Consider the following 576,716-nt stretch of genomic DNA (forward strand, 5'->3'; position numbering starts at 1 on the left):
ATGACGTACGTGAGATTGTTCACAGCGGCACTATTTGAAAAAGACCTAAATTAGAACTAGTCCAAATGCCCATCCAGAGGAGAATGGAAAATATCAATTCTACACACCATGTATGTGAACGAACTTTGCTGCCTGCAACAGTATGGATGAGCCTCATAGCCAGAATGATGAGCAAAATAAGTCAGACGTAGAACAACATGTGCTATGTGGCTCCACTTATGAACAGCTCAAAAGCAGGCAAAACTAATTTTGGGTGCTAGAAATTAGGTCATTACCCTTTTGGAGAGGATGAGTGGAAGGGGGACTTGGTATTAGTGCTCTGGTTCTTGATTTGTGTGGTGGTTATTCAGTGTATTCATCTTGAGAAAATTCTTCAAGCTGTACATTTAAGACTTACGTGCTTTTCTGTACGTGTGTTATACTTTCATTAAGAGTTAAAAAGCAACCACCACCACCTTCACAAAATAGCTACCATTGGTCATTGTGCTGGTTTCTGGAGGTTTCCAGACTAAATCTCATGTTTGGAGACTGCTATCATGTGTCTTACCATTTATTCTCCAGGTAAACACCTCTGATTTGTCCATCTACTCCAGACCCTTCATCATCAGTTTGCCCTCTAGTGGTCTCACCTCATTTTTCTACGTTTGTATTGAAACAGGATGCTCAGAATTAGATAAAAACAGTCCAGAAGAGGTCTGCAGAGCAGAATACAATGGGACCACCACCTCCTTCAATCTGTGCATTATACTTCATTTCATATAGCCCACAGGTGAATGTCCACCCTCTAACCACAATTGAAAAAATGTAGGTGTAATTGTCTTGTTCCTGGCAGGCCCTACCTTCCTGTTATAAACAAGGTAGTGAGAAGCCATGTTTAATACTTCAGAGGACAAAGTATTTTCACTAACTTTATCACCTTCTATTTGCATATAAGTTACCAGGGTGCTAACTGCTGGTGACTCAACTTAGTTATTAATGAAGACCTGGCAAAGCTGCTATCTGGCAACACTTTGTTAGTTCATTTGAATTACTTTATACATTTATAAACAGCACTTCATTTCCTGAGTCATTCTGACTTTTTCCTTTTTCAGGTTGACCTTGCCCTCTATCTTTCAGTTCTAATTAAAAAGATTAAATAATGACAACTAAACTTTACATAGGGCTTACTGAATACTAGCTACTACCCTACTGCTCTTTACATGTGTTTACTCATTTAATCCTCATGACATCTTTTTGAGGGAAGTACTATTATTTTCAGACCCATTTTACAGCTGAGGAAACTGAGACATGGCAGGTTAAGAAAACTTGCCAAGGCTACATGGTTAGAATAAATATTTGGTCTTTGTTCCCAGTTCCTGGCACAGAGCCCCTAAAGTCCTTGGGATTTCCCGAGTGATAGGAATGCCTTTTGTTCTCCGCAAAGAGCCCCTTTTGATCACACCTGAGTTTATGCTAATAAGGTGACTTAGGATGCGGCCACTAGAAGCCTCAGGTTAGGGCTGGTCACCTGAAAGACCAAGTGATTAGAGAATTGGAACTTTTAGCCCCACGCAGAAAGGAGAAAGGCTCCAGAGAAAGGGGAGGCTAGAGACTGAGCTGCAAAACAGTTGTTTGATGTTCGGAGAGCTCTGGCTGGTGAACATACGGAGGAGCTCGGAGCAGGGCGCACTCAGAGAGGGTGTGGAAGTTCCCCCTCCCCCATACCTTGCCCTGTGTATCTCTTCTATTTGGCTGTTCCTGAGTTGTTTCCTTTCTAATAAACCAGTAAATGTAAGTAAAGAGTGTTCCTGAGTGCTGTGAGCAGTTCTAGCAAATTACTGAACCTGAAGAAGGGGTCGTAGGATCTCCTGATTTATATAGCCAGTTGGTCAGAAGTACAGGTGGCCCAAGACTTGTGGCTGGCCTCTGAACTGGGGAAGCAGTCTCGTGGAACAGAGCTTTTAATCTGTGGGGTCTGTGCTAACTCCAGGTCGTTAGTGTCAGAACGGAATTGAATGGTTGAATGTTGGTGTCTGGAGAATCACAGAATTGGTGGCTGGTGTTGGAAAAACCCCAGTCAGTGCGTGATGGTGCTGGCATTTGAAGCCCGTCTCATCGCAGAGCCCATGGCTTTCAGGCTCTCTGCTTTACTGCCTCCCCACAACAGGCAAAACTCAGTGAATTTCAGACTTTTAAAGCTTAAAAACCCACCACAAATACTTTAATTAGTTTACTTTGCAAATTAAGAGCCAGAAGTCCAAAGAAATCTCCTATCTATCTCTTGGTTCAGCACTTTTTCCATTATATGACATCATGATTTCTTACCAAAATCCAGTTTGTTATCAAAGCACCCTTAGTCACCAATATGCCCTTTTTACAGGCTTGCAGTTCAGGCAATATATAGCATGAGAGTATTTTCACTCCATTTCCATCACTTTGTGGTCTCTATCCAAACCTTTATGTTTGCTAACATAGCATTTTGGTGCAAGTCCATCAAGTACATTTATGCATACACATTGCATAAATTACACAAGGGCATGAATATTTTTCCTTCTATAAACCATTCTTCTGATATTTTGATTACCTTATATAAACTGGGCAAACAGCTTCTCAGAATACAGATGAGAGTTGCATTTAACAAAAAGAATAGTTTCCTATATAGAGAAGCCCCTAAGGTAACTGGAAAGGGTATTTTATCACACCTAGTACAGGTCACAGTAAAAGATGTGATTCTCGGGCTTCCCTGGTGGCGCAGTGGTTGAGAGTCCGCCTGCCGATGCAGGGGACGTGGGTTCGTGCCCCGGTCCGGGAAGATCCCACATGCCACGGAGCGGCTGGGCCCGTGAGCCATGGCCACTGAGCCTGTTCGTCCGGACCCTGTGCTCCACAACGGGAGAGGCCACAACAGTGAGAGGCCCGCGTACAGCAAAAAAATAATAATAATAAAAAAAAATAAAAAGAAACCAGAATACTTATAAAATAAAATTAAAAAAAGATGTGATTCTGTTTATGTCTCCTGTGAAGCTGTTGGCTGGATCTTGGGCTCTGAGAGCCCAAATTCCTCCAGATGTCAATTCTTTAGAGAAACTTTAGAGAACTAAAGTTCTAAGATGTGTGTTTCGGATAGAAGCTGAGGGTTATTAGCTTAGTGCTTCCAAGTATTGTGATGTGGGACTTTTATCTGTAATGACTTTGTAGATGTGGTTCTGGGAAAACTGATAAAACAAGACAATTTCATGCTAAGTCTTTGCCCGAATGTGCCATTAATCAGCTGTGTGACCTTGGCAGGACTTTCTGGGCTACAATTCTCTTGTCTAAAAACTGAGGGGCTTCTTGAGCTAGAACGGACCTGAGAGGGTGTCTAGTCCAAATCCTTCACCTTATAGATGAGAAAGTGTCTGGGGTTTGGTGGCCTCGCAAGCAGAACCCATTAGGAGGACTTGGATGCAATTAGGTTCTTTGGTAGGTGACCCAGGAAGCAGAAGAATGGGGTGGGCAGAGTAGCAGGGGAAGAACTAGTAGAAGAACGTGTTACAGGGTGGTTATCACAGTAGGCAACTGGGTCTTAATCCACTCAGGAGCCTTCTGAAGAAATGTGTAGGCCTCACAGGTATCTACTGCTCAAGGTGGAGGCTGGGGCATTTATCACTCCCACCCCCTTTAGTTGAGGGGTGCCCCTACCGGCATTGACTTCCCCACCATAGATGGTAGGCTAAAGAGGCTGTGAGAAAGCCCTGGGACAATAAAGCAGAATGATGCAGGGCCTGCACCTGAGGCAGACCCTGGTGCCCTGGACAGAACCATGGCTGGAATCTGAGAGGCAGAGGGAAACAAAGCCAGAGAAGTGATGACTTATGATTTGACCTGCAGCACACAGCTAAAACTATGTTTTTTTAGGAGGTTTTTTTTTTTTCATATTTTCGTGGTGTGTGTTTGTTTTCTTTCCAATTAGGCACTGTTGCTTAAAGCAGGTACTAAGTGTTAGACAACTCTGATGAATCCAAGCTTTCAGCAAAAGTTCTGCCCAGAGCAACCCCTCAGAGAATATTTCCTCATTTGTTCGGGGGGAAAAGAGGAAGGCTAAGTGGCCAGAGTGAAAGGGTGACCATAGAGCCTTCCTTCTGATTCTTCAGCACCCAGACCTAAGAGAGCCAAGCAAAGCTAAAATGGGATAAGACCAGAGGGAAGCCCTGAAATGGCCAGCAGCCAGCGGAGATGACAGGAGGCAGAGAACTGTGACGGTGAAGAGGCCAAGCCAGACCTGAAGCGGTGGGTGCTGGGCCAGAAGATGAGCCATCGGAGGTAGCAAGACTCCGACATTTCTACAGCTCCCAGTTCCGGACAGGAAATGGCTTTAGCTTCCGGAAGCACAGACATTGACATGGAGCAGGCAAAGGCGTGTAAGGTGTTTGTGCTCTCTCTCCCCTCTGGGGGAGCTAGAATTCACAGACTCCCATCTTGACCATGCACCCAAGGCTGGTGACCATGGCTCTCATCTGCTTTTTTTAAAAATTAAATTTGTTTATTTTTGGCTGCGTTGGGTCTTCGCTGCTGCGCGGGTTTTCTCTAGTTGCGGTGAGCAGGGGCTACTCTTCATTGTGGAGCGCGGGCTTCTCATTGCGGTGGCTTCTCTTGTTGCAGAGCACAGGCTCTAGGCACATGGGCTTCAGTAGTTGTGGCATGTGGGCTCAGTAGTTGTGGCTCACGGGCTCTACAGCACAGGCTCAGTAGTCGTGGCGCATGGGCTTAGCTGCTCCGCGGCGTGTGGGACCTTCCCGGACCAGGGCTCGCACCCGGGTCCCCTGCATTGGCAGGCGGATTCTTAACCACTGCGCCACCAGGGAATTCCCCTCTCGTCTGCTTTTGCTGTGCCACTAGATGCTTTCAGGGGAGAGACTCCTCAGAGCTGGGAGCAGGTTAGCCAGGGTGATGTGGAGAGAGTGGGGTTGAGGGAAAGGCATCTTGCCCCTTTGTGTCTTCTGGACACTGAGTAAAGGGCGCTCCTTTGGTGGCAGATTTCCCTCTGCCTCCCTGCAGGACTTCAGTGGGTTTGGGGCTGATCAAGGACCACAAGGCGGCCATAGCACACACAGCTTCTGGTGGGTGGTGTTTGGACAGGGTTGCTGGAGAGGTTACTCCTCACAGCACAAGACCATCCAGAGGCCTGCAGAAATCAAGGGCCAGCGTCCGGAAGGGCAGGAGGACAAGGGACCTCCCAGTGGGGAGAGGGACCGGGCAGGGGCTTACGTGTCTAGGTGATGCTGTGCAACAGCGTCGTGGGGATTCTCTGGGTGCAAGAACTCCCAGGGCGCCCTAGCGTTTGGGGCCTTATTACTGCAAGGTCCTATCTCATCGACAGGTAATAGCTGTTGGGTGAGGTTTCATGGGGTTTGCAAAGCAGGCAGTCTCTAAATGGCTAAACATTTGTGTGTCTGGGCAGTTTTTAAAATAATTGGATGTGTAAAAATTTAAGTTTGGCACTGACAGGCTTTTGAACTAACAGGTGTCTGCCTGCAGTGAAGAAGTACATAACCTAGGGGCTAATATGCAGAGGCCACGTTGGCTGTTTTATATAACATTCTCTGAGCATCAGGAACCCAGCTATGCAGAACTGAGAGTTACCGTTCCCCCAAACAGACACCCTCCCTCCTCCTCACACGTAGGCACTTTTCCCCACTGTTCTGCCTGGACTCAGAGGGTCCACATGCCCCTTGGAATTCCAACCTTTCCTTCACCATGAGCTCAACTCAAACAGCCTCTGTTGTGTAGTCCCCCCAGACTCCCTGGCGGTTCACCTCCCTGTTGTTCACCCCCAGCTCTCTATTTCTCTTTTCTATCACAGGGTGCAGGTTAGCTGTGATAGGCCTGTGTCCACTACTAGACTATGAGCTGTTTGAGGGAAAGAGCCAGGTATGAACTGAACTGTGTCTCCCCAAAATTCATGTGTTGAAGCCTTAACCCCCAGTGTGACTGTATTTGGAGATAGGGCCTTTAGGGAGGTAATTAGGTTTAATGAGGTCCTAAGGGTGGAGCCCTAATCGGATAGGGCTGGTGCCCTTATAAGAAGAGGAAGACACAGGGATTGCCCTCTCGTTGTGCACAAAGAAGCAGCCATGAGAGGACACAGCAAGAAAGTGACCATCTTCAAGCCAGGAAGGGAGTCCTCATCAGAAAACGACATGTTGGCACCTTGATCTTAGACTTCCAGCCTCCAGAGCTGTGAGGAGATAAACGTCTGCTGTTTAAGCCACCCAGCCTGTGGTATTTTGTTATGGCAGCCTGAGAAGACTAATACAGAGCCCCATTTTTTCCCCTGAAAATCTCTCACAGCACTTAGAACAGTGGCACATGGAAACCCCTTAACAAATGTTTACTGAATTGAACTGTAGTCCTCAAATGAGGCATTCATGGTGCTGGTTGTGCCCTGGGTCTGGAATCTCTGACAAACCCAGTGGTCAACCCTTCCCCTTGCACACTGTAGGAGAGAGACCAGCCCGCCAGTCTCCTCTGCAACGGAAATATCCACAAAGCTCTGAGACCAGAAAGTCTGATGCTAAGCCTCATTTAGCAGCAAAATCTGAGCTGAACAAGTATGAAACTACTTAAGATTGTCGCACTAGGGTTTACTACAGAACCATGAATGATTCTAACTACTGAGCACCACCCCAGCTCTGGCTAAATGCATTATAAGAGTTATGGCTTAGGCATCTACTACACTTCTAAAATCTAAAAACGTCAGAATTCCAAAACATATTTGGCCCCAGACTTTGGAATAAAGGATTGTGGACCTGTGCTATATAAAGGGGTTAATACCAAGCCCACAAGTGTCAACTTGAGGAAGACCATGGGAGGCACTGCTTATCCGGTGTGTAAGTAAACCGCAATGGCTATTTGAACAGAATGAGAAATAACTAACCTAAACTGGGGAGTTGCTTGATTGGAATGAAAACGCTGTTGATGTGCGTGCTACAGATGCTGGCATTGCTTTTGAGCAGTTTATTCCATCAGCCTACAGGATGTGCTGAGTACAGTTTTTAAAGATGCACAATGTTACCTAGGAAAATAGCAGCCGTGTAGTTTAAATTCCAATTGGCTTTTTATAAATTGTGTTTAACACCTGGAGAAATCAATAAAAATGAAATTATAAGACCACTCACAACTCTTCATTATGACTATCAGCGTTGCTACTACAAATAATATGAATAAAAAATTAATCTGCTGAATTTACAAAGTCAAGCATGTTTTTAGCAGAGCATCTCAAAGTGTTTAGTATCTAGACTCTACAAAGCCTGCAATATGAGACTGACACTGTTTCTTCCCTTGAGGAATTTTTAGTCTTGTTGAAGGTCAAGACCCAGACACAAGAAATAATTGTGAACGTTACAAGGCAACATATAATCCAGTGCTGCGTTAAATATAATCAAGTACGTGGAACAGATTTACTGCTAAGCCTTCTTAAAGGCTCCAGAATGCCTGTGCAGCTTGGGCTGATGGGAGGCCCCTGCTTGGAAGACAGGCTTAGAAAGTGTGTCTTGAAACTGCATTTGAATAGCAGTGCACTGCCTCTGCTTAGATTTTATGGGGTCTTTTAAAAAATTAATGTTTAGGGCTTCCCTGGTGGCGCAGTGGTTAAGAGTCTGCCTGCCGGTGCAGGGGACACGAGTTCGTGCCCTGGTCCGGGAAGATCCCACATGCCGCGGAGCAGCTGGGCCCGTGAGCCATGGCTGCTGAGCCTGCGCGTCCGGAACCTGTGCTCTGCAATGGGAGAGGCCACAAGAGTGAGAGGCCCGCGTACGCAAAAAAAAAAAAAAAAAAAAAAAAAAAAAAAAAAATTAATTTTTATTGGAGTATGGTTGCTTTACAATGTTGTGTTAGCCTCCACTGCACAACAAAATGAATCAGCCATACACATACAGATATCCCCTCCCTTTTGGATTTACTTTGCATTTATGTTTTTTTAAAAAAATTAATTTATTTATGGCTGCATTGAGTCTTCATCGCTGTGCGCGGGCTTTCTCTAGTTGCAGTGAGTGGGGGCTACTCTTTCATTGCACTGTGAGGGCTTCTCATTGCGGTGGCTTCTCTTGCTGCGGAGCACAAGCTCTAGGTGCACGGGCTCAGTAGTTGTGCCTCGTGGGCTCTAGAGCGCAGGCTCAGTAGTTGTGGTGCATGGGCTTAGTTGCTCCGTGGCATGTGGGATCTTCCCGGACCAGGGCTCGAACCCGTGTCCCCTGCATTGGCAGGTGGAATCTTAGCCACTGCGCCACCAGGGAAGCTCCCCCATTTATGTTTAATTGGAGGATCTTGGAGGAGCTTTTGGCGAGTTGGAGGAGGGTGGTACCAGCTAAGCCATGCTTCAGAGCCACATCACTGCTGCTCTGGGTTTTTGGCAAAGCGAAAGGTGAACTATGGCTGGGGCAATCAAGGAGGCTTCCAGGAAAAGTTGGCATTTGAGCTGGACTTATAGGTCGTGTGGACGATAGATGACCTGGAGAAGGAGGAGGATCTTTGGAGAGGAGTCTGTTGGGGGCAGATCACAGTGAAAAGTACACTCGACTCAACTGGAGAATCTGTCTTGGGGGCAGGAGGTCAGAGAGTTCTGAGGCAGACCAAAAAGTCCCATTTTCCAAATGAGAAAAAGGAAAATCTGCTAAACGTCACCAGATTCCAATAGAAATGTATTGCCTTAGAATTCAGTAACTGCACAACCGGCTTAGGCGCGCTTCATGAGCGGACACCTCACCTCCTTTCCCACTAGGGGCACAGTCTTGGCGGTACGGATAACACCGTGTGACGGAATCGTTTGGAATGTTGACCTCAGCAAGAAGAAGGTGCATCAGTACGTGACAGGCAGTGGGTGCTTGACAAGCCTTGGCAGCTTTGAGAGTTGGGGCCTGGGTGTTTGACTGACTTCCAAAACCGTTTGAAAGGTCAGAGCTGAGGGCAGCAGGGGCAGCCCTCACCTTGACTGCTGGGGAATTAAGTGAGATGCTACAGGAAAGGGTTAGTGCTCAACAGACGGCAAGTGCTATAACTCAACATCAGAAATAGTGCAGACCCAACACGTACCCTATCCTTCCAGTGAAATGATGTAACTTCCCAGAAGCTCTCTGTTTCTATTCCAAGTCGAGGTACTTCTGGTCTGCAAGAACAACCTGGCTTTCTCGAGAATCTAGCATCTTTCTAACACATTATTATTACTTAACAATAACCGTTCGTACGTGTTTGCTGTTTTACAAGTATGTCCAGTTTTACTTGTCCTCACCATAGCCACAGGCATTTGACAGGGATTTTTTTTCTTTTTTTTGTAACTGAGATATAACGTTCATACAGTAAACTTTGTGAAGCACATGGTGTGGTGAATGTTTACATGTTTGCTCCTGTATAACCAGCAGCTCAAGATATGGAACATTTCCAGAATCCTGGAGGTTCTCGTGCCCCTTCTCAGTCAAGGCCCCTCAGAAATAACCACTATTCTGATTTCTATCATCACCCATTAGTTTTGCCTGCTCTTGGACTTCATGTAAATGGAATCTGCTATCTTCCACTCGACATAACGTGTATGTGATTCCTCCGTGCTCTGCACACATACCGATAGTTCATTCTTTATCCTTGCTGGGCACTATTACATTGTCTGAATGTACCACAATACATTTATCCATTTTCTCGTGGGCAGACATAATTAAACAAAGTTTACAAATGAAGAAATTCAGGACCAGAGTGACTTAGTCCCTTAGACCCTAAGGTCAGGCCGCGGGAAGGTCAGGATTAGAACTGGAGCTGTCTGTCTCCAAATCCAGGGCTCTTTCTAACATTCCACTTTGGAGCAGCCGTGTTTTCTAGAACTTTTTTTTAAGGTTTCAGAATTTTGATCTACTTAGTTCAAACTTCTGAACTAAGGAGTTCAATCAAAAAATAAAAGCAAACAATAAAATCCCCATTTTGTTGGGAATCCCCATGTGAAAATGTAGGTAGGTACTCAGCATGAACACCGTGCCCATGGCAGGCTTTGAAGAAATGCTTAATGGTTCCGATTCACATGGAAGAAGTCCTGGAGTGATGGATTCAGTCCTTCAACTCTCTGTGTTTATAGTTACAGTCTGAGTGAGACAGGAGGAGAAGTACCACTGTTTCCCTACAGAACACTCCACACATGGTTGGCTGGTCCAGGGTGTGTGTGTGTGTGTGTGTGTGTGTGTGTGTGTGTGTGTGTGTGTGAATCTAGCATGCTGCTAATCGTGAAATTCCAAAGCCCTGCTGTGCACATAGGCACACACCTCTCCCTGCATCCCTGCATTGTAAACCCAGACACATTGCTTTTCCCCTGCAGGCCCCAGGCTCCCAGGACCTGGCTGTGGCCACTCTAGCTCTTTTTTTCAAAGGGCGAACTGCAGAGTCTTGCTCCAGCCCTGGGAAGCCAGCGTCTGGCACCTGACAGGGGGAGAGAAGCTGGACGCAGCTCAGAGTGATTTGTGCAAAACTGGGATGGGGAAAATAGAGCCAGATAAGGATTTGGAGCAATTAGACAAAATAACAAATCACTTCTTTGTAAATGCTGCAAATCAAATCCTAAGTCTAGGGCCAAGAACCTGTTTTCTGTTCAGCAAACAGGTTAAGAAGGGAACCACTCAGACTGAATGTGCTTTCTCCAAAATGGGTGCTAAATACGAGAGTCTGCACTGTCAGGAAGAAGAGTCTTTTCCATTTATTAGCAGAGAAATTACATTTCTTGCAAGAGGTGTCACCCAAGCCACCTTGGCTTACAACAGTAAAAAATTCAAAAATCAAGTTTTCTCTCTGGCAGTCGTGTGTCCACTTTCAGACCCCCTCCCCCCATGACATCATCTCTCCTCCCAGCCCAGCACCCGGTGGGCAGGGTCCCCCTCCATAACCGCCACCCCTGGACATGTGTGTCATGACTTTTTCTCCCACAAGGACACATAGCTACCTACCCTCCCCTCATCCACAACCAGCTCTCCTGTCTCTCTTTTCTGACCCCAGACTCAACTGTTCTCATGTGTGCAATGCTCTCCCCTCACCAGAGAACATTCTGGCAAAGTAACCTCTGAGATGGCTACCACCTAGGTTTGGACCGATATCTCCATGGACAAACCTTAGCACTTCATGCCAGCAAGAGACTCCTGCAGCTGGGCATTCAGGTGGTTTCCAGTCTTTTGTTATTTCACATCATGGTGCCATGAACGAACTTATGAGCATATCAGGAAAGTGCATCCCAAAAATGGAATTTCTACGCCAAAGGAGATGTGCATTACTGTGTTTGACCATTATCGCCAAGCAGCCAGCAATCTTCCCATCCACACTACTGATTAACTTTAGAAGAGGAGGGGCTGATTGATGGGAGGATGTTATAAAAGGGAAGGATGAACCTGACCCTGTCATGTTTCTTGAACTTTAAAAGTATTAAACATAATATTTATTGAGGTATCGTTGATTTACGATGTTGTGTTTAATTTCTGCTGTATAGCCCAGTGATTCAGTTATACATATATATATATATATATATATATATATATTCTTTTTCATATTCTTTTCCATTATGGTTTATCACAGGATATTGAATATAGTTCCCTGTGCTATACAGTAGGACCTTGTTGGTTATCCATCCTATATATACTAGTTTGCATCTGCTAATTCCAGCTTCCCAATCTTTCCGTCCCCCACCCTCTCCCCCTTGGCAACCAGAAGTCTGTTCTCTAGGTCTGTGAGTCTTTTTCTGTTCCGTAGTTATGTTCGTTTGTGTCATATTTTAGATTCCACATATAAGTGATATCATACCCCTAGGTCCATCCATGCTGCTGCAAATGGCATTATTTCATTCTTTTTCATGGCTGAGTAATATTCATTGTGTATATATGTACCACATCTTCTTTATCCATTCATCTGTCGATAGACGTTTAGGTTGTTTCCATGTCTTGGCTATTGTAAATAGTGCTGCTGTGAACATAGGCGTGCATGCATCTTTTCAAATTAGAGTTTTGTCTGGGTTCTTCAAATTTTTGTGTATGTTTCAAGTCATACTTTTAATACCAGAATATTTGTTGACACGTCTGAAAGTATCAAAAGACACAAAACTAGACAAGTCGGCGGCAGTTACAACACAGTCATTGCTGCAGCCACACAATGTGTCAAGGTGTCTGTAAAAGCACGCAGGCCAGCCCATGCTGTGCACGCTCTCCGGCATGGGGTAGAGCACTTGATTGCACTGTCCGCGCGCTCAGCCTGCGATGTGCCAGCAAACGTGTTCGCTCATTTCTTACCTCTCAACCACAGCAAATGGCATCCTGTTCATGAAAGTGTGTCTCTTCAAACAAACGTCAATTTTACATGATAATCAGAATTTGGTGACCCAACAGTGACAGTTCACGGTGCTGCCTCAGCGTGGCATGGGACACACTGATTAAGAACCACTCACCCAAAAGCCAAGCAGATCCCCCAGCGGGGAGCGGGGAGTATGGGAGGGTGCCAGCAGTAGGTTACAGGGATCTGACAGGTGAGGGACTCCCAGCATTGGGAATCTGGAAGTAAGATGTAGGCAAGTCCAGGCATCCAGGGGGAACTGCTGCAAATATTGGGACAAAGTCCTGAGACCTGAGCTTAAGGATGGGGTCACAGATCAAGGGAAGACTGTGGTGGGTGAGGCTGGGTCTCATCCCAGGAAAACCAGGATATGATGTAGGGAATTGGGTAAAGATGAGGGCACTAGGACAAAACAAGGATTCGGTTCCTATAACCAGAACGTGACAAGGCTTGTTTGCAAGGAAGCACCCAATTGCTGGAACCGGGATGCAGTTCAAGGCAAGACGAGCATTTAAGACTGAGTTGGACAATTTACTGACTTTGGGCTTCAAACTTGTGGCAGCCCCAGGGCCGAGCTTGCCTGCTGGTGGTAGCTGTGAGGAGTGGGGAGCTAGGAGCTGGACAGTTAATTTCTCCGGCCACTTGTGGAATAAGGTTTAAGACCAACTTAGGCAGGAGTGGCAAAACACTTGAGTCAAAAGACAACTCTGTATGTGAGAATTTTACAGCCTAATTTATGGAGTAACACATGTTGAAGGAGAAAGTAGACCGTAAACTTTTAGCTAGAGCATAATGATGAAATCCTAAATGATATGCCTCCCCACACTGCAAAGCTGCCAAGGCTGGGGGTGCAAATATTATGGGAGGTGCCAGCAGGTGGCTGCTGACAGATGGCCATGGAGAGAAGGAGCCCCCTCTCACGCGTGGGCTTGCACAGGACCAAAACACCGGCAGTGTGATCACTGCTCAGTCGGTGCTGTCACGAGCCTGCGTGCTCCTTGCGGGAGGGGCTTGCCTGTCACTTTTTTGTCTCAGTGATAGCAAATGCCTGGCCCTATAAATCCTTGTAGAATAAATGGTGAAGACGAGAAGGAAGCCTTTGTCTCCAACCCCATGTCTTTGTCTTGATGGGACAGAACATCCACTGGACGAGGACATCCTGAGATGTCACCTTTAATGGGATGAATTCTGTTCCCTTCAAAAAATGATACGTTGAAGTCCTAATCCCCTCAGTACCAAAATGTGACTTTATTTGGAAATTGGTTCACTGCAAGTGTGATTAGATAAGATGGGTCACACTGGAGTATGTCGGCCTTTAATCCAATGTGACTGGTGTCCTTATAAAAAGAGGAAAGGACACAGAGGGACACAGACACACTAGGGAGAAGGCCATGTGACAATGAAGGCAGAGATTGGAGGGATACAGCTGCAAGCCCAGGATGCCAGGTTTTGCTGGGAAACCACCAGGAGGTGGAAGAGGCAAGGAAGCGTCCTCCCTTACAGGCTTCAGAGGGGTCATGGCCCTGCTGACACCTAGATTTGGGGCTTCTAGCCCCCAGAACTGTGAGGCAATACATTTCCATGGTTTTAAGTCACCCAGTTTGTGGTTCTTTGTCATGGCAGCCATCCTAGGGAACTAATACATCACCCAGACTACCTCTTCATGTTGGAAAGAACCAGAATTAAGTGAGGCTGCCCCTAGAAGAGAATAAAACAGCTTAACATTCGCACAAGGGGGAGAAACAATAAACAAATAAATATGGAAAAAATATAATATGCTATACTGTGATAATGGCATAGAGAAAAATAAAGGGGGGGGCGGGATATGGAATGACAAGGGGATGTGCAGGTTTAAATGAAACAGACAGGAAGACCTCATGGGAGAAGCCCTGAGGAGGTGAGGGGGTGAAAACCATGGAGATGGAAAAGGCACCCAAGGGGGACTGGCCTTGAGATTTGCCAGGGCGGGCAGGTGGAGCAGAGCGGGAGGGAGCAGAGCCAAGGCCACTGCGAGGAGGACCCTGGCTGGTACCTTGAGTGAGACAGGAAGTTGTCAGAGGGTTGTGCACGGGCAGATCTAGGGGACAGAAGGAGAGATTTGTGCTTTAGGAAGCGTGCAGAGGCAAGCAGGAGGCCAGAAGGAGAAGGATGGGGTCACACCCCATGAGGACTCTGGGTCCAGAAAGAATGGCGGTAATGACTGGGCAAGAGCCAGAAAGCAACACAAGACTCAGAATCACAGGCATTAAAATGCAAACTTTCACATCTGATGACTTGTTCCTGCCTTTTCCTTTAGAGGTTTGTATTTTAATAGTAGGTGCCTAGAAACACAAATCACCACCAGAAAAGGATGAATCATTTTCCTAGGACAGACCACAGGCCAAAGTATCTCTTAATAAGCTCAGAGGTGGTGGGAAAGGGGTGTTTTCTGCAAAGCTGGAGAGTATACATGTAGCTAATTTGAATGATGTGAAGTTTGAATATAAAATGTGTTTTCTGCGCTCTGACAGGAGTGCAACTTGTCTGTGCTCTGTAAACAGCTCTTGTTAAACTGGTAAAATTGGAAATAGCTAGAGGCTTCCTTTGAGTCTAATGTTCCATCTGGATTTGTCTCTGTGGGTCCTTTCAGCCACTGGATGCCCCCACCCCTCCCCAAGCCACAGAGGGCAGCTTGGCAGTCATAAGAGAGGGAACCTCAACTGGGTGCCCGCTTTTTGTGTCCACCCTGACAAAAATGCTTCAGTCCCCAGGCAGAGGCTCAAAGCAACTAACATTTATTGAGCAACTACTATGTGAGGGACACTCTTCTGAAGTCTGGGAGTTCAGCAGTGAATAAGATGGACACAGTTTCTGCTTTTATGAAGCTTATATTGGTTGGGAGGAAAGGATAGACAGAAAATAATAAGAATATGAATAAGGCAATTTCAGAGTGTGAAGTGATTAAACGAAATGGGAGGGTGCTATCATAGGCCGGGTGATGAGGGAAGCCTTTCAGATTCGGTGTTATTTGAGGTTAGAAAAATGAGAAGCAACAACATTTAAAATAGATAACCAACAAGGACCTACTGTATAGCACAGGGAACTCTGCTCAATATTCTGTAATAACCTAAATGGGAAAAGAATTTGAAAAAGAATAGATACATGTATATGTATAACTGAATCACTTTGCTGTACACCTGAAACTAACACAACATTGTTAATCAACTATACTCCAATATAAAATAAAAAAAAAATTTTAAATGAATATAGAAAAAGAAGAAACAGTAGATTTTCTATGCTACTATAAAAGTTTGCCCATTACATTCCAGTCTTATAATTCTATAATGTGATGAAAAAGTATTAAAATCAATGGAATATGGATGCAAAAAAAAAGAAAGAAAGAAAAATGAGAAGCAACAGCCTTGATGGTTGGGGGACCAGGACTAGGGTGTGGTGAGTGAGGCACTAGCCTTGGGTGCAAAACTTAAGGGGCACCAAAAACTCAGTAATCATGATAAATAATATTTGTAAAAACCAAAATTCATGCCAAAAATCCATGAGGAATGAAATTTCAAAATTTTAAATAAAGGTCTGACAGTGCTGGGCTGGGCCAGATTAGAGCCTGAGGCCAAAGGAAAAATGTGTGTCCCTATATACATGTTTTAATGTTTTGTTTTTTTTTTTAATTTTTATTTATTTATTTATTTTTTGCTGTACGCGGGCCTCTCACTGTTGTGGTCTCTCCCGTTGCGGAGCACAGGCTCCAGACGCGCAGGCTCAGTGGCCATGGCTCACGGGCCCAGCCGCTCCGCGGCATGTGGGATCTTCCCGGACCGGGGTACGAACCCGTGTCCCCTGCATCAGCAGGCGGACTCTCAACCACTGCGCCACCAGGGAAGCCCTAATGTATTTCTTTAATAGTTCATTTTTTTTCCAGAGGTATATTTTGAAACTATTAGTGATAAGTTTGCTTCATTAAAGCCAGATTAAGTAAAAGAGTGTATTCTGTTTAGGGGATTGTTATAGTAAAGGGTTAAGTCAGCAGGCTCAGGGTGCTCAAACCCTACACATTCCAAAGAAAGGACTGGTCCTTGATCAGCTCCTGGGAGATAACCTATAACAACTCATTTGGACATTGGTGTGCTAATTAGCCAAGACTTGGTTATTGATTCAGATATGAATAGCAGAAGAACCTGTAGGCTATGTATGGGATGTGGCTTTTTCTGATATGCCAGCTGACCAAACACTGCAATGTAAATTCTTGGCTACCTGGCTACCCCTAGAATTAAAATGCAAAATAAGTACATGTACTGAAGAATTTCAAAGTATATTAAAAATATTGTCAATCCCAGGTACCAAATAGAATAGAAACATACACAGTGTATCCATGCAGTGGAGGAAGGCTTCATGGAGAAGGTGGGACAGGGGGTAAGACCAAAAGCAGAGGTTTAGTAGCTCTGCTTTAGAATTACCTGGGAGTGTAAAGACCATACCCCTGGGAGTGTAAACACCTCAGCTGGAGATTCTGGGATGAGATACAGGAATCATCCCTTTTGAAGTGATTCCTAGGTGATTCTAGCGTGTAGCCAAGCCCAAGAATCATGGTCTTAAAGGATGGGTAGAATCTGGAAGCAGACTCCAAGCAGTTTTTATTAATTTACAGGGTTGTGTAATTAATACAAGCCCTGATATCTATCCTCAGCCCACCCTCTGGTTCTGATTCCCTCTCAATCTCAGAACAGGAGAAAGTCTCATCTGGCATCAGACAGAAACTTGAGCCCCACAGTGAGATCTCGGTTTAATGGTTCAATTTTATTAATGGGCAAGAGGGGGTGAAGGGTATGCTTTGAAGGCAAATGGGTAGAGATTGGGAGTGAAATTCTCTGCTACCCAAGCAGGACTCGTGAACCCCTATCCACTTCCTAGTTCTTCCCAGAAATGTCCAGGCTAAGAGCAACTCAGCCACCAATCAGCAGTGTGACTTTGGGCAGATCTGTCTCCTCTGGGAGCCTCAGTTTTTTCATTTGTAAAATGAGAAGGTTGGATATTGATCTCTTTAAGGCTCTTCCAGTTATGACTTTGGAAGATCAGAAAATTATGGAATATTGAAAATGAGAGAAAAAGCAAAAATAAAACTAGCCGTTGGGAAAAGTGTCCAGAAGAGGGCGCAAGATGCTAGGGCTAAACTATACATGTCCCTGGGAATCCTCCGGAAAGGGATCCTTCAGCTGCTTACTTGAGAGCAAGTGACAGTGAGATGAGCAGTGATTGGAGGACTAGAATCTCAGGGTTACATTAGGGGGGGGTTTATAGCCTGTGGGCATGCAGGTGGTTACATTGTGTTTACTGAGAGCCACACCACCTCATTTTTCTCCTGTTTCCTCTCCATCCGCGATTGGTCACTCCATCCTGGAGGGGGGTGGGGGGTAGGGAGTGGGAGGGTCATTACAGTTATTTACTCAATAGCCCTTGGGTCTTGGAAGAGCTTCCATGACCAGAAGTTTTGGAGATTCTGGGAAAGTGTAAACTCTACTCTTTTCTCTCCCACTTCCCCCAAGAAAAGAACCCAACCCTTTTGCGGCAGAGTCAGGATGCCCAGTAGGAAGTAAAGCCTTTCATTCCATTTAGGATTAAAGTCAAGCTTTAAATGAAACCCCCCTAATTCGGTCTCACTGAGTTGTAAAGCATTGCTATCAAACCTTCCCACGGAACAAGCTTTGACAGGGGGGTTTTCTTTGCTTGAGGTTATCAATACAGCATTTGTGACAACAGCTCTAAACTTTGTTTGATGTCGTGAGCCAGGTGTATGGAGGGCAGCCACAAGGGCACAGCCACTGACTCCCAGGGGTGGTACAGCTCACCCCCACCCAGTGGCAGAATCTACAGCATCCTTGGCAGTGATAATCCAGCCTCTGCTTGAATTCCCCCAGGAACAGCAAGCTCACTTTTCCATGAGATGCCTCTCTTAGACAGTCTTTATTAGAAGTTGTTCTTCATGGTTGTGCAATATCTATCACCCAGACACTTCCTCCCTGTGGTCTGGCCTCCAGTAACCAGACCCAGCCTAATCCCTCTTTCACATGACAGATTTTCAAGTGTTTGAAAATAGTTTTGATGTCCGAATCTCTCACCAGTCCTCAGCGCCCAGAGTCTTTTATTACCCAAATCAAACCAACCCAGTGGTCTTCAACCATCCTCATGTGTCACGGCTTCCGCCCTCATCACCCCCCACCTGCATCCCACAGAGGAGTGGCCGGTGGGAAATCCAGGCTGGGGTCTATGTCACTGTCTCTCCCTGACAAACAGTGACAGAAGTCATGGCTTAAATCTGCACACAGGCTGAGTGCTAACTCAGAACAGGTGAAAGATAAGTCTGCTTTGCCCTAAGAGGGACTCGGAGATGACCATTGAATGAACTGCAAAGGTGAAAGTGTTCCACAGCATCAGGCTCTTAACACTTTTTTAAATCCTGAATTTCTAATAAAGATCTAATTTGGGAGGTCGTGGAAGCAGATGCCCTTCACTCCATGGGCTTCAGACTTTCTTGTTCTCAAATTCTCTAAAGGAATTTTGAAAAACCATGTGTGTCGTCACACATTTTTAGGTTAATAACTAACATTTTTAATAAGTTTAAATACTTGGAAAATATGTAATTTCTGGCATATCGTAAATATTGTCAGCTTAAAATAAAACATATCAAGTGAACCCAATGGACTCTAACTGCTATAACAATTTGATACCCTCCACTGCCCATTTAAAAACCACACAAATTCTTTAAATCATTCATTTTTTCCCTTGAGCCTGGAATTCTGTTCCACTTTCCCCACAGAATTTTATCCTACATTTTTTAATGCTAGAAACTCCTTTAATAACCACCATATAATACTTATCTATAGCAAAAATATGTATATAAATTAATGTATTTTTAAAATTTGCAGTGGTCAAGTATTAAAATTATTCTGAAATGAATCATCACAAATGCTATTATACAATTTCAAAAATCTATTTGTATTTTTGTTATAGACATAAGTGTTATATATTTGCTTACATAAAAAAGTAGATGGTAAAGAAACTTTTGTTAGAACAGGGTCCCTTAATTCTTTGAATTCCTTCTGAGTTGCCAAAAATCACATGGTGATCCATCAAAAGGTTATTTATTTATTTATTTATTTTTTGCTGTACGCGGGCCTCTCACTGTTGTGGTCTCTCCCGTTGCGGAGCACAGGCTCCGGACGCGCAGGCTCAGTGGCCATGGCTCACGGGCCCAGCCGCTCCGCGGCATGTGGGATCTTCCCGGACCGGGGCACGAACCCGTGTCCCCTGCATCGGCAGGCGGACTCTCAACCACTGGGCCACCAGGGAAGCGCAAATGGTTATCTTTAATAAACTGTCAGGTGACAATGGCTAAGTTCCTCCTTCAATTTTGTTGATAACAAAATTGGAAACCACCTAACCTGAACAGAATGTGTGGTCCCTTCATCAGAGTCACTGTCAACAAGGAAGTTTTCCAATTGTCCTTTGTTTGGTGCCCCAAAGGCTTTTGCTTCCCAAGGAAAGAACCACACTACTATTCAGGAGGATTGAGAAATGTGTTTTCTTCTGCAAAGTGGGAGAAGAAGTGAGAAGGGCCATCGGAGATGAGCCCCCCAACTCAGGCTTGTTTTCTGGCAAAGTCGTGTTTAGAGTTGCCACTAGATATGGACACTTAGGATCTGGAAATTGATTTTCTTAAAACAAACTACAGACTAACAACTCCTTGAAAAGTCTTGGCATACACCAGTGGACCACAAACCCCAGTTTGAAGATGCTGCCTTAGCAGGTAAGAGCATTTGGGAAACCAACCTACCGTGAAGGGCAGGAGAGCAATTGCTAGGTTGAAGTTGCTCGTGAGTCAATCATCACAGGACGCTTTTTGTCTGTGATTTTATTAGTCATCTATTGCTGCATAACAAATTACCCCCAAACTTAGTGGCTTCAAACAACACACATTTATTATCTCACAGTTTAATTTAGACACAGCTTTTCTGGATCCTCTGCTTCTGGGTGTATCACATGGCTGCCCTCAAAGTGTCAGCTGGGGCTGTGGTTCTTCAAGTCGAGTCTGAAGACTTGACTAGTGCAGAATCTGCTTCCAAGCTCACTCACTTAGCTATTAGAAGAATTCAGTTTCTCGAGGGTCTGAGGCCACCCTTAGTTTCTTGCCACGTGGGTCGCTCCATAGGGCAGCTCACAATATGTCAGCTTGCTTCATCAGAGCAAGCATATGAGAAGAGCCAGAGAAAATTCCAGCAAGACAAAAGTCACAGTCATATAACCTAATCATGGAAGTGATGTCCCATCATCACCTTTGCTATGTTTTATTGGCTATAAGCAAATCATTAGGTCCAGCCAACACACAATTCACCTACTGTTTCTTGAGTTCTATTTTGTGCAAGGCATTGTGTTAGGACGTGCAGAGGATACAAATATGGGTCAAGTGTGGTTCCTGCCTTCAAGGCCCTGAGAGCCTAGTGTTGAGGAGGAGCCAGGGGTATTAGCACAGACATAACACAGGGTGCAGTGAGGGGAGCTTCTTAAGTGCAGATGAATGCTTTGGAAGTTCAGAGTTCTTCCTCATTTGTATATGATGGAAAGCCGCATCAGGAAGGAGGAGGAAGGAGACCAAGGCACTCCCAATGGATGTCTTCTCTTTAGTTTGAGACACCATGGAGCATAGAGCAGTGTTTCTTAAAGTATGAGCTCTATACCACCTGGGGTACTTATTAAACATGAGGACTCATGGTCCACATGTGGACCAACTGGAATAGCATCCCCTGGCCATCCCTTTCATCCTGATACCCACTAATGTTTGGGAACCACTGGCAAGTGCTTAGGCTCTAGAGTGGGATAGAGTTGGGTTGAATACTGGTTCTCTGACCTAGAACATCTCTCCCCCCACCCCCCAGCCTCACTTTGCTCATCTGTCAAACAGAGTTAATGTCCAAACCTCCTTTAAAGGGTTGCTCTGAGGCTCAGACAAGATCACAGAAGTAAAGCACTTGGCAAGTTTCCTGGCACAAAGTAAGTTTTCAAAATGTCTTTATTATTATTCAAAGGAGGGAAAGCCCATATCTGATTGTGGGGTTAGAGATCCACAAAGCTCTGGCCAAGAGTAATATGCTCCTCAAGGACGTGATTCAGCTCAGTCAGCATGAATTCAGCTTTGAATCTGTGCCAGGTATGATGGAAGCCAGAAAGTTGGAACTGGGTTGGGGGTGGGAAGAAAGGATGGTAACACGAGTCGCAGGTTGGTCCGAGGGCCTAGCGGGATCGCTAACATTGCCTCTCTGGCAGGTGGAAAGGTGGGTCTAAAGGTTAGAACTGGATTTAGGAGTTAACATTGCAGTAAGAGGTGAGATAGGGGGGCATGGCTGAGAAGAAAGGTGAGATCTGGGAAATAGGCCACAGTTTTACTCAGGAACCAGGAAGAGAAAGCAGAAGGTGTGGTTAGCGAGGCTGGGAAAACAAGAGGAGATAAAATGAGAGGACAGGGGTGGACAACAGTGTGGGGAGAGTCAGTTACCACCCCATGCTTCAGAGGGAGAAGGCAATTTCAATAGGAGGGGGCTGAGAGGGAGCGGCTTAGGAAGGAATTAAAGCAGCGACTCTTAACCTTGACTGTCATTAGAACCACCTGAAAACTCTTAAAAAATCCCTTTGCCCAGGCAGCATCCCAGGCAAATTAAATCAGAATTTCTGGGAGTGGGAGCCAGGCATTTGTCTTTGTAAATGTGATTCCAATGTGCAGAAGGTGTTGAGAACCAGTGAATTTCGTGCGACTGGGCAGTAAAAGCTACCACTTCAACAATTAAGCCGGAAAGGAGAACAGAGGAAAAGTCAAGAGCCAGCTGAGAGAGAGAGTTGCTGGTGGAGAGATGGGACCATGATGGACCACCGTGGTGAAGGCAAGGGGATCTGGAGCTGAGGTGCAGGTTGAGCCTTAGCGAGGAGTCTTTCTTAGTCTGAGAGGGAAGAATCCCCCAGGAGGTGTGAAAACACCCTGTGCTAAGCCCCACCTCCAGCCCTTCTGATTGAGTAGGTCTGCAGTGAGGCCCCCATATTTTGTCTTTCTAAAAAGTTCCCACGTGTTGCTGATGGCCCTAGGGGCCACACTTCAAGAATTATCAGAATATAGGGAAGGAAACTACGCAGACAGATTTTTGAGGGAGAGAGACATGATGGAATCCTTTCTGCTCTTGCCAGTGATATGAAGAGCTCCCTTTGAGATCCAAGAAGAGTTGCCCAAGCTTTGGTCACTGCATTTGTCAACACTGGAAGCACAATCATTTAGAGTTATGGAGGAACTTTAAAAAATCAGATACTGGGGTCCCACCCTTCACCAGTGAATTGGAGTTCCTCAGGGTGGGGGTCCCTTCCTTGGAACTGTTAAAGCTCCCCAGGTGATTCTCACTGAGGAGGCATGGTTGAGAGGGTGGCAGGTGGATTAAATGGGGATCCTACCTTCCAAGTGGGAAGGTCTTAAATGGGATGAGTCTAAGAGTCACCTTCCCGGGAGTGGAGCTCCGGAACAACTGTAGAGATGGATGCTCTGACTGAGAACCACTTTCAGAGGCCATCCCTCATTCAGGTACAAATGCCACCTCAAAAGACCGTGTCTCCTCCTACAGCTCCTGCTCTCCCTTTACTGACTCCTGCCAATTATTTTCCTTTTTGGCTGAAATTTCTACTTTTTGTTGGAAGTGGAAGAGGGAGTGAAGCTGCCAAGCGTCACTGGCAGAAGCGACAAAAGTAAATGAGATAGGGAGCGGCAGAGGGATTGAGAGTGTGCGTGAGAGAGAGGGGAGAAAATGTGAGGCTTCCCAGAAAAGCAAACAATTCTCTGATGGGGGCGGCCAGGAGCCTAGCTGGAAGCTGTGGGTGAAACCCGCAAGGTGGAGAAGAGTTACGACTCCCACGTTCTGATCAGGATTTCAGCGCAGGGAGCTGTTTGGCGGCGACCATCTTTAGTATATCGAAAACGCCTTAGTAACAGTCTACACATAACTGAATTTTAATAATGAAAATGTTAATGCCCACGTAAAACCCAGAGAAAAATGTGTGGAGCCTTTCGGCCGCAGGCATCTCTCCTTTTTATTCCTCTTCTCCCTTCTCTGGTGCTTCCTCCTCTTTTTCTCTGGTCTCCAATGGGTCCCCGCCCAGCCTCCCAGAGCGCAGTCTGCGCAGAGAGGAGGCGCCGCGCGGCAGGTGTCGGCAGCCGGCGCGCACCTGTCCCGCGAGCGCCCGGTGTCCAGCAGGGGGCGGACGGCGTCCGCTCCTCGCGCGGCCCCGCCCCTGGCCGGGAGGACCCCGCTGCGGCTCGGGGCGCGAGAGGCGCGGCCGGCCCGGCCCCCGCAGGGCTCAAAGGCGGCAGCCGCTTAGGACGCGCGCCCGCCCTCTTCCTCCCGCGCCGCCTCCCATACCTGAGCGGGGAGCGGCGCCGCGCGGCCTCTCCCCCGCCCGCCCGCCCCTCCTGCCCTGCCGCCGCTGCGCCGCCGCCGCCGCGGGAGTAAAGGTCGCGCGGGCCGAGAGCAAGCCGGCCGCGGCGCCTCCAGGAAGCCGGCGGGGCAGGTCGGGGAAGAGAGAAAAGAACCGAGAAACTCTCGGGCAGCCCGGGAAGATGGCGCCAGACGGGCCGGCCGTGGACTGAGAGCCGCCGGGGCCGCGAGGAGCCGGGACCCGCCGCCCCCGGGACACGAGCGAGGGTCGCCCGCTGGCCACGGGGTCCGGGCTCGGCCCGGCCCGCGGGGGTCATGTCGGTCAGCGAGCTCTACAGCCAGGTGAGTGCGGGCCGCGCCGGGCCCGGGGTACGGGTGAGGGCTGCGGGGCGGGCGGCTCTCGGGGGCGTCTTCTCCTGCGGCTTCGCGGAGCTGGGAGCGGCGGGGGACGCCTCTCACGCTCCCCCTCATCGCCGCCTCCGCGCCCCGAACTTCGGGTGGCGGAGAAAGTTTGGCTGTTCCGGGAGCGCCCCGCGGTGACCGCTCGCGGCTCCCGCCCCGGCCAGGGCTGTCCCCCGCTCCCCGACGCTCTGCCGTCGCTGTCCTCGTCCCGGATCCGTCCGGCTGAGGTCCCCGAACTGAGGGGGTGTCCCCGCCAGCTCGGAGCCTAGGGCGCGGGGACCGCCCCCCGCGGTGGTCGCCTGCTCGTCGACCCCACCTCGGTGCTCTGCAGCGTGAGCTCCCGAGGGCGACCCTCTCGAGTGCCAACGAGGGGGAACCCTGAACTTGGGGGTGGGGTATTCCTCAATTTGGGGGTGGGGAGAGAAGGGGACTCAACCTGCTGTGAGGGGCGCGGCGGCTCTTGGGTGGGTAAGCAGTGGGTAAAGGATGCTCGAGGGATCTGGAGAGAGCCCAGGGAAGCGCATTCTTACTTTGCCGCGGGTGGGCATTTTGAGGCGGCCCCTCTGGGTGGGCACTCGGTGGGCTTCAGTCATTGCGGGAGGGGGTCGGAGTAATGCTGACTCGGGGGTGAAGTGTGGATTTCCAGGATGTCCTCAAGGTCAGAATGGATGCGCAGGGCTCCTTCCTTAGAGTCGGGAACAGGTGCGGCCGCAGGATTCCCCGCTTCCGCAGCAGTTGCTGTGATTAAAGTTAGAGACCAGCCACCGCTTTCCGAAGCGCCCACAGCCGAGCTGCAGCCGCCCGGGCCCCCTCGGGTTTCAATTTGGCATTGAGGGGCGGTTGAGGGGGTGAGGGGCCTTTAAGCTACCCCTCCCCCCTTTAAAAAAAAATAAGTTTTGGATGTCCGTACACCTCGTCCGCCGGGTTTTCTTCTCTGTGGCCGGGACACGTTTGACAGTGCTTAGTGCCCACCGATTCGTTTGCAGAGGGGTGCGCGGTGCGCTCGTGGGTTGTGGGTGTGTGATTCCCAGGACTTGGGCCCGGGCCAACAGGTCTGGGAGGGGGAGGAAGAGCTACTTCCGCATCCTCACCTGGCGACTGCTCAGAGCTGCCCCCGCGCGTGGGCGAGCCCTTCAGCTGGGTGGGCTGGCCACCCCTTTTCGTTTGAGGAATTTTCGAATCCCTTCTTCCTCCTGGAGGGGGACAGGGCCGAGGCGGGAAGACGCGAGTTGGCAGTGGAGGGTGTAACCTGGCTGGGGGCGGGGTAACCTGGTGCACCTGCTCCGCCCCCACCAGGTCCCCTGGCAGCGACCGCTGATGAAAGACAGCTTCTGGGAGGAAAGGATGTGAGGTTCGAGCCAGGGGTGAAAACTGTGGCGTTTCTGGCTTTGGAAGAGCACCCTATCCCGTTTACTCGTGGGAGTCTTGGGAGGAGCCCTCGAAGTTGTTTCCCTGAAGCAGTTATCCGGAACCTCAACGGGAGGCTGGAAACCAGCGAGGCAGGGAAGCTTTGTCACACTGAAGTGCACAAAGTATACTGAGTGCACACTCAGTATACCTGCAATATATCATAAAGTACCTTATCAGACAGTAACTAATTGCTGTATTATGTGAAGCTAATGGACAATTGAATAAACCCTTAAGTTTTGGATCCCTGATTTTGAAAAACAAGAACACTGCGTTGCTTTTAAAGACAACTTTCAGGGAAAACACTCAATGTGATTTTTAGTTAGAAATGAGTATACTGCATGTTAATTATTAGGAATGATGAGTTAGTGGGAGTCTGAGCTAAAGTTCCAGTGTACTTTTTCTTCTTTTAAAAAATTATTTATTTTGGTTGTGCTGGGTCTTTGTTGTGGCGTGTGGGCTCTTCATTGTGGTATGTGGGATCTTAGTTCCCTAACCAGGGATCGAACCTGGGCTCCCTGCATTGGGAGCACAGAGTCCTATCCACTGGACCACCAGGGAAGTCCCCCAGGGTACTTCTTCTTGACTTACGGATATAGGGACAAAAAGGGTTCATGAGGAAGAGGTCTTGGAAAGGTGCTCAAGGTGCTTAAGAAAAAACGTAGCTTCGTTGGTGTGAACGTTTGGCATACTTAGTCCAAAAAGAGTCTTAGAATTTCTCCCTAAGGCCCAGGAACTGTACCTCACTGTTAATGGGTTTCTAGTTCTTAATCATTTCTAGGTTTATGAATCTCAAATTGAGATTCTTCTGTGTCCCACGCAGTAGCTTCCAGCCAGATCGCATCTTGAGCAGCTGTTACTTTTTCTGGCAGAGTTGAACACACTTATGCTTTACTACGAGAAGCAGTTGTGTTGTTTCCTAACCACCATCACCCCACTTGCTATGCTGGATTCTCAGTATGCACATGAATCGTAAATTATACAGAGAAATCGTGCCTGTGACTCAGATTCACTTTGTCTCTTGGGAGAGATGATTTGTTCATTTTAGTGTATTATCAAAATATCCTTTTTATTTTTAACTTGCTAGTGGGCTTTTCTAACGTGATGAACACTGGATCCAGGCATGCACTTTAATGTATTATGCATGATGGAAATAGTGATCTATTATGCCAACAGCATTTATGAGTGGGATGGAAATTTTAAAGGCTTTTATTGATTATACCTGTTGCTTTAGTGACATGGTAGGAAGATATTGTTACTGGAATATGAGACACTTATTTAAGTGTATAAATTAGCCTGTAAGTACTATAAATAGTTTCAGGTAAGAATTTGGTATATTAGTCTATTCCCAGTTACCGAAGAAAAGACTTTCTTCTTTTCCTCCCTCCACGTTAACTGTTTTCTTGCTCTTCTCTTTGTCTATCTGTTCTCTCCAAATGGAGGCTTATATGCTATGTGGATTTTATTTTGGAGTTGATTTTAGTCATTGGCAAAGGGCACTTCCCATAACAAAGGCACTCCTGTTTTCGGAAGACCCAACCCCTTGCCTTTGAGAAATTACTTTCTTTGTACTGAGGTTTTTCTCAGTGGGAAAAGAGAATCAGAGTCAATGCTTTGAGGGTGATGTCAAGGTGAGTCAGCCTCATCCATCCTTACAGAAACGTGGTGCTGCTGATGGGCTCTCTTGTCACAGATGGCACGTATGTGACAAGTGTTAGTACTTTGCTTCCAACCCACAGGAGGAGACGATATTGTATAAATCAAATTAGCCCAGGTCCCAGGAAGGTTCCCAAACATGTGCAAGCATGGTAAACATGATTTGATTATGACAAATGCAGAAAATAGTCTGGTTTTTAAAGTATAAAATACATAACCTCTCCTTCAGGCTGAATGATACAACTCTTCTCTACACAAGGGTTATTCTCGATGAAAAATTTAAACACTGCTCTCTCAAATGATGAGGTTTTCAGGATGCTGCTTTGGTTCTAGCCAGCAGAGTGACTGGGAGATCACCAGGCTGAGACCAGCACCTTCAAATAATCCCTATCCTGGTTGGTTTTTAGTTGATAGGTGGTGTTCTGAGCAGTGGATTTTTGAGTGCTGCTAGGAGGTGACTTTACTAGTGGACATGCCCTTTGTGTGTCAATGATGGCTTTGAGCTCAGGGGCCTTTACGAAGGGTACTGTTTTGGGGCCAATCCCTTGGAAAGTAGAACTTGGGCTGGTGTTCTCTAACTGTCCCTTACCTGCACATCAGGTAGTGCAGACTTCTCCCAAGTTTCAGCCTGGAAGGCAGCCAGAGGCTCATGTTCCCTCTGTGCCCACCGGTAGAGACACGAGGACCTGGAAGCCAAGGGTGGCAGAGGCCGCGAGTGCTCTTCCGCCTGCCCTGTGCTGTCCTCCAGTGCACTGCCCGGCGCTGGCTTACTCCCAGCAGTCAGCACCTGTGTCACTGTCAGAGGTTCCTGGAGCCTGAGAATTGATGTCCCCCAAGGGGACAGTCCTTTAACCAATAGGAGTATAACAGCTGTAGCTTCCAGTACCTCCACCTTGGGAACGGAACAGCTCTCTGGTGAGGCCCACGCAGTTTCCAGAGCTCCCGTGCCCCAGGCCTCTCCACTGGGGCCGCTTGGGAGAGCTTGCTTTTCAGCTGCTAGTTTCTTCCCATTTCCTTTCTGTTGACGTGCTCCTAATACTTCATTTCATTAGCTTCAGGATGGCCGCCCGTTAGAAGGCTGTCTGACAGCTCCAGGCCTGGTTGGAGTCTATTATTGTGCTTATTTTGTTCGGCAGAGAGATAGCATTCTCTTGCTGTTGGAGGGCCTCTGAGTAGAAGCTAAATCGACATTTTAAATTCTGGCATGTGTGTGTATGTGTTTCGATACCGTCATTTTCTGTGGTACAAGTTAGCTATAAACTATACTGCTTATAATATATAAGTCCACATACTGCCCTCCCTAAGTGATAGAGTATTTGTCACTATCCATACAGGATTGTCAGGGTAAACTTGGATGGGTTTGAAATACTAGTTGACTTCTGTTTTGTAATTCAGTAGCTTCCCAAAAACCACATTAAAAAGCAGCCCATTTGGGCTTCCCTGGTGGCACAGTGGTTGAGAGTCCGCCTGCCGATGCAGGGGACACGGGTTCGTGCCCCGGTCCGGGAAGATCCCACATGCCGCGGAGCGGCTGGGCCCATGAGCCATGGCCGCTGAGCCTGCGCGTCCGGAGCCTGTGCTTCGCAACGCGAGAGGCCACAACAGTGAGAGGCCCGCGTACCGCAAAAAAAAAAAAAAAGCAGCCCGTTTTAAAGTGAGCGGAGCATGTGTGCCCTGATGTATACAAAGCACATTTTGCATCGTCATTGGACAATGAAACCTAAATACACAAAGTTAACTAATAATCCAACATGACCCATGTGCCACGAGCAGAGAGCAGATACTCATAGTTACAGACATTCTATAGAACTGTCGGTCAGGTGGGCAGTGGGACATGAGTGGGTCCGGAAGAATGAATAGGCTTTGAATACACATGGTGACTGAGAAGGGCACTGTTAGTAGGAGATGGTAGAGTGAGTTTAAGCATGGACAGCCATGCGTAGTAACTACAGTAGTATTTTAAAACTCTTATGAAAATCTTAGCCTTACAGAAAAGTTGCAAAAATAGCAGAGTTCCTGTTATATATTTCCAGATTCCCGTGATGTTAACACCTCATAAGTAAGGTGCGGTCATTGAAAACAGGAGATGAACATTTGTACACTATTCACTTGTCCTCAAGCCTGATGGGAATTTCACCAGTTTTTCCACTACTGACCTTCCCTGGGCCAGGAGCGCATGTAGCATTCCACATTGCGTTTAGCATCACAGCTGCCTAGTCTCCTCTGATTGGTGACAGTTCCTCAGTTTCAGTTTCTCCTTTTGACCTTGGCAATTTGAGAGTATTGGTCAGTTATTTTGTAGAATGAACCTCAGTTTGGGTTTGTCTGATGCTCTCCCATGCTCAGATGGAGGTTATGAATTTGTGGCACAGAAGCGATGTGCCTCAGTGCCGCATCTCAGGAGATCTGTGATATCAGTGTCTCATGACTGACGGTGTCGCTTTGATCCCTTGGTTAAGGTGATGTCTGTCAGTTTCCTTTTCTTGAAGACTGGTATTTAGAAACTAAGATCTGGGTGCTAGGTGTGCTTATTATTGTTTATTAAATAGTCATTTAGGGATTACTGAGCCTAGAACTCAAATGTCTGATTATGCAGCCAAGGGAAGAAGAGTCATGTATGACCTTGAAGTTTCCAGCTTGAGGATGGACAGAAATAAAGAAGTCGAGATGGGCGAGGATAATGCTTGATTGTGACACGTTTAGTTAGGGGTGACAATGGTTTGTCTAAGTGGAAATATTTACATCTGAGGATGTATGAACGCACTTAGAGGAGAAATGGGTTCTGGGGTTCTTGCAAATAAAAGAGGCCCGGGTATTTGCTTTCCTCTAAGCAATGCAATTGTCTTACAGCATGATTTTAATAAAGATGAGATCATGACCTTGGCATGGGCAGTCTGGCCTCTTTGGTCATGATCTTGCTGTGGACTGTACGGGGGTAGTGCAGTTACGCATTATCAACTCTATGACACTTCGGAGCAGATACTTTCTGAGCCTTGATTGCTTCATCTGAAAAATTGGCATGGTACCTGCATTATAAGGTTATCGGAGGGTTATGTGATCTGACATACGTGAAGTGCCTGCCTAGCGCAGTGTCTGACACACTGTATGCCCCTGGCAACTGTTCATCAGCTTATTTCCCCCTTCAGTCGTGATGCTGGATGGTGGCCTTTTCTCCTCACCCTCTCCTGCCATCCTTCAGGGGTATCGGTCATAAGGGGACTTGGCGAGAGAGAAAGGGAAGAATTGCTACAAATACATAGCTACCTGAGCAATAGACAGCCAAGGCATAGGGGAAAAGGTTCCTATCCCCCACGGCCCCCTGGGGAAGGAGAAAGAGCAGTTTGAAAGAAGCTTGAAATTTAAGCTGTGCTTCCCAGTCTCCTATTAGAGCTTTAAAGGAAAATTAAAACAATTTTTCACCATGTTCTTTTATTACTTTTTTGTTAATACAAATGATTGTTGAAACCATTCATACAATGCAAGAAAGGCAAAGGCTCTGTAATCCCATTCCCAGACAGCTCCTCTTAACCACTGATGTGTACTAGACTAGCACCCAGTGTCCAGTAGGGTAACCACATGTGACTGTGAGCACTTGAGGTGAGGCTGTCCTAAACTGGATGAGTGCATGCCAGATTTCCAAGATTGAGTACCAAAAAATGAATGTAAAATATCTCACTTCTGCTTTTTTATGCTGATTAAATGTTCAAATAATATTTTGGATATAATGTGGCTACTAGAAAATTTAAAATTCCACATGTACTTTGCCTCATTTCTGTTGGGCAGTACTGCTTTAGACTTAGGCATGATGCAGGATATACTTATATGTATGGCATGATCCTATTTTTTATTTTAAATCTTAATCTACTATGGCTTTTTTCTCCCTGTAGCATATAAAGGCAGTTTTACCATTTTAATGGCTGCATAATTGGGCACTGTATGGTTGTGCTGTAATGTTTTTAACCATTCCCATTTTGATGAACGTTTAATTGGTTCCAATTTTTTGATATTGTGAAAAATGTTGTAGAACATTCTTGGAACCTTTCAGTATTTTTAGGATAAATTCCCCAAGGTGGAATTCCTGGCATGCACTTTTATGAGTCTTCATCGATAAGGCCAGTAGTTTCCAGAAAAGAACTGGTCTGTTTCTTCACCCCTCCCAGGTACTGGTCATTGTTTCCTCTTTTTAAACGGACACTGAACAGTTTATTTTTGTTTAAAGTTGACTTACATTGGAGGGTTGAGCACCTTTTCATATGCTTGGTGTGTTCATTTGTAGTTTTCTTTGTATTTCCTCTGTTAAGACATTATTTATAACTCTGTTTTTGCTCATTAAATGATTATATTTTTAGACATAGGAAGTCGTGGAAACCAGAATGTTCAGGATAAAATATTACAAATACATATTTTAAATAAGGCACCTTGGCATGAGTTTCTCCCTCGCTTGTTTGGAGCTTACGTATCTCTCAGCCCTACAATTGGAAAAGCACTGGTTATGATAGGTACCGTTTATCAACTGCTTTTGAGCCAGGTCATTTCTAAGAGCTGTATGTTCACTCATTTAATAATAACACTATGATGTAGGCACCCCCATCATCCTCATTTACAAACGACGGACCTCTGCCTTACTTGTCCAAAGCCACACTCCTCGTCTGACCACTCTGCTGCCTTCCACGAGGTTCGGTCCCCGTGATGGTGGGTCTGGAACATCATCTGTGCATAAAAGAGGCCCTAACATGGAGTGTCCTTTCTACCAGCACTGCCCGCCAGCAGCCGGGAGAAAGGAGAAAGGAAAGTCTCTGAGTACAGGAAAAGGGCAGATGGTCTGACCCGTAGTTCTTCCCTCGGGGATCTGCTGCTTTGCCTTCCACCACCACACGCAGCCCCTAGACAGCCTGGTGCTTCTTAAAACTGCCCCACATTTATGCAGAACCATTGTTTTTGGCTCTCCTTAGGCCACGTAAGCCCCGAAAGAGGATCACATCTTCAAAAAGGGGTAAATATCACAGTCAAAAGGTGTACATGAAACTCAAGCAGTGTAAAATTATTTGATTTTAAATCTAACCCTCCTTTCATCCCAGGGCACTGGTCTGCTTTCCAGCACTTTCCCTGTCTCCATCTCTTTCTGAAGCATCTACTTTCCTATCCTGCTTGATGTCTGATGGGTGTTTCGTTCCCTTTCTGAGCTAAGATCAGGGAAGAAGGTCTGAGACTCCTGGAAGCTCTCTCCCATCTGCCCACCTAGCTGAAGGTTTTCACATTTATGGGTGTGCCCTGCTCACTGCCTATTGGCTGGACAGGTGTTTGGAAAATGAGCTCGCCTTCACTCAGGATGTCAGCTTGACCATCAGAGACAAGGCCCCTTCCTCCAGCATATGAGGGGAGATCCTTACAGGAGGATACTCAGGACCCAGACCATTGCCTATTACAACTTTAGGTTCTTATCAGGGACTTTGTCAAAGCACTTTGGAAGCTCCTCCAAGCAGGAGCATTTTAGGTTTGATATGAGGAGGAGGTCCTCAAGTTGTCTGGATCCTGGTGTAGGTGAGCACTGCTATATCTTGCTAATTTGTTGTGGGAATGATCAAGCTTATGTATCTGAGCTCCAGGTTAATGGCATATAATGTTCCTCTTAAAGTTTATTCAGGGGCCTAGGCATTATTACTCTCCTTTGAACAATTCTAATAGTGACGTGGGCCCTGTAGGCTTTTCTGTCCTTTGCTGAAGTTTGGGGAGGAATGAAGAGGCCCATCAGGAAAGATACTTAATGATTTTCCTGTAGAGCTTTTGCCATTATAAAACTCAAATGTGTAGTGGCATGAAATGCTAAAAGAAATGAGAATACCCAGATGCCTTCTGCATGGAATTCAAAGACTTGGCTTATAATCTCTTCAGCACTAAGCAGTTCAGGTCCCCTGGCTTAGAGACTCCACAAGAAAAAAGGTACTGGGCAGTAGGTTGTCAGTTCTACTGTATCGTGACATGGCTACTGTGTATTTACGGGGTAGATGAAAAGGTAAAATATTTGAATTGGTAAATTGTGCTGTATTCAACTATCTTTGTGTGCCCTGGCCTTTCAGTTTAGACTCTGGTTTAATTTCCTTTTGCTAACTGCCCACCCAGACTCCAGTGCAGTCCCACCAATGGTAAGGTGCATGCTCAGAACCTATTACCTGACTTCATATGATGCCCAGCTTAGGTATCACTTAAGGTGTTTCAGAGAGGAATCCACCACCATTTTTATGAATTTCTGAAATCACCAAAATGAACAGTATTGGTGAAGGACATACATGTGATAAAATGAGTAAAAAACAGGGAATGAGGGAAGAGGCAACTAGAATAGTAGGTATCCGGGGAGGGTGGGGCTGGCGGGGGAACAGAAGTGGGAACAGCACTGCTAGCGGGCTACGAGGTTTCCTGACGGGTTCACGGGTATTCATTTTATTGCTGTGCTTCATCATTTACATATTAAAAAAAGGTGATTCTGCAGAAAATAGAGTGAGTTACAAAGCCAAAGTTTAAAAAGCTTTGAGATTGTAGGTAGTTTTAGAATGTGTTTCACTGCGTGCAATCGATGGTTGGGTGTGTATATTTGCACAGCTGCTCTCGTTGCAGATGTAGGTTGAATCTTCTGCTCACATCCCTCACTTTTCCCAAGGTAGGGTTTTGCGTACTGTAGGGACTCAATAAATGCCCTTGAATTGGTTTAAAGACCACCTGTACTCCCTTCCTGTTTCCAGGCCGTAGCCCTTCGAGGAAAGCCCTTTCTTCACCAAGGAACCACGTGTACCGTCACGTTACCTGTCATTTTGGCTTAGAGTACCTGGTGGAAAGCTATCTGTATCCTCTGGCACTTGCCTGAATCTGTGGGACGTGGAGCCCCTGTCAGGAGATAGTTACATGTTGTTTTTCTTTTTTTTCGTTATTGTGTGCAGAGGCTTGGCACAAGGTATGAACGTGGGTTAACAGCAAAGCAACATTTGTGGATATGAACGCTAATATAACTGCCTTGTTTTAGAATATCCTAATTTCACACAATTTTGATCACATATGTATTTTTTTGCTCTTACCTTGCTAAGGTTATCATTTACATTAAAAGCATAATAATTTTTTTCCCTTAGCTCAAGTTTTTATTAACAGTCTCATCAAGACTCATGGATATTTGCATGATTGGGTGGGGGTGGATACGGACTCCATCCTTCCTGTGAGAGCGAGCAAAGCAGGCAGCAGTGAGTCAGGGAGGAAACATCGGGTCGAGTTTGCTTCAGTCGTCTTCTCCCACAGGAGCAATAATAATACTCACGGTTTTCATCTGAAGATTCATACCATCTTTTATGTTCATCACTTGGCCAACACCTGTAGAGAGCACTTTCTACCTGCAGTGATGTGTCACCGCCCATGCGTGAGGCAGAGAGGAAGAGCCCATCCCTGCAGAGTAGTCTCTGACCTTGAGTTCTTCCAGTCCAGTGGTTCATTTATTGTATGAATAAGTATTAAGGAGGTATTTGGACATTAAAAGGAGATAAATTGCTCTGTCTTGTTTCATCAGATTTAATCAAATTCTTGCTTACACTTGCTAATGAGAGCTAATGTGTATTTGTGAAATAAGGAAAATGAACGTCTCCTTAGCCACAAACTAGTGTTTCTTTGCTATCAAGCTGCTTGCTTTTTTAATGGTCATTTTACTGTGTGTACATGTGTGTAACTATGTAACAAGCTGTGTGCACCAAATTGGTAAGAATACCCTTAAAATGTGATTTTTTTATGACTAACACGTCCGATCCTACCTGTATGAATGCTGGTTCCTTCGGGATGTTCCTTTTGGCAGAGGTACAGGGATACTGGAGCTCATCAATACTTCTTCTGAAATTGGCTTCAGATCTGATGATGCATTCTTTTTCCTTTGGATGGTGGCAAAGTCTGTGCCTGGAAGGTATGCTTTCTTTCTGGAAACAGCCAAGAGTTATTCAGAGAACTAGGCTGGTTGAGTAAGGTAGGAATTCACTGACTTATATTTCTGTTACAGGCAAAGTGTGACTTGCAGGTACTGATGACAGTTGTGTGTGGCCTCTTACTAGCTGTCGTCCTCAGGAGAAGGAGTCAGGTTTCAGATGCTCTCAGTGATCAATCAGTGTAGAGCCTCCCAGGCTGTTAGGAAAATACTCATTTGAATGTAGCAGTTCTGGTTTGTTTGGTTAAAAACGTAAAGGCTCACCAAATTTTATAGTAACACTGATTTATAGTCCCATCTAAATATATATGTATGTTAACTTATTACATGGCATATAGTTGCCTCAGTGTTATGACAAGTATAATAACATTAATAAATACTTACTGATTTAAGAATCACATGGAAAGCCCATTCCACCTAATTTCCTAAAATGCTCTTTTGAGAGTAGATGGAAGGATGATCTTTTTAAAAAAATTAAAAAATTTTTGCCTGCGTTAGGTCTTTGTTGCTGCACGTGGGCTTTCTCTAGTTGTGGTGAGTGGGGACTGTTCTTCGTTGCAGCGTGTGGGCTTCTCATTGCAGTAGCTTCTCTTGTTGCGGAGCATGGGCTCTAGGCACGCAGGCTTCAGTAGTTGTGGCGCACGGGCTTAGTTGCTCCACGGCATGTGGGGTCTTCCCGGACCAGGGCTCAAACCCGTGTCCCCTGCACTGGCCCACAGATTCTTAACCACTGCGCCACCAGGGAAGTCCCGAAGGATGCTCTTTGCACCTTCTTACCCCTGCTATGCGTCAGGCAGGATAAGAAAGGAAGGCAGAGCAGTATTATTTGCAATTGCCAAAAGGAGGAAGCAACCCAGTGTCCATCTTGAATGGGTGGATAAACGAAATGGGGTACATCCATACAAAGGAATATTATTCAGCCTTAGAAAGGAAGGACGTTGGTTCGGTCGGATCCTGGCACTGGCTGCAGTGACTCCTGTCTTTTCTGGCTCTCCTCGCTATCTCCCTTTCACTTATAGAAATGTGGTCTCCAGTGTGGCTGTCTCTGGTGTCATCACAGTGTTCAATGACATGAAGGTGAGTAAGTCGTCTTCGCCAGAGGATGTGAAGAAGCGCAAGAAGGCGGTGCTCTTCTGCCTGAGCGAGGACACGAAGGACCTCATCCTGGAGGAGGGTGAGGAGATGCTGGTAGGTGATGTGGGCCAGACTGCAGACGACCCCTATGCCATCCTTGTCAAGGTGCTGCCACACAAGGACTGCCATTACGCCCTCTGTGATGCAGCCTGTGAGACCAAGGAGAGCAAGGAGGAGGCCTGGGCCCCTGAGTCTGCACCCCTGAAGAGCAAAATGATCTATGCCAGCTTCAAGGATGCCATCGAGGAGAAGCTGATGGGGATCAAGCATGAATTAGAAGCAAACTCTACGAGGAGGTCAAGGACCACTGCACCCTGGCAGAGAAGCTGGGGGCCAGCGTTTTCATCTCTCTGGAGGGCAAACCCCAGACCTGCCCACGGGGGTTGCAGGCTGCCCCCTTCCTGCCAGACCAGAGGGGCTGGAGGGGTCCCAGCAGGGGGCGGGCAATCCCTTCACTCAAGTTGCCAAACAGCCTCCCCACCTCCTGGACCATCTTCCTCCCTCCGTCTCTGAAGGTTCTGGCCTCCCCAAACTGCTTTTTTTTTTTTTTTTTGCGGTACGCAGGCCTCTCACTGTTGTGGCCTCCTCTGTTGCGGAGCACAGGCCCCGGATGTGCAGGCTCAGAGGCTGTGGCTCATGGGCCCAGCCGCTCTGCGGCACGTGGGATCCTCCCGGACTGGGGCACGAACCCGTGTCCCCTGCATCAACAGGCGGACTCTCAACTACTGCGCCACCAGGGAAACCCGAAGAACTGTATTTTTTTAACACTCCAGTTCCCCATCTGTTCCTTCCCTTTCCCATGCTGCCAACTTCTAATAGCAGTATTGACTCTGTCCTTGTGTGTTTAGTTCTGTATATAAATGCAGTGTTGTAGAGATGACCCCTCCCCGTGCCGCCTGGTTCCCCTTCCCTTTTTCCCTGTCGTGGCCACTCATGGAAGCAGGACTAGTAAGGGACCTTCAATGAAAAACAAACAAAAAACAAAGGAAAGAAGGACATTCTGACACGTGCTAAACATTGATGAACCTTGAGGACATTATGCTAAGTGAAGTAAGCCGGTTATAACGTGACAGATACTGTGTAATTCCACTTACAAAGGTATCTACAGGAGTCAAATTCATAGAGACAAAGCAGAATGGTGGTTGTGGGAGGGAGGGGAGAGTAGAGAGTTGTTTAAATGGATGCGGAATTTTCAGCTTTGCAAGATGAGAAGTTTTGGAGACGTCTGGTGGTGATGGCTGCACGACAATGTGAATTGCTTAATGCCACCGAGCTGTACGTTTAAAAATGGTGAGGGTAGTAAACTATGTGTATTATACCACAATTAAAAACACTCTGGAGAAAAAAGGGCAGGGAAAATACGGTGGTCAAGAGTATAACCTTTAGACTTGATAGACCTGGGTTTTGAGTATTGGTGTCCTGTCTGTGTCATCCTCGTACCACCCCCCCGCCCACCCCGCCCCGGCGTTGACCAGCTGTGTGACCTTAGACAGTTGCTCAACTTCTAGGCTTCATTTGTCTGTGAAACAGGGGTAAGAAGCTAGTACAGCCCTCAGAGGCTTGTTGATGAGATAAAATGAGAACACGTGAACTGTTTTAGTTGGTGCTAATCCTGTTGCTAGGAGAAGGTCTTGTCCTTGGGAAGCCGCAGTCCAGTGCAGGACAGTGTGGGGTGAGAGCCTGAGGGGCCGGGAAGGTTGCTGTGGGTGCTGATTCACTGGTTCCAACTCCTGCGTGTGGGGCGGCCCGCCTTGAATTGGGTCCTCTCATTTAGCAGAGCACCAGCATTGGTGGAGAAGCTCTAGGGCTGTGCACATGCGTTTCCTCTTTCAGGTGTGGGGCAGGAAGGAACAAAAGGAGTCTTAAAGTCCTGGCTTTGTGCACCACCTATCATCTCAAATCTTCAACCCTAGCACTCCAGACCTAACTGTTCTATAGCTTAAAATTGTGGATGCCCCCGATTGTACCTGGAGGAGCATCCCACCTTGACACCACTAACAGGATGCCTGTATCTGTCTTTTGCTCTTCCTGGCACTTGGCGTACTAGGCTATTTTGGTTGCAAGGGCACTTCAAGATGTAGGCTCTACTCTAAGGATGCTCCCTTAGGAACCAGGCTTAGCTGATCTGAGCAGCCTGGCCTAAGAGATCAGCACAGTATTAGGATACCAGAAAGATGCTCACCCTTTCTGAGACTTTAGGGACCAGGTTATCGTGTCAGCAGCAGGGATGCATTTCCTTCCACGCCAGTGCCATTAATGTGACTCAGTTACTCTTGGCTCTGCCCTTTTCCCTGTCTTCTTACCACTGCCTTGGATTAAACACCCCTTTCTGAATCTCCAGTTCCGGTTTAGATTGGCTGTACTATCTGCTGTTATTCCCGTGTCACTAATGGCAAAAGCTTTAAAGCTTTTGTAGAAAGCAGACTCTTGATTGGCTGTTCTTAGGCAGGTACACCTGGTCCAAGGAGCTTCTGAAGATGGATCATCACTGAGAACCATGTGTCTCCCTCAGAAGAGGCTGTGGATGTTACAGGCACTAGAGCTATGGTTTTCCCACTTACAGGTGCATCGGAATGACCCAGAGAACTAGCAAAAATGTAAATGCTGCTTCTCATCCCCGTAGAGTAGGATTTTGAGAATTGAGCCTGGGATTGGTTTCGTTTTTTGCTAGGTCATGGCTATTTGTGGTACTTGGGTCCTTCTGCTTGAGTTTCTAATCTGGTTTTTGACTATTGTCAATCCCTGCCTTGGTTTCTGGTGGTGGTTTCCACATCTGACCTGCTATTAGACCCTAAAAACAACACTGGGATATGGGCTTTAACATCTATTAACATAGATGTTAAAACAGCTGTTACAATAGTCCAATAATAGACTTTTTTTTTCCTTTTTGGGTTTTGTGTGTCTCCTCTGCTAAAAGTATTCTACATCTTCTTTTTCTCCAAGTGCTTCCTCTACTTTCTCCCTCCTCCCTTGCCTCACATTCCTTAACCTTCTGTAATGCATCCTTAATAAAAGCTCTAGGGATTGCCCACTGCATTAATATCCCTGAAATCTGACCGGCAGTATGAAACCACTGCCAGGCTGCTAGGGTTACACAACACTCAGCCATGTAGAGAGCCCTTACTGAATGGGGCAGACGCTAAGGGTATCAGTATGAACTGTGCTCAAGTCGCAATGTGAACCATCGCAGAAATCAGAAACTGCCTTAAATGCTGGCCACAGAATAATGTGTCCAGGGCTATAAATAACTCCAGCAGCCCTGGAACTGTAGCCTATATCTAAAACGATGTAGCTAAGTGCCAGCCAAATAATTAGTTAGGCTATAATTGTTTTCCACTTTATCTCACTCAGTAAGTCAACTCTTGGCTTAATGCTGGAATTTGAAATCTCGCCTTAACGTTTCTTGTGCTTTGCCAGGGTGGGTCAGTGGTTGCAGTTTCCTGATGAGCTATGTTTGTGCATCTCCGGTTTTTCCTGTGAATTTACAGGGCACCTTAAGAAATTATAATTCTTCAGTTATTCGCTATGGTAAACAATGGTTAGAATTTGAGTTCATGGCACTGAGATGGGAAGTTTGATCGTTTTCAGTCATACACTTTCTGGTTTAACAGCGTTACACAAGTGGGAAGTAGCACTGATGCTACTCTGTGGCAGTCTGGGCTGTGAACTCTGAGTCTGAAGCTTTATTTTGCGGAGATGTCCATTTTCAGCTTATCATGGTGGCCAGAATTGCCCTCACCCACAGCTGCAATGTCTTCCGTTCTTGGTCTCAGTTGGTTGGGCAGTGTTACGTAACCGATACAAGTATTTGAGACTCTTCTTGATGTCAGGCACAGCGCTGGATGTAAGAGGCGCATGGTCCTCATTAACTTACAATTACATTCCATGTAATAAGCGCCATCCAGGAGTAGTGAATGAAGGAAGTGTCTTACCGAGAGGACAAGAGTGGTAGGACGTGACCACCTTGTAGTAGGAAGTTGTTGAGGTTCTTGGGCTGTCATGGCAGCTCTTAAGACAGCGGTTTAGGAGGAAGTCTCACCTCTTCCCTCCTGTCAGTCCCTCAACGGGCCCTTCTGTCTCCTGCCTCTTAGCGTGGGGAAGGGCATAGCCGTCCCCTGCCCCAGAACCACACTTCATTGGGTAGTGATGAAGCTCAGAATCGCATCACCTGGGGGCGTCCAGCCTCCAGAGCTGTTCCTTCTCTGAGCTCTGTCTTCTCAGAGCTCATGGAATGGGGGCCCCATTTGTCCACTTGGAAGACTGCTTTTCCTCCCTCCAGCCTCAGGGGCTCAAGTCTGCAGGTAGAACAGCTGGTTGGATGTAGGGGACATCCAACCAGCTGACTGGATGGGAAAGGATAGGGCTGAAGTTTGGTTTGTGTAGCCTTTTAAGATGGAGAAAACATCAAATAGTGATGTCAAAGAATGCTTCCCATAAATTACCATGCCATTTGAGGAGGAAGGTGAAGATGAGAGTATATAAAATCCAAACAAACAAAATGTTTATAAGCTGTTATAAGGGTATGTTTATTGTACTCTTCTTTTTAGAGCATAAAGATACAGTGTTACCCAAAGTATGGAAGAGTATTTGCATGAATCTTTTCAGAGCTGCCTCTAACGCTGAGCTGAACCTCTGCAGCTTATTCCTGAGAACAAAGTTAATTTAGCATCAACTTGTATCCATAAAACTTGGATTGTCTTGATTTATGTAACTGTTTTAGTTTTACTCTTTCCCCATTGTTTTAAGTGGGCATCATATGAAGTTTTCTCAAAGCTTGGTGTTCATCATCTCCCTTATAAAATAGTACTTTTAATCTTAACAAATAAGTGTTAACTATGGCTTGTCTGGTGCTGGTGCGCTAACTTGACTTAAGGTGATTCAAACATAACCAGAAATACAGGCAAGAAACCTGTGCCAATAACTTTTTCACCTGGGATGATAAACGATGATCATAAGAGTGCACAATTGTCTTCTAGGCAAAAAATTGTAGTTTCTTAAATTGTTGCAGGCTTTAGAAAAGGCTATGGATTTTGCGTACTGTAGTGAGATTGCTATCTCATTAACCTCTTTACAACCTCTTATCAAGACGATGATTTACAATAGTGAGTGTTCAAAATGGAAGTTTTGCAAAGTTCTGTGTGAACTTTGTGTGAACTGTGCCGGTGGTGGCTCTTGGTTGGCCATCATGAAGTATCAGCCTGGATTGTGGAGGGGAGGATGAATTTGCAGATGTGAGAAAACAGATGTCCTTTGAAGAGGACTGAGTAATGGTGGCGCAATCCTAGAGCCTGGGTAAATCTGGCTCATGGATACACCGAAATATCAGGTATTCGGCATTTGTGTGGGCAAAGGCAAACAACTGCCAAGAAACCAACCAACTGGAAAACAAAAAAAAAATCAGTTGCGTGAGTCATCACCCTGCTTAGTGAGGATGTGCATTGGGGCGAGGGTGAGATGGAAGGAGGGAATCTGTTTCCTGAGGCAGCTCGGAGCCTCTCGAAGTGAGAGGCTCTGAAGCGAAGTGAGCCTCTTGAAGCGTCTCACTGTGATGGACAGTGTGAGAGATTTTCAAAGGTGATTTTGGTACTGCATGATTTTTGCTTTATTATTGACTTTAGAATCAAGCTTCCTCATCACCACCCCCCAAGATGTGACTCCCCTAACGTTCTGATGTTGGTGACATATTTTTAAGGGATCTCTAAAAATAGAGCTAGAGGTAGCTGCCTAGAAGAGAAAAGTGCCTGGAAACTATGGCACATGAAGAACGGCTTGGGGGCCCCAGGCATAGAGGCCAGAAGAAAGGAGATATAATCCTGGAATGTATAGGGCTGTCATGTGGAATTCATGTGTTTCCTCTCTGAGTTCATCTGAGGGTCATAGTGGTCTCAGTGGGTATGTGCAGGAAGGCGAGTTGAGCTCGGGGTCCAGAAGCGCGTGGCCCCCAGTGGTGGAGTGGGCTGCCTTGTGTGGAAGTGAGGGCTTCATCTCTGCAGGTATCTTAGCAGGCTGGGCACCGTCCAGCAAAGGATGCCCCGGGGGGTGCCTTGGAGTGGGAATTTGACCCACACGCCCGTAACTTCTTGCCCACCTTGAAAGGTGGCTAGCAATGGCTGCTTCTTGGGAAGGGAAAATATAAAACTAAGGTGAGAAGGGATAATTACAAATGAACAGTAAAAGGAAGGAAGGAGTAAACCACATGCGATTCCACTCATCTATAAAAGGAAACCTAAAGAAATTTGTTTTCTGATTTTTGTTTCTCTTAGAGAAATAAGTTTCCAACTCACTTGAATTTATTCTAAGAATGAGAATTACAAAGCTTTAATTGATTCAGTACAAAATAGTTTAAGACGTGCTTTAGTTCCATGTTTTGGTGGTGGTGATTCACTGGTGGGAGGTAGAAACACAGTGTAGGAGGACCACCTGTTACCTTTCTTTTAGGAAGAAGCTGTGTGTAGGTTGCAGGTTTGGATGCATACAGGAAGGCCGTGAGAATGAACGAAGGAGATCAGACGAAGGGCGATCAAGGTGGAGGGGGAGTGTGAAAGTCGAGGTAGGTGGGCACAGCGTGGGCTCTGCCATGGGCTGGGCTGGTGCTCTGTGGACCCCTTCGCAGAGAATATTGCTCTGGTCAGTCCTAGAAGAAAGGCAGCTTTGTAGCAAAGCGGGGGTCAAATCCCCTGAGAGGCTGGCTGGGACCTGGTTTGCCTTTTTCAGATGTCAGTTTCTTGTAATGCTCTGGAAGCTGCTGATTTAGCTCCTCCTAGTGACAGATCAGAGACGTGCTGCTGTGGCGTGTCTGGCGTGGCTGGCTGCCTTCTGACTCCTCCGGCCGTCACTCTGCTCGCCACTTGACAGGAGCCCTGGCACGAGGCGTGTTCTTCTAGGAAAAGGGCCTGCTGTCTGAGGTCAGATGTCTTCTGGTGTCGCAGCGTGTCTGCATCAGGCAGATCACTAGCACCCTGTGTGAGGCATTTGTATGAGCAACTGAGAGAAATATCTATGGTGAGAGGCACAGAGACCAGCGTGTGATGGAGAGAGCACGGGACTCTCCGCTTGGAGTGATGTCTTACGTGACACTAACTGCCGCTAAATAGTGGCACTTCGATGACCCGCCCGAGTGAGACAGTGTCACATACCTCTGGACCTCGGTCTCCTCACTTGCTGCATGAAAGGAGTAGGACCAGATCTCTTGCGCTTCTTCCCTCTCTAAGATTCTGTGAAAGTGTCAATCTCTGAGTCCCAATCTGTATGTTTAAAAAATAACGATGCTGCCTCTTCCAGATTTCTTTCCTGACCCACTCAGAGAGTGAAATTGTTCAACCTGGAAGTATGAATTTCCAAAAGTGACTGTCTCAGAATGAAAGACCCTTAGGAGCAAAGTTGTTTGTTGCTATTCCTTGTTCTCCCCATGCTCTCCGGTGTTCCAGTAGGTGGCGTGATCCAATTAATCCTCCACGGTTTAATCCTTAGGCCCCAGATCCAGGCATCTTCCCCTCAATACCCAGTCTGTCTGCAGGTCCTGTTGACTCAACTTCCAAACATAGCCTGGAGCCTCACTTTTCACCCCCTCACTACCGACCTGTGCAGCCCCCAGGTCTCTGGCCTGGGTAGTGGCAACAGTCTCCTAACCGGCTCCCCTGCTTTTTCCTCTCTCTCCTTCCAGTCTGTTCTCCACACAGTAGTCAGGTCATTTTTGTAAAATGTCACTTGGATTCTGTCACTCCTTTGCTCGAAACCATCCAGCTGTTTCTCTTTGCGTTTGGAAGAGAATCCAACCCCCTGCTAGGTCTGCCTACAGGGCACTATCCATAATCTGGTTCCTGCTTGTCCTGATGCATTAGTGTTCCGTCTTCCTCACTGGCTGGTTCCATCCCTGCTGGCCTCCTCCTTGTTTGCTCACTGAACACTGCAGGCTTCTTGCCACCTCGGTGCCTTTGCCCTGGTCCTTGTCCATTGATGTTCTCTCCCAGGTCTCTGCGCTGGTGGCTTCTCATCACGCACCTGCTCACCTGCTGAGTCAGGTCCTCAGACTCCTTCTCTGTCACCCACTCAACCCATTACCCTGTTTTATTTTTCTCTTTGTGCTTTTCAATACCTGGCTCTTTTGTTGGCTTGTCTTCCTTACCGAGATTCTGGTCCATGAGAGCAGCAGTTGCTTGCTCATTGCTGAATCACCAGGGCCTAGAACATGTGTAGCACGTAGAATGTGCTTGAGAAACATTTTTTAAACAAATAAAATGACATTACATTAAAGATGGACTTTATAAAGTAATGCTGCAATTGGCCAACTCCCCTAACCTATGTTACAGATCTTTCAGGATTAGAATGAGGGAGATGGACCCTATGACTGAGTAGGAGAGTCCTGCTTGGGTACTGAGCCTGGCCAAAGCTCACTGTGCTAGGACCCCCTGTATAGGAATATATTGGGAATTCCAGCTCCCTAGGCCTGGGTATCAGTGTGCTTTCTCTTCTGGGCCAATCTCTTTGCCTTCATTCGTTCATTCCCTCACACTAACATGTTGGAATGTCCTAGTGCAGTTTTGCTTTAATGAACACAGGCCCCCAGTGGTCGTTACAATGAAGGTCTTTGCTGACTGAACAGATTTGAGCAGCCATCCTGGTTAGATCCCCTTTAGAACCCACGTGTATTTTTTGGTAAATAGGCACAAGGAGGAGGATCTATTGCTGCGTTTCCAAATCTAGTTTTGGATTTGGTTGTTAGATGAGGAGCCTCTTCTGGTTCTTCCCCTGTAATCTTCTCTCTCAGGTTTGCTTCGAAGGTGAAATGCGTGGGTCCGCGCTCGGCACTCGCTGCACGGTGACCGTTTGTGACGGCTGGTTACCCATGTAGGATCATCCACACCCGCATTGTGACTTATTGACAGAAGTTTGGTCTTAACACAACCCTTCCCCCACGCAGCCATGTGCCTTGGGCTGAAAAAACACTAGAACCCACGAGAATTCTAGACTTCTTGTCATGAGAGATAGAAGCGTCTTTCTGTTTAAGCCGGTTTGAAGCCTCTCGTAGCCAGAGCATCATGACTGATGTACTATCAGTTGATCATTGCCTTGTGTGGTCCACTCTTTCCCACTGGCAGGATCAATCCACTCAGCGCCTTCTGAACATAGCTTGAGCTTTTCTGCGTCCGTGCTGTAGCTACCTGGAATATGCTTTCCCTCTCTAAGCTCATTCTTCCAAGACCAAGTTCAAACTTTAGCTTTTTCCATAAACCCTGTCTACTTCAGCCTAAAGAACATCTATTCTCTGTAATCTGAAGCAGTTACTGTAAGCGCTGTCCATCCGTAAGCACTGTCCGTCCGTAAGCGCTCCCCGTCCGTAAGCGCTCCCCGTCCGTAAGCGCTCCCCGTCCGTAAGCACTCTCCATCCGTAAGCGCTCTCCATCCGTAAGCACTGTCCATCCGTTACTTGGTCTTGGCACTTGCTCATATCTTCCTCTTATGCCTCCGCTCCTGTCATTGGTCTGCACTGTTGTTTGTTTTTTGGGTGGCTGCTTAACTTTTTACATATTTGCCTCATCTCCTTAACTTATCCAGGAGGACAGAGACCACGCCAAGGGCCTGACACCGTGTTATATGTAACAGGCACTTGGTACTTGCTCATTTGAAGAGCAGGGCTGCATGGAGATGAGCAGCCAAGCATTTGAGATTCTGGTGTTTCTGTAGAGTTTTGAAGGGCCTGGAACATTCTAACTGAGGGGGAACTGGCTGCCAGGAGAGTCTCAGGGAGGCAGGTGCGGTCCACTAGGGGTGCAGTATTTTTGTACCTCTTCACTTCTGAAACAGGAGTAAGGAGAGGATGATGGAGGAGTGCTGAATTTCCTGCAGACTCTTCCATTAGGTAAAATGTGTGCGTTTCTTCCTGCTTACTCTTTTCTGACCTCGTGTTCTAGCCTTTTATAATGTAATCTTTTTTTCAAACATCTTTATTGGTGTATAATTGCTTTACAGTGTCAGTTTCTGCTGCATAACAAAGTGAATCAGTGATACGTATACACATATCCCCGTATCCCCTCCCTCTTGCGCCTCCCTCCCGCTCAAGCCTTTTGTAGTATAATCTTAAAGCAAGACAGGAAATATTAAAAACTGACAGTGCTGTTAATGACATACTGTGTGGTTTAGGTGAAAGAACACCGGATTGGCAGTCAGGGCTCAGAATTCTTGTTAACGTTTATGCCATTTCCTTGCTGTGAGGACTTGGGCCAGTGGCTTCATCTCCCTCAACTTTGTCTTCTTACGTGTTAAATGGAGGCAATTGGGTTTTCCTCACACTACTGTTGAGAGCAAGAATGAAATTAAAATCGTGGTATGAAGGGAACTTTAAAGAGTAAGGAAGGAGTACTAGACCAATAGGAGGCATTATGACAAGAAAAGTGAGTTGTGATTAGAAAAATGTAATACAAATTGATGGCTAGGAAATAAAGTTGAATTATAAATGAAATAGGTGTCTACAGACGTCCCCAGTTTATTGCCAGGTTAGATTCTGAAAGTTACTTTAAGTACAGTGTCAGTCTGTTCAGGCTGCCATGACAGAGTACCATAGGCAGGGTGGCTTATAAACAACAGAAACATTTCTTTCAGTCCTGGAGGCTAGAAGTCCAAGATCGGGGTACCAGCATGCTCAGGTTCTGTTGAGGGCCCCCTTCTAGGTTGCAGATGGCTGTCTTCTCCTTTTATCCTCACATGGCAGAAAGGAGGTGAGAAAACTCTGTGAGGTGTCTCTTCTAAGGTACTAATCTCATTCATAAGCCTCCATCCTCATGACTTAATTACCTCCCAAAGGCCCTACTTCCTTGTACCATCACTTGGGAGGGTTAGGATTTCAACATATGAATTTGGAGGGGATGTAAATATTCAGCCCGTATCATTCAGCGTTTAGGATCTTTCTCACAGAGACAGTGTTCTAAGTGGTGATCCAGTTGAAAAGCAAGCACTGAAAGCCTATTTAACTCATCCTGTATCCAAAGCAGGTGTTGCTGTGGTACACAGATGGTGCACAGAGCTGTTTCTCTGAGAAAATGCCTTTGAAGACGTCTCCTGTCCCTCTTTCATTGCCTGTCCGTCAGAGTCCTGCCTCTAACCTCACTCTTCCTCGTGCTGAGCGTGGGAGCTCACTGGACTTTATTTAAAAATTCTTTTTTAAACTTTTTATTTTATATTGTAGTATAATTGATTAATAATGTTGTGTTAGTTTCAAGTGTACAGGAAAGTGATTCAGTTATATGTATATCTCTTCTTTTTCAAATTCTTTTCCCACTTAGGTTGTTACATAATATCGAGCAGAGTTCCCTGTGCTATACAGTAGGTCCTTGTTAGTTATTTATCTTAAATATAGTAGTGTGTACATGTCAATCCCAAATTCCCTAACTATCCATCACCCCCCATCCTTCCCCCTGGTGACCATAAGCTCGTTCTCCAAGTCTGTGAGTCTGCTTCTGTTTTGTAAATAAGTCCATTTGTATCATTTTTTTTTAGATTCTGCATATAAGCCATATCATACCATATTTCTCTTTCTCTGTCTGACTTGCTTCACTTAGTATGATAATCTCTAGGTCCGTCTATGTTGCTGCAGATGGCATTATTTCATTCTTTTTAATGGCTGAGTAATATTCCATTATATATGTACCACATCTTCTTTATCCATTCCTTTGTCAATGGAAACTCACAGGACTTTAGGTGGAGATGGACCTGCTGTTGATTCTGGCCAGGCTTTCCTTAGTGCCCGTGGCTGCCCAAAACACACAGCTTCTCTGCTGCCTTGTCCCTGGAGCAAATCACTGCTTTTCTGTTATGTTTTGGTAGGTTTTTCAATTAGTGATAGTGGGAAAATAGGAATGGAGTAGTAGTCCTCTGCCTATTCAATATGTTAGTTATGACTGCTTTGGTTGTGAGTGACAGAAAACCCTGCTATCGTGACTTGGACCATCATGGGGTTTATTTTCCACCGTGTATAACAAGAAGTGTTGAGGTGGGTAGCCCGGGGCTGATGTGGCAGTTCTGCCTGTTTTACTGTTCTGCTCTCTTTACTTATCTTGAGACTTCACCCTCATGTCAGCATGCCTGCATTCCAGGCAGGAAGAAGGTGGAAGGGTGACAAGCAAAAGCTGCCTTTATCTGTTTAAAAAAAAAAATTATATATATATATATATATATATATATATATAAAAACTTCATTTTGAAACCATTTCAAACTTACAGAAAAGTTACGAGAATAATCCAGGGAATTCCTGTATGCCTTGGGTTTCAAGTTTCACCAGGTGACCCAGTAATGTCTTCTATAGTAAAGTAAAGGGTTCAATCCAGGATTACATGTTATACCTGCTGCCTTGTCACTCTATCAGTGGTTACCTTCAGTCTAGAATGTTTGCTCAGTCTTGCCTTGGCTTCATGTCACTGTTAGAAAGGCCCTCCATTTGGGGTAGGTATTTTGGGCCAGATACTGTGATGACCACTGCAGCCTCTTGGGTGGCACATTTTGTCTGATTTGTCCTGTTTCTGGTGGTGGTAACTTTGATCACTTCTTGAAGAGCGTGTCGGTTGGGTTTCTCCTCCGTGAAGTTACTTTTTTCTCCCTTTTGTAATAAATATTTTGTGGGAAATACTTGGAGATGATACAAATTTCTTTTTCTCACCTCATTTTCATCTCCTAATCTTATCATCTCAATGTCTCTTAAATTTTTTTTTTTTTTTTTTTTTTTTTTTTTTTATTTTGAGGTTCGCAGGCCTCTCACCGTTGTGGCCTCTCCCACTGCGGAGCACAGGCTCCGGACACGCAGGCTCCGAGGCCATGGCTCACGGGCCCAGCCGCTCCATGGCATGTGGGATCTTCCCGGACCGGGGCACGAACCCGCGTCCCCTGCATCGGCAGGCGGACTCTCAACCGCTGCGCCACCAGGGAAGCCCTTAAATTTATTTTTAATATTGAGGCTGCCACATGATGACTTGTTATTACCCTCATTCCTTCTCCATTTATTTGTTGGCTTCTGTTGTAAGGAAGCGCTTTCTCTTCTCCCCATACATGTCCATGTATTCACTTACCTGTATGTGCTTGTGAGCATGTATTTTGTTCAGTGGGTTATAATACATGGTGGTCATTCATTTTGGTGTTTAGGTTGTCCCAGATGAGGTCCATGAGTGCTTCTTTAAACTGACCTCTGTGTCCTCTTAACACATTCTCATCACTTTTCACCACAACACGTTCCAGACTCATTTTGTGTTTCTCTGCCCAAGCCCAGAATCAGCCATTTCTCTAAGGAGGTCTGGTTCTTTTAGTGGAGAGTGGTGCTTAAAAACCAATTTCTGGGCACTGAGTGGTTGCTCAGGAGTGTTGCTGCCCCCAGGTCCTTTAAGGGGGACAGAGCTAGGAAATGATTGTGTATACACACACAATCCCATACGCACATGTACACTTAGTTTTTTTTTTTAATTAACTTATTAATTTTTGGCTGCATTGGGTCTTTGTTGCTGCGTGCAGGCTTTCTCTAGTTGTGGTGAGCGGGGGCTACTCTTCGTTGCGGTGCGCTGGCTTCTCAGTGCTGTGGCTTCTCTTGTTGCGGAGCCCGGGCTCTAGGTGCACGGGCTTTAGTAATTGTGGCACGTGGGCTCAGTAGTTGTGGCTCACGGGCTCTAGAGCGCAGGCTCAGTAGTTGTGGCACACGGAGTTAGTTTCTCTGCGGCATGTGGGATCTTCCCGGATCAGGGCTTGAGCCCGTGTCCCCTGCATTGGCAGGCGGATTCTTAACCACTGCACCACCAGGGAAGTACCAAGCGTTTTAACATAAATAGAAGTCCACACCAATACCTTCAAATCCAGGCCAGCCTTGCTTTCCATATTTGTACTCCCTTTCTCTGGGGACTTTGCTTCCAGAATCTCAACCCTGGGCCGAGCCTGGCTGGAGGACCCCCTGCTCACTTGTATCTGGGCTCTGACTTCAGATCTCTGCTTGGGCTTCGCCCCTTCCCTCTAGGCTACCTGCTTGTTCAGGCCTCCTGGCTTAACAAAAAATCTTTACTTTGAGATGATTGTAGATTCACATGCAATTGTAGCAGGTGACGCAGAGTGATCCTCTGTAGCCTTTAGTCAGTTTCCCCCATTGGCAGTGTCTTGCAGAACTATAGTACAATGTCACAACCAGTATTTTGTCATCGATACAGTCAAGATACAGGACACTTCCATCACCGCAGGGATCCCCTCCTATTTTTTTTTTTTTTTACAGCCACACCCGTCTCCACCTGCCCCCACCCGCTTTTTAACCTCTGACAACAACTAATCGGCTCTCCATTTGTAATTTTGTCAGAATATTATGTGTGGAATCATACAGTGTGTAACCTTTTGGAATTGGCTTTTTCTCTCAGCATAATTCTCTGGAGATTTATTTATGCTGAGTGTATTGATAATTCATTCCCTTTTTATTACTGAGTATTATTCCATGGTAAGAATGTACCACAGTTTAACTGTTCACCCACTGAAGGGTATCTGGGTTGTTTCCAGCTAATGGCTATCACAATAAAGCTGCTATAAATACTGGTGTACAGGTTTTTGTGTGTGTGAAGGTAGGTTTCCATTTCTGAGAAATGCCCAGAAGTATGGTTGCTGAGTTCCACGGTTGTGCATGTCGAGCTTTTAAGGAACTGCCAGACGGTGTGAATGAGCCCGTTTCTCCACATTGTCAGTATTTCAGGTTATTTTTTTAAAATAAACTTTTATTTTAGAAGCATTTTAGATTTACAGAAAAATTGTGATACTAGAGTTCGCTTGTACCCTATCCCTGGTTTCCTCTGTTAACATCTTATGTTAGTATGCTACATTTGTTACCATTAATAAACCAATATTAAAACATTGAAGTCTATACTTTATTCATATTCTCTTAGTTTTTACCTAGTGTCCAGGCTGGTCCTGGTGTGGCTGAGGAGCAGGGGGGTGGGAAGCCCCAGCTTATTGCAGAGACTGCTGGGGAAGGGGCATTGGGGGAGGGGCCCCTAACGGGGGCAGCTGGCCCTTCCAACCTGAGAGACAAAGGAGATGTAGGGATATTCGTGGAAGAGACAGACTGTCTTCTAAAATGCCAGCTGTCAGGAGTGTCCTTCTTTCCCGCGTCTTCTGGAGCTGCAGGCCTCTAAAAGGACCTCAATAAATCACCTTGTCACCAGATTTCCCACTCTACCTCCTTAGCTGTTGAACAGGTTTTACGTGTAAGGATGAAGGCCCTTGGTGTGTTCTGGAAGTTTGAGGAGAGGAAGGCAAATGGAGAGGTCCTGCCTTCCATGCTTTTAGAGAGAGTAATGAAACCAAGAGGATCATTCTTAGCTGGGCTGGTGCCTTAGGGGGTTGGCACTTTAATGAGCAATTTATCAATGCAGTGCTGAATAATTTAGAATTAACAAAAAGCCAGCCAAGGCCCCATGTGGTCCTTCACATAAGTACAATCTAAATACCATGGAACCTTGCTTTACGTGAACTTTTACAACTCTCACTAATGGTTTATTTCTGAATTATTAGTTTAACGTAGACTGTAAGCCCCCAGGGCAGCAGTGGTATGTTTTGCCTCACAAATGGGGCCAGATGGCAGATGGGCTTGGCTTTATTTATTTTGGAGACTTGAGCATTCAAGTTATATATATTGCTTTAAAAAATCGAAAGGAGCCTTAGGCATAGGAGATTGTCTCTTGACTATGGGTCATTGCCTGTCTCAGCTGGGGAAGCAGGAGGAAAGAGGGCTTCTTGGAGGGCATTGGATCTCCAATGAGATTTTAAAGAGCCAGTAGGATTTGGGCCAGAGGACAACAGAGTTTCCATGAGTTTCCAAACAGCATTTCCGTGACCTTTCATGGGGCAATCCAATTCTGATTTGTATAGCTATTTGCCTCCAAAGACTTATTTCTCATATGCTATAGATAAGCCTCTAGAGGTTGGGACAGTTGACAATCTCTAGATTAAAGAGGGAGATTGAATAGTATGGAACAGAATGTAGAACTGAGGGAGGCTGAATGAAATGGATGCCAGGGGTCCTTACACCCATCACGTCAGTAGCTCAAGGCTTCTTGTTTCAGAGGTCAGTACTAGAAAGTCTCATACCTTAAAAAAAAAAAAAATCATCCTCAGTATTTGGAGACATGTGATACCAACACACTGCAGGAGGGCACAGTAGTGGCCTTTGAACTTTCAAATTGTGAGTGCATACAGGGCAGCGAAAGCAGAGGGAACCTTGTGCAATACACAGAAAGAATTTTCCTAAGAAAATATAGTAAATTCTTTGGTCTTTGTTCAAACATACCCACTGGGGCGTGCTTGCCAGGGTAGCAGTCACTAAAAATGTGCTTAGGGGATTTAGTTAACTTGTGTAGGTCTTTAATAGCCTTTCCAGGGAGTTCTTCCTTTCAAACTTTCTTGGCTTCTTTTCTATTCACTTAAAAGATTGAAACCATTGATTTAGTATATGCATTCAAGATTGGCAGCTCTTTCCAAATGAAATAAAACTTGAGATCCAAGACTGTGATCTTCAAAAAGTGAAATGTTGCATACTTGTACTTGGTTTTGCTAAAGATGGAAATGCAGGAGGTTACACCTGGGGGGAAAGCTCCAGTGTCCCCCTTTAGCCATACCTTGAGTCCCTGTAAGTGGTGTTTTCATGAGACATTTAACTCAATCTAATCTCCTGATGAGGAATGTTATGCAGTCAGAATTCTGAACTAATAAGAGGTTTCTCTTGGTAGGGGTGGGAAGTGGGAGTAAGGAGGGAAATTTTAACTTCATATTCTATGTACAGAGCAGTTCACATTTTATTTATCTGCAATGAGCTTGTAATTCTTAACTTGGTACACTCTATTAGAACTTTAACTTCTGTTTAAACATCAGGTTAAAAAAATTTAACAGACGTGCTTATACCTGTCTTTTCTGTGGCTTAACTGAAAACTAAGCATGGCCAGTTCATAAAATAATTTGGCCTTCTGTGACCGACATTGCCCATTAGTCAGGTGAACCCACCTGGGGGATCACTCATAAAATGTGTGGCCAGTAAGTCCTGGGGCCAGTGTGTGTTCTGGGCGAGATATGAATGGCATGCTACCTGATACCTGGCAAAAGGTAGTGATTCCTCTGGTAGCTGATAAGAGGACAGCGAAAAGTTGTGGTCAGAGTTTAACCATCACTTTGGGAGAAAATGTTTGCTTGTGGATGAACCATCCAAACCTTGGGGTGCAGGAGAGCCATGTGCCAGCCTTGCAGCTTGAGAGAACCGTCTACCGCCTTCCATCAGCTGTCTGCTTACTCTGAGTGGGCAGACCCCTGGGAGAAGGAGAATCTGGCTGGCGCTGATTTTCCAGTTATTTTAAATGTTAATCAGTGGCATTCTGGCAGATGTGTGTCTCCTGAGTTGGTTACTAGTTAGCCTCCCTGGTGTGTAAACCTGCGGCCATCCCCTCTGGGGGTCCCCGTGCAAGGTGAGGGTCATGCCTGGCACACCAGAGATACTTCAGGACTCTGCCAGATACCTGATGAGCCGCAGCCTGCTCCCCCTGCTACCCACCCGCCCCGCCCCCATAGAAGGGGGGGGAACCTCCAGGGAGCAAAATACAGCTTGTGATACAACAGCGCTGAGTGGACACCTGGTCTTAACATTTCTTAACCCGGCTTTGGCTCCAACCGGAAGGTACATTTTGTATTTGTCCCTCTTGATAGAAACTGAATTTAAAAAAAAAAAAAAAAGAAACTAAATTTTGAAAAATCATCACAATTTGAAAATCTTATTAAACAGATCTAATTCCACAGGGAGCATTGAGTTACAGACATTCTGTATAATGTACATAGATACCTTATCGAGGGGACCTTTCCCTTAAATGAAAGTCCTGTTAAATGGGGCAGGGAGTGCGCAGTTGTCAGTTAAGCTACCTGTCTTCCTCAGGGGATTTGCCAGTTGCAGGTGGGATGTGTTGGCAGCCATGCCACTAGTGCCATTGGCCTGGCTAGGGCGTTCCTGCTTGAAGAGATTACCACCCATAATAAGGTGCAGACTTTAGAAGGCACATTTGAGGTCTGAATAGAGGGTGAAAGTGAGACCTAAGTAACTAACTCATAAAGATCACTAGAATACAAGTAGTAATGCAAAAGGTACCCTGCTTAGGAATGGTGAGTCCCCTGACAGCCAGCTTCTGTGGTCCAAGTCCTGCATGAGGATCTATTGGCCTTTTCATCTAAAAACCTAAAAGCATCACTAAAAACCATCTTGTGGTTTCAGGCAGAAGAGAGACACTTAAGTTTCCTTGAATGTTTCTTTGCTTGGAATGTTACACCTGAAATAGTGTGAACTATTTTGTGATGCTGTTTGTGTTAAAAATAGTAGGTTCTGTTCCTGCCCACACGGCTATCATATGAAGTTTATGGTATTCAGCTCTGGAAGGGACGTTAGAGGCCATCTGATCTGTGTTTTGGGATCTCAGAGTGCATCTGAGTTTGCATCACGCTCAGGCCTCCTCTCTCCTCTTGTCCCTGATACAAGCAGAGTAGCCACCTAGAGTCTAGGCCAGCTCCGTGGGTTACTTGTTCTTCCTGCTGCGGCCTGAACAGTCCTGGTTTGTGAGAGGTGCCTGGTCTCTGCTGAATGGAGTGCTTTTTAGAAGGAGATGCTGACCGGACCTGGGACTCTGTTTTTTTGTTAGGAAAGGTGCTCACAATCCTATCAGAAATGCAGTGCAGAGAGTTTCCCAAGGTATCAGGCACCTCGGCTGCTGGTGGGGGACTAAAGATAATGAAATAAGATAGGAGGGGAAACTAAGATCATGTGCCCCAGGAGAGTCATCTAGACGTGCTGCCAGGGCATCGCCTCCTCCCTTGACGTGATGGGTTGAGAAAGTAGAATGGCCTTGCAAATGAAGTGTGCAGAGCTGGGCCGACGTTGGACAATGCTGGGGAGGGAAAAACCAGAACACGCATGGGGCCCCTGCTTGCCAATCTCCTGGGAGAGTGGTGGGCACACAGGGGAAAGACATCTCTCTGAGTGAGTGGGGGCCCACCTCGTTAACCCCTCACTCTAGTTCTACATCAGGGTGGATTAATTCCTATGCGTGACTTTTCCTCTTTTTGGAGAGTAAACAGGTGGGATGGGGAGAAAGGAGTAAATATAAGCAGGCTTGGCTGGGCTTCTCATTCACTGGAGGTCTCACTACATGAGGTCTTAGATTATCTTGGCTCTTGGAAAGCTGACGCCCTTGGTAGCAATCTGTTTCAGAGGATCTGCTGATTGCACTGCGTTCCACACACTGCGTTCCATGAAGTCATTTTTGTTATTACTTACAGTTGCGTGAACACTGACCAAAAAAAATCATTGAAATGTAAAACGTGGTTGCCTTGAGCAGTTTGTAAAAGGGGATCTCTGCCAAGGGCCCTTTGCTTTGCCTGTGGATGTTGCTGTACCCGGAAATGTGAGGGGGAGAAGCTGCCCTGGTGGAGTGGGATCAGCTGTGAGAGGTTTGCACAGCCAGGAGACACGTCTTCCAGTCGCTTGGGTGGTGCGCTGCTGACCTCTGGGTTGCAGACGATGCTGCCTCTGAAAGGCTGGCACAGTGCAGGGTCCGTGGACCCTCTGTGGTCTGATCTGATGTCCTCCAGCATCAGCCCGTGAAGGGGATGTACTTCAGGGGTTGATGTGATGTGGGTGAGGGCTTCTAGAATATGCCACAGATTTCCTGACGGTCTGGGGTTTGCCTTCTCGTGGGTTCCTCGGGGCTGCCGCTGAGCAGTGTTGGCAGTCGTAACTAAATTTGCTCTTTACAGGCAAGGCGTCCTCTGTGGAAAGGCTGTCCTCACTAGGAGATCGCGTGGGCTTTCCAGATTGTTTAACAGCATATTAGACATTCTTCTGCTGTCCTTAACGTGCAGCGTCAAAATTGGGCACAGGGATTCCTACCCTGAGTGGTGGTGACATTCAGCAGTATGCTAGCGTTTGGCAGGAACTTGCTTGGGGTGGTTCCAAAGGTTGTTTTACTCTTGCAGTTGCTGTCGAAGAATGTTAAGTGCAGAAGTGTTAGAACCTGATTCAAAGAGAGTTTGGGCCAGGCAGAACAGTTTCAGAAAGGGCCCTTGCCTGCAAGACGGAAACACAGAATTTGAGAATGTGTGAAGCCTCCTTGCCAGGGGCAACCTCTCGGGAAGCACTGCAGCTGGAAAGGTGGCCATCTGCCTGGCCTGCAGGCTACCTTGTATGTGGTCATTTCCATAAACCAAAAAAAAAAAAAAAAAAAAAGAAGATGCCAAACCAGTTTAGCAAAAATCTGGTGGCCCTGCCCTTGGCTAGTTTCCTCAGCCTCCCAGCTTCCTCAATGGGCATCTTCTAATTCTGAACAGAACAAAACACTTCATGTTCTGTTTCTCCTTTAGAAACTTTCACCTCCGCCTCTGGTTTGGCAGCTGGGAGGGGGCTCCCCTCCCAAGAGCCGTGTCTGACAGTGTTCAGGACCCCGGAGTTCTTGGCCTTTGTGTCCTGGTTGCCCCACGGCGGGGACTCTGTCCAGAGGTTGCTTGTCCCCATGGATGCTTTCTGGGGTCACTGATGTCTCTACGTCAGGGGCTGAGAGAAGCTGAGGCGTCAGGGCTGCCCATGTGTTCCACAGTCTGATTTTTTGAGGGAGAGGTGGGATATGATAAGAGCAGTGACTCTTGGGCTCCCTGAAACCAGGCCTTATTACCATCCCCTTCCTCTGAATCCCTTCCGTGTCTGTGGTCTAGTCACACAATTGAGTGTGTGGGCGTGTGCTCTTTGGGGGGGTGAGAGGAAAGAGGGTTCTTCATTTAATGTGAGATCATCTTTTTTCTCAGTCAGATTGGGAGCTCCACAAGGGGGCAACCGTGACTTTAGTGCTTTGGGCCAGACCCCCAGATGGTGAGTCCTGTACTGTAAGAGGGACACAGACAAAGCGAAGCCTATCTTGAGCAGAAAGGCCAGGACGGTGAGGGAGGCAGGAAACCAAACCATGTGAGAAATGGTTGAAATGTTTCAGGGCTTCTTCTAGAGAATGAGTTCCGAATGGGCTGCTGTTGGTAGTTGGGTGTGGGCACTGGGTGTGAACACTGTCTCCACATGTTCTGAGCCTAGCGTGGGACTGAGAGTGCAGTGGGGAGGGACGGGGAGAGTTGATGTAATTGAGGATTTACTCTGTGCCAGCCTTTAACATGTCATTTCCTCTCCCTGAGGTCACAGCTGTGACTAGTGGGTGAAAGTCTCAGGGAGAGAGATTCCAGCCCAGTCTAAGACATGACTCTCAGAAGACTGGAATGGTCTACCGAGCCGCTCCCTTGGGAGTGCTCACACGGGAGCTGGCTGGCCTTCCGTGGGGAGTGCACCCGCTCCATGGCTTGTCCACAGGATGTATTCAGTTAAGACCATTCTTTCCTGAGATAGTCCTTACTTTTGGGGGATTAAAATGTCTATCCTTTTGGAGGATGTTGCCGATGGTCTCTGAAGTTAAGTAAATATCAACTGGTCCATAGATTCTCTTTTAGAGATTAGGGCTGCCTCCTCAGCCCTGTGTGTAAGACCCCTTTCAACACTGAGGTCCTATGGCTGTGGCCTCTGTAAAGGTAACTCTTAGAGAGCCTGGTATATAGCCTTACGCTCTGTAAATGGCTGCTAAACGTTAAAAAAAAAAGAGCTGCTCGTATAAAATAGAATTGCCAGGAGAGCAGTTATCCTGGATTGATCCCAAGTTAGGGATGTAGATGCACACCTGGTAGACCCTACTGTTGCTTCTGCTTCGGTCTTTACATTGGATATTCTTTCTTTTTTCTTGGCATACCTCATTTTATTGTACTTCATAACTTCATAGTGTTACATTTGTTTTGTGTTTTTTTTTGAATTTTTGAATTTTATTTTTTTATACAGCAGGTTCTTATTAGTCATCCATTTTATACATATGAGTGCATACATGTCAATCCCAATCTCCCAGTTCATCACACCACCACCACCCCTCCCCTGCCACTTTCCCCCTTTGGTGTCCACACGTTTGTTCTCTGCATCTGTGTCTCAATTTCTGCCCTGCAGACTGGTTCATCTGTACCATTTTTCTAGGTTCCACATATATGCGTTAATATACGGAATTTGTTTTTCTTTTTCTGACTTACTTCACTCTGTATGACAGTCTCTAGATCCATCCACGTCTCAACAAATGACCCAATTTCGTTCCTTTTTATGGCTGAGTAAGATTCCATTGTATATATATACCACATCTTCTTTATCCATTCATCTGTCGACGGGCATTTAGGTTGCTTCCGTGACCTGGCTATTGTAAATAGTGCTGCAATGAACATTGGGGTGCATGTGTCTTTTTTTTTTTTAATATGGTTTTGTAGGCAGTCATTAATCTTTTATTTTTTTATTTTATTTTATTTTATTTTTTTGCGGTACACGGGCCTCTCACTGTTGTGGCCTCTCCCGTTGTGGAGCACAGGCTCCGGACGCACAGGCTCAGCGGCCATGGCTCACGGGCCCAGCTGCTCCGCGGCATGTGGGATCCTCCCGGACCGGGGCACAAACCCGTGTCCCCTGCATCGGCAGGCGGACTCTCAACCACTGCACCACCAGCGAAGCCCGCATGTGTCTTTTTGAATTATGGTTTTCTCTGGGTATATGCCCAGTATCATATTGGCTTCTTTCACATAGCAATATGTATTTAAGTTTCCTCCATGTCTTTTCAAGACTTGAGAGCTCATTTCTTCTTGGTGCTAATATCCACTGTCTGGAATTTATCCACTCACTCTCTTAAGGATATGTTGGTTGCTCCCAAGCTGTGGTAATTATGAATAAAGCTGCTACGCACATCCATGTGCAGGTTTTCATGTGGACATAAGTTTTCCACTCATTTAGGTAAATACCAAGGAGCACGGCTGCTGAATCCTATGGCAAGAGTATGTTTAGGTTTTGTAAAAAAACAGCCAAATACTTAATGTCATTTTCATCTACCGAACAAGTACATAAAATTCACCATTTTGCAACGTTAAGGCCCACATCTCACAGTAAAGGTTATGCCTTTAGCTTTACTTACCTAGGTATAAAGTGCCCCAATACATTCTAGGAAAGAGTTTCCACACTGCGTCTCAGTATACAGCTTTTCCTTTTGATGACAGAGCCAAAGGCTAGGAGTCTACCTTGACGTCTCTTCCCATCACCTCTCCCGTCCCCACCACTGCCAAGTTCCATCACTTGTACTCAAGTCCAAGTCAGTGCTGTCTTTCACCTAAGCCACAACGACCCCCTTGTAACTGATCTCTCCACCTCAACTCCTGCCCCCCAACCACTCGCCACAATGTAGCCAGAATGAGTAATTAAATCTATATTGAATCGTGCCACGCCCCTCTTTAAAATCGAACAATTGATTCCCTTTGAATGTAGGATAAGATCCAAATTTCTTACCTCACCAAAAGGCCCTAAGTGACCCTATTAAGGCCTATTTCCCTATCTTCATATCAAGCCCCCTCTACTGTTATTTATAGCATTCCTGCCCCTTTGACCTTTCCTACAGTTCTTTCAACATTACAAGCTCTTCCCTACCTTGGGCCTCTGCACTGGCTTTTCCCTCTGCTTGAAACAGACTTTTCTCCCCGACTGCAGCTGAGCTCCTTTCCCTCAGGAGCTTCTTCGCATCTCTTGCTTTCTAAATGAGGCCACCCTCTCAAGTCTGAAATAGGTACTCCTGTTGTTCTTGCGTCATCCTCTTCTGTTCCACTTATACCACCCATCAAATTGATCATCTTACATTTATCTGTGTACCGACTTAGTGTTCGTCCCGCCCACTAAACCAAAAGCTATGAGGGCAGAAGCCATGTCTGTTTTGTTTACAAGTGCATACCCAGTGCCTGGTACAGGGTAAGCACTTAAATGATGGTTGAGTTAAAGAACTGATTGAACAAATGTGGAGCTTGGTTTTTTGGTTTTTTAATTCTCAATCAGAATTCACTAAAACTCTACAGAAAAACTTCGGAGATTTTACTCTGTATAACAAAAGAAGTTCCCACAACTAAATGCTGGTATTCTCATAGGTGGAAATAAAGGGTAGCAGAAGCATATCTAATGTGGAAGGGTGCACACAAAGCCATTTCCCTGAGAACATTAGTTCTAGGTACCAGGGACCAGGAGGGAAGGGACCAGAAAGTAGTGAGTTCAAAGTCATCAATAAGCGAGTTATATTAGTTTAATACGATAAGGTCTTCTTGGACCCATGTGTCTAACGCAGAAACAGTCTCTGGCATATCAGATACACAGGTATTTATGGCACAAAAAAGGTAGGGAAAAGTAAGATCACTGAGTCTCCCATTGGCTCACACGTGGATACTGCCAAGAACCTCTAGACCCTCAAGCAAATTTGCCCTTTCCTACACCAGCACCTCAGCTGGGCAGGTGAGCCTCTACTCCCTGCTCTTATATATTTAGACTTTCCACCTCCTTTTCTATCTTCTTGGCAAAGCCATTTCTGACCCTTAGGAACCAGAATTAAGCCTTTCCCTTGTGTGAAGTTCTTACTATATGTACTGTTCATGCAGTTTACAATTTAATCATCAATTACCTTTGTAAATGGATAGACTCCTATAATAGGGAATGTACCTGGGGAGACCCCTCAATATCACCTGGTCCAAAGTCCTCATTTTTGAAGGGAAAATCCCAAGGCGCATGGAGGTGACAGATTTAGCCAAGGTCAGAGTCCAGGGTTGAGAGCACTAAAATGGGAATGTCAGTTGCCCAGCTCCCAATCTAAGCCTGCCTGGTCACTGTCTCCCCAAGGAGTCAATGTGCTCTGAGGAAGGAGCTATGTTATCAACCTCTTGGCGTATGGAGAAGCTTGCTGAATATCTGATGCCTAGGTTAAGAATGATAATGTGTATGAATCACCATGAAGTTCAGATTACACGTAAACGTGCACCATGGTGTCTGCTCTTATCCTCACCATGCTCGGCATTTCCAGAGAAGAGCTGGCTGCACAAAGCACTGTCAATTCTACGGCTCCTCTCATGCGTGAAGACTAACAACCACAAGAGACAAAGAGAAAGTTTAAACTCATTACCCTGGGTAGACTCTCAAGGAAGTAAGATGGGTTTGTCTAGAGCTGTCATTCACTTCTGAAACTAAACAGACCCTAGTTGAGATACAGTCAGCCTCAGAGTCGGGTGAACCAAACTCACAGCTAAGCACAGGCAGAGCTCCCCTGACCTTTGGAAAGACCTAAGAAATCAGGCACAAGTTTTGGTGCAACATATATTCCTCCCTCCCTGTGTTGTCAAAAAAAAGAAAAAAAGAAAAAAAGATGCCTTCCTCCACTTTCTGACTCAGATATGTAATGATTTCAGTCCTTGCAGAAAACTTTTCGTACATTCCAACCAGCTGGCATTTTCAAAGTGCTTCCACATGCTTATTCTCCTCCTTGACCCCCATAACCATTTTCCAAGGCTGGGCCTAAACTTGGAACCCAGGAAACCTCAAGAAGAGAGAGGTTAAGTGCCATCCAAAGTCACCCAGCTCAACAGCAGCAGAGCCCAGGCTTCCAGCTCCCGGTTGCTCTCAGAGTGCAGCACATGGTTACATCATCTGGCTTCTCACAGAAGGAACGAAATTGGGTCATCTGTAGAGATGTGGATGGACCTAGAGACTGTCATATTGAGTGAAGTAAGTCAGAAAGAGAAAAACAAATATCGTATATTAACGCATACGTGTGGAATCTAGAAAAGTGGTACAGATGAACCAGTTTGCAGGGCAGAAATAGAGACACAGATGTAGAGAACAAACGTATGGACACACCAAGGGGGGAAAACCGCGGTGGGGTGGGGATGGTGGTGTGCTGAATTGGGAGATTGGGATTGACATGTATACACTGATGTGTATAAAATTGATGACTAATAAGAGCCTGCTGTATTAAAAAAACAACAACAAAAAGCCAATATGAAAAGGCTTCATGTTGTGTGATTCCAACTGTAAGCCATTCTGGAAATGCAAAATTATGGAGACAGTGAAAATATCAGTGGTCGCAAGAGGTTAGTAGGAAGGGAAGGATGGTTAGGGCAGTGAAACTACTCTGTATGATACTGTCATGGTGGATACATGTCATTATACATTTGTCAAAACCCATGAAACATAAAACACTGAGAGTGAAACCTAAACTCTGGTCTTTGAGTGATGTGAACAGCTGATGTGCCTGCATTGACATGTGATGTACCACTCTTGAGAGGGTGTTGATCATGGGGAGGCAGGAGCCACATGGGAACTCGCTGTACTTTCTGCTCAATTTTGTTGTGAATCTAGAGCTGCTCTAAAATTAAGGTCTACTTAAGGCGGCAGAAGGCATGGGAGATTGTGGTGCTTGTGTACCGATGGTAGATGTCTCCTAGAAGTTGATTTTAAGTACGAAATATATCTTCCTTTAATCCATGTTAAATAGTTCTGGAAGCCCAGGGGACTGGCTCTGGGTAGTTGAGTGGTGGTTAATTTGGCTTTGAATTGGAACAGTCTGAAGGCTCTGTTGAGGCTGTGGTCCCAGAAAGGCATGAGACCTCACTGGAACCTCTCTCTTTGTGCATGACCACAGCGGGTGCCATTTTATTCATTTATTTCCTCTTCTAGTTCCTCCTCTTGGCCTGTTAGTATGAAAGGACTTGAAGTTAACTTTTAAAAACACATTAGGGACTTCCCTGGTGGCGCAGTGGTTGGGAATCCACCTGGCAAGGCAGGGGGCACGGGTTTGAGCCCTGGTCCGAGAAGATCCCACGTGCTGCGGAGCAACTAAACCCCTGTGCCACAACTACTGAGCCTGTGCTCTGGAGCCCGCAAGCCACAACTACTGAAGCCTGCGCGCCTACAGCCCGTGCTCTGCAACAAGAGAAGCCACCACAATGAGAAGCCTGCGCACCGCAACGAAGAGTAGCCGCCGCTCACGCAACTAGAGAAAGCCCACGCACAGCAACGTAGACCCAACGTAGCCAAAAACAAAACAAACCCACCATTTAAACTTACCCCGAAGTCATCTCTGACACTGCGATCCTTCCTATTTCATAAAGCTTTTTAAAATCTATTTGTCTTGGTTTCTGAGATTCCGTTTAGTGCTCAGAAATTCTACCTCTCATAAACTAGCCAGAGAGGAGATCACTTTTCTGATTGGTAAAAAGACAGTTGCCAAGTCTTATGTAAGCACACTTAGCTTTTTCCTCTTCCTTTTTGCACCTGCTCTGATAGAAGAGATAGGATGAAACAACTCACTGCGTGTATTGGGAGAGCCAGGCAAAGCAACTTAATGACTCTTCTCTGAATAATTTGGGAGCATCAGGACTCTTTCATTAGAATGTAAATAAATTGCTGGAAGGTGGTTAGAAGCAATGGTGAGTGTACAAACATTAGGAAGATTTTAACTCAAAATATTGAGGGTGAGATGAAAAAACTTTTACTCAAGGATTACCAAGATACATAGCTGGTTGAATACAGGCGCTTGTAGTCCTTTTAAATCTTGCCCTAATATGGGTCGTATTTTAAAAGATGACGGTAAGAATACTGGTTAAAGTTATATTAAGCTCTACTAATGAAGAGCTTTGTTTTAGTTAAAGGCTAAATATATTTAGTTAAATTTATACTAGAAAGGATAATTCTTAGCTTGCTGTGCATACGTGAAATGAAGTCTAGTTGCTTGTGCCACAGGATTGCTTCTTACCTGGAGTGATTGCAGCTACTGTTGATGGAGCGTCTCCTCACGTCAGAACATACACATTGACGCATATAAATTTGGAAAAGTGTTTTTTTCTAACTTTTATTTTTTACATTAGTCTGTGAGTTAAAACCACTAGAAGAAGAGCTGCAATTGGGATTAAGGTCTGTCTGCTCTACAGCAGACCTTTCCAGTCTGTTCTGCTACCTCTTTACTGTGCTACAAGCAAAGTACTTGGAAGACAGACTTGTGAGTGCTGGCCTTATAAACCTAAGTGTACAACTTAATAGCTAGTGTCAGGCAGGGTTGTAGCAGAACCACCTTGGACAGGTGAGAATTTACTCATTCATTCCAGGGCCTCAAACAGCCCTTGCTGTGACTAATTCTAGTCACTCCTACCTCACTGTGGCCTGTCCCAGTTAGAAGTGCTTATTAAACAAGCTAATGGATTATTAATCTGTGCTTTAGCTTGTTAAGCAGTTTGAACTAAATGTCCTCGTGGTACTTCCAGATAATAGGTAACAGATGTGAACTCAAACTGATGTTTGTAGACTAGACACAAGGCACCGAGATGGTTGAGGACTCTTCCCAAGGTCTTTGAGCCCCACCTTGACTTTACCACCTGAACTCTGCCTGCTTCTCCCCAACGTGCTGGCGGGCTCGGAGTTACCATTACTAATCAAGGAAGGCATGGTGGAGCGTTAACGGTTCAAATTTTAAGAACCAAGGGGGCCAAATTTAGCAAACAAAAAGGGGATTCTTGCCCTCAGTGTCATGTGGTCGTGGATTGTCAGACGTTTCTTGTTGACTTTTTGGGTAAGCTTTAAAATTTTTCACACAATCAATATAATTTGGTAAAAATACAAACAACATAGGGATCTCTGGAATAAGAAGTGAAGCCCGCGTGCCCATATCCCTCCTTTCTCAGAGGCAACCTCTGTAATTCTCCAGGCACGCACACCTACACACACACACACACACACACACACACGTGGAGGTTCTGCATAAATAAGGCAGGCTTTGTGAGGCGACCGCACACCCATGGAGCCCTGGCCCTGAAGGGACCCTTGTGTTCACAGAGCCTAGGGAAGCTGACTGCCCTTGTCGGGGTTCAGCCAGGTCCTTGGCCTCACGGGCATCTTGCTGTACCATCTGATCATGTGCTTCCTGACGGTGGGAAGGTACAGATGGTGGTGGAGATGTGTTCCAAGGCTGCAGGAGTTGGGAGGCAAGGATACTGCGGTCTTGTACACAGGCTTTGCTCAAATCCCCACTCACAGGCTGACGTGGTTTTATTTTTTTTATTTTTTATTTTTTTGCGGTACGCGGGCCTCTCACTGTTGTGGCCTCTCCCGTTGCGGAGCACAGGCTCCGGACGCGCAGGCTCAGCGGCCATGGCTCACGGGCCCAGCCGCTCCGCAGCATGTGGGATCTTCCTGGACTGGGGCACGAACCCGTGTCCCCTGTATCGGCAGGCGGACTCTCAACCACTGCGCCACCAGGGAAGCCCTGGTTTTATTTTTATAAGGAAAACAAAGTATTTTTCCCAGGTTGCTGCTATGCTTATCAGTTGCCAGAATATATTCCATCCTTTAGGAGTTTCTAATATTCTATGTCCTGCGTTATTATTAAGATAACATTTCTCATTGCACACGGGGTCCCTCCTAGCTTGAGAGTCACTATTTTGAAGTGAACACTTGGGGCATTATATTTTGGTGCCTTACCTAAGACATCCTTAGTTTTAACCTCCCAAACAATGAACATGACCATACTCTTTTTACTGAAATTAGAGTGTATAAAATACAAATGTGCCATGTTATCCTTTTGGGTAAGCTGGAATGTTAGGTGATTAATTTGTGCCATAGGACGTCGATATTCTTGTGGAAGACCTAATCAGAAACTCACAATTACTTTATAGCCCTGACAATGAGACGACTACTTCAAATCTGCATTACCATGCTACTGGTAATAATTTTAGTTTGAGTTCCTGCATTTTTATAAGGGAAATAAACTCTAGTTGCTGCTTGCCTCAGAGTGGAATCCAGAATTCACCAATGTATGAACAAAGGGCATGAGTAACTTTCCAGTGTGATGTTATTTTTGTTTTTTAGTTTTGCAGAATACGTGTTTTTGATGAACACCAACTAATATACATAGATTTGACACCCACTCTATGTAGGTTTTAAGAACCCCAGTATCAGAACTTAGGAAATGATTATTTTAGCTTTTCTGGGTCTTAAATTCAAGGTATAAATCACAGTAAAACATTTTAGGCAGGTTTCTTTGGTCATTTGGGCCTGTGGGTGGTGGTGTACAGGGATCACCTGTTCTCATGTGGTTCTTACCTGGGAAAACTTGTGGTGTCAAGGCCTGTGGGCAGTCAGTCTTGTGGTGATCGGGGTAATGGATAATGCTTTAAGCTCCTTAAAGCTAAAAAGCTGTCCTTTGGAATCATGCTGAAAGCAGTGGCACCTCATTTGCTAGACTATACCTGTCATCTTTCATCTCTCTCGATATAGGAGAGATGTCTTTAGTTTCTTAACCCAGACTCATCGTCCCTGAATGTTCTGTACAGGTTCCAGTGAGGGAGTACTTTCTCTGTGGGTCAAGCCCTGGGACACCCAGGGAAGCCTCTGAGATTCTGTGAAGCAGCTTATGCTGTATGGTTAGGCAGGTGGCTTTAATTAATTGCCTGCCATCTCAGCAGGAAATAAGGGGGCGCTCAACCAGGACACGGGGTCAGCAGGCTGTGCTTTCCACAAGGGCCTGAAAATTGAACTGCTGTATAACGTGTTGGTCTTCAGCTGAAGAACTGTGGTCGGGAGAGGACTTCCTCGTTATGATGACTCAGCTCTCCCGTGTACATAATTCTTCATTCCAATTACCGCTCTCAGCATGCCTCCAGGTTTCTTAGATCAGAGGCCAAGGAGGATTTGAACTGGGTGGGTGTTCCCCTGGGACACGGGCTCTCTGTGGAGGGGGGTTGGTTTGGTGCATCCCTGGAGCTGGAAGGTAGGCTGAGGAAGCTGGAACCCAGGAGTTGGTGGGATTCAGAGTGGACCCTTCCCCAAAGAAGCTTAGCAGATCCCCCAACAATGCCAGGTGACCAGGTCAGAGAGCTGATCTCCCTCACATCCCTTGAAAATTATGTACTCCAGTGGTCCAAAACAGAGATCTCTGATACAGTCCAGTCCTAGCTCTGCCCAGGCTTTTTAACAAATCAGGGTTTCAGAAGGGAAACTAACACGTATTAACTCTTACTAGGATCAAGTGTTTTTCCTGTGACACTGAAAATTTTCTTTTATTGGACTTCGCATATGTGTATAATTGTGGCAGGGAAAAAATAATGAACTAAATCAGCAAATACAATATTATAGTTCAAAAAAGGAAAACAGTAATGAATTAACATTTCAAGTCATATTAATGCCTTTTTTTTACAAAAAGGAAGAGCAACACATTAAGAACACTTGCAAATGAGTGGACCTATGAGGTTCAGAGTATGATTGCACGTGGAATGATGGCATTGAGGTCACTCGAGCTAGATCTGACAGCAAAGCCCACCAGTATCCAGGAAGGCCTGATAATAGAATTTTAGGATTATATCTTGAATCATGATCCTTGGGATTTAGACTCTTCACGAGGGAGCTGAGACCCAGAATGACTGACACCTCTGGGTGAAGTAGGGGAAGAACTGGTGGTGTCCAGTCCACTGTTTATGGGAAGAATTCATGGTGGGTATAGTGTGATGGAAATTCCTTATCCTTGGAATGTCAGACTGGCATGCCAACCCAGTCTGACGTCTTGGCATGTTTCTTTATTGGAGCTGTTTTCACTGTGTGTGGAGGTATGGTGGGTGGGAGGGAGGTGTGTGTGTGGGGTTAGGAAGAACAATAAAGCAAAAGCAAAACTGAACCCTGGAATAAAAAGGAAGCCAAGATGTCTCTGAATCAGATCCAAGGAAAGACTGGAAGCTTGTTTTAGGAGACAGCATCCAAGGCAGGCATCCAGGGGGTCACAGGCAGGCTCCTGAAAGCTGCAACTTGAAATTTAACTTTAAAACCTGGTGCACGTGCTTTCCAATGACTGTGAGCCTTTTAGGGGCACAGTGTATTCATATATGGAGGGCACCTGAAAGCAGACGTGGGCAGGGGGCTGTAGAGTCGTAGTAGTATAGCTTTATCTCTGGTTATGGGCTGTGGCATTTTTCACACCCATCAGTGCTGGTAACCGTTTCCACCTCTTGTCTACCCCACAGGATCCTAGGATTTGGCAGCATAGTTATGGAGCTCCTTAAGGAGCAGATCCCTAAGTATTTCGTGTTAATATGTCAGTGTGCCAGATATGCGAGAGAGATGAGTGATGGAGCAGGGCCTTTTCCAGAGAAGTTTCTGATCCTGTGGGGGATATTAAACCCACAAATATGGGACTGTGTGCCAAGTGCTGTGACAGAGGCCTGCACAGGGCTCTGATGAAAGGTATCTCAATGAATCGAGTCAGGGAAGGCTTCCTGGAGGAGGAGGCACTTGATCAGCGACTTAGAGGACATGGTAACTAGGCAGAAAAGGGAAGAGTGTTCTGGGCAGTGGGAAGAGCATGTATAGAAATAAGAAAGCAATGTGCACTCAGGGAAGTGGCCAATGGTCCAAAATGCCTGGGGTCTCAGGGATGGGGGGGCAAGAAGTGGTAACCAGTGAGGTGGGGTGAGGTTGTTGGCACTGGGGTCAGGAAAGGTCTTGTGTGCTACCTAAGATGTCTGGATTTTACCTGAAGCAATGGGGAGCCCTAAATGGAACTTAGAGTCAATTTCATCACTAGGATATAGGGTCCATGCGCATGGGGACAATGTCTGTTTGGTTGACAGCTGTATCCTCAGGGCCTTGAATGGTGCCTGACACACAGTAGTTGCTCAGTGAACTTCATGAGCTTCGTATAGTAAACAGACCCATGTGCCGTGTGGTGGGTTGGAGGCATTAGCAAGGGTGCTCATCAGGAAGTCACTGGAGTAATTCAGGTGCCTCAGGAGGGAGCAGTAGTGGTGATTAGAGGAGAAACCTGTTTTGAGAGCGGTTCCAGGAAGACTTGCAGACTCACTGGGTGGGGCAGGTACAGGGAAAGAATCAAGGATGACTCCCAGGATTCTGACTTGGACACTTAAAGAAGGGAACCCAGTGTGGGGAAGAAGAGGGGTGGGGGAGGATGGTGAGTTGTTCGGGGCAGGTTGGGTCGAGAAGTCTGTGGAACAGCTGGTGGTCCTGACCTTCAAGCCTTTAGACATCCAGTTCTACAGCACAAGAAGGCATTCCAGGCTCGAAGTGGGGATTTAGGGTTTCATCAGGGATGAGGTAGGATGAAAACTGTGTCTGTAAGCTGTCACTTCCCTGAGTGTGTAGATGGAGATAAGATGGCGGCCCCCAGTGGAACGCTGTGAAATGCTGATGGAGGGAGGACAAGTAAGTGTAGGGGGCCAAGGGAGGGGAGCAGATCACGCTCTTGTGGAAAAACAAAAGCACGGAATCATATGAAGTAAGAAGTCTGCCCCTTCCCTTTCCCACCTTATAGCCTCCCCAGAAGTAGCTACAGAAGACATTTTGTCCTATATCCTTCCAGCTGTTTTCTGTGCCTAAACAAGCCTAAATATGTGTGCTTTTTATTTTTATCCAGATGGATTTGACTTTTATAACATCCCCTTCAGTTCTAAGAATCTATGAGTCACGCAGAAAAACATTTAGAGAGATCCCATAAAAATACAGGTTGAGTCTCATGGCTGAGTTAATTCAGATTTAACAGCCCTTGGTGAAAGTACAGAATTGTAAGTGTTATCCAAAACAGCAACATCTAGATGACTTGGTGGTGTCTGTGCTTCTTCACTGAACACATGTGGACGCAGGGTGGGGAGCGTAGCCCTGCACTCCGCTTCACCGCCTGGCTCCTTCCTACCTGCTGTTTGTGTTGTGGTGCACGGTTCACTGAGGTTGCCAGGCGAGCCCGGGCTCCTGGCTGCACTGAACTGAAGCGGGTTCATGCAGGAGGTCTCCAGAGGCAGCGAGGTCACCCGAGGGCAGGCCCCAGGTTTGCTTGTCTCTAGCCATCTGTATCCCCTATAAGAAAAGGGCTTTCCAGAGGAGTCCTGCTTCTTGGCCAATAAGACTATGCCATTCACGGGCCGTGTGACCTTGCGCAGGTGACTTCATCTGTCTGGGCTTTGGTTTTTCCATATCTAAAATGAGAAGCTTGGACCAAGATCTCTAAGATTGTGTCTGGCACAAATATTTCAAGATAGCTGGCCCATCTACCTGCTATAGGTTAGACCGAGTGAAGGTTGAGCATGAAAGTATATTGAAAAAAGACCACATACCATGTAATTTGCCCTCAATAAATCATTATTTGAGCTACTGTCTTACATCACCTTTTCTACCTTCTAGGGAAGTGGTATGGTAATTTGTATACTGGGAACGGCTGCTCCTTTAATTTAAAAAGCAAAGAAAAAGTTAAAAAAAAAATGTAAAGAGCCATGCAGGAAGTGTTTGAAGTGTGTCGGTTTTTGGCAAATGGTTTCTTCCATCAATGTCACAGGCACCAGTGAAGGCCAATGGTGTAACAAGTCTGAAGGTTTAATTAGAACGGCTTTTGAGTTTTTAAAACACCACCTTAGTGGAAAACCATTCATTTTTTCCCCACCTGATATGCCTTAGTATCCTTCAAATGACATTTTTTGTTTGCAGAAATCTTTTTTTCTGGGACTGCCACTGTTAAGTTAAATTCCAACCTCTTATGACTTTGGTTAAGGCTGGTTGGATCATCTTTTTAGAGATTTTGTTGTTGTTAGAATACAGTTTTTAAACAAATGGAAAAATACACTTTTTATGACAAATGAAATACATTTTGAAAGCTCTTTCCATCAACATTTTTAATTTAAATGCCTCACTTTTGGGGATGATCCTTGGGGATTGCTGCTCTTAAAACCTTTAAAGACACCTGAAAGTAGGTCACTTTGTAGTCTTTCTAAGTTTTGCATCCTGGCGGGAGCTTCAACTTCCCTCTGTGCTGAGAAAGACGTGAAAATTCCACAGAAACTTTCTCCTGCGGGAGGTACTTAATTGCGACCTCTGCTGGAATTCCCTATTTTAAGGTAACTAATAGATCTATTGAAAGTAAGTATCAAGCCCTGATGTGTCATCGACACTGAGGGATTTGAGGGCCTGTGGGCTTGGGTCCTGCTGCCGGAATCTTCACTGGCACTTGGACTCAACCAGCCCGTGCATGTTGTCCTCTGAAGGCCTGGTGGATGTGTGTGGGGTGTGTTTGGATGAACCGTGTGCATCTCTCAGGTCCTTTCTAGGTGTGGCAAAGAGCCGTAAGAATGTATAATCCACGTGCTTCTTCTCGTAGACCCTTGTTGGTTATCTAACCTACACATTCCCATCACAGCTGTGCCTCTTGTCAGCTTCCGTTTGGGTGAGAGGGTGATAATATTGTCTGACTGGAGGATTGTTTCCTAAATGCCGACTGTGTGCTCAGCCCCAAGCCAGACTCTTGTGGGAGCAGCGACAGGGCAGAAGGTGCTGAGCAGATCACCTGAGGGCTCTAGGCGCGTGCGTAGCAAACAGTAGGCCAGGGCTGCACACTGTCTTTCCTCTTGGCACATTATGTTTTGACTTTACCTCGTGTCCTTCCCGTGGCACCTTTCAGAAAAGGCTCTTGCTGTTTGTGCTTTTAGATACCCTCTAAGGAGACCTTCAGGGATTTTCTGGACCTGGTGCTAACGTTTCAGAATTTTTTCATTCTTATTCCTAGCCTTCATGTATCCAGATAAATACTGATGTAACTAGTCATGTAGAATCCTTACCCCCAAATGGGTCAACCGCTCCAACTCCCCTTCGTAGGGCTGCTGTCAGCCAGGTACTGTAGAAGGCTGTGGTTCTGAGCCTGTGGAATGCTCACACTGCCACAAGTGGTTCTTGTCTCAGTGGCCGATGCTTCCTCCTGAATCCCACCTATGGGGCCACTCCTGCCCGCCAGAGTTAAGGAGAACACCTATCCTGTTCTACACGACAGCTCTTCAGGTGTTTTCAAGACAGAAAACCACCTTCCCAAGGCCCCTCCAAGCTATAAACCTGTCCAGTCCCCTCCACTGTTATTCACTTAACAGACCTTCACTACCCTCTCCTTCCTATGAGTACTCGCTAGTTTGCCAGTGATCTTCTTTATGTGTAGTTGGTTCTTAATGTGCAGTGCTCAGGGCTAGCTACTTTTACCTTGATGGATTGGAACGAGCAACATAAAACTTAATAGAAATGTTAAATGCTTCATTTAGGTTAAAACAGTTCCATCATGCAAGTACTAAATTCCCCTTGGCTGGACTGAAGTCTGTGTGAAGAAGTGATGGGGTTTTAGTTTAGCTCATACTGAACTGAGTTGGTAAGTTATCAGGAGTCTCTGTGATTCATCTTTTTTTCATTCTTGAAAAGAGACACTTACCTAACATACGTCTTCTGGCGCTTGTCTTCACTGTGATTTCTTACAACTAAAATGATGATGTTATTTCACATGGTAAATCAGTACACTTGGATTTGCAGATTAAGGCGAAGTTGAGGGTACCTTGTTGCTGGCTGTGTTAGACTCAAGTTACCACTTCAGCTCTTGGTACAGCTCTAGCCATTGTGTTGACTTATGTTGGAATAGCCTTTTGGAGGCAAGGGACTAATAACTTCCTGTGATGAGGCCTTTGGACATCTGGCACTGACATTGCAAAGCAAGGTGGACATGTGAAACCAAAGCATTTATTTCTGCAGCTGTTCCACCTTACCCTTTGAACTCAGTAGAAAACATCCCCTATTCCTTGGTTTTAGCACAAACCCCCAAAAAATAACATAGACTCCCAAATTTCCACTCAGAACCCCTTCATCCTGTCAGAGACTTGGATGAAGACATTGTTTCTTTGGTTGGGAAGTGCATGTAGCAGAGTTTGGCTTGTTCCCTAATATCTGGTCTTCCTCCCCTTCTGACCACCTGGTAGAATTGCACTTCCTCACCCAGGTGAACTTGGGCATGACTGTAGGGCTTGGTTTGGCCAAGAAAATGTGAATGGAAGTAACTTGTGACATTTCAGGTGGCACACTTGGCCAGTCCCTTTTTGTCCCCTCTGCCACGGTAACCAGCGCTATGCCAGGTAGGTGCTCCATCGGCCTGAATTCCAGAAGGAGGCTGATGTAGATCAGCATCCCCAGCCAACCCATGATGAACACAGAGCAGAAGCAAGAAGCACATGTTTGCTGTGCGCCAGTGCGACTTTGGGTGGTTTGTGACCACAGCAGAACCGAGTTTATTCTGATGGATGTGTTAGATTAGCTAGCAGGCTTCCAGGTTAGCTTCCCCATAGGTAGCTGGCAAACTGCTCGGTGGAGTCCAGAGCAAGCTAAGTCCTGTTGGTGCTGGAAGTAAAATGGATTTCCCACAGAGAAACTCTCATTTTAAAGAAGAAATGGTATGTGGAGTTCTTTTTCCTCCCTCCCATCTTTCCTCCCTTCCTTCCTTCCTTCTTTTTTTTTTTTAGCTTCCAACTCATTGTCACTGCCTTGCTCTTTACCCTCTTTTAAAGAGAGGTGTGGTAGGGAACAGTGGCTGGCTTCAAATCTAGGAGGCTGACTGGTTTCGTCGCTCTGTGATGATGGGTCAGTATATCTGACTTTATGCCTGAAATGACAGTGGGCCATTTCCCCTCTGCATGTGAACAAATTTAACCTTGCCCACAAACAGGTCTGGCTTTTTTTTTTTTTTGTGGTCCGCGGGCCTCTCACCGTTGTGGCCTCTCCCGTTGCGGAGCACAGGCTCCGGACGCGCAGGCCCAGCAGCCATGGCTCACGGGCCCAGCCGCTCCGCGGCATGTGGGATCTTCCCAGACCGGGGCACAAACCCGTGTCCCCTGCATCGGCAGGCGGACTCTCAACCACTGCACCACCAGGGAAGCCCAGGTCTGGCTTTTGTCATGGTCAAACAATGTGATTCAGGGGTAGGGGCTGGATATTCCAGAAAGACCAGTATGATTTTTGGGTGGGAGTTGGCCACATCTTAGGATGGGGCGTGGCCATGCCAGAAAGATTAAGAACGATTTAGGGGGGGGTACTTTGGGCCATGCCCAGCGTGGCTGGAGATCAGCCTCACAGGCAGTTGTCTGGGGAAGACACCCTGTTTTCCTTTACTTTCACACAACCACTACACACGCAGCACATTTGACACCAGATGTGTAGGTTTTTTCCCCGCACTGACCAATTCTCAGACACCAGCTGGGTGTCCAGCAATTAAATTCAAGTCTGACACTGTCTACCAGGAGTTGGCCTCAGATCCCACAGGTTAAGGGCTCAGTCCCACACGGCTGCCCCCACTTCAGACGCCAGTCTCAAGTGCTAGGTTGTGAGCTGTACTTCTGACCAAACGGCTGTAAATCAGATTTCCCACGACTCCCTCGTTGGGTTTGATAGTTTGCTAGAAGGGCTCATAGAACGCAGGGAAACACATGTCCTGGTGTATTATAGAGGATATAATAAAGGATACAGATGAACAGCCTGATGAAGCGATATATAGAGTGAGATCCAGGAGGGTCCCGAGTACAGGAGCTTCTGTTCTTGTGGAGTTGGGGTACTTCACCCTCCTGGCACATGGATGTGTCCATCAGCCCAGAAGCTCTTTGAACTCTGTGCTTTAGGGATTTTTATCAAGGCTTTGTCATGTAGGCAGAGCTCAATTTCCAGCCCCCTTCTCTCTCTGGAGAATAGGAGATGGCGCTGAAAGTTCCAAACTTCCAATTATGGCTTGGTCTTTCTGCTCACCAGCCCCCATACAGGAGCCCACTAAGAGTTACCTCGTTAAAACAAAAGGTGGTCCTATCACTCAGGAAATTCTAAGGGATTTAGGAGGAGCTCTGTGTCAGGAACCAGGGCCAAAGACCAGATATTAGGAACTGGTGACAGAAACCAATATATGTCTTTATTGTTTCACAGCAGTCAGTCATGCCTCCATAATGAGCCCCAGTAAAAACTCTGAACACCAGGGCTTGGGTGGCCTTCCCTGGTTGACAGTGTTCTGTGTATATTGTCACACGTCAATGCCGGGAATGGAATGCAGTTGGTATTTCTCCGACTCTGCCCCACATGTCTCTTCCTTCGGCTGATTTTGTCTGTATCTTTCCCTCTAATAAATCATAACAGTGAGGACAGCAGCTTTCGGTGACTCCTACTGAGTTATTGAATCTGAGGATCTCTGAATTTGCAGTTGGTGTTGGAAGTGAGGTTGATCATGTGGACTGTGTGCCCTCTGACTGGACAGTTGGCCCTAATTCTTGGCACTGTCCCCTTTGCTTCATGACTCTTCAGGAGTTCATTAGGTCCTATTTCTACCTCTCTGCTGACTGGAAAGAATCCATTCCTTTGAAGGCTGTCTGCTGTTTTGATTGCAAATCTCAGAAAGGAAGGACTGAGAATTTTCTGTGGTCTTGGAGGATTTCCGTCCTATAGCGGGTGTGACAATAGGCACACTTACCACTCCAGTCCCTCTGACTGTGGAACAGCTTCATATGGCAAATAATTTGCCTCTATGTTGCCTAACAGACCCAATGACTGGATAACTCTTGTCAATTAAAAATTAGTTCCTGTGCATGAGGCATCACTTCAGTTTTCTACTCTGTTCATCCCCTTAGCCCTGTGTTTGGAAAGCGTTCCTACCTTTTTGTTTTAAAAAGAAGATAAATGTGTTGCTTCCCTTGGGTACCTTGCAAATAGTAAGCAGTCACTCATTTTCCCAAAATGGTAACTAATAAAATAGCCTAGAGAAAGCAGAATGAAGTCATTTTAAATCTTCAATCTAGAAGCAAATGTGAAATTTTGGGGTCTCTTAACAGTTATAGTTAACCTAAATGTCACACATAGCAAATAATAGGAGCGTAAAATTATACATCCAATAATCTAAGTTGATGCCATTTTCTTTGTAGTTCAGCTGATTGGTTTTTTACTCTTTTTCCCTAGGGTGGTTTTAACTGTAAAAAAAAAACCTGGAACTTTCTGAATGATCCTTCTCAGCAGAAAAGAATTGACTCCCATCAACTACGATATATGTTTAATTTATTAAATTGATTCTTATTTATTAAATCTGTATAATACATTTATGTAGATTTGTTTATGTATGTAGTTTCAGGAGCTGTGAAGAGAGTGGGTCAAGTCGCTGGCGGGGAGCAGTGGAGGTGAAAGGGAGCAGTGTCAGGTCAAGTTGTGCTGGAATCATCTTGGCTTTGCCTTGGAGCTGTTGGGCTGCATCTTCTCAGGAAAGAGTGAAGACACTGCATAGATGGGACTAGCATGGATCCTCGCTTAAATCCAAGGCCCTTGTTACTTGCGTCTTGCCAGTGGTATGGTTTCCGGAATGCTGGGACCACTGTTCTTAAGGAGCTTCTGTCACTCACCTGCAATCTTTTCCATTGACAGTCTGTAACTTGGCTGCGTTCAGATCACGACAGTGAAGAAAGCCAATTCTAAAAATGCCAGGTTAAGCTGGAAATCATAGTTTGATGTTCATGGGTCATTTTTGGGGAACCGGGGGAAAGAGTCTTGATCTGCTAGGGCCCAAACCAAGGGATTTTTTTTTCTGGCCCCATATGAGCCCCCTTTATACAATGGGTGAGTCATCTTCTTGCCCTGTGTGAAGCTGGGAGAGGGTCCTGGCTACAACCCTGTGGATCCCTCTATACACCGAACACCCTTGGAACTAGCCTTGTCTCCAAGAAGAAGAATCCGAGGACAGGAACAGGGATTTTGAGAACAGGCTTTCCAAAGGCCCGTGGACCTAAATATTTCCTGTACTCTGGTCTGCCCAAAATGCTGCTGAGACTTCCTCAAATTAGCTAAGCATTTTTACATTATGATAAATAAGTTATTTGGGAAGGGTAACCCGGAATTTATAAGCATGCATTAACTTAGCTTGTTTATTGGTTGAATACAGGGTCCTAGCAAAATGGAAATAAAAGGTACTTGTTGAGGGTGAGAGAGCTGTGGATCCACCCTGGGCTGGCCATTGTCATGGTCCTGGTGGCACAAGGCCCCTCACTTCTCAGAACTGATATCCCAGGTCTTTGAATGTTCATCTTTCTGAGGGAGAATGGCTGGGCTTTGGTATTTAAACAAATTAAAACAAATACAGGGAAACTTTTCCTCTGAACCATCAGGAAATAGAGTAATAATAGTAGTAATAGTTTCTTCATTTTATGGGCAACTAAGAGTTTGCTTAGGCATCAAAGTGCTTCATAAACTTTATTTTGGGAGGATTTATCAAATAGAGTTTACTGAGCATAATTTCACCTTATTTTCTTGATGACTCAGGATTTGTCCAAAAAACCCAATGTTTCAGTGTGGTTTAGATGAGATTCCTTCAGGATCTAATGAGGGCAGGCTGGGCCTTTTATCCTTCTTCTAAATGGAACCAGAATAATTTAGCATTCTATTCCTGTGCTGTTCTTTAATTTAGTCTTCTCCTGAACTGCCCGCTCCTCTGCAGTCTCTGGTCCTCCTCCCAGCAGCACGACTCCCATTTGCTGCCTCTCCTGTCCCCACTGGGTTTACTTTACATGTTCCCTTTTCTCTCCATAGCTTCTTGCCATAAACAGTTCGTTTCCTGGGTGAGAAAGATGGCAGGAAAGAATGCTGAATCCTGACATCTCTGTTGTGGCAATAAATGACAGTTATTCAGCTCATTATGGAAAATATTCCTTTTAACACTGATGTAGTACTAAGTTACATGTAGAAATATACATGTGTACTTTTGACACATGTCTCCAGATGCAATTTATTAATAGACAAATGGACAGAGCTGCCCTAGACCTTGGAGACAATCTATCCAACGTCCTCTTTTCCAGCTGAGAGAACAGGTGGAGTTAGGAAGAACAGGACCTTGTCTATGCTTCTTTACTTTTTGTGTGACCTTTGGTAGATGTCATTCTGGTATGCCAAGGCGGCTCTGAAGGTCCGTCCTATTTCCCAGTCATCTTTGGGTCTCCTAGGGCCTTGCACAGTGCTGGCATACAGCATGCTGAGGAATGTTTATTGAAAATGTGAGTGTGGATTTCCCCTTTTGGTGGATAAGACTGAGGACCCTCCGGAGGCACTGGGAGTGCAACGGTATGTATACCTTCAAAATCCTTGACTGGTAGATAAACTGCCTTGTGGCCACTGTTCTTTTTGTAATTACTTGAAACTTGTTTTCCCTTGAATTAGCTCATTCCAAAATATCGGAGCCTCTATTATAAAGAGCATCCTACAAGAGGCTGTGAGGGATACAAAGGTAAGAATTAGCCTTCCTCCCAGCTCCTCACCACCCCCTCAGAGTGTTTTATCTTTCTGGGCAGATAAACTGTTGATACCAATTGCTGTAGCACATGAATGCCTATAACAGGGCCTCTGAATGTTTTGGCAATTGAAGATGGAGAGATCGTTGTGGACTTGGGTCGTTTGGGGATGGTTCATGGAGCTAATGAAACACCTATGTGCCAGGCACTGTACCAGGGGCCTTAAACCTTTATCTCCTTTGATCTTTGCTCTAGTCCTCCAAGGTAGGAAGTTTTCTTCTCATTTACATTTGAGAGAACTGAAACAGGAGGATATGAATTTCCCAAAGAGCCATAAGTGGCAGGGTTGGAATTTGTCTCGGACTCTGAGGCCTGTGTTCCTTCCGTTCTCTGCCCTACCTATTCTGGGTGCGCTCAGAACTGCACTGCCCACACACACACACACACACACGCACGCACACACACACACACGTGCACATGCATACACACTGGCCTTCTGGAGGTCAGTCTTGAGCTCAGCCTTGGAGTATGATTTAGATTTGAATAGGTTGAAAAGAATGAGGAAGGGCCTTCCCAGAGTGGGGTTGGGGGGAATGTCATCGCACAGGCTTTCTATTTGTCACCTAATGTTTAATTGTATCCCACCTGGAAATTACAATCGCAGTCCCATTTGATTCTTTCTTATTAATTTGCATGGATATAAAAAAATATAAATTAGTTGATGCAGTCCTTTCAGAGTCTGAAGGCAGATAGATGGTAATATAGGTGTAAGGCTTTCTTAGCCCCTAAATTGTGTATTCCAGTTGAAATGGTTTCTCTAGTTAAATTGCAAGAACACAGGAGGGTTTCTCTATGGACATGCTGTGTGACCTTGGGAGCATCACCTGAGTTATCAGTTTCGTTCTCTATGAAGCCCCTGAATCAGCTGACCTTGTAAGGTCACAGATGAGAGGCCATGTGATGCTGTGGAAGAACTGTTCAGTGTGGGCTCTGAAGATCTGCTTTCAACTGTGACTAGATTCCTAGGATGATAATGTGCATTATCTAGCTTATGGGGTTTTTGTATGGATGAAAAGTGATGACATGAAAAGCACTTAAATGTAAATGCTGGCATACTGTAAAACTCTTAGTCCCGTTACAAACACCCACCAGAGGCCTGCTATGTGTCCTTAGCACCTAGCGCTGTGCAGCATTTCCTCCCAAGTCCGTGGACAAGGTATCCAAGTTATTTCATAGCAGTTTCTAACAGGATCTAGACATTTCAGAGCCTGCTTTTAAAATAGTGAGGCTAATGGTGTGTAAGGAATCCAAGTTATTTTTAACATCCCCGCTTTATGTTTAAGAAATAAACAGAAAATTATCCAACTCAGCAATTCAAAAACGTATTCTCTCTACTATCTGAGAATGCTTGAGCCAAACTGAATTTTTAACACTGTCAAGCCCAGGGAGGTGGCTTTGGGGCAGCCGGGAACCCCTGCCCCTTTACCTAGTGGGTTCTAGTCTGCCGAGAGAAAGGTTTGTGTGTGTACAAGTGGGAGTGAAGTAAGCTTTAAGTGGGGCTTTGACTCTGGCAGAGACAGACACGATCAGCTCTTGGTATTGTTGAGTTATCCATTCTCCCGTTGTCATTACACAGTTGCTGTCTTTTAGTTTCTCCTATACTTTGTGTTCTGGCCCCACTTGTCAACTAGTGTGCCTTGAACAACCTCAAGCAGGCTTCCTTGAAGGGAGGAGAAAAGTGAAATTCGAAGGAAAGGTGGCTATTTTGTTCTCGCCAAGGGGTAGAGGGAATGAGAAGAGGGAGATGGTTTCAGGAATATAAGGCAGAAAACAAACATGAGGGCAGAATTTTCCTGGAAACTTGGTCATGAGGACCGTTGTTCCCCTGCGTTTTTCTGGGTTGGTGTATAGATCTAAAGAGGAAAAGGGGAGAGCGTTGTCTTCTTGGAGGAAGGCATACTTTATAATCAGGCAGAACAATTCAAAGCAGCCTTTATAGTAGCTTCTAAGAACTTAATTCCAGAGCTCAGGGTCTGTGTCTAAATGATCTATCGCATGCAAAGAGAGCTCTGGAGTAAGCTGCTGGAGGCATTGACTGACTCTAGGCATTAAGGGAGATATTAAGGTGGCTGAGGCATAGTTTTTCCTTGCAAAAAGTGTGCGGTCTACGTGGGAAACAGAATTCAGGAAGAGAACATATGAGGGGCTTCTTGAGGAACTTCCAGGGCACTATTCCCCTTAGCAGGAAGCTGGGTTGTCTCCACCTTGACTTCTGCAGCCCATGCAGCAGCCCCAGGCAGGCGAGAGGAGGACCCTGGGCCAAAGCTAAGAGTGCTTGTGTGCAGGAAACCATGGAAACCCTGGAACAGCAACCCCGAGGCTGCTACTTTTATTTATTCCCAAATCACTGTTTTTACTTACTTTTGCTTATATTTCTTGTCTCCTAAGCCCAAACCCTCTTTAAAGTGTAAACAACAAAAAGGTGTGTTAGGTAATCTATTGACATAGTTCAAGATTCCAGCAACTAAGAGGAATGTGGTGATACGTTTCTCTCCACCTTTATCCCCAGTCAGGCATTTCCTTTCTCTGAAGGTGACGGATGGGATCTGGGATCTCATTTCTTGGGGATTACACACACACACACACACACACACACACACACACACACACACGTATATATGTATATCCTTATCTATATATAAAATATAGTATAATGTCTACTTTATATTTTATATGTAGATAAAATATGTCTCTTATCTATATAGATATCAATTTGTTTGCAATTACATGTATATAATCTCTCTACCCCTACCCTTCAAAAATATTTATTTCTCCCATGTTCCCCACAGCTTTATTGAGATGTAATTGACATTTAACATTGTATAAGATTGAAGTGTACAATGTGGTGATTTGATACACGTGCTGAGAAATGATTACTACAGTAGGGTGAGTTAACACTTCCATCACCTCACATAATTACCATCTTTCTGTGGTGAGAGCATTTAGGATCTACTCTTACCAACTTTCAAGTATACACTACAGTATTGTTAACTATAGTCACCGTGTTGTCTGTACATTAGATCCCCAGAACTTACTCATCTTATGACTGGAAGTTGGTACCATTTGCTCAACATCTCCCCGTTTCCCCTACTCCCCAGCCCCTGGCAACCACCATTCTACTGTTTCTAGGAGTTTGGTATTTTTAGATTCCACATATGGTGATATCATATAGTATTTGTCTTTGTCTGAGCCTTCAGGGTCCATCCATTTTGTCAAAAATGGCAGGATTTCCTTCTTTTTCATGGCTAAGTAATATTACATTGTAATAATAAGCACACACACTACATGATCTTTATCCATGCATCCCTTGGTGGATACTTAGGTTCTTTCCATGTCTTGGCTATTGTGAATAATGGTCAATGAACATGGGAGTGGAGATAATCTGTTCAAAATCCTGTTTTCATTTCCTGTGAATATATACCAGAAGTGGGATTGCTGGGTCATAAGATAGTTCTATTTTTAATCTTCTGAGGAACCTCCATACTATTTTCCATAGTGGCTGTACCAGTTTACATTCCCCCCCCCCCAACAGTGCACAAGGATTTCTTTTTCTCCACATCCTTGCCAACACCTATCTCTTGTCTTTTTTATAATAGCTATGCTAACAGGTATGAGGTGATATCTCATTGTGGTTTTGACTTGTATTTCCCTGATGATTAGTTCCTTTTCATGTACTTGTTAGCCATCTGTATGTCATCTTTGGAAACATGTCTATTCAGGTTCTCCACATATTTCTAAATTGGATTATTATTTTTTTTGCTATTAAGTTGTATGTTTTCCTCATATAGTTTGGATATTAACCCCTTACTTGATAAATGGGTGGCAAATATTTTCTCCCATTCCATAGGTTTCCTTTTCATTTTGTTTCTTACGCAGACACTTTTTAGTTTGAAATAGTACCACTTATTTTTGTTTTTGTTGCTTGTGCTTTTGGTACCTATCCAGAAAATAATGTTGCTAAGACCAATGTCGAGAAGCTTCTTCCCCATGTTTTCTTCTAGGAGTTTTATGGTTTCAGGTCTTATGTTTAGGTCTTTAATCCATTTTAAGTTAATTTTTATGAGTGGGTTATGATAGGGGTCCAGTTTCATTCATTTGTTACCAGTTTTCCTACCACCATTTATTGAAGAGACTATCCTTTTCCCATTGAGTAGTTTTGGCTCCCTTGTCAAATATTAGTTGACTGTATATGTGAGGGTTTATTTCTGGGCTCTTTATTCTGTGGGCTCTTTATTCTGTTCCATTGGTATATGTATCTATTTTTATGCCAGTACCAAACTATTTTGATTACTGTAGCTTTGTAATATACTTTGATATCAAGTATGTCATGCCCCCCAGCTTTGTTCTTCCTTTTCAAGATTGCTTTGGCTATTCAGTATCTTTTGTGGTTCCATCTAAATTTTAGGATTGTTGTTTCTGTGAAAAATGCCATTGGGATTTTGATAGGGGTTGCAGTTAATCTGTAGATTGCTTTAGGTAGTTAAGGAATTTTAACATTTTAACAATATTTTTCCAATCCAAGGACACAGGATATCTTTCCATTTATTCATTGTCTTCAATTTCTTTCATCAGTGTCTTAGTGTTCAGTGTACAGAACTTTCACCTTCTTGGTCAAATTTATTCCTAAGTATTGTTTCTGATGGTATTGCAAATGGGGCTGTTAATTTCTCTTTCAGATAGTCCATTGTTAGTGTATAGAAACAATTGATTTCTGTTTCCTGATTTTGTATCCTCCAAGTTTATTGAATTAGTTTATTAGTTCTAACAGTTTCTGGTGGAGTTTTTAGGGTTTTCTATATATAAGATCATGACATCTGCAAACTCAGACAATCTAACTTCTTCCTTTACAATTTCGATAACTTTTTTTTTTTTTCTGGCTAGGATTTACAGAACTATGTTGAATAGGAGTGGTGAGAGTGGGCACCCTTGTCTTATTCCTAATCTTAGAGAGGAAAAGATTCCAACTTTTCACCATTGAGTACGAGGTTAGCTATGCATTTGCCAATATATGGCCTTCATTATGTTGAGGTGTGTTCCCTTTATACCCAGTCAGTTAAGAGTTTTCATCATGAAAGGTTGTATTTTTGTCAAGTGCTTTTTCTGCATCTATTGATGATTTTTTTTTTTTGGCTGTACACGGGCCTCTTACTGTTGTGGCCTCTCCCGTTCCGGAGCACAGGCTCCGGATACACAGGCTCAGCGGCCATGGCTCACGGGCCTAGCCACTCCGTGGCATGTGGTATCTTTGCGGACCGGGGCACAAACCCGTGTCCCCTGCATCGGCAGGTGGACTCTCAACCACTGCGCCACCAGGGAAGCCCTGAGAGGTTTTTTGATTACTACTTTAAGCTCCTTAGTTAGTGGTCTGTTCAAAATTCCTGTTTCTTCATGATTCAGTGTTGGTAATTTATATGTTTCTAGGAATTTATTCTAGGTTATCCAGTTTGTTGGTGTGTAATAAAAATCCTTTGTATTTCCATGGCATCAGTTGTAATGTCTCCTTTCGTTTCTAATTTTTTCTTCTCTTTTTTTCTTAGTCTAGTTAAAGGTTTGCCAATTTTGTTTATCTTTTTTAAAAAGCTGCTCTTAGTTTCACTGATTTTTTTCTATTTCATTTTATTTCTGCTCTCATCTTTTCTTATGCTAACTCTGGGCTTAGTTGTTCCTTTTCTAGTTCCTTGGGGTATAAGGTTAGGTTGTTCTTTTGAGAGCTTTCTTTTTTCTTAATGTAGCTGTTTATTGCTATAAACTTCCTTCTTAGAATGGCTTTTGCTTCAGCTCATTAGATTTGGTATTTTCCTATTTTCATTTGTTTCAAGACATTGTTTGATTTCCCTTTTGATATCTTCTTTCATCCATTGGTTGTTCAGGAGTGTGTTGTTTATTTTCCACATGTTTGTTAATTTTCCCATTTTCCTACTTTTATTTCTAGTTATATACCATTGTGTTTGAAAAATACACTTGGTATGATTTCAGTCTTCTTAAGTTTGCTAAGACTTGTTTTGTGGCAAGCATAAGATCTGTCCTGGAGAATTTTCCATTTTTTCTTGAGAACACTATGTATTCTGCTGCTGTTGGAATATTCCCTCTATGTCTGTTAGGTCTATTTGGTTTAAAGTATAATTCAAGTCCAACATTTCCTTACAGATTTTCTGTCCTGATGATCTATACAGTATTGAACACAGGTGTTAAAGTTTCTTATTGTCTTTTTCTTCCTTCACATCTGTTAATATTTAATATATTTAGGTGCTCTGATGTTGAGTGCATATATGTTTATGATATATCTTTTTTGATGAATTGATCCTTTTATCATTATGTAATGACCAGCTCTATCTCCTGTTACAGCTTTTGAGTTAGTCTGTTTTGTCTGATATAAGTATAGCTACCCCTGTTCTTTTGGTTTCCACTTGCAGGAATATCTTTTTCCATCCCATCACTTTGAGTGTATGTGTGTGCATAAAGCTAAGTGAGTCTTTTATAGGCAGCATATATTTAGATCTTTTAAATCCATCCAGGAACTCAGTGCCTTTATATTGGAGAATTTAATCCATTTACATTTAGAGTAATATTGATAAGGATTTGCTAATGCTGTTTTGTTTTTTGGGGTTTTTTTTGGCCGCTTTTTAATTCCTTTGTTCCTTTCTTGCTGCCTTCCTTTTTGAATTGATGATTTTTCATAGTTGGTATGCTTTGATTCCCTTCTCTTTACCTTTTTGTGTATCTACTGTAGGTTTTTGCTTTGTGGTTATCGTGAGGCTTATATAAGCATCTTATTGGTATAACAGTCTATTTTGTGTTGATAACTTAACTTCGACTGCATACAAAGACTCTACCCTTTTACTCTGTTTGTTTTAATGTCACAGTTTACCTCTTTATGTTGTGTGTAACGAACATCATTAGCAAATGCAGCTATCATTATTATTATTATATTTTTGGCTGCGTTGGGTCTTCGTTGCTGCACGTGGGCTTTTTCTAGTTGCAGCTAGTGGGGGCTACTCTTCATTGTGGTGCGTGGGTTTCTCATCGCGGTGGCTTCTCTTGTTGTGGAGCACGGGCTCTAGGCGCGCGGGCTTCAGTAGTTGTGGCACATGGGCTTAGTTGCTCCGTGGCATGTGGGATCTTCCCAGACCAGGGCTCGAACCTGTGTCCCCTGTATTGGCAGGCAGATTCTTAACCACCACCAGGGAAGTCCTGCTATTGTTATTTTTAATACTTCTGTTCTTTTAGTAGAGTTAAGTGGTCAACACAGTACCTAATTACTGTATTAGAGTATTCTGAATTTGACTATACTTACCTTTACCAGTGTGTGGTATAGTTTCATATGTTTTTATGTTACTAATCAGTGTCTTTTCATTTCTGCTTGAATAACTCCTTTCAGCATTTCTTGTAAGGCAGGTCTAGTGATGAACTCTCTGTTTCTCTTTGTCTGGGAACATCTTAATCTTTCCTTCACTTCTGAGGGAAAGCTTGCCAGGCAAAGTGTTTTTGGTTGGCAGTTTCTCTTTTGAGCACTTTGTAGTATCTCACTCTTTCCTGGCCTTTAAGGTTTCTGCTGAGAAATCTTCTGATACCCTTTTGGGAATTCCCTTGTAAGTTATAAGCTTCTTTTCTCTGGCTATTTTTTTTTTTAAAGAAGATGTTGGGGGTAGGAGTTTATTAATTAATTATTGCTGTGTTGGGTCTTCGTTTCTGTGCGAGGGCTTTCTCTAGTTGTGGCAAGCGGGGGCCACTCTTGATCGCGGTGCGCGGGCCTCTCGCTATCGCGGCCTCTCTTGTCACGGAGCACAGGCTCCAGACATGCAGGCTCAGTAGTTGTGGCTCACGGGCCTAGTTGCTCTGTGGCATGTGGGATCCTCCCAGACCAGGGCTTGAACCCGTGTCCCCTGCATTAGCAGGCAAATTCTCAACCACTGCGCCACCAGGGAAGCCCGTCTGGTTATTTTTAAGATTCTCTCTTTGTCTTTGATTTTTGACATTTTTATTATAATATGTCTTGGAGAAGATCTTTTTGAGCTGAATTTGTTTGGGAATGTATGTGGTTCACAAACTTGGGTGGCCAGATCTCTTTCCAGATTTGGGGAAGTTCTCAGCCACTTTTTCCTTTAAATTAGCTTTCTGCCTCCTCTCCCTCTCTTCTCCTGGGACTCCAGTATTTCCCGGGATGCTTCTCTGATGGCATCCAATAGTTCACATAAGCTTCCTTCACTCTTCTTCATTTTTATTTCTTCTCCTCTGATTGGATAATTTCCAAGGTCTTTTCTTCTACTTTTACAGATTGTTTATTTTTTTGCTTGATCCATTCAGCTGTTTATGCTCTTAATTGCATTTATCATTTCATTCTGTTCTGCAGTTCCAGAATTTGTTTGGCTCTTCTTTATGTTTTCTATCTTTGTTAAACTTCTCATTTTCATGTCCTGTTTTCCTAATATCATTGAATTGTCTTTCTTGTATCTTGTTGTCTTGTAGCTCGTTGAGCTTCCTTGAAATAGCTATTTTGAATTCTTTATCAGGTAAACTGCAGATTCATGTCTTTGGGGTTGGTTACTGGAAGGTTATTGTGATCCTTTGGTGTTATGTTTCCTTGATTTTTCATGTTCCTTGAGGTCTTAAGTTGCTGTCTTCACATTTGAGGTGGTAGTTACCTCCTTCAGTCTTTTTTTTTTTTTTGCGGTGCGCGGGCCTCTCACCACTGTGGCCTCTCCCGTTGTGGAGCACAGGCTCCGGACGCACAGGCCCAGCAGCCATGGCTCACGGGCGCAGCCGCTCCGCGGCATGTGGGATCCTCCCGGACCGGGGCACAAACCCGTGTCCCCTGCATCGGCAGGCGGACTCTCAACCGCTGTCCCACCAGGGAAGCCCCCTCCTTCAGTCTTTACTGACTTCTGGAGACAAACACCTTCTGTCAGCCCTGCTAGGGATTTTGGGGCTCTCAGAGCTATGGAGACACGTGCTGCACATTTCTTCCTCCCTCTTGTGGCAGAATTCTTAAGCTTATAACGCCTTCTTATATCCTGCAATGTTCCAGGACAGGTGCTGACAGCCTCCTTTCTGCTTCCCAGGGGTGGTGCTAGGGCTCAGGTTTGTGGTCTGGCCCTGGCCTGCAGACTTGCTGGGTTTGAGTGGGCTCACTAGCCATCTACTAAAGCTTGCTTGCACTGCCGTCAGGAGTGTGCAAGGGGAGCTGACCACGGGGTTGGGGTGTGCATGGCTGGGGAGTTTGGAGTGCTGGGGCTGCCTGTGTGCCAGTTGGCGAGATCCATGGGCAAGGTGTCCCCAGCGGCTTGTGGGCAGGCTTCTCAGTGGAGTCTGCAGCCTGGTTAGTAGGATCTGTGTCCCTTTAACGCCCTCTGAGAGTCCTGTCTGCTGCTCTGCTAGTCTCTTCCTGCCTCCTAGACGTAGTACTCTGAATGGGGCAGGAGAGAAATGAACCTCTTTGGAATCGCCCCACGCAGCGGGGGAAGCTGGATGCTGCTGCACGTGCTCTCGCCCCCCATCTCATGGGAGAAATCATTGCTGGGACTGTCTCTCTTGGCACTGAGCTGTGCTGCCTTGGGGGAGAGGGTGATGTGAGTAAAGTCACACCAGTCCTCTTACCTCTCCAAAGCGTCCAAATGCAAATTTGTTGTTGTTGTTCCAGCGGTATGCTAGAACGTCTCTGCTGGACTTCTGGATTTCCTTGAATGCTCTCATCGGCATGTGAGTCTGCAGTGTTCTCCAGCGGTGGCTAGAGCCAGTTCATGGGCCACTTCAGAGTCCACAGCTGGGACCGAGGTCTGTAGGCTTATTCCCTGACACCTGGGTGGGTGACGCCTCTCCCAGGTCCCTTGGCATATGGTGCTGGACCCCGCAGCTCCCGCAAGGCATTTTTGTCTGTGGATGGATGGATGCCAGATTGTTGTTGGGATGGGGGAGGGGGGTATAGGAGCAGAGGATATCTTATTCGTCTGTCTTGCCGTTGTCACTCCTCTCCCTTCATCTTCAGTCCCCATCTTCTCTTGTATGTTTGGCAGCTAAAGACACTATAATATACTTGCTTTTTTCCCCTTAACAATGTATCTTGAGGATTCTTGCGTTTTTGTTGTTTAAAAAAATTTTTTTTATGGCTCCATGGCAGTGGATCTCAAACCTGATGGGGACAGACTCATCTGGAGAGCTAATAGTAAACGCAGGAGCCTGGGCTCCTGGAGTCATGCAGGGCCTGGCCCTTTCCTGCTGACCACGTTCCCCAGGTAATTCTGAAAAGGCCAGAGGGGGAGAAGCACTGCTCTGTGCTGTGAAAAATCAGGCGGTTGCCAATTTCTGGAAACCCTGAAAGGGTATCGGAGCTGGACTTCAACACACCAGGGCCGTTGTGGGGAGGGATGGAGTGATTTATGTGTTTATGCAGCTACCCCTGGTTCTAGGTTCTGAGGAGCAGTGCAGGTTGTGCATTCCTTCGCAATTTCTACAGTTGTTTGCACCTGCCTTCTGGGTTCCATTGCCGAGGTCCCCAGCGTATGAACTTTGAGTCTCTTCTACGTCTCTTTCCAGCTCTCCTTCCCTTTCCCTTTCTTTCAGCCTCCCTTTCTCAGTTGTGCCGAAGGGATGCCACTCTCCTTCCCCCACTGCCAAACACTCCTGGAACGCTTATTCCCAGGGCAGTGGTTGGTGGGAATTGTTGTAATCCCCGAACGGTTCTTTTGTGTGACTGTAGAAAGTAGCAATAGGAATGAATGAGTATTTAAAAAGTAAGTGAAGCTTGGGAAATGTGATTAAATGCAGTGGTATCAGGGGATTTACTGAAGCCGAGCATTTTTTTACATCCTTTTGAGTAACTATTCCAGGTTAACAGCTGGGTGTGATCAGAGCAGGTTGCTGTTCTTTGCACTGCTTTGTCCATCTCTGAGGGCCTCCTGCCTCATGCAGACCTGGGGAGCCCTCTGGAGCGTGGGGCAGGCCTGGTGTGGGATGTGAGGGAGGGATGGTGCTTTTCAGTTATCACTGAGTGTTGGACAGGATCTTAGAAGTCATGTTGATCTTTGAAGTTTTAGTTTCACTAACGGGAACCTCCTCTCTAATACCTGATAAGCAAGTATTTACATTTCTGAAAAGGCAAATGATGAAAATCGCAGACCACGGGCCGGACTTCGCTCTCCCTTCCGAATTTCGTAATGGATTATTATAGAGGATTCTGACACATAAGCTTGCCATTGGTTCCTCACACATACCTGGAGATGATGACTGGTGCTGTTGCAGGTTCTTTCAATACTTTGGACTAGAAATGAGGCTCTAACGTTTGTGTCACGCAGAGCAGTGAGCATTCTCCTGACCTCCTTTTTGATCTTGGTCTGTAGTATCTTCTTTGTGCTTAGTTTTACCTTTGTCCAATGGAGCAGAGCCCCCAAACAGAGAAAATAGAGAATAAAGAAAGAAGATTGGGCTTGTCTTGGGTTTGATGTGTCTCCTTATGCCTGGGATATCGTGGTGCATTTTGGAGTGCTTTTAAGGGGGCATGAATAAGGAATGACTTGAAACTCACTCCTCCTTGCTGAGGTTTTTGCTTTTTCAAGAAGAAAACAGTTAAATCCTGGATTAATTCTGTCCTCAGCAGCATAGGCTGGTCTTGGAGAGTCTTCTTCAAGCCTCGTTAAAAAATAACTATGACCGCGGGTCTCTATAAATTCGTAGAAAACACCACCCTTAATTGATTTAGGTTAAGACTTTTAAATACATCTGAGTGACTGGTTGCAATTGTGGGTATAACCACGGTGCTGTGAGAAAGATGTGAAGGAAGAAAATGTTAATGATTTTAAGGGATTAAAAGGTGTTTATAGAATTTACTTGCCCTTCAAGGTTTAGCTGAGGTACTTAAAGTTCCTGAGTTTCACACCCCCACTTAACTCCTTTTAAACATAAATTAATGCCTGTTTCTTCTTGCCCTTTGCTCTACGACAGCTCTCATAATCTGTTACTGAGCAAATCTGAGCAGGCAGCCCTAGTCCCAAGAAGAGAGATGGTGAAGAAGGGGGAGATGTGGCAGAGATAAGCATCTTACTGGGTACGGTGACGTGAGCATTAATGCTCATTTTCTTCCCCAGCCTACAGCAGACTGCTATTAGCTAGGCTTGTTAGTCCTAGGAAGGGCATTATCAGTGATTAGCATTATTAATTGACATTGAACCATTATGATGTGAATCATATCACAGAACCTGACATATATATTAATCTTATACTCAGTCCTTTCAACTGTGGAAGGAGGGGAGTTTCTGTTATCTCTATTTAACATCACAGAGAATTGAGGCCAGAGAGGTTTAGTAACTTGGATAAGGTCACACAGCTAGGAAGTAGCAGAAGCAGGATTTGAGCCTCGGATACATAGCCACTACATTCTTTTCCCCCAAGCATGTTCTGGTGTTCACTGTTCTTACATTTCTGGAGGATTCTTGAAGGACAGCAGTGGACACTCTTTCAAAGCAGAAAGTGGATGGTGGTTTCAGGGATGGTTTTCGGTCCTTGATTTTGTGGGATAATATCGAGTCCTTGATTTTGTTCTTAAAGTGGAGAGGAGGTATTGGCCTGCTAGGGGAGGGGAGAAAACAGGAAATGTGTTGTTTGCCAGTGCCCACTGTGGACGCAGAAGCCCCTTTCAATAAAGGATTTTGCAAATTATTATTTGTTGGGGAAAATGGTGCTGGTGGGGAAAACTGCAGGTACAGAAGCTAAAAATGTTGTCTTCACAAAAAGTTGAGGCACAGATCTGATTGTGGACTGTGGTTGGTTTGGTATTCAGCCTGCTGAATAATTAGAGTGATTCATAGTTCATGCAGTGAGTGTGTTTGGAAGTCCAGCATTGCTACAAATGATAGAGGGAAGGTGGTTTTCCCCTGCTGTTTTGAAACTTGTGAAATGTCACATTATCACCTCATGTCATGGTGACAAATAGATTTCTGCACTGATCTCAGTATCCAGCTGAATGCTTTGAAATTGCCTGTTGCTCCATGGGTTTTGGAGCCAAAGATGCTTTTAAAGCACTGCTCAGCCTACCTTTCTATCAAAGAATAGTAATGATTATGATGACGATTTAGCAGTCAAAGCACTGTGCTGAGTGCCATGGCAGTATTTCAATGCTTAGGGCCAGTGTCAGAAAGGAGGCTTATTTGGTGGGCGTTTCCAGGAGGTGGCAGGTGGGCTGGGGGCTCAGCACCTTTTACTTTTCCATTGACACTGATTTTGCATGTGGTTTGAGACCATTTCCCACAGGGCTTTGGCTGCCGGTCTTATAGTCCTGCTGACGTATTCAAAGATTCATGGTGCAAGTTGTGCATGTATGGAGCGAAATGTCTCTTGTAGCTAAAGCCTGGGTGTGATAGGCAGGGAGTTGGAGGGTTGGAGCTTGAAAAATACTGCTTTTTCAACATGAATATATTGTGATCAATTATGAGGACTCTCTCAGGTAATTTCTTTCCAGTAATAGTTAATAGAGCAAAATTTTTTTTTTCTGGCTGCATGTGTTTATGTGTATCTTGATTCCATGTCATTCCTTTATCAGTATACTCAGGTATTTTAGGATGTTCTCTTGAGAGGGTGTGGGTGGGACAGTGTTAGGACCAGGAGCTAGAAATTGCTCTATCTCTGCACATGCCTGTGAGAGTCTTTCTCATGCTGTGAACCTCACCTGGCATTGATGTATCCCTGGAGGAAAATAGTTCAAGCACTGCTCCAAAGAAGTAGTGTTCAGTCCTGTCTATCTCACTCTGCAGCTTAGTAATCGGTTGTAAATCGTCACGTATGACAGTGGTGGGAGGAAGCAGGATGTGAGGGGAGGAGGAGGAAAGCAAGCATCGTTTGCTTTCTCCGCTAGGGTCGTCCATGAGGCTACAGGGTGGGAAGTAGGGAAAGGCAGAGGGAGCGGGTGGGAGGAGTCACTGGGGTTGAGGCCTCCAGAGTGAAGCACCAGGCCTTGCCCAGCACAGCATGGGGGTTATAAGGAAAAAGTGTTGGCCCCCAGTCTTACAGTTTAGACGGACAGATCAGATGAACGTGTCAAGCAGCTGGTGATAAATTGATGCTAAGTTATTATTGAGCCGTGAATCAGAGTTGACCTGAAGGCACAGGGTCGAAGGCTCGCTGCTCCATCGACAGGCTGGGGGTTTAAAGGGTTTGGGTCTGTAGCTCGGGGCATATGGGTTTGGAATTATGTGAGGTGGGGTGTATGAGAGTAGTTTCACCTGCTTCCATGAAGCGGGAGAAGTGCCTCCTGGACGTGTCTGCAGGTCGTTTGCGCAGAAGTCTAGTAGTGGAGTGACAGAATTACCCATCAGCCCACTTGAATTTTCAGGAATTTGTGCTGAAAACGAGGACGGGTGATGGAAGACAGAAGACCTTAGAAGTACTATTTCAGGTGGGCTCTTACGTGGTGCTGTGTATCCATGGCATCTGTGCATGTGGTGAGCTCCACGGCAGGGCCCTGGGAGGTTAGGGGTCACAGAGGATGCTGTCTGAGAGGGATTCACTGAGGTTTCTTGAGCTGGCAATAGCCCCTCAGCAACCCTCACTGAGGGCTGACCTGTAACTGACTTTCAGAAGCACTTTCCTCTTGTGGGAATTTATGTAGAACCATATGTATTGTGGACTCAACCAAAGATATTGTTGGTTCTGGAAAATTACTTATCACTGGGCATGTTCAGAGGAACCTAGAAAGAAACTTAAAAGATGGAAGTGAAGATTTCACACCATGACTTAGAATCTGTAATGTTGGAGCTAGGGAGAACCTTAAGTTTTCTCACCCGATCTCCTCCTCTTACAAATGACAGCACTATAGCTGGAGGAGGTCAGATGACTTGCCCAAGGTCACAGAGAAGGTTAAAGGGCAGAGCTGAGACTACACTCAAGGCTCACTGGTGGATCGGTGCTGTGGTCTTCCTCTTTATTGTGGGGTCCTGCATTCTTGTTTCTACTTTCGTCACTTGGAGTCAGGGGGCAATGAGAAAATGCTCAGGCTCCTCTGGGGACACGAAAGGGAGGAGGCCAGCACTGCATCACAGGGTGGCAGAGCAGGCAAACCAAATTAGCATGACTGGGTAGGCTGGAGCCAGTGGGAAGCTGGGAGAGGATGAGCCTGGGAATAATTGTGTGCGTTCCAACCAGTTTTTAATTGTGGTCTGGTGATTTCCTGTGGGGCAGTGTGGTAGGCAGGACACTATGCCCCAGGCTGAGTAGCTGGGTGTCTTTCAGAAAAGGACCTAACCGGCCAGTTAATATCAACACATTCATTGGTTGACCATACCGCCATTTAACAGTGACTTAAGGAATAGTTGTATCTTTTTAGGGGTTATTAAAAAGTAATCTTTGTTTTCTTATAATCTTAAGTAAGCTTTTTATAGAAATATATGCTTTTTCTGTCTACTTAGTGTGCGTGTCACAGGCAAGCGCAGGGGGCCTGACTTTTGCCTCTGATCCTTGGTGTTGGGGATAACACACTCCCAGCACGTCTGTTACCCAGGGGGGCACAGGCCAGTTCTTACCCCAGTGTTGGATGTTTGGCAGTAGCATTTTAACCATCACCCAGAGTCTGCTAGTTTTGATGGGTGCATCTTGGAGGGATGGTGCCTAAATCTCCTTATAACCCCCTGTAAAGCTTGGCCCTGAGCAATTTCGCCTGATTTCTTCCTCTGCTGTGAAGATGAGAACTGGCTTCCATTCAGTATGACCATGGTCTCTCCTCCTGTAGCCTGGCTTTTACTTTAGTATCAGGACTCCCTTTCAGGTCTGAGTTTCAATGCCGTCCGTTCTGTGATTCAACGCAATGAATGATTAATACTGGCCAGCATAGCGCTTTGATGTTTGTAAAGTGCCATGACCTACATCATTTCATTTGATTCTCACAAAAAACGCTGTGACCTGAGCAGAACATGCTTCTCATCCAGCACTTACAAGAACTGAAGGTTGGGGGAAGAGGTTTGCCCCACGCTCCACAGCTGGAACATGACAGGCCTGGGGCCCGAGCCCAGGGCTCCTGATTGCTGGGCAGAGTTCCTCCTGCCATGTAACTGTTCCGCTTGGGGTAGATGACACCTGGCGTTCCAAACAGAGAGGGAAGGCTGCGGAGTCCACCAGCAGCAGATGGACTGGGGCAGAGGGACAGGTGTGGACGAGCCTCTACTCAGGGTCCTAGGGCCCCAGGGCAGCTACAGTCAAGCCTCACAGAAATGAGTTCATTCAGGATTCCTGAAACGTTTGATATTAGCAAGCACATCACAGTGACTTTATACAACTAGTCTTTTGCAAACTTGAGCAGATGAGAAATGTCCAGAGAGGGGTAGGTGGCATCCTGTATAGAGGGTTTTGTTGGTTCATCTGTACCACTCTTTGGGCCGGCTTAGAGTTTTTCTCCGGTAGGGCGGGAGGGGTGACACACTCTGTGTGCTTCCCTATGACAGGTAAGCCCTATAAGTTGTTCGTGATTTTAAAAAATCCGCTGAGGGTGCTTTTTGTTTCCTGATTTGTGTCAGTGCCCATCAGTTCAGGTGAGGTAGATACCTCTGGTTCTCATCTCCTTGTCTCCTTCTGAAGGAGCCTTTGCCAATGCCCAGTAAGACCTTCTGTAGCAGCCACGAAAATGAACTGTGTATGTGCACTTATCAGGGTAACTTCCAGAAGCTACAGAGGTTGTCCAGACTCTCCTCTGGAAGCCTAAGGATGTTCTCAGGCATGAGCCATCTCTGTTGACGATCATCCATCAAATTCTACGCGGCACCTGGGGAGTTTTCCCCTCCTCCAGGAAGACTTAATTACAAGTCCAGGGGCCTTCTGCTGGCTAATCGTTAACCAGCAGAGCTCTTTGCTTCGTTGAATAAGTTCTTGAAAAAGTCACAGGAGAGTTGTTCTGTTGTTGTTTTTTAAGATGGGGCTGATGTATTTTTAATTGTACTTCCAGCATGAACCAGCATTTTAAATCAGATCGCTGGGTAGCTGACAGCTGATTCTGGCCCAGCCTCTGGGCAGCCTGCCTGGCCCTCAGCCCTGCTGGGGTTGCATCTGCATTTCTGTTTTTGAGGAGCTGCTCTGGACACGCTGAGTGTTCAGGTGGTCTGGTGAGCTCTGTGCTGCTCATCTCCTGGGAGCTACCTGGGAGGGGTTTGCAGGAGGGTGGCAGGCGGGAGGGGGTCATTGAAAAAAAATTGGTTAGGTTTGGTTTCTGTTTTTCTGCTGAAAGAAGGGTATCATGTTCGTTTTAGAAAAATCAGAAAAGCCAGGAGACAAAATAAAGCCTCTCCTCTGACCTTTCTTGTTGGGCAGAGGTTCCTGTAGTATTAGCCCTGTTTTTTGCCCCTTAGAGGTGGAAGGTAGAGAATATTAGGTTGTACTTCAGCACTTTCTAAAGAGCACAGATTTGGGAGACAGACTGTTGCATGGGTTTGAATCCCAGCTCCATTTCTTACCAGTGACCCTGGGCAACTTACTTCACCTCTTCAAGCTTCGGTTTCCTCATCTGCGAAATGGAGATGATACCTTCTAGGGCTGCGAGAATTGAAGGAGTTACTATGTGGAAGGCACTAGGAAACAGGACCAGACACATGGTAAGCTCTTGGAGTGTAGCTGTTATTATTACAGCTCCAGTATTAACTTGCTCATGGATCATTTGTCTGCTCGCCCTCAAGTCGAATGGAGGGTAACAGCACCAGTGATTTGAGCTTTCTGCTTTATCGGAGTGTGGTATTTCCGCTTCCCTTTCATATTCAGGCATGGAGCATTTATGGTCTCCTCGTTACAGTGGTTGTGCATGACAGAGACTTAACATAGGCAGAATCTTGCCCGTGATAGAGTTCCCTGGAGGGAAGGGGATGCCCTGAGTTTGTGGGGTGACTGCTGTCATGGGTTTGTGACTATGGGGTCTCAAGCATCAGTTGCAGGAATTGTTTGACTCGGTCCTTGCCTCCTCCAGAGTGTCCTGCTTTGGCTAAGCCTCCCATCCCCCGGTCCCCACTCAACAGCCTTCACCTCCACCCACACAGGGCAAGACCTGGGTGTTTCCTTCAACATGGCTGACTGTTCCCTGCCTCGTGATCTCACCTGAGCTGAACATGACATCCCCGGCAGTAGTGGGGAGGCTAAGGCTGTGCGGCAGTGACTCATCCCTGAGATTTAGCAAGTTGTTTTTAGGCCTTGGGTGGAGGGGCCTAAAAACGACTTGCTATGGAGGCGATTCTCTGCAGGTTTTGTCAGTAAAAAAACCTGCTTTTCCAGTGGACTACAGGCTGATTTGGTGCTTTCATCAGACTTTACACCAGGGCAATATCCACTGGTGCCTGCCCTCTCACAGGGCCACTTCCTACTGTGATGTTCTTTCATTTTATCTTCACAGTCCTTCTCTGAGGTAAACAGCTTGGTTCTCCATTTCACAGATATGGAAATTGAGGTCCAGAGGGGCTGAGGGATTTAGGAAGTGTTAAGTGATCTCAGATTATTAGGTGCTGGTAGGTGGCCTTCTCTCTGGGGTGTTTGGCCTTTGTACCTGGGCAGGGAGTTGAACTGCTCCCAAGCTGATTAAGTCACAGGGAGTGTGAGAGTCTTCCTGCTTTGAAAGGAGTAAGAGATTTCCTGTCAGCCTGCCCCTACACACAAGCCATATCTCTCCCTCTCTCTCTCTCTCTCTCTCTCTCTCTCTCTCTCTCTCTCTCTCTCTCTCTCTCTCTCTCTCTCTCTCTCTCTCTCTCACACGCACACACACACACACACACACACACACATCTCCTCCTACCTGGACAAATATAGTGGCCACCTTGCTGCAATCTTTGCTACTCTTATCTCTGTAAGATTCCTTTTCCTAAAGTTCAGCTTTTTGTGTGACTCCCAAGATAACAGCATCCTGTCTGTCTGCCTGCTTGGAGGTTCACATGCAGAATCCACCAGCTGTCCTCAGGTTACCTGGTCTACTTCACAATCCTCATTCCTCTGTTTGTCCCCTGTCCCCCTTCAAAGCTACTCTGTCATGTCCTTCCTTATTCATTTGTTCCCACCATCTTGCCTTTTTTCATTCTGTTTCTTAGACTTCTGGAAACTTTCTTCCCCCTTCCTCTTTGCCAAGCCAATGATAGTGTATTTAGTCTGGGTTCTCCAGAGAAACAGAATCACAGAATCAGTAGAGGATGTGTGTGTGTGTGTGTGTGTGTGTGTGTGTGTGTGTGTGTGCGCGCATGTGTGTAATAGGCTTATGTGATTAGGGAGGCTGAGTAGTCCCACGATCTGCTGGGTCCTGGAGACCCAGGGCAGCTGATGGGCAGTTTCAGTCTCAGTACAAAGGCCTGAGAACCAGGAGAGCCAATGGTGTATGTTCCAGTCCAAAAGCCAGCAGACTTGGGACCTGGGAAGAGCCGATGCTTCGATTTGAGTCTGAAGGCAATGAAGAGCAGATGTCGCAGCGCATAGACAGTCAGGCAGAAGAAATTCGCTCCCCTGGCCTTTTTGTTCTATTCGGGCCTTCAACTGCTTGGATGAAGCCCACCTACATTAGGGAGGACAGTCTGCTCAGTCCACCAATTCAAATGGTAATCTCAGCCACAAACACCCTCACAGACCACCAGAATAATGTTTGACCACCTATCTGGGCACTACGTGGCCTAGTCAAGTTGGCACATAAAATGAACTATCACATGTAGTGATCCCTGAAGCCTCATTTAAATCCCACTTGCTCCACGACATTTTTCCTGGCTATATCAGCTGACGCTCGACTCAGCCTAGCTGGATTCCTCTTACTCTTGTTGGCTCCGCCAGAGCTCAGAATGAATGGCACCCACCCCTCCATTGTTCTTTAATTATTTTTTTCTGAGTATCTCTTGCCTTCTCCACCATGTGTGAAGGACAGATACCTAAAGTTCTACCACTTTTGTCTCCCCTATGGGGTAGAGTGCTGGATCTGTGCCAGTTGCTCAATCAAATGCTTGTTTCCCAATGGATGAAATGAAGGATACCGAATTTGCCTCCTGGGATTACAGATCACCACGATGGGTTTGGAGAACTTGGAATCTTTCTTCCTACAGGCAGCCAGAGAAGGGGTAGCCAGGGTTTGCTATACCGTAGGTATCCAGATGGTGAGATGCTTGAAATTTTCATAATGTGCTTTTGGATTGTTGTAGATTCCATGGCATGGTGGGGAAAACAGTAGACTCCAACCAGCTACATGACCTCAAGCAACTTGCACTTTGCCACATTTCCCATCTGTTAGCTGGAGATGGGTTGGTCTTGCCCCACCTGCCTCTTGGGTCTTGTGAGGATGGAATAGGGTAATGATGATGATAGCTAACTTTATTTTTATATATGACAAGCACTGTTCTTAAAAACACTTTTCACATGGAAACTCATTTAATTTCATAGCCCTATGAAGTGTTTATGCTCCCATTTTTGCGACCAAGGTCTAGAAAGATTTAATAACTTGGTCAAGGTTACAGAGCCGGAGAGTGCCAGGGCTGAGATTATAACCAGGAAGGCTGGTTGCACAGCACTCTCTTACCCACTGTGGCATGCCATAAGATTGTGTGGAAGGGCATCGGAAGGAAGCTTGAGAGCCCTGTGGCTGTTCTGAGACTCATTCGAGCAGGTCCTGGCAATGACGAGTGTGTGACTGCTGTCTGCCGGGGAGTTTGCCAGGCCTGGTCCGCGTATGATTTGAGGGCAGGAATGTGTGCAGCAGCTCTCATCAAGGCCGTTGGTCACCAGAATGACATGTTGGATTCGCTACAGATATTTCAGACAACTTGGGATTCTGCTGCTCCCCAGAGAGTCTCCGCTGCAACTCCCCTGTGATTTGCCCTCTGAGTTCTGGTTTCACCTTTGTGGCCTGTGCCTCAGTTGTAATTAAACGACCACTGGTGTCTGTCTCCCCAGTGGACGGTAGGCTCTGTCAGGGCAGGAGGGGCGAGGCTGTGGTGTTTACTGCTGTGTCCCTAGTGGCTGGTGTGGCACGCGGACAGGGGGTCCCCATCTCGACAATGAACGTTACAGTAACGGGCCTACCTGATAGAGTTGTTTTAATCGTGGTAAGATACACGTGACAAAATTTACCATCTTAACCATATCTTAATAATTTTTCATGGTAGGGTTTGGTGGCGTTAACTACATTCACATTGTGTGCAACCATCACCACCATCCGTCTCCAGAGCCTTTTCATCTTCCCAGACTGGAACTCTGCACCCCTTAAACACTAACTCTCTATTCCCATTTCCCCTCATCCCTGGAAGCCATCATTCTGCTTTTTCTCTCTAGGAATTTGCCTGTTCTGGGTCCCTCATATGAGTGGGGTATGCAATATTTGTCCTTTAGTGTCTTGCTTATGTTACTTACTGTAGTATCTTCAAGGTTCGTCCATGTGGTAGCATGTGTTAGGATTTCCGTTAAGTGTGGATAATTTTCCATTGTAGGTATTAGACCACTTGCTGTTTATCCATTCATCTGTCAGTGGACGTTTGGTTTGTTTCCACCTTTTGGCTGTTGTGACTGATGCGGCTATAAACTTTGGTGTGCAAGTATCTGTTTGAAATCCTACCTTCTGTTGTTCTGGGTATCTACCTAGATGCTGAATAATCATAGGGTTGTTTAGAAGATTAAATAACCTAGTGCTTGTAAAGCTCTTAGAACAGTTCCTGGCACATAGCAAGCGCTAAATATAAATATTTGCTAAATAAAGATCAAACTCTAGGTGTCCTCATTTATTTCGATGAATCCCTTGATTCAGGCAGTTTCTTTTCAGTTTAATATTTAGAAAGGTTTACAGCATCGTACCCTTGGAGAAAGGGGTGGAAGTAGTTTTATGACCCCCTCCAAGCCCACCCAGATGGCCAGGCGTCCCCGGTGCCTGTTCCTACAGGCAGGAGTTCAGAAGGGACGTGCCTTTGTCGGGCCCCTGTAACCTCAGAGCTGTGGAGGCTGGGTTTCTGAATGCTCCTGTTCTGTCTGCTCATCAGGTCCTTGATTTGAGCCTGGTTTCCAGCGCTGCGGTCTCTTTGTTAACCTTTATCGTGTTGCCTCTGTCCTCTTTTAGTCTGGAGAAATTAAAGTAGGGCTTTTCCATTCTTACTTGGATGTCTGTAGTTTATCAAGAAGGATAGTATAACATTCTTGAAATAGGTTCACTTGAAGTTTATCTTAAAAAAGTAGCGTATACCATTCAAAATGATCAAGCAGCAGGAGGGATGTGCGAGAAGCAAACAGTGATATATGGAGTAAGTGATGGGAAGGACGCCATGGTAAAGGTTTGATACTCGGCTCGTAGGTTTATGCATCTTCTGGATTGGAGGTTTGCACAGGGCTTCCTTGTAGTTCATACATGTATCTTTACTCCTGGTTTCAAAGCATTTTCTGGTTCTGTGGTATTCCTATCATTCAAGAGAATTTTTTTTCCTCTTTAATGTTCACTTGAAAACAGAGGTGAGAAAAACATCCACGCTTTCCCTAAACCTTTTAATAAAACAGAAGAAAGAACATGGTGATGGCTTCCATAATGTAAATGCTACTGTGTCTTGAGGGCGTAGGATGGGGCCCGCACGGTGCTTGGGACAAGATATCCAGTCTTCCCTGTGGGCATGAGTGTTCAACTAAAGAAGCCACATTTTGATGAAAACATGTTTTAGCACTTGTGTCAGAAAACTTGTAAAGAATCTCACAGTTTTACTGTGAAGTCTGTAAAGCCTTGAGAATAAAATTGTGGTTGCTAGAACTTCTGTTATCAAAAACCAGTTTAAGTAGGCAGAGGGGATATCTAGTGTTGCAGAATACAAGGAAATCTCATGGTAATCACAGGTCATATGTGGCTTTGCTGAATATTTAGATGTAATTCAATTAAATTTACTAAGTAGAGCAAAAAGTGCAAGTAACATGCTATAGTGGAAGTGGTCTTATTTATATATACACAGTTCACGAGCCAGTTACTCAAATGACTGACTGAGCTTGAATGGGAAAAAAACCACATTATATTCTGTGCATGGCTTATGTCTGTGTGTTGTGTATAGGCACAAAAAAACCCTACTTAATGATACAAATGGTCCACAAGGTGATGAGATACATGAGGGCAGGTATCAGTATTGAGCCCAGTACCTGGCACACAGCAGGCTTCCACTAGGTATTTGAGAAGTGCCTGAACAAGCAGGGACACATTTACATCCTACTATTTGAAAGTAGAAATTTTTTTATCTTCTTATAGAGGCTTTAAAAAAAGTTACTGAGGTGAAATTTACATAATATACCGGTGACCATTTTAAAGTATCCAATTCAGTGGCATTCAGTACATTCACAATGTTGGGAAACTACCACCTCTGTCTGCTTCCAGAATGTTTCTGTCACTTGTGAAGTAGATCATGTACCCATTTCTCCCTTCCACTAGCCCTGGCAACCACAAATCTGCTTTCTGTTTCTATGGATTTGCTTATGCTGGATATTTCATATAAATGGAATCATATGATATATGACCTTTCATGTCTAGCCTCTTTCACAAAGCATAACATTTTCCAGGTCCTTTGCATTGTAGCAGGTGTCAGAACTTCATTTCTTTTTATGGCTGAATAATAGTCCACTCTGTGGATCTACCACATTTTGTTTATCTCTTCCTCACCTGATAGACAGTTGGGTTGTTTCCCCCATTTAGGTCATCGTGCACACACAATGCTGCTGTGAACATTTGTGGAAGAGAATTTGAGTACGTGTTGTCAGTTCTCTTGGGTGTGTGCCTAGGAGTGGAATTGCTGGATCATGTGGTATTTCTGTGTTCAGGTTCTTCAGTCAACACAAAACCATTTTCCACAGCAGGTGCACCATGTTACTTTTGAGTCAGCAATATATGAGGATTCATATTTCTCCACATCCTTGCCAACACTTGTTTATTTTCTATTTTTTAAAAAATTCTAGATATCATAGTGGATGCAAATTGGTATTTTATTGTGGAATTGACTTGCATTTTAGGGCTCTGTTTTTAAAATAAGCAACACGAGGAAGAACCATATTTTTACTTCTCTCAAGGCAGACTTCCTGCAGGGAGTGAATTGTGTGATCGGGAGACATGTGACTTGGTGATGAATATTGCCATGCAGTGAATGCCTTCTCTGTACCAGTATTCTAGTGCTTTCTGCACACTGTTTAGTTCTCAAATCACCCTTTTTTTTAATGTAAGGAAGCAGAGGCCTAGAGAGGCTAACTTATGTGTCTAAGGTTGCATAGCTGCTAAGTAGCAGCTTTGAGGTTCAATTCAGGGCTGCCCATCTGACTCTAAAACCTCCCAAGAGCTCATGCTCTTTCCATGGGGAGTTTGAATCTTGGGAGCAGGGAAAAGAAACTAAAGATGGTGTCCATTTGAAATATTTTAATGAAAAGCAAAGTCTTTACAGTCTGTGATCAAACAGGACTGATGTTGGTGCTTGTTTGGGGTCCTGGGAATCTGCGGTGTCCGATATATTCGTGAGTTGTGGCCTCAGGTGCTGGTGTGTCCCTGGGCTGGAGGCTCTTGAAGAGAGTGCCTGCTTGTGTTTGTGGGGCTGCAGGGTCTCTTTCTTGCCTCAGGGACTCTGTAAAGTAGAGACTTTGTAATTACATGGAATGATGAGCATAGGGCAAGCCCCAGCTACAGCCAGTTCTGAAGAACAACTTCCATTAGGTGATAGCTGGTTCTCAGTAAATGTTGGCTGAATTAAATTGAGTGCAAGTTCCTGAAAAATTAAATATCAGGGCTTCCCTGGTGGTGCAGTGGTTGAGAGTCCGCCTGCCGATGCAGGGGACACGAGTTCGTGTCCCGGTCCGGGAGGATCCCACATGCTGCGGAGCGGCTGGGCCCGTGAGCCATGGCCACTGAGCCTGCGCATCCGGAGCCTGTGCTCCGCAACGGGAGAGGCCATAACAGTGAGAGGCCCACATACCACAAAAAATAAATAAATAAAAAAAAGTAAATATCAGACTGAATCCTATTATAAATGCACAGGAACCTGATGATATTTAGAAAAAGAGTCCTCTGGTGAATCCTGTTGTACATAACCCTTTCGATGTATCTTTTAGGTAAATCTGATTTTCACATGTTGTTTGTTTAGTGTGAGATAGACCAGCTTTGGGAATTTATTTAAAAAGGTCATTGATACCGTAACTGAAGTATCTTACTATATAGAGATAGTTCGTGTATTCTAACAAGGTTTATTAAGCCACTTTGGTGATTGACACTGGGGGTGAAGAAATAAGTGAGGCCTCAGGGCGCTTATACATCTAGAAGGGAGGACGGAGATACAAACTGCAAACTACAGACCATGCAGGTACACTAGGGGTGCATACTGGGCACACACAGTGGGGGCTGACAGTGTCACTGGGAGAGTTCAGAGGGGGTTTCATGAAGACACCTGCAGGGAAGGAAAGGGAAAGAACTCTCAGAACGGAAAGGCTTTGCAGAGTGGGGACCCAAACTAGGCCTAGAGGAATTTGAAAAGCCCCTGGGGAAAAGGGAAAGCATTTCAGGTATGGGGAGTGGTGTATGCAGAGGCCCAGAGAAGAGAACATACAGCTAGCCAGTGGGTTGCTGCACTGGCTGGCTTTTGAGCTGGAGGGCAGGTCAGAGGTGGACAGCAAGAGATCCTCAGTTGCTGAGTCTGGCCTAGAAGTTCCTAAAACTTGTAAAGCAGAGCGTGGGTAAGAGTCACCATCTGCTAGCTACGCAGGAAGTAGCAGTGCTCATAAACTATTCTTTTTTTTTTTTTTTTTTTTTTTTAATGGTATGCGGGCTTCTCACTGTTGTGGCCTCTCCCGCTGCAGAGCACAGGCTCCGGACGCGCAGGCTCAGAGGCCATGGCTCACGGGCCCAGCCGCTGCGCGGCACGTGGGATCTTCCCGGGCCGGGGCACGAACCCGTGTCCCCTGCATCGGCAGGCGGACTCCCAACCACTGCGCCACCAGGGAAGCCCCAAACTATTCTTTTTTTTAAAAAAATCATCTTTATTGGAGTATAATTGCTTTACAATGTTGTTAGTTTCTGCTGTATAACAAAGTGAATCAGCTATATGTATACATGTATCCCCGTATCCCCTCCCTCTTGCGTCTCCCTCCCACGTTCCCTATCCCACCCTTCTAGGTGGTCAAAAAGCACCGAGCTAATCTCCCGGTGCAATGCAGCTGCTTTCCACTAGCTATTTTACATTTGGTAGTATATATATGTCAATGCTACTCTCACTTCATCCCAGCTTACTTTCCGCCTACCTGTGTCCTCAAGCCCACTCTCTATGTCAGTGTCTTTATTGCTGTCGTGCCGCTAGGTTCATGAGAACCATTTTTCTTTCTTTTTTTAGATTCCATATATATGTGTTAGCATACGGTATTTTTTTTTTCTCTTTCTGACTTACTTCACTCTGTATGACAGACTCTAGGTCCATCCACCTCAATACAAATAACTCAGTTTTGTTAATTTTTATGGCTGAGTAATATTCCATTGTATATATGTGCCGCATCTTCTTTATCCATTCATCTGTCGACAGACACTTATGTTGCTTCCATGTCCTGGCTATTGTAAACAGAGCGGCGATGAACATTGTGGTACATGACTCCTTTTGAATTACGGTTTTCTCAGGGTATATGCCCAGTAGTGGGATTGCTGGGCCATATGGTAGTTCTATTTTTAGTTCCTAAGGAACCTCCATACTGTTCTCCATAGTGGCTGTATCAATTTACATTCCCACCAGTGCAAGAGGGTTCCCTTTTATCCACACCCTTTCCAGCATTTATTGTTTGTAGATTTTTTGATAATGTTCATTCTGACTGGTGTGAGGTGATACCTCATTGTAGTTTTGATTTGCATTTCCCTAATGATTAGTGATGTTGACCATCCTTTCATGTGTTTGTTGGCAATCTGTATATCTTCTTTGGAGAAATGTCTATTTAAGTCTTCTGCCCATATTTGGATTGGGTTGTTTGTTTTTTGATATTGAGCTGCATGAGCTGCTTGTATATTTTGGAGATTAATCCTTTGTCAGTTGCTTCATTTGCAAATACTTTCTCCCATTCTGATGGTTGTCTTTTCATCTTGTTTATGGTTTCCTTTGCTGTGCAAAAGCTTTGTAGTTTCATTAGGTCCCATTTGTTTATTTTTGTTTTTACTTCCATTTCTCTAGGAGGTGGGTCAAAAAGGATCTTGCTGTGATTTATGTCATAGAGTGTTCTGCCTATGTTTTCCTCTAAGAATTTTATAGTGTCTGGCCTTACATTTAGGTCTTTAATCCATTTTGAGTTTATTTTTGTGTATGGTGTTAGGGAGTGTTCTAATTTCATTCCTTTCCTGTCCAGTTTTCCCAGCACCACTTATTAAAGAGACTGTCTTTTCTCCACTGTATTTTCTTGCCTCCTTTATCAAAGATAAGGTGACCATATGTGCATGGGTTTATCTCTGGGCTTTATAACTTTTCCATTGATCTATATTTCTGTTTTTGTGACAGTACCATACTGTCTTGATTACTGTAGCTTTGTAGTATAGTCTGAAGTCAGGGCACCTGATTCCTCCAGCTCCATTTTTCTCAAGATTGCTTTGGCTATTCGAGGTCTTTTGTGTTTCCATACAAAGTGTGAAATTTTTTGTTCTAGTTCTGTGAAAAATGCCAGTGGTAGTTTGATAGGGATTGCATTGAATCTGTAGATTGCTTTGGGTAGTATAGTCATTTTCACAATGTTGATTCTTCCAATCCAAGAACACAGTAAATCTCTCCACCTGTCTGTATTATCTTTAATTTCTTTCATCAATGTCTTATAGTTTTCTGTATACAGGTCTTTTGCATCCTTAGGGAGGTTTATTCCTAGGTATTTTAATCTTTTTGTTGCAGTGGTACATGGGAGTGTTTCCTTAATTTCTCTTTCAGATTTTTCATCATTAGTGTATAGGAATGCCAGAGATTTCTGTGCATTAATTTTGTATCCTGCTACTCTACCAAATTCATTAATTGGCTCTAGTAGTTCTCTGGTAGCATCTTTAGGATTCACTATGTATACTATCGTGTCATTTGCAAACAGTGACAGTTTTACTTCTTGTTTTCCGATTTGGATTCCAATTTCTTTTTCTTCTTTGATTGCTGTGGCTAAAACTTTCAAAACTATGTTGAATAATAGTGGTGAGAGTGGGAAGCCTTGTCTTGTTCCTGATCTTAGAGGAAATGCTTTCAGTTTTTCATCATTGAGAACGATGTTGGCCGTGGGTTTGTCATATATGGCCTTTATTGTGTTGAGGTTAAGTTCCCTCTGTGCCTACTTTCTGTAGGGTGTTTTATCATAAATGGGTGTTGAATTTTGTTGAAAGATTTTTCTGCATTTATTGAGATTATCATATGGTTTTTCTCCTTCAATTTGTTAATATGGTGTATCACATTGATTTGCAGATATTGAAGAATTCTTGCATTCCTGGGATAAATCCCACTTGATCATGGTGTATGATCCTTTTAATGGGGTGTTGGATTCTGTTTGCTAGTATTTTGTTGAGGATTTTTGCACCTATGTTCATCAGTGATATTGGCCTGTAGTTTTCTTTTTTGTGACACCGTTGTCTGGTTTTGGTATCAGGGTGGTGGTGGCCTCGTAGCATGAGTTTGGGTGTGTTCCTCCATCTGCTATATTTTGGAAGAGTTTGAGAAGGATAGGTGTTAGCTCTTCTCTGAATGTTTGATAGAATTTGCCTGTGAAGCCATCTGGTCCTGGACTTTTGTTTGTTGGAAGGTATTTAATCACAGTCTCAATTTCAGTGCTTGTGATTGGTCTGTTTATATTTTCTATTTCTTCGTGGTTCAGTCTTAGAAGGTTGTGCTTTTCTACAAATGTGTCCATTTCTTCCAGGTTGTTCATTTTATTGGCATATAGTTGCTTGTAGTAATCTCTCATGATCCTTTGTATTTCTGCAGTGTCATTTGTTACTTCTCCTTTTTCCTTTCTAATTCTGTTGATTTGAGTCTTCTCCCTTTTTTTCTTGATGAGTCTGGCTAATGGTTTATCAATTTTCTTTATCTTCTCAAAGAACCAGCTTTTAGTTTTATTGATCTTTGCTGTCATTTCCTTCATTTCTTTTTCATTTATTTCTGATCTGATCTTTATGATTTCTTCTGCTAACTTTGGGGGTTTTTTGTTCTTCTTTCTCTAATTGCTTTAGGTGTAAAGTTAGGTTGTTTATTTGAGATGTTTCTTGTTTCTTGAGGTAGGATTGTATTGCTATAAACTTCCCTCTTAGAACTGCTTTTGCTGCATCCCATAAGTTTTGGTTTGTCGTGTTTTCATTGTCACTTGTTTCTAGGTATTCTTTGATTTCCTCCTTGATTTCTTCAGTCATCTCTTGGTTATTAAGTAGTGTAGTGTTTAGCCTCCATGTGTTTGTATTTTTTACAGTTTTTTTCCTGTAATTGATATCTAGTCTCATAGTGTTGTGGTTGGAAAAGATACTTGATCTGATTTCAGTTTTCTTAAATTTATCAAGGCTTGATTTCTGATCTAAGATATGAGCTATCCTGGAGAATTTTCCATGAACACTTGGGAAGAAAGTGTATTCTGTTGTTTTTGGATGGAATGTCCTATAAATATCAATTAAGTCCATCTTGTTTAATGTATCATCTAAAGCTTGTGTTTCCTTATTTATTTTCATTTTGGATGATCTGTCCATTGGTGAAAGTGGGGTGTCAAAGTCCCCTACTATGAGTGTGTTAATGTCAATTTCCCCTTTTATGGCTGTTAGCATTTGCCTTATGTATTGAGGTGCTCCTATGTTGGGTGCGTAAATATTTACAATTGTTATATCTTCTTCTTGGATTGATCCCTTGATCGTTATGTAGTGTCCTTCTTTGTCCCTTGTGATACTCTTTATTTTAAAGTCTATTTTGTCTGATATGAGAATTGCTACTCTAGCTTTCTTTTGATTTCTATTTGCATAGAATATCTTTTTCCATCCCCTCACTTTCAGTCTGTATGTGTCCCTAGGTCTTAAGTGGGTCTCTTGTAGGCAGCATATATATGGGTCTTGTTTTGGTATCCATTCAGCCATTCTATGTTATGTCTTTTCATTGGAGCATTTATTCCATTTCCATTTAAGATAGTTATAGATATGTATGTTCCAGTTACCATTTTCTCAATTGTTTTGAGTTTGTTATTGTAGGTCTTTTCCTTCTCTTGTGTTTTCTGCCTAGAGGAGTTCCTTTAGCATTTGTTGTAAAGCTGGTTTGGTGTTGCTGAATTCTAACTTTTGCTTGTCTGAAAGGTTTTAATTTCTCCATTGAATCTGAATGAGATCCTTGCTGGATAGAGTAATCTTGGTTGTACGGTTTTCCCATTCATCACTTTAAATATGTCTTTCCACTCCCTTCTGGCTTGCAGAGTTTCTGCTGAAAGATCAGCTGTTAACCTTATGGGGATTCCCTTGTATGTTACTTGTTGTTTTTCCCTTGCTGCTTTTAATATTTTTTCTTTGTGTTTAATTTTTGATAGTTTGATTAATATGTGTCTTGTTGTGTTTCTCCTTGGATTTATCCTGTATAGGACTCTCTGTGCTTCCTGGACTTGATTGTCTATTTCCTTTCCCATGTTAGGGAAGTTTTCACTTATAACGTCTTCAAATGTTTTCTCAGACCCTTTCTTTTTCTCTTCTTCTTCTGGGACCCTTATAATTCGAATGTTGGTGCATTTAGTGTTGTCCCAGAGGTCTCTGAGACTGTACTCAATTCTTTTCATTCTTTTTTCTTTAATCTGCTCTGTGGTAGTTATTTCCACTATTTTATCTTCCAGGTCACTTACCCGTTCTTCTGACTCAGTTATTCTGCTATTGATTCCTTCTAGAGAATTTTTAATTTCATTTATTGTGTTGTTCATCATTGTTTGTTTGCTCCTTATTTCTTCTAACTCCTTGTTAAACATTTCTTGTATTTTCTCTATTCTATTTCCAAGATTTTTGATCATCTTTACTATCATTACTCTTTATTATTTTTCAGGTAGACTCCCTATTTCCTCTTCATTTGTTTGGTTTGGTGGGTTCTTTCCTTGCTCCTTCATCTGCATATTTCTTTATCTTCTCGTTTTGGCTAACTAACTGTGTTTGGGTTCTCCTTTTCACAGGCTGCAAGTTCATAGTTCCCGTTGATTTTGGTGCCTGCCCCCAGTGGGTGAGGTTGGTTCAGTGGCTTGTGTAGGCTTCCTGGTGGAGGGGACTGGTGCCTGTGTTCTGGTGGGTGGGGCTGGATCTTGTCTTTCTGGTGGGCAGGGCCCCATCCAGTGGTGTGTTTTGGGGTGTCTGTGAACTTAGTATGATTTTAGGCCGCCTCTCTGCTAATGGGTGGGGTTGTGTTACTGCCTTGCTAGTTGTTTGGCATAGGGCGTCCAGCACTGGAGCTTGCTGGCCATTGGATGGAGCTGGGTCTTAGCCTTCGGACGGAGGTCTCTGGGAGGCCTCTCACCGATTGACATTACGGCATTTCGGGAGGTCTCTGGTGGTCCAATGTCGTGAACTCGGCTCTCCCACCTCAGAGGCTCAGGCCTGACACCGGGCTGGAGCTCCGAAACCCTATCAGCCACACAGCTCAGAAGAAAAGGGAGAATAGATGAAAGAAAATAAATAATAAATTTTAAAAATGAATAAAATAATATTATTAAAATAAAATTTTAAAGTATTATAATAAACAAATTTAAATTGTAATGATAATATTTAAAAAAAAAAGAGAGTAACCAAACCAATAAACAAGTCCTTCAATGATAACAAGTGCTAAAAACTGTACTAAGATAAACGTAAAAATCAGAAAACAGCAAACCCCAAGTCTACAGTTGCTCCCAAAGTCCACTGCCTCAATTTTGGGATGATTCATTGTCTATTCAGGTATTCCACAGATGGAGCATTCATCGAGTTGATGGTGGGGATTTAATCCGCTGCTCCTGAGGCTGCTGGGAGAGATTTTCCTTTCTCTTCTTCGTTCGCACAGCTCCTGGGGTTCAGCTTTGGATTTATCACCACCTCTGCATGTAGGTTGCCCTCAGGCATCTGTTCCTCGCCCAGACTGGACGGGGTTAAAGGAGCAGCTGACTACGGGGCTCTTGCTCAATCATGCCGGTTGTGGGGTGCGAGGGAGGGGTATGGTAGTTATAGTTGGAGTGTGGGACGAGCCTGCAGCGGCAGAGGCCAGCGTGATGTTGCAACAGCCTGAGGTGCGCCATGTATACTCCTGGGGAAGTTGTCCCTGGATCCCGGGACCCTGGCAGTGGCGGGCTGCACAGGCTCCCGAGCGGGGAGGTGTGGATAGTGACTTGTGCTTGCACACAGGTTTCTTGGTGGCTGCAGCAGCAGCCTTAGCATTTCATGCTCATCTCTGGTGTCCGAGGTGATAGCCGTGGCTCGCGCCCATCTCTGCATCTCACTTAGACGGTGTTCTGCCTTCTGTGGGCACACGCGGAAGGAATCCCGTCTCCTCGTGCACCCCGAAACAATGGTCTTTTGCCTCTTAGGCAGCTGCAGACTTTTTCCCGGATTCCCTCCTGGCTAGCTGCGGAGTACTAGCCCTCTTCAGGCTGCGTTCACGCAGCCAACCCCAGTTCTTTCCTTAAGATCCAACCTCTGAAGCCTGAGCCTCAGCTCCCAGCTTCTACCCGTCCCAGCGGGTGAGCAGACAAGCCTCTCAGGCTGGTGGGTGTTGGTGGGCACCGACCCTCTGTGTGGCAATCTCTCTGCTTTGCCCTCTGCACCCCTGTTGCTGTGCTCTCCTCCATGGCTCCAAAGCTTCCCCCCCACCCAACCCCCGGTCTCTGCCACTGAAGGGGCTTCCTAGTGTATGGAAACCTTTCTTCTTCACAGCTCCCTCCCCGAGGTGCAGGTCCCGTCCCTATTTTTTTTTTTTTTTGCGGTATGCGGGCCTCCCACTGTTGTGGCCTCTCCTGTTGCAGAGCACAGGCTCCAGACACACAGGCTCAGCGGCCATGGCTCACGGGCCCAGCCGCTCCGTGGCATGTGGGATCTTCCCGGACTGGGGCATGAACCCGTGTCCCCTGCATTGGCAGGCAGACTCTCAACCACTGCGCCACCAGGGAAGCCCTCGTCCCTATTCTTTTGTCTCTGTTTTTTCTTTTGCCCTACCCAGGCATGTGGGGAGTTTCTTGCCTTTTGGGAAGTCTGAGGTCTTCTACCAGTAGGTGTTCTATAGGAGTTGTTCCACATGTAGATGTATTTCTGATGTATTTGTGGGGAGCAAGGTGATCTCCACGTCTTACTGCTCTGCCATCTTGAAGGTCCCCCCTCAGCTACTCTTGTGAAGGTGGGCCAACCTCAAGGTATTAGCTAGTAGGTGGACTCGCCTGAAAGCAGAGGCAGCCCCTTACCCTGGCACAAATCATCCTCCAACCCCCAGCCAAGCAGGGATTATCTCTGTCACACATGTGAAGAAATGAAGGCTCACATGTGAAGTGACCTGCTTAAAGCCAGGCAACCTAATTAGAGGAGGGCCTGGGCTGGATCCGGGAGCAAATGACACTGGGTGAGGAGGATGGTGGCTGGTGGAACAATGCTCCACTTTCCAGGAGTGCTTCCTTAGGACGTGACCCATTGGGACCTCACGAGGGTTCTGTGGGTCCCAGCAACAAACTCATGTTGCCCTGAGAAGTGAGGGGTCTCTCTCCTGCCCCCTGTCTTCTTCTGTTTCGTCTTTTAGTGAGTCAGGGAAGGGTTTCAGGAAACAGACTCCAGAAACCTAGATAAGCTCTTGCTTCTTGGTGGAGGGAAAATTGTTTCCGGGTAGGAAGCTGTGTGACCTTTGGGCCACGGACTCTGTATGAGGCCTGCCTCAAGCAGACCCAGCCTTCAAACCTCCAGAAGAATGCTGACTGTGAAGGTGGGGAAGCTGACTAGTTTCGGACGTCCTGCGCTGTCTCCAGAAGGAAAGTAAACTGCAAAGCATTGCTCGATGAGCCTTTGTTCCTTCTCTCCATCATCAAAGTAGAAGTGAATTGCTTAAATATTTAAGAAATTTAGCAAATGTATACACACGCACAATATTGTTCGTGGAGGACACAGTGGTGTTTCTCATTTATACCTTTCTGAAGTCCCTGTGTGCTGGAAGCTAGATATTTTAAGAATTATGTTTTTGGCGAACCCAACATTCATCTTCAGAGCTATGAGAATGATCTAGTCGATTAGCTCATTAAAAATATTTCTACCTGTTGGGCTTCCCTGGTGGTGCAGTGGTTGGGAGTCCGCCTGCCGATGCAGGGGACGCGGGTTCGTGCCCCGGTCTGGGAGGATCCCACGTGCCGCGGAGCACCTGGGCCTGTGAGTCATGGCCGCTGAGCCTGCGCGTCCGGAGCCTGTGCTCCGCAACGGGAGAGGCCACAACAGTGAGAGGCCCGGATACCGCAAAAAAAACAAAAACAAACAAAAAATATTTCTACCTATTAGAAGGTATACAAAGCAAACTAAAGATTTTTGCTTTCATTGGCAAGATCCTGTCTAGCTAATCCTATTTTCTTTTAGAATTTTCTAAGAAGCTCTGGGAGAAGTAATTGAAAAAGATCAGAAGCGGAGCTCAGTGATGGGCCTGACTTAAGCAGGCTGATTGATATTGGTGGGTTTTTTCCCTTTAATACCCCCTCCGTTAGCGGGGAAAGGAAGATGTGTATAAATGCTTTAGCTGGAGATCAAGAGGACTAATTCTTGCTGCTCACTCACTCTGGGCCTTGGGGCAAGCCACTGCATCTCTGGGTCTTTCTCATCTTTAGAGTGTAGAGATTGTCCTTTCCGCCTGAGTTTCTCTGTGACCCTGTCACGGGAACTGGGCGGGCCATTGAGCAGAAAACTTCTGTAGCCCATGAGATTACTCTATCTGCAGCGACAGCAATCTGTGAATCCACATATAAAACGTTTAGGGAGATGGAATGCAGCTGTTGGTGTAATGAGTAAGGAGAGAAAATAGAATTTGTTGAGGATTAAAAAAACTTAAAGCTGAACGATGTGAAAGCCCATAGAGTAATTGCTACTTGGCTGTATGTTCACAATTGGCATAAGTACGTCCCAAGGGCCTCTTGTATGTTGGACAACAGCACTCCTCAAAGTGGTCCCCTCTGCAGAATCACCATCACCCGTGAGCTTCGTAGAATCCAGCTTCCTGGGCCCACCTCAGACCTGTTGAACCAGTAAGTAGAGGGGATCCCGGAATCTGTTTCAACAAGCCTTCCAGGTGATTCTTTGTGCTAAAGTGGGAGAAACACTGTTCTGGAAACACAGCATTTGAGGAGCACTTAGGGGTCATATATACTTGTAAGGGTCATGCATACTTACAGATGAAGAAACAAGCCCAGGAAGGTCAGTGGCTTCCCAGGAAGGTCCATACCTGACTCAGGCTTTGTCAGGGAGTTAATAGATGAGCTGCAGCCCAGGCCATTCCTCTTCCTAGTATGGTCTGTGACCAGCAACCTCAGTGGCACCTGGGAGTTTGTTAGAAATGCACACGCATGGGTCCCAGGCCAGACCTATGGACCAGAATCTCTGGGGGTTAGTATGTTTTATCAAGCCCTCCAGGAGACTCTGAAACCCTGGCACTCGTCTAGGCTCTCTGCTCTTAGTAGTTGAGCGCTTGTCACCAGAGAGACACTTTAAGTTGCTAACGGCTGTGATGACCCTGTCTTGAGACTGTGTTATTGGGATTCAGATGGAAACATGTGGTCCTACCTACATATTTGTTTTTCTGTAGCAGCAGCCTAGGATCTCCTGGTCTCAGGGTGACCACCTGTCCTGTTTTGCCTGAGACAAAGGGGATTTCCCCAGACATATTAAACTGGGAAAGTCCCAGACAAACTGGGACAACTGGGCATCCTAGCTGGTCTCAGGGTTTAGGGAAAAAAAGTTGGTTGTGTCCTACAGAGTTGGAATCATTTGACAAACATTTTCTTGATTGCATTGAGCGTAGGAGGCTGAGGTGGTAATAAAAAGGCCATTTTCATTAAGCCTGTGGTAATGTATTGCTGTCATTGCTGAAGTCCATTATCCTCTTCTTTCTTTCGTCTCCACATGGAACCTGGCAGTGCAGGAGCACAGTTGTGGGGAGGAGATGGGACCGCCCAGCACTCGTTTTTTACTCCTTTTGTACAGTAAGTGGTTATCACATGGCGTGCCACGTGGTAGGGATATTATATAAGCCTGGGAGGGGCCTGTTCTGTGGGTTCAAGTCCAAGGCAGGGAGGGGTCTGAAAGAGGAAGGGATGTTCTTAGTAACAAAATCATTTCATTTGTCAGCTGAAGCTGGGAAGCACTTGGGCATTTGCCAAGTGTAGCTTTTGTTTGTCTCCTGCTCTGCTGGGAGTGCCGGGGCCTACGGACAGAGCAACATGGCCCTATTTTCTTCATGCACTTACATTTTTCTGGGCTTTTCAGAACGTTTAAGAAGCAAGCAGGTATTCTAATTCTCCTATTTTATAGATTATAAGGTTTTGGTTCTAGAGAGGAAGAAAACCAGACTCCCAAGGAGAAAGGGGGTGATGGTATACTGTGTAGAGTTATATAGTCCAAAGTGTTTGAGGTTTTTGTGTTTTTTTTTTGCAGTACGCGGGCCTCTCACTGCCGTGGCCTCTCCCGTTGCGGAGCACAGGCTCCGGACACGCGCAGGCTCAGCGGCCGTGGCTCACGGGCGCAGCCGCTCCGCGGCACGTGGGATCTTCCCGGACTGGGGCATGAACCCGTGTCCCCTGCATCGGCAGGCGGACTCTCAACCACTGCGCCACCAGGGAAGCCCAGTTTTTCAGGTTTTATTACTGATGTCCCTAGAGCTGTTTCTTGTCCTGGGCTCAGGGATCATGGAAGCTTGCTCCCGATCCATGAGTGGGGCTGGAAGTGCCGTCCCAGGCCTTTGGAGGAGACTGGCTTTATGCAAAGGTGTTTTTTTTTTAATTTATTTATTTTTGGCTGCGTTGGGTCTTTTTTCCTGCACATGAGCTTTCTCGAGTTGCGGCGAGCGGGTCTACTCTTCCTTGCGGTGCGTGGGCTTCTCATTGCGGTGGCTTCTCTTGTTTTGGAGCTTGGGCTCTAGGCACGCAGGCTTCAGTAGTTATGGCACATGGGTTCAGTAGTTGTGCCGCACGGGCTCTAGAGCGCAGCATCGGTAGTTACGGCGCATGGGCTTAGTTGCTCTGCGGCATGTGGTATCATCCCAGACCAGGGCTTGAACCCATGTCCCCTGCATTGGCAGGCGGATTCTTAACTACTGCGCCACCAGGGAGAAGGCTGTTATGGGGACATACCTCTCCACGTGTTACCGGGGGATTGCTAGTGAGAGAAAAGTAGCCCCATCTTTTGTGGAGTGATACCAATTGTTGTATGTCCTGTAGCTGAGAACTTTGGTCTCTTAGGACCACAGGAATGTGGTATGATTATTCTTAGGATTCTGTCCTAGACTTTCAAGTTTTGTTAATTAAATTTGTTTGACCCATTCTCAATCATCTAGGAAAACATTATTGCACTTATTAGAAATCCCCATATTTTAATTCAATGTCTAAGTCCTGGAGACATGGGGAAGCTGGGCAGGGTCTGGATGGGACATGGAAGGAGTTATGGTGTTGCATTATTTCTTCCTCTTGTCATCTCTGATTAGTTGTAGCTGGAAACATTCCAAGCCTGTTTTTTTCCCAGAGTAGACAGGGATCAGGTAATAGTTATCTTTAAAAAGGAAACAACACCCCTAAAACATTACATGTTGACTCACCCTTGTAATACCCATGCAGAATCCTCACCAGAAAATCTGTTCACTGCCCCTAAAAATCCCCCAACATGTTACAGGAACAGATATCTGATAATGGTGATTTAAATATTGGAGTAGGTTATTTAGTAGTTCTAGAATGTTCTGTAAGATTTTGAAGCCAGACTGATGACTAGGCTTCAGCAGTAAACTGTCAGGTCTGTGAGGATAGGGACACTGTTTTTTTTGCTATGGTCTTTCTAGAGCCTGGCACAGGGCATGGCCATGGTAGGTACTCAATACATATTTGATAAAATGGGAATAGAGGTTCTCTTTGAAATAAAGAGGTTACATAACTGTCAGCCTCCCTTACGTAAGGCTAGTTGAGTCTAGCCTTAAGACTCAATTCCACAGACATCTTTTGAAGATTAGCCAAGGGCCCGCTCCTGTCTGCGTGTTGTGAGGAGTGAGGGGGAAAGGCCTGAGGGAGAGAGAGTAGACTGCAATGAGCAGTCTAGGCTGTCACCGCACCTCAGGGTCAGTGGAGAGCCGTTGTCACTCGTAGGACAGGTACGGTGGAGCAGAGGACAGAGGCGCAGGTGTGGAGTCAGGTGTAACTGACAGGTAAGTGCACACTGAGGTGTGGCGCCTGCAGTGGGCCTGCAAATCACGGAGTCCGAAGGGGTGCTGACAGTGACATCGGCTTTGTTCCCCTTCGGTACTGGTGAGGAAACTGAGGCTCAGAGCAGGAAAGCGACTTGTACAAGATCAAACAACCTGTTCGTGATAGAGTCCAGAGTAGAACCTGGGTCTTCTGGCTTTTAGTCCTTTTTTCCCCCCCGGTATCTGTGATTTTCAAATGCCCTGTGGAGCAACGAGGAGCCTCCTGGGTGAGGAAAGGGGGCAGGTAGCTAACCGTGTATATCTTCTCCTGAGGAAGGTTCTATTGATATTTATCCATAGATCTCTGAAAGCACCGCATGGGCTTCACGGAGGAGGTGGCCACATGCCCCAGCTGTTGAAGTAGCGCCGACATTGCTGGTCGCCCTGGCACCTCCCAGCCTTCATTATCATCACATTTTTGCTCCCAGATGTGGTGACACTGATCCCTCAAGAAGGATGAGCTCTCTTTCCTGCTCTGGTCCTTCAGCTCTTTGCCAAGTTCCCTCTAGGGCAGTGTGAGTTGAGGCTTCTGAAGGAGCCAGCTGACACTTGAACATGCTTGTCCAGCTTGGACAAATGTCTGAATTGGGAGCGGGTTATGTAACTTTATTACATAAACCTGATTCTCCCCCAGGCCTCAGTTACCCCTTAATTAGAAGCCAGCTGCCCTCAGAAACCTGGCTGCCCCTCTGGGCTCTTTGAGTATTGTTTGGGTACCTGTCCCATGAGGAGCCTTCCTAAGTGATATCTTGGTGACCTGGACGAGTTAGCGCAACTTTGGAGGGTGCACTGAGAAGTATTAGGCAAGTCAGCGTTGCTGTGACGTTCCAGCACGTGATTTTTCTGCTGATTCATTTTTATCATTATTTTCCGAAAACATCAGTATGATAGTTTGGAAATTTAATGCATGGTCCTTCACTAGGGATAGTTTGAGAAGGTCTAAATCATCTAAAGCCTTACCTTGAATTTAGTAATCATAATAGTTAACACACATAAATCATATGCTCAGTTAGGCTTTATGGTAATTGCTTTGAACTTTTTTTTTTTTTTTTTTTTGCAGTACGCGGGCCTCTCACCGCTGTGGCCTCTCCCGTTGTGGAGCACAGGCTCCGGACGCACAGGCTCAGTGGCATGGCTCACGGGCCCAGCCGCTCTGTGGCATGTGGGATCTTCCCGGACCGGGGCACAAACCCGTGTCCCCTGCATTGGCAGGCAGACTCCCAACCACTGCGCCACCAGGGAAGCCCTGAACATGTTTTTTAATCCTTCTGATCTCCCTGTGAGGGCGGTACTCCAGGAGACGAGTATCCCTGGCTCACAAATGCAGAATCTGGGCCTTCAAACGGGTGGGAAAGGGCAGTGTGGGGCCTTGACATCAGGTCTGCTGCCTTCAGAGCGTGGCCTGCGCTGAGCCCCTGAGCTGGGCTGGGCTTGGGAGGGGCTCGCGTGCTGGTCCACAGGTTTGTTCCCAGGGCTGAGCTGTGGCCCTGCACTGCCCTGGACTTCATGGCGGAGGTGGGTCTGCATCTCCCACTCTTCTTTTGCCTTCCTCCTGCCTCGCTTGTTTGTGCTCATGGAACAAGTGGCAATGAGAAGACTGTTTCTTGGACTAAATGACAGCAATTACCCCTCATTCTTACTGAACATGTCTTTTTTTTTTGGTCTTAATGTAATGCCTTCTGCTGAGGTTTTAGGGAAGACAGACCCGCCCCCCATAGAAATGGGTTCTGTAGGTGCAGGTGCCCATCTATAAGAGATGGCAGTTGGCACTTTTGCCTTCCTCTTTTCTGATGCCAACTGTCGCTTCCTCTCTGTCAGTATGTGGGACAGCAGGCCTGCTTAGGGAGAGTGATTGGAGAGTGGGCAAAGGCCTCGTAGGAGTCCAGTAGCTGAAGGCTTGGCCCCGTGTGAGACGTGGGCTTCCTTTCTCTTTCTTCCTTTGGGAAGCTGTGATTTGACTTCTGTGCATTCTCCAAATTTTATGTAGCATAAATTCAGTATTAGAGTAGCATGCTTTAAAAATACCAAATTCTACCACCTTTTCCTTATACCTGTGCCTCAGTTTATTCATCTGTAAAATGGTGATAATTGCCACTGCTTGCTTCTTAGGGCCAAATGAAGTAACAGCCTGGTGTGCTGGAGGCAAAGACTGTGAAATCAAGCTCAAGTGGCAGATAGATTTTAATGCTATAAATGGGGCTGTGAGATGGAAGTTTAATCTTTTGCAATCTGATCTCATTTGTTCAGTCTCAGGACTTAGCTTGGGAAATCGATAAAATGAGTTAATTGTGTGTTCTCTTTTTTCCATTGGTGTAGCAGCTCTTTAGGCTTTGGACAAAAGCTAAACTCCCATGTACTTAAAGAAAAATAGCATTTGAGATGCCTGGGAGATAAGAACTGGCTCTCAGCCAGGACGATAATGAAAGCCAGGCAGGAGAGTGGGGAGGAGGGGCATTTAGAAGGCGCCCCCCGATGAAGTCTGCTGTGATGAACCCCTGCACTGACTTCAGTCTTCATGGGCCTCGCAGCACCTACCTCTAGGTAGTCGATGCATTTTGGGACATTCTTTAATGTACAGAAACAAATTGCAATTTCCTATCTGAACCTGATAATTATGAGGCCACACTTGATGTTCAGACATAAAGAAAAGGAAATAGCAGCTCTCTGACTTGAATAATTAAACCACATCAGAGCAGCGAGTGTTCCGTAGCCCCGTGATGAGCTTTTTCTCCGAAGTTCATTTGTCCCTAATCTTTAGCACAAATGTAAAATGTAGTTGTCTGCCTCCAAATCATGGTGAGCCTTGCAGTAAAGTTGGCAGAATTTGTTACAGCAGCAGCAGGGAGGCATCCGTGACTCTTGGGAGAGGTCAGGCTTCTGGTGTTAGGTCGGAGCAGTGCTTGAAATGGCTTTAGAATGGTAAGCTTCCTGAGGGCAGGAGCTTTTGTCTGTTTTGTCCACTGTTCTATGCCCAGTGCTTAGAGCAATGCTGGCCACAGCGGTGCTGAGCAGATATTTTTTGGAGCGAGTGTGTGGGAGCTTTAGAAAGTGCCTCCTTACATTCAGCAGTGTTGGTAGTGGGGGCAGGGGGCTACAGGCACAGCTGAAACAATCTCTTTGGGAAACAACTGTTAAATCCTGGTGATGGGAAAGGGCTCCAATGTACATTATTCATAAGCAGCCACTCAGCTTCCATGTAACCTTGATTAAATGAAATGATTTGAAAGTGTAATATTGGTAGTAATATGCTTGGGTGTTTGAGATTGGGTGATTGCTGTTGCATTAATAAATGTCTTACTGAAATAAACGACCCAGTTTGTTTTAATACAACAACATTGTTGTAGCGCAAGTAGAAAGCCACTCAGTTGGGCGTTACACTGTTGCAAATTGGTTCATTTTCATAAGTGTCGTGACAATGGGGATTTGATTATTGTCATTAGTCATTGTTATTTGTTGTCTTGGATCAAACAGTTGAGCTTCTGCCTGCCAGTTTAGAAACATCCAATTCATTGGGGAGTTTATCTCTCTGATGGAAGTATGTATACGGGGTATTTGGGACTGGAAGGGCCTGATATCTGCTTGGGGCAGACAGAAAAGGGTTTTCACAGGGAATAACTCTGTCAAGTATCACACACAGTGGGTGATCAAAGGAAGACACTGCTGCCGGTGCTCTGCTGGTTAAGGTGCCATGGTGTCTTCAAGCCTGGGTGCATGGGTGTCCCCTACTGTGTGTCTGCCAGTGGAGTCCAGTTTGGTGGGTACAGGTGGATGGGTGGCTCAGTAGGAGTCCTGTCTTTGCCTCTTGGTGAGACATCTCAGTGTTGATGCTATACTTACTGTGATGGGTCAGTACCGTCATTGTCGTGTACAAAGGACTCCGTGTTTATCCTATAGCGGTGTTTCTCAGTGAGGCTCTTGGAGCACCCGTAATAGAGTCACTTAGGTTGTGTGAAATGTGGACTCGTAGAACCATCCCAGATCCTCTGGAGAAGCACTTTGGTCCTCTTTATTTTGCTTTCCTCCATGGAAAAGCCTTGGTGGGCTTTTGGGCCTTGCTACCTCATTTCCATCTTGTCTCCTCTCTGTTGTCACTTCCTTGGAAAGTCGTCTCTGACTACTCTTGTCTGAAATAGCACGCTTGGTTCCCCCATTTGGGTTGTTTCCAAGCCCCTTACCATGCTTTACTTCTCTCTGTAGCAGCTATCTGTGTATCTGATTTTGTCTCTCTCGTCTACTAGAATATGAGTTCTCTGAGTGCAGGGATCCTGTCTTTTCCTCCTCTCATACCCCATTGCCTAGGGCCTGCCTGGCAAATAGTAGGTGCTCCATAAATGCATTGCATGAAGGTCTCCAGATGACTCTTGTGTGTGCTCAAGTTGCCTTATAGGAAGAGGGGGGATGAGTTGGTAAGAGATAGTTCTTCAGTAGGTTAAAGAAATGGTGGAGGGCATCCCTGGTAGCGCAGTGGTTGGGAGTCCACCTGCCGATGCAGGGGACACAGGTTCGTGGCCCGGTCTGGGAGGATCCTACTGCCGCAGGGCAGCTGGGCCTGTGAGCTATGGCCGCTGGGCCTGCGTGTCCGGAGCCTGTGCTCCGCAATGGGAGAGGCCACGACAGTGAGAGGCCCGCGTACCGAAAAAAAAGAAATGGTGGAAAAGACTAGAAACTCAAGTCCTAATGTTAATAAGCTTGCAGTTTTACTGTAATGAGATAACTTTACCATTGTGAACCACAGAGAATTTAAGGACCTTAATAACTACTGGTGGTAATTGCAAAACTTTCTGCAGACATACGGCAATAGATGAAACAATAATGGCCATTATAGATCTTAGTTATGACTGACCCCTTAAGGAAGATAGGGTTTTAGCAGATTCCTGGTTCTTTTGAGTTCTGTCTCAACTAATTTAACCCAGAGAACATGAATATGAGGGAAAGATGCAACCTGTCTTGAGAGCTCACACCAGAGCTTGCAAAGAGGACATAACCCAGAAGGATCTGTTCTCCTGTCTACTAATTTAAATTATGGTCTTGAAGTCAGGTGCATCTCTGTTTCAATCTATGACTGACCAGTGCCCTTTGCAGGGTAGGGACTTGGTGGTTTTATGAATAGAATTTGCTTCTGTAAAATAATCAGTTTAAATCCTTTTATTTGACAACTCGAGCAAGAAACTCTACTGATTGTAAATGATGGTAGTAATGCCTTTGGCGCTGGCCTCACTGCGTCCCTTTGAGTTGGTAGTGGTTAAACTGAGGTGCCAACAATCCTGTGAATAGAAGGCACGGCCTCGGTTCCCACACTAGTAATCTTGGAGCTGATCTAATCGGAGTATTCTTTCTTTCTTCTTTTTGCCATTTGCTTACTTAATAGGATCTCCACCAAAGAATGAAAATCTTAACAGAGCTGGTCCAGAGGCAATATGTGACATAATCCTGAAAAGAAATCTCAGTACTGTAGAAACCTCATTATTGTGAGCATTTATTTAAAAGTAGCTCTCGTGTCTGCTGCTGTTCTCTTAGTAGTGCACTATGATTGTAGGATCTTCTTCTGATGTATTTGTGTAGAGTAAGGCATTCTCTAATCTGAATCCAGAGGTGTTTGGCTTTGTGTTTTCTCCCTTTACCATATTTTTTTTTTTTTTTTTTTTTTTTTTTGCATCGCGCGGGCCTCTCACTGTTGTGGCCTCTCCCGTTGCGGAGCACAGGCTCTGGACGCGCAGGCTCAGCGGCCATGGCTCACGGGCCCAGCCGCTCCGCGGCATGTGGGATCTTCCCAGACCGGGGCACGAACCCGTGTCCCCTGCATCGGCAGGTGGACTCTGAACCACTGCGCCACCAGGGAAGCCCCTCCCTTTACCATATTTTAAACTGTATATATATATGTGTGTGTGTGTGTATGTGTATATAATTTTGTTGTTGACATTTTCAAGGTCTTCCAGGTGGTTAATATTGCTAATAAACCCATCCTCACCAATCTGTGCTACAAACATCTTTGGAAATTCTTTACTAATGGAGTAAAGGTTTGGTTCCTTAACTTCCATCTTCAGTAGATCCTATAAAGGGTCTGCATTTACAGGAGGACTGGCTGGTTTGAGTGACACATGTTTAGGGATTTTATAAAAAGAGCACATTTGGGCTTCCCTGGTGGCACAGTGGTTGAGAGTCCGCCTGCCGATGCAGGGGACACGGGTTCATGCCCCAGTCCACGAAGATCCCATGTGCCGCGGAGCGGCTGGGCCCGTGAGCCATGGCCGCTGAGCCTGCACGTCCAGAGCCTGTGCTCCGCAACGGGAGAGGCCACAGCAGTGAGAGGCCCGCGTACAGCAAAAAACAAAACAAAACAAAACAAAAAAACCAAAGAAAAAAACAGCACATTTGACTGACTCAGGAGGAAAGGCAAGGGTGGATTCAGAGCCTTGCTTTGGAGTCCTACAGATCCAGGGTCAAATCCTGGCTCTGGTAATTTTTAGTATGCTTGGCAGGGTGTTTAATCTTGCCAATTAATTACCCCACTTTCTTAGGTAAACTGAGAGTAAATACTATTTTATTCATTCAAATACCAACTGCTGGGGATACCTAGAGCAAATGGTGGGCGATGGCTCCAGCCCACATGGCGCTTACATCAAAGTGAGGCAGACAAACAAGATAAAGTATTTAGTTCCTAGACACTGTTAAGTGCTGGGGTGAGGTCGGGGTGGGGAATGAAGCCGAGAAGAGAAATGCGGCGGGGAGAGAGGAGTGACGGTGCGATTTGAGGCTGTGCTGAGAAGTTCCCCTTTGGGCAAAGACTTGAAGCAGGTGAGGGAGCAAGCAGTGTGGATATCTGGAAGAAGAACATTCCAGACAGAGTAACAGCAAGAGCCCAGGCCCGAGGTGCAGTGGGCCTGTGAGTTTTGAGGAACAGCAAGGAAGCCTGTGGCTGGAGCTGAGTTGGGAGAGTAGGATGTGAGCTCAGAGAGGGGGCACAGACCAGATCGTGTGGGGTTTTGGAGACCATTGCAAGGCTTTGGACTTTTACTCCAAGATGAGGAATAAGTGGAAGATTTTGAGCAGGACAATGACACTATCTGTCCTCATTTTCACATGACTTTAAGGTTCTTTTGAGAATTTGCATTTGTGTATGAAGGGCACCTGGCATGCAGTAGGCATCCTGTAAGACGATTCACTGGAATGCTGCTGTTAGTAGGATAAGGACGAAAGCCTTGTTCTTGTCCACTAAGCCCTGCCACCTTTGAAAAAGTCACTATTGGTGGACCTGGTGTGGGTAAGGTTGGCAAGCTGCTGATCTGGAGAGCATGTTGTACAGGACTTAACTCTTCTGGGGGCGTTTTTCAAGATTTGTGGCTGCTTCTCTCCCTACTTGGGCGCCCAGCATTCATGGTTCTTCCCTCTGGTCCTGTAACACATTCTGCTTTAATAGGAAGGTATGTGGTCTGTTATTTAGACTCTGGTCTTGATTGAGTTGTCATGTGCCTGTGTATTGACTTTGGAAACTTCCTCATCGTGGTTTTTAGAGCAGTGGAAGCTGTGTATGGGAGAGGTAAGTGTAGGCAGGGTTTCTAGGGCCTTAACTAGTGCCAGTGACCAGTTAGCCCTGGCCCATGTAGCTAATCTCAGAGTCATCAGCCCAGTGACTTTATTCTTCTTGGAGCCTTGGTCAGAGAGAATCAAGTTCTAGCACGTGGGACCCTTCAAAGCCAGGTGCAGTGTATTGTGTGAAAGGAAAGAAAAGCGTACCTCTCCTCTTACAGGAATAGCCCAGCTCTGTGCTGGAAGCAACACACGGAGCCTCATGTTAGACTTGAATAATTAAGAACTGGTTAGGGTGAAGGTTATTGATCAATTTCTGTCTGTATACCTGGTATCATTAGCAGTAGAGTTACTACTTATTCTTACTGATTCAGATTTATTAGCAAATAGCAAGACTTTATTTTTAGGACCTGATTTGTGTGCCACTAAGGAAGCACTGTGGATTGCTGAGGATTTGTGTTTGTAGGAGGCCCACCTGCATGATTCCCCATTTCTTGGCTTTTTAGAAACATCCGGCCGGTGAAGCCTGCTTGGAGAAGGGGTCATGTTCCTACCTTGGATACTCAGATATTTTCATTACAGTCATGTTGAAATTGTGTGGAGTCCGTTGGTTCAGTGTTGATGTTAAAACACAGGAGAGGGCTTCCCTGGTGGCGCAGTGGTTGAGAGTCCGCCTGCCGATGCAGGGGACACGGGTTCGTGCCCCGGTGTGGGAGGATCCCGCATGCCGCGGAGCGGCTGGGCCCGTGAGCCATGGCCGCTGAGCCTGCGCGTCCGGAGCCTGTTGCTCCGCAACGGGAGAGGCCACAACAGTGAGAGGCCCGCGTACCGCAAAAAAAAAAAAAAAAAAAAAAAAAAAAAAAACACAGGAGAGATACCCTTCAATATTTAACATAGACCAACACGTTGTGGTGTATTCATACAGTGGACCAGCACACTACAGCTAAAACAAACTTGAGCTACACACAGTAACGTGAGTGGATCCCACTTGACGCAGAGTCAAAGAAGCAAGACACAAAGCAATACAAACTGTGCAGTTCAGCTATAGACAAAGCTCAGCTCTGTCATTCAGAGATTCTTACATAAGTGGGAATTATTTGAAAAGGGGTTAGTGGTTCGCCTTTAGAGGGAGGGGCACTAGTGTTCTTGGCTGGGGCTGTAGCTACACAGATACTTCCTAATAGTTATTCTCTACGTGTGTGTATGCTGTGTGAGCTCTAGCATACACAATTTTAAAAGTACGTGAAAACCTGGAGGGAATGCTGGAATCCCGAGGCTGGTTGCTGGCACTAAAAAGCTGTGTGACCAGAGCCAGTCTCTGAACCTCTTTGTGTTTCGGTTTTGTATCTGTAAGTTGAGGGGGTGGAATTGAATTTGGGGTCTTGTCCAATTTTAGCATTGAAACTCTTTCTCAAACTCAATCTTAAGTGAAGCTCAAGATGAAAGAAGGTCGTGGCCTGATGGGTTGTGTGAGCCCCCATACCTCTGGTCTTGGGTGGTTCTTGGAGCCCTGGGAGTACCCTAGAGTTTGAGGAAACCCAAACCCAGTGATCTCCAAGGTAACCTCCAGCTGTGAAAAGTACATGATTCAGAATCAGGGCAGCCTTGGTTCCCATAATGGGTTCGTTCCCACTGCTCGGCTGTTTAGGGTGGGATGTTCTCCTCCCTTTGAATCCTCCCTCAGTGAAGGCAGCAGAGTGAGGCTTGGTCAGCGAGCATTTCTCCAGGGCTTGCTGAATGGGGTGGGGGAGACGGAGGGTTACAGGACCACACCTCACCCACGAGAAGCTGAGGAGACAGACTTGTCTGACAGCAGACCTTGAGCTCGTACTGTGAACCTAGGTCTTGAGGATGCGGCAGTGAATAAGATGCTCTGCCTTCTCAGCCTTGCGTTTAGTGGCGGATGCAGACATGTTGACTGACAACATGGGGTCATGGGGCCTGCGAAAGGGGCAGTGCGGAGGAGGAGGGATGTATACCTCAGGTTTGGGAATTGGACCGTTTCTCGGGGGAAGTGAAACCCAGGCTGCAGTACCTGCAGGTGGGAGTAGCCAGACAGTGGGAGGAAGGGGTGGGAGAGCATTCCAGGCAGAGGGGGGGCCCAGGAGAGAAAGCATGGTGCAGTCAGGGAAGCGAAACTAGTGTTATTTCCAAGGTGGAAATGGTTAGAGACCTTGTAGATGCACGAGAATTCGGTCCTGAGAGCCGTGGAGAGATCGTTGAAGAGTTCTGAGCAACGGAGGGAAATGATGAGATTTATATTTTGAAACATCACTTTGGCTGCACTAAGGAGGATGGATTGATGTGGGGGCCAAGCTGAAGGCCAAGGGTCCACTGCTTAACCCTAGTGAGAAAAGGGGCCGCCTGAGCAGGGGTATTGGTGTGGCGGGGGAAGAGAAACGGTGAACAGATTCAGGAGAATTGAGGATCTGCTTGCATTAACAAGGCAGAGGGGTAGTCAGTAGAGTGTCGAGGCTTTTTACCTGGGCTCCTGGGAGGATGGCACCCCTCTCTGAGACAGGGAACAGAAGCAAGGGGGGCTTGGGGCTCCAGAGTGGGAGGAGATGAGCTCATTTTTGAATAGGATGAAGTCGGAGAGTCTGTAAGAAACAGCTGGAGAGGGTGACTAGGGTGGACTACATAAAAATGGGCCAGCTCATGAGAGTCTTTGAGAGTTAGCCTAGAGCTCTGTTGTCCTGTCAGAGTCACCAGGAGGAGCTGGCCTGGGAGGGCCGGGGTGGCACTTAAGGAAGTGACTTGGTGGCTTTGTCCTTAATTGATGTATTTTCTCATGTTTCTGGGATTCTGTGTGGCTGGTCCAGAGCTCAAGGTTAAGGAGACCTTGCTCTATAGCCACACTGTTTTGGTTGATGGAAAGTAATGGTTTGAGACTCCAGGTTGTAATGACATCCTGGCTCCAACATTCTTTCGATCTTCACAACTGAGAGTCCCTCCAGGTCCCACCAGATCCCACCATCCATCCTGGCTGCCCGCCCAGCTCTGACACGCCCTGGGACCAGCAGCTGTTTCTCTGCTTCTTACCATGCAGTGCACCTCTCATTTATGCCCAAGTGGTAGTGACCGGCCTTGGTCTTGTTTCGTCATGCAGCCTCATCCTAGTCTGAATTCCTGCTTTTTTTTCACACCTCAGTCTGTAGGGAAACAGTTCTTTTCCTAAACCTCAGAAGACAAGTTTTTGCTTCCTACTACCAGCTATCCCTGTGTACGCCCTCTCCTCGAGTCCTCCTGGTATGTGGTCCTCAGAATGCTGCCTTCCAGCCTCTCCAGCTGAGCCTCAGCCTGCCCACAGGTGCTGCTTCTCTGGCCTTTTGTGGTTCTGGGATTGCCAGTGTTTGCTGTGCATTCTGGCGGGGCTCTTGTCCATCTGCTTCCAGTTAGAAGATCAATAAGGGTAGATGCTACTTTTGGAGTCCACATCTGTCTGTGCACTCTCTGGATCAAAGAGTTGACCCCCAGGGCCCCGCAGAGGCCCGGCATGCTGATAACATGGCAGCCTGTCACCACGTTGGCTTGATTTTCACCTCTTACCATCTGTGTCATCAAATAGCTCCATCTCCACATTAGGTGTAGGATTCAAAAGCCGTGTGTCACCTGGGTTGCCCTCTTTCCTTTTCTCTTTCCAGATCTTATTTGTCTGATACGTTCACCCTCTGTTCTTCCTTCTGCAGGCACTAGGTGCTCAGGTGCTGCTTGGTTACTACAGTCGTATGCTCCTAAGAGTATGCCACTACCATGGAGAGTTTCGAATAGATCTCATAGATCAGGGGCCTCTGAGTCTCTTGGAGGTGCTCCTGCTTGGTGCTTGTGACTCCAGCGTAAAAGCCTGATGTGGGGCTTCCCTGATGGCGCAGTGGCTGAGAGTCTGCCTGCTAATGCAGGGGACACGGGTTCGAGCCCTGGTCTGGGAGGATCCCACATGCCGCGGAGCAACTAGGCCCGTGAGCCACAACTACTGAGCCTGCGCATCTGGAGCTTGTGCTCTGCAACAAGAGAGGCCATGACAGCGAGAGGCCCGTGCACCGCGATGAAGAGTGGCCCCCGCTCGCCGCAACTAGAGAAAGCCCTCGCACAGCAATGAAGACACAACGCAGCCAAAAATAAATAAATAAATAATTAAAAAAAAAAAAAAAAAAAAAAAAGCCTGATGTGGTGAGAAATCCTTCTATTGGCTCTCCTTCCTGGAGTGTGGTGGCTGCTACTGCCCACCTCTGTTCTTGATCCCTGTTTGCCTGAGCGTGGTCCCCTGAGGAGTAGGGGGAGTGACCCTCAGCCTCTGTTCAGAAGCTGCAGACTACTTGTGTATCCTTAACATTTTTTCTGGTTGTAACCTGGTTTCCATTGGAGTATGCTCCTGTGAGGCCAGGTAAAAAGGTCAAAACTGTAGTGTTATGGAAATAAGTTCCGTGTCAAGGAGTGTGAGTTATCATTTTTAAACTTGGGGAAAGGCTGTGAAAGATTGGTGTTTACTTAACTGAAGCTTAAGAGAGCGTGGTCTGTAATTGATTGTTATTAATGATATTATTAGTGAGGAACTTGTTTCATTGTTGTAGGAAACGCAAGAATGCCTTTTTTCCTGATTCCCACCCTATTTGAGCATTATTCTTCATCCAAGGAAAGATAAGAACCGTCACAAAGATGAAAAATTTAATTATAATTTTGCATGGTGCCAACCTAAACTAAGTCAAATTAAAAAAAAAAAAACTGGTACTTTTAACTAAGGAGATTCTTACTACATAACATGTAAACCGTATTCCAGAATGATGCTTCCTGGTTGCTCTACCCATTTGGAACTCCATGCTCTGGTGGCAAATTATTAGTGAGGACCCACCAGATTTCAAAGGGCCATCTGGTTATAATGTTAGCAAGAGTTGTTAGGAGTTTGACTGGAATCTTTATAAAAAACCAAAAGGATTGAGATTTAAGGATTTTGAATAAGAGTAAGACTGTGAGATGCTGACAGTAACTTCCAGGGAGGGTTGAGCTAGAGAGTCTTTGTCTCCCCAGCCTCTGTGGTTTGGGCTGATAGAATAGCCACACCAAAAACTAGTTAGAGAGGGTGGCTTCAGGAATGGCTAGTCAGCACTCTGTTACGCTCAGATTCAGGACTGTTGGTAAGTTGTCGAGGTCATGATGTTGCCAAAATGCCAAGATGGCTCTGAGTCTGCAAAAGCAGGCCACGTGGTCTGCTAACCAAAGGATGCTTACAGGAGGCCCAAGGTGAACCTGCAGTCCTGAGCAGAGGCAGACAAGGAGGGGTGGGGCAGGAGAGAAAGGAGAGAGGGCAGAGTTTGTTTCAAGAGTGTAATAACTCCACCTGCTGATAACATCCAATCCTTTGGATTAACTACTCTTCTTCTTTGAGGGAGGAATGAGTTTGGGGTGAAGTAAGACAAAAGACTGCCTCCTTACTGCTCCCTGGAGAGGGCAGAAAAGACTCTTACGGGCTGAAGCAGAAAATGGGGAGAGGAAAGAAAGGCCTTTGAGAAATTCTGGGCTGGCATGGGCCCATGCAGTTCTTTTGCCTTGGTGGTTTGGGGAAAAGCTCAAACTACAGTGTACATGCAGAACACCTGGGGATATTTTAAAATGGAGATTCTCATCCATTGGGTCTGGGTTGGAGATTCTGCATTTTTAAGAAGCTCCCAGGTGTTGCTGCTGCTGCTTCTGGTGTGTGAACCATACTTGGAATAGCCGGCTTCTGATCCATTCCTCTGAGCCATGCTGGACTGGATTACTGCTATAACAGCCTTTGCCCTGTATCAAGGTCACTTACTAATTGCAGGCTCTCCCTCTGGCTTAGTATTCCTAGTATGCGTCCATCTCTACATCTCTAGCTTCTCAGTGGGTCTGTGCAGAGCTGGACCATTGGGAAGGTTTGTTACCTGGCTCTTCTTCATCTGGGTTACATTCCTTCTGCGAGTTCTCTCTGAACATTCTGCCTTTCTTTCCCCATGTTAAAACTGGGGGAGTGGTTTTTTAAGTTACTTTAAAAAAAAAAAAACTGTAGTTTGTGGCAGTCAAGATTGCCTTAGGACTTAAAGTGAAGATTGCATGCTACAGAGATGATATGGTCAGGGACTCAAGGATGCCTGACTACTGCCTCGTAAGCACCTGTACTCTTCCCTGGGACCCTCTTAAGGAACAATTGCCAAATACTAAACAAAGTTCCACTAGATTTTGATTGGCCCCAAGCCCAGTGCCTTCCAAAGCAGAGTTCTGGGTTGGAGCATTGCAGTGTTTTGGGTGGTGGAAATGGCCTCAGCTCACCTGAGCCACATCCGTGTCTAGGGGTCTTACCATGCTCTGGTTGTGTCCCCTGCAAAGCAAAGACAGGAGGGAGAGCACAGAGAGGGCCTGACATTGAGGAGCCTTTATCTCCGGTTCAGTTTTGCTGATCCCTGGACCTGGAGGAGAGAAGGTGAAGAGAAGGGAGAAGCACCGTGTGTCACCTTAGGCTGCCAGTGACCATGTCCTAGTAGTAGTCAGTGTCCTGGATCTAACCAGTTGGTATTATGTGCTTTGGGGGAAGAGTGAGGAACTAGGTGGAGAGGGTGGTAGGCACCTTTCATACTATGCATGCCTTTTCCTATTGGGACATAATTTAAGGATAGCTCTGTGTACGGTAGCTGAAGTTTTCTTGTCAGTGGGCATACTGCTGCACGGTAGTTAACGCTTCAGAGATGCTCAGTGAAGCCGGGATTCCCGTGTGTGAAAAGGCATTCCCTCAAGCCCCCACGTGAGTGGCATCGTGCATCACTGTCTTCAGTGTGGCAGCTCGGGAGAAAACAAGATCCTGATTTAGCAGAAGCTTATGTCACATAAAACACTTCGCTTTAACCATGACAAAGTGAAACTGAATTCGTCATTTAAGAATTTACTCTAGTGAATATCCAAACATGTGCTAATGTACAAGAGAACACTTGCTCCTCCCTTGCTGTCATTGGACCACACCTGCGTGTGGTTTTATGTTCTTCCTTAAGTTCCCAGCCAGGGCTTTGCTAAAACATCTGGGCCGTGAATCTTGGCTCTGAGTTTGGGAGACAACCACTGGGTTATGGGTGGTGAATCCCTCAAGGTGGGCTTAGGACACTGAGGGCCTGTGTGGACTATGGAGCCCTGGCCCTATGTCCAGTGTCTTCAACCAGCCCAAGGAGCTCATGGCAGGCACATGGGGCCCTGTTGAATACTTGTCAGTATTTAGTTAGACCTTTTGGTAGAGGATTAACATTAATGTGTCCAGTGTTGGAGGCCCATTAGCATCAGTGAACCAAGTTGGGTTTGCAGGGGAAAATTAACTGCAAGATATCTTGTATTCCTCAGCTAACTGTTCTGCGAATACACATAGGGGCAATTGCTGAAAGGATGTGCAGCTCCAACCCACCACTTAAAAGCAGCTCAAAGCTCAGCCAAAAATGTCTGTAGGGGGCTTCCCTGGTGGCGCAGTGGTTGAGAGTCCACCTGCCAATGCAGGGGACACGGGTTCGTGCCCCGGTCCTGGGAGATCCCACATGCCGCGGAGCGGCTGGGCCCGTGAGCCATGGCCACTGAGCCTGCGCGTCCGGAGCCTATGCTCCGCAACGGGAGAGACCACAACAATGAGAGGCCCGCGTACCGCAAAAAAAAAAAAAAAAAAGTCACCCGTGGTTGAGACCTTCTCACTTAGGGTAAGGTCGTTGTGTTCTGGGATGAACCCTTGGAGGTGAGAATCCCGAGTCACCTGCATTTTACTCACCTAAGAGGCAAGGCTGCTGACTCTGTATCTAAGCCAGGACTTCGGAAGTGGAAGGAAACTCAGACACCTTGTCAAGCTGCTGTTCTCTCATGTCTCCCTTGGCCTCTTCTGTGTGTATCACTGTTGCTGGACAACCAGTCCTGAAGCATGGTCTTCACATGTCACTGATCTGTTCTCGAGCCTCTGACAGCCTCTAGTGCTGAGAAGCCTCCCAAATCTGCCTTACCGACCTGTCCAAACCCATTTCCCACTATTGCCTGACATGCATTTTCTGTTTCAGGTAGGTTTTCTTTTTCCTCCCCATATTTCAATTGTTTTTCTTCTGACCATTAGGTACAAAAGATAAGGACATAGAAAATGTCTTAAGTTGGAAATGTGCGACTTCAAACTTCATTAAGGAACTCCAGGTTTAGACATGCTGGAATGTGTATTGCATCCATGGTTAGAGAAGGTGGGTTAAATGCAAACAAAATGGAAAAGTTGTGTTTCAAGCCTAAGCAGTTCCTAAGGGTCACTCTGCTCTAGAGGTCACTGCTATCTATTCTTCACATTCATTCAGCGGAGGATAAAGGCGTATAATACTGACGGTCAGTTGGGTGCTGAGGGAGGTACTTAGGGGGCAGATGGCCTCGGTGTCCTCGGGGTTTTTCGTCTTTAGTTGCAGGGCCTGTGTGGGTCGGGTTCCATGTTCTGACCTGCTCCTCTCTGGTGAAGATCTCTTCCCTGAGCCATTCCTCAGCTGACTTCTGTTGGTACCTGAGTTACCTGTGCTGCAGGAGCAGGTAGTTGAGAGTTACTGCACTGATCATCCAGGAGAGCTTACTACATTGTCTGCCTTACGTTACCACGGTCTTCATTGGTTTACTCCCGTTTCTAAGTGTTTGGCCCTTTCCTTCTGTTTAAATCGCACCACCTCTGGCAGCCTTTTCCAGTTAATCAACCCCACCCCGTCACACTTCCAGCCTGTACCCACACTGTCGGAGGCTTAACTGTTTTTCAGAATTGAGTTGTAGTTTATAAGCTGCTTGAAGTGAGGGATGGTTTTTCCCCTTTATCTGTGTTTTCTTTATGATGATAGCTAGCTTGGTACTTGGTCCATATTTTAATATTGATTTCGATGGGGTCTTCGGGACGTGTGATATGAATGTTATACTTTAATTGGAATCCAGAGAATGTGGCAACTAGCTTTGGAGCCTGTTCTCCAAAGCAACAACTGCTGCTTGACACCTTGGCCCTTAAACAGTTTGAGCAGTAATGAAAGAAACAACTGATTTTAAGCAATGTAGTGTCTCTACAACTCTGAATATTGACTATTAAAGTATAACTCTAGGTAAACACACAAACTGACTTGCTCGATGGAGAATGTTAGCTATAATAAGCAAATTACATTGTGGAGGAAGTGTTCATTAATTTTGCAGGGAATCATTTATTCTGATCTTGACAGGTAGTCTCTTGCCTGGACTTCAGTGGGGCTGGTTAGTCTTGTCCTTTCCTGGCTCACACCTCTAGCCTCTTAGGCAAAAACTGTATGTAGTTTCCCCTTTGTTGAGGATTGAGTATCAGTTTCGGTGGCTGCTGACTTTCCTTTGCCAATCCCAGGTTGTGCTGTCTTCAGTTTCATGTTTCTTTCACTGCCCCATCTCAGTTTCACTTGAATCTCAGTTTCACCAGGGCCTGTGATCTACTGCCCTGGTTTCTTTGTTGACGTTGAGTCCTTTGGCACCTGCGGCTGCTTCATGAGCTGTCAGGGGTTTGCCTCTAGACATTTCAAGGCTTAGGACTTGTGTTGGAGTTTTACTCTCCCTCCCTGACCACTGGCTTGTGTCATTTCATGCTGCCTAATTTGGAACCTAAAACTTTGTGCCTGTTACATCTTCAAATCCATCATGCTTATTGCCTGGAAAATAAGCCCTATATTCTGCTGCTATAAAGTGATGAATGATTTTTTTACAAATATGTCAGAATTTACATGTTACAAGTTTTATTGCCGAGTGAAGTCATTTTAGGACTATTCTAACCATGCGGCTGTTGCTCAGGAAGTTTTGGAAGTTCTAATGGCGTTCAAGCCATCTTATAATTTACACATGGACCAAACACATTTCATCAGTACAACTAAATAAGTCTTCATTGAGCACTTTCGGTGAGCCAGGTAGTGCAGTAGGTCTGAGAATCAAAAGAATGGTTCTGGCTGCTTTTGTGGAGCCTACAGTCTGGTTGATATAAGTGTATGGGCAGCCCTGGGACAAGCGGGATGCATTGGCATGTGATGAGGGAGGCGACATGGATTCAAGAGGTTCATCTGTGTGGAATGGGTGTGGGAGGAAAGTCAGAGAAGGCTGAAGTCATGAAGAATGGGGAGGATTTCAGGAGGATAAGATAAGGGAGGGAGGGGCATTCCAGGAAGAGGGAACCATACCAACAACCAGAAAGTCCAGGGCTTGCTCGGGAAATGGGATAATTCCATTGGACTGGCTGACTGCATGTGCAGTGACAGTTCCTCATCACACCGGCCCCCGGCCCCCGTGGGTGGGTGCCAGGTGAGGCTTCAGGGTCTGGGCTGGCTCAGCAGGGGTCTCCCAGAGCATCTGAGAGCAGATGTTGGTCAGAGATGGGGGGTATATTGTGGCCAAACTGAGGAGCCAGCATAGAATCCAGTGTTGGGCCCCTGGGCGAGTGGGAAGTTAGAGACTGAGGAGAGGAGGTGGGAACAGGACAGGAAGTGGGAATGCAAGGCAGGGTGCGGGTGTGTGTGTGTGTGTGTGTGTGTCAATTTTTAGGGATATTCAGTGTGAACGAGGCCAGAGGCAAAGGACTTACACTCATATAGAAGTGGGGATGATGCTGGGGAAGTGGGCATCTCATAAAGGTCAGACTGAACAAAGGAGAGAGTGGAGACAGTGGCCAGAGAGCACCAAAGGCCTTGAATAACAGCCTGAAAGATGCTCTGGGAACCATTGATCCTTCTCAAACAAGGAGTGAAAGGCCAGACCTGTGTTTTAGGAAGGGGGATCTCCTAGCTATTGGTAGGATGGGTTGGAGAGGAGAGAGACTTGAAGGCAAGGAGACCATAGCACTTAGCATCCTAAGTTTAAAGGCAAAGAATGCCTGAACCAAGATGATTCAAATGGGGAAAGGGAAAGGGTTGGTGTGGGAAGCAGGTGGGAAAGGGTTTGGTGACAGCTTAGGTGCTGGGTGACCATATGTCCTTGTTTGCACCAGAGATGCACGGTTTATGCCTATTGACCTGGCATAGATGAATCATATGGAGCTGCCTTTCTGTAGGTCAGAAATGATCCTAGGCGGCCATTTCATATGCACCAACCTAATATTAAAAGGGCTTCCTTTCACTCTTAGAAGTGTCCCAGTTTGGGTAGTAAATTACTTGGTCGTCTTAGTTAGACGTCGGGAGATGAGGCAGAAGAAAGTTTTTCCCAAGGTTCTGAGCTTGGTGACCAGGAGAGTAGCCAGAAGTAATTAGAAGTGGGAGGTGGGTGATACTGTCCTATCTTGTTTCCTAAATTTGGGACTGACTCACACCTTACTTTCAAGTAATTCCATTCTCACTAAAGATGGAACACACTTTGACCCCTGAGGATATGTGAAAACCAACAGCCCGTGAAGGTGGTTCATGTAGGAACCGTAACAGCCATTGTTCAGGCTCTTGGAAAACTACTTTGAATGACGTGACTCACATCTGGATGAGTAAGTTCTGGTGGGTGTGTTTGCACACGAGGCCCCCTGAACTGTGGACACTCCTCGTACGGGTGGTCAGAGTAAGGGATTGGTCAGCCTAGGCCCCGGGGTTCATGCCCTTCTGTTCAGTGTTCATAGGCTCCGTTTCCCCAAGGCCAGCCAGCCTCGCAGATGCTGGTCCTTATTCACAAGGAGGTCTGGGCATGGGTGTGTCCATGGCTTGGTGCAGACCCACCACCTGTATGAAGACAGCGCCCCTCTCACTCATGGAGCCCAGTGCACTTGCCTCCTTCATCATGGAAGCCAGTACCAAGTGTTGGGTGGAGAATCAGAAATGGCACTGTGATAAAGCTGCTTTTAGCCTTTTTACTTTCAAGATCTTGCTTCACTCCCTTTATTTCATGGGTTAACTACAGGCCCTGGTGTGCTGAGGAGGAAAACGCAAGTACGGGGTGGGCCAAAAGGTTTGCTCGTTTTTTTCTGTAAGATGGCTCTAGTAGCACTTAGTTGTCTTTAACTTCATTTGAAACAATTTTGTTAGATTGTATGTGACAGTTGTCACATTAGCATGCATTTAAAAAAAGACATCAAAATTGGTGAATTTTTGTGTAGCCATTTTAATATTGAAGGTAGAAGAAAAAAGCAACATTTTTGGCATATTATGCTTTATTATTTCAAGAAAGGTAAAAACGCAACTGAAATGCAAAAGATTTGTGCAGTGTGTGGAGAAGGTTATGTGACTGATCGAATGTGTCAAAAGTGGTTTGTGAAGTTTCATGCTGGAGATTTCTCTCTGGACGACGCTCCACAATCGGGTAGACCAGTTGAAGTTGATAGCAATCAAATCGAGACATTAATTGAGAACAGTCAACGTTATACCACGCGGGAAATAGCCAACATACTCAAAATATCCCAATCAAGCGTTGAAAATCATTTGCACCAGCTTGGTTATGTTCACCGCTTTGATGTTTGGGTTCCACTTAAGTTAAGCGAAAAAAACCTTCTTGACCGTATTTCCGCATGCGATTCTTTACTTAAACGTTCCATTTTTAAAACAAATTGTGATGGGTGATGAAAAGTGGATACTGTACAATAATGTGGAACGTAAGTGATCATGGGGCAAGCGAAAGGAACCACCACCAACCACAGCAAAGGCCGGTCTTCATCCAAAGAAGGTGGTGATGTGTATATGGTGGGATTGGAAGGGAATCCTCTGTTATGAGCTCCTTCCGGAAAACCAAAGGATTAATTCCAACAAGCACTGCTTCCAGTGAGACCAACTGAAAGCAGCACTCGACAAAAAACGTCCAGAATTAGTCAACAGAAAACACATAATCTTCCATCAGGATAACGTAAGACCGGATGTTCCTTTGATGACCGGGCAAAAACTGTTACAGCTTGGCTGGGAAGTTCGGATTCATCTGCTGTATTCACCAGACATTGCACCTTTGGATTTCCATTTATTTAGGTCTCTACAAAATTCTCCTAATGGAAAAAATTTCAATTCCCTGGAAGACTGTAACAGGCACCTGGAACAGTTCTTTGCTCAAAAAGATAAACAGTTTTGGAAAGATGGTATTATGAAGTTGCCTGAAAAATGGCAGAGGCTAGTGGAACGAAAGGGTGGACATGTTGTTGAATAAAGTTCTTGTTGAAAATGAAAAATGTGTCTTTTATTTTTACTAAAAAACTGCAGGCACTTTTGGCCAACCCATAATTACTCCTGCTTCTGTTTCACAGGTGGAATTACTGGCCATGCCATGGCATCCTTCTCCAAAGGATAAATGGCTTTGTCAGGCAGACCATGATAGTAGAAGATAGTTTAGTGGGAGCACAGTTTTTGAAATGGGTACACTCCAGAGGGTCCTGCGGTTAGAAATGTTGTGTACAAAGTGTTTAAAACTGACAGGTTTACCCTGGGAGGGGGAAGGGTAAGCTGGGACGAAGTGAGAGAGTGGCATGGACATATATACACTACCAAATGTAAAGTAGCTAGTGGGAAGCAGCCACATAGCACAGGGAGATCAGCTTGGTGCTTTGTGGCCACCTAGAAGGGTGGGATAGGGAGGGTGAGAGGGAGGGGACACAAGAGGGAGGAGATATGGGGATGTATGTATATGTATAGCTGATTCACTTTGTTATAAAGCAGAAACTAACACACCATTGTAAAGCAATTATACTCCAGTAAAGATGTTAAAGAAAAAAACCTGACAGGTTTTTTATTACTGGACAGGTTCACAGACAACAGGTCCTAGCTTCAGTTTTTGGTAGCCTAATAGTTATAGAAAGAGTCAGTACCCCATCATGGGCGTTGTGTGTTACATACCAGGTGTGTGGATGAAGAATTCTAAGAACACCAGAGTACTCAGTCTGTGTTAAATCTTAGATGAAGACAACGCTGATCTGCATAGAGGTTTTTTTTTTTTTTTTTTGATAAATGTTCCCATGGGACAGTGGTATAGATTGAGGGTTAGCTCTGTAGTTTTCTCCTAGATGGCTTCTCCCTTCCCTTCAGAATGAACTACCCTTTTCTCTTTATTTCATTATGAAATCTTTAGTGTTTTCATTAAATTCCTTTTGACTACAAAAGAACTCGAGTATTATAGAAAATTAGGAAGATGCAGGAAACAATAGAGAGAATCAGGGTCATTCCTAATCTTACCACTCTTCCCCTTAACACGTTTCCTCCTTCCTTCTTCTAATCCCACCTGCTTGGAGATAAACTGTTAGGTTTTGTTGTAAACTTTCCAGACTAGCCTTTTGCATACACAAACCACGTATCCAGAGATCCATGTTTTTGTTTGTTTGTTTTTTAACAAAATAAGCATCATACTGTATACGTTTTGTGACTTTTTCATTTAATATACCTTGATTATCTTTCCAAATCGTACGTATTCGTCTACTACTACATCTTAGTTACTACAGGATTCACATGGATGACTGTACAATATGTTTCCACCCCATGGTTGATGGAAATTTAGGCCAATTCTCAATTTGTACTATTATAAACCATGGTGCAGTTAATATCCCTATTTATTGACTTCATCATCAGGCTAGTGTTTTTGTAGGAGAGAACTCCTAGACTTGACGTGACGAGGTCAAGTTGCCCTCCAGGTTTAATCCATTTTGCTGTTCTGTGTGCTGCGTGACTGTGCCTGTTTCCTTACCTCTTGACATTACACGTCTTTTAATATTTTGCAAAAACTTTTAGGTTAAAAAATGGTATCCTTCTGTTTAATGGTCATTCCTTGAATCATGAGTGAGGTTGAGCATCTTTTCGTATGTGGACTGGCTCTTTGAATTTCTTTGAATTGTCTATTGATAGGTTGTTAATGTTTTGTTCCTGATTTATAGGAGCTTTGAGAATAAGGTATTAAACCTTTCTTTGTACATTTGAGAATTTTTTTTTAATATTCATTTATTTATTTGGCTGCGGCAGGGCTTAGTTGCAGCATGCGATCTACTTCCCTGACCAGGGAGCGAACCCGGGCCCCCTGCAGTGGGAGCACGGAGTCTTAACCACTGGACCACCAGGGAAGTCCCTTGTGAATGTTTCTTATCTGTCATTTGTTTTTAAATTTGTTTATGGAGAGTCTTTAAAAAGAATGGTGTCAAATCTGTCTGTCTTTTTCCTTTATGGATTTTGAATTTTATGTCATGCTTATTTAGGCTTTGAAATTCTTCAAGTATTTTTGGAGCCCAACAGTCTTGATATTTATTCAGTGATGCAGTAAGTTAACTAATATTAGAGTATCTACTTGATGTGTTCTGTTCCTACTTATTAAAGCATCATTTCTTCCCCTCATTAATTTCACTTTGAGCTCCTGTATGTCAGAGGCGTTCATTCATTACAGCGGCTTTTTAGGAAATTGAATATCCCCCTTTTGGAAAACCTGAGAGTTATGGTCCAGCTAAGCATTTGACCAGCCTCTTCCAGGAACCTCATGGTTTCCATGGCACCTTTATAACCCTTTTATAAGGATCTTTGAGCAGACAGGGTGCTTTTTCGTTAAAAACTGACTCAGCCAAAGTCGTGGGTTTCAAACGCATCCTGCTTTCCTGAGGTTTGTTAGAACAAGTGCCCAGAGGCAGGAGCTCCCCACGCTAATCTCCCTTCCCCTTTAAGATGTGTGACCTTGGGTTTGTCACTTAACCTTTCTAGAGTCCTCTACTCATTTTTCAAATGCAGGACTCAGTCATCCCTTTTAATGCCTCTCCCGTCACTGTTTCTTGGTTTCATGATTCTTTTGAATTTCAGCTTAGGGCTGTGTCTCTGCTACTGTGGTTTTCTTGTCTGTCATTTCCCTCTTCTGATTTTTCTTTCCATCTTTTGAGCCTCTTATTTGAAATCCCTTTAGGCAGGCAGTTATTCATTTGGATTCTTCTCTTTGTTTCTGCAGGCCCTTAGACGTGTCTGCCTCATTTCCTGGGCTCTGTCTTTGCAGCTGAAATTAGAAACCTGAAGAAGCATAGCAGATGCTAGAATCTTATGAAGTAACAGGCCCAAAATAGCCCAAGTCCACTGGTAGAGGGCTTGGCTATAATTCCAGTGACAGCTCCTGATGGGGCTGACCTGACCAGATCCCCTGTTTCTCCTAGACTTTTGAGGATGGCCTCAGTACATCCTCACCCCCTTGGCCAAACCCTTGACTTTTGTAGTCCCATTTCCCCCATTTTTTCCTTTTAGTGTGTTAGTATTAAAGGGTTTGGGAAAATTTCGGTACAAACCTGTGTGTAAATGGGAGTTCAAATCTGCAGAAACTGCAAGCAGTCACCGAACAGAAGTTGGGGTTGGGGGTACTCAGCTGTGGGTAACAGGGTGCGGTGATAAGTCAGGTGGCCCTTGGGCATGGGGCTCATTTGATAAACAGATGGCTGCCTGTGTACCCCGAGAGCCTCCTGCACAAGGAGAGAAGCAGCCTGGAGTGATGGAAAGAAGGCAAAATAGGAACCAGATTTGAACCCTCCCAGTCTGGGGGCTACCAGTTGCTTTTTGTTTTAGGTACATCCCTTAACTTCTGAGTCTACCCATTTCATGGGGTGGTTGTAAGGATTAAGGGATAAGATTCGTGTATGCTGACTACTAGGAAGTGCTATCTATAAATGGTAATGATAGCTTTTTAGTACTTGTGGTGGTGACGGAATTACCAAGAATACAAGGATGGGTATGAAAATAAGTTGAATATGAGTAAAATCTGTAAATGTACTAGGAGACTTTATCTATAAAGTGCTAAAGAACTTGGGAGGCGGGAGCTTCTATCAACCTGTGGGTAGGAGGGGAACGCACAACATTTATATACTAAATACTCATTGATCAATCAGAGCTGCTGTAAGTTGGGCTGCCAGATATTTAACAATTCCTTTTTAAACCTCCAGTGCATTTGAATGATAGGATAGGACTTTGTCGAGTTTTCTTTGTCCAAGTGGTGAGTGACTGCAGTGTACCCACATGCACAGGTGAAGCCCTTACTAAGAATTCCCTTATCCTGGTGGCACAGAGATACCCAAGAACACCTGCTGATATGTGATTTGAATGCACTTCCTCATAGAAACATGTTTTCTATATTTTGGGTATATCGGCTGTGTGAGATGTCCTGGGAACTTATCACTTCTAGGATGGTTTCTATGGAAAAAGTGAATTCTGAGTTCCAGACTTAGAACTTAGAATACAGCTTGTTTGAATATTGATAAAGAAAACTCTCACTTAATGCTACAGGAGGTTGTGGGACCATGTTGTAAGTGAAGTGGCGATACAATGAGGTTCTCCCTAAATGGATCCAAGAGGTAGTAGCCCCGCTGTGTTGCATTGTAACACGGGCCAGGTCAGTTGTAGGAAGACTTTGGTACCTAAGAGGCTAGGAAACTATTCTGCTTTGATTTTAAACATTACATTTTGAAATCTTGGTTTAAGAAAATTGCCTTAAAAGAAGGATAAAAAAGGAAGGGGCAGCATCAGTAGCAGGAACAGCAACCCACCCGTGGTGGGGTGGTGGTGATTTCCTGGCTTCCTGTAAATGCTGGCTATAGAGCTTATGAATGTTGGTTGTTGAATTCTAGATTGATGTGGAGACAAACGCAATAAGGCATGTTAGGTAACATCCCACAGCTGTTGTTTCCTGGATTCCCTGTCCATTTGGGCTATTGTAATAGAACACCGTAGATTAAGCGGCTTTTAAACAACAGGAATGTATTTCTCCTTGTGGAGGCTGTGAGTCCATGATCAAGGCACTGGCAGATTCAGTGTCTGGTCAGGGGTGCTTCCTGTTTCATGGATAGCCATCTTCTCTCTGTGTCCTCAGATGTTGGAAGGGGAGAACTCTGGGCTCTTCAGCCCCTTATAAGGGCACCGATCCTGTTCATGGGGGCTCCACCCTCATGACCCGGTCACCTTCCAAAGACCCCACCTCCAAACACCATCACACTGGGAATTAGGTTTCAACATAATGAATTCTGGAAAGACACAAACATTCAGTCTGTATCACCCTGTCAGCAAGCAATGGGTTCGTTCTCGTGGGCAGACCTGAAGTCTGTCTTCCATGAACACCCTTAGTTAGTTTCCTTCAGAGGAGAAACTTTGGTTTGCTTTTTATATTTCTAACACTTGAATAAGGGTTCCTATAACTTGAGCTTTTGATAAACTCTAAAAACTAGTACTTAAAAAGGAAACTGGTATGCCTTCTGGAAGATTGCTTTTGCTAGTGTAATGGACAGGAATAGTAAAGATTAGCCAGGAATAATGGACATTTTAGAGAGACTTTTTCTCCCAAATGATATTACCAAGAAGGGAGCAATAGAAATCAATCAACAAGATCTGTCAGGCACTAGCATATGCCTCCAATGGACTGAGGATTTTGGAAGAACCAAAGATGTATAATACACAATGCTTCTTCAAAAGTTTATCATGCAGATAAGATAGATGTGCAAAACAATGACTGGAAAAGACAGTAGGAAATGAATTACTTTGCTACAAATCATTTTTGGAAGATGGGGGGATATAAATTATACATACGTGAATCCATGCATTTTAAATGGCAATGTGCTCAAATGCATAATCCAGACAATTGGAGGAATTTAGTAATTTCTGAAGTACAGGCTCGAGCTGGTCTTTGAAGAGGGGCAGGACTAAAGGGTTATGCGAGAGGATATGTAAAACTGTAGATTAAAAAAATTCACTGTTCTATTTTATTCCTAATTAGCTAACCTGGTGTTACACAGAAAGGAACACAATTTTTGTTTTAAAGATTTTAGTCAAGGCTTCCCTGGTGGTGCAGTGGTTAAGAATCCGCCTGCTGATGAGGGGACACGGGTTCGAGCCCTGGTCTGGGAAGATCCCACATGCCGCAGAGCAGCTAAGCCCGTGTGCCGCAACTACTGAGCCCACGTGCCACAACTACTGAAGCCCGTGTGCCTAGAGCCCGTGCTCCGCAACAAGAGAAGCCACTGCAATGAAAAGCCTGTGCACCGCAACAAAGAGTAGCCCCTGCTTGCCACAACTAGAGAAAGCCTGCACATAGCAACGAAGACCCAACACAGCCAAAAGTAAATAAAATTAAACAAAAAAAGATTTTAGTCACCTGAAAAGTATTTCGCCTATGTGGTTTCACCGGTGTGGCCACCTGTGTTTAAGCAGTGTCTGTGGTGGTGATACATGGACTCACATCACTTATTTTTCTGATGTGTGTGGTAGCTGTTCCCTACATATCTGCCAAGTGAAGTTTTCTGAGGCTCAGTTCTGATATCACCTTTATCTGGTTCAGAAACTTTCAGTAGGTTCCTAAAGCTTGAATTCCTCCGCCCCTGGAAAGGTGTTCTGGGTTCCTCCACGGTCCGCTACAATCCTGACTTCCCAGCCTTTTCCTTCTGCCTTTCTCTGCACACCCAGTCCACAGCCAGCCTTGCTGCAGGTGCCCCCTCACCCACACAGCTTGCTGTGTGTCCTACATGTGGGTCTCTTCCTGGTAGTCCCTGTCTCTGCGTGTTCAAATCTTGCATGCCCTTCAGAGCTTTGCTCAAATGTCAGTACTTCCATAAGTCTTATCTTTCCAGCTAACAGAATCCCTGCCACCTCTGAGCCTGGTGGCATCCAGCCCACCCTGCTCTTGTGGCCCTTGGTATTTTCTCCTTTGTATTGTTGGTTACTGAGGAAGTTTTTCTCCTCTCCCCTGGAGAGAGGGCAGAGTGCCAGGCCCTTCTCATCTTGGTTTTTCTGCACCTAACATCAGCTGTGCTTTCCACACAAGAGGCCTTACCTCCTGAGAAAAGGTGCCTCGTGAATCAGAACTGGCATCTCCATACTTATCCTGACTAGTAAACACCGGGGGCCTCTTTGTTGCTCTACTTACATATTCATTTGGTGGGTTTTGCTGATGTGTGTATAGATGGTGGATACATGCAGACAAGCATAATATGATTCTGTTAACATTCTGTTTTATAATGCAGTCTCTAAGATGTCTTTTTATCAAAGGGAGTTTCCCGGGAAAGCTGTGGGGTGTAAAGAGGCAATCGTTTGGAAACATCAGAATCCTACCCAGCTGTAGATTAAGGAAGCTCTCTCAGGATGTGGGGAGAAAGCTAAATGCTAAGATGTGTCCCTGCCCACAAGATTGTATGGTGTTGGGTAACGTCTCTGCCTGATTGTTGTATTGTTCACAGCTGTCACACACACAGATGTGCCAGCTGTGCTGTCATTGTGGATATCTTGCATGATCTGCTATAGAGGCCCACTATTCCCAGTCCGTCTAATTTGGGGATATTGGTAGAGCGATTTTGTGTTCGGTTATCTGTTGCTGCATACAAGCCACCCCAATATTTAATGGCATAAAAACAATAGTCTATTTTCATCTCATGTTTGTGTGGGTTGAGTCACATGAGTGCCCTCTCCAGCTCATCTGCTCTCGTGGCTTCATCTTCCACCTGTAAGCATAAGACTTCTAGGCTCATTTTTTTTTAATAGACTATTTCTAGGGTATGATTTATTTTTATTTTCTAAATTTATTTTTGGCTGCTTTGGGTCTTTGTTGCTGCTCTCAGGCTTTCTCTAGTTGCGGCAAGTGGGGGCTGCTCTTCCTTGCAGCGTGCGGGCTTCTCGTTGCGGTGGCTTCTCTTGTTGCGGAGCACGGGCTCTAGGCACACGGGCTTCAGTAGTTGTGGTTCATGGGCTCGTGGGCTCAGTAGTTGTGGCTCCCGGGCTCTAGGCGCGTGGGCTTCAGTAGTTGTGGCGCATGGGCTTAGTTGCTCTGCAGCATGTGGGATCTTCCCAGACCAGGGCTCGAACCCGTGTCTCGCGCATTGGCAGGTGGATTCTTAACCACTACCCCACCAGGAAAGCCCTCTAGGCTAATTCTTGAGCCTTTGCTCCCTCCTTGAGCTCTAGACATAAATATCCAGCTGACTGCTGGCATAGTCCGTGGGATTCCTCCAACCTTTGCATTTCCACAAGGGAGCTCTTTATCTTTGACACGGATGTGAAAATTATGTTGTTTCTTTTTAAGTCTCCAGTGCCTGCCTAGTATATGGCACACACAGTAGACACTGGGTAATACTTGATGAGTTAGTATGTGAATGAACACTTGTGTAGGCCCACCAATAGGAGAGTGGGTAGATAATGGTACACACGCAGTGGAATACTGAAATGAGTGAACCAGATCTACTTGTATCAACAAGGATAGATATCAGTGGTGAGTAGAAAAAATAAAATTATGGAGTATTTAGTATATGCTACCATTTATCTAAAATATCTAGCCCCCAATATTGTGCATTTCTGGCTACATATTTATGTGGTCCTGGTGTACTGACATGGTTGTGAGGGCATCGCTCCACTGTCAAGATAATGGCTATCCTTTGGGGGTTAGAGTGGGGGCAATTGCAGGGGGAAGGAACCCTCAACAGTAACATTAAATTTGTTTTAAAAAATCCAAGGTGAGTAGGAATAGGCTATAAAACGTTAACTGAGTTTTGGAGATATGGATGTCTGCTTTAACTCCTCTGTACTTAAGAAGAAAATCTGCAATATATTAATTTTCTTTTTAAAGGAAAGACAGTGATATACCAGGGGTCAGCAGAAATAAATGTAGTGAGCCTCACTGAGAAGTGAAGCAGGGACTTGATGAGGGTCACAGTTCTGTGCCGGAGATTAGAACCCAGATGACGTGGCCCTGCCCAACTGCTCTTTCCCCTCTCCCATGTCATCGTGTTATATTCAGACCTAGAATGTTTGGTAAATATGATTGATCGTTTTCCATTCCCGTTGATATTGACGGCCCGTTACCTGTGTTAGTCAAGCTCTGTGGTGGGCATAGGCTAGCCAGGGAATATTCAGGGTCTGGCTCGTTATGCCACTGTTCTGACATCTCTTTAAGGAGGATCTCTATTGCCATCCCTATAACACCAGCGGGTCTCACAGATGGTTTAATATATACTCACAGCAAAGGCACTATGTATGATCCCAGAGGGCTGAGGAGAGATGGGCCAGCATTGGGAAGTGCAGGTCCACTTGACTTGGTGCCTCTGAGGTCTAGGAACCATGTCTTACTTGTCCATGTATCTGTCCTGGCACCTGCCACCTTGGTGCTTAAATATTTATTTGAATTAATGGATCCACATTTTATTAATGTGGCATTGTTAATCAGGATGCAGATGAGACCTTCTCCCTGTATGCTGAGAGTAAAATATGATTTATTAGGTTTAGACAAGTAATAACAGAGCCTGGAAAGAGACCTTTCACCTGGAATGAGTTTTCTGGGAGCAGCTGTTGGAGGTTCCTTTGTGGGTGATCTTGCAGTTCTGATCTGAGACCCATGTGCTCATGGTAGCGCCTGGCTGTTTTCCTCAGCTTCCCCAGGGCTGGTGGCCACAGCCCCTTTCCTTGCACCGTCAGGCAGGCAGCTTGATTCACAGTGCTTCCCTCCTCTTCCCCACCCCCACTGTGATGTGAGGTGCTTCACTGACAGCTCAGAAACAGCATCCCAAAGACTGCTGGCAAGTACAAAGGACCACATTCCCGCAGAAAGGTAGCCGAAGCTTTCTGGAGACATTGCAGTTTATGGGGGGTAGGAATGGGTAAGATAATTGTATTCTCTCTCTTCCCCCTTCTCATGCCGACTGTGTTAACCGTTACGGTGCTCAGAGCTGAAATAGGAAATACAGCTTCTCAGAAAAGAACTTAGAACAAGGCAGATTTCTACTCCACTGTGAGTTGTTGCCCTTCCCTGTGGGCAGTAGCCTGCCTGCGTTAAATGATCTTTGTGCACTTTTATGGCTGATTCCATCACCATATAATTTAAAGTTTTAACTAGTTTGATGACCTCAGTTTCATATTATGTGTAATTTCCAGAAGGCAATAATAAGTGAATGGCTGATGTCCTTAGGAAAAATAACTAGATAAAATATTCATGGTTTAGCCTTGGAATGGAGATGGGGCTGGTTATGAGCTAATCATTACTCTGGGTGTTAGAGATTTAGATTCGAGTTTGTGAAGTGCTAAAGAATATACGATGTGTGACTGCTTTTCCTGTTATGCTAATTAAACTAACATGCCAAGCTCACAAGTTCATATGTTGGGAAAACTACCACTGACCACTCGTAATGAATTACTGGGACAGAATAAGCAGCAAGGACTGAGAGAACTGATGTTACTCCTTACCGACAGCAGGTAACACGGGCATGTCACAATTATGAACGGGGAGGTGGGTGACAATGGACTGAAGCCCTGCCTTGGGGTTAGAAGACCTGGGTTCCAGTCCCGGCTCTGCGGTTTCAGGGGAAATGTGGGCAAAGTCACTTAAACTTGCTGAGGCCTCCCCCCTCCTCTGCCCCTGTACTTTGCCAGAGATGAAATAATACTCTGCTTACTTCTCAGAGGAGTTGTGAGGTTCAAACTAAAGTTTCAAGTCCTCCAAACTAGAATCCAGTTCTGTCGTCGTTACCATCGTAGCAGCGTCAGGATCCTCTGGCAGCACAGCTGACCCCCTGAACAACAGAGGTTTGAACTGCGTGGGTCCACTTACACATGAGTATTTTTCAACAGTAAATGCTACTGTACTGCATGATCACAGCTGGTTGAATCCGATGATGCTGATACAGAGAGCTGACTATAACTTATATGTGGATATTTTTGACTGTGCAGAGGGCCAGCGCCCCTAACCCCTGCCGTTGTTCAAGGGTCCGCTATATAGATTTTGTCACGAGTTTCCAGAAGGTGAGAGCATGAGGACGTGGGGAGTCGCCAGCAAGGCAAAGAACTGCTGTGTGAGTGATGAGTTCCCCAGCCCTGAGGGTATTTAAGCCTAAATTGGGTAACCGTCTTCTTGCCAGAGATTCAGAAGAAGGGGTTTGAAAGTTGAGTAGGCAGTTCCTTTCCAAGGTCCTCTCCCTCTTAGATTCCCTATGGACACATTTTTCTATTTACCAATCTTATGTGAGGCATAGAAAACATAATGGTTGCAAAGAGAATAAAGGTGGTTAAAGCAGAGTTTAGAAAAAAGAAACAACTGAATATAACCCAGGAAGAGAAATCTAAGAGAGGACAAATATTCCACTCTCTCAGAATTGACACTTGATTCATCCTGGATGATGGATTAAAAGAAACACAGATCTGTTCTTTCTCCTTCCCATTTTACAGATGAGAAAATTTGAGGCTGAAGAGGAGGGTGTGTGCTGGTAAGCACTGGCTAACAGGTGCCAGGCATTGATCTTAAAAACACTACACGTTACTCATGGAATTCTCCCACCTACCCTACGGGAGGAACCCAATCATAAACTGATGCCCAGGGGCTTCCCTGGTGGCGCAGTGGTTGAGAATCTGCCTGCTAACGCAGGGGACACGGGTTCGAGCCCTGGTCCGGGAAGATCCCACATGCCGCGGAGCAACTAGGCCCTTGAGCCACAACTACTGAGCCTGCGCGTCTGGAGCCTGTGCTCCGCAAGCGCACCGCGATGAAGAGTGGCCCCCGCTTGCCACAACTAGAGAAAGCCCTCGCATAGAAACGAAGACCCAACACAGTCAAAAATAAAAAAATAAATAAATTAAAAAGAAGGCTCAACATTTAAAAAAAAAAAAAAAAAACTGATGCCCAGGGAGTTTATATAATTGGCCGAAGTCACACTGCTACTCCGTGGCCGGCAGTCTGGCTCCAGAGTTTGTTTTACTGTGGCACTTCCATGGTGGCTGTTCAGGGAAGTTACAGTCATATTCTGTAATTTGCTTTTAATTATAAATCTCCCTTGTGGTGTACTGGAGTGGTGTGCCTGAGGATGAATGAGTTTGAGATTCCTGACCTTGGGGATCAGTGTGGGGACTCCTACTAGGGGATGTACCTCCCTTCACTCCCAGTGGTGTGGCCTTGGGGACCAGCCTTGTAACTGAGCTCACATCTTTGTAGAACGGCTGGCCAGATGTAGGAAAACCCTCTGAGGCTGTGAATGAAAGTGGAGTTGACGTCCCCAAACAAGGAATGAATTCTCTGCTTTGTCTTTGCTTCTCCAGTGCTCTGACATCCCATGTTGCGTGCAACATGCTTGCCTAAACTGGCTGCTTCCTCAAATCTGAAAGTCTTTCTATTGTATTGGGGTGATGGCTTCAGGTTCTTAGCTAAAGTAAAATGAATCTCAGTGACTAATGGTCTCAGCTCTTAGGAGGCACAGAAGTTGGGGAGAGGGTGTTGTGAGTGAAATATGTCTTAATCTTACAGTTAGTATTAGGCTAGACATTTCCTTGAGGTAGAAGGGACGGACTAAGTTGTGTGTGATGTTAGTATATTTCACCGATGTCTTTGCTTTAAACACAGTAAAGAGTGAGGCCCTTGATCTGAATTGGTTTGAGTTTTCAAGAATGCATTTTAAATGTAGATAGGCCCTAATAATATCAGTAGGTTAAAACATTTCTTTGACCAGGTGTTTGGAGTTTTAGGATGCAGTTTCCCACTGGGAATATTTTTGCGGGTGTCTGTGTTTCTAGGTCAGTCTGTTTGGTCCATACTACACTTGAGCTCTAATATTCCCAGTGTGAGACTGAGTGAGGCCTGAGCCCTGGGGTCTGCTAACCATGGTGTATAGGGTGTGGTTCCTGATTTAGGGGTGACTGCGATGTCTGGCATTTTGCCTACCTCCTGTTGTATTTGACCTTTTCAAACCTCCTCCAGCTCTTGGTGCATCTATGGGCCCAGAGCCCCATCATACTTGGGTCGCCTTGACAGTGGTGAAAAGACGTTTCCTTTGAGCTGCTGTTCTCAACTAGTTTCCTCCAAATGGCAGTGAACTGATTTGTTATAAGGGTGTGAATCACCAAATACCATGTTCCTCTTAGAAGTGTATTTGTGTTTTTAGAAAATATTATTAAACCAAATGAATCACTGTTTGGTAAAATTCCAATAAACTTCAATAATTGGGTGATTTCGAAGTGAGAGACTGGCATGGACATACATACACTACCAAATGTAAAATAGATAACTAGTGGGAAACAGCTACATAGCACAGGGAGATCTGCTCGGTGCTTTGTGACCACCTAGAGGGGCGGGATAGGGAGGGTGGGAGGGAGACACAAGAGGGAGGAGATATGGGGATGTATGTATATGTATAGCTGATTCATTTTGTTATACAGCAGAAACTAACACACCATTGTAAAGCAATTATACTCCAATAAAGATGTTAAAAAAATAATTGGGTGGTTTCAATTCTGTAACCAAGAATTTGGGAAATGTGAAATAAGAGATAACAGGGCAAGAAGGGCCATTAGACTAGCCTTAAACCCTTCTTCCTTCCACAGTTACTTCTATACAGTTGTGAATTTCTAGATTCCGGATTTTATTTTCTAACAAAGCTTACACAACAGAGGGGAAGATAAAGAAGCTTGCAAGTGTGAATCGTAATATTAGATGTTACTTGCACTGAAAAAAATTGCCCAGAAATGAGACTTCTTTCCCCATTTGGGTCTTTATATCCCAGGACATGTGATTTATGTACTTTGATCAAGAACAAACCTAAAACAAAAACCCCAAGCCAGCCCCAGGGCATGGTGACGCATTGTTCTGGAGAGAGCTATTTTATTTTATTACAGCAGGGATTGTACACCTTCACAATGGGGCTGTTTTCCTCTCGTGGTTCTTTCCCCTTTCCCACCACCTGTACAATAACTGGTGGATGAATCACCTGTGTGTAGAGTGTATGACTCAGTTGGCAGCATCCCGAGCCATCAGTTAGCTTTTGTTGGCTGTTATAAAGTTATTTAAAAATAGCAAGTGTTGGTTTTCCTAAGAGTTGAGGATATTCCCATTTGGGAGAATGAGCTGGAGGGTCCCTTAGGCTCTGGGAATAGGTCATCTCCGCCCAGCACTGCCATCCAATCCCCTGGTGAGTTTGGATTAGGATAATTTATCCCAAGGGCGGCTGGCCCAGTGGAGGGAACCACTGGAGAGGTTGACCTAAATGCAGGCTTTGTTGGCCTGTTGAAAGGTGAAGTAGGAGGAAGGGGATGCTGGCAAAGCCACTTGAGAGCATAGAGTGGTGCTTTCTTGGAAGGCCTGTTTGAGTGTCAAGTGACTCATAATTTTCTTCCAAGTTTAGCTTGCCACTGGTTGCGTGAAAATATTTTTCTCAGCTGCCACCTCCTGATCATTTTTCGGTTTAATAATCAAATTCAGTGTTTTAAAGAAACACCAACTTGAAATGTAGGCCCTTGGACAGACTAGGATGGGCAGACAAGTGATTCATGATCAAAGACCCCTGAGATACCTTCTCCCTTCTACATGGACACCTCATCACATTGACTTTGACCCTGTGCCTGTTGTGAAGTGTCCTTAACATGGGAACTTGGTTCATCCTAGTTTTGCACAGTGGTTTGTACTTGGCAGTGTTCCATAAGTGGCGCTGTTTAGCACAATTCCAGTGAGGATTTTGATCCCATTGTCTTATTCTAACACTAATACTTCAGGAGACTTCCACTGAAGGTGGATGGCCTATAAGTGGCCTGACTCTTGGGGGAGGCTGTGGGGCACGTCATCATTAGCTTCCCCCCACATATCTTATGAAAATGTCCACTTTGGAGTAACACGTGCATTGGGAACTTTGAAAGGACAGGTGGAAGTTAGGAGAGGCTCTCTGGCAGGCTTGCTGGGATGAAGGTGGATGCTTTGATGGTTCCCTGAGAGGTGAGGGCATTAAGTCCTCTCCGCTCCTTCACAGGTTTCCTCCTTGAGCCTAGATGCAGAGCCCGTGAGGAAGGGCAGTGTCTTGGACCTTTTGGGATGCTGTGACAGAATACTATAGACTGGGGGGTTGAGGCGGGGGCTTAAATAACACATTTAATTGTCACAGTTCTGGAGGCTGGGGGTCCCAGATCCAGGCACCAGCAGATTCTAGTGTCTAGTGAGGGACTGCTTTCTGGTTGACAGTCTTCTTGCTGAGGCTTCACATGGTGGAAGGGCCGGGTGGTGCTCTGGGGTCTCTTACAAGAGTACTAATCCCATTCATGAGGGCTCTACTCTGATGACCTAATAACCTCCCAAAGGCCCCACCTCCTATACCATCGTATTGGCCTTAGGACTTGATGTGAATTTGGGGCAGGGGGACAAGCATTCAGTCTATGGTAGGCAGTTAACTGTGGGTAGTTAGCCTCGTTGACCTTGTCACAGCACCAAACCACTGTAGTGTCAGGCTGTTCCCAGGGGCTTGCTGAGACACTGCACGGTACTGTCTGCCCTAGTGTAGACTCACACAGGCAGAATCAAGGGCAGGCATGCCTTTGGAGACTCCCCAGCTGGACCATTGCCCAGGGGTGAAGTAGCGAATGCTTTGCCCCAAACTTAGTCTGATTCCACCGATACAGAGATTCACATCTGTCCCATGCCTTCTCTTGATGCCAGCTCCCTTGAGGTCTGGCCTCTCCGGAGACCTGAGGGAACAGCAAATGGCTGTACAGAAAAGGCGGCAGTCCTTCGTGTGATCATCCATTCGTGGTCTCCAGTGCCAGTGAGGCCGGCAGGTATTTAAAAGTGAATGAGTTTCTGTATCCCAGGGCTGCAGAGAGGGCCACACCCAGAGGGGGGACGTTAGGAGGACTTTCACTAGGCAGAGCTTCTAGCTTTTAGGTGGAGGAGGGCAGTGATTGGTCCAAGGGGATTCTGTCACCCCCACCATCTCATACCTGGGGGCTAAGTGTGGCACCTTTTCCTAGAATGTGAATTTTAATGAAAGATTTTGGGGAAAACGGAAATCATATAGACATAAATGTGCCTTAGAACCAGAGTATGCTGGGTTGGGTCATTGGTACCCTTGCTTTTTTCATTTCCTTAGCGCAGAAGGCTATTAACATCCAAGTAAGTGGATCCCTGAACTAGCTTATTGTAATCTTGACCCACGTATATCAATTCTGAATGGAAAGAAGGCGGTGGCACTTAGCTGGCACACCATTGCTAGGAATTAATATACTTTTCTCCTGATTTCCTTTTTATTCCTTTTCCCTTTTCTCCCCTCCTTCCACTTCTTTCCCTCCTTCTTTTTGCCTCCATCCTATTGAGGCAAGTCGTACCTCTCTGATTCCTAGTGCCCTCACTCTCAGGGTGTTGGGAGGGAACACGGTATGTCCACTGCTGCCTCCTCGAGTGCATAAGCTGGTAATTGGGCTTCTCTTCCACTCAGTTCCCACAGCCAGAGGCGGGTCTTGACTTCACCCCGAGTGCTCTCCTTTAGGCAGTGGGTGAGCTCGGCCTCTGAAACATCTTCGGCAATTAAAGAAAACATCCTGCCCGCCCTTCCTTCCGGTTGCCCTCACAGCTGTGGCTTTATTTGATATGATTTTTCAAATCATGAGCTCATCCAGGAGGCGTCAGTGGGAGGGTTAACAGAGGTTATCCTGGAGGTATCCTTGGATTCACAGTGCAGTTTGCAGACGGACTTGCTGAGCCAAAGTCCAGCCCTTCAGATCGTTCTGCAGTGTGGCCTGCCCCGGCCTGATGTACCTTTCCTGGTAGAGCCTCACTTTGCCACCGATATTTATCTTTAAAAACGGGGTGGTGGTGGCAGGAAAGAGAGCTGGGAGCCAGAAGTCACTGGCCCAGGTTTCTGGCTCCATGCTCGCTTTATGGAAGAAAGCTTGTCTCCTCAATCTGAACTGAGTGTCACAGCTTGTTTAGAGAGAACTAGGGCTTCCTGTCCTGTGTTCCTCACTCCCCTTTCGGCACTTGTCTCCTTGAATCCAAAAGCCTAGAGCTCTTGGTCTGTCTTGGGGAACTACAGTGCACTGTGTATGGCAAGGGAAGGCCCTCAGACATCCTGGGATCCAGGCTTGCTCTGCCTTTGCTGCATGGCCTTGGGCAGAGAGAGATGCACCTTCAGTGGGCTGCAGCCCCCAGCGTTTACAGGTATGAGGGGTATAGTGCTTCAGTGGAAGAGTTATGAGGATTCAATGACAATGGGTACAGCATTACCTGGGGAGATGACTGACTCGTGGTGGTGATCAGAACAGTCGGTCCCTTTCTTTTTGCAGCTATGGAGAAGGGAGATGATAGACTGGTCCACGCTAGCAGTGGATCAGTGGTACTGCTCCTCTGTATCAGCCTCCCTCACCCAGCTCTTCACTATCCAGGAGATGCTTAAAACTTGGATTCCTCAGTGTCCTGGCCTGTACCTGAGAGATCTTCCTGCTTCTCTATCCTGTATTTTTCCTATCTCCCCAGACCCATGGAATCCAGAGAACCCTTTCCAGTCTGAACCTTTAGCACTGGGGCAAGGTCAACGGGAGAGCTCCTATTTCTTCCAGAGTCAGAGCACCTGTAGTACACATGGTTTGTAGCTCAGATTTGGTTCCTCTGCAAGTTTCTAAGCACCTGTCATATATCAGGCACAATTGGCACTGGAGATGTAAGTTCCAGGAGGTTAGAGAGCGATCTGTTTTGTTCACTGTTATGTTTACGAGCCTGACACAGGCAACAGATGAACAACATCATTTCAGATAAATACAATGAAGAAAATACAATAAGGGCTAGAAAGTGCCTGTTTTTAAGTTAATTGTTCAGCAGAGTCTCTCTAGAAAGGTGATATTTAAGCTGAGAGTTATGACGAGGCAGAGTCATGTGGTGGAAGGGGCTGCAGGGTGGCAAATTCAAAGGCCCCGAGGAAAGTAAAGGAGGCTGGATTGCAGTATGCTGGGGATGGAAAGGGATGGGCCTGTGGAGAGGACATGCAGGGTTTGACAGCCTCGATGAAGAACTCAGACTTTATTCTTAATGTGATGGAAGACTTTAAGCAGGGCGTGGCATCTCATGTACTTTGTCAAAGAAGCACTCTGCCTGCTGTTCAGCGAGTGATTGGTGAAGGTTGAGAGTAGAAGCAGAGGAGACCAGGTAAGAGGGGGCAGGCACAGTCCAGGAGAGAAGGGAAGGGGCGGGGTGAGATGGGAAGTGTCAGATCCAGGGTATCTTTTGGAGGCAGAGCTAATGGACTTGCTGATGGGTTGGATGTGAATGTGAGGGAAAGAAAGGAAGCCAGGACATCTTCTAGGCTTTTGGCTTAGCAATCAAGTGGACGGAGGCATCATTTTCTGAGATGGGAAACACTAGGAAAGAAACAGGTGGTGGGTAGGGTAAGATTCTAGAGTTCAGTTTGGTCTTTTAAACGTTTAATGTACGTATTAGATACCAAAACAAAGATGTTAATAAGTTGGACGTGTGGATCTAGATCTCAGTGGACTGTTACTTATATGCGGGTTACAGCCACAAGATCACATCAGGGGCTGCATGTGTTGTGTGTGTGGGTATGTGTGTAAAGGGAGAGCCAAGTAAGAAGCCGGGGCCCTGCATCATTTACAGGTGGGCGGAGGAGAGGAGTCAGTGAACCAAACAGTGAAGAGGCCAGGGAAGGAGAAAGACCAGGAATGTGGTCAGTAAAGCTAAGTTGTTTTGGAAACCTGCCTTCTAAGAGCGCATTCACGAAGCAGGAGACTTCTCATTCTGAACGCACCTTGGTTTGATTTGGTTACTTGGCTTCCAGAGGTTCTTGGCTTTTATCTTGCCGGTTCCCTCTGGGTGCAAAGTATTGTTAAGTGATTAAATTGATATAAATTATTCACTGGTCTATCTTTTAATGTTTTTCTTCTGCCATCTGGATACCCTCTACACAGTGCCGGGCTCAGTGGCGGGTGCCAAGAATAGCAATGATGACAGTTAGCATTTGTATAACGCCTGGTAGCTGTAAATGTACTTTGGTACTCACCACCCAACTACTCATACACTCACTCTGGCTGCTTCTGGGGAAAGGATCAGGTGAGAATCCCTTGGCTAGGAATTAAGTCTCTACTATGACACGACTCTGACCTGCCTTTTGAACTTCCCTTCCATCACACCTGCCCACAAGTCCCTGGCTTGAACCCAGCCGATGGGCTTGCACTTTCTTGCCTGGACGGTCAGCCCTGTCCCACACCTGCTTCTGGTCATGCGGGTCAGGTTCTCTTCAGGGACTCCAGCAAGAGAGCGCTCCTGTTTCAGCATCTCTGAGGGCTGGTCCCACTCACTCGTTTAATTCTGTGTTGATTTTCCAGTAACTCTATGTCTTGCCACTTACCTTTAATTGATGGTGAATGTTGCCTTTTTTATGCTTTGTCTGCTTAGCTGCGCTGTTAGCTCTCCAAGGGCAAAAACATGCCTTAGAAGACTTCCTTCCCATGGTGTGCCTGGCAGTGTCATCTTCTGCCCACGTGAGGGGTTTAATATCTGGAGTTTTTCTCCTTTGACGCCCTTGTGCAGTCAGGCAGTTCTTACAAATAAGGAAAATGAAGAGGAAGCGGGCCTTCCTTGGGAAGGACGTGGCTCGTCCCGGGTCACACAGCAGTTAGTGACAGGGCTGGAACCTGCATTCAGACTACCAACTCCCATTTCCAACCTTCTTTCAGACCCTACTCCCTGAGCACCAGACCATTCACTGTCTACTGTTGGCACCTACGTAGGCTGTGCTGCTCTCCCACCAGCTTACAATGCTCCACAGACTTTGGACTGAATCCCTGAAGCTTGTAAGAGCCTTGCTGGACTGTGGCCTCTTTCCTCTTTCCACACAGGGCAGAGGCAAATGCTAAGCACTGTTTAACCTTTTTTCTTCTATAATGGGTTTTGGTTATATAAGCTACAAGCGTGTGTTTGCTGTATTTTCCCCCGGCAGTCACAGCCTGCCTTTCCTTCGTAGCATCTGCTCCTGCAGGGCTGACATCAGTGTTTTCTGGAGCCCATGGAGAAGTTTTGAGGGGTTCCAAGGAGACCTTGAGGACTTCTAGTTACTTCTCTTTCCCTTCAGGCCAAGCCTTGTGGGGGTTGCTTATTCCTCGTTATGGAAGATGGATTGATAGCCTGTGTGATGCAGTGCATTCTGGAGGTCAAGTGTTGATTTGTCCCTTGTTAACAGACAGGGCAGGGGTCTGGGACTTACACACACATTGCATCAGAGCTTTCTGATCTGCAGGGGCCAGAAATTCCCACAGAACCAGTTCTGACAGATAAGACTTAAGAAGTTACAGGAGCTCCGGTCGTGCTAACTCTGCAGAGAGAAGTGCAGCGTCGTCAGACCTCAGCACTGGAGTTCGAAGACAGAGCTGCTCTTCCACATGCCCAGATATTCTCAAGCTGGGTGACGGCCCTGAGCTGATAAGTTATTTAGATAGGACTATAGGTAGTGTTCCTGGCAGGAGAGAAGCTCTAATTTCTTGCTCTGAGAATCAGCATGTAATCAGCAGAATATACAGTGCTAGGGTTCATCCATTCATCCAGCATGTACTGAAATAGTTTCCACTATCCTATGTGTATGGCACGGAAGATAAATGACATTTTATTCCTACGCCAGAGGGAAGGGAAACATCTATACAAGTGAATGTAGTCAGTTAAAGGCTGTTATAGTGAAAACACAGAGAGGGACCACTTGGGTCAGCAGGAGCAAAAAGACTCAACAAGGAGGGTAAGATTTAAGCTGGACCTTAAAAGTGAATAGCAGTGGGGAAGGTGGAGGAGGGGAGGAAGATGTTTGAGGCAGAGGAAAAAACAGCAGGAAAACTCGCGAGGTATTTGGAAACACAAGGTTAGTGAGGCTGGAGTGCGGGAAAGGTTCGGGGGAGGGTCGGGGCGTGGCGGGAAGGGTCATTTGGGCCAGATTGCGAACCATCTGAATATGAACTTTATCCTGTAAACAGCATGGACATTTAAAGCAGGGGGATGACTTCATGAGGGGGGGTGGGTATATTTTTTAAGGATGATAACTGTAGAACAAACGTTCTCAACCTTGGCACTGTTGTTGTTTCAGGCTACATCACTTTCGTTGGGGGGTGCAGTCCTGGGCACTGTAGTAACATCCCTGGCCTCTACCTACTAGAAGCTAACAGCACCCTCTCCCCCCCACCCCAGAGGGACCACCAAAAATGTCTCAAGGCGTTGCCAGATGTCCCCTTGGGACAAGTTTACCCCCTAACCCCTCTTGAGAACTGCTGCTCCAGGAGCAAGCAGCCTAGAAAATCAGCTGGAGTTGGGAGATTGGAGTCAGGCAGACCAATCAGAAGTAGATTGTAGTATTTCACATAAAAGTCGAAGTCCTGAACTAAGGCAGCAGAGCAGGAATTGAGAGGACGTGCTGAATTCAAGGGAGCTGTCGACAGTGTCTGGCATGTTCTAGGTGCCTGAACAAATGGGGTTGAGCTGACAGGTCTTGACTGGGATTCCTTAATTAAGCTCTGAATATTGGGTATGGCTTGGAGGGGTGGAAGGAGCCCTGGCTGGAGAGTCAGCTCTGTTGCTGGGTGCGTTCTTTTTTAGGGGCCTGAGTTGGCCAAGTCCCTTAACATCCCTGGATCTCAGTGTCCTTCATCTGTAAAATGTGTCTGAGACCACCTGTGCCTCTGTCTCGTGGAATTCTAAGACTTCACGTTTGTGAAAGCCCTTTGAAAACAGCAGTACACTTTCTAAATGAACAGTTGTTTTCTCTCTTTACATGCTTAGGAGCGAGGGCAGTGGGGATGAGATTACACAAGACACGAATGGAGAGGGAGGAGATCACGGATGCCTTGTCCAGCTGGGGGCTAGAGGAAATGAGGCTGGGCTTCGTTAAGCTCATGAAGCCCTTGAATGTGCGATGGGATGTTGGCATTTGTCAGAGAGACGTTTGCTTGCATTTTGGTGATTAACATCTCAGCTGTGAACGGTGGAACTCTGTCATAACGTGATGCAGTCTTCATCCTTCTGTCAGCCGTAAAACAGACTCTAGAACTAAGCGTCAACCAAAATATGAAGGTGATGTGTTAAACACAGGCAGATGGTGGATACAGCAGGGGAGGAAGGGCCAATAAGTGGTCTATTTTAAGCATCTCATGATTTTTTTTTTTTTTTTTTTCATGATTATTTTTTATCAGGGAACTTTTCATGTTTCACTTGTTCCCTATTGGTTCCCAGGACATTTTTAACTCTAGAGAGCAGTGTGCTCTTGGGCTAGACACTGATTTTTCTGGGGGCCTTGTTTGCCTCCTTTGCTAAATAAGGAGAGAACTTTATTTACCTAAAAACAAAGCACTGAACTCACGGGCCCCTATAGTCTCTGTGATCAGAGGGAGGCCCTTCTGTTGAACCGCAAACCATGATCTTTCCCTGGATGTAATGGAGGCTGATTTTTACCATAGGCAGCTCTCTTACTGGGAAGCAGGAAGGTGATGGAACGATAAATGCAGCATAGTGTTTAGTGCTTTTTAGTTCAGCCTACTTATTGAGAAAACCAAGGCTTGGAGCTTTGAATGATTTGTCCAAGACAGTTCTGCTGTTTGGTTGCTGAGGGAGGTCCGTGCCCCTTCGTACCCTGCCACCAGACCAGCACGTCGTCCGCCACAGGCACAAGTGCCTCTTGCTGGACATTTCCAGCTCTGGGTTCTTGGCTGTCTTGGAAAGAATAACTGTGACTCAGCCTGTGTCCAGAACCAGGGTGATTGCTTTTCTTTCCTTTTCTCTCCTTTTGGACATTTTCAGCTCATTTAAGGTGGGGACTGCTTGCATCAGTTACCTTTGTTGGAGTTTTGGTTGTTCTGTTTCTTATGTTTCCTCAGGCCCTCATCTGTGCTGTGCTGGGTCTCCAAGAAGGCCCTGGAACCGGGGACGTGGTCGGGGCCACTGGGAAAGGCTAGAGCTGTAGACCTGGGATGCATCCCTATTTTAACACCTATGTGGTACTGGAAAGAATACGGTGTGACTCGGCCTTTGCCTGGAACCTGGATGACTGAACACCTTGCATGTGTACCTGTTTTAAGACCTGGGAAGTACACCTGTGAAAATAGAGTTAGGACACCTGTTTCAATACCAACCATTAATCCACTAATGCGTTTGCCAAAAGCTTATTGGTTTTCTATTATGGAAGACATTTGTATGCAAATTAGAATTTTGTTGAAGAATGGGACTTACTCATGTTGCCCCAGAGTTTCTAGGCAACTCTAGATTTAAAATGTTTGCAATTTAAAAATGTTGTACACATAACTTTTCTAGAACACGCTTATGGTATACTTGGTAAGGCACAAAGTACCAGCAAGACTGGAGTACTTCTTTGTCACCTTCCCCTGTGGGTCACTGTGTTATTAACAGTAGCAATGATAATGCAGACCCTCAACAACAGCCTTTCCAAGCAGCACCACTCACCTGATGGTGTGTGTATATACATATATATATATATATATATATATATATATATATATATATACAGCTTTAATGGAGTATAATTGCTTTACAATGGTGTGTTAGTTTCTGCTTTATAACAAAGTGAATCAGTTATACATATACATATGTTCCCATATCTCTTGCATCTCCCTCCCTCCCACCCCTACCTATCCCACCCCTCCAAGCGGTCACAAAGCACCGAGCTGATCTCCCTGTGCTATGCGGCTGCTTCCCACTAGCTATCTATTTTACGTTTGGTAGTGTATATATGCCCGTGCCACTCTCTTACTTTGTCACAGCTTACCCTTCCCCCTCCCCATATCCTCAAGTCCATTCTCTAGTAGGACTGTGTCTTTATTCCTGTCTTACCCCTAGGTTCTTCAGGACATTTATTTTCCTTAAATTCCATATATATATGTTAGCATATGGTATTTGTCTTTCTCTTTGTGACTTACTTCACTCTGTATGACAGACTCTAGGTCTATCCACCTCATGACAAATAGCTCAATTTCGTTTCTTTTTATGGCTGAGTAATATTCCATTGTATATATGTGCCACATCTTCTTTACCCATTCATCCGACGATGGACACTTAGGTTGTTTCCATCTCCTGGCTATTGTAAATAGAGCTGCAGTGAACATTTTGGTACATGACTGTCTTTGAATTATGATTTTCTCAGGGTATATGCCCAGTAGTGGGATTGCTGGGCCATATGGTAGTTCTATTTTTGGTTTTTTACGGAACCTCCATACTGTTCTCCATAGTGGCTGTACCAATTCACATTCCCACCAGCAGTGCAAGAGTGTTCTCTTTTCTCCACACCCTCTCCAGCATTTATTGTTTCTAGATTTTTTGATGATGGCCATTCTGACTGGTGTGAGATGATATCTCACTGCAGTTTCGATTTGCATTTCTCTAATGATTAATGATGTTGAGCATTCTTTCATATGTTTGTTGGCAATCTGTATATCTTCTTTGGAGAAATGTCTGTTTAGGTCTGCTGCCCATTTTTGGATTGGGTTGTTTGGTTTTTTTTTTTTTTTTTGTTTGGTTTTTTTGTTATTGAGCTGCATGAGCTGCTTGTAAAATTTGGAGATTAATCCTTTGTCAGTTGCTTCATTTGCAAATATTTTCTCCCATTCTGAGGGCTGTCTCTTGGTCTTGTTTATGGTTTCCTTTGCTGTGCAAAAGCTTTGCTGTTTCATTAGGTCCCATTTGTTTATTTTTGTTTTTATTTCCATTTGTCCAGGAGGTGGGTCAAAAAGGATCTTGCTGTGATTTATGTCATAGAGTGTTCTGCCTATGTTTTCCTCTAAGAGTTTGATAGTGTCTGGCATTACATTTAGGTCTTTAATCCATTTTGAGTTTATTTTTGTGTATGGTGTTAGGGAGTGATCTAATCTCATACTTTTACATGTGCTTGTCCAGTTTACCCAGCACAACTTATTGAAGAGGCTGTCCTTTCTCCACTGTACATTCCTGCCTCCTTTATCAAAGATAAGGTGGCCATATGCGCGTGGGTTTATCTCTGGGCTTTCTATCCTGTTCCATTGATCTATATTTCTGTTTTTGTGCCATTACCATACTGTCTTGATTACTGTAGCTTTGTAGTATAGTCTGAAGTCAGGGAGCCTGATTCCTCCAGCTCCATTTTTTGTTCTCAAGATTGCTTTGGCTGTTTGGGGTCTTTTGTGTTTCCATACAAATTGTGAAATTTTTTGTTCTAGTTCTGTGAGAAATGCCAGTGGTAGTTTGATAGGGCTTGCATTGAATCTTTAGATTGCTTTGGGTAGTAGAGTCATTTTCACAATGTTGATTCTTCCAATCTAAAAACATGGTATATCTCTCCGTCTATTTGTATCATCTTTCATCAGTGTCTTATAATTTTCTGCATATAGGTCTTTTGTCTCCTTAGGTAGGTTTATTCCTAGATATTTTATTCTTTTTGTTGCAGTGGTAAATGGGAGTGTTTTCTTGATTTCAGTTTAGATTTTTCATCATTAGTGTATGGGAATGCCAGAGATTTCTGTGCATTAATTTTGTATCCTGCTACTTTACCAAATTCATTGATTAGCTCTAGTAGTTTTCTGGTAGCATCTTTAGGATTCTCTATGTGTAGTTTCATGTCACCTGCAAAGAGTGACAGCTTTACTTCTTTTCCGATTTGGATTCCTTTTATTTCTTTTTCTTCTCTGATTCGTGTGGCTAAAAATTCCAAAACTATGTTGAATAGTAGTGGTGAGAGTGGGAAGCCTTGTCTTGTTCCTGATCTTAGTGGAAATGGTTTTAGTTTTTCACCATTAAGGACGATGTTGGCTGTGGGTTTGTCATATATGGCCTTTATTCTGTTGAGGAAAGTTCCCTCTATGCCTACTTTCTGGAGGGTTTTTTATTATAAATGGGTGTTGAATTTTGTCAAAAGCTTTCTCTGCGTCTATTGAGATAATCATATGGTTTTTCTCCTTCAGTTTGTTAATATGGTGTATCAGGTTGATTGATTTGTGTATATTGAAGAATCCTTGCATTCCTGGAATAAACCTCATTTGCTCATGGTGTATGGTCCTTTTAATGTGCTGTTGGATTCTGTTTGCTAGTATTTTGTTGAGGATTTTTGCATCTATGTTCATCAGTGATATTGGCCTGTAGTTTTCTTTCTTTGTGACATCTTTGTCTGGTTTTGGTATCAGGGTGATGGTGGCCTTGTAGAATGAGTTTGGGAGTGTTCCTCCCTCTGCTGTATTTTGGAAGAGTTTGAGGAGGATAGGTGTTAGCTCTTCTTTAAATGTCTGATGGAATTCGCCTGTGAAGCCATCTGGTCCTGGGCTTTTGTTGTTGGAAGATTTTAAATCACAGTTTCAATTTCACTGCTTGTGATTTTTCTTTTCATATTTTCTATTTCTTCCTAGTTCAGTCTTGGCAGGTTGTTCATTTCTACGAATTTGTCCATTTCTTCCAGGTTTTCCATTTTATTGGCATAGAGTTGTTTGTAGTAATCTCACATGATCTTTTGTATTTCTGCAGTGTCAGTTGTTACTTCTTCTTTTTCATTTCTAATTCTATTGATTTGAGTCTTCTCCCTTTTCTTCTTGATGAGTCTGGCTAATGGTTTATCAATTTTGTTTATCTTCTCAAAGAACCAGCTTTTAGTTTTATTGATCTTTGCTATCGTTTCCTTCATTTCTTTTTCATTTATTTCTGATCTGACGTTTATGATTTCTTTTCTTCCGGTAACTGTCGGAATTTTTGTTCTTCTTTCTCTAATTGCTTTAGGTGCAAGTTTAGGTAGTTTATTTGGAATGTTTCCTGTTTCTTAAGGTAGGATTGTATTGCTATAAACTTCCCTCTTAGAACTGCTTTTGCTGCATCCCATAGGTTTTGGGTCGTCGTGTCTCCATTGTCATTTGTTTCTAGGTATATTTTGATTTCCTGTTTGATTTCTTCAGTGATCACTTCGTTATTAAGTAGTGTATTGTTTAGCCTCCATGTGTTTGTATTTTTTACAGATCTTTTCCTGTAATTGATATCTAGTCTCATAGTGTTGTGTTCGGAAAAGATACTTGATATGATTTCAATTTTCTTAAATTTACCAAGGCTAGATTTGTGACCCAAGATATGGTCTATCCTGGAGAATGTTTCATGAGCACTTGAGAAAAATGTGTATTCTGTTGTTTTTGGGTGGAATTTCCTATAAATATCAATTAAGTCCATCTTGTTCAATATATCATTTAAAGCTTGTGTTTCCTTATTTATTTTCATTTTGGATGATCTGTCCTTTGGTGAAAGTGTGGTGTTAAAGTCCCCTACTATGATTGTGTTACTGTCAATTTCCCCTTTTATGGCTGTTAGTATTTGCCTTATGTATTGAGGTGCTCCTACGTTGGGTGCATAAATATTTACAATTGTTATATCTTCTTCTTGGATCGATCCCTTGATCATTATGTAGTGTCCTTCTTTGTCTCTTTTAGTAGTCTTCATTTTCAACTCTATTTTGTCTGATATGAGAATTGCTACTCCAGCTTTCTTTTGGTTTCCATTTGCATGGAATATCTTTTTCCATCCCCTTACTTTCAGTCTGTATGTGTCTCTAGGTCTGAAGTAGGTCTCTTGTAGACTGCATATATATGAGTCTTGTTTTTGTATCCATTCAGCCAGTCTGTGTCTTTTGGTGGGAGCATTTAATCCATTTACATTTAAGGTAATTATCGATATGTATGTTCCTATTCCCATTTTCTTAACTGTTTTGGGTTTGTTATTGTAGGTCTTTTCCTTCTCTTGTGTTTCTTGCCTAGAGAAGTTCCTTTAGCATTTGCTGTGAAGCTCGTTTAGTGGTGCTGAACTCTCTCAGCTTTTGCTTCTCTGTAAATGTTTTAATTTCTCCATCAAATCTGAATGAGATCCTTGCTGGGTAGAGTAATCTTGGTTGTAGGTTTTTCTTCTTCATCACTTTACATATGTCCTGCCGCTCCCTTTTGGCTTGCAGAGTTTCTGCTGAAAGATCAGCTGTTAACCTTATGGGGATTCCCTTGTGTGTTATTTGTTGTTTTTCCCTTGCTGCTTTTAATATGTTTTCTTTGTATTTTATTTTTGGTAGTTTGATTAATACTTGTCTTGGAGTGTTTCTCCTTGAATTTATCCTGTATGGGACTCTCTGTGCTTCCTGGACTTGATTAACTATTTCCTTTCCCATATTAGGGAAGTTTTCAACTATAATCTCTTCAAATATTTTCTCAGTCCTTTTCTCTTTCTCTTCTTCTTCTGGAACCCCTGTAATTTGAATGTCAGTACATTTAATGTTGCCCCAGAGGTGTCTGAGACTGTCCTCAGTTCTTTTCATTCTTTTTTCTTTATTCTGCTCTGCAGTAGTTATTTCCACTATTTTATCTTCCAGGTCACTTATCCGTTCTTCTGCCTCAGTTATTCTGCTGTTGATCCCTTCTAGAGTATTTTTAAATTCATTTACTGTGTTGTTCATTGTTGCTTGTTTCATCTTTAGTTCTTCTAGGTTCTTGTTAAATGTTTCTTGCATTTTCTCTATTCTATTTCCGCGATTCTGGATCATCTTTACTACCATTATCTCAATTGTTTTTCAGGTAGACTGTCTATTTCCTCTTCATTTGTTAAGTCTGGTGGGTTTTTATCTTGCTCCTGCATCTGCTGTGTGTTTTTCTGTCTTTTCATTTTGCTTATTTTACTGTGTTTGGGGTCTCCTTTTCGCAGGCTGCAGGTTTGTTGTTACCTTTGTTTTTGGTGTCTGTCCCCACTGGCTAAGGTTGGTTCATTGGGTTGTGTAGGTTTCCTGGTGGAGAGGACTAGTGCCTGTGTTCTGGTGGATGAGGCTGGATCTTGTCTTTCTGGTGGGCAGGTCCATGTCTGGTGGTGTGTTTTGGGGTGTCTGTGGCCTTATTATGATTTTAGGCAGCCTCTCTGCTAATGGGTGGGGTTGTATTCCTGTCTTGCTAGTTGTTTGGCGTAGGTTGTCCAGTACTGTAGCTTGCTGGTCGTTGAGTGAAGCTGGGTGCTGGTGTTGAGATGGAGATCTCTGGGAGATTTTCGCAGTTTGATATTATGTGGAGCTGGGAGGTCTCTTGTGGACCAGTGTCCTGAAGTTGGCTCTCCCACTTCAGTGGCACAGCCTTGACGCCTGGCTGGAGCACCAAGAAACCAGGCGGCAAACACAGAGGAGCTGAATACAGGCGAGAAAGCGCTTTAGGAGTCACATTTCCAGATCATCCAGGTGCTCCCACCGTGCGGCTGCTCGGCGTGTCTGGATGGAGAGGGAGGGAATGTGAAGGAAGTGTTCTCTCCTCCAGTGTATAGACTGGTGTGAGGCTGTGTGTGTGTGTATGTGTGCATACGAGTGCATGGGAGAGTGTGTGTATTTGTGTGTGTGTGTGTGTGTGTGTGTGTGTGTGGTAGAGAGAGAGAGAGAGAGAGAGAGAGAGAGAAGGACAGAAGTAACCTAGGGGAGGATGCGTGGTGCTCGCAGGCCAAGGCGCCTCACCTGATGGTATATTAGTGCTGCTCAGGTGAGTTGAAGCGGCAGCAGGCAAAGGCTTCCACTTCTACATGCAAAATTAGCCCCAACAATGAATTTCCCATGTACAGATTGAACAGGAGGTACCAGTGGTCCCCTCATTCATTTCATACCTTCTCCTCAAATGGTTTTTCATGATGATACCTATTTGGGGGCAGGGAGGAGTTTTAGATTGAGAAGATGACCCACATTCTCTCAGTTTATACTTGAGATGAACCTTTTCCACCCATAATCCTTAAGAATAGAGCATATAAATGGGGCATTTCACACCAACCGCATCTGTCCTTCGCTCCCTTTTCTAAAACTCTCCTAAGTTTTCTCTGGTTAGTAACATAGGGTCAGGTCAGCAGTTCTTTCAAGCTGCAGACTCACTTTTCAGCTGGACCAGAAGTGACATTTCAGCATAAAACTACATCCGAACTGGTCCCTAGAATGCAATCCTTCGACATAGAGGAAATGAGTTAGCCATGATCATCGTAGAGAATCTATGGCTATCCCACAGTAGATTTGTTTGATATTAACAGTGGATAGAACTCTCCAAAGACTGATTCCGTTGCAAATAGGCAGGATGCATTATTGATGGTGGCTGCTCAGTGATTCCTCTCAGAACCAGGGTGGAAAGCAGAGGCATCATTGTCAGGACTTTGGTTAATGGTGACTTAACAGCAGATACCCACTTAACTTTCTAGCTCTAAAGTCACAAGCAGTTGCATGGCTGCTACTCAGTATGCGTCTGTTGGTTCTGGAACAATTTCTCCCTCTCTCCTGAGGTCTCAGAAGTTTAGATGCTATTATTGCGCCTGTTTGCTGATATACCAGATTGAATATCCCCTCTTCATTCTTAGTGTCACACTTTTCCGCTCAACTCTCTGAAACTGCAAATAAGCTCCACGTGGCAAAACACAGTGGAAAAGATTGGGTGGCATGGTTGAGAATGATAGAATAATAAATGAGTAAAGAAGATTCAAAAGCTGAATAAGTGTATCACTAAAAAAGAGAATGGTGGAAATGGCAGCTTAGCAGTATGGAATGAGGAAATACTGAGTGAATGAAGTAATAGGAACACCCAGGGGTAGAATTTCAAGGATGGGTTATTTGGGGTGAGGGACAGGATAAATGGTGTTGTTGATTTTGTGTTCATCGTGTGTGCTCACGTGAGGACCAAGGGAAAGGCACGTTGGAAGATTTAACTACGCTCTCATATGGAGGATTCTTTTTTCTTATCTATCAGTCTATAAGTACTGATCTTTTCTTTCTTCCAGTTTTATTGAGATATAGTTGACGTACAGCATTGTATAAGTTTGAGGTATATGGCATAATGCTTTGATTTACATACATCATGCGGTGATTATAAGTTTAGTGAACATCCATCATCGCATAGATACAAAATTAAAGACACAGAAAAAATTAAAATTAAAATTTTTTTCTTGTGCTGAAACTCTTAGGCTTTACTCTCTTAACAACTTTCATATATAACCTACAGCAGTGTTATATTACGTCGTACATTATATCCCTAGTACTTATTTATCTTATGACTGGACGTTTGTTCCTTTTGACTGCCTTCATCCAATTCCCCCTCCTCTCAACCCCCCTCCTTTGATAACCACAAATCTGATCTCTTTTTCTATGAGTTTGTTTTTGAAGTGTGATTGAACTACAACATTATGTTAGTTCCTGTTACATAACACAGTGATTCGATATTTCTATACATTTCAAAATGATCACCATGATAAGTGTAGTTACCATCTGTCACCATACAAACATATTACATAGTTATTGACTATATTCACCACACTGTGTATTTCATACCTGAGGCTCATTTATTTTGTAACTGGAACTTTGTATCTCTTAATCTCCCTCACCTATTTCTTTCCTCCCCCATCCCCTCCTCTCTGTTCTTTGTGTCTATAATGCTATATCTGTTTTGTTTGTTCATTTGCTTTGTTTTTTAGATTCCACATATAAGTGAAATCATACAGTATTGGTCTTTCTCTGACTTATTTCACTTAGCATAATATCCTTTGGGTCCATCCATTTTGTTGCAAATGGCAAGATTTCATTCTTTTTGTGGCCGAGTGATATTCCATTGTGTATATACGTGCCACATCTTCTTTATCTGTTCATCTGTTGACGGGCACTTAGGTTGCTTCCATATCTTGGCAAGTGTAAATAATGCTGCAGTGAACATAGGGGTGCACATATCTTTTTGAATTAGTGTTTTCATTTTCTTTGGATAGATACCCAGAAGTAGAATTGCTGGATCATGTGGTAATTCTATTTTTAATTTTTTGAGGAATCTCCATACTGTTTTCCACAGTGGCTGCACCAGTTTACATTCCCACCTGTACTGCACGTGGGTTTCCTTTTCTCTACATCCTCGACAGCGTTTGTTACTTGTCATTTTGTTGATGGCCATTCTGACAGGTGTGAGTTGATTTCTCCTTGTGGCTTTGATTCATATTTCCCTGATGATTAGTGATGTTGAGCATGGTTTTATGTGCGTGTTGGTCATCTGTATGTCTTCCTTGGGAAAATGATTATTCAGATCCTCTGCCCGTTTTTTAATTAGGTTGTTTTTTTGATGTTGAGTTGTATGAGTTCTTTGTATATTTGGGGTATTAACCCCTTATTGGATATATTGTGTGCAAATATTTTCTCCTATTCAGTGGGTGGCCTTTTTGTTTTGTTGATAGTTTTCTTTGCTATGCAAAAGCTTTTTATTTTGATGTCACACCATGCACAAAAATAATTCAAAATGGCTTAAAAACATAAATTGAAGACCTGAAACCGTAAAACTTTTAGAAGAAAACATAGGCAGTACATTCCTGGATGTTGGTCTCAGCAATATTTTTTTGGATATGTCTATTTAGGCAAGGGAAACAGAAGCAAAAATAAACAAATGGGATACCTCCTCATGTTTAAAACCCTTGCATTGGCCATGGATAATATAAAAAAAAAAAATGTGGCTCCCCAGCACCTTCTGCCTCTTTCCCCAGCCTCATTTTGAGCCCTTTCCTCCTGCACTGTGTCCCACCCAAAGTGGCCTTCTTTTGTCCTTCAGTGAGCACTCTTCCTTCCTGTTCCAGGCTTGTCACACAGATAACCTCTCAGTCTGGAACACTCCTCCCTCCTCAATATGTCTAGCCAACTCCTTGGCCATCTAGGATTTAGCTTGAATCCTGCTCTTTCAACAGAGCCTTTCCTGATGATCCAGACTAGGTTAGGGCCCCCAACTACATGCTGTGAATGTCTGTGCTGTCCAAGCAGTTCTGACCATTACAGTAGACTAATTGCATAATGTGGTCTGACATCCTTGAAGATAGGGACATGTCTTTTTTTTCTGTGTCCCAGCACCTTGCACAGTACCTGTCATGTGGCAGGTGTTCAGTAAATACTGATGGATGAATGAATTGACTAGAGTCTGTGTTCTGGTCGGGGGGGCCTTGTAGCTTATGTGGGACATGTCCCAGTTGAAGAATATTTACTGAATAGCCTCAAAGATGAAGTGTTTGAATACTGGTGACGGGAAGGCCAGAATGCTTTATCCTGGGTAAGGAAGGTTGGAAGCTGGCTTGAGTCCCAAATGCAAGTGTGTAAGGCATTTAAGTTCTAAGATAGATGATCTCTTAAAGACAAAGCAAGAGCAGAAGTTTTCTTCAGAAAAGAGTAGCGTCCCAGTGCTTTCTCAGTTATTTATTTTTGCTCAGTGAAGTTCTGTCTGCAGAAGCCAGCTTAGCCTGAAATGGCTTCAGTCAGTGCTGATTTTGGTTTCTTAGAGAGAGGTCTATTAATGGAACAGGGTTTAAATTAAAAAATGGAAGCAAACTTAACTTTGCCTTGGTGAATATTTCTAGGACTGTGACTTGCTAATAAGCATTGTGGTGAGTGTAAACTACTAAGACTGTTTCTTTGGGAAAAACAATATAGTAGTCTTCGACTGTGGAGATGAGGAGTATATACCTGCAGGAAGGAGGAAAACAACTGCCCAGGGATGGCATCATATATGGATTTGGAAAGTCGAGGTATTTCAAAGAGCTTAGGTGGAAATATGAAGATGGTGTGCTCTGGAAAACTGTCTTAAATGACTTAAAGAGTTGTAATATTATGATTATGAAGTATTTAATTGACATACTAATTTGCCCTATACAGGGAGAGTCCACAGTCTAGGAGCGGTAGTCATGTTGCTGGAAGTGGAATTCCAGCAAAGCTTTAGCTTCTTGAGAAGATTCAGACATATATTTAGCTGCATGAAATGTACTAGCTTTGAGTAAATCTTTTCTAGCTTTTTTAGTAGCAGGTTAAATGGATTTAACATTGCAGGCTTGCAAAACCGGCTTGCTGTCAACATACCCTTTTTACATAGGGAAACTTCTGTGGTCTTTCCAAAACTTCAAAATTAACACATTGCTTTATGGCTGTTTCTAAGCCTCTGGTATCACTGTAGCTTCCATGAACCACATGTGCTGCTGGTATAAACTGGATGGATAAAATGACTCGGCGATGCCCTCCGAACACCAAGCACCTCCCATCTTGTCCATATGTCACTTAAGGACATATTGCTTATTCTGTTAACATCTGCAGGGCAGTAAACAGGTAAATTGTTTCACCAGCCACATGGAGACTTGGGTCTGCATTGGCAGATACAGAATGTGGATTAAGATGTAATCGTGACTGATGATGTAATCAGATATCAGAAAGCGTTGAATGTCTCCTCGGAAGACTGGGTTGAGATGACATAGTGCTATAAGCGCATAAGATAGCAAATATAAAAACTACGATGTGATGGTCGGTGCAGGAAATAGATTGATGGACCTTCCTTTTGGTATTTTTGTTTTGTTTAAATGACAGGAAGTGTTGGGTTTTATTATAACTTTGCTGTTTAACTGTGCACTTTATATGTTATAGAATAAAGCTCACTTCTCTGGTTTTGTTCTATCCTTTTTACCCCAAGGATGCTGAGTGGCTTTTTGCTATCCCAATCTGTTTGCATTAAGTTAAAGTTCTTCCTGGCATTTGGACTAGCTTGGTTCTCTCGTTTAGGAAAGGACATGGAACAAGTTTGGAAGAGTTCTGGGTGTGGCCTCAGGAACCTACTTCATTGGCCCAGAATTGTACATGGATTTTCAGTTACTTCTTGGCTCTGGACAAACAGAATATTTACATATAATTCCCTCTGGCTGTAAGTTATAGGGAGCTTCGCAGTGCAGAGCATCTGGGGAAAAAGGAAGGTTATTACTGGTCCAGGAAGCCTTTAATGGGAATGAGTAAACAGGGAAACCAGGAGGCTGGCCTTGGTGCTGGGGGGAGGGGAGGAGGTAACTAACTCAGGAAGTTGGAGCTTCTATGTTCCCATGACACTTTCTGCGCATGTGGTTCTGTTGGGATTATTTGGTTGTGTCTGTGTTCTCCTACAGGGAGTTTTCCGTGTCTCTATCCCAGGGCCCAAGTTCCTGCCACAGTAACAATAACTCCTGTCACAGATGCTGTGCTAAATGTTTCATTGCATTTAATCCTAACAGCAACTGTAATACGGACGGTATTTCTCCACCCTACAGATGAGGAAACAGCCTGTGATGGGGGTTGAGGCTAGTACCTGATACCTGCATCTTAGCCTCCTACTCACGTGTCTCCCATAGCGGGAGCCCAGTCAGTGGGAAGGGAAGATGCCCAGCAACTTGCTGCTGGGGATGTTCTTGACTTCGGCCCCCCAGATTTGGGGGACTAATCACCACCACTGGGTTCAGGATGCAGTTGGTATCTGGGTACACGAACATGATCTTCAGACTTCAATAGATGTGCAGAGGATTGTGGGAGCTTCTGCTAGGATGTGGTCAAAGGCCTAGTCTTTGTCCTCCAGACTCTTCACATTGAAAAGAATGAAATATGACCCGCCTCCTGCTATAAGGGCAGTTGGGTAAGGTGTCTTCATAGTTCCTACAACGTGGCAGTACCCTGCCAGGCGCCGCACCACTGGGGAAACTGCTCTTGTGATGGTGCTGAAATGAAACTGTCGGCTTAGGGAAGTGTGTTGTCTTTCTTTTCCCTCCAAGAACTGTTGCTTTAGCTGGAGAAGCTTCGAAAGGGACACTTACCCCCACAGAGGATCACTTATGACATTTTGGAGAAGCGTTTAGGTGTCTTCCTAACCTCACTAAAGAGCTGAGCTATGAATAGTCCCATTTTCAATAAGGGACACATGATTTTTGGCCTAGAAGGTTTTGTAGTCTCTTAGCACTGTGGTTCTCAGCCTGCCGTCTAGCACGTTGTAGCTGGACTTGGGCAAGTTTGGGGAAGCATCTTGCTGTCCTTTTGTTGTGTGTGATCCTTCCTGCCTTGGGCGGCATCTGAGTTCCAGGTCTCACCTCCTTACCTTTTCACAATTATGTTTTCCCTTGAAATCCACAGCCTGTCCACTTACTTGTAACAGTGCTGGGAAGCACTATTGTTTGTTGATGCTCCTCTCTGTGCTGGATCTCAGATTGGTCCTGTATGGAGAAATTTGGCGGCTTCTGTGCTCCTTGAGGGATGGAAGTTGACCAACTTGATCTTGCATCTTCTCCAAATGAGTTCTAGAACAAAATTCACACCCTGAGTAAATCTGTTGACTGGTTTCTCTGTTTTATGAAAAGGACTCCCCTCCCACCCCTAACCAGAGCCTCGCTTTCAATCATAGAGCAGAGATTTGAGTTCCTGCTAACCATGACGTCATGTCAGTGCTGGGGTACAGCCGTGAATAAGGCCGACAGTGTGCCTGCTCTTTGTCACCTAAACACAGGTAGGAATGGGCAGGCAGTTTATCCAGTGAGTCACCAGGTTAGGCTGTGGGGTCCCCTCTCATCCATTCCCGGGGGTCTGTGCCCCAGACTGCCTTGCTTCAAGACTACATTGTGACCAAGACTACATTGTGACCAAAACTTCAGTCTGATTCTTAACTCCAAAACTACTTAGTGGCTTAACTTGGCATGTCATTGTCAATGGGTGTTTGCACTTTTTTCATGTGTGATTATAAGACACTTTAACTGTATAAAATACCTACTCAGTGGGACCTGGGCTGCTGTAAGAAAGTCAGTATTCCTCCATGGGTGGGGGGAGACAGTGGAGGACTTAGAGTCTGAGATCTTCTCTTCGATTCTGCCTTGAACTTGGCTCTTCACTGTGAACTTGGGCAAATTGTCCAGTATGTTTTACCCTCAAGTTTCTTCTTTGTGAAATATTAGTGATAACCCTGCTCATTTTATTTCAGTTTTAAAATTAGATGAAATGATTAAATTACTTATATTAGTGTGAGATTATGGAGGTGACGTTATTAATAATTCTATGGAGTGAATGTTTCCAGTGTTCCTATTCTCTTTTCCCTACAGTCCACTTCGGTTCTGAGGCTCACTCTGAAACAGTGACTTTAACTCTGATGGCACGTTCACCACTTGGAAGGCGTAAAATGAAAGTACAGTGCTTGGGGCCTACTCTCAGACTTAATTACTCAAGTGTGGGGTATGAGCATTGGGTCTTTTTTTTTTTTTTCTTTAAAGATCTGCAGATAATTCTTAAATGCCAGCCAGCGTTGAGAGTCACTCCTCTCAGGGTTCTGAGGTTGAAGTAGTCTAGATCCAGTTACTGATTTTAAGGCAAAGCATGGCTACCTATGTGTGATGATTTGCAGGCCATCTAAAGGATCCCAGTAACATGGAGCACCTTGGGTTTGTTTCCCGTTCCCTAATCGTCTGCAGGATCCCAGGAGGATCCTGCCTTCTAGACTGCACAGTGACGTCACCACTGTCACTACTGCCTCATGCGTACGGTACCAATACTGTGGGATCTCATCTCATTCTTAGGACGCTTCGTGAGGTTGGTCTAACTTTTGCCCAGATTGTTCAAATGAGGAAACCGAGGCTCAGACCCATTCATCACCTTACCCAGCCTAATGAGTGGTGGTTGGAATTCTTACCCAGGCTGTCTAGCTCTAGAGCCCGCACACTTAACCCCAGCACTGCACTGCATGATAATTAGTATAAATGGGTAAGTGCTGTACTCTTCTCAGTAGTATACTTACACCTTAGCAGGGGCTTTCTGCAGATAGTGTTCTGCTCAGGATAAAGAATCCTCGGACTGGAATTTCATGTTCGACCACAGGCCAGTGGGGAGAGGCCTCCGGGCACATGAGGGTCTGTGCTGCCCTGCAAATCAGTTACCAAATCAAACCATAAGGACTGCTGTTTTTCAGACCTGCCTGCACATCGGATGCATCTGGGGAGCTTTAAAAAAACACTGCCTGGTTCCCACCCCGAGAGATTGATGTAATTGGCCTGAGGTGTTGCCTGGCTGGAGAAGATTTAAAAGCTCCCCAGGTGGTTCTCCCCTGCGCCAGGGTTGAGCACTAGTGCCAGAGGCAGCCGCTCCCTCCAGCTGTCTGTCAGAGCTGCCTCTGTGCCTGCTGCAGAGATGGGAGAAGTGAACTCCGGCTGGAGAATCGCTCTCAGTACTAATGCATTTCATTTCAGAGAGGCATCTGCCTTCTCCGGTGAATACACTGGGCGCTTTCCAAAAGAAAAATCAGTTTTTCTTTGACAATTAGGTCAGACATTATTTTATTTACTTTGATATGATGGGATTAAGTATTGTTAAAACAGCGTAGTGACAAATTGAGTAGTACTGTAATAGGATTCTGTGAGGGAGCTTGTCTTTCCTACAGTCTGCTGCCTCCAGGAAAGTTGGTAGAGGTCAGATTTGTTTGAAGGAATTCCCTGAAGGTGAGAAACAATGAAGAGGCAACACAGAACCTTGGTTCTAGAACGTTTCTGTCTGGCTCATAGAAATGATGGCTTTCTGTTAAAAGAATATATTTTATCTTACTGCTTTTCCAGATATTACAAGTGAGAACCCATGTCAGGAGAGAGTGTGCAGGATGCTGTTTGCATCATCTGTGACCAAAACAGTTTCTGTTTTTTAAATTGAGGTGAAATTTACACGACAAAAAATTAACTATTAAATGAACTGTTCAGTAGCATTGAGTGCATTCACAATGGTGTGCAACCACCATGTCTATCTAGTTGCAAAACATTTTCATCATTGCAAAGGAAACCCTTCCCTTACAAATTCTTTCCATCTCCGGATTAGAGACCTAAATGTAAGACCGGGCACTATAAAACTCTTAGAGGAAAACATAGGCAGAACACTCTTTGACATAAATCACAGCAGGATATTTTTTGATCCACCTCCTAGAGTAATGGAAATAAAAACAAAAATAAACAAATGGGACCTAATGAAACTTAAAAGCTTTTGCACAGAAAAGGAAACCATAAACAAGACAAAAAGACAACCCTCTGAATGGGAGAAAATATTTGCAAACGAATCAACGGACAAACGATTAATCTCCAATATATATAAACAGCTCATGCAGCTCAATATTTAAAAAAAAAAAAAAAAAAACCCAGTCCAAAGATGGGCAGAAGACCTAAATAGACATTTCTCCAAAGAAGACATACAGATGGCCAAGAAGCACATGAAAAGCTGCTCAACATCACTAATTATTAGAGAAATGCAAATCAAAACTGCAGTGAGGTATCACCTCACACCAGTTAGAATGGGCATCATCAGAAAATCTACAAACAACAAATGCTGGAGAGGCTATGGAGAAAAGGGAACCCTCCTGCACTGTTGGTGGGAATGTAAACTGATACAGCCACTATGGAGAACAGTATGGAGGTTCCTTAAAAAACTAAAAATAGAACTACCATATGACCCAGCAATCCCACTACTGGGCATATACCTAGAGAAAACCATCATTCAAAAAGACATATGCACCCCAATGTTCATTGCAGCACTATTTACAATAGCCAGGTCATGGAAGCAACCTAAATGCCCATCGACAGATGAATGGATAAAGAGGATGTGGTGCATATATACAATGGAATATTACTCAGCCATAAAAAGGAATGAAATTGGGTCATTTGTAGAGACGTGGATGCATCTAGAGACTGTCATACAGAGTGAAGTAAGTCAGAAAGTGAAAAACATATCATATGTTAACGCGTATATGTGGAACCTAGAAAATGGTACAGATGAACTGGTTTGCAGAGCGGAAATTGAGACACAGATGTAGAGAACATACTTATGGACTCCAAGGTGGGAAAGTGGTAGAGGGAGGTGGTGTGATGAATTGGGAGATTGGGATTGACATGTATACACTGATGTGTATAAAATAGATGACTAGTAAGAAAAAATAGATAAATTTTACAAAAACACACAAATTCTTTCCATCTCCACAGCTCAGATCACATCTGTCTTCCTCAAGTCTTTTTTGTTTAATTGAAGTATAGTTGATTTACAATATTGTGTTAGTTTCAGGTGTCCAGCAAAGTGATTTGGTTATATATATATACTTTAAAAATTCTTTTCCATTATAGTTTATTATAAGATATCGAATATAGTTCCCTGTGCTATACAGTAAACCCATGTTGTTTTTCTATTTTATACATGGTAGTGTGCATCTGTAAATCCCATACTCCCAATTTATCCCTCCCCACATTCCCCTTTGGTAACAGTAAGTTTATTTTCTGTTTGTGAGTCTGTTTCAGTTTTGTAGGTAAGCTCATTTGTACTGTTGTTTAGATTCCACATGTATGTCTCCCTCAAGTCTTTGCTGGCTAATGTGTTCCTTATCTCTCCTTCCTCTCAGTTTGTGTGTCTGTTCTCTTGACTGTTTACTTTGTACTGATCATGCCCCACCTTGTACTCAGTTACAGGGGCAGTGGATCTTCCTTGGTCTGAGTGGAGGGGCTTGTTGGCTCAGTCAGCACATAAAGCAAAACTTGATTGTGTTTAAAATTGCCCTTGGAAGTCCTATAAATAGCTCAAGTGCAGCATATGTGACATTGGGTGAACAGCCCTGCTCAGTAACTCATAGGCACCTTAAGCCGAGAATCTATGAAGTAGCGTAACGGTGGGGAGGCCTGCCTGCAGATATCACCCATCCCGTACCATCACAATACAGGGTTTACTTCATTCTTGTTTAACAATGAACTGCTGTAATCTCAATGCATGTCCACGTGTGTCTTCATTGTGGGGATGGAGGGCACGTGACAGCATCTAGCACAGAGTGGGTACTCAGATGTTTACTGGATTTGAATCTAAAGCTTGCTTGATCAGATCTGTAATGCACACTAGCCTTTAAGACATTGTAGGAGAATCTGGTCACCTGTTTCCTAAGTTGGCATTTACCATCATTGCCCTGCCTTCTCTTGCCTTGCCTGCCCCCCCTGACTGATTAGCTGTTACTCTCCTTAGGAATTGGTCACACCTCCCCCTAGAGTATACTTTTTATATGAATTATCTATCCAACTAGACTGTATGTTCCTTAACGTGAGGGTACAGATCTTCATGTTTACACTTGGTTACGTGGTGCTTATCACAGTGTTTTATGTATACACCAGGTGCCCCATAAACACACCTTCTCTTTTCACTGATTCCTGTCTCAGTAAACATTTCCTGAGCATCTACTACATGCCAGGGATACAGAAATGCCCCATGGTGTATCTGAAAGACCTTGGAGTAGTAAGAGGAAACTGATGTGAAAGAAACGACTGCAAAAACCATAAAGAAAGTTGATCATAGAAGAGTTGATTGCGGCAGTCCGGAGTTGGGAAGGGCTACCTCTGTAGTGCACAGGGAGGGAAGGGTTCAGTGAGGAGACGGCGCTGGAACTTGGACTCTGCCCACATAGACAATGAGGAAAGGACATTCTAGGCTGAGGAAACAGCATGTTCAAAGGTAGAGGGCAGCAAACCTTTTCTGTAAAGGGCCAGAGGGTAAATATTTTAGGTTTGGGGGCCATAGGGCTTATGTTACAACTGTCACTGATATGTGGAAGCAGCCACAGACAACACGTAGGTAGAATGTGTCCTTGTGTTCCAATAAAACTTTACAGACACCAAAATTTGACACATATAGTTTTCACGTGTTAGCATATGATTATCATTCTTTTGATTTTTTTTTCCAGCCGTTTAACCATTTAAAGACTGTTCTTCACTCATGGGCTGTATAAAAACAAGTGGCACACCAGATTTGGTCCAGGGCTATAGTCTGGCCTGTGTACAAAAGCAGGGAAGAGTGAGATCATATTGCAGGAGCAGGACACCAGGTACTTAGGTGTGCCCACTCTGATGCCGTGGGTGTGAGATTCTGCATTTCTAACCAGCTCCCAGGTAGTGGTGAGGCTGAGGTCCTCCCCTGGAGTAGCAAGGAACTAAAGTATCAGTAGGGTCCCCTTATGCCCCTGATGCTCTGATGGATTCTCTGGGTTTGGGAAAATATAGATGACAATTTTCTGCCTACCAGGTATTTTCAGTCTGCTTAGAGAGAAGAGATCTATGTAAGTAGAAGAGTAAATGGACCCTCCCAGAGTGAGAATTAAACAGCAGCAGAGCCAGGCAGCGAGGTTCCCCAGTGCTGGGTGCAGTGAACTGTCCGGTGAGAGACATGTGGACAGCAGGGTTAAGGCCAGAGGAGCCGCCGTGTGAGCTGGGACTGGGCTCCTTGGCTTCCAGTACATCACGCAGCTTGACAATGTCCACACATCACCACCTCCAGTCGCTTCCTGCTGGCATTTCCCCCTTCTTCTGTTGTTTGTCACTCTGTTATCTTGAGCCTTTCCTGACACCACTTTACACTGAGTGGAGACTTGGCTTTGAATAGAGCTTCTTGGGTGCGCTGTCCTCCCTCTGACTGGAAGGGGAGTCCCAGCGGCCTAACTCAGGGACAGGAAGTGTAGTGAGGCTAAGGAAAGTCACTCACTTGAAGCTGGGGGACAGGAGCTTAAAAGTCCCCACAGCTGGATGGATGGTGGGCTTAAATGGTAGAGGACAAGGTAAGTTAGAACAGCTGAAGGGAGAGAAATGTTGAAACGCTCAGTGTTCTCTGGAGATGCCTCCAAACATTCTTCATGTAATACTCGGTAGCACTCAGATACTATAAAGCTATAGAGTATCTTCCTCTAAAGATATAGGAATACCTTGCTGTAGTGCAGGCTCAGAGGCAGAGAGACAATCCTGTGAACCTGGTTCATCGTAAAACCAAAAACAGACGACTTTGGCTTCGTACCCTGAGCTGGGGTATCAGCGATGCAAGTTGGCGGTGGTTTGCTTTCCCTCCCATTAACTGGTGTTCTGAATCTCTTGCCTCACGACTTCCACTCCTCGATCCTGAATTAGAGACAAGTGTAGCAGGGGCCGGGCCTTGCTTTTAAAAACGGCCAGTGATCACGTGGAGCAAAATGCTGTAAGAAAGCAGGACCAAAATCAGGTCGGCAACTGACCGGCCACAGGGCCCGTGCTTTGCTGTCCCTCCACGGGGGAGGTGGGTTATGCTGACCCAAGCACACATTCTGGCTGGCCTCTGGTCATAAAAACTATTAATTTCAGGAGTATTAATTTTGCTAAAAATATTCTGTGGCCATTTTATAGATATATATATGATTATACATAAATACAAATATACAAAATTATATATAAAAATTAAAAAATATATATAATGGGGGGGGTATGTGCCCGTGTACACAGACAGCTTCTCAAGCAAATAGGCCCTGTGGAAATCGCATACCTATGAGACAGATACTGGGAAAATGTGTCTGACAGAGGTAAGGAGCGTGGTGCCGAGAGGGACAGCCACTAGTAGATGCTGCTGTTTGGTGCATCAGACCCGTGGTTCTCCCCAGATGCACGTTACACTCACCTTGCAGCTTTCATGTCACCTCAAATGCTGCTTGGGTCTGAGGTGAACCCTGACCTGGTCTTTTCAAGGCTCCCAGGTGATTCTAATGTGCAGTCAGGGCGGAGAGCGCCCGAGTGACATTGACAGTGCCTCCCACTCACCAAGGGCTGCGTTCTTCCCTGCCAGGATTTGGCCAGCTTAATGACCTTGCGTACGATCCGGATGGGGGCTGGGGAAGGATGCATGAGATTTGTGGGTATGTTCGTGGCTTAAAGAATGCACAACTCAACTGAGATTGCTGACAACTCAGGAATATATTAACAGTTTCAATTTGCTGACCACTTTCACTTCTGCAGGAAAATGGCTTTCACCCTGAATGCAGAATATCAAAGCAGAGATTCCCAAGCTCTGAAGACTTGCTACATTGTCTTGTTGGGTTTTGCATGTGTTGTCTTAATCTTTGTTTGCAGCACACTAGACACTCCCTCTGACCTTGCAATTTTGTACCACCTTTTGAGATAATGGTGTAAAACTCTGGATATAACCAAATCTAGGCTTGGCATTCCCCTGGTAGAATTTGAATTTCATTGATCTGTGACATTCTGTTAGGATCTAGAAGGAGTCCTCTGTAACCAATCCTGTGAGTTGTCTCTTGTCATGGTATTGGATCGCCTTGTATCTTGAAATGAGAAGGGAGGGAAATGTGTGCAGGTGACTTTAAAAGTTCTGAGGGCCCCTCATAGAGAGCATACCTGAAAGCTTCTCTTAGCATCTAAGTTTCTTCTCTTTTAATCTTTCAGTACACAAGGGTCTGGATCCCTGACCCCGATGAAGTGTGGCGCTCGGCTGAATTAACCAAGGACTACAAGGAGGGTGAGAAGAGCCTCCAGCTCCGACTGGAAGATGAAACTGTGAGTGCAGTGCTGGGGGTGGGAGTGCAGAGTTCTCCTGAGCAGGGTTGGATGCTACATTGTGGCTAGAGCGTGTCCTGCACGTTGGAGCTTCTGAGCCCCTGGCATCCGTTTTGTTGCTGTTGATGGTGATGTATGTGAAAGTTGAAACCATGAAGCTGCTGAATGGTTGGCCCATTGCAAACAAGTGCCCATTGGTGTTAGCAGCTGAGAGATGGAGGGTGACTGAGGCAAGAATCTTCTCGGTGGAGTGGGGGGCACAGGAGGCTTCCCTCTGTGGGGTTGAGGCTCAGTGGGAGGTGAGGGGGAGCCACTTAGCATAAGAGCCAGTGCCTGGTACAGTGGTTGGAGTACCGGCTCTGGACCCAGCCTGCCTGGGTTGGGGTCCTGGCTTGGCCCTTGCTAGCTGTGTGCCCTTGAGCAAGTTAGCAATTTTTCTGTGCCTATTACTTCATCTGTGACATGGGGATGATAGTTTGTCTAGGGAGCGCGTTAGAATAAAATGAGTTACTATGTGGCATGTACTTAGAGTCGTGCCTGGCAGGTAAGCCCTCATTACATGTTATTTGTTCCAGTGAGAGGTTTGTTTTTTTTTTTTTGGCTGCGTTGGGTCTTTGTTGCTGCGTACGGGCTTTCTCTAGTTGCGGCAAGCGGGAGCTACTCTTCATTGCAGCGCGCGGGCTTCTCATCGCGGTGGCTTCTCTTGTTGCAGAGCACGGGCTCTAGGCGCGTGGGCTTCAGTAGCTGTTGTGCATGGGCTTAGTTGCTCTGCGGCATGTGGGATCTTCCCGGACCAGGGCTCGAACCCGTGTCCCCTGCATTGGCAGGCAGATTCTTAACCACTGCGGCACCAGGGAAGCCCCGAGAGTTTTTTCGTTAGTTGATTTTCAGGTGGTTTCGCTCAAAAGGAAGACAAGGTAGTAACCAGGAAATTGTATCCCTTCTAGAAGATCTGATTCAGTTTCCCTTTTCGTGAGCCTTTTGTCACTACCCTTCCCTGTGATTTGTGCATTTCACGAATATTTGAAGGCTTGCACTGTGCTGGTCATGGGGGTTTATGGGTGATCGGTTGTGGCCCTGCCATTTGTGGGAGCTCAGTCCTGGAGGGCTCAGTGAACGTGAACACAGAAATATGGGAAAGAGCCTAAGGAGGCTGCAGTAGGCACGGAAGCAGTAGACTAGGTACAGGAGGAAAGTGAGGAGGGAGCTGAGGTGAGGGTGTCCGGGGAGGGGCTGCGGAAAGGAGCCGGCATTGAAGACTCAGGCCCGGGTGGGCGGAGGGGAGCGTCCAGGCGGGAGTTGTGCGCCAAAGCCCGAGGCCTCAGTGTGTCCCCTTTGAGAGTGTGGAAGGAAGGGAGGCCAGTGCACCTGGAAGCCACTGCAGAAGGGGACAGATGGGACAGGCTGAGGATGCAGGTCATGCGTGCAGGGTTTCCAGTAGGGGAGACTGGGAGATGGACAGGCTTTGAACCAAGTGGCCCAGAAAATCAAGATTTGGCTTTGGGATGGGTCAGGTTTGAGGGGCTGCAGAGCTGGCCTGGCCTGGAGTGATTATTGCCTCTCTCTGAACTGCAGGAGCACTGAAAGTTTGTCCCCCATCACTTAGCCTTTGATCATTTACTGTCTTACTGTTTTTCCTTCTTCCAAGCTCTTTGGTCCTGTCTTTCTAGGTAGTAATGACCTGCTTGAGAAATGGACCTTGTCTTAATGCTTTGCTCACATGTACTTAACAGGGGGTGGTGATTAACACATTGATTAGTAGGAAGGTTGAACGTCTTCCCCCTCCTAACTTCTGTTTTGTATCAACTTTGAGCACATCCCTTGGTAAACCTGGGACAGTGAGTTGGTTAGTTTGTTAAAAGTTGTTTACACTAAGGTGTGCTCACCTCCCCTTCCCGTTCCTGGCCTGCAGACTTTGCCAGCCTCCTCTTGGTTTTGAGGTGAGAAACAAAGTTCCCAACAGATGGAATCATGTTTACCATGTTGAATAACTTTCCACCCCATGCCCAAAACAAAATAAAATTAGTTCACCCACTTGAATGGTGTATCTTCCACTCCAGCAGATTTCATTTCAGTTGTTCTTGTAAGTGGGTGGGTGTTTTTTTAAGAGTTGTATGGAGGGAGTGTCTGCTGTGTTGCTAAAACAGAGCAGATGCTTGCCTCCCCAGTGGAGAATGAGTTCTGCCCTGCGTGACTAATCCTGGCAGCTGCCCAGGACCCCTCCCCTGCTACATGGCCATCAGCTGTAATCAGAAGAGATGGCTGGGGCTGGAGGTTAGCAGTTCTGGAGAAATAATGGGCTCTGAGCATCGGACTCTGTCCAGGTCTATCGTGGGCTGTGGTTTGTCCACTGCTGGCTCTGGGCTGTCATTAGGAGCGACTCAGCTGAGCTGTGGACCAGAGGCAGGAGAACAGAAGTTGGATGGCTGGACTCTGAATGTTTGAAGAAACTCCTCTGTAGCTAAAAGCATCTTTGATGTACCAGGTTGACTGAAAAATCCACCCTGGAGTCTCTTTCCCTGCCCTCTGCTCCTCCCTCTGAAGTCCAATAGTGTGGGTTTAACTGTATCAGCAAAGGTTGAAAATAAACTAGTTCTCTTCTAAAACAATGGAGTTCTTAACCTATGGCTTCTACCTTAGCAGTAAGTAACCTGTGTGCTCTGCTCTGTTCAAGGTGTTCAGGCCCCCCAGTGTTCCTCTAAAGATGTTTCTTTTCCCCTGTTGCTTGCTTGCTTCTTATTTGTTTATTTATTTGGGTAAAATATACAAAACATAAAATTTACCGTGTCAGCCGTTTTTAAGTGCACAGTTCAGTGGCCTGAAATACTTACCCATTGTTGTGCAGCCATCACCACCATCCATCTCCAGAGCTCTTTTCATCTTGCAAAACTGAAAGTCTGTACCCATTGAATACTAACTCCGTATTTCTCCCTTTACCTGCAGCCCCTGGTAATCCCTGTTCACCTTTGTCTCTGAGTTGGATTCTTCTAGGTACCTCAGAGAAGTGGAATCATATAATACTTGTCCTTTTGTGTCTGGAATGTTTCAGCCCAATGTAACATGTTTTCTGTTTAAGCCAGTGAGAAGACGGGAAACTTCTTGGGGGAAAAGCATCGTGTCTTCTCTTTTTCTCCCCACGGCTGTGAAGGGTGCAAGGTATCTAGATGTGCCAACCCCTAGCACAGTACCCTGTTTAGACCGGGTAAAGCACCTCAGTGTATGCAGACCTTGGTGATAAATGCAGCTACCTAATTCTTTGCGCGGCGTGGAGCTCTGCCTGGCAGACCTTCTCTCAGTTGCCCCCACTTCCCTTACAAACTGCTCAGCTCCTGCCCTCTACTGGCAGGGAAAACTCTCCCCGTTTCCATGGTTTTGCGTTTAAATTCAGTTTTTCCAAACAAGTTTGTATCCCGTGTCCGGGGCGAGTACTCCCTGTGTGCAAGGCCCTGGCAGTGTTCATGAGCGAGAGGAGGATGGGGAGATGTGAGCTTTAAGAAGAGCAACGTGCTCTTTCTGTGTCTCTGCATATCCAAGCCTGCTAATGTTTCTGGGGCCAGGGCAAGAATGGGGATGTAGCCTACGTCTGTTTAAATATTAAAAGCATGTTTTATCAGAATTATTTAGGTAAATCTGACATTTCTAATTCTTGAAAAAATAAAGCATTTAATATATTAAAAAGAAAGTACTTGAATCTCTACTATTCGGTCTCCATCTAGCTGCCAGTATAAAGAACTGCTACCTTGTGTTGGGCATGTCATGTCTGTACCTGCATATAAACAAATTTAAGAGGAATGTGACTTGTTCAGTACTGCAGGGTGTTCCTCATGAGTCAGGTTGGCAGTGGCTGCAAATACTGTACTAATTTGTGAACACCTCTGAAACCACAATTAGAATGTGCAGAGAAGCAAGGCATTGGATATTCGACCCAACTGGGAACCGGTGTTTCATTATGTGAGAATTTTTTTTGCATTTGTGCTATCTGGAAGGAAGAATTAACAAGATAATAACAAGATAATTTGTCTTTCCTTTTATCTAAACGTCTTTGCTGCCCAATGCCTCCCCACGCTCCAAAGCAGTGTCTGTCTCTGACATTGGTGATGTTATAGCCCACCACCCTTCAAGGTGCCTGGACACATTTGTCTTATTTCAAGGACACAGGTCAAGAGGTGTGCAGAAGCATTTCCCTGGGGCCTGACGGCGTTCGTCACAAGAGTGTATGTTGAGGGTTGCAGATCTCACTGTGTCAGCACTGAATGCTGATCCCAGGTGACAGAGGTACCACGTGTTCTTTAATAAGGTGATATTTTGCAGTTGTGATGTTGGAGCCCTTTAAGATGCACGGTCCAGGGAAGGGCCCCTCTTGCTCAGGTCTAAGGATGGTACCAAACATATCAGGGTATTATAGCGAGGAAAGAGCAAACACGGTTCTTCAAGTCAAGAAGCGACAGACTCACAGAAGAGCTATAGGACTGTTGTCCTTACACGTTGGTGTACTCAGACCCCATACCCCGAGAGTGCTCACAGAGCTCACATAAACCCCGTGCACAGAGCTCAGAGTATTTGGTGATACTTCTCTGGTACCAGCAAAGCCTCAGTGCACGTGACTTTGATTATTTCTTTTTTCTTCTTGTTTTACTGGTTTTTCCATTCTTTTTTTACTTTTGTATTGGTTTATGGATCATCTGATACTTTTTATCTTTATCTTTGTTTTGTTCTCATTTGCTCAGTAATACACCATTGAGACAGTATTACACTTTGTTGATTGGATGGCAAGGATAATATGGAAGACAATATTTATATCGTACATATGCAAAAAAGTTTCCTTAAAGTTATAAAATAACACATTGCATATAAATATCTATTGGTAATATTGTTGCCAATACAATTAGTTATCTTGTCTACAGTGGTATTTTTTTTAATTAATATATTGTAAAATACACGTAACATAAAATTTACCGTCTTCACCATTTTTAAGAGTACAATTCAGTGGCATTAAGTACATTTACATTGTTGTGCGATCGTCACTACCATCCATCTCCAGATGGATCTCTGTCACTTAGTTACTATCATTGACCTCTTCCCCTGCTGTATTCATGATCTTTTCCATCAGCTAGGATATTTTGCCTGGCTGCTTCTGCTTAGAGGTTGGTGAAGCAGTGATACTTGCCCCCAAGGGACATTTGGCAATGTCTGGATACATTTTTGGTTGTCATGACTGAGGAGGGAGGTCTGCCATTGGCATCTACTGATAGGTAGAGAGCAGGGATGTTGTTAAGAGGTCCCTCCCCCAAAGAAACAACTATCAGTCCTAAATGAAAGCAGTGCCAAAGTTGAGAAACCCTGGTTTAAGCCTGTAGAGGAAATGGTCCTGGACTCGCCATTGCTGAAAGGCACCATGTTAAAAGCTAAACTTTTATAACTCCGTATTCTAACAGAATGTGTAAATTGTTTTCCCTGAAATAAATTGAAATCAAAAGATTATTTTTGACTTCACATTTTTATACTGCTGTAATTTTGTTTATAATTTAAACTTCTTAATTGCCTATTTTCATTTGTGGTTTTTTTCCTTTAATTACTTGCATCACCATTCATTCATTATTCATTCATTAGAAACAGTTATTATTGAGCAATTATTATATGCCAGGGTCTAGTTATACAGCAGTGAAAATGGTACATCTGTACCTTTGTGGAGCTTTCAGTCTAACTTATAATCAATGTAATACATACACAGATATAGGCTTTAGAATATGAAAAGTTCAAGGCCAAGAATCTTTAGAAATCCATTAGAAACATGGTAAGGTGTTTGACTCTACCCCACTGCTCCCTCTGTCTTCACTCCCCAACCCCACACACTTTTTTGAAACCCCCTTGGGCAGCTACCTCGGAGTTTCTTGCTGACTTACTAAAGCAAGAACACTTACCATGGTAGAGGTGGCATGCAAACGTTCTACCATGGTTCTCAGCCCCCTTGCAGGTTATGTGGGACCCCATGATTACTTCCGTCCGGAGAGCTCTAGGTAGAATTCCTGTCTGTCACTTCCAGGCAGAAGCATAGAAGAGCCTATGGGAGTTTGCCATGCTCTCTTCTTCCTCTGCCTGGTGACGGTGGAGGCCACGTGTTAATGTCTGGTTGACCTTGTGGAGCAGAGCTTCCATCCCATCCGGCCTTGGGTACCTAGCATGAATGAGAGAGAAACCTTTGTGGTACTGAGCCGCTGAGATTTCAGGGTGAATTTGTTATTTCTTCATAACCTAACCCTTCCTAACTAAGAAGTTCACATGAGTCACAGAGTATTTTATTTTTCAAGTAATTGCATGCCTGTGCTTAGGCCTGGGCTAAGTGATAGGAGGTGAAGAATAAGAAGGTTCTTTTTTTTTTTTTTTTTTTTTTGCGGTACGCGGGCCTCTCACTGTTGTGGCCTCTCCCGTTGCGGAGCACAGGCTCCGGACGCGCAGGCTCAGCGTCCATGGCTCACGGGCCCAGCCGCTCCGCGGCATGTGGGATCTTCCCGGACCAGGGTACAAACCCGTGTCCCCTGCATCGGCAGGCGGACTCTCAACCACTGCGCCACCAGGGAAGCCCAAGAAGGTTCTTTTTAAGAAGCATGATCTTTCTGGAGACTGGAGAAGATGGAGCTGTAAGATTTAAACACAACTATCACAGAATAAGACACAGCAGAGCATTCATTAAGTGAATGTTTTTTGTATTCGTTTAGGACATAATGTAAACTGGGCTTTTAGTATGTGCTAAATGAACCTGGAGCCACACACTTGCTATTACAGTAAGTGTAAGTGGATTCAAGCTTTGAGGTCTTCTATTTTCCAGGATAGCTCAGAAAGAGAACACAGAAGAGAACACACCCACATCCACTGACCTAAGATAAGTCCTTTAGACCAATAAAGTTGGAAGGGCCCTTAAAGATTGTTGGGACCAGTCCTCCCATCTTACAATTAGGGAAGCTGTTGTCTGTGGAAATGAAGTGATGGACTCAACACCTCAGAGCAGTTAAGTTCAGTGGTTCTTAAGTTTGGCTGGGTGATAGAAACCCCCGAGGAGCTAAAAAATTTTTGCAAAGCTGTAGCACAGCCAGACTTCTTAAATCAGAGTTTGGGGATGGGACACAGCATAGTATCTTTTTGCAAGCTCCTCATGGGATTCCAAGGTGCAGGAAGGGTTGAGAGCCACTGCTTTAGCTGACAGCCAGGACTTGAATACAGGGTTTAACTCCTAGTCGGTCTCCATTTCTGTGAGCCATGTGGCACCTCAGAGTCACTACCAACTGCTTGCCTCCTGTTAACTCTATTTTTACCAGCTTATCTTTTCTCTAGATCTTCTTCTTCTATGGGTAGATGAAGAAAACTTGTTTCTCCTACTCTACCATATATGCTGATTAGTAGCTCCAAATCTTTGTGTTGGGATTTGTCATTTGAAGATGTTTTTATGATTATGTTCTCTTGCTGTGGTACCATGTAACATGGACATGAGTTGCGGTGTGGGAGAGGTCATGAAAAGATCAGACATTTCATTCAACTGGTATTTTTAAGCACCTACTAAGCATTATAGAATCACAGATCTACTGAGTTTAGAGCAATCTAGACCAACACTCTCCAAGAGAACAGCGTGCTACAGTTGGATGTTCTCTATCTGTATTGTCCAGTATGGCAGTCACTAGCCACGTGTGGCTATTGGGCCCTTGAAATGTGGCTAGCATGAGAAAGTGAAGTTTTAATCGTATTTAACTTTAATGAATTCAATTTAAATAACCATGTATTGGCAAGTGCAGGTCTAGACCAATCCTCTACCTTATGCCACCCTCTATATTCTCAAGTGTTGTCCAGTATCATTTGCTAGATAGATGGTGACCAATTGGAGACCCCCACCTGTTCCTGATTCCCAGCTCCTGGCCTTGGAGAGGAGAAGGTCCACTCCAGGTGTGTGACCGAGCATTAATTTTGTGAAGAGTGTTAACATTCAGCCTCCTCTTTACCTCCAAAGACCCAGTTATTACGTAGTGAAGTCTTTTGTGCAGAAAGTTCAATGTCTCTGATTGTGTCATAAACCCTTTAATTTCAAATAAAACCATATTAACCGTAAGTGTTCAACCCTAGCAGTGCTGTTAGAATCAAATACTTGTTAGAGAAAACAATGTGTTCTTAAGGCTCTCATTCCCTCCCTCCCTTGCCCTGGATATACACAACCCCAGAAGTCTGTAGTTTTAGAATGCTGAGCTTGCAGCTCTCACTTCTTTGCTGCTGCTCTGGGCATTTTTATTCCTTATCAATTTTACTGTAACCAATACCATTGGCTTATTTTTGGATCATGTTTTCACAAAACTGCCTATGCCTTTCCCTCCACATGCTTGGGGGGAGAGTCTTTTGAGGGGAGATTCATCTGAGAAAATATGGAATGCCAGCATTTCTGCCTCAGGGTTTAAAGATACCAGGCTCAGGTCCCAGCTTTCTGATCTGAAAAATGAGGGGTTGTCTGGGGGAGCTCTGTGCTGCTTACCAGGGAGGCGGGGTGGAGAGCCACGTGGGAGACCAGAGCAGACGCGCTCCTGCTTGGCGGAGGGACATCCGCATTGGGAAGTCTTTCAGAGGGCTCAGGGAGGAACGTCCCAGTGACACCACCCACTCTGCTGGAGATGAAGGGGGTGAGGGAGCAATTCTAGAGTTTAATGAAATAAAAATCAACTCTCATCAGTCTCCATTTCCCACTTGTTTCCCACCTCTTGGAAATTTTATCTGCATCTTCATGGTGGTTGTTTGCTGGTCTCCTGTATGAAGTAAGTTTGATAAGAATAAAAGAGCTTTTTCACAGAAAGAAAAGAGCCTTGATTAATATTTTAAAAATCCCAACAACAGAAAACTGTACAAAAGAAAACCTCACTAACACAGATAGCCATTGATATTTTGTTGGGACGTTATTCCAGTCACACTTCAATATACAGTTTTAAATAAATGGAATCCTATCATAGATTTCATACTGTAATATGCCTTTTGTTAGATGCAGCAGAATGCTGTGGGTAGCTGCCTGACGGTAAATATCGGGCTGTGTCGTGCTTTACTTCTGTATTTACAGCTTCGGGAGTTGATACATTTGCTCATTTGTAAGATTGTCTCCTGGGGCCAAGGAAGAATATATTTATGAAAAATTCTGACAAGGTGTTGCCACCTGCCCTCCAGAAGAGTTAAATCAGTCTGAGCCCTTTTTGCCCACACCCATCCTGGGTGTCAGTTTTTATGTACTTTTGCTTAGCTGATGGATAGTGGTGCTAATAATCTTTTATTTGCATCTCTTTTGTTAATGGTGAAGTTGAATAGTTTTTCACATATCGTCCATTTGTAGTTCTTACTTAGTGACTTGTATTCCGTGCACAATTTTCTGTGAGGGTATTGGTTTTCTTTTTGATTTCTTACAACTCTTTGGATGTTGAGTATTCTATTAAATAATGCAGAATAACTGTTCCCTTCTCTCAATTTACTCTACATATGGTGTGTTTTATGATGGTTTTAAAGTTTTAGGTTATAGTCAAATTAATGAATATTTCCCTACATTGCTCTGGCTTTTGTCTCACCCCTTAAAGGTACTTCCTTTCAAAGCTTTTATGAAGATTTGCCCACATTTTCTTATTGGTTTTATTTTTCTTTTTTCATTTAATTTCTATTTTCTTATTGGTTGGTTTTATTTTTCTTTTTTCATTTAATTTTTCTTTTTTTTCATCTAAAATTTATTTTAATATGAGGGAGAATAGAACATGGACTCAATTGTTTTTTCCTAAATGGCTGCAAGTTTACCTACCACTACTGAAAAATCCCTTTTAACATTAATTTGCTATTTTGATGTCATCATGAATAAATTACCCATACGTGCTTGCATTTATTTCTGGACCTGCTATTATGTTTCATTTATCTGTCTATTTTAAAACCATTACCACAGTACTTTAATTTAAACCAATGCCATAGTAGCTTTAATAATATACCTTAATATCTGGTAGTACAAGTCCCTCTAAATGTGGGACAGGAGAGAGCACTGAAAGACTTGTATAGAATAGTGATTCTTAGAATATGATCCATAGGGACTTCCCTGGTGGTGCAGTGGTTAAGAATCTGCCTGCCAATGCAGGAGACACGGGTTTGATCCCTGGTCCGGGAAGATCCCACATGCCGCGGAGCAGCTAAGCCCGTGCGCCACAACTACTGAGCCTGTGCTTTAGAGTACATGAGCCACGACTACTGAGCCTGCACCACAACTACTGACGCCTACGCGCCTAGAGCCCGTGCTCCACCACAAGAGAAGCCACCACAATGAGAAACCCGTGCACGGCAAGGAAGAGTAGCTCCTGCTTGCTGTAACTAGAGAAAGCCTGCAGGCAGCAGTGAAGACCCAACACAGCCAGAAATAAATAATTACTTTAAAAAAATATGATCCATAGGCCACCAGTACAGAGCTACATGGGGATTTTTAACAACTGATATTCCTGGTCCCTGCCCAAGAGCTCCTGAACATAAGTTGTGTTGAGGAAACTTATTTATTTATTTACTTACTTACCTAGCTAGCTAGCTACCTAGCTGCGCCGGGTCTTACTTGTGGCATGTGGGATCTTTAGTTGCGGCATGTGAACTCTTAGCTGTGGCATGTGGGATCTAGTTCCCTGACCAGGGATCAAACCTGGGCCCCCTGTTTTGGGAGTGCAGAGTCTTAGCCACTACCACCAGGGAAGACCCAAGGAAACTCTTCTTACAAGCTCTCAGATGATTTTTAAGAACACCATAAGAAACTTAACACTCAGATAAAACATGGTAAGCAACAGTCAAGTTTCTTCTGTTTAAATGTTAAAGAGCACTACCTTTTTATTAATTACATCTTTTTTTTCACACACACACACACACACACACACACACACACACACACACTGTATTTTATTTTTACAAGAGATAAACTGACACCAAGCATTGTAAATAGATGACCACAACAAAAGCAACAATGATTGCAATTACCAAACACGAAACACACTCATACTATGTCATAATATTGACATTCAGTCCAGTAATCCTCCACTGCAACAGCTCCTTTACTTTGCAGTGAAAATTGATTTGTATGTTTTTTGCATCTGAGTCCTTGTGGGATTTTTTTTTATTCAAACAGAAAGTCACAAAAATTATAATCATCCTCATCAGTTCACTCAGTCCCATGTAATTAATTTTTTTTATCGTGATCTTTTGTTGGCACTTTTATGAATTCATCGGTTTCCCATTAGAGTTCTGAAAATGCTTATTCATTCACTTCAGCAGTAGAGTCAGTTACCAGAAACGTGTACTTGTCAGAGTCTTTTCCATGAATTCCTTGAAGATGAAACCCTTCTAGAGGAACATTTTTGCAAAAGCATCAGAGTACACCCAGAACTGTCTGTAACTGACAAAAGACTTAAAAATGACCATGGTTAAAGATTTGATAAAAGTTCATAGTAATGCAATTGACAAGAAAATTTAGTTATTTCTGAGATATACATTTTAAAGTAATAACTAGAATTAGGACTTGTAACATTATACCAGAACATAAAAGATTTTTAGAAATTTCATGTAATGTCTGAAACATTTATATTAACATATTTCCATACAAATAAGCCAAAGAAAGTTTAGTATTGGCTGTGTTTTTGTTTGTTTATACTATAGGTTCTTATTAGTCATCAATTTTATACACATCAGTGTATACATGTCAATCCCAATCGCCCAATTCAGCACACCACCATCCCCACCCCACCATGGTTTTCCCCCCTTGGTGTCCATATGTTTGTTCTCTACATCTGTGTCTCGACTTCTGCCCTGCAAACCGGGTTCATCTGTACCATTTTTCTAGGTCCCACATACATGCATTAATATACGATATTTGTTTTTCTCTTTCTGACTTACTTCACTCTGTATGACAGTCTCTAGATCCATCCACGTCTCAACAAATGACTCAATTTTGTTCCTTTTTATGATTGAGTAATACTCCATTGTATATATGTACCACAACTTATTTATCCATTCGTCTGTCAATGGGCATTTAGGTTGCTTCCATGACCTGGCTATTGTAAAGAGTTCTGCAATGAACATTGGGGTGCATGTGTCTTTTGGAATTATGGTTTTCTCTGGGTATATGCCAAGTAGTGGGATTACTGGATCATATGGTAATTCTATTTTTAGTTTTTTAAGGAACCTCCGTACTGTCCTCCATAGTGGCTGTATCCATTTACATTCCCACCAACAGTGCAAGAGGGTTCCCTTTTCTCCACACCCTCTCCAGCATTTGTTGTTTGTAGATATTCTGAGGATGCCCATTCTAACTGGTGTGAGGTGATACCTCACTGCAGTTTTGATTTGCATTTCTCTAATAATTAGTGATGTTGAGCAGCTTTTCATGTGCTTCTTGGCCATCTATATGTCTTCTTTGGAGAAATGTCTATTTAGGTCTTCTGCCCATTTTTGGACTGGGTTTTTTTTTAATATTGCACTGCATGAGGTGTTTATATATATTGGAGATTAATCCTTTGTCCGTTGATTCATTTGCAAATATTTTCTCCCATTCTGAGAGTTGTGTTTTCATCTCGTTTATGGTTTCTTTTGCTGTTCAAAAGCTTTTAAGTTTGATTAGGTCCCATTTGTTTATTTTTGTTTTTATTTCCATTACTTTAGGAGGTGGATCAAAAAAGATCTTGCTGTGATTTATGTCAAAGAGTGTTCTTCCTATGTTTTCCTCTAAGAGTTTTATAGTGTCTGGTCTTATATTTAGGTATTGAATCCATTTTGAGTTTATTTTTGTATATGGTGTTAGGGAGTGTTCTAATTTCATTCTTTTACATGTAGCTGTCCAGTTTTCCCAGCACCACTTATTGAAGAGACTGTCTTTTCTCCATTGTATATCTTTGCCTCCTTTATCATAGATTAGTTGACCAAACATGTGTGGATTTATCTCTGGGCTTTCTGTCTTGTTCCATTGATCTGTGTTTCTGTTTTTCTGCCAGTACCATATTGTCTTGATTACAGTAGCTTTTAGTATAGTCTGAAGTCAGGGAGTCTGCTTACTCCAGCTCTGTTTTTCTCCCTCAAGACTGCTTCAGCTATGCGGGATCTTTTCTGTCTCCATACAAATTTTAAGATGATTTGTTCTAGTTCCGTAAAAAATGCCATTGGTAATTTGACAGGGATTTCATTGAATCTGTAGATTGCTTTGGGTAGTATAGTCATTTTCACAATATTGATTCTTCCAATCCAAGAACATGGTATATCTCTCCATCTGTTGGTATCATCTTTAATTTCTTTCATCAGTGTCTTAAAGTTTTCTGCATACAGGTCTTTTGTCTCCCTAGGTAGGTTTATTCCTAGATATTTTATTCTTTTTGTTGCAATGGTAAATGCGAGTGTTTCCATAATTTCTCTTTCAGATTTTTCATCATTAGTGTATAGGAATGCAAGAGATTTCTGTGCATTAATTTTGTATCCTGCAACTTTACCAAATTCATTGATTAGCTCTAGTAGTTTTCTGGTGGCATCTTTAGGATTCTCTATGTATAGTATCATGTGATCTGCAAACCGTGACAGTTTTACTTCTTCTTTTCCAATTTGTATTCCTTTTATTTCTTTTTCTTCTCTGATTGACATGGCTAGGACTTCCAAAACTATGTTGAATAATGGTGGTGAGAGTGAACATCCTTGTCTTGTTCCTGATCTTAGAGGAAATGCTTTTAGTTTTTCACCATTGAGAATGATGTTTGCTGTGGGTTTGTCATATATGGCCTTTATTATGTTGAGGTAGGTTCCTTCTGTGCCCACTTTCTGGAGAGTTTTTATCATAAATAGGTGTTGAATTTTGTCAAAAGCTTTTTCTGCATCTATTGAAATGAACATATGGTTTTTATTCTTCAATTTGTTAATATGGTGTATCACACTGATTGATTTGCATATAATGAAGAATCCTTGCATCCCTGGGATAAATCCCACTTGATCATGGTATATGATCCTTTTAATGTATTGTTGGATTCTGTTTGCTAGTATTTTGTTGAGGATTTTTGCATCTATATTCATCAGTGATATTGATCTGTAATTTCCTTTTTTTGTGGTATCTTTACCTGGTTTTGCTATTAGGGTGATGGTGACCTCATAGAATGAGTTTGGGAGTGCTCCTTCCTCTGCAATTGTTTGGAAGAGTTTGAGAAGGGTGGGTGTTAGCTCTTCTCTAAATGTTTGATAGCATTCACCTGTGAAGCCATCTGATCCAGAACTTTTGTTCGTTGGAAGATTTTTATTTAATTTATTTTTTTGTTCTCTTTTTTTTTTTTGCGGTATGCGGGTCTCTCACTGTTCTGGCCTCTCCCATTGCAGAGCACAGGCTCCGGACGCACAGGCTCAGCGGCCATGGCTCACGGGCCCAGCCGCTCCTTGGCATGTGGGATCTTCCCGGACCGGGGCACAAACTCATGTCTCCTGCATCGGCAGGCGGACTCTCAACCACTACGCCACCAGGGAAGCCCTTGTTGGAAGATTTTTAATCACAGTTTCAATTTCATTACTTGTGATTGGTCTGTTCATATTTTCTGTTTCTTCCTGGTTCAGTCCTGGAAGGTTATACCTATCTAAGAATTTGTCCATTTCTTCCAGGTTGTCCATTTTATTGGCCTAGAGTTGCTTGTAGCAGTCTCTTAGGATGCTTTGTATTTCTGCGGTGTCTGTTGTAACTTCTCCTTTTTCATTTCTAATTTTATTGATTTGAGTCCTCTCTCTCTTTTTCTTGATGAGTCTGGCTAATGGTTTATCAATTTTGTTTTTCTTCTCAAAGAACCAGCTTTTAGTTGTATTGATCTTTGCTATTGTTTTCTTTGTTTCTATTTCATTTATTTCTGCTCTGATCTTTATGATTTCTTTCCTTCTGCTAACTTTGGGTTCTGTTTGTTCTTCTTTCTCTAGTTTCTTTAGGTGTAAGTTTAGGTTGTTTATTTGAGATTTTTCTTGTTTCTTGAGGTAGGCTTGTATAGCTATAAACTTCCCTCTTAGAACTGCTTTTGCTGCATCCCATAGGTTTTGGATCGTCGTGTTTTCATTATCATTTGTCTCTAGGTGTTTTTTGATTTCCTCTTTGATTTCTTCAGTGATCTCTTGGTTATTTAGTAACGTATTGTTCAGCCTCCATATGTTTGTGTTTTTTACGTTTTTTAGCCTGTAATTCATTTCTAACCTCATAGCATTATGGTCAGAAAAGATGCTTGATATGATTTAAATTTTCTTAAATTTGCTGAGGCTTGATTTGTGACCCAAGGTGTGATCTATCCTGGAGAACGTTCCATGCACACTTGAGAAGAAAGTGTAATCTGCTGTTTTTGGATGGAATGTCCTATAAATATCAATTAAATCTACCTGGTCTGTTGTGTCATTTAAAGCTTCTGTTTCCTTATTTATTTTCATTCTGGATGATCTGTCCATTGGTGTAAGTGAGGTGTTGAAGTCCCCCACTATTATTGTGTTACTGTCTATTTCATCTTTTATTGTTATCAGTTGCCTTATGTATTGAGGTCCTCCTATGTTGGGTGCATATATATTTATAATTGTTATATCTTCTTCTTGGATTGATCCCTTGATCATTATGTAGTGTCCTTCCTTGTCTCTTGTAACATTCCTTATTTTAAAGTCTATTTTATCTGATATGAGTATAGCTACTCCAGATTTCTTTTGATTTCCATTTGTATGGAATATCTTTTTCCGTCCCCTCACTTTCAGTCTGTATGTGTCTGTAGGTCTGAAGTGGGTCTCTTGTAGACAGCATATAGATGGGTCTTGTTTCTGTGTCCATTCAGCAAGCCTGTGTCTTTTGGTTGGAGCATTTAATCCATTCACGTTTAAGGTAATTATCGATATGTATGTTCCTTTGACCATTTTCTTAATTGTTTTGGGTTTGTTTTTGTAGGTCCTTTTCTTCTCTTGTGTTTCCCACTTAGAGAAGTTCCCTTAGCATTTGTTGTAGAGCTGGTTTGGTGGTGCTGAATTCTCTTAGCTTTTGCTTGTCTGTAAAGCTTTTGATTTCTCCATCGAATCTGAATGAGATCCTTGCTGGGTAGAGTAATCTTGGTTGTAGTTTCTTCCCTTTCATCACTTTAAGTATATCATATCACTCCCTTCTGGCTTGTAGAGTTTCTGCTGAGAAATCAGCTGTTAACCTTATGGGAGTTCCCTTGTGTGTTATTTGTCGTTTCTCCCTTGCTGCTTTCAGTAATTTTTCTTTGTCTTTAATTTTTCTCAGTTTGATTACTGTGTGTCTTGGCGTGTTTCCCTTTGGGTTTATCCTGTATGGGACTCGCTGCGCTTCTTGGACTTGGGTGGCTATTTCCTTTCCCATGTTAAGGAAGTTTTCGACTATGATCTCCAAATTATTTTCTCTGGTTCTTTCTGTGTCTCTTCTCCTTCTGTGACCCCTATAAGGCGAATGTTGTTGCGTTTAATGTTGTCCCAGAGGTCTCTTAGGCTGTCTTCATTTCTTTTCATTCTTTTTTCTTTATTCTGTTCCGCGGCAATGAATTCCACCATTCTGTCTTCCAGGTCCGTTCTTCTGCCTCAGGTATTCTGCTATTGATTCCTTCTAGTGTAGTTTTCATTTCAGTTATTGTACTGTTCATCTCTGTTTGTTTGTTCTTTAAATCTTCTCGGTCTTTGTTAAACATTTCTTGCATCTTCTCGATCTTTGCCTCCATTCTTTTTCGAGGTCCTGGATCATCTTCACTCTCAGTATTCTTAATTCTTTTTCTGGAAGGTTGCCTATCTCTGCTTCATTTAGTTGTTTTTCTGGGGTTTTATCTTGTTCCTTCATCTGGTACATAGCCTTCTGCCTTTTGATCTTGTCTATCTTTCTGTGAATGTGGTTTTTTGTTCCACAGGCTGCAGGACTGTAGTTCTTCTTGCTTCTGCTGTCTGCCCTCTTGTGGATGAGGCTGTCTAAGAGGCTTGATGGGAGGGACTGGTGGTGGATAGAGCTGACTGTTGTTAATTACATCTTTGTATTAATTACATGTGTACAGGTGTCAGTTATATATCCTGTCACTAAACGTATTTTGAGTATTTATGTAGTCCAAGTGGTATGTATGCTGAGAGTACAAGGATAACACCTTGTATTTGAGATTTGACTTTACGATGTGTAGTCATAGGCCCTAATCACACACACACACACGCACACACACACACACACACACACCTCAAGCTCCTATTATACTTTATGTTAAAGTAAAATTACTGCTCGCAGTTAGGTTGGGGAAAAATATGTGGACAACTTGAGTGGAATTATGGAGAGCAGTTTGCTAGTTGTAAGGTAATCCAAAAAAAAAAGGTGAGTGTGTTGGATGATGGGAGAGAGAGTAAAGAAACAGCAGCATCCCATTGGGCAAACCAAAGAAGCTTTCCTGGATAGGAGAAAGAACAGTACAGCAGCTCGAATTAAAGACTCAGTACTTTTGCATTGAGAAGCAGAAGAACACTTTATTAAATCTACCTGTGCTTCCTGAATTTCTCATGTCATTCAGTCTTTTACCTTGACACACTGGGATTATGTTATCAGCAAATTTTCTACCTGAGCTTGTCACTTATGGCAACACAGGTATTTTGTTCAACTCGCTTTGTTTGAAACGTGTTATTTATCTTCGCTTATGATCATGTTAGGGTAGCCATCCTAGCCAACAAGACAGGACATTGAATACCGGCTAAATGCTTCATAACTGTGCCTTTTTGTGTTTGTCACTTGCCTTTCCTTAGATTCGGGAATACCCCATTGATGTCCAAAGCAACCAGCTTCCCTTCCTGCGGAATCCAGATATCCTGGTGGGCGAAAATGACCTAACTGCCCTTAGCTATCTACATGAGCCTGCAGTTTTGCATAACTTAAAGGTCCGTTTCCTGGAGTCCAACCATATCTACACTTACTGTGGTAAGTGGGGGTATCTATTGGCTGTGTGTGTTTGGAAGTGCTTACAATCTTTAGACTTTACCTGTTAAACCCCAGTGGCTAAGAATCCTACTTTCACTCTCATTATAAGTGCCTCTCACCTGAGACCCTTGAAATGTTTGCAGTCAGTGAATGTGGCTTAATTAGGCTGCCATACCTCTCTGTGGGAGGATTGGTGTTAATCACAGCTCAAGGGGGGAAGAAAGGGGCCACACCTTGTGGCTTGATGGTCAGGCACATTCCTGGAATGAGTAGGAAAGCAGTAAATCATCCCAATGTGCTAGCTCAGGCATTTGCTCTCACTGTGGAGTGCACTGATGCAAATGTACAGCTGGCTTGTTTTTGTTTTTTATTGACTTTTTATTTTATATTGGAGTATAGGTGATTAATAATGTGTTAGTTTCAAGTGTACAGCAAAGTGGTTTAGTTATACATATATGTGTATCTCTTCTTTTTCAAATTCTTTTCCCCTTTAGGTTGTTACATAGTATTGAGCAGAGTTCCCTGTGCTATAAGTAGGTCCTTGTTTGTTATCCATTTTAAATATAGCATTGTGTAGGTGTCAATCCCAGACCCCCTATCTCTCCCCACCATACTTCCTTCTGGTAACTGTGACTTGATTCTCTAAGTCTGAGAGTCTGTTTCTGTTTTGTAAATAACTTAATTTGTACCCTTTTTTTTTTAAGATTCTACATATAAGCGATATCATGATATTTGTCTTTCTCTGTCTGACTTACTTCACTCAGAATGACGATCTCTGTGTCCATCCATGTTGCTGCACATGGCATTATTTCATTCTTTTTAATGGCTGAGTAATATTCCATTGTATATATGTACCACATCTTCTTTACCCATTCTTCTATCGATGGACATTTAGGTTGCTTCCGTGTCTTGGCTATCGTAAACAGTGCTGCAGTGGACATTGGGGTGCATGTTTTTGTTTTCTGCTTGAGAAAGGGCTGCCTTTCTGTCTGACCCTCTCACTTGCCCACGTACAAACATGTGCATGATGAATATTTGTTGAATTCATGATCAGAAACCATGACAAGCGCTTTTTTTAAATTTACTTTTTAATTGAAATATAATTGATTTACAATGTTGTGTTAATTTCAATATCCTGGTTTATCCCAGCATATTGAATATAGTTCCCTGTGCTATGCAGTAGGACCTTGTTATTTATCCATTCTATATGTAGTAGTTTGCATCTACTAACCCCGAATTCCCAGTCCATCCCTCCCCCACCCCACTCCCCCTTGGCAACCAAAAGTCTGTCCTCTACATGTGAGTCTTTTTCTGTTTCATAGGTAGGTTCATTTGTGCCATATTTTAGATTCCACATATAAGTGATATCATATGGTATTTGTCTTTCTGACTTCACCTAGTATGATAATCTGTTTGCATCTATGTTGCTGCAAATGTCATTATTTCGTTCTTTTTTATGGCTGAGTAGTATTCATATATATATATATATATATATATATATATATATACACATACACACATATACATATAAATACATACACACAGACACACCCCATATCATCTTTATCCATTCATCTGTTGATGGACATTTAGGTTGTTTCCATGTCTTGGCTATTGTAAATAGTGCTTCTATGAACATAGGGGTGCATGTATCTTTTTGACTTACAGTTTTGTCTGTATATATGCCCAGGAGTGGGGTTGCTGGATCATGTGGTAATTCTATTTTTAGTTTTCTGAGGAACCTGCATACTGTTCTCCATAGTGGCTGCACCAACTTACATTCCCACCAACAGTGTAGGAGGGTTCCCTTTTCTCCATACATCTCCAGCATTTGTTATTAGTAGACTTTTTAATGGTGGCCATTCTGACTGGTGTGAGGTGATACCTCACTGTAGTTTTGATTTGCATTTCTCTCATAATTAGCGTTGTTGAGCAGCTTTTCATGTGCCTATTGGCCATCTGTATGTCTTCTTGGGTGAAATGCCTATTTAGGTCTTCTGCCCATTTTTTGATTGGGTTGTCTGTTTTTCTGTTGTTGAGTTGTATGAGCTGTACGTATATTTTGGAAATTAAGCCCTTGTTGATTGCATTGTTTGCAAGTATTTTCTCCCATTCTGTAGATTGTCTTTTTTCTTTTTTATGGTTTCCTTTGCTGTGCAAAAGCTTTTAAGTTTGATTAGGTCCCATTTGTTTATTTTTGTTTTTATTTCTATTGTCTTGGGAGACTGACCTAAGAAAACATTGGTATGATTTATGTGCCATGACAGATGCTTTAAAGAAATGTCCTAAAATTTCTCTCAGATTTTTCTTGAAATTTCTCAATTTCCCCCATCCCACATTTTGGCTTCTCTTTTTTAGACTATTGTTAAGTGGTATGGTGAAAACAGGAACCCTATATATATTGTCGTTTGAGGGGCAAAGCATTTTAGGATCTGGTTGCAGAGTCAGCTGAGGGCTTCTTTGTGGGGGGTTGTCCCATTTGTACTTCAGTGCCTTGGTCTTATCTGTGATCCTAGGTGAGCCCTCAGGGGGTCAGAGTTCTTTTCATTGTGATATCCCACTTGGGTTTGGAATTGGCCAGCTGGCTGCTAAGTTAGGGTGAGCTTCTATGCCAGATTTTGGGAGCTGGAAATACCATGTTGATTTCAGTGCTTGAGAGAGTCGCCCAAAGCTCCTTTCCCCCAGTTGTTAGTGAGAGTTTTATTTGAAAGAAGCCCTCAGTAAGTGTTTTTTTTTTTTTAAAAAAAAAAGATTTTTGAAAATCTCCCTTTTTGGAGAAAGGGATAAATGACCGCCAGCTTCGCTTTTTACAGGCATTCCTTCTAAGAGAGGTCCGGGTGTCTGCATGCATCTATCCAAGTGTACCTTGGCTCTTCCACCTTCAGCCTTCAGAGTGACTGATGTAGCGCAGAATTCTAAGCCATCAACAAGCACTCTAACCTGCTGTGGAGGGGGCTGAGACATTTTAGGAAAATGTGTGACCTCAGAGTAAAATATCAAAATTTGAATGGAATGAATTAGGGTTTTAGACAACTCTCAATAACCAGTAGAACATGAGAGGCTGTTTTTAAGGCGAATGACTTGGAGAATTCTCTTATTAATTGGAGTTTTTCTCAGTTCTGGGCCTTATTTTTCATTCCAGGTTGTATTTTCAGGAAAACTTTCATCTGGAGAGGAATTTGTCTTTGGACTTTGTCTTTTTCCTCTCCTTGCCCTTTCTTCTTTACTTTGGTAATATGGTTTATTAAGTTTCACGTTTCTTTCTCTCTCTCTCCCTCTCTCGTATTTTTTCCCCTTTTAATAGACTTTACGTTTTACAGCAATTTTAGGCTGAGAGCAAAACTGAGTGGAAGGTACACAGACTTCCCATATAACCCTTTCCCAACACATGCAGAGCCTTCCCCACTATGACCATTCTGCTCAAGAGTGAAACATTTGTTAAAATTGATGAACCCACAATGACACATCGCTATCACCCAAAGTCCATAGTTCACATTAGGTCACTCTTGGTGTTGTGTGTTCTGCGGGTTTAGACAAATGTATAATGACATGTAGCCACCGTTATGGTATCATAACAGTAGTTTCACTGCCCTAAAAGTCATCTGTGCTCTGCCTGTTCATCCCTCTCTCCCTGCTAACCCCTGGCAACCACTGAGTTTTTATACTGTCTCTATAATTTTGCCTTTATAGAATATGATATGGTGTAGTCACAGCATGTAGCCTTTTCGAATTGGCTTCTTTCACCTAGTAATATGTATTTAAGTTTTCTCCATGTCTTTTCATATCTTGATAAATCATTTCTTTGTAACACTAATATTCCATTATTCAGTGTACCACAGTTTGTCCACTCACCTACTGTAGATCATCTTCGTTGCTTCTGAGTTTTGGCAATTATGAATATAGCTGTTATAAACATCCATGTGCAGGTTTTTGTGTGGATATGTTTTTGACTCCTTTAGCTTAATACCAAGGAGTGTGATTATTGGATCATATGGTAAGATTATGTTTAGTTTCATAAGGAGCTTCCAAAGTGGCTGTGCCCTTTTACATTACCACCAGTGATGAAATAAGAGTTCCCTTTGCTCCACATCCTCGCCAGCATTTGACCTTGCTGGTGTTCTGGATTTTTGCCATGCTAATAGGTGTATAGTGGTATCTCATTGGTGTTTCGATCTGCATTTCCCTAATGACTTACGATGTGGAGCATCTTTTCCCATGCTTATTTGCCATCTCTGTATCTTCTTTGGTGAGGTGTTTATTTAGGTCTTTTGCCTGTTTTTTTAATTAGATGGTTCATTCCCTTACTGTTGGGTTTTAAGAGTTCTTTGTATATTTTGGGTAACAGTCCTTTATCAGATATGTCTATGGCTTGTCTTCTCATTCTCTTGACTGTTCTTCTTTTCAAACACCAGAAGGGAGCACAATGTAGGAGCTCTCCCATCTTGTCAGGGACCCTTTGCATTCTTGCCTTCTCTTCCCCGGATGACTGGAAAAGCTCACATTTTTTGTACCCATCAGTGGTTCCCTTGAGATCCAGAATATGTTTATGTGAAAGAAAAAGGCATGAATTTGTCTTATCTTGAATATTGAGTTTGTTTTTTTTCTTGCCCTTCACATTCTCAAATATCAATTTACCTTGCCCTTCCGTAAAAGATCTTCAGGGTGAGAGGATTTGCTAACTCTTCATTCAACATGTAGTTATTGAGTCCACCATTGCAATATGTCCTTTTGGTGACACAAGATGGGAAAAATAGTGAAGTGAAAGATAATACATGATATAGTGTGATGTGAGACAATAAAAAATAGCCAACACTCAGTGCTTACTGTGCAAATCTGAATGATGTGAATGTCCTCTCTATTAATCATTTTACCCTCAGGATAACCAGGGAAATGCAATTATTATCCCCATTTTGCAGTCTAGGAAACTAAGGCACTCAGAGGTTAAGTAATTTGGCAAAGTCACACAATTAATAATCAGCTGACGCATAGCACAGGGAGATCAGCTCAGTGCTTTGTGACCACCTAGAGGGGTGAGATAGGGAGGGTGGGAGGGAGACACAAGAGGGAGGGGATATGGGGATATATGTACACGTATAGCTGATTCACTTTGCTATACAGCAGAAACCAACACAACAGTGTAAAGCATTTATACTCCAGTAAAGATGTTAAAAAATAAATAAATAAAAAATAATCGGCTGAGCCGAGATTTGACATTACGATGTGTAAATCGTATTTCCTGTTCACAAGTTGTTTATATTTTAGTTAAGACAGCCCACATACAAATGAGAAATTAACAGTACCTCTTTTAGATTTTAATTCTGACATTATTTTTTTAAGCCTAACACCTGTTGGCCGGGTTAAGTACCCTCTTCTTTCTGATCCTGCAACACTCTGTACATGTGTATTTTATGAATTCAATTTGTTGAGCATTTGTGCATGCGTGTGTGTGTGTGTGTGCACACGTCCCCGTGCATATTATGCTTATTCCATGCTCTAGGGCGTTTGGAGGCCTGGCCTGTCATTCTTTTCTCCATCAGGGCCTAGCAGAGTGCCTGATAAACACACATACATCTAGATTTAGTTGAGTGATTGGTTAAGACTCATTCTGTTCTCTTTCCTTCTTTAGTTCTGATGTATATGAACAGGGGCCTGTAAAGCTCTTGTCACGAGGCCGTCGTGCTCTCAGAATCTGACTGCATTTTCTGTTTGCAGGGATCGTGCTTGTTGCCATTAATCCTTATGAACAGCTGCCAATCTATGGTCAAGATGTCATCTATGCCTACAGTGGCCAAAACATGGGGGATATGGACCCTCACATCTTTGCTGTGGCCGAGGAAGCCTACAAGCAGATGGCCAGGTAAGAATAACCTCAGCCCAGAAGTCCTCCTGGGTAGAGTCAGAGGGAAGAAAAGGGAGTTTCTGCCTTCTTTGGCTGCCTTTTCTCAGTGGTGGAGTGGTGATTCTGGGATTGAGGAAGAGTCTTGGGAACCAAACCAGCTCAGGTTCTTTTCTTACTTTCTTTCTTTCCTCATGTCTTCGTCTTATTCTTGTGAACCTGAGCCTTGGCTTGGAGAACAGTGGCTCCTTAGACTTATTTCAGTTTTGAGCAATGCAGTTAATGCCTAGTGTGTCATCTCTCCTTGACTTTCTTTTGGCCTTCTCTCCTCCCCTCCAGGTGTAATGAATCCATTTTATACCATCCCCATTCATTTTGCAGATCTCACCGAAGGCTCCCTTTTGAAGGAACCAGGACTCTGACAACTTCTCGAGATGCCAGGCATTTGGGGCAGATATAGAAATTTCAAATTAGCAGTTATGCATCGTGGTTTCGGGTTTTCAGCCTGGAAGTGGGGTTCTGTTTAGGCACTTAAGCAGGTCTGATTTTCGAACTCTGAAAGATAGGTACAGGTCTGTTTCATCAGAAGGTGGGCTAGGTGAGTGTATTGGTCAGGGTTCTACAGGGCAACAGAACCAATATGGAGTGTGTGTGTGCACGCACGTGTGTGTGTGTATGTAAAGAGAGGGATTTTTATTTTAAGGAATTGGCTCATGCAATTATGGAGGCTTGGCATGTCCAAAATCTGCAGGGTAGGCTGGCAGGCCGGAGATCCAGGGAAAAAATACTGCAGTTTGAGTCTGAAGGATTTCCACTAGCAGAATTCTCTTCGGTGGGGACGTCAAATGTTTTTCTCTTATGATCTTCAACTGCTTGGGTGAGGCCCACCCAAGTCTACTGATGTAAATGTTAATTTCATCTAGAAAAGAGCACCTTCATAGCAGTAAAGGTAGTCAAACAGACTAATGTTTGACCAAATGTCTGGGAACTGTGGCCTAACCAAGTTGACACATAAAATTAACCACCACAGTGTTGGTCTTGAACTGTCAAGATATAGTATAGGGAAAGATAGTTTTACCAAAGTTTTGGTGGAAATGCATTTTTCCAATTAACAGAAAAATGCTGGATCCTTTCAGCTAAATCTTTTTTGCCACCTCTAGAGAATATCTTACAGAGCTAGCAGGAAAGGCAGGAGTCCTTTGTAGGGAGGAGGGCTGCTTAGGCTACTTTAGTGAGAGGAGTGAGAAAGAATCCCACTTAAGGTGGTCTGTGCTTCGGTGGATATCAGGGTGTAATTTTCAGCCCAATGAAAATTTCCATGAGGAAAGACTGTTACATAAGTTTCCTTACTAATTTATAGTGTTTTATTGCTGGCTGTGGAGATCAGTATGTAAAAGGTCTGCTTCCTTATGGATACACAGTGACCGTATTCAATATAAGCAGTGATTGGAGAATAGCAATATAATAATAGAATGATCTACAACCATTTTATTTCTCCCAAATGTTATAGATTGTGGAGCTAAAATGGTCATGACCTTTGATCTCTCTGATGCCATAAAACGACGACATACTATGTCCATCTGCTATCAGGGCTTGACCTGGAGTCGCTTAGCTTGGTAAGCTGTTGAGGCACACACCTCTGGACTGAAGAGTAGTTCAAGGTCAGATCACATGTGGAGAAGGATGAGGGGTAGCGTGATGCAGCACACGGCCTCGCTCAGGTGTGTGCACAGTGGAGGGGGACCTGGGGTCTGGACAGGCTTCTACATCTTGGGAGAATCACTTAAGCCAAGTCATCATTGGCTTCATGTGAGGAAGGTTATCCTTCCTCCTTTACGGATGGTTTCTTTATGGCTCTAAAATGGAAGGCGAGTATGGCCTGGTTCTGACGACTTCCTTCCATGCTAAAAGTTCTGCCAGCTCCCTGAGACTTGTCCTTTCATGGATGTCATTGATGTTTGTTTTTCATTCCATTCTCCTCTCCTAGCCAGTTGCACTTAGATGTATCAGAAGTTGCTGTTCTTTATCAGACCTCTTGAGGCTCCCCTACAGCTTGGAGAAACATCCAGCCTCCACTTTTATCCATACCATAGATCCTTTTGATTAAATACCTACCTTCCTTTCCATGCCGAAAGCTGTGCTCTTGGGTTATTTCACTTGTTTGGGTCCTTGTTCACACCTGTTAGAGGGAAAGGGCAGGTGTGGGCATCCAGGGTGGTGGTGATATGATCTTGCCTATGGTAATGCATTTGATGATTAAGGGGTTTGGATGTTAAAGTTGGACAAGGAGTTGCTTCCTCAAGGATTTTCTTTAAAGTGCTAAGGTTTATAATCGTTTTACCCACCGAGTCCTAGGGTGTAGCCAGATAATTTTGCTGAAATTCTTGTGCAGTTTTTGCTCATGGACGTGCATTAGAAGCGTAAGGCCAGCACACGTGGCCACAGGAGAGAGAGCTATTTTTGTATAAGTTCTGTTGTCAGCAGCTCATGGTTTCTGCTATTGATCTGAGAGGCATATTAGAAGCCCCAGCAGAATCTTTGCAGGGAAAGAGGGAGACCCACTGGTCAGATGCAGGGACGGTTTTTTGCTGCATTTCCATTATGGGCCTTCGCTGTCAACTTTGAATACTAGAACACGTTCATTTAACAATACTTGCCAACTGTACTGTGCTCTTCCTGCCTCATCGGCAGTTTTTGAAATAATTGTTATGTGGATCAAGCAGCCACAGTCTAACACAGTTTGCTTTGAATCTGAGCCTCCATAACCACTGGGCAAAATAAAGGGTACAAGAAGCTAAAGTTAATGACTCCCAGTCTTCTGTGACTCTGAGTCAGTTGGCCTTGGACTCAGCAATTCTTTCTCTTGATTCAGTGGGGACTGGATTTTCTTTCTTCATGTCGTTCACACTGGGACACTCCAATTCTTGATGCTTTAAGTGTGTGGGAGGAGTCTGTCAAAGCTCGAAGGGAAAAATCCAGATCTTCATCCCCATCCTGAGGTTTCCACCCAGAATCTTGTGCTGGATGGAAAGGTTGAGGAGACACAAAAACAAGATGATTGGTTCCTTGTCCCTATCCCTGTTGACTTCAAGACTAGGCTTGAGAGTAAATGGAGATTCACAGTGAATAAAAAGGCTAAGCTAGTATAAAACATCAAATTCGTGAATTCTGTCTTCCACATAAGGAACTATAGTTCCCGTGAGAAAGGAGACTGACCGCTACTGTATTTCTGCTCCTCCCTTGTTCAGGATCCGAAATGCCCATTCCCTCATTTTTACCTCCCCTGATTCCAGCCTCAGCTCCTGTGTTAAGTCATATCAGCCAACGTTTGTGAAGTATCAATTATTTGATAGGCTCCTTCCCGAATGAACACTAAGAAATGTGAGACCACTCCCCACTTCTTAAGGTGCCAACAGTCTAGTCTGGCTGGAGAGAGAGGACACAGTAGGCCAAAAAGCCTGTAACTGCAGGAAGTGTAAATTGAAGCCATGCTCAGCGTTGTTTGAATTGAGTTTGGAGATGATTGTCACACCTGGGCCAAGAAAACTGTAGCATTTAAGCTGGATCTTGATGAATTGGTAGAATGTGTAGAGTGAGAAGCAGAACTCTAGGTGGGTGGAGTAGAGTGATCAATGCCCTAACAGTGGGGCATCAAAAAGTACGGTCACAAAACCACAGTGACGTAGTACTTCACACCCCCTAGGATGTTTGTCATCAGAAAGACATGACAACAAGAATTGGCAAAGATGTGGAGAAATTAGGATCCTCATACGCTGCTGGTGGGAATGTAGAATAGTCCAGCAGTTCTTCAGAAGGTTAGACAGAGTTACCACAGGAGTCAGCAATTCTACTCTTATGTATGTACCCAAGAGAAATGATAACATGTTCACCCAGAAACTCATCCACAAACATTCATAGCAGAACTATTCACAGTAGCCAAAAGGTGGGGACAAAACCAAATATCCATCGACTGACCAATGGATAAATAAAATGTGGTTATAGCCATACAGTGGAATATTATTCGGTACATGAAAAGGAACAAAATATTGATACAGGGATGAACCTTGAAAATATGCTAAGTGAAAGAAGCCAGACATAAAAGAAGCCGTACTGTGCGATTCCACTCACATGAAATGTCAAGAGTAGACAAATATGTAGAGAGAGGTAGATTAGTATTTGCCTAGGGCCGGAGGTTTGAGGGGACTGGGGCGTGATTGCTGGTGAGGATGTCTTGTTTTTTTAAGTGGTGGCGACGGTTGGGGGCGGGTGATGAAAATTTTCTGCAGCTGATTGTGTGGGTGGGTGCACAGCTCTGCAGACGCCTGAAACCCACTGAATTGTGTACTTTAAATGGGTGAAGCGTGTGTTCGGTGAACTATATCCCAAAAAAGCTATTATTCACAAAAGGCATGGTTAGGGAACCAGCACCCAGGAAAGCTTAACCTATGTGATAAGTGCGTCTGCGTCGGGGGTGTGTGGACGGTACAGTTAGAGGCAGGGTGGCCAGACGGTGGAGGCCTCTGAAGGCCGGGGTGAACTTTGGGAGAAAAGTGTGTTCTGTTAACGAAGGGTACAGAGATGGTCAGACGACTCTTGGAAACCCTGGATTAATCAAGTGAACCATCTGCCTTCAAGGCAGGGGGCTTCTCAGGGTAGTTATGTTGACATGCATTCTGGAGTCTCCAGTCTCCATGATGGGGATGCATTATGTGGGGTTTGCAAATCATATTTAGACACAAAACTGTCTTCAAGGACTCTTTGGGAAATGATGGCCTAGAGCAATGGATACATTTTAGAGCTTGTTAGATAAAGAGGTAATATGACACAAGGGATGTTCAAAGACCAATTTTTCTCTGATGGGCCTTATTTCAAAATCGCTTCCTTCTCTCCATATTCCTATACCATTTCCAAGGATGAGAACACCTTCTCATGAGTCGTTTAGACTCTTGCGGAAATACCTTGCCTGTTTCAATGACCTCTGTGTAATGATTGATAGTAGATGCTGAAGCTGGAATTCAGACCCGGTCTCTGCCCCAAAGCCCTTTATACCTGCTGAGAAGCTGTACTCCCTCCATCACTGGTGCCTGTCGACTGGCCCCAGGTAGTCTTCCCAAAACAGAGCAAACTCTGGTCCTCAGGGCCATGAGGACCGAAGGATAGACCTTTTGCCTTAATGTGTCAAAAGTGTCTAAGTTCCAGAGTGAGATTAGAGTTTTGGTATATTTTGTAGCTCTGCTGGTAGGAGTGGGTCACCTTCTTGTGCTCCCCAGGTCTGATCCTTTTTTTTTTTTTTTTTTAACCTTTTGTGTTCTTTCCTGAAAGAGAGTGGGGACACTGCAGAGCAAATTCATTTGCTCGGGTAGCCAAGGTAATAAATAGAGCACACACATTTCCATCTGGCTCTGCGGTGCTGCTGAGCTGTGACTAATAGTGAAAGATGGGACTGCTCCTGTTCGGGGTCCCGGGGAGGGGAAGTGCAGCTCGGCCCACCTGTGGCAGCCGAATGAAACCTGCCCCCACCTGTGGGAGTGCTCCAAGAGAAATCCTGACTGTGGAGATGTGTTGCAGAGGGAGAGAGGTAATGAGAAACTTCTACATTTTCCATCTTCAGAGGTCAAAAAAAAAAAGAATAGAATTGACAACTTTATCTTCCTGGTCATTGGGGTGGCATACTCTGGGATAGACAAGAACGGACTCAGGAGATTTCAGCATCTCTTTTGGGCTGCAGACTCTGTGGAATTTGGATCTTTGGGAAAATAATTTTTTAAAAGAACTGCAGGGACTTCCCTGGTGGCACAGTGGTTGAGAGTCCGCCTGCCGATGCAGGGGACACGGGTTCTTGCCCCGATCTGGGGAGATCCCACATGCCACGGAGCGGCTGGGCCCGTGAGCCATGGCCGCTGAGTCTGCGCGTCCGCAGCCTGTGCTCCGCAATGGGAGAGGCCACAACAGCGAGAGGCCCGCGTACCGCAAAAAAAAAAAAAAAGAACTGCACATAGGTGACCGAAATTCACACTTTGCTTTGAGATCAAGTTTTAACTAGAATGATGTCAGTTTCTTCCTTTTTGATGTAAGGTAGTTTATTATTCTGGGTTGTATAGTTTGGGGAAGTTTGGGATGTGAAGTACTTTCTGATTGAGCCTCATGTTTTCAGTGTTGAGAGCAGAGCCAGGTTTTGTTTCTCTGTAAGATGTTTGCTTTACGGGAGTGTCCAGGGGTCTGTCCCTGGCGATGTCTCTCCCACCTACTGTGTGTCCATGCACAAACCCTTTGGGGCCTGTGGTTCTCAGTGAGTCCACCCTTTAAGGAGAATAGTGGCTTCACCTCAGAGAGGGATTTGGACCTGCGAGAGGTCATGAGGAACCTTTAAAACCCATTGAGTGCTATAAAAATTGGGGGAGCTGATGTTAAAGCTGACGGACAGCTTCCTTGGCTGTCGTTGAACACAAGTGATGGCATCACTGGGGAGGTCAGTGGTTAGGGAGCAGCGACTTCCTGGATTTTTACAGTAAAGTCTGAAGCTGTGACTTCATTCAGCCCTGACTTTTGGATGCAGTTTTTCCTTCCCATTCATTATGATTTCAGGTCAGGACTAGGTTGCTTTAGGACAAGGTATAGGAGATGTTCAAGATGTCTGAACACAGGAATGACTTTGTCTCCTCTCTGCCATTATCTCTTATTTCTCGAACATGCCCTGGGTAGTTAGTTCCCTTTGTTCAGATTCTTCCCAGGGTGCTGTCTTCCCCAGACTCTCTTCCTGCACTTACTCCTCCCTAGTTCCCTCGTCTCCTCTCCATGCCCCCCTGCTCAGCCATGCCTGTACACCCCTCTCCCTCCCGACGGGGTGCCCCAGCACCGAGGTCGATAGCATCATTTGATCCTTTATAATCTCTTAGACTGTATAGTTTCTTTATATTTCTACCTACCCTGTTTAAAATTCTAGTTATATTATTTAGATTTGAGTGTAGGGGAACGTTAAGTATGCAGTGAATGTGGCTAATTATGACATCTGATGTGAGTGTATATTGTCATCTTTTAAAATTGTGAGTTTAGAAAAGAATAGGACTGGATCACTTCTGTGACACTGCAGAGGTCATGAATGTTACTAATAGTCAAGTCCCAAATCAAAAATCATAGAGCTGAAAGATACTTCATTTTGTTAGTAACCACTTTTTATCTTACCTGGGGAATGGCGTCATATTAGGAAAGGGCCTGCAGTCATTTGGTAGGAACTGGCTAAGCTGTAGGGACGCTGAAGACCGCATCCCCGCAACTGGTCCTTTAGGTGCTGCTTGACCATTCCCAGTCCACGTAGCTGTCTCTCAAGCGCGTTCCATTTTTAACAGCTTTCATTGTCGGGAATTTCTCCATCACGCAGCACTCCACTCGTCTCCAGTCGCCTTCACCTGTGGCTCTGAGCTCTGTCCTGAGCAGCTACACAGGACAGTGAGCATTTCCTTACACGTGGCAGCCCCCTCCCCGACTCTGGCTGAGCATCCTGGCTCCCACAGCCATTCCTTCTGAGCATAGCTTTCAGCCCCTCTCCCACTGTGGGTCGCCCCTGGACACCATCCGGTCTTTCTCTCTGATATCCATGGTCTCTGAATGCGGTCTGCCAGGAGAGGCGAAGAGTTCCTCCTTACAGAGAGTTTCTGTTACAGAGCCGACAATTGCACTGACTTGGCAGGCATTTCATATTGCTGATTTTTACTAAGTTTGCAAGCTGTCAAATTCCTATTTCCCCTCCCCCTGCCCACATATGCACAAGAATTATTTTCTTACCACTGTAACGAGGTTTAATTGACTAGCAGTAAGCTGCACCTCTTCAAAGTGCAGTTACGTTAAATTACACGTACAGTTTGACCGATTTTGACATACGCATACACCCACGAAACCATCACCATGATCCAGGTAATGAATATTCCCTTAACTTCGAAAAGTTTCTCCTTTTAAGATATGTTTCCCTCATTCTGCAACTTGCACAATTGATTTTTTATATGCTGAGCAGGATTCAGAGTTACCGGTATTAAATTTCACCTTTTGTCCCTGTGTTCCAGTATTCCAGGGTATCTCTTTGAATCTTGATTATTGCATTTGATATTTTAAGTCGCCCTGGCTTGATGCATGTGCAAATTTAATAGATCTTTTGCTTCCATCCTTATCTATAGATGAGGAGATGTTAACCTGGCTGGATTTCTATAACATGCTGGGAGCAGTTCTTTGATTAAGAACTGATAATTTAATCTAATAGAAATAAAAACTTAGGTCCTTACCTGTATTTCAAATCATGTTAAAACCTGTGCACACCAGGTTGGTCAGGCGTGATTTTCAGGGGCTCATGTCTGAGGAGGTGGGCACACCAGACCCCAGTTAGCAGCCCAGCTTCACTGCTTCCTTCCCGTGTTTCACCGGGTCATGTTCTTTCACCTAAGGTTCCTCCATTTCTTCAGCTGAAGCAGGAGGATCCGTGTGTGTACTTCCATCCTCGGGTTATTATAAGAGATAACCGGCCCCTGAGCAGCCGTCCCGCGCCGGGCAGGACCCAGTGGACGCGCTCTCGAGCTTCCCCCCGCGTTGTCGTTACCCAGCCTGGTTCTGTTGTCAGAGTCACACTCGTCACCTCACACGGGCTGCTTTCAGAATTCATAGTGGTGCTGACATGTGAATCAGATTTCGTTTTACACGGTGTCTGAAATAATTTTCAGTGAAAGAAAGCTGGTAAAATATGAAGCCTAGCAGGATGAAATGACATTTCTGTTTACATCATGCTAATGCCTTCACACCATGTTAGCTACTCTTTTTTTAACTGCGTGTCTTTACATTTATATCCCGAAAGACAGAGTGGCCGTGGACCTCACGTGCTCATGTGCCCAAGTCTAGTAGGAGAGGAAGGTGCCGTAAAGCGCAGCGGCTCGGCGTCCAGGGACAGGACTGCCTTGGCTCTCAGAACAGAGGAGCCGTGTGACCTTGGCAAGCCACTTAACCTTATTTTGCATCAGTGCCTGTGTCTTTAACATGGGGATAAATAGTGTCTAAATCACCGGATCGTTAGAATTAAATTAGTTGATAAATGAAAAGTGCTTGGAATGATTTCTGGCACTGAGTAAGTGTTCAGTAAGTGTCTGATACGGTGGTGGTGGTGATAATCTGGTGATAAATAATGCTGATGATCTGATAAGCAATGTCATTATCATTTCATAGTGTCCAAAGGAAAGAAGTGCTGGAAGGAGACATCAGGGCTGAGCTGGATTCCCTTTATAGGTCGCCCTCAGAGAACAGATGGTCCTTCAGGCCCAAGGGAATAGTAGAAGGCTGGCCATTCCACGTGATTAGCAATGTTCTTTTGGATTTATAGGCTTGTGTTTGAAATTAGAATTACAGAAGTTTACAGGTTGTTGCTAATCTGTCTAGAGGAAATACAGCATCAGTGGCACTACGTCTAAACCTATTTTTTGTCATATACAGAAAACCAACAGCTTTGAGTTTTGAACTTAAAGTGAAGTTGCACTGTTACTCACTCAGCAGCTCCTAGAACAGTGTTAGAATGTGGACACCACTGCCCTTCGGTGATGGAATCTGTAAGCTTAAGCAAAAGGAAAGTAATACAATACACTGCAGGAACCAAGTGATTATTCAATTGCTTTTATAGGCAGTTGCTTGAGAGACAGCCTGCCTGATGTCACTAACTGAGCATGTGGGGGAGGCCGGAAAAACAGTTCTTCCCATTTTTGGATTGGCTTGTTTGTGTTTTTGTTACTGAGCTGCATGAGCTGCTTATAAATTTTGGAAATTAATCCCTTGTCAGTCGCTTCATTTGCAAATATTTTCTCCCATTCTGAGGGTTGTCTTTTGGTCTTGTTTATGGTTTCCTTTGCTGTGCAAAAGCTTTGAAGTTTATTAGGTCCCATTTGTTTATTTTTGTTTCTATTTCCATTTCTCTAGGAGGTGGGTCGAAAAAGATCTTGCTGTGATTTATGTCATAGAGTGTCCTGCCTATGTTTTCCTCTAAGAGTTTTATAGTGTCTGGCAGCTCAATAACAAAAAAACAACCCAATCCCAAAATGGGCAGAAGACCTAAATAGACATTTCTCCAAAGAAGATATACAGACTGCCGACAAACACATGAAAGAATGCTCAACATCATTAATCATTAGAGAAATGCAAATCAAAACTACAATGAGGTATCATCTCACACCAGTCAGAATGGCCATCATCAAAAAATCTAGAAACAATAAATGCTGGAGAGGGTGTGGAGAAAAGGGAACCCTCCTGCACTGCTGGTGGGAATGTGAATTGGTACAGCCACTATGGAGAACAGTATGGAGGTTCCTTAAAAACCTACAAATAGAACTACCATATGACCCAGCAATCCCACTACTGGGCATATACCCTGAGAAAACCATAATTCAAAAAGAGTCATGTACCAAAATAATCATTGCAGCTCTATTTACAATAGCTCGGAGATGGAAACATCATCGGATGAATGGATAAAGAAGTTGTGGCACATATATACAATGCAATATTACTCAGCCATAAAAAGAAACGAAATTGAGCTATTTGTAATGAGGTGGATAGACCTAGAGTCTGTCATACAGAGTGAAGTAAGTCACAAAGAGAAAGACAAATACCGTATGCTAACACATATATATGGAATTTAAGAAAAATAAATGTCATGAAGAACCTAGGGGTAAGACAGGAGTAAAGACACAGACCTACTGGAGAACGGACTTGAGGATATGGGGGGGGAAGGGTGAGCTGTGACAAAGCGAGAGAGAGGCATGGACATATATACACTAACAAACATAAGGTAGATAGCTAGTGGGAAGCAGCCGCATAGCACAGGGAGATCAGCTCGGTGCTTTGTGACCGCTTGGAGGGGTGGGATAGGTAGGGTGGGAGGGAGGGAGATGCAAGAGATTTGGGAACATATGTATATGTATAACTGATTCACTTTGTTATAAAGCAGAAACTAACACACCATTGTAAAGCAATTAAAGCCCAATAAAGATGTTAAAAAAACAAAAACAAAACACAGCTTTCCCCAAGTGGATGGAAGTGAGACTCGGTCACTTCTGGTCCCTGCGGTGGTGCATCAGTTGGTTAGAGCAACAGTCTGCTGGGGCACATTGGTTTTTGGAAGATTCACTGGCATGTAGGAAAAAAATATTAGAACTTCATTTTTCACAATCTTTTAAGGTTTAAAATTCTGTTGGTGTATCTCTTAAATAATATGCACAGTGTATTAGTACAGTAGCACAGAAAGTAATTTATGAATACATATTTCAGGGGGAGCTTGCTCACAGTTTTCCTAATAGGGGAAAAGAGAGGACTAGTTTCGTGTCCAGGGCAGTGTCTACACCCATAAATGCAGTTGTCTTTGTGGACTAGTTCATGGTCCCCAGAGGAAATCTGTCCCCTGGCCCCGTAGTTCTTATTGGTGTGCTACAGTGGACAGAAGGTGAGAGAAGGTGGCTGGCTCAGTGCAAGCCATCCCCATCATAGGAGACATATAAGGAAAACATGGCCATTATTCCTCTATCAGTGTCACTTTCCTAGACTGAGTTAAAGAGCACTGCTCTTTTAGTAGCTTTCTGATTACATCAGAACATAGGTTCTCATGTAACAGTGGACAGTGTTTTGTCTCAAAAAAGAAAAAGAAGAAAGCCTTGGGGAGGTCCTTTATAATGGAGATAAATTGTTAGAATTGAATTTTAGTACTGGCCTTGCCCATGGAGGGAGTAAGCAGAGGTTACCCCAGATGACTCCATTTCAGAACCACGGAGAGAATTTCCCCCCCCCCCCCCGCCCCCTCCCGCCGCCACACACACACACACACACCTGCTTTACTGAACCAGAATTTCAGGGGTGAAACCAAATTATCTCTTTAAAAAGCTCTAGAACTGATTCAGAAAGGAGTAAGTCTTGGACAAGCATTTGGGAAATTTTTAGAATAGATGAGTCTCTATGATTTGGGGGATTCAGAGCTGGTGCTCACAAAAAGAATCCGTGTCACAAGCTTTAATTGTCTCCTTAGTCTTTAAGCTCTGCTTGGTTGCTTTTAGCATCTCAGTATGAATTAAGGCTCTGAGAGTGAACTTTGATCAAGGAAAGAAGTTACAGAATTTGAAAGCCCGTTAGAAGGTAGAGGATCCTCCAAATATAGCAGATGCCTAGCTTTTCCTGCCGTGATTCTCAACCCTGGCTGCACAGGAGAATCACTAGGGAGATTCCAAACTACCCATGGCCAGGCCTCACCCCCAGAGGTTGAGTTAATCAGATGGTGCTCAGGTGGTGATATAAACACTTCCACGTGCTGTCTTAGTGAAGCAGTATTGAGAACTTCGCTGAAACCACCTGTGTAACTCAGGCGATCCACCTGGTCTTTGTCAACAGCAGAGTGTTGGGAAGTGAAGGGACTCTTCTGTGCACAGGTAACGTTGTAGAAAGCCTGCAGGCCATGCAGCACGTCCAGGAGAAGGCCCTGTGTTTATGTCCTTTAGAAGCACAGTGGGAAGATTTAAAAGCAAATGCTTTTTGAGTCCACCTGGCTCCTGTCCCCATCATAGATCAATGATTTTGGAAGCCAGAGGAGGGGCACCTACAGCCAAAAGGTGATGGAAATTAATTCGGTCCTCTGTATTCCCAGAACTAGAGAAGAAAATGCCTCATGGTCAATGACTTGCTTTTAAAAAGGCGTCCCTTTTGTTTAAAAAGGGAATTAACGTTCTTCAGAAGAGCAAGTACCAAGAGTACTTAGAAGTGTGGGATGTCTTTTTAGAAAATGCTGTGTAGGGCTTCCCCGGTGGCACAGTGGTTAAGAATCCGCCTGCCAATGCAGGGCACATGGGTTCGAGCCCTGGTCCGGGAAGATCCCACATGCCATGGAGCAAATAAGCCTGTGCGCCACAACTACTGGGCCTGCCCTCTAGAGCCCGCGAGCCACAACTACTGAGCCCGCCTGCCACAACTACTGAAGCCCACATGCCTAGAGCCCGTGCTCCACAACAAGAGAAGCCACCACAATGAGAAGCCTGCGCACCTCAACGAAGAGTAGCCCCTGCTCGTGGCAACTAGAGAAAGCCCACATGCAGCAATGAAGACCCAATGCAGCCAAAAATAAAATAAAATAAAAATTTTAGAAAAAGAAGAAGAAGAAAATGCCTTATACCTAGTAAGAGAGGGATGAAGAGCAGGGGGACATCCTAGTATCCAGCGGCTTCCGATTAGTTATACTTAGTAGCTAGCAGTACTGCACCCCTAACCGTGTGGTTACTGAGAGGTTACTGGGGACCTGTTAATATAGGTGTGTGAACTGTGTGGAGTGTAGCTGCGTTTAGCTTAAATGTGGAGTACCAGTCTTCAGTTAAGATTTTGGGGATCGATATATGCTCACTCCAGTTGGTTTTGCTTCCCCACTGGGTCGTTGGGCTCCTAGAGTTTTATTCCATTTATCATTGCACATATTGATCCATCATAATTGCCTGATGTGTAGGAATTCTAGCTCAGCAATCCAAAGCAGAGATTTTTCTTCCCAGTTGTATGAGGTTGTCATTTCTACAATGCTGTTCATTTTACTTCCTTGTATTTGTAGATATTCTTATTTTATTTTGCAGAGTATATGTTCATGAAATGCATACAATAACTAAGCGTTCCCTTCTTGGAGCTGGAAGGCTTTTGAGGTCAAATCTTCTGGGATAGGGGTTCCTTTTCAGCATCTTCAGTGTTATGGTACCCAGTCTTTCTGGAAACTTCTAGTCCCCCTCATTCCACTGTTTGAAACTCAGAGGTGAGCAGATATCCTACTGTCACTTACTCCCACCCTCGTTCCTGCCTCTTTTCTGGAGCAGCCACCAGAACAGATTGGTCTGGGAATGCACCTTTAGTCTTTTCTCCTCTAAGTTAGACTCTTTCCGGTCTGGCTAGTGGAACCCTCATGTGACGGTTCAGAATTCTGATTGACTTCCTTTGAGTCTATTCCAGTTTTTCAGTGTACCCCATGAAATGTGGCATCCGTAACTAAGCCAAGAGTGTAGATCCAGAGTGACCAGAGAAGGAGTCCGTGGCCATCTCCTGTTCTCCTGGGATATAAATACTTGGGGGCTGCAGTAATAGAAATTTACTAATAGTTTCTTGCTGTGATGACTGATGAGTCCACCAAAATACATCCACACTGTGGCCCGGATGATGATCACAGTTAGGTACAACCATTGTGAAGTATGTTGTAGACCCACCCACCCTGTCCAGATCACATTGCTAGGTGGCAGTGTCCATTTTAGCATCCAGGTTTTCCTGTTCTCCTGTGCTCTTTCCTCTCTCTCTCGGAGTTGGGCTGATGATGCATTGTTTTTAGAACTAATCAAAGATGTCCTCGCTATCATGGTACTAAGCCAAAGTGACTGTTTCACAAAACACTGCAGAGTTTCTCACTTAGGAAGTCTGTAAGAAGAGAATGAGTGGTTTGCTCTTGAAGAAGTTGTCTGGAAGACACTTCTCAGTTTTGAGGAATAAGAAGCAAACTCTGCTTTCCGTCATCATCATCCTATGATTCACCCCTTTCCTCCTCTACCAGTCCTGGCATGCTGTCAGTCTTAAGGATACCAGAGCTGAACCTGGGCTTTCCCCTTGAGGCTTGGCTTCTTCCTTAGGCTAGGCTGGTCCAGGGTTCCCCTAAGGCCGGAAGTGGGGGGTAAAGAGCCCAGGTTAGAAATGACACTGCCTGCCTCCCTTGGTGCCACTGTGTGCCTTCCTCCAGCCTCTTCTCATGGCACCAGAAGCCTCTCCCGCTTCCCCCCCCACTTCACATCCTGAGTTCTCTTTGTCTGTGATTTACAGTGAAACTGATGTTCACTTTCCCCCAGGCCTGGCTCTTGATTTTGGAATGGAAATTTAACACACTTTTAGTTCATTTCCCCACAGCAACAGAAGGAACTTCAAGACAATTACCATGCTACCAAGACAATTAACATACTCGTAAACCATGTTCTGACAGTCAGAAGGTGAACTTAGGCACTTTTCCTTTGTCTTCGCCTTCCTGTTATAACAATCCTAATCCTCCCGAGACAAATTAATCCTTTGAGTTGAGGAAGGAGAATGACATGTAAAAGAAATGTAAAAGAGAAAAGTTTATTAGTGTATCTCAAAAATATTTCCCTACTTTATTGATAGGCATGATAACAACACGGAATGTTCCTTAAGATTGTAAGTGATGTAGGAGCATTACTTAATCATTATTGCAGCACTAACTAAATTTTATAGGTTTGTCAGCGGAACCACAGAAGTCATGCATCTTGCCTAAGGCACATAGCAGGCAGCTGGCAGAGGTGATACGAACCCGGCCCCCGAATTCCAAACCCTGTGCTCTTGACCACTTTGATACAGTTTATCCATTCACCTGCTGAAGGACATCTTGGTTGCTTCCAAGTTTTGGCAACTATGAATAAAGCTGCTAGAAATATCCTTGTGCAGGTTTTTGTGTGGACATAAGTTTTCAATCAATGTAGCTTTTAAAGGAAGATGCTACGTGGAAATGTTAAGTTCTTCCTGGCATAAGGAAGGTAGACTAAAAAGGGTAGAAGTATCATCAAGCAAAAGGATGTGAGTGACTGAAGGAAAACACTCTTAAAGCAGCCCACTTGAACTCGTATTTGAGGTCAGATGCAAAAAACCGAAACAAAGGCACTACCCAAATAGTCATACTAAACTCCCCAGATCGAATTCTCTGTTAAGAGATCCTTGAATTTTCCAAAATTGAAAATTCAATGTTTTGGTATTTTTTAGGAGCTAGACTGCAAATCAGTCGACTGCGAGGGGTATCAGTTTTTGTTAGTGTTTTATTTGATAAATATTTGAAGTAAAAGGTGTACTGTTTTATTTGTCAGATAAAACACCTCAGAATTAAGGGATTTTTACTCCATTTTAGCTGATTAAAAAATCCACTAAACATAACTCACTGGGGAATAAAGCGATTGGGATTGTTCCTGAATAGTATGCTATGTCTCATCTTTTGACACAACAGTTAGATTCTGATCAGCTCAAAGTAAAGGGGATTTTCAGTGCCTATCCCTCAGACAAACCCACAAAGCTACTGTTATAATCCAAGAAAAATTAAAACATGTCCACACTAAACACTGTACATGAATATTTCTATTTACCCATGATGGCCAAAAAGTAGCAACAACCCAGATGTCCTCCAGCCGAAAAATGAATAAACAAAAGTGGTGTATCCATATAGCAGAATATTGTTTGGCCATAAAAGGGAGTGACACATGCTACAACATGGATGAACTTTGAAAACATTATGCTAAATGAAAGAAGCCAAAGAAGTCAAAAGGTCATATATGGTTCCCAGTCACATGAAAGTTCAGAATAGGGAGACCAGTAGAGACAGAGAGTAGATTAGTGAATGCCTAGAGTTAGGGGGACTGGTGGGAAGTGACTGATAACGGGCAGGGAGCTTCTTTTTGGAGTGACGACAGAATCCTAAAGTTTATTTTGGTGATGCTTGCACAACTCTGTGAACATACTAAAAACCATTGAATTGTACACTTTAAATGGGAGAATCATACGGTATTTGAATTATATCTCAGTAAAGCTGTCTGTTACCCACCCACCCACCCGAATTAATAAAAGGTAGAAAGCAGATTTAGAGATGTTATTTTAGAGAAGAAGGTGAACAGGAACTACATTTCTTAGGTGATATCATTTGATACTATCATACTAGACCTGATAAAATGAGGTTGAGACAGGTGGCATGAGGACAGGGGGGCAGCTGGGAATAATGTTATGTTGCGAAGAATCCTGTCCAAAAAGGTTTGTTTGTATTTCAATAGGTACGCACCACCTGGAGAAGAATTCAGTATCACACAGGCTAACCAATATGCATATAAATCTACGTTTTTATTTAAAAAAGAGAGGGTTTCTCCAAGTCGTAAGCTAGATTTATAAATTTAAGCTTCATTGAATATAAAACAAGGATTTAAAAAGAAAGCATTTAGGACTTGAGTTCATATAGGACTAGATCCTGGGCTAATATATAGTCTGGTGGAACTGAGAGTCAGGGACAGCAAAGAAATGAAGCAAGAAGAGAAGGGGATTGAAGAAGAAACATTTCAGCAGCTGGGCAGTAGGGCCCATCTCAAGCTCAAGGTTGCCCCGGCCTCTGATCTTGCTTTCCTGGGTTCTGAAGGCCTTGCCCACTGCCTGATGCCTCCCATCTTTGGCCCTTTCCCTATGTCCCTTCTCCACTAGTCAAGAAGCCTGAACATGGCTCAGCAAAATGCACCAAGTTGTGGTTGCTGAGCAGGTTGGCCAGGTAAGCTCCCCAGTCGTGGAGCCTGTAGTACTTCCAGGACTGGAGGTGACCATGGTATCAGCAAGAATGTTAATATGCTCCAGATCAGCATTAGACGAATATGGGATGGAGCACGATCATGGCACTCAGACCAGAGAAGGAAAACGTGCTGCTTCCAACGGGAGCATTTCCTTCTGTAGACAGTGCTTGCTTATGGCAAGACAGTGCTTGCTTATGGCAGGGGGCGCAGGGAGGAGGGCTCTAGTAGTTGAGAGAGAACACGGTGTGGCTGCATGTGCCCGCAAAGATAACTGGTAACTTACTCCCAGGAAGCTGGGCTTCCCTCTCCCTGGGCACACCTGCTGCTCCAGTACGGTATTTAACTTAAAATTTAGAACGCATGTGGATCTTGATAAAGGACACTAAATATAACACTAAAAATACTTAACCATTTGGGATTTTGCAACTGATGAGGGACTTCTCACAACCATTACTGAAAAGAGCTAGATTTCAGCATTTAAGATTACTAAAGGAAGTCCTGGAATGTATTTTTGGGGTTTTTTTGTGTGTGTGGTACGCGAGCCTCTCATTGTTGGGGCCTCTCCCATTGCGGAGCACAGGCTCCGGACGCGCAGGCTCAGCGGCCATGGCTCATGGGCCCAGCCGCTCCATGGCATGTGGGATCCTCCTGGACCGGGGCACAAACCCGTGTCCCCTGCACTGGCAGGCGGACTCTCAACCACTGCACCACCAGGGAAGCCCTGGAATGTATTTTTTTAAAGAGTAAAACAACAAGCCAATTCTGGTGCTGGGAATATTTGAGTATTGCTTTAATTACGTTACCCAACCCCCCAAAGCCTGCAAATATTCAGAACCCAAAATCTCCCCAAAGTCAATTGTTTGCATTAAAACAGTCTCTTTGCTCGTGGGGAGATGCTGTTTTGAATTTTTGACAAAAAGAAGTTTATTCTGACGGAGGTTCTTTTCCCCTCAGAGGGCAAGGTTTTTACATAATTACCTTGTACCCTCAAAATTGTCTTTGGTTCAGCTCTCCAGTCCCCGTCCCCTGAACCCATCGCACAGCTAATTCCTGTCTCTGCGCTTCTCTTCTGTTGCTGCAAACTTCCAGCTCTTGGTTAAGATCCACCTTAAGGCTGTCAACATTGACATTTGAGAAGATTCTCTGGGGGTCTTTCTCTAAGGTCTCAGCCCTCTTGGATCTTCCCCTTCTCTAAAGTTTCAGACTAGTGGCGGTCTCTTCCACACATTCCAGCACAAACGCTGCCCTTTGTTCTCGGTGTGCTGGGTGTCCCTCTGAGTGTCAGCCCCTCAAGGGAGCTGTTTTTATGTACTTATATGCCAATCATCATGGTTTTTCTCTCCCTTTCTTGATGCTGAGAGGTTTGTAGGCCCTCAAGTAAGGGTTAAAGATTCCTGACTCGGAAGTTGAACTCTAATTCCTGGGTTCTTGCCCACGTTGACGCACCACCCCTGTTGAAGGGCACGTGGGCTCTAACCTGTGGGAAGTGTTCAGTGCCACACCCTCTGCTGGGCTTGGCAGTGGAGGGGGAAGCAGCAAAGTGGGACTTTGCCAAGGAAACGCTGGCTTTGGATAAATTACTTCTGCTTTGTACCCGTTATTGTGCCTGTAAAGTGGGTGAAGGAGTGTTACCTGATCTGCCTCATGTTGTCAGCAGAAGGGTAAACTGAAGTTTTAGATGTGATCCTGTAGTAAGATAGAACTGATATTGACTATTGTGAATTTTGATTATCCCTGTTATGTAGGTTTCCTATTTTGTTACCTCTTAGCCATTTATATCTGTGCTATATTAAAAGGTCTTGAGAGAGGGCAGGGGGTGAGTAGTCAATAGGAACTGTTAGAATAAGATCTTGGTTACTCTCTGACCCAGCACTCTAGCAGAAGGATCCAGTGATCTTCTCCAGAAGGTAGCCGATTTTCGGCCTGAAGCTGCTATTGCAGAAGTTCAATATAAGTGTACAGTTGACTCTTGAACAACATGGGGTTTAGGGGCACCCACTCTGTGCATTTGAACGTCCGCATATAACTTAGAGCTGGCCCTCCCCATCCGCGGCTCCTCCGATTTAACCTACCATGAGTTGTGCATTTACTACTGAAAAAATATCTGCGTGTTAGCGTTCCCACGGAGTTCAAACCTGTTGCTCAAAGGTCAGCTATAGTCTTTTCACCTATTAAAATGGTTTCATCTGCCATCTTAAAATCTCAAGGAGTTCAGATAGGGAAGATGCCTTGGCTGACCTTAGAAGCCTGAGGAGTGGGGCTGGCACATTTAGACCTTCAGCTAGGATTTCCCAGATGAGACAAATCTAAGACTGTATCAAAAGCCTATGTGCGCTGAGAGAGGGGAGTAGCATTTCTCAATTTTAGTTTTGTTAGAGACATTTCTGAGAGCTGGCGAGTTTTCCTGACAGCGTAATGAATAATTGACTTGCTTTCCATTATTAGGTTTTCTTCAGCCCATTAAAGCGAGTCTTTCTTTTGAGGACTCGGAACTGTTTAGGGACCCAGTGGGTATCCCAGGATGCACAGACTTGGGACGTTGTACTAAAGAGACCCGTGAATGAGCGTGCTATTGGTAAATAACCAGAGCGACCATTCATTGTGTGTTTGCTCTGAGCCCAGCAGTTACATGTAGATAATACCAACGTTATCTACTAAGCCATGAGTTTGGTTCTGTGTTTGCTTGAACGCCTTCAGTCTGAAACAGATTGTTTTATGAAGCAGCCTCTCGTATGGTTGAATACCCAGTGTGGTAGAAAGAATGCTGGGCTGGATGTCCAGCTGGGGCTCTGCAACTTAACCTAGAGTGGCTTCCAACAAATCATGCAGCTTTTTTTGCCTCTGTTTCCTCCATGGGGGGAGAGGAAAGTAGCAGCACCTACTTCCAGCTAGATTTTCAGGGCAGGTTTCCTGGAAGATGGCCTTTTCATTGGTCCTGGAGGGATAGATAAGATTTGAGTATGAAACTGAGGGAAGGAGGGACTTCGCTCGTGGCACAGTGGTTAAGAATCCGCCTGCCAATGCAGGGGACACGGGTTCAATCCCTGGGCCGGTAAGATCCCACATGCCACGGAGCACCTAAGCCCGTGCACCACAACTACTGAGCCTGTGCTCAAGAGCCCCCGATCCACAACTACTGAGCCCGTGTGCCACAACTACTGAAGCCCATATGCCTAGAGCCCGTGCTCTGCAACGAGAGAAGCCCGGGCACTGCAATGAAGAGTAGCCCACGCTCGCCACAACTAGAGAAAGCCCACATGCAGCAACAAAGACCCAACGCAGCCAAATATAAATAAATAAACAAATACATTTAAAAAGAAAAGAAACTGGGGGAAGGAGACTGAGAGAGAATTCCCCCTAAAGAAAAATACAGTGAGAAAGGGGTAAAAAGAAAGTGTGGCTCAATGTGGGAGAGCACGAATAGTGCCATTTGACTGCACCTACAAAGGTTTTGTGTTTCTTGGAGCTGACAGCAGCTTCCTTACAACTTGTAATTGTGGTGCTGGTTCTGCTGGTGGAGGGTGAAGCTCATGGGGTCGGGCTGATTCCTCTGCTGGCCCCAGCCCCAGCCCTGGCTCAGATTTCTCACAGCTTGGCTGCTGTACGCTGACTGCTGTGTTTTCCTAGTCTCCCGCTCTTCACAGTCCTGTGTGTCAGTCTGTCTCAGTGTGGTCCGCTGGACATGGGGTCCCTGGTGAGGCTGGAGAGTGCAGAGGTGGTGGGAATTCCACCTCAAACCTGGTGCCGGGGCAGCTCCCTGGGCCACCTGGGATGGAGGTCCGGTCAAGTGAAGCCCTTCCCTGTGCCATATTCCCTCACGTTCTACTCTGTACCCTCTTTGGGTGATGTTATGAAGTGACTAAAAGCAGGAAGTGGAAGGAGCGTGGGTGTGTTTACACTAAGAAAGAGGATGGTGAGGGCGGAGACACAGCAAAGTAAACAACAGCCAAGAGCTCTTTTATAAACTAGAGCTCATTATGGAAACAGGTAACTGAAGTGCTCCACATTCAACATCTTGGCTACTTTGTCATAGGAGACTGCATTTCATGTCAAAGAAAACTACACAGGAAAGCAAATGCTGCCCTTCATTCTCCAGTTCTGTATTGTCTAAGAGTCCTGTACACATATTCCTTGCCTGCTTGGAGCCCCCGCTGAAGGGCGAAGAACGGAAAAGCTCTTCCCTTATAGATCTGTTAGCAGAACATGGATATCGACCCTGGAACTTCTCCTGCTAGCTTTCCACTTGTGCCACTGACCCCCCTGCTGACCTTTGCCCTCAAGAAAGGCATGACTTCTCTATCCTGTATCAACCCCCCTATCCAGTATGTCTTGGAACCTTAGTTTCCACTGCCTTTATCTGCAAGTTGCAGAGACTTGCTTTGCCCTGAGTTTCCCCGGTTCCTTTATCACGTCTTTTTCTTAAAAGCTTTACTGCCCCGCGTAACTGATGCTTAGGCTCCAGTGCATTGCAGTCAAACCCACACCTGCATGGTCCCCCTTACTTTACTTGCCTTTGGCGCTCTGGTTTATGGCTAGTGGGTCATAAGTGAGATTCCTAAGGCAGTCAGCTTCCTGTGGCTCAGGTCTGTGGGTTTGTGCCTGGCAGTAGCGGTCTAATTTTTTTAAGCTATATAGGGAAAGCACTGTGAAGGTGGAGCATTTATTTTTGTAGCTGAGTAAAGCCTACAGCAGAATTAGTTCAACATGTTTAATGATGTTCATAATCATTGTGCTACATGATAATTTGGGCATAAATATTAAATAGCTGACACAAATGAAGGCAACTAGCAGTACCTTTCCATAGCCAGACTGTCTTTCGCGTTCTCTTTCTCCACCTACAGTATCTGTTCCTTCATCGTGAAATACTGAATGCCTTCTGGACACCAGACTCTGGTATGTCCACCATCTGCCCTAGGGCTTGGCAGTTCCTGACACTACCCAGTGCTGAGCACCTGTCCTCCTCTTTTCCCATCCCCACCCGGTGCTGAGCGTTTCGTACTTGAAAGGTTGGACAAACGGTTTCTGGGCCACGAGGCCAGCGTGGCTGCATTCAGGAGACGAGGGGTCCAGAGAAAGCTGAACTCAGTGAAGAGTGCCTCTGAACGGAGGCCTGTGAGACCCTTGTGGCAACTGGAGGCGGGGAGACGGACCCACAAACACTGCCTTTTGAGCCAGCTCCTCACACACTGGAGTAGGTTCCCCAAAATAACCAAGGCAGATGCAGCTTCAGGCCCAGGTGCTATGTAATTTCATGGCCACATAAGAGAATCACGAAATTTAAAACCAGCAAAGGGATAATGATTCTCAGGGTGCCCAGACCAGCAGCATCCGCATCACCCAGGAACTTATTAGAAAGTACATCTCAAAATCCTTGCATTCCCAAAGGGCGGTGTTGGACCGTTAAGGGCAGTAAGATGCAGGCAGTGTGAGAGTGCCATTTAGTCTTCTAGTCAGCTTCAGTTTTAAGGCCTGAAAATTTATATACCAACTTTATGGCTTAAGCTACAGTGTTTTCCAGTGGAGAGAGCCTTGCCCCATACCCTAGGGGGTCTCTGAAATCTGCCTCCCACCTCTACCAGCACACTTAGTGGTGTTTCTGATTGGCTCTTGGAAAATGCAGCAGGACTGGTGAAATGTAAGCATGGTTTCCTTGAAAGTTGTCATTAATGCTGTGTAAAGAGGCAGGATTTTGCAATCAGGAAAAGAAAAGAAAAGAACACTTTGAAAAGAGGTTTGGGGGTTCTTAACCATCTTTGTTCCATTTAAAACGTTTAAATGTATCAAATATCATATGTACAATTACAAAGGACTGATTATATTGAAATTATCAACATATTTTAGGAGTTTGTGATAAATATAAGGCATGGTGAATGCATTAGTGGCAGATCTAATAATAACCATCATTTTGAAGTAGTGGTGAGTGTAAATATTTAATGCTATCTGCAGCAACTGTAATACGGTGTCCGAGTCACAGGTTCTTCCTGTTCTCTCTGTCTTTGACTATATTCTTTTGTTTTCTTTATTTTTTTAAATTGAAGTATAGTTGATTTACAATGTTGTGTTAGTTTCTGGTGTACAGCAAAGTGATTCCATTTTATATATATATTTTTTTCTTTTTCAGATTCTTTACCATTATAGGTTATTACAAGGTATTGAATATAGTTCCCTGTACCATACAGTAGGACCTTGTTGTTTATCTATTTTATATATAGTAGTGTGTATCTGTTAATCCCAAACTCCTAATTTAACCCTCCCCCTGCTTTCCCCTTTGGTAACCATAAGTTTGTCTTCTATGTCTGTGAGTCTATTTCTGTTTTACAAATAAGTTCACTTGTATAATTTTTGGCTATATCCTTAACTGAAGAAAATGTTAAAATTTAGTAAAAACTAAATAAAGATGTGCTTTTTTTTATTCCATTTAAGTTCACGGGTCCCCCTGAATTGTGTTCATGGGCCTGTTGGGAATGTGTGGGCCCCAGGTAAAGAACACCTGAAGTAGGGGTAGGGCAGAGCTGTCTCCTTTCCCCAGCTATAGGCATTAGCAGGCAGTAGCGCACTCCTTGTAGTGTGTGTGCCTCTGCGTGCTTCTAACCAGTCCCCACTATTATTTCAACTATGTGGCTCTCAACAATGTAAATCCAATTAATGAGGAGACTCTACTTTGATTTCTAGGCGATTTATCATAAGCCATTAGCTGGAGCGTAGACTTAAAGGGTCCTATCGTTTGCAGCCAGGAAAAATGGTTAATAAATTCACACATCAAGGACTGTGTAACCCCTGAGCCTCTGTGTAGCTAATCGTTGTTTTACGTTCATTGTTACATGGTATTAGGCTGATATCAACCATGAATAATTCACTAGGTATTTGAATTTAAACGAGTACCTGAACATATTTATATAGTGACCCATTTAATTAAGCTGTTGAGCGGTGGTTCTTAACCCCAGCAGAACTAATGTTGTAGCAGAACATCAGAATCACTTGTGGAATTAAAAAGCAAAACAAATATCTGGGCCCCACCTCCAGAGATTGTGATCCAGTTGGTCTGCTGTGGAATCCAGGAGGGGGAGTTTCGTGAGTTCCACAGGTGTTTCTAATGTACAGCCAGGGCTGATGAACAAATGATGGTTCTTTGCAGTCAGATTGTTGCCAGAGGCCGAGACGTGCCTGTTGGGGTCTTAGTGCCCTAAACTTCACCCTCTTCCCTGAGCACTGCTTGTGCTTTCCCACCCTTTGCACAGCCTAACACCTCTGCCTAGAATGGCCTCTTGGAATAGATCACCAAGGGCCTGGAATGCTGAAGACGCTGAAGGCATCCCACAGACCACAGTGTCTCATGAGAGGGTGCTTAGCGGGACCTACATACAGTCAAATGAGTGTTTTGGAAGTACCTGTCCAATGGCAATGAGGAGAATGGATTGAGTAGGGGCTAAAATAGGCACAGGAGGACCAGCTATGATGCTGTGGAAGAATCCCGGAGAGAAAGGATGAGTATCATTGTCCAGAGGGCAGTTGTGCGGATGTGCTTGGCTCTTGGGAGACAGTTGGGTTGGGGAGATATATCTGAGTGTGGACAACTTTTGGGTGGCACTTGTAGTCATGAGGAAAGATGAGATCACGTTAGAGGCAACCTAGAGAAATGAGAGGAGATGCTGAAATTGACTTGCAGGGATGCCCTAATATTTAAAAGATGAATGGATGAGGCAGTATTTATACGAGAAATCGTAAAAGACCTTGTATCTTACTGGTAGCTTGGCAGAGAGAGTGCAGTGTAGAGAAAGAGGATGAGCTTTAGACTGAAGTGCTCAGATGCACCTGGCTTCAGATACTAACTAGCTGGACTACTGACCAACGAGAAGCCTTTTTTACCTGAGTATTGCTTGAATGTGTTCCTTCACTGCAAAATAGTTTCCAGCACCCAATGAAATAGAGCTTGAAAAGCGTTTATTTGGTTCTGTAGGGTACAAATATGTGTATATCATAGTTTACCCCCAGCTAATGATAACATTAAACAAAATAAATCTGTAAAGTTTAAAATCACAGGAAACATTTGCCTCTGTTGCTCACCTTCATCTAAACCCACAGATTTCTGAGTTTCAAGGTATATCTTCAAAATTAGCGGGTAGCTGCAGTTGATGTGGAGTATCGCACAGCTCAGCTATAACCTGGATCTAGAATCAGAGTTCAGGAATAGCAGGAGGTCTTAAGGATCATCTTCCAGCCCTTTAGTTTAAAAGCGGAGAAGTTGGCACATCCCTGTTCACACCCAGGAGCCCCCCACCCAGTTTGTCTCACTCTGCCCTGCTTATCTTCCAGTGAGGGGTGGGCTTGACTGAGTTCCCAGAGGTTCTTTCTGTGGTGCGTTCACATCTGAGAGGAGACAGCCTCTCCTGGGAACAGCGAGTAAGTGGAAGGAGGTGGATTCATTTTTCTACTACCTGTATCACACTACACCTAGGAGGTTTATAAACAGAACTTAACACTCGGAAGGCCGCTGTGAAATTGATATTGAAGTGGAAAAATGATACTCGGGTATGAAATGCACTAAGTACTTAGCTCCTGCCCTGTAAGAAGGTTCAATTTCATCTTAGTAGACACTTAGGACTCTGACTGTTAACCACCAGTTAAGCACTTTTCCATGAATATTTATGGCCGCCTTCTTGAATGGCTTGACCTCTGGGCTGTGAGCACACAACGCTACCTGGGAGGGTGGCAGTGTAGGACATTAGTGCCTGATGGCAGAAGTGCTCAGGGATGCTTGTCTGCCTCCCTCACACCTAGAGCCCAGGGCCTGCTTGGGCCGTGAGCCTGGAGGACCCCTCACATAGGTGCCCTCCCTCTAGCTGGCCAGGACATATGTCCTCCTTCCCACTTTAAGCCAGCTTTATTGTTGGCTGGCTTCATAGAATCTGTAGCTTGGAGCTTTCTTGCCCAGCCCCTTCTCACAGCAGGACTGTTCTTTCTAGTGCCCCAACTTTGAGAGGGAATCTTTAACTTTAGACTCACTGTAGCCGTATGGCTCTGTTTTGAGCCCCAAACTGCCTCACTGTAATTTTCTGTATCCTTCTCACCTAACTTTACCTCCATCCTCACCTATCTCTGTCCCCAGATCTTACTTTTCCCTCCCCACAGAACCCAGTTTTATTTCCGCCAATCTGATTCTGCCTTCTGCCTGGCGTTACATGACTTCCCGCATTCTCATGGGGTTTTGATATCATTTTGTTTTAATATAGTTGTGTTTGTATCCCTAAGGATCATGTTTCTTTTTTCTTGTTGAGTTTCTAAGAGTGTCATACCATATATAGTACTGTCATTTTTTTTTTTAGTTGGCATTGCTTCTAAGATTCATTTTCATTGTTTTCTTAGTCTGTCTCCCAGTTATGAACTCTGTCCCTGGTACTGACACAAATATCTTTGTTCAACAGAAATTCTTGATTAAAAATTCTTTGTATCCCCGTTCTCTGGTGCAGTTCTTTTTCTTTTTTAACCATAGTAGACGGCCTGCATTGTGATGATGGTGTTGAAAATATCATTAGAGGCTAGACAGATGTAGACAGGCAAGAGACAGTAGATTGATTACCCCATTAGTGAATAGAATATATTCTCCTGACGCACCTAAATTTTCAGATGATTTGTTACTGGAGGAAGAAACGATGGAGGGACTTAATGATGTGTTCAGAGACAGGGCATCCTTCCTCCTGCGCCTGAGCCAGGCTTTCCCTCCCTCCTGTTTTGCACCTCCACTGTGTGTCCAGGTTTTGTTCCCACCTCTTCACCTCTCTCAGGGAGTGCCCAATCCAGGGAAAGAGAGTCACACCTGCCTGAGACTTGAGGCCCCTGCTGTCAGCCCCCTTCCCATGGGCGAGCTGGGGAAACTGAACTCAGGGCAGGAGCCACCATGTTTGGTTTGCAGGCGGTAAGTTGCACATCTCTAGGGGGCACCAGACCCTGGCCTCAGCCTATATAGACCACCATACATGGCAGCCCTTACTAGGGCTCTTTTCTTGACACAATCCAGGTGCTGGCCTGCCCATCCAAGCCCTGCATCTGAGATTGGCCATCATGGAACTTACCATCTAGTGGGGAAGACAACGGTAGAAGGACTACTAAGTAGATCAGTAAAGTATTAGTAAATTGTATGCTGACTGCTATGAAAGTAGGGTGGTCAGGGGAGGGCTTCTGAAGAAGTGATGTTTTAGCTGAGGAGGTGATGCTAAGCCAGCTGGCACTGAGGACACCTGATTCATGTCTAATGTCTTAGCTGAGGCTAGATTTGTTAGGGGGATTCACTAATGGATGCTTGATTATACATGAAGGGGCTGTAGTGGTGATACAGAGATGTCACAGCATAACCCAGTGGGAAATTGTACAGGGATAAGGAAGCCTGTGTTCAAGTTTGCACTTGGTGTCTTACTAGCTGAGAACTCTGGGAAGATCACTCGGCCTTTCCAAACTTCAGTTTTATCCTCTTTAAAATGAGAAGTCTGGCACCAATAGTCTCATGAGTCCTAAGCGAGAGATAACATGGCCAAGAGTTTTGTACACCATTCGAGCATGATGTGAGTAGGTGGTGGTCATTAATTACAATGAAAAGTAGTAAGGCGTGAGCCGCCCCCAGAATGTGATTGAGTACCAGGCATTAAGAGTTGTGAGGTCAAAGAAGGGAAAATAAGTTTGAACTGGAATAGCTTCAGACAGCTGTAAAGTAGGAAGGAATAGAGAAACAAGCCCTGTGTGGCTTGAGCGTCATGAACAAAGAGAAGAGTGGCACGTGATAAAGCTGGAAAGAGAGGTGCTGGTTCACAGAGGGTATTGAACATGGTCCCAGAGCTGGGATCTTGGAGGCAGAGGGGTGCCATTGGACGGCTTAAAGCAGGGGGAGAGGTTTGATCCAATATTCACGACAAAAGGTCATGTAAAAAGGTTGCCTTATAGGGCTTCCCTGGTGGCACAGTGGTTGAGAGTCCACCTGCCGATGCAGGGGACACGGGTTCGTGCCCCGGTCCGGGAAGATCCCACGTGCCGCGGAGCGGCTGGGCCCGTGAGCCATGGCCACTGAGCCTGCGCGTCCGGAGCCTGTGCTCCGCAACGGGAGAGGCCACAACAGTGAGAGGCTCACGTACCACAGAAAAAAAAAAAAAAAAAAAAAAGGTTGCCTTACAGAAGGATGACAGTGAGGGTTAGAAAGCTGCTATTGCAATGCTTGTCAGAGATGATGATGGCTGGAAAAAGGAGGTCCAGAGACGAGAGTGGTCTGTACTGGGAGGGGAATTCAATAGGGCATGCTGTCTGGAGGGAAAGGGAGGAATCCACAGTGACTCCAGGTTTCTGGCTGAAGTGGGTGAGTGGAGGCTGGTGCCACTTACACAGAGAAGGCCTGGGTCGGGGCACGGGAAGTGACGGTGAGGCTTCGGCCCCAGGAACCCTTCAGGTTCAAGGTTGAAGCCAGTGCCCACCCTCCGGGAGCTCTCAATTCATTGACTGATGTGTGGACGCACTGTGGCAGTTAGAACAGGGGGTTCCAGGTGGGAGGATGGTGGTGCCGCAACCGTCCACAGGTGGAGGGCCTGGCCTCTTTGTCACAGCCGGGGCTTCTCTCAGTCAGAATCGGCTGAAGCAGTGCTTTCCTGATGGTTCTGTGTGCGCATTGCTGATGGGGAGGCCACGGGTGATGCGTTATTCTCTGCAGGAAACCTGAACAAGGCAACCCCTCAGCGGGGTGTCCCCGCAGTTCCCGCAGTGTCTCCCTGGCTGATCAGTGCTCTGCAGCGTCGACCTCAGGTGCCCGGACAGCCTCCTTTTCCACTCTCCAAAAATGGGGACGGGGAGAGAGGTTGGCCTTGCTCAGGGAGCTTCAAGTGATTTGGTGGGAAACTTCTACCAGAAGAGCAGGTGGCTTAGCAGCAATTCAATCCCGCCTCTCAGGTGTCAAAGACAGGGATTCAGTGTGAGCCGGGGAGAGTCTGTGGTGCACGTGTTGGAAGCTGGAGAGTGGCTGGTACCTGACCGGGAATCCTGTGCTCTTGCCTGACGCAGAGGCCTTCAAGGGGCTCTTCCTGCTGAGGGTGGTGCTGCCTTCCTGAAGACCGTCTGGGCCTGAGTAACGGCTGGTATTTCACGGCATGAAATGCCATGGCCATGGGTTAATTTTTCTAAATACAGGCCGACCTTGTTTTATTGCCCTTTGCTCTATTGTGCTTCACAGATAATGCCTTTTTTCTTTTTTTACAAACTGAAGGTTCGTGGCAGCCCTGTGTCAAGCAAGTCTATCGGCACCATTTTTACTCACTTCAAGTCTCTGTGTCACGTTTTGGTAATTCTTGCAGTATTTCAAACTTTTCCACAATTATTCTGTTTGTTACCGTGATCTGCAATCAATGATCTTTGATGTTACCATTGTAATTATTTTGGGGTGCTACGAACCACACCCATGTAAGAGGGTGAAGTTAATTGATAAATGTTTTGTGTGTTCTGCCTGTTCCTCCACCCGGCCCTTCCCCCATCTCTCCCCCTCTCCTCAGGCCTCCCTATTTCCCGAGACACAGTATTGAACTTAGGCCAATTATTAACCCTACAGTGGCTCTAAGTGTTCAAGTGAAAGGAGGAGACAGTCGCTGCAGAAAACTGCACTGTGGTCTTGTTTTAAGAAACGGTCCCAGCCGTCCCAGGCTTCAGCACCACCACTCTGATCAGTCAGCAGCAGGACGCCCCCCCAAGCAAAAAGATTACAGCTGGCCGAAGGCTCGGATGGTGGTTAGCACTTTGTTTTTTGCAATAAAGTATTTTTAAATTAAGGTATGTACATTGTTTTTTTTTAGACATAGTGCTATTGTACACTTAATAGACTACAGTATAGTGTAAACATAACTTACATGTACTGGGAAACCAAAAAGTTCATGTGATGCTTTATTGGGATATTCTCTTTATCGGGATATTTGCCTTATTGTGGTGGTCTGGAAACGAACCTGCAATATCTCCAAGGAATGCCTGTAAAGGGAACCTCACTGGGCTCAGGAGAAAAGGACTGACTGAAAAGCACATGGACCCAAGTTGTCAGCTAAGTCATGTCTGTAACTCGGCCGAATGGATGGAGCCATACCTTGGCTGTGTTTTTGAAGGACACTGGGTAGAATTCCACACTCATAAATATCTCCCCCACGACCAGCCCTAAGTAATGGAAGTTTGAAACTGAGAGCTCTTCCCCACCCACACTTCTGTTACAATTTTGATCACAGAATCATCGAATGTCAGAGACAGATTAAATCACTGGGGGAGTCCCCGTCACAACCTTGTACTTTACAAGATGCAAAGACAGAGGCCCAGAGAAAAGAAGTGACCCAAGGTCACACAGCAAGTAAAATGGCCACACAGGGCCTGACATCAATATGGGATGAGAGGTGACAATGCCTCACAAGTGGCACAAAGCAAATGACTTGAGACTTTAGAAGGCAGAGAAATAATGGCCTGCCGGGCTGCCTCAGACGGGTTGGACTTCAGCAGAAGGGTGTACGTTGAAGGCGATTTCAGGTAGGGGGAAAACCATAAATGGCAGTGCCGGGAAGGTGTGCAGTTTCAGAGACCGACGCGTAGCTCATTTTGTCTGGACTGTAATCCCCTCATCTTACACAAAGCGTAGAGATCGTTTCATATAATCTTGCAGCAAATCTGTAAGATGGGGGTATCCTCTGTAAGGTGGTTAAGGCTTACAAAGAGCCTGCTGATGGCTGAACCAGGACTCAGACAAGAGCCTTGGACCAAAAGCCTGGTGTTCTGTTCTTAGCACCATAATATGCCGACGCCTGTCAAGGGTTTTAGCGTTGGGATGTGCATTGTGGAGGAGTTCAGCTAAGGAGTTTGGACTTGATTCGGTAAGCGATGAGTAGTTAACTTCTTTTGAGCGTGGGGAGCGTGATTAGAGCTGTGCTTTAGACATTTAATCTGGCAGGAATGTTAGGATGAATTAGAGACCTAGGTCCCTAAGTCAAGGTGACCACCTAGAAGAGCAAGAGCAAAGTCGTGAGAGACTGGACTGAGATAATCGGAGGGTCAGGAAGTCAGCTCCCTTGCTTAAAGTCAGACAGCTGACCAGTGCACGTGAGGTTCAAAATCAAGTTTGTATTTACTGCCCGTTTTCTGGTCTTGTGTTCTCCAGTTGAGTTGGAAGCAAAGCTAATGTGGGTAGAACAGACTGAGGATGCTTTTGCACATCATCCCGTTACAAATAGCGTACAGATATGTAATGTGCACCCAGCCACGTAGTAGACTAAGAATGGGAGTAGGTAGGGTGTGCGGAAGTGCAGTAGAACTAAATGAGAATCATCAATTCTAAAAAATATTTTAAGTTGGTCTCAGTAAGGGAAGTTGTTAAATGGTCCTTGTTGGTCTAAGAAGAGTTGAATTTCCCTAACTTCAGTCTTACCGGCATCAGTCTGACTATCCACCAAATTAGCTGGGAGTTAGCACTAATGGTCGTTGCCCAGACTCCCTCACGCCCAAGAGCCTCGAGTGTAAAGATTTGAAACACTTGGGGATGTTTATAAGCTCTGATCATAGTTTGGCCACATGTATGCGTTTTCATCAAAACACCAAAGTTAGCTTCCATGTCCTGCCAGTTTTTTGTTTCCCTGCCTTTGATTCCCTCTCTTTGTGAGGTCCTGACACTTTGTTGTCACGTGAAGTAGCCCTGCCTTTTTGCCTTTCTGGCCACTTACACTTGGAATAGCCTGCTTGGCCCTCAAAGTTTTCTGCCTCTTGTGTGGGTCATTCTCTTTCCTGAGCATATGTGACTTTTCAGTCATTTCCTAGTGATGCGCAGGGCAACGCCCGTCTTGACACAGCAAGTGAAAAGTGACAGGTGTCACTGGTCTGTGCCACCTTTTTTTTTTTTTTTGCGGTACGCGGGCCTCTCACTGCTGTGGCCTCTCCCGTTGCGGAGCACAGGCTCCGGACGCGCAGGCTCAGCGGCCATGGCTCACGGGCGCAGCCGCTCCGCGGCATGTGGGATCTTCCCGGACCGGGACACGAACCCGTGTCCCCTGCATCGGCAGGCGGGCTCTCAACCACTGCGCCACCAGGGAAGCCTGCCACCTTTTCTGTGCCAGATGTAGCATGTTATCTGGGTCTCTTCGCAGTTCAGTTCCCTCTGTGTGCTGTGTTGCCGCAGGGAGCCTGGCAGCACTCACGACCCCCAGCCCCCACCAATCTGATTAATTCTCTCCTGGCATCCACATGTTGCTCCCAGGGATCCTTATTAAGTTATTTGGACAGTATATACCTCCCCATTCGATGCGGTTCTCTGTGGAGGACTAAGTCTTAGACACAACCTGTGCTCATCCTTTTTTAGGTGAAACATACAGACTTTGAGCAAAACTCCAAACTTGTGGGTATGGCTCCTGCAATTTAGATCTCCCTGTTGCAGATTCAGGTAGTTTTCAAGGTGGCATCAGACTTGGCTCCCCTTCATAGGTCTAAAGCCCAGCTTGGTCGACGCCTAGTCCCTTGGGATGGTTGTACTTCTGAGCAGTTCTCTAAGGAGTTGATTGTGATGGTATTGAGAAGAGGAGGGGTGACACCTGCCCCGGTCCCCAGGGTCCAGTGGATGTCATATAAAACTTGAACAACAAATGAGTATGGGAACCGTAAGCATGCACAGGCTTCTTTAGAGGCCACCTTTCAGTAGGACGTTTTCACAGAACCAAGGAGAGGAGAAACACACTCTCACGACAGTGGTATCCGAGAACTACAAGGGCTCTCCGAAAGCCACTTCTTCTTGTTCCATCCTCCAAATACTAGGTGAGATTCTATGTAGCTTTTCAGGTAATTGGCTGTATGGCCAGTTTGAAAGATGAGGTTTTTTCAGCTTCATCTTCTCAATAGCATCTACTCGCCATCTGTATTCACTCGAGTCCCTCCCCACTTAGTGATGGTGTGTGAGCTTGAGACTGCTCAGCTCTTCGCTGACCTTGAAGAGCAGCTGAAGGTTAAGGTTTCTTCAGCCCGGCTGCCACACCTGACTCTCCCCTGGGGCCCCCCTTTCAAGCCGGTTTTTGTCTGTCTTTCCAGTTCACCTCTAGTTAACATCAGTGTCATCACACCACTTTTTCAGCTTCTCAGCTGTTGGCCCAGAAGCAAGGCCAACATTCATTCACCCGTGCTGATCAGGTACAATCTACCTGTGCTGATAATTACTGAGGTGGGGCAGGCCGTTCTTTCTGTAGCCAGCCCTGCCCAGGAAGCCACAGGTGCTGGTGTTAGGAGTACTGGGCTGGTGCCAGGAGACCCGTGTTCTAAACCTGACTTCACACTCCTCGGTTTCTTCATCTGGAAAGGAAGAGGGCTGGTTGATCCCTAAGTTGGCTTCTCCTCCAACATAATATTTTATCTCGGGTGTATTCTCTATGCCAGGCACTGTTAAAGGTACTGCAGATCGAAAGCGAAGTGCCTGCCCTCCTCCTGGCAGTGGATTTGTGGGCTAGAGGTAGATGGCTGAGTGTAGCTCTTACAAGCAATTCGTTTCCCAAACTCGTGGCGCAGATGTTTGTTCTTACTCCCTGCTTGAACATCCATGTTCCTTGGAGACCAGATAGGTTGCGTTTTCCATTACTTGTCTGTCTCATATCTGTCTCAAAGGGATACGTACAGATACATTTTATCTGATGTAGAGTATCTGCTCTCTGCCTCCCATTTAGTCTGATTGAACTCCCTCTTATTGCAATCCATAGCTGTTTTATCTAATTTCTGGGAAACTTGAGGCAAGATTAGCCTGGTGGCTAGTAGCATGCCCTTTGTGGTAGATCTACATGAACAAAAATGTTCAGAACTGTGTCTGCTGGCATGCTAGGCTCAAATACAAGAGGAGAAGAAAAGAACCTTGCTCTTGAAGAAAGTGGCGCAAGATGGGCATGTAACAGAAAGGCGAGATTATGTAACTGAAAGTGTATATTTATGTTAAGTTCTCAGGGGATGTCTTTGGAAGGGAGTGCTCTATGGGGTACTGCCTCCAGAGAGAACTTGGGAGAGTGACCCGACGGCTACATCCCCATTCCCTCAGGTCATAAAATAGGATTTGTAAGCCCTTCTCAGAGCTTCTTTCTCCCACTTTCAGATCTTGTGCAAGCAAGCGTATGAAGGAAGGTGGGCTATTTTTACGCTGCCCCTCACATTTGCTCCTAAACGAGGGAGGGATGCTCCTGATTGGGTTCGGGCCCTTGTCAACAGTGTCACTGGAAGGCGACAGTGTCATTGGAAGGCGACCATGCCCTTCCACAGCCAGCGACTGACCAAGGCTTTTTCCTTTGCAGAGATGAGAAGAACCAGTCCATCATAGTCAGCGGGGAGTCTGGAGCCGGCAAGACCGTGTCGGCCAAGTACGCCATGCGCTATTTCGCCACGGTTAGTGGCTCGGCCAGTGACACCAACATCGAAGAGAAGGTCCTGGCGTCCAGTCCCATCATGGAGGTAAAGCCATCCAAATGTCCTTGGCCTTCTTGTCTGGAGTCCCTTCTGCTGGCACTAAGACTGCTTGAGTGTCCAGCCTCGCGTGGCCGATCACAGAGTTCTTGGAAGCCACTCACACAGTCAGCATTCATGCCTCTTCCCAAGAACCCATTGTCCACTGCTGAGGGAAGAATTTCAAAGGTGCCCCTAAAACCACAGATTTGGGAATATTCTGACCTGGTAGCCCAGGTCCCCAGTATTGGATGCAGCGGCCTCTTCACGTTTTCCTTGTTCCTTGACTCTGCTGAATACTGTTGTGACAGTCCTCCCCCATCTACCGCCATCTCTGCTGTGTTCCTCCCCCCTGCTGCCATCCTGTGTCAGCAAATCAGTGTCCCACCAAAACCATTTGATGCTATGAAGGTCTGCTGAGTCAGGAGGGCAGTCTTCATGGCGGTGAGGAGGCCTAGATAAAAGATTCCCCTTTTTCCCAAAAGATATTTGGACGTTTTATCTTTTGCGGGGCGATAGAGTCCAAAGCTTTGTGACTCTTTTGTGGGGAGATAGAGTCAAAAGCTATGTGACGACACAGAATCTGTTGAAGATCCTGAGAAAATGTTACCTTTGTTGGCATGGACAGGTCTTGCCTGTCTCTTCACCACCCCGACCTCCCGGCTGGGTGGCCTCAGAGCGGCCGATGCAAGTGCAGGGCCAGAGGTATTTCCAAAACCTTGGGTCTAGCTATAGTAAACGATGTTATAGGGTCAGAACTCCATCTCTCTTTTTCTTCCGTTCCTTATAAACGCTTCATTCTCATGGAGTTGAGCTAAATGGCTGCACAGTCCCTGAGCCAGCTTTGATTTCCTGCGTTTGAAGTTGAGGCTCTTCATTATTGTCTGGGCTGCAGTCTGGTAGGAGTTGGCCCTTCTGCCAGCCCCGAACAGCCCCCTTGTTTTAGGAAGAAGAAATTCAGTTGAGGCCCAAAGCCGCCAAAACAGCATCAGGTTTCTCTGCACAGCCGTGAGCCCCGCCCATTAAGACACAAAGCACCGGCGTGGTTGGTCCTTCCGATTATTTGGGGGCTGGGGGAACAAGAACCTGCCTGGACCTTCCCAGGTCCCCTCTCTCTCCCCCTTCCTTTACCAAGTGCAGGAGTAAATTGAGTGTCAGTTCATAGGAGCTCGTTGATTATCCAGGCAAACTCTCCTGCCTACAGAGTTGCATTATCCAGAGAGCTTTTACTCTCTGCTCAGTAATCAGACACACGGTGTTCACTAAGAATTAGACAAAAGCAAGTTTTGGTGTCTGTTCTTATATGAATTGGGAAGTGGTCAATGTAGTTGAAGGCATTTTTACCAAACAGATAAAAACAAACAAAAAAACACTTTTATTAGTTTACAGTTGTTCTTAAACTTGACTGTGCATCAGAATCGCCTGGAGGCCTTGTTAAAGCAGATAGCTGGGCACCACCCCCAGAGTTTCTGGTTCAGAAGGGCCTGAGAATCTGCATTTCTCACAAGTTCCTAGGTGATCCTGATGCTGCGGCTCTGGGTCCCACACCTGTTTGAGAACCATTTATTGAATAAATATTAAAAAAAAATAGGAAGGAGTCACTGGAAAATATGGAAGAAAAGGGAATAATTCCTCATCATCCTACAGCCTGCTAATAATTGTTCCATATTTTGGTATATTTCCTTCCAGCTTTTTCACTGAATATTATAGTATATGCCTTGTCCCCATATCATTAAGCTTTGTACAAACTTATTGGCTGCAAACATACGTTAATAGATGGTTTTACCATAATTTAACTTCCTTTTGTCAGACATTTAGTTGGTAGCCTCTTTGCTCATAGCATTTATTCTAAGCCCCAAGGTGGCGGCCTGGCCATGGCCTGGATTCAGGAGACGATCGTGGACTGGAGTCCACACCCCACTGGGCCGCCAATGCACTTAAATGGAGACAGCTAAGACAGCACTCTGCGATTAGCGTCACGTTTCATCTTAGGTGGGAGTGAGACCAGGATTTCAGCTTTTCCTTTGCCTCGAAGTTTCAAAATTCAGTTCATCTTTTAGGTAGTAAAATTGCAAAGACACAGAGCGCCTCTTCTTCTGGAGGTAAAGTACGTACTTATTCTGGACGAAACAGGGAAGGGAAGAAACCTGTTCGATCTCTGGTGACTGAACACAGTTCTTGTTAGCCAAGAGAGGAATTCAGTGAAGACAGATCACCACGTTAAGCAGGTACAAGACACAAGGGGAATTAATTTTTTTCATTTTATTGTTTTGTTGTAATAAAACATACGTAATATAAAATCTATCACCTTAACCACTTCAGGTGTGCAGTTGAGTGGCATTAAGTACGTTCGCAATGTTGTACAACCATCGCCACCATCCATCTCCAGAATTTTTTTTTAATCATCCAAACAGAAACTCTGTACCCGTTCAGCAATAACGTCCTATTCTCCCCTCTACTCAGCCTCTGGTAACCTCTATCCTAATTTCTGTCCCTGTGAATTTGCCTCTTTGGTGTCTCTCATACAAGTGGAGTCGTATGACATCAGTCCTCTTGTGTCAGGCTGATTTCGCTTAGCATAATGTCTCCAAGGTTCATCCATGTTGTAGCATGCATGAGTGCTTTGTGTGTGTTTTTAATGGCTGCATGGCATTTTGTTGCTTGTATGTACCACATTTTGTTTATCCATTCCTGCGCTGAGAGTTGGGTTGTGTCCACCTTTTGGCCAGTGTGAATAACGCTGCTGTGAACATTGGCGGGCACCTGTTTGGGTCACTGCTTTGGGAATGTTTTTTAAATGACCGTGATCTGAAATGATCTAATATTTTCAGTATCTGTTATAGCTTGAGTAGGCTGGTGGACTGCTGGGGAGGCATGGAAGAAATGTGAGAGCAACATGCACACCCCTAGAGAAGGAGGAGTGTGTACATGAACCAGCCTGTTCTTGCATGATGTCCTGTAAACACATGTTGCAGTGGTTTGAGCTTAAAACATTAAATTTCTAAAGTTGTGCGAATTGGTACTTTGGAAATTATGTGGGTAAGTCCAGAGGGCTCATTCTGTCAAATACGGAGTTTTGTTATCATGGAGACTATCCCTTGAGCTGTTATTGAGTGTTACGTTTGAGAGAAATGTTGGACGTGAACATGGGAAGGAAGAATTATTGCCAGGAAGAATTCTAGGTGGAATTAGAGTGTTGCCAAGCAGAGAAGGAGCAGCTTCTGCTCTGCCAAAACCCAACTTTTCACAAGTTCAGAGTCTTACTTGGGCCCTCGTGTCAGGAAGCCCAGTCAGCTTTGTGGCTCCTCAGAGGGTTACAACCAGTGCAAGTCATGTTTTAATCAGGGCACAGCTGATTACTGATGACTCCAGTCCTGTCCCGGGGAAGGTTGGCACCTCCCAGCGAAGCAATCAGTTATGGTCATGTCATCACCTCATTATTTCTCCAGGCCAGAAGCTGCAGATGCCTCCTAGGGAGTCGGAGAGTTGAGGGCCGTCTGAGGAGGTGGAATTCCCAGTGGGCTGCGCTAAGTGGCAGTTGTTTGAATTAAAGGTGACTTGAGGGTGGATTGGGGTTGGCTGGGGTAGATTGGGATGATTTATTGTCAGCGCCGGAGCTCTCTGGCCCCATTCTGTTTAAGAGCTTGTCAGCATCCTGGGAGTGATTTGTTCACAAGTCTGCACTGATTAAAAAGATATTGCTAGTCAAGAGACTGATAGAGCAGGGACAGAACCCAGGCCCAGCCCAGAGGGGTCACATGGCTTCTCGGGCTGACTGGAGTGTGCAGGCATACAACTCTAGGAGCCCCAGAGCCTCCCCTCAACCTGGGAGAAAGAAAGGGGGCTAGGGGTACAGTGAGCAAAACTGACAGAAACTAAGACCAGTTACTATGTAATTTTCAGGGTTTGACTTTTTTTTTTTAAGCTGAAGAAGCAAGTAGGCCTACAACTATTAACCTATTCGTACAAGAATCTGCCCCCAACATACCTTACCTTCTCCTCTTGTTTTCTCTCATGTTTCAACACACTCTAGCCATTCCTCACTTGTTGGGGCTCTCACATACCCCTGTCCCTTTGCCTACACTATATTTATAAATAAAATTCCTTTTCCTTCCTCACTGGTAAAATTCTACTCACCCTTTAAGATCCACTTCATCTTACACTTCTTAAAGCGTTTCCTGTTCTGCCAGCATTGGCTAATTTCTCCCTTCTCTGTTTCCACACTGGTTGATATGCATCTCGGTACTGTATAATCCCAATCATATTGAAATGATTTGTTCTAGTCCATTTTTACTTTACTACATATTTGTATATGTATAAACCAGAAAAAAGGTAGTTCTTTTATATCACATACAAATGGTATCATATTCTGTTAACCACTTTGCAACTTGCTTTTCACTGATTGTTTTTTATTTATCCATGCATCATGCTCTAGTTTAGTTTAACAGCTTTTTAGCATCCCATTTATGAATATTCCACATTTTATTTATCTCTTCCTCCTACTAGTAGACATTTAGATTGTATTTTTTATTATTAAATACAGCCTGCGTTAAACGTTCTTTTGCACACCTACTTGTACACTTGTGTGAGTTTCTCTAGGTAATACCTAGAAGTACAGTTGCTGGATTGTTAGGTCCATATATGTTCAGTTTTACTAGATATGCCAAATTCTTCTTAAGAATGGCTGTTGCAGTTTACATTTACATTACAGCAGTGTATGAGAGTTCCTTTTTCCTCACATCCTCATCATTATTTCATAGTATCAAAGTTACTGCCCCTCTGGACTGTCATTTTTGTCTACATTTCTCTGATTTCCACTGAGGTTGGGTATCTTATGTTTATTGGTCATGTGAGTTTCTTCCGTGCATTCCCTGCGTACAACATTTGTTCATTTTCCAAATTTTAACTATTTGTATCATAACTGTGTCTTTTGTTGGACTGTGGACTCAGAGTCAAAGCCTTGGCTTTTATCATCTATAACAACTGGGTTTGTTTTCCTCATGCATCAAAATGTTTTCTAAGTCAATAAGCAACAACAACAAAAAACCTAGCAAGGGTTTTTAAAAGATAAAGAACAACGTGCAGGTCCTTCACACACGTGTAGAAGTTGGAAGTTCTTCATGCCCAGAGTGGAGTTTATGGGTTTTGGTAGTAATAATACAAGCAACCCCTTTCCTTTGTGGGTACCATTATATACTTTCAAAGTACTTGTAGATCCATTATATCACTTCTTAAAGCAGCCTAGTGAGGTAAGGAGGGTAGACCTTTCGGCAGTGATCTTTAGAATGTTGACAAGCTTCCCCTAAGCTACCACAAGGAGTGATCTCGGATATGGTAAAGGTTCTTGTTGCCATTTTAGAAATGACAGAATTTGAATTTTTTGAACTTTTGGAATCGAGATTTTTTGTTTGAAACTAGATAATCCTTTAGAATTTTACACAAACTGGTCTTTGCTGGTTGCACCGTCCTGATGTTGTTAACGTGTTCCTTTGGCCTCTCTACATCCTTTGAAAGGGTCGTAAAATTCAGAGGCTTGATTAGGTTTAGGTTTGTTTGTTTGCTTGTTTGTTCTTAACATCCAAGAACCCTTTATTGGTGGTGGTATGTATTCCCGTCAAGACGCACAGAATATTTAGGTGTCTTTTGGTGATGTCAGCAGCCATCGCTTATGCCTAGATCTATTAATTCATCAGGAGTTACAAAATGGTGACGTTCTCATTCTATCTTTCCTCTTGCATTTATCAGCCGGAATAAGTTTAGGAAGAGAAACTTCTCCTTGCCAGCTAGTTACGCTGATAGAGTTTACACAGGGAAGTTAGGATGGATGTCTGATTCCTTATCTACTGGTTGTCAGAGTAATGAGTTGGTTCCCTGCCATCCTCTGAAAGGCTTTTCTCCCCTTTCTTATGAAAAGGTAAAAGCGAGGATTCATGTCTTTGTCTTTATCCTTTGATTTGACCTGGCTGTTTGAGATGTAAGAAGTTCCCCACATGGGTGGCAGCTCCTGTCTGCTGGTGAGTAGTTTGGAGAGCTGGAAAAGGACTGCGAAACCAAGTGGAATGAACACAGACTCCGGACTCAGTTATATCTGAATTTACATCTTGGTGTTGGCACTTCCCAGCCAAGTGGCCCTGGGCACGCTGCTTACCCTTTCTGAGCCTAAGTTTTCCCATAGGTATGAGGAAAGTTGATAATGCCTCTCCCCTGGGATTCTTGTCTGGATTCAGGGAAACTAAAGGGATCCCAGCCCAGGACCTAGCTTGTGATGGAGGCCTGGGAAACCATCATTTTTACCTGCATTTTAGGGAATACAGCCCTCCTTGCCACTTTTCAAACAGAATAGGCTCCCTGAAGTCTGACAGTGGCTTGTCACATGGTGCCTTGAAGGATCAGGGCCCTCTTGGAAGTGGGTGCAGTGAAGCCTCTGCTGAGACGATGATGTTGGTGGATGCTGAGGGGCATGAGTGACGACATAAACTCCTCGGATTAGTCATCTCTTGACGGTCGTTTCAGCTTGGCCAGACTCCAGCCTCGCCCTGACCTTAGGGGCATGTTCCATGCTCCATGGTTCCCTTCAGAGCAACGCAGTGTACTGGGGTTACACTTTCCCCACTTTCCTGCAGAGGTACACGCTGTATATGTGATGTATAGGTTGCTGTATACACTTTAAACCCTAAACGAAAAAATATGTATTCATGACCCTAACAGGAGATTTTAGGGACCTAAAGAGGCAAGTGACCTTCGAGGACAAGGACTTAAAATTCTTATTTCACAGGAAAGAAAACCAAAACCCAAGTTCATTTATGCTTCCATTCACTCAGATGCTTTGAATGCCTGCTGTGTGCTGGGCACTGGGGTGAGTGCGGGAGGTCCCATGGGGAAGCACACGTGCGCACCCCGCTCTCACGGAGACAGGGTGGTGTCTCGTGGAGATGGGGGTTAGGGAAACAAGAGGGCGTGCAGAGTGAGGCCTGGGAGAGCACGTGACGAGGGAGGTCCCCTCGCTTATGAGGCCAGGGTCGGCCTTCCTGAAGAAGCCACATTTCAGCTGAGACGGGAAAGAAGAGGTGGAGGGAGCATGGGCAGAGAGTGTTCCCAGCAGAGGGAACCGTGTCTGTGAAACTTGGGGGGTGGGGGAGGAGGCAGAGAGAACACAGGTCTTTTGAGAAAGAAAAGCAAGTTCAGGATCATAAGAGGCTGGAGACAGAGGGCAAGAGTGATGAGAGGCCAGGCTGGGCTGGGTCCCTCAGGGCCTCCGAAATCGTGATCTGCTTTTAGCCTCTTTGTGCCTCAAATTTCCTGGACAACTGAAAAGTTACAGTGGATATCTTTCAAGTGTTGTAACCACCTGAAAAGTAAACGTGTGAAAGGGGTTTCAGTATTAGTATGTTCATTACCAACCCATCAGCAACGTGATGTTTTATAGAAAGTGAATAATCGCACAGTGAGACCAGTCATTTAGCCACTTGTCTTTTAAATTATTGTCTCATGTTTTGAACTGTGTCCCTGCTGCCGTGTAAGAAATAATACCAAGAGGTTGATGGCTTCCTGATATGTCCTAGTGATGATGTATGTGTTGGGGGGAGGGGGGCGTTTGACATTTGGTCTCTTTCTAGGAAGTACCATTTACCAGTTGGGAATGATACTTGACATTTGATCAGTGGAGACCTGATCAAAGTGGATTAAGCCCCAGAAGATTCATTTTTCTCACAGAAAGTCTAGAGCTCTTGGGTGCTGGCATTGATTTAGTGGCTCAAGGATGTCAGAGCAGTGGTTTCTGTGATTCTCTAGACCTTTTCCTCATGGTCCCAAGGTGACTGCTGCAGCTGTAGCCATCACATGCACATTCCAGGTAGGAAAAGGAAGAAGAGAGGAAGGTCAGTGGGGTGCAACTTCCAGCTGTTTAGTCCCCTTTAGAGAGACTGTCAGTCAACTCATCACTCTCATTGACCATCGTTAGGAGTAAGGGAAGCAGGAAAATGAAGTTGTTTTGTTTTCTTTTAGCTCGACCCACTGTCATCCCAATAGTAGAGAGGTTCTAGAAGGAAGGAAGAGGGAGGGAATAGAGGTGCCGCCATGAGCATACAGTCCTGAAATTTAAGAAAACCCGCCATGTTGTACACACTTTTTGTTTGTTTTTTCTGCACAGGCCATTGGGAATGCTAAAACCACTCGCAATGACAACAGTAGCCGTTTCGGAAAATACATTCAGATTGGCTTTGACAAGAGGTATCGCATCATTGGGGCCAACATGAGGACCTACCTTTTGGAGAAGTCCAGAGTGGTCTTTCAGGTGAGCCCTGTGACTGGACCTTCTTGTATTTTTTCCCATGGATTTTTACTCGCTCCATGTTCTGCTCCCTATGCCCAAAGAACATCTCATTGTTTGAACCTGGGTTTGGTTAGACTTGCTCTTTTGGTTTTCTTTTTTTTTTTCCATTAAGAAGTATTCATTTATAGGCATCAGACCTGAAAAATTTTTACTCAGTATTGATATGTTTCAGTGAGCATTGTTTTTATTTTTTTATTTTTAAATAAATAAATACCATGCATATACCATGCAAGCAGAATATTTATCTATCTATTTATTAATTTATTTATTGGCTGCGCTGGGTCTTTGTCGTGGCACGTAGGCTTCTCTAGTTGTGGCCTGAGGGTTCAGTAGTTGAGGTGTGTGGGCTTAGTTGCCCCGAGGCATGTGGGATCTTAGTTCACTCCCTGACTAGGGAGTGAACCCACGTCCCCTGCATTAAAAGGTGGATTCTTAACCACTGGATCACCAGGGAAGTCCCAGGGCATTGATTTTAGATTCAGTCAACAAACATATATTGTTTGTTATGTGCTAGCCCTGTGCTAGTCACCAGAGATACAGTGAAGAATAAGACTGTTGTGTTCTTTGTGGACCTCGGAGTCTTGTGATCAGGGGAATGTCATATAGGGTCTGTGGATTTCAACTTTCACCAGGAATCTTATTTGGTAAGTTATATTAAAAAAACACAAAACCTACTTGACCACTTACTTCATTTCCTTTTCAAGTAAATGGAGTTCGCGCTTCTCACGTGACTCAGTTCTTCTTTGCTCGCCTTTTGTTCCCTCCTTCCCAACTACTCTTTGGTCTCTTGGTGACCCTCTTCCTCCTCCACCGTGGCCTTTGGTGGTGGTCGTTGCAGTTCACAACCCCCAGAGCAGTTCTCTCCACCTCCCAGGTTTGGTTGGACTACCCCACATCCTTCATTTCACTGCATCAGAGCAAGCAGCCCGCTGTGCTGGCCGCGGCTCTGGCCAGCCTCCCTGTGGGCTTTCCTCTTCCTTGCTGCCCTTGCTCAGGCCTCCTGAAGCCCCCGTCCCACCCCACTACCACCACGACCACTCCGCCAGTTTAAGGCAGGTCTGGCCCCATTGTCCCCTGGAAGTCCTGTCTCAGTCGTGGACCTTTCCTGACTGCCCCAGCCTGACATGATGGGCAAGGGCATAGCTTTTACTTAGTTCCAAGCCTCCCAGAGGAGAAAGGGAGCCTGCAGCAGGGAAGTGACGGTCAGCCCACCATGAGCCAGGCAGCTCGGTTATCTGAACAAGAGCTGATCCGCCGAGACGTCACTTGTGGGGTAGCAGTGATGCCCTATAGAGGAGGAAAAAGAAAACCCCTGTGTTCTGCATAAATCAAGAGGTAAAAGTCCTCTGGTTTGCAGAAGGCCCCATAACGGTGAATGGAAAACCTGGAGGTGGGAATTGAAGGCGGCAGAGGCGTGAAGGAAAAGCCTTGACCTCTGTCACCCTGGAATTAGAATGGACGAGGGGACAATCTTTGGGGTCCCTGCCCCTAACACTGCTTAACTGTTTTCCTCCTCCAGGCGGATGATGAGAGGAATTACCACATCTTTTACCAGCTCTGCGCGGCTGCCAGTCTTCCGGAATTTAAAGAGCTCGCACTAAGTAAGTAAACGGGCTGCGTGCCCGTCCTGGGGCTGGACTGCTGCTGCCGCAGGCGGCGCATCTGGGGGCTCTGAGGGAGAAGGTGTGCGCGGCTCGGTGACCTCTGTCGCGGGTACTTAGCTCTGCCTCACCTGTGGGCACAGTCCCACCCCTCTGTGAGTTTCATGCCCACAGGAAATGAGAGGATAAGAGGCTGGGGGTGGAACAGTGTTTTGCAGAGCACAAGTGAATTGACATGCATTATTATTTTGAAAAATATGTTTTCATTCTAGACGCCCTGAGAAATGTGTCTCAACCACGAGGATCTGGAGGTTTAGCTAACGCGCATCACTTAACTGTGGTCGACATGTTTTAAGTCATATTTAAGGACTGAGACAAAGAAAAAGAAGGAAGGGGGTGAGGATAAAGCAGGGGTAGCATGGGGTTGGCTCAAGGGGCATGTTGATGAATCCCGGGAGGCCCCACAGAAGGTGAGAGAGGAACTCAAGGAGTTTAACTGGACCTCTGAGCCTCAGCCGGGCAGCAGTCCTCCAGTTCCTTGCAAGCAGGCGGGCAGCTTGCCCACATCCACCCTGCAGCCTGGAGGCCAGAGCGGAGCAGCCAGAGTGGGGTGCCAGGGGCATGCGTCAGCTTTTTGCTGCCATCAGGTAGGAAGACAGCCTTTCAGTGGGTCCCAGTCACCCTCCGTTTCTGTTATTGTTGTCTGCTAAGGTGCCTGGAGACTGTTGACTTGGAGCTAGTGGAGTTGAGAGCCAGGACAGAGCAAGAAGGGCGAGCAGGCTTTAGTTCCTGACACCATACCGTTGTAGCCCCGCCCCCCCGGGCCTGGAGCCTTCCCCGTTCTATGTGCGCAGCCCTATCTTGGAATATTGACTGAGTCCTGCCGCTGAGTCCTCCAAGCCACCTGCTGGTGGGTGCGTGTGGTGAGGGCACGCCTCGGGGCCATGCAGCTCCCCTGTCTCTGGCCTGCCATCTGTATTTTGGGGAGGTGTGCGTAGGTCCAGTACTAGCAGTTGGTGTACAGAGCTGGGTGTCTAGACAGAGGTTAACTGGCTTTTGTGCAACTGTAAGAGAAGTAGACTTCTGAGGCTTTACTGTCCCAGAGCCAAATCCTCACCATCTTAAGGACCCATCACCAGATCCAGCTCTGCCCACTCCAGCCTATGCTCCCAGTAGGTAAAATACATCAAGTGGTTCAAACCTTGGTCTGCCCTCCTCACTCTCCGCTTTACTTGCATATGGAGTCTGGCAGCACTCAGAGCCCGTGCCAGGCAGTTTAGCACTGGCTCCTCCGTTCATTCATTAAGCCCCATGCAGGCAAATTAGGCCCTGGGGACGTAGTGTTGAACCAGATGTGCGTCCTGCCCTTGCTTCGCTTACAGTTACAGTACGGAGCGAGAAGGCTGTGCTAAGGTGAAGCGCAGTTGTGGTGGGTCAGAAGCTGCTCAGGGCAAGTCATGTTAAATGGGGTCCCAAAGGAGGAAGCCTTGGATGATACACATGAGGCTGGCTTCCGTGCTTGCAGGTCTGATTCTCCCCAGTGAAGTCGTAAACTCCTCGGACAAGGAGTGAATGTTACAAGCCTTGTTTGATGGGCACTGCCCTGAGCTGGCAGCTTGAGGCTCTCGTGCTGGCTTACAGTCCCAAGGGACCAGGAAGGCAGGCCACGTTAAGGGCCACTGCCATCCTCCCCGCTCCTTCCACAGGCCCAGCTGGACTTCTCAGGGCCAACCTGCGGGAGTTGAAAACTTTTTTCTTAGGGTCAGTTTTATAGAAAATGAACGAATGCTGGTAAGATCCATCTGGCTGTATTTGGACTATTTTATCCCAAATGTAACTTTCAGGAAATAGGAAAGAAATCTTCCTCCCCACTCCCCCACTTACAGGAGTGCATTGAGGAGAAAAATGACTTTTCCTTACTCCGTGTTTCAGCAAGGTGCAGGCTCCTTGGGCCTCTGGCTGGAACAGTTGAAAACTACCCGACTGGATCCATTTCTTGCATTCTAACCTGCGTGTGCTCTCTGAGAGCATCTTGGAGTGAAGTGAAGAGCCTTTGATAAGCTCTCGTGCTCAGGCATGAGGCTGTCTTCCGCCTTGTGGGTGGATGGGCTGTGAGCCCTGAAGCTTGACATTTATAGTTCCACAGATAGCCCTGGTTGAATGGATGGAAACGTCAAATAAATGAAGGACTAGCCAGCGACTTCTAGTGAATATTCAGACCTGCCTCCCCTCCTTCCCTCTTTTCTTCACCTAAACTGTGCTGTTCAAATGCACAGAAATCTCTGTAAGACCCCTTGGCCCTGCAGGAATTTTGTGCACTTGTCTTGAGGATGAAGTGGACAGATGTGCATACAGCCCCCCTTCCCTCTGCCCTGTGGCTGGCGGTCTGTTGCATTAAAATGACCTCGGGATGAGATTTTAAAAAGTCATACAGTGAATAGTGTGTTAGAGTGTGGGGAAATGATGGGAAAAAGAGGTGTAATGGACCATATTCCCTTAAATGCAGCCTTCACGTAATGAGGAACAAACCCTTTCTTCTTTTTCATTTCCGTAGCTGCATAGATACAGTTTTATAACCATCCTCTCTTGCCTTGCACAAGTCAGAGTACAGCCTCCCCAGGTGAAGTGCAAACCCTGAACCGTGGCCTTGATGGTCCATTGCTCTAACCACTGGCTTCACGACCCTTCTGTACACTAGTCTGATCCAGTGAGCCAGTTAACAGGGGATTTTGTGATGTATATCTCCTTGGGAATTCTAAGTAGAGAGAGAGACCCAGACTGGAGGACAAGAGACCCCTCTCTGGGATGGGGTGATTGGCTTCATGGGCCTAAAAGGAGAGCTGAGATCCAGGCAGGCAAAGCAAATAGGGGAAGAGTGACTGCATCCTGTTAGGATGTCTGTCTTATTAAGAGGGTCTGGGAGTGACGTTAACAGAGGTGATTGTAGCCTTAAAGCAGATGGAAAGGAGATGATTATTCTGATTGGATTCAAATCATTCAGTAGGGAATGCTGTGGTTGGCTGGGGTGGCCCCTGCAGTGATGAACCCGAGCAGGAGGAAGTTACTCTGCTGGGCCTGTGAGTTTGGGAACTCAGAGCAGGGAAGGGTGGGGAGGTCTGTTTCACTCAGAACATCAGGCATTGGGGCCCTGGCCTTTGACAATGAAAGGTCTTTGATGCTGAAAATGCCTCCTTCCCTCCTATATGAAAGCTGTGTTCTTTTTGGAGTCTCAGGTGACTCTAGTGTATCAACTGATACTTTTGATTATGATGTAGGTTAAATTTATGGCTAAGTCATGGGATGTCATAGATAACCATCTCCTTAATTGGGTGATCAAGGAATGGGCTCACAGGCCTGGCCAAACCCTGGGTGAGCCTGGGAAACCCCTTAAAGCCCTATGGTGCTCAGTTTGCCTGTCTGAAAAATGGGAGTAAATATACACTTGGCCCTTCATATCTGCAGGTTCTGCATCTGTGGATTCAACCAACTGAAGTTCGATCCATGGTTGTGGAGGGCTGACTGTACTATACCATTTTATATAAGAGACTTGAGCAGCTGTGAATGTTGGTATCTGTTGGGGGGGGTGTCCTAGGCCCTACTCCCTGTGCGTACAGAGGGACGGCTGTATTCAGTCGTCTTCATGTGGACACAGTAAAAAATCATCAAATGAGGTGTTTTGAAAGGTGAGTGTAAAGGGAAAAAAAGAATTGATGCTTTTATTAAACGCTTGAAGCTGTCACATTACTCTGTACCAGAGCTTCCAGGGTGATTAGATATGGAAGATCCAAATATGCCATCTTCCGCAGAGACCTGATGTGACTTTCTTCATCGGAATTCGCTTCTGCTGTGGCTGTGAGTGAGCTCAGGGCCAAAGTCCTTCGTCTCCCAGTTCAGCTGCCTGCAGTCATCAGAGTGGGTTGAAGTCACTCCTCCAGGAAGCCTTCCCTCATAAAACATGACCAGTATTCTGCCGTTCATTCCCATGTGCAGTGTTGCCTGTTGGTTGTGTGTGAGACTGGGGTTTGGGGCTGAGTTCTGCCACTTCCTAGCTGGGCCTGGTATCGTGGACTTGAGCGGTGGGAGGAATTGGCGGAACAGTGCAGTGTGGCTTGGAGCATAGGATCAAGGTGAGAAGTGGGAGAGACCAGGAAGGAGACGTCTGCAGGGCCATTGACGGCACGAACAGGGGTAGAGCTGAGGAATGACAGGAAGGAAGCCGGTGTATCTGGGACATAGAGGTGGGGATGGAAGGACTAGGTATGAGTCTGGAGTAGTCGGAGGAGGCCACTTCACGAAAGGTCCGGGAAGCCCTTCTAGGGTGTTTGACTTTTGCCTTGAGGGCAGTGGAACAGGAGTGTGTCTCCAAAGGGCTTTAAGTAGGGAGTGGTGTGATCAGAGTTACCAGAAGTTTAAAGGAGGATTTAGAAAGGACAGGAGCAGAAGCAGGGAGAAAGGCTTAGAGTCTTTTGCAACAGTCCCCAGACAACAGATGCTGGACAGGTCAGACCCTGGATAGTGGCAGTCAGGATGGAGGAAGGAAAGAGACTCAAGAAATTCTTCGGAGATCAAATCGTGAGGACAAAGTTTTGAAGGAGGGCTGGGAGTTGCAATGAAGCTGCACCTAAGCATGTGTAGCTGAAAGTAAAGAGAGAGACCCAAACTGGAGGACAAGAGACCCATCATAATCACACCCGTATGTGCCCAGGTCAAGAGAAAATCATTTAACTGGTGTTTCCAGGGGAGGAGGGAGAACAGCTAGTGTCCAGTTTTGGCATCTTATCAAAATCAAACATTTTACACTTAGAAATGCCAAGCATTGGACAGAATTGTACCACACAAAGGCATTGTAGTTTGTGGAAAGTTGAAGTGATTTTCAAGGGTGATTTTGATGAGGTACAATTGTTACCTCAAATGCTGGCTCTCAAGCCTTGTAGTTCAGGTACTCCCCAGGGCTCGTTGCACTTTTGCCCTCTGCTGAGGGTGGCTCTGAATTCTATGATGGAACCTGGGCCCCTCCTCGCTAGTCATCCCCAGGCTGTTAGCAGAGGCCTGACTGAAGAGGAAGTAAGCCAGGGGATGAGAGTCTCAGCCTATGTTTGTACACGTGCTTAAATAGCTCAAGGTGCCCCAACGTTTAAAACAAACAAATCGTGTTACTCTGGGCACATCGCTGCCCCTCATGTGTCAAACGAGGTTGTCAGACTAAGATTATTGATGGTCACGGAAGTCTGGTTCTAGGGTGGGTGTACATTTTACTGTGTCTATCAGAGCCTTTTATAAAACAAGTCTGTGGTGAATGCTACTGTAACTTGAACTTGCCATGATTTTATGTTCCCTTGTTTTTCACATATCGGTTTTAACACAAATGCAACAACAGGTTCTGTCACTGTGTTGTACTTTTCTGTCTTTTGTTACTCAGTTTTCTCTCCCACTTGCCTTTGTCAGTAAAGATGATATTTGAAAGAGTTCCACATCCAGCTGGGAATAAACTCTGGCCCGGGTCAGCTTGCTCAGGGAGTGGACGTCCTCGGGGGGCATGGTCTGTGGTGAACCTGGGGATGAAGCGTCCCTCCCATGCCTGATGCCTCACCTCCTTTCCCACCGCAGCCTGTGCTGAGGACTTCTTCTATACATCACAGGGAGGAGACACGTCCATCGAGGGTGTAGATGATGCTGAGGACTTTGAGAAGACTCGACAAGCCTTCACACTCCTTGGTAAGGAACTTGGGGATGGGGAGAAAGGCCCAGAGGGTTGACCGCGTGGAGAAAAAGCATGGCAGTGTCCCGCTCTGCTTGCCAACCTTCATGAGCTGGTGGGGAAGCCCTCGTGCTCTTGGTGAATATCTTTATACTCTTATTCCATCCCAACCCTTGGGCTCCAGAGCTTATGGCATGGAACTTTGGTGCCCTTTCTTAACAATAGGATTTGAGAGTTGATCTCTGAGGCATTGCCAAGTACTCCTTTTCACTCCCTCAGGGCATTGACACCAATGGATGAAAGCCGAGAAGAGCCGTGTCTTTTTGTGTTGAGGGTTTGAGGCAGTGTGTTCTAGCAGAAGGAACATGCCTTAGGGACCGAAACCACCCATGTTTCACAGTCAGGGTCTCCAAGTGGGAAACAGACTGCAGAGGTCTAGTAGCTCTGCCATACGTGCAGTGCTATTTCTGTTGTTGCTGTTTCCATGTAGAACTTAGCAGTGGAATCTATAAATCAAGATCCCTCTGTCCTTCTGGGTCATATAAGACAATAGAGCTGGAGAAAACTGCCCCTTTCCCCGGCCAGTTTTGGGGGAAAAGAGCCCCCAAGTGGTAAAGTGGAAGGCAGTCTGCGCTTAACTGGCAAATTGAAGTGGTAAATTCCTGGGACCTGCAGCCAGAAAATGGGAAGCTTGGGAAGTTAGCCTGAAATCCACAAAGTGGCTCAGGGGGACCTGGTGCTTTTCCCAGCCCTTCCCTGACAGACATTTGGCTTCTGAGTCATGTGACCAACCCAGAGCAGCATTTCTTAGGTTCTTTGGGAATCAGGGAGGTTTCATCCAACGTCCAAATAAAGCATGGCCAAACAGGACGTGCCCGGATCTCCATATGGGGAGAAAGTCAGGACTGCATGTGCTGAGATCTGAGTGCTGTTCACTTCTCTGGATAACTGGTGGATAGATGTGGTTTGCCTTTTTTTGTACCCATGAGACAGAAACCGCACTGGTTATTCCAAAAGAGAAAAATTACTATAATTGTTAACAAGAGCAGTAGTAGATAATTAACTATAAATAAGAGGATTTTAGGGGTCTAGAAATGGTGGGTGTAAAAGAGCTGTCTCGAGGGTGAGGAGGAACAGCCAGTACAGGAGCTGCTGACTAGGAGAGCCCCCCATGCCAGGCTGAGGTCGCGAACACTCCTAGGAGGATGCGGCAGCCTCAAGGTCAGGAAGCCCTCTGGTGGTAAAGGAACCTGCCAGAGGGTGCGGGCCATCCCTGGTCCGTGTAAGCAGCCTGTAGTGCCCTGGGGTGTGGTGGAGCCAGAACTTCTCAGACGCAGCTGCTAATGTGGGAGCGTGGCCTGAAGACACAGCTAGAGCTCACCGGGCGGGTGGCTGGGCTCCCAAGATGAATACTGATGGCTGTGGAGGACCAGAGCCAGGAATGGAAATGGCTTCTTGCTGCTCTCGCCTTGTGAAGTCCTTGCAGTGCCCTCTCTTGACCAAGTGTGAGGTGCCACCCGCAGGCCAAGGGGAAATGTTTACAGGGTCTAGCACCTGGTGTGACACAGCAGGGCAAAGAAGGGCAGATTTGAAGCTGAGAGATGATAAACTGGGTACGGGTGTCCCTGAGTTCCCCAGCACCACCGAGCTGTTCTGTTCTCCAGTGCTGGGGTGTAGGTATAGAAGAGACTCGATGTTGAGGAGGATAGCGGTTGGCTAAGAAAGGAGAAGGCCCCTGTAGTGCCGGTGTGAGCAGTGGGCATAAGTTGATCCGAGGAGATGGTTGTTCCCTCCAAGGCCCTAAGGAGACTAGGTACTTTAATTCTCAAAGCAAATGGAATTTTAAAAATTAATTATTTAATAAGCCATTCTTCCCTACTCTTTAATAAACATGTCCATTTTTTTAATTCCAGAGGTTGGCAAAGTTTTTCTTAAAGGACATGATAGTAAATATTTTGGGCCCTCTTGGCCATACGATTTCTGTAGCAGCTACTTAACTTTGCCACTGTAGTGCAAAAGTAACCATAGACAAAATGTAAAAGGAAAGACGTGACTGTTCTAATAAAACTTTATTTACAAAAGCAGGCTGTGGGCTGCGAGCCTTTCAGATTTAGTGTTTGATTTTTGTTTTGTTTTGTCTTGTTTTGTTGCTTCCTGTAAAGAGGTACTGCTTATTCGGAGAATCCTGTATTAAAAAGGGACTTTCTGGTCAGTATAGCATAGGAATCTTAACTATTGTTAGGATTCAGTAGTCAGTCATCCAGTATCTACTACTTAAATTCCTACTATGACAGGGTGGTTAGGTCTTTGGAAATTGACAAAGCATTGGTTCCTAAGAATAAGAGAAGGGGAGAGGAAAGTGATCTATCCCTCTCATCCTGTGATGGGCCCAGCACCCACTTCCTGACTAGTTCTGTGGGACATATTTGAGAGCACTCTACAGTGCTTTACTCCCTATACAGGTGCATAACCGTCCAGCCTGCTGTATTGTCCTGGGTTTCAGCCTCTGGCTTTAACTGGTCTTTCTTTTGCCACTCGTACTCAGTTACACTCAGGACATGTGCCTAAATTGTTCACCCTCTGGCTGTTCTTTGGATTATTAGTTTAAGTAAAACCAGATGTTTGAACAATGCATGCATTTCTGTAGACGTTTGCAAGGACTTCCGTCTGCGTAACAAGTATCAATACAGTCTTTCTGTCACTCATGTTTCCGAGCACCTACTGTGTGCCAGGCACTGGGGATATAATGATGAAGCAAGAACAGGGATTCGTTGTAATTTTTTTTAAGTTTGTATATTTTGAAGATGTTGTGTAATAAAAATTAAAAAGTAAATCCCTGACCCTATGAAGTTTACACAGTAGTGGTCATCTAACACTGTGAAAGTGTAGAGTTAATTTGTCTAGTTCATGCTTGGGTTGTCCACTTAGTTGATTATCTGAGTAAAGTTTTTAATCCTAACATGACACATCTTTACTCCCATTTATATAGGTGTTACTGACTTTTTTTTTTTTAAGCCTGAGTAAAATATTGCCTTAAAAATAAGTAACTGCATCTGGGGAAGAGTTTGGAGAACAACTATATTATCTCTTAAACTGAATGGCAGGTCAACTGGTGTGCATTATATTAGTCTGTAACCTTTTTTAAGTCTGAAGTATTTGGTAATTCAAAAAGAAATGGTAATGCCTTAAAGCTAAATATAAATTTTAAGAGAGTATCCATGTCTCTGATAACTTACATGCATAAATAATAAAATCGACAGTAGATATCTGCCGTCAGTGGCTCCAGAGTAGGTGTGTGTGTCTGTAACTGACGGAGCATATAGTGTGGTAGGCAACAGCCCCCAGGGGAACAGCCAGGGGCCAGCTGGCCGTCCAGCCCCATAACAGCACCCCCAGGAGAAATTTCTCCTCTTTCTCCGTTGGCACTTCAGATGTGTGTCACAGATGTTTGCAGGATATTATGTTGGGAGAAAAATGACTGCAGATAAATGACCATTCTTATTAAACTCATAAAAACATCCATAAAATGTTGGTTGAAATGAAGTCCAAAATAAGTCTGCTTGATTTGCTGCCTCTCCTCTGCTCTTGGAGAAGTGAAAATGGTAGTGTGACCCATCTGGTTTGATCGGGACAGTCACCGTGAAGATATTTCTCTTTTAGTCCAAGGAGCCCCTTTGCCCTCTGAGCTGTTACTGTGGGTGGTAATTACTTGGTGAGGAGCCTGGATCATTTTAGGAGTCACTGGCCCAGAAAGGAAAGTGAAACATTTTTCCTTAAGTCCTTAAAAAGAGGGGAAAACATCCTTTGTATCCTACCGTGGATATTGAGTGTCATTCATTCATCTTTTTTTCCCCCCAGGAGTGAGAGAGTCCCATCAGATAAACATTTTTAAGATAATTGCTTCCATCCTACACCTCGGAAATGTGGAGATTCAAGCCGAGCGCGATGGTGAATCCTGTAGTATATCAGTAAGTTGCCCACCAGCACCAGAGATAACATGTACACAATTTACTCTGTTCATAGAGCTTTATACAACTGAAATACCTTTACACTTAGAGGACATTCATAGGTTATTTATTCTTAAGAGGAATGGTTTCTGTTCCCTTCCTGATAATTATTTAAAACAACAAATTCTTTTCAAATCAGCTGCCATCAAGTTTCTGTCACTGAGGGCAGGGAATTTAGTGGTTACTCAATAAATTATTTCTGATGGTTTGATTTCCCAAGTACCCGAGGTCCATGGAATTCTACAGTGTTATCAGCTCATGAGTACTTCCGGTCTGCTTGCAGGGATATGAGGGAGTGTTGGACAGTGTCTCCAAGGAGCTTACAATCTAATTGGGTGGACAGGACAGATAACCACAGTTGCCAAGATTTTGACAGTACAAAGGAGAGAATACTGAGACATCTGTATGACAGTATTGCAAACTATGAAGTGCTCCATAAATGTTCTTAATGACTGTTACTTTCTTGGTGCCCAGTGTAGTACCTTATATGTGGTAGATAAAAAATGTCTAAGTGGGTGGGTGGGGGAACACTGCCGGTTACACGTAGCATAGACAGCATGTTGTGTGCTCTCTGGTATGTGATGATGTGGGGCTGGGCTAAAAAACTGATATTCTGACCTTGAGTAAGGAATCTGCAATTGTTTCTTTCTTTTAGGCCTCTTTTGTGTCCATTTATGGCCAAGTCCTGGGAGGTACAAAGTATGATTCTTGCTACCAAGGTCTTAGAATTTAAATAACTGGGGAAATACAGAAGACAGTACTACAGAATAGGAATGTGGGCATGTGTCCAGGCCACGCACCAGCTGATCCTTTTTCAACTGTGCAGACATTTTTTAACCCAGTTAAACCTGGCCCTGCCTTGAGGGAGAGGAAGTCCTGAATGGTAGCTGGCATTTGGCCGAGCTCATCACCCCCATACACCTACCAGAGAAATAGCCTTGGATTTGGAGCCCCTGGCCCCATCAGGCCTGCCGCCATCCTCCACACGGAGTCTGCAGCCTCATGAGAGGATCCCCCTCTGGGCCCAGTGTGAAAGCAGGGAATGCTGGAGCTGGGCAGCGCTCGGTGCCCCGGGACATCAGCGTGTGTGTGTGCGCCTGTCTGCGTGTATGTGCCTGTGTGTGTGTGTGTGTGGCGGGGCAGTGTGGTTGGCCGTGGTGATGCTGGGAGACGGATTGAGGTGGGCAGAGGAGAACGTGGTGCCTTGGTGGGGTGGCGGATGGGCCTCTAGTGCAGGCCAGACACTCTTTAGGGCCAGTGAAGCATTGTCCCTCTTGAGAAAGGCACAGAGGGTCTGTGCCTCCCCTCCCAGCACGTCCCCATAAATGTCCCCTGGTTCCTTAGGGCAACCGTACTCTGCCTAGTGTCGGGGACAGATGAGATTAGGAACACTGGCATTGAAGAATTCCTGATTTAGGCTGGCCAAATGCAGGGAAGCTGACAGATTTCCCTTGGCCTCCACCCTCCCCTCCCCCAGTCTCCTCCTTCTCAAGGTCACATCCTGGTCACATCCCCCATCGTGGGTTCTTACGGCGTTCATGCCTCTCCTCCATATCTCTCAGCATGGTTGTAATTTTACATTTATTATGTGATGATTTGCTGTGTGTCTCTCTCCCTCATGAGACTCCAAAGTCTATGAGAACGGGGACTGTTTGCTCGCTGTTGTATCACCAGCACCCAGCACCCAGCACAGTGCCCAGGACTTGGTAGATGCCCAGTAAGCAGATGGATGGATGATGGAGGCTCCCTAGGCTCAGGGGTGATGCAAGTGAGCAAATAGATGAACACTGGGCGGTGTTGATGGTGAGGCCCGAGGACCAGGGCCAGCGAGTTCCTGGGTGCCTGTGGCTGTGGGTTGAGTGAGGCCAGGGCCTCTTTGGAGAGCTAGGACTTGGGCTTATCAGGGAAGTGTCTCTCTGATCTTAGAGCTGATCTTCCGCACCAGCCTCTGCAGGGACCTTCAGGTGAGAAGGAGAGTGAACGTTTACTGGTGGTATTTGATCGATGCCCGTTTCCCCCACCAAACTCCAGGACAGTGTCTCCTGTGCTCACTCTTCTAGCCCTGGCACACACTGGCACCCACTGAGTGTGTGTGTAAAGACTTCTGTGTGAAGGAGGGCTATCAGGGCACACTTGGGGAAAGGAGGGGGGGAACAGAGGACACAAATGGTGCTGGAGGGAGGGGAGGATGCCTGACAGGTGGAGGCTTGGACACCAGGCCCTTACTCTCAGAGACGACAGGAAGTCAGAGGTTTCTGAGCACAGGTACGTGGTCTAGGCTGGTCTCATCTTGTTCTCCAGTTAAAGGCTGTGTCGAGAGCTAATTGAGAGTGAGAAATTGGAGTCGGGGCTGCCAAGGTTCAAATCCTGGTTCTGCCACTTACTGATAGTCTCTTACCTGTTTCCTTATCTGCGGGTGGGGGTGGTATTACCCACCTTGGCACAGGGCTCGAGGGCTTGAGTTCTCGACTGTTATCGTCATTGTTGGCAGAGCCAGAGTGGACCTTCTGAGCATCCGTCTCCCTTCACAGGGTTGGAAAGACTAAGGCCCAGAGCGAGGAAACTCTCTCTCTAAGGCCACTATGACAGTTAATGGCAAAGCCCAGCCAGCGTTCTTGCTCCACGCCACCGCCGGCCCTGCGCCTTCCTCTGGACGGACTGTCTTCCACTAGCCTGATGTTCCCCATCCGTGCCCAGCACGCTGCCGGGCACGCAGTGTGTGCTCGCTCGAGAAATGCTTTGCTAAGTGGTTGCTAGTGCACGGATTTTGGTTTATGCCCTGGGTGCGTAGGGTGGACCTCCTACTGTGGAGGGGTGTCTGTCCAGATGCAGTGTGCCTTCTGCTTGGTAGTTGTTACTTTTAATTAAAGCGTGAATATATGTCCCGTAACTGCCAGAGTTACCTTGGAGATGCAGTGGCATGCGATTACTTGGACACCAGAGGCAACTTGTTTCTTGAACTTGGCAATATGGGCCCACAAAACTCATCAGCTGCCTGTGATGCTGGCTGTCTTTAATGGATTTAGCATCATTTGATTAAGCTTAAGTGTAATTGCATAACGTTAAATCAGTTTCAGTTGGTACCTTTAATCAACAGTCAGGAGTGGGGGAATAGATGGGCAGGCCACTCCCTGCTGCAGCCGATGGGAACCTGCCCCGTGGTGATGATTGAAAAGTTCCAGAACTTGTGGAACTCTGTGTGTGTGTGTGTGTTTACAGAGTACGTTAACAAGCCGGTTCCACCACAGTCGACCTACTGTCACTCTCCCGCCCCCCCCCCCCAACTTTTGTTGAGTAAAGCCAGTTAATGGCCTTTGTAACTATTACTCCAACTCCACAAACCATACTCTGGAAAAACTGGCCTTAATGACTTTTGGAGGTTCTTTCCTACTCTGACATTTTATTATCTTGTAATTGTGTGTATTTGGGTAGATGGATTTTAAGTATCTGTAGGAGGGAGAAAAAATGGGCTGGGGAAATGGCACAGTTATCTGTGTTAATTTTCATTGAACAAGCCTGCATTTACGCGGTGGCAGCGTCATCAGAAAATGATTCCCACAAGCAATTCAGGGCCATTAGGAGGTGGCACATGACATTCTGAAGGATTCCCTTTCAGCCTCGGAGTTATTAAGCTCTCCAGCAGGCTCATGGCTGGGTTATCAACTTCCCCTGGGGGATTTAGATGAGGGAATGAATAATGGGCGAGAAGAACCTCTAGAAGAAAAGCAGGTTTTCTGTGGGGTGTTGTGAATGGGCAGCAAGGGGGACCCAGGACACCTACACACTTGGGAAATAAAACTCTGTGGGTGACTTGGTTATCAGGGACTCAAGGGCAAGGTGATGTGATTGGTACTTTGGGTAATTGAGGGTCAAGATGAAATGCAGCTGACTACCTGGGTGCGTTCTTATACTTCTCTGGGGCTCAGTTTCTTACCTGTAGGCGAAGGGACTTATGCTGGGGGCATCCCTAGTTTTTCCCAGCTCTAAACATGAATATCAGTTACAGCGTTCCAAGTGATCTTCCCAAGTCAAAATTTGTTCCTTATTTTTTGCCATTTGTCCTAGCTCTCCACCTAGATTCGCTTTCTTTCCAAGTGGCAAGTGCTTAAAGTATATAAATAAGTTCCGTTATGTGTTTAGTATGACCAGGGCTAAGATGAAAGCAAATCTGCTTGGAAGCTTAGGACGGTGTGATGTCAGTGTGCTGTCATCGTCCAAGGGGGTCAGCTCAGGGCTTGTCTCCGAGCGCACTGCTCTAGACCGCGTGCGAGCCCAAGGTAACACTCAAAAGCGAGGACCTTTCCGGGGCTGTGGACTGAGCACTGCATGTGGAACTCTGCAGCTGGAAGCTACGTTCACTGTGATTTTGCCGCTGGCTCCTTATTCTTAACAGATTATCTGTTCCTAAGTTATCAGTTCTCATCCTGCACCCTTCACTCCGGAGCCCTCTCCTCCAGTTACCCTTCAGGCCCTGGCAGGGGAGGAGGGGACAGGGAAAGTGGAGAGTTGTTTTTTAAAGCCCTGCTGATGATGTGTTCATGAGCAGGTATTACCAGTTTGAGCAACACTCTTTGGGCCCCTATTGTCACCTAGTGGTGTGAGAGTGCATGAGATGGCTGGGGCAGTGGCTAGGGATGAAATGGGGTTCTGGGGGGCCTAGAGTTGGGTTCCTTCCCTCCCTAGAGCATGGTGGTGGGCTGTCCTCCACGCCTCTCCTGAACCCTTCTCCCATGTCTCTTCCAGCCCAAGGATGAACACCTGAGCAACTTCTGCCAGCTGCTGGGGGTGGAGCACAGTCAGATGGAGCATTGGCTGTGCCATCGCAAGCTGGTCACCACCTCGGAGACCTACGTCAAGACCATGTCCCTGCAGCAGGTGGTCAACGCGCGCAACGCCCTGGCCAAGCACATCTACGCCCAGCTGTTTGGCTGGATAGTGGGGCATGTCAACAAGGCCCTCCACACCTCCCTCAAGCAGCACTCCTTCATCGGGGTCCTGGACATCTACGGGTAGGACGGTGCCCCCTGCTGCTGGTCACTGGTGTCTTCCTGCTGGCATTTTAGAGCCAGCGGGGACCTTGGAGACCTTCCTGGTGGTTCTCAACCAGGGGAGTGTGAAATATGGGGGAAGGGGGCATTTTTGGCTGGGTCTCTGCCGGCACTTGGTGGCCCAAGGCCAGAGATGCTAGGTGTCCTACAATACAGAGGACAGTCCCGAGGAAGAATGGACCCTATCAAACACCAGTAGCTCCCCCACTGAGAAACGCCACAGACACCCCTTTGTCCTTGTGGGAAACTGAGGCCCAGAGATGGCAGTGTCTTGTTCAACATCAGACTGGAGGTTTCTGTGAACTTAAATTCAGGTTTTCTACTTCAGTTATGTTTTATTTAAAACTATCATCCGACCTCATTCACGATGTTACCAATCAAGGGGATTGTTTTAATACTGTGACTGCGCCCAGTGCTGCGATACAGATTGACACTGTGTGTGGTTGTTCCTGAAGTTTCTCTGCATTTTAGAATTCTAGCCTAGTGGAAAAGACGGTTACTCATGACAGTGTAACTTACAGGGAGAGGCAACCTGGCATGTAGAGAGTGTACTTCACTAGGCGCTAGGAGACTGGCTTTCTGACTCATTGCTGTCCCCAGCTAGCTGAATGACCTCTACAGATCACAGCCCTTCTATTCTTTAGTTTCTATAGCTTGAAAGGAAGTTTTGAGCCACAAGTCTCTCTTAGGTGCATTCCAGGTCCTTCTAGAATTGCTTGAAATTATATGCACTGGGCTGAAACCTTACCTGCACTTCTTTTATGATCAATGTCCTGCCCTCCTTAAGCTAATAATAGATGAAATCCTCCTGGATCTTTATATCATAGAGGTCATGGTTTCTGTCTTAAAATAGAACTTTGGACCCTTAGAAGTGCAGAGTTGTAACAGCCACAATACTCTGGTAGAAACGACTGCTCAGTGGGCTGACAAGCTGGTGCTCGCCTTATGTTGAGGCTGTAGTAAAGGAAAACCTCCTCTAGAAGCGGCCGCTTTCCCGTGCAAAGATAGGCTGTCCCAGCTCCATCTCTGACGCGCTTGTTCATCACTGGGCTTTGAATCAAATCATGTCACATGCTGTGGCAGTAAACTTGATTTCTGGCATCACAGAGGCTTCCAGAACATGCTGAAGAGTTAAGTCACATGCACGAGCTACATAATACAAGAGACAACAGAAGAAATTGTAACAGGGTCGGTTTGAGGGTTTGGACACTTGGTGCTGTACGAGTTTCAAGGCAGAAGAGTGCACGCTTGTTGGCACAGTCAGGAAAAGCTTCACGTGGAAGGTGAGGCTTGAAATCGATCTTTCAAGGAGAGAGTAGAACACAGGCGGCAGGGGGAGACCCTTTGGGAGAGGAGCACAGTCCAGATGGTAGGAAAAAAGCCACCTCCTAGGTGATGTGGAGCACAGTGGAGGATGACCTGGGGGGAGGCAGGAGAATGCATCCTCCCCGGGATCTCCAGGGTTCTAGCCAAGTGACTGTGGACATGCCACTTCTCTTCTGCTCCATTGAGTGCCTGCTTTTTGACTCAGCCCTTCCAGTTGCTCTGGGGAGAGCAACATAGAACAGTCTGTGCACCCTGGAAACATACTACCGAGCTGTCAGTAATTAATTCTGTGTCATTCATTCCTCTGCCATGAGTATTTTCAGGTAATTGGGTTTCAAAGAAACTGACCTTTAGTGTCACATTCTGATGTAAGAGCTAGAGAAAGTCAGGATGCAGCATCTGACCTGGTTTCCTTAATCTACTTGGGCAAGAATCTATTTTTACTGAGTTTTCGGTGTGGGAAGATTAATGTGGAGACTCACTGTTCTTGTTGTTTTTTAACATCTTTATTGGAGTATAATTGCTTTACAACATTGTGTTAGTTTCTGCTGTATAACAAAGTGAATCAGCTCTATGCATACCTGTATCCCCATATCTCCTCCCTCTTGCACCTCCCTCCCAACCTCCCTGTCTCACCCCTCTAGGTGGACACAAAGCACCGAGCTGATCTCCCTGTGCTATGCGGCTGCTTCCCACTAGCTATCTGTTTTACATTGGGTAGTGTATATATGTCCATGCCACTCTCTCACTTCGTCCCAGCTTCCCCTTCCCCCTCCCCGTGTCCTTAAGTCCATTCTCTATGTCTGTGTCTTTATTACTATCCTGCCCCTAGGTTCATCAGAACCATTTGTTTTTTTCGATTCCATATATATGTGTTAGCATATGGTATTTGTTTTTCTCTTTCTGACTTACTTCACTCTGTATGACAGACTCTGGGTCGATCCACCTCACTACAAATAACTCAATTTTGTTTCTTTTTATGGCTGAGTAATATTCCATTGTATATATGTGCCACATCTTTATCCGTTTGTCTGTCAATGGACACTTAGGTTGCTTCCATCTCCTGGCTATTGTAAATAGAGCTGCAGTGAACATTGTGGTATGTGTTTCTTTTTGAATCACAGTTTTCTCAGGGTATATGCCCCATAGTGGGATTGCTGGGTCATATGGTAATTCTATTTTTAGTTTTTTAAGGAACCTCCATACTGTTCTCCATAGCGCCTGTATCAATTCACATTCCCACCAACAGTGCAAGAGTGTTCCCTTGTCTCCACACCCTCTCCAGCATTTATTGTCTTTAGATTCTTTGATGATGGCCATTCTGACTGGTGTGAGGTGATACCTCATTGTGGTTTTGATTTGCATTTCTCTAATGATTAGTGATGTTGAGCATCCTTTCATGTGTTTGTTGGCAATCTGTATATCTTCTTTGGAGAAATATCTGTTTAGGTCTCCTGCCCATTTTTGGATTAGGTTGGTTGTTTTTTTGATATTGAGCTGCATGAGCTGCTTGTAAATTTTGGAGATTAATCCTCTGTCAGTTGCTTCATTTGCAAATATTTTCTCCCATTCTGAGGGTTGTCTTTTCATCTTGTTTATGGCTGTGCAAAAGCTTTTAAGTTTCATTAGGTCCCATTTGTTTATTTTTGTTATTTCCATTTCTCTAGGAGGTGGGTCAAAAAGGATCTTGCTGTGATTTATGTCACAGAGTGTTCTGCCTATGTTTTCCTCTAACAGTTTTATAGTGTCTGGCCTTATATTTAGGTCTTTAATCCATTTTGAGTTTATTTCTGTATATAGTGTTAGGGAGTGTTCTAATTTCATTCTTTTACATGTAGCTGTCCAGTTTTCTCAGCACCACTTTTTGAAGAGGCTGTCTTTTCTCCATTATATATTCTTGTCTCCTTTATCAAAAATAAGGTGACCATATGTGCATGGGTTTATCTCTGGGCTTTCTATCCTGTTCCATTGATCTATATTTCTGTTTCTATGCCAGTACCATACTGTCTTGATTACTGTAGCTTTGTAGTATAGTCTGAAGTCAGGATTCCTCCAGCTCCATTTTTCTTCACAAGATTGCTTTGGCTATTCGGGGTCTTTTGTGTTTCCATAAAAATTGTAAAAGTTTTTGTTCCAGTTCTGTGAAAGATGCCATTGGTAGTTTGATAGGGCCTGCATTGAATCTGTAGGTTGCTTCGGGTAGTACAGTCATTTTCACAATGTTGATTCTTCCAATCCAAGAACATGGTATATCTCTCCATCTGTTTGTATTGCCTTTAATTTCTTTCATCATTGTCTTATAGTTTTCTGCATACAGGGCTTTTGTCTCCTTACGTAGGTTTCATTCTTAGGTATTTTATTCTTTTTGTTGCAATGGTAAATGGGAGTGTTTCCTTAATTTCTCTGTCAGGTTTTTCATCGTTAGTGTACAGGAATGCCAGAGATTTCTGTGCATTAATTTTGTATCCTACTACTTTACCGAATTCATTGAATAGCTCTAGTTGTTTTCTGGTAGCATCCTTATGATTCTCTATGTCTAGTATCATGTCATCTGCAAACAGTGACAGTTTTACTTCTTTTTCAATTTGGATTCCTTTTATTTCTTTTTCTTCTCTGACTGCTGTGGCTAAAACATCCAAAACTATGTTGAATAATAGTGGTGAGAGTGGGCAACCTTGTCTTGTTCCTGATCTTAGAGAAAATGGTTTCAGTTTTTCACCATTGAGAACGATGTTGGCTGTGATATTTGTCATATATGACCTTTATTAGGTTGAGGTAGGTTCCCTCTGTGCCCATGTTCTGGAGAGTTTTATCATAAATGGTGTTGAATTTTGTCAAAAGCTTTTTCTGCATCTGTTGAGATTATCAAATGTTTTATATCCTTCAGTTTGTTAATATGGTGTATCCCATTGATTGATTTGCATATACTGAAGAATCCTTGCATTCCTGGGATAAACCCCACTTCATCATGGTGTGTGATCCTTTTAATGTGCTGTTGGATTCTGCTTGCTAGTATTTTGTTGAGGATTTTTGCATCTGTGTTCATCAGTGATATTGGCCCGTAGTTTTCTTTCTTTGCGACATCTTTGTCTGGTTTTGGTATCAGGGTGATGGTGGCCTTGTAGAATGAGTTTGGGAGTGTTCCTCCCTCTGCTGTATTTTGGAAGAGTTTGAGGAGGATAGGTGTTAGCTCTTCTTTAAATGTCTGATGGAATTCGCCTGTGAAGCCATCTGGTCCTGGGCTTTTGTTTCTTGGGAGTTTTTCAATCACATTTTCAATTTCAATGCTTTTGATTGGTTTGTTCATATTTTCTGTTTCTTCCTGATTCAGTCTTTGAAGGTTGTACTTTTCTAAGAAATTGTTTACTTTTTCCAGGTTGTTCATTTTATTGGTATATGGTGTTTGTAGCAGTCTCTCCTGATCCTTTGTATTTCTGCAGTGTCAGTTGTTACTTCTCCTTTTTCATTTCTAATTCTTTTTTTAAAATTTTTTTAGTTTTTATAAAGTTTCTTTTTTTGATTTATTTATCTTGGCTGTATTGGTTCTTCGTTGCTTCACACAGGCTTTCTCTAGTTGCGGTGAGTGGGGGATACTCTTCGTTGTGGTGCGTGGTCCTCTCACTGCAGTGGCCTCTCTGTTGTGGAGCACGGGCTCTAGGGCGTGTGGGCTTCAGTAGTTGTGGCGCATGGACTTCAGTAGTTGTGGCTGGTGGGCTGTAGAGCACAGGCTCAGTAGTTGTGGCGCATGGGCTTAGTTGCTCTGCAACATATGGGTTGGGATGTTCCCAGACCAGGGCTTGAACCCGTGTCCCCTGCATTGGCAGGCGGATTCTTAACCACTGCACCACGAGGGAAGCCTTCTAATTCTGTTGATTTGAGTCTTCTCCCTTTTTTTCTTGATGAGTCTGGCTAATGGTTTATCAATTTTGTTTATCTTCTCAAAGAACCAGCTTTTACTTTTATTGATCTTTGCTATTGTTTCCTTCATTTCTTTTTCATTTATTTCTGATCTGATCTTTATGATTTCTTTCCTTCTGCTAACTTTGGGGTTTTTTTGTTCTTCTTTCTCTAATTGCTTTAGCTGTAAGTTTAGGTTGTTTATTTGAGATTTTTCTTGTTTCTTGAAGTAGGATTGTATTACTATAAACGTTCCTCTTAGAGCTGCTTTTGCGGCATCCCATCGGTTTTAGGTCATCGTGTTTTCATTATCACTTGTCTCTAGGTATTTTTTGATTTCCTCTGTGATTTCTTCAGTGATCTCTTGGTTATTTAGTGGTGTATTGTTTAACCTCCATGTGTTTGTATATTTTACAGTTTTTTTTCCTGTAATTGATACCTAGTCTCATAGCATTGTGGTCAGGAAAGATGCTTGATACGATTTCAATTTTCTTAAATTTACCAAGGCTTGATTTATGACCCAAGATATGATCTGTCCTGGAGAATGTTCCATGAGCACTTGAGAAGAAAGTGTATTCTGTTGTTTTTGGATGGAATGTCCTATAAATATCAGTTAAGTCCACCTGGTATAATATGTCATTTAAAGCTTGTGTTTCCTCATTTATTTTCATTTTGGAGGATCTGTCCATTGGTGAAGGTGGCGTGTTAAAGTCCCCTACTCTTATTGTGTTAATGTCTATATCCCCTTTTATGCCTGTTAGCATTTGCCTTGTGTATTGAGGTGCTCCTATGCTGGGTGCATAAATATTTACAATTGTTATGTCTTCTTCTTGGATTGATCCTTTGATCATTATGTAGTGTCCTTCTTTGTCTCTTGTAATAGTCTTTGTTTTAAAGTCTGTTTTGTCTGATATGAGTATTGCTACTCCAGCTTTCTTTTGATTTCCATTTGCATGGAATATCTTTTTCCACCCCCTCACTTTCAGTCCGTATGTGTCCCTAGGTCTGAAATGGGTATCTTCTAGACAGCATATATATGGGTCTTGTTTTTGTATCCATTCAGCCAGTCTGTGTCTTGTGGTTGGAGCATTTAATCCATTTACATTCAAGGTAATTATCGATATGTATGTTCCTGTTACCATTTTCTTAATTGTTTGGGGGTTTTTTTTGTGGGTCTTTACTTGGTTATAGGTTTTTCTCCTTCATCACTTTAAATATGACCTGCCACTCCCTTCTGGCTTTCTGAGTTTCTGCTGAATATCAGTTGTTAACCTTATGGGGATTCCCTTGTATGTTATTTGTTGCTTTTCCCTTGCTGCTTTTAATATTTTTTCTTTGTAATTAATTTTCGATAGTTTGATTAATATGGATCTTAGTGTGTTTCTCCTTGGATTTATCCTGTATGGGACTCTCTGCACTTCCTGTTCTTGATTGACTGTTTCCTTTCCCATGTTAGGGAAATTTTTGACTATAATCTCTTCAAATATTTTCTCAGACACTTTCTTTTTCTCTTCTTCTTCTGGGACCCCTATAATTCAAATTCTGATGCGTTTAATGTTGTCCCAGAGGTCTCTTGAGACTGTCCTCAATTCTTTTCATTCTTTGCTCTTTATTCTGCTCTGCAGCTGTTATTTCCACTATTTTATCTTCCAGGTCACTTATCCATTCTTCTGCCTCAGTTATTCTTCTGTTGATTCCTTCTACAGTATTTTTAATTCCATTTATTATGTTGTTCATCATTGTTTGCTTGCTCTTTAGTTCTTCTAGGTCCTTGTCAAACGTTTCTTGTATTTTCTCCGTTCTGTTTCCAAGATTTTGGATCATCTTTACTATCATTACTCTGAATTCGTTTTCAGGTAGACTGCCGATTTCCTCTTCATTTGTTTGGTCTTGTGGGTTTTTTCCCTTGTTCCTTCATCTGCTGCATATTTCTCTGTCTTCTCATTTTGTTTAACTTACTGTGTTTGGGGTTTCCTTTTCACAGTCTGAAGGTTCATAGTTCCTGTTATGTTTGGTGTCTGCCCACAGTGGGTGAGGTTGGTTCAGTGGGTTGTGTAGACTTCCTGGTGGAGGGACTGGTGCCTTTGTTCTGGTGGGTGGATCTGGATCTTGTCCTTCGGGTGGGCAGGGCTGTGTCTGGTGGTGTGTTTTGGCGTGTCTGTGAACTTAGTATGACTCTAGGCAACGTGACTGCTAATGGGTTGTATTGTGTTCCTGTCTTGCTAGTTGTTTGGCATGGGGTGTCCAGCGCTGGAGCTTGCTGCCCGTTGGGTGGAGCTGTGTCTTAGTGTTCAGGTGGAGATCTCTGGGAGAGCTCTCACCGATTGATATTACTTGGGGCTGGTAGTTCTCTGGTGGTCCATTGTCCTGGACTCGGCTCTCCCACCTTGGAAGCTCAGACCTGACACGCGACCAGAGCACGAAGACCCTGCCAGCCACATGGCTTGGAAGAAAAGGAAGAAGAAGGAAAAAAAAAGAACGAACAGATACTACCCCAAACCAAATGGTAAAAGCAAAACTAAACAGACAAAATCACATAAAGGAACATATACATACACACTCACAAAAAGAAAAAAAAAAGGGAAAAAAATTTTTGTAAATAGTAAGAAAATAAAAATTTAGAAAAAAGAAAGAGAGCAGCCCAATCAGTAAACAAATCCACCAATGACAGCAAGCACTAAAAACTAAACTAAGATAAACATAACACCAGAAACAAATCAGACGCAGAAAGCAAACCCCAAGTCTCCAGTTGCTCCCAAAGTCCACCACCTGAACTTTGGGAACATTCATTGTCTATTCAGGTATTCCACAGATGCTGGGTTTATCAAGTTGATTGTGGGATTTAATCTGCTACTCATTAGGGTGAATAGAGAAATTCCCCTTTCTCTTCTTTGTTCACACAGCTCCTGGGGTTCAGCTTTGGTTTTGGTCTGTCCTCTGCGTGTAGGTTGCCCTCAGGTGTCTGTTTCCCACCCAGACAGGAGGAGGTTAAAGCAGCAGCTCGTTAGGACTCTCTTGCTCACTCAGGCTGGGGACAGGGCGGGGTATGGGAGTCACAACTGGAATGTGGGCCACGCCTGCGGCAACGGAGGCCATCATAACATCGCAGCAGACTGAGGTGTGCAGTGTGTTCTCCCAGGGGTGTTGTACCTGGATCATGGGACCCTGCCAGTGGCAGGCTGCACAGGCTCCCGGCGGCCGGTGTGGGTCGTGACCTGTGCTTGCACACAGGCTTCTTAGTTGCAGCAGCAGTTCACGTCCATCTCTGGAGTCTGAGCTGGTAGCCACGGCTCACGCCCGTCTCTGGAGCTCACTTAGACGGTTCCCTGCCTTCTGTGGGCACACAGAGCAGGAATCCCGTCTCCTTGCACACCGAAAAACAATGGTCTCTTGCCTCTTAGGCAGTTCCAGACTTTTTCCCGGACTCCCTCCCGGCTAGCTGTGGCGCACTAGCCCCCTTCAGTCTGTGCTCACGCTGCTGACCCCAGCCCTCTTCCTGTGCTCCGACCGAAGCCGAGCCTCAGCCTGCAGCCCCGCCCGCCCGGCGGGTGAGCAGACAAGCCCCTCGGGCTGGTGAGTGCTGGTCGGCACTGATCCTCTGTGAGGGAATCTCTCCGCTTTGCCCTCTGCACCCCTGTTGCTGTGCTCTCCTCCGTGGCTCCGAAGCTTCCCCTCCGCCACCCCGTCTCCACCAGTGAAGTGGCTTCCTAGTGTGTGGAAATTTTTCCTCCTTCACGGCTCCCTCCCACTGGTGCAGGTCCCGTCCCTATTCTTTTGTCTCTGTGTTTTCTTTTTTCTTTTGCCCTACCCAGGTACGTGGGGAGTTTCTTGCCTTTTGGGAGGTCTGAGGTCTTCTGCCAGCGTTCAGTAGGTGTTCTGTAGGAGTTGTTCCACGTGTAGATGTATTTCTGATGTATTTGTGGGGAGGAAGGTGAACTCCATGTCTTACTCCTCCGCCACGTTGAAGGTCTCCCCGTTGTTAATGGCACGTAAAAGTATTATGACTGCAGTGCTACTGATATGTACAATATCATGCCTTAGTTGTGTTATAGGTACATAGCAGTGCCTTGAGCTTAAATAGGTAGCTCCTCCCTTCTAAGGGATCCCCAGCAAGAGGAAGGCCTCTGTGGGTTGGGCTGCTGGTGTTGCTGAGTCTGGAGGTGTCAGCTGAGCCCCTGCAAGCTGGGATTTTGTGTTCATATTTGCCATTTAATTTTTATAATTGAGTTTATTTGCTCTAAGATCCTGTGCCCACCCAAAGGGGAGAAATAGATCACAGGGAAGACTTGTCTTTGGTGTGAAGGTGCACTTGTCCGTGGGTGGATGGGGATCCGTAGGACTCCATCTCCTATTTCTGGTGCCAGCGCCTGACCTGTGTGTCTCCTTCCTCCCCGTGCGGCCGTGGGTTCCTTTGAGAACATCTGACAGCTTTTCAGCGAGGACAGGTCCCATCGCAGGGGGGCTGTGCAACCTGGGGCCCTAGACAAGCACTCTCGGGGAGTCTCCTCCCCTTCTGCTTCCTTCCGGGTGCGCTATGCTGTTTTCTCTTTTTTTCAATCCTTGTTCCTTCTCAGAAGCTAATTTACTTTTTCAAACCTTGTCATAAAGCGGTCATACTTAGAAAGCGATTCACCTCCTCCTGGGGAGAGAGAAATGCCATGCACGGTTCCTCCTCTGTCTGCCCAGTCAGTGCCGGCTTCACATGCTGTGGGCAGAGTTCAGGATGGCAAGTTAGATAAGGTGGGCTCAGCGTGAACCAGCTGCTGTCTAACTGGGCCGTTTGTGGCCAAGTAAAAGCACTTACAGACCACCCTGAAGGTACATACACCTGCTCCTCAACCGTTCTGGTCTGCTGAGAAGTCATTCTCTTTCTTTTCTGGTAAGAAGGTATGTAATGAATGCTTAGGAGACTAAAACCAAAAACTTCACAGGAAAGCAGGTGACTTGAATCTGGAGGTACTCTCTCTGATCCATCAGGTTAATGACACTATTTCTTAATCCGGGAGAAAGTGGCAACATTTGGTGGAAACTGGGATTTACATTGAACTATTTACTGTCATCTCCCTTTCCCAATCATGGTGTTCTTCTGACTTGTCTCCTGTGGGCTTCAGACACCTTCCAGCCGTCTTTCAGAAACCTTCAGAAAAGATACCTTTCAGAAACCCACTGAATCTTTTGTTTTCAGTTACTTGAAAGTGGGTGTCATGCTTGATACTCTACCTCTGTGACCCTAACGACCTCCTCTCATTTCAAACTAATTCCTGTTTTTAGGCTTTATTTACAAACAATATGACTATGGGAAGTGATTCTTCCATGGCATCTGAAAACTCCAGCATTTTTTAAATATTTTGAGTTTCCTACCCAAATCCCTGACCACCAAACTCTGGAGAGGGAGGATACCATCTATCCCAATGTCTCACTCGTTGTTTCTCAGCCCTAGATGTGGGGATACCTTGATGCACATAGAAGGTGCCCTTGGGATGACCTAATGTTTTTAATGTTCTTACTCCTCCTTGTCACCTGTGAGCAAAAGAGAGCGTGTGGCAGCTGCAGAGAGCGGGAGGGAAGGTGGGGTTAGGTTTCTGAATACATTAAAGCCCACTGATTAAGAGGAAAGGGATAAGGAATTATCTTCCTCTCTGAATTAGGTTGGGAATGTGCAACAAGCAAGTAAGAGTGGGATTGCTGCCCCCTCCCCTGCAAGTAGGTACTGATTCCTTCAGCTGGGATGACTGTCCGTAGATAAACTGTAGCACCTAGCTAGAGTGTTACTGGGTCACCAGTCAGGCTCATTCTAGAGACAACTGGAAGGAGTTCCATAGTATAAATGAGCCACTCCAGATTTTTGTATAAATGTTTAATATGTTACTATAGAATCAGCAGCTAGAGTGAATAAACAGTCACTTCTGTGTACATAAGCAAGCAGTGTGTGAGCCAGCATCATACATACATACCTCCCCTTATCATGATGTTCTGAAGGGTAGTTAGTTCAGATGGTAGAAAAGGCTGTGAGCACCTACGTAAGTTGCTTGGGCCACAGCTGCCTCCACCACAGCTGTGGTGAGCCCCCTGCTCAGAGGCCCTTCTCTCAGGCTCTCCTGAACAGTTCCAGATACCCAGTGCCCCGTTAGAAGCACGGCTTCCCTACATCTCGCTCCCCTGCCCCAGCTCCAAAAAGTGCAGAGCAAGCAACACCCAGGGCAATTTAGCCAACCCAAGCCAAGCTCTTTGCCTTAACTAAGGATCTGTGAAGCTGCCTGCAGGGTATTTCTTACCAGGCAGGGGATGGAAATTAATAGGAGAGAGCCAGGCAGCTTTTGGCTGGGGTTTCCTTTTCATGTTGCATTAACCAGCATTTGCCTCTACAGGCTTAGTTAATTACAATCGTAACCCTTTATTCCTCTCTCCTTCTCGAGGCAATGAGAAATAAATGGTTCCAATTTGGGAAGAATACACATTTATTTGTCTTTGACCTGAGCCTTCAAAATGCCAAGATAGCAGGAGGCTTTGGCTATGGCCAGCTCATTCTTGAAGAGGACAGTTGGCCTAGGGGACTTTGGGAGCAAGGCAGGGATAGATTCCTCAGATAATGCTGAGGAATGGTGAGGGAGAGGATGCCGAGGGACGTTTGAGCCCCAGGAGCAGGAAATGGGGTTTGCTGGGATTTTATATCTTCCTCAGTTCTTGTGTTACTTTCTGTGTCTCTTATGGTATTTCCTAACTTTAAATTTGCATCCAGCTCTACTCAGTGCTTTTTAATGATTTAAAAAGTGTTTTTAAATTGTAGTTAAAAAAAAACACACAATATAAAATTTACCATCTTAACCGTTTTTACGTGTACAGTGCAGTAATGTTAAGTATATTCATATTGATGTGCAGTAGATCTCTAGAACTTTTTCATCTTGGAAAACTGAAACTCTATACGTTAAACAACTTCCATCTTCCCTCACCCAGCCCCTGGCAACCACCATTCTATGTTCTGTCTCTATGATTTTTTTTTTTTTTTTTTTTGCGGTACGCGGGCCTCTACTGTTGTGGCATCTCCCTTTGCGGAGCACAGGCTCCGGACGCGCAGGCTCAGCGGCCATGGCTCACGGGCCCAGCCGCTCCGCGGCATGTGGGATCTTCCCGGACCAGGGCGTGAACCCATGTCCCCTGCATCGGCAGGCGGACTCTTAACCACTGCGCCACCAGGGAGGCCCTTGTCTCTATGATTTTGATACTTCCACAGACTTCATGTAAATGGAATCATAGTATCTATCTTCTGGGACCATCTTATTTCACTTAGCATAACGTCCTCAAGATTCAACCATGTTGTAGCATGTGACAGGATTTCCTTTTTTTTTTTAAAGGTGAATGATACTGCATCGTATGCATGTACCACATATTATTTATCTATCCATTGATGGACATTTGGGCTGCTTCTGCCTCTTGGCTATTGTGAAAATGCTGCAATGACCAAGGAAGGGTGTGCAAATATCTCTTCTTTTAGACTTCTTGGATATATAACCAGAAGTAGGATTGCTGGATCATATAGTAATTCTATTTTTAATTATTTGAGGAACATCCATGTTGTTTTTTATGGTAGCTGCACCATTTTACATTTTTACCAGTAGTGCCCAGGGGTTCCAGTTTCTCCACATCCTTGCCAACACTTGTTGTTTTCTGTTTTTTTTGACAGTGGCCATCCCAATAGGTACGAGGTGGTATCTCGTGGTTTTGATATGCATTTCTCTAATGATTTATGATGGTCTTTTCATATGCTTCTTGGCCATTCATATATCTTCTTGGAGAAATGTTTTAAGTTCTTTGACCATTTTTAAATCAAGTTATTTACTTTTTTTTTTGAGTTGTAGGATTTCTTTATATATTCTGGATATTAACCCCTTTTCAGAAATATGATTTGCAAACATGTTCTACAATTCTGTAAGTTGCCTTTAATGATATATTTTAAATAAATTTCTTAGGCTCACCATTTGCCTTCATCATTTTGATGGAAATTCTTTTTTTTTTTTGATGGAAATTCTTTGTGTCTTTGTTATGTTTTGTTTTCTTGGTCTCACTCTTCAAAATAGACTTACAGATAATTTCACAATCCTAAGTTATTTATTTGGAGAAGACTACCCATCCCCTCTCTGTCTAGTATGGAAAGGTTTCATGGCGAATGGAGGGGGAGAAGTCAGTGATTGCATTTACCCTGCAGCCTGTGAACAGTGACCCAACCTTGGACAGCCCAGAAGATTCCTGGACATGTCTTCTTCAGGGTAGACATGCATAGCTGGCCCCAGTGTTCTCAGATCCAGCAGATCACCCGAAGCAATTGGGTTCTCCCTGGAATCTCTGAGTCTCCCAGGAGAGCCATGTAACTCAGAGTGCTCGAAAGTCAAGCTCAACCTTCCAGAATTGCTCTGACACAGCCCTTTGGAGCATTCCTGGAACCAAACACCACTACATAGTCTTAAAGCTTGGATAAATTCCCATTTCTCTCTGTTCATGCCAGCACCCCCATGAATTCACCCTCCTTTAAATTTTTGTAACACATAAAATCTCTACTAGTTGGAAGGTTTCATACACTGGTTTCATGTTATCCTCCTAATAGCTCTGTTGGGCAGGGTCCATGACTTGCTCTTCTTTGCAGCCCTTACAGTTCCTGGGACAGTTGACTGATGGATTGGGAGAGGGTTACCATATGGTGGGCATCTTTCTGTCCCACATTAGATTTTCAGACATGGAGGAGAGCCGGGAATTGGAGCACACTGCAAACTGAATGGACTTGGTCCTCCAGAAGAACTGTTCTTGACCTTGGGATGTGAGCAGTGCCTAGAACTGTGCTGTCCCTGAAGGACAAGTCCTATGTGGGGACATCTGGGCACAGAGAGAAGCACGTGAGCAGAATTCAAGTCCTGCCATTCTTAGGTGCAGCTGGCACCCCAGGATTATTTAGTAAAGAGATCAGAAGGGTTGGCCTCCCTAACAGACTGCAAGGTGCCCTTGTGAGGTTTCATGGGCTTCAGGAGGGAAAGAGACCTTGAGAGGACTTGTTTGACTTTTAGTACTCATTCCCTAGAAGCCCCCCTCTATGTCTAACCTATATCACATATCTTTTCTTTTGACCTTTGGTAGAAGGATAGAGAGAGGTCTTGGTGAAATAGAAAGACAAGCCTGAGCTGAGAAAGTCTAGTTCCTTTGACCTGTGCTCCAGGGGAAGAACTGTTTCCCAACCTTCAAAGCATCTCATTGCCTCTCTGCTCTGGAATGAATGGTTCGTGGAGGTTAATAATTAACTCAGAGTGATGGGTTGACTTCTATTTATTGCAGTTTCACTTTCCCACAGACACTGCCTTATTTTTATAGAGGTGCTTGTATCCCTTACCCCATCCTGAAGTCGGGTAGAATGAGAAGGGAATTCTCTACTTTTCTACTACGTTTTTGAAGATAGGGGAACATTGAAGTAGGGGTGATAATTGTACCACCGTGAGTACAGATCTCAGGTCTCAGCATCAAATCCTATTTCATGTTTTGACCTTCCTCCCACCCAAGGATTCTAGTCTAAATATTCCCAACATTGATTTTAGAAGAGAAATCCAATTCCCTCGCATATATACATTTCTTTGTGATATTTTAATCTTGTGAACTATAAATTGATCCATTGTGTTTATTTTAAAAAGTCATCTCTATTGATGGCAAGAATTACTACAAATACAATTTAATTTAGAGAAGTTGCCCTATCTCCCTATCTGTGGTTTTCTTAGACATTTTCCAAGCTACCCAAACCCCTCATTCATGTCTGGCCCTCCTGCATTACAGTAATTACACTAGACGGCAGAGGAATTGTTACCAGATAATATCTTAGAAATAGAGAAATTATCAGCTAATTTCAGGCCCTCTCAAATTAATGAGAATGTTCCTTGTGGAGTGCTACCAATGTAAACCTTTAAAAAATGACAAGTGGGAGATATTTAAATCCTTTATCTGTGGAGCCCAGTCCAAGCTCAGCAAACACGCCCATGTGCTGTTATCTGGCCGGTTGCTAGGGTAGCTCTTTTATCGTCCTTCTAGGCTTTATTAATGAAATTTCCTCTGGGACTTGGCTGTCATCATCAACCTTTCTTGGGGTGTGACGGGATTATAGGGGGAGGAAATGAGGTCCTAGGAGGCTTAACTCGGGCTATAGGACCATCCTCTGGGCTGGGAGGACCCTAATCCAGGGTGAGGACTGGAAGAGCCAGTGCCTCCCTCCTGCATGGTCTGGAGTGCCTCCAGCTTGGATTTTGCACCTTTGATCGTGTTTTATTGACCTAGAATTACTTCTCTTCTGTGGGCATGACCAAAGGCTGTGCTTTAACGTGGTTGTCTCCAAGCAGTTGATTCCTTTGATCTCAAGATGATTTCCCACTTCTCCGCGTCTTATACCTTGGTGGGGGAGGTGGGCACAGAGGAGGAGAAGCCTGATGTGTTCTGGGCACTGAGCCAACCCTGTTGGGCATCTGATGCATTTATTTTTGCTGGTTCTGCTGTTTATGGTGCTGCCTTTCCACCACCACTACCGTCCCCAACCCCACCAGGGGCAGCTCCAACATTTCTATTAGGGAGTGGTAGTTCAGCCTGTTTGGAAGGGCTGGCATAAATTTATGTAAGACTGAGAAAATTCAGTCACCCATACAAAGAGTGAGAGGGCTAGCGATGTGAGGTTATGAAGGCTGAAGCCTGTGTCCCCAGCCTGGGGTCCCTCGGCATCACCCCTCTCCCAGTCTCCACGTGCTCAAACACTTCCTCCCCTGGGAAGTTCTCCTCTCCTCCACAGCCCTTCCTAGTCATCTCTTCCTTCTTTATGTATTTATTTATTTATGCTCATAATCAAAACTTTATTGAAAAACTGACTTCAAAATAGAGCATTGTTGTATACCTTACAAAATTAAACATAATTGCATCATCTTGGTAGATTAACTAGAATTACTAAACAGATAAGGCTTTCTGTGATAGAACCCAGATTCAGGAAGTCGCATGGATCATTAGTGGTGCTTTCTTCTACATGAACGCCCTTCTGTGAGCCTGGCCTTTCCTCCCATCAGCTGGCACAACACTGTTGAACAACCAACACAAAGCACCACTCTCTGAGCATGGCTGAAAACTGTGGTAATCCTGTAGCAACCTGGACATTTTACATCCATAAAGAATTTGGGCTTTGAACCAGCCAGTTTTTTTTTTTTTTTATGTTTTTTCTTTTCTTCTTCCAAGGAAGGATGCAGTAAATCTCTAGCCAAAGGCATGTTGAGGCTTTCGCAAGCCCAGCCTGTCCAAAGCAGCAGCACTCACCTGGGCGCGTGGCGTCCTCTTCATTTATTCTTTCTTTCTTTCTTTTGTTCTTTCGTTCTTTTTCTTTCTTTCTTTTTTCTTTTTTAATTTTTTATTGACTTATTTATTTTTCATTCTTTCTTAAATGGAACTTTTATTCCTTTCTGAGTTAATGTGGTCTCAGAAATCACTCTCTCTGGGTTCAAATATTGGCTCTTCTGTCTACTGACTCTCTGACTTCAGACAGGTTATTTAGTTTCTTCAGCAGTAGGATGGGATTAGTAATAGACCCGAGCTCTTGTTTGTTGTGGGTGTTCAGGGAGCTCATGAAGCATCTGGGGCTTGGTGCTCTATAGGTGCTCATTTACAAGGTCCCTGCCAGCTCATTCAGCATGGTGCGTGAATGAGAAAAAGGTACCTCTTCCTCCTCGATTTCTTCCCCTTCTTACCCCCTCAACCTGATGCCTTTGCTCTGCGAACATGGTGGCCCCACTCATTTGTAGCTGAAGCTGCTGATGCTATAATAATGCTTCCAGCTTGGTGGGTGATCACATCCGTTCAGTTGTACAGGTGAATCTCATCTCCACACGCCATTGGTCATTTGAAGTCCTCTCATTTCCACCTTCCTTAATGTCTTTAGAACATTCCCATTACTTGGCCACCACCAGCCTAAGCCATGACCTGACTGGATCTTTCCTGAATTACTGCTCCAATAATAACTGCCTTACTCGACCTCCTGCATTCAGTCTCGCACACCTTCCCACAAATCACAGTGTTTCTAAGATGCAAGTATGGTTGTCATTTCTTTTCTTTTTAATAAATTTATTTTATTTATTCTTGGCTGCACTGGGTTGTTGGCGGTGCGCGGTTTTCTCTAGTTGCGGCGAGCGGGGGCTACTCTTCACTGTGGTGCGCAGGCTTCTCATTGCGGTGGCTTCTCTTGTTGCGGTGCATGGGCTCTAGGTGTTCATGCTTCATAGTTGTGGTATGCGGGCTCAGTAGTGGTGGCTCACAGGCTTTAGAGTGCAGGCTCAGCAGTTGTGGCACACAGGCTTAGTTGCTCTGTGGCATGTGGGATCTTCCCGGACCAGGGCTTGAACCCATGTCCCCTGCATTGGCAGGCGGATTCTTAGCCATTGCACCACCAGGGAAGCCCTGGTTGTCATTTCTTAATTTAAAATCCTTCAAATTTTCCCCATTTCTCCTGGTGAAATCCAAACCCCTCAAGTGTAGCATGCAAGGTCTGCAGGTGGGACTGTGCCTGGCTGTGCTGTGCCGTGTCTCATCTCCTTACCTGCCCTCCTCTCTGCAGGCTCCACCTCTTCTCCAACTCCCTTCCCCAGCGGTGATCGAGCCATATTGCAAACATTTCAGTTGAGTAGTTGATGTCAGTATTGATGGTCTAAAGTATAAAGAGCTCAAATAAGTCCATTTTTAAAGTTAAAACCCAACAAATACTTCACCAATCACAGACAGTTCACAAGGTACAGACAACTAGTACACACACACACACACACACACACACACACACACACACACAGAAAGATGTTGAGCTCTATCAATAATCAAAAGATATTAAAAATCAAAGAACAACATTTTTCGTATAATAATTAACCAAAGATTTTTAAAAGTTAATCTACATTACTGACCAAAGATCTGTGATGCATTAATACTCCCAGTGAGGGGCAATGAGAACGTACCTGATTGGAGCACAAGGGAACTTTTGGGGTGATTATGGTGATAAAAATTGTTCTATATCTGGATTGTGATGATGGACACATGTAGTATAGTATTTATCAGAAACTCATTGAAATATATCTTTCAAATTGGTGCATCTTATCGTACATAAACTCTAAGTCAAACATGAATTTAAAGACAACATGATTAACCAGGATTAGGTGAACAAGATGCTTTCATACATTGGGAGGCTGGGGTGGGGGTAGGGTGATAACATCAATTGGCTCCATCTTTCTGGAAGGTAATTTTCTTCTACCATTTAAGAAAACAAACTCCAACATGGTAATTTTCCTTCTAGAATCTCCTTCTAGAATTTCCTTCTAGATCTTAAAGATCATGAATTCAAAGATGTATATCCAATATTTGTCACAGCAGTGATAACAGCTAAAAACTGCAAAAAGAACCAAAATGTTCTACAATAGGTGATTGGTTAAATTATGATTCGTCTGCATGGGGGCCACTGCGAGCCCAGGAGAAGGCTTTGTGTGAATTGGAAAAAGGCATCCCTTCTGGGGCAAATGCTCCCTCCCAGACTTGAGGGGGGCATCAGCTAAATTCTGGCCCCACTGGTCCCCTCACCTGGGCACCTGTACAACCCTCAGGCCTAAAGCAGCATCTGTGATCCATACGAGGGTCCATGAGGCAGACATTAAAACTGATGTCGTTCAGGACTTCCCTGGTGGCTCAGTGGTTAAGAATCTGCCTGCCAGTGCACGGGACACAGGTTCGATCCCTGGTCCGGGAAGATCCCACGTGCTGCGGAGCAACTAAGCCCATGCACCACAACTACTGAACCTGCACTCTAGAGCCCGCGAGCCACAACTACTGAGGCCCACGCACCTAGAGCCCATGCACCGCAACTACTGAGCCCACATGTGGCAACTACTGAAGCCCATGCACTCTAGGGTCCATGTGCCGTAACTACTGAGCCCACATGCTGCAACCACTGAAGTCCACCTGCCTAGAGCCTGTACTCTGCAACAAGAGAATGCAATGAAGAGTAGCCCCTGCTCACCGCAACTAAAGAAAGGCTGTGGGCAGCAACGAAGACTCAATGCAGCCAAAAAACAGACCCAACACGGCCAAAAAACAATAAATAAATAAATAAAACTGATGCCTTTGAAGAACAATGGCATGGGAAAATGTTGAATAATGAATGGGGAGTTAAATGACAAATATAGGTATAATTTTACATATAATTCTACTTTTCTTCAAAAATGTAAAATCACTAGAAGGAAACATACCAAAATGTAACTGGTGGTTAACATGAGTGATAGAACCATGGGTGACTTTCTCTTTTTTACACCTGCTTTTTCCGAATGTCCTGCTGTCAGTACTTTTTCTAATTGCGAAAAAGATGTACATTCTCACTTTCCTATTTAATAGGACTCTGTCGTGCTAATGCCGGCAACAGTGGTCTCTTTGGGCACAAGAGCAGATGGGAATTGTGTGCTGGAGTTAAGGCTAGAGCCGGATGGTAGCAGAGGACGAGGGCTGCCTTGCTGAAGTCCCAGTGATTCCTTTGGTAAAAGGAGATGTCTCTTACTTTATCCTCTGCTCTTCCCATTCTGCAGGTTTGAGACGTTTGACGTGAACAGTTTTGAGCAGTTTTGTATCAACTATGCGAATGAGAAGCTCCAACAACAGTTCAACTTGGTAGGTTTTTCTGGACCCGGACATGTCGGGTCGGGGAGACCTCTCTCCCCACCAGGGAGTGACAGACAGCCCGGCCTACTTCTCTTCTGTCCAGGGTCAGTGGGCTCTAGCTCTGCCCTGACCTGCCCTTGGTTTCCTGGTGGTGCCCCAGCTCTAGGCAGGTGCTCCCCACTGCTCAGAAGAAGGTCAGTGATCCTCTCCTTGGCTTTGACTCCCACTCTTTTGACCCCGAGCTTCTGGGGTATTTGAGCAATTGAAAGCCAGCTATGAGGCTTCTCGCTACTGGTTGAGGTATGACATTACAGGTGATTATTGGAGTGTCCTAGGGAAGGGTTCACATGGGAGTGAGGATCACCTAACTGAGCTTTTTTCTTCTGCATTCATGACTGTGACTTGTGCCTAAACCTTTTCTAGCGAGTGTGTACCATCCTCCAGGGCTCAGAACCCATGTGGTTGAAGCTCAGGGGAGTTGAAAGTTAAGGTGTGTCTATAGTTCACTAACCTTGACCTTTCACTTCTTACACCAGCATGTATTCAAGTTGGAGCAAGAGGAATACATGAAGGAGCAGATCCCTTGGACCTTGATTGATTTTTATGATAACCAACCTTGTATTGACCTCATAGAAGCTAAGCTGGGCATCTTGGACCTGTTGGATGAAGAATGTAAGGTAAAACTGTTGATGCTATCATTGAATCAGTTCAGTTATAGGCTTGGGGTGTGGGGCAGAGGACAGCTCTGTGGTGCAGGGGAACATGTGAGATCTCAAAGCTGGAATTTCATCTGTGATTAGCTGGCCTTCAGTTTGCTGGGAGAAGCATTGGTGTCTATTCTGCGTACTAGAAGATACCAGAAGGTAACACGTTGAGTATGACTGGCAGGTATTTCTGCATTGGTGAACATGTGCCTCTTTTGGCAGAGACTGGGTGTTGCGGATTGGCATGATGTGATGGTGGTATGGATTTGGTGCCCCAGATCACCTAGGTGCTGAGAGAAGGACCCCGACTTGTAGACAGGCATCCCAGAGAGTGTGGGTCAAGAGCACAGGGTCATCTTTACCATGCCAGATGGCTTGGGAGCGATAAGAGCCACATGCTTGGTAGCAGGTGAAAGCTGTAGATTTCCCCCATGTAGCTTGTCATGGATGCTACCTGCTATAACAGGAAGAGGCCTGAGTTGCCAACATGGAGAGAAACAGGCAGCCTTGGAAATGTGGGGCAGGGGAACTGGGTGTTATCAGTCACCTAACTACTTTGGCCTTTGGTTCTCTGCTCTATGAATTGAGGGGGTTTGGTGTTTGGTGATCAGGGGATAAATGTATGCCAGCTCCTCCAGTGATGGAAACTCTAATCAAAAGGTGTAGAAGCCACACGTGGTTCTCAGTATTGAAACGGAAGAGCCCAGTTGAGTTTACTTTCTGGTCTCCCATGTCTTCCCTCTAAAGGGTGGCTTGTGGCTTGATGGTTTAGGAGGAGCAGATGTTTCTCTTCCAGAAGGACTCTCCAAGTTTCGTTGCCTTTGAAAGTGAGAAGGAACAATTAATAAGACAGTGGAAGACAGAATGAAAATACACTGAAATCCACAGCACATTTTTTTTAGTGGTGAGAGTGGGCACCCTTGTCTTGTTTCTGATCTTAGAGGAAATGCTTTCAGTTTTTCACAACTAAGAATGATATTGGAGAGGAACCAAGATGGCGGAGTAGAAGGACGTGCTCTCACTACGTCTTACGAGAACACCAGAATCACAACTAGCTGCTGGACAATCATTGACAGGAAGACACTGGAACTCACCAAAAAAGATGCCCCACATCCAAAGGCAAAGGAGAAGCTGCAATGAGATGGTAGGAGGGGCGCAATCACAGTAAAATCAGTTCCCATAACTGCTGGATGGGTGACTCACAGACTGGAGAACACTTATAGCACAGAAGTCCACCCACTGGACTGAAGGTTCTGAACCCCACATCGGGCTTCCCAACCTGGGGGTCCGGCAACAGGAGGAGGAATTCCTAGAGAATCAGACTTTGAAGCCTAGTGGGAATTGACTGCAGGACTTTGACAGGACTGGGGGAAACAGAGACTGTACTCTTGGAGGACACACAAAAGTAGTGTGTGCATCAGGACCCAGGGGAAGGAGCAGTGACCCCATAGGAGACTGAACCAGACCTACCTGCTAGTGTTGGAGAGTCTCCTGCAGAGGCGGGTGGGGGGTGGCTGTGGCTCACCGTGGGGATAAGGACACTGGCAACAGAAGTTCTGGGAAGTAATCCTTGGAGTGAGCCCTCCCAGAGTCTGTCATTAGCCCCACCAAAGAGCCCAGGTAGCCTCCAGTGTTCGGTTGCCTCAGGCCAAACAACCAACTGGGAGGGAACCCAGCCGCACCCATCAATAGTCAAGCTGATTAAAGTTTTACTGAGCTCTGCGCACCAGAGCAACAGTCAGCTCTGCCCACCACCAGTCCCTCCCATGAGGAAACTTACACAAGACTCTTAGATAGCCTCATCCACCAGAGGGCAGACAGCAGAAGCAAGAAGAACTACAATCCTGCAGCCTGTGGAACAAAAACCACATTCACAGACAAGATGAAAAGGCAAGAGGGCTATGTACCAGATGAAGGAACTAGATAAAACCCCAGAAAAACAACTAAATGAAGTGGAGATAGGCAACATTCCAGAAAAAGAATTCAGAATAATGATAGTGAAGATGATCCAGGACCTCAGAAAAAGAATGGAGGCAAAGATCGAGAAGATGCAAGAAATCTTTAACAAAGACCTAAAAGAATAAAATACAAACAAACAGAGATGAACAATACAATAACTGAAATGGAAACTACACTAGAAAGAATCAATAGCAGAATAACTGAGGCAGAAGAACAGATAAGTGTCCTGGAAGAGAGAATGGTGGAATTCACTGCTGCAGAACAGAATAAAGAAAAAAGAATGAAAAGAAATGAAGGCAGCCTAAGAGACCTCTGGGACAACATTAAACACAACAACATTCGCATTATACGGGTCCCAGAAGGAGAAGAGAGAGAAAGGACCGGAGAAAATATTTGAAGAGATTATAGTGGAAAACTTCCCTAACATGGGAAAGGAAATAGCCACCCAAGTCCAGGAAGCCCAGAGAGTCCCATACAGCATAAACCCAAGGAGAAACACGACGAGACACATAGTAATCAAACTGACAAAAATTAAAGACAAAGAAAAATTATTGAAAGCAGCAAGGGAAAAATGACAACATACAAGGCAACTTTCATAAGGTTAACAGTTGATTTCTCAGCAGAAACTCTACAAGCCAGAAGGGAGTGGCATGGCATACTTAAAGGGAAGAAAGGGAAGAACCTACAACCAAGATGACTCTACCTGGCAAGGATCTCATTCAGATTCAGTGGAGAAATCAAAAGCTTTACAGACAAGCAAAAGCTAAAAGAATTCAGCAAAACCAAATCAGCTCTACAACAAGTGCTAAAGGAACTTCTCTAACTGGGAAACACAAGAGAAGAAAAGGACCTACAAAAACAAACCCAAAACAATTAAGAAAAGGGTCATAGGAACATACATATCGATAATTACCTTAAATGTGAATAGATTAAATGCTCCAACCAAAAGACACAGGCTTGCTGAGTGGATACAAAATCAAGACCCATATATATGCTGTATACAAGAGACCCACTTCAGACCTAGGGACACATACAGAGTGAAAGTGAGGGGATGGAAAAAGATATTCCATCCAGATAGAAATCCAAAGAAAGCTGGAGTAGCAATACTCATATCAGATAAAATAGACTTTAAAATAAAGAATGTTACAAGAGACAAGGAAGGACACTGCATAATGACCAAGGGATCAATCCAAGAAGAAGATATAAGAATTATAAATATATATGCAACCAACATAGGAGCACCTCAATACATAAGGCAACTGCTAACAGTTATAAAAGGAAATCGACAGTAACACAGTGATAGTTGGGGACTTTAACACCTCACTTACACCAATGGACAGATCATACAAAATGAAAATAAATAAGGAAATAGAAGCTTTAAATGACACAATAGACCAGATAGATTTAATTGATATTTATAGGACATTCCATCCAAAAACAGCAGATTACACTTTCTTCTCAAGTGTGCATGGAACGTTCTCCAGGATAGATCACATCTTGGGTCACAAATCAAACCTCAGTAAATTTAAGAAAATTGAAATCATATCAAGCATCTTTTCTCACCACAACACTATGAGATTAGAAATCAATTACAGGGAAAAAAACGTAAAAAAGACAAACACATGGAGGCTGAACAATACGTTACTAAATAACCAAGAGATCACTGAAGAAATCAAAGAGGAAATCAAAAAATACGTAGAAACAAATGACAATGAAAACACGACGATCCAAAACCTATGGGATGCAGCAAAAGCAGTTTTAAGAGGGAAGTTTATAGCTATACAAGCCTACCTCGAGAAACAAGAAAAATCTCAAACAGTCTAACCTTAGACCTAAAGGAACTAGAGAAAGAAGAGCAAACAAAACCCAAAGTTAGCAGAAGGAAAGAAGTCATAAAGATCAGACCAGAAATAAATGAAATAGAAACAAAGAAAACAGTAGCAAAGATCAAGAAAACTAAAAGCTGGTTCTTTAAGAAGATAAACAAAATTGATTAGCCAGACTCATCAAGAAAAAGAGGGAGAGGACTCAAATCAATAAAATTAGAAATGAAAAAGGAGAAGTTACAACAGACACTGCAGAAATAGAAAGCATCCTAAGAGACTGCTACAAGCAACTCTATGCCAATAAACTGAACAAGGTGGAAGAAATGGACAAATTCTTAGATAGGTATAACCTTCCAAGACAGAACCAGGAAGAAATACAAAATATGAACAGACCAATCACAAGTAATGAAATTGAAACTGTGATTAAAAATCTTCCAACAAACAAAAGTCCAGGACCAGAGGACTTCACAGGTGAATTAAACATTTAGAGAAGAGCTAACACCGATCCTTCTCAAACTCTTCCAAAAAATTGCAGAGGAAGGAACACTCCCAAACTCATTCTATGAGGCCACCATCACCCTGATACCAGAAACAGACAATGCTACTACAAAAAAACAAAACTACAGACCAATATCACTGATGAACATAGATGCAAAAATCCTCAACAAAATACTAGCAAACAGAATCCAACAATACATTAAAAGGATCATACACCATGATAGAGTGGGATTTATCCCAGGGATGCAAGGATTCTTCAGTATACGCAAATCAATCAGTGTGATACACCATATTCACAGATTGAAGAATAAAAACCGTATGATCATCTCAATAGATGCAGATAAAGCTTTTGACAAAATTCAGCACCGATTTATGTTAAAAACTCTCCAGAAAGTGGGCATAGAGGGAACCTACCTCAACATAATAAAGGCCATATCTGACAAACCACAGCAAACATCATTCTCAATGGTGAAAAACTGAAAGCGTTTCCTCTAAGATCAGGAAAAAGACAAGGAAGTCCACTCACACCACCATTATTCAAAATAGTTTTGGAAGTCCTAGCCACAGCAATCAGAGAATAAAAAGAAATAAAAGGAATACAAATTGGAAAAGAAGAAGTAAAACTGTCACTGCTTGCAGATGACATGATACTATACATAGAGAATCCTAAAAATGCCACCAGAAAACTACTAGAGCTAATCAATGAATTTGGTAAAGTGGCAGGGTACAAATTTAATGCACAGAAATCTCTTGCATTCCTATACACTAATGCTGAAAAATCTGAAAGAGAAATTAAGGAAACACTCGCATTTACCATTGCAACAAAAAGGATAAAATACCTAGGAATAAACCTACCTAGGGAGACAAAAGACCTGTATGCAGAAAACTATAAGACACTGTTGAAAGAAATTAAAGGTGATACCAAAAGATGGAAAGATATACCAGGTTCTTGGTTTGGAAGAATCAATACTTTGAAAATGACTATACTACCCAAAGCAATCCACAGATTCAGTGCAATCCCTATCAAATTACCAGTGGCATTTTTTACGGAGCTAGAACAAAAAATCTTTAAATGTGTATGGAGACACAAAAGACCCCGAATAGCCAAAGCAGTCTTTAGGGAAAAAAAACAGAGCTGGAGGAATCAGACTCCCTGGCTTCAGACTATGCTACAAAGCTACAGTAATCAAGACAATATGGTACTGGCAGAAAAACAGAAACATAGATCAATGGAACAAGATAGAAAGCCCAGAGATAAACTCACACACCTATGGTCAACTAATCTGTGACAAAGGAGGCAAGGTTATACAATGGAGAAAAGACAGTCTCTTCAATAAGTGGTGCTGGGAAAACTGGACAGCTGCATGTAAAAGAACGAAATTAGAACCCTCCCTAACACCATACACAAAAATAAACTCAAAATGGATTCGATACTTAAATGTAAGACCGGACAGTATAAAACTCTTAGAGGAAAACATAGGAAGAACCCTCTTTGACATAAATCACAGCAAGATCTTTTTTGATCCATCTCCTAGCATAATGGAAATAAAAACAAAAATAAACAAATGGGACCTAATGAAACTTAAAAGCTTTTGCACAGCAAAGGAAACCATAAACAAGATGAAAAGATAACTCTCAGAATGGGATAAAATATTTGCAAATGAATCAATGGACAAGGGATTAATCTCCAAAATATATGAACAGGTCATGCAACTCAATATTAAAAAAAACAAACAACCCAATCCAAAATGGGTAAAAGACCTAAATAGACATTTCTCCAAAGAAGACATACAGGTGGCCAAGAAGCACATGAAAAGCTGCTCAACATCACTAATCATTAGAGAAATGCAAGTCATAACTACAGTGAGGTATCACGTCCACCAGTTAGAATGGGCATCATCAGAAAATCTACAAACAATAAATGCTGGAGAGGGTGTGGAGAACAGGGAACCCTCTTGCACTGTTGGTGGGAATGTAAATGGATACAGCCACTATGGAGAACAGTACGGAGGTTCCTTAAAAAACTAAAAATAGAACTACCATATGACCCAGCAATCCCACTACTGGGCATATACCCAGATAAAACCGTAATTCAAAAAGACTCATGCACCCCAGTGTTCACTGCAGCACAATTACAATAGCCAGGTCATGAAAGCAGCCTAGATGCCCACTGACAGACGAATGGATAAATAAGTTATGGTACATATATACAATGGAATATTACTGAGCCGTAAAAAGGAACGAAATTGGGTCATTTGTTGAGACGTGGATGGATCTAGAGACTGTCATACAGAGTGAAGTAAGTCAGAAAGAGAAAAACAAATATCGTATATTAACGCATGTATGTGAACCTAGAAAAATGGTACAGATGAACCAGTTTGCAGGGCAGAAGTTGAGACACAGATGTAGAAAACAAACGTATGGACACCAAGGGGGGAAAGCTGTGCGGGGGGTGGGGATGGTGGTGTGATGAATTGGGCGATTGGGATTGACATGTATACACTGATGTGTATAAAATTGATGACTAATAAGAGCCTGCTGTATAAAAAATTAAATTAAGTTTAAAAATTTTTTAAAAAAAGAATAATGTTGGCTGTGGGTTTGTCATATGTGTTCTTTATTATGTTGAGGTAGGTTCCCTCTATGCCCACTTTCTGGAGAGTTTTTATCATAAATGCGTGTTGAATTTTGTCAAAAGCTGTTTCTGCACCTATTGAGATTATCATATGGTTTTTATCCTTCAGCTTGTTAGTATGGTATATCCCATTAATTGATTTGCATATATTGAAGAATCCTTGCATTCCTGGAATAAACCCCACTTGATCATGACTGATCCTTTTAATGTGCTGTTGGATTCAGCTTGCTAGTATTTTGTTGAGGATTTTTGTATCTATGTTCATCAGTGGTATTGGCCTGTAATTTTCTTTTTTTGTGACATCGTTGTCTGGTTTTGGTATTGGTGATGGTGGCCTCGTGCAATGAGTTTGGGAGTGTTCCTGCCTCTGCTGTATTTTGGAAGAGTTTGAGAAGGATAGTTGTTAGCTCTTCTATAAATGCTTGATAGAATTTTCCCGTGAAGCCATCTGGCCCTGGGCTTTTGTTTGTTGGAAGATTTTTAATCACAGTTTCAACTTCAGTGCTTGTGATTGATCTGTTCATATTTTCTATTTCTTCCTGCTTCATTCTCAGAAGGTTGTGCATTTCTAAGAATTTGTTTCTTCCAGGTTGTCCATTTTACTGGCATATAGCTGCTTATAGTAGTCTCTCATGATCCTTTGTATTTATGATCTGTCATTTGTTAGTTCTACTTTTTCATTTCTAATTCTGTTGATTTGAGTCCTCTCCCTTTTTTTTCCTGATGAGTCTGGCTAATGGTTTATCAGTTTTTTTAATCTTCTCAAAGAACCAGCTATTAGTTTTATTGATCTTTGCTATTGTTTCCTTCATTTCTTTTTCATTTATTTCCAATCTGATCTTTATGATTTCTTTCCTTTTGCTAGCTTTGGGTTTTTTTGTTCTTTTTTCTCTAATTGCTTTAGGTGTAAGGTTAGGTTATTTGAGATTTTTCTTGTTTCTTGAGGTAGGATTGGGTTGCTATAAACTTCCCTCTTAGACTGCTTTTGCTGCATCCCATAGGTTTTTGGTTGTCATGTTTTCATTGTCATTTGTTTCTGGGTGTTTTTTGATTTCCTCTTTAATTTCTCAGTGATCTCTTGGTTATTTAGTAGTGTGTTGTTTAGCCTCAATGTGTTTGTATTTTTTACAGTTTTTTTTCCTGTAGTTGATATCTAGTCTCATAGCGTTGTGGTCGGAAAAGTTGCTTATACATTTCAATTTTCTTAAATTTCCCAAGGCTTGTTATGTGACCCAAGATGTGATCTGTCCTGGAGAATGTTCCATGTGCACTTGAGAAGAAAGTGTATTCTGTTGTAGTTGAATGGAATGTCCTGTACATATCAATTAAGTCCATCTGGTCTAATGTGTCATTTAAAGCTTGTGTTTCCTTATTTATTTTCTGTTTGGATGATCTGTCCTTTGGTGTAAGTGGGGTGTTAAAGTCTCCCACTATTATTGTGTTACTGTTGATTTCTGCTTTTATGGCTGTTAGCGTTTGCCTTATGTATTGAGGTGTTCCTATGTTGGGTGCATAAGTATTTATAGTTGTTATGTCTTCTTGGATTGATCCCTTGATCATTATGTACTGTCCTTCCTTGTCTCGTGTAAGTCTTTATTTTAAAGTGTATTTTGTCTGATGCGAGTATTGCTACTCCAGCTTTCTTTTGATTTCCATTTGGTTGGAATATCTTTTTCCATCCCCTCACTTTCAGTCTGTATGTGTCCCTAGGTCTGAAGTGGGTCTCTTGTAGACAGCATATATATGGGTCTTGTTTGTGTATCCATTCAGCCAGTCTGTGTCTTTTGGTTGGAGCATTTTATCCATTCACATTTAAGGTAATTATCAATATGTATGTTCCTATTACCTTTTTCTTAATTGTTTTGGGTTTGTTTTTGTAGGTCCTTTTCTTCGCTTGTGTTTCTTACTTAGAGAAGTTCCTTTAGCATCTGTTGTAGAGCTGGTTTGGTGGTGCTGAATTCACGTAGCTTTTGCTTGTCTGTAAAGCTTTTGATTTCTCCATTGAATCTGAATGAGATCCTTGCTGGGTAGAGTAATCTTGGTTGTAGGTTTTTCCCTTTCATCATTTTAAATATATCCTGCCACTCCCTTCTGGCCTGCAGAGTTTCTGCTGAAAGATCAGCTGTTAACCTTGTGGGTATTCCCTTGTATGTTATTTGTTGTTTTTCCCTTGCTGATTTTAATATTTTTTTGTAGATAGTTCCATTAATGAGTGTCTCAGTGTGTTTCTCCTTGGGTTTATCCTATATGAGACTCTCTGCATTCTCCAGACTTGATTGACTATTTCCTTTACCATATTAGGGAAATTTTCCACTATAATCTCTTCAAATATTTTCTCAGACCCTTTTTTGTTTCTCTTCTTCTTCTGGGACCACTATAATTCGAATGTTGGTGTGTTTAATGTTGTCCCAGGGATCTCTGAGACTGTCCTCAGTTCTTTTCATTCTTTTTTCTTTATTCTGCTCAGTGGTATTTATTTCCAATATTTTACCTTCCAGGTCACTTATCCATTCTTCTGCCCCAGTTATTCTGCTATTGATTCCTTCTAGAGGATTTTTAATTTCATTTATTGTGCTGTTCATCACTGTTTGTCTGCTCTTTAGTTCCTTTACGTCCTTGTTAAACATTTCTTGTATTTTCTCCATTCTGTTTCTGAGATTTTGGATCATCTTTACTATCATTGCTCTGAATTCTTTTTCAGGTAGACTGCCTATCTGCTCTTTATTTGTTTGGTCTTGTTGGATTTTACCTTGCTTCTTCATCTGCTGCATATTTCTTTGTCTTCTCATTTTATTTAACTTACTGTGTTTGAGGTCAGAAAGCAGGCTGCAGGATCATAGTTCCTCTTACTTCTCTCACCCGGTGGGTGAGGTTGGTTCAGTGGCTTGTGCAGACTTCCTGGTGGAGGGGACTGGTTCATGTGTTCTGGTGGGTGGGGCTGGATCTTGTCCCTCTGATGGGCAGGGCCACGTCAGGTGGTGTGTTTTCAGGTGTCTGTGAGCTTAGTATGACTTCAGGCAGCCTGACTGCTAATGGGTGGGGTTGTGTTCCTGTCTTGCTAGTTGTTTGCATGAGGGGTCCAGCACTGGAATATGCTGGCCCTTGGGTGGAGCCGGGTTTTAGTGTTGGAATGGAGACCTCTGGGAGAGCTCTCACCGATTAATATTACATGGGCCCAGGAGTTCTCTGGTGGTGGTCCAGTGTCCTGGACTCAGCTCTCCCACCTCAGAGGCTCAGGCCTGTCCCCCAGCTGGAGCACCAAGACCCTGCAAGCCACACGGCATGGAAGGAAAGGAAGAAGAAACAAACAAACAAAGAGACAAAACCCCAAGACAAATGGTAAAAGCAAAACTAAACAGACAAAATCACATGAAGAAACATACACACACGCACTCACGAAAAGAAAAGAAAAAAAGAGGATGAAGAAGAGGAGAGCAACCAAACCAATAAACAATCTCAAAAACTAAAACAAACACTAAAAAGTAAACTAATAAATACACAGAACCAGGAACAAATCAGATGCAGAAAGCAAACTAAAAAAAGGCAATGAAAGCATAAAGCAAACACACAAAAACGATAAAAAAAATGTAAAGACAAAAGAAAGATGAAAACCAAAGGAAAAAATACAAAACAACATAGTAAAGTAAAAATAGATAATATAGTTTAAAATAAAATGAAAACAAAGCAAAACAAAGAAAGAAACACAAGGAAAAAACACAATATAACAAAAAAGTACAGTAGAAAGAAGAAAAAAATAAAATTAAAAATATATTAGAAATAAAAGCATAAGAAAGAAAATAAAAAGTAAATAAAAATTAAAAGAATAATCATAAAAAAAAGAACAATGGAACAAAACAAAACAAAGAAAAAAAAGTAGTGATGTTTTCCTGGGGCCTCAGCTGTCAGTGTCCGTGTCCCCCCAGTGAGCCGCAGCCAATCCCTGCCCATCCAGGAAGTCTTCTTATACTTCTCAGTAGGTCTCTGCTGTGGGCATTTTTGGGCCAGCTGAGCCTCTCATCTGGCTTTCCTCCTGTGTGTACTTGTCCCCAAAGTTCACAGCCTCAATTGTGGGAACACTTGTTGTCTATTCACGTATTCCACACATGCGGGGTTTACCAAGCCAATTGCAGGGATTTTAACCCCCTGCTTCTGCAGCTGCACAGAGAGATTTCCCTTTCTCTTCTCTGGTCGCAGAGCCCCTGGGGTTCAGCTTTGCCTTTGGCCCCGCCTCTGCTTGTGAGCTGCCCTCAGGTGTCTGGTCCCCTCCCAGGCAAGAGTGGGTGAAAGCAGCGGCTGTAAATGCTCACTTGCTCACTCAGGCCGGGGGGAGGGAGGGATACAGCAATCACAATTGGAATGTGCAGGTGTGCCTGCAGCAGCAGAGACTGGCACGGAGTTGCAAGAGCCTGAGGTGCGCTGTGCCTTCTCCCGGGGAAGTTAGTCCTGCTTCGCGGGACCCTCGGCAGGGGCAGGCTGTACAGGCTGCCGGGAGTGTGTGGGCAGTGACCTGCCTTGCACACAGGACCCTTGGTGGCAGCGGCAGCAGCCTCTGGGTTCTGAGATGAGAGCTGCGGCTCACGCTCACACTTGTGTAGGCGTTGCCCTGCCGTCTGTGGGCGCACGGAGCAGGAAGCTCCTCTGGTGGGCCTGCCCCTCTTCTCCCGCAGCCCACCACAGTGGATTCTTGCTGTCCAGCAGGCCCAGGTTTTTTCCCGGACTCCCTCCCGGCTAGCTGTGGCACACTTGACCCCTTCAGGCTGTGTTCACGCCGCCAACCCCAGTCCTCTCCCTGCACTCCGACCGAAGCCTGAGCCTCAGCTCCCAGCCCCGGCCGCCCCGGTGGGTGAGCAGACAAGCCTCTCGGGCTGGTGAGTGCTGGTCGGCACAGATCCTCTGTGTGGGAATCTCTCCGCTTTGCCCTCTGCACCCCTGTTGCTGTGCTCTCCTCCGTGGCTCCAAAGCTTCCCCCAGCCCTGCCAGTGAAGGGGCTTCCTAGTGTGTGGGACCTTTTCCTCCTTCCCAGCTCCCTCCCAGAAGGGCAGGTCCTGTCCAGATTCCTTTGTCTCTTTTTTTTTTCCTTTTTCCTTTTGCCCTACCCAGTTATGTGGGGATTTTCTTGCCTTTTTGGAAATCTGAGTTCCCCTGCCAGCGTTCAGTAGGTGTTCTGTAGGAGTTGTTCCACATGTAGGTGTAGTTCTGATGTATTTGTGGGGAAGAAGCTCATCTTCACATCTTACTCCTCTGCCGTCTTGAAGGTCCTCCCCCCCACATCTTTATCTGATGGTTTTCAGCACATTTTCTAAGCTGGGGACTTCATCTGGAGTCAGGTTCAGGAACAGGTAATTCCTCAGTGTGGCAGAGGTGAGCCTTGTCTTGCTCCGCCTGTGAGGTTGAGGTAAAGGTGGTAAGAAGTTGTCCCTGCCTCGAGTGGCACTGGCTCAATGACAGAAGTCACAGCCCAGGCCCTCCAGTCTCCCCTCCCGGTGTTCACCACTCACTCATATTCTTGGCTTAGTGTCCACAGCCAATAGCTCCCTTCTGACACTCAGGGAACACGCTCCCCTCCCCCTTGTGACCCTCTGTGATCCTCTCCATAACCTTCCCCAGCTCCACACCCCCAACCCATGTCCTCGGTCCCGTTCTGGCCTGCTGAGCCAGCGCAGCCCCCCAGGCCCTGGCTCCAGGAGGGCTCCAGCTCTTCATTCCCCTACCCAGTTGTGAAGTCCAAGGTCATACAGGGCTCTGAGGCAGGCGGCTTGTTCTGCATTGCTCTACCTGGCTCTGTGCTGAAGCGCTGACTACACCAAAACCACGGCCCCAGGGGGGCCTGGCCTCTCCTTTCGCCTTACACACACCTCTCATAGGAACAGCCCCGTGCCTCAGGGTGATTGAGTCTGTGAATTCAGCAGCTGTCTGATCAGTTCTCCCTGATTTCTCCTGCCTTTGGCAGGCAATCCAGGGCCACGTGTGCGTTTGTTTTGGCTCACAGTTTGAGGTTCTCAGAGGTGCCACTACCCTAGGGAACGTGTCCCAGGAATGTCAGGTCACGGCGGTGAGAACACGGGTCCCAGTGCAAGGTGGGAGACCTCAGACTGCTGTCCAGAGAGTGGGACCCAGGCCTCTGGGTGAGGGAGTGGGGGGCACTCAGTGCAACACTGGGCCGGGTGGCAGGTGGCTCCGGGAGTGGTGGAGGAGTGCTTAGCAGTGCGGCCGAAAAGTAGGCAGTGGTTGCAGGGAGGACCAAGGTGCAAGTATTCAGCAGTTTTGAGAGTAACTTCCCCAAATCCCTAGACTTTGAAGCCTTGGGTATTCCCGGGGCAGTAGGGCTCCCCAGACGTTTCTGTTCAGTCTTCCTACAGAATGCACGCTGCCTATATTACCTTCAAGAAGCTAAGGGGAAGTAAAATCCGGCTGTGTTTACAGGGATGGTCTCTGCCTTATGCTCTGTGGTGCCTTCTGTTTGGGTCTGTAAAATTAGGTGATTTAAGTCAAAGACTGTATCCAACTCAAACTCCTGCCAGACACCCAGAATGTATGATGCACCTACTGTATGTCTGGTCTTGAGGGGAAAACCCTCAGGAGTGGAGGCAGGGATCTCCCTGCCGGCCAGCAAAGGGTGAAGAGGGACAGGATGGTGCTGGGGAAGAGCTTGGCCTGAGTGAGGGCGAGGGGCCCGCAGAGGGCTGTGGGCAGGGACCAGAGCCCAGCAGGGGCAGCGGAGTGACCTCAAGGGCAGGGCACACCAAGTGAGAAAGAGTGCTGAGCTGCACGCAGCCCCGGCAGTTCTGTTAGGTCCCTGCTTCCCCATCCCTGCGGCTCCTTAGAAGGGAAGGTCTGAGGATAAGCCTGGGTTTCTTGCTAGTCAAGCTGGTGGGGACTAGAGCGTCCCGTTGGATTGGGGGTAGTACTGTGAATGTGACACTTTCAAACTCACTAGCCGCCAGTCACAAGTATAGCAGGGGAGGCAAGCTGAACACCACATTAAGGAATAAAGCAAAACCCCACAGTGTGGGCGCCATCCTCCACCAGGTTTAACCGCTCTGGGAATTCAGGGTCATTCAGCGTAATCTGATTCAGCTTCTAGTAACAGATGGAGTTTTAACCAACAGTTATTACTTTTGTCAAGTCATGAAACTGTACACTTAAAGAGGGTGCATTTTGCTGTTTGGAAATCATACTGTAAATCTGACTTTAGAAACAGGGCAGCCTGCTGCACCCTTCTAGCAGCACCCATGACTCTGACCTAAGCAGGTTAGGGATTCCCATGGAATTGGTCACACCTGGGCAGCTTGCGTTTCTCGGGAGCCATCCTGTTGGACGTGGAGCTGCCTCAGATACACTCTGCAGGGTGAGAAAGAATCAGGAGATCGTACTGTGAAGAAGTGGGTTATGCGACAGGCCACGAAGCCAAATGAAGTAAAAAGCAGCCATCGGGAAAATCACTTCTCCTGGAGAAGACATCTAGTGGCAGGCAGGACCAGTGGGCTGAGATTTAAATGAGAAACGTGGAGACGGGGTAGCCATGGACTGAAAGGGGCAGCACATAGGGTGGGTCTCCTCAGCCTGTGCTGGGTGCCGGAAGCTGCAGAGGAGGCGTGGGGACCAGGACAGCGAAGTGCTCCGGATTCCTCCAGGTGGGAAAGCTTCCCTACAGTCATGAATTTATCGTCAGACCCAGACTGAGCCGCAAACTACAGCTGCTCCTCAGTAACCACGGCCAGGGGAGAGGGTGTTTGCTTGTGGAAAATGATCGTTTCCGGGCTGCTCGTAACAAAACTCTCCTCCCCCAGCGCTAAGGCTGCTGTGGATGCTGTGGACATAAGCGTGTCTACACCGAATTCAGACCCCCAGTTCCCTGCCCTCCCCATGTCTCGGTCATCAGTCCCTCCCTCTTGGAGGAACAAACTGGTTAGGGCTGATAGGATTTGAGATGTCAGTGCATGTTTTCTCATAAATCACATACTTGCATTTTAGCAGGAATTTTGTGAAAATGATACTTTGACCCCGGGAAGCAATTCTAGTGAATGAAGATACAGACACCGTCTCAGGTTGTAGAGACTGTGTTAGGGACCCACAAAGGAAGGCCTGGGTCGGGGAGGCAAGCTCTGCCCTGTTGACTAGGATTCTCTGTTTCATGGAACCCAGCCTGCGGAGCCGACGAGGATGGACCTTCCTAATTAATGTATTATTGTTGAGGCAGTAGAAGGAAAGCAGCCTGCAGACGGGGAGGTGAATACCCTTCGGTTTCCTGACCTGGGCAAGGCTGCTCTCATGAGAGTTTACGGTGGATCAAGACCAAGGGCTTGTGGTTTCCTAAGACGTCACCCCAGAGGCTACGGCTTGTGAGCAGCTTTGAAGCCTGTGGTGGAGGTGGGGGAAGTGCCTTTCCCGCATTCATCCACCCTGCGAACCCCATGTTCCCTTCAACACACATCAGAGGGGATCGAGCAAGCACTGAGATCATCTCCCCGGATGACAGGGAAATGGAAACACTGAGAAGAAAGTTTCAGGGGGAAAGCGTGCTCAGGGCAGCTGTGTAAGCAGGGGTCACATGAGGGGAGAGGGGTTCTGAGCAAAGGGAATGTCACGTTCACAGAATATGAGATGGTCCTATCTGTCCAGAGAGAGCCTATGGTGGTGGCAGGCGAGGGCGGGAGGAGGAACCGTCCAAGAATATGAGGCTCGGCCTTGCCTGCCCGGCGAAGGCGTTTGGACTTGACTCTGGAAGCTCCGGGGGTGGAAGGGTGTGAAGCGGGGGAGAGATGTGATCAGATGTGACTCACTTTTCAACAGGTCTCCCTGGCAACTGTGTGAAACGTAAGCTGCAGAGAGACTGGAGTCAGCAGTGCCCTGGCAGCGCTGCGCTTGTCCAGCCAGGAGGAGACGCCGAGGGCTCTAGGCGAGGAGCAGAGGGGCTGAGAAGGGAGGGCAGCAGTGGTGAGGGCCTCGGAGCCCTGCACCTGGCAGCGAGGTGTCGCTTAGAGCAGTTTCAAGGAAGTTGTCTGGGCAGAAGCCTGACCTCAGTAACCTGAGAGAATAGGTGAGGCCGTGGAGATGGCAAGTCTGAATTCCTTTCCGGAGGCTTAGCTGTGAAAAGGAGGAGGTGAGAGAGAGGAGAGGCGGGAGAGGCTTCCGGGAGAGGGAAGCTGGGTGGATCCAGGTCTCCAGGAGGCAGGGGTGCGTGTGCAGGATGCCGGCTAGGGGAAGAAGCGCTCCCTCCCGTGAGAAGGGCCCAAAGGATCGTAGGGCTGTGGATGCAGCTGAGTTTCTGGATGTAGAGCAGGAATTTGAGGTTTCCTGCTTGACAGCTGGCTTCCCTATGAGGGAGGAAGCGAGGCATCTGCTAAGACACAGCAGGGTTAGAAGCTGAAGAGAACAGAGGAGGAGGGGACAAGGTGTCCTACAAACAGGGACGAGCAATACTGAGTGCAGAGACGTGTTTACTGAGGTCAGAGACCATAAAGTGAGATGTGGGAGTTGTTGGGGTCAACTCTCCCCTTCAATCTGGGCACAGTGTCTTAATCCATGGCAGTGACGCTCACAGTGAAATTTGATTTTATTTTCTGGCGGCAATACTAAATTATATTAACTTATCAGCAGGAGTCGATGAAGGGAAGAGGAGCTGACGTGTGATCTTAGCCAGCCACCCAGGTGTGGGAAGGGACAGGATGGGTCGTTGAGTTGCTCTAGAATTAGCGTCTCGCTGAGCACGCGGAAAGGCTGTTTTGTGAGGGTGGAAAAGTAAAGGCCCGGAACTGGCCTTGGAGGAGATGGCTGCCAGGTGGGGAGGAAGGAGCCACCTCCGCCTAGAGCTGTTAGGACAGCAGCGTCCTGGAGGTCCAGCTATCGCAGGAGGATTCGGGGTTGATGGGGGCAGGGTCATTTGAGAGGGCATCAGGGAGCCCACGGAGGTATGGGATGGAGTGAGATAGTGACCAGGGAGGCGGCCGTGGTGGCAGTGGCCCCGGAAAACGGGACAAGGAGCGGAGATGGAATAACTGGCTTTGGGGTCCTTATCAGTCAGCTCTTGTCAGCTGTTGGGCTGGGGCAGGCTTCGGCCCCTGGCAATGTCCCAGGCCAGTGATGGCAGCCAGACGTCTTCAAGAGAGTACAGTTTCCGACAAGGTTCCAAGAGCACCTTGGTGAAAAGTCGTCCTGGGCCACAGGGTTTATACCCCAAGCTGTTGAGGGGCTTAGTAAGTCTGAGGACTTTCATTCCCCTCCCCCCGCCATGTTTTCTCTGTTTTATTTCAATAACGAAGAGTAAAGTCAGGTTTAATGCATTTTAACAGCTTTATTAAGATAGAATTAGTGAACCATACAATTCACCTATTTAAAATACACAATTCAGTGTTTTTTAGTATTTTCAGAGTCATGCAGCCATCACCACCACAATCAATTTTAGAACATTTTCATCGTCCCCTAAAGAAACCCCTTAGCAGTCACTCTCCATTCCCCCACAGCCCTAGGCAACCACTCATCTACTTCCTATCTCTGGAGATTTGCCTGTCTGGGACCCGGGCCTTCACTTTTTGCTGTGACCAGTGGCCAACAGAGCAGGTCGGAGGGACTTGCCCTCTGAGGGACAGTACCCACCTAGATGAGGACAGAGCTGGGGTCCAGGCTCCTGGTCCAGTGCCTTTGGAGAGGAGAGTAAGGAAGCTCGCGTGAAGCTGCTGGTAGATTCTTTTTTAAAGGCTTTGATTCGCTGCATATTCCAGAGCTACTGATAACCACAATCTATTGTAGCTTTTATCAAAATACAAAATTTGCTTTCTATCTCCTACGCCTGTTCTAAATCTACTTTTTGGAAGGATTTTTGGAAATAACTACATCCTGCCTAACCATGCCTTTGTGGTTACCTTTAAAACTCTCGTCAGGCAGGAAAGCATGATAGTGAGGAGCACATACTCTAGAGCCTGTCCTGGTTTGAACCCCAGTTCTGCTATTTCCCCGCTGTGTGACCTTGGGCAAGTTACCTAACCTCTCTGTCTCAGTTTCTTCATCTGTAAAATGTATACAGCCATAGTACCTAGCTCATGGGATTATTGCCAGGGTTGAATGAGTTAATACATCGAAAATGTATAGAGAACTGCCTGGCAGTAAGTTCTTTGGGCATTTGCTTTGATTATTATCTGAGATTCTTAATGGTTGTGAATTCCTGCTGGCCCTTATTTTTAGTCAAGGGTGGGGGTGAGAAGAGAGACTGACCCTTGTCAGGAAACATGTATACCTATGACCTTGATTCCTGACCTCCCTTACTCATTGATTTATGCAAGTCTGAATTAGAGACTATGTGGAATTATGGAGTCTGCTAACAGAAGTCCAATTTCCTTGTCAAGACAAGAAGATTTTGATACTGGCAAATACAAGTGTTGACCAGGTGGGGCTTCTCATCATAGCCCTACCCTTTCTGTTCTGTCTTGCCCAGTTCTGCCAGTGCTGGGTCCATTGTGTTCCTGTTCTCCAGCCTCGCCTCCTGACAGCTCCGCCAGGCTGCCCTCTTGCTTCCCCCCGTACCTGGTGTTTCTAAACACAGGATGCTTGGAGACAAATGTAAAACAATATATTTTTAAATGCTCAATTAAATATATTTTATTTTGTCTGCCCAACGCAATTAATAGTCTCCTTCAAGAAGGAGTTTCCTTAAAAATCCTGTGGCACCTAGCACTGGATATTCAATCCTAGTTACACCAAGCTGGATATTGAGAAAAATCTGTTTGCTTACAAAGCATTTGAGAACTTTGTTCTCAAGTGTGTAAGCATTTTTCTTATGGCACAGGTATTATTAATTTACTAAACAAAGCCCTTTTTAAATGGCTAGTGCAAGGGTCACCTTCAACCCTGCCTGATCCAAATATACAATCTAAACTAATGAAAAGGGCGAAAGGCAGTTGGTGGCCCATAGCTGAGGGAGGTGCGTGTGCAGTGATGCTCAGGGGTGACGGGTGGTGGGGAGCACCTTCCCATCAGCAGAGGCACCATGTTTCTTGACAGTTTGAGTGGTGGTTACAGTGACTCCGTGTTGTGTTTTCAACAAAGCAAGATGCTTTTTCACTTCTGAAGCCATCTCTAAAGATATTAAAAGAGGCTGCCCTTCAGAATTATTAATGTAGTAAATCTCTAACTTTAAATTGGGGGGAGGTAGAGGTTAGTACTGCGTAGCTCAATCACCAGGTACTTAGCGCCCAGTGCATGGCTGGAATCCAATTTTTTTTTTTTTTTTTGCGGTACACGGGCCTCTCACTGCTGTGGCCTCCCCCGTTGCGGAGCACAGGCTCCGGACGCGCAGGCTGAGCGGCCATGGCTCACGGGCCCAGCCGCTCCGCGGCATGTGGGATCTTCCCGGACCGGGGCACGAACCCGTGTCCCCTGCATCGGCAGGCAGACTCTCAACCACTGCGCCACCAGGGAAGCCCTGGAATCCAATTTTAAGTTCTTTGAGGGACAGGAAAAAAAACAGTAAGTCATACTTCCTGAACCCAACAAACTTACTTTACAGTTTATAGAGACAAGACGATACACAAAAACCAAACGATGAACAATATTAGGCAGTGCATATGTAAGAGCTAAGTTGGAAGAATTCCAAAGCGAGATCAAGGGTGGTCAGGAAAGGCTCCAGAGAAGAGGACAGACTTGAGCTGAGCCTGGACACTGGTATTCAGATGGCCCTAGAGAGAGACAGTGGGCTTTCCTGCTGCAGGAGTTGACCTGAGTGAGCAGGAACTTGGCACTGGAGGCGGATGTGGTGTGTTCATGACCCTGAAGTCACTGGCCCCACCAGAGCAAAGAAGCATCTTCAGATTTATCCTGTGGGTTATGATTCTACTCCTGTGACCTTGGCCTCCACCCTCTTCTTCTCCCGACTCTTCCAGCGTCTGCCAGACAGCAGGTTCTTTGAGGCTCAGCGCACCCCTTCAGGGTGCCAGCATACAGGGCATGTTGAGGGCATGCCATGTGGGATCCCAGGTGTTCACGATTGAATCTGCTTTCCACATCCAGTTAGGGTCCAGGTCTCAGAGCTGAATCCAGCCTCATGAGGTCAGCTTCCTGGCAGACTCCATCATTCTGCCTTGACTCTTGGCTTCCTTTTTCCTCTTCACAAAGCACCTGATTTTGTGGATCCACAGGTCCCCAAAGGAACTGACCAGAACTGGGCTCAGAAGCTCTACGACCGGCACTCCGGCAGCCAGCACTTCCAGAAACCCCGCATGTCCAACACGGCCTTCATTGTCGTCCACTTTGCAGATAAGGTGGGTCTCCTCTTGGTGGGCCCGGTGCTCCGTGAGCCCCGTCCAAGGTGGACTCGGGGTGCCTGGGCTAAGAGGGAGCTGCCCTTTGAATTCAGGGGGCCTGGAGTCTCTTGGGTGGGGCCTTGTCTACTCTCCTGGAGCCTGAGAGAGAAGAAGAAAGAGTGATTCTTCTTCAGGTGGCTCCTTTCCCGGCGGCTGGCGTAAACTTAGAATTTCTCTACGTGGGCTGTGTTCTGTGTGCACTAGCCCAGTGCGTCTCAAATTTTCATGTGTGTGCAGGTCACCTAGGGTATTGCTCAAAGGCAGGTTCTAATTCAGTTGATCTGGGGTGAGGCTGACAAGCTGCATTTAGAGCACCCAAAGGAAGCCTTCTATTAAAGGCCATCTTACAGGAACTCCTTTTTAAAAACAATTTGGTTTTCCGCAAAATGAATATTCAACTCCCTCAATGTAAACCCTAATCACGTCTTGGGTTTGCAGTTTGGATGAGAACATCTGTGGGTTTCCCATGTACGCACAGCTCTTTTCAGAAAACACTGTGGATGAGCTGAAACTACTGGAGAAGCTGCTGAGGGTCCCGGGTCAGGCTGGAGCACTAACTACCGTTTCTGTTTCCTGCCGTGGCTCCAGGTGGAGTACCTTTCAGATAGTTTTCTGGAGAAAAACAGAGACACGGTGTACGAAGAGCAGATCAATATTCTGAAGGCCAGCAAGGTAAAGAGCGTCGGAAGCAGGGAAACAGAGGTGGAGTGTCCACGGCCAGAGCCAGACAGGGTGTGGTTGGTGCCGTCCCCACTCTGGAGGGGCCGAGGCAGGGGTGCGGGGCAGGGGGAGGTGAGGGGTCTGTAGGTTATTTCAGTCTGAGAATTTGAGAACGGCCTGATGGAGGGAAGAAAGCAAGGGATGGCAGAGGTGACTGGGAAAGATGCCAGCTAATGGAAGGACAGGGGAGCGGGGGGAACAGGAGAAGTGACAGTCGGAGAGACGATGGTAGGTATAACTGTGAAAACATTGCTGGCATCCATCGGGTCATTTGTCCTCCACCTCCTACATGCAGATGTAAAAGTACTTAAACCCCTTCAAATCCTAGTATCAGTGCGTTTCATTTCTGCTTAGCAGTCTGTGGAACTTCCCTATGGCCAGAAACTTAAATGGAATCATAGGATTCAAGGGACACTTAAATCTACAATTTTGGAATGTTACTTTCTGTTATCTCCAGAATTCCAGTTATTTCCTTCTCGCGAGCATGACAAAAAGGTAGCCAATATTGTGTCCATTCTACAGGTAGAGGGAACAAGGCACTGATTCACCTAAACAAATATTTGTTAAGCACATACCTTGTGAGGCACTGCCCCTAAATGCACCGTGTACAGAGGTGAATAAGATAGATTCTACTCTCTAGGTGTTTACATTCTAGTGGGCTGTGAGTGGGCAGAAAAACAAGCATACGGTACCTGAAAAGAGAGGAGGTTTGGCTGGGGTGGGGGTGCAGGGAGCGTGAGCCCCGCCGTTACAGAAAGCCACCCCGCCGATGCAGGTGCCATCGCTGGCTTCAGCCTTTCAGAGGGAACCCAGAAAAGGACTCTCTAGGATTTAGGAGGCTTTCTACCAGACCACATGGTACTGAACTCACTGCAGAGGCCTGATAACACTAGAAATGGCAGATTAATTTCTCTTTGTGATAAGCTTTAGATGAATGCAGTTAGGGTGAGATGATGGAATGGAGAAAATACGCCCCGCAAAATGGACCCAGGCTCCTAAAGGCAAGTAAATCACGTGGCCCCGAGGCCAGGGTTTTAGGGAGGATTTGAGTCAGTACCAGCGATGTGGGTGGCCTGGGGCAGACCCCAGCCCCATGCCATCTCCCGATATCTGGAGCATCAGGGAATTAGTCGTCACTAAGACAAATTTGCTTTGGGTAAATGTGCATGTCAGTGCAAGATTAACCCCTCGGCTTGCCAGGTGTCCAGCCCTCTAGTCCATGGTGGTTGACGTGACTTTTTCCATTCTTTGCAAGGGAGGTGGGGAACGGGAGAAAAGCCACAGGGAGAGAGTAGCAGTGGATGGTTTGAGCCCTGAGGAGCACGTGTCCTCATTGTGTGCGTCTTAGAAGTTAGACGCCTGTGACCTCCTGTTACTGTGACACTGGCCTTAGAGGGCTGAGAAACTTTTGTTACAAGTTTCTCCTTTCAGGTGGGATCACAAGTGAGGGGCATGGCAGCGTCTGGTTCTGCCATTAATTTTTGTCCTACTTTGAGTGTCTCTTAGGGATCCCAGAATCTAGAAGGGAATCTCTCACACTCTCTCTCCAGCAGATCATCTGTTATTAGTCAGTGAGATTTTTTTTCTTATTTTTATTTAACAAACTTTATTGAATATTTGTGTGGTATGTAGTAGTAACAAATGTATGTAGTTAACCTCACAGAACTTACAGTCTAGTGAAAAGATATAGAGTTTCATCAAAAATTGTGGTAATGCTGTGAAGGTCAAGAAGAAGGTTTTATGGAAAAGAGTAATAGGAATGTGCTGGGAGTCCTCAAGGTCACCCCCAAATTGAACCATTTGCTAGGAAGACTCACAGAACTCAGCATATTGTAGTACTCATGGCTATGATTTATTACAGCAAAAGGATACAAAGCGAATCAGCAAAGGGAGAAGGTGCACGGGGTGAAGTCCAGGGGAGACCAGGTGCAAGCTTCCAGAGTCCTCTTCCGCTGGAGTCGCACTGAATATACTTAATTCCCACACTGAGTTGTGACGGTGCCTGTGACCTGTCTACCAGAGCAGCTCACCTGAGCCTGGGCACTTAGTGTTCCCTACTGAGAGTCAGTGACGTGGGCACCCTTTGCCTAGCACATACTGAAATTCCAGACTCCCAGAAGGAAAGCAGGTTCATTCAGCATAAACCATATTGTTTGCATAAACAGTTTAGGCTCAGTAAACCATTCTTATCAGGGACTGCTGAAAACCCTCTCAAAATCGACATTTCCAGACACCAGCCAAGGGTCAACCTTGTAAGCAGGCCTTTCTAGGATGGCAGTCTCAGGCCTGCCATGTTAGCTCTTTTCTAAATAGGGGTATCATTGTAGATTGAGTTTTTATTAGAAATGAAATGTAGGCTTATAAAAATTCACATAGTATAGAAATATGTAAAATGAAAGTATTCTCTCCCATTCCTGACCCCCCTTTTGATGAATTCCCATTCTGATGATACAAACATACTGGTACATCTTTTTAAGGTTGAAATGGGGACTTCCCTGGTGTCGCAGTGGATAAGAATCCACCTGCCAATGCAGGGGACACGGGTTTGATCCCTGGTCCGGGAAGATCCCACGTGACACAGAGCAACTAAGCCCGTGTGCCACAACTACTGAAGCCCATGCGCCTAGAGCCCGTGCTCTGCCACAAAAAGGCCACTGCAATGAGAAGCCCGCGCACTGCAACGAAGTGTAGCCCCCGCTCACTACAACTAGAGAAAGCCCGCACGCAGCACCTAATACCCAACACAGCCAAAAAAAAAAAAGATTGAAATGAATTGCATTATACATTGTCCTCTCTAATTTTTCACTTACCGTTGGCCATCTTTCCACATGAGTACATATCCACTTCTTTTCTTTTTTTAAACAGCTATTGGTATTTTGCTAATTCAACTAATACTGCATGGAATGCCCTTTACATATATCTTTGCTTACTTGTATAGTTATGTCTGTAAAAGTTTAGAAATGGAATTGACGGTTCAAAGAATATGCACTTCAAAAGTCTAGAGGTATTGCTAAGTTGGAGTGTAAAATAGGTCTGTGATCTACTCTTAAATGGTACCAACTCCTTTCTGTTCCCTGTCCACCTGCCACAACTCTAGCCTCCCCCTTCAGCAACTAACATTTCTAAAGAACCAATGACCTTGTTGTCAGACCCTTGCACCTCCATCCCAGCAAACCCTCAGAGGTGCTGTGATGGTGACCAGCAGTACTCAGAGATGAACCGAGAGAGGCTTCTAGGCCCACCAGACCCCAGCAGGAGGAGGGAGTGCTGAGAACTCTCCACCCTGGACCCATTTCAGACATCCCAGAGGAGGGAAAGCAGAGATTGACACTAGGTCACTATAAACCTACAGATGGGATTTCCACAGACTGCAGCTACGAATCAGAGTGATCAGAAATGTGCTTTAAATCCTTTGGACAGATGGACACCTCTGGCGACGTCTGTCATTGTAGCATTTTTAAAACTCATAGTTTAAAATGAGCCTCTATCGTTTTCTTTAATTTTTTTTCACAGTAGTCCCACAAGGTTTATGTTTCTAAGGCGCACTTAAAAGCAGAGAGAAAAATAAAGACCTGGAAAGATGCAAGCCTATGGTATCCAGTTAATGCCCAATTTTTTTTATTGGTTTTCTTCTCACTAAGCATAGCTAGATCTTAGATCCTGTAGGTAAACCCATAGTTTTACTTAAAGTATTTTTATCTGGGGGGAGACCTATTAGCTTTTTTCTTTTGTGTGGCATCCCTGATAAGAAATTAACAAATTACTGTGAAAAATTAAGCAGTATGGGATGGAAGACTACCATATACCCTATCAGCCAAAAGGATGTTTGAAGAGCTCCCACTAAGAGCAGCGAGATAAAACGGTGTTAATGAGAATGTAATTAGTAAAGCCAGTTACATTGCCTAAGAGGCTATAATATAGCTAATTGCTTTCTCCGCTGTCAGAGAGCTATAAATAGAGACTTAAGAGATGCCTCTTTAAAACATGATTTCAGGTTAACAGACTGATTTGTTTTAGATGCTAAAGGTGGAGGGTTTTCCTTCTTAGTGTTTATTGTAAAAAGCAATATTTTATCAATCTGAAAAAAAAAATCTCGAAAGGAGAATTTTTTTCTTCTGGAGATTTCCTCTTCTGGGGCAGTGCTGAGTGTAAGTCAGAGAGATAGGCAGTGGGTCCAGAGTTTATGCCAGCAGGTGCTGGCCAGTGAGGGCCACTCTGGGCCGTGTTCCTAGGCAGGCAACCCTGATGCCATCTCTCCACGCCATCCTAGCGGAAGGGATCTCGAGACCAATGTGGTCCAGAGGCCAAGTAGACCATATTAGCCCAAAGCTGCCTACCCTGGGCCGTGACAATCCCGGAGGTCCAGGAGTCAGGATGGAGTAGCTCCAACAAGGCCCAAACTCCATCTCCCCCCATCTCTGTTCTCCCTCAACTTCAGCTCATCAAGGGTGACAATGCATGCGTTCCATTGCTTTCCGTGCTGCTAGCTTCCTTACAGGTTATACACACATTTCATTCTGAGCAAACGCATTTGCTTTAAATTTTAATTTATTTTTTATATAATAACCTTTGAGTCAACATACTATATAACATTTGCTTTTAAGTGTTTTTGGAATGCTTCCTGTTTAAAATCAGTTTGTACTGGTACTTAAAACGCCTCTACCAACATTTAGAATAAATAGGTAACTATGTGAGAGAGAACTTTAGGCAGTAAAGCAAGATAATCATTCCCTGCAGTCCAGGAAGGTCCCCCTTTCCTTCTTTAAACAAATGAAGTACTGAGACTTTTCCTCCAAATCCTCTTCAAAACCCCTTTAAACAGAATATTTCTTACCTAAAAGTTTGATATTGTTTTCCCCCAGAGGGTAGCATTTACCATGTAAAAGAATTGATTGAAAAGAAAATGTGTTCGTTACTTTGTTTACAGCCGTAGCTTTTAAAGATAAGATTCTAGACAAGAGATTCCAATCAAATGGTTATTATAGTGTGTCTTATTTTAGTTTCACTATGTCTGTTTTAAAGAAAAGATATTTTATGTTCATATAAATGGAAATGAATATGTATGTACCTGTAACTGACATTTTTCTTAAACTGTCAAGTGGTCTTTAGAAAGTGTTTTCATACTTCTTTTAATCCCTTTTCAAACAGATCTGCCTCAGGCTTTTAAAATCTATATATAGACTTGAATAGCAGAGAACACGAAAGCCAGTACCTGTGGACACTTTGAAATAAGTGACAAGTAGTATCAGGGAAGGACTTGGTTTGTTTGAAGGTTTTATCTAAGTGTTTTCAAGACTGAAGAGAGTAAATTTTTAGAAAGGCCCAGGTGGATCGTGTTTCTGAGGGCTGCCCTAAGATGAATCGTAGTACTTCTGTTACTGGTTGGTCATCTGGTAAATAGACTTTCCAGTCACTCTAATAGCAGAACTGGAGTTAGTCAATTAAAAAAAAAATTTCTTTTTCTCTCACTCAGAAATGTGTTCCTTTGCATGAATCCTTTTTCAAACAGGAACTTGGTAACTACTTTTCATTGGGACTTGGGGTTAATTTACAGCTGGGACACTCCTGGGACAAGGAGGTCCGTGTCTGGCCCAGCCCCCTTGTCCTGGTCTTTTACTACTGCCTGCAGCCTGAGGTTGAACATGGTGCCTGTCCATCTTTCAGTCCTGTGGTCAAATTAGATGTCTCTGTACGTTTACTGAGTTTATCATACAAATTCTGTATAGGATGTAAAGCCTGCCCCTCCTCCTTAAAGTCCCAACAAACTCATCTTCTTCTCCATCCCAGGGACCCTACCACTTCCAAATGCGGTCTCAATAGCAGGGACCTACAATTAAAACATAACTTTTTTGTTGTTCGTTTTTGCGGTACGCGGGCCTCTCACTGTTGTGGCCTCTCCTGTTGTGGAGCACAGGCTCCGGACGCACAGGCCCAGCGGCCATGGCTCACGGGCTCAGCCACTCGGCGCCATGTGGAATCTTCCCGGACCGGGTCACGAACCCGTGTCCCCTGCATTGGCAGGCGGACTCTCAACCACTGCGCCACCAGGGAAGCCCTAAAACATAACTTTTAAAATAAAATTCAAATTCTCCAGACTAAACCTTGGTTGTTCCCAAATTATAGCACAGTGCCAGTGTAGATTAAAATCTGCCTTGAACAAAAGTTTTCCTTTTTTGTTCTTAAGTTATAAATCCTGTAATATGTCAAATTAAAAAAAAAAGGCATAGCTTTTCTGATTGAAGCAAGAGAAAGGGGCTTACGTTTTCAAATACTCTTATAATTGAATCCGATTTCAAAGTTCCTCCTGTGGTTCTGATACACGCTCCTGACCTTAGAAGTTAACAGATTTTTCACAGAAAAAGCCACTACTAACGATTTCGGTACGTTAGACCCCTTAAACAGTGCAGTCACGCAGTTGGTAACTTCTACCCAAGACTCAAACATCTTGGAAGTCTATTTCTGAAAGTATATGAATTAGAATAATTTAATCAGTTTATATATTGTTTAGACTTGGCAGACTGAATCACTGATGTCTTCAGAATGTGAACCTGGCTTCAGCCTCCCATTATTTATTTCCCTATGGAAATTTCTAGTCGCCACTGTGCCTGGGCACCTGACCTTTTCTCACGTGTGCCTTGGCTCTCTAGCACCAGTTTACAGAGTCCCCATGCCTGGGCTGTCCTCTCCCCCAACCCCTCCAGCCCCTACCCCTGTTCTCAGTTAATATGTGTGATGGTGGCTCTCTGCCATGGTCAGTGAGGACCAGCAGGTCTGTAAACAGGGGGTTACTGGGTATGGTTTGGATTTAGAGAAAACTGGCTGTGGGGTAGAATGTGTTTGTATGAACGTATGCCTGGGGGTAGGACACTCGACTTTTGTAGGTGACTGTAGTGACCCAGGAGAGAGCTCAGGTAGACCTGAACCAGTGCAGCGATTTTCTGGTTGATCGAGAAAGGACTGCTGAGACTTAACCATGGACAGAACTTGGTGATTGATGGGAATGAGAAGTAGGGTGATGGCAGGATCTCTAACCTAAATCTGGGAAGACAGCAGGTGGTGGTGTTTTGGGCCATGTTGAATTTGGAGTTTCCAGTGGAACACCCAGAGGGAGGAGAAGCAGGATATTCAGCAGATGGTTGGAACTACGGACCCTGGTAGTGGAAGAAAATCAAGATGGAGAGACGGGCTTGAAGGTGACAGTTGAAGCCGTGGGCATGAAGGATACTGTCCAGGGAATGAATGTTAGAAAAATTAAGTGGTGAGGATGCAGTTTTGGGGATCAGCAACTCAAAGGAGAGAAGTGCAGAAGATGGACCAGTGAAAGGTGCTGGGAAAGAACACATTGGGAAAAGTAGGCAGAAAGTTGGAGGAATGTGGACCTGCTGAATCTCAGGGAAGAGGTCTTCAGAGAGGAGGCCGTGGTCAGTGCTTCCAGCCCTGGCTCCTCCATTAACCAACAGCCCTGGGCGACCTGATGCCGCCCGCCGTGGTTGCTGTGGGGCGACTGGGGGTTGAAGCAGGGTCTGGTAGGTCCCTCCTCCCAGAGCTGCTCTTTCCTCACCTGCCACAGGAAGCTGAGGGTTGATCTTTATGGTTCTTCCAGATTTAAATTCTATGATTCTGTTTCCTCTTCAGCTCAAAAATATAACTTTCTCAGGCATCTGTACTTTCACAATGTAGACAGATTTTATATATATATACCCCCAATAAAAATAATAAAACTAGATCATATATGAGTGCTTATTCTATGCCGGGCACTCTTCTCTGTACTCACGTGGATTTTCTCCTTTAGTCTTCTCTTCAGCTCTCATCCTCCATCAAGGGGGAAGGCTAGGAGGCTGTAGGTTCAGCAAGCCTAGGGCTCAGGGCCCAGCACAGACTCGGGTGGTACCCAGGTGGCACAGGCTGAGCCTGGGAGAGGCAGAAATGAGTGGATGAAGTGATCTGGGAAAGGGTCGTGGAGGAGGCAGGGCCAGACCCTGAGAGATGGGGCTCTCGGGATGAGAGCAGGTAGGAGAAGGGGGTGGGTGTTTCAGATAAGAATAAAGGTGAGCAAAGGTGGGAATAACAAGCGTGTTGGTTTATGTGACAGTAAAGTGATCAGCTTCATCTAGAGACTGTCATACAGAGTGAAGGAAGTCAGAAAGAGGAAAACAAATGGCATATAATATCGCTTATATGTGGAATCTAAAACGGTAGAGATGAACTTATTTGCAAAGCTGAAATAGAGACACAGATATAGAGAACAAACTTACGGTTACCAAGGGGGGAAGCAGGGGTGGGATGAACTGGGAGATTGGGATTGACGCATATACACTGCTATGTATAGAATAGGTAACTAATGAGAACCTACTGTATAGCACAGGGAGCTCTACTCACTGCTCTGCGGTGACCTAAGTGGGAAGGAAGTCTAAAAGAGTGGATACCTGTATGTGTATAACTGATTCGCTTTGCTGTACAGCAGGAACTAACACAGCATTGGAAAGCAACTATACGCCAATAAAAATTAATTTAAAGAAAAAAGGTATTATCTGAGAGGGGGTGAGTGGGATCCGATTGCAGAGCCCCCGGAAGACAGACTCAGGGCGTTCAGAATTGGCGGGAGGAGATGGGAGACAGCATCGTTATGGGGGCTGTGGGAAGAAAGGTGCAGGGGATGTGACGGACCGGAGCCTGGACACGGAGGCACAAGCATTTGAGCCTCTCTTCTGTTGGGATTGGGAGTGGCTCAGGGCTGGAGAGTGGGGCCTGGGGCTCCTTTTGTTCCCTCCCCACATGCAGGCAATGTGGTAGTGGCCTTACAACACTTGATTCTATCCCCAGCATCCACTTCCCCAAGGGATGCTGGCAGGACTAGTTTTGTAGGGGACGGGGGAGGGCTGGGACTCTCTGTCCCACCTGCCCCTCACGCATGGTCTGATCTTCACCCTGGTACACACAGTGCATTAACAGGGATATATTCTTATTTAGTCTCATAACAACTCCACGTAATGGGTACATTCTTATCCCTATTTTACTGATGAAGAAAATAAGGCTTAAGGAAGTTAAATAACTTTACAAGACCCAGTAATAATAAGTATGGAAAAATTTAAACAGTTTTCTTAGAACATAGCTACCTTCTCCCACACCAGAAGGGAAAGAAGTTTTGCCCATCTTTGTAGGTAAAGGTTAAGTGAGATTGTCTGGGAAAATTACATTTTTCCTTTCTTTAAATTGAGATATAATTCTTGTACCCAAAGTTCACCCTTTTAAATTGTGTAATTCAGTGGTTTTAGTATATTTACCAAGTTGTACAACTATCGCCATGCTAAATTCCAGAATATTTTCATCACTCCAAAAAGAAACTCTGTCCCCATCAGCAGGCATTTCACTTTGCCCCTCCCCTCGCCCCTGGCAAACCGTATACGACCTGCTGTCCCCTGGACATTTCCTGTAAATGGAATCACACACTGTGCGGTCCTCTCTGTCCGGCTTCTTTCACTTGGCGTGTTTCCAGGGTTCACACAGGTTGTGGCATGTATGAGGACTTCATTCCTTTATATTTTTTGTTGAGTAATACTGCATCGCGTGTATTCACCATATTCTGCTCATCTGTCCATCAGTTGATGGGCATTTGGGTTGTCCCTGCTTTGTGGGCATTAGGAATAATGCTGTACATGTGTAACGCTATTAGGAATAATGTGGACGTGTGTTTCCAGTTCTCTCAGGCGTGTATTGGAAAGCTACTTGGAAAGAGTGTAAGCAGCATAAAGTCCAAGAACTCGTTCTCTGTCTTCTTCCTGTGTTTGTTTCTAGCTCCCCCTGGTGGCTGACTTGTTCCACGATGGCAAAGACTCTGCTCCTGCTGCCGCCACGTCTTCAAAGATCAGCGTTCGCTCTGCCAGACCCCCCCTGAAAGCCTCCAACAAGGAGCACAAGAAAACCGTGGGCCACCAGGTCAGCCCCAGGCCTCGTGGCGGGAGCTGTGGGCCCTGGCACGTGTAGCGGGGCTGCCTCTCTGGAGACGAAGGATGTAGGTGCAGAGTCAGAGGGAGGCCAGAGTGGCCTCGGCCTCCGCATCCCCAGCGCCCAGCCTGGTCTTTCTGTGCCCTCTGAAGAAGGAAACTGCGAAAGCTTCTCTTGAGGGAACTGGCAGGAGAGAGAAAGAGGATGACTCCAGCCCCACACGATACGTCTAATGCTTGTGGGGATTGTAGATGTTGCCGGACCACAGACACCTGTGGGCGAGGCCAGACGTCTAGAGGTGCAGTTGTTGAGGGAGGGGTCAATAGCCTGGGGACCCAGAAACTGAGAAACAGCTCCTGCTGTGGGTTTGCTGTGGGATTTTATGTCCAGTGTGTCTCCCAAGAGAAGAGAGTGCCTGCTGAGCCCCTGGCAACCACTGACCTTAATACTTCGATGGATTCCCGGCTCTGAGCATTTCCTATAAGGCAGTAATTCCCGGGATGCCCGGGCACCACGTGTCAGGGCTCCAGGGCCTCACGTTTAGGACTCATGGGCCTCCATTCACAGCGATGGTCCCTCTCACGCTCTTAGCACTTGCTCACCTTCTCTCATCTGATCGGGGCACTGAATGAGACGCATCCAGGCGGTCTCTCCCCACGTGCTTTGAGGAGCCCCGGTGCCGGGGATGTGGGAGGGCCTTGGTTTTGGTTATGCAGCCAGGTAGCTGTCAGAGCTGGAGTCTGACACCAGGTCCCTGGGTGTCCCCCTGTTCTGGGTTAAACAGGAATGATCTAAACAATAAGAGTATTGACAGATACTACCACCAGTCTGTGTGTGCTCCTTTTTGTTCCTTATTCAGCCACAAAGCTGAAGACAAATAAATCACCAGTCACTGATCTTTGTCTCCCCAGTTCCGCACCTCCCTGCACCTGCTCATGGAGACCCTGAACACCACAACGCCGCACTACGTCCGCTGCATCAAGCCCAACGACGAGAAGCTCCCCTTCCGGTGAGTGCCGGCCTCTTCGTGTGGCCTTACAAGTTCAGGGGCAGCCTCTCAGAGGTCTGCACTCTTCAGCAGGATGAGTAGCTGGTCCTGCACTCCCCAGATGGTTTATATGCCGAATACAGGTTGCGCCTGTCTGCCGTCTGGAGGATTCAGGGGGATGAGAAGGTCCAGCTCCCCGATCCCCTGTTGCTTACAGTGGTGTCGAATGCGCCCACGAATCCGAGAACCACTTAGAAGTGTGCCGTTAAATGCAGACATAGTGCGTCTCACAGTGACTGCTCAGTTCAGAGACCGGAGTATGTCCGGAGTGGTCAGGGAAGGCTTCTCGATGGAGGAAGCATAACCTAAAGCAGTGTGTCGATGCAGATGGTCCCATTTCTCACATCCCCTCTCCTGCTGGGCTTCCGGAGTTACCCACACTTGCTCACCTTCCCCTCACTCTAACCCCAATTCTGCCACTACTCCTACCTTAAAAATTTTCTTCCATTTCTGTCACCAGTCCCATGGTTGACCTCACCCAAATCTGGGGAGCAGTGACTCTTCAGTATCTTTGTCATTTCTGGGTTGTGTCAGATTCCAGCCAGCCTTTCTGCAGGCCTGCTGCAGCTTCATTGGCCCCCTCACATTCAACGTGTCTGACACCAGACTCATCCTCTCCCCCTTGAATGTTTCCTCTTTACTTGGTCTCTGTTGTAGTAAATGGCATAATGATTTCCTGACATCTCATCCACCCGCCAAACTTCGTTCTTCCAAACCAGAAACCTGAAGTCTCTCTAGACCGGTGCTGTCCAGTAGAACTTTCTGTGATGATGGAACTCTTCTATAATCTGCCTTGACCAGCATGGTAGCCGCTAGTCACATGTGACCATTGAGTTCTTACAATGTGGCTGGTGTGACTGAGAAAGTGAATTCTGAATTTCATTTTAATTACTTACAAGTGGCTACTGGCTACCATACTGGACAGCATGACCCTTGATTCTTTCCTCTCCCTTACTCCCCAGGATCCAGTCGTTGTCAAAGTCCCAAGGAGTCTACTTGAAAATTTCTCACACTGGTCTCCCTCGTCTCTCCCTTCCACTTCAGCCTTGTTTCAGACTCTCTTCATCTCTTGCCTGGAACACTGCCCTGCGCCTTTAGAATGGTCTCTCACTCACCTCTGCAGCCTCTTCGGTTACCCTGAGCCTCCACGTGTGCTATTCCCTCTGGCCGGAGAAGGGATTTTAAAATTTTTCAAGCACTTTCCTCCCATCTTTCTGATTTCCTTTTTGGTCCTGGCATAATTTCTTTCTGTGAAATAATTTACTTTGGCAACTCTGACTCTCAGAATGAATATCTGAACTGCCTTCTGCAATTTGTATCAGTTAATAAAGCTTGAATTCCACTCACAGGAACCTTGTGCTGAAAAAGGTTAGGAAGACAGCGTCAAATCAGCCTTCTTTGAAGCGTGCTGACGGTTCATTCTTCTCCCTTCCTCCAAGTTTCCGAGACACGCTTAGGAATTCCCCCCGTGTGGCATCTGTTTACCAGCTGCCTCCAGAAGAAAAGAGGCTGTTAGAAACACAGCATGTGTGAAAGACTTAGATTATGTGTGAAGGGCAGGAGCGGAGTACTGGGCCCAGGAGAGGAGAGTCCAGGGCTGGCACCAGCTCTGCCCCCCAGCCAGCGCGACCTTGGGCAGTTCATTCGTCAGACCGGACGCCCGCCATGTGCCGAATTCTCATGCTGGGTCTCCCCTCCCAAGTGAGAGAAGACACTGGGGACTTTCAAAGGGACTTTCTAGTCCTAATATCCCATTTTTCTAAGACCCTCCTTTTCCTTCGGGACCAAAATCTTCCTCCCAATAAAGAAAATGGGGGGAAATACAGAACCAAGTCAGAAAGCCTGGATTCTCTGCTACCAATTATTTGGCGAATCCCGAACTAGTCCTTTACCCTCTTAGTCTCATTTCCTCATCTGTTCATTGTGGTTAAAGAAATAATTATACTGATGGAAGAATTCAAGGAGGTAATGGGGATTATTTGTGACAAGTATAAAAATGTATGCCATTAAAATAAATGATGTTGGGCTTCCCTGGTGGCGCAGTGGTTGAGAGTCCGCCTGCCGATGCAGGCGACGCGGGTTCGTGCCCTGGTCTGGGAATATCCCACGTGCCGCGGAGCGGCTGGGCCCGTGAGCCATGGCCGCTGAGCCTGCGCGTCCGGAACCTGTGCTCCACAACGGGAGAGGCCACAACAGTGAGAGGCCCGCGTACCGCAAAAAAAAAAAAAAAAAAAAAAAAAAAAAATATATATATATATATATATATATATATATATATATAATGTTGACATTCTGGAAGGAAAGTGCTATATCCCTCCTCCCATCCCCTAAAACTAGGTTTCTCAACCTCAGCACTCTTGACATTTTGGCCCAGGGAATTCTTTGCTGTGGGGTGTCCTGTGCGCTGGAAGAAGCTTAGCAGCATCCCCGACCTCTGCCCACTAGATGGGAACATCCCTACTATTGTGACAACTAAAAATGTTTTAAAGCATCACCACATGTTCCTTGGAGGGCAGAATTGCCCCCAGTGGAGAGCCGCTGTCCTGCACTGAATGCTTTGTTAGCATCTCTTTTATAAAAGTCTTTCTCTCTACCTCTTCCTGCATTCAGAAACCATCTGTCCTGAGCACTGGGCTAGGACAGGTGGAATGACAGTGAATAAGACGTAGCCTTCATCCTTAAGGAGTTGCCAGCCACAAATAACTGTTGACCACATGGAAGGAGTGACTGTCAGTGGGTCTGTAGAAGCCACAGCAGCATGGAGGCGAGAGGGCGTGAAGTGTCCAGGAAGGAGGTGGCCTAGGGTGTGTGTGATCATCTGGGGTGGCTCGTCGGAGGAACTGGCCAGGTTTCCTGAAGGCCAGTCCACGGATCTTAGAAGCGGGTGGTCCTGAGCACCTCGGACTCCTGCGTGTTGTGCGCACAGCACCGCAGAGCGCCAGGCAGCCTGTGTGGAAATCAACCAGGCGGCACCACGGGCGGAGGTCTCACTCTGCGTCCAGCAAGCTTCCGGCTCTGCTGAACCTGCACAGTTTATTGAGAGGAGAGAATAACCCTGCATTTCAGCAGTTGGACCCTTACATATCTTTGGTAATTTTTCAGTCCAGACTTAGGTGTTGCTTGTCTGCACTGTGGCCCTCCCAAATTTAATAGGTGGAAGGGCTGGTCTTCACTCCCAGTTACTGGTAACTAATGCAGGGAGGCAGACTGAGAGAGTTTAACAGTGAGTTTTCTTTACTATCAGGGAGATAAGATTAAGGTACAGAAGTCTGACAGGCTTTACGTGTCCCCTGGGGGGTGTGGACAGGAGAGGGTCATGGCAGTATCTTCTTGGTATACTGTCTTCTTGGGTTTTTTCTAACAGCTTCCTCTCTTTTACGTCACTCAATCATTACAACAAACCAGTGGATTAGACTTGGGCAGATATTCTCAGCTCTCATTGAATGAGTGAGGAAGACGAGGTCCAGAGAGAGTGTTTTGCCCAAGGTGACATTAGCTGCTGGTGTCAGAGCTAAGGCCAGTCCAAGTTCCCCTTCAGCCTTGCTCGTTTCCCCCACGACGGGGAAGAGGATGTGTGAAGAAGGACGGGATTTTGCTGAGGTCATCAAGAAGCAGGGAAGAATGTTAAAGCTGAGTTCAAAATTTATTTGTCACATGCCTTCCATGGGACCAACTCGGTGTGTGGGCCCCAAGAGAAGACGTTTCCCCCAAAGAGCTTCCACAGCACTGCATGGGAGCAGGGGTCATGTTCCCAAGCCACTCTCCAGCCGTCAGACAGGACCTGGTTCAGGGCTGGCATGCCCAGTTTTCACAGACATGATACCGGGGTCCAGAGCAGGAGGAGATGGGGGTGCTGGGGAAGAGTAATAGTCCTTTGAAGGAGGGAAGGGCCTGTCAGTGACAGTTAGCTCATTTTTCCACCCAGGAAGCAGCAGGAGGTCGTGGAGGAAGTAGGGACCCCAGCTAGACCCACAGCTCACAAAGGACTAGAGGTCACAGATGCTCGCCAAGCATGCTGCCCGTCCCCACCATGTGCAGCAGGTTGAACTTGACCCCGTAGTTGTGGCAAGCGAAGGGAAGAAGCCGATGGCCAGTCGAGATCCCGGCTGCAGGGTGCCTCGAGGGAGAGGCTGCTGTGAGCAGAAAACCTTTCCCAAGGACAAGCACGTCCACGTTGCGTTCCTGACTCAGGGCCCAGCTGACCACTTGAGAGGCGAGAGGAGCAGAACCTGTAAACGGCAGAGGCTGCCTCCCAAAGGCCGCCTTGGATCTCTCGAGGTCACAGGCAGCCTTTATGTCCCTCGGACGTACAGCTTCTTATGAAACTGATCACCACTACCCTTATGAAGGTCCTCCTCAGATCCCAGAACTGAGCCGAATCCTGGGGCGGCCTCAGCAAAATTACAAAGTAGGTGGCATAGTAAGAGGTTCAGCCTACGGTCTAGTCTCGGCGCGAGTGTTTCCTTTCGTCCTGTAAGACCCTTCCTCTAAGGAGCTTCTTCTCTGCCTAAAAAAGATGAAATTAACTCCTCTGAAGTAACTGTTGGTGTCCAGGACTCTGCAGAATTCAGCGCTTAGTTGTGCCTTACACGCTCAAAGTGCCATGTTCGCCCTGGGGCTGGAGTCATCAGGAAGACTGTATGGACGAGCTGGGTGTCCAAAGAAGGGAGGACTTGAGCAGGCAGGGGTAGGTGGGAGGAAGTCAGAGTGAGCCCAGGCCTGGAGGAGGACGAGGGCGTCTCCTGGGACGCCGAGCCCTGCGCATTGGAACCAAGAGAGTGCCCGGGGAAGGTCAGCTCGCTGTCTTCAGTCACTTGGAAAAGGCCTGCTGTTTCCCCACCACCAAGTGCCCGCTGAGCCCAGGCCACTGCAGGGCACCATCTGCCTCAGTGGACTCCTGGGCCTCTGGCCCACGCGCAACTCAGAGTAGGAGAGCAACGTGACCAGGGGCCGAGCAGGTCGTAGAGATGGGAGGACAGAGAGGGTGTGTCCCATGGAGAGATGTGAATCGAGGGCAGTCGACCCCAGGCCACGTCCTTCCTGCAGAATTCCAGAATCCTGAATGGGTCCAGCTGCTGGGAGAAGAGCATCTGGGGCTGTCCGGGAGCATGGCAGACAAATGTGGTGAGAGGTTGCCTGCTGAGCCCTCCTGGGTCCTAGAAGTAAAGAAGCTGCCATCTGCATTTACCCAACAGGGCAAGTAGGCTGCCCGACTGCCCGGCCAGGTGTGCGCTGAAGCCAGTACAATCCGCAGGATCCGGGGCTGAGTCTGGAGGGCCTCACCCCTGCCCTCCCTCCTCCCAGAGTGCAAGGAGCAAGAGGCCCTCGGCTTGTATCCAGGCTTCAGAACAGCCAGAAAGAAATGGAAACACTTATTCCTCATCCCAAATATAAATGATTAATTCTAGTTCAGCTTAATTCTTTCTCCACGAAGACTCCCTGATTACCCCAGCGAACCTCAACATCTTTCCCTCCAGTTTCTTTCAGCATTTTTACCACCTTTATCACATACTGCCTTGTGGTTTACTTCTTCTATACACTTCTCTTCAAGTGTGGATGCTCTTAGAAAATCCAGACCATGTCTGACTTTTTATTCCAGTGTCCTACTCAGTATATGTGTAGGACATTCACGTATACCCAGACATACACATACACATATACCCAGAATAAAAGCTGGGTTTTCAGTGCTAGATGTAGCATTTTAGGGTGGGTGAGTTGTTGAAGTCATGGCTCATATCTCTAAAGACAGGAAGATAAAGTTCTTCATCTATATGATTCTTAACTGGGCACCTATCATGATAGTAGCTAACAACACGTGTGCCCTTATGTTCTGCCAGACGCTGTTCTCACTGCTCTCATGGGCCATTACATTTCGTCTTCACACTAACCCTCTGAAAGGGGTGCTTCTACGATCCCCACTTGACAGATGAAGATACTGCCGTGCAAGTTTATGTTACTTGCCCCAAATCACACATGCAGCTATAAGTGATCACGTCATGATTCAAACCCAGGTCTGCGTGGCCTGAGACACTCCCCGTCTTAACTCTGGAGCCAAATAATGCTTGTGGTGCCGAGTGTGTATGATTTGGCTGTTGAATTAAGACAGATGCCCCTGTGTATGGAGATAATGAGGGAGGGCTCTGCAGAGGAAGCAGGAATGAGCCTTGGTGGGTGGACAGAATGCGGGGGGCAGAGAAGAGGAGTATCCCAGGTGCGAATAAGAATGTGCACAGACCTGAAGATGCTGAGATGGCTCACGTGCTGCCAGTCACTGTTCTTTAGTCTGTGCTTGGCCCCTGACCTTGAGCTCCAGGGTGCCTGTGCGGGAGGGGCGGGCTCTCCCCCTCCCTGTCCCACGCCTTTGCCGTGCGGCACTCACTGCTTGTCTTGTGCTTTTCAGCTTTGACCCGAAGAGAGCAGCGCAGCAGCTCCGAGCGTGCGGGGTGTTGGAGACCATTCGGATCAGCGCAGCTGGCTACCCGTCCAGGTACCGTGGCCCCTGGAGCCTGGCTCCCCAGGGAACCCTCTTACGTGCTGTCCCCCAAGACAGAGCCTCCAGAAATGTTCCCCAACACTGAGGGCTCAAGCAGGGCGCTGACAGACAGAATTTCAGTTTGGGCTGAGAAATATGGGTGTCAACAGTAACATCCTCCTGGACAGCTTTTCAGATTTCAACTTGGCATTGGTCTGGGTGTCAAGCTGGCTGGAGTCGCCAAGGGGATTTCTCCTGTGCCCAAGTCCTACCTTGTCCTCTTTACCTTTTGCTTGTTTGTTCTTTATTGTGGCAAAATACACTAACATTTACCGTCTTAATCATTTCTAAGTGTACAGTTCAGTGGTACTAAGTCCATTCTTACTTGTACAACCGTCACCACTATTCATCCACAGAACTCTTTCAGCCTGCAAAACTGAAACTGTACCCATTAAGCACTACTCACCATTGCCTCCATTGGCAGCCAGCATTCTACTTTCTGTCTCTGTGATTTTGATGACTCTACACTGATGATTCGTGTAAGTGGAATCATGCAGTACTTGTCTTTTAGTGCGTGGCCTATTTCACTTCTCATAATGTCTTTAAAATTCATCCATGTTGTAGCATGTGTCAGAACTTCCTTTTCTAAGGCTGAATAATATTCCCTTATATGTAGAGACCACATCTTGTTTATCTATTCATCTGTCAATGGACCCCTTTACCTTTTCATATAGAATCAGATATATGATGGAAAATGTCATTTCTTCGAGCTAAAAGACCGCTGTCACGATCTAATTTGCATTGTGGATAGGCCATTGAGCCACCCCAGTGTCTGTTGAAGCTGTGCCAAGACCGTGGATCCCCTCTGCTGGACACTGGCCTGCAATAGGGGCGGGGTACGGATAGCGACCAACTAGCCCCCGTGAAATCACGTAAGCCAAACATCTTCTGCCAGGAACTGGAGCTGAACAGGGCACTGTAGCAACGCAGAGCCTGTGGTATTTTCCACAGGGACCCACCTGTCTGAAGAAGGTCCCCTAAGTGACAGAAGGAGGAAGGAGCCAGAAATGGGGAGGAGGAGAGGCAGCCCAGCCCCCCTCCTGCCATCTCCACCTGGCACTTTCCCACTGCAGCTGAGGAAACGTTCATATGCAGTGGTCAGTTACCCAAAAACAACTTAACCATCAACGGCTCCCAGATGTTGCACCTGGAAAGGAAGTTGCTGATGGAATTAGGAATTTGCATTTGACCTGGAAGGTGCAAAGAACTGTCCCTAATCTGCAACATCCGTGCAGCTTCTCAAAACCCAGCAGGTTCAAGCATTGCTCAGAATGATCTGCTCCAGCTGGAGGTAGAAGGCTGCTATTACTGTCTTTCAACCACATCTCTCTTCTTAGAAAACAGACAAGGAGTGTCCTGGGGCTCCATCTCATTTTTGGACCTTGGGGTCTGAACACATCTGGCTGACAACTCCACGATTAATGAGGTGGGCCACGCTTGCCCCTCTTAGGTGAAGGCTCTGTGCCCCTTCTTCCTGCCCTGCAGCGTCCACATCGCCTTTTGATTGAGCGGAAGGGGCTCAGGCTGCGGGCACAGTGGTTCAATCTTGAGTTCAAGTATTGTAGCCTGGCTGATTGGATGGCCTTTCAGTGGTGCTCCAAGCACAGGGTTCAGACCAGGCATAGTTTGTTCCACTTAAGAACTTGACAAGGACGCTAGGGAGCTGTCGAGCCACTGGTTTTCAAACCGTGTTCCACTGGCAGCCGGGCCCCACTCCGGCTCCTGGCTCTTCTCTCTGCTGGGCTCCCGGGAAGGTTTCTTTAATCCCGCATCTTGAGTCCAGTGTCTCTCAAAACTGCATCGCAACCCACTAGTGGGTCAGGAAAGCAATTTAATGGGCTGTGGCCAACATCTTGTTTGTTTAACGAAATAACTTCAGATGGAAAATAGAAGGTGGCAGTTTGCGGCAAAAGTGTGTTGTGGCCTGAGCTCACTTTAGCTGTACGTGTAGGTGTGGGTGCTTCCTGATTTAAGATGCATCTTCACCAGGGAGGCCCCGAGAAGGAAGTGAGCTGCCCAGGGTCACCAGCTGGCTGTGCTCCGGCTGGACTAGAATCACCCTGCCCTGCTCTGCCGGGTGGTGGTTGGCAAACATCTTAACTGCTTACGTCAGTGAAGCGTTTCTTCACTCTTCTTCCAAACAGGTGTCTCGGAGGAGTGCGGGGACAGGTGGGGTCCTGTGGGCTGGGCCCAGGCTGGAGGCCTGGTGTGGAGCTGCTCCCTGCCCTCTCCAGCTTGTAAATAAAAGACCAGACTGCAGAAGCGCGGCCTGGACTGGAGCCATCAGAACCTGGTGGTTGGACCTTGGGCCTCAGAGTCAGGCCTAGATTTCAGTGTTAGCTCCCAGACTCCTAGGCTGGGTGACCACAGGCGAGTAAATTAATCTCTCTGAGCCTGGGTTCCCTCATTATTTAGTAGAATGGTCATACTTACGTCATGGACTGTTGTGATAAATGAGGTAATGCATCTGAAGTCCTCAGCACAGTGCCAGGCACATAAGCATTTAATAACATATTTATTCCTCATCCAGATATGAGTGAGAAGCTGCATCCTTCTGGGGTAATTATCAGGGTAGGACATGCCTATATCAGACATTTCTAGCTTTGTTTTTGTGAAATCCTGATGTACCTGGTCGCCTCAAAAGAGCATTCTGGAGTTCTCAGAACTCTCCAAGCAACTGAAAAGGTCAGTCTAAGAATTGTCTAAAGTACGTCAAAACAGAATAGAGCTGAGATGTCCCATGTTAAACTGTTGAGGATCCCTGTGCAGGAAACTTAGGGATCACAGGTCCTCACAAGCATACCTGTGCTGTATGAGGTCTGGAGGTAAGCAGAGAAACCCAGGCGCTCATCTTTTTGTGTAACATATAATGGGTGCTAATGCTGGGCCTGTCCAATGGGAGGCGTGAACATTGGGACCCTTTGAAAATGAGATAGTCTAAGGTAGATGGAAGCTTGGGGACCCGTCTCAGTATACAAGGAGCACCCTGTTTCGCCAAGAACTTTCTAACAGAATGAATTGTTTAATAGTAGGACAAATGGCTTGCAGAGGGCATGACCCTCTTTTCTTGGAGAACGTCAAGGAAAGGCTAGAAGTCTTTGAGTCTGACATGCTGAAAAGGCTAGAAGTCTTTGAGTCTGACATGCTGAACTGTAGACCATGCTTCAGGCAGAGGCCCCTGCTCATCTCTGTCATCTCCGATTCACCCATGGAGCTTCCTCGCAGCCTCACTGTGAAATCAATCGGAGTGACAGCGTGTGCCACCCACTGGTTTTGCTGACACAGTACAAAACCATCTGTTTTGGAGGTGGAAGAGGAAGGGGAGAGCGTTTTACTCCTGTGGTCTCCCATGAGTTTTTGTAGCATGAGAAGGTTTTCTTGCCTTCATGGTATCCCTTTCTCCTGTTAATCTGTCCTTCCACAGCATGTCTCATCCTGTATCGAGCATCTAGCTCCATGCCGATTGCTCTGAGGGGATTCAGGATGTAAGGCATGGCCTCTGCCCACCAGGAGCTCACAGTCTAGGAGGAGTGAGTGCTACACGCCTAAAGCAGTTAGAGAACAACTAACTGTTGTAGGTGCAAGTTTAGGAGGAAACATGTCTTCATGGAGGAGGTAAGACGTGAGCTGGGCCTTGAAGGGTGAGGAGTATTCGAATTGATGAGGAGGCAGCCGGAGGTTACGGCCAGTCAGGGCGCGGCGTGTGGTCCAGGTCTGGAAGGGGTGGTAGGTTGCTCTTCCTGTCCAGTGATGGGGGAGATCAGCTCAGTGCCTGTTCCCCCTGCTCAGTCCTCCAGTCTTAGCGTGCCAGGGCTGCTTTTCGCCTCATCCAGACAGCCCCTTCCTTGGCAGCCAAGAGAACGCATTCCCTCCGAGTCTTTCGATTCATATGGAGAACCACTTCTGCTGTTCATTCCACCTGGCTGCAGACAGAGTTGCCGGTGAAGTGGAGACGCCCACAGACTTGCTGGCCTCTTGCGGGGCAGCTGACGGGTGTCTTTCCCTTCCTCCCTAATTGTTTCAGACTTATTCCCAGCAGATAATTACAAGGGCATCTGTACTTTTTGCTTTTGTAATTGCAAAACACAGTTGGATGATGGAAAGGTATTGTAGGGAAGGAAAGAAAGCCTGGTATTTTCTGGTATCACAGAAGATGTTACTTAATGCTGTGATTTAAATGTTTGGGATTAGATCCAGAACACTGCGTTCCGTATCCTCCTCCTGTTTGCTATCGTAGCAGATTTTGCTGAAGGGTCAAAGAGAGGATTTCCTCCCCAAACTGCCGTTTGAGACACTAACTTTTGGAAAGCGGCACCATAGTGTTGTGACGCTTTTGTTAGTGTCGAGACGGAGTTGAATCAACCATCTTATTTCAGTTGGACCCCAACTTCTCCCCACCGCCAAGTCACAGCACCTCGGGTGGCATTTCTTTGGAAGGTGAGTGGTGAGAGGGAAGGGCTGCGGGGCAAACCGCCACACCCGGAGTCTCTGGCTCTGCACGTGGCCTGACTTTCGGTACCTGCCAGCCTTGGTAGCCACGTGGAGTGACCTCGCTGGTTGAAAACAAAATGCTACCTAACTGCTTCATCCAGAAGCCTGGTGTGTGTCTGCTGTGTCTGGGGGTGAAGTGAGTGAGGTTTAACGGATACTGCGTGCCTGTCAAGGTGTTTGCCACTGAAGGAAACACACAGGTGTCACGTGTGCTCCCTCACTGTAGAGGTGAGCAGTCATTTTGTTGACCTGACTCGAGGAGACCTTCGTGGGACCAGAGGGTCATCACAAAAAGACTTCAGCTTCCGTGGCTGCTGAGACTCAGTGCAGCCAAGTGATGTCACGTGCATGAGCTCGTCAGGCAGCCATAGCTTTGCACAGCTGTCTCCAAAGGAAACTTGAATGGCTTCTTTGATTACGGGGATTACAACTCATAACATTTTCCTACATTTTTCCTCCTTCTGTGGCCACAGGGCAGGTATCACTTTACAGGGAAGAACATGGCAAAGGGAAAGGGAACGCATGGTCCAGGGTGGCAGGGACTTGTGATGAAATGTCCAGAGGGCTCTTCCCCAAGGAGCCTGAGCCAAAAGCAGCCCTTTTCAGCTGGGATCTCAGGCCAGGTCCCTGCATCCAGCCTACCGATGCCCTGCGTGTGGAGCTCTTAGCCCTGTTCCGAAATTAATGGATGCCAGTGCCCACACAGTCCACCAAGCCAGAGAGGAGGAATGCAGAGTCACTGGCCAGCCGCGGCCTCTGGCGCTCCCTCACCCTGGTCTCAGGCTTCAGTCTACCTGTCTGTTTTTATCCTCCATAAGAACTATGGCCCTCTGTGAGTCTGATTTAAAATGAAAATGTATCACTCAAGTTGAAATGCGACAGTGGCTAAGATAAATGTCCGTGACCACGTCCATAAAGCACCGTGATAAATGCGCTGTCCAGTAAGACAAGCTCGTCCCCCAGCACCTGACTCCCAGCCCCCCCGCCAGGTGTCTTACACCTGTGCAGTCACCTGTCTCCCTCCTCGGGGGGCTTCAGAGCAGCTTTGTGTCCTGGAGGAATTGTGAAGCAAATTCCACTTAAGCAAAACAAGCGTGTGGTGGGAGCGAGGAGAGAGGGGAGCTGCTTGAATATGCAGTATTTATATCCTAGGAAAAAAACTCACCGGTAACTCTTCACTCTACCTCACAGTCACATCAGAAAAACTCATTGGTGCTTTCCAAAAAGACTTCCACTCCTTCCCCAGCTTCACCCCGCTGCCCCATAGGGACTAAATAGCATAGGATTGGAGAACTGGATGGAGGCTTGAGAAATTGCTCCGTTCACCTTCCTGTTTAATCATGATTAAACAAACAGACACATAGTTACTCACCTTGCTCTTAAAAATCCTACCGAGAAAGAAGAATGTAGAACTTATTTTGCAGCAAAATAATTTTTTATCTCGGCTCTTCCTGCCCTTAGTTCTGGCCCTTTCTCCCCTGAGCACTGTGCTCATTTCCGGGCACCAGGGTCTGACACAGGGTTCTTGACCACGGCTGCACATCACGGTCATGTGGAAGCGTTCCCAGAAGCCAGGAGCCGCCTCAGACTCAGAAACTGCCTTCGACAAGATTTCCCAGGTGATTTTTAGATGCATCCTGCCCTACAGCTGTCGCCCAGAAGCAAGTGTTGGCCCCTGGTAAACCACAGCCACTTGACTGTCTGAGGGCAGTGCAGGACGCCTAGATTTGCCTCTGTCCTCATGGCGTCTCGGCTCCAGCATGGAGCCAGTGGGGAAGGCTTGTGTCTCCCTTCCCCTGCAGTAGGGCTTAGCGACCTTCAGACCCAGGGCCACCTTGGGGTCTCAGCCTGTGTTCCCCTGAGAGGCCCAGGACGTACGTGGGGGATAAAGGGAGAGGCAAATACGAGGTATCCGTGGCGGGGTGAGAATCCTGTCACCTTTGCACTGGGAACCCATGCACGAGTATCATCTTTCTAGAAATTTGCCTATTCTGGATATTTCATACAAATGGAATCACACATGTGATCAACATGTGGCCTTTTATGTCAGGTTTCTTACACTTAGGATGATATTTTCAAAGTTCGTCCATCTTGTAGCATGCATCAGAACGTTTTTCCTTTATAATGCTAAAATAACACTATTTTATTGTAAGAATATACCACATTTTATTTTACCCATTCATCAGTTGATGGGCATTTGGATTTAAAAAAAAATTTTTTAACATCTTTGTTAGAGTATAATTGCTTTACAGTGGTGTGTCAGTTTCTGCTTTATAACAAAGTGAATCAGTTATACATATACGTATATCCCCATATCTCTTCCTTCTTGCGTCTCCCTCCTTCCCTCCCACACTCCCTATCCCACCCTTCTTGGTGGTCACAAAGCACTGAGCTGATCTTCCTGTGCTATGCAGCTGCTTCCCATAGCTATCTATTTTACGTTTGGTAGTGTATATATGTCCATGCCACTCTCTCACTTTGTCCCAGCTTACCCTTCCCCCTCCCCGTGTCCTCAAGTCTATGCCCTAATAGGTCTGTGTCTTTATTCCCGTCTTGACCCTAGGTTCTTCTGACCATTTTCTTTTTTTTCTCTTTCTGACTTACTTCACTCTTTATGACAGTCTCTAGGTCCATCCACCTCACTACAAATAACTCAGTTTTGTTTCTTTTTATGGCTGAGTAATATTCCATTGTATATATGCGCCACATCTTCTTTATCCATTCATCTGTCGATGGACACAGGTTGCTTCCATGTCCTGGCTATTGTAAATAGAGCTGCAATGAACATTTTGGTACATGACTCTTTCTGAATTATGGTTTTCTCAGGGTATATGCCCAGTAGTAGGATTGCTGGGTCGTATGGTAGTTCTATTTTTAGTTTTTTAAGGAACCTCCATACTGTTCTCCATAGTGGCTATATCCATTTACATTCCCACCAACAGTGCAAGAGTGTTCCCTTTTCTCCACACCCTCTCCAGCTTTTATTGTTTCTAGACTTTTTGATGTTGGCCATTCTGACTGGTGTGAGAAGATACCTCATTGTGGTTTTGATTTGCATTTCTCTAATGATTAGTGATGTTGAGCATTCTTCCATGTGTTTGTTGCCAATCTGTATATCTTCTTTGGAGAAATGTCTGTTTAGATCTTCTGCCCACTTTTGGATTGGGTTGTTTGTTTTTTTGTTATTGAGCTGCATGAGTTGCTTGTATGTTTTGGAGATTAATCCTTTGTCAGTTGCTTCATTTGCAAATATTATCTCCCATTCTGAGGGTTGTCTTTTCATCTTGTTTATGGTTTCCCTTGCTGTGCAGAAGCTTTTAACTTTCATTAGGTCCCATTTGTTTATTTTTGTTTTTATTTACATTTCTCTAGGAGGTGGGTCAAAAAGGATCTTGCTGTGATTTATGTTATAGAATGTTCTTCTTATGTTTTCTTCTAAGAGTTTGATGGTGTCTGGCCTTACATTTAGGTCTTTAATCCATTTTGAGTTTATTTTTGTGTATGGTGTTAGGGACTATTCTAATTTCATTCTTCTACATGTTGCTGTCCAGTTTTCCCAGCACCACGTATTGAAGAGGCTGTCTTTTCTCCACTGTATATTCTTGCCTCCTTTATCAAAGATAAGGTGACCATATGTGCGTGTGTTTATCTCTGGGCTTTCTATCCTGTTCCATTGATCTATATTTCTGTTTTTGTTCCAGTACCATACTGTCCTGATTACTGTAGCTTTATAGTATAGTCTGAAGTCTGGGAGCCTGATTCCTCCAGCTCCGTTTTTCTTTCTCTAGACTGCTTTGGCTATTAGGGGTCTTTTGTGTTTCCATACAAATTGTGAAATTTTTCGTTCTCGTTCTGTGAAAAATGCCAGTGGTAGTTTGATAGGGATTGCATTGAATCTGTAGATTGCTTTGGGTAGTAGAGTCATTTTCACAATGTTGATTCTTCCAATCCAAGAACATGGTATATCTCTCCATCTATTTGTATCATCTTTAATTTCTTTCATCAGTGTCTTATAATTTTCTACATACAGGTCTTTTGTCTCCTTAGGTAGGTTTATTCCTAGATATTTTATTCTTTTTGTTGCAATGGTAAATGGGAGTGCTTTCTTAATTTCAATTTCAGATTTTTCATCATTAGTGTATAGGAGTGCAAGAGATTTCTGTGCATTAATTTTGCATCCTGCTACTTTACCAAATTCATTGGTTAGCTCTAGTAGTTTTGTGGTAGCATCTTTAGGATTCTTTATATATAGTATCATGTCATCTGCAAACAGTGACAGCTTTACTTCTTCTCTTCCAGTTGGTACTCCTTTTATTTCTTTTTCTTCTCTGATTGCTGTGGCTAAAACTTCCAAAACTATGTTGAATAAGAGTGGTGAGAGTGGGCAACCTTGTCTTCTTCCTGATCTTTGTGGAAATGGTTTCAGTTTTTCACCAGTGAGGATGATGTTGGCTGTGGGTTTGTCATATATGGCCTGTATTATATTGAGGAAAGTTCCCTCTATGCCTACTTTCTGGAGGGTTTTTATCATAAATGGGTGTTGAATTTTGTTGAAAACTTACTCTGCATCAATTGAGATGATCATATGGTTTTTCTCCTTCAATTTGTTAATATGGTGTATCACGTTGATTGATTTGCATATATTGAAGAATCCTTGCATTCCTGGAATAAACCCCACTTGATCATGGTGTATGATCCTTTTAATGTGCTGTTGGATTCTATTTGCTAGTACTTTGTTGAGGACTTTTGCATCTATGTTCATCAGTGATATTGGTCTGTAGTTTTCTTTCTTTGTGACATCTTTGTCTGGTTTTGGTATCAGAGTGATGGTGGCTTTGTAGAATGAGTTTGGGAGAGTTCCTCCCTCTGCTGTATTTTGGAAGAGTTTGAGAAGGATAGGTGTCAGCTCTTCTCTAAATGTTTGATAGAATTTGCCTGTGAAACCATCTGGTCCTGGGCTTTTGTTTGTTGGAAGATTTTTAATCACGGTTTCAATTTCAGTGCTTGTTATTGTCTGTTCATATTTTCTGTTTCTTCCTGGTTCATTCTCAGAAGGTTGTGCATTTCTAAGAATTTGTCCATTTCTTCCAGGTTGTCCATTTTATTGGGATATAGTTGCTTCTAGTAATCTCTCATGATCCTTTGTATTTCTGCAATGTCAGTTGTTACTTCTCCTTTTTCATTTCTAATTCTATTGATTTGAGTCTTCTCCCTTTTTTTCTTGATGAGTCTGGCTAATGTTTTATCAATTTTGTTTATCTTCTCAAAGAACCAGGTTTTAGTTTTATTGATCTTTGCTATCGTTTCCTTCATTTCTTTTTCATTTATTTCTGATCTGATCTTTATGATTTCTTTCCTTCTGCTAACTTTGGGGTTTTTTTGTTCTTCTTTCTCTAATTGTTTTAGGTGTAAGGTTAGGTTGTTTATTTGAGATGTTTCTTATTTCTTATGGTAGGCTTGTATAGCTATAAACTTCCCTCTTGGAACTACTTTTGCTGCATCCCATAGCTTTTGGGTTGTTGTGTGTTCATTGTCATTTGTTTCTAGGTATTTTTGAGTTCCTTTCTGATTTCTTCGGTGATCTCTTGGTTATTAAGTAGTGTGTTGTTTAGCCTCCATGTGTTTGTATTTCTTACAGAGTTTTTCCTGTAATTGATATGTAGTCTCATAGCATTGTGGTCGGAAAAGATACTTGATACGATTTCAATTTTCCTAAATCTACCAAGCCTTGATTTGTGCCCCAAGATATGATCTATCCAGGAGAATGTTCCATGAGCACTTGAGAAGCATGTGTATTCTGTTGTTTTTGGATGGAATGTCCTATAAATATCAATTAAGTGCATCTTGTTTAATGTATCATTTAAAGCTTGTGTTTTTTATTTATTTTCATTTTGGATGATCTGTCCATTGGTGAAAGTGGGGTGTTAAAGTCCCCTACTATGATTGTGTTACTGTCGATTTCCCCTTTTATGGCTGTTAGTATTTGCCTTATGTATTGAGCTGCTTCTTTGTTGGGTGCATAAGTATTTACAATTGTTATATCTTCTTCTTGGATTGATCCGTTGATCATTATGTAGTGTCCTTCTTTGTCTCTTGTAATAGTCTTTGTTTTAAAGTCTATTTTGTCTGATATGAGAATTGCTCCTCCAGCTTTCTTTTGATTTCCATTTGCATGGAATATCTTTTTCCGTCCCCTCACTTTCAGTCTGTATGTGTCCCTAGGTCTGAAGTGGGTCTCTGGTAGACAGCATATATACGGGTCTCGTTTTTGTATGGACATTTGGATTATTTCCACTTCTTAACATGTATGAATAATACTGCTCTGAATATTCATGCACATAGTTTTGTATGCATGTATATTTTATTTCTCCTATTTATACCTAGAGGTAGGATTGCTGGGTAATATGATAACTCTTTACTCTTTCAAGAAACTGCCACTGTTTTCCAGCATGGCTGCGCCATTCTACATTCTCACCAGCAATGGATGGGGCTTCCCATATCCATACATTCTTGCCAACACTTGCTATTGTCTGTCTTTTTTGTTATAGCCATCCTAGTGGGTGTCAAGTGGCATCCCACTGTGATTTGGTTTGCATTTCTCTGATGATTAATGAAGTTGAGCATCGTTCCATGTGCTTATTGGCCATTCGTATATCTTCTTTGGAGAAATGGTATGCAAATCACTTGCCCATATTTAAATTGGGTTAGTTGTCTCTTTGGTGTTGAGTTGTAGGAGTTCTTTACATATTCTAGATACTAGATCCTTACCAGATATATGACTGGCAAATATTTTCTCACATTCTGTTGGGTGTCTTTTCACTTTCTTGATAGTGTCCTTTGAAGCATAATAGCTTTTCATTTAGCAAGAGTCCAATGTATCTATTTTTTCCTCTGAGATTGTTTGCCCAATCCAAGTTCACAAAGATTTACACCTATGTTTTCTTCTGAGAGTTTTATAGGTTTAGGTTTTTAATCCATTTTGCGTTAATTTATGTGTATTGTGAAGTAGAGGTCCGACCTCATCCTTTTGCATACAGATACCAGTTGTGCCAGCACCATTTGTTGAAAAGACCATATTGACTCTTGGTAGGCAAGATAAGGGGGTATCACCCCATTTTAGGATGACAAAACAGATCCTTTTGAGAGTTAAGTGATCAGATTAAATCCTCACAGATAGCAAGGGGTGGAGTTGTCATACCACACGGCCAGGGGTTAAGGATGCCTTCACTTGTGAGTCTTCTACAAAGTGCCCTCTCCTCTGACTTCAGTCTCTTGTGTTCCTTGGAAAATTTTGTCCATCCTTGATACAGTTCCAAGGAAAACTCCTGCATGCAACATCATTTATTTCTCCGCTGGGTTGTTTCTTCAAAACAGAGAACAAGAGAAGAGTATGGTGCTTGGTGTCTATCATGAAAATTGTTTCTGCAACTCGTATCTAGACAGACTCTGTTGGTCCTGGTTAACGGGCATCTCAGCATGGCTAAACACCTCTGCCCCACAAATGTCTGTTGGCCCGTGTGTGAAACACTGGAGGGGACCAGCCCCCCGCCCCCGGCCCCTGGAGCTCACAGGCTCCTGAAGGTTCTCAAACTAGAAGAGAAGCATAACCCCTTATGTTCCATGTCGGCATGACCAGGATCTTTGCCTAAGTTGAATGTCACAGGGCCGTGAGGTATGTCAAAGTACAGGTTAACCCACCTAATCCTGACCTGAAAAGCCCTGATGGTTTCGTCACCTTTTTCTTAGGGGTCCTTGTGATAACCTGACATGCCATCTTCAGGGATTCCTCTTGTGGCCTGATGTCAGAGAAGTTGTGTGACTTAGCCTCATACTCTGGTCTTACTGGAGAGATTCAGAGCTTGTCTATACCAGCCAGTCCCCGCATGAGGAAACCTGTCCAAGAGAAGGAAGCAAAGTGCCACCACCTTTGCAGATCCACCCCATTGTACACACTGGTCCATTGGGGCCCTGCAGGCAGGCGTGTTCTGTGGGGCGTCCCCACGTGTACATGTTAGGTACAGTATCGGGCTCCAGATGGGAACTCAGTCAAGCAAAACATCCCCCCACTGCATGTGCTCCACCACACACTGTCTTGAGGCCTGAGGAGCTTGTAACGAGGAAGCACCTTTCCAGACTGGTGGGCTCTGCTGAACCCTTGACCTGGGACAGCTCGTCCACCATGCGTGCTCCCACTTCTTCCCAGGAGCCGTCACAGGTCCTGGGCTTTCCCCACACCCAGCTGTGACGGCTCTACCGGTTGGCATGCCTGCTCCCCAGCAGACCAGAGACACTTAGGGTGTAGTAGGCCTCTATTTCGAAGAAAACATGATATTAAAGTCTGGGACATTCAGCCAGACCCCTGGCATGCGAGTCTGAATCCAGAGAGAACAGGGCTGAGTGAGTCCTGTCTCTGAGGCCCCTACGACTCCACATAGCCCAGGGTTGGGGCCACAGTTGAGGCCTGGAATACACTTAGGATGGGAGCTCTTCTCCCACTGCTAATATGGAATAGAATGGAAGAGCAGCTGGGCCCAGGGTGGGCTTAAAAGACACCCCCAGGCCATCAGCCACAGAGATGCCTGGGAGAGGGTGTCTCCAGGGCCACCCAAAGAGCGGGGGGTGGGACCGGAGGAAGCAGATTCACACTGCAGAGGTGGATGGCAGTCATGGTCCATTGTTCTTAAGGTTCCTTGGACTAGGACTGTGTTCTGTAACACACATTCCACACATGTTTGGGAACATTTTTGCATATCTTGATGAAGGGGGAGGTGGGTAATGGTGGAAAGATGCTCTGTGTCCTGGGGAACTGTCCCATACACTGAGGAAGGGTCTGCCCCAGAGCCATTCCTGCCCTCCTTGAGAAACTCTGGTAGAGAGAAAAGTTTAACACTGGGTTCCAGCCATTTTAAAGCTCAGAAAATACCGAGATTTTAAGATGTAGTAAGTGACTGCAGGTAAAGATACCATGCGTGATAGGCGCTGGGAGGTTTAAAAAAAGTATTGGAAGATGTATCCGAGCTTGGCCGAAGGAGGCACAGATCCAGCAGAGAAGCTAGCATGTACAAAAAAACATCCACAGTACAACGCAGAAAGCTCTGTGTCCCCCAGGGAAACGGGAATACTTCAAATGCTATGAGAGAGAGAGGTTTCGTGGTACATAAGCTCCAGGGGAAGCCTTGGGTACCTGTGGTGGTAATAAGCGGTCTTTCCTAACTTTTACATGGGCACAGAAAACCTCCATCCAGATGTTCCTGCCAAAACAGAAAGTCTTGTTAAGAAATTCTACTCCTGGAAAAAGAATCACATATTCTATTTAGATTCCCTTGGGAGGTTTTCCTCTTACGGATGAGGGAGCCTTTCCTGTGAAGATTTCATTTCTAAGAGCACAGAGGTCCACAGAAAACGGAATCCACGTTTGATTCTGGGTCCTTTGGTGAAGGACACGTACATGCCCAGACCCTGTTGTGGTACTCCATGAGGGAGTGCCCACCCAAGCCCTTCTCTGCGGAAGGGCTGCGTTCTGCAGCATCCTCCTCCCCCATTGGTGTCACCTTGATGCAGGCATCTGAGGAAGCCTTTCAAAGAAAAGGGGCAGGGCTTGGATGGGAAGGGAGAGTCACTTAGGTCTTTAGGAAGCGTTGCAGCTTTCCAAACCCTCCACGTCCGTGAACTCACTGGCTATTGAAGTCCTGGGAGGTACTCGTGAGGTGGGTGATGTTCTCTCCACTTGCAGACAGGGGAGGTGAGGTGTCCAGTCTGTGACTTGCCTAAGGTCACACTGCCAGTCAGTGTCAGAGCGGGCTTCTCTGCTCCCGTCCTCCAAGTTTTTTCTGTATTGCGGTCACAGCTCCCTACTCCCTCGTCATCTCCTGGAGCCTGTAACCTTCCAGAGTTATAGAACTGTCAGCAGTAAGTGGTTTTCAAATTAGAAGCATTGAAGGTTTTTAGCCCAGTGAAACGCTGCTCTAATTATTTCCCCAGAGAAACTGCAAACTCATAGTGAGAAACAAGACAGATGATGACATGGCTAACCGAACTGCAGGAGGTAGAAAGTGGCCTCAGAAAGCCACGCTGAAAGTGCTGAGCCACCTTGAAGGGAGAGCCCACACCCTGCTGGGCAGGCAGGAAGGAGTGCATGACCCGGGTGAAACACTGATGGTGGGCGTGGGGAGTAAGGACACTTTTCATTCTCTTGGATTCTTGCCCAGATCCATCTTGCCCCACGTGGAAGTATCAGTAAACAGAATGGTCTATGTTTAAAACTTGGGGGCTGGTGCAGAAAGACCTGGAAAAAATTCAACAGCGTTTGCATGTATTAAAAACAAAATGGGGCTTCCCTGGTGGCGCAGTGGATGAGAGTCCGCCTGCCGATGCAGGGGACACGGGTTCGTGCCCGGGTCCGGGAGGATCCCACATGCCGCAGAGCGGCTGGGCCCGTACCAAAAAAAGAAACAAAACAAAATGAATGTCTGATTTGCAGCTTATCCATCCAGCTCTCTGTTCCTGGGCCGCCAGTATTAGGTCGGTCAGAGCTTCGGAGTTTTCTTGACATTTACTGTGCCTGATTGAAATCATTGAAGCAACGTTTAGCTGGGCAAATAATAAGTGTTTCCATTTTTAAAGCCTCCTGGTAGAGATTTCCAGTAATTAGGTGGGTTTGGCTCACAGTCCCAAAGGGCACAGAGCAGCAGAAACGCTACCTGGGCCCGATCCCAGCACCCTCTGCCCCCCCCTGCTGAAGGGGGGAACCCACACATTGTGAGCCTGTGGAGCAGGGCCATGCGCACACCTGGTCAGCTCCGAGCAGAACAGATGCTGTCATTCCCCTGTAACCTTGCATTTGTGACAGACAGAACCCATTGAAAAGGTAAAGGGCATGGAAACAAAGTATATTAGTGGATGTCACGGTCTGGGGGGAGGGGAGAACAGGGAGTGACTGATACTAGGTGTCGGGTTTTATTCGGGGGTGATGGAAATGTTCTGGAATTCAACATTGGGGATAGTTGCACGACTTCGTGAAGGTACTAAAAAGCTATTGAATTGTATACTTTTTAAAAAGTACATCTTTACAGTATGTGTGTTATATCTCAAGCTGTTATTTAAAAAAAGGTAAGGCATAAGCCATTTTATGTAGAGAAAAAAAAAGATGGAAAAAAAAGCCATTTTGTTATTTGCACCTTCTCTGAGACCCATGGCTGTGTTAGAAGTCTTCCACCAAACCAGGCGAGTGTCTTCAAAGGCGTGGAGAGGCTCTGAGCTCAGTCTGTTTTCCTTCTCGTCCCAGGGAGTGGAGATGGGTCGCCTGGGAGGGAGGGGGAACCCAAGGACCACACTGGCATGCGACTGTGGAGGGCAAGGGGAGCAGCTCGCAGGGGCCCCTGATATTCCACAGTACTCATTTCTTTGGATAAAATTTCTAAAGGATCCCTTTTAAAAGCGAATGTGCTCCAGGAGAAGGGATGCAATCCGTTTATTCTGCATTAATACTTTAGAATGAGGGAGATCGAGTAACTGGACAGTCACTCAGCAAGGCCACAGGTGATGGTAAATGGTAACACATGATCTCAAGGCAGCACCTACATGATTTCCAAATGGGCACCGTGGACAGCATGTGGACCTGAAGACAGTGTGCGTGTAGCATCTCCTGATGCCTCCGAAGGGGTGAGCATCTCTTGATGCCTCTGAGGACTCGGAAGGAGTGGGGACAGATGGGCCGAATTCACCTTCAGAGGGACGTAGGCTGCAAGTTCAAAGTCTCCGTAGTGCAGGGCTGTGCTGCAACAGAACATGAGTTCCACGCAAAGGCTGTGAGCGTCCCCTGAAAACTGAGATGAGAAGCGAGGAGAACATGAGCGTCCGTGTGAACTGAGGTCGCTATCAGGAGAAAGGGTCAGAGCCCGCCTGGAAAATGACGTCTTTGGTCATTGAAAAGACTGCATTTGTTTTAAGTAGAGATCTCCTCAGAGGCCAAGGGAGAAACTCAAGGCTCTCTTAAAGATTTCCTTCCAGAATGTACCAGAATGGCACTTACTTAAAAGGTAGTGAAATTATAAGTGCTCTTTATTTTATGTGCATTGATGGACATTTTCTTACAGTGGGCCTACATTACTCTAATAAACAGCAGGGGTGGTAAGTCTACTTGCAGGAGAAAAACGGCTCCTTCTAAACTATACCAACATGTATGAACAGTGTATCTCCAGGGGTTAGAATATGGCCTCTCTTTATTTGCTAACGTATGCTTTCCTGCATTAGAAAGTTTTCAATGAGCTATATTAGTTTTAGTTTTATAAGAAGAAAAATCAAGCTGCATTCCAGGTAAGGCTCCCCCATTCCAGCAGCAATGGAGTGGAGCTCCACGTTTTGGGGCAGAAACCTCCTGTGAGTGGTTGTGCCTCTGGTCAGCCCTCCCAGGGGAGCCTCCAGTGCTTCCTTTTTCTTTCAGTCTTCCAGCCATGATTCTATAACTTAACTACACACTGAAATTCTCAGAAGGCATCAAGGGAGAACAGAATGCCCCGGAACATGTTTTGCTGCTCTGAGAAGGGCTTTGTGCCAGGCATATTGACCCCATGGGGCGCTGTCTGAGATCACCCACGGCCCTTGTGTGGCCGAGAGGCAGGACGTGTCCCCTGATGCACCGGTTTTCCCTCTAGGTGGGCCTACCATGACTTCTACAACCGGTATCGGGTGCTGGTCAAGAAGAAAGAGCTCGCCAACACAGACAAAAAGGCCATCTGCAAGTCTGTGCTGGAGAGCCTCATTAAGGTGAGCTGGGCACGGCCCGACTGCTGGGCTCCAGGGGAGGCTCAGCCGCGGTGCCCTGGGATTAGGGGGTTGGGGGAGGTGTTAACTGCCTTTTGGGTCTTCATCCCTCGTATTGAAACTGTTCCTGAGATATTAATCTATTTGCCTGTGTCAGCAACTGTAAAGGAGAAGCCCCTTCACCTGCCTGGAGAACTTTCTAGCCTTTCCCACATCACAGCTCACATAGAAAATGAAATTGTTTATACAGCACGCTGGCTACAAGCTGCTGGCCGGGATCTCTGGCTTCCCCGAAGCCTGGGGCTCCACAGCTCAGCCTGCCGGCACCAGTGCACCCACCCGGGGGCTCTGATCTGGAGCCCGGGCACAGCCTGGGAGCTAGCGGAGGGGAAAAGAGCTGTGCTTCTGGTAGCTTCCTCACTGCAGAGCCGGCCTCAGGCCCACCCCCAGATGCTTGTTTTAAATCAGGCAGTGGATTTCATTTTATTTGAAACAATCTGAACTCAACAGCTGACACTTGGGACTGGAGAACTATAGCAGAGCTCTTGGGGGCCTGTAGTGAGGGACAGACCCTTGAGTATTTCTTAGTTCCAGAGTATCCAGGGATTACAGCAGAGTACGGTACTTAATGGTCTCAATAAAGGGCTAGATTATATCAAAAACCCTTCCTTTAAGAAGGTAAGAAATTACATCTAAATTTTTTAATTTCTAAGTATTGTTTTGCTAGGAAAATCTGTTCATCTGGAGTATAGCTCATTGCCAGATGATCAGCTTTTAAGGTCCTATGTTATTTTGTGAAAGTGACACAGTCACCCTCAGCGTTGTCTTAGCAGCTCAAGTCTGTAGCTGTAGACAGTACAAAGTGCTGTGCTAAATATTCCACAGAGAGTAAGAGGATGACAATCTCGTTAATTGAAGGTTGCAGTTGGTTCTCTGGACTCTGGTTAATTGAGGTTTTTGCTGTGGTGTATCTGTCAGTGTTCACATTTCAACGTGTCCTCTTTCAACGGGTGAGAAAAATGTGTTCAAGGTCAGCTGATTCTGGTTGACGTGGAGCGTCGGGAGTCTTCCTTCTCTACTGGTACCAGGAGGCTCTTCGTGTAACCAAGGCTCACAAGTAGCCTACTCTGCCATGGGGCTGCCTTCTCCTTTCTCCAGACTGTAGTTCCACACTTCCTCTGCCTTCCCTGGATTTCTCCAAGCTTCCAGCAGAACTGCTGCTTCCCAAACAGAGGGTACTCTGGAGGGGGCCCAGGTCCGACTGGCTGACTCAGCTTCCCGCACTCTGCTCCCCTCCAGCTGGCAGGACCGAGTGCCACTGCCCTGTCCTGCTCTTGATACGCTCAGGCCGCTGGCTTGTTAATGCCCAGCTTCCATGCCGACTCTGCCCTCCCGGTTTCCTCAATCCAGCACTCTCTGAGCCCATACCATGCTGTCCTGTGCTCCAGATGTGTCTCCTTTCTTTCAGAGGATGGTCTTTATATTGACACTCTCCCCTAGTTATGAGTACTGAGCCTGACACACAGAAGTAACCCACCAAACATTTGTGGAATGAGTGAACAAGTGAATTCCCTAAAGCATGTGAATACGTGCTGTTTCCTCCGCCTGAAGTGCTTTTTCCCTCTTTTACCTGTCCGGCCAGGTTTTACTTTCCCTCTAGATTGAGCTCTAAAATGCCTTCTGGTCTTTGAAGCCTGTTCCTAGCCTCCCAGTCGGAGTTAGTCACTGGCTAACACTTCTCAACTTCTGTCTTCCATTTTTGCGTTTCTTCCCTTGTATTGTAGTTAAGGGCTTCTTTTTCATTTCACCAGACTCTGAACAACTAAATGGCAAGGGCCCCGCTGTCATTTGTTCCTAGCACAATAACTGGTCATCACAGGAGCTCTGATGTGAGCTCTTTTGCTCTTTGTGCAAGTGGCTGCATGGGTGACATGAGCCTGTCCTGATGAAACCTGCCACCAGTGGCTCACGGTTATTAAGCACTTACTAGGAGTCAAGACTCTTTTCTCACTGCTTCACACACTTCGTTCGTCTCATCCTAATATTTCCTTATGAGAAACATACAGCATGATGCCCATTTCACAGCTGAGGAAAACTGAGGCACAGGCAGCTGATATAAAAATTGCCCAAGGCTACTCAGGAGCCCCCACAGTCTAAACCACATCACCCGCTGAGTCTGACTGATTAATTAATGTCACTGTATAATTACCCTTCCTAGAGATGGAATAAGGATCAGTGCTTTAAGGCTTCCCTAGAGACCTTCTATTTCCTTTTTTTGTTTGTTTTTTCCCTCTTTTGGGAACCACATCTTCTGGTCACCAATGCTAAGTGACTTGGGGACTTCAAGCAACTGAGACTTGGCAAAGCCACACGTTAGCCTAAAATGGCACATGCCAGCTCCCTGCCCTCTCCAGGAACGTGATTAGTACATTTTATTTTATTTTATTTATTTATTTTAACATCTTTATTGGAGGATAATTGCTTTACAATGGTGTGTTAGTTTCTGCTTTATAACAAAGTGAATCAGTTATACATATACACATGTTCCCATATCTCTTCCCTCTTGCGTCTCCCTCCCTGCCACCCTCCCTATCCCACCCCTCTAGGTGGTCACAAAGCACCGAGCTGATCTCCCTGTGCCATGCGGCTGCTTCCCACTAGCTATCTATTCTACGTTTGGTAGTATATATATGTCCATGCCACTCTCTCACTTTGTCACAGCCTACCCTTCCCCCTCCCCACATCCTCAAGTCCATTCTCTAGTAGGTCTGCATCTCCATTCCCGTCTTACCCCTAGGTTCTTCATGATTTTTTTTGTTTTTTCTTAGATTCCATATATATGTGTTAGCATATGGTATTTGTCTTTCTCTTTCTGACTTACTTCACTCTGTATGACAGACTCTAGGTCCATCCACCTCACAACAAATAACTCAATTTCGTTTCTTTTGATGGCTGAGTAATATTCCATTGTATATATGTGCCACATCTTCTTTATCCATTCATCTGATGATGGACACTTAGGTTGTTTCCATCTCCTGGCTATTGTAAATAGAGCTGCAGTGAACATTTTGGTACATGACTCTTTTTGCATCATGGTTTTCTCAGGGTATATGCCCAGTAGTGGGATTGCTAGGTCGTATGGTAGTGCTATTTGTAGTTTTTTAAGGAACCTCCATACTGTTCTCCATAGTGGCTGTATCAATTCACATTCCCACCAGCACTGCAAGAGTGTTCCCTTTTCTCCACACCCTCTCCAGCATTTATTGTTTCTAGATTTTTTGAAGATGGCCATTCTGACTGATGTGAGATGATACCTCATTGTAGTTTTGATTTGCATTTCTCTAATGATTAATGATGTTGAGCATTCTTTCATGTGTTTGTTGGCAATCTGTATATCTTCCTTGGAGAAATGTCTATTTAGGTCTTCTGCCCATTTTTGGAGTAGGTTGTTTTTTTGTTGTTATTGAGCTGCATGAGCTGCTTGTAAATTTTGGAGATTAATCCTTTGTGAGTTGCTTCATTTGCAAATATTTTCTCCCATTCTGAGGGTTGTCTTTCATCTTGTTTATGGTTTCCTTTGCTGTGCAAAAGCTTTTAAGTTTCATTAAGTCCTATTTGTTTATTTTTGTTTTTATTTCCATTTCTCTAGGAGGTGGGTCAACAAGGATCTTGCGGTGATTTATGTCATAGTACATTTTAGAGCAGAGTGATTAGGAGAGAAGCAGTGACGAAGGCGAAGGCGGCCTGTAGGCCAGGCAGTAGGCGCTCACCAGCCACATCCATTGGCCGGCAGCCATGGGGCAGGGGCTGCCTCATGAGGTTGCTCACGCGTGATAGTCTCATCCTGCAAGGATTGTAGGAATACCTCCATCTTTAGCCTGAATTTTTTTTTCTTTAACTCCTCAAATGTTTATTGAGTTCTTCCTATGTACTAACCTGGAGTGGTCAGTGTGAGGGTTATTGAAAGAGTGTACTAGGTGGGCCCTGCCCTCCAGGACAGATGGTCATCTAGTGTGGTTATAGACATCACTGGCCATCATGCAAACCTGAACCTTCATCCTGACAGTGAAGGAGCATATTAACAAGCATCTCCTGAGACCCAGAGAGCATGAGGAAATATGTACGTGAGGAGTATGAGAAGGAGATGGTATTACAGAAGCGGCGTGGTGTAGTAAGAGACCTCTGACCTGGGAGTCCTGGGTCTCGGGTTCTATTCCTTGATATTTTCAGTGAGACCTTTGGCAAGTCACCTCAACATTCTAGGCATCTGTAAAAATAAAAGCACTGGCTTGGGGTAGATTGCTAAGATTCCTTTCTACTCCCTCAGTCTCTGATTACTGGAGAAGGGTTCTCAAAAGATAACCTCTGCTTGGTATGTGAAGAGTATAGCCAGTTCTAGGGGTTACAGAAAGCAGGCCTGGGGTAGAAGTTCTCAAGACACCTGGGGGAAGGGGAGTGTAGCCATCAGGGCAGTGGTGATGGCTGTAGCAGGCAGGACCTTCAGAGAGATCCTCGTTTGTAAAAATTGTGGCTCTGTGAACCAGACTGCCCTTTCCCTGGTGCTTTTTTTCCAGCATAGGAAACGGAGCCTGTGTTCTGTGGTTCCTGAGATGCAGCAGGCACCTCCCAGGCCCTAGCTCTGCTGAAAGCCCAGTAGCCAGGCTTGTCCCCCGACTGAGGGCTGAGCCACCCACCTTTTGCTTCTGGAGCCCTGCTCACTGAAGAGGAGTCTCCCCAGCAGGGCAGTGATACAGGCAAGGCCTCGGCCGCCTCAGAGCTTCTCCGTCCAGCCCAGCCCCTGTTCCTCCCGGCGTGAGCTGAGGGCCCTGAGCAGATGCGGGGATGAGAACCAGGGCCTCGCAGCTCGCTCCTCCCAGCTTCACCGGCAGCCCGACCGTGGAGGGGACAGTCAGTGACAGTCTAGCCAGATGCTGTGTCCCAGCTCAGCCACGGCTCAGGCAGCCTGGCTTTCCTGTGCGTGGAGCCAGGTTCCTGTTAGCCGTCCAGGGCTTGGCCGTGAAGAGTGGTGACTCAGCGTTATTTCAGAGCTATTTGTCAACGTGAAGTGTATTCTCGTGTGTGTGTTTTCCTTAGACCTTGGCTCATTATCTCCTCCTTATGGTCTGCATGCCAAGGGAGCAACATTAGATGAAGGTTATTTACAAAGAGTGCTCAGTTATCGTGAGTTACCTATCGAATATAGTAGCCCAGGCTCATCCGCATACACATGGCTGGGTCATCTTCCCTTATCCACCAGGGTGAGCGCAGGGAGGGGCAGTTAACTTCAACCTGAATAGATGTAATTAAAGATAGTAATTATATGTCTGAAAAAACCTCACAACATAGTTAGAAACCAAATAAAATGTATTTGGGGGTTATTTGCAATATATTCGTAATTTCCCACACCTGCCTCCTTTCACTTCGTTCAGGCCTTTGCTTAAACATCACCTCCATAGAAATGCCTTCCTCGATTAGCCTATTTCAACATCTCCATCCCATCCTCCAGCCCTCAGTTTATTGTCTCCGTAATCTTCAGCACTGCCTGAAATGTACTGTCTCCTTGTTTGCTTGTCCGGCTGCCCTCACGGCGATGTCAGTTGCTGGCGGGCAGGGATCTTTTTCACTGCTGCATTCGGTGTCTGACCAGTAGTAGGGACAGGCTCGGGGTCCGTTAACACACTAAGTCTCTGCATGTGTGTAAGGAGCAGGGGCATGTGACACCTGGCAAGGGAATTGTGCGTCAGAGGACCTGGGCTGGTAGGGTGCTTTCCCTTACTGCTCACGGATGGTGAACCAGCTCCCCTCCCTGCCTTGTAAAGGATCCTGACAAGTTCCAGTTTGGCCGCACCAAGATCTTCTTCCGGGCAGGCCAGGTGGCCTACCTGGAGAAGCTTCGGGCTGACAAGTTCCGGGCAGCCACCATCACGATCCAGAAAACCGTCCGGGGCTGGCTGCAGAAGGTGAAATACCGCAGGTTGAAGGCAGCTACCTTAACTCTGCAGAGGTACTGCCGAGGACACCTGGCCCGCAGGTGAGCTGAGCCGGGGCACATCTAAGGTAGCAGATTGGCGGTGAGGGTGGAGGGGCAGGGGGCTGGGACCAGCTCCGAGCTGGCTGGCCTCTCTCAGCCCCGGTAGTTCGAGTGGTTCCTGCTGGGCCCTGTCCGCCTCCGGCTTTCCCCCAGCAGCTGGGCCTCTCTCTCTCCTGCCCTTCTCACCTGAGCATGTAGGTCTAGTTCCCAGGTCTCTTGCCTCCCCCAGTCTGTCCCTGTCCTAGGCTAGCACTGGCTGGTTTTCCCACAAAACCTCCATTTGCCCTCTGCTTAAACTCTTAAGTAAAACAATCTTCTTTTAGAAAAAGAGACAATTTCAGCCTTTCTGTCACAGTCAACATACACTCAGCTTTGTGATTTACACCACCAATTTCAAAATCCCTTGGGAGTTTGGTAATAGGGCTGGCAAGACCCGGGGAGGTCCCTTCTATGAGTTGTTGCACTCAGCACAGAGAGGGCGAGACTTGTCTGACCACAAGCAGCTACCTAGGGGCAGAGCCTGAAGCCAGTCGGCTGCCCTGACCCAGCCCAACACCATGTAGAAGAAGCGACTTGACTTTAAACGTCCCCTCCTCAGTGATGTCATTGGGTTGATGAAACGCTAAAGCGGTATAAGCATCTCCGGAGAGCAGAGGGATGGGCGTGGAGGACACCCCTGCCACCAGACCAATCCCCGGACCTTTACACAGGTCATCAGATTTTGGACCCAGCCCTAGTTCAAAATCAGTGACCTCTGCAGATCCGGATTTCCTCGGAGAAATGACAGTCATTGCCAGGAAGCCTTGCATTTGGAAGCCAAAGTTTCACAAGTGGCTGCTCGGGCATCTCTGCTTGAATATATAAAGCAAGCCCAGAGCAGGCACCCTTTGTACCATAAAGTTAGACGATTACTCCAGCTCCCCCTCCTGCCCTTGCTGTTAGCTGTTTATCCGAGCAGAACTGGAGATGATGAGCGCCATTGATTTACCTGTGAAGAGCTGAGAGATGGTCTCTGGAACAAAAGCTGCGGAAATGAGAAGGTTGTCAGTGGTATCAACACTAAGTCATCATCCACAGTCAGGGCATCACTGAGCACGCTGGTGCCGGGGGCTCTGACTTGGGCAGCAAGCTGGCCTGCACTCTCCCTGCAGGGTGTTTGTATTCTAGAGAGACTGCTCAGGGAGAGCTGGACCAGGTTTCGGACTCATTTCAGCAGGTAGAGCAGGGCTGAGTGGGTCACCTCCCACTCTGGAGCTGCGCTAGATGATTTCCAAGGTCCTTTCTAGCTTTTAATATTCTGACTCTCTAGTTGAGCGTTTGCTATGAGCCTGATACCAAACAAAGCCCTGAAGGAGGGTAAAAAGTGTTGGACTGACTTTATGTCTGTCTTGAGGGGTGAGATGGAGAATGCGGAAATGAAACAGAGGAAAGTAGATGCCCATGTGCAGGGTATCCCCAGCAGAATGGGCTGGGAAATGAGAAAACAAAGAGGGGTCGCTGCAGGTCTGAGAAGGTTTTATTCATTTGGCAAATACTTAACCATGTGCCACTGTGCCAGGCCCTGTACTGGATGTAGGGGTACAAGGATGCTTGAGACATGGTTCCTTACCTCTCCACACCCGATGAGATCCAGGGACCAGACAGGGGTGTGAACATGTGATGTTGTTGAGGACTGCCCAGCTTGCAGGAGGGGCTTGCGGGTGGGGGAGTGGACAGATGAGGATCAGAGTTGATCAGACTTAGACTGAATTGTAAATATGTGGAAAGACGTTTTGCGCAAGACGGAGGAAGCCAATTCTGCTGTTCTGAGCTGAGCCTCAAGTCCCCAAGGCCTTGCTACAGTCGGTAACGGTGATGAGAGTTGGCTTGCCCTTGTGGTGTCCAGGCAGGGCCGGGGGGGAGGGGCTCGCATTCAAGAGTGACCCAGAGGCCTCCGTCAGTCTGGCCCACCACTCTCTCCCTCCCCAGGCTGGCCGAGCATCTGCGGAGGACCCGGGCGGCCGTGGTGCTCCAGAAGCAGTACCGCATGCGGAGGGCTCACCAGGCCTACCAGAGGGTCCGCAGGGCCACCGTCGTCATCCAGGCCTTCGCTCGGGGCATGTTTGTACGGAGAATCTACCACCAGGTGTGTAGCCACCCTGAGGGACTCAGGCTGTAAACTCAGAACTAAGCAGCAACAAATGGGTTGGCACCAACATAAATGTTTCTTGGGCGCTTCTAACTTTTATCTAAGTAATTTCGCAAGTCTGCTCTCACTGAATCCTAACCAAAGTCTCATGAGGTATAGTGTCTCAAAAGTTCTCCAGAGAGACAGAACCGATAGGAGATGCGTGTATCTCTGTCTGTGTGTGTGTGTGTGTGTGTGTGTGTGTGTGTGTGTGTGTTTATTTATTATGAGGAAGTGGCTCGTGCAGTCATGGAGGCGGAGCAGTCCCCCCATCTGCTGTCTACAAGCTGGAGACCCAGGAAAGTCAGGAGTGTAATTCAGCCCGAGTCTGAAGGCCTGAGGACAAGGGAGCTGGTGGTACACATCCAGTCTGAGGGCAGGAGAAGATGAGACGAAATGTCCCAGCTCAACAGTGAGGCAGGAAGAAGGCGAATTCCTCCTTCCTCCACCTTTTGTTCTATTTAGTCCCACCGTGGATGGCATGATGCCCACTACACAGGGGAGGGCAGTCCTCTTCACTGAGCCCACCGGCTCAAATACTTCTCTCTCTGGAAACATCCTCTCAGACACACCCAGAAACAGTCTTTAACCTGAGCATCCCGTGGCCAGTCAAGTTGACACATATTAAGTATCACAGGTAGGAAGGGTGCGTATCATTGTACCCCTTCAGCAGCGGTGAGATGCTCGGAGCAGCTGACTCACCTGCCCAAGGGCACTCGGTCAGCCCATGGCAGAGCCTGGTGACCTATCTGGGGCTCACACAGACTTGAGAGAAGGGGGCAGTATTGGGAGTCGTCAGGCTATAGCTCCTCCATCTAACTGATTAGCAAGCTGAAGCCCAGTGAGGTGAGGTCAGGAGAAGGACCCTGACCTCCTCCCTGCCGGGCCATTATCCAATGAAGCTGAAAGACCCAGTTAGGTAGCCCCAAGTCAGGACACACCCCATCCACCAGATCACCCCCGCATAACTGAAGCTCAATGCTAAGATGAAAGATGGGTTGGAACGAAATGTCTAAAATGGTCTTTTGTTTTCCTAAAATGAACATCTACCTCTTGTATGATCAGAGAAGGTGTGATTTTTCTCAGTAATAAAACTATAAAGTGTTACATTGATAATGAAAAAGCAAACGTGGTTAGACACCAGATGGAGCACCCCCGGGCCCGTGGGAAAAGCTTCTGTGAATATTCCTGGGAGATTGGTGACATCTGTGTGGTGTCACCATGGATGGGACAGGTGGCATTTCGGAGGCACTAGGGTTTGAACCCAGCTCATCTCAGAGCTGTGCTACTGGGCATGTTAGTCTTTCAACATGTTTATTTATTCATTCCACAAATATTTATTTGCAGGGCATTAGAGTGAGAACACTGATGATGCTTTAATTTTCTGAGTGGTTTTTTAACTGGATAGGAAAAAAACACAAACAGTGAATTGCAAGCCAAGTTTGTAATTGTAAGCCATTTAACCCACTCAGCAATCTCACTCGACAGTGTCACTTCATCTCTCCCGCTCACCGTCACCAGGAGGGGATCCACATCTGTTGAACGGGGGGCTTATCAGCTGGATAATGTTTAAGCCCCTCCAGCTTTGAGGCTTTTAGACTGTGGTTTCCTAACCAATAAAAAGTTAAAAAACAAAACAAAAAACTAGAGAGTTTGACAGCTCATTTCCTGTAGGTACACAGGCTGCCAACTTAGTTACAAGTTGTTCATAAAATAAATGGCCACCAGAGCCCTAAGCCATAGGGAGGCTGTCTCTCGCTGACCTTGGCTCTCTCCCCAGAGCAGTACATGAGCCCCTTGCTCCCGTCCTGCAGTGCAAACCCACCAGGTGTGTGCTTGTCCCCTGCCAGGTCCTCAGGGAGCACAAGGCCACCATCATCCAGAAGCACGTGCGGAGCTGGCTGGCTCGCAGGTGCTTCCAGCGGCTTCGGGGCGCGGCCATTGTCATCCAGTGCGGCTTCCGGAGGCTCAAGGCCAAGCGGGAGCTGAAGGCCCTCAAGATTGAGGCCCGCTCAGCAGAGCACCTAAAACGCCTCAACGTGGGCATGGAGAACAAGGTGGTCCAGCTGCAGCGGAAGATCGACGACCAGGTTGGTGTCTTGAGCTCCCACCCAGGGGGTGGGGCTGTGGGGAGACTCCACGGGCATGTTTGAGAGAGACCCATGGCTTCCCCAGGGAGCTCTCATTTGATCCCCACAAGACTTCGTGAGGCCATTTTACAGACACGCAAATTGTGGATCGGGGGCATCAAGCACTTGGCCAAGGTCACAGAATTAGAAAGTGCCAGAACCAGCACTCCAGCCCAGGTCTTCTGATCCCACGGCCATAACGAGGGTGATGCTGGTGTTTTTAACCCCAAATGTCACTAAAGTGTCGGTCCTTTCCTGTGTCGTGGCTTAAGATGGGTTTCCAGAGTTGAAAGCAGGCTCACTGGTACCTTGCTCGTGTAGGGTATTAATGGCCTCAGGACCAGGCTCTTGCAATGCCCTGGAGGGTTTCAGGTGCCTCCTGAGAAAGGAAAGAAGAAGATGGAGCAAAGGAAGGGGGGAAACATGCTGAAGGCGTGTGGTATGTGATGTGGAGGAAGACGGTTGGAGTTGGGCCACCAGGCAGGGCTTTGGCAGTCACTGGTTTTATTGTACCTATTCTATGCTAGGCACTTTTTTAAGCTTCTCATGATCCCAATAGGGCAAGAAAATAAATGAGCCATTTTACACCTAAACCAGCTGCCCTAAACAGGAGTCCAAAAGTGGTTAAATGTTCCTGCCTTTCTGTTCTTGCAAAAGACGGCTTCTGGAGAAGAAATTGTGGCCCTGGGTGTCTGTCTCTATGTGAGTTCTACAGGTGTCTTCTTTGGCTTGGCTCCCTAGTGGGGAAGCAAGACAGAAAGCTCAGTGCAGCGTGGAGGACACTCAATACATACCCGGCCCTGGTTGGCCCACAGTGATAGGTCAGGTCAGGGAGGAAGACATATCTACCCAGAGCATCAGGAGTGGATAGGAAAAGGTCTGTACTCTGGGATCAGCCATTTGGAAAACACAATCACAAGGAGGACCTAGGGTTGTATTATTATTATCATTGCCATTATTATTATTATTATTATTATTATTATGGCTGTTGATGACTGGCCAGGAAAGACATTGTGCCAATTAACCTTCTGAGCAAGGTATAGTCAGAGGGACGAGCAGATTTCGTTGGCACTGCTGCACCCTGCCAGGAGCCCCATGTACTGCCCTGCCGCCTCGGCCCTGGGTTCCAGCCATAGGGCCCTGCGTTGGCATTGCTGATTTCTCAAGTTGACTTGAGAGGTTAAGAATAAATCTGGTATTTTATACTCCATGTGCTGGAACATCAAAGAGAAGCAGATTTAAAAGGCCTATTTTTAAAGAGCTTTTTGCCTTCAGCTTCCTGCTTGGCAAACATCTGTGAGTAGTGGCAGGTGTTACCCTGTGTGCAGAGGGTAAGGAGAAGAGGCAGGAGGGGGTGGGTTAGATCTTGCTTTCTTGTGTCCCTCTCCATGTTGCCCGACTGTGTGCTAGGCGCTGTTCTCATGCGTCAACTCATATGATCCTTACCACAACCCTATGAGATTTAACATTATTCCCATTTTAAACAGGCACAGAGAGGTTAAGTAGCCCGCAAGGCCACACAGCTAGTAAGTAGCATGGCTAGGATTGAAACTTGGCAGTTTGGTTCCAAAGAATGTTCTGTTGCCTCCAACCAAATTTTAGGATATCTGCATATTACGGGATTCTTCAGACATGTGAGAATTCCTCAGAACAAGGAAGACCCTTAGCTTTGTTTGGGGTTCATTCTCATAGACAACGTCGTCCTTGGACAGTGGGGTGTGTGACCCAGTGTCAAAGAACATGTGTGGTGCTGTGTCACGAGAGGAGCCAGCAGCATAATCCGTGGCACCAGGACTTGTTTTATTGCAGTCTCTTAGCAGGCAGGGCTAGCCTTTGTAAATGAATGGGTTTCTGTTCTTTCTTTATGGCTGGAGGCAACTCAGGCAGCTGCTCCCCTGACACACAGGGTTCTTAGCCAGGAGGAAAGGATACACGTGTGCCAGGAACAACATAGGTGAAGGCATCCCAGAGTATTTGTCAGAGCAGCATGAGGTGTAGCGGTCAAAGTCCCAGCTGGATGGAGGTTTGAGTTCTGTCTCAGTTATACTTGCAACCAGAGCTGACAGGTTGGGGTTATGGCCGAATCTCTGATTAGGCCTTAAGTTCCTCGGAGACAATTGGCCTAAGATCTCTAACTTCTAGCTCAAAAATTCACTGATGCCATGAAGTGGCTAATAAAGTGGTTCCCAACTCCAGACTGCAATGAAGAATCACGAGGGGGAGGTTTTTTTAAAAAGTACCCCCACTGCCAAGAAGTCAGCAAAGGAGGAAACTGAAAGATAAAACCAGGGTAAGGTTAGTGCCCAAAATTCATGTTTAAGGTTTTGTGCACCCAACTGAAGAGACAAGATGCAAAATTAGCACGAAGCTCCCAAGCAAACAGAAAGAAGGGAACAGGATCCCTTGAGAGCTGTTGAAAGAGTTTAGGAGGGTTTGGAGCTGTCCATGGTGCTGAGACAGGTTTCCTGAGGGTTTTCAGAGTCTGTGATATAATAAACCAGATCCTTCACAGTATCCTTCAGCAGTAAGTTCAGTGACAGTTCCGGGATGATTTCTTGCAGTGTTCCTGGTGTAGGCCTGTGGTGTGACATTTTTCAGCCAAAATGATGTAACCTATGAACTTGGCTCTCTATCAATCTGGCTTTATTCAAGCCCAGCGTGGAGAGTGAGGCCAGTTGAGCTAACAATATTTTTACAATGAGGGTCAAGTTCCTTAGACCTTTATGAGTATAAGGCTATATTTAAATATATTTTATTTGATATATGAAAATATGATGCAAATGTATGTATTCAGTCAGTAACCTATTTATTTATTCGTTTATTTATTCATTTATTTATTTATTTTACAACATATTAAGATTCTTTTTTTTCCTATTTTAAAAAAATTTTTATTGAAGTGTAGTTGATTTACAATGTTGTGTTAGTTTCAGATATACAGCAGAGTGGATAAGTTATACATGCACACATATCCACTCTTTTTTAGATTCTCTTCCCACATAGGTCATTACAGAGTATCGAGTAGAGATCCCTGTGCTACACAGTAGTTCTTATTAGTTTTCTGTTTTATATACAGTAGTGTGTATGTGTCAATCCCAATCTCCCAATTTCTCCTTCCCCTCTTTCCCCCCTGGTAAACATAAGTTTGTTTTCTACGTCTGTGACTCTATTTCTAAGACAAATATCATATGATATCACTTACATGTGGAAACTTAAAAAAAAAAAGGGACAGATGAACTTATTTACAAGTCAGTAACCTTTTCAATCAGTTTGATTCAGTGTACTTAGTACACACTCGGTAAGCATTAGTTAATATTTTCTTTTTCACCCATGTACATTTGAAATATCGTATGTGACAAGTCACAGTTTTATGTCCTTCTGTGCCTCAGTTTTCTCAACTGTGAAATTGAGATATTACTCAGCCTTACTACATAGGATTTTTGTGACTAGAGAATGAGTTAATAGATGTGAATCCTGTAGCACAGTGCCCTTGAGCAGTGGTGCAGAGTAAGCATCGTCTCGGGATGTCTGGGGAGCTCGAGGAGAACAGGGGTCCATATGGAAATCCCCAGCCCGCTGCTGTTAGGAAAAGGCCCTCGCTGGAGCACAGAGCTGGCCGGGTCTCGAGTCACACTGACAAAGGCAGCTCCAGGGAGCCTGGCCTGCCATCACAGGGAGGGTTTCCGGGGTCTATGAGGGGCAAGTGCCCCTCACCACTCCCTGTGCCAGGCTTGGCTGCACGGCCATGGGTTCCATGGCATGAGGATGAGGCAGGAAACTGCTGGGCCCTTCTGGGGTCCTCCTTTCTAAAACCATGCCTCCGGAACAGGAATTGTGCAGCTGTTAGGAATCTCCCAGCCACACCCCAGGCGGCCGGCAAAGAGTTCGTAGCATCTCTCCCAGGGGGTCCCTAGAGAACTGAATGATGAAGAAGCTGCCCTTTATCAGGCACTAACTGTGCCCCTGGTGCCGGGCCCCAGGGAAGCCCTTAATCCCCCTGAGCCTTGATAAAACCCTGTGAGGAAGGAGTTACAGTTATCTGTCTTTTACACATGAGGAAGCCAGGCACAGGGAGGTGGAATGACCTGACCACACGTTCGCAGCTGATCAGGATAGAGCTGCGGTCTGAGCACAGGTCTGTCTGGGTCCAGTCTCTTAACTCCCCAACTTCCCAGAGCCTCGCCTCAGCGTGTGTGTCAATGAAAGCAAAGAGCTGGCCTCCTAGACATGTTATCTTTGCATGAGGTTCCTGGGGTGTCATCACTGCCCATAGCAGGATGTCACCATCACGTTGTGTGCCTCTCCACACCTGCTCCGTCCTCCTTCCCACGTTCCCGGGGATCTGACCCAGGCTGCAGCACCTGGAGGAACCTCGCTTCCCGCCCAGAGCAGAACAAAGTCAAGGTGGCTAGTCCAACACGTGTTCCCTCCCTGAACCCCACCCGCCTTGTGCAGAGACTCTTCAAGCTTCCTGGGAGACCCAGACCTGGGTGGGCAGTGCAGATGGCACTGGGGTTTTTAAACAGATGCTACCTAATTGGATTTCTTATTTGTGATTACTTAGAGCAAGGCTGACTGCCAGACCAGACATAAGGGCATGTCAGGTAATAACTGGGAGGTTTCCACAGACTGTGGGAGGATCTTTTTGTGCTGTATCAGTGAGGGAAATGTACCACTTGGACACCAACAATGGGTCTCAGCCTTAAGGTCGCATGGCGTTCATGGTGTTGTACTGGGTCCCACAGCTGTTCGTTTGCCGCCCCTCACTGCTTTCCATGAAGCTTCACTGCTGGTGTGAATTAGTCATCGGTTCCTGATGCCCCAGCTTGTTGGTAGTTTAGCCAATAGCTCTGTTCTACTTGGAGCTCCTGCAGAGAATAGCAATGAAGAATTGTCACTGACTGTTGCTTGCTTGCTTGGTTATTGGGAGAACCCTGCTGCTTCCACTCCACTTTCCCTGCTGACCACTTTGAGCTGATATGCTCAACTGCAGCACCACTTCCTGCCCATGTTTACACTAGCACTTGACACTGGCCCTGGGTCCTCAGGGCTTCCTCTGTGTGAGCTCATCCACAGTCTGCCTCCGAGTCCCCCCTCCGTACCTCTGCCAGGCACCCAGGAGAATGCTTCTCACTTACCTATTGCTTGAGTGGGTACATGATTGGGTACCTCGTCGGCAGGGACGGGTTCTGCCAGGGCATCAATTTCTGGAGTCAGAGTCTTACAGGATAAGCTGACAGGTGGTGGGAGGGATCCCTAGGCCCCATGGAGGACCTCCTTGGAAGAGGGGATGCTGAAGAGGTCCTTTGTCTCAGAGCCAGCGATTAGGTTGCAGCTCTTTGTACCACTGAGTCCAAGGACAGGAGGGCCCAGCGTGAAAGAGCAGGGAATCCTGAAAAGCAAAGGCTGCAGTTCCAAGAAGCCAAAAACATTGTTCCTGCAACTTAAAAACCGGGCGTAAGATCTCTCCAGCCGGACACAGAAGGCTAGCCACTGTCGGCCAGCTTCCAGCTCTGTCACAGCTCCTAAGCACTCCTTGAATGTCAGTACTGGTGTTTTTTCTTTTCCTTTATTTCTCCTAGGTTCACAGTAGAGTTTTGTTAGGGAGATGCCAAGAAAGCACTCAAGCGTTCGGTGATTGTGAGGTTTAATTCCGCCTTGGAAGTCCCTTTTTTAATTGCCTTCATGTTTGTTCCTGTCCCACTAACCTTGTTCTCTACCTGTTTCCTCCCTCCCTGTTTGCTGGTGCTCTCCCAGAACAAAGAGTTCAAGATGCTGTCGGAGCAGCTGTCAGCCATCACCTCCACACATGCCACGGAGGTAGAGAAGCTGAAGGAGGAGCTGGCCTGCTACCAGCAGAGCCAGGATGGGGACAGCAGCCCGCAGCTGCAGGAGGAGGTCGAGAGCCTGCGTACAGAACTGCAGAGGGCCCACTCGGAGCGTAAGGTCCTGGAGGACGCCCACACCCGGGAGAAGGACGAGCTGAGAAAGGTATGTCGGGGCCAGAGGGGCAGCTGGGTGGTGGCTGGCTAACGGAGCACCCCTCCGAAGTGGTTTCTTCTTCCAGCTGTTACACTGCCGTGGACTTTACTGGGGCTTGTGCCCAAGACTGACCATCCCTCTGCGTTTAGATGTAAAGTGCCACTGCTTTGGGGGAACCCACACAAGCACGTGTCCATTCACCTGGCAAGTGCTGCTGATTGAGTTTCTGCCATTACCTGGACATGATGGCATCCCCTGAAAGGTTACACACATGTGCCTTTGGGCATGTTCCTTATAGTCTAGAACTAGCCACTGAGTCCGCTCTGCAGTCCGAGTTCCTGTTGGCAGGAGAGACGGTGCAGAGGTAGTGGCCTTTCTTCTTAACGTTGCCTGCAGGGACTAGGGGCAACCTCTAGGCATCCCTACCCATAATCATAGTGCTTTGGGGAATTTGCCTTAAGTTTAAGTGTTGATAGTTTCAGCCTGACTAATCTCCTCTGGTTGGTGTGCTCTGTAGGTTTACTTTCTACCCCATAAAACGGGATTGGACCCCACTCTCCCATCTCAAATGTCAGGATACAGAGATTCCCTTCTCCACTGCCAAGATAGCTGTTCAAACCAGGGAAGTCCCACGTGCCCCTGCGGAGCCTTCCACGGTCTCAGGACGCTGCTTCTCTCCCCCATCTTTATGGCAACCCACAGGCCACAGGGAAGATGGCACACTGCCCACTTATTTAGTTCCTGTCCATCACTGGAGAGTCACGATGGGTTAAGAATCTAAGAGGGAAGGACTCAGTGTTCCTAACATTGAAATAACAATTTTCAGTGTTTAAAAATTGGGGCAAGCTGAATGCTGCCACAGAAAGCATGCTGAGGTAGACACAGGAGTTTCCAGATTCTCATCCCTGCATTGCCATTACCAAGTGCATGCAGGAAGTCTCACTGGCCTTAGTTCCCTCATCTGTTTAAAAAAAAGAAAAGAAAAGAAGAAGAAAGGTTGGTTTAGATCATTTTTTAGGCCCCTTCTACTTGCAGCTAGTCAGCTTCATGAGATGGTATTTGATGGTTTCTAGAAGGAAAAAGAACCTCAGCCCTGCTCTGTAGTGCCTGTCTCTTCCTGTGCCCAGTTACCTTCTCCTGGGCTGAGCCCTCAGGCACAACGGGAAATAGGGGGGCTGCCATCCACCGGCGGACCCAGCTCCTGCTGGGCTTGCCTACGTCACTTCCCGTCCTGGGCAGAACTTCCCCACTGTCAGCCACTGCCTTCCCCAGATCCCAGGGGGTTTCCCAGAGTCAGAAGGGAGATCCACATGGGGATTAGGTGACGAGGAAATTGAGACATAGGACTTAGCAGTGCAGGCAGCCTGGCACAAAAGAGGCCACCCTGCAGCCGGTTGCCCAGATAAACCTGCCAGTTCACCCACCACGCCTGGAGTGGACTTCATTCTTCGGGATAAAGCACATGCTTAAGGAAACTCCCGTTACAATGTAGCTACAAGCCTGTAACCTATAAAGCGTGGAATTCCAAACTTGTTTATGGATCCTTGCTAACAGATAGACAGTAACCCTTGTATGTGAATAAGAGACAAGATGGTGAAATCCACAGGCAGAGAGAAGAGGCCAAGATTAGAACTGGAAACTCTTGAGATTGGTGACCCTGGGAGAAAAAGAAAAGCAGGTTCCCTGCACATGGGTGCTGGTCACATGAGACGCTGGGAAGTCTGTTAACCCAGCAGATCACAAAACCGGAGTCTGCGGTCTCCGCCTCCACAGAGGGCACTTGACTCATGGACTCTCCAGGCTCCTTCTCTGCCTCCCCTGGGGCACTGTGATTTGGGGACTCAGAGTACTTTTAAAGTATCCACGTCTCCGTCCAGGGAGCCTAAGGGTTTATAATATCCCGTGAGCCAAATAAGGAAGCGGGCTGCCTCCTCCTCTCCTTTGGAAAAATTGTTACTATTGAAGTCTGGACCTGGGTCTTAAATATCAATACAATGAGAGCTTGGTCCTGGCAAGAAAAAAGAAAAATTCAAGGACACTGCCAAAAAGGGAATAGCAGGCACAGAGGCAGAACGAGAAAAGCACCTTCCCTGACTCCAAATATAAGCAAGTCCCAAGCTGGTGACTTAAGAAACTGGCGTGAAATGATTAAGTGCGATGTCCATCTTTTTCCAGAAGGAGAAAAAGTGGAAGCAAATTTTTCTCTTTCTCTAAGGTCTTCCAAACGTTTATTCTGGTGGCTGTGGGGTAGGGCAGGTAGGGGCTGGCTTTTTCCCCCTCTGGTTCTTCTCTGCCGAGTCTGGGTTTAATATTTATCAAAGGTACCACGTCCAGTCTTAACAAACGCTGAATAATCAGACGGTTTCTTCTCGGGCTTGTCCAGCAGCCTGCTCTTTGCTGAACAAGATTGATGAGGCGGGCGAAGCAGGGAGGGAGCTGGCTGCTGGTAGATGTTTAATTAATGGATTTGATATTTCTGTCAGCAAATGTTGTATTGGAACTGGCATCCCGGTAAACTTGGGGCTCCCCGCTTCTGACGGCATTCTCATTGTCAGGCCACATGGCCATGCTGCCTTGGACTGTGGGAGGCCAGGCCTCCCTGGGGGCAGAGCCTGGGCATGACCCACCCCCATCAGCTGCAGAAGTTAGTTGACAGTCGTTCTATTAAAGGTGTCCTTGTTGCGGCCTCTCCCCAGAGTGGTCTGCACCTCGGCCTGGAGCCTCCTTTCCTTTTAGCTGTGGGATGTGTATTTTGTTCCTTCCTAAAGCTATCAGTGATCCCTGCGCTGACAGACTTGTGCAGCTGTGCTGTTTCCTATCCCTGATGAAAGAGACATGAGTCCCAGGGCTGCCCTTGACACAGAGGCAATGGCTCATTATCCAGAATCTGCTCTGCTGGTGAGGCCAGCACGGCCTGGCTCAGAGCAGGGCTGTGGGTGGGTAAGAAAGAGCAGCCCACAGCTAGGTCCCTGGCTCTGAGCGAGGGTCCTTGACACTGTGAGCCCCGCAGGCCTCGAGTGTTCAGGCTGGTGCACCTGGGGTTCTGTGCTGTACTGTGTTGTCAGCCACCCAACACCCGCGCATAGTTACCTTGGATAGTTCCAATGTAAAGGTTTTGTTTTTCCAAATAGAAGTAAAAAGATCTGCCTTTGGGGGTAGGGGGGTTCTCACAGTGGAATGTTTTGAGTCTTTCCCCCGCAAAGATACAGAACAGGACTTCTTTGGCCCATTAAGACTCAGAGTTGTGCTATCAGCGGGCTTCATGGTTCATAAGGAGGCTGATGGTTGTTAGAAAGAGGACCCCATGCGTCTCATGGAAGGACGTTATCTCACTGCAGAAATCACGGAAGCTCACAGCCCTTCATTTATTCAGTAGTTATTTACTGAGTGTGTTTGTTAGGCACTGTTCTGCACACTGGTGCAAAAGTAAGCAATTTTAAAAGTCCTTCCCTTGGGCTTCCCTGGTGGCGCAGTGGTTGAGAGTCCACCTGCCGATGCAGGGGACACGAGTTCGTGCCCCGGTCTGGGAGGATCCCACATGCCGCGGGGCGGCTGGGCCTGTGAGCCATGGCCGCTGAGCCTGCGCGTCCGTAGCCTGTGCTCCGCAACGGGAGAGGCCACAGCAGTGAGAGGCCCGCGTACCGCAAAAAAAAAAAAAAAAGTCCTTCTCATTCTTAGGGGGTGTAAATATTTGGGGGTTATTGGAGAGTATACAGATGGGAATCAAATACAAATGATCCCTCTTGTGCAATAAAGAGAAATAAAGCAGAGTAAAGGGATAGAGGGGGGCCTTCGGGGCCAGGGCAGGTGTGTTTCATTCAGACTCCCGCTGAGGAGATACCTGAGTGAGGTGTGAGCCATGGGGACTTCTAGGGAACAGGTGACAAATGTCACAGCAGGTGCGTCAGCCCTGCGGTGGGAGTAGGCTGGGTGGGTTCAAGGACCAACAAGGAGGCCATCGGGCTGAGGTGGACAGAGCAAGGAGAAGGGTAGGAAGGTGGTGAGATCACATCAGGAAGGATCTTCTGACCTTGAAGGCAACATTGGCCGTGAACCCTCCAGAGAGATGAGCAAGTCTGTCTGGTGCACTTGGTCCCTGCAGCACATACCAGGTCCCTCCCGCCCCGAACGCCTTCCTGTAACTCTGCTGTCGGAACCAGGCGTTTGAGGCCTGCTCCAGGCTTCGACATCGCTGTCCTTCATGTGTCAGCCTTCTGACCTGTCAGGATGCCGGGTGGCCTAGTGGTTACGAGCTGGACCCGGTCTGCTCAGGGCCACAGCCCGCTTTACAGCGCAAGAATCCAACTTGAAAAAACTAAGTCAAAACAAAACCAAAAGCCCAGAGCTACATTGTGTCCCCAAACATTATCACTCGTAAAGGCAGTTACTTAGCTGAGGCATTTGTTTCATTTAACTTACCAGGGACTAAACTAGCCTGATTTACACCAGTGTTGGTTCTGATGATCTGTCCCCAATCACCTTTTAGAGGTAAGAAACACTCCCAAAAATATTGCCTTGCAAGAGTTAAAAGACCCCTCCACCAAAAAAAAAAAAAAACGGAGCTGCTGAATGATGCTTAATGAGCCGCCACAGCTGGCGAGGGTGCTATTTATCACCTGAGAGGACACACCTGCCTGATTCTGCGTTGTTAGCGTCTCCCCCTGCAGCCTGCGTCCCTGACAACAAAAGGAAGGCCATTTGGCTGCAGAAGTTTGTCACCCACCACAACGGCGGCCAACAAACTCTCCATATGCTAGCTGGTTGGGGAGACCAAAGTGTGATTGGGGGAGCGCTCTCTGCCCCCACCTGGGATGTGGAGCTGAGATGGGGCCCATCCCTCCTGCTGTGCGCCTACCTCCAGAACTGCTCAGGCAGGAAGAAAAGCAAAGCTCCCCAATGCCACTTTGATGAATGGCTTAGCATAACAAAGCTGAGTTCATCAGAGGCCTGTCTTTTGGAATCAAAGCCTTGGAGGGAGACGGGGGAAAGAAATGAGGCGCCCGCACAACAGCAGATTTTAGTGGGTACACGCTCGTCACCGTGGCTGCCCCGCCAGCTGGAGTCTTGGCTGAGATTTTAGATCACAGGTGGTTGCGATGGAGCTTCTTGATCTTCGCCTGCATTCGGAGGAATGGAGGTGTCAGGTCCAGCCTCGTGGGGGTGGCATGCGCCCTCTACTGGGCAGACGACACGCTCCACTTCAGAGGGACATTGCCGGCCTGTAGGATGCTCAGAGGACAGTCATGAGCACTGAGTGATCCTGGAAGCCGCCTCAGGTGCCCACCTGCTCTGTGAGCTGCCCGTGTATACAGAAGGTGGTTTAGGGAATGGAAGGCCTAGTTCCATGGAGGGTCTGGTTACCTCACAGCCTGATCTGAGCAGCCACCCACCCCGGTCCACTGGTTCAGGGGTTGCAGTCTTGCTTCTCCGAGGGGGACTGGAGTCCTGCCCTCCTGACTGTGGCACCAGGTGGAGCTTCACTCTGGCTACACCCTGGGTGGGCTTTTTGTTGTAGAGGTTCACACCACGTGGTTTCTTCGGTTGGTTGTTTTCAGTTTGACTTGTACACCTAGAAAAGGGAAAGCTATTTTGAGTATTTGCCAAGCTAATTTAAAGGCACACGTGAGGTCATTGGGTGGTGAACTGCGTCCAATAACAGCAAATTAGATGAATTTAAAGAGTGCTTTTTTCCTGGCCTCCTGAGCCAAATTGAATTATTTGATTAAACAAGCTCATGTCTTCTAGATGTTTTAGTCAACTATAAACACATTTAAAAAAACAAAAAACAAAACACCCTTTAAAGGAGTCCTGATTTTTGCATGAGGAGAGCTTAGGCTCCTTAACTGGATCTGCAGGGCAATTCATTCGTTCAACAAGCGTTAGGTGCCCGCGTCGGGCCGGGTACTGATGATGTGACAGCCTGGAACGTGGCCCCTGGGTCCTGCTGAGGCCTCTTGGTCCAGGCTGAGCAGAGGGCAGGGCCGTAGCGCCAAGGCTGAGAAACCCTGCTTTACGGAAACCTGCTATGGCCCTTACCTGTTTTCTCACTGCCACCCACCTGTTCCTCAGCCCTGCTAGGCTGGGCCCTCTCTGTGGGCAGCTACCTTGAGTCTTGTTCATTTTGCATCCCCTAGCCCCTGGCAGGGCTCCTGGTACAGAGAAGCACATCAGGAAGTGTGTGATGGATGAGTGACAGCCTTGCCCTCTGTCACCCCCTGGGCCAGAACTAGGCTTCGCAAGTGGGAGCCTTTGATGATAAAACAGCGTCCATCCCGATGCTTTTCTTTTATACTTTGCCCTCACCACCAAGTCAGGTTTGCTCTCTGTAGACACAAAACATCAGTTGTGTTCATTATAATAAAAAATAAATTGTCGACGAAGATAACAGTTTGGTATAATTAGTTACATGAGTGTATACATATTTACCAGCCTTATCTCATTTGATATCCTGTGGGGGGGCAGAGCATGGTCCTTTGCCCGATCCTCCATAGAGAGAGTTCCTGACCATGAAGGGGGTAATAATCTACTTGGTGGGAACGGGTCTGCTGAATATAAAGACGTAATGCCAGCGGTTCTCGCCCTAGAGTAGTGTCAGCGTTGCACTCACTAGTCAGAGCCTCATTCCTGTAACTCTCAGCAGCACGTCCGCAGATGAGCTGACGAGGGAAACTGAGTCCATCTGAACTGAGGTTGCAAAGGAGCTGCAGTGTCCCGTTGCCGGGATGGGACAGTGTCCTGGAAGGTAGTTTCGAGCCACATTTTGAAGGAGATTGAAACCTCCTTGAAGTTTGAAGGAGTTGGGTCATGTTAATGGAGGGTTAACAAATGGCTTGGACCTTTTGCAAGCCTCTGCCAGTACTGTGTGTCTGCTCTTCTCTGTAAGGATCCTTAGAGAGCACGCCACCTGCAGACTATCAGCAGCTCCCCAGAGGGGCCAAGGCACCTAAGTGGGAGCCACTGCCTTCTGAATTCCGAAGGGGAGAACAGCAGACCTCAGTCCTGGACTCCAGCCTCGTTGCAGTTCTCTCCTGACCCCTTCTACGTGATGCTGGGGGTTGGGGGGAGCAGTTCTCTTAACTCACCTCCTGGTGCCTTAAGCTTATCTTTAAAGCCAGGAGGAAGGGCAGATGGCATTGAAACATAACTAGTTGGAATTCAGACCTCTCCAAGGCTTCTGCCCTTTAGCCAGCATCCCTGGGGCCTCCTTTCCTGCTTTTCCTGCCACGGGGTCTAGCAGCATTTCAAGGGAGTGCAGGTGGGTCCTCTGGGATCTGTGTGATCCTCTCTTCCCCTGGATTCCATGCCACAATCTGCTAGGTAGCAATTCTGGTAGGTCACCATCTAGTCTCAGCTACTCTGCACAGGCTGGTTATCACGTGTTCTGTTATTGTACTGAGGATGGCATTTTGAGGCTCTTTCTACACAGGTTGGGAAGAAGCCTCTCCCCAGTAGGTCATAAAATGTACCAAAGATAGCCAGAACCGATTTCTTCAACCAAAGGGAGCGAGGTTGTTTATGCTCATCACTCAGACCAAAACCTGGAGCCTGTCTTATGCTCATTTTTTTGTCTTTTGCCACACCTAGCACGGGGTACTGTGCTTAGGAAAACAGCAGTTTCACTGAACATAATTCACATCCTCTAGTTGAAAGTCAATAGCAAGGCTCCTTCCCTTCCCCAGCATCTGAGCTGTGCGGATCCCGTGAGACACACATGGGCAGGGGTGGGTGAAGACCAGGGGTAATTCTTCATTGTGAGCTTTAGGCTTTCCTGAGACTCAAACATGAGAGCTCAGAATTTACCAAGACACGGAACTAAATACAAGAAGGCCAGTTATCATTGTAAGATCCTGAACACAGCATATGACCTTGGTGTAGACTTTTCTTGAGGTTTCTGTGGGCATTGCAAAACCACAAACAGTGGTAAACTCATCTGCCTTGTTCTAATGGGATTTTTCTTTCAGTGTACAATTTTAATCCCCAAATGAAAGCAGCTTTGGTCGATTCAATTTTCTTTAGTAAAAAGAGCATTTAAACTTAACCAGCTGAAGTTCAGACCTCACAAAAGGAGCCTTTCCTCTGCCCGGCTTCACAGGCAAATATTCTTCCCCCTGCTCTCTCTTTCAGCGAGTTGCAGACCTGGAGCAAGAAAATGCCCTCTTGAAAGATGAGAAGGAACAGCTTAACAACCAAATCCTGTGCCAATCTAAAGGTAGGTACCAAAGGGCAGGACTTTTCATTTTGGATTTTAAGTTCTTTTCCACACGAATTTTCCCCCAAAGATTTCTACGAAGCGTGTAGTTAGTCCGGATGCTGCAGTGGGGAAAGGGTTTCATCAGGAGAGAGATGAAAAAGAAGGGTGATCTTTAAGATCCCGCGACATTTGGTTTCAGGAGTTTTAATCACCTGAGCGCACAGACTCACCCAGCATGGTCTTTAACTGTTTTAAATTTCCCTTTAAGAATTGTTTCTTTCCACTGATACGAATCAGAAGTTTTGGTGGGAGAAAAGCCCACCCATGTTACCTTTTTGCCTTCCCTCCTTCCCCCCACCTAACCTGCAGTCGTATCTCCTCGCATCTCCTTTAATCTCTCTGCACAAGAACCTGAAAGACCAGGAATAAGGAAGAAACTCTGGAACAGAACCTGGGTTCTTCCAGCATTGCTGCCAGCAGTTGCTATGACAGTTGTTGTAAGAGAGAGTCTGGCATGTTAGCCGAGCGAGTCGTCCTGTGTGCAGCCGGCTTCTCTCCCCAGCCCCTAGGGGCAGAGTGGGCTTTCCCCCGCTCCGAAGACTGCAGCCGAGCCTTGGGAGCAAACCTCCCTGGGCTCTGCAGAGGGTGAAGTCGTTGAATAAACTCGCCAAGTATCTGTGTCGTGAGCTTGTTGTGGGCAGCATTTTAACAAGAGTTTAGTCGGCAGGCACGAGTGCTCACGCTCGAGGGGAAGCCATGCCAAGCAGACGTGCAGCTCCGTGCACTTGCTTTCCAGATGAACTTGCCCAGACCTCCGTCGAGGAAAACCTCCTGATGAAGAAGGAGCTGGAGGAGGAACGCTCCCGGTACCAGAACCTCGTGAAGGAATATTCCCGGCTGGAGCAGAGATACGACAACCTCCGGGACGAGATGACCATCATAAAGGCAAGGAGGGCAGTCCTTCCGCCCACCGGCTTCGCAGCCCTTGTTCTCGCGCCGCTGCCCCTGCAGTGCCGTCTGGCACAGCGATGCCCGGTGATCGGTGCTGCACGAACAGTGTCGCCTCCCCGTGTCAGTTCTCACCCCTCCCGCGGGTAGATCTCACACGAGCAAGTAGCTGGGCAGTGAGTCCTTCCCAAGGGCAGCTCCTTTCCCAACTTTGGGGTCTTATGAAGATCTCGGTTAGGACTTGAAGGAAAATTCCACCCACGTAAATGTGTTCTCTTTCTTGTTTCCTACTCTGGGAGAATCCCTGTGTGGAAACAGGAATGGCGTGGGGAGCACAAGCTGCGGGGGGGCCTGCAAGGGTCTGACGGTTTCTCCTAACCCTCGATGCCACACAGATACAGGGGAACGTTCTCACGTTTCACGATTTGTCATTCTCTTTTACCCCATGTAACTATTCCCTCCAAAAAGGCGTATTCAAACGAGACTGAATAAGTTAATCGCATAGGACCCACGAAGAGAAGCTGAGTAGGAACATATATAGAAATCTAAAATTTTCCTACCGAGATCAGTTTTTACTCTCAGCGCCCAATCAGATGCAAGGGGGGAAAAGAGTCATTTTTAAGTGAACAGTATAGATGATAAGCTCTATTTCTAATATGCTTACTATTTTCAGAAACAGAATTGGTGGAGTGCAGGTTGAAGCAGGGGCCTTGAGGGGCCGGTGTGCAGTGTTCTCTTCAAGAGGGAGGCGGTGACAGGACTGTCTGTGTACTTCAGGCTGTTTGGGGATTAAGGGTCTTTTCCCCAGGACTTTTCAGAGAAATTGGCCCAATGTTAGGGGTTTGCATTTCATTTACAGGGAACACAGACCCGCTGTAGAGCTGTGTTCTCTTCCAAGTGTCATTTTGTTGCTTAGCTGGACGATTGTAAGAACTGTAGGTGAAATTTCTCGTGGGAACAGCTCTGTTTAGCCGTCGTTCCAAGAAACAGTGGTACTTATTCTTGTTGACAAAGGAGGCAAAAGTCCAATTCTAGAATGTACTGTTATTTGAAAAATAATAGTTCTTGTTAACATTCATTCATTATGTGTTTTCACATGTTTCTCCCTAAACAGCAAACCCCAGGCCACAGGCGGAACCCATCAAACCAGAGTAGCTTAGAATCTGACTCTAATTACCCCTCCATCTCGACATCTGAGGTCGGAGACGCAGAAGATGCCCTCCAACAGGTGGAGGTGAGTAAGACAGGCTCTTGGCTATTTGTCTGTGCTCCAGTGGGAGGGTCTGTGACCTGTGTGCAGCTTCCCCCACCAGCGCTGTTCTGTTTCCGGGACCACAGTTCCCCGGGCTCATTCCTGACAGCAGGGTCACTTGAACTGCGGTGGACTTATAGACGGTTCTCTGGAGTTAATATTTACTGTGCAAGGCAATACATTATTGTTCCCACTCTCCATAAAGGAAGATCCCTGATTCCTCTTGCAAAACTGAGGACCTGTTGCAGAGAGGTGAAATAGCTGGAACAGCTGAGTCATTAAAAGAGATATAATTTATCATCCCCATTTAGTATCACAGCACATATAGTAATATCAACAAGAAAATTTCCCTTCCTGACTTAGAAAGCTGGCTAAAACTCAGAGGACAGCAACGAATATTTGAAAGAACAGATATTTGCTGAACGAAATGTATCTTTGTCGGTAATAGCCTCTTAGAGTCACACAGCGGTCTTTATAGTCTGTGTGTAATTTTATTAAAGGTACAAAGACACACAGTTTTTCCTCTGGCATTTGAAAAGCAGAAAATCACAAGCACGTAAAACCGTATGAAGCACATGAAGATAGATGTGGAAGAGGGACGGTTATAAAAACAAATGTGCTTTGATCACATCCTTGTGCCAGGCACTGCTGGCGGGTACTGGAGAAACAGGTGATCGAGCCAGAGAAGGTCCCTGCCCTCATGGAGCTTGTCTGATGGAGAGTTAGACACTAATCATTTGATGGAAGAAGCTTATAATACAATTGCGAGTACCGTTAAGTGCTGTAAAGGAAAGTGAAGGGTGGTGAGAGATGGCGAGTGATGGAATAAAGGGTGGAAGGATAGAAAAGGAGGTCCTCCAGGTAAAGGTCTGTCTGCTGTACAGTTTGGTGTGGTTTGCTGCCGGCTGTATGTACTTAGTAAGCATTTAATAAATGCTGGCTTAAGGCCCTTGGTTTTGCTTTGCAGTCTCCTGAGTCTGGGTCCCAGAGGCTTTGGTCAGCCTGAACTCCACATGCACCACCCAGGTGTCTGTATATGTGACGGTTTACCTGCAGGCATAAGCACTTCCATCAGTGGATTTATGGTCTTCCGGGAAGCTGAGGCTGGTTCTTGGGATTGGCCAGAGCAGCATTCATTAAGTGCTGGCTGAACCACATTATGTTGTCCCTTATGTACAAACATGTACTTTTAAGATCCGTGTGGATATGCTTGTGCCGATACACGTCTGTCCATGCACACCCACACGTGACAGACCCTGGAGGACAAACCCAGGCATGAATCTGAAGGAAGAAATCTACTGGGAAATTGATGCTGCAGGATCTGTTGGATAAACGGGTTCCCTGGCAGGACAAGCACTGATTTTGATTCAAGGTGCAGTCAAGTGGTATTCGACAGCACATTTAACGGTGATTAGTAAGCACATTGATCCTTCATCAGGAAGCATTATATCCTGAGTTTTACAACTTCTCTGTGTGAGACCATTTTCCAGAAGTGAGCTCTTTTTTAACTTCCAAATAAAAAGGCTGTGTCCTTATCCATTTGTTCCTAGAGTATATGATTGATCATCTTACGTGGCTCACACAGGAGGAATATAAGTGGCTGAGACTCAGATGTTACGCAGACAGAAAATGAGCCTGGAGCACCAACTTTAATATGAGAATGATAGTTGGTTGGCATTGGCTTTGTCTCAGAGGCGTGGATTGATGTTTGGGAGGGAGAGGGAGGACAGACGGCCGACGGAGACAGCTGACCCGGGGGGTGCCGTGCGCTCCTAAGGCATCTGTGCTATTAAAACCTCTTCTTCTTGCTCCCTGTCTTCCTCGGAAGGAAATTGGCCTGGAGAAGGCGGCCATGGACCTGACAGTCTTCCTGAAGCTGCAGAAGAGGGTGCGAGAGCTTGAGCAGGAGAGGAAGAAACTGCAGGTGCAACTGGAGAAGAAAGAACAGCAGGATAGCAAGAAAATCCCGGTGCGTGAAGGAGCTGCGAGCCCGCAGGGCCGCACCCTGAGGGTGCTGGCGTCAGAATGACACAGCTCACTCCTGCCAGGGCTCACGGGGTCAGGTGTGACCACGAGAGGTCGTGCTGGGGCTGGGTTTCAGGGAAGAGCTTCATCTTGTCTTGGTGGCATATTGAATCTTCTCTGCAAGCACCCACATCACGCCAGTCGGACAGGAGTCAGCTTCCCCAGTACCTTCAGGGTAAAGGATTTCCAGTGGTGAAGCCAGCAGGGAGCCTGTGTCATTGTCACCCCCTTGCAAAGAGAACCAGGGCGTAATTAGAGTATAAACACAGTTGACCTTCGAACAACTCGGGCTAGGGGAGCCAACCCTCTGCACGGTTGACAACTCACCTGTGACGTATAGTCGGCCCTGGTTCTGCGTCTGAGGATTCAACCAGTCACAGATTGTGTAGTGCTGTAGTGTTTACTATTGAAAAAAGTGCACGAAAAAGTGGACCTGTGAGTTCAAACCCATGTGATCCAAGGGTCGACTATATAGGCGAAAGTCAAATCTTAGAGAAAATCGATGCCTGTTTGTACCTGGAATCTGGTGTGGACTTGAGTTTAGTCCCGTTGGGTCAGGGGCAGACCAAGTTTGCAGTCACGCAGGACTGCAGCCTCGCCTCGCTCTAAATTATCATCAGTATCTTGGGTCTTGCAAAGATATTTTTTGAAACCTTAGTGTCCCCGGATGTATCAGTCCATCCCAAGGACCCACTGGGCACCTATGCTATGCTTAGCACTGTGCCGGTGCCGGACTCACAGTAGGTGTTCAACGTGTTTATTAAATGAGGGAGATACAAACAGAGGAGAAATCCCCCCATTGACTAGATTGTAAATTCGAGGAATGTGTAATCTAGGTCAGGAGGACCAGACATAACACGGGTGAAGAATAAAAAATCACATTGGTAGCGCTCAAATAAATGCCAGGTTGAGTACAGACAGGTTGGTCCTGTAGGAATAGAGAGCAAGTGGTCCTCCACTTGCTATGAGGACCGCTTCTAATGGGATATGAGGCCATTTCAGACATGGATCACATCATTAACTGACCTCACTGTGGGTTTGTGAAAGGCCTTGGGTCTGTTCCCAGGCTTGAGTTGCCCCTTGCGGGGTTCGACCCCCTCCCTGCATCCTCAGCTCTACCCCCACCCCACCCCTACACACTTTCTCCTTTTGTAACACCCGACTTCCCTTTCCAATCAAATGTGATACAGATGTTGATCGGTATTACTGGTAAATTCTTGGGGTTTTTCCTGAGCAGTAAGTGGGGAGGTAAATCTTGCTGATGGATTCAAATCTTTCAGGTGGATTAGATTCAGAATGGAGGGTGAAAGGATTAGGTTTATAAATGACTCATTCAATTAGAAGAGAATCTGCCCTGACAGGCGAGCACAAATCAAATAGATGAAAAGCTGCACAGACATCAGACAATGCCTGACGTGAAAGTTCCTGGCCGCCCAGCTGTCCCTGAAGGCTCACTCGCCAGGCTCCCCGCTGCAGAAATGCCAAATAATTTTGGAATCTTTAGGACTTCTGCTTGTCTCGAAACCAGATAAAAAGGGGTATATCTTTCATTAAAAAATAATCACTGAGCAAAAGTTAGAACCGCAGGCTTGGCTCACAGCCCTGTAACGTGCACTGAGGATCTCTGTTTAGGAAGAATGAGCTTGTTTCTGCCAGAGTTTGGTAAGAAAGGCAGAGTATGGAATCCCTCTGCAGAAACCCTGAAACTGAGCTTTCAGAGATCCTGTTCTTGGATCTGCCCGGGGTCCCAAGAGAATTTCTGAGCCACCTAGGTCTTTGGTCTGGAGTGATATGGCCCAGGTCTTGGCTATAGAGAGAGGCCAGGCTCTGGATGAGGGATGACAGGGAGGTCCGTAGGGAGCCTGTCAGTGAGGGAGGCACCAAGCCTGCCATGAGGTGGGGCCTCTGGGACAGCCCATCCGTGTGTTTGACTTCCCATCCAGCTGACTCCCTTTCCCCGGGCCTGGCAAAGTCACCATGGCTATCAGGGGGATTCCAGTGGGCTGTCCACTTAGAAACATAACTGCTGGTCCACCCTAGGACAGCTCCTCGATTTGGATAGATGATCTCCATTTTCCAAGAACCTAATGCATTTAACAATAATCCGTGGTCGTGTGGCAAGCCCATGCTACGTAGAACACAGGCGCAGGCCTCTCCCCAGGCCAGCGGGTCATGAGCTGGCCCTGAGTAGTCACATCCCCTACCACTGGGGATAGTGGGAGACGAAGCAGAGACTGGTAGCCTGGAGCGTCGCTTTCCCAGGTTGCAGACTGGAAACAGTGCAGCCAGTGTTGCAGGCCTTGACCTGGAAAGGGCTGCTCAGATCCAGCCCCAGTCTCCAAGCCTGGGACCCACCTAATCCAGCCACAGCTGGACTTCAGGTTGCTAGCACTGTGGATATCTAATTAAGCACTGTCAGATTTTAGCTCCAAAAACCCATCTTATTCAGGGGCTATCACTCACTACTTGAAATCACCCCTAGCAGTTAACCATTTGTGAAGGTGTTTCTACCCCTTCTCATTGGACAGGTCAAGTCCAATAGCTGCCAAACAGTGATAGGAGTCATCGGCTCGGCTGAGTCCTAATGGGCTAGCGTTCCCGTTGTTGCTATCCACACCCACCCGCTGTGGAGCTGTGAAGTCAGACAGCATTCATGGTGCTCCGTAGCGGGCCAGCTGTCACACTGCTTATTGTAGAGCCACATAGAGGAAGCAGGCTTCTCCACAAGGCGCTTAGAGTGACTTAGTTGGGGAAACAATACACATGTGCACACACACGCTTCCCCGCCCCCCGCCAAAAAAAACTGAAGAGGGGCTCTTAAACCTCATAATAAGTACATCATTATTATATGTTAACCTTCCTAATAAGAACACAGGTCTAACGGTGCTGGTTTCCTAGGACTACTGAAACAAAGTACCACGAACTAGATGGCTTAAAACAACATAACTTTATTCTCTCATAGTTCTGGAGACCAGGAGCCGACAATTAAGGTGTCAACAGGGCCATGCTCTCCTAAAGGCTTTTGGGGAGGATCTGCTCCATGCCTCTCTTTGAATGTCTGGGCTGCTGGCGGCCCTTGGCATTCCTCGACCTGCAGCTGCGTGACTCCAAGCTCTGCCTCCATCTTCAGTTCACGTGGTGGTGGGGGCGGGCCTTCTCCCCTTCCTATAAGGACACCAGTCACATCAGACAAGGGACCATCCTAATGCCCTCATCTTGACTTGATTATATCTGCAAAGGCCCTATTTCCAAACTGGGTGACATTCACAGGTACCAGGGCTTAGGACTTCGGTGTATCTTTTCGGGGACATGGCTCAACCCATAACACAGTGTTATTTGTGTGCAACCTGTAGGTGCTTGTGAAGATCGTGTGAATAAAGTTATGTAGGGGATGTGGGCAGGCAGGAGGGAGCTCCCTGGTGGCCTGAGGTGGTGAGCTGCATCTTGGCAGGAAGGAGGCGGACATACAGAGGGTGGGAGTGCCGGGCACAAGCAAGGGCAAAACAAGCTCGTCCTGACCGTGGTGGGAAATCATCCTGGGGAACAGCTGCCTTGCAGCCCGTGCTCACCTCCTTGCCTCTTCATCCATGCAGGCAGAACAGCCAAGCAGTGACTTAGATGTGGACCAGGATGCAGATCTAGCCTACAATAGTCTGAAGGTAAGATTCTTGGAAGACAAGCTTCCCTAACTCACCCTACGGAGGACGGATGATGGTGCTGGGCAATGGCAAGTCCAGTCCTGAGCTTCCGTCTACGCATAAGTGGAGCCGTAAGCCCACAGTTTCCCCTTCCCGCACTTGAGTTTCTTCATCTTTGAAGTGAAGGAAAATTTGTATTTACTCCAAACACCCCTGAGACAAAATGTATGAGTTTTCCACATCAAGCAATTCTCCAGTTCTCTGTGGACACCAACTAGGAGTCCTACAATTAAATTCACCTGTGGCACAAACTTCCGAGGGTTAACACAGACCCTGCTGGTTAGGGGCTCAGCCCCACAGGACTGCCCCCTCTTCAGATGCCAATCACATCGGTGGGTCCCCAGGACTCTGCTACGATCATGAGTTCCCATGCTCCCCTCCTCACGTTTGATAATTTGTTTCAACGGTTCACAGAACTCAGGAAAGCATTTTACTTACTATTACTGGTTTACTGTGAAGGGTACAACTCAGGAAAGGCCAGATGAAAGGGGTGTGACACATGCGGGAGGGGACTCGGAGTGTCCAGCCCTCTCCAGACACCTCCACGTGTTCATCAACCGGAAGCTCCCAAACCCTGTCTATGAGAGGTTTTGTGGAGGTTCCGTTAACACAGGCATGATGGGGTTAAATCATTGGCCGTTGGTGTCTAACTCCATCTCCTGCCCTCCTCCTCCCCTTTCCTAAGGTCAATGGGTGGGCTGAAGGCTGCAGGGCTCTAACCCCAGGCTTGGGTCCTCTGGAAGCCCCCATCCTCCGAGAGTTACCTCAGTATAAACTCCAGCATGGTTGAAAGGGGCTTACGATGAATAACAGAAGACACTTCCCTCACCTCATCACTCAGGAAATTCCAAGGGTTTAGGAGCTCTGTGCCAGGAACCAGGGGCTAAGACCAAATACAATAGAAGATGTTCCTCTCACCTCTAACACTAGGAGGTTACAAGAGTTTAAGAAGCTCTTCCAGGAACCAGAGCCAGAGACCAAATACATATTTATTATTATGTCACATGTATCTTACCTACCTGATACAGTTTCAGTTAAAGTAAAATGTGCCAGTGGAGTGGACTCACTTTGAAAAACAATCCAGACCAGCATGGAGATATGTAAGGCCGAGGGCTCTCCCAGCATGGCCAGCAGGAGGTGGCCAGGTGGAGGGTGGAAGGGCTCAGGTCTGAGGACAAGCGGGCCCGCATTTACTGCAGCGATGCGGCAGGTGGGTGGGGGTGGGTGGGAGGTACAGAAAAGGGGCGTTAGATGGAGCATTCCCACTCCCCTGTCCTCTTTCCCAGAGACTTGGGAGTTGGGAATTTATCCAGTCTGCCAGGGCCACTCAAGCCTGGTCCCACTTACAGGACTGCAGATAACTCTGCTAACAGCCATATTGCTCAGGAGAACAGCCCTGAGTCATTCCCACAGCTTTTTGAACAACTGGGGCCACACTAATGGTATAAGAAGAGGGTGCTAGGTAGGTTTTTCTCTTTTGAATTATTGATTAGACTTACTTTCTCATGTGATATTTAAAAGGTTTAACACCTTCCCAGGGGCAGGGGAGTCTCTTGCTGTGATAAATGCCTGTTACAGGGCTTTCTGTACGCCATCCTTCAGCTTCCTTTCCTGAGGGAGGCTTAGCCCCAGAGGAAGGAAAGGAACACGGGATCTTGTTAGGCTATCGGGACATCAATCTCACCCCTCATTTTAAAGATGATAAAATGGTCTATCCCCGCGGTTCTCTTAAGAGGGGACCTGGGACCAGCGGCATCACTGGGATCATGCTAGAAATGCAGATTCTTGGGCTTCAGCCCAGACCTGCGGAATCAGCAGCTCTGTGGTGGGTCCAGCAATCTGGGTTTTAACGCACCCTCTGGGGATTCTGATGCCCACTCAACTCTGGTCAGAGCCAGAGGAAACTTCACCCACCATCTGGTCTCAGTCCCTTGAACCACACCTGAGAAAGCAAAGGTTCCAGGGGTACAAAGTTGTACGTCGAGCCAGAGTGAGGACCCAGGGCTCCTGCCTCCAAGCCAGTGCACCTTCATCAGGCAGTGCTGGCTTGTCCTGGGAGTGCACACTGCTAGCAGAAGGAAAATCACCCAGGCTCTGAGTGGTGTCTTAACTCCTGAACTTAATAACTAGACGCACCAGTAATCACCACACCCCAGGGCCCTTCTCATTTCTGCAGAATCACTTGTCTCCATGCCTGGTCCCAAATCTCCCAGAAAGGACCACGTGTGTGGTGCAGTAGTGGGAAGGACCCTGGATGAGCCTTCTCTGCTCCATCCTCAGCTTCCTCGTTCATTAAGTAAAAGGGTTATACCCAATGACCTCCTAGCTTTGTGATCCCGTGGCTCTGTGATGAATGTGTAACCAGTGCCCAGTTATCCATGTTCTTGGTTTTCTGTGGGAAATTTTGAATCCCATGTATTCCAGAGCCCTGTCAGCAATTTATGTGTAATTATCAGACTTTAAATTATCTGATTTCATCTCAAACGCACAGTTAAATATTTTACCTAGAAAATTTTAAATACACTCCAAAACTGAGTTTCAGTGGTATTTTTGACTCTGTCTACGGGCAGTGTTTTCTCTGCTAGCACTTGCAATTGACGGCTTTCCGTATGACCAAAATAATGTTCTTGGTCTGTTCTCCAGAACGCTAGTCCATGTGATGCTCCTTAGAAGAAAACGGCAAGGAGGCCTCTCTAGACAAATAAGTTTAGGATATCAGGCATTTTATGTTCTCTCTTGGAAAGTCAAAAGATACATTAACATATTAGGGTTCCAGGAAGTCCTGTGTTAACAGCATGTTTAAAATTGTTAACCCAGCACTTCCACGAAGAAGGGTTTCATAGCCAAATACACCTAGAAATACGAACCCCACTGAATCACTTAGAGGATTGCGACCATACAGGCATCATGTCAGATCCTTGGCACCGATAACTTGGGGGTCTGGGTTCAAGTCCGGGCCCCAGCTTTGACCACTTGCTGACATAGTCAGAACGTATACTGTGTGTCCCGTCGTTAACACCGGAAGGTTGCTCTTAGCTTCCCAGGTGGACGGGGCAGGTGGTTCAGGAAGGTGGAGGAGGAGGCCCCCCGGGGACGCTGCCCGGTCTCCAGGGAGTGATGAGTATGTCACTGGGCTGCCTTCCAGAGGCAGGAGCTGGAGTCGGAGAACAAGAAGCTGAAGAATGAGCTGAACGAGCTGAGGAAAGCCGTGGCCGACCAAGCCTCAGAGCACAGCGCCGCCCACGGCACCCCTGACAGCTACTGCCTCCTGCTGAACCAGCTCAAGCTGGCCCACGAGGAGCTGGAGGTGCGCAAGGAGGAGGTGCTCATCCTGAGGACCCAGATCGTGAGCGCCGACCAGCGCCGCCTGGCTGGCAAGGGCTCGGTGAGGAGAGGGCGGGGCATTGGGGCCACGCTAGGGGAAGAGGTGTTTTTCTTACGTTTCTTTACGCAGGAGGGCCTTCAACCTAAAATAGCAGAGTCTTTTAGAGTCTCCTCTAAAAGTAGAGCGAGGTACCTGCTGTCCTCCCAGCATAACTTTTCGCAGGAGACTGCTGGAAGTTTCTAGGATCTTCTGAAGTTACTCCGTAGGAACATGCTCAAAAGGAATGAGGCTCAGGCTTAGAGTAAACCTGGGCCACGGCCTGAGCAGCCTCCTTGGCCTGTTTTTTTCACCTCAGGTCTTGCCCCTTGCTATTTACTTTGTTTCCCGGGTAAAGAAAGTCTTCCCTCTCTCTCAGCTCTCCCAGGGTGACAAGTGCAACTTAGCGTTTGTTCCTAATGTTTCCCCCTCCTGCACAGATCGAGGAGCGGGCGGGAGGGGCCGGAGGCCACCTGGGCTGCTCTGGGCGTGGGCCCAGGGCACGGGGGAGCTGGGGCAGGTGGGCAGCACTCAGTGTGCAGCATTCCAAACTAAGACAGATTTCAGTCATCTCCTCCACCTTCGGGGAGCTTTCTCCTCCAGGGACACCATCCTTGCCTCTCCCTCCCCCAACTTCCCCTCCACCCTCTCTGCCTTTCACAGCCAGGCCTCTGACTGTGACTGTGATTCTCCCTGACTCTCCCAATGTGATTTTTTTTTTTTTTTTTTTTTTTCATGTACGCGGGCCTCTCACTGCTGTGGCCTCTCCCATTGCGGAGCACAGGCTCCGGACGCACAGGCTTAGCGGCCATGGCTCACAGGCCCAGCCGCTCCGTGGCATGTGGGATCTTCCTGGACCGGGGCATGAACCCGTGTCCCCTGCATCGGCAGGCGGACGCTCAACCACTGCGCCACCAGGGAAGCCCCCAGTGTGATTTTTAAAAGTCACGTTCCTGCCGGGGATTAACCGCTGTTATCTGAAGCCTTCTGCTGCCTTTATCTTTTCCCAAAGGCTCGTTTTTCTCCCTCCGTGTATAGTCATTTCCTGACAATTGTTTGTATAACCAGAGTTATTTATTTTTTAATCTGGGATGTTCTAGGAGCCAAACATCAATGCCAGAACAAGTTGGCCTAACAGTGAAAAGCACGTGGATCAGGAAGACGCTATCGAGGCCTATCACGGGGTCTGCCAGACGAACAGGTGAGCCCCACCTTGCAGTCACTGTGCCTGGAGGGGGCGACAGGGAAGGAGCCCTGCCCAGCCTGGTATGTGAGGGCCACTCCTCAGGCACTGACCTCGCACTCAGCATCAGGGTGTTGGTTTTTATAGGAGATAAATGAGGAGGAGCGGACTCGGTGAGTCCCATGCGCTAAGGAAGCCTGATGTTAGCATCAGCGGGACTCCAGCGAGCACCCCTGGAGCATCCCGAACCCCGATCCTCTGAAAAGCACTGGGGAAGGGAGCTTCCCTGAGAGGTCTGACAGGACGAGAGGGAAGGACTGGCTGGGAGCGACTTTTCTCGTTGAAACGGAAGCAGGTGGCAAGTGAGCCCACCTGAGTGGTATCGGAGGGGCTGCTCCAGCTGTTTGCCCCGTCTACCAGCTTTACTCTGCCCAGCTGGTGGACGCACGCGACACTGGGCCCCGTGCCCCGGCATTTAAGACATGGAACCCAAGCCAGACACTGCAGAGATTGGATGGGAGAATGCGACCACTACCATATTGGCTAAAAGGAGATTTCCCTGGACTTTAGCCTGGACTAAATTCCAGAACTTTCCCACTTGTGGTCCCCCCTCAAGGGGGAGCTACGCAGGGTTAAGGCAAAAGAGAGTGACTGAGGGGGGCAGCGGGGCCCCGAGACGCAGGACAGAGCAGGGCCCCCGAGGTAGTACAGCCGAGCACTTGAGAGTGTGCACTGGGGTTCCGTTCGCTTACCAGCTCTTCAGGGACACTTCAAACCGCTCAGTGCTTTGTTTCCTCACCTGTGAACTGGGGACGGTCAGCGCAGCCTACCACAGAGGGTGACTGAGGTTAGGCGAGTTAGTCCGTGCAAAGCCCTCAGAGCAGTGCCTGCCCATGATAAGCACACAGTAAACATCAGTGTGGTTACAGCCGCTCTTATCACCTGTGCCTCTGTGGGCACTTGTAAAACCGGAGCTGGCCTTTTCCCTGGCTACCCGTCTCTCTTCCTGAATGTTGATCAATCATTAAGCATTTGTTTAAAATTGCTAAAAACAGCAGGTGCACCCAGAAAGTTGTCAGTAGTGAGCACTGGGAGTGCAGCATGGACCTGTTTGCGGGAGTGTCACCGAACGACGTGAGGACTTCCCGGGGCTTTGACTCCCGGATCTTCTCATCTGGCCCCTCTTTCTGCGGATGAGAAAACTGAGCTACTGAGGCACACGATGGGCCTGTAACTGAGTCCAGGTAGAATCCGAAGGCCAGACTCTCAGGCTGGGCTGCCCCCAGCCCGCTGTGCAGGTGATCAGAAGGTGAGGGTATTTGAGCAGGCCCCCAGGCCTGAATTTCCCAGGAGGAAATTCAGTTTCTTTCAAGAGGAGGGAAAGAAGGAAATGAAGGTGAATCTCTGAATGCCAAAACTGAGTCAAGATGTAGTCATTTTAAATCACCTTGGGTGAAGATAAGAAATGAGGTGAATAAGGAAAAGGAACACAGGTGACATTTAAAAATTTTTTAAGAGGAAGAAGGAAACGGGGAACTTGGTGCTGACAAGCGAGTGTGCTTAGCTTTCTGACCTTCATGGACCGCCGCTGTCATCAGCCCCCTTTTTGTTCATCCAGATGGTTGTTAGGCATCCAGACCTAAGAATAGGTTTCCCAGGGGATGCTTAATACCCTGGGTTTGTCTTCCTTTGCAGCAATAATGATGATGGTGATAAAATAAAAATAGCTTTTCTTATGTCTTAAAATAATTCGGTTCCCAGCAAACCCAGGGTACAATAGGGAATTAAGAGCCTGTGAAACCGAGTTAAGTATAGAAAGGAGCCTCTGCCTCGGGGAAGGGAAGCCAGAGGCACTGGAACCAGTGCCCCAGTTGCCCCGCACCTGGAAATGACATTGGTGGGTTTGTCTCTCTTCCAATTCCTTGAATCCCAGCAGCAAGGAAGGACAGCAGTGGGCAGGCTGGCAGGGCAGGAGGATTAGGATGTGATTCCTGGAGCCCAGACAGCGAGGGCGTCCTTTCCAACAAGGGCTGCTCCCTGCAAAGGTGCTTTGAAGACAGAGTTGCTTTTCCTGTAGTGGAGAGTGTTCTGGTTGAAATGTAACTTGTATTATGCAGGGATGATTTTGGAGTTGGGGCGATTGGAGAATCTATGGTCTCCCTAGAAAAACGTATACACTGAATTTTGCTTCGGTTTCTGGAGGGAGTACAGACACACACACCCCACCCAATCACAGCCCCTCTAAGAGTACTGGTCTCCAAGTTCAGAACTTTTTCACTTGCTAACTTTCATAGTTTATAGAGTTCTTTTTTGACCTTTGCAACTGTGCCTTTTGTTTTCAAATTTGGAGCGAGAAGCCAGTGTTGAGGGCCTGCTCTGAGAATAGCCACAGGAATATGTAGAGCACTTCTGCTTCGAAACGCTCTCTCATTTTCACATCTGGGGAACTAAGAGAAACCAGCAGCGTTATTACCATTTTATAAATGGCAGAACTAGGGTAAAGAGAAGGCTGGTCCGTGCCCCAGAGTTGGGCTGCAGCCGACAGGCTGGGTGTTTGGAGAGGCCGTCTTCTCAGGGCTGTCTGGAGCCAAGTGCATCAGGGTCTTCCTGGGAGAGACGGGCAGGTGGGCTGGGAGACAGAGGTTCCTGCTGCTCTCGGGCTGGCCTCGCCTCTGGGCGTGCACCCAGGTCACAGAGCTGCGTGGGGGCAGGGGTGTTGCCGGGGCTCAGGTCTGGCTGCAGGAACATGTTCCTTTCGCTGCTGGCCCGTTCCACCCAAGCCTTCCCAAATCTGTAGAACTCCAGAGCAAGACTTAGGGCGCATTCTTGGACCTTTTCTCAGGTCCCAAGAAACCTCCTTGCAGGCCCTCTCCACCCAGCAGGTGCTGGGAAACTACATGAGGCCCTAGGCACAGAGAGCAGGTTTGCTGTTGCCACCTGGGCTTGGGCAGCTGACCCTGGGGTTATTACTCACCCCCTAACGGGCCTGCGCAGGAGGATGGAGACCTGGTCTCACCAGGAAGGGGTATGTGCAGCCGCCTTAGGGTGGCTTAGAGTTTACGATTCCTTTGGCCTTGAGCCCCAGCTGCTGCAGGCTGTCCTGCTGGGCAGGGCGAAGGAGAGGCAGCTTGACTCTGCTCAGCTTCTCTCACAGACCCAGCTCAGCTGCTCCTAGAAGCTCTCAGCTTTCTCCTAGGGGGTGATCATTCCCTTATCTTCCCCCAAGTTCTGTTGGTCCTGAGCCATCAGCACAACTTCTGTCTCCTGTAATTCCATGGCATAACCATATTTATCCATAAACGGCTCCCTCCTCTGTGGCCAGGCCTGTGGTCTCAGCATTCCTCTTGCTCCTGGTATTGGGGTTGCTGCCTCCCATTTCTCAGAGATCCCGAATCTCTTGGGCAGTTGGGTAGAAAATCTGGGTGGGAAGTAAAGAAATGAGAACATCCATGGAGCACAAAGCGGTCTTTGTAGAAATGGGACACCGAGCTGGCTGGAACTTTGCCTGTGTCTGTCCATGCGGCGGCAGGTCCTTCCGCTGGGCAGAGGGCCGGTCGTTGGGTCCTAGGTTTCACAGTCTCCACAGAGGGAAAGTAATATTATCCCAGGCCTTTTCTGGTGCGCGCCATTTCCAGTTTTAGGTTGTATACTGCCGATCTAGAAGAAACCTCTCCCATGACACAGCTGAGCACTTTCACTCACAGTGAAGGAGGAGGCCGGGGCCGCGTGGGTGATTGGCCCAGGCAGGAGCTCCCTAGCAGAGGGGAGCCGTTGCCTGGGCGCTGTCAGAGGCTCTGCCCGCTGCTTACTCTTGTGTGTGTCTCTGGCCTCTTTGGGAACAGGGCTCAGCACAGGGGCATATACACGGGAGGTTCTCCATGAATATGGGGTGGTATTAAGTTACATCAAGACTTAGCTTTATTTTAAAAAGTAATTTCCTGTGAGCTTGTTTGGGGGTTTCCTTCTCAAACCACTAGGGGGCGCTCCCTCACCGGCCCTCGCCCCCAGTGGTGTGGAGGAGGGGGAGGGAGACCCCTTCAACGGGAACAAAAGACGGGCCTGGAGTTGGTTGACTGGTTTTTTTTTCTTCTTCTTTTTTTTCAACATCTTTATTGGAGTATAATTGCTTTACAATGGTGTGTTAGTTTCTGCTTTATAACAAAGTGAATCAGTTATACATATACATATGTTCCCATATCTCTTCCCTCTTGCGTCTCCCTCCCTCCCACCCTCCCTATCCCAGCCCTCCAGGCGGTCACAAAGCACCGAGCTGATTTCCCTGTGCTATGCGGCTGCTTCCCACTAGCTATCTACTTTACCTTTGGTTGTGTATATATGTCTGTGCCACTCTCACTTCGTCCCAGCTTACCCTTCCCCCTCCCCGTGTCTTCAAGTGTGCCTGACGTCCTGAGCCCCATGGGACAGCTGGGCCGCACAGCACTCTAATCTTTGTGCACCATGCCTGGATGTTATTACAGAATTAGGAATGCTAACTTCCTCACAGCAGGTCTCAGCAGTACACGCGTGCCCCCCTGCAGAGGGAGTCTGCTGGGAGCCGTAGGAGTGCGGGGACCCTCAGAGGCTGGCAGCCCCTCCTCGTGGTCTGGGGGGCCAGCCAGCGTGAGGCAGGAAAGGGCTTGAGACCAAGGCCGGGAGACAGGGCACCTGCGTTCTAGCCTAGGTGTCAGTGTCAGGAGGTCATCTCCCCCTTGGTGTCCCTGCATACGTGGAAATGAGATAGTTGGAGGAAGGGATCCCCGAGGGCCCCTTCAGCAATGACACACCCACCTCTGGGCCCGACCCAAGGATGACCCCAACAGTGCCAGGAGTTATTCCCAGTGACCCACCCTCTGGGTTAAAGCACTAGCTCAGTAGATGCTAAAAGGCCCTGAGTTCAATGTAAGTGTTAACAGCTGGGAAGGGAAAGGCCTAAGCTATCGGCTCCCCGCTTCACACAGCCCAGGCTATGTGTGGATTGGCAAGGATAATGGGACACACAGACCAGCTGAGAGCTAAGCAGGGCAGGGCCGGCAGAGTCTACAAGCAAAGGCAGTATCTGGAGAAGCCAGGCCTGTGTGAGGTCCCAGGGCAAGCACCCAGCCGGAGGGAGAACAAGCATTACCAGGAAGCAGAGGCCAGAGTGGCTCCCAAAGCATCCTCATCACTAGCTTTCCCTCTGCTCCTTTTCATTGACTCCAGAGTCGGGCCTGCTGTCTGTGTGACCAGCTGTGCCCAAGAAGCAGCCTGGGTGAGCCCCACAAGGGCTGGGCCCTTCCTCATGAGGCAGAGCCGGGGGGAGGTATAATGGGTGGCTGCACCCCCAGACCTCACACACAGCCTGACAGCAGGGCATAGGAAGGGGTTACTGGTCCTGATAGCAAGCAGTGTGAACGCAGCTCCTGCTTCGTGATTCCTGCCAGGAAAACTGGGATCCAACCGGCAGGAGCAGAGGCCTCTGGGAGCAGGGACTGAGGGGCCGAAATCTAGTGGGGACAGCAGGGCTCTGCCTGCCGCCCACCACCCAGTCCCGCTGGCCTTCGAGGGCCTCACATGTGCCCGGGGCTGTGTAGGGTTGGGGGAGGTCCATGCTGGGGGAGTATGTGACATGTGCCTGGTCTCCAGGAGCTGTGCTGCTGGCATTGGGCAAACACAGGTCAAATGGAGAGGATAAAATAACTTGCAAATAGGAGGCATCTGGCCTCCTGCTTTCCCAGCTGAGTAAATAGGAGTAATGCAGTTGGGTCCCAAGGTTAAGGGGAGAAAGCTCAGTGCTCATCATGCTGGTTATTATTAGCAAAGTTGTTATTAACTGTTTCTTTATGCAAGACTGCAGTGAGGACAGGAGTTGAGATGAGTTAATACTTTTCTGCCCTTAAGAAGTGACAGGAAGGAAACACACATTACAAAGCAGGCAAAATGTGGTCTCCTTCCCTGTCCTCTCGGAGCCAGATGTCCCCAAGGTGCCGCCCTGCTGCTCCCCAGATCCGGCATCTGGGAGGCCGCCGGCCCTGCCCTGTACAGTTAGCCCCTGCTCAGTGTCTGCACCTTCCACCCTGCGCAGGTCCTCTCCTCCCTGCCCTGTTTGCATCTCTCCTGATTCTCCCTTTCTTTTCCCAAACCTCCTGGTAGTGGGAAGGACCGTGAGCGAGCACAGGTAAATGCCTCTGCCCTGCCCATGCTAAAGATAAGCAGAAAAAGTGCCACCCTCTGCTCTGTCTTCAGGCCTGGGGTGATCAGTGATCCCACAGGAGGAGGTGCTGGTGATGGGAGGGAAAGGAGGGGAGCTGGGTGTTCTGGAGCCTTCCCTCCTGCCTTTCCACACCTTGGCTGTAGTATCTCTTCCCCGGGCTCTCTGCTGCCCTCTCTCTCCCTCTACACTGGACGCCCTGTTTTTCTGTCCTTTATTTCTAGCAAGACTGAGGATTGGGGATACTTGAATGAAGATGGAGAGCTCGGCTTGGCCTACCAAGGCCTAAAGCAAGTTGCCAGGTCAAATGTGTGCCTTTCTTCCTGTGTCTGCTCTGTTCTGTCCGCTTGTGTCTATGCTTAATTGTTTTTCAGCTGGAGTGGATGCAAGGGCACAGTTCGCGGGGGTGAGACGGGGAGGGGTGTTGGCGGGTAGCCCCTTGCATCATCGTCTGTCACTTTGTGTGAAGGCTGCTTGTTTGGGTCAAGGTGGTAGCACTAGATGGCTCACCGGGACCTCAGAGACCACCGGCTGCAGCTCACTCACTCTGCAGGTGAAGGAATAGACCAGAGGGAGTTAACGTGGCAGCAGGTGCACAGCTCTCCAGAACGAGGGGAATTTCATTCTGTGGGTGTCTGAGTCTGTGCCGCTTCCGTGCTACACACTGACCATCCTGACTGCAGGATCAGTCGAGAGCATTGGCTGCATTTGTGCTGCTGGCCGTGCTCCAAGCACAGGGGTCCTGGCAGCCTGCCCTCCAGCACGTGTGCCAGTCGCCATTGCAGTGACTGCCTGGACCTCATAAGAGCTGACCCGCCCAGCGCCCAGTGTGCTTCAGGGTCGCCATGTCTGACCCTCACCACGCACTCACAGGGCAAGGACACTGGGGCTTGCAGGGTGTGAGGAACTCGCTGCTTGAGCAGAACATCCAGAATGTGAACCTGGTTCCATTTGTTACTGGAGCCTGAATCCGTAACCCTTTTGGCCATCAGCCCTGGGTGATCAGCTTAGCAAAGGAAGTTAAATGTGCATAGAATTAACACAACCTGACGATCACATCGCACGTTTCCTGCCAGCACGTGGCTTTTCAGGGCTGTGACATAGCTTCGTGCACTTGAGATTCCCAACAATAGGCTTGTCTCCCAGGAGAGGAAGCAGGCTGGGCGAGGTGGCATGAGTGCTGTGCCCAGCGCCCTCGGCCTGATGCCGGCGGGCTGGAGCGGGAGCCCAGTGCCCCTCGCATCATCTCCTGAGTTCTGCCTGCTGATGACATCATGGAGGTCCCGTTACAGTATCAAGAGCCTCTCTTCTTGGCAGAAGAAAGTTGAGGTCAGCTGGTTCTCAAGGCAGCATGTCTCCCGGCTGTGGGTTCAAACATGGCCCCACCTGTGAGCAACATGACATCTGGCTTCATTTCCTCTCTGGTAGAATGTGGATCAGAATCAGACCTACCTCCTCAGGTCATTGCAAGGAATAGATGAAGGTGAAGCACTTTGCACGTGCCTGCCACGTAGAAAGCGCGGAATAAATATTAGCTGCTACTTGTATTATAGTGGCTATTTTGGAGTAAGATCAAATTCCTGTCCCATCTAGAAGTTTGTTTTATTTTGGGGTGGGAGGGGGAATAGGATGCGCTTTAATACATAAAGAAATGAAAGCATTAATAAAACAAAGAAGGCACAGCCCTATGCCTCAGGAGATCCAGAACCAGATCTGCCGCTGGCAGTGGCCTCAAACCTCTCTCACGTTTAGTTTTCTCACCTGCTAAGTCAGGGGTTCTCCGACTTTGCACAGAACCCCGGACTAAGTCACCCAACTACAGTCTACATGGAGGATAAGAAAGATGCGAGCAGCAAACTCACCGTGCAACCCGGGAACTAATCCTTCGGTCAAAGTTCCTAGAGCCCAAGCGTTCCAGTCTATTTCTCTCATTAAATTTATAACTTACTGGTGATTACTTTTAGTTTATTGTAGCCAAGATTGTATGTTATCTAAATATCGTGTGTCCCCTAAAAATGCTGATTCGATTGCCAAATTACTTTCCACAGTCCTCGCATTGTTGCTTTCCTTTGGTAATGCTGCCTGGGATGAATGGGTGAATCAGTCGTCCCTCCGTCATTTCTTCATTCATTTGTGTCACTTTGCTGAGGAGTCCCTGGGGCCAAGCACTGCACCTGGTGCCGCCGTGGAGCTGACCGAACACGGGGTCGCTTCCATCCGGGACTTCCCAGTGTAGACTCTCCCCTCTCTCTTGCTCCCTCGTAGATTTGCTCCCTCCTGTCTTGTGGGAATTGTCTCCTCCCAGAATGATAGCCGAACTAGCAGAACTGCAGAAACATGGAACTGTCTCCTAGGCACTTCCACGGTCCTGACTCTGCTGAGCTCTCGTCGCGGTCTTTGTCTGCATCCCAGGGAGAGGGTGGGGTGACCAAGTCAGGAGACTTTTGATGAAAGTTTGTTCAAGTAGTTACGCCCAAGAAGACAGCATCACAGTCTTATCAGTAACTTCCTGAAGAGGAGGCCGCTTCGGAGCCTTCCTTAGTTCCTTACCCATTCCCTCATAATAGAAGGTATCTCCCAGAATGGCCCAGAGAGTCTCCTGAAGCTTCTCCCCAGCCTTCTCCAGATCTTCTCTAGGTCTCTCTGCTTCTTGTCATGACATCAGTTGATCTTAAACCTCCCTCCAGATCATTTGCAATTAGTCTTAGTTTCTGTTTTGACTGGGGAAAAAATGTATATAAAAGGCCAGAGATGAAGTGGGTATAAGGTAAATAAAAAGAAGGGATCTTTCTATAGAGAACAAATGTGTGGACACCAAGGGGGGAAGCGGCAGGGAGTTGGAGGTGGTGGTGTGATGAACTGGCAGATTGGGATTGACGTGTATACACTAATATATATACGATGGATAACTAATAAGAACCTGCTGTCTAAAAAATGAATAAAATTCAGAAATTAAAAAAAAAGGTAAAAAGAAAGGATCTTTCTAAAACTTGCAGAGAATCTACTAAAGGGAAAATATGCAAGTAATATAGCTCGTTCGGTCCTCCAGAGTTTTGTCTTAGCAAGGAGATTCTTGTGAACTTCGGGCAGACATGGACGCTTTTATTGAATAGATGCTCTAAGAAGTTTATTTCTGCTGATGATATTTTGACATGGAGACAGTCTCTCAATCCCAGACCAGTAGACTGTGCTCAGGAACAAAGAACAAAGGGATGAGGGTGGTTGAGAAAAAGGCCTAAGGCAAGGGGTGCCGCGTTTGGCCTTGACCCCCCGTCCTCCCGAGGAAGGCTGGCCTGCGCCCGCCCAGCCCCGTGGACCTGCTCCCCTCCGTGTCCGTCCCCTGTTGGTTTCATGCAGTTGCTGCTGTGTCCCTGCTCGGCTGCTCCCCTGTTGCGTGTCCACGTGTGGCCCCTACTTGGGGGCACAGACGCAAGCCACCCAGTTACCTGCCCTCCTTCCCGGGTGCAGGTTGCTGGAGGCCCAGCTGCAGGCTCAGAGCCGTGAGCACGGGGAGGAGGTGGAGGGTCTCAAGGCCCAGGTGCAGGCCCTGAAGGAGGAGATGGACGAGCAGCAGCAGACCTTCTGCCAGACGCTACTGCTGTCCCCAGAGGCCCAGCTGGAGTTCGGCATCCAGCAGGAGCTGTCCCGGCTGACCAATGAGAACCTGGTGAGTCGCCGTGCCCCGTGGAGCCCAGCTCTGGGAGGTCGCGTTCTAGAAGCAAAGGGTACCGGGAGTGGCCTTTCGCCAAGTGGACAAGGTTCATGTGCTTGGCCCTGTGGTAGGAGTAGAGAGTCTAGAAATCTACAGTCAGCAAGTGTTTGTGGAGCTATTTTATTTATCTGTTAATGTATAACTAACCTCCCCAAAACTTAGCAGCCTAGAATAGCAACCACATTTTGTGGGTCAGGAATTCTGGCAGGGCTCAGTGGGGGTGACTTGTCTCTGCTCTACTGTGGTTGGAGGGGGCTGGAGGACATAGACAGCCCCAGTCCTGTGTCTGGGGCCTCAGTTCCCCTCCACGTGATCTGCTCTCTGCACACATGTGGCCGTCTTTCATTGGACCACCATGGGCTGCTTTACACGGCAGCTGACTTCCAACAGGATGAGCTGGGAGGCCTCTTAAAGTCTAGTCCCAGAACTGGCCCAGGGTCGCTTCTGCCACATTCTGTTGATTAAGACAAATCTGGGCAGATTGAGTGATGGGGATGGGCTCTTCTTCTTGCTGGAGGGGAGGAACGGTTGGTGGCCATCCTGACAGTAACCAAAGGAGCCGGGCAGATGCCAGAGAAATGAAAGACAGTCTCTGTCCTCAGAGAGCTACCAGGCTAGTAGGGGAAGCAAGACATGTTAAAAAAAAAAAGAAGAGAAAGAAGATGGTGTTTCCAAAAGTATGATTCTACATGGGATTAACAAGTATTACAGAAAAAGAATTGTAGGGGAGGCTTGACCTGAGGCAGGAGGCACAAAAGGGATGTCACCCATGCAGAGGAGGAAGGAGAAAGGGGGTCCAGATGTTTTCCGAGGTTCCACAGGGACATGTCTGCTTCTGTCTCCTGCGTCACTCCTAGTCACAGTGTCTCTGACGGTTGTGGAGCTTCCTGCCTCCACTGCCCAGCTGGGTCAGGTGACAGTAGTGCTGTTCCAGGTCCTGGGGGCTGATTTTCTCCCTGTGGTGGTGGCTGCTAGGAGTTAGGCAGCCACTGAGGGGCCCCGGCCAAGAGCCTGTTTTGCTCCTGGGCCCCAGGTAACCTCGCTGGCCTGCAGGCTCGTCCAGCTGGCACCTCCCCGCTGCACTCTCATGCCTTCACCTGTCCATTCCTTCCCAGGGCACCTCCCAGCCACCTGAGGACCCTGAGGCTGAGGGTCTCCTGGTGGTTGGCATGGCAACCTGAGGAGGCTTGGCCTAGAGAACTGTGGGTTGGGCCGGGCACCAGGCCGCCTGAGCCCAGAGGAGCCTGCCGTCCGGGCTGAGAGAACACTGTGACCCGTCTCCCACTTCATGGGTCCAGACCCGGGGAGCAGCAGGCTGCTTGGGGCGGACCTCCTGCTGGACCCGGGGCCTGGCCTCCTCGATGGCTGCCTGTGAGCCCGGCTGGGCCCCGGATCCCACCCCGCCCTCCGGGGCAGGATTAGATCTGTTCTCACGCTGCTTCCTTCTGCTTTTAGGACCTTAAAGAACTGGTGGAAAAGCTGGAGAAGAACGAGAGGAAGCTCAAAAAGCAACTGAAGATTTACATGAAAAAAGTCCAGGACCTGGAAGGTAGGGTGTGAACGTGGGTGTCGTGAGGCACAAGTGTGCTCGGCCACCCTCAGGGAGGGCACTGCCTGCCCGCCCGACACTTCCACTTCCCCCACCTGCTGCCGCCCCTGCCCGGGGCAGTCACGTGACACAATCACGCAGACCCCAGGAGCTCCCCCAGTCTCAGTTTGCCGGAACCTGCACTGACGATCCACAAACCTAGCAGGTGTTTGGGTGCCGACTCAAGCTATGCGGGGAGGGGCAGCTGAGACAGTGGCCCTGTGGTCCTGCGTTCAGAGGGCTTAAAGCTGGGAGGCAGTACCTTCTGGTTCGAAAGAATGCTCCATAATATAAAGGCCCAAACCACGGGGGCCCTTCTCCACGCTGCAGTAGTCAGGGAGAGAGGTCAGTTCTGTGGTTAAACTTCCCAGCTGGAATCTGGCCCAGAGAGGTCAGGCAGAGATTTAAATCAGTCTCCCAGAAACCCCAGAATGTTCTCTTTCCTTGACTCCCCGCTGCAGATCTAATCATGTCACTCCCCACCCTTTAAACAGCCTGCCTTACTGGGAAACCTTTCTTCGTCCCCTCACCACCTGGGATACCCCCCCATCCTTCCACCTCAGCTCAGGAGTTACGTCCTCAGGGTTCCAGTCCCCTCTTTTGCTGTCCTGACACCACACAGCTACGTCACAGTTCCCATCATAGGTATTGTTTAATCACCTGCTTATGTCCACCTGCTGCTCTGGACGAGGCTGTAGGAGGGCAGGGCTGTGTCCTGTTCAGCCTTGAGCCGTTGCCCCCATACCCCACATGTCCTTCTCCATCTTTGGAGTTCTCTTTTCTGTTCCTAGAGTTCTCAAACTCCTGGTCACTCAGGCTTTTTCTTCTCCCCCACCTCCTCCCCTCCCTCCTTCTGTCCTGTCCCCTTCCTCCCTCTCTCCATCCCTCCTTCCTTCCCCCTCCCTCCCTCTCCCTCCTTCCTTCCCTTTCTTACAGCTGGGTGGAGAAAGAGAAACAGCTCCCCAGCCGGATGGTTGTACACCCTGCACCTCACATCCTTCCCGAGTTTTCTCTGGTCCAAAACCTGCCCATTGCCATTTTGGGTGTTTCCCCAGCCCCTGTCCTGAGTGGCCCCCAGTGCCTGATGCTAAGCTCCTCTGGTCACACTTGGAGTGTGGCCCAGGCTGCAGGGACAGACCATGTAAGGAGTGTGACAGCCCAGAGAACCCAGAACCCTGGGGCCCCAGGCCCCAACCCCACCCACCTGAAATGACCCCGCCCCCAGGCCTGAGCCTGGAGGTCCCAGTTCATCCTCCGTCCCTCTCTCCTGTTCAGCTACCCAGGCACTGGCCCAGAGTGACAGGAGGCGCCACGAGCTCAACAGGCAGGTCACCGTGCAGCGGAAAGAGAAGGACTTCCAGGGCATGCTGGAGTACCACAAGGAGGATGAGGCCCTGCTCATTCGGAATCTGGTGACAGGTCAGGCCCTCTGTGGCATCCCACCCCCAGCCCCTCCTCCTGCACCTCCTGCACACCCCCCATCCCACAGACACCCCCGCCCTCTTCCTCCTCCCCCATCCTCCTTCCCCCAGCCACTCTCAGCCACCACCGCGAGCTGCTGCACTTCTGACCAGCTCCCAGGTGATAGTGATGCTGGGGTTAGTGTGTGGGCTGCCCCCGGGGCCGCATGCAGGGCTCTGGGGAGCTGCTTTCCTTGCCAGCCCCGGGCCTGGTTTGCCAGTTGTACCAGCTCCGACCCCTCTGGTCTTACATCCCATCTGGCTGCAACGTGCCGGCCTTCCTGCTCTGTGTTCAGCCCAGTTCATCAGCTGCCTGCAGAGCCGGCAGGAAGAGTCCTGGACCAAAAAAGGAGGGATCTTTGGTGGTCTGGTCCTCTGGCCTCTGAGCTACTAGCTCCATTCTCCAGTCTCTCAGTTTTCCCATCTGTAAAATGGGGATGAGGATACTGACCCCGCCCACCCCACACTTGAAATATGACAAAGGTGAAAGTGTTGTGTTAAAGCTGCGAAACCCTTCTCGAATGTGAGGAATTCAAAGAGGTGGTAGCTTTTGCAGGGGTATTTGGAGTTCAGATAAGAGGTAAATGTTACTTTAGAGAAGTGTACGTTTATCGAAGTCCCAGTCTGCTGAGTACTGGGCCAAGGGCTGCGGGAAGAACGGAGCATGACTTCAGCCTAGCACAGGTTTTGCTTCAGCTCTTTGTTTTGGGTATTTTTAATAGCTGAGTATTTTGCTCTTTTTATAAAGGTTAATTTCCCCACAATTGCCTGACTACTAAGTTCACCTCAAATTTCCTTAACCAGGCTGCATCTTGTTCAGACACCGTTAGGAATGAGCCTTTAATCTCTGATGAATGAAACTCAAAGTTCAGAGCATCAGAGCAAAAAGAATAATAATGGTGGAGGCTGCTTGTGCCAGCCAGTGGGTGGCTCCCCGCCACGGTCATCGCTCAGGTGGCCCCAGGCCAGCTCATCTTCTAAGCCGCCTGCACACAGCACTGGTCACCTTCGCTCCAAAAGACCCTTCCACACGAACACCGGGATTCCACTGATCACGGCCCAGCGTTGGCTGGTTACTGTGGACGATGGAGAAAAGTAGAGCCATGGTCCCTGCCCACAAGACGCTACCATTTAGCTGCTACGGGACTCAAATCACAATAGAAAGTTCCAAGGCAGGACAAGCTATCTGCAATCTGCATACGGGTCAGCCTCGAAGCCAGAAGCTGTAGGTTGGAAGTCTGGGCCTTAAAACACATTTTTCTGTATAAATGTTATTGGCATTCTAATTAGAGCCAAAGGCCAATCCGCAGTCATCTGTTAAACCTATAAGATGCCCAGATGTTAACCAGGTACCCAGAGTATTATGGCCTGTAGGTGTATTTGAGGCCGGGTACCCACTGGAGACGCTGGCAGCACATGCACAGCCCCAACCCTAGACGGCCCTGGCCCTAGACGGCCCTGACCCTAGACGGCCCTGGCCCTAGACGGCCCTGACCCTAGACCACCCGGGCCCTCGACCGCCCTGGCGGAAGATCTGAGGAGTTGCTCCTTCCCCTCCCCCAGCCGCCCTGCAGGTGGAGGGGAGGTGGCCTCCCTCACTGCCTTTCCAAGCCTAGAGGTGGCTCCTGAGGCCTGGGCTGGGTGGAGCTTGGGGGTGGCGGTCATGAGGGTGTGGGGTGAGGCCTGGGGGTGCAGTGAGCACGCCTGGAGTCTGAGGCCCGTGGCCTTGTGCCCGGGCCTCGTGCTCGCCTTTCATCTTGCCTGTCCCTGGGCCTTTCCTCCTCCTGCTCTGGGCCCCCACCAAACACTGCTGCTCTCAGCCTGGTCTGTGCCTCCCCAGGCCCCCTCTGGCATGGAAAGCAGTCTGACAGCTTCTCCCTGGCCCTCCAGGGGCTTTGGCAAGAAAGGACCAAAAGGCTGAGCAGGAGTCTGCAGTTCACGGGGAGGCCCACCAGCCGCTTCCGGTCCTGCCAGAGCACACGGGGTGGCGGTTTAGAGAGGAGTTGGGGGGAGGGGAGGGGGGAGCAGCTGTCCCTGAGTGTGGCCAGGCTACTGCTGGCCAAGAGGGAGGCGGCGGCGTGGGGAGGGGAGAGCGGCTGTGGCCAGTCAGTGGCCTGCTTCACCTGCTGCCTCCGAGGCTGTCCAGGCGGCGGGCGCTGCCATGCAGTTGGCCAAACCGAGCGCCGGACGCGCTAGAAGTTGCTGCAGCTCTCCCAGCCCCTGGCACGCGGGCTCTGTCTGCGGGAGCCGGCCTCGCCTTCTTGCAGCTGCAGGGCCCATGTGTCCCCCACGGGAAGTGCTGGTGCAGAGGGGTGGGAAGTTCTCGCCCCGGCCGCCTGGTGAGGGAGCCAGCTCCTGTCTCCAGCTGGCCTCTGGCCGCGGGCCCTTCTTACCGTGTGTAAACTCGGGCAGGGAGCCACCTGTGGATTCTTTTCCTCCATGTTGCAAGGACGAGGAGTGAGGAGGCTATTTTAAACAATTAGGAACATGATTTTTGTTTGTTTGGGGTTTTTAACTAGTTTCTGAAACTACCGGTAGTCAAGGTCAGAGGGAATCTGTGTATCAGGGCAGCTTCTCCCCTGCTCCTTTCCCAACCCCCACGAGGAGCTACAGGAAAATGTTAAAATTATTGGCATTGCAGGCCAAGATTCTTGAAGCCCCGAGCATCGGCTATACATCTAATTCTTGCTGTTTGTTGCCGGTAGACCTGAAGCCCCAGGCGCTGGCGGGCACCGTGCCTTGCCTCCCTGCCTACATCCTCTACATGTGCATCAGGCACGCGGACTACGTGAACGACGACCTCAAGGTGCACTCCCTGCTGACCTCCACCATCAATGGCATTAAGAAGGTCCTCAAGGTCAGTGTCCAGGCCGAAGGTGGTGGTGTGTGGGGAACTCGGGGGAAACAGCAGCTCACCGCTGCTTCTCTCTGTCTGGGTTTTGTGATCACAAGTTCTCCAAAATCTCCAGGTCTGAAGGTAAGTGACACCTGGCCTCTAGATAAACAGGATACCAGAATCTTTCACCACGTGCTCCCCAACACCCCTTATGTTGGATCACTGATGGTGAGAACCTGCCAGGCCAGCTGGCCCAGTGCTCACAGCAGAGCCCGGGGCTGCTGGAGTCAAGCTCGTCTGTGTCACTTGGCTTTGTAGTCGTCAGCTGTAGAGGCAGCTGACGTGTGTGGACCACTGATCGGGGACCAGGGCTGGGTCGTACATCATCCCCGGTAGTGGAAGAGCAGTCACGCAGCCTCGCGGGGATGGCTGTCTTCTGTGTGACTGTGATTAGTAAGGGCCTGCTTGCCATCGGATCTGCTTGGGGCCTGCTGGGTAAGAGAAGGAAACGTGGACATGGAGGGACCAGGTGAGCATCTGACCAGATGGGAACCACTTACTCATAACCAGGAACCTCTTTTTCTTTTCACAGAAGCACAATGATGACTTTGAGATGACATCGTTCTGGTTGTCCAATACCTGCCGCCTCCTGCATTGCTTGAAGCAGTACAGCGGGGATGAGGTGAGTGTAAGATAAACCCAGTCCCCTAAAGTGCACTTAAACACTGTCGAGGTGCCCCGTGTTCTTCAGCAGTTAGGCCCTCGTTTCCTTGGGCACAGCAACACGTGTTCCACTTCAGAGCACCTCAGATCTCAGGTCAGAACGGAGGGCAGAGGTTTCGGTCATAGAAGGCATCTCTGTTTTGTCCAAATGTCATTCTGAGCTGCTTTGTATCCCTTGAAGAGAGGGTGTGAGATCTTTGGGGCCCCTCTGGGACCTCAGGCTCTGGGCATGCCTTCTGTACCTGTTCACTGGAAGCAGGAATAAGGCAGGCCTCGATGACCCCAAGGGCCCCTGGAAAGCACCCTGAATGAATAAGTGGATTTGTAGGGAAACGAATTTGCGTAACCCATCCATCATCTGAGAGCCCTCGGGACTCCCCCTGAAAACGCTGTGACCTTAATTTTCTGAAGCAGTCCTAGAAGAGCCCCATTTCTGTGAATGCAGAAAGCTCAATTGTCTGGGATGTCAGATTGTCTCCTAAGCCAACCAGTTACTTTGTCCATTTTAAGACAGACAGAGATGGTCCAAGGGAAGAGGCACAATGTAGCTGAACTACATCTGTGCAAACTGACCCTGAGGCCCAGCTTCGAGCTTCTCACCAAATTCAGTTCCTTGGCCTGAGGCCCAGCTCACCCCATCACTTAATGTTCTGCTCTGGACCTCTAGGGTCCAGCTTTATCTAGAACTCACCATTCCCACTGCTGGCCCTCGAAAGAACTTTTCCCGTGCTCTGCATTCAGCCCAGTGACCTAGTAACATATGGCCCATTTTCACCCTAATTTCTCCGGTGAGAATCCCAACTCGTCCCAGGCACTGCCCACTCCCAGTGCCCTGCAGGCCTCCTTGACTTTCCTTCTCCCCTTCCTTTCACATATCTCACTCTCCACCCTCCCTCCCCAAGGCCAAGACAGTGTAAATCAATATAGTGCAACAATTTTGAAAGCTTTATTCCATCTTTTGTGCCAGAACAAGTTTTCACAGACTCTTCTCCCTGGGATAATAAAAGGGTATGCCATGCCAGTCAGTGTTGCCACCCTTGGAATGGCACTTGACTCCATCTCTCTCCTAGAATCAGAACTTTGATACAGCTGCTTTTATTTTGAAAAGGAGTGGGTTTAGTATTAAAGAAATAGTGTTTACTGTATTATTGGAAGACATGGGCTTCATTTCAAACCAGATGTCCTCTATTCCATAACCCTGATATTATATACAAGCTTTCACTTTAAGCAGAGAACTGCATTTGAGGTTATCTCGTTGAGAATCATCACTTGACCCAATGTTGTCTGTACCCTGCAGGGAACATTACATAGGGCTAGGGAGGACCAAGAACTCCATTACATTAGGCTATTGTTTCACGTGCTTATATTCCCAGGGACAAGACTTGAACCACAACATAACCATATCTATGTAGCCTAAATAACAGCTATCTTGTTATCCCCTCTTCTGCCTGCTTTTTTTTGCTTTTTTTTTTGCTTTTTTTTTTTGGCTGTGTTGGGTCTTCATTGCTGCGTGCAGGCTTTCTCTAGTTGGGGTGAGCGGGGGCTACTCTTCCTTACGGCGTGCAGGCTTCTCCTTGCGGTGGCTTCTCTTTGCTGCGGAACACGGGCTCTAGGCATGCGGGCTTCAGTAGTTGTGGCACACGGGCTCAGTAGTTGTGGCTCGCAGGCTCTAGAGCGCAGGCTCAGAAGTTCTGGCACACGGGCTTAGTTGCTCTGCAGCATGTGGGATCTTCTCGGACCAGGGCTCAAACCCTTGACCCCTGCACTGGCAGGCGGATTCTTAACCACTGTGCCACCAGGGTAGTCCCTTCTGCCTGCTTTTGTTTTCTTTAAAAATGGATTTGTGATTTGACACAGTATGAGAGGCTTTGCCGGGGATAGTTACCCTTTTGAAAACACTGACCTTTTGGCTGCTCTTGGTTCCCCTTGGCCTGAATACAGAGAGACATTGGTCACATGAGTCCTTTTGATATTAGCAGCTCTTTGAACTTGCATGTTACTTCATCTTGTCAACATAGAAAGCTAAGAAGACATAGTGCTGCAGCTGTGGAATCATTTCAGTTCATCCATTAATTCTGATACTCAGTGATAGAATCCACATAAATTTCTCATTTTAAAAACATATACTCTGACCCGGGTACTTCTTTAGGGACTGTGTATAATCTAATATTTTAGGGTAACTTGGTATATTGGGAAGAGAATTGGGTAAAGAGTCAGAAAGCATGGATTCCCTCTTTCCCTGGACCTGCTACCAACCTTCACTTTGCTACCTTAGGGAAACTTCAGGGATTTGGACTAAATGACTGCGGCCTTTTTCATTACGCAGTTTTGAGTCCGCTATCTGCTTAGTTTTGACACTGCCCTCAAGTCTAAGAGCCATCACCGAGACCTCAAAGAACCGACAGGGTCTGGTAGAACGTCATATTAGCAGACAGAGCCTGATCGGGCCCCACAAATAGGGTACTGAGAAAGTGACTGGAGGCCCAGAAGGCCTGCTGAGCACGGCGGGCCACGGAGCCTCAGCACAGCACCCATCTGCCTCTGCAGGGCTTCATGACTCAGAACACGGCGAAGCAGAATGAGCACTGTCTTACGAATTTCGACCTCACTGAATACCGCCAGGTGCTGAGCGACCTTTCCATTCAGATCTACCAGCAGCTCATTAAAATCTCCGAGGGCCTGTTGCAGCCGATGATAGGTAAGCTGGCACGGGAGATCTCCTGCGCTCATCATGGGATCCGAAGTGAGGGTAAGCACTCCCTACATTTGGGGAACCGGGTATCTTAGGTGCGGCCTCCAGAAAGCCAGGACCTCCCCAGTGAAGGAAGCTGAGGAGATGTGTGCCATCTACTCAAAAGCGGTTATGAACTTTTCAACACCAGCCCGTCAAAGCATGTGATGCTTGGGTAGTGAGAGTATAGATCACTTTTCCTTTATCTCTTTTTCTGTAATATACTGTATTTTTATTCCCAAAACAAACTAATTTCCATAAGTAATAAATATAAATTCAGAGAGTGTAAATGCATGTACAGTGAAAAGATATAATCCGCTTGCCCCTATATATACTTTATTCGTGGAAAAAGGAACGCATTAACTATGTTCATATAAATGAACACAGTAGTAAACGCTCACGCAATAAATATTTATTAAACATTCTGTCCAAAGCAGTACACTTGGGCACTTAACATGAAATCAGAGCAGTTATTTTTTAAGTCACGAGAAAAGTGTGACACGTATATGCATCACTCACTGTGCTCCTTAAAGGCTGTTGAGGAAATAGTCTCCTGGACCATGTAAGTAATTCTTTCCCCAGGTTCTTACAACACGAGTAGGTTACAAGTGAATTCCAAGTAGGACAGAGTCCTACATGCCATCCAGAAATATATCCCTTGGGATAAGATTCATTCCAAATCCTTCTTCCTGTCTGAGACTCTTACGAGGTGCCAGTTTATTCTCACCAGACAGGGAGAACTGGGGATGTTTCATGGCTCAGGTAAGATGATGGTTAACAGCATCAGTTCTGGAATCAGACATACCTGGGTTCAAATCCTGGCCCTGCCACTTCCTAGCAGGGTGACCTTGGGCAAGTTATTTAACCTCTTCATGCCTCAGTTTCCTCATTAGGAAATGGGTTGTTGGAAGATTAAAAGGAATACTGAATATAAAGTACCTGACCTGTAGTTAAGTGCTGGGCAGTAAGTGTGACGGACCAGCTCACCTAAGATTTACATGGTCGGTGGCTGATGGAGAAAAGTTATTTGAACACCTATAGGCTGATCTCAGGGTCCAGGCCCAGGTCAGTGGCTGGGCCATGACTACACCCAAGTTGCTCCATTTTGGTCTCTCAGCACAGAAGCCAGAACAGAATTAAGTCGGTACGTGCCTTTTACCTCTGTCCCATCACCAATAAATTTACGCGAAAATGTGGTCCACAGGTTTAGTCCAGGATTTCTATGTGGAAGTCCTATTCTGTGTAGAAATCAACAGGTTAGAAATTCCATGCCAAGTGCATGTCGACCTTGTTCACCTCTGGGTGGGATCACTGCCAAAGCCCTGAGTACTGTGTGGTCTCAGTGACCCGAAAACAGATCTTCCTTGGGAACACGCAGCTTCTCTAATCATGCTTTTCTTTCAGTGTCTGCCATGTTGGAGAACGAGAGCATTCAGGGTCTGTCTGGGGTGAAGCCCACGGGCTACCGGAAGCGTACCTCCAGCCTGGCGGATGGAGATAACTCCTACTGCCTGGAAGCCATCATCCGCCAGATGAATTCCTTCCACACAGTCATGTGCGACCAGGGCCTGGACCCCGAGATCATCCTGCAGGTGTTCAAGCAGCTCTTCTACATGATCAACGCGGTGACTCTCAACAACCTGCTTCTGAGGAAGGACGTCTGCTCCTGGAGCACAGGCATGCAGCTCAGGTACGAGAGGCGCCTTGGCCTGGCACACACCAGCCCCAGTCGGGCACGGGACACTCGTCCCTGAAACTGAAATCCAAATGCAACTGATTGTCCTTGTCACAGTCGGTATGTGACTCAGATCCATCACCTTTTTATGGGTTGGTGAAATTCATCACACACTGAGATGGTGACCCGGTAAACAAATTAGTTCAGAGCTTAAACACATTTACATACTTTAATATAAAGATTGTAAACATGAGGTGGATAGGTCAGAGAGAAAAATTAATGACTTAAGAGGCATGAAGGCTCACAGAGAAGTACAAACGTGTTTGCGAATGTTAAATGTTAAGTTTTAATTCAATATAGTTAATGCCTTTTTTCCTCATTAACTTAGTACAGACACTTTAGGTACTTCGTCTTGGCTTGATTTTAAGCACCCACTCTTACACAAAAAGTTATCGAGCGCCAGGTACTTTTCACGCTTTTGCCCATGTGGGACAATTAAGATGAAGAGAATGGTAACACTAATGGCAGCTGGCCTGCAAAATAAACACAAGAGGTGAGCTCTTCCCAGTGAAGTAGGAGGCCAGGTTTAACAGAGCTCCCTTTTCCTGTGTCTAAGGTACAATATAAGTCAGCTGGAGGAGTGGCTTCGGGGAAGAAACCTGCACCAGAGGGAAGTTGCTGAGACCATGGAACCTCTGATCCAAGCAGCCCAGCTCCTGCAGTTAAAGAAGAAAAGCCCCGAAGATGCAGAGGCCATCTGTTCCCTGTGCACCGCCCTCAGCACCCAGCAGGTGTGGTCACTGTCAGCCGAGGGCCTCAGAGCAAGCCCAGCTTCCATTTCAAGTCTGTTCCTGCCGGTGGTTGTTTCTTAGTGTGGCACTCCTGGCCCTTTCTGCTCCCAATGATACAGTCTTGAAGGTCCAGAGGATGGGATGTTCCTGGATGAACCAAAGGCTACTTCGGTCTATGAAACAAGATGCCACGGTTTCCCAGTAACTCTCTGGTGTCTCTTGCTTACGTAGAAAGATAAGGTAGTCAACCCACAAACGTCAAGCTTAGGCACACACTCTTTTAAACGCTTACAGTGAATTCTGGAATGTCTCTCACCTAGAAACTTAAGCATCCAGCATTTGGCATTAAATTGTTTTCTTTACAGCTATGATTCCATTATGGTCCTGTTTTCACTTAGCATCCGTTTACATTATTTTAAATAAAGTCAGTGAGAATCTAGCTAGAGGCATTTAAATGTTCCTTTCCTTTTCCGCTCAAAATTATATTTGTACTAGCACTCGGTTGCAGAGATATTACCAGTCTGTAAAAAGATAAATCTTGTCCACACACAGGTGACCTTGCCCTCCGTCATGAATGTGCCTATTTAGAAATGGGCCCGCCACAAGGTGGTAGTGCAAAATGAGACCAGCATGAGGAAATCAGATTTTCCAGATTCAATCATGCACCTTCTCCCTGCCCAGCACCTAAAGGACAGCAAAATCCAAACTCAGCATTGCAAAGTAAACATACGTTTCCTTACCTCCTCCACTAACTACTAAGAGATGAGATCCCAAACTCTTAGGAAAACTGCTTCCTTCTACAAGTGTACTGAAAGTTTTGAAACTTTTTAAAATGTTGCTTTCACAAGGTTACTCCTAGACTGCAACTGGCTTCGCTCTGCCCCTGGGCTGGCTACTTCCCCCAGACAGTTGGTAGCAGACAGAGGATTAGCTTCCACTTAGACGGGAGTAAAATCTGTTCCTTCGTAAGTGATTTTGGGGGTGGGGGGAGGTAGGAAGGCTTTGTTAAGACCTTTGTCATATAAGGTAAGATACCCAGGACTCTTTAAATGAAACCTTTAAGTTACTCGTGGATGAGAGGCTGAGTGCTTCAGGCAGCAGGTTCCTCAAATCCTCATTACTTTATAAGCCATGGAGCGTAGAGGGCAGGGTGGGCAGGTATACGGGAGAGAGGAATGGGGTAAGAGAGCTCAGATCTTCCAGGCAGAGCTTCCGGACTCAGTTTACTAAACGTAGACCCCTAAATATCAGGCCAGCTGTATCTAAACTGTGGATCTTGCCTAAAGAGAAGTGTCCTCCTGTGCCAAGGTCATATGTTCTTTAAAATTCAAAAGTTGTCTTATGTTCACTTAGCTCTGTGCTAAACTTTTGTTTTTATTCCAACAGATTGTCAAAATTTTGAACCTTTATACTCCCCTGAATGAATTTGAAGAACGGGTAACAGTGGCCTTTATACGAACAATCCAGGTGAGTTTTAAAATATTAATCAATTTTATAAAGTCCTAGTGTAAAACAAATAAAAGAATTGGTAGTTTAGATTTTAACCTTGCTTCTCTTTATTAATGAAATAACGTTACATTCTAGAAGACCTTACATTTTTAGGTGTTCTCTTTAGGTAAATATGAGCCACACCACCCATGAATAACTTATCATATACGCACAGAAGACTGAACTTCAGTCATCTCTGCCTCTCAGATCTTAGACATTGTCTAAGTAGTTCATTTGCCACTAGCACGTTACTAAACTGTAGCACAAAATGAAATTAACAAAGTAAGCGGAATATCAACCCTACCCACAAATGGAACTAAGAAATACTCTTTTCAGAAAACAACTTGAGCTCTTAAATCTTGACTCTTAAGGCTTACAATATTTGCCCTTAGGAATATGCTTGAAAGAAAACATTTCAGGGAAATGATTATTTAAATCTGTCTTAAGAGTATGGGAATTTTTACATAAAGATGAGCTGCCTGGGCTTCCCTGGTGTCACAGTGGTTGAGAATCTGCCTGCTAATGCAGGGGACACGGGTTTGAGCCCTGATCTGGGAAGATCCCACATGCTGCGGAGCAACTAGGCCCGTGAGCCACAACTACTGAGCCTACGCGTCTGGAGCCTGTGCTCCGCAAGAGAGGCCGCAATAGTGAGAGGCCCGCGTGCCGCGATGAAGAGTGGCCCCCACTTGCCACAATTAGAAACGAAGACCCAGCAGAGCCAAAAATAAATAAATAAATAAATAAGAAGACCCCAAGATCACTCTTTCAAAAAGAAAAAAAGATGAGCTACCTAAGCTGAGCCCTAGGTGATCTGGGCTGAGTGCCTAACCTTTGTGGGTGCTGTAGCGGACAGCATGTAAATGATGAGTCCCATCAAGATTACTCAAAAAACGAGGAGCATTTCTCCCATTAGTATATGTGGGTAACATTTTGAGGAGACCTAATACTTTCTCAAACTTTTAAACAACCTCTTTAGCCTGTGAAGTAATTGTCAATCTGAAACAAGGATAAAATGAAATGGGGAAAAGTAATCAGAGGAAGAGGCAGGAAAAGAATAAATTAACTTGAGCGTCATGTATACGTAGAGAATAGAGGCTGAAGATCAAGGGAGGGTGTTCTCTTAAAGGCAGTGGGGGAAATGCAGTGGTTTATTGAAGATTGGGGTCACAGAGAAGCAGGCAGGGCCACCAACACAGATACTGTATAGTCAGCTGCTGAAAAGACTGATGACAGAAGCCATTGAGTTCTCTGACCTGCTGCTGTCTTTATGGAGAGTTGAGGATTTACACAAAGCAAAGTGCAGATTTAGAAAGTCTTTTCTGTCTTTAAATATCTGAAACATACATTAGAGGGAGAGCTGTAACTGCTTATAAATTGGCACTGTTTACAGAAGAGTTCAGGCCAAAGGTCAAAGAATATGAGCCACGTCAGACTTGGGTTTGAATTAAGGAAGTAGGAAAAAGACAATGGAAGTTGGTCAGATATTCTCTGGAGACATGTACAGTCAGTTTCTGAGTCTTCCTTAGCAGTCAATTCCCATGTCCAGCAATTCTTTCAAAAAATGGTTTTTTGGTTTGGTTTGGTTTGGTTTTTCTTTCTAGAGTTTTATGTTCTGTTTCTCCCTAGACAGTGCTCAGAGGAAAGGCTCGGACAATCCATGCCATCCTCCTGTACTTGAACCTTATGTAGGATAAATACAAGTTGCTTATTAAAGCAAACTTGGGTGGTGAGGACAGAATATGCTGACCTATAAGAATGTAAATTTAAGGGGATTGTTAAACACACCAAAGGATCCCCACCAGCAATGCATGAGGTATATACATACACAGGAATATCAGTCTTGTATTTTTGTATGTTGAACCACCCTTGCATTCTGGGGATAACTCCAAATTGGTCATGTATATGTTTGTTAAGTCTAACTGGTTTATAGTGGTGTTCTTTGGCCTCTGTTTGCTGTTGATCTTCCATATGGTTGTTCTATCCATTATTGAAAATGGGGTATTGAAGTGTCCAACTATTATTATAGAACTGTTTCTCCCTTTAATTCTGTCCATTCTTGTTTCATGTATTTTGAGCTCTGTTGCTAGGTGCATGTATATTTGTAACTCTTATATATTCTGGATAGATTGAGCCTTTTACAGATATATAATGTCCTCCTTTGTCTTTTGTAAACTTTTTTTATTTAAAGTATATTTTGTATGACAGTAATATAGCCATTTCAGCTCTTTTCTGATTATTTGGAATGTCTTTTATCAAACTTTTACTTTCAAACTTTTTGTGTGTCTAAACTGTCTCTTGTAGATAGCATGTAGATGGATCATGTTTTTTCAATCCATTCTGCCAATCTCTGCCTTTTAATTGCCTTTAAATTTACATTTAAAGTATTACTGATAAAGGATTTACTTCTGCCATTTAGCTACTTGTTTCCTGGATGTTTTAATATGTTTTGTGTTTTTCAATTCTTCCATCACTGCCTTTTTGTGTGTTTATTTCTTGTAGCGAGTGTATCATTTTGATTCCCTAGTTTCCTTTTCTGTATATTTTTTAGTTATTTTCTTAGTGGTTACTGTGGTGATCACTATTCACATCTTCAACTTATAACGACCTAGTTTAAATAATACCAACTTAGTTTCAGTAGTACACAAATACTCTGCTGCTATACATCTCCATCCCTCTGCCTTTATATTGTTATTGTCACAGATCACATCTGTTATACATGTGTACCCATTAACAGAGATTTATAATCATTTTCTGCATTTGTATAAATCATACAAGAAAAGGTGCTACAAACCAAAAGTATAATGCTGGCTTTTACATTTACCTATGTTGTTAGCTTTACCAGTGTTCTTTATTTCTTCTTACGGCTTTGAGCTACTGTCTAATGTCCTTTCATTTCAGCCTAAGGACTTTCTTTAGTTACTGGTAACCAGATCCTTCTGCTTTTGTTTATCTGGAAATGACTTAGTTGTCCCTCAGTACCTGTGGGGGATTGGTTCTAGAACCTCCATGGGTACCAAAACGTGTGGATGCTCAAGTCATTTATATAAAATGACATAGTATTTGCATGTAAACTATGCACATCCTCTGTACACTTTAAATCATCTCTAGATTACTTATAGTACCTAATACAATGTAAATGCTATGTAAATAGTTGGCAGCATGTATCAAATCCAAGTTTTACTTTGGGGAACTTCCTGCAATTTTTAAAAAATTTATTTATTTATTTATTATTTTTGCTGTGTTGGGTCTTCGTTTCTGTGCGAGGGCTTTCTCTAGTTGTGGTGAGCAGGGGCCACTCTTCATCGCGGTGTGCGGGCCTCTCACTGTCGCGGCCTCTCGTTGTGGAGCACAAGCTCCAGACGCACAGGCTCAGTAGTTGTGGCTCACGGGCCTAGTTGCTCCACGGCATGTGGGATCTTCCCAGACCAGGGCTTGAACCCGTGTACCCTGCACTGGCAGGCAGATTCTCAACCACTGTGCCACCAGGGAAGCCCTGCAATTTTTAAAAATATTTTTGATCCATGGTTGGTTAAATCTACAAATGCAGAACCCATGGATACAGAGGGCTGACTGTAATTCTTCAACGTTGAAAGATAGTTTTGCCAGATATAGAATTCTTGGTTGACAGAAAGAAGAAATTTCAGGACTTCAAATATATCACCCCTGCCTTCTGGCTTCCATGGTTTCTGATAAGAAAGCCACTTTTACTCTTATTGAGGATACCTTGTTATGTGATAAGTCACTTCTCTCTTGCTGCTCTCAGGATTCTTTCTTTGTCATTGGGGTTTGAAATTTTGACTATAATGTGTCTCAGTGTGAATCTCTTTGAGCTTTTTCTGCTTGGAGTTTGTTGAGCTTCTTGGAGATATATAGAGAGAAAAATGTATCTTTCATCAGATTTGGGAATCCAGCCACTATTTCTTCCAGTAGTTTGCTGTCCCTTTCTTTCTGGGACTCTTATGATGTATATGTTGGTACACTTTATGGTGTCCCACAGGTCCCTCAGGCTCTGTTCACTTTTATTCACCCTTTTTTCTGTCCGCTTCTCAAACTGAAGAATTTCAATTGCTTTATCTTCAGTTTCACTGGTCATTTCTTCTGCCTGCTCAAGTCTGCTGTTAGACCCCTTTAGTGAGCTAAATGAAAATTTTCATTTTAGTTATTATACTTTTCCTATATCTGGCTCCAAATAAAGGGAAAAGGAGATGGGCTCTATCCCTTTAAATCTTGCAATTGATGCTGCTGGAGGGAGCCACTGCATCCCAAGAGAGCCAAAATCAAGGCAGGCATCTGTGCCAGTCCTTCAGGGAACTGCCAGACCAACCAAAGTGCACAACCCCAGATTTTTGAAAGACAAGATCTCACTGCCTACCCTGGCACCAGCCAGCTGCTCCAGGACTGTGGGTTACTATCCCTACAGCTGCAGTGGAGCTGGAGAACGGGGGATGGTAGCTGATGCACACTGATCTCTTAGCAGAGATGAGCAGGCTCTCCCTTCATCAGGCACTCTCCTGGTTGTTGTAAGTGTCCAACCAGGTTACAGGGTTACAAGATAGTTGATGCCAGTTGCTTTTTTCTAGCTCGGTGGTTGCTTCAGTGGAGGGACTGACCCCTAGAGGTGCCTGCTCTGTCATTTTGTGTGATGTCAGTCTCCCCATTCCTTTTTACAGATGAGGAAACTGAGGCAGAGAGAGGTTCAGGAACTCACCCAGGGTGGTGCCAGGATTAGAGCTCAGGTTATCTGCCTCCAGAGCCGATGGCCTTAACCACTTCACCATACTGCCTCGCCATATGATTTGCACCTGAACTATATTTTTCTATTCTCCCTTAGATGGAGAATTTTTAAAGAATGCTAGAATTGGGAGAGGAGTTAAAGTCATGATCTCCAACAAGCCTAAACCAGATCTTCGCTCCTTGCTAAATACCTCAGGGAGAGGGAGACCACATTCTCCTGAAGTCCTACCCAGTTATCGTAACAGGAATATTCCTGTGATTCATTTTTGTGAGTTCACCAAAACTGGCTATTTTTAGGCAGAGGAAATATTTTATGTCATCTTATTCTTCCCCACAGGCACAACTGCAAGAGCGGAATGACCCTCAGCACCTGCTGTTAGACTTCAAGCACATGTTTCCCGTTTTGTTCCCATTTAATCCATCTTCTCTGACCATGGACTCAATCCACATTCCAGCGTGTCTCAACCTGGAGTTCCTCAGTGAAGTCTGAAAATGCATGTGCCAGAGCTCGATTGCCAGTGCGAGCAAGAAGGAAGTATACAGTCCAGTAAAGTGAATTTAAGGATCTGTTAAATCTATAAAAGTAGATCAAATCAGAGGTTGAGAACCTGTGCAGAGTGGACTATACAGAATAAGACACATCTGTTATTTTATTTTGTACCTACTGCTCAGAATAAAAACACTTGAAATATGGAAGATTTTTTTAAAGTATGATTTCGGTCTAAACAAATATACATCATGATCTACAGCCACCAAGCAGTCCCCATGGGCCATATAAAAGATGCCAGTCTATAAAATGGAAACTGCCTAGTTTTGATCTTTGCACATAGCTGGAGAATGCCCAAAGTAAAATGATATTAAACATATGTAAGTCATATAAACTGCCTTCAGAGGACTTTTAACAAATAATGGTACTAATAACCATGACACTGTCATATAGTGAGTGACATTTCCCCCCATCAACAAACCGTAGGTGTGGATGGGTTTATGGGGAGAAGTTTTGAGGACAAATATACAGACCTGGGCCTTCTGAGAAGTTTCCCAAAGATATTTTTTAATGCCTGGTGATGCAGAGACAATGGTGTAATCGACCTCCAGACTAAACAGTTTGATTATTGGTTTCTGAAATAAATAGAATTAGAAGACTCAGTCCCTAACGTACACAAACCCACTTGTGTAGTCATGAATTTACGGAAGAATTACACTAAAAATGCTGCAGTCCCAAACGAAAAATGTGAGCAAACAGAAAGATATTCTTTACGTTTCCGATGCTAATCCATGCACTTCCTGAGTCAACAAAACTTTCTTCACAAAAATCTGTGTAAGCTAAATGTTAGAAAAGAATAACAAGTCTTATTTACAGATTAAAAACCAAACAAGTCAGTATAAAAGCCTTTAATCCCTTATTGCCATGATACCTCCAAAAAGAACATTACATAATGCGCTAGTAATTCCAGATAACTAAAAGAGTAAGGAAAACAAACTTCATCTTGAGGATCAGACTATTTGAGAAGCCTTTTTTAAAAATCAGTTCAGGTATTATTAAATTATTATCCAAAACTTCTGGGCGTTTGTGGGTGTGTGTGTTCTTTTTAAAGGGAGAGAAGCTTATGTCAAATTTCCCTTTTCAGGTTATTTTCAACACTTTTCAAATTTACCACAAAAGACTGTAAATATCTCTGCTTTGAAATAAGGATTTAAAGAACTTTCAATGATAATATTACAATGAATTGTAAAGAATAAAGAATATTCAATGGGTTTATGGGGAGATTTAAAGAATATTCAATGATAATATTACAATGAATTTATTTGTTTGCTACTTTTATAATTTTTTGTCTCTTCTAAAGCAAGCATTCAATTAGAAAATCCTACATGTTGTTTACAGTCTTCTACTATTTTTTTCATATTTCTGGTAGATAACAGTATGCTGCTCCCATGACAGGAACAGATGGTGTTTGCAAATCATAGAAGAGCCTCTATGTTGCATCAAGAAGAAAAAATTTCTCCACAAAGTACAAGTAGAGCCCCCATACCCTGCCACCTTCTCTTAGCCTCTCAGCTTAAAAGGCTCTTGGAAACACAACACACTCCGAGCCCTAAACAATCCTGTGCGCGGAGCTATCCTGGCCCGCCGGGCAGGACGAGGCACAGCCCCCGGGGGAAGACCGCTGCCCAGCACGTCCCAACCCAAGTCGTCGGCATGATCCCCTCGACCTCCACGTTGCACGTCCCGGCTTCTCTTAGGTGTCCACGCAGAGCTGTGCCTTTCCCTCCCTTCCCAGCTAGAGTTACATGATATGACATCCCTGACCACACCCTTCAACAACCCACATGCTGACTAGCTTTGGAAGGCCAGTCTAAACCAGTTGAGTCCGTGGCTGCCTCTTTTTAAAGTTGTTCATTATGTGTAACTTGCTTTTTACTGCACTTTAGTTTCAAACTTGGCTTCATGTAAGGCCTGTTCTTAGTCGTCGAGAACCAAAAATGCCTTGTTAGAGTGCTAAGGAGTGTAAAAAGCAGTGATTCCATAAATGCAACGGCTTCCTGTCCTACGTGCTGTCTTACACCCTCATTCTCTCCATCCCTCTGGGTTACTCCCTCTGCTGTCACTGGTTAATCACTGGGTGCCAAGGACTCACTGAATCAAAGCTTGGCAAGTAGAATAAATGGGGTGGGGGAACCTTGTGAATAGTCCTCTACTTAGCCTAAGAAATGCAGGTTTAGTTCTCCTCTTCCGAAGGTAAAGGTATTTCACTGGAGCTGTACTTGATCTATATATACTTTAAAAACAAGTACGCTTTTATAGACACCAGGAATAAAGGAATACAGTAATCAGTTACTTAATGTTTAGATCTGCCCTTTTTAATGTAACACTTGGCGACTGGAAGAAGCATCTTTAATATGTTAGCATTTTTCTTCTTTGCATTTTTTTTAAAGTCAGTTCAATTCATTTTCCAACTTCATGAAATCAATAATGACTTAATTTAAATAACTTAATTCAACATAAAGTTTTGAATTCTAAACCAAATATCTGTCTTTATATTTTAATAAATTTAGTTAACACTTTTCTCACTATGTGCCTTTAGCAGTTACTAAGGTAACTGACAGCACTTCTCTGAAATAAGTGTTTCTGTGGGAAGAATTTTCATGTTCAACATAACGTCCTGGTGGTGTTTTGATCTGTCTTTTGAAACATGAGAAGCATTTTAAAGATTACTTAAGAATCAAATATTTAGATTAAACAATTTGTATTTTAAGTATTATATGGGACCTATCTGTCTACCTAGAGTAATGTGTGTTCGTTGCTGAGGCTGACAGCATATCACCTACATGCATATCACCTACATTCTCCCCGTGCCATCACAGCTGCAGTTAGACTTGTGGTACCCAGCAAGCAGATCAGACCCAAAGGAAAATAGGCTTTTCCCCCCTTTTTATGAAGCATATCAATACGACCTTCTTCCCTTTCCTGTACTAAATTTTAAAGCTTTTGTGAAAACAAAACAGACAAAACGAGGAACTTGGAAAACTTAAAAAATTTAACACTGCTACCATCAGTTCATCAAATATTTACTTAGCGCTTCACTTAATGCATTAAGATTATAGTAACAAATACATTAGAATCCATTTCTTTTACATACAGTAAATTTGTTTTCATTCATTCTAAGGCACCAAGGGCATCCTAATTGAAGCACTTGTATAATGCCAAGTGACTAAACAGTTACTAAAATATGACAGCATGGGGCAGGACACTGTAGATTTTCCTCATAGTATATTTCTCTGCAGTTTCTCAAATTATTTGCTGCATGACCCAAATAGCCATAATTCACTTTTTGTACACATCGGTACCATAGAGAATTTGGGAGTGTAGAAAATTAGAGGTTGACGCCAATGCCATAGGACTTTTTCTTATTATAAAGGTCATTAGATACTCAAGATTGTTTTTCCTAAAAAAATTTCTAATTTTAATAAAGGGGGTCAATCAAAAATGAATTTAAACTACTTTCTAAAGTGATACAGTATCAGAATAATCCAGATTTGACTATAACATTTTGCTCCCAACTGATGTTTGGATGAAGGGCTTCTTCACTGAAGGGGATCCCATCATATTCATGGGTGAATCTAACAATGGAGAAGAAATACTACTAATAAAAATATTTTTCCACTTTGACCAAATCTGTAAACTACACCTTTGTTTATAAAAATTGCTTGTATTAGTTACTGTAATATTCAGCTGTGAATAAAAATTTGTGGAAATAAATACTTTTGAAAAAAGTGGTGTGACAAATCTAAATGAAATTTAAAACTCTGTAACTACACATTGGCTGAAAAGTTCATTTTTAATGCTTAAGAAACTATTCAGGGGCCTATATTCAAAGATGCTTCATGATCATTTAAACCAGGGTTTGGCAAACTACAGCCTGCAAATTGGGGTAGAGAGAGACTTTCCCTATAAAATAAGACTTACTGAGCTACACAATTCAAACAAGGCAGTTTTGGTGTAGTGGATCAATGGAATAGGACAGAGAGCCCAGAGATAGACTCATATGTATAACTCTGTAAATGGTAGAGGTGGCATTACAAATCATTGGGAAGATATTTACAAGATCTGTATGGAGGATCTTATAAGTGAAAAACATTAACATTTAAAAATTGGAGAAATATATTTCACAGATAAGAAGACTCCATACCACAAAAATGTCAATTGTCCCCAAGTTGGTCTGCAGATTAAAATCCATCTCAGTACAGTTTTTTGGGGTGAAAATTGACAAGCTAATTCTAAAATTTATATGGAAGAGCAGAGGCCCAAGGATAAGGAAGAGGCTCCTCGAGACAAAGCGGGAAAGCTTTCCCTAATACGTACCAGGACTTACTATAAAACTTCAGTAATTCAGATGAGAGAAACTGGCACAGAGATAGAAAATTTGACCATTGGAGCAGAACAGAGAGCCTAGAAGCTGAACATTTGTATGGAAACGTTGGTAGACTGTTTATTACCTAGAGGAGCACACACAAAAATCACCTGGAAATCTTTTTAAGAATTCACATAACCAACCTCACCCAAATGTACAGGGTAAGACATCTCCAGGGAAGGTGCCCTTAAACACCCATCATTAGGGAACCCTACTGAAATATTTCATGATACAGAAATGTGTTCACAACATACTGATCAGCTGAAAAGTTACCTCTGGAACCCAACTTCCAACTTAAGGATGGACAAAACTCTGGGTGGCTGGTGGAAGAATAACCTCTCTTCAGGAAAGCCTCCACCTCATTCCCAGAGAGGTGAGCGCCTATCTTCAGGACCTCAACAGGAAAACTGTGTGCCAAGAGCCAAATTTCAGACAGCATACACTTATGTAGTAACAGTAGCGAAAGAACAAAGCAGCCGACATCTGGGTCCTGGTCTGACACTTAGAGGTAGGTCTGGGTGGTGGCAGAAGCTGGCCTGGTGCTCCCAGCTAGGCCCCGGTGATCTCCTTCTGCACACAATCTTACAAAACCACATCAGACAAGCTCACTCTGACTAATGAAGGGAGACAACACAAGACTGCGTCACAGTTTTGTCTAAACACAGACACAAGATCTCTGTGCAAACCACACGATACCAAACACCCCTCTCCTGGCTAATGGGTGACTGCAGCTTCTTCACCAGTTGCAGCTTTAGTCTAGCTCTAATCTTCCCTCCTTCTAGATAGGATCATGCTGAAATAGCTAATCAAAGACTTGACCCTACTTCTGAATAGCACCCAATCCAGAGTGAACCTCTGCATCTCTGGACTCCCCAAATCACCTAACCAAAGCCCAACGTCCAACACCCTCTCACTGAGCTGCCCCTCACTTCCCTAAGGTGTGCCCGTGATGTGCAGACTTCCTGTTGCAGCAGCGTTAAACCCAGCCTGTTCACAGACAGGTGTGTGCCAGGAGGCGTTTGGCTTAAGGGCATCAACACAGTGTTGTCCCCTTCCACCAAAATTAGCATTTTGCAGGGTAAACTTAGAACCAAGGAGGTACTGTTACTGAACCAAACTTGGGTCCGCTCGCCTGCACACAGTAAAGCCAATCTACCAACACGGGGCCGTGGAGAAGGAAAGTGCAGTGTACTGCAGGGCTAAGCGAGGTGTATGGGTGGCTAATGCTCAAATAACCTGAACTCCAGATGGATTTCAGGGAAAGGCTTTGAAAGACAGGGTGAGGCAGAGGGTCTCAGGGTACCTGATCCGCTCCTAGACATTCTTCTGACTGGCTGGCGGTGAGGTAGTCAGGAGTCAACATCACCAACCTTCTGCTTCCAGCTGGTCTGGGGTCTATGCTTGTGGGCAGCACGAAGTTAACTTCTCCCACCTGGTGGCAGTTTCAGTATCTGCAAAACAGCTCAAAGGACTTGGCTCAGAATATTATCTATAGCCCTTGAGGAGGAACTAAAGGTCCTTGACTTTGTTTAATGGCTAAACTGTTACTATTTTTGTCTTGACTGTTTTCTTTTGTTTCTGCATTTTCTCATTCTCCAATTAAGTTTGCTCTTTGGAACTCAGGGAAGGCCTAGGGGGTTAAAGTTTTTCTACCAACAAGAGGCAGGTGGAGGATGTGGGGGTGGGGGTAGGGGGCGGGCCTGTCCAGGGAAGGACCAATAGGGGCCTGCGTGGTTACACCTCAGGTTATACAGGTTATGGCAGGTACCTTGGAGATACTGCCAGTTTGGTTGCAGACCACCGCAATAAAGTGAATATCACAATAAAGTGAGTAACATGAATTTGTTGGTTTCCCAGTGCATATAAAAGTTATGTTTCCACTATACTGAAGTATGCAATAGCATTATGTCTAAAAAATGTACATATCTTAATCTAAAAATACTTTATTGCTCAAAAATGCTAACCATCATCTGAACCTTCAAGTCTTAATCCTTTTGCTGGTGGAGGGTCTTGCCTCGATGTTGATGGCTACTGACTGATCAGCGTGGTAGTTGCTGAACGTTGGGTGGCTGCAGCAATTCTGATTGACATCTATACACTAATATGTATAAAATAGAGAACTAATAAGAATGTGCTGTATAAAAATAAATAAATAAATAAAATTAAAGAAAAAAAAAAGTCAGCAATGAAGTTGCCACATCTATTGACTCTTCCTTTCATGAACGATTTCTCGTAGCATGCAATGATGTTTGATAGCATTTTACCCACAGTAGGACATCTTTCAAAATTAGAGTTAATCTTCTCAAATCACTATGTATGGCAGCTATAGCCTTACAAAATGTATATCTTAAACAATAAGACTTGAAAGTCAAAATGACTCCCTGATCCATGGGCTGCACAATGGATGTTATGTTAGCAGGCATGAAAACAACATAAACCTCATTGTACCTCTCCACCAGAGCTCTTGGGTGACCAGGTGCTTTGTCAATGAGCAGTCATATTTTGAAAGCAATCTTTTCTTCTGAGCAGGAGATCTCAACAATGGGCTTAAAATATTCAGAAAACCATGTGGTAAACAGATGTGCTGTAATCCAGGCTTGTTGTTCCATTTACAGAGCACAGGCAAAGTAGATTTAGCATAATTCTTAAGGATCCTAAGATTTTCAGAAAGGTAAGTGAGGGTTGACTTCAACTTCAAGTCACCAGCTCCATTAGCCCCTAACAAGATAGTCAGCCTGTCCTTCGAAGCTTTGAAGTCAGGCATTGACTTCTCCTCTCTGGCTATGAAAGTCCTAGATGGCATCCTCTTCCAATAGACAGCTGTTTTGTCTGCACTGAAAATTTGTTTTTTAGTCTAACCACCCTCATTAATTATCTTAGCTAGATTCTGGATAACTTGCTGCAGCTACTACATCAGTACTTGCTGCTTCACCTGGCACTTTGATGTTACAGAGACAGCTTCTTTCCTTAAACCTCATGGACCAACCTCTGCTAGCTTCAAACTTTTCTTCTGCTGCTTCCTCACCTCTCTCAGCCTTCCCAGAACTGAAGAGAGTTAGGGCCTTGCTCTGGACCAGGGTTTGGCTTAAGGGAATGTTGTGACGGGCTTGATCTTCTATCCAGACCATGAAAACTTCTGTATCAGCGATAGGCTGTTTTGCTTTCTTATTATTGTGTGTTCACTGGAGTACCACTTTCAATTTCCTTCAAGAACTTTTCCTTCTCATTCACAACTTCACTAAATGTTTGCAAAAGGCCTAGCTTTCAGCCTATCTAGGCTTTCCACATGCTTTCCTCACTAAGTTTCATCATTTCTAGCTTTTGATATAATGTGAGAGATGTGTGACTCTTCCTTTCACTTGAGCACTTAAAAGGCCACTGCAGGGTTATGAGTTGGCCTAATTTCAATACTGTTGTGTCTCAGGGAATAGGGAGACCTGAAGACAGGGAAAGGACAGGGAAACAGCCAGCCAGTGGAGCAGTCAGAACACACACAACATAATCGATTAAGTTTCCCATCTTATATGGGTGCGGTTTGTGGCACCCCAAAACAATTACAGTAGTACCAGCAAAGATCACTGATCACAGATCACCATAACAAATATAATAATTGTGAAAAAATTTGAAATATTGTAAGAATTGCCAAAATGTGACGCAGAGACACAAAGTGAGCAAATGCTGTTGGAAAACTAGCACCAGTAGACTTGCTCCAAGCAGGGCTGCCACATACTCAATGAAAAACAAACCAAAACAAAATGCAATAAAGTGAAGCAGAATAAAATGAGGTATGCCTGTATTACTAAATGAAATTCTAAGGCTTGGTAAGGATATAGACACTGCAAATAACCTTCAAACAGGGAGAGGAACAAAGACAAATACACTGGACCCTTGAATGGGGGGTAGGAGAGCCCACCCTCCATACAGTCAAGAGTCTCTATATAATTTGTAGACAGCCCTCCATATGGGAGGTTCCAACCAACCTCTGCTCACGCAGTACAGTAGTATTTACTACTGAAAAAATTCTGCGTATGAATGAACCCGTGCAGCTCAAACTCATGCTGTTCAAGGGTCAACTGTATATATCCTTCACTTGACAACATCTTAAGCTATTTGGAACACACCTAGACCTGGGGTAAAATAAGTTCGGTAAATCAGTGTCTGTATTATTTTCCGTCTACATTTCATTTCTGATGTTCTTGTTTGGCAACTCGAACTTTCTGTAGAGTAGGTATTTGTTATAAGGACAAAACTACATCCAAGGTAATAACTTCTTAATTAACAAAATTTGAAGTTATCACCAAAGCAGTTAGATTAACAATGAGCACATACATAACTTGCCCAACTACTCAAGATTAGCAAACTCACCTGTCTCATTTATTCAAAGTCAAGGCCCTCTGTATCCTTGGGCTCTGTGTCCATGGATGCAATCAACTGCAAATCAAAAATATTTGAAAAAAATTTTTTTCCAGAAAGTTCCAAAAGCAAAACTTGAATTTTCCACGCACCAGCAACTATTTACATAGAATTTACATTGTATAAGGTACTATAACTAATCCAGAGATTGCTTAAAGGAGAATGTGTGTAGGTTATATCCAAATACCATGTCATTTTAGATAAGGGACTTGATTTTGGTATCCTCCTGTAACCATTCCCTAAGATACAGAGGGAAAACTCTACACATTTGTTAACATTGTCCTAGCCCCTACCAACTCCACCAATTTTCCCAGTTTCTGTTACTGAAACTTCTAAAGCCATTGCTGCATAAGCTACCATTAATTTTGAGTATTATAGGAAGTTTAAGCACAGGAAAATTATCCACAAAATGTAGAAGATAGGGTTGAGGCTGGTTATTTCTGAAATCCTAATGAAATCTTAACATTAGAATTTACAGATTTATAATAGATTCATTGATTTCCAGTCTTAACGCTGATCTACTCCTCTTTTTTTTTTTCAAAATAAATAATTACAGAAAGAAATGATAACAGGGCATTTCTAAAAATACTGAGAGCTAAATGTCTTAGAACATTTACATCTCACGAGGGCCCATGTCTAGATTTTAAGAATTATAAAATAACTAATTTTGATATAGATATTTAGTGTTATACAATATATACTTGGTTATATAGGGTTAAACATGAAAAGAACTAATTATAATTTATTTCCGGTAATTTTGCATCTTTATTGAAAGATACTTGTCCTCCCAATTTCTATTTTGAAAAGTTAAATAACTACTGAAGAGTTGTCAAAATAGAGCAATGAACAACCGTATTTAGGTTCCCTAATTGGTAATACTTTGCCGCATCTGCTATCTCTCTTTCTCTGCCAGTGTATTTGTATGCATTTTTTGAGTTATTTGGTAATTAGTTGCAGCATCATGACTCTTCACCTCTAAATATTTCAGTGTGTACCTCCTAAGAACAAAGGACAATCTCTGCCATATCTGCAATATAATTAACATAATCAGGAAAAGTAATGTCAATGCTACCGTCTCATGCAATTTATAGAAAGTTCCCCCAACTGTCCCAATTCTGATCTTTAGAGTTGTTTTTTTTAAATCCAGTTTCCAATTAAAGATCCTATGTTACATTCAAATGTCACATATCTCCTCTAATCTAATACTATTCCTGGCCTGTTTTGTTTTTCACAACATTGACATTTTTTTAAGAGTTCAGGTCAGTTATTTTGCAGAATGTCCCTCAATCTGGATTTGTCTGATTGTTTCCTTATGATTAGATTCAAGTCAGACTTTTTTTGGAGAAATCCTACATAAGTGAGGTTGTGTCCTCAGTGTATCCAGAGGGTGCATGATGTCAGTTTGTCCCATTACTGGTAATGTTAAGCTTGGTCACTTGGTCATGGTAATACAAGATTTCTCTAGTGTATGGATAACTTTTCCTCTTCATGATACTTTGAGATTATGTAAATACCTTTACATAGATTTACATGTTTTTAATATATGTAAAACTTTTACCCAATGGTTTTCAAAATCCATCCATTTTCATGACATTTTTAATTACAAAAAACTTAGGAAATTTGGAAAGACTTGCTGCTGGTGATCTGTAAGGTATTGAGTGGGAAACCGTGATACTTAGAGTGATGGTATCTTAACTTTTCTTAATAAATATATGGGGGGCAAATTGAATAGAACCTGACTTTTTCTCTTATTGAAGAACGCTAATACCCTTATCAATAGTTCTACAGACCAGATGCAATTACTCTGCATTTGGACTATTAGAAAGTTTTAATGGAAAAACCCATAACTTTTAAAGATCTGTTTATTTCCTCCGCCACTGTATCTCACAGATAATTCACTGCAGATGATTTCTGATTTTTATTTTCTTCATTGCAAAACACACATTTGACTGGCTTAAGTTTACTGAGTGTCAGCTTGAGATAAAATGTGTTGGTTTTGGCTCACCTAATGAATTCCATTTTGGTTTCAATTTTATTATGTTACTAGCTTTCAAACATAAATCAAGTTCTAATGCTCTAATGGTACCAGCTCTGTACCATCCTTGGAAGAATTAAGAAAATAATCATTCAAATCATTTTCTGTAGGAGCCGTGGTTGAGAAAGGCTGAGCATCTAGTAGTGACACGTTGCCTCACTTCTCCACCTACCTGAAACCACACTTAACCTCATACCCCTAGATCCTTCCCCTGCCAAAAAAGCAAATAAATCTTCTAATCCAAGCCACCATATGCAAGTATGTTACTTTTACCAAGGTTTCAACTACTTTATTTCTTCCACCGAGGAAGATTAACTTAACATTCACCTCCTTTCCTGTTTTCTATAACATATACCTTAGTTAATGATACCTGTCTCTTTTTCTACCTCCGCTTCTACGTTCCACATGCCATAAGCCCTGGACAAACAACATGGGCCTTGGGCTTCTGAGAATCAAGAGTTCAAACCTATAACTCAGCAAATCTAGATTTGAGGCCTTGGCAAATACTTTGGTCGCTCTGGGTCTAAGCTTCCTCATTTATAAAATGAGAAAGAAAAAACTCTTACCTATTTCATGGGGTTGCAGAATGTTCCTTAATTTGGGCTTGTCTGTTATATGAATTGTATGTTATTCCGTTTTATATAACAATTATCATATTGCCTGAGTATATGAATTATAAACAGCATACGTAAGTGCCTGGTGCATGGTGGGCACACAGTGCTCATAGATGGTAGCTTTTATCTTTCTATGCTCTTTGCTCATCATCCAGAATATGAAGGTGAAAAAAAATCATCAGGTATGTGGGAAGCTTTGATTTATTCAAAGTCCAAATTCCACTGACTATATACACTTCTTGTGAAAAAGGAGCATACATATTTTTTAAAGTCAATAGCCTCAGAATTCATGTATTGAATTGACGACTGTCAATTTCCTGGATTTGCTCAAATCAAAGCAACAGAAGAAAGAAAAGGAATAAACCAGAGGGTCAAATCACAATAGATGGTGAGTAAAAGGGAACAGTGGATAACTGGGAGAACAAATGGGAAATGAAGGAATTTTCTGTAATGATGGACATGTTCTAAATTATATTTTGAAAGCTGAGAGTAGTCTGGGTTAAAAGAGTATATGCACTTGTGAAACTCATCCAATTTAAGATTTGTACATTTGACCCCATGGAGATTTTGCCTTAAAAGAATTGTAAACAAATACTTACCTCCTAACATGAGTCATAGTATTTCTGGGTGAAGTGTACTAAGATCTGCATTTAAAAATAAAATAAAAAAAAAAAAAGATGGTTTGATGGAAGAACAGATGGAGGGACATGATACAGCAAATATGGCAAAATGTTAACAACTGTAGAATACAGGTGGTGAATATATGGGTGTTCACTGTAGAAGTCTTTCCACTTTCCTGTATGTTCAAAAGTTTTCATAATAAAAACTTTGGACTATAAAACAAACAAATAGGGACTTCCCTGGTGATGCAGTGGTTAAGAATCCGCCTGCCAATGCAGAGGACATGGGTTCGAGCCCTGGTCCAGGAAGATCCCACATGCTGCGAAGCAACTAAGCCCATGCACCACAACTACTGAGCCTGTGCTCTAGAGCCCGCAAGCCACAACTACTGAGCCCGCGAACCACAACTACTGAGCCCGCACGCCACAACTACTGAAGCCCACGCTCCTAGAGCCCATGCTCCGCAACAAGAGAAGCCACCACAGTGAGAAGCCCGCGCACCGCAACGAAGCGTAGCCCCTGCTCGCCGCAGCTAGAGAAAGCCTGTGCGCAGCAACGAAGACCCAACGCAGACAAAAATAGATTAATAAAATTAAACAAACAAACACAATGTGAGAGGGCCACAAAGGCATTTGAAAAGCAGGATTCTAGGGCAAGCATTGCCTGACAGCTCACAGAACACCTCAGTGCCTCCTACCACCCCTTCCCAACTGTGTGGTCCCAGCACAGGTTGGAAAAGAATTTCCAGACACAAGGCAGAATGTGAGGAAGATAGAGTTTATTAAAGAGAAGGGTCGCTGCAAGAACAGCTGGCCGACTTCCTGGAAGCCAGGGAAAGCCGACCCTGAGCGTGGGTTCCTTCTCTGGTTTGTTTGTTTGTTTGTTTTAACATCTTCATTGGAGTATAACTGCTTTGCAATGGTGTGTTAGTTTCTGCTTTATAACAAAGTGAATCAGTTATACATATACATATATCCCCATATCCCCTCCCTCTTGCGTCTCCGTCCCTCCCACCCTCCCTATCCCACCCCTCTAGGTGGTCACAAAGCAGCGAGCTGATCCGAGCCAACATCCCACTACTGGGCATATACCCTGCTTGTCTGTTTTTATAGCCAGAGAACAAAGGGACTGCTGAGTCACCCGCTGATTGGGTAGGATCTGCATGTTTCCAGTGAGATGAATACCTTTCTGTATATGGTATGGAAAAGGAGCAAGGCATGCTGCTTGGGAAAGCTCAGAGATGTTGCAATGGTTGCTGCATGACAGAGTCATTAAGGGTCTGGTAACTCTCTGTTCCGGCGATGTTGGCCCTTTTAGTTTATCTTGTTCATTGTCCTTGGAGCACACCACACCGACCACGCGAATCAAGCCCGAGGCAGCCTGGCCAGCCTCCAGAGCCCTGGCGCTGGGGATCTATCTGCCCCTTCTCTGCCCGGGTCGCTTCCTGCTCGCCCGGTCTCAGTCCGTTCTCAGCACACACTCATCACCTGGTTCCCGGAACTCAGATTGCGCAGTGGTCACGTCATCATCGACCAGGGCTCACAGTTACAGCGGCAAAGGCATCCCTAACCTCCCTCATCCGTAGCCTAACCGGCTCACCCTAATCTCCCAGCCCCCGGTTCCCTGGCCCCATTTCGCCTGACAAGTTTTCATAATCCTCTCAGGCTCCGCCAGCGGCGCCGCCAGCCATGGGGCCCGATCATATAAGGAAAATACAGCGGCTTCATCCGGAGCTGCATGGTGGACCCGGGGGCGCCCCTGCCCTACGCCACTCGCTACACTCCACGCCTGCCAACCTCCCCGGGCCTGTCCCCCTCGCCTGCCCCGCAGTCTAGGCCTCTGCCTCTGGTCTGCGCAGCCGCTCTCCCCAGCCTGCGGGAGTCGCTCAGCCAATCCCCTCCCGCCGTCTTCCGAGCCTCCCCCACTCGACTTCCGGTCCGCAGGCAGCGCCCGGCCGCACCCCACCTACTTCAAAGCAGTTCAACATTTTCGGCCGCCTGGTCACACGTTTAAGAAAATTCAGGAGTGGGGGTGAAGAGGCACGTTAATTGCCTGTTGGGGTAGCGGGGCGTAGATAGGATGGACAGGGTAGAGTCAAATCATTCTCTTGACAAGACAAGAGAGACAAAGTCTTTAAAAACAGCGATATGAGGAAAAAAATCCGCTTGCGAGGAACGTTCTCTTGTCCAAGGCCGGTCTCCCCGGGAGGTTTTGGTACCCTTGGTTCCCACGGGGTGGCGCAGAGGGCCGCGTCCTGCCAAGAGAGAGAGAGAGAGAGAGAGCCCTGGCCGAGCGGCGCGAAGTAGGTAAAAAGGCGCGGCCGAGACCACGCTGGCGCCGCCCCGCGCGCTTAAAGTCCGGGTGTCCGGGGCGGTACGTCAGCGTCGCCGAGGAGGACCCCTGCGCTGCCGCCCGCTGCCATGGCCCTGCTCCGAGGTGACCCCTACAGCCTCGCCTCTCTCGCCCCTGGTTGGTGGGGGGTGGGGAAGGGCCCGGTCCCGGCGGGAAGTCGAGGCATCCTAGGCAGTAAAGGGGACTTGATAAAACCCCAACCCGAAAGCACTGTTTGGGTTTACGAGAAAACATACTTGTCAGGCACTAGCGACAGTGATCTCCCGGCAACTTACAGCTGAGAGTTGAGACCACGGTTTGCTTGCTTCTGACCTTGAAGGTCATTTGCCTTCGCGCGGTAGTGACCCACCTAATTCGAGGTTAGCTATTTGGAAGACTGGGGCGGCGCCATAAGCACGAGGCGGCCTGGGGCGGAGGGGTGCCTTTCCCAGGAGCCCGGCGGCCTCGGACTTGGTCAGAGGGTGGGCGGGGCTTGGGGGAAAGGAAGGAATGTTGTCTTGCAGTCGGCAGGGGATTTCCGTTCCCCCCCACGGTGCTTGGTGGCGATCTGTTGGAGAACTTTCCTTAATCCGTTTCCCTTCTATTCTTTCGAGTGAGTCCAGAAGAGTGCAGTCATTGAGTACATAAATTCTACAGATATTAACTTTAAAAATATATGTAAACTCTCTTTTCATAACAAATGGTCGCAGTCAGTGGAATAAGGATGAAAGCTCATCCTTTGAAGAACCTTCAGATGGAACACAAGGCCCCGGGCAGAAAAACACTTGGCAGGAACTGAGAACCATTATTCTGGTGCTCCAGGGCCCTGTGGGCTCTGTGAAGGAGGTGGGGTTTTATTCTAAATTCAAAAGAAGGCAACCTCCTACCTTAAAGTAGAATAACAGAATCTGATATCCAATCTGCCCCCATTTCCTCAGGGCTATGAGGCTGCCCTTGTAGCAAGGAGGAGAATTTAAGAATCTATTGCAAAGGCCCAGGAGCATCAGATGATGGTTTTGACTCAAGTCGGGGTCAGTGGAGTTGGGGAAAAGGGGGAGGAATGATTTGAGATAGATTTGGAGTTGGAATTCACAGAACTTGGTGATAGGTTGGATGTGGCAGGTCAATGAGAAGGAAATGTCAAGAATGACCAGGTTTCTGGTTTGAGGAATTGTGTTCATGATGGTACTCCTTATGGAGTGAGGAAAACTGGGGAAGGGACAGATTTGTAAGAGAATATTGAGGTGCTCAGCAGATATCAGGTAGGCAGTTGGTTAGGGGGATCTGGAGCTCAGAAGAGCCAAAATGACATGTGAACAGTTCAAGTGAGAAATAGGTATTCTGAGACAAGAGGATTTAATTTAATTTGTCAGTGCTCTTTACAATTCTGAATTTAATAAAGCAGCATATTGATTTTTTTTTAGATGAGGTATTCAGAAAACCCAAATTATTTAAAAGCTGCATGGTCATGAGCTATCATCTTTAAAAGAAATTATATTTTTATTGATTTCTCTGTATAAGAATTTATCAGTGGTTCTGACCACTTTATTTTAATACAGACCCCTTTGAAAATTTGATGAAAACTATGAACCCAGTAAGGGGAAAGGATGTACATCAACACCTGCATTAAGGAAGTATGAAGTTTATAAATTTGGGATACCATTCACTATGGTGTTAAAAGTTAGTGATCGTATTTTTATCCATTTCCCTGTTTTACAGGGAAACTGTAAACTGTTTTACAGGGAATGTTTCCCTGTTTTACTGATGTCCAGAAAGGTAGAATGGCTTGTCTCTAATGGTAGTTAGTGTCTTGATTGTTATTGGTTAGTTAGAATACATTACAGATACATACTTCTCTCAAGTAGCATACTAGGTGCTTGCAGGACTAGTGGGTAAGAGAGAACGTGTGACTGATTCTTGTGGGGAAAAGGACACATTTGAATGGGAGCATAATTGACTTTGGTAAAGATTGTCATTAATTTATCAGATTTCTGTAGAACCAATATCCCGGGTTTTTATTAGCACCAATCCCAGGACTTGGTAGAAGGGTTGCACTCAACAAATCTTAGCTCTCTTACTGCTCCTTAGCTTTGCTGGGAATGTTTGTGCAACCCTTCAAGGCAGGTGAGGTGGGCAGGCGGGGGCGGGGGTCAGGGAGCTGCCAGATTAATCCTGAAACTGAAGTGGATACAGAAGCAGCAGTTTTCCTTGTTAGCTTTGGTTGCTGTCTGCAGTTGCTGTAATTAAATGAGTAAATATTTGCCTAACAATGTAATAGAAAGGAAGGCAGAATTCCTCTTTCTCTTCTAGTGTTATTTTTCCTCTGTGGTCACATCTGCCACATTGCCAGGCCCTTTCCTGGTGTTTCTGACTCACTATGCTCTGGATTAATATGTCTTTTCATTGTCTTTCAGTAAAAATCTTTAACCTCTGAATTTTCAGAGCCTTTAAAAATACACAAGGTCTTAGCTGGGTGTTACCGATTGTTAAGTTTTAGACCTTTCAATTTCCACATAAAATCGGCATCAGATCAAATAATTATTGCCATGGTATCCAGTTTATGAAATTACAGGGAAAAATCCTTTAGATTGTCTAGTCTTTGTACCTGCACATGCCAGATTATTTTTAAAAATACACTTAATAGCTTTTTCCCCACTCAAAATAATTGTATTAGTTCAGTTTTAGCCTTGCTCATGCTAACCTCTACAGCCTGGGAGCTTCAAGTAAGCAGACGTGATGTAAGGAAAGGGGAAGTTCTTGCTTTCATTTTCACACACGCACACTCTTTTGTAGATTTCTCATATTTCACCATACACACTTCCCACACAAAAATGCTTTCTTAGATTATGAAATACAAGGGAAACACTCATGACAGGAAATTTATGGAGAAGCAAATGAAACGTGCCTTCATTGTTTCTGAAAAGTCAACGTTCAATTCGAATCATTTTCATGTATGCAATATGTCATTTTATCTGGCTTTTGAGATTCTGTCTTTCGTTTTGAGAAGTTTGACAGTGATGTGCCAAGATGAGTGAGTGTGTGCGTGTATTTTGCATTTATTCACTTTGGAGTTTACTGAGCTTGAATCTGTAAATTTATCTTTTAGTTTTATAGAAAAATTGAACAGAAAGTACAGAGCATTCCCATATACTTCCTCGCCTCACTCTGTTATCCCCTATTATTAACAGCATTAATGTGGTACATTTGTTACAATTGATGAACCAATACTGATATATTATTTTTAACGAAAGTCCACAGTTTACATTAAGGTTCATTTGTTGTGTTGTATAGTTCTATAGGTTTTGACAAATGTATAATGGCATGTATCTACCATTTTAGTATCATAAAGAGTAGTTTCACTGCCCTAAAATTTCCCTGTGCTCTACCCATTCATTTCTCCTTCCCTACCACCCCCAACCCCTGATAACCGCTGGTCTTTTTACTGTCTCCATAGTTTTGCCATTTCTAGGTGTCGTATAGTTGGACTCATACAGTGTGTAGCCTTTTCAGATTGGCTTCTTTCACCAGCAATATGTATTTAAGTTTCTTTCATGTCTTTTCATGACTTGATACCACATTTCTTTTTAGTGCTGAAGAATATTCCATTGTATGAGTGTACCACAGTTCATCCATTCACCTACTGAAGAACATCTTGGCCGCTTCCAAGTTTTAACAATTACGAATAAAGCCGCTATAAACATCTGTGTACAGGTTTTTGTGTGGACCTAAGTTTTCAACTCACTGGGGTAAATACAAAGGAGTGTGACTACTAGATCATATGAGTGGAGTATGGTTAGTTTTAGTTTTGGAAGCAACTGACACACTGTCTTCCAGAGTGGCTGTACCATGTTGCATTCCCAGAAGCAGTGGGTGGGTTTCTTTTGGTCCACATCCCCACCAACGTTTTGTATTGCCGGTGTTTTTTGGATTTTAGCCATTCTAATAGTTGTGGGATAGTATCTCATTGTTAGTTTAATTTGCAGTTACCTAACAACATGATGTCAAACATCTTTTCATAAGGCTATTTGCCATTTGTATAGTATCTTTGGTAAGGTGTCTGTTCACATTTTTTATGCATTTTTAACTGGGTTGTTAGTTTTCTTATTATTGAGCTTGAAGAGCTCTTTGTATATGTTAGATACCAGCCTTTATCAGATAAGTGTTTTGCAAGTATTTTCTCCCAGTCCGTGGCTTGTCTTTTTGTGCTTTTAGTAATGGCTTTTGAAGAGCAGAAGTTTTCAATTTTAATAAAGTCCAAATTTTTCTTTCATGGATTGTGCTTTTAGTGTTGTATCTAAAAAGTTATCACCAAGCCAAACCAAAGGTCATTTAGATTTTCTTCTTTGGTATCTTCTAGGAGTTTTATAGTCTTTGAATTTTTTATTTAAGTCTATGTTCCAGTTTGAGCTAATTTTTATTAGGTGCAAGGTCTGTCTACTTTGTTGTTGTTGTTTGCATGTGGATGTCCAGTTGTTCCAGCACCAGTTATTGAAAAGACTATCCTTTCTCCATTGAATTGCCTTTGTTCCTTTGTCAGACTTTGCCCATGTTTTTTGTTTTGTTTTGTTTTCCCCAATCATATTTTTCCTCTGTTCTTCAGATCAGGTAATGTCAATTTATCTCTTTCAAGATCACTGAATCGTACTCCTTTCACTTCCATTCTGCTTTTACACTTCTTTTTTCACACTTGCTTTTTCCCATTTGGTGTATATTTTATTTCAGATATTTTTCAGTTTTAGAATTCTCACTTTGGTTCTTTTTCTTAAGCTTTTTTTTTTCTTTGTGGAGATGTCCTATCCTTTATTATGAACAAAGTTTTCTATACATCCTTGAGCATAGTTATGATAGACAGCTGCTTTAAAATCCTTGTCTGCTAATGCTAACATCTGGGTCATCTTGGGGTTGGTTGCTGTTGATTCTCTTTTATCTCAAGAATGAGTCACACAAGGCACATGTCATTTTATTGCACTTTGCAAATACTGCGGTTTTTTACAAATTGAAGGTTTGTGACAACCCTGCAGTTGAGCAAGTTTATTGGTGACATTTTTCCTACAACGTTTGCTCACTTTGTGTCCGTGTTACATTTTGGTGATTCTCGCAATGTTTCAAACCCTCCATCAGCAAAAAGATTACAACTCACTGAAGGCTCAGATGATGGTTAGTATTTATTAGCAATAAAGTATTTTTTAAATTAAAGTATGCACATCTTTTTAGACATAATGTTATTGCACACTTAACAGGCTACAGTAGAAGCGTAACTTTTATAGGCACTGGAAGACAAAAAAATTTGTGCGACTTAATTGCAGTAGTGTGGAACCAAACCTGTTATATCTCTTGAGATATGCCTGTATTTTCTTGTTTCTTCATACGTGAATAAATTTTGGATTGTGTGGTGGACAGTGCAGGTGAACCATTGTAGGGACTGGATTCTGGTACTTTCCAAAAAGTATTGACTTACCGATTATTTAGTTAACTATTTTGGCAGGCAGTTAATTTGGCTGAACTCAAACTGCACACTCTGTCTCCCCTGTAGAGGGCAGTAGCTCAGATCTAACTAATTCATTTAGGCTTAGCTGAGGCGGTTGTAGTTGTCCCCACAGGTTCATGATAAAGGATTCAGCCAGATATTTGGGCTCCCCACTGTGGTGCTTTTCTTTCACAGATCCCCCCCTCAGTTTCCAGTATCTGTGATTGCCATAAATTCAGTTCTCTGATTCTTCAAGCCAGCAAGACTTTGAGTTTCTGAATTCTCGCCATTCTATTTAGCGTGGGCTGCTGGCCTTCAAGTTAGAGGTTATAAATAACTTGGACACTCACCCTGTGCTATTCCCTTTTCCCATATCTACTCTACATCTGCCTACTTTTGTTCATTCTCCAAGGACTTGAGGAAGCCATTCTCATATATCCTCAGTGTCTACTGGAGAGTTGGTCAAATAGGAGCATACTAAGCGATGACCAGAGCAGGACTGTACCAAAATCAGGAAGAAGGCAAGCAAAGGGGAAAGGAAAATGAAATAAAGCAAACACCAGTATAAAAATAGGCAGAGACTATTAATCAAGGAGGATTAGAGGATGTTTACAGGAAGGCATAGTGGCCCAGAATAACCCATCTCAGAGGAAAACATTTGTAGTGCACCAAACCAATATTTATGGCATTTTGTAAGTATCTGGATATTTTATCTGTAAAGAATTGATTGGATCTGTTCTAAAGTATAGTTATATATGTTGCTCCTAACATTCTTTTAGACTGTAAATTTCTCAACGTAGGAATGAAAGAAGAAGCTGGAATTTTTTTTAGGATAGATTTAGTTTGTTCCATGGAAAGAGATCTCTAACATAAACAGGAGAATTGTACCCAGATAACAATAGTGGTATAATGTTTGCATGGTCTCAATTATAGGTCAATATCTGGGTACAAACCCATTGTTAAAAGTCCCTTAGTTTCTTGGCAAGATGTGGAAATGTGTGCTCAGATTGTCTTTGGGAAAATTTAGTTAGTGTATACGAAGCATCAAGCATGAAGTCCATCATACAGTAAGTGCCCCTGTATGTTAACTGTAATATTTACCTTGCAGAGTTGTTGGGAAGATTAGATACTATATGACAAGTGATGAGATGTCTAGTACTCAGTAGGTGCCTAATAAATGTTAGTGTGATGAAGCTGCTGTAACCGATGTTGTTCCCCAGTATGCAGGCTTTGCATTTCACAACTCTAATGGGTGCCACTCATATCATAGTCATTGTAGATTTGTTAACCATATATATATATATATATATATATATTTTTTTTTTTTTTTGGCAGGTGGCAGTAGAGTGCCTTGGGAGGGGACAATTTGTATTTATCTGTACAGGGACACCAATGGAACCAATAGTGATACGCAAATTTGTAGTCTTTGCAATAATAGATGTATAGATAATTCCTCTGTATCCTTTGTGGTTAGGTCAGATGTAGGAAACTTTGTTACATTCTAACTGACACGTTATAATAGGATATTAGCAAATGAGAGTGTCTTTAGGGAAAAACAACCAGAATTAATGTTAAATAAAGAACTGTTGAAAGAATACTTTTTGTGCATTTGGGAAAAGAGTCATTAGGTCTGGGGAATTTTACAGGTTAGCTGACTCCAGATACTGGAGGGGCTACCCATGATAAAGGTCATCTGTTATGCTCATTTTATTCTAAGAGTAAAAGATAATAGTTCACATTATTTGAAATTTGTAATTTGAGTCATCCTCTGACTCTAGAAGCAGTGACATATGTAATACAAATTCAAAGCAGTGTATGTTCTAGAAGCTATATCATCTGTCTGAGTTTGGAATGCATTTGGCTAGAACTACGATTGGTGGATGGAACACTTGGTAAACCAAGCCAGCTCAGTGTGAGAAAAAAAATCGTTAGGTTATGTTGCCTATTCACGGGCACACTGCTTCACACAATGGAGCATGCCTTCTTACTGAAAGTCCTTTAGCAGAAGGTCGAGAGGACCTCTTGTCAGGAATATTCTAGAGGATGTTCTTATAGGATGAGTGGTTGGCCTCAAACAACCTTAAGGTACCTTCTAGTTGGGAGATTCTTTGATTCTAGGACTAGGCAATATACTCCAGCAAATAGAAGAAGCCTTTCATTTTAAACAAATGTTTCTAGCATTGCAAATCATCAGATTATAAGAATGTCATCTAGCCAAAATGGATTTACATCGTAGCCTGCAGTGCAGTTCTTGGTGCCAGCATGTAGGTATTGATCAAAATGATAACTTTTAGTACTGCTTCTGTGAGTGTGACCCATTCTGTGTATTATTATGTGACAAAGATTTTTAGTTATTTAATTGAAAATTGTACTTTACAATAAGGTTCACAATGAAATTATTTAAAGCATGTTAGGGACACTGACCTGTAGTTGCTCATAAATCTCTCCTCTTTGCAATAGGTGTGTTCATCGTTGCTGCTAAGCGGACACCCTTTGGAGCTTATGGAGGTCTTCTGAAAGACTTCACAGCTACTGACTTGGCTGAGTCTGCTGCCAGGGCTGCCTTGTCTGCTGGCAAAGTCTCGCCTGAAACTATTGACAGTGTCGTTGTAGGCAACGTCATACAGGTTAGTAGGGCTGAAGGGACATTTCATTCCTATTGCTTTTTTTTATCAGTTTCTAAAAATAATTCCTTTAACGTGTTGTAATGGTGTACCAGTTAATAATAGTTGAAGGTATTCATAATTTGAGGAGTCCTCTGACTCCAGAAGCAATGGCATATATAATTCAGAAGGACATATATAATTCAAAAGAACATATATTCAGAAATTATATATCTATCTGGGATCTGTCTGGGACTTGGGATACATTTTATTGCTTCTTAAATAGCAAATTAATCTCCTTGACTTATTTGAAGTAAATTGGTTCTCTCTGTGTGCCACTAAGGAGGGTAGCAAACCCAAGCAATGCAACACATCTCCCATCATTTCTTACACACAATAGGAGCTTGGTCAGTGTTTTGTGGGAAATGAGAAGCTCCTTTACCCTCTACCTTGCTATGTATGGTGTACAAAATAGATGATTCATTTGCAGTAATTGAAAGCTGAATATTCCTTCAAAGTGTGGCCATGAAGTGGGAACTGTCTTACTCTTACCAGACCTCATTGGTGGGACGGAGGCTCTACACTGAGTGCATTGCCACTGACGGTACTGGGGCCCTAATCACTGTTCTCCTGACTCGTTAAGGTGGTTCCAGACTGAGAAGGGTGAGGCAGGCTGAGAAGGCTTGAGGCTACTGCCACCTCCTGCGCTGAGCGCTTTCAGCTCTTAGAGCTGGGATAAGGCTCAGAAAAAGGTGCACAGTTGTCCCTTGTGAATAATGCTGCTTTGAACAGCAAGTACAAGTTTTTGCATGGACATAGGTTTTTATTTCCCTTGGGTGTATACCTATGAGTGTAATTGCTAGGCTATATGGTATCTCTACATTTAATTGTTTCAGAAACTTTCAGACTGTTTTCCAAAGCAGCTGAAACATTTTACGTTCATACCTACAGTGTATGAAGGTTCCACTTTTGCCACATCCTTGTCAACACTTGTTATTGTGTGTCTTTTTATTATAGCCATTCTAGTGAATATGAAGTAGTATCTCATTGTGGTTTTAATTTGCCTTTCCCTGATGACTGATGACGTGAACAACTTTTCATTAGCTTGTTGCCATTGCCGTATCTTCTTGGAGAGTGTCTAATTCATATCCTTTTCTCATTTTTTAATTGGGTTATTTGTCTTTTTATTATTGAGTCATAAGTGTTCTTTATTTATCCTAGATATGAGTCCCTTAACAGATACATGATTTGTAAATATTTTTCTATACTTTGCTATCTTTTCATTTCTTAATAGTATCTTTTGGAGTATGAAAATTTTTAATTTTGATGAAGCCCAATTTCAGTTGTTGTTGCTCAGGCTTTTGGTGTCATTATCTAAGAATCCATTTCCATATCTAAGGTCATGAAGACTTATCCCTATGTTTTCTTCTAAGTTTTATAGTTTTAGCTCTTACATTTAGGCCTTTGATTTATTTTGATTTAATTTTTATATATGTTTTGAGGTACAGGTCCAAATTCATTCTTCTGCATGTGGCTATCCAGTTGTTCTAGCACTATTTGTTGAAAAGACTATTCTTTCTCCCATTGGATGGTCTTGGCACTGTTATGGAAAATCAGTTGACCATAGACACATGATTTTATTTTTGGACTCCCAGTTCTCTTCCACTGATCTATATGTCTATCCTTTTTATGTCAGTTCCACACTGTCTTGATCATCATTGCTTCTTTGTAAGTTTTGAAATCAAGAAATGTGAGTCCTCCTACTTAGTTATTCATTTCAAAGTTGTTTTGGCTATTCTGGGTCTCCTGCAGTTTGATAATTTTAGAATCTGTTTACCCATTTCTACAAAGAAGTCAGCTAAGATTCTGATAGAGATTGTTTTGAATCTGTAGGTCAATTGAAGGAATATTGCCATGAACATGGCATGTTTTTTCACTTGTATAAATCCTCTTTAATTTTTTCAACAATGTCTTAGAGTTGTCAGAATATGTTTTGCACTTCTTTTGTTAAATTTATTCTTAAGTATTTTATTCTTTTAGATGCTATTGTGAATGGAATTGTTTTCTTATTTCATTTTCAGATTGTTCATTGCAAGTGTATAGAAATGCAGCTGATTTTTCAAAAAAAGAAATGCAATTGATTTCTATATATTAATTTTATATCCTGAAACCTTGAACTCATTTATTACTTCTAATCGTTTTCTAGTTGATTACTTAGGATTTTTTATATATAACATTATATCATCTGAGAGTAGAAATAGTTATGTTTCTTTCTTTCCAATCTGGATTTCTTTTATTTATGTATTTATTTTTCTTACCTAATTGCTCTGTCTAGAACCTCTGATGTTGAATGAAAGAGACAAAAAATGGATATCCCTGTCTTGTTCCTGATATTGTGGGGAAAGCGTCCAGTCTTTCACCATTAAGTATGATTATATGGGTTTTTCTAGATACCCTTTATCAGGTTGAGGAAGTTCTCTTCTTTTCCTAGGTTATTGAATGTTTTTATCATGAAAAGGTGTTGGATTTTGTCAAGTGCTTTTTCTATGTCAATTGAGATGATGGTATGATTTTTGTTTTTTATTCTGTTGATACAATGTGATATATTAATTGACTTTCAGGTGATGAAACAACCTTACATTTCTGGATGACCCTTACACTGGTCATGGCATATAATTCTTTTTGTACATTGCTGAATTCTGTTTGCTAGTATTTTGTTGGAGATTTTTATATCCATATTCATAAGAGATATTAATCTGTACTTTTTTGTGATGTCTTTGTCTGGTTTATGATATCAGGATAATTCATGATGAGTTGGGAAGTGATCCTCTTCTATTTTTTAGGAAGAGTTTGTGAATAATTGGTATTAATGCTTCTTTACATGTTTGGTAGAATTCAGTAATGAAGCCAGTCTGGGCTTTTTTGGTGAGTAGTGTTTTGATTACTAATGAATTCAGTCTTCACTTGTTATAGGTCTATTCATATTGTCTATTTTTCTTTGAGTTGGGTTCGGTAGTTTGTGTCTTTCTAGGCACTTGTCCTCTTTACCTAAATTATCTAATTTATTGGCACACAACTGTTCATGGTAGTCAATTCTCGTTATTCACAGTAGTTATGTTTTATATAGTTGCCGTGTACACCGAATTAGCAACTATTGAACCACTGCTCCCAGGGGAAACGACAGGATGAGGTTCCTGTGAGCCTCCGGTCACAACATTTTTGTTAACTGATCAGTACATAACCTTGCTTTATATATGTTTCTATTTAAGGACACTGTATTTAATATATATTGTTGATTCATTAGCATTAAACTCACAGCCAACAGCACTATCACTCATGCCTGAATGAAGTTTATCTAACACATATTTTCTCTGTGAGGCACGTCACTGCCTTCTTGCACTTAGGGATACTGGAGAACAAGGACTTCAGCATTATATACTTGGGGGCCATTTTAAACAGTAAAATCACCCACAAGAAGCACAAAAATGCATAAAACTAAATAGACTGCAGGAAGATCACTGTTTCTAGGATGAGAGCTGAAGCAAGAAGGCAGTGTCCCCTTGTTCATCCTTAGCTAGGAACGTGCATATCAGGCAGCTAAAATTTTTCTCCACTCTGCACATGTCTGCAAATGACCACAAAAGTGCCGCAAGTATTGATTTTGGGGGTTACAAATAAATTTTAGCAAGTAGGTGAATTTGCAAGTATATAATCTACACATAATAAGAATCGACTATATTTTGAACTTATATATTTATGTCCTGCCTATTTTGAGAGGTGTTAAGGTTCTTGGTGTTAAAGGCACTAATGTACCTTTATTGTAGAGAGAGCTAAAGCAAATTTGATAAAATGTAAAGAATTGGTCCATCAGGGTAACTTTAGGGTGTTCACTGTACTATTCTTGTAACTTTACATTTTATCAAATTTGCTTTAGCTTTCTCTACAATAGAAGCTGTTGTTATTGTTAAAAAGAAAAAAAAAAGTTGTTTCATCCCTTCTTACTCAAAGTGTGTGGTCCTTGGACCAGCAACATTGGCCTCACCAAGGCAGTGGTTAGAAATGCAGAATCTCAGGTAGTCCTAGACCTATTTACTGAGAACATACATTTTAACAAGATGCCCCAGTATGCATTTTAAAGTTTGGGAAGCAGTAGTCTAGTCCCACCTCTTATTCTCCTGACCATTGTTCATCTCTCCCCTTCCTAGGTCAGCCAGCCTCAGCCTCGGTTACACATTACAATCACCTGGGTGCTATTAAAAGTAACTGCTGATGCCTGTGGCCACCTCCAGCCTTTCTGGTTTAATTGGTTTGGTTAGGAGCTTGAGCATCACTGTGTTAATAAAGCTTCCTCGGTTATTCCACTGTGCAGCCAAGGTTGAGAACCATAGCCTCTAATGCTTCCTCTGTTAAAGAATGTACTACTTCAAGATAGCATATTCCATTTTTAAACAGTTCTAATTGTTATGAAATTCTGTGTTCTACTGAGGATTTAATATAAGGATTTCTCATACTTTGTTTAAAATTGAGTTGGCCGAATTACAGTTTTTATTCCAATCATTAACATGTATTATATAAAATATGCTGTACCTGTATGCATTGTGTCCTACCTTAGAGCCATATAATTTATAATTTTTGAAAAATTGTGAACATTTTACTATATTGTGTCCTTCTTCTTAATTCCTAGATATATAGAGGAAATTCTTTTTCTTTCCCTCTGTTCCAGACTTCTTCAGATGCTATATACTTGGCAAGACATGTTGGTTTGCGTGTGGGAATCCCAAAAGAGACCCCAGCTGTCACTGTTAATAGGCTCTGTGGCTCCGGTTTCCAGTCCATTGTGAATGGATGTCAGGTATAGGTAACATCTTATTTAATTCTCTGAAAATATTAATAGTTATTAGAGGAAATGCTCACTTCAATATAACACTGTAGGTTTTTAATTTTATAGTACTTATTAGGAGAGGTCAATATTTAATTTTTCTTGGAAAAATATTCATAGAAAATAGTTTCTTAAAAGCTAGTAATGAACCTTGAAAACATGCTAAATGGAATAAGCCAGTCACAAAAGGACAAATACTGTTTGAGTCCACTTATATGAGGTCCCTCAAGTGGTCAGATTCAGAGAGACAGAAAGTAGAATGGGGATTGTTGGGGCTGGTGGGGAAGAGAGAATGGGGAGTTAGTGTTTAGTATGGGGTTTCAGTTTGGAAATTGAAAAAGACTTCTGGAGATGGATGGTGGTTGGTTGCATAACAGTGTGAACGTACTTAATGACCTGTATACTTAAAATTGGTTAGAATGGTAAATTTTATGTTATGTGTATTTTATCACAGTTTTTAAAAAGCTAGTCATGACTGTCATTCTTATTGAGTGCTTCCTATGTGCCAGACACTGTGCACATAGATTTACATTCAATATCTCATTTAATCTTCACAACTGTCCTATGAGGCAAGAACTATTGTTCCCATTTTACAGGCAAGGAAACTGATTATTAAAGGCATTAAGGTTACTAAGTTGTAGAGGAAGAATCTGAACCCAGGTCTGTGAGAGTGCCGGGCAAGGCAGTTTGAAACACTGAATAAAGACTCTAAGATGAGGATGGGAGCTGGAGAATTTAGAGGATGATAAGAAATGTATTTTATTACAAAGGAACTGAATGATACTGTTGGTAGAAGTACAAACTAGCATAATCTCTTCAAGGGATAGTTGGGCAAATACATTTGTTCCCTTGAGCATAAGGAAAAGGGATATAGTAAAATCTGAGTTGTCAAAGTCTTCATGTTATTACAAAATAAAAGATAAAACTTTGTAATGAATAAATCACTTTCAGGTTAATTTATTTTTGTAACAATATATCAGGTAGTGACCCTGATTTTCCTAGCAGTCATTTTAAACATCAGGCTCTTGGAGGGTTTTTTGTTTTTCTTTTTTCCCTCCATATTTAAAGTGATTTATTTTCTAATAATAAAAACATAACATGTTCATTATGGGGATTTTAGAAAAATAGAGAAGAAAAAAAATAAAAGCACCCTAAATTCCTACCTCTAGAGAAGGTCACTGTGTGAATTTTAGATATATATTTAAATAAATAATTGGGTACTTAGATTACATAATTTTTTACTTCATATCTAAACTTTCTTCTAATTCTTTCTTCCTCAATCATTCCTGATGACTTTTGGAAGACTCCTTAGACCCGGTCTTTTTCCTTTTGGCTTAGGGATGAGCAAACTACAGCCCATTGGCAAATCTTGCCTGCTGCTTCTTGTTCTACAGCCTACAAGTTAAGAATATTTTTTACATTTTTAAATAGTTAAAAAATTAAGTGAAGAATAGTATTTTATGAAATACATGAAAATTATATGAAATTTAAATGCAAGTGTCCATAAATGCAGTTTTATCAGAACACAGTTACACTCATTTTATAACTGTGTTATCAAAGTTTTTCTGTTAGGTTACAAGATTCATAAACCTCTCTTGTTTCTGGAACCCCTCTCAGGTTAAGCTTTGAGGAAGAGAATCAGTAGCCATATTAGTTTGCCATTTAATTTAAAATTGTACATTTATCTTTAACTTGCAAAAACTTGGTTAATTATTGGTACTGAAAAAGTCCTCGTTTTTTTAAAATTTTTGTTATAGGCATTTTTAATGTCTATGTAAAACCTCAGAGCTATAACATTGTTAATTATGCTTATTGTTGAAATAACATTGAGGTAAATGTTTTGATAGTGTACCCATGTAACAAGGGGTTTATAATATTTTAATTGCATAGATTTTAGTAATCAGAACTTTCACTGGACATTTGATACAGAATTGAAGGACAACTTGGCTCATTTACTAATCAATTTTGTTCATTTATAAGGGGAAAAATCAACTTATTTTCTTGTTTCTTTATATTACTGGACAGTCATTCCTCAAATTTCAATAAGCTTCAATTTCATTTCCTGAATTCAGCCTCTGGGGTGCTACACGGCTGTTGTAAAAATAACAGCAATTACATGTACAACCAGTGCAATGAAATATCCAGGAGCATGTTGAGTGTAGCTGCAGACAAGTGATTGATAAGCTGCAATTAGTAACATGCTATTTTTCATGTAAATGTACAAAAACTAGTTATACGAGTTCACCTTTGATTTTCTTTGAGAACTTATACAGGACATTCCTAAAACATACATTTACAAACTTTACAATATGTTAAATAATTTATGGTTCAGGTTCATCTGTATACTGTTTTTTTTTTTTTTTTAATTATAACCATAGACAGCCGGTCACACAAAAGCTACAGATCTCCACAACGAGATGCATGCAAATCTTGAATTCTTAGAGGATTTTTTTTAAAGATTAAACTTTCTTTTTAACCCATTATATAATAAAGAGAACAAGCTGATCAGGATAGATGACTCCATAAATCTCTCTAATTATTTCACACTAAAAGTAACATTTGAATCTACTTTATTAACAAAAAAGCAAAGGTACATGCAGAATCCTCAACTATAGTGTATTATCACACCACAATGTTAAATGTAGCTATTTTCACTACACAGCTTTTGGCAGCTAAAGCTGCATATATTATCCCACACGGATGATAGAAGGAAGCCAATCTTAACATATGCAAAGGAAATTCACAGCTTCAACAATATTCATTGCGATAGTTAATAACTCTGAAATTTCAAAACATTTTCTCTTTTTTCTAATCTGAATCATCATGAATCAGGTTCCAATTTTTTCTCTTTTAGTCCTTAGATAAAATAAATATTAGCTGGACCCTGGTGAAAACTCATTCTTTAACTCGGTCTGTAAAATAACATCTTGATCTTGATGAAAATGAACTAGGTCTAAATATACAGCTTTGGGGATTTCCTCAACTCCTTTTCATTTTGTCAATGTCTTTTTAAATTGTGGAAGTCAAATATAGACTTTGTTCTGAGCCATATGACTTGGAATTTTGTTCAAATGGAATCAAATTTGAATTAGGAACAAATTAATCTAATCTACTTTTATTACAGGTGTAGGCATACTACATACACAAGCTTCCATCATTGTCAAATATAGTAACATAATGCTATGGATGATAACTAGGATTGTCCTATTCTGAATCCATATAACTGAATGGTCTGCTTGTTTTGATATAACAAAATGTGGAAAATGTCTTAAAAATCGCGTTTTCAAAAATAGATAGGAATATAAATCTAATTAATGTAATATATATTATAGCGGAGTAGGAGAGAATCAAGATGATTAAATGTTTCTGTAACCTCAAGGTAAGATTTTACTCCTCTGCCTAACACTACTAAATTCTTCCCTTTAAAACACAGGAACATTGTTATTACTAAGTTTTCTGAGGGACTAGGCTAAATGCAGTTTCATCATTAATGTTATATTCATATTTAAGTATGACTCTAAGAATATTGCTCTGACTTCTTTTAATACTATTGTTCCTGAGCCTTTAAGTCTTAAATTTCTGGTGGTTTCTTCAAGGCACTTAGATTTTATACACTGTCTTACTAAATATTGGGAAACAACAACACTAATAATGATTATTACGCTTAATTCCTTTGTCGTTGGAAAGAAAATTTGTGTGAAATTGACTTTGAACAACTTTCCACCAAGGAAATCATGTTTTTAGGCTTTTGTTGCTATTAATTTTACCCTTTCTTCAGCGTACTTAGCTCATATGTTTTGCTTTTTCACCAAGCTTATAGCAAAGATGAATTGCTTGGCCAATTATCATATATGTGATGGCAGGACTGGTAAGACAAGAGAGGGAAAAAGTATATAAGAAAAGAGATTGGCATAATAGAGAATGAAAGTGGTACTTATATATTGATAACTGTATCCCTCCTTAAATGAGTTTGACATTATTACAGATCAGACAGAGTTTTCCTTTGCTACTGTCTATATTTTATCACAGCTATAAATTTTGAGACCTTACGTGATTTTCATTACTGTAATGGGACAAAATATTTTATATTCACATTCTTGGGTTGGAGTCCATTTTGCTTTATAAAATGGGTGTATTCAAAATAGTAATTTATTTATTTATTTATTTAAACGTCTTTATTGGAGTATAATTGCTTTACAATGGTGTGTTAGTTTCTACTTCATAACAAAGTGAATCAGTTATACATATACATATGTTACCATATCTCTTCCTCCTTGCGTCTCCCTCCCTCCCACCCTCCCTATCCCACCCCTCTAGGTGGTCACAAAGCACCTAGCTGATCTCCCTGTGCTACGCGGCTGCTTCCCACTAGCTATCTATTTTACGTTTGGTAGTGTATATATGTCCATGCCACTCTCTCACTTTGTCACAGCTTACCCTTCCCCCTCCCCATATCCTCAAGTCCATTCTCTAGTAGGTCTGTGTCTTTATTCCTGTCTTGCCCCTAGGTTCTTCATGACCTTCTTTTTTTTTTTTTTCTTAGATTCCATATATATGTGTTAGCATACGGTATTTGTTTTTCTCTTACTGACTTCACTCTGCATGACAGACTCTAGGTCCATCCACCTCACTACAAATAACTCAGTTTCGTTTCTTTTTATGGCTGAGTAATATTCCATTGTATATATGTGCCACATCTCCTTTATCCGTTCATCTGTTGATGGACACTTAGGTTGCTTCCATGTCCTGGCTATTGTAAATAGAGCTGCAATGAATATTTTGGTACATGACTCTTTCTGAATTATGGTTTTCTCAGGGTATATGCCCAGTAGTGCAATTGCTGAATCGTATGGTAGTTCTATGTTTAGTTTTTTAAGGAACCTCCATACTGTTCTCCATAGTGGCTGTATCCATTTACATTCTCACCAGCAGTGCAAGAGTGTTCCCTTTTCACCACACCCTCTCCAGCATTTACTAGATTTTTTTGATGATGGCCATTCTGACCAGTGTGAGATGATATCTCATTGTAGTTTTGATTTGCATTTCCTAATGATTAATGATGTTGAGCATTCTTTCATGTGTTTGTTGGCAATCTGTATATCTTCTTTGGAGAAATGTCTGTTTAGGTCTTCGGCCCATTTTTGGATTGAGTTGTTTGTTTTTTTGATATTGAGCTGCATGAGCTGCTTGTAAATTTTGGAGATTAATCCCTTGTGAGTTGCTTCATTTGCAAATATTTTCTCCCATTATGAGGGTTGTCTTTTGGTCTTGTTTATGGTTTCCTTTGCTGTGCAAAAGCTTTGCAGTTTCATTAGGTCCCATTTGTTTATTTTCAGTTTTATTTACATCTCTCTAGGAGGTGGGTCAAAAAGGATCTTGCTGGGATTTATGTCATAGAGTGTTCTGCCTATGTTTTCCTCTAAGAGTTTGATAGTGTCTGGCCTTACATTTAGGTCTTTAATCCACTTTGATTTTATTTTTGTGTATGATGTTAGGGAGTGTTCTAATTTCATACTTTTACATGTACCTGTCCAGTTTTCCCAGCACCACTTATTGAAGAGGCTGTTTTTTCTCCACTGTATATTCTTGCCTCCTTTATCAAAGATAAGGTGACCATATGTGCATGGCTTTATCTCTGGGCTTTCTATCCTGTTCCATTGTTCTATATTTCAGTTTTTGTGCCAGTACCGTACTGTCTTGATTACTATAGCTTTGTAGTATAGTCTGAAGTCAGGGACCCTGATTCCTCCAGCTCCATTTTTCATTCTCAAGAGTGCTTTGGCTATTCGGGGTCTTTTGTGTTTCCATACAAATTGTGAAATTTTTTGTTCAAGTTCTGTGAAAAATGCCAGTGGTAGTTTGATAGGGATTGCATTAAATCTGTAGATTGCTTTAGGTAGTAGAGTCATTTTCACAATGTTGATTCTTCCAATCCAAGAACATGGTATATCTCTCCATCTATTTGTATCACCTTTAATTTCTTTCAACAGTGTCTTATAATTTTCTGCATACAGGTCTTTTATCTCCTTAGGTAGGTTTATTCCTAGATATTTTATTCTTTTTGTTGCAGTGGTAAATGGGAGTGTTTTCTTAATTTCACTTTCAGATTTTTCATCATTAGTATATAGGAATGCAAGAGATGTCTGTGCATTAATTTTGTATCCTGTTACTTTACCAAATTCATTGATTAGCTCTAGTAGTTTTCTGGTAGCATCTTTAGGATTCTCTATATATAGTATCATGTCATCTGCAAACAGTGACAGCTTTACTTCTTCTTTTCCAATTTGGATTCCTTTTATTTCCTTTTCTTCTCTGATTGCTGTGGCTAAAACTTCCGAAACTACGTTGAATAATAGTGGTGAGAGTCGGCAACCTTGTCTTGTTCCTGATCTTAGTGGGAATGGTTTCAGTTTTTCACCATTGAGGACGATGTTGACTGTGGGTTTGTCATATATGGCCTTTATTATGTTGAGGAAAGTTCCCTCTATGCCTACTTTCTGCATGGTTTTTATCATAAATTGGTGTTGAATTTTGTCGTAAGCTTTCTCTGCATCGACTGAGATGATCATATGGTTCTTCTCCTTCAATTTGTTAATATGATTTATCATGTTGATTGATTTGCGTATATTGAAGAATCTTGCATTCCTGGAATAAACCCCACTTGATCATGATGTATGATCCTTTTAATGTGCTGTTGGATTCTGTTTGCTAGTATTTTGTGAGGATTTTTGCATCTATGTTCATCAGTGATATTGGCCTGTAGTTTTCTCTCTTTGTGACATCTTTGTCTCGTTTTGGTATCAGGGTGATGGTGGCCTCATAGGATGAGTTTGGGAGTGTTCCTCTCTCTGCTGTATTTTGGAAGAGTTTGAGAAGGATTGGGGTTAGCTCTTCTCTAAATGTTTGATAGAATTCGCCTGTGAAGCCATCTGGTCCTGGGCTTTTGTTTGTTGGAAGATTTTTAATCACAGTTTCAGTTTCAGTGCTTGTGATTGGTCTGTTCATATTTTCTATTTCTTCCTGGTTCAGTCTCGGGAGGTTGTGCATTTCTAAGAATTTGTCCATTTCTTCCAGGTTGTCCATTTAAGTGACATACAGTAGTTGCTTGTAGCAGTCTCTCATGATCTTTTGTATTTCTGCAGTGTCAGTTGTTACTTCTCCTTTTTCATTTCTAATTTTGTTGATCTGAGTCTTCTCCCTTTTTTTCTTGATGAGTCTGGCTAATGGTTTATCAATTTTGTTTATCTTCTCAAAGAACCAGCTTTTAGTTTTATTGATCTTTACTATTGTTTCCTTCATGTCTTTTACATTAATTTCTGATCTGATCTTTATGATTTCTTTCCTTCTTTGGTTTGAGGAACAAAAAACTTTGGGTTCTTCTTTGGTCTGCTTTCTCTAATTGCTTTAGGTGTAAGGTTAGGTTGTTTATTTGAGACTCTCCTTGTTTCTTTTTTTTTTTGTGGTACGCGGGCCTCTCACTGTTGTGGCCTCTCCCATTGCGGAGCACAGGCTCCAGACGCGCAGGCCCAGTGGCCATGGCACACAGGCCCAGCCGCTCTATAGCATGTAGGATCTTCCCGGACCGGGGCACGAACCCGTGTCCCCTACATCGGCAGGTGGGCTCTCAATCACTGTGCCACCAGGGAAGCCCTCTCCTTGTTTCTTGAGGTAGGATTGTATTGCTATAAACTTCCCTCTTAGAACTGCTTTTGCTGCATTCCATAGGTTTTGAGTCATCATGTTTTCATTGTCATTTGTTTCTAGGTATTTTTTGATCTCCTCTTTGATTTCTTCAGTGATATCTTGGTTATTTAGTAGCGTATTGTTTAGCCTCATGTGTTTGTATTTTTTACAGTTTTTTTCCTGTAGTTGGTATCTAGTATAGCATTGTGGTCGGAAAAGATACTTGAGACTATTTCAATCTTCTTAAATTTACTGAGGCTTAATTTGTGGCCCAAGATATGATCTATCCTGGAGAATGTTCCAGGAGCACTTGAGAAGAAAGTGTATTCTGTTGTTTTTGGAAGGAATGTCCTAAGTATCAATTAAGTCCATCTGGTCTAACGTGTCATTTAAAGCTTGTGTTTCCTTATTTATTTTCATTTTGGATGATTCGTGAAAGTGGGGTGTTAAAGTCCCCTACTATTTTTGTGTTACTGTTGAATTCACATTTTATGGTTGTTAGCATTTGCCTTGAGATGCTCCAATGTTGGGTGCATAAATATTTACAATTGTTATATCTTCTTCTTGGATTGATCCCTTGATCATTATGTAGTGTCCTACTTTGTCTCTTGTAATAGCCTTTAATTTAAAATCTATTTTGTCTGGTATGAGTATTGCTACTCCAGCTTTCTTCTGACTTCCATTTGCATGGAGTATCTTTTTCCATCCCCTCACTTTCAGTCTGTATGTGTCCATAGGTCTGAAGTGGGTCTCTTGTGGACAACATATATACGGGTCTTGTTTTTGTATCCATTCAGCCAGTCTGTGTCTTTTGGTTGGAGCTTTTAATCCATTTACATTTAAGGTAATTATCAATATGTATGTTCCTATTACCACTTTCTTGTTTTGGATTTGTTTTGTAGGTCTTTTCCTTCTCTTGTGTTTCCTGCCTAGAGAAATTCCTTTAGCATTTGTTTTAAAGCTGGTTTGGTGGTGCTGAATTCTCTTAACTTTTGCTTGACTGTAAAGGTTTTAATTTCTCCATCGAATCTGAATGACATCCTTGCTGGGTAGAGTAATCTTGGTTGTAGGTTTTTCCCTTTCATCACTTTAAATATGTCCTGCCACTCCCTTCTGGTTTACAGAGTTTATGCTGAAAGATCAGCTGTTAACCTTATGGGAATTCTGTTGTATGTTATTTGTTGCTTTTCCCTTGCTGCTTTTAATATTTTTTCTTTGTATTTAACTTTTGACACCTTGATTGAATCGTGTCTTGGCATGTTTCTCCTTGGATTTATTCTGTATGGGACTCTCTGTGCTTCCTGGACTTGATTGACTATTTCCTTTCCCACATTAGGGAAGTTTTCAACTATAATCTCTTCAAGTATTTTCTCAGATGCTTTATTTTTCTATTCTTCTTCTGGGACCCCTATAACTCAAATGTTGGTGCTTTTAATGTTGTCCCAGAGGTCTCTGAGACTGTCCTCAATTCCTTTCATTCTTTTTTGTTTATTCTGCCCTGAGGCAGTTATTTCCACTATTTTATCTTCCAGGTCACTTATCCATTCTTCTGCCTCAGTTATTCTGCTATTGATTCCTTCTAGAGAACTTTAAATTTCATTTATTGTGTTGGTCATCATTTTTTGTTTGCTCTTTAGTTCTTCTACGTCCTTGTTAAATGTTTCTTGTATTTTCTCCATTGTATTTCCAAGATTGTGGATCATCTTTACTATCATTACTCTGAATTCTTTTTCAGGTAGGCTGCCTATTTCCTCTTCATTTGTTTGGTCTGGTGGGTTTTTACCTCGCTTCTTCATCTGCTGCATATTTCTGTTTTCTCATTTTGTTTAACTTACTGTGTTTGCGGTCTCCTTTTTTCAGGCTGCAGGTTCATAGTTCCCATTGTTTTTGGTGTCTCTCCCCAGTGGGTGAGGTTGGTTCAGTGGCTTGTGTAGGCTTCCTGGTGCAGGGGACTGGTGCCTGTGTTCTGGTGGGTGGGGCTGGATCTTGTCTCTCTGGTGGGCAGGGCCACGTCTGGTGGTGTGTTTTGGGGTGTCTGTGAACTTAGTATGACTTTAGGCAGCCTCTCTGCTAATGGGTGAGGTTGTGTTCCTGTCTTGCTAGTTGTTTAGCATGGAGCATCCAGCACTGGAGCTTGCTGACCATTGGGTGGAGCTGGGTCTTAGTGTTGAGATGGAGATCTCTGGGAGACCTCTCGCCGATTGATATCATGTGGGACTGGGAGGTCTCTGGTGATCCAATGTCCTGGACTCAGCTCTCCCACCTCAGAGGCTCCGGCCTGACACCTGGCCAGAGCACTGAGTCCTTGCCAGCCACACGGCTCAGAAGAAAAGGAAGAAAAAAAAGGGAAGAAAAATATATATTTATATATATATATATATATATATATACACATAATATATATATATTTATATATATATTATATATATAAACAAATAAAAATTTTTAAAAATTAAAAAAAAAAAAGAAGAGAGCAACCAAACCAATAAACAAATCCACCAATGGTAACAAGCACTAAAAGCTAAACTAAGATAAACATAAAAATCAGAAATAAATCAGTTGCAGAAAGTAAACCCCAAGTCTACAGTTGCTCCCAAAGTCCACTGCCTCGGTTTTGGGAACATTTGTTGTCTCTTCAGGTATTCCACAGATGCAGCGTTCATCAAGTTGATTGTGGAGATTTAATCCGCTGCTCCTGAGGCTGCTGAGAGAGATTTCCCTTTCTCTTCTTTGTTCGCACAGCTTCTGGGGTTCAGCTTTGGTTTTGGCCCCACCTCTGCATGTAGGTCACCCTGAGGCATCTGTTCCTCGCCCAGACAGGAGGGGGTGAAAGCAGCGGCTGATTAGGGCTCTCTTGCTCACTCAGGCCGGGGAGAGGAAGGGGTGTGTTAGTCATAATTGGAATGCCAGGCGAGCCCATGGCAGCAGAGGCTGGCATGCCATTGTAACATCCTGAGGCACGCTGTATGTTCTCCTGGGGAAGTTGTCCCTGGATCTCAGGACCCTGTCAGTGGCAGGCTGCACAGGCTCCTGGGGGGGTGTGAGTAGTGACTTGTGCTTGCACACAGGATTCTTGGTGGCAGCGGCAGCAGCGTTCGCAGTTCGTGTCCGTCTCTGGGACCTGAGCTGATAGCCGTGGCACAAGCCCTTCTCTGGAGCTGGCTTAGGCAGTGCTCTGCCTTCTGTGGGCACATGGGGAAGGAATCCCCTCTTCTCGCACACCCTGAAACAATGGTATCTTCTGTCTTAGGCAGTTCCAGACTTTTTCCCAGACTCCCGCCCGGCTAGCCGTTGTGCACTAGCCCCTTAAGGCTGTGTTCACGCCGCCAACCCCAGTCCTCTCCCTGCGTTCCGACTGAAGCCTGAGCCTCAGCTCCCAGCCCTGCCCGCCCCGGAGGGTGAGCAGACAAGCCTCTCAGGCTGGTGAGTGCCGGTCAGCACCGATCCTCTGTGCGGGACTCTCTCCTCTTTGCCCTCCGCACCTCTGTTGCTGCCCTCTCCTCCGTGACTCCGAAGCTTCCCCCCTCCACCATCCGCAGTCTTTACCTGCAGGGGGCTTCTAGTGTGTGGAAACTTTTCCTTCTTCACAGCTCCCTCCCCGAGGTGCAGGTCCCATCCTTATTCTTTTGTCTCTGTTTTTTCTTTTTTCTTTTGCCCTACCCAGGTACGTCAGGACTTTCTTGCCTTTTGGAAAGTCTGAGGTCTTCTGCCAGCATTCTGTAGGTGTTCTGTAGGAGCTGTTCCACATGTAGATATATTTTTGATGTATTTCTGGGGAGGAAGGTGATCTCCACGTCTTACTCCTCCGCCATGTTGAAGGTCTCTCTCCTGGAGGGTTGTTCTTTGCTGTTTTTCTGAGAAGTGCAAATAGTAGAAAAATTTGGAAGAATGAAACAGGTTCCTCTTTATGAGTCCTCTAGGTTAACCTAGTTCTTATAAATCTGTGGTCTCCTTCAGATTCATCCATTAATAGGGTAAATTTTACTTTTGCCTTTTTAAAGGATTTATTCTTTATTATCTGCTGGCAATCTGTACATTTATATCAGACATTAATATCTATGCTAATTTTCAATATTTGTATTGAGTTAAGAATTACCATTCCTTGTCAAAATGTAGGTAGGATTTGTTACTTCTGCACGAATGATTGAAGTCTGTTCGTTTTTTTTTCTCCTTGTATCTTGGGAATGGATATTTTAGCATTTGCTTTGCAATTACTTTACAAATATTTCCCTTTGAGACACTGTAATGGGGAAGTTTTACTGTTTAGCGAGGGTATGTTGCTTATTAGCTTTACTATTGGTTTACTGCTTAATACATACTTTTAAGTACATACTTCTGTCACAATAAAAGGTTTCATTGTTGTCATTCATTTGTTTTTAAATAGGAAATTTGTGTTAAAGACTCTGAAATTGTCTTGTGTGGAGGAACTGAAAGCATGAGCCAGGCTCCCTTCTATGTCAGAAATATTCGTTTTGGAACTACGTTTGGATCAGAGCTCAAGGTTGGAACCATTAAAATTTTTAAAGATTATTTCTTATGCTATTGTACTATAATTTCAATAACAGCATTTTGGGGTAGAGAAAAAATTTTAAACCAATTTTGTTAATAGGGGATTGGCAAAATATGAATGATTTAAAATTTGTAAACTATTTTGTAGTTGTTAATTTTGACATTTTAACTCACATAAAATTAGACTTTATCTCGGCACATCTTTGGTAGTGGCATTAACACCTGGGGAGATGGAGGAAGAGAAGGAGTGGATTAAAAAGATGGGCAAAGGTTGAATTAATCTCTCTACTGAATAATTGGTAAACCAAATAATTAAATCTTTACCAATATTTATGGAAATTTTATTTCTGGAGCAATCTCCGTTGAATAGATTTCTTCTTTATCACAGAAAACATTCTCCTCAAATATAGTTTATAGCGTCCCAAATCAGTCAGATAAAAAATGACCCTTTGAGAACTGCCTGAGTAGTACTGAAAAAAAGTGATAGGGACTTCCCTAGTGGGACAGTGATTAAGACTCCACGCCCCTAATGCAGGGGGCCCAGGTTCGATCCCTGGTCAGGGAACTAGATCCCACACGCATGCCGCAGCTAAGAGTTCGCGTGCCACAACTAAGGAGCCCACCTGCCTCAACTAAGACCTGGTGCAACCAAATAAATAAATATTTTTTAAAAAAAGAATGATAGTATGCTGTCCTTTGGATTTCCCAGTCGTAATCATTGATTTATCCCGTTCACCCAGTTTCTCACCTTGCCTTTTTGAAAGTTGAAAGGAGTAAGACTTAGAAAATATGAGGTAATATTTAAGATACCTAATATATTTAAGAAAACCTTTGGGAAGACAGGTCAGTGACTCAAAAGGTGACAAGGCAGTCTAGAAGAAACAGGTGGAGTACATTTATCAGAGACTTAACTAATTGGATAACAAATACCAACCGTTACTCAAGGAGCCTATTCCAGGCTCTTTTCAACCTTGTAGTAACAGCTGATTGAACCAGCTGTTCCTACCACAGAAGGCATGGGATGGAAAAAGAGCAGAGCCGTATGCTTTTGTAAGGGGCTTGTAACTGCTTTACAAAGGTGGCTGCAGGGAAGCGTTGCATGAGGACTCTGTGAAGTTTCTTACAAAATGGAACCACAAGGGTTTAAGTTTTGATTGTGGGGTGAGTTCCTGTGTGTGTCACCCTGCACGTTTAGCACTGTTGGCTCTCTTTAGAGCCCTGCATTTAGAGAGGAGGGTGTGTGCATTTTATTATGGTGTTGGATGGTTTTAAAAAAATGTCTCAGAACCGAATATAAATCATAATACTAAATGCTTATCAGAAAATCTAATTTTACTATTTTTATTGGAACTGTTGATTATTTAAATTTAAAGAAATGATAGCATATTACTTTCAAAAGATACGCTTTACGGATCATTTTATTAATTTCTTTTAATAGCTGGAAGACTCTTTGTGGACAGGATTAACAGATCAGCATATCCAAATCCCAATGGCAATTACTGCAGAGAATCTTGCTGCAAAACATAAAATAAGCAGAGAAGACAGCGACAAATATGCCCTGCAGTCACAGCAGAGGTGGAAAGCTGGTCGGTGAAATTGTTTATTATAGATATCTATAGAAAGAAAACTAGGAAAGATTTTTATCATTTTAGATTATAAAGGTCATATTAGTTTAAAAGTATACCTTTAGAAAACCACAGTTTTTCATTATTCCTTTTTTTTAATGACTAAATATTCTATAATTGCAAATTAACTGGGTGTTTCTCTTTTGAAGTATGTGAATACTACTTAAAAAGTAGTATGGTTAATTAGCCCTATCCAGACACTTGAATTTTGCCCCAAACTCGTCAGCAGAAGACTCTGAGGGCTATGATACACTCCATCAGAGATGATGGCTCACTGGGACAGCTGGGACAGAGAGGATGTCCCCCCCCGAGAGGCATATCATATGCACAAGAAGGGGATGATATGTTTGGGAAAGACCCATTGGGTATCCTTTTATGACTTCTCTCTCCCATTCCTAATTGAGAATCCTTGCACCTGACTCAGAGACCCAGAACTAGTCCAAGGCCCTAGATGTGGTGCCATGGTGCCCTTGTGTAACATTGCACACTGCTGGTGAGCCAGTCCAAAACGAGCAAGATGACAGCCATTCTTTTATCAGTATGGTGAGTTGAAGAAATTTGTTAGTCCTCTGAAAAGGGTTTTGAAAACTAAACTATTATAAATGAGCAGAAACTCTTATTTAGGGGTATTAAATACTTGGAATAGTGAGGATAAAGTTCATTTTAGCATTTCAAGAGGGATAAGTCTAATGGAGCCAATCCAACTCATCCTCTGTTTTTTGGTTACACATTTAAGTGAAAGGGTATTGGCGTAGAGGTCAAGCGTTACCAGCCTATTTCTAGTTTTGCCACATACAGTTTTTCTGACTTCAGTCAAGTCATTTGTTCACCAAGTATTTATTCACTGAGCTAATAACACAGATAAAAATATTTGCCTTCCCTTTTTCCTAACAGAGTTGTTGTGAGAACCAAATAAGGAAAGTGTTAGCCTGCTATAAAGTGATATCAAAATTAAGGTCATATTATTCCTGGCTTATTCTATTTCTGAAGCTTTATATTACTATTGTCTAGTCCACTCAGTGGAGGTGGAAGTAGGTAAGCTGTTTTACTTAGAATTGTGTCAGTAATAGCACGTATAATTTCTTCAGGTTGCCTGTCATTAAATTTCAGTCATGGATTACTTGGTGACATAGACAACTTGGTAACTTTTTTTCTTATTGTGGTAAGAACACCTAACGTGGGATCTATCCTCTTAATAAAATTTTAAGTGCACAATACATTATTATTGACTGTAGGTGCAGCTTGGTAACTTTTTAATTACTTCATGTCTCACCCAGAGAAGTTAAAAAACGGCATGAAATCCATTCAGTGCCATTACACCTGTAGGTAACAAACACTAATAGTCTAGCGGTACCTTGTAAAAAAAAATCGGAAATTGTAATTTTAAAAAGGTACAGAACGCATCTGCATGGATGATAGTATATTAAATCCTCCAATAGGCAAGGTAAGTTATGTAAGTAATAAAGGCTTATATTAAAATAGACTGAGATATACTGAAATATAGGGACTGAAACTAAACTGAAATATTAAATTAAACTGAAATATGGGGACTTAATTAAATTAAACTGAAATATAGGGACTGAAACATTAAATTAAACTGAAATATAGGGACTTCCCTGGCAGTCCAGTGGTTAGGACTCTGCGCTTCCACTGCAAGGGGCACGGGTTCCACACCTGGTTGGGGAACTAAGATCCTGCAAGCTGTGTGGTGCAGCCTAAATTAATAAATTGAAGGATATATTTGATTTCATTTTTCTGCTTTCTGTTATTTTTTTCCCCCTGTCTTATGAATAGTCTTTCTACTATTTCAGCTAATGATGCTGGTTACTTTAATAATGAGATGGCACCAATTGAGGTGAAGACAAAGAAAGGAAAACAGACAGTGCAGGTAGATGAACATGCTCGGCCCCAAACAACCCTGGAGCAGTTAAATAAACTTCCTCCAGTGTTCAAGAAAGAAGGAACCGTCACTGCAGGGAACGCATCGGTAGGTAGTGCCACGGATTATCTTGAACTCTTCCTGATGTGTTCAATGCAAAATAATCATGCAGTACCTTTTAGATACCTTTCATGCTAGTCTTTGCTTATCTAGCTTAAGCTAGTAGTGTTCATATTCTATTAATTTGGGTTTTCATAGTCCAAAATAAAATATTTTAGCCAGGAGCCCTTATATAATACTTTTCCAATTTCTTAGTCTTTTCAGAATGTTAGAAGGAGATCTACCTGGCTTATTATTTTAGTTTTTTTTCCTCATGTATACAACTCATCAGATTTCTTCTTACATCTACCCACATCTGGTTATAAGCTTTTTCTTGACATTCTTTCCTATTTTCCCTTAGTGAGGTTGTATTCTGTGCCTAAAACAATCTCTTTAACCCAGCAGTGTGCCACTAATACTACTTGTATCCCAAATTATGGCACTGCTTCCTATGTGTTGCCATAATCCTAATACCACTCCATTAGTTCAAACCTTGATTAACTCTATTCTTTTACCCTCTAGTTAACATCTGTTTTTGTTTCCAAGGGGATTTCTGATGGTGCTGGAGCTGTTATCATAGCTAGTGAAGATGCTGTTAAAAAACATAACTTCACACCACTGGCAAGAATTGTGGGCTATTTTGTGTCTGGATGTGATCCCGCTATCATGGGTATTGGTAAGTTTGTAGTGAAACAAACTGGTTCTGTTACATTTCTGAAGATAAGCCTTCTTTGGCATTCAGATTCCTGAAACAGTAGCCAAATCAAGGGCACTTGTAGAGAAAAGGAGATTGTTAATCAATCATTTAAACAACTAATCTTTATGAAAAACTGTGCCAGGCATAATAGGAAGATCAAGACCATGTAAACTCCTTCTGGGCAGTAATCGTGTCCCGTTGTCCGTTTAAGATACATAAAATTAACACACGGTAAACAACATAGAAGGATTACGAGGTACTGATAAGACAGAAGAAAACGTGAGATGGAAAAATCATGGGGTGAAATAGAGAAGATACACACCCCACTGGGTGTTTTACACATGGTCCTTAATATATCTCATTTAATCTTCCCACAACTCTAGTAGCTGCTTTGTGAGTCTTTTTTTTTTCTTTATTACAGTCTTAAAAGCTTACTAGCTTTCAGCTACCCGCTGTCAGCAAAATATAACTTTCATCTTAGAAATGGAAGGTAGCTTGAAAAATTAAATATCTGTATGTTGGTATGGCATTTATCATTTTGGTATCTAGGGCAGTGGTTCCCAACCCCAAATGATGATCAGAATCTACCCATGACCCTACTCCACCCCAAGGTTTTGTTTCAGTAGGTCCAGGGTAGAGCCTAGGAATGTGGGGTTTTTTCACTGTACCTTGATTGTTTTGACGATCAACCATATTTATTTGATATAGGTAAGTAGTTATTTTATAGTTTTCAGTTTAACCTCATTTAAGAGGTTCTGATACATTTTGACACAGTTAGTGAGCAAGAAAATGTAGTTTTTCTTCCTTCTATTTCAGGGCCTGAATGTTTGCCCCGTAGTAAAATAAATGCCATTGAAATGCCTCTTCAGCCAGGGCAGCTCTTGCTTTATCTGTTACAGGGTTTCATTTGTAGAAAGGATTCCAGTGCTTCAAAAGAAATGAGTTAAAAACCAGCTCAAAGCACTTCTGATGAGATGCTTATAGCCCCCAAAGGTACCCAAGGTTACACAGCTGTTAGTGGTAGGAGCTAGCACTAGGAGTCAAGTGTCCTTTTCCCAACAAGAATACTCTACCTTCCTGAGTCCCAGTAAATAGCATAGTGGTATGGAAACAGTCCTTTAAAATTTAGCTTGCGTGGGCTTCCCTGGTGGCGCAGTGGTTGAGAGTCCGCCTGCCGATGCAGGGGACACGGGTTCGTGCCCCGGTCTGGGAGGATACCACGTGCCGCGGAGCGGCTGGGCCCGTGAGCCATGGCCGCTGAGCCTGCGCGTCTGGAGCCTGTGCTCTGCAACGGGAGAGGCCACAACAGTGAGAGGCCCGCGTAACGAAAAAAGAAAAACAAAAAAATTAGCTTGTGGCCTAGCATATTGTTACAATTGAGTGTAATGATTCTAAGTTAATATGAACACATTTAGTCATGCTGACTGTGGTTATGAAGACATGGAAGTATGTACAATGGTTTTATACCCTCAGCTTTTAGTTCTGTGTACCTTTCACCCCGTAGGATACTTCACCCCCTGACCATGCTGGATAACTAATGCTCTTCTATCGACTACCCATCCCATTTTCATGTCTTAGAGATACAAAGAGAATCTGGAATTAGATTCTGTATTAAATCAGTAGCCAGTATAGAACTGATGCTTTAACTCGAAAAGTGTTAATTGGATGGCCCTGCCAATCAGCAGACTGTTGTCCAAGAAACTTTTTAACTAGGGTGACAAAATTAATTACATTGTATCTAGATTGTGTTTTGCTTTTCTTATAAAGACTGATTTCCCATTTTACCTTGGGTATGTTTGTGAAACTTGATACGGAATATTTGACTACTTGAATTCAACAAAACACAACCACATATTTTTCTTTTTAGACATTTATGGCAATTTCATTCTCTAAGAACCGATAGAGAAGTAGATAATCATCCCTAGCCAGATTTTTTTTTTTTGGAAAGAAATATCAATTTACTTAAAAATTATCAGCAGTATTAAACTGTCATTAGTGATCATCAGAAATCTGGGAGCTAAAGTTTATTTCAGAAGTTTTTTAAGGTGGATTTGCATTTCTTCAGTGGGGGTTATGTTTTACTTCAAATCTCTGCTTACCATTGGAGTTATAAACGTCTCCTTGCTTCAGATATCTTTTCCCTGAAGTGCCTGGTAGCTTCCTATCTTACTATGCCCATATGGAGATACTACTGCTGTTTCTTGCCTTTTGTCCAAATGGGCCTGAAAATTCAGTGTAGCCACAGTCACTTCTATACTGGGAATACATATGATTTGTATCCCAGGAGAGCGCTCAGTCTGCCTTACCATTTGGTATTAAGAATGATCTATACATGGGAATTCCCTGGTGCTCCTGTGGTTAGGACTTGGCGCTTTCACTGCTGTGGCCCCGGTTCAATCCCTGGTTGGGGAACTAAGATCCCACAAGCTGCACAAAGAGGCCAAAAATTTTTTAAAATAAAAAAAAAACATTAAAAAAAAGAGCAAAAAAACACCTATGTGTGTATGTACATAGATGTGTATATAAATTTGTGGAACCAATGAGCTTCAATCTCTCAATATTACCATGAGGGAAATAGGAGTTCATTAATAAAGGAAGACTTTGTAGAAAAAAAAAAGAATGATCTATACAAAACCCCATATGACTCCTTTGGCTGTTTGAACTCTTAAAGTCACTTATGGTAGAACTTTTCATGTTAAGTCTCTTATCTACAACTTGCATAAACAGCTTTTCACCCTGGTCCCATTTCCTGTTTCTTTATTGTCATATCATTTAGTATTGTGTGCTATCAGGGTGGCAAGATTTTCAGCTACTAACTGTCACTTTATTTCCTCCTTACTTACCTGATTAGTAAAGAAGGAGAAATTTGATACTTATAAGATGAAATTGGGTTTTGTTCTTACATAGGTCCTGTCCCTGCTATCAATGGGGCACTGAAGAAAACAGGACTAAGTCTTAAGGATATGGATTTGGTAGAAGTAAGTGTTCTACTTTTTTTACAGCACAGATAAACCACCAACTTCTATTGCATAAATGGCTTTAGTTTGATTTTTATAGCTCTTTTTGTTTTAGTACCATTAAACTTTCCAAATGATGTGAATCTAAATAAGTATTACTTTCATTACATGCCTGTATTGGCATATAATCAGGCCATACCTGATTAAAATGCCTTATTTATATTTGAATAATTAAAAGAGCCTGATTTCTTCTACTAAAGTATAAACTCTTAGAAACTTTTTATGACGTCGTAAGATTCTACTACATTTTAGACTATTAATGTTCCTGTTGAATTGAATTGAATGTTATATAAGGTGAGTGAGAAATAAGTAACTTTACCCTTATTTTATGGATTAAAGTGAAAAAATACAGGTAAAAAATTGACCTAATAGAAAAACAATAATCTGATCCCAAATCTAAAAGATTCTTGCACTTCTGCCAAGTTAACAACCACCCCCATCCCCCAAACTTACCTTTGGCTTTTACACCATAGTGTGGCTTGATTTGGAATGCACCTATCATAATTTTTGGCATTGGAAACTTAAATTTATTGCAAGAGTGATTTGTTTAATGTTAATTTAAAACAAAGGCAACTTAAATATTTAGTACAATTAAAAGAAAGGATAAAGAAAATGCTTAAAAATGGATTATATACATTCTACATTTGGGGAGTATTTGAAAATTTTAGGTAATTAAGCTACTTGATATTGGGAAATAACTAATATAACAAAGGAAATCTCTCTATTTAAACTGATAGAGTAAGGGCCTTTTCACTCTAGGCACATGTGTGACGTCCTCTGTGGTAATCTCTCACCAAGTAACTGTGGTTTCAGATGAATGGTTTATCCTTAAATCTCTTCTTCCATTCTTTGGTGGTCATAGCTCAGAGCTGCAAAGGGGGCTGCTTAATTACCATATTTGTATTAGCAAATAAGTACCATTAAATTTCTGACTTTAGATTTCACACTTAAAACTCTTGAAATATGTCAGCTCCGCAGAGCTGTTCATCACCATTTATAGATGTATAAACACTCAAAGACATAGCTCTCAACACCCTGACATGATTGTCTTTGGGACTTCTGATGATCGTGAGGTCATTTTTCCTGCGTCTTTATTCCTGTCCTGCCCCTATGTTCTTCAGAAGCAATTTTTTTTTTTAGATTCCATATATATGTGTTAGCGTACAGTATTTGTTTTTCTGTTTCTGACTTACTGCACTCTGTATGACAGTCTCTTGGTCCATCCACCTCACTACAAATAACTCAATTTCATTTCTTTTTATGGATAAGTAATATTCCATTGTATATATGTGCCACATCTTCTTTATCCATTCATCTGTTGCCGGACACTTAGGTTGCTTCCATGTCCTGGCTACTGTAAATAGAGCTGCAGTGAACATTGTGGTACATGACTCTTTTTGAATTATGGTTTTCTCAGGGTATATGCCCAGTAGTGGGATTGCTGGGTCATATACTAGTTCTATTTTTAGTTTTTTAAAGAACCTCCATACTGTTCTCCATAGTGGTAGTATCAATTTACATTCCTGCCAACAGAGCAAGAGGGTTCCCTTACCTCCACACACTCTCCAGCATTTATTCTTTGTAGATTTTTTGATGATGGCCATTCTGAGTGGTATGAGGTGATACCTCATTGTAGTTTTGATTTGCATTTCTCTAATGATTAGTGATGTTGAGCATTCATGTGTTTGTTGGCAATCTGTATATCTTCTTTGGAGAAAGCTCTATTTAGGTCTTCCGCCTATTTTTAGATTGGGTTGTTTGTTCTTTTGATATTGAGCTGCATGAGCTCCTTGTATATTTTGGAGATTAATCCTTTGTCAGTTGCTTCATTTGCAAAAATTTTCTCCCATTCTGAGGGTTGTTTTTTGGTCTTGTTTATGGTTTCCTTTGCTGAGCAAAAGCTTTTAAGTTTCATTAGGTCCCATTTGTTTATTTTTGTTTTTATTTCCATTTGTCTGGGACGGGGGTCAAAAAGGATCTTGCTGTGATGTATGTCATAGAATGTTCTGCCTATGTTTTCCTCTAAGAGTTTGATAGTATCTGGCCTTACATTTAGGTGTTTACTCCATTTTGAGTTTATTTTTGTGTATGGTGTTAGGGAGTGTTCTAATTTCATTCTTTTACATGTAGCTATTCAGTTTTCCCAGCACCACTTATTGAAGAGGCTGTCTTTTCTCCACTGTATATTCTTGCCTCCTTTATCAAAGATAAGGTAACCATATGTGTGTGGATTTATCTCTGGGCTTTCTATCCTGTTCCGTTGATCTATATTTCTGTTTTTGTGCCAGTACCATACTTCCTTGATTACTGTAGCTTTGTAGTATAGTCTGAAGTCAGGAAGCCTGATTCCTCCAACTCCGGTTTTCTTTCTCAAGATTGCTTTGGCTGTTCGGGGTCTTTTGTGTTTCCATACAAATTGTGAAATTTTTCTTCTAGTTCTGTGATGAATGCCATTGGTAGTTTGATAGGGATTGCATTGAATCTGTGAATTGCTTTGGGTACTATAGTCATTTTCACAATGTTGATTCTTCCAATCCAAGAACATGATATATCTTTCCATCTGTTTGTATCATCTTTAATTTCTTTCAGCAGTGTCTTACAGTTTTCTGCATACAGGTCTTTTGTCTCCTTAGGTAGGTTTATTCCTAGGTATTTTATTCTTTTTGTTGCAATGGTAAATGGGTGTGTTTCCTTAATTTCTCTTTAAGATTTTTTGGCATTAGTGTATAGAAATGCAAGAGATTTCTATGCATTAATTTTGTATGCTGCTACTTTACCAGATTCATTGATTAGTTCTAGTAGTTTTCTAGTAGCATCTTTGGGATTCTCTATGTATAGTATCATGACATCAGCAAACAGTGACAGCTTTACTTCTTCTTTTCGATTTGGATTTGTTTTATTTCTTTTTCTTCTCTCATCTCTGTGACTAAAACTTCCAAAACTATGTTGAATGATAGCGGAGAGAGTGAGCAACCTTGTCTTGTTCCTGATCTTAGAGGAAATGGTTTCAGTTTCTCACCATTGAGAACGATGCTGGCTGTGGGTTTGTCCTATATGACCTTTATTATGTTGAGGTAAGTTCCCTCTATGCCTACTTTCTGGAAGATTTTTATCATACATCGATATTGAATTTTGTCTAAAGTTTTTTCTACATTTATTGCGAGGATCATATGATTTTTCTCCTTCAATTTGTTAATATGGTGTATCACATTGATTGATTTGTGTATATTGAAGAATCCATGCATTCCTGGGGTAAACCCCACTTGATCATGGTGTATGATCCTTTTAATGTGCTGTCGGATTCTGTTTGCTAGTATTTTGTTCAGGATTTTTGCCTGTATGTTCATCAGTGATACTGGTCTGTAGTTTTATTTTTTTGTAACATCTTTGTCTGTTTTGGTATCAGGGTGATGGTGGCCTCATAGAATAAGTTTGGGAGTGTTCCTCCCTCTGCTATATTTTGGAAGCATTTGAGAAGGATAGGGGTTAGCTCTTCTCTAAATGTTTGATAGAATTCGCCTGTGAAGCCATCTGGTCCTGGACTTTTGTTTGCTGGAAGATTTTTAATCACAGTTTCAATTTCAGTGCTTGTGATTGGTCTGTTTATATTTTCTATTTCTTCCTGCTTCGGTCTTGGGAGGTTGTGCATTTCTAAGAATGTGTCCATTTCTTCCAGGTTGTCCATTTTATTGGCATACAGTTGCTTGTAGTAATCTCTCATGATCCTTGTATTTCTGCAGTGTCAGTTGTTACTTCTCCTTTTTCATTTCTAATTCTATTGACTTTAGTCTTCTTCCTTTTTTTCTTGATGAGTCTGACTAGTGGTTTATCAATTTTGTTTATCTTCTCAAAGAACCAGCGTTTAGTTTTATTGATCTTAGCTATTGTTTCCTTCTTTTCTTTTTCATTTATTTCTGATCTGATCTTTATGATTTCTTTCCTTCTGCTAACTTTGGGGGTTTTTTGTTTTTCTTTCTCTAATTGTGTTAGGTGTAAGGTTAGGTTCTTTATTTGAGATGTTTCTTGTTCCTTGAGGTAGGATTGTAGTGCTATCCTTCCCTCTTAGAACTGCTTTTGCTGCATCCCATAGGTTTTAGGTCGTCATGTTTTCATTGTCATTTGTTCCTAGGTATTTTTTGACTTCCTCTGATTTCTTCAGTGATCTCTTGGTTATTTAGTAGTGTATTGTTTAGCCTACATGTGTTTGTATTTTTTACAGAGTTTTTCCTGTAATTGATATCTAGTCTCAGCGTTGTGGTTGGAAAAGATACTTGAGGGCTTCCCCGGTGGCACAGTGGTTGAGAGTCTGCCTGCCGATGCAGGGGACACAGGTTTGTGCCCCAGTCCAGGAGGATCCCACATGCTGCGGAGCAGCTGGGCCCGTGAGCCATGGCCGCTGAGCCTGCGCATCCGGAGCCTGTGCTCCGCAATGGGAGAGGCCACAATAGTGAGAGGCCCGCGTACCGCAAAAAAAAAACCAAAAACTCTGAAAGATACTTGATACGATTTCAATTTTCTTAAGTTTACCAAAGCTTTATTTGTGACCCAAGATATGATCTATCCTGGAAAATGTTCCATGAGCACTTGAGAAGAAAGTGTATTCTGTTGTTTTTGATTGGAATGTCCTATAAATATCAATTAAGTCCATCTTGTTTAATGTATCATTTAAAACTTGTGTTTCCTTATTTATGTTCATTTTGGATGGTCTGTCTATTCGTGAAAGTGGGGTGTTAAAGTCCCCTAGTATGAATGTATTACTGTCGATTTCCCCTTTTATGGCTGTTAGCATTTGCCTTAAGTATTGAGGTGCTCCTATGTTGGGTGCATAAATATTTACAATTGTTATATCTTCTTCTTGGATTGATCCCTTGATCATTATGTAGTGTCCTTCTTTGTCTCTTGTAATAGAGTTTATTTTAAAGTCTATTTTGCCTGACATGAAAATTGCTACTCCAGCCTTCTTTTGATTTCCATTTGCATGGAATATCTTTTTCCATCCCCTCACTTTCAGTCTGTATGTGTCCCTAGGTCTAAAGTGGGTCTCTTGTAGGCACCAAATATACAGGTCTTGGTTTTGTATCCATTCAGCCAATCTATGTCTTTTGGTTGGAGCATTTAATCCGTTTACATTTAAGGTAGTTATCGATATGTGTGTTCCTATTACCATTTTCTTAATTACTTTGGGTTTGTTATTGTAGGTCTTTTCCTTCTCTTGTGTTTCCTGCCTAGAGAAGTTCCTTAAGGATTTGTTGTAGAGCTGGTTTGATGTTGCCAAATTCTCTTAGCTTTTGCTTGTCTGTAAATGTTTAAAATTCTCCATCGAATCTGAATGAGATCCTTGCTGGGTAGAGTAATCTTGGTTGTAGGTCTTTCCCTTTCATCACTTTAAATATGTCCTGCCGCTCCCTTGTGGCTTGCAGAGGTTCTGCTGAAAGATCAGCTGTTAACCTTTTGGGGATTCCCTTGAATGTTATTTGTTCCTTTTCCCTTGCTGCTTTTAATATTTTTTCTTTGTATTTAATTTTTGTTAGTTGATTGATATGTGTCTTGGTGTGTTTCCCCTTGGATTTATCCTGTATGGGACTCTCTGTGCTTCTGGACTTGATTGACTATTTCCTTTCCCACATTAGGGAAGTTTTCAACTATAATCTCTTAAAATATTTTCTCAGTCCCTTTCTTTTTCTCTCCTTATTCTGGGACCCCTATAATTTGAATGTTGGTGTGTTTAATGTTGTCCCAGAGGTCTCTGAGACTGTCCTCAATTCTTTTCATTCTTTTTTGTTTATTCTGCCCTGAGGCAGTTATTTCCACTATTTTATCTTCCAGGTCACTTATCCATTCTTCTGCCTCAGTTATTCTGCTATCGATTCCTTCTCGAGAATTTTTAATTTCATTTATTGTGTTCTTCATCATTGTTTGTTTGCTCTTTAGTTCTTCTGTGTCCTTGTTAAACGTTTCTTGTGTTTTCTCCATTCTATTTCCAAGATTTTAGATCATCTTTACTATCATTACTCTGAATTCTTTTTCAGGTAGACTGCCTATTTCCTCTTCATTTATTTGGTCTGTTGGATTTTTACCTTGCTCCTTCATCTGCTGTGTCTTTCTCTGTCTTCTCATTTTGCTTAGCTTACTGTGTTTTGGGGTCTCCTTTTCATAGGCTGCAGGTTTGTAGCTCCCATTGTTTTTGGTGTCTGCCCCTAGTGGCTAATGTTGGTTCAGTGGGTTGTGTAGGCTTCCTGGTGGAGGGGACTAGTGCCTTTGTTCTGGTGGATGAGGCTCGATCTTGTCTTTCTGGTGGGCAGGACGCGTCTGGTGGTGTGTTTTGGGGTGTCTGTGGACTTATTATGATTTTAGGCAGCCTCTCTGCTAATGGGCAGGGTTTTGTTCCTCTCTTGCTAGTTGTTTGGCCTAGGGTGTCCAGCGTCGTTAAGTGGAGCTGGGTCTTAACATTGAGATGGAGATCTCTGGGAGAGCTTTTGCCGTTTGATATTACATGGAGCTGGGAGGTCTCTGGTGGACCAATGTCCTGAACTCGGCTCTTCCACCTCAGAGGCTCAGACGTGACACCCGGCTGGAGCACCAAGACTCTGTCAGCCACCCAGCTCAGAAGAAAATGGAGGAAAAAAAAAAAAGAAAGAAAGAGAACGAGAGAGAGAGAGAGAGGGAGGGAGGGAAGAGAGAGAGAGAGAGAGAGAGAGAGTGAGAAAGAAAGGAATAAAGAAAGAAAGAAAGAAAGAATACAATAAAATAAAATTTTTTAATTATTAAAAATAAAAAAATTTAAAAGTAGTTTAAAAAGAAACAGAGAGCAACCAAACCAAAAAACAAATCCACCAATGATAACAAGCGCTAAAAACTATACAAAACAAACAAAATGGACAGACAGAAAGAACCCTAGGACAAATGGTAGAAGCAAAGCTATACAGACAAAATCACACAAAGAAGCATATACATACACACTAACACAAGGAGAAAAAGGAAAAAAATATATATTTAAAAAAAAGGAAAAGAGCAACCCAATCAATAAGCAAATCTCCAAATGATAATATGCTCTAAATACTCAACTAAGATAAACATAAAACCAGAAACAAATTAGATGCAGAAAGCAAACCCCCAAGTCTACAGTTGATCCCAAAGTACACCGCCTCAATTTTGGGATGTTTCGTTGTCTCTTCAGGTATTCCACAGATGCAGGTACATCAAGTTGATTGTGGAGATTTAATCCACTGCTCCTGAGGCTGCTGGGATAGATTTCCCTTTCTCTTCTTTGTTCGCACAGCTCCCAGGGTTCAGCTTTGGATTTGGCCCCACCTCTGCATGTGGGTCACCTGAGGGCATCTGTTCCCTGCCCAGACAGGACAGGGTTAACCTAGCAACTGATTGGGGGCTCTGGCTCACTGAGGCCAAGGGAAGGGAGGGGTACAGAATGGGGGGCGAGCCTGCAGTGGCAGAGGCCAGCGTGACATTGTAATAGCCTGAGGCACGACCTGTGTTCTCCTGGAGACGTTGTCCCTGGATCACAGGACCCTGGGAGTGGCAGGCTGCACAGGCTCCCAGGTGGGGAGGTGTGTAGAGTGACCCGTGCTTGCACACAGGATTCTTCGTGGCTGCAACAGCAGCCTTAGCATCTCATGCCCGTCTCTGCTGTCCACGCTGATAGCCACGGCTCATGCCCGTCTCTGGAGCTTGTTTAGGCGGTGCTCTGAATCCCCTCTCCTCGTGCACCCTGAAACAATGCTCTCTTGCCTCTTAGGCAGTTCCAGACATTTTCCTGGACTCCCTCCCGTCTAGCTGTGGCGCACTTGCCCCCTTCAGGCTGTGTTTACGCAGCCAACCCCCGTCCTCTCCCTGGGATCTGACCTCTGAAGCCTGAACCTCAGCTCCCAGCCACCACCCGTCCCGGTGGGTGAGCAGACAAGCCTCTCAGGCTGGTGAGAGCTGGTCAGTACTGATCCTCTGTGCGGGAATCTCTCCGCTTTGCCCTCTGCACCCCTGTTGCTGCGCTCTCCTCCGCGGCTCTGAAGATTTCCCCTCACCCATCCCCGGTCTCTGCCAGTGAAGGGTCTTCCTAGTGTGTGGAAACTTTTCCTCCTTCACAGCTCCCTCCCAGAGGTGCAGGTCCCATCCCTATTCTCTTGTTTCTGTTTTTTCTTTTTGCTTTTACCCTACCCAGTACATGGGGATTTTCTTGCCTTTTGGGAGGTCTGAGGTCTTCTGCCAGCTTTCAGTGGGTGTTCTGTAGGAGCTGTTCCACATGTAGATGTATTTTTGATGTATTTGTGGAGATGAAGGTGAGCTCCACGTCTTACTCTTCCGCCATCTTGAAGCTGTCCCCCCTGACAGTTTGTTCTTTATTGTCTGTCAGTTTCTTGGAAGTGTGGCTAGTAGTACTGAGTAGTAGTAATAATAATAGCAACTATTTATTGAATACTTGCTTGTGTCAGATAATACACTAAACACTTAATACCCATGATTTCACTTAACCTTAACAATAACTCTTAAGATGATACGACAGTCACATTTTACCACTGAAGAAATTTGAGTGTCAAGAGAGTTTAAAGAACATCCATAGAGCCAAGATTTGAACTGTCCATCTAGCTGCAGAACCTGTGGGCTTTCTACAGTATCCTACTGCCTCTAGTCCAGTATCCATTTATAGTATCACTGAGGATTTCTTTTCTCTAAGGGATATATTACACTTAAAGTATCACTTAGTAAATATACCCGTTTTCAAACCTGTTATCTTTACAAAGAATGATTGAAGATAAATTAAAATAACCTTGCAATGTAATTTAAGTAGAACCAAAAAACGGGATAATTAGCCATTGACAGGACTGGACAGTTCTCAGTTAGAAATAAGTTTGTGAATAAGCATTTTTATTAGTGTTTTGATTGTTTTAAGGTGAATGAAGCTTTTGCTCCCCAGTACTTGGCAGTTGAAAAGAGTTTGGATCTTGACCGAAGTAAAACCAACGTGAATGGAGGGGCCATTGCTTTGGGTCACCCATTAGGGGGATCTGGATCAAGGGTTACTGCACACCTGGTTCATGAATTAAGGTGCGTGCTAGAAATTGTTGCTTTTCAGATTTGCCATCTTTTGTGTAAGTGCATGAATTTGGGTTTCCCCAGAATAATCCAACATTTTTCATTCTTCTTCGTACCGCCTCGCACTACTTCTCACCAGGAACAGGTTATTTGGATACCCCTTTTTCAGTAGACCTTATAGACGACTCAGTTGACTTGTTGGTGCCTCTGCTCTTGGGATGCTCGCTCTTACTCGCATTCGCAGTGCAGCCACTCAGCACGTGTTCACTGAGGGCCTAGTGTACATCTGGCCCCATCCCTGGTGCTGGTGCGGAGCAGTGAGCCCGTGACGAGGCCCTGGTTCTCATGGCACTTGCATTCTAGTGCCAGTTATAGGACTGAGACACAATTATTTAAGAAAACAAAATACTGATCTAGGTGCTGTCATTTAAGAAACCTAAGCAAACTGACAATTTGGGTCTGAGCTAAGGTTTTCCTTCATTGTTTCCAGGGTTCCAGGAGGAGCCTTCTGTGTGTTTGGTACTTTTCAGTTTTAATGGAAGAGCTCCTCCTTCTGTACTGTGTATTTTGGATCATTTTGCTCTGTTAGTAGGGAAATTGCAAACAAAACCAAATATGTCATGGCAGGAAATCACTCTGCCCCCCTGTGAAGTTAAGGTCAATGGGACTCTCCTGTTTCACTTAATGATTGAGATGAAATGAGTGACTGATGTGCACAAAAAATAATCCCTTGATGGTTTCTCAGGGTTATTCTATCAGGACTGAAGAATTAGAGCAGATGGTACTTTAAAGGTGTCTGATTTTTATGAAAGGCACATGAAATGTTTCTAAATTATCTGACCTTTCATATGGATGAACTTCAGTAATTATACTTATTCTAAGGTTCATAAAAATCTAAAACAAATAAACCAAAGGGGCTGAGTATTTACTCCCCCTTCTTCAACTTCCAGTTTATCCCAATTACCTCCTGTCGTCACTCCTTCCTCACAGCAGCCTAAGCTTTTATATTTGTTTCAGCCTCCCTCTTCTTTGTTACTACTTTTTTAAAAAAAATAAGACTATCCAGCTTTCCAAATTCTTTCTCCTCTTTTCTCCAATATTGAGGACTGGAAAAAAGATTGAGCTGATGAGCTGAACAAGAATGAATAATGCAAATGTGACCATTATAAATACTATTTACTTAATTATCTAATTCTGTCCGTTCTTTATTCAAGTAGATTTCAGCCACTGCTTTCTTTCTTAGGCGTCGGGGTGGAAAATACGCTGTAGGATCGGCCTGCATTGGAGGGGGCCAAGGAATTGCGGTCATCATTGAGAACACAGCTTGAGGAGAGCAGGGAGCCTGCCCTCGTCCACGCTCACATGACTTGGCCAGGCCACAGTATGCCAGGTGACCTTCAGAGAAGCTGTGAAGGTCATGCCATGCCCTGCACTGAGAGTGATTGAGTTTGGTCAAGGAATGGTGAGGCAAAGATGCATTTACCATGAACAAGAGCCCATGCCAGAATAAATTCTCTCAAATTTGTACCAAATATGCTGCCTTTCTGAACTAAAATCCAACTATAGAAGGCCTTAAACGGAATTGTATCCTTGCCAAATAACCACCGCTTATGTCTTAGATAATATGATTGCAGGGAGATTGAATAAATTCTGCCTTAACTTCAGCTAATCCTTTCCTATCGTTTCTTGTATTTTTCTAAATTTTTAATTGAGGTAAAATACACATAACATAAAAGTTACCATCTTAATCATTTTTAAGCCTATAGTTCAGTGGCATTAAATACATTCACATTGTTATGCACCCATCACCACAATGCATCTCCAGAATTCTTTTCATCTTGGAGAACTGAAGCCCTACACCCATTAAACAACTCCCCATTCCTCCCTCTCTGCAGCCGGTGGCAACCACCTGCTTTCTGTCCCTATGCAGCTGACTCCAACAGGCCCCTCATAGAAGTGGAATCATACAGCACTTGTCCTTTTGTGCCTGGCTTATTGCACATAGCATAATGTTCTCAAGTTCATCCATGTTGTATCATGTGTCAGAATTTTCTTCTTTTTTAAGGCTGAATAATATTGCATTATAGATAGATAGATAGATAGATACCACATTTTGTTTTTTCTCTCATCTGTTGATGGACATTTGGGTTGCTACCACCTCTTGGCTATTGTGAGTAATGCTGCTCTAAACATGGGTGTACAGATATGTATTCATGGCCTTGCTTTCAGTTCTTTCAGGTATATACTGAGAAGTGGAATTCCTGAATCATATGATAATTCTGTTTTTAATATTTAAAGGAATTGCCATACTGTTTTCCATAGCAGCTATACTATTTTACACTCCCACCATTATCGCACAAGGGTTTCACTTTTTCCACATCCTCACCAATACTTGCTGTTTTCTGTTTCTTTTTTATAATAGCCATCTTAATTAGTATGAGGTGGGAGGATTGGTTCAAGATGGCGGAGTAGAAGGATGTGCACTCACTCCCTCTTGCGAGAGCACCGAAATCACAACTAACTGCTGAACAATCATCGACAGGAAGACAGGGGAACTCACCAAAGAAGATACCCCACATCCAAAGACAAAGGAGAAGCCACGTTGAGATGGTAGGAGGGGCACAACCACAATAAAATCAAATCCCATAACGGCTGGGTGGGTGACTCACAGACTGGGGAACACTTATACCACAGAAGTCCACCCACTGGAGTGAAGGTTCTGAGCCCCACGGCAGGCTTCCCAGCCTGGGGGTCCAGCAATGGGAGGAGGAATTCCTACAGGATCAGACTTTGAAGCCTAGTGGGATTTGATTGCAGGACTTCGACAGGACTGGGGGAAACAGAGACTCCTCTCTTGGAGGGCACACACAAAGTAGTGTGTGCATCGGGACCCAGGGGAAGGAGCAGTGACCCCAGGGGAGACAACCAGACCTACCTGCTGTTGTTGGAGGGTCTCCTGCAGAGGCGGAGAGGGTGGTGGCTGTGGCTCACCATGAGGACAAGGACACTGGCAGCAGAAGTTTTGAGAAGTACTCCTGAGTGTGAGTCCTCCCAGAGTCCGCCATTAGCCCCACCAAAGAGCCAGGTGGGCTCCAGTGTTGGGTCGCCTCAGGCCAAACAACCAACAGGGAGGGAACCCAGCCCCACCCATCAGCAGACAAGCGGATTAAAGTTTTACTGAGCTCTTCCCACCAGAGCAACAGCCAGCTCTACTCACCACCAGTCCCTCCCATCAGGAAACTTGCACAATCCTCTTAGATAGCCTCATCCACCAGAGGGCAGACAGCAGAAGCAAGAAGAACTGCAGTCCTGCAGCCTGTGGAACAAAAACCACATTCACAGAAAGACAAAATGAAAAGGCATAGGGTTATGTACCAGATGAAGGAAAGATAAAACCCCAGAAAAACAACTACGTGGGGCTTCCCTGGTGGTGCAGTGGTTTAGACTCCACCTGCCGATGCAGGGGACATGGGTTCGTGCCCCAGTCCAGGAAGATCCCACATGCCGCGGAGCGGCTGGGCCCGTGAGCCATGGCCGCTGAGCCTGCGCATCCGGAGCCTGTGCTCCGCAACAGGAGAGGCCACAACAGTGAGAGGCCCGCGTACCGCCAAAAAAAAAAAAAACTACAGTGAGGTATCACCTCACACCAGTTAGAAAGGGCATCATCAGAAAATCTACAAACAACAAATGCTGGAGAGGGTGTGGAGAAAAGGGAACCCTCTTGCACTGTTAGTGAGAATGTAAATTGATACAGCCACTATGGAGAACAGTATGGAGGTTCCTTAAAAAAATTAAACTAGAATTACCATATGACCCAGAAATCCAGAAAATTACTGGATATATACCCAGAGAAAAACATAATTCAAAAAGACACATGCACCACATTGTTCCTTGCAGCACTATTTACAATAGCCAGATCGTGAAAGCAACCTAAATGCCCATCGACAGATGAATGGGTAAAGAAGTTGTGGTACATATATACAATGGAATATTACTCAGCCATAAAAAGGAACGAAATTGGGTCATTTGTAGAGACGTGGATGGATCTAGAGACTGCCATGCAGAGTGAAGTAAGTCAGAAAGAGAAAAACAAATGTCGTATACTAACTCATATATGTGGAACCTAGAAAAATGGTACAGATGAACTGGTTTTCAGGGCAGAAATAGAGACACAGATGTAGAGAACAAACGTATGGACACTGATGGGGGAAAGTGGTGGGGGAGGGGTGGTGGTGGGATGAACTGGGAGACTGGTATGGACATATATACACTAATATGTATAAAACAGATTAATAAGAACCTGCTGTATAAAAAAATAAATAAAATTCAAAAAAAATTAGTATGAGGTGATATCTCACTGTGGTCTTGAGTTGCTTTTCCTAATTATTAGTGATGTTGAGCATCTTTTCCTATGATTGTTGGCCATTCATATATCTTTTTTGGAGAAATATCGAAGTCCTTTGCCCATTTTTTAAATTGAATTTTTATTTTTTGTTGTTGAGTTGTCCTGTATTTTTAAAAAATATTTTGAAACCCAGTTCAATTTGTGTGTTGAGTGACGTTCATAATTCATTCTGAGATAAATGCCTAAGGAGCAAAATTACTGAATTTAGTCTTGATATTAATAAACGATATCATATTAGATTGATTTTTCCCTTGAATAAAAACAGTGCTGATTATGTATTATAACTCCTCAAATACATTTGAATCGGAGCACAGCTTCCTTAAGGAAGATTTTTGTTCATTTTAAGGACCATATCTGTACATGGAAAATGTGGAGTTGAGAAAGGCTACAAGTCAAGTCTCAGAAGAAGGCCTGTGTCGCCCCTTCTCCCCCACCACCAGCACTTCCCAGCAGTCAGAAAGGAATGTTGTCATTAATGTTTATTACAGTAGCCAACTAAAATGGGGAAACTGAGTCAGTAGAAAGTAGCTATTATAAACCAATGGGTTTATGTTAAACTTTAGAGAAGCCACAGACTGAAGACAACAAAGTTTTGCCTGGATTTCATCCCCCTCCTTTCACTTTCCCAGTTTACCTAAATTATGTCCTGTTCTGCACACCTCTCCCCAGGGGACATTTGGCAATATCTGGAGGTTCGTTGGTTGTCATGACTGGGGAGGGGGTGCGACTGACACCTGGTGGGTAGAGGCCAGGGCTGCTGCTAAACATCCTGCAACACATAGGACAGCCCCTCCAGCAAAGGGTTATCAGGCCCCAAAATGTCAGGAGTGCTACTGTTAAAAAATCCTCCTTTAACCCTAAATCCAACCATCCCCGTCTCATGTCACCTCTCCGTTCTGTTTGTTCATACACATACATGGGTACATGTATACACACAGACACAGACACACACACACACACACACACACACACACACACACATTTTAATATGAAAGTATTCAGCTTTCTAAATTCTCCTGCTGAGATTATATGTAGACCAATATTGAGGATCAGGGAGAGGCTGGGAAGGTGAGATGAATGTAGTAATACAAATATGACTGCTACTAATTCTTCAAAGCATAAGCTCCTCATAAACGCAGGATGTCTTCAGCATACCTCAAGGATAAGCCTCGTCTCTCTCTTGCCCCACAGTCTCAGGTCTGGGTGTGGGTCAGCGGCCTTGCTGCCATCCACGCTGCCCCCAGAGCAGTCATCCCCTCCCTTTTGCAGAACCCTGTGCTCTTTTGAGGTTCGTGTTGATTAATGATGCCACCCTGCTGCTCTCTTTATTTCTGTCTACTGGCTTCATGCTCGGGTCCTTCCTCCAGTGACTGTATTATCACTGCCTCTGTCACCTTTTAAAAAATCATTAGATCATATCTTGATTCTCGGAAACTTTAGCATCTAGTTGGCCAAAGACCTCACGGTTCCATGACCAGAATACCAATAACTTTTTCTTCATTCTGTATCAGATACCTGCTCCCTAGGTCACGTCAACAGAGAGTGTCACTGAGCAAATAGCCGAAAAGAGCCCCCTCCTAGGGAATCTCCCAGCACAGTTTTGGTAAAGGTTTATCGCTTTTCCCCATGAAAGTCTTAAGTAGGATTTATTTTATGAGATTTTTTTCTATTTTATTTTCTACTTGGGTATTGCTAATGAATAGCTTTGGGGTATTATGTATCTAGGCAGCTTGCCCAAACCCTTTTATTAGTTCTAATCACGTAGACGATATCTCATTTATTTTTATCGCCCTTTTGCATTAGGCTGGGACCTCTATTAATAGCAGACCTTTATGGAACTCTTCTGAGCTTGTATTCCCTTATTAGATTGTTTATCGTCTGTCTCCCTTGTTAAATTGTAAATTCCAAGAGGGCAAGGACTTCATGTGCCCAGCACAGTGCCTGGCACAAAATAGGCACACAGTAATGTTGTGGGGATGGATAAATGGATGGGTGATGATTGAAGAAACTGAAGGATGAGAGATTTTTCTCAGAGTCACAGAGAAGTAGAGCAAGCAGCAAGTAGCTGCTCACATACAATTTACCTCTTCTATCTCCACAGATGATCATGGAAGTGGCTGTGTGCCTGGTCATACACACCTGTGTGCCCGTGTGTTTTCAAGAGAGAAGGGGTAGAAAACGGAGAGATTCTAATGGTGCTTGCTGCCTGGCACTAAGGATCAATAGAAACACTAGAGTGACCTTGGGCAGTTTACTTTGAACCTAACCAACTACATGTGGTAGAGAAGAGTTGGGAGAGAAACCCAAATGCGTGAGGTTGCCCCTAGGACGACCATAGAACTTACCATCCAAGCCAGGTTTTTTTTTTTTTTTTTTTAGCTGTATTTACATGAAAATTTATTGTTGACAAATTTTACTGTTTTTAAAAGCGTCAAAAAGTGGCTTAAAATGTGAACTGGATACATTTCCAAAAAGAGATTTTCTAATAAAAAAAAAGTCAAAGGATACAATTAAGTTTTTAAAAATTACTCTATATTTTAAACTTCTTTTCTGATTGTAATACTAACATGTGGTTCATTGCATACATAAAAGTTAACCATTACTGAAATGCATCATTTAAAAACTAACATCCCCCTAAATCAGTTAGGAGTCGTTCAGAATAATTCCTTGAGAGACCACACACTAATTGAAATGATGCTACTGTTGTCCAGCATTATCTTTTTATCTCCAGTTTTTATTTTTTGGAGCAGTGGTAAGTTCATGTGGTTCAAACTTCAGAGTATAAAAGTGAGAAGTCATGGTTCCTCCCCACAGGCATCTGGTCCCGTTGATTTTGGGTCCACCTCTGCGGATGTCTTGTACGTGTACAAGCAAATGGGCATGTACCTGTTTGTTAACTCATTTATGTGCGCCGCCCCATTTTACCTCAGTGACAGTGTAATGTGCACACTGCCCTGTACGTGCTCTTCCAGGATTTTTACACTGAGAATTGCCTCCAACTGCCGTGAACATATCTCTGTGTCTCCAGATTCTTCATTGTGCCTGTGTTTATTTAAAAAACAAAGTAGGTTACCCTACATACTCTCATAGAACCTGCCTCTCAAACTTGCTACAGAAAATGCTTTCTGTTCTTCCGTGTTCTTTGTCACATCTGTTTGCTGTTCCACTGTAGTTGGTTTAACCTGTTCCCCATTACTGGAAGAATCAGTGGTTTATAATTTTTACTTCTTAAAATAACACCAAGAATAACATCATTGTAGGGAAATCCTTGTATGTCCGCAGTTATTTCCCTGGGATAAATTCCTAGAAATGGGATCAACAGGTCAAAGATTATCCGCATTTTAAAGGTCTTCCATGTGCACTAACAGATTGCGCCACAGAAAGTTTGTATCAATAACATTTCCACCAGGAACATACGAAGCTGCCCCTCTGTGGGTCCACACTGGCTGTTGTCACGTTTCTCAGTATCTTTCTGGAAGTAGCGAAAACATTGACTTTTTCAAAGGACAGGTACTTAACATCATGAGATTGTTTATTTATAAGACTAAGATGTAGCCTTTGAAGTCAATTCCAGAGGAGTAGTTTTGTGTGACGCGGTCTAGTTCAGTCACCATTCACATGCCAGACACTGGAAGAGATGAACCAGGCACGGTCCCAGCTCCTGAGGAACCTGGTGACATGCAAGCCAGGTCATTTTTGAGAAGTAAAAGGGGACACTGTTAATAATTACCCTGCAGCAACGAGTATAAACTGGAATTATTCTGGCCAAGAATAAACAAACAGTATTTGTTCAGTTCAAGAGAGCTGAACAAATACTGTTTGAGTGTGATTGTTGGATTTGAAGATTATTAAGTCAGGATAGACTTGTCGAGCACTTGGGAGATGAGCAAACATTTGAAAGAGGTGACAGGTACCCGAGAAGAGTAGGAAAAACAGCCAGTGCACGGCCCTGAGAGAGAAGCGCGCCTGCTGTGCAAGGAGGCCAGCATGGTGGGAGCAGAATAAGCAAGAGGATGGGTTGCAGTCAGAGAAGCACCCTGGATGTGTACCATATAGGGCCTTAGACGACATTGCAGGCACTTTGGCTTTTATTCTGAGTAAACGAGAGCCACTGCAGCCTTCTGAGTAGAAGAGAGACTTCATCTGACACATTTGAAGGACACCTCAGTCTGTTCTATTAAAGTGAACGGTAAAGGGATGAAGTTGGGTTAGGTTGCTACTGCAGTAATCCAGGCATCTCGGCTCTACAGTCAGCAATAGAGTGGTGAGAAGTTGTCAGAGTCTGGTTATGTTCTGAAGATAGAAGCTTATTTCCTCATGGATTGCTGCTCCTTGGTAGAAAAAGGAGTCAAGGATGACTCCTGGGCCTTTCATCTCAGCCACTGAGATGCAGGAAGGCTGCATGTGGAGCAGGTCTGGGGGGAGGTTCAGGAATTCAGTTCAGACATCCAAGCAGAGATGCTGAGCATCCATCTGGCTTTAGGAAGGAGCTAGATCAGAGAGCCATTGACATATAAATGGGATGTGATCACGAACTAGGGGCCTCACCAGAGACAAAACGAAAAGACAGCCTATAGAATGGGAGAAAATATTTCCAAATAATATGACCAATAAGGGGTTAATATCCAAAATATATAAATAGCTCATACGACTCAACATCAAAAAAAAAAACCCAATTTAAAAATGGGCAGAAGACCTGAATAGACATTTTTCCAAAGAAGACATACAGATGGCCAACGGGCACGTGAAAAGATGCTCAACGTTGTTAATCATCAGAGAAGTACAAATTAAAACCACAATGAGATATCACCTCACACTTGTCAGGCTATTATCAAAAAGAACACAAATAACAAATGTTGGCGAGTATGTGGAGAAAAGGGAGCCCGCCTACACTGTTGGTGGGAATGTAAATTGATGCAGCCACTATGGAGAACAGTTCTCAAAAAACTAAAGATAGAACTGTCAGGACGTCCCTGGTGGCGCAGTGGTTAAGAATCCACCTGCCAATGCAGGGGACACAGGTTCGAGCCCTGGTCTGGGAAGATCCCACATGCCACAGAGCAACTAAGCCCACGCGCCACAACTACTGAAGCCCGCGCACCTAGAGCCCATGCTCCGCAACAAGAGAAGCCACCACGATGAGAAGCCTGCGCACCGCAGTGAGAAGCCCGCGCACCACAACAAAGAGTAGCACCTGCTCACCACAACTAGAGAAAGCTTGCGTGCAGCAATGAAGACCCAACGCAGCTAAAAATAAATAAAATTAAAAAAAAAAGAACTACCACATGACCCAGCAATTCCACACTTGGGTATTTATCCATAAAAACCAAAAACACTAATTTGAAAAGATACATGTACCCCAATGTTCATAGCAGAATTATTTACAACTGCCAAGATATGGAAGCAACCTAAGCGTCTATCAACAGATGAATGGGTAAAGAAGTGGTATATATATATATATATAGATATATATATATATATATATATATATATATATATACACAATGGAATATTACTCAGACAGAAAAAGAATGAAACTTTGCCATTTGCAACACCACGCATGGACTTGGAGGGCATTATGCTAAGTGAAACGAGTCAGACAGAAAGACAAATACTATATGATATCACTTATATGTGGAATCTAAAAAAATACAACAAACTAGTGAATATAACAAAAAAGAAACAGACTCATGGATACAGAGAACAAAACTAGTGGTTGCCAGTAGGGAGGGGGAAGGGGGGAGGGGCGAACGGGGTCGGGGATTAATAGGTACAAACTACTATTATAAAATAAGTAAGCTACAAGGGTATATTGTACAACACAGGGAATCTATCCAATAGTTTATAATAACTATAAATGGAGAATAACCTTTAAAAAGTGTGAATCACTATACTGTACACCTGAAACATAATATTGTACGTCAACTATACCGCAATTTAAAAAGTTAAAAACAAGAACTAGTGGCCTCCATCCTAGATAGATTCAAACAAGAAAATTTTCCTTCTATTGACACTCTGAGGTTTTCATTTTTATGACTTAAAAATTTTAATGAGAATAAGAATAATCTATAAAACCAGGGATATCTATACTGCCCTTTTGCAGAGTGATCCAGTTCTTTCACAAGTTTTATAATTTTATATAAGGGCCATCTCTTAAACCTTCATGGAAAAAAAATGTAAATTCCTTACTAAATTGAATAACTTAAAATGAACGATGGGAACATACATTTTTAAAGGTACCCTAACCTAAAAGGAATGCCTTTGTAATTGAGAAATAATTGAAATAATTTTTATGAAATGAACAATGACTCTTTTCCTTTCTCTCCATCTCATTTTTTATTCTTCAAGTGAATCCTGCATTTTCATAAATTGGGTCGATTTGCAATGAGGAGTCTGTGTGCACAGCGGCGAGCCCAGGGGCACTTCTTCCCCTAGGTGGTGCCACAGGCCTGTGCTGCCTCGGTCCCTTTCTCAGCAGCATCTCCAAGATGCTTCTCTCAGCAGACTTGGCCGAACTCTTGGTCTTTCTCACTTCCTGGGAATTGAAAGGAGAGAAGAAGCCAGCAGTAAAGAAACCTAGGGCAGCAGCTGGGGGACCAAAAATCTGTCCCACCTGCTAGCCAATGCTCCAGGTCCCTCTGGCCAAGGACACCGCCTTTTATTTCTCCTCAGTGAAAACATGGCAGATGCAGAGGCCCAGAGCCTAGGGAGTCCAGTGTTACACAGTCTCTGAGCTGCTGGTAACAGACCACAGGCCCCACTGAGGTGGTGAGCGCTGGGCCCTACCAGGTAAGGGCACAGGAAGAGAGGCTGGGACACAGTCTGGAGCAGAGAGAAGGTGGGGCAACATTCGTACTCCCTGTGCTTCGCCGTCGTGGACACTTGGAGCCCGGGGGCTCCTCTTTTTCACTGTGGACCCTGTATTTATTCGAGAGTGTCCAGCTGCCCCCAACCTTTCCCGGCTGACAGAGCAAGGGCTGCCGGGAGCTGCTTGTAGTCTCCCCTCCACACTTTCGTGGATATAAACTGAGTGGGGCCATAACCAGGGAGGTCTGAGGGTTGTGGGGTGCAGCTCGGACACATAGAGCAAAGACAAGTGGGGAGATCTGTGTCCTGTGCCCTGGCCTTACTTCCCCAGGGATAGGCACGCTGTCTTAGACTCCGCATACACCCCAGCGCCTCTGCTCTGAGAGCCTCAGTAAGGAAACAAGATGGATGTAATACTTCTCAGGAACACGGCCAGAGGAAGACAAGGCCCCTTCTACCTGTGCTCGGCAGCATCAACTCTCCCCAGAGTTCTGCCATGTTCCAGCAAGTGAGAGCAAAGGAAAGTAATGAGATGGGGTCCTCCAAAGCCATGCTCTGGCCCGTCTTGGCACAGTCGACATGCAGACACATCCAAGAGGCCTAAAGCTGTTGTAGAACAAGGGGTTCTGGCAGGGAAGTAAAAGCCAGGCTTGTGCTTTGAACATGCAGTTCCTCTGGAGTCTTTTAGAAACACAAGACAAGATAAAATCAGAAATTACATGATGAGGGAACATGCTGATACTAAGAGCAAAGAGCAAGCTATGCTGACTATCCACACACACACACACGCACACGCACACACGTTGTTCCTCACACTGCATTTCTAGGTTGCAAAGAGAAGCCAAGTCCCCAGGAGCTGAGGCCCACAGCAGATGAAATAGGACTCAGAGCCCAGCCAGCCTTTAGATTTGTGCCTGGTCTGCCATGTGCCTGGTGCTGGGAAAGAAGGGGATGTGGGAGCTGGGACCACAGTCATACCATCCTCCAGGGCTCTAAGCCTGCATCTTCAGGGACAGCCAGCAGCATCCAGCAATTAAGTAGCATCCCAGCCTTGCCCTGGACCAACTGCATCTCGGTCATTACCAAGCCTGCTGTCTGGTCCTCCTAGGCAGCTCAGAGCCTAAGACTGTGGATTTGCCCAGCCCTGAGAAGAGGCAATCTGCCCAGTGGGAGGAACTCTGTTCCGCAGGCTTCTGTGTGTCCATATGAACGTGAGCTCCCAGATGTGGGCCTGGGCCCATCAGTCCGGGGAGGAAACGAGACCTCCAAGTGTAAAGACAATGGCTGAGTGAGGACAGACCAAGTTATGAAGTGGTGTTTAGCCCCTTTGAGCTTTCTAAATGGCTGTTTTGCAACAAATAGGAGGAAATCTTTACATGGGTGCAAAGCAACTCCAGCAACTTTTCTTCAAGACACAGTACAGGGTTAAAATAGAAATATTCTTGGGCTTTCCTGGTGGTGCAGTGGTTAAGAATCCGCCTGCCAATGCAGGGGACACAGGTTCGAGCCCTGGACCAGGAAGATCCCACATGCCGCGGAGCAGCTAAGCCCGTGCGCCACAACTAATGAGCCTGTGCTCTAGAGCCCACAAGACACAACTACTGAGGCTGTGTGCCACAACTACTGAAGCCCACGTGCCTAGAGCCCATGCTCTGCAACAAGAGAAGCCACCGCAGAGAGAAGCCCACACACCGCGACGAAGGGTAGCCCCTGCTCGCCACAACCAGAGAAAGCCTTCACACAGCAATGAAGACCCAATGCAGCCAAAAATAAATAAATAAAATTTTAAAAGTAATAAAATAAAATAAAATAGAAATATTCTTAGGACCAGAAATGTTAAGCATAAAGAGACAAAAAACACTGTAAGCTGTAGTACACTGCTTTTAACTGTTTAAAAATACACATGCAGAGGAAAGATAACTAATGCTATTAAAATGCTAATGGTGTTCATATTAAGGTGGTGGGATTATGAAATACATACATGGAGTACTACACAGCAGTGAAAACAAACTACTATAGGCACATGGATGAATTTCACAGCTATCGTGTTCTTGAAAAAAGACATCAAACTACATACTATATGATTCCATGTATATGATGTTCAAAAAATGGGCAAAACTAATCCATGATGACAGGTCAGAATGTGGTTAGCTTGGGCCATGAGGGTGCGTACTAGGCTGCTGGGAACGTCCACATTTTAATCGGGGTGGTGGTAACACAGATGTGCACATATGTAAAGATTCACTGAGCTCTATACTTAATGGCTTGTGTACTTTACTGTATTTGTTGTCTGTGTTTAAAAAAATACCATCAGTGGTTGTCTATAAGAGGTGAGGTGGGCGATTTTTCTCTTATTTTACAAATGTTTATAACACGTTTCTGTTTTTTGTATTATTTTTTAAATGTCATATTTTAAAAGAGATATGTTCAAGAAATATATAGGAAAGTGTATATCTGATAGAATCAGAACAGGTTATTAAAGTAAACCAAGGGTATCTGAAGTATATTTGAGGAGACTGGGTCAACACCCGTGGCTAACCAGGCCTCTCCATGGCACATATGTCAGTATCCCTCATTTGAATAGAATTGTTTCTGGACAGATCATGGGCCTGATACAGTGGATTCATGACAGAGCCGTTGTGCCATTTTTCAAAACGATGAAGATGCTCTTGGAAGTGGGAACCACAGAATTTATAGAAGTGTCGGGTCACAACTGAGGGGCCTTAAGAAATCTAAGAAAAGGAGAGTGGAACAACAATAGCGTGTTCGCAGCATATACAAATATTGAATCGTGTTGTACACCTGAAACTAATATAATGTTACATATCAATTACATCTCCATTTTTTAAAAAGTAAAAGATAAATTTTTTAAAAGTCAGCATGCTGAACTCCACATCCATCGCTAAAGTTCAAAGCTCCAAGGAAGGATGACATGCAAAACTGCCAGGGTCTTGTACTTACACCTTAGGGTGAACACATTGCCTGAGCAGTAATACTGCCCCTTCCTGAGAAAAAGTGGTTCCAGGAGGTTCCATGCTATGTATCATGTGACCCAGGCCACAGCTGATTGGCCAGAAATTGGTACCACAGCCAAAGCAGGCATTTGTAGGCTAGCCAGTGGCCCTCAGGGTGGCAGGGGGTGGGAACCCTGCCCAGTTGGGATGCTGTGCACTTATAGTGACTGACCTGGCAGTCGGCTTCTTGCTCTGAGGCGCCGGGTTGTCAGTCATTCCTGGAGGCAGGTTACGATGGTAGAAGCCAAGAAGGAGAAGTGAAAGCAGGAGGGTCACCACTGGGCCGATGACTACATGGCTACTGAGGTCACTCCCAGGGCTTTCTCACCACCCTGGTCAAACCCCATCACCTGGGCTGAGCTACGAGTCTCTGTTTCCCGCTCCCCGAAAGAATGCAACCAATACATGAGTTCCCTTCCCACCCATCCTGTTCACCTCATCCTGAGCCACCTCTGGGTGGGGCTGGGTTTGCAGGGATTCCAGACTCTCACCCCCAGCCTAGCTCTGGCAAGTGCCTGTGTGTCTTGTCTGGCCGGGCTCGGTCCTAACCGCCCAGCCCACATGTGCTGGGGAGACTCAGAACACCTGGGCTGCCGGGCGCTGCCCCTTGAGATCTGTAGACCCACGTGCTGGTCCACAGAAGAATTCTCAGTGACCACAGCCATGCTGGAATTTACTAACAGAGCAGCTGTCCTGCTCCCCGGAATGGCCAGAGGATGGGGGGGTCTGATTAATAGAGAAACCACAAGCCATATCTTTTCAAATCAAAGTTATCAGGAACTGTAAGATGAACATTATTTCACACATCCCTGAGAAAGAAAATAAACCCACACGGAGAGTCTCTTAGAGACAGCAGAGGGCTCGGTGTACCAGTAACAAGTGATGAGCCCGCCTCACGGTGGGAACAGCAAGGAGACTTCATGTTCACCCCGGTACTGAGTGGAGGGAAGGGAAGGAAGTCTGAAAATTTGAACTGCAGGCTCCTCCTCACACAGGCTTGTGGTATGAATTCACGCTTCCCATGCGGTCCAAAAAACCACCCTGAAGCCAAGACCCTAAAGTGGTACTCAGGTGCCCAGCAGAAGTGACTGCAGCCCTCTCTGGAAGAGCCTACCTTCAATTTAAGTGAGACGCATCCCAGCTTCAGAGATGCTAACAGCATGAGCATCAGGGAATCAGCGAACTGGGATGGCTCTAATTTTAGGAAGCACCAGAAAGCAATAAAACGTCCCGAAGATTAAACTTGCTCGAGTGTCTCTGACTACGTCTGACCGTCGGCAGCCCCTGGAGTCTTCCAGGGTATCGGTGTCCTTACGACAAGCGGTGGACAGCAATGCAGGCAGGAAGCAGAGACAGTAGTTTTCTCCTTGAAGAGATGCAACAAAGGGAATTCCCCTGTGTGTTTCATTTCCATCCAGAGACCGGCAGAGGAGAGAAAAAGCAAATGGCACAAGGAAACTACGAGTACTGAGAACAACTGGAGAGGAGGGCGACGTGCGGGCAGGACACGCAAGTCTGCTGCCCGGGCCCGGGGTTGAGGAGTGGGGTGCGCGGCGGTGGGGAGTGCGCGTGTGGAAGCATCAAATCCACAGGCATACCCCCCAGTACTTCTAAAAGGGGCTCCTTTGCTTCTCATACAGGTAGAGGACATGAAGGTGCCTGGAGTGATCATATCCTATCTGGGAACCCATGGGAAAAGCCCTGAAATGATTAAATGCAAGACGGTACAGAATTATACGCTATCTGGTCTGGACTATGGGAGTCAGAGAAGAGTTGCGGTCACGCTGAGAACTAAGGAAGGGTTGCCTTTCTCCTTCTCCTCCTCCTTCTTCTCCTTCCTCCTCTTCCTCTTCCTCTTCTTCTTTTGCTTGAAAAGAGGTTTGCATAGAGGAGATGGGCTCTGAGACGGGCCTCAGAGGATTAGAGTGGTGCCTGATGCCCATGGTCGTTAAATCTTTATCTCCTTCTTGGGATGCTGTGCCCAACACTGCAGCTGTAGGCTTCTCAGCCGAGCCCTCCACCGCACCCCTGCTCCAGGCAAGGGCTCATTCTGAGGCTCCCCACACTGCCTTCCAGGCTGCCCCACCTGCAGACGGGGTGCAGGTCTCAGCAGCCGCCCCCTCCCTGCTCCAGGCCAGGGGACTCTCCCATGGCTCAGGTGCCTGCCCTGGAGAGAACCAGGGAAGGCGGCAGAAGCTTGGGCACACACAGGCCAGGTGATGGAAGGCCCAGGGCCCACAGCGGGCACCCAGAACCCTTGAGGAGCCAGCTCTGTGCTCCATCCAGGGCTCTTTCTCCAACACTGAATCCAACCCTCCAAGTCCTGCACATCTGCCAGGCCTCATTCCCCAGATACTTAATGAGCATCTTCAAGTAACAATAAAACCCGGGAGAAGGGGGGCAATTATCAGCAACATTCCTATGAGTTAAGTTCATTCTAAAGGAAGAAAAAATAAACAGCACACAGATGCAGAGGCTGTGATCGGCCAGGAGGGGCGTGTTAGAGACCCCCCTTTGAGGTCCCCAGGAAATTCCATCCTTGGAAGCCTGGAAGGCCTAACCCCTTCTCCACCTGGAACCCTGAGACCCAGAGAGGGAAATCGTTCACCCAAGATCATGGCTCCCATCAACAGCTGAGCTGGCAGAAAGCAGCTGCCCTGGCTTGCAGGCTGTAGGCAGAGTGGTCTCTCCAGCACGGGATGCCATTCCAGAGGTCACGGCCCTCATAGGGTGGTATTTTATCTCTTTCTCTTGCTGTTTTGTAAATTCTCAAAGCTGATCTGCTGACCTCCCAGAATGCCTTTTATAGCTGAGCAAAATAAGCTGAAATATAGCCCCAGACGTACCTAAAAGGAATCTACAGGGACCTCACTTCTTTTTTACTCTGCGGTACGCGGTCCTCTCGCTGTTGTGGCCTCTCCCGTTGCGGAGCACAGGCTCCGGACGCACAGGCTCAGCGGCCATGGCTCACGGGCCCAGCTGTTCCGTGGCATGTGGGATCTGCTCGGACCAGGGTACGAACCTGTGGCCCCTGCATCGGCAGGCGGACTCTCAACCACTGCGCCACCGGGGAAGCCCCGGGACCTCACTTCTAAAACCTCCCAAGACTCTCCTCCCAAAAAGTCCGGACTCCAGGTTTGCTATAAAAACTTCAACAAGGCTGTCTAGTACCGTCCAAGCCTGATCCTCCTCCTCCCGGAAGTCAGCCCGATTTCTGTCAAGCCCAGGAGAACCTCAGCTTACGTGGGTTTCTCTTTGTGGTGGCTAACTCAGGGTGCGTCACCTTCCCGTCACCTGGGGGTGTCCTGAACAGCTGTGTTAAGGGGCCGCTCAGCAGCAGCCCCCAGCCCCATCAGGCTGCCGGGCCCCCAGTCGGGAGAGAGCAGTTGCCTGTGTCGCCAGGCCATCCCTTGGGGGGCGGAGGGGAGAGTTCGGGAGGGACAGGGACCTGGGAGATCTGCCCTCCGCTAGGACAAAACCACGACAGGAAACACGGGGTCTTAGGTTTCCTCGCTGGAGATGGGGGAGGAAGAGAGATGCGGAGAAAAGGAGGTGCGGACGGGCTGGGGAGGGCGCGGGGAAGGGAGAGAGGGAAGCAGGCCGAGCCGGGCGGGGCAAGGAGAGGCCCTGAGGCGCGCGCGAGGGGAGCTGAGCGGAGATTGGCCAGTGGGCCTCGGGCCACCGCTCACCCCGGGAAACCTGAGCCCGGCCTCCACCGCCACGGGAGGGGCCAGGAGAGAGGCTGGAAGATGCTATGGTGCTGGCTTTGAAGCCATGAATGTCAATGTCGGCGTCAGAACAGCAGCTGCGCTTCTGGATCAGTTTTATGAGAAAAGAAGACTGCTCATTGTCTCCACGCCCACAGCCCGGAACCTCCTCTACCGGCTGCAGCTGGGGGTGCCGCAGCAAGCACAGTGTGGCCTGGATCTTCCGCACATCACCGTAGTGGAGCTGGTAGGTGTGTTCCCGACCCTCATCGGCAGGATGGGAGCAAAGATTATGCCTCCAGCCCTAGCTCTGCAGCTCAGGCTGTCGCTGAGAATCCCACTCTACTCCTTCAGTATGGTGCTAGTGGATAAGCACGGCATGGGCAAGTAGTGCTACGTCTCCCTGGTGACGCCTGTGGCCCTCTTCAACTTGATCGACACTTTCCCCTTGAGAACAGAGGAGATGGTCCTGCAAGCTGAAATGGGCCAGACCTGTAACACCTGATGTGATGGGTCCTCTCTAGGCAGTAGTTCCCCCTCTCTTTCTATATCCGTGCTATGCACACAGGAAGGCCTGAAAAATATCCCTGATGTACAGATGTACAGATTTTTATTTGTAATTTTTAAAGTCTATTTTATTATAAGCTTTCTTTGCACTTAAAATATTAACACTGCTTTTTGTACTTTGAAGTATTCCCAAAAAATATGAATGATACTGACTCTCTTAACTCCATCATGGCTGGTTAATTTGGTAGAGAAAATAGAACCTACAACCATACACATGCTTTCAATGCCTTTTATACAGTGTGACACATATCTATCTATCTTGTTTTTTTTATAAAACTTATTAATAAAATTCTTTTGCTCCACAGGCTCCGGAAGCGCAGGCTCAGCGGCCATGGCTCACGGGCCCAGCCCCCATGGGGGATCTTCCCGGACCGGGGCACGAACCCGTGTCCCCTGCATCGGCAGGCGGACTCTCAACCACTGTGCCACCAGGGAAGCCCGGAGCAGGGTGGGCAGGGCGGAGGTGACGCTGGGCCGCAGCCAGGGCCTCCCGGAGCCTCCCCGCGCCCTGCCCTGCCGGGGCTCTGCCTGGCCTTGCGCTTCCCTCGGACCATGATCGCCTCCGTCACCTCCCAGTGGCAGCCTCTTCACACTACCACCCTCGTCCCCTCCGGCCACCCTGGTGCTTCAATTGTCCCAGTGCTTCTGGCAGCAGAGAACCAGAAAACCTGAGAGTTAACCGAGTCCCCCCCCAGGTCTAACCTTAGGGATGGTCTGAACTGCTGCCTCGCTTTACCCAGGAGGGGCTCCCATATTTGACCCACAGGGTCAGTTTTTCACCCTCAAGATAATGGCACAGCTGGAACTGGAAAGCTGGCCTCCCAGCCCCTTCCCTGGCCTCTGGGTGCCCCCTGCCCCCCACCGGGGCCGTTCCACCTGGCCTTGTCCTCTTAGGCCTCTTCCACCTCTGATCCTTGTGCAGTGTTCTAAGCATTTATCCGCCGGTGTCCTATTGGTCCAGCCCCAGAAGCCGTAGTGATATTTTGCTGTACCTGCTGTCTGCCCCGGTGCATGTATGCACATTGAGGACCTGTTTGGAGGCCCAATGGCCTTAATCCAAAGATTCTTTCTAACGGAGGAATTCTGGGTGCTTAGATGGCTACGTTTTAGTTAACAGAGCCTTTGGGCCCCTTCAGATCCTCCTACCCCAGCTCAGGGCTGTCCCAGCTACCAGAAGCCACAAGAGCAGAGCCTGTCACCTCTCTTCTGGTGTCCTTCTCCACGGGCCACTGGTCAACAGGACAGTGAAGGGTCCCCCGTGGTGTGAGTGGCGGGGCGTTGGGGGGAGGCTGTTTGGCCTGGGCTGAGAGCCTGCCGGCCGCCCCAGGGAGGCTGCTGCATCGCCTGTACCTGCACCTCAGAAAGCCTGTGAGAAGCTCCTTCGACAACAAAACACTCTTAGGCAGCAACACAGATAACCTGAGCTAGACCTGAAGCGTGAGGCCTCACAAGGGACAGCGGGAGATGGGGAATTAGCCCTCGCCTGACACTTGCTTCCCGACCACTTCGTATCCTGGTTTCTAAAGTGGCATCTCCCTCAGCTGCCCCAAATGGGCCAACTCCGGTATTCCAGTGAGACACCTGAGGAGGAAGCTGCTTGAAAGGTGGGAAAGAAAGTACAAAAGGATTTGCATAAAGAGAATAGCTGGCATTTATGTATTTATTTAACATCTATTGGAGTATAATTGCTTTACAATGGTGTGTTAGTTTCTGCTTTATAACAAAGTGAATCAGTTACACATATACATATGTTCCCATATCTCTTCCCTCTTGCGTCTATTGAAGCCTTGCTTGGCAGGCCCTCAGAGCTCCCAGCACCCAGTGGGGCAGGAACTATTATTATCATCATCCCCCCTTTCAGATAAAGAACAAGAGGCACAGAGAGTGGAAGGGACTTGCCCAAACTCACAGAGCTCACTGGTAGCGGAGGCAGGATTTAAACACGCGGCCAAACCCACCACCAAGCTACCATTGCCACCAGACCCTTGCACCTGCCCCCCCTCACCCTTCAGCCCCTGTCTCTGTCCCAGACGGAGTGTCTACTGCAGGAGTCCAAAACCTCCTGAGGCAGGAGATAGATGGGCCCCAGGCTGAGTAGCTGGAGTTCGTCCCCTGTGGACAGGTACTCCAAAATAGCAGGAGGGAAGAGAAGCTGAGCCCTGCCCCGATGAGAGATAAAAGACCACATATTCCTCATTCTCGAAGTCAAGGAGACTTTCCCGACTACACATGTGCAGAAAGGCTCCTTGAAGGTCAAAAAGAGAGGGGGCGCCACCGCATATTAGGTGATGTCAACCTACCCATAGGCCTCTTCACTAGAATCTGTCTTGGCTAAGAGACGCACGCACACATGGGAGGACCCTGAGACAAACCAAATACGGACTCAGAACCATGAAAAGCAAGATGACCGGCCAAAGGAAATCCGGAAGAAACGCCCCATAAAAGTGATTCAAACTACCATGAGGGCACCACTCTCTCTCTCCGGGCCTGCCCGTGTGTCTATCCACAGTACTCTTTTTCCTCCTAATAAACCCTGTACTTGTTTCACTACTTTCCACCTCTATGTGGAAATTCATTTCTACACAGCTGACCTACACAGGGCCTTGTCAATGGCCACTGGTCCCTGGTGGTCTAGTGGCTAGGATTCAGTGCTCTCACTGCCGCGGCCTGACTTCAAACTCTGGCTGAGAACCTAAATCCTGCTTCAAGCAGCTGCAGGCCAAGGCCACCCGAGAGCACTCCCTTCACCCCAGGAGCCTCCCAGCCCCCAGACGCAGCCCACACAGTTGACGTAAGGTCAGCTCCGTCTCTGGGTCTCAGAGCATGTGATGCCTCCAGCTGTAAGGAGCCTATTTACGGTCTGGAATCCCCAGACAAGCCTAACCCCAAATTAGCTGGACTGGTGTTAAATCCTGTGCACGCAGTTGGTCCCCAGCGCCTCCGCAGATGCTCCTGGACTGAAGCATGGGCTGGGGTTTCCTAGCGAAGTACGTTTGGCAGATACCAAGTTAAAGGTGTAGATTTCTTAACTGTGGGACTTCTCAGAGCTTTAAAAAGATAAATGCTCACTGGTCATTTGTAAGAGGATGAGGTAGTATGCAGATTCAGAAGCTTCCCAAAGGCATGTGACCAGGGACCAAATGCTTTATCACTGAGTATTTCAAAGGAGTCCACTTTGAGAAACACTTCCTAGAGCACTGTAATTAGTCCTGTTCCTACACAGAGGCTCTACGTATCATCATCCATGTATAGTAGCAGAAGGAAGTGCTGCAAGGATGGCATAAACCTCCTGAGATTTCATATCCTCGTGTCCCCAGCAAGTTCAACCCAATCCCCCGCCCTTTCTGCTCCCCACCTTGTGCCCTGGAGTTGATCTACTTGAACTTGTTTACAATTTGTGGGCAAGTTTACATTCTGGGAAACCACCCCAGATCAGCCAGTAGAAGAAAAGATAAAGTCAAGTTTCTGGACAATCAAGAAGTGAAATCATCCCTTGGGAACTTTTGAGTTGATTTTAATGGAACCAGAAGGGGGGATAGTAGTGGGGGAAGCTGTGAAAACACTGGCTTAATGCCATCTGGCTCCTGATAATAAGAAAATGCTGAACCTCATGAAGTTTGTAGGATGCCTTCACATCCATTGCTTTCTCTGATCCTCACAATAGTTCTGTGTCGTAATTAGAGCAAATATTACTGCCATTTGCTGGTTCTAGAAACTGAGGCCCAGAGAGAGTAAGTGATCTCTCTGAGCTCACACACCTATTTGTAGGTATACCCAGAAGCATTTTGAAGCTGGGTCCAGGGCTCATTCATTGGCCCCATTTCCAGTTTTTCTGCAGTGCTATTTCCTTCAAGGGGGTCTAAGCAAATGTGCTCTTGTTGAGGACGGGGGCTGTGGGTAATGCTCAGTCAGGCATAAGGGTGTTCCTTGCACCCACTGCCTGTGCAGGAAGATCCATCTGGAAGCCACAGATGCAAGCCCATGACCTCCTCCAGGAGCTGCCCACTCAGCCGCGTGAGGCCACGGTACCCCACAGTCTCCCTGTTAGCCAAACCTCCCGCTTGCACGGCTGCCAGGGAGCGCTCTGGGTCGGAGTTAGAGAGCCCGGGTCTGACCCCACTCCAGCCCTGCACGAGCCACATCGTCACTCCCTGAATTTCCACTTCCTCCGGCCGAGCCCGGGAAGTAAGCTCCCCCTGCCTGCTTGGCAGGTGTCTGGCGGGAGTGCACCGGAGACAGACTGTCCAGAGCTGCCCAGGGCTACCGAAGTGTCCTCTTTGCTGCCGCTGCTCCCAGGGTTCTGAGCCTCAGGACAGCTTCCTCCTGGCTTCTCGGAGGGCATAACTGCAGATTTCTCTAACTGACATCTCACAACCAGCAATGGCAGGCCCAAGGGACTTTGAGCTACCTTTCCCTAATACTGGACGTGGAATACAGCCCTGGATGTGGGACTCAAGGCCGGCTGGATGGGCGGGGACTGACTCCACCCCAAGGAGCGTCTCCTCTGCGCCCTCATATGCCACCAGACAGGGCGCAGTAGGGCTTCAGGAGAGGAATGTGAACGCAATGCAAGAATTAGAGGCCAGCAGGAAGGGCTGCCCACTGCCGCTCAGCCCTCAGCCACCCCACCTGGCTCACACAACCCTCCTAGAGGACACCAATCCCACTGTCGCCACCTTGTCCTTTCTGGATAACACGTGCAGGTGCTAGATGCATCCCGAATGCACGAGGCAGGGGTCCTGGCTGCTCCTGACGGGCTGTGAGCACCCTGCACCCCAAGATGTCTATTTGCACAGTTTAGATTTCCTAGCAGGTGAGGCTGCCTGCTCAAGGCAGTTTAGGGGCAGAGTCAGAGATGATGCTGGCTCTCCAGCCTCCCTCAAGTGAGCCTGTGCGGAGATGGTGCAGACAGAAGCCAATGGAACTTTCTCCAAGCAGCCCTGAGGGGCTTGAGCTGCAGGGCTGACCTGACAGATTCAGGGTGGAGAGGAGCACATCTCCCCTCCCCACTCAGGACAACAGCGTGGCTCTGTACTCGAGCCTGCCGTAGGAGGCATGGTTTGGGGGACCAGGCTGCCTCCACTCCGCCTTGGGCTTGACTGTTTGGGGCAGCAATGGGTTAGTTCAGTGTTCCCGAGCATCGTCTGCAGAGCACCAGGTCCTCAGGATGCCAATACACGGTTAATAAAAGGGGTTCCATGGTAAATGGAGTTTGGGAAAGAGAACGAGGCACCCTTGCTGCAGAACTTCTCAGAGCCTTGAACATGAAGATACATGCTCAGGGGCTGGACGAGGAGGGAGTAGTGCGCAGGTGTAACTGCAGAGCATCTCACAGTATCGCTGTCATCTGGAAAATACTTGAGGAAAAGGTAAATTTACCAAAGGCCACAAATAAAACTACACACACATTCCCTCCAAGTTGCCCTTTCTTATTAGTGCAGGATCCTGGATTAGTTTCTTCTTTTATGGAGCTTCCACTTAAGGGAAGGCCAGCAGAGTCCTGGAGGGCAGGAGCAAGAAGACAGATGGTGGGCTTCCCTGGTGGCGTAGTGGTTGAGAGTCCGCCTGCCGATGCAGGGGACGTGGGTTCGTGCCCCGGTCCAGGAAGATCCCACATGCTGCGGAGCGGCTGGGCCCGTGAGCCATGGCCACTGAGCCTGCGCGTCCGGAGCCTGTGCTCCGCAGCGAGAGAGGCCGCGATAATGAGAGGCCTGTGCACGGCGATGAAGAGTGGCCCCCGCTTGCCACAACTAGAGAGAGCCCTCGCACAGAAACGAAGACCCAACACAGCCAAAAATAAATAAATAAACAAATGTGGGGTTTTAAAAAAAAAAAGAAGACAGATGGTCAAGGGGTGTCACAGTCCTGGCTCGGGCCAGTGCTGACTGCAGTATGGCTGGTGTGATGGTGATGCGTCTAGCTTTACTCCATGGGGTGAATCTGCAAGGCAGAGGTGCAGGGCCTCTCTGGATTCCTCTCACTCTTTACTGCCCCAGCCCACCAGCTCTAAGTCCCATTGGCCATACCTCCATATCATATCCCAGGCCAGACCTCTTCCCTCCCCTCACTGTCACCATAGTCCAAGCCACCTGGACATGCAGCAGCCTCCCAAGATGGTCTCCTAGCTTCCGCTCCTGTGGCCCTAGAGGTCAAGTCAAACCCCTGCTCCAGACTCTTCATCACATCCAGAGAAACATCCCAAGTCCTTCCCTGGCTTAAAACGCTCTGCCTGCCCTAGCCCTGCCTACCTGACAGCTGCATCCCTTACCCGCTCATCTCCACCCTGCTACCTGTCACATCAGCCACACAGGTCTTTCTTTCTACTCACCAAACACTTCGAGCTTGTCCCGGCGGAGACCTCGACCAGGCTGCTCCCTTGCCCTTGCTAGCAAGCTCCCCCTTGTCGTTCAGCTGTTTCTCCTCTTTCAAGTCTCAGCTGGAAGGTCAAGACCATCCTCGACTCACCCTCCTGCCACCAACCACTCCACTTCACACCATGTGAATGATCTCCATGGCATTTATCCTGATGCCAGTTTTCTTCTTATTTGCATCTGATTTTGTTTGTCCGCCTCACCAGAATGTCAGTCCCGTGGGGCAGGGGCGTCTGTCTTTACCACCACTCAACACCCTACCCGTGCTGATAGCAGGGCCTGGCACACAGTGGACACTCGGCAGAGGGACATTGGTCAGTGACCTCTCCCAGCCTCACCTCCTGGTCTGAAAATGGGTCCCAAGAGGATCCCCAAGTCAGTCCCCAGCTCTCCTGTTTCATTTTCACAGCAGTTCAGGGCAGAAGGGAGATGGGATGGAGGAGAAAATGATACCCAGAAAATGCCAAAGAGGCAAAGCTCTCAGAAAGGAGGACCTTCTGATTCCAGGAACCGGTGGGGCGTTTCCTGACCCGGGCTCTCACACAGGCTGCAACGTGATTCCAAGTCAGAACGGTCAGGGCTGCTCAGTGACAGGCGGGCAGCAGGATGGGAATAGGTGGGCCCGCCTAGCTCTTTCCACAAAGGACAGGAAGCTCATAGAAATCAGACCCTGTCCCTCTGCCAGGCCAAGGCCAAGGGTGGGACAAACTTCCCTCCCATCCAAGGCTGCCCTTGGCTGAGTTCTTCCCCCTTCCAGGTGGCCTTTGATAATCCTTTTAACCAAGGTGACCATATTGCTGAAACAGGAACACCTTGAAAGTAAAAGGGGAGCTATCAACAGGCATAACTCAGGCCTGTTCCCGGCAAACTGGAGCACAGAGTCACACTGATTTTAACCCCATTTCACCAGATTAAAAACTCACAAAATAAAAGACAGGGAAAGAGACCCCAATATACTCCTAGAGAGGCTCATTCTCCAATCCTGTAGATTCTGGAAATTGTTAGTAGTGGGGGAGGAGAAGGAAGATTGGGATTTCTAGTCAGTCCCGAGACTCGGGTTACAGAGGACAGGCCTAGGCAAAGGTGATGCCAGGAGGGGTTACAGTGACCTTGGACACCTGCCACTTCCCCCGCCTTCAGTGAGGGGGTGCAGAGGGCAGGCCCTAGACAGCAGGAGGGCTCTGAGAAGAGGGAGGCGGCAGACACCCCTGCACCTCCCCCGCTGCAATTCCTTAGTATTTGTCAGGGGGGGCGCAATCCACGAAATAAAGCCCACGGTGAGTCCGCTGAGCCCTGGAGACCCCGGAGCCGAATGCAGATGATACAGGTACGTGCACGCGCGCGCATACACACACCGATCCAGCCCCGCCCCCCAGCCTCATGACGTCAGCAGGCTGTTCTGGGAAACTCTCCTGAAACGCTTTCTTCTGGCTCAGATGACACTTGACCCAGAAGGTGAATTAAAGCCATTATATTTATGTTTGATTTGAATTTGAGTTTAATTTTTTTTTAATGCTTCTTTCTCCCTCCAAAGGTCGCCAGTTTCTCTCAGGGCTACCTCAGGACTGATTCACATGACTTCTTGCTTTCCTACTGGCTTACTTGATTTTACTGGTTTTTTCTTTGGTTCAACTGTCTGCACTTGACTGGTCCATGAACTGTCCTGATAGAAATATTGGAGTTTTCTGAGTTTTTCCACCAAGGTGCCACGTCTAGCATGGGACCACCTCCAACCCTAGCTGGGCTCTGGAGTAGAGCCTATGTGAGGGGCTGGCCACGGTTCTCTCCAAAAAGATCATTCACTGGGTCCCCTGCTCTCCCTGCGTTAGAGGGTCTCCATGGGGCCCCCTGGACTGAGAGGCCCCAAAGATGTGTAAGTGGAAATAAGATCCACGGGGCCAGTGATTTGGTAGTTATGGAGACTGATCTCATTCCATAGTGTTCAGTGACAGTGGTGATTTTGCTATTATTCACCAACAACACATACTTATCGAGGTCCTGCAATGTCAGGCCCTGTTCTAGGTGTGGGAAGCAACAGTGAACAAATGCAGCTGGGTCCCTGCCCTCACGGAGCTTACATTCTATGCGGAGAGTAGACAGTCACAGGTGGGGATATACTATCGTGCCAGGCAGTGGGAAGTTTAGTAAAGAAAAGTAAAGCTGGGTGAGGAGGTGGAAAGTGGCTGGAACTCGGGGGACAGCACTCGTTCACATCAGCCACAGAGTGCAGGACACAGGAACTCCTGGGGGGCAGAGTCCCAGGCGGGAAGAGGAGCACGGGACTGGGGGGGAGGTGCAGACCTGCCTGACATTCCCAGCCCAGCGGAAGGCTCTGAGGCTGGATAGTGAGAGGGTGGAAGAGGCTGGGGTCAGTGAGGCCACTGGCAGCGGCCAGGGGCCAGATTACAGGCCTTACCGGCCGTGGGCAAAGGGCTTCAAGCTCCCAGTTGAGCAAACGCGTGATCAGGCCTTGCACAATGCTGGCACGCGACAGAGGGCAGAGGCAGCAAGGATGATGTGGATGCCGACAAGCACATCTGCTTGGCAGATGCTTCCCTCTCTTCTTACGTGCTTGGCTGGGAGCCAGCAGGGACGGCAGGTGTGAGACAACCCACCAGGACTCTCTTCAATAGTTGTGCAAACTCAACTCCGCTCAGGGCACTTTCCCATCCGTGCTTTCACCTGCTCTTTAGGGCAACCCCGTGCGGTAAGTGGGCAGGGTGTTGCGATGCCATTCGCATTCGTTGCTTAACCTCCACAAGCCTCAGTTTCATCATCTGTAAAATGGGGCGAATACCCACTCCCACAGAAGCACCTTGAACACTAACCAAATCTAAATTGAAATTATCTCCATTTCACAGATCATGAAACTGAAGCTTGAGCTCAAGTGCCCACAGTTGCTCCCCTCCTTGCAGCCCAGAGAATGGGGGCTAGTGAGTCAAGTGTATGTTATGACTAGATGTCTGTACCCACAAGAGTGTTCATTCACCCGTGAACAGTCTTGATCCAGATGTCTGAGTCAGTGGCTACATGTAGATAAGCCGGATGTTAGGATGATAATACCAAATTCCTCTGAGGTCATGAATTAAGGGTAATGGTGTGAGTTTACCAACACTTATCACTGACTTTCTAAGTATCAGAAAGCTAGGGAAAACCTTCATGGGCCTTTGCCAAGAGAGTGAGTGTAGATCTCCACCGCAGACCCAGCATCTACACAGGCCTTCTCTGCCCCAGTCCCCAGACACTCTCAGGAGAGTGTCTGAAACTCATATGAAACTTCAATAATACGTATCGTATGAGCGTGTGCACTGGAGGAAATGCGTGCTTCACGGAAACGAAAGGGTAGGATTAGGACTCTATAAAAATATGTATTGAAGAACCACAAACAGTTAAAAACGATTTTAAAAGGAAATTTTTGGATAGAAATTAGACGAGTGATTGTCTCCAGGGCAGGGGGAAATTGACTAGAAAAGGACATGAGGGAACCTTTTGGAGTTAACGAAAATGTTCTACATTTTGTTAGAGGTGGTGATTATTACACAGCTAAGTGACTCATCAAACTGTACAACTGTAGTCTGTATATGTAGCATATGTAACTCTACCTCAGTAAAAAAGAGTATTGGAAAAAAGGATACTTTTTCCAGGAGCAACAAAAATGTAAAGAGTGAATAAATCTAACTGGAGGTGTGTGGAATTTTAATGGAGAACCGTATAAAACTTAATATTGAGAACGATGGAAGAAATTAAATAGAGAGATATGCCAAGCTCACGGGTAGGATGATCCAATATTATAAAAAATGTCAATTCTGCCTAAATTAATTTATGAGTTTATTTAATGTTAATCAAAGTCCTGACTTGATATATTATTGCTAAAATGTGTATGTAGAGCGAAGGGCCAAGGTAAGCCAAGACAGTTTTGAAGAACAACTTGCCCTATTGCGTCTCAAGAATTACTGAAAAGCTATAGTGATTGGGGCAGTGTGGCATCAACTTAGTGACGGTCATCGGGAGAGAGACGACTCAGTAACAAACACCGGGCTGTCCATGCTGCTCTGAGGCCTGGCTGGGAGCCTATGTATCTGAGCAAGGTATGTCCGTGAAATGACTCTGTCCGTCCTTGAACCCCGCCTCCACTGAATAGTCCCTGAGTGAGCAGGCCAGAGTTTCAGACCAAGCTGACCTTGGTTCTTCGAAGTCAACTGATGCCTGGAAGCCAGTCCAAGGCAGAGCTCCACTGTCAGTGAAGTCAGCTCTGGAGGCTTCATCTTGTCTTCCTGCATCTTTGGCTCCCTGGGGGGCCAGGTGTCCAGAGACCAGGCATCCAGTGAGGCACCCACTGTTCTGGCTATGGGTTTTCCCCCACCTCTGCCAAGGACCCCTCATCTGACCCTGGGCAGGTCACTTAACCTCTCTATATCTCCAGCTACCTCTCTGTATCCACGTTTGGATAACTCTGTATCACAGAGTTATCAGGGGTGGAAGGGAGGATTTGATGTGCCAGTGGGCAGAAAAGCACCTGCTTGTGTGTAAAGCCCTCTTCAACTGTAGGAGGCTGTGGCCAGGAATCAAAGCCTCGACGTAAGGATGTAGCTTTTGAAGGAGAGTTTGGGGCATCAGCTAATAGCCAGGAGAATTCTTTAGGGGTGGAGTGGACAGGAGGCTCTGGCAGGGCCTCTTGAAATTATACCAGAGGGATCCACCATCAAAAGTCTAATCATGCTCAATGCATGACTGCTTGGGGTTGAAACTCAACGTTGCTGTCACTGGTGGGGAATTGTTTAGCAGGGTTGGACACAGTCAGATGAGACCAGCTTCTTTCTTATCATCCAAGACAAAACCTGTCATTTCCCTGTTCTCTTCACTGTCACTTGTTATTTAATGTTATTTGTTGTCATATGCACACATACGCACCTGCATGCATTTGTCATTTACAAGTGTTTGATTTTTTTAATGTTGTAATCAAATTATGAGACTTCACACTTTTCTTTTTTGACTCACTCATGTGTGTGTATGTGTGTGTGTGTCTTATGTAGAAGCCTTCTCTTCCCCAAGATCATCAATATATTCTACATTTTCTCCTAAAGTATTTAAAGCATTCTAAAATGATTTTGGTCTTGAATCCATCTCCCATTTATATACTTTTGTGATTGATATGAAATAGGGTGACAGCTTTTTTTTTTCTTATAGGATAACCAACTATCTCGACACTGAATCGTATTTCCCTACCTACTGATTTGAAATGATATTTTTAGCAAATATTAAATTCCCATATGTGCCTGAGTTTGTTTCTGGGCTTTCTAGTCTGTTCCATTGATCCAATTGTCTTTTCCTGGACCAGTAAAATACCTTTTCTTTTATATTTTAATGTCTTCGTGGCTCACTGTCCTGTCTGTAGATTGACTGCTATTACTAAGCATTCATCTTTTCACAAGACTCAGAATAAACTAATCATGATACTGAATTTTGAAACAAGCATCCCAAAATGTACTACCCCAAGTGTGTGTTTTCCCCATTATAGATTACACTTTTTTTTTTCTAAGAGCAGGGCTTCTTGTAAGAGCAATTTTAAAACTGCCCTTTGGGGATTGTTTTGCCAGTTGTCTTCCACAGCCTGTGAAAATGTTCCTGTCATTACTATTCATTTTTACAAACAAAACAAAACAAAAACACGTTGCTACCCAGCTCAAGAACCAGGCACTTCTCCAAGTGGGGCCGGAAGGCCTGGAACCTGGGGACCACTTGGGGGCGGGGGTGGGGAAGCGCTAACCCAGGTGCTGCTGACACAGGCCCAGAGCAGGGTGGGTGGGGGCGCAGAAAAGGGGGGATCAAAAAGACACTTTGAAAGATGAACTGGGTGTCGGGAATGTACCCCTTGCGCCACGTCTGCCCCTTCCTGCACCACCCATCCGTCCCCCATCTTTCTAGAACATGAGTCTAATTATATCACACGTCTGCCTGCTGGGATTCAAGCCCCTTAGTGTTCCGGCCCCAGCTCACTGTCTCGGTGCCTGAGTCTCACTGCTGAATCCCTAAAAAGGCCGTGGGGTCCCTGCTCTCTGGGACTGTATTTGAACTGAGCCCTCTACCAGGTACATCCTCCTCCACTTAGTTGTTATTCTGCTCTGGCTGCCCCAGCAAAGTAGCACAGACTGGGTAGCTAAACATCAGAAAATTCTCACAGTTCTTGAGGCTGGAAATCCAAGATCAAGGTGCCAGCAGGGTAGGTTTCTTCTGAGGCCTCTCTCCTTGATTGTAGATGACCGTCTTCTCCCTGTGTCTTCCCAAGGTCTTCCCGCTATATGTGTCTGTGTCCTAATCTGCTCTTCCTATTAGGACACCAGTTATATGGGATAAGGGCCCACCCCAATGACCTCATTCTAGTTTAATTCCCTCTTTAAAGACCTTATCTCCAAATATAGGCAAATTCTGAGGTACTGGGGATGAGGACTTCAATATATGAAGTTACAGTTTAGCCCATAACATGTGGCAGGATCCTACTCAAACTTGAGGCCCTCTTCATTGTGTCTACAAGTTCCAGCTCATCCCCTCATTCCAGCTGGCTCTTTCCTGGGGACAAAACGAACACCTCCCTTTTCTGTTCAGCCACAGGTTGACTCCTATCCCTCTTGCAGCATCTATCACAACGCCCTCTAACGAGCTGTTCATGGGCCTGTGTGTTCCCTGCTACACTGTGAGCTACTTATACAAACCAGTCCTCTTCAGCTCCTAGCTTCTGTATGATAGTAAACATGTGATCTCCCCACTTTGGGTCTCAGGTATTCCACATAAATGAGAAAAGCGAGGCTCAGACTTGGCAAGTCTCTCCTCAGTGACTGCTCTCTGCATCAGAGTGCCTGGCATATGGTGAAGACTACAGCGCTCTTTGCTATTACCTGATCTTTGTTCAAGGGTGGGGCGTGTAAGTGTGACTGTCTGCAGAGATGTGAAATCACACACAGCAGGACTGAGATTGGTGGGAAGGGAAAGCAAATGTGCTGTGTGTCAGAGAGAGCTCTTGAGATGGGCCTTATTCCAGAAGAGGTGGTGCAATCATCATTAGAGTAGGAACAGCACGAAATTGGCCTCTCCACTGAGCCATGATCACAGGTGAGACAGAGGACTGTGGACTTTGGCTGCTCAGACAACTTTTCTGTGCGTGCTGCGAAGAAGAGCGGCATCAAGCAGCTGGCGGTGGGGCTAAGCCCAGCCTGCCCTGTGATGCTGGCTCTGCTCTCCGCCCAGCCAACCAGCCCCAACATCACTGGCCACCCTGGGGTCCTGCTTCCTCTCCAAGTGGCAACTAGATCATCAAACGAACCTGCAGTACATTCTGCAGACACCAGATCCCTGCCTTTAGGAAAACCTCATGTCAAGTTCACTTGAGTGGGAAGTAGGGATGTATGCAGCTGTCAAAATGAGAGGAACAGATGGTGAAGACTCCAAAAGGACAGTCCCTTCCTTTCTCCAGGCTAACTTCACTCCCAGGAGTGGACAGCTCCTGTTAGTACTCATTACACTTCCCTCTCCTGGAGGCAGACTTTCCTGCGTTCAGGTGCCAACACCCCATCTCCAACCATCCATGTGGTTCCAGTGGAGCCACCCATCAGGGTTCCCCGTCCGCTTATAACCACAGGAGTGAGCATGTGACCCAAGCTGGGTCAGTCAGAATTCTTTCCTGGAGTTTTTCATGTTGGAGTCGGGGGAGAGGCTCAGTGCCATGATAATAACGATGGTGATACTGATAATAACAGCAGCTTTAATGATTAACACTTTAAAATGTCAGCACATCTCCTTTAGTTCATATGAAGTAGATTCTGTGATTAGCCCATTTTTCCGATAAGGAATCTGAGACTCAGAAAGTTGGCCCAATAAAGGCAGAGCAAGGATTCGAGCCCAGACACTCTGACTCCAGAAACGGCATGCTTGGGCACCTCCCCTGCGTGCCTCTCTCACAGTGAAACTGTGGCACACAGCCGGCAGAGGTTGGTAGCTATGTTCCCCTGCAGAGGAAAGCCTGCAGAGAAAAGCAGATAGGAAAGATGGAAGTAGTCATCTGGAAACATTTGGGTTCTTCGTTCTGCTTCCTTTGCTTCTTTCCCCATCTCTTGTTTCAGCTACATGAGGCAATAACTGATCTGTTTTCCTAAAATGGTCCAAAATGAGTCTCTGTTGCTTGCACTCTGCCTTGCGATCCCATCTCCCGCCACCTACCTTTCTATCCTTGCTTTTCTCCCCTTTATCTTCCACCTCTCCTTTCCCTGACCCCTTTCATGAATCTGCTAAAGTACTAAAGTCTCCCTCTGCCTAAAAGAAATATCCCCTCTACCCTACTAAGTCTTGAACATCTTTATCTTTCCCTCTTCTTCCATACTGTTCTGGAAAGAGCTGTCACAAGTGTATCATCTGTTTAGTCCTTTTCCCCTTGCACCAGGCTCCTGCCCTTACCTTCCCGTGGAGGCCAGTCTTTCAAGACCAAATGCAGTGGTCTTTTCTCAATCTTCATCCTCTTTAACCTCTGTGGAACATTTGGCCCTGTTGATTCCCTCCTCCTTGAAATCCTCTTGCCTTGGCTTCCCTAACATTGCTTGATATTTTTCCTACCTCCTCAACACCCCCTTCCTCTCTTTCCTTCTTTGCATTCCCTAAGTGAATAAGCTTCCTAAGATTTGGATCTTGGCTCACATTGGCATTGACATGTTCTTTCCTGTGTTAAAAATTAAATACAGAATAGAGACAGGACTTGAAAATTCCCTGAGCAGACAAAACCATTTAAGCCACATAAACAAAATTTAATTTAGTTTATTCTGCAAGGCAAGCAAAACTTTATTTGGGCTACTTCTTATAAATGCCTGATAATCATAAAAGAAAATTAAGTCATCTTCCTTAAAATGATATGAGATAATTGCTTTTAACCCATCCTCTGCCATATGGAAACCCCCACTGAAATAACTAATCATTCATTGTAAAGATTAAACAACTCTCCACTTTCCCTTTATAAGCGATCCTGTAAAGGTCATGACCCTGAGCTTCATATCAGTCTTTGAATGTAAAAACTCCCAGTCCATGAACTGCTCTTATATGCAAAATAAATTCTTACTAAACACTATTTTTGACTTGGCGGGTTTAATTTTGCTATTTCTGGATTTTTGACAGTTTCTGGTGTCAGAGGTGGGATCCAAAGACTCTCCCACCCCGACCCCAGCAACTCTGAGGTTGGTGAGCAAACCAGGTGCTGTATCCACAGAACCCTTTGAGCTCGCTGATTTCTCAACAACGGTGGAGTTCATGGTCAGGTCTCTCCTGGATCTGAGCCCTGCTCCCTTTTTGCATTTTGAGCTCTCTGACTTAATTGTGCATACCTGTACTTTGTTGAAGCTTTTGTTTGCTAAGTCACCCTCATCTGTTCCAAAGGGGGTGGAGAGTTCACGCTATTTCCTGTGTTTTGTAACAGCTATTGAAAAAAAAAAGGCCCCTCATAGTTAAGTGATTTTGGGAAATCTAAAGGTAAAGATGGGGGTCTACCTGGTCTAAAACTTTTTCTCCACCTTCAAAAATTCCTGCTTCCTATATGTATACCCTCTATAAACCAGGATCTTGTGCCTTTTTGGAAAATAGGTGAAATTTTGGATAATTTGGAATTATAATGGCCACTTTGAGGAATCTTTAACTTAGATAAGATAATCCACCTTAGGGGGCACCCTTGAGACGAGAGGGTCCCAAACCTCTCAGACACAGTGGAATGCATTCTTTGATTGGTGTGAAGAAGCTTCTGATAGACAAAAATGACTCCAAAAATAGCTTATCTAAAAGATTCCTTACAGTGCACAAATTTTAAAATTTTAGTAAAATACTTCGGTCATCTGAGCAGGTAATCTTAGTCCATCTGCCAGAAATACAATCTGGATCCAGCTGTTCTTTTGAATTTTACATTATTGTACCTGAGACATGGTTAAAATTTTTAAATGAAAGCTAGAAGATTTCTTTTTGTGCCTGTCTATATGTTTTTGTATATCTATGTATGTATGTATATTATATATATGAAATTATTTTTTAAAAATTCTATTGAATTGGCTTAAAGCAAAATAAGAGCTTATATGAATTAACTACCGCTAAAACTCTCAGAATTGTAGAAACTAACGCAAATGTTTTTCAGGTTCACATAATCTGCAATAATATTGGATAAATAAAAACTAGTTTAAGTTTGTTGATTTAATAAAAACAGGCATGTCTTCAGAATTGTTAGCATTAAAGGTAATGCAATCATACAATTTTTTCTACTTGTGTTTACCAGACAAATAAGCTCATACTATCTCTGTTACAAAATTTGTCAATGAGAAAAATAACTTAAGATGATGATTAGCTGTTTAATATTTAATCCAAGCATAATTGTTAAAAACAAGTAATTTAAATAGGTACAAATAAGATTAAAGTTTGTACTAAGTTAAGCTAAATAATGGATGTTCATTGAATATCTAGATAGTTTCCAAATAAGGTAACACACTGAGACATTCATTGCTAAATATAAATTTATATACTTTTGGCTTCTTAAGGTTTTACTGAGAGACAAAAGATATTTAGATCCAGTAATAAATATGTCTTTGCCACCTTAAAAATTGCACTATAAAAATCATACATCTCTAAAATATTATAAGTTTTTATAATTGTGTTTTTATAAATTCACTAATTTACTACAGGATACTACAGGATATGATAGACAGTTCACAAATGCCTGCTTCCTAGTTTTCACTGAAAAGTAAAGGTTACTGATAGTTAAAACTTATAATCAATATATAAAAATAAAACTACTAGACACAAAGAGTGAAGGGAAACAACTCTGGGAGGAAAATGGGCTGTATTTTTATATGAAGAGTATACAAGAAATATAGGATGTATTTTTGTTAAGGAAGAAAGAGAGTAATTTTATCCAAAAATAAAATGACTAGTTTTTCCAGAATAAGAAAAGAAAAGGGGGCTTCCCTGGTGGCGCAGTGGTTGAGAGTCCACCTGCCGATGCAGGGGACGTGGGTTCGTGCCCCGGTCTGGGAAGATCCCACATGCCGTGGAGCGGCTGGGCCCGTGAGCCATGGTCGCTGGGCCTGCGCGTCCGGAGCCTGTGCTCCGCAACGGGAGAGGCCACAGCAGTGAGAGGCCCGAATACCAAAAAAAAAAAAAAAAAAAAAAAGGAAGAAGACGAAGCCTAAATGGATACAAAATATTGCAGAAAGTTTGAGGAAAAGAAATTTTATGTTGTGAGATCAAAGCGGGTTAAAAGTGAATAAATTTATTTAAAAAGGTTTTTTAAGTGAACTCACTAATGTACAAACCTAGAGTTTAATTTTCTCTCTGTTAAAACCACAAAATTTCTTAGGTTATTGATCTATTCTTAGTAAAAGATTATAAAAAGTTTTTTTTTTTTACCTTTAATGTAATCTGCCTAAGAAACAAAGATTTGTGTCCTATGAAAATATTTCCTGCACTTCACATTGTCTTTATTAAGTCTTTGATTACTTAGAAAAACTGAGTTTTTTCAAGATTAAAAAAGCAAAGGTTTGGAGGTTGTTTTTTTTTTTTTTTTATAACTATGTAATTTTCTGCATTTGCCTTTAAAGTCTTTTAATTGTCATTTGGTTGAATAACTAAGTATTGTTTCACAGTGACTTGTGCTCCTATTTGATCAAGTGCTTTAAATCTTTGGACATTTTTGATAAACTGTCCAAAATCAAATTCTAAATGAAGTCTTTTTTACTCAAACTAATTTGGGGATTTTTCAGAGGGCCCCTGGAGGATCTCAAAAGATGTGCTCTCTCTCCTTATAAAAAGAGAAATGTTAATTTATTTACTTTTATTTGCTATGTTAAATTGCATGGGAAATATTGTCAAATAAAAAGTAATGCTTGGGGGCTTCCCTGGTGGCGCAGTGGTTGAGAATACGCCTACCGATGCAGGGGACACGGTTTCGTGCCCCTGTCTGGGAAGATCCCACATGCCGCGGAGCGGCTGGGCCCGTGAGCCACGGCCGCTGAGCCTGCGCGTCCGGAGCCTGTGCTCCGCAACGGGAGAGGCCACAACAGTGAGAGGCCCGCATACCGCAAAAAAAAAAAAAAAAAAAAATTACATGAAATTTCTAAAAATCTTTTTTATCCTGGTATAATGTTATCAGTCATAATTCTACCTATTATCTTAAAATATTGCATATCATAAAATTAATCAAATTTACTTGTCAATTGCATAATTTTTTAAAATAAATTCTTACCAGGTCTTTAACTATGGCTAATTTTAATCTTTTGTCATTCACAGTTATTGTTTTACTCTTGATTCTTCTCTGAAAGCATTTACAATAAACTACAGGCAAAATGCTTAATCTTCAAAGAGATTCATGGAAATGACCTTGACAGGTATTTTAAAATACAGGTTTCTTGTAGCTTTTAAATCATAACACTGAATTGGGTATTTCTAAAATTCTAATGGAAAACTGACTGATTCATAAAACTGCTAACTGAAAAATCAAGCAGGAATTATTTACATGGGAAAGAATAAACTGATGAAAATGATTATAATTTTTATGACAATTTTAAAAATTGCTGGTTCTTTAATGGTTTATTTTCCAGAATTAAAGAACCCTTTTTTCTCTTCTCTTTTAATCTATCTATAACTTACTGCAATTCGGTATACTTTTGTAAACCAAAGTTGAAACATTTATCTTTTTCTCCCTGCCTGATCCCTCCAGAATTCAGAAACTCTTATCAAATATTATTATTTCTCAGGACAATATGTGTATTTACATAAGTCCAAAAAGAATCTGTTCTCCTTGTAACAGGATACAATTGGACAAGTCTTTGGCTGGCTTCTTAGCCTAAAGAGACTTTTAAAGGTCTAATATGAGATTCCTTGTTACCAATTTTAAGGGACTAAGGTTGACTTTACGGAACCAATAAAGCCCCTTGGATATTACCAAAGCTTTGACTGGAGTGTCATATTTGAGGCTGTACATAGAATTACTATTGTTGCTATAACTGTATAAATAATCAAGCCAAGTTTAATAAGACTAGATTTATTTTATAAACAAATTAGTTTCACTGTAGTTACCTTTGATAAAAATGGGGTGACATAAAAATTGTGTTGCAGTAGAAAGCTATGGTGTACCTGTTATTAGATTCTAGTTCTGTTGGTTGTCTTTGAGGTTTTGACATCTACCCGCAGACCTCAGAGAAACCACCACAACGGGTTATATATGGACAACCTTATGCCTGTTGCTGTGTGGGACACTCAAGAGGGTTCATCATAAAAGACAGTCCAGGGTTTCCCTGGTGGCGCAGTGGTTGAGAGTCCGCCTGCCAATGCAGGAGACACGGGTTCGTGCCCCGGTCCGGGAAGATCTCACATGCCGCAGAGCAGCTGGGCCCGTGAACCATGGCTACTGAGCCTGCGTGTCCGGAGCCTGTGCTCTGCAACAGGAGAGGCCACAGCAGTGAGAGGCCTGCGTACCGCAAAAAAAAAAAAAAAAAATGACAGTCCAACTGCAAACCAGGACAATCCATCGGATTGAAACTATCATCCTCTTCCCATTATTTAAAGATGATCCTAACTCAAAACCAGACATTTTCTCAACTGCTGCTCTCCAAATTCAGAAACTGTGTTTATAATTTGCTCCAACCACTGACCTTTGTTTTTCTTTTGTTTCCATAGAAATGCTTCTTATAAATTACCTGCTTGCTCACCACGAGTAGAAGCCTAATTTAGGTGGAAGCTCACCTGTAACACCGCCTCCTGAAATTAAAATCCTCCTGTTCATCCTGTCCCAAGTAATCATAAGGACATGTGTCTGCTCACCCAACATGTGTTCCTATGTAAATAATTCAGAAAAAAAAAAAGGAAACCCAATTACAAATTATCCCAAACAAAATGTAGATTGACTTAGAAAGATAAAATCTGAATCAGATTGTAACTTTTTGATTTATTCAGTTGGTTAAATCTTGACTCCTGGGAATCTCTGCTCTGGGGAACTTTTCAATCCTTGGCTATTATTCTCTTATAGTCATCATATTAACCTCTCTAGTGCGCTGTATTCTCTCCAGGGTTTTAAGTACATTTTGGCAGCCACTTACATCCCAAGTGGAATCCCTCAGGCTCAGACAACTGGAAGAACTCAGTGATCTGACCTCCCTGTCTATGATAGCAATGCAACAGTGACTCATGACCATCTGTCCTGAAGACTCAACTAGCAGAAACAGTGACTATGTGATTCGTCCACCCAGCTCCATCAACAGTGGTAAGTGAGAGTGATGCTATACTAGTTGTGCATACTCTTAACCTGCCGAAAGAATGACCAAAGGAGGGGATTGTTAAAATTAAATACAAAATGGAGACTGGACTTGAAAATTCCATGAGCAGACAAAACCACTTAGGCCACATAAGTGAAGCTTAATTTACTTTATTCAGCAAAACAAGCGGAACTTAACTTGGGCCACTTCTTGTAAATGCCTGATAATCATAAAGGAAACTTAAGTCAGCTTTCCAAAAATGATACGAGTTAATCACTTTTAACCAATCCCCTGCCGTCTGGAAACCCTCGTCATAAATAACCAGTCATTGTAAAGGTTAAATAACTTCCTCACTTTCACTTTATTAGCTAACCTATAATGTCATGACCCTGAGCTCCATTTAAGTCTTTGAATTTAAAAGCTCTTATATGCACAATAAATTCTTACCAATTACTGTTTATTGATGATGGGTTTAATTTAGCCATTTCTGGATTTTTGACACCTGTCAATCCCATTTGTCTCCTTGTTTGCACATCCCCACTATGACCCTAAATCAGTACCTCTGTCTCTGGCCCCTCCCCCTCCAGCCACGATGGCCCACTGACAGCATCTGCATGCTCCGCCAGCACTTACGTTCAACACGCCACAAACAACCCCTGGATAGTCATTAAGAGAAAGATAACATCGGACCCATCCCTCATACCATACACCAGAATAAATTCCAAATGGATTACAAATCTATATTTAAGAAGTGAACTCATATAAACATTAGAATAAAGACTAAATCTGCAAGATTGAAATCACACACCATTTACTAGGAAAAATCAATAATAGTAAACCTTCAGACACATTCTGGCTAAACTATTAAACTTAGAAAATAAAAAAGTATATATTTTTCACATCCAGGACAAAAAGAAATTCGCTTGCAAAGAGAAAAAGTGTGCAGGTTTCACGTGTCTTTCCAGCAGCAATCAGTGCCAGAACAAAGGAGAAACGTCTACAAGGAAAAAGAATATGATCCAAGTGGATTCTACTCAGCCAAGTTGGAGCTTAAGTATCAATATAAAGGCAAGAGCTCACATTTTCAGACATGACTCGGAAAATACAGCATCTATGAGCCCTTTTGAGAAATCTACTTGATGGCGAAATCTCACTCACTAAATGAATTGAAATAAAGAGCGCTGTTATTCTGAAGCCATAGAAATGGGTCTGGTGGGGAACACAGAATCCACTTAGATATAGGAGCACTATTAAACATCTGAGATAATTATGGCTTCAGAATGCAGAATGAAATGTTACAACTCTGACAAAATTGACAAAGTTAAAATAATATAAGCATCAAAATTCGGAGGAAGGAGAGGTCAGGATGAAGGACATATCTATTTGTTAATCCCCTATCTTTCCTAGCAAGTAATCAACCAATCCTCTCTATATGGAAACTAGCATTTTTAAAAAACCCACAATGACTCCAACTTCTTAAATTTCCTTACATTTCATGGCATCTTTTAGGAAATATTTTCCCTTGTAGAGAAAAAAAAACCAAACAATTACCTTAAGTAGTTTGATCTAAGCATTTGTTTCTATTAAATTCATTCAAAGTTAAATGCAGTATTTATTTTTAAAAATATGTCACATATGGAATGATACTATCCTTACAGAATTTTTTTAACATCTTTATTGGAGTATAATTGCTTTACAATGGTGCGTTAATTTCTACTTTATAACAAAATGAATCAGCCATACACAGACATATATCCCCATATCTCTTCCCTCTTGTGTCTCCCTCTCACCCTCCCTATCCCACCCCGCTAGGTGGTCACAGAGCACAGAGCTGATCTCCCTGTGCTATGCGGCTGCTTCCCACTAGCTATCTATTTTATATTTGGTAGTATATATAAGTCCCTGCCACTGTCTCACTTCATCCCAGCTTTCCCTTCACCCTTCCCGTGTCCTCAAGTTCATTCTCTACGTCTGTGTCTTTATTCCTGTCCTGCCCCTAGGTTCTTCATAACCTTTTTTTTTTTTTAGATTCCATATATATGTGTTAGCATACGGTATTTGTTTTTCCCCTTCTGACTTACTTCACTCTGTGAGACAGACTCTAGGTCCATCCACCTCACTACAAAAAACTCATTTTTGTTTCTTTTTATGGCTAAGTAATACACAATTGTTTTTATATCTCTATCTTTGTCGTTATCTGGATCCTTCTTTCTATATATGCATAAAGAGCTGTCTGGAATTATGTCAACCAAATGTTATCATCAGTTAATTTTAGATAGTAGAATTTTTGGTAATGTGTTTCTTCCTTATACTTTCCTGTATTTCTTATATTTTTAATAATAAGCATGGGTAGATTATATTAAAATAATGATATACTTAAAGAAAATAAAGGGCTAAACAAAGAGATATCAAACAGAGACATTCGAAAAGAAAGCAAATAGATTTACTAACATCAGATAAAGTAGAATTTAAAGTCAAAAGTATTAGTTATGAGAAACATTATAGTATGGTAAAAGCTACAGTTTGAAGAAAACTAAGTTTTGATATTCCCAACAGCATAGTTACAAGATACGTAAAAAAAAACTACCAAAAATACGAGGACTTAATTTAAATCATGTGCACACACACTATATATACATATTGAAATACTTTAATATACTTCTTCTGAATTTGACAGATCTAGTAAAACAGAAATAAATGACTAGAGAATCTGAATATTACAATCAACAAATTTGATCTGGTACATACACAGAATTCTGTGTCTTAACTAATGAAAAATAGACATTATTTTATTTTGCTCTTGGAATCTTTATAAAAATTGATCATATATTTGGCTCCAAAGAAAACCTATCAATGAAATATAAAAGTGGAGATTTACAAGCCAAATGTCCTGAGCGTAGGGCAATAAAATTAGAAATACATGGTAAAAGCACACCTTAAAAAGTCTTAGTACTTTGGGACTTCCCTGGTGGTTCAGTGGGTAAGACTCCCCGCTCGCAATGCAGGGCACCCAGTTTCAATCCCTGGATGGGGAACTAGATTCCGCATGCGTGCCACAGCTAAGAGTCTGCATTCTGCAGCAAAGATCCCATGTGCCACAACTAAGACCCAGAGCAGCCAAAAATAAATAATAAATAAATAAACATTTTTTAAAAACTCAAGTACTTAGAATTAAGAAGCACTCTCGTAAACACCTCCTGCATCAGAGGAATTCAAATTTTAAATTGTCTAGAAAATAATGGAAAGGAGATATATGTGAATGAATGAATACTTGAAGGAACCAAGAGGGCGGGGAGGAGAGAGAGAGAAAAGAAGAGGGGGGGAAAGAAAAACTCACCTAACTAAATATGTCTGGTTATTTCAAAGAGCCATCAGTTGAATGCCAGTTAATAAAATCACAGCAGGAAGAAGTAGATCTTGACTCTGGTATCATCCTGGCAAGTCATTTGTTCCTCTGGACCTCAGACGTCTATCTCCAAAATGATGGATTCAACAAGATGATCCCTAGGGTCTCTCCTGCTGTTTCATAAAATATTTTTTAACTGTTCCAATCAGTTGCTCATGTTTACATGTTGGGAGATTCGACATGAAAATCCAATTTATGCCTTTTTTAAACACCAGAGGATTAAGTGACACCCTGGACTCTGGGTTTAGGCCAGCCCTTTAGAAGGGGGGACACTCTCAGTCTACCATCTTCCCCCACATCAGCCTGGCCCCATCACTTTGGGGTTTCCAGCCCCTGAGCAGAAGAGCTGCAGAATATTAGTTGTCACCTTCTCCAGAGAAAACCCAAGGCTCACATGATTTTTCCTTTTTTTAGTGTTCCCCTTATAGTGACTATTGGGCCTGGGGAAAATGAAACCTAAAAAGGATTTTTGAAAGGAAATCTTCACTTTTGTTCTTTGTAAAAATTTCCATCCAGACACAGTTTAAATAGGCCGAACTGTTTCCAAGAAAACAGGATGAAAAGTTGGAGAAACTCTCCCCATCCCCAGATGTACAAGTTATGATTACAGGCACCCAACCTCTCCCTGTCAGTCTAAGCCAACAGTGTTTAGGGTGGCTGGGCTGCGAAACACCATCTGGTAGAGGACTTCATGGTTTGGCTGAGTTACATTCTTTCACAATATAAGGGAGTGGGAGGTAGAGACGAATGCTCCAGAAAAAGGTACTGAAAATTTACATAAGCAACTATATGTGGTCTTCTTAGGGCAGCGTAGTCCAGGAAGCTTCTCCCAGATTCAAAGGCGATGTTCTTCAGTATTAAAATGAATTACTTTACTTTTCTCCTCTCGGTGGGCCAAAATTTCCTTTGCATTGCTTTACAATTTCCTTTGCATTCCCAACTACCAGGGCCTCCTTTCTCATGGTGGCTGTGCCCTGGGCATCCGGTTTGGCCAAGTGCCTGGAAAGGGGCCAAGGACCTGGGCCTATTGTCACAGTGTTGTGTGAAGATGGGTGGGAGCATGCTGGTCTCTCAGACTTGATAAGTGAGGAAAGATAACCCCAAATCCCACCCTCCGGAAAGAACTGAGGCAGGAGATAGATGGGCCCCAGGCTGAGTAGTTGGAGTTTGTCCCCTGTGGACAGATACTCCAAAATAGCAGGAGTGAGGGAGGAGGCTGAGCCCCACTCAGATAAAAGATAGAGACTGCATATTTCTCATTCTTGAGGTCCAGGAGACCTTCCCGGCTATACATGCACAGGAAAGCTCCTTGGAGGTCAAAATGGGAGTGACGTCAACCTACCCATAGACCTCTTGTCTAGAATCCATCTTGGGTGAGAGATGCGCACACACACGTGGGAGGATCCTGAGATATACCAAATACAGACTCAGAACCAGGCAAATAGAAATGATTGGCCAAAGGAAACCTGGAAGAAATACCCCATATAAGTGATTCAAACTATCACAAGGGTGCGACTCTCTCTCTGAGTCAGCCCCTGTGTCTATCCACACATACTATTTTTCCTCCTAATAAATACTTTACTTGTATCGCTACTTTCTGTCTTTATGGGAATTCATTTCTGCAAAGCTGAAGGGCCAGGGCCTTGTCACTGGCCACTGACTCTGATTCAGCACTCTGACTGCCGCAGCCTGACTTCAATCTCTGTCTGGGAACCAGAGTCCTGCTTCAAGCCGACGCAGGCCAAGGCCACCCGAGATCGGAACTACTATGACCGTCTTTCTTTCTTTCTTTTTTTTTTTTTTTTTTGCGGTATGCGGGCCTCTCACTGTTGTGGCCTCTCCCGTTGCGGACCACAGGCTCCGGATGCGCAGGCTCAGCGACCATGGCTCACGGGCCTAGCCGCTCCGCGGCATGTAGGATCCTCCCGGACCGGGGCACGAACTCGCGTCCCCTGCATCGGCAGGCGGACTCTCAACCACTGCGCCACCAGGGAAGCCCTGACCGTCGTTCTGTCTTTTCTTTTCTTTTCTTTTTTTAACATCTTTATTGGAGGATGATTGCTTTACAATGGTGTGTTAGTTTCTGCTTTATAACAAAGTGACTCAGTTACACATATACATATGTCCCCATACCTCTTCCCTCTTGCATCTCCCTCCCTCCCACCCTCCCTATCCCAACCCTCTAGGTGGTCACAAAGCACGGAGCTGATCTCCCAGTGCTACGCGGCTGCTTCCCACGAGCTATCTATTTTACGTTTGGTAGTGTATATATGTCCATGCCACTCCCTCACTTTGTCCCAGCTTACCCTTCCCCCTCCCCATATCCTCAAGTCCATTCTCTAGTAGGTCTGCGTATGACCGACTTTCTAAACCCTTCTGTTGGTCTGTATAGTGTACAGGTAGAACTGTACACTTTTTACAATCGTCTATCTACAATATGCAGTGCGAGATAAAGGATCGTTCTGTTTTCCACTCAGCAATATCTGGTGAATATCTCTCAATAAAAAGAATGTATAGATAAAGATCTGCATAAATGGTGGCCCTGAACATAGGCATGATTTAAATCATTGGCTCCCTGTTTAGTTTTATCCCTTTACAATCCTAACAACAGAGTATAAAATTGCCCGGCTTTCCTAGACCTTGACCACACTAGGTTTTATTGTTCTATTTAATCTTTGCCAACCTAAAACTTACAAAATGGATTCTAAAATTGAAATTGAAATTAGATTTGCCTTTCTCTGATTAACGGTTAACTATCATTATCTTTTCATAGTATTAGTCAGTTGTATCTCTTCTTCCATGATTTACATGATCTTGTCCTCTGTCAGTTTTTCTAATGGGATGCTGTGATATTGATTTATAATAAGAAATGTATATTTGGTCTTTGTCCCTGGTTCCCAAACCTTGGAATTTCCTAAATGGTGAGACAGATCAAGGTGTCTTTTGTTATGTCAATTGAGTGACATTTGGAATGCCCCCAAATCAACTAAAAACGGAGGGGGGGGGGGGCCGCTGGTTGCCAGGGGAACCGACTCTGTGATTGGAGAACTGGAGCTTTCAGTACTACCCTTTCACCTCCAGGGAGGGGAGAGAGGCTAGAAGTTGAATCTATAGCCAATGGCCAATGATTTGATCATTGCCTACGTAATGAAGCCTCCATAAAATCCCAGAAGGACAGGATCCAGACAGTTTCTGGATTGGTAGACCGGTGGAAATTCCAGAAGAGGGGCACCCTCAGAGAGCATGGAAGCTCCACGCCCTTTCCCATACCCTGCCGTAAGCATCTCTTCCAGCTGGCTGTTCCTGAGTATATATCCTTTTATCATAAACAGGCAATCTAGCGAGTAAATGCTTTTCTCAGTTCTGTGAACTGCTCTAGCAAATTAATTGAGCCCAAGGAAGAAGTCGTTGGAGCTTCCAATCTATATCAAGTCGGTCAGAAGGACAAGTAACAACCTGGACTTACAACTGGCCTCTGAAGTGTGTTGGGAAAAGGGGGTGGAGAGCCTCTTGTACAACTGAGCCTTTAACCTATGGGATCTGACACCGTCTCAGGCAGATGGCATCAGAATTAAGTTAAATTGCAGGATACCCAGCTGGTGTTGAAGAATTGCTTGTTGGTGTGGGGACCACCCCCCAACACACGCATAGTGAAATTGGTGACCAGATCTTTAGTTGGTGTCAGAGAAGTGGAATTTGCTAGAATGGCCTTGGCTCGTGGAAATATGTGGTCTGGAAAGAGAAAGGATGACGGAGCAAAGGATGAAGAACCTTGATTGCTGGGTGGCCACATGGTCGCCGGTGGTATGGAGTAGCTGCTGTACTGCAATCAGTTACTCTGCAGTGCCTAAATGAAACTGAAAGAGAGGAGCTGATTCAGATCCTGATACTAGGCCAAGCTCGGGATTTGGTCAGTCTGAGCTGGTCACCAGCCTCACAGCCACCCTCTAAGGTAAAGGCTTTGCAGGGAAACAGAAAGGACCTCAAAGACCTCTGGTCTCCAGGAAGGTAGTCGGTTGGGGGGGAAGGACAAAACCAAAAAACTATTGAAACCAGGGGGTATAGGGCTGTTGATGAAAAAATTAATCAGTTGATCTAAGAAAGAAATGGAAATTTTTATTCAAGCCAAACAGAGGGTCATAACCTGGGAGCATCCTCTCGGAAAGCTCCGAGAACCAGAACCGTTCCGCCCATTAGAGATCAAAGCACAGTTATATATGTTTTTTGAGACAGAGGGCTGTACTTTAAATGACCATGTATTATTGACAGTTTACACAATCCACATCTACATGTACAAAGTGAGTAGTGGGTCATGGGTCATCTCAGCCCCTTGCAAGATTAAGGAGGACGTTTATCTCCTAAGGAGATGTGACCCTTTACAAGATTAGAAAGAATGTTATCTCCTAAGGAGGTCTGGTTAAAGCAGAGGCACAACACATACTAAAGGGGAGGGAGGAGGCCCAAAGGGGCAAAGAAAACTTTTATGTTTAAATTTTTCTTGCCTTGCCATAAAATGTGAATTTTATTTCATCAGTGTGAAAGAGTCATAACATTGATCATCGGTATTATCAGCTTCCTGAAGAACTGTTACTAAAATGGACTGTGGGAGTAACTAATTTGAGGGCTGTGTCTTCGGTTTTGAATGCTGTGGAGGGTAAGAGCATGTTTGGGTTGATTCAGGACCCACAAGGCACTGTTGAACAACCCCACATGGTGATACAAAATCCAGGTGAACACGAGGTTATTCCCAGGAGAACAGCCAGCCTGGTGGACTGGATAAAAGCCACTATTTATCCTGAGAAGGTCTATTTATCCTGAGAAGAGGGACTCTCCATTTCCCCCTATGAATGCCAAAGGAGAGCACCTGAAGCAGCTGATATGCTAGCCTCCTAGAACTGGCTTTAAAATGACCGACTGCGATGTTCACCCCCTAAATATGCCCTTTACCCAGGTCATGATGCCGAGCAGGGCCCTGTGGGGCTTCCGGGCATGGAGGTCTTTTGTCCCCCATTTCTTGTAGGCAAGACTCCAGCCTCCATGACCTTCCCTGAGTTCCAAAGGGAAGATTCGAGCAGTTGCTAATCAAGAGAGGAGCAAGATTAAAGGGACCAGAGAAACTCATCAAGATTAGGAGACCCAAGCACCTGAGACCCTGCACACACCCTCATCTTGTCAGCAACCCCACCCTTGTGAAACTTTGCCGAAGAAAGAATGCAAGACTGTTACTACCTTGATCCTTATCACATACCTCTGATCACGAGTCCTGACTATATAACTTCTCCCTATTCCCCAGGGAGGGGGGCACAGTTCTTGAGGCGCTAGCCTACTGTGTTCCCTCTCTGCCTGGCAAAGAAATAAAGCCACTTTTTCTTTTTCCTCCATAACTCTGTTTCCAAATTTCTGTTTGGCATCGGTGCACAGAAAGCCAAGATTTTGGCAACAGTCATGGTAAATACTGTGGTTAAGGAGATCCCTTTCACATGGACGCCCCATGTAACCTTATTGTTGCAAAACTGAATAACAGTCCAGGAAGCCTTATCAAATTTGTTGTCTCAATTTTCCCCTCATGGGTCTTACAGATGCTAATGAAAGCAGGTTAAATAAAAAGAGAATGAGAAGAAGTCAAAGGTACCTTCAAGAGACTCTTCCCCAGGAGGTGGAAATTTTTAAACTGTTATTAAGAAATAAAGTGAATTAAGCAATTTTTGATAAGAATGAAACAAAAAGGGAAAAGGGGAGTGTCATGGGACTCATCCCAGCAGCCTGGCAATCTTTAGAGGGTTATCATGAAATGGGAAGAATGAAATGGACATTGATGGGATTAAAACAGTTTTTAATACAGCACTACCAAAGAGACCCCCTTCTGGTCCCCCAACTTTAAGGGCCCCAAACAAGTCTGCTCTATTTACAGGGAAATTTGAAAGTCTGGAAGAGATTCCAGTGAAAAACCTGACCAGCGATTGCTTGTGGCAACAGTTAGGCTGAGTAATCAAGATAAAGATTGACGAAAGGGCCAGGGTCCCTTGACTCAACCCCTCACCTGGGATCCAAAGCCTTTTGCACAAAAGTGGATAAAGTGGTCAGCAGGTAAAAAAGAGACATTTCCAGGACTCCCTGAAACCGGAGCCCCAGACACTATGGTACCAAAACCCATTGGTGAAGCCCAGGTTCAGGCTACAATTAGACTGACAGAACATAAAAATGTCAGCGTGGATAGGATTATGAAAGTTGTAATGTTTAAGCAGGTATAATGTAAAGGAGTTATGGCTCTTTACCTGGATGTTCGATGGGAATGGATATCATGTCTAGTCAGGGAACACGTCCCTTACTTAGTATTATAAAACCAAAACTTGTTGATAGAGTCCTAATGGAGGCTACAGGTAGAAACATAGGTGTTGATGGAATTAAGGTAAAAGGTTGTAGGAGAACTGGTAAGTTTGAACAGGCTTTATGTGAAGTGGTCGTTTCCCCTACCTAATATTGTAAAGCAGCAGACATGTAAATCCTCCCTTCAAGAAGTATTAATTAGACATGCTAAATGAGAACTGCCCACACAGTGTAGGACAGAAGCTAGAGAGCTGGGAGGGACAAATCCTCTGTGCCATAGCCCTACATGGAGCATAGACTGGGACTTACAGTGAGGACCACTGGGGCTCTGGACTAGAGAATTTCCCTTTGAGGGGCAGTTACTACCTTGCTACTGGACATTATTAATTGAAGCTACTCTTATGACTGAAGGACAGAAAAGGACAGAAATCTGAAATACCCACAATGTCGGGTGATGTTGGAGAAGTGACCTAATGGGGACGGCAGCATTCCGAAGAGTTCCATAATAATATATGTAAATGGTTAATACAAGATCATGCTGTCTAGGCAAGACAAAGAGGAGATACTGTCACGGAGCCTCTTTTCCTCTAGGGCTGACTTTGGAGCCACCTGACGAGCTGCTGGAACCAACTGCCATGTGGACAGAGCCCTATGAGTGGTTATTGACTGAACGGCAAACTGCTGCTTGGTTTAGGGATGGCAGTTCCAGGGTAAAGGGACAACATCCGGTTTGGAAGGCCACCACTCTGATTGAAGAAGGTAAAACCAAATCAGCTCAGTGCGCTGAACTGCATGATGCTTTCCTAGCAGCGGTACGAATTGAGTAGCGGTAAGAGCCCCGATGTTTGGGTTTTTACTGACTCATGGTCAGTGGCCAATGGCCTGGCCGTACGGTCAGGCAGAAGGACAACAGAAACTTGGCCTATTAAAGGGGTGTCTGTACGGCACACAGCCCTGTGGAAATCACTATAGAAATTTGAGGGGTACATTAAAGAAGGGGACGTTGGTGCCCAGGTTTGGAAGGCAATTGGAGTCAACAAGAAAATCTCCCCATGTGCTCACTGAAGGTGGCCACCTGCGCCCTTGAAAGCGGGTCGTGGGCACCGCAGCAATGCAGGAATGGGCTGAATCTGGATGTAGTTCTCCCATACACTCTAAGGCACACAATGTCAATGAGAACCGTTCTGTCTGCCAACAAGAGACTGCAAACAAGAAAGAAGAGCAAAGAGAGTTTGCAAGAGAGCAAGTCTACAAAGATGAACCCACTTCAGTCACTGACCCACAGTGCGCTCTGTGATTCAGACAGAGGAAGTTAAGGACAGGTTGCTCTGTGCTTTGGACAAACAGGCCCCTTAGAGAGTTACGTGTATCTCAGGAAGAATTTTAATGAACCCAGCTTCTTGCATTTTACCACACATAGAAAAGCACTACCATCATTAACTTGAAATATCTGTTCTTTGCGACCAGCAGTCATCTCTTACCAAGAAGTATGCTTGTCTGCGTGTATTCTGTATCGACCCCCTCAAAATTTTTAAAATCATTTATAAACTAGCTTCCCCCACACCTGCCCAGACCTCTTAGGAGCAGTTTCTCAGAGCTACTGAGAGGCTGTCTCCCAGGCTGTAGTCCTCAGGAAGACCCTGACTAAAGCTTAACTCACAATTCTCACATTGTGTATCTTCTTTCAGTTGAGAAGAGACAGAGGCTGCAGATGGCTGTGTGGCCGATTTCCCTGGTGGGAAGGCTCTGAACATAGCTGGCAAGTGAGACTGATGCTGGTAGCCCTGGGGAGGTGGAGGGGGAGGGGTGTGGGCGCTGCAAATAGGTCCTGACAGGAATAGACACTGACGCTAGACTGAGGTTTTCTCACCCAGTGAGAGATACAAATGCTCAGGGTCTTATAAAACAACCGGAACAGGCGTTATTGCACCAAGGTGGATGGCTGAACATCCGTATCTTCAGACCAAGGAACACACTTTATGGCCCATAATATCCAACAAACACACAGAGCGAGATCGTCCTCAGAGTACTAGTTTGCTAGAGAATTGGAACAGGCAATTCAAATGTTGGTTGTCTAAAGCCGGGAGTTTAAAGCATGAAGGGCTGGCTCAGATGTCTTCACAAGCCTATGCTCACACTCAACGTGAACATGAGTGGCGCTAAAGGAGTGTCCCCACTGGACAGGTTTCTCTGTTTTTCTGGTGGATCTGGGGATGGGGTGAGGGAAAATGTGGGTATTCTTTCTAGCCCCCCATCACCTCAAATTTTTCTTTCTTACTTGATGCTGTGGTGGCAGGACCATGGCTACACCTACAAGGGCTGGAAGCGGGGATGATTCCTCAGCAAGAGACTGTAAGTACGTTTTTAACCTTTATGTCAGACAGAATTTCTAAGGGCCTGATGGGGTGGGATGTGCCTTCACCCCACCTGGCAAAATTGGGTTGAACAGTGAATGCAGTCATATTGCCAGATGGTAAAGGTAGCCCCCTGGTTCTTGGCCTGTGTAACAGGCATGAGCGGAAGGGAAGGCACTTGCTAGACAAGTGTTGCTGCCTGCAGTGTAGACCAGTGTAGTGGCCCCACCTGTTGTCCCTTCTGAAGGTAGAATGGTTTGGGTATAAATGGAGAAAAGGGAAAAGAGTAGCTGAAGGTGAGGGAATGAATGGATGGATTATGTAATAAGGGAAATCCAACATTAACACCTTGAGAGAGGTCCAGAGAAGAGATGATACTGACTCTTAGTTCAGTCATATCTGTTGCCTGAAAGCGTGCAGCTGTGTTTGCAGACAACGCTCCTGCCTTGGGAAGCTGACAAGGTAGAATGGAAGACTGGAAACCCGAGTGGCTTTGCCCGGGGAGACACTTTCATACGATATGATGACGGACTGGATAGTTATTAATGACTGAATGAGATTCTGGTAATGTGCCAGTGTCTTTTGAGACCTTTATGATTGTTTTGCTATAAGGGATGAATGTATGAAGAGCAGGGAGTAGACTGGGATATTGTGATTTATAATAAGAAGTATATATTAGGTCTTCATCTCCATTTCTAGCACAGAGCTTCTAAAACCCTTGGAATTTCCTAAGTGGTAAGACAGATCAAAGTGTCTTTTGTTATGTGAATGAATGAATTTGAATTGTCCCTAGGTGACCTAAAGATGGGGGCTGGTTGCCAGGGGAGCCAACCCTGTGATTGGAGGGTTAGAACTTTTGGTCCCACCCTTAGACCTCCAGGGAGGGGAGAGGGGCTAGAGGTTGAATCTGTAGCCAGTGACCAATGATTTGATCATTGCCTATGAATGAACCCTCCATAAAAACCCAGAACCCCCAGTGAGGTCAGCCAATTTCTCTGCAAGTCGATGAAACCTGGAATGAACGCTCCATACGAGGTATTTCTAAAGACTCAAAGACCAATAAGAGGTGATGAAACTCATGGGAAAACATCATGTGTTTGGAGCTCTTTCATTTTTTGAGCATTTTATATGTAAAAGAGCTTGCTAGATTAGAACACCTTTGCTGGAGGAAAAGTACCCAGGAAAAGTAAGTGGGCCCCATGGGAAAACCATTAGCCCCAGACACCGTGTACCAGAACCAACCTACAAGCTGGAGCCTTATATTGGGAGCAGGCACTTTCCCAGGTGTCTTCTATTGTGGTGTAAAAATTAGCATTTAAAACGACACTCACATTTATTACCTCACAGTATCTGTGAGTCAGGAATCAGTATAGGCATACCTCAGAGATATTTGGGGGTTGGTTCCAGACCACAACGATAATGCAAATACCTCAGTAAATTGAGTCACATGAATTTCTTGGTTTCCCAGGTCATATAAAAGTTGTTTACACTGGGCTTCCCTGGTGGCGCAGTGGTTAAGAATCTGCCTGCCAATGCAAGGTACACGGGTTCGAGCCCTGGTCTGGGAAGATCCCACATGCCGCGGAGCAACTAGGCCCATGTGCCATATAACTACTGAGCTTGTGCTCTAGAGCCTGAGAGCCACAACTACTGGACCTGTGTACCGCAACTACTGAAGCCCACGCGCCTAGAGCCTGTGCTCCACAACAAGAGAAGCCACCGCGATGAGAAGTCCGTGCACCATAACCAAGAGTAGCTCCCACTCACCGCAACTGGAGAAAGCCCGCACAGCGACGAAGACCCAACGCAGCCAAAAATAAATAAATAAATAAATAAATTTTATTTAAAAAGTGTTGCTTACACTACACTGTAATCTATTAAGTATGCAATAGTCTCATATCTAAAAACACAATGTACACACTTTACTTTTTTTTAAACATCTTTATTGGAGTATAATTGCTTTACAGTGTTGTGTTAGTTTCTGCTGTATAACAAAGTGAATCGGCTATACGTATACACATATCCTCATATACCCTCCCTCTTGCATCTCCCTCCCACCCTCCCTATCCCACCCCTCTAGGTGGTCACAAAGCACCGAGCTGATCTCCCTGTGCTATGCCGCTGCTTCCCACTGGCTATCTATTTTATATTTCGTAGTTTATATATGTCAATTCTACTCTCACACTTCTTTCCAGCTTCCGCTTCCCCCTCCCAGTGTCCTCAAGTTCATTCTCTACATCTGTGTCTTTACTCCTGTCCTGCCCCTAGGTTCATCAGAACCATTTTTTTGTGTGTGTGGTACACGGGCCTCCCCCGTTGCGGAGCACAGGCTCTGGACGCGCAGGCTCAGCGACCATGGCTCACGGGCCTAGCCGCTCCGCGGCATGTGGGATCTTCCCGGACCGGGGCACGAACCCGCGTCCCCTGCATCGGCAGGCGGACTCTCAACCACTGCGCCACCCGGGAAGCCCAGAACCATTTTTTTTTTTTAGATTCCATATATATGTCTTAGCATACGGTATTTGTCTTTCTCTTTCTGACTTACTTCACTCTGTATGACAGACTCTAGTCCATCCACCTCATTACAAATAACTCAGTTTTGTTTCTTTTTATGGCTGAGTAATATTCCATTGTATATATGTGCCACATCTTCTTTATCCATTCATCTGTTGATGGACACTTAGGTTGCTTCCATGTCCTGGCTATTGTAAATAGTGCTGCAATGAACACTGTGGTACATGACTCTTTTTGAATTATGGTTTTCTTAGGGTGTATGCCCAGCAGTGGCATTGCTGGGTCATATGGTAGTTCTATTTTTAGTTTTTTAAGGAACCTCCATACTGTTCTCCATAGTGGCTGTACCAATTTACATTCCCACCAGCATTTCAAGAGTGTTCCCTTTTCTCCACACCCTCTCCAGCATTTATTTTTTGTAGATTTTTTGATGATGGCCATTCTGACTGATGTGAGGTGATACCTCATTGTGGTTTTTTTGTTTTGTTTTGTTTTTTTTAGCCATACTCAGGCCTCTCACTATTGTGGCCTCTCCTGTTGCAGAGCTCCAGACGCTCAGGCTCAGTGGCCATGGCTCACGGGCCCAGCCGCTCTGCGGCATGTGGGATCTTCCCAGACCGGGGCACGAACCCGTGTCCCCTGCATCGGCAGGCAGACTCTCAACCACTGCGCCACCAGGGAAGCCCCCTCACTGTGGTTTTGATTTGCATTTCTCTAATGATTAGTGTACATACCTTAATTTAAATAACTTTATTGTTAAAAAATACTAATCATCATCTGATAATGCAGGGTTGCCCTGAATCTTCAATTCATAAAAAATGCCATATCTGCAAAGCACAGTAAAATGAGGTACAGTTTTGCCTTCATAATAAACAAAACAGGGGGCCAACTTGGGATTTTCCCTTCCTCCTCTTACCTACTGTAAATACAAATGTGATAGCTGGAACTACAGCAGCCATCACATCACTGTGAGGGAAGACCAAGAAAATTGCAGTGACATCTGCTCTGGCACAACTAGTTCATTGAACCAAGGTCTCTCCATGCTTCTTGTCTTAAAAAAAAAAAAAAAAAAAAAAAAGCCCTATTAAAAAAGCAGCTGAATTTTCTGCTTTTGCAGGTGAATGTCTTCATAACTGATAACCAAGACTTCTCAGTACATTTAATATGCTTGTGTGTATTTTGAATCTCTAAGAAGGGAAGCGAATATGTAGCGATTCCAAACTTGTAAAACTGAGGTGTGATTTTTTTCAAAAGCAATTTTTGTGGGACTAGAATATGGCAAAGGTGATAAGCTATCACTTTGATGATTATGTTATGATTGGATAGATAATTATGTTTATTATGAAGGCATAAACTTTCTCAGAATCCCCTAAGTTCTACCCTCTTAGGCTTCCATTTATATCTCATGGGTTAGAACAGGGTCATATGCTCACCCCTATCTTCAAGGAAGACTGTGGAAGTGAATATGTAACAAATTCTAACCTTGAGAGTGAGAAATGGCAAGGTAGAAGGGAGTTGAGAGAGACTTTGGGGGTAGCCAACAAACAGTGTCTGCCACATGCAGCCTGAAAGAAATGTGCTTAACTTTTCCACCTGGGCTTCTAACATCTAACCACAGAAACACGCCTCCAAAAATCCCGGTGAAGCCAAAATCTCTTGGGGTAACAGAACCAGGAAAATTAAACTCCTACATTTTTAGCGTAGACATCTGACACTAAAGTCTTCTCTGTTTCTCCCCATTCTGAAGAACAGCTTCTGGTCTCAACCACGGGGTGAAGAGCAGGCCTTCCTGGATGCTGAAACTTATCATGCATCAGCTACCACTGCCATATTCTAAAATCTTCTTGCCAGGGAAGCGAACCTTCCTTTTCCACCAGTTCTCCAAGAGAGTCAGGTGGAATTAGGACTTTATAACCTTCTGCCCCCTTAACTTTGAAGCACAATGACCCCAAACCCATAGCCCAGTATCTCTTCTTCCTGTACCACAGCCAAGCAAGGCTCCCCAGCCAAGAGCCACCCCTTGTTGCTGGGAATGGCACAGAGCTACTAGAAGGAAACTGGCCCCTAGTCCAACTGGCCAGTGTCTTATAATAACCTCCTTTCAAACCCTTTCTTTCCTTCATTTCCATTTCTCAGTTTCTCTTTCACTTCTTCTAACCCAGATTGGGTGCCAAGAAGTCTCGCCAGTCTCTTTCTTGGTTTCACATTTCCAATGAGACCAACGTCCCTTTATCCCCTCCAGTTACGGCCCCAGGTTTCAGTTAGCAACTGCACTGATTTCTCTGGCGTACACTTGACATATTTAAATGTCTGCAGCCCTCTAGCTATCATCAGTGCGATGGGGCAGGGTGGTCTTGCAGAAAGAGAACTGGATGGGGTATCCAGCTGTACCCTAACTAGCATGGCACCCTGGGCAATTTAGCACAAGAGCCTTTGCATTAAGAAGGGGCTGCGGTGGTGGCACCTGGTCCTCCAGCCCGTGCAGGATTCCAATGGGAATCATCAGACTGAAAGAGCATTTTAAGAGCTCTCGCAGCAGATTTCACTAGGGGAAGCTTGTCATTGTAAGAAAGTTCAGTACTCTTAGAATCCACATTTGTTTCCATTTTATATTGGAGCATAGTTGATTTACAGTGTTGCATTAGTATCAGTTATACGGCAGTGACTCAGTCATACATATACATATATCCATTCTTTCTCAGATTCTTTTCCCATATAGGTTATTACAGAATATTGAGTAGAGTTCCTTGTGCTCTACAGTAGGTCCTTGTTGATTATCTGTTTTATATATAGTAGTGTGTATAGGTTAATTCCAAACTCCTAATTTATCTCTTCTCACACCTTCCCCCTTTGGTAACCATAAGTTTGTTTTCAAAGTCTGTGAGTCTGTTTCTGTTTTGTAAATATTAATAAGTTCATTTGTATCATTTTTTTAGATTCCATATTTATGTATGATATATGATATTTGTCTTTCTCTGTCTGACTTACTTCACTTAGTAGGATAATCTCTAAGTCTATCCATGTTGCTGCAAGAGGCATTATTTCATTCTTTTCTATGGGTAATAGTTCATTGCATATATGTACCGCATCTTCTTTCTCCATTCCTCTATTGATGGACATTTAGGTTGCTTCCATGTCTTGTAAATAGTGCTGCTATTAACATTGTGGTACCTGACTCTTTTTGAATTATGGTTTTCTCAGGGTATATGCCCAGGAGTGGGACTGCTGGATCATATGGTAGTTCTATTTTTAGTTTTTTTAAGGAACCTCCGTACTGTTCTCCATAGTGGCTGTATCAATTTACATTCCCACCAACAGTGCAAGAGGGTTCCCTTTTCTCCACACCCTCTCCAGCACTTATTGTTTGTAGACTTTTTGATGATGGCCATTCTGACCAGTGTGAGGTAATACCTCATTGTAGTTTTAATTTGCATTTCTCTAATAATTAGTGATGCTGAGCATATTTTCATGTGCTTTTTTGGCCATCTGTATGTCTTCTTTGGAGAAATGTCTCCTTAGATCTTCTGCCCATTTTTTGTAGAATCTACAGTTTTGAGCCTGAATACAGGTGTCCACTGTCCTCATTTTTCAGGTGAGAAAGATAAGACTTCCAAAACCCATAGTTAGCATAATCAGAACCCAGTGGGTTTTTTTTTTTTTAAATCACAAGTCTCCATCCATGGGAAGTGTTCATTCATTCATTCTTGCATTTATTCATCACTGACTCATTCAACATACATTAATTGAGTATCTTCTATAAGTAAGGTAGTGTGCTAGGCATCGAAGACAGAAAAATGAAAATATACAGCTGCTGTTCCAAAAAACATCCAACCCAGAGAGGAGACATCCCTGTCACCAATAACAACACAACCTGAGGACAACTGTGCTTTTGGGGTAGCAGGTGGCTTATGGGTGGTTTCAGCGGTTGGGTGGGGGTTGTCCAGCTGGGCTAGATCCTTCCAGAAGGGCCTTGAAAGCATCTCGGGGCACAGAGGATGTCATTCTAAATAGAAGTCCCAATGGGTGACAGAGCTGACCACTGTTAACTGTGGCCCTCAATGGCGGCAGAGAAAAGGATGACCTATCTGACTGACCTTTGCTGGCCTGGGCCCTGCAGAGCTTCCTGTTTTCTCAATTTCACACTTTCCTGTCTTTAGTTCTCTTGCTCTCTTCCCCTCCCTCCACAGGGTGTGTACAAAGGATGTGGGACAGACGTGGAAAGGAAAACATGGGTCTCCCAGGAAGGGGTGGGAAGGTTGTAGGTGAAGTGCAGAGGATGAAGAGGCCCTGTGTTGGTGAACAAGGAGGCCTTCCTGGAAGAAGAAGATGTGAAGGGATACTGGGAACACACAGTTCCCTGTGTGTCTTGGGAACAAGAAGTAGTTCAGTTTTGCTCAGGGGTCCCATGTGGCAGGTATGGGGTAGGGGAGGGGAGGAGGGGGACAGGAATGGCAGGAGGAAATGCTAGACAGCTCAGCCAGGGTTTTATAAAGGGTCTCATAACATCTGCCCATATTGGTCCTGTCTCAGTTTACTAAGACCTCATAAAATAAATGCAGTACTTTCTTATTCTCCATATATCCTCAAGTATATGAACATAAACATCAAAATATACATTTGAAAATATTCATCTCTTCTCCAACCTGAAAACCCTGGAGTAGCCCATATGGCCAAATGGCCCTTAGCTCAGACCCTGAGGTACTTAATCTAAACTTCTCTCCGGAAGGCATCACACATTGGAAAGAACTAGTCTTGGAGGAGGGGTGCTAAGGACCCACAACCACTTAAAGCCAGGCCAGCTAAGGTTAGGAAAAAGCTGTCATCATCCAAGAGTCTCTTGCTTCCAAGCCACTCTCACTTTACTGTTCAGTATAACTGCCTCACCTCCTGGCACTGAATTTCTTCCTCCTAGGTACTCTTTCTGGGTCTTGCTTGGGACTTGCAAAAGTGCACATATCACTGCGTGTTGCAGTTGATTTAATAATATATTCTGAGTCTATAAATTCCTTGAAAGCAGGAACTGTGTGCTAAAAATTTTGTTTCTTTCCCAAAGCATAACACAGGGCCTGGCATACAGTAGAAGTCCAGTAAATGTCTGTCAAACGGAGCTGTGCTTTGAGAGCATCGCAAGAGGGAACTGCAGGAGGTGGATGTGCATCCACACGAGTGATCAGAAGGACCGTAGCCAAAGAATGATGGTAGAAAATAACCAGAGGGGGGACCTTGAAGATGGCGGAAGAGTAAGACGCGGAGATCGCCTTCCTCCCCACGGATACACCAGAAATACATCCACACGTGGAACAACTCCTACAGAACTCCTACTGAAGGCTGGCAGAAGACCTCAGACCTCCCAAAAGGCAAGAAACTCCCCACGTAACTGGGTAGGGCAAGAGAAAAAACAGAGACAAAAGAATAAGGACGGCACCTGCACCAGTGGGAGGGAGCTGTGAAGGAGGAAAAGTTTCCACACACTAGGAAGCCCCTCCGCGGGCGGAGACTGCGGGAGGCAGAGCGGGGAGTTTCGGGACCGCGGAGTAGTGCACAGCGACGGGTGCGGAGGGCAAAGCGGGGAGATTCCTGCACAGACGATCGGTGCTGACCGGCACTCACCAGCCCGAGTGGCTTGTCTGCTCACCCGCCGGGGCGGGCGGGGCTGCGAGCTGAGGCTCGGGTTTTGGTTTTGGACGGAGCTCAGGGAGAGGACTGGGGTTGGCGGCTTGAACATAGCCTGAAGGGGTTAGTGCACCACGACTAGCCGGGAGGGAGTTCGGGGAAAAGCCTGCACCGGCCGAAGAGGCAAGAGACTTTTTCTTCCCTCTTTGTTTCCTGGTGCGCGAGGAGAGGGGTTTAGGAGCGCTGCTTAAAGGAACTCCAGAGACGGGCGCGAGCCGCGGCTAAAAGCGCGAACCCCAGAGACGGGCGCGAGCCGCGGCTGAGGGCGCGAGCCCCCGAGACGGGCGCGAGCCGCGGCTGAAAGCGCAAACCCCAGAGACGGGCGCGAGCCGCGGCTAAAACCGCGGACCCAAGAGCCGGGCGGGAGACGCTAAGGCTGCTGCTGCCGCCACCAAGGGGCCTGTGTGCGAGCACAGGTCACTCTCCACACCCCTCTTCCGCGGAGCCTGTGCAGCCCGCCACTGCCAGGTTCCCGGGATCCAGGGACAACTTCCCCGGGAGTACGCACGGCGGGTCTCAGGCTGGTGCAACATCACGCCGGCCTCTGCCGCAACGTCACGCTGCCTCTGCAGCCGCAGGCCCGCCCCGCACGTAGTGCCCCTCCTACCCCCATCCCCCAACCCCCGGCCTGAGTGAGCCGGAGGCCCCGAATCAGCAGCTCCTTTAACCCCGTCCTGTCTGAGCGAAAAAACAGACGCCCTCCAGCGACCTACACGCAGAGGCAGGGCCAAATCCAAAGCTGAGCTCCTGTGAGCTGTGAGCACAAAGAAGAGAAAGGGAAATCTCTCCCAGCAGCCACAGAAGCAGCGGATTAAAGCTCCACAATCAACTTGATATACCCTGCATCTGTGGAATACCTGAATAGACAAGGAATGATCCCAAATTGAAGAGGTGGAATTTAGGAGCGAGATCTATGATTTTTTTCCCTTTTCCTCTTTTTGTGAATGCGTACGTGTATGCTTCTGTGTGAGATCCTGTCTGTATACTCTTGCTTCCACCATTTGTCCTAGGGCTCTATCCGTCCATGACTTTTTTTTAAAAATTCTTTTTCTTAATAATTAAGTTTAATTGTAATAACTTTATTATACTTTACCTTCGTTCTTTCTTTCTTTCCTTCCTTCCTTCCCTCCTTTAGACAACGAATCACCCCAAATTGAAGAGGTGGTCTCAGGGAGCAGGATTTATGATTTTTCCCCCTTTACCTCTTTTTGTGAAGGTGTACGTGTATGCTTCTGTGTAAGATTTTCTCTGTATAGCTTTGCTTCCAACATTTGTCCTAAGGTTCTATCCGTCCCTTTTTTTTTTTTTTTTTTTTCTAAATATTTTTTAATTCAATAACTATATTATACTTTATTTTATTTTTACTGTATCATCTTTCTTTCTGTCTTTTTTCCTTCTTTCCCTCCTTCCTTCCTTCCTCCCTCCCTCCCTCCCTCCCTCCTTTCTTTCCTTCTTTGCTTCTTTCTTCCTTCCTTCCTTTCCTCCTTTCCTTCTTTCTTTACTCATACTTCTACTAATTCTCCCTACTTTTTCTCCCTTTTATTCTGAGCTGTGTGGATGAAAGGCTCTTGGTGCTCCAGCCAGGAGTCAAGGCTCTGCCTCTGAGGTAGGAGAGCCAACTTCAGGACACTGGTCAACAAGAGACCTCCCAGCTCCACATAATATTAAACGGTGGAAATATCCCAGAGACCTCCATCTTAACACCAGCACCCAGCTTCACTCAACGACCAGCAAGCCACAGTGCTGGACAACCTATGCCAAACAACTAGCAAAACAGGAACACAACCCCACCCATTAGCAGAGAGGCTGCCTAAAATCATAATAAGGCCACAGACACCCCAAAACACACCACCAGACGTGAACCTGCCCACTAGAGAGACAAGATCCAGCCTCATCCAGCACAACACAGGCACTAGTCCCCTCCACCAGGAAGCCTACACAACCCACTGAAACAACCTTAGCCACTGGAGACAGACATCAAAAACAACGGGAACTACGAAAGTGCAGCCTGCAAAAAGGAGACCCCAAACACAGTAAGATAAGCAAAATGAGAAGACAGAAAAACACACAGCAGATGAAGGAGCAAGATAAAAACCCACCAGACCTAACAAATGAAGAGGAAATAGGCAATCTACCTGAAAAAGAATTCAGAATAATGATAGTAAGGATGATCCGAAATCTTGGAAGTAGAATGGACAAAATGCAAGAAACAGTTAACAAGGACCTACAAGAACTAAAGATGAAACAAGCAACGATGAACAATGCAATAAATGAAATTAAAATCACTCTAGATAGGATCAATAGCAGAATAACTGAGGCAGAAGAACGGATAAGTGACCTGGAAGATAAAGTAGTGGAAATAACTACTGCAGAGCAGAATAAAGAAAAAAGAATGAAAAGAACTGAGGACAGTCTCAGAGACCTCTGGGACAACATGAAACGCACCAACATTCGAATTATAGGGGTTCCAGAAGAAGAAGAAAGAAAGAAAGGGACTGAGAAAATATTTGAAGAGATTATAGTTGAAAACTTCCCTAATATGGGAAAGGAAATAGTTAATCAAGTCCAGGAAGCACAGAGGGTCCCATACAGGATAAATACAAGGAGAAACACGCCAAGACACATATTAATCAAACTGTCAAAAATTAAATACAAAGAAAGCATATTAAAAGCAGCAAGGGAAAAACAACAAATAACACACAAGGGAATCCCCATAAGGTTAACAGCTGATCTCTCAGCAGAAACCCTACAAGCCAGAAGGGAGTGGCAGGACATACTGAAAGTGATGAAGGAGAATAGCCTGCAACCAAGACTACTCTACCCAGCAAGGATCTCATTCACATTTGATGGAGAAATTAAAACCTTTACAGACAAGCAAAAGCTGAGAGAGTTCAGCACCACCAAACCAGCTTTACAACAAATGCTGAAGGAACTTCTCTAGACACGAAACACAAGAGAAGGAAATGACCTATAGTAGCGAACCCAAAACAATATATAAAATGGAAATAGGAACATACATATCGATAATTACCTTAAATGTAAATGGACTAAATGCTCCCACCAAAAGACACAGATTGGCTGAATGGATACAAAAACAAGACCCTTATATATGCTGTCTACAAGAGACCCACTTCAGAACTAGAGACACATACAGACTGAAAGTAAGGGGATGGAAAAAGATATTCCATGCAAATGGAAACCAAAAGAAAGCTGGAGTAGCAATTCTCATATCAGACAAAATAGACTTTAAAATAAGGACTATTAAAAGGGACAAAGAAGGACACTACATAATGATCAAGGGATCGATCCAAGAAGAAGATATAACAATTGTAAATATTTATGCACCCAACATAGGAGCACCTCAATACATAAGGCAAATACTAACAACCATAAAAGGGGAGATCAACAGTAACACATTCATAGTAGGGGACTTTAACACCCCACTTTCACCCATGGACAGATCATCCAAAATGAAAATAAATAAGGAAACACAAGCTTTAAATGATACATTAAACAAGATGGACTTAATTGATATTTATAGGACACTCCATCCAAAAACAACAGAATACACATTTTTCTCAAGTGCTCATGGAACATTCTCCAGGATAGATCATATCTTGGGTCACAAATCAAGCCTTGGTAAATTTAAGAAAACTGAAATTGTATCAAGTATCTTTTCCGACCACAACGCCATGAGACTAGATATCAATTACAGGAAAAGATCTGTAAAAAATACAAACACATGGAGGCTAAACAATACACTACTTAATAATGAAGTGATCACTGAAGAAATCAAAGAGGAAATAAAAAAATACCTAGAAACAAATGACAATGGAGACACAACGACCCAAAACCTATGGGATGCAGCAAAAGCAGTTCTAAGGGGGAAGTTTATAGCAATACAAGCCCACCTTAAGAAGCAGGAAACATCTCGAATAAACAACCTAACCTTGCACCTCAAGCAATTAGAGAAAGAAGAACAAAAAAACCCCAAAGCTAGCAGAAGGAAAGAAATCATAAAAATCAGATCAGAAATAAATGAAAAAGAAATGAAGGAAACAATAGCAAAGATCAATAAAACTAAAAGCTGGTTCTTTGAGAAGATAAACAAAATAGATAAACCACTAGCCAGACTCATCAAGAAAAAAAGGGAGAAGACTCAAATCAATAGAATTAGAAATGAAAAAGGAGAAGTAACAACTGACACTGCAGAAATAAAAAAAATCATGAGAGATTACTACAAGCAACTCTATGCCAATAAAATGGACAATCTGGAAGAAATGGACAAATTCTTAGAAATGCACAACCTGCCAAGACTGAATCAGGAAGAAATAGAAAATATGAACAGACCAATCACAAGCACTGAAATTGAAACTGTGATTAAAAACCTTCCAACAAACAAAAGCCCAGGACCAGATGGCTTCACAGGTGAATTCTATCAAACGTTTAGAGAAGAGCTAACACCTATCCTTCTCAAACTCTTCCAAAATATAGCAGAGGGAGGAACACTCCCAAATTCCTTCTACGAAGCCACCATCACCTTGATACCAAAACCAGACAAGGATGTCACAAAGAAAGAAAACTACAGGCCAATATCACTGATGAACATAGATGCAAAAATCCTCAACAAAATACTAGCAAACAGAATCCAACAGCACATTAAAAGGATCATACACCATGATCAAGTGGGGTTTATTCCAGGAATGCAAGGATTCTTCAATATACGCAAATCTATCAATGTGATAAACCATATTAACAAATTGAAGGAGAAAAACCATATGATCATCTCAATAGATGCAGAGAAAGCTTTCGACAAAATTCAACACCCATTTATGATAAAAACCCTCCAGAAAGTAGGCATAGAGGGAACTTTCCTAAACATAATAAAAGCCATATATGACAAGCCCACAGCAAACATCATCCTCAATGGTGAAAAACTGAAAGCATTTCCACTAAGATCAGGAACAAGACAAGGTTGCCCACTCTCACCACTCTTATTCAACATAGTTTTGGAAGTTTTAGCCACAGCAATCAGAGAAGAAAAGGAAATAAAAGGAATCCAAATCGGAAAAGAAGAAGTAAAGCTGTCACTGTTTGCAGATGACATGATACTATACATAGAGAATCCTAAAGATGCTACCAGAAAACTACTAGAGCTAATCAATGAATTTGGTAAAGTAGCAGGATACAAAATTAATGCACAGAAATCTCTGGCATTCCTATATACTAATGATGAAAAATCTGAAAGTGAAATCAAGAAAACACTTCCATTTACCATTGCAACAAAAAGAATAAAATATCTAGGAATAAACCTACCTAAGGATACGAAAGACCTGTATGCAGAAAATTATAAGACACTGATGAAAGAAATTAAAGATGATACAAATAGATGGAGAGATATACCATGTTCTTGGATGGGAAGAATCAACATTGTGAAAATGACTCTACTACCCAAAGCAATCTACAGATTCAATGCAATCCCTATCAAACTACCACTGGCATTTTTCACAGAACTAGAACAAAAAATTTCGCAATTTGTATGGAAACACAAAAGACCCCGAATAGCCAAAGCAATCTTGAGAACGAAAAAAGGAGCTGGAGGAATAAGGCTCCCTGACTTCAGACTATATTACAAAGCAACAGTAATCAAGACAGTATGGTACTGGCACAAAAACAGAAAGATAGATCAGTGGAACAGGATAGAAAGCCCAGAGATAAACCCACGCACATATGGACACCTTATCTTTGATAAAGGAGGCAGGAATGTACAGTGGAGAAAGGACAGCCTCTTCAATAAATGGTGCTGGGAAAACTGGACAGGTACATGTAAAAGTATGAGATTAGATCACTCCCTAACACCATACACAAAAATAAGCTCAAAATGGATTAAAGACCTAAATGTAAGGCCAGAAACTATCAAACTCTTAGAAGAAAACATAGGAAGAACACTCTATGACATAAATCACAGCAAGATCCTTTCTGACCCACCTCCTAGAGTAATGGAAATAAAAACAAAAATAAACAAATGGGACCTAATGAAACTTCAAAGCTTTTGCACAGCAAAGGAAACCATAACCAAGACCAAAAGACAACCCTCAGAATGGGAGAAAACATTTGCAAATGAAGCAACTGACAAAGGATTAATCTCCAAAATTTACAAGCAGCTCATGCAGCTCAATAACAAAAAAACAAACAACCCCATCCAAAAATGGGCAGAAGACCTAAATAGACATTTCTCCAAAGAAGATATACAGAATGCCAACAAACACATGAAAGAATGCTCAACATCATTAATCGTTAGAGAAATGCAAATCAAAACTACAATGAGATATCATCTCACACCAGTCAGAATGGCCATCATCAAAAAATCTAGAAACAATAAATGCTGGAGAGGGTGTGGAGAAAAGGGGACACTCTTGCACTGCTGGTGGGAATGTGAATTGGTTCAGCCACTGTGGAGAACAGTATGGAGGTTCCTTAAAAAACTACAAATAGAATTACCATATGACCCAGCAATCCCACTACTTGGCATATACCCTGAGAAAACCAAAATTCAAAAAGAGTCATGTACCAAAATGTTCATTGCAGCTCTATTTACAATAGCCAGGACATGGAAACAACCTAAGCGCCCATCATCGGATGAATGGATAAAGAAGATGTGGCACATATACACAATGGAATATTACTCAGCCTTAAAAAGAAATGAAATTGAGCTATTTGTAATGAGATGGATAGACCTAGAGTCTGTCATACAGAGTGAAGTAAGTCAGAAAGAAAAAGACAAATACCGTATGCTAACACATATATATGGAATTTAAGGGAAAAAAATGTCATGAAGAACCTAGGGGTAAGATAGGAATAAAGACCCAGACCTACTGGAGAACGGACTTGAGGGTATGGGGAGGGGGAGGGGTGAGTTTTGACAGGGCGAGAGAGAGTCATGGACATACACACACTAACAAACGTAGTAAGGTAGATAGCTGGGGGGAAGCAGCCGCAAGGCACAGGGATATTAGCTCGGTGCTTTGTAACAGCCTGGAAGGGTGGGATGGGGAGAGTGGGAGGGAGGGAGACGCAAGAGGGAAGACATATGGGAACATATGTATATGTATAGCTGATTCACTTTGTTATAAAGCAGAAACTAACACACCATTGTAAAGCAATTATACCCCAATAAAGATGTTTAAAAAAAAAAAAAAAAAGAAAATAACCACAGGGGGACGGCCGATTTGCCACTCCAGGGTATGCCACAAATGATAGAAAATCTGACTCAGATTTGTTGTGTAGGAAAGGGATATTCCAGGTCTTTCATGACTGAAAAGTCCTGGGATAACTTCAGGTGAGGCTTGATCCAGAAGCTCAAACAATGTTGCCAGGATTCAGTCTCTATCTCCAGTCTTCATTCTCATTCTTTACGTGAGGCAAGGGATCCACGGCAGGTCTAGACCCACACTGCCCAGGTCTGTGTGTAGCTAGAGAGGACATACCCCGACTGACATAATTCTCACCCTGAACCAGTCACTGTAGCTGGGAAATGAGATGTTCTGATCTTACAGCTGTCAGATAAAGTGAACGGCCAGTCTGCAGGTACTGTTCTCATAGCACATGACGTAAGTAGCTCACTGGTACAAATTGGCCCTGTGCATATTTAAGTAGGGTATTGTGGTTGAAAAGTAATGGATTAGGCTCCCCAGCCCCCTCAGTAATTAGTATGTGATCAGGCAAGTCCCTTCCCACAACTTCCCAGACTTCAATTTCCTTCTCTGTAAAATGAAGCTGCACTTGGTCCCCACAAGAGATCCCTCCAGCTTCAGTGCTCACTCTTCAGTGATGTCTCTTGGGTAAATTACATGCCAAGTTCCAACCTACAGCGACAGCACCCTGGAGCCCTGTCTGCCTTGATCCTATCCCAGGCACAAACCTGGTGGATTCTGGAGCCATCCCCACCTCCAGGTTTCCTTACAAGCCTGACACCTGGAGTGCTAGGGCTTTGCCCCTCTGGCTTCCAGGAGCTGCTGCCACCCCAAGGCCCTGAGTGCTGAGCAGTGAAGTTCTGTGTGGAGAACTTTCAGCCTTAGGAGGCTTGCTGATGTCTGTACAAACACCTAAGGTGATCCCTGGGAAAATGTCTGAGGTTTTCTGATTCAGGTTGGGGCTGAGTGAGCGTGGTAAGTTCGAGGACTTTAGGGTTGATCGAGGAAGAGACAGGACCATGAGAGGCAGCCACATGTAAACTTTATTGGGTGACACTTGGACAATAGGAGGTGAAGGCCCTTCCAGCAAGAGACCTTCTAGAGACCCTGGTAAAAGGCCACCACCCAGAAGGGGCATGAGACAAGAGAACTCCGGGGCAGGGCAGGTGCGGAGGGCCGAGAGGGTGCTTACATATCTAGGTGGTGTCGCTCAGAAGCAAGGTTTGGCGGGGGGGGGGGGGGGGGGGGGGGGGGGGGTCGGTCTCTGGGTCAGATCATCTTTGGTTGGCAGATGTTCTGTGCAGTTTCATAGGGTATGCAATGTAGGTAGGCTCTAAATAGCTAAAAATGTCTCTTTGGATTATATTTAAAAGAAGTCAGATGTGTAACAATTTGAGCTTGGCACTGACAAGCTTTGGACTACTGGCCCTAGCCTGCTGTGATAAATATGGGAACATTAAATAAACATGGGGACCCATCAATAAACATGGGAACATTTTAGGCCAATACACTAAGGCCATATTTGGTCCCTTTACATAACAGTGAGATCCAGCTGAAAGGTCTCCGGGATGAGCATTTACCAGCAGGCTAGGCCAGGTGTGAAAGCCACACTGGAGCGGGTTGAAATTATTCTCAATAAACTAAGCCCTCCTGGGATGGAGAAAGTTCTCACTGTGATTTTCTTTCAAGGAATTAAGTAAACAATAACCCTTTAAGTATGAGTGGAAGTTTATCCTTCCATATTTCATTCTTACAACACCCTCCGAAAAAAATCAGAATAGGAATGTTAGTGGCATTCCTCCCCCTGCCACCAGCATTTAAGGAGTGAGGGCATAGACAGACGTGAGAACAGAGGACAGTGATAGCCGGGGCTGAGATCAGGTCTCCCAAACTCTTACCCATTCTATTTGCCACACCGCTAGGGGAGCAGCTGTAGGTCAAGACTGTTCTTTCCTGCCTGGGGTTCCTGCCTTGCACAGATGCACAGACTGACAAAAGATTCACCCCATGACCTTGGACCATTTTGCTCCTTTTTTTTTTTTTTTTGATGGAATGGGGCAGTTCTTGCAGAGGATGGAGAGAGAGTAGCAGGCTGGGTTTCTGGTTTGTCTCATCAAATTTCTCAGCTGGGCGGGTTCTTAAGAGTCAGGCATTTTGCAGATGGGGGAGGAAGCATCCTGCCCAGGGCCGCACAGCTCAGGGCCCACAGTGCCTTTTCCTCAGCGGCTACACTCCAGCCTTTGAGCCCTAGGGGACGCCAGCTAGCCTCACCTTTCCAGGAATCCAGTGCTGAGAACAAAGCTTCCAGGAAGATGCTACCCACCAGAAGTCCAGGGGCAGTAAGGGGCCAGTCTCCCTTTTTTCAAGGCATTGTTCCCTTAGCTCTCTGTAACCCCTCCATCCCATGGGCCCTGCCCTGTGGGAGTTTTGGAGCATAGCTATTTTCCCCAGGGATGTCTTCATTATCCAAATTCTTTCACCTGCACTGGGCAATGGCTCTCCAAGGGTGGCTTCCGGCTCTGAGGCTGGAGATGCCCTAAATTCTCTTCTGGGAGCAATTTCCTGCCCTGCTGAGGTCCAAGTTCAGCCCTGATAGCCACTGCCTTCAGCCAAGGGTGGATCCAGGCTTTGAGGGACCTGGAAGCTTATGCAGTTTGAGGACCTTCTTTAAGAAAAATAATGCAAAATCACACGTACAAAATGCCCCCAAGCCTCTAGGAGGGGCCCTGCCAATGAGGAGCCCGCACCCCTGGTCCCAGCAGTCTGGGGTCCTCTCTGCAGCTGCCTCTCTCTAGGGAGTGGCTGGTTGGTGCTCCCAGTGGAAGGAGCAGAGCAGCCGAGAGCACCCCAAAGGCCTAGCGAGGGGCGAGGAGTCCTTCGTGTCCTCCAATAGTTGCTGCAATTGTTTCATACTTAAGTTACCTGATTTCAAGCCTCATTCAACAGAGTAAGGTGGATTCTCTTTACTCTTGGCCAGAGAGAGAGGACCTCTGCCAACTGGCTGAGGAAATCCCTCGCCACCCTTGTGAGTGCCAACAGATCAGCGCCCCCCAAAATGCCCAGAGTTCCCCAAGGATATGCACTCTGGCCCAGACTTGCTGCCATGTTGTGTGGCCAGCCATTTCCAGGACGGTCCTGGTTTTAGGACTGAAAGTTCCATGTCCAAGAAAACCCCTCAGTCCTGAGCAAACCAAGACATTGGTCACTTTACTGCCTCCTCCTCACTCACAGTGGTCAGTCAGCTCTGGGCCAGATCTCAGCCCAGTTCTCAGAACCCAATCTTGGGTTTGGATGATTACTCCAAACAATAGGCCAGCTGAGGGAGTTCCCTCGTGGTCTAGTGGCTGGGATTCAGGCTTTCACTGCCGTGGCCTGGATTCAATCCCCGGTTGGGGAACTGAGATCCCACAAGCCACGTGGCACAGCCAAGATTAAAAAAAAACAACAACAAAAAACAGGGTAGGTAAGACTAAAGATCTACAAGGGCCTGTCCTGTTCCCAGCCGTGTCCCTGTCCAGTTAAGGAAGCAAGGCCTACTTATTATTTCAGCAGACGAGGAGGAACTTTGTGAATGAAATAGGGTAGCACCATTGCCAGGGTAAATAATAATATTAGTAACAGTCATATGATTCAGTCCTAACAAGTGCCAGGGTCAACACTGGGGCTTTGTATGGCATTTACTACGGCATTTACTCTTCGCTCCAAACTATGAGGTAGGGATTTCCACGCTGATTCTGCAGAGGGGAACTTGGAGTTCGGAGATGCTAGTCAGCCCACAGTTACCTGTCAGTACAAGCTCTTTCAACCATGTCACCCTGGCCTGGGAGGCAGGACACCTGATTCTCATCCCAGCTCTTTTGTTAACTAATTGTGTGACCTCAAGCAAATGCTTTAGAACCGGGCACCTCAGCCTCGCTGAACAGTGAGCTCTAAGCTGGTGCTCTCGAGGTCTTTCAGGGGTCTGGGCTCGGTCAGGGCTGAGTGTGAGGGTCAGCTCTGCCGCTTACAACACATGTGGCCTCGGACAAGTTGCTGGACCGGCTTCCACCTGCACGATTGTAATACTGTCTTAGGCAGTTTGTGGAAAGGGTTAAATGGAATAGTCCATGGAAGTTCAGCACCGAGACTTTTAGGTATTGACCTAAAAACAAAACAGTTGTCATTGTTCCTGCTGTGGTTCCTCCAAGCTCTTTTCACTAAGCCTGTAGAACTTCGATATTGTCCCAAACACACTGTATGCAAAGATATTAGAGACGGCTTCTTTACTCTTTTTCTCAAATATGTTTCCAGAAAATGGAAAAGTTGTATCCATGGTAACTAGAGGGAGGTGGCCAGCAGAGATGGAGGGGAGAATCACTGGCTCAGAACTGGCCCTGAAAATGGGAGCCCGTTGTAACCACGGCCAGCCCCTTCTAGACAGCTGTCATGGGAGAACCTGTGAATCCACCGTCTAGGATTTCAGAGAACCGAGGCCACACGTTTTCACATAGGACCCTGCCCTTGTTGGGCTGCTTTGGGACCTGCCTGCCAGGCCCAAATCTTATCATACAAACCAGGAATGAGCTGCTACTATGGAAAATGAGATTTTTACTGTGGGATCAAGAAGCCACCGCACATTTTCAATCACATCAGGACCGACACCCCCGGGAGTGACCAGTCAGCTCATTTAAACGAGGTGTGGGATAGTGGTCGGTGTTTCAGTGTTTCAGGGTCAGACCCTCACACTCAGATTTTGCTGGCCACCCTGCGGCTGTCTTTATCATTTTCCCAACCTCTTCCGAACTCCGCAGACAGTTTTGGGAAGCCGTGCACACTGCCAGGGGCCGAGGAGAAGCTGGGAGGCCACGGTGGTGGCGATGAGCTTCAGCAGCACCCGAGCCAAGGCATCGCTGGAGGCTCTGGGGCTGCTCCCTTCCAATAGGAGAAAGGCCAGTTTTCCTCCGGCATCAGGAGATCCTCTCAGCCAATGCGAGGCCAGACCCCAGTGACTCACCCCGCAGTGTGTGGTTTCTCAAGCAGATGTTCCCAGACCACATGAAAGGCTGACAGAGTATTACTCTAGGGTTTAATGTTCCTTCTTTTGTTCACATTCCTAATATAAGGAAGTGGAGGTTGGGGATTGAAGGAAGCATTGTGGTACAGCCCTGCCCCTTCTCCCTGGCAGCTCGGTTCTTGCTGGCCCCCTCAGGTGCTAAGCTAGGGGTGCTTCCCCCTCCAGTTCTCCTTGCTTCTCCATCCAGGATGTTAATTTTACTGGAATTCCTTTCACTACAGTAAATGGGGCCAGAGGTTGAGGAGGAGGGGAATAAGTCTGGAACAACTTGCTTGTACCCCTCCGGGTCCCCGGGAGGCCTCCTGGGGGCACCCAGCACTCTGTTAGGACCCGGGGACGCAAACCAGTCTCCAACCTCCAACCTCTGGGATGGAGACTGAGCCAGGAAAGGTGGGTTAAGTCAGGAAGTAGAATGAACCCTCTTTCCTCTACTTCAAGATACATTTTTTAAAGTTTTTCAAATTATTCTTTATTTTCTTATTAAAATATTAAACATTAGAAAGTAGAATAGTATAGCGAATCTCCATTTACCCATCACCCAACTTTAACAATTATCCACACGGAGCATTTCTGAAATTGGGGCACATTTATAGTCAGTGGGTATACCTAATACAGTGTTTGCTTCCCCGCCAAAGCTATTATTAAATTAACAAGGCGTCTAACCACTGGTTAAAGAGGAACAGGCTGACACAAATGAACAAGGAGGAAAATCAAACAGGAAGCAACCTTGCCCTTGAGCAAATTTCCTTACATTTTGATCACACACGATCTTTTTTGCTATTTTCTGTCAATTGGCCTTGGGGTTTGAAGGTTTTTATCTATCAAATTCCAGTTATTATTAAACAACTCCATTTTAAAAAATAATTAAAAACGAATAGCAACTTGTACACCAAAGTAATTAGCAGCATTATACACAATAGCTAAAAGGTGAGAGCAACCTAAGTGTCCACTGAGGGGTGAATGGATAAACTAAATGCACTGTAGTATATATTCCGTGCAATGGAATATCATTCAGGCTTAAACAGGAAGGACATTCTGACACATGCTACAGCATAGATGAACCTTGAAGACACTGTGTCCAATGAAATAAGCCAGACGCAAAAGGACAAATACCGTATGATTTCACTTAGATGAGGTTCTTAGCGCAGTAAACTTCATAGAGATACAAGGTGATATATAGGTTACCAGGGGCTGGGGGCAGGGAAGGATGGGGAGTCATTGCATGCAGAGTTTCTGTTTGGGGTGATGGAAAAGTTCTGGAAATGGATAGTGACAATAATTATACAACATTGTGAATGTACTTAATGCTACTGAACTGTAAACTTAAATGGTGAAAATGGTAAGTTTTATGTATATTTTACCACCATAACTTTTTTAAAGGTAAAATTATTAAGGATTTCAAGATGGTGACAGAGCCTTAAACCAAGCGAGGTCCTTTCCGTCTCCTGCTTTAGGTCTTGATTTCCCTCCAGTGAAAGCAATGCTTTTCACCTGTCTTACCTTTCTTCCTGTTAACGTAAGAGTCAAATGAGGGACTTTCCTGGTGGTCCAGTGGTTAAGAATCTGCGTTCCAATGCAGGGGATGCAGGTTCTATTCCTGGTCGGGGAACTAAGATCCCATATGCTGCGGGGCAACGAAGCCCGTGAAGCGCAACTACTGAGCCCACGGGCCACAACTAGAGAGAAGCCTGCGCTCTGCAACGAAGATCCCACGTGCCGCAGCTAAGATCCGGCACAGCCAAATAAATTAATTAATTATTTTTTTAAAAAAGAAGAGTCTAATGAGAAAAAGCCATGTCCTGATTCCTGGGTGGGCATCAGGGTGATTCAAATGTGAGCCACTGAGATCAGGGGGCAAATGGCACAGGGAGGTGGCCCTGTGTGCTCCCACCCTTTACAGGGTGCCAACTGCTCCGGACCGAGTGTTGCAAGTGGGTGAGTCAGAGCGGAAATACTGATAAGGGGCAACAATCAACAGCTCAACCCCTGCCTCACTCCTGGAAAGGGTCCAGGGTTTCTCCTTTGTGAGTCACTATAAGAAAGGAAGAGCCTCTCAACTTCCGGGCTTTCTTTCAATCTCTCCTTATAGATGGCAACGTTAGCTCCCTCAGCTGTCATAGTGCTGCCCTCCCGCCATTCTACCAGCATTCCTCGAGGCAGGAGGAACTTAGCAATGGCTGTGAGAAAGGTCAGAGTCATGTTTGTGGGCTCCCGGGTTGCAGGGAGTGAAGACTCTTGGCTCCGATTTATCTTTTCTTCTTTCATTTCCCCCAGATTTCCTGTGTATTTAGACTTTCCTCGAAACCGTCAGGAAAATTCACCGTGTAAATAAAAGCAAAAACCCAACAAAGGTCAAGAGCAAGACAATATAGCTCTTGTCTTAAATGACTAAATGCAGAAATACAGAAATTCTCAGCAGAACATAGGCATTGTCGTGGGTCAAAATAAAAAGACTGATCCAGGAGTTACCTCAGTCAAATAACTTTAATCCAATCATGTGGGCTTTGAGCCCTAGTCTCTTGTGTCAATGGGGATAATGTCTACTACTTCCCAGAGGTGCTGTGGAGACCAAATGGAATTGGCTTTAGAAAGTCCATAAACCCCACACAGATGAAACTCACAAGGAACTGCCCCTCACATCAGGTTGGACACAGAGAGACCCCCTGATCGTTGCTCCTTCCACCCCACAGGACCAAAGGCCAACGGTTGGTTGTATGCAGATAGCCAGGAGGGCTTTTAGCAAAGCTACATTCTACTCTGCAATTATACCTACATCTGTTGTCCTTCCAGCAAGATGTTTGTCCTGTGAGTTTGTGTACCTGGACCCCCTGGTTCGAGAAGAACTGTCTTAAAAGTGACACCAGGATCAAGGGCCACTGTCATAGTGCCTGTGTTGGAATTTATGATACTTTGGTATAAACAGTAGGATGTAGGTATGTGAAAATCAGCTTACATATTTTTATGCTTAGAATAGGTAATACATTCACGTGGTTAAAAAAAAATCAAAGTATAAAACGTATTACAGTGAAAAGTCTTGATTCCACTCCTACATTTATTGGTCCTATTTCCAATCCCCTTTCCCACCTCTATCCTCAGAGGGAACTTATTAGTTTCTTGTGTATCCTTCCAGAGACTCTTTTCGCAATTATAAGCAAAAACAAATATAAATTCTCATTCCCCTCCACCTCCACATACACAAAACGAAACATATTCCTCACCTCCACAGCTGCACCTTGCTCATTTCACCGAATCCTGCATCCTGGAGGTCTTTCCGCACCAGTTCCCAGACCAGCTTAATGCTTTCATTTCAACAACAGAGTGTTTCATTACACAATGGTACCACATTTTATTTAAGGAATCCCATCGGTGCACATTTTGTTATTTCCAGTTGTAAGCTAACTTTAATGCACATCCTAGGAGTGGTCAGTTAGCATTTGAAGCAGTCCACATTCCAGAGATGGTGAAAGCAAGATTCAAATGTCTTGGCAATCTAAATGGTTCAATAATTAACATAGAAACTTTGGAAAAAATTTTTTTATTGGGGAAATGAATGTGGTTAGCCAGAAAAATACTACAATACCCACCACCCTTGCAAGACCAGACATAACCCCTCTGGAGTACTGCCTAGGTCTAGAGCAACCTTTGCAAGATACATCAGCTTTAAAGGACCAAGTTCCTCTCTCTCTCTCTCTCTCTCTCTCTCTCTCTACATTTGGAACAGTGATTTATCAAAAACTTTTAACAAAATCCAATGGCTGCTTTCAGTAATTTGGATTTAACCATTATTATTCTTTTCCTCTAACTTCTTTATATACCTTTCCTATGTTTATAATGTTAAAGAATGATTAAAATAATATAACCATATTGCAGACAGTGGTAAAACAGAGAAGAGGTAAGATTGTTCACTCATAATCCCATCATTGTAACACAGCCATTCAGGTGTATTCTCTCCTAGTTTTGTTTCTCTACTTAGCTAATGTCAGAGTGAAGGTAAAATACTGTTTGTTCCGTTGTGGTTTTTTCCCTTTCACATTGTGCCATTAACAGATTCTCCCTGGAACTCTGTGGTCACCATAAATCATTCTAGTGTTTGTAGAATATTAAAAGATGAATATCTTTAACACTGCTCCTTACTTTGTTTTAAACTTTTACTTTCAGGAGAGCTATTCATTAAAAAAAAAAAGTGTTGGTTTTGTCTTCCTGTGCCCAGTTTTAAATGTCCTGTTTAGCTGTCTTCATCTTGGCTTTTGGTATCTAGGTCTCTGGAGAGTCCCTACTTCTTCAGGGCTCTTCCTTGTAGCTACTCCACAGGGAAGGCACAGAAGTTGTTCCTGATCATATTTAACTTATGGGAATTTAAACCTGACCTCTAGACATCACTCCTCTTGCATCGCTTATGGTCGACAGCAGTGGATGCCATCGGGTCTGGAACAGTGTGGCAAGGCCTGGGAAATGAAAGTGTGGGTCATTTACAGTGGTTCCTGACCAGTGGCCGAGAAAGTGGAGCCCGTCTGCAAGTGGCCAAGTAGATGGGTGATGGTTTTGCCAAGGTCCTTGAAGAAGAAATGAAATAATAAATTACAGGTCCTAGAGACGCCTTGACTAACAATGACAGGAACTGATGACGGGTTACATACACAAAACTACATGTGGTGTAATTGTGGGGAAATGTAAGGGATTTTCAAAAGTAATTTTTAATTTCTACTTTCGTTCTGACGTTAGGATAAGCTATGACTCCATGATTGCTGGAATGACCTAAGCTAATTTGGTTGCTCTTCCAGCATGTTCTCTCAGTAACCTCTAAGAATGGGAAGTAGATAGAGGCCATTGGTCCCTTCCCCCAATTTCTCCCCATGGTGGCCTGCTACAACACAAGCAAGTCTTAGGCCAGATTCTGCCAAGAGCAGCCTGCATAAAAGCAATCTATATAACCTTTTCTCATAAAATCAGGCTGTTTCCACGTACAGGCACACATCTAGCACCTTGCATGAGATGTTCATTTGGAGGTGGATAAACTAATATTCTGATGGTAGGATCAGCTGGCTACAGTGAGTCAGGCAACAGGCTGACGGTTCTAAATGGACAGAGCAGGGGGCAGGCAGCCAGCAAACATCCCATAAATAGCTGTGTCCTTGACGTGCCTTCCCCTCCACAATCTGAGCAGAGAAGGAGCTTGCACATCAGCTTCCCGGCAGCCCCTTGGCAGTCTCCAGCTCTTTTCTGGCCCTGGCACCAGGGAGCTCATGTTTTCCCAGAGTCAGGAAGCCCCCAGGAAGTGCCGAGAGTCGCCCTGGTCCAGAGGAGCTTGGCAGGATGCTGTCCTGGGATCAAGTTTCTGGCAAAGTGCCTAGAACTATAGGCTGTGGTTTTTCTCAGTATATAACCCCCACCTCCCCCTTCTGACTATGGGAGTGAAAGGAGCTGACTGTGGAAGCAGCATCCTATGAGGACAGGGCACAGGGACACGGTGGATCCCAGCAATGGTGTTGCTGGTGGCCTCTTCCCAGTCTCCTGTCCTCAAAGGAAACCAGGATCGAAAAATATGGAGCCTGGTTCATACCCAATCAGAAACCATGGCATGAAGTGAAAACTCTTCACAAACACATTTCTGAAGGTCTATTATGTGCCAGACACTTTGCAAGGTTCTAGGCTAGTGGGAGAGAGGAAAGATCTCCACCGGAACCGACTTGGATATTCTAAACGCTCTCAAGGTGATGGTATGAGCCGAGAGGAGGGAGTTTCTCACTGTGCAGGGGAGCCAAGAAAGGCTTTACAAAGAGATGATGCCTGAGCCAGATCTTGAAAGGCAGATTTGCCAGAGAGCAGATGACGGTCCCCTCAGAAGGAATGATGGGGTGAAGGCCCTCAAAGGTGGGCTCTTCAAACTTCTTTAACTGAATTGCAATCATGCCAAGATTTTGAGTAAATGACTCTGAGGTCACTTTCCTTAACTGGAAATCTCCCAGTACAGTAACATGCTCTTTCTGGGAACTTAAAGGGGATTTCGTTCATTTTTAAACTAATTAAACACTACACTACCCCAGGAGGCTGAATTAGGTTTTGAAGTCAACGAAGCTGAGTTTTCCAGCTCAACTTCCAGTTGGAACAAAATTAGTAAAGAATGTGTTATATCAAGAGAGAGTCATTTTACTGAAATGCCTTGAACTTTTGCTCACAGAGATAGCAAATCTCAGCCAAGAAATCTTAGTGCTGACTTTGACTTTGGTTGGATCTTACATATAGCTCCTCCCTGAGTCAGAAACCTGGTAACAGGGCTGACCAGAGATGGAGGTGAGTGGGCATGGAGAAAAAGCTATTGAACCCACTCTGCAAATGGCAAGCGCAATAAAGTGAAGACAGCCAGACTGCCCACACCCTGTTAGAAAGTCTCTTTAAACTCTGTGGATTAATTAATAGCTGTTTAGGGGCATTTCTAGAAAGTCTCCAGAAACCAAGCAAGTCTGAACTCAGCCAAAACTGTGTCTTCACCACTACTTAGAAACAAGCAGGTCCCCCACCTGCAAACTGCCCTTAACCTGTGCAGAGGCTGCTTTCCAGGCACGAGGCAGCTGACCAGCCTTATCTAGGTCTATTCAGACCCACCTAGAAGCAAAACAGCTGTGAATTGCTCAGGGGGGGTTATAACTTCCTTATCTAATATGTTCATTGATAGGACATTCCTTCTCTCTCACCTCTCCTCTACCTTGTCAAATCCCTGACCCCTACACCTCTGTCTGACCACCAACACAGAGAAGCAGTACAGCTTCAAAGTTGCTCTGGAGACTGACGCCTGCGCAGAAAGATCACATTTCAGAGATGGACGTGGCAGTGTTTGTCTCACCACCATCCAGAATCATTCCATGTGGCGAAAGACAAAAATGCAAACCATGTCTGTTGAAAATTGGAAATATTTGAAGAGATAAGATATATGTATGAGGTTCTCCTGGTATTCCATTATATTTTCCCCTTTTCATTGCTGAAATCTTCTAAATATTTTATTACTTAAAAATTCACAGAGCCACATAAAATGATGTTCATCATTACGGATCATTAGTGCAATGCAAATCAAAACTACAATGAGATACACTTCACATCCATTAGGATGGCTGTTATCCCCAAAATAAGGAGAAAATAACAAAAGCTGGTGAGGAAGTGGAGAAATTGGAACACTTGTGCATTGCTGGTGGGTAAAGTGCTGCGGCTGTGGTGGAAAAAATAGGGTGGTTCCTTAAAAAATTAAACATAGATTACCATATCATCCAGCAGTTCCACTTCCGGGTACATACCCACAAGAATTGAAAGCAAGGTCTTGAAAAGATATTTGTACACCAGTGTGCATAGCAGCATTATCCACAATAGCCAAAAGGTAACAACAACTCAAAAGTCCATGGATGGATGAATGGATAAATAAAATGTGTTGTTTATACAACAGAATATGATTCCATCTTAAAAGGGAATGAAATTCTGGCCCATGGCACAACATGGGTGAGCCTTGAAAATATTATGCTAAGTGAAATAAGCCAGGCAAAAAAGGAGAGATATAGTATAATTCCATTTATATGAGGTACCTGGAGTAGTCAAATTCAAAGAGACAGAAAGTGGAATGGTGGTTACCAGGGCTGGGAGATGTAATTGTTTAATTTTGTACAGAATTTCTGTTTGCGATGATGAAAACCTTTGGGAGGTAGGTGGTGGCCATGGTAGTATGACAATGTGAACGTACTTAATGCTACTGAAATGTACACTTACAAATGGCTACGACAGTAAATTTTATGTCACATATATTTTACCACGATAAAAAAATTGAAAAATAAATAATAAAGGAAAATTTCATAGATATCTTAGAATGAGTTAATTATAAAATATTTAAACAATATAGATAAAGCCAAAGTTCTGCTTGATTATACTATGCTGTCATCAGACACTACCCTTGTTTTCAGTTTGAGGAATTTCCCTGCAGAGAGTTTATGTATATTTCCAGTGAGGTACATTTACTTATAGAATTAACATATTTCAGTTTTGTTTTTTTTTTTCAATTTTCACATAATTATTGTCACACTCAGCATTGTGTCCAATCAAATTAAATTCCACTCTATTTGTCTTACGACGTTTATTTCTGCCTTTATCATTGGACTTTCTTACCATTTCTTCCTCTCCTTCATGTTTTCTAAGGCTTAGCCTTTTCCTCCCTGCCTGTTGATTCTAGGCCAGAGGGTCTCCCCGTTTCTTTATTTTAAAAAATATTTATTTATTTGGCTGCGCCGTGTCTTAGTTGTGGCGAGTGGGGTCTTTGTTGCGGCATGTGGGATCTAGTTCCCTGACCAGGGATCGAACTCGGGACCCCTGCATTGGGAGCACCGAGTCTTAGCCACTGGACCACCAGGGAAGTTCCTCTCCCTTTTCTTTAATTCCTAACATTTTAGAGGCATAAGGACACTTAGAATGTCTTTGGTGTGGGCTTGAAGTAGCACTGACTGCCCTGCCCCAGCACTGAAATTCATTACCCCCGTCTTGCCTCTGATTGGATCATCATCTCACTCAATCATGAGCTTCCTGTGTGTTTCCCAGAGCCCAACACAGCACCAGGCACTAAAGTTCCTGAGAAAGAATACAAAAGCAAAAATTAAAGCAATCAGACCAACACCTTGCTGCGTGTTGAGTACTTTTCTGGTGAATCTGAGTCCTGCTGGGGACTTGGAGGCTCGCGGCAGAGAAGGAAGTAATATCTGCCTTACTTCTGTTTTCCACCTGACAGCACAAGTGTGTTTTTTCCGTTTCATTCCACGGTTTGGAAAATCCATGAGCCAGAACCCAGCTCCATCTGCTGACCGCATGATGACCCCCCTCTCTGGAGAAGCGGTTCCAGGGCACAGGTCCTCTGATACTGTCTTCGGCGAGCCCCAGGTGGGAACAAGCCCTTCCAAGAAGACGATTTAAACATTAATCAGAAATAAAACTCTACGAGGGTGGAGGTGAGAGTCGAGTATTTTTTGAAAGACTCATTAATGGGAGCATGACCAGGCCTGCTGGTGAGGAGCCAGCAAGTTAGACTATGGGACTCTTGCTGGCAGTCACTTGAAAATAGAAAAGTGTGGATTCTAATGTTTTTTGCCAGCAAAAGGCAAAGAGGTTTTCTCTGGTGGCCTCCTGGAAACTCTGCAGACTCTCGCCAGCTGGGTCATTGAATGCCAGCAGGACAGGGGTTGGGTCCAACATTGGTCACAAGGCTCTGGCGAGAACAAGGCCCCAGGACTAGTTTTGGTGAGAATTTTTGTGCTTTTGTAAGTTAGCTCTCCAAGATAGAACAATCTGGTGGCCTTTTTTTTCCTTTCTTTTACAACTTTTTTGAGGTATAATTAACATACAATACATTTACAGTTTACAGTTTGATATGTTTTGGTATACATATATGCTTATAAAGTGTCACCTTAATCAAGATGTGGAACATTTCCAACACCCTAAAAGTTTACTAGTGCCCTTTGGAATCATTGCCTTCCTTCCCAGGCAACCGCTGATCTGCTTTTAGTCACTATAGGTTAGTTTGCGTTTCCTAGAGTTTCACACAAATGGAGTTGTATAGCGTATACTTTTGTTGGTTTGGCTTCCTTCAGCTCAGCATCACGATTTGAGATCCATTCATTTTGTTGCACTTATCAATAATTCATTCACTCTTTTCATCGCCTGGCAGTGTTCCCTTGTACAAACACATAATTTGTTTTTCCATTCTTCAGTTGATGGACACGGTGGTTGCTTCCAGTTTGAGGTTATTACCAAAAAGGCTGCAATGAATATTTGTGTACAAGTTTTTGTATGAACCTGTTCGCATTTCTCTTTGGTAAATACCCAGGAGTACAATGGCTGGGTCATATTCATGTTTTTATTTTCTTTTTAATTTTTGTTATTTTAAAAATTTTTATTGGTGTATAGTTGTTTTACAATATTGTGTTAGTTTCTACCATACAGGAAAGTGAATTAGCCATATGTATACATATATCCCCTCTTTTTTAGATTTCCTTCCCATTTAGGTCACCACATAGGAGGTTCTCATTAGTTATCTATTTTATACACATTAGTGTATATATGTCAACCCCAATCTCCCAGTTCATCCCACCCCCCCTTTTCCCCCCTTGGTGTCCATACATTTGTTCTCTACATCTGTGTCTCTATTTCTGCCTTACAAACAGGTTCATCTGTACCATTTTTCTAGATTCCACATATATGTGCTAATATACGGTATTGTTTTTTCTCACTCTGTATGACAGACTCTAGGTCCATCCACATCTCTACAAATGATCAGTTTTGTTCCTTTTTATGGCTGAGCAATATTCCATTGTATATATGTGCCACATCTTCTTTACCCATCCATCTGTCGATGGGCATTTGGGTTGCTTCCATGACCTGGCTATTATATTCATGGGTTTTTAAACAGACCCCAAAGGAGCCCTGGGGTTTCTGCTTAAGCTGAGATAGGAGCAGGGTCCCAGGGTCCCAGGGTCCCAGTTTCCATTTCAAACACAGCAGAAGTTCCAAGGGCATCCTTACATGGTTGGCTTCCCTGTCATCCTTTCGTTGAAGAAATGTTTGCATAGCCAAGAAGAAAAAAGTTTGAGAATCCAACTCTTTCTAACTACCCCACCCCATTATTTTATAGATAAGGAAAACTGAGTTTGCAAAAAGCCCATGGCCAAGGTTGGTAGACTGGATGTCTCTGCACCTTCCTAGGCCTGGGACTCTAGGTCAGTGACCTTGGCTTCTTCCCTTTCATGACTTCCACCTCCCTGGGGAGTGTGGAAGCTGCTAGTAGTATCAGGTTGGCATCAGATAGAATCATGTCTCAAATACGTGGACATTTCCTTTAAAAGCCTGTGAAGCTGGATATAGCAGACAATTTAGGCCAAGGGGTCATCACTGTGGAGACTTTCCACAACTGCAGAGCACTCTTCCAGAGAATTATACTTAGAGGCCCTTGAGTCAGTCTGAGCCAGACAATGTCAGAGGGGAAGGGCTATTGTTCCTGTGTGTCTTTCACCCTCCCGTAGGAGAGAGGGGAGGCTTCTCTGGGGGCTCATATTATTTTTTTTTAATTTTTATTTTATATTGGAGTATAGTTGATTTACAATGTTGTGTTAGTTTCTGGTGTACAGCAAAGTGATTCTGTTATACATATATCCATTCTTTTTCAGATTCTCTTCCTATATAGGTTATTACAGAATACTGAGTAGGGTTCCCTGTACTATACAGTAGGTCCTTGTTGATTTCTTTACTTCACTCCTCCTGCAAGGAAAGTGAAAGTCCTTTCCTCTAGGCCACTCCAGCCTGGCAGACCCCATAAGCACCAAGCCTGAGGACGAGAGCTGAGCCCTTTCACCTCTGTTTGCCCACAGCTGTTTGAGATGATTGGCACACAGTGTGTCTTCCTCTGGTCCCTACTCTCAAGCAGTTTACAGTTGAGGTGGGAGAGAGAGGTCGGATCATGCAGAGTCTTGAAGGCAGGCTCAGACTTGGTCTCCAGTGCCAAGGGAGGCCAGAGGGGTTTCCACCGGAAAGGCCTGGTCATATTTCAACATAGCTGAGCACACCTGGGAGTTAGGGAGGACTGTGATAATCCAGCTCTCCAGGATCAGCCTCTGGTGAAACAAGACCAAAGGAGGTCAAGTATGAAACAGAGGTACAAGCAATCTGATGTGAAAGCCAAGAGGTTAGTCCCAACTGGAGGATTCACAGCAGGCTCCCCGGGAGAGGTGGCATTTAAGCAGGGCCTTGAACGGTGTGGTGGTTTGGCTGGGCAGAGGGATGAAAGGAAGGCTTAGAGGTCTGGAAGTGGAAAGCTTGCCTCAGGACCAGGTGGTCCATCAGAGTGGCCTGCTGAGAAGCACAGTGTACTAAATAGGACGCAGAGGATCTGTGGCTTTTTGTGTAGGGAGAGGGGGCTTTCGAGCAGGGATCTGGGGCCAGGCTAGCTGCCCAGGTAACACCAGGGCGTCACTCATCTGTGGGGGTTTCTGGAAAACTGAGCTTCACTAATGTCTCATATGCAGGTCCTGAATTGGGTTCATCTCTGAGCAGACAAGCAAGGGCCACTCAGCTGCATGTTTTCCCCACCCCCATCCCTTTATTCAGAGAGATCAGGTTACAGGGTACGGGGCCTGGAAATAATGAATATTTACTGATGAATAAATGAATGAACAAATGAGTCAATGAGCGGATAAATATGTAATCAAAACCTTCTAAGGGAACTCACAGAAATACGGTGTGTGTGTGTCTGTGTGTGTCTCTGTGTTGAAGGAAGGTGCTCCAAGCCCACACTTTGTCTTGGGGTCATGGGGGTGGGAGTGCTTCTGAGCAGAAGCTTCAGGGTTGTTATCCCGCAGCTCCATCCCCATCATGGATTTCCCATACACACTCCTCCACCCCCAGGCTCCACACACAGGGCCAAGGCCTAAATTCCCCAACACTGGCAGAAACTCCACCCCTACCCTGGTACTGGGCCCAGATTCCAAGACTGTGAGGACTCCACGCTCTCCCTTGCAGGCAGCAAAAAGCTCAGGAGAAAGCCTTCCACATTTCTCCAACCAATAGTACTCTTTCTGCCAGCATCTTCTTCCTACTGAATCCACGTGTGAAGCCCACCAGCTAAAGCCTCAGCCCACCCCAAGCCATGCCATGCTTTCTCCTTACCCTAAACACCTTTGTCATTCCCCAGCTCAGCCCTTAAACCTCACCTGAGTATGCCAGCTTTCTGCTTAATCTCACCCTTGCACCTCGTGATCTCAGAAGGCAGCACAGAGCAGTGGTGCCCGGGCCATCGGGCAGGACCGAATGGAATCCCAGCTCCTTCTCATGGCTTCTCCAAACCTCATCTGTAAATGGGAATAGTAATTACTTACCTCACAGGATTATAAGAACCAAATGGCCAAATAATAAATTCCAGAAAGGGTGTGAAGGGAAGGGAATCCTCCTGCACTTTGGGTGGGAATGTAAATTGGTACAGCCACTACAGAGAACAGGATGGAGGTTCCTTAGAAAACTAAAAATAGAGCTACCATATGATCCAGCGATCCCACCCTGGGCATATATTCAGAGAAAACTCTAATTCAAAAAGATACATGCACCCCAATATTCATAGCAGCACTATGTACAATAGCCAAGACATGGAAGCCACTTAAATGTCCATCAACAGATGAATGGGTAAAGATGATATGGTATCCATATACAATGGACTATTACTCAGCCATAAAAAAGAATGAAATAGTGCCATTTGCAGCAACATGGATGGAGCTAGAGATGATATGCTAAGTGAAGTAAGTCAGACAAAGAAAGACAAATATCATATGATATTGCTTATACGTGGAATCTAAAAAATATGATATGAATTATTTACAAAAGAGAAGCAGAGTCATAGACATAGAAAACAAACCAACCAAAGGGGAAAGGGAGAAGGACGGATAAATTAGGAATTTGGGATTAATAGATACACACTACTATACATAAAATAGATAAACAACAAGGTCCTACTGTATAGCACAGGGAACTATATTCAATATCTTGTAGTAACGTATACTGGAAAAGAATCTGAAAAAGAATATATATATATTATATAACTGAATCACTTTGCTATACGCCCGAAACATTGTAAATCAACCATACTTCAATTTTTTTAAATGGAGGGAAAAAAACTTAAAAAAAAAGAATAAAATGGCAATTTACTATATGAGAAGTGATTACCCTTCAGTCTACAAACATGAGCGAGCAAAATGATTTATTTTTCTTTCCCTTTAAAAAGTAACGCAACTCTGTCTCCCAGTTTCTGTCCTAGATGCAGCAACCTGGAAAGCGTATTGTTTCCACCACTGCAAAGATTTTTTTTTTTTTTAAGCTGGAAAAATGGCAAGTTGACAACTTTTATTGAACGCATGAGAGAGCTGAGGGCAACCAACTAGAATGAAATCCAAGAAGAAACAGGTGCCCTCAGGGAGAGACAGGGAACGAGTACTGGCTTACCTGGGGTAGACACAGCTGGACAGCAGTAAGAATTCAGCTGGAACACGTAACAGACTAGTAGAGACAGAGTGTGGGCTGCCAAGAATATGTGAAGCCCAAGGGGGAAATTTGCTTTCCTCTCCAGACCCCAAGGTTAGGGAGAGTCCTTGAGAAAGCATCTCTTGTGATCCAGGCCTGGGGGAAGTGAACATCTGCCACCGTGGAAGGGACACGAAACCCCACCCAGATGTTTTGCCCCCATCCCCACTATGGGACAAAAGCCTTAATCTGTAGGGGAAAGGGCAGCAACACCATAGCCATAGGATGCCCCATTTATAACCAATTTGAAGATGAATAAAATATTAACATACATTTTGTTTCCCCTAAAACATTATACGTAAATCAACGCAGTGCTCTGATTACCATCCTACACGTGCATTTAGATTGCAAATGAGCTCAGTTTTAAACCCTTTTGTAAGAGCAAGTGAGAGATGCATTATGTGGCCATATTGATATTAATGATGGTGACCTCCAGAATTGCCCCTTCCCAAGAGCACACACAGACACAAGAAGTTACTACACAATAGTTTTGCATATATCCCATTGGTCCAAACTTAGATCATGTCTGAGAGACTGGGGAATGGTCTTTATTCTGGGTGCCCACACGTCCTGCTCAAAATATCAATTACTGTGGAAAAGAGTAGCATGTATCTTCCTTGTTAAAAAAAAGGCCTCGTTTTCTATCACTATTTTTGCTGTAATTCCACTTTGATTTTCCAATATTAATTCCATATTAATATTGTTATACTATTTTTTTGCATGGTAAATTTGTTCGCATTTCTTTCTTTTCAACTCTTCTGAAGGAATTTGTTTCAGCAAAGTGTCTTGGCTATAGCTTGTAGCTGGATTTTGTTTTCTTTTTTATTCAGTGTGATAAACCCATCTTTAAATAGGTAACATATCCATTATATTTATTGTGAACCATCTTATTTTTGTCTTCTGTTTGTCATGCATTTTTCCTTTATTTTTTTTCTTTCTTTTCCCACTGTCTATGCTGTATGTTGAGCTGGATAGTGTTGTATAGATCTTTCCACCCCCTTTTATCACTCTTCTGTGGGGAAGCTATTTGTTCTACTACTATTCATGCAGTAGTTTCCATTTAAATTTTAATGTCATATCAACCACCTGAGGCAGGTAAAATGTCTCATGCTCAGAGATATTCAGGTTTGGTCAGGAGCCTGATGAAACTCCCTGGGATGTGCCTACTGGTTCTGATCAGCCCTTCTGGTGTCATGTATGTACGCCTAAGTCAGCCATTGCCACAGGGATGGGAGTGGTGGAGGTAGCAGTACTCTCCTTGGTCATGCCTGTGTCATGGACCAATCTGGTATTCAGGGGGAGGGATTACACTCACCCACACAACAGAGACTAGGCACGGGAAAGGGGTGTTATTGCCAAAAGAAGGGGAATTAGATGCCTACCCAGGAGGGTCCATCATAAGTGTGTATGCACCTAACAACAGAGCTTCAAAATGCATGATAGAATTGGTAGAACAGGAGAGACAGACAAATCCACAACTCATCGGAAAGTCCACTGCTTTGTTTTCTTTGTCTCCGCAGCATTGGAAAATTGGAATATAATTAATATTCTCTCACATCCTTGAAAAATTGGAAGATTAATAGCTCCTTGCCCTCAAGGGAGGGAAATTAATTTTTTCCATTGTTCATTATTCTGATTTAGAATTTAATGGGCCGTAGAAATGGTGGTAAAAGAAAAAGAGAAAGGAGAGGGTGCCTTTGAGATTGAGCAACGGAGGGAGGGATTTCACGCAGAGTAAGAGAAGTCAGCGATGGGAGTGGAAGTGAATCTAAGAGTAGAGCCACACCCCACCCAGTGGCAGAGTTCAGGGACGGAGGAGTTAAGGCCTCATCTGTGTGGCAATGTGGAGTTCTAGGGAGGTGGGTGTGCAGGCATTGATAGCTTCAGCCTTTCCCGAATTTTTTTCACCTAACTGAATGAGAGCTGCTGGACCTAAAGCAAGATGTAAGCTATGACAGGGGGGTCTAGGCAGTCTTCAATGGGGATAGGCTACTAATGAGGGCAGGGCCTTCCCTGATGTCTTGGTGCAGCCTAAGACCCCAGAACCTATGTAAAATCTGTTGGGAAGTGGAGGGGCTGGGGATGGAGATAGAACAATGAGTGAAACTGGGTTATCATCGTGGCCCAGTGGTAGATGGTAACAGTATGCTGCTCCCGTGACAGGAACGGATGGTGTTTGCAAATCATAGAAGAGCTTCTATGTTGCATCAAGAAGAAAAAATTTCTCCACAAAATACAAGTAGAACCCCCATACCCTGCCACCTTCTCTTACTCAGCCTCTCAGCTTAAAAGGCTCTTGGAAACACAACACACTCCGAGCCCTAAACAATCCTGTGCGTGGAGCTCTCCTGGCCCGCCGGGCAGGACGAGGCACAGCCCCCGGGGGAAGACCGCTGCCCAGCACGTCCCAACCCAAGTCGTCGGCATGATCCCCTCGACCTCCACGTTGCACGTCCCGGCTTCTCTTAGGTGTCCACGCAGAGCTGTGCCTTTCCCTCCCTTCCCAGCTAGAGTTACATGATATGACATCCCTGACCACACCCTTCAACAACCCACATGCTGACTAGCTTTGGAAGGCCAGTCTAAACCAGTTGAGTCCGTGGCTGCCTCTTTTTAAAGTTGTTCATTATGTGTAACTTGCTTTTTACTGCACTTTAGTTTCAAACTTGGCTTCATGTAAGGCCTGTTCTTAGTCGTCGAGAACCAAAAATGCCTTGTTAGAGTGCTAAGGAGTGTAAAAAGCAGTGATTCCATAAATGCAACGGCTTCCTGTCCTACGTGCTGTCTTACACCCTCATTCTCTCCATCCCTCTGTGTTACTCCCTCTGCTGTCACTGGTTAATCACTGGGTGCCAAGGACTCACTGAATCAAAGCTTGGCACGTAGAATAAATGGGGTGGGGGAACCTTGTGAATAGTCCTCTACTTAGCCTAAGAAATGCAGGTTTAATTCTCCTCTTCCGAAGGTAAAGGTATTTCACTGGAGCTGTACTTGATCTATATATACTTTAAAAACAAGTACTCTTTTATAGACACCAGGAATAAAGGAATACAGTAATCAGTTACTTAATGTTTAGATCTGCCCTATTTAATGTAACACTTGGAGACTGGAAGAAGCATCTTTAATAATCAATCTTTTGTTAACATTTTTCTTCTTTACATTTTTTTAAAAGTCAGTTCAAATCATTTTCCAACTTCATGAAATCAATAATGACTTTTAACTGAAATAACAATTCAGCATAAAGGTTTGAATTCTGCACCAGATATCTTTCTTTATTTCTTTACTTATGGCTGCGTTGGGTCTTTGTTGCTGCGTGCAGGCTTTCTCTAGTTGCAGTGATCAGGGGCTACTCTTTGTTGCGGCACTCAGGCTTCTCATTGCAGTGGCTTCTCTTGTTGGGGAGCATGGGCTCTAGGTGCACGGACTTCAGTAGTTGTGGCTCGCGGGCTTCAGTAGCTGTGGCTTGCAGGCTCTAGAGCACAGGCTCAGTAGTTGTGGTGCATGGGCTTAGTTGCTTTGTGGCATGTGGGATCTTCCCGGACCAGGGCTCGAACCCATGACCCCTGCACTGGTAGGGAGATTCTTAACCACTGCGCCACCAGGGAAGTCCCTCTTTATTTTATTTTATTATTATTATTTTTAACATCTTTATTGGAGTATAATTGCTTTACAATGGTGTGTTAGTTTCTGCTTTATAACAAAGTGAATCAGCTATATATATACTTATATCCCCATATCCTCACTATGTGTAGTTATTAAGTTATCAGTTCTCTGAAATGTGCTCCTGTTATTTCAGGAAGAATTTTCATGTTTGACATAACTTCATGGTGGAGTTTTGATCTGTCTTTTGAAACATCAGTAGCATTTTAAAGATTACTTGAGAATCAAATTTTTATAGATTAAACAACTTGTGTTTTTAATATTTTATGGGACATATCTGTTTACCTAATGTGTGTTATGTACATAAGTGTTGCTGAAGCTGACAAACATGTCACCTACATGCATTCTCCCTGTGCCATCATAGCTGCAGTTAGATTTATGGTACCCGGCAAGCAGATCAGACCCAAAGCAGGACCTTGTAGTGTTTCCTCATAGAATATTTCTCCGTAGTCGGTTTCTCAAATTAATTTGCTACATGAGCCAAATAGCCATAATTCACTTTTTGGACACACTGTTACCGTAATTAGAGAATTAGGAAGTGTAGAAAACTAAAGCTTAATGCCGGTGACAGTTAAACATAAGACTGTTTCATTTTTCTCTTACTATGAAGGTCCTTAGATACTAAAGGTGATTTTTCCTAAAGAAAGAAATGCATTTCTTAAATAATAAGACTTGAAAGTCAAAATGACTCCTTGATCCAGGGGGTACAGAATGGATGTTGTGCTAGCAGGCATGGAAACAACATAAATCTCGTTGTACATCTCCGTCAGAGCTCTTGGGTGACCAGGAGCATTGTCAATGAGCAGTCATATTTTGAAAGGAATCTTTCTTTCTGAGCAGGAGGTCTCAACCATGGGCTTATAATATTCAGTGTACCATGTTATAAACTGTCATCTAGGCTTCATTTTTCCATTTATAGAGCACAGGCAAAGTAGATTTAGCATAATTCTTAAGGGCTCTTGGATTTTCAGAATGGTAAATGAGCATTGGTTTCAACTGAGAGTCACCAGCTGCATTAGCCCCTAACAGGGGAGTCAGCCTGTCTTTGAAGCTTTGAAGCCAAGCTTTAAGCTCTTCTCTTTAGCTACGAAAGTCCTGGATGGCATCTTCTTCCAATAGAAGGCAGTTCTGTCTACATTGAAAATCTGCCGTTCAGTGTAGCCTCCTGCATTATTATTATTTTTTTTATTTTTGCGGTACGCGGTCCTCTCACTGTTGTGGCCTCTCCCGTTGCGGAGCACAGGCTCCAAACGCGCAGGCCCAGCGGCCATGGCTCACGGGCCCAGCCGCTCCGCGGCACGTGGGATCCTCCCGGACCAGGGCACGAACCCGCATCCCCTGCATTGGCAGGTGGACTCTCAACCACTGTGCCACCAGGGAAGCCCCTGTATTATTTATCTTAGCTAGATCTTCTGGATAACTTGCTGCAGCCTCTATATCAGCACTTGCTGCTTCACCTTGCACTTTGATGTTACGGAGACAGCTTCTTCCCTTAAACCTCATGGACCAACCTCTGCTAGCTTCAAACTTCTGTTCTGCAGCTTCCTCACCTCTCTCAGCCTTCATAGAATTGAAGAGAGTTAAGGTCTTATTCCGGATTAGGCTTTGGCTTAAGGGAATGTGTGGCTGGTTTGATTTCTATCCAGACCATGAAAACTTTCTCCATTTCAGCAGTAAGGCTGTTTTGCTTTCTTATCATTGTGTGTTCACTGAGTAACACTTTTCATTTCCTTCAAAAGCGTTCCCTTTGCATTCACAGGTTGGCTAACTGTTTGGCCAGGAGGCCTAGCTTTTGGCCTGTCTTTGCTCTTGACATCCTTCCTCACTAAGCTTAGTCATTTCTGGCTTTTGATTTAAAGTGAGGGATGTGCGAAGTCCTTTCACTTGAACACTTAGAGGCCAGTGTACAATTTTTAATCAGCTTAATTTCTTTTCTAAAAATTAATTAATTTTTTTTTTTTTGGCTGCGTTGGGTCTTTGTTGCTGCGCACAGGCTTTCTCTAGTTGCGGTGAGCAGGGGCTACTCTTTGTTGTGGGGCACAGGCTTCTTATTGCGGTGGCTTCTCTTGTTGCGGAGTATGAGCTCTAGGTGCGCGGACTTCAGTAGTTGTGGCACGCAGGCTCAGTAGTTATGGCTTGTGGGCTCTAGAACACAGGCTCAGTAGTTGTGGCACACGGGCTTAGTTGCTCCACAGCATGTGGGATCTTCCTGGACCAGATAATAGACCCGTGTCCCCTGCGTTGGCCGATGGATTCTTAACCACTGTGCCACCAGGGAAGTCCCCGACCTAATTTCAATACTGTTGTGTCTCAGGGAATAGAGAAGCCCAAGGGGAGGGAGAGAGATGGGGGGACAACCATTAGTGGAGCAGTCGGAACAGACACATTTATTGATTAATTTCGCCATCTTATATGGGTGTGGTTCGTGGCCCCCAAAAATAGTTACAACAGTAACATCAAAGATCACTGGTCACAATCACCTTAACAAATATAATAATCATGGAAAAGTGGAAATATTGTGAGAATTACCAAATGTGACACAGAGACACAAAGTGAATAAATGCTGTTGGAAAATGGCACCAATAAACCTGCTCGACACAAAGTTGCTGCAAACCTACAATTTGTAAAAAACATAATATCTGCAAAACGTGATAAAGGTGAAACACAATAAAATGAGATAAGCCTGTATACAAGTCAGAATGAACTTTTTTTTCGCGGCACCCTACTTGATGAGAGAATTCTAATCAGTGGCAAAATGTCCTTGAACACAAGCTTTCATGTCCTTCTACTGAGTGGTCAGAACTAATGTGAAGGTTTGCTCTGCCACCTTCAAAAATTCCCTCTTCCTCTTCTCTTGCTCCCTTTGCCCCCTCATTCGCATTCTTGTGCCTGTGCAAACATTTGAGTAGCTGCTAACTGCTTTCACTTCTGCTGCGGAAATTATGACACAATTCTTTAAAAGGTAGAAAAAAGGGAAAAAAACAAACATCTTCTGATACCACGTCATTGGACTTTGGGGGTCAGCAATCTTTCAAGCCCAGTAGGACCAAAAAATTCCCATGTGAGAAGCACTGGGGCATGAGTGGGGAAGAAATTAAAAGAGTGAGAAAGGGAATAGGAAAGAAAGAAAGAAAGAGAGAGAGAGAAAGAGAAAGAGAGAAAGAAAGAAAGAAAGAAAGAGAGAGAGAAGAGAGAGAAGAGAAAGAAAAGAAAAGAAAGAAAGAAGAAAGAAAAAAGAAAGAAAGAAAGAAAGAAAGAAAGAAAGAAGGAAGGAAGGAAGGAAGGAAGGAAGGAAGGAAGGAAGAAAGGAAGGAAGGAAGGAAGGAGGGAAGGAAGGAGGAGGTAAGGACAGAAAAAGAATTGATTAGTGTGAATATTCATGCATTCATCTCTTGTACAAATCCCTTGTTGAGTGTAGGAAATTGCCCAGCACCAATCATATGTTGATTTCCTCTAAGGTCAGACGTGACAGCAAATATCTGCTGAATCAGTAGCTCTGAACTGAACCGGGAAATTCACCAAAATTAGGAAAGTCACAGTATTAGTCAGGGCCACTCCAAAAAAAGTTACACCCAAGAGGAAGAATCCTCTGGTCTGAATTTTTCTCCTCTTGTGAAATTCTCTGCTTTATATCCAAAGCAAAGAACACACAAGTAGCAGCTACTTGTCCATCAAATGTTGTGCAGTTGGTTTCTTCTGAAAAAAATAACCTGCTGAATATTTAAGTTAGATTTTATTCTTCTGTTGCCCTCAGAGCATTAGCCCACAAAAGGGTCCAGCTTCTGTGACGACTGCTACAGAAACAGGTGTAGTCAATGTGCCATAGATATTAACCTTTTTAAAATGTCCATTATCCTTGCTATAAGTTAATTTTTATGAGGCCAGGTCTATGTCTCTTTTATTCACCATTGGACCATCCTTTGTCCAATCCTCCTTTGTCAAAAACTAGTTGACCATGGTTGCGTGGGTTTATCTCTGGGCTTTCTATCCTGTTCCATTGATCTATATTTCTGCATAGTAGAAGCACAGTAAATATTTCTTGAATATACAAATTAATACTGTTGGTAAACCCAACCTACAGCCATGTAGCAATGACAGAAAACACTAAACTAACTGATAATTATCATTATAATGTACTGAAAGAGCTTTGTCATAAAGAAGTTAGGCAGTCCATTATGTACAATGTCTAGTGCTCAAGCTATTTGCTTTATACATTCACTGACACCTAAAAAAGGATGTTGATTTGCATTTCTCTAATAATTAGTGATGTTGAGCATGTTTTCATGTGTGTCTTGGCCATCTGTATGTCTTCTTTGGAGAAATGTCTATTTAGGTCTTCTGCCCGTTTTTTGATTGGGTTGTTTGTTTTGTTTTGGTTTTTTTTTTTTTTTTTTTTTTTTTTTTACGGTACACGGGCCTCTCACTGTTGTGGCCTCTCCCGTTGCAGAGCACAGGCTCTGGATGCACAGGCTCAGCGGCCATGGCTCACGGGCCCAGCCGCTCCGCGGCATGTGGGATCTTCCCGGACCGGGGCACGAACCCGTGTCCCCTGCATCGGCAGGCGGACTCTCAACCACTGCGCCACCAGGGAAGCCCTGTTTTGGCTTTTGATATTGAGCTGCATGAGCTGCTTGTATATTTTGGAGATAAATCCTTTGTCAGTTTCTTTGTTTGCAAATATTTTCTCCCATTCTGAGGGTTGTCTCTTCGTCTTGTTTACAGTTTCCTTTGCTCTGCAAAAGGTTTTAGTTTCATTAGGTCCCATCTGTTTATTTTTATTTTCATTACTCTAGGAGGTGGGTCAAAAAAGATCTTACTGTGATTTATGTCAAAGTGTGTTCTTCCTATATTTTCCTCTAAGAGTTTTATAGTGTCCAGACTTACATTTAGGTCTTTAATCCATTTGGAGTTTATCTTTGTGTGTGGTGTTAGGGAGTGTTCAAGTTTCATTCTTTTACATGTAGCTGTCCAGTTTTCCCAGTACCACTTATTGAAGAGACTGTCTTTTCTCCATTGTATATTCTTGCCTCCTTTGTCAAAAACTAGTTGACCATAGTTGCGTGGGTTTATCTCTGGGCTTTCTGTCCTGTTGCATTGATCTATATTTCTGTTTTGTGCCAGTACCATACTGTTTTGATTACTGTAGCTTTGTAGTATAGTCTGAAGTCAGGAGCCTGATTCCTCCAGCTCTGTTTCTCTTTCTCAAGATTGCTTTGGTTATTTGGGGTCTTTTGTGTCTCCATACAAATTGTAAGATTTTTTGTTCAAGTTCTGTGAAAAATGCCATTGGTGATTTGATAGGGATTGCATTGAATCTGTAGATTGCTTTGGGTAGTATAGGCATTTTCAAAATATTGATTCTTCCAATCCAAGAACGTGGTATGTCTCTCCATCTGTTTGTGTCATCTTTGATTTCTTTCATCAGTGTCTTATATTTTTCTGAGTACAGGTCTTTTACCTCCTTAGGTAAGTTTATTCCTAGGTATTGATGTATCACCTCACAAGGGTCAGAATGGCCATCATCAAAAAAATCTACAAACAATAAATGCTGGAGAGGAGAAAAGGGAACACTCTTGCACTGTTGGTGGGAATGTAAATTGATGCAGCCACTATGGGGAACAGTATGGAGGTTCCTTAAAAAACCAAAAATAGAATTACCATATGACCCAGCAATCCCACTACTGACATATACCCTGAGAAAACCATAATTCAAAAAGACACATGCACCCCAATGTCCATTGCAGCATTATTTACAATAGGTCATGGAAACAACCCAAATGCCCGTCAACAGATGAATGGATAAAGAAGATATGGTACATATATACAATGGAATATTACTCAGCCATAAAAAGGAATGAAATTGATCATTTGTAGAGACGTGGATGGACCTAGAGTCTGTCACACAGAGTGAAGTCAGAAAGAGAAAAACAAATATCATATATTAACTCATATATGTGGAATCTAGAAAAATGGTACAGATGAACCTGTTTGCAAGGCAGAAATAGACACACAGATGCAGAGAACAAACATATAGACACTAAGGTGGGAAAGGGGGAGGGGGGATGAATTGGGAGATTGGGATTGACATATATACACCGATATGTGTAAAATGGATAACTAATGAGAACCTGCTGTATAGCACAGGGAAGTCTGCTCAATGCTCCGTGGTGACCCAAATGGGAAGGGAATCCAAAAAAAGAGGGGGTAAGTGTAAACATATAGCTGGTTCACTTCACCCTACAGTAGAAATTAACACAACATTATAAAACAATTATACCCCAATAAATAAAAAAAGGATGTTGAATTAAATGAGCAAGAGTCACATCACAGAGGAATAACATGAATCCTCTCTAATTTTGTAAAGGGAAGTATTCAACATAATCAGTTCCTTATTATTAGTTATAACTAACTTATAATATATCTCATAATATTTTGATTGAGGACTAGCAAAGTAGACTATACATGCTATAATTGTAGACTAAATACAAGTTTTCTTCAAAATATTCAATGAAAATTATTTCAGACTCTTTTTTAGGATCTTATGTCTGTTTCATTTTTCATGAATACTGTGAGTATCCTTCAATGTGATTCAATATTGTACTGGATTTTTTCACTGAGATATAATTGACATATAATGTTATATTAGTTTCAGGTGCACGACAGTGTATGTACTACAAAATGATCACCACAATAAGTCTAGTTAACATCCGTCAGCACACAGAGCTAACACCTTTTTTTCTTGTGATGGGAACTTTTAAGATCTACTCTCTTAGCAACTTGTAAATATAGAATACAGTGCTATCAACTGTAGTTGCCATGCTGTACACTGTACCCTAGGACTTATAACCGGAAGCTTGTACCTTTGGACCACCCCCAACCTCCACCTCTGGCAACCACCAGTCTGTTCTCTGTATCTATGAGTTTGGTTTTTGCTTACTTACTTATTTTAGATTCCACATATAAGTGAGATCATACAGTATTTGTCTTTCTCTGCTTTACTTAATTTCACTTAACATAATGCCCTCAAGGTCGATTCATGTGTCACAAACAACAGGATTTATAATATATATATATATATATATATATATATATATATATATATATATATATATATATATATATCTCCAAGTTTTCTGTATCCATTATCCATCAATGGACACAGATTGTTTCCATTTCTTGGCCACTGTAAATAAAGCTGCAGTGAACATGGGGGTGCAGATACCTTTTCGAGTTAGCGTTTTGTTTCCTTCATATAAATACCCAGAAGTAGAATTTCTAGATCATATGGTAGCTCTATTTTTATTTATTTATTTATTTATTTATTTATTTATTTATTTATTTATTTTGCGGTATGTGGGCCTCTCACTGTTGTGGCCTCTCCCATTGCGGAGCACAGGCTCCGGACGCGCAGGCTCAGCAGCCATGGCTCACGGGCCCAGCCGCTCAGCGGCATGTGGGATCTTCCCAGGTCGGGGCACGAACCCATGTCCCCTGCATCGGCAGGTGGACTCTCCACCACTGCGCCACCAGGGAAGCCCGGTAGCTCTATTTTTAATTTTTGAAGAACCTCCATATTGTTTTCCACAGTGACTGCACTGATACATACCCACCTATAGTGCACAAGGGTTCCCTTTGCTCCGCATCCTTGCCAGCACTTGTTATTTCTTGTCTTTCTGATAATAGTCCTTCCTAGTTTCTTCCTCCTATTTGCTTCTTAGAATGCATCTATGCTTTGGACCTAGAGATGGTGGAGGGCTAAGGGGAAAGAGTCCGAGTCCCTGAGGGCTCTATGGGACAGAGCTCCCCAACCAGCCTGACAATGTACATCTGTGGACTTTCTATCTTTTCTTGAGGTATTTAGTTACAGCTAAACTAATCTCAGTTATATACACTGATGCTATGTTATTTTTTTATGCTCACATATCTCTTTCTTAGTGGGATTAGATGTCCCTTGAGGAGGAAAGTGGTAGCTAAGAACTTCTTGGTATCCCACTTAATATCTAGCTTTGTGACTGGCTTTCACAATGGCCCAGTCTAGGACCAAGGCCTGGTGAGTATGTGTTGGCTTTGTAAAAATTCTAGAGACTAAGTATTTGTATTAGTCTCCAATGGTTACCATAGGACTGGAATCTCTCACCTGTGCCAATCAAAGACTGCAGCTCTAAATTTAGAAAGAGCTCACACTGTCTGGAAGCCTAATTTCTTTTGGAGACTCTTACACAGCTGGGCGCTGTCAGAAACTCTTTTCACAAGTCTGCTGTTCTCCACCCTAACTCACATCTTCCCTTCCAAACCCTCTGCTTCTTGTCTGGGACCCTGGGCATCCCCAGAATCAAACAAGTTAACTTGCACTGAGGGTCTGTCTGCAGTGCGCTATTGTTAGCAAAGGCTGTCACTTTGGGAGGAAAGCACAATTAGTTCAAGATTAAAATGGTGCATATCTACCAGCAGTTTCACAGAATTCACACCATGGAACACAATTCCTCTTATTCCTGGCTCCTCCCTCCTTTGTTGACCCTCGTTCACCGAAGTGCCCTGAGAGATGGCTCTCTGTCTGGACCCTACATGAAGGGGTCAGTGCTCACAGAAATGATGTAATTCCTTAGGTGCTGGAGGGAAATGAGGAGGCTTGGCCACTAAAATGTTTGGTAGAACAGTCAAAGCAGAATTTGGGGAACCTTGTGAAGGAGTCTATTTTTTGAGAGGGGGTTTATCTTTGTAGAAAGCACAAACAGAACCCGACATGCCCTAGACCAGGGCATACAATAAATATCTTATCTTCTGCAGGCCATATGGCTTCTGTCACAACTAATCACTCTGCCATTTAAGCATGAAAGTAGCCATGGACGATACACCAAAAGTTGGACACAGCGTGGCTGTATTCCACTGAAACTTTATTTACAACCCAGGCAGTGAGCCAGAAGAGGTCCACGGGCTTTAGTTTGGCAACACCCACCCTGGGCCAATTCCAGAAGCTTGAGGTCTCCCCTGTAGTGGACAGACTTTTCTCCTGCCTTTGCCCAGACTGGTGCTCTGGCTGTGTCGGGCCACTCCACAGGCCCCGCAGAGGCCTCCCACTGGAAGACGCTGCCAAAGCCCGACCTGAACGGTCACTGCCCTGGGCCAGGTTTGTCCTTGTCAGCATCCTCCCTCCCTGTCCAGGGATGCCCGGCTCCTTCTTGAAGCCCTCTTGCTTGCAGGCTGCCCAGGGATCCCCTTCAGTGTCCACCCGGGATAACCATCCTGGACAGTGCCTGTGCTCCTCTGACCTCCTTGACCTCTTTTCCCACTGAAACTGACCTATTGGGAGCAGTAACTCAGCCACCTCATAAGCCTAAAAGTGTTGATCACCCATCATACACCCATTCAGCACTAATCCAATGGAACAAAGCCATAAGGTGGTAGGTATTTCATGCCTTCTGATGCACAAAATACCACGAAGCTTGTGACCTTCATGGGCAAGCTCTGAAGTCTGTGACCTTCAGAGCACCTGGGCATAAGGCTGGTGGACCTGACTTGTCTTAATTGATGGACTTGAGGCTGGGCTGCCATGACCTGCCTGCAGGAGCAGAACAGAGGTGCCCCTCAGGTTGGAGCTCACTTAATGGTCCAGCCACTGGCATCTTTTCCCAGTGGGGCTCCTGGTCCATTTCCTAGCAGGCCCCACCCCAGACAGGACACTGACACCCTCTGTTTGTCTGGCTATAGGGCCACTAGCAAAGGTCTATGTAACTCTGACCATGAGAAAAACAGGCTCATGAATTCCCTAACTTCTGTTTCCCTCAAAGAAACCCTTGGCCAGCTTGTAGCGGCCCTCCGTCCCATCCCCCACCCCCACCCCTACCGTGCCTCCTTTACACAGAACTTCTGCAGGAGTCTCCTACGGGTAGGTCTGAAGACACCACTAGCTCTCAGCCAAGGTCCTTCTGGTCTTCTAACCCCACACCTTCCTCCCCTTTGCATTGCAGGCTTTTCCCCCACTTTGTCCCTCACTGTAGCTACAACCAACTAATTCTGACAAGACAAAGCTGCTTCCTGTTTGGTGTGGATAGCAAATTCACTGGGGGGTGGGGGTCAGAGTGGAGTAATTATTTAGCTAGAACATCAGGAAGCAGGGGTCTGTTACACAAAACGTTTTGGAAAACCAAGCTGATTCAGATGACTCAGATGGGATTCATTTCTTCTCACTCCAGTGCTTTTAGTTTTCTGAGGCACTGTGCCTTGGAATGCAGAAGAAATTTCTCTTTTTATGCAATCTCTGAAGAAGCTAAACCAATAGCCACTTTAAGTTTTGCCTCCAAATTTTTTATTCTGCTTTCCTTTAGAGTCTTTTCACTGCTGGGGAATGAAAACGTTTAATGCATGATTGTATTTTAACTTCTGTCTTCTAGGATTGAGTACACAGAGGGTACAAACCGGACGTATAATACAAAAATGAATTCTGTGTAGTAGCTCAGCAAGGGTGTGCTAAGAGGAGGTCGGGAAGCCATGGGGATTTTCTACATTTGACTTGGATCTTTGATGCAGCAAATACGTAGGTGGTATTTTTTCAAAACTTTTTTAAAATGTAATTTTAGATTATGAAAAAATTGTAAAAATAATATACGTGTCTATAAACCCATCACCAGCTTCCCTGATGTTAAATTTTACATAATACAAACACTCCTATTAGCAAAAGCAGGAAATTGACATTGATACAACAATAGTAACTGAACCACAGATCTTAGGTGAATTTCAACAGTTTTCCCACTAATGTCCTTTTTCCTGTTCAGGATCCAATCCAGAATTCCACACTGCGTTAGTCATCATGTCTGGTTAGTCTACTCCGGTCTGTAGAGTTTCTCAGTTTAGCGGTTTGTCTGGTGTTGTCTTGTGATTAGATTGTGATTATGCATTTTGGCAAGAATGCCACAGAAGTGATGCCGTACCTTTCTCCATGCATCATATCAGGAGTATATGATGTCAATATGTATTATCACTGGTGATGTTAACCCTGACCACTTAGTTAAGGTGGTAAAGTCGCTCCACTATAAACTTACCATTTTTTCCCTCTGTAATTAATATCATATGGGAAGATATTTTGAGACTCTGCAAACATTCTGTTTCTCATCATACTTTTGTCCACTGATTTTAGTACCCATCAGTGGTTCTTTTATTGCTTGTAACCATTCTTAGTGTGATTTTGCCCCGTGTTCAGTTTCTCTTTTCTCCGTTCCCTCTACATTTACTGACTGGAATTCTGTCCGACAGAGCTATCCCTTCACCAATATTTCTGTATTTAGTTATTTATTTATAACAGTATGAACTAATGGATATTTATTTTATTCCATCAGTTATAATATATCACTATCATTATTTATATTGTTACTAAACTTATTCTACCTTTGGCATTACAAACTCCTTCAGGCTGGCTCCTGTGTCCTTTGACACCCTATTTTTTTAAAGCACTTCTTTACTTTCTGGTACCATAAGATATTTCAGGCTAATGTATTTTTTCATCCCCAGCCCTGGAATCAACCATCGCTCCAGTGAACTCTGGTTCCTTTTATTTGAGAATGATGTTTAGAAACCAAGATCTAGACACTTGATGTACTCAGTTAATGAGGTGTCGGTTCTTCTAGGGCCCCTCAGTGCACACACACACACATACACATACATCTAGGAAACCACACACACACACATCTATATTTCTGTATCCATCAATCTGTGCATGGGTGTTTCATTCTAACCTTCCACCTTTCCTTATTTGTTACTTTTCTTGAACAGTAAAAAACCTGGCTTTCATTATCCACAATATTTTTGCCTATTTGTTCAGCCTTAGTATAGACATAAAGTAGTTTCAGAATTGCTAACCCATACCCCATGAAAAACAAATTTACTAACTAGAGTACAGCATTTGCATACAGATATATATGTGTGTGTGTGTGTGTTTGCAACTTTTCCCCAGTTTTTTTTAAGGTTTTTGGTTCTTTGTTCCTTTAGGAGTTCTTTGTGTATTAGGAATATTGATGTTGTCTGTAGTATATTGTGCAAATATTTTCTCCCCCTGTTAGCTGACTTTAGAGTTGTTTATGGTGATTTTTTGCTGTGTGGTTGGTTGGGGTTTTTGGTCATTTGTTTTGTTTTAATTTATCAAATTGATCAGCGTTTTCTTTTGTTGTCTCTGGGTTTTGAGTCAAAGTTAACTGAGTTAACCTTTTAACTGAGGTTAAGAGGGATTCAACTGTGTTTTTTTTTCAATACCTTTTTGGTTTCCTAATTTTCATTTATTGCTAATCCATTTGGAATTTATTCCTGTGTATAAAGTGAGGTATGGATCTAATTTTATCTTTTTCCAGTTGTTTCAGCACCTTTTATTAAAAAGATCATCTTAGCTCTAGTAATTTGAGATGCTACCTCTCTCATATACTAAGTTTCCACGTGTACTTGGATCTATTCTATTCCCTTCCACTAGTCTATTTGTCTATTCCAGCACCAATACCATGATGTTTCAATTATGGCCACTTTGTGATATGTTTTAATGCCCAGTGGAGCTACTCCCCTCAGGAGTTTTTCTTTTCTTTTTTAATGTTTTCCTGTTTGCTCTTGTATTCTTGTTTTTCTACATGAATTTTACTTTATCAACCTGTCTAATTCTATAAAAAACTTGTTGGTGTTTTTGTTGTGATTTCATTAAACTTATAAATTAATATAGGGAGAACTAACATCTTTATAATGTTGAGTCATCCTATCCAACAACAACAAATGTCTTTTCCATTTGTTAAAGTCTATCTTTGTGTTTTTCAGAAGTAATTTTAAATTTTCCTCTTTTAGATTTTGCATGTTTCTAACAAGAATAAACTTAACAAAGTTTATCCTAAAGCATTTCATTTTCCTCATACAGTTATAAATGAAGGTTTCCAAGTTTCTAGCATTGCTGTCTGCATATACACGGCATACTTGACTGTATCCTTCCTTGCATCATTCTCTCCATAAAAATGTGGTGCCTCAGTAAGACCTTAGCTGTCTCATGAGCAGGGACATAAATTTATATTTTCCTCCTCTTGTGTCCCCTACTTCACTTGGTTGAGATTGTCTCTATGACTAATTGGTAAAATGATATGAAACCTCCGTGTCTGACCCTGAATGTTACTCCACAGACATGTCTTAGAAACAAAAGGGTATTTCCTGTTTGCCCTTCCAAAATCATGACCCTGTTGCTTCAACTCCAGGCAGCCAGTCTTGCGGTAGAGACAGCTTTCTTCCTGCCTAACATGACAAAGTCTTCCTAGAGAGAACTGGTAATTGGTTGTATCTTGCTCTCTGCACATACATCTCTTCCTGGAGTTGAGCCAGTGGCCAGAATCTAAATATTCTGAACCTCTCTTGTTTCACAATTTTATCTAGGGCCTGCCTAGTGAGTATCAAAGTTTATAAGAACCAGAGTCCACAGCCTGTTGGTAAATGGCCAACTAGGAGTGCCTCTGGGTCACATGGGAATAGCCAATCCTGACCTTGCCCCTGGAGGCTTCTACAACCATGTCTACAGCAGTGCGGGGCACACATAGTGGGTGCTTAACAAAGATTTTTTTGGATGGCAGGTGGTTGGATGTATACATTGACAATGGACTTACAAATGGATGGATGAAGGGATGGATGGGTGGATATATGGATGATTTTTAAATGTCATCAATTGTCCTATAGGTTAGTAGTGAGTGTTTAGAGTATGAGTGTCCACAAGCAGTCTTTCTCAAGGTGTAGACCATGAACCTCTTGTACCACAATCCTCTGGAAAACCTTTTTAAAAAGAGATGACTCAGTGCCACTCCTGGAGATTCCTGCTCAGTAGGTCTGCAGTAGGGCTTCATAATCTATAATTTGTCAGACTCCTTGGGTAACTGATGATCAGCAAGGATGGAGTCTTCAGCCCTTTCTCCTGGCCTTGCAGGTGCTGAGCTTTTAGCTTTGAGACCAAGAAGGGGATCAGAATCTCCCTTCTTACCTTGAGTTAATATTATCCAAAGACCCACCGTCTGCCTACTGAGAGGGGCCTTCTGGGTTCACCCATTCAGACATGATAAGCTGTCAACTCTCAGTTTGAGTTTTGTTTGGCTTGCAGTACTTTTAAAAAATCTGAATTAGTCACCAACACTTAAAAATCAGATGAGTTTTTAAAATATGAATTTCTGAATTTTGTTGGGAAAAAAAAAGAGAAAGAAAGAGAGATCTGATTTATTCTTTTTTTTGGCCATGCAGCATGTGGGATCTTAGTTCCCTGACCAGAAATCGCACCCACACCCCCTGCATTGGAAGCGTAGCGTCTTAACCACTGGACTGCCAGGGAAGTTCCTGGGCCCTTACTCCTACAAGGAACTATCTGGAATCCAGTAGCCACCACCCCTCTCCAGTTGGCCACAGTCCCCATTGGTCCCTTTGCCTCTTGGCCCTTGTAGCCATCTGAGATGGTGTCCATTGCATCACAACCCATCCCATCATTTTAACATAAGGGATCAGAGACCCAGAGAGAGGAAGTCATTTGGATGGATTCAGGCCGTTAGCGAAGGGCAGGGCCAGGTACACCCACAGTTTCCCTGCTTCATGTTAACCATCAAAGTAGGTCAAGGAAACTGAGATCAAAAACTTTGGAGTTCCCTGGTGGCTTAGTGATTAGGATTCCGGGCTTTCATTGCATGGCCCGGATTTGATCTGTGGTTGGGTAACTGAAGTCCCACAAACCACGCAATGTGGCCAAAAAAAAAAAAAAAAAAGCCTTTCGGGAATTCCCTGGCGGTCCAGTGGCTAGGACTCAGCACTTTCACTGCCAGCCACACAGCATGGCCAAAATAAATAAATAACTAAAATATTTATTTTCTAAAGCTTGTTTAAAAATGAATTAGCGAGAGGCAGAGTCAAGCTGGCAGTGTGGGAAGAGGCAGAGTTAGCGTCTTCCCACAACTAGGGCATCTGCCGGCCTCTGGTGGGGAACTCTGATGCCCAAGGGGACGGGAGGAACCCCAAAGTGAACCAGTAGGATGTAGGGGGACTGAAGGGGGAGGAGAAGTGAAGGCCAGACAGGATTGGAGCTCCTGAGGCTGGGGAGATCAGGAGAGGAACTTGGGAGGGTCCTCCTGGAGGAAAGGGAGAAGAGCGGAGGGCGATCGCCTGGCCCAATCAGGCCAGGGAGCCTGCTGAGCTCCCAGGCCAGTCCCCCCTGTACTCCAAAGCCCCCTCCAGGCCACGTGGGTCCTAGGGACATAGGAGGGAGGCTGAGGGGAGAATAGGAGTGGCAGGCGGTAGGGGCCCTCCGGGAAGAGCGGGAGAGGAGCTTGCCTTCTCTCTCCCACTTCTCTAAGTGGGAAACACAAGTGAAGAAAAAGACCCACAAAAACAAACCCAAAACAAATAAGAAAATGGTAAAGCACTCCCGCAGGTGATTGCCCTGCCCACTCAGGCACAGGGAGCTTGCTAAGCTCCCAGGTGATCACCTGCCCTCCAAAACCCCTCCACGTTGTGTGGGTCCTGGGGGCATAGGAAGGAGGCCGAGGGGCAAACAGCAGAGGCAGGCGGGAGGGGCCCTCCCAGAGGGGAGGAGCAGGAGAGGAGAGGAGGGCGTTTGCCCCGCCCACTCGAGTCTGGGAAGCCTGCTTTGCTCCCAGGTGAGGTCCCCTGCCCTCTGAGACCAGCGGTGGGGGGCACGTCTGGGCCCCTTCTGTTCCTTGAGCCTAAGCCCGACTCCCCACAGCCCCCAGGGCCTTTTCCAGCCCTGTGGGTCCTGAGCATAGGCCCCGCCCACCACCAGACCTTGCCCTTGCTTAGACCTCGCCCTCCACAGCCAAGGCCTTTTCCCCCTTTCTTTTTTTTTTTCTTTTCCCTCCTCCTCTTTTTCACTATTGTGGCACTGATGTACCTTCCGGTTGTTGATTCATCTATATTTTTATTTTTGTATTCTTTCTAACATATCTGTTAGTTTCCTAGTCTAATTTTATATTTTACTTTGTTTTTTTTTTTCGCTGCCCCACATGGCTTGAGGGATCTTGGTTCACGAGCCCTGGGTTGGGTTGAAGCTCCTGCAGTGGGAGCTCCGAGTCTGACCCACTGGACTAACAGAGAACCCCAGATCCCAGGGAAAATTTATCAGAATGAGGTCTCACAGAGTTCCTCATCTCAGAACCAAGACCCAGCTCTACCCAATAGCCTACAAACTCCAGTGTTGGAAGCCTCAGGCCAAACAACCAGTAAGACAGGAACACAATCCCACTCATTAAAAATATGAGACAGCAAAAATACATGTCACAGGTGAAGGAGCAAAGTAAAAACCTACAAGAGCAAATAAATGAAGAGGAAATAGGCAATCTACCTGAAAGAGAATTCAGAGTAATGATAGTAAAGATGATCCAGAATCTCACAAATAGAATGGAGGCACGGATTGAGAAAATAAAAGAAATGTTTAACAAAGATCCAGAAGAACTAAAGAACAAACAGAGATGAACAACACAATAACTGAAATGAAAAATTCATCAGAAGAAATCAATAACAGAAAAACTGAGGCAGAAGAATGAATAAGTGAGCTGGAAGACAAAATGGTGGAAATAACTGCCAAGGAGCAGAATAAAGAAAAAATAATGAAAAGAATTGAAGAATCTCAGAGACCTCGGGGACAACACTACATGCATCAACATTTGAATTATAGGGGTGCCAGAAGAACAAGGGAAAAAGAAACGGTCTGAGAAAATATTTGAAGAGATTATAGTTGAAAACTTCCCTAACATGGGAAAGGAAATAGTCACCCAAGTCCAGGAAGCGCAGAGTCCCATACAGGATAAACCCTAGGAAAAACACACCAAGACACATATTAACCAAACTAACAATAATTAAATTCAAAGAAAAAATATTAAAAGCAACAAGGGAAAAACAAAAAATAACATATAAAGGAATCCCCATAAGGTTATCAGCTGACTTTTCAGCAGAAATTCTGCAGGCCAGAACAGAGTGGCAAGATATACTTAAAGTGATGAAGGAGCAAAACCTACAACCAAGATTACTCTACCCAGCAAAGATCTCATTCAGATTCGATGGAGAAGTCAAAAGCTTTTCAGACAAGCAAAAGCTAAGAGAATTCAGCACCACCAAACCAGCTTTACAACAAATGCTAAAGAAACTTCTCTAAGTGGGAAACACAAGTGAAGAAAAAGACCCACAAAAACAAACCCAAAACAAATAAGAAAATGGTAATAGGAACATACATATCGATAATAACCTTGAATGTAAATGGATTAAATGCCCCAACCAAAACACACTGACTGGCTGAATGGATACAAAAACAAGACCCATGTATATGCTGTCTACAAGAGACCCACTTCAGACCTAGGGACACATACAGACTGAAAATGAGGGGATGGAAAAAGATATTCCATGCAAATGGAAATCAAAAGAAAGCTGGAGTAGCAATACTCATATCAGATAAAATAGACTTTAAAATAAAGACTGCTACAAGAGATAAGGAGGAACACTACATAATGATCAAAGAAGAAGATATGATCCAAGAAGATATGATCCAAGAAGAATGATCCAAGAAAAAGATATAACAATTGTAAATATTTATGCACCCAACATAAGAGCACCTCAATACATAAGGCAAATGCTAACAACCATGAAAGGAGAAATCAACAGTAACACAATCATAGTAGGGGACTTTAACACCCCAGTAACACCCATGGACAGATTATCCAAACAGAAAATAAATAAGGAAACACAAGCTTTAAATGACATGATAGACCAGATAGATTTAATTGATATTTATAGAACATTCCATCCAAAAGTGGCAGAATACACTTTCTTCTCAAGTGCACATGGAACATTCTCCAGGATAGATCACATCTTGGGTCATAAATGAAGCCTCAGAAAATTTAAGAAAATTGAAATCATATCAAGCGTCTTTTCTGACCAAAATGCTATGAGACTGGAAATCACTTACAGGAAAAAAAACTGTAAAAAACACAAATACATGGAGGCTAAACAGTGTGCTACTAAATAACCAAGAGGTCACTGGAGAAATCAAAGAAGAAATTAAAAAATACATAGAAACAAATGACAATGAAAACACGATGACCCAAAACCTATGGAATGCAGCAAAAGCAGTTCTAAGACAGAAGTTTATAGCAATACAAGCCTACTTCAAGAAAGAAGGAAAATCTCAAATAAACAATCTAACCTTACACCTAAAGGAACTAGAGAAAGAAGAACAAAGAAAACCCAATGTCAGTAGAAGGAAAGAAATCATAAAGATCAGAGCATAAATAAATGAAACAGAAATGAAGAAAACAATAGCAAAGATCAATAAAGCTAAAAGCTGGTTCTTTGAGAAGATAAACAAAATTGATAAACCCTTAGCCAGACTCATCAAGAAAAAAAGGGAGAGGACGCAAGTCAATAGAATTAGAAATGAAAAAGGAAAAATCACAACTGACACAGCAGAAAAACAGGATTATAAGAGACTACTACAAACAACTATATGCCAATAAAATGGACAACCATGAAGAAATGGACAAATTCTTAGAAAGGTGCAATTTTCCAAGACTGAACCAGGAAGACTTAGAAAATATAAACAGACCTATCACAAGTAATGAAATTGAAACCATAATTGAAAATCTTCTAACAAACAAAAGTCCAGGACCAGATGGCTTCACAGACAAATTCTATCAAACATTTAGAGATGAGCTAGCACCTATCCTTCTCAAACTCTTCCAAAAAATTGCAGAGGGAGAAACACTCCCAAATTCATTTTATGAAGCCACCATCACCCTGATACCAAAACCAGAAAAAGTTATCACAAAAAAAGAAAATTATAGACCAATATAACTGATGAACACAGATGCAAAAATCCTGAACAAAATACTAGCATACAGAGTCCAACAGCACATTAAAAGGATCATACAGGGCTTCCCTGGTGGCGCAGTGGTTGAGAGTCTGCCTGCTGTTGCAGGGGACACAGGTTCGTGCCCCGGTCTGGGAAGATCCCACATGCCACGGAGCGGCTGGCCCCGTGAGCCATGGCCACTGAGCCTGCACGTCCAGAGCCTGTGCTTCGCAATGGGAGAGACCACAACAGTGAGAGGTCCGCATACCGCAAAAAAAAAAAAAAAAAGAAGAAGATCATACAGCATGATCAAGTGGGATTTATCCCAGGGATGCAAGGGTTCTTCGATATACAAAAATCAATCAATGTGATACACCACATTAACAAATTAAGGAATAAAAACCATATGATCATCTCAATAGATGCAGAAAAAGCTTCTGACAAAATTCAACACCCATTTATGATAAAAAAAAAAACTCTCCAGAAAATGGGCATAGAGGGAATCTACCTCAACATAATAAAGGTCATATATGACAAACCCACAGCAAGCATCATACTTGATGGTGAAAAACTGAAAGTATCTCCACTAAGATCAGGAACAAGACAAGGATGTCCACTCTCACCACTCTTATTCAACGTAGTTTTGGAAGTCCTAGCCACAGCAATCAGAAAAGAAAAAGAAATAAAAGGAATACAATTTGGATAAGAAGAAGTAAAGCTGTCACTGTTTGCCAATGACATGATACTATAAATAGAAAATCCTAAAGATGCCACAAGAAAACTACTAGAACTAATCAATGAATTTGGTAAGGTTGCAGGGTACAAAAGGAAGAAATCAGGAGCCTGCCTGCTCTGTTGGATGGTTCCAAATGAGAGAGGCACCTACACCTGGAAAATTCTAAGGAAGACATACACATGGCCAAGAGGCATGTGAAAAGATGCTTAACATCACTAATTACTAAAGAAATGCAAATCAAAACTACAATGAGGTATCACTTCACACTGGTCAGAATGGCCATTATCAAAAAATCTGGAAACAATAAATGCTGGAAAGGGTGTGATGAAAAGGGAACCCTCCTGCACTGTTGATGGGAATGTAAATTGATATAACCACTATGGAGAACAGTATGGAGGTTCCTTAAAAAACTAAAAATAGAGCTCCCATATGGCCCAGCAATCCCACTACTGGGCATATACCCTTAGAAAACCATAATTCAAAATGAGACATGTACCACAATGTTCATTGCAGCACTGTCTACAATAGCCAGGACATGGAACCAATGTAAATGTCCATTGACAGATGAATGGATAAAGAAGATGTGGCACATATATACAATGGAATATTACTCAGCCATGAAAAGAAACGAAAATGAGTTACTTGTAGTGAGGTGGATGGACTTAGAGTCTGTCATACAGAGTGAAGTAAGTCAGAAAGAGAAAAATAAATACCGTATGCTAACACATATATATGGAATCTAAAAAACAGACAAACAAAAAGGTGCTGATGAACCTAGTTGCAGGGCAGGAATAAAGAGGTAGACATAGAGAATGGACTTGAGGATGTGGGGTGGGAGGGCGAAGCTGGGGCAATGTGAGAATAGCCTTGACATATATACACTACCGACTGTAAAATAGTTGGCTGGTGGGAAGCAGCAGCATAGCACAGGGAGATCGGCTCAGTGCTTTGTGATGACTTGGCGGGGTGGGATAGGGAGGTTGGGAGGGAGTCTCAAGAAGGAGGGGATATGGGGACATGTGTATCCATATGGCTGATTCACTTTGTTGTGCGACGAAAAGTAACACGGTATTGTGAAGCAATTATACTCCAATAAAGATCAATTAAAAAGAAATGAATTAGGAAGTTGGCTAAGTAAAGCAACATCGTAGTCACCATCATCATCATCATGGGTATCACCTTAAAAGTTATAGAATATGTATTATGTAATGAAGCAAGAATCTCACAGAGGAAAATCATTTGGGAGTTTTTTCAGAATGTGTGATAACATGAATCAATATGCTAACACTGCCTAAAATAGCATGCATACACTGAATGCACAGATCATTTAGTAGGAAGAAATGAATTTGATGTTTCCTCAAAATGGAAAAAAGTATGTCTTGGAAATTAAATTAATGGACACGGTCTTCCCTGGTGGTGCAGTGATTGAGAGTCCGCCTGCCGATGCGGGGGACACGGGTTCGTGCCCCAGTCCGGGAGGATCCCACATGCCGCGGAGCGGCTGGGCCCGTGAGCCATGGCTGCTGAACCTGCACGTCTGGAGCCTGTGCTCCACAGCGGGAGAGGCCACAACAGTGAGAGGCCCGCGTACCGGAAAAAAAAAAAAAAAAATTAATGGACACAGCAAAATATCAGGATAAATTCAATCAACTCTAAATTGTTAGATCCAAAGGCGAAAGGAGAGCTTGGCCATTTTCAAGTCATAAATAATCCCCAAGTCTTATTTTAGGCCAGAAACTTACTAACCTTTTGTAAGTGCACACTTCTGTCCTTGGTCTAAGTTTCATACCCCAACCCTCTCCTCTCTCTCCTCTCCCTTACTCGCTCTTCCTACCTTCCCTCTCTCCTCCCCAACTATTAAGCTCTTACTCCAAAAGGAAGCTGACAAATTCATTAACTTTGAAACGTATGCAACTCATACTAGTATCTGGGATTACTGCTTCCAAGGGGATTTAAGCTTTAATGGGAGCCAAGAACCACACTGTTTTTAACATAGTATGATGCTTTTTTTTATATTGAAGTATAGTTGATTTACAATATTATATTAGTTTCAGGTGTATAACATAGTGATTCAATATTTTAATAGATTACACTCCACTTAAAGTTATAGAATAATGGCTCTACATAAAAAAGAACGAAATAATGCCATTTGCAGCAACATGGATGCAACTAGAAATTATCATACTAAGTGAAGTAAGTCAGAAAGAGAAAGACAAATACCATATGATATCACTTATATGTGGAATCTAAAATATGACACAAATGAACCTAACTAGGAAACAGAAACAGAATCACAGACATAGAGAACAGACTGGTGGGTGCCAGGGGGAGGGGGTTAGGGGAGGGATGGAGTGGGAGGTTAGGGTTAGTAGATGTAAGCTTTTATATATAGAATGCATAAACAACAAGGTCCTACTGTATAGCACAGGGAACTATATTCAATATCCTATGATAAACCATAATGGAAAAGAATATTTTAAAAGAATGTATATATATATATATATATATAAAACTGTTTAACTTTGCTGTACAGCAGAAATTAATACAACATTGTAAATCAACTATACTTCAATTTTTAAAAATTAAAAAAAATTAGTGACTCTATTTCCTTGTGCTGTACAATATATCCTTGTTGCTAAGAACCACATTTGTAAGTGAGCATTTTCAAAGTATATCAAAGTCAGGTAGGAGACCCATATTGCGGGTATATTTTCCCCTGTGTCCCTGAAATCGCTCCTACCCAACTCACATTCTTTTCAGGGTCCCCAGCCTCTCAGGAGAAACAGCACCAGCCAGGACCTGAGACCAAGCTGCCCCAGTGTCCTGCCCTGGAGACTGGCAGGCCCTGGTCTCTGACCTTTAACCTACTACCCCCAGTGCCCAGGGATCCAGATTCCAATGGGACCTTCCTCCTCCACGTTGTAAAGTTTTCAGGAAGGACAACAAAACTTGGACTTGAGAAATGACTCTTGGTAAGAGCTAGCAGGACTTATCTCTGCCCACAGCTAATCATCTAACAGTGGGCAGAACATCAAAATGAACAGGAGGGCCGTCCGCCCATCCAACTTGCTGACACTTACTCTTTTCCAACATTTCTCCATCATTTCCTCACTTGGTCCTCCCAACAGCCATAAGTATCATAAGCCCCAGTGTTCAGAGAAAAAGAACACTGGCCCAGAGAGGTCATGTGACTAGCCTTAGACCACGCAGCCCAGGCATTGTAGACTCTGGCAGGGAGTGTGGGGCAGCCTCAGACTACCTGCCTGGAAGCCTGCCTGCTCTGTTGGATGGTTCCAAATGAGAGAGGCACCTACACCTGGAAAATTCTAAGCAGGTCAACAGCCCAACAATTTGCCCAGCTGGTTTGTAAAGGTTGCCCCAGCCTGGAACATGGTGAATATCTACACACGTATACACATCTCAGAAGTAGACTGTTGACCAGAGTAATCTAGGCACAAACCAGCACATGGCACTGCCTTATGTGTGGTTTTGAATTTCAAGTGGTTATTGTTCTTTGGTCCCATATAAATCAACATTGTTAATTAGATAAGGTCTAAGGATGATTCTCGGACAGCTCAGCTAAAGGTTAATTCAGGATGGCATGCCCAGACTGGATCTTCTCTCTTTTCCCATCCAAAGGCAGTGAGGTAGAGATGGTGGAAACCCGTGTAGGTAAGCTACATGGAACCTGCCTTGGGAAGATCTGAATTCTAGCCCTAGTCCTGCCTTGAAACCACCAGTAAGACCTTGGGAAATTCCTTCCTTTCTCCAGGCTTCAATCTCCCGAAGAACGAAGTAATAAAACTGGAGTTGATAACCCCTGAATTTCCTTCTGGCTCAGACATTTTGTGCTTCTGAGATCTGAAAAGGAGGAAACTGTAACCCAGCACACTGGGATGTACCCCAAACACAGGAACATGCTCTGGACTCCAGGTGAGAGGAGTCGTGAGTTCACTCACTGACTTGCTGTTGCCTTAGGCACGTCCCCTTCCCCCTGGTAGTGTCACCCTCTGACCCAAATACAAACACCATCATAGGGTAAACCTCATCTCAAAGACTCCCTGGGATTCCCTAAGAGCTCTGAGAAGTAGGAAATAAACAGGCCTTCTCCAGACTAAGTAAATACCAGAGTTGAGGAAATTTCCTGGTAAGTTTCCCTGTGAAGAGAGCATCTGAGGGTTAACACACCCCCATGAATCTTCAGATCAGTCAGGAGCTGTGTTCAGGGCTGGAGAGAACAGACCAGAGCTCGAAGACACGTCTCTGTTCTAATGGAGGCTACTGTTGATTAGAGAGAGGGAAATGACCTCCACCCACTTCCCAGCGAGACTTTATCGATAAATCTGCAGCAGCTGTAGCTGTTAAGAAGTTGTTGCATACGGGGACTGACATTCGGGATAACCGGGTCTACTAGATAGCTGAGGGGCAGCCCAGCGCCTGGTACAGTGCCTGACTCACAGTGGACCCTCAGTGATATCTGTGGAGTGAATGAATGAGTAAGCCCTTTAGGAAATACGATTTTAATTTAACACATTTTAATGCGGACTTTCCTATAGTGATACCTCTTTGCAGATAGCGTTTTATAGAAAGATCTGGCTCCAGGGAACACGGTAGCTGTTAGTCTACGACCTTGTGCAAGGTGCATGACTTCCTCTGCAGACCAAAGATATAATAATCTGTATCTCACAGGGTTGTGATGAGAAGGAAATGAGGCAATTATGCAGAAGCTCTTTGCGAACTGAAAAGTACTATGTACAGTTGCCATCCTATCCTCCTCTGTACAGGATCAACACAGAAAACAATCTGTTCCTGATCATTTAAGACCATTATTGCAAGCATCAGCCATCACAATGTTCTTTAGCTACGGCTGCAGGTGGACATGTGGACACTGTCCTGTGTAGCAGAAATGCCCTAACCCCAAACCACCCACTCCACAGAGATTCAGTGGGTCAGTGGGTTGGGGCACAACCCAGGCATCATCTGAGTAAAACACCCTGGGTGATTCTGATGTTTCAAGAAGCTATACTTGTGTATCGAAATCAAACATATTTCTCCCCTTGCCCAGGTGAGGGGCAGCATGGGCAGCTGTTCATCCCTCTTCTCTCCAAATCAGTGGAGTCAGGATGTTTTCTGTTTCATGATCACCATGTACCATCAACTTCACCTTGGGACTGTTTGCTGCTCACCACCCAAGCACGAGACCCCTTGCTGCTTCTGCTGATAACCTCAATTGTTCTCATCCCTCCGTGCTCACACCTTTGCCCCACCCTCTTTTTCTCTAGGTCCTGTGGCTTTTCCTTCACTCCATGACTTTTGTATGTGAAGATTGGCCTTTGGTAAATCTCACCAACCTATCTCATTGCCCTTCTGCTTCTGTCTGCTGAGCAACCCCATCTCAGCCTGGGCCAGTCTGGCTCAATGGATCTCCTTCCAGTACCTGGCGGGTGAGGTGTTGTTTGTTTGTGTTATGGCCTGAATGTTTGTGTCCCCTGAAAATTCATGTGTTGAAATCCTAACCCCCAGTGTAATAGTATCAGAAGGTGGGGATTTGGGAGGTGATAAGGTCATGAAGGTGGAGCCTTCATGAATGGGATTAGTGCCCTTATAGAAGGGAATCTCAGCCCTCCTACCATGTGAGGACGCACTGAGAAGTCAGCAGTGTGCCACCTGGAAGCAGGTTTTCACCAGAGCTCAACCAGTCTGGCACGCCGACCTCAGACGCCCAGCCTCTGCTCTTTATAAGCTACTTGGTCAGTGATGTTCTGTCACAGCAGCCCGAGCTGACCAAGACTATTTGACAGGTTGGCTTTTTCTGGAAGGCTTTGAAACGAACAGTACATGTGAATGAGTGCCTGAGAGACCCAGAGGAAAGAACTGATTGATGTTTGTAGGCGTTTATCGACAGAGAAGCCTGATAGGGCTTTCACGG

The 576,716-nt window shown here is 44.9% G+C and overlaps 4 protein-coding genes, 1 long non-coding RNA gene and 2 other non-coding genes across 10 annotated transcripts; 3 read left to right on the forward strand and 4 right to left on the reverse strand.

The window, feature by feature from the left end:
- The first annotated feature begins 23,857 nt into the window (after positions 1-23,857).
- Positions 23,858-406,091, forward strand: MYO5B (myosin VB). The gene is made up of 39 exons (XM_032603558.1): positions 23,858-24,092; positions 180,835-180,945; positions 198,718-198,889; positions 204,602-204,746; positions 239,353-239,509; positions 247,650-247,793; positions 249,352-249,433; positions 255,041-255,148; positions 258,990-259,099; positions 263,882-264,147; positions 284,016-284,097; positions 284,625-284,765; positions 304,841-304,963; positions 305,594-305,677; positions 315,521-315,661; positions 316,582-316,679; positions 323,119-323,205; positions 340,395-340,506; positions 346,323-346,534; positions 348,503-348,659; positions 350,552-350,791; positions 356,585-356,818; positions 364,934-365,018; positions 365,797-365,945; positions 367,063-367,182; positions 369,029-369,169; positions 372,819-372,884; positions 376,069-376,308; positions 377,385-377,485; positions 387,123-387,321; positions 388,822-388,915; positions 390,230-390,373; positions 393,120-393,271; positions 393,843-393,932; positions 396,521-396,671; positions 398,109-398,394; positions 398,996-399,170; positions 400,557-400,637; positions 405,733-406,091. The coding sequence occupies exons 1-39, from the start codon at positions 24,066-24,068 to the stop codon at positions 405,883-405,885; spliced, it is 5,460 nt and encodes a 1,819-aa protein (XP_032459449.1). The 5' UTR covers positions 23,858-24,065; the 3' UTR covers positions 405,886-406,091.
- Positions 27,183-45,148, forward strand: LOC116739004 (cofilin-1-like). Its single transcript, XM_032603043.1, is given in 4 exon segments — positions 27,183-27,190; positions 36,183-36,580; positions 36,583-36,812; positions 45,065-45,148. Coding segments are annotated over 4 exon segments (720 nt in total).
- Positions 280,422-280,679, reverse strand: LOC116739274 (40S ribosomal protein S27-like). Its single transcript, XM_032603561.1, has one exon. It carries the CDS (start codon positions 280,677-280,679, stop codon positions 280,422-280,424), a length of 258 nt encoding a protein of 85 aa, XP_032459452.1.
- Positions 405,893-414,742, reverse strand: LOC116739275. 2 transcript variants are annotated; one of them, XR_004345509.1, is made up of 3 exons: positions 414,674-414,742; positions 406,416-411,759; positions 405,893-405,970 (listed from the first exon to the last, which is right to left on the reverse strand). It is a non-coding gene; the product is annotated as an uncharacterized LOC116739275 (long non-coding RNA). The 2 variants fall into 2 exon arrangements; XR_004345508.1 differs by lacking the exons at positions 405,893-405,970; positions 414,674-414,742 and adding an exon at positions 412,757-412,802 and having other exon boundaries at positions 406,776-411,759.
- Positions 414,743-419,444: 4,702 nt separating this feature from the next.
- On the reverse strand, positions 419,445-419,526 carry LOC116739413. The gene has a single exon (XR_004345584.1).
- A 77-nt stretch (positions 419,527-419,603) lies between these two features.
- Positions 419,604-419,744, reverse strand: LOC116739420. Its single transcript, XR_004345590.1, has one exon.
- Positions 419,745-419,970: 226 nt separating this feature from the next.
- ACAA2 (acetyl-CoA acyltransferase 2) lies at positions 419,971-464,137 on the forward strand. 3 transcript variants are annotated; one of them, XM_032603560.1, is made up of 10 exons: positions 419,971-420,427; positions 428,250-428,416; positions 433,116-433,244; positions 445,339-445,455; positions 446,902-447,049; positions 448,900-449,075; positions 449,613-449,742; positions 452,671-452,741; positions 461,683-461,837; positions 463,069-464,137. In XM_032603560.1, the coding sequence occupies exons 1-10, from the start codon at positions 420,412-420,414 to the stop codon at positions 463,151-463,153; spliced, it is 1,194 nt and encodes a 397-aa protein (XP_032459451.1). In that variant the 5' UTR covers positions 419,971-420,411; the 3' UTR covers positions 463,154-464,137. The 3 variants fall into 3 exon arrangements, 2 of the variants coding, with proteins under 2 accessions (XP_032459451.1, XP_032459450.1); XR_004345507.1 differs by having other exon boundaries at positions 420,239-420,427; positions 446,902-447,631; XM_032603559.1 differs by having other exon boundaries at positions 420,239-420,427; positions 428,247-428,416.
- The last annotated feature ends 112,579 nt before the right edge of the window (positions 464,138-576,716 follow it).

The sequence above is a fragment of the Phocoena sinus genome, chromosome 14 (assembly GCF_008692025.1).
Source record: "Phocoena sinus isolate mPhoSin1 chromosome 14, mPhoSin1.pri, whole genome shotgun sequence".
In the NCBI taxonomy this organism is placed as follows: Eukaryota; Metazoa; Chordata; class Mammalia; order Artiodactyla; family Phocoenidae; genus Phocoena; species Phocoena sinus.

Excerpts from the sequence above, each read along its gene's own strand:
- MYO5B (XM_032603558.1), top strand. The coding sequence starts at position 24,066 with ATGTCGGTCAGCGAGCTCTACAGCCAG. Across the intron at positions 340,507-346,322 it reads TGCTGGAGAGCCTCATTAAG|GATCCTGACAAGTTCCAGTT; the intron begins GTGAGCTGGGCA and ends TGCCTTGTAAAG. Across the intron at positions 396,672-398,108 it reads CCTGTTGCAGCCGATGATAG|TGTCTGCCATGTTGGAGAAC; the intron begins GTAAGCTGGCAC and ends CTTTTCTTTCAG.
- LOC116739274 (XM_032603561.1), bottom strand. The coding sequence starts at position 280,679 with ATGCCTTTGGCTAGAGATTTACTGCATCCTTCCTTGGAAGAAGAAAAG.
- ACAA2 (XM_032603559.1), top strand. Across the intron at positions 449,743-452,670 it reads TCCCGCTATCATGGGTATTG|GTCCTGTCCCTGCTATCAAT; the intron begins GTAAGTTTGTAG and ends GTTCTTACATAG. Across the intron at positions 461,838-463,068 it reads CACCTGGTTCATGAATTAAG|GCGTCGGGGTGGAAAATACG; the intron begins GTGCGTGCTAGA and ends TTTCTTTCTTAG.